Source organism: Macaca nemestrina, chromosome 6 (genome assembly GCF_043159975.1).
Source record: "Macaca nemestrina isolate mMacNem1 chromosome 6, mMacNem.hap1, whole genome shotgun sequence".
Classification (NCBI taxonomy): Eukaryota; Metazoa; Chordata; class Mammalia; order Primates; family Cercopithecidae; genus Macaca; species Macaca nemestrina.
The window spans coordinates 51836467-52413182 of NC_092130.1; the positions used below are offsets into that span (position 1 = coordinate 51836467).

The following is a 576716-nucleotide window of genomic DNA, read 5'->3' on the forward strand; positions in this document are numbered from 1 at the left end:
TTAATTGATTCCAAGATAGCAAAGACAACTTGGAAAAAAAAGATGAAGGAAAGCTAGAACTAGTGCCAGCAGGTATTAAACATATTATAAGTATCTGAAAATATCACCTAGAGAGGGAATACCATCAGAGGAAATCAGTTGCCAGGTCCATTCAAGAGCAAGCAAGAGACCGAGATTGGTAAATAAGGAGATGGGAAGAAAGTAAGAATGCAGTGTTATAAGAACACAGCCAGAAGCATTTTACAAGAAGGAGGGAGTAATTAACTATTTCAAAGGTTGGGACTGAGTTAAATGAAATGATTAAATGGCTATGAGTAAAATGAATGCAGAATCACCTCCACTGGATTTGGCAACTTAGCATCCACTTTTTGACCCAGAAATGAGTACTTTTTGCCTACTGGTCAGGAGAAACTTTGGTTGGCATAGGCTTAAGAAGAAATAGGGGGACTCCGACTTGGTTGCAGCTTCAGCAGAGCTCTGGACTCACAGGATCCTGTGGGTTCACTGCCACTAGTTCTCCCTGAGGAACAAGTCAGTGAGGAAGTGACACTGCAGCCATGGCTTTTGAAGACAGAAGAGACACTTGTGAACTATGGGTGGCAACTCACCAAACTAGAATTATCTAACCAGTGGCATGGCGAAATCCCTGGAGAAGGTTTGTGTTGACTTGATTGGAGGTACACAGGAAAAACTGAAAGTGAAGGGTCAGATCAAAGAATCAAAGAATCGCTACAAGAAAAATTTCTTTCGGTGAATGCTCTAACCATTGGGATGGCTTCAGATGAGAATCCCCAAGCACTCATTAACTTTAACAGTTCCTTGGAAACTTCATCAGTATTGAACCAGGAGTAGAGGTTGAGGTCGTCATTGCAGGTACTTAAGTCAACTAGCTTAATCAGTTGATATCAGTACCTAAATAAATAAATAGAGGATGAGACAGTAACAGCAGCAAAAGGTCCCAAAGAATTATCACAAAAACTGGAATGAGACACAAAGGCTAAAGAGAATTGTTTATTTAAGATAATAGATAACTTAAGAATGCTGGTGTACTGATAAGGAAAAGAGGGAAGCGTTTGAAGAGTGAATTCATTCGTTAAGCTGGAGGTGATGTGATCCAAAGGATAAAGTGGAGGATTTGGCCTCTGGGTAGAAAGTGGACATTTCTTCCCATTAGCAAGAGGTGAAGTAAAGAAGTTCAAGTGGAGACAGATTACTAGATTGGGTAGTGATTTTGAAAATGAAGGTGCTCTTGTCTTATTTCTTTTATCATTTCAATGAAGTATAAGTGAGATCATCAGCTGATACAAGAAGAAATGTGAAGAGAACAGAGAAAACATTAAATATTTGTGGTGTCAGTGAACTTACACAGCTATAGAACATTTTCATCACTGCAGGAAGTCCCGTTGGGCTGCACTATTCCAGAGCAATGTGTGGCCACGACGTGAGCAGCTGAGGTAGGATGGATGTAATTATGATTGGAAATGAGGAAGGCCAGGAAGCTGGAGGCCAGGGTGTCGAATATATTATTAACATGGATGTTGTTCCAGGAGAATTATGGCAGCAGTAGAACTGGAGAGGAAGAGATTGATTTAGGAGTTCTCAAGACTTCAATAAATGACAGGGGGTGACGAGGAATTAGAAAATCACACTAAGAAGGAACATTGAAAGATACAGTCAAATGGTGTATGAGCATCAAAGGAGCCGTGGGCTTTGAAGACTGAGGTGGAGATGTTTTGATAGTAGCAAGGAGGCACAAGGAGGGCATTTCCACACATATTGCCCCGAAGGTTCATGAGGTATGGAAAAAACAAACAAGCGGCCTCTACTGAAGAGGACTGCCAAGAAACTTGTGTCAGAGAAAGTCCCCAGTGATTTTTTTTTTTAATCTAAAAAAAAAAAAAAAAAGCCACAGTGTGTAATTGTTATAAAAGTAGACAGAGTAGGCTGGGGTGAGATGGCTCATGCCTGTAATCCCAGCACTTTGGGAGGCTGAGGCAGGTGGATCACCTGAGGTCAGGAGTTCGAGGCCTGTCTGGCCAACATGGCAAAACCCCATCTCTACTAAAAATACAAAAAATTAGCCAGACACTGTGGCATGTGCCTGTAATCCCAGCTACTTGGGAGGCTAAGGCAGAAGAATTGCTTGAACCCAGGAGGTGGAGGTTGTAGTAAGCCAACATCATGCCACTGCACTCCAGTCTGGGTGACAGAGTGAGAGACTCCGTCTCAAAAAAAAAAAAAGTAGAGTAGTGTACTCCATGTATATAATTCTAAAACAACACACAAATCATTAAGAAAGGGTAGTATATCTAATAATTAGTGCTGGGCACTCAAGTTACTAAGTATCAGAATGATTATTAATTACAGGATGTCAAAATATAGAAGAAAAAACAAATTTCTAGTTAGGAAAATGCTTTCTATGTTATGAAAAAATCTGACAGAAAAATTAGCAAAAAACTGACAGATTAAAAAAAAATTTAAGTAAGAAAGAAAACAACTTAAAAATAAAAGATGAATCAAACAAGGAAAAAATTTTCAAACAGAAAAAAACACCCAGAAAGGAATAAACTCACAACAGTGAAAAGAACAAGAAGAAAGGGTTGATCCAATAAAGTGAAGGGTCAGCAAATTTAAACAAGGAACTCTAGAAGGCACAATATTTGATTACTAGGAGTTTCAGAGATGTGGAAATGAAAAGATAAAGGAAAATGAAATAATCAAAGAACTGAAGAACAACACTGTTCTCGAAAAGAAAGGAGTCCATGAAATGCTTGGTATAATGAATGAAAAAAGACCCTTCCTTAGGAAATATCAGAACCCCAAGGAATAAATAAAGATCATCTCATTTTTAAGAAAGAAAGGAAAAACAAAGAGCCAGCTCACTGGCAAAGGCATGAGAATCAGACTGGTGTTAACCTCATCAGTGCACTAATAGCAAACAAAAAAGCAATTAAAAGGTCGAGGCTAGGGGGGCAGCAAACAAACTAGACATTTTGCCCAGAAAAGTTACCAAATAATTGCAGATCAGAATATATACATTTTCAGAATTTCAGAGCATAGCAGAAAGTTGTTGGCTCATTTAAATTTGTTAGTGTTTTGTTTTGGCTGTTCATCATCCAGCCTTCTTCCGTTTTTACGGAATATTCCTCGTGTATGCAGTATTGGTTGGACTTGATTCAACACCTTCAAATATGGAAGATAAAAGAATAAATCCTCCCCTAGAGGCAATATGGGCTGGGATCTAAATTCTGCCACTGAACGCTGTTATCCAGGATTTTGAATCCAAAGTCAATGTTATAAGAATGAAGGGGCAGAAATAACTTACTAATGGTAGCTACAATAATATCTAGTGGTGACAAAAGGCCTATTCCTGCTAAAAGATAGTGTTCACATTTCCTGCTTGAGTCTGCTTGCTTCTTGAACATTGCTCTATAATTTTTATCACATTTGTGAGCTATCCAAGTTCCTTTCAATAGATTCCTTTCCTGTTTAGGATAGATACTCAGTTTCTTCTGTTTGCAACTAAGCATCTTAGCTTATTCTATAAATAAATCAGATTCCAGGAAACAAACTTTCAGGAATCAGTAAGAAAATCTGGCCTAGCTGGAGATGAAGGTAAACAGCTAATAGTATTGTTTACCTGTAATCCACTGCCCTCAGAGGGCAAGACTTTAAACAGTATGAAGGGTGTGGGGAATTCAAGAACTGCCAGCTGGTGTGGCTACTTCTGAAAGTCTCAGGTATGTTAAAAGAAAGGAATACCTTAATCAGATCCCTAAGTTCTCAGTGAAAGGTAAAAATGCAACTTAAGGAATGCCTATCACTTTGCTAAAATAATCTCTCATCTCTTAAAGCCACAGAGCTATAAAAGCCAATGAACAAATTTGAGATTTAACCATGAAAATAGCTGATATACAATGTCGATTAAAGTCACCACTTAGTCATGTCTTAATAAAGGTTCACGTATCACAGAAATGGAATTCCGTCTTCAGTTTGGAGAGAATATATGTGATTCTAATCGCTTGCTATGCTTATAAACAAACCACAATGGTGGTCCTTGCTAAATAAAGTTCAGATGCCAGAAATCCCTTGGTACATAGCTTAAAGAATGGAAAAAGATATACGACATAAAAATTAATTTTAAGTAATCTAGAGTGGTTTTATTAATCAGACCAATTAGATTTCAAGACAAGAATTACTACCAGACATAAAAGTGGACACTTAATTTGATTATAGCAAAAGAGAAAAGTTTTAAAAGTCATAAGATTGGAAAGGAAGAAATGAAATTGTCTTTTACCACAGATGATATGGTTAGATAGGTAAAAGGTCATATATTTACCAAAACCTGGCAGAACTATTAAATAAGAGGGTGAAGGATCAACATTAAAAAATCACTTTTATTTTTATATCTTAAGGATCTCAGAGTTAGGGTTGTCCCAGAGAAACAGAACCAGTAGGATATACATAAAGACATTTACTGCAAGAAATTGGCTTACATGATTGTTGAGGTTGGCTAGGTAAATTGGAAATTCACAGGACAGGATCAGTAAGGCAGGCTGAAACACTGTGGCAGGAACTGAAGCTTTGGTCCACAAGAGGCATTTCTTTTTCCTCAAGGAAATCTCAGTTCTACTCTTAAAGCCTTTCAACAGATTGGATCAGGCCTACCCAGATTAGCAAGCATAATCTCCTTTCACTGAAAGTAAACTGATTATAGATGTTAATCAAGTCTACAAAATACCTTTATAGTAACACACAGATTAGAGCCAAATTGACACACAAAATTGCCCATCACATTAAACAACAAATAATTGGAAAATAAAATGAACAATACCATTTTCAATAGCATCAAAAAATCATAAAATACCTAGGTTAAATTTAACAAAATATATTCAAGACCCCTACACTGAAAATGACATTTACTCAGAAAAGTTAATGAAGAGATAAAGAAATAAATCTCTCATGTTCATGTGTTGTCAGATTCAAAGACTCAATACTGATAAAATGTCTACTCTTCTAAACTTGATCAACAAATTCAGTGCAAGCCCAATCAAAATCCCATCAGATCTTTCTCTAGAATTTGATAAACTGGTTCTAAAATTTACATGAAATGTAACAGATCTAAAATAGCCAAAAGTTTTGAAAGAGAACAAAGCGAACTCTAATTGCTTTCAAACTTACTATAACGCTTCAGTAATCAAGACACTGTGGTACTGATCTTTGACAAAGCTGTCAAAGCCATTCAACAGGGAAAGGAAAGTCCTTTGAACAAACAGTGCTGAAACTGATATATATGGTCAGATATATCTTTAGATGTCTACAGCGATCTATATATATACACATATATATAGCCATTTATAGATATATATATAGACACATATATATGTGTACATATATTTGTATACACACACACATATACATATAAAAATATGAACCTAGACCCATTCCTTACATTCTACACAAAATTAACTTGAAATATATCATAGACCAAATTATAAAAGCAAAAATATTCAGGAAGAAAACATGGGTTAAGTAAAAATTTCTTAACTAGGAATCATTATCCATAAAATAGAAAAGGTAGACTATGAAATATTCATGAAAATAGAAGTCTCTTTTATATTCATGAAATATATTTTATATTCATGTAAATATAACTCTCTGCTCATCCAAAGACACCATTAAGAAAACATATGGAAACTGCAGGCTGGGAGAAAATATTTGTAATATCTATATCTGATAAAGACTTGTATCCAGGATATATCAACAATTTCTACAACTAAATAATAGAAAGAAAAACAACCCAATAAAAAAATCAGTCAAAAAACTTGAACAGACATTTTATGTAAAAAGGCACAGAAATGTTTAATAAGCACATGAGAAAGTGATTAACATCAGTCATTAGGGAAATACAAATTAGAATTACAATGGCATATATCACACAGTCGTTAAAATGGCAAAGGTGAAAAAGCCTGACAACACTAAATACTGTTGAGGATGTGAAACAATCAACACTCTCATACATTGCTGCAGGTACTGTAGAATGGTACAGACAGTGCCGAAATTGTTCTAATAGTTTCTCATAAAGTTAAAAGTACATCTACTTGGCCGGGCGCGGTGGCTCACGCCTGTAATCCCAGCACTTTGGGGGCCGAGGTGGGCAGATCACCTGAGGTCCGGAGTTTGAGACCAGCCTGCCCAACATGGTGAAACCCCGTCTCTACTAAAAATATAAAAATTAGCTGGGCATGGTAGTGCGTGCTTGTAATTCCAGCTACTCCTGAAGCTGAGGACGAGAATTGCTTGAATCCAGGAGGTGGAAGTCGCAGTGAGCCAAGCTTGTGCCACTGCACTCCAGCCTGGGCAACAGAGTGAGACTGTGTCCCACCGCCCTCCTCTCCACTAAAAAAATATATCTACTCCATGACTAAAAATTCTACTTTCAGGTATTTACCAAGAAAAATGAAAACGTAAGTACATAGAAAATGTAAAGAAGAATGTTCATAGTAGTTTCATTTTATTCATAATGGCTCAAAAATGAAAAAAATGAAAAATGGCTGAAAAATGAAAACAACTGAAAAAAAAAAAAACATAAGGAGAATGGATAAAAACAATTGTGATATAAACAGACAATGGAATACTCTTCAGCAACAAAAGGGAACAAACCACTGATACATTCTACAACATGAAAGAACTGCCAGACTTTCATGCTTGGTGAAAGGAGCTAGATACAAGAGTATATACGGTATGATTAAATTGATATGAAGTTCCACAATAGACAAACTAATCTCAGGTGAAAGAAAACCATAGTGATTGCCTGTGGGATGAGGATGAGGTGCGATGGAATTAACTGAGTTATTACATAAGGGATCTTTCTGTGGTGATAAAAATGTTCTATATTTTAATAGACAGGGTTCTAGGGATATTTGCAATTGTCACAACTCATCAAACTTTACATTTAAGATGTGTGGATTTCACAGTATGTAAATTTCTCCTCCATTTACAAAGAAAAAGAAAAAAATGCCTCCAGGGAGTAAGGTTTGGGTTAAGCCACAGTGGAGCTGAGCTCAGTTGCTGCTTATCACAATATATTTGCATGATTTGATTTGTAATCATTTGCTTATATTACTTTGATTAAAATTTATTTAAAGTACTTGTACAGACTTCCAACTTAAAATGGTAGAATAAAAACATCTGAGACTTTCCTTTTCTCCAACCGTAATGATAGAATAACAAATAGGACCAAACCAGTCAAAATACCTAGGACTCAATCAAAAGAAAAGGAAGAGATTCATGTGATACAATTCAAAATGTGCAATCCAAGAGGGAGAGAGAGAAGTTTCCTCGAATATACTTGTCTTGATCCCTTGCAGTAAACGTAATCCATAGTCTGAACTCCCCAACACACACATACACACACACACACACACACAATGTAATAGATGTGAGAAAAGTTTTTTAAGTTATTCTAAGACTTTCAAACAAAGAAAGGTGAAGCAACACACAAAAGTTGCATCTGCACTAGGAAAAAATGTGGAATATGGGAAAGTCTAATTTAGATGTCCCTATGCCGGCAGGAAACTAAAAGAAAGCCATTAGTCACTGCTAGCTATAAGAATCTGAGAAATGTTGCCCTGAAGCTGGGTACATTACTGTACTGAATAAAATGAGTGTTAAGGAAATAAATAAATAGGGAAGAATGGACACTGGGTAGGCTACTACTAATGTATGTCACAAATGGCAAATTTTATCTAGAGGAAAGATAGCTAAAGAGAAAGAAATATCCATAGGAAGTTTTCATATTGTGGAAGAACATAATGAAAACATGAACCTAATAAAAGCAGAGAACCTGATAAATGAGATGATAAAACTGCAGTGTGAAATGAAAAGGAAAATCGCAGAACTAAGAAATAAGTTGAAGGGAGGGCACGGTGCTCAGGACTGTATTCCTAGCACTTTGGGAGGCGGAGACAGGCTGATTGCTTGAGCCCAGGAGTTAGCGACCAACCTTTTCTCCACAACCTTGGCAGCATTTGTTATTTTTTGACTTTTTAATAGTAGCCATACTGACTGATGTGAGATAGTATCTCATTGTGGTTCTGATTTGGATTTCTCCAATGATTGATTTTGAGTTCAATGTCAGTCCTCTGTATATGGTTAGCCAGTTATCTCAGCATCATTTATTGCATAGGGAATACTTTTCTTATTGCTTGTTTTTCAGGTTTATTGAAGATCAGATAGTTGTAGGTGTGCTGCCTTATTTCCGGGTTCTTTATTCTGTTTCATTGGTTTATGCATCTGTTCTTGTACCAGTATCATGCTGTTTTGGTTACTGTAGTTCTGCAGCATAGTTTGAAGTTGGGTATAATCATGCCTCCAGTTTTGTTCTTTTTGCTTAGGAGAACCTTGACTATTTAGGCTTTTTTTTTTTTTTTTTTTTTTTGGTTCCATATAATTTTAAAGTAGTTTTTCTAGTTCTTTGAAGGATGTCAATGGTAGTTTAATGGGAATAGCATTTAATCTATAAATCTACAAATTACTTTGGACAGTAGGGTGATTTTAGCAATATTGATTCTTCCTATCCAAGAATATGGGATGTTTTTCCATATGTTTGTATCATCCCTGATTTCTTTGAACAGTGATTTATAGTTCTCCTTGTAAAGAACTTTCACCTCCCTAGTTAGCTGTATTCCTAGGTATTTTATTCTTTTATGGGAGTCGTGAATGGGAGTTTGTTCATGATTTGAATCTTGGCTTGATTGTTGGTGTATAGGAATGCTAGCACTTTTTACACATTAATTTTTTATCATGAGACTTTACTGAAAGTGCTTATCAGCTTAAGAAGCTTTTGGGCTAAGATGATGGGGTGTTCTAGATATAGTTTCATGTCATCTGCAAATAGGGATAGCTTGACTTCCTCTCTTCCTATTTGAATGCCCTTTATTTCTTTCTCTTGCCTGACTGCTCTGACCAGAACTTTGAATACTATATTGAATAGGAGTGATGAGAGAGGGCATCCTTGTCTTGTGCCATTTTTCAAGGGTAATGCTTTCAGTTTTGCCCATTCAGTATGATGTTGGCTGTGTTTGTCATAGATGGCTCTTATTATTTTGAGGTATGTTCCTTCAATACTGTATTTACTAAAAGTTTTTAACACGAAGAGATGTTGAATTTTATTGAAAGCCTTTTCTGTATCTATAAAGATAACCATGTAGTTTCTGTCTTTAGTTCTGCTTATGTGATGAATCACATTTGTTGATTTGCATATGTTGAACCAGCCTTGCATCCCAGGGATGAAGCTTACTTGATCGTGGTGGATAAGTTTTTTCATGTGCTGCTGGATTCAGTTTGCCAGTATTTTACTGAGGATTTTTGCATTGGTGTTCATCAAGAATATTGGCCTGAAGTTTTTTGTTGTTGTTGTATTTCTGCCAGGTTTTGATATCAGGATGATGCTGGCCCCATAGAATGAGTTAGGGAGGAATCCCTCCTTTTCAATTTTTTGGGAATGTTTTCAGTAAGAATCATAATAGCTCTTTGTACACCTGATAAAAATCAGCTGTGAATCCATCTGGTCCTGGGCTTTTTTGGTTGGTAGGCTATTTATTACTGTCCCAATTTCAGAACTCATTATTGGTCTGTTCAGAGATTCAGTTTCTTTCTGGTTCAATCTTGGGAGGGTGTATGTGTCCAGGAATTTATCCATTTCTTCTAGATTTTCTAGTTTACTTGCATAGAGGTGTGAATAATATTCTCTGATGGTTGTTTGTATTTCTGTGTGGTCAGTGGTAATAGCCCCCTTATCATTTCTGATTGTGCTTATGTAAATCTTCTCTCTTTTCCTCTTTATTAGTCTAGCTGGTGGTCTATTTTATCAGTTTTTTTTTAAAATCAGCTCCTGGATTCACTGATCTTCTGAGTGGTTTTTTGTGTCTCTATATCTTTCAATTCAGCTCTGATTTAGGTTATTTCTTATCTTCTGCTAGCTTTGGGGTTTGTTTGCTATTGGTTCTCTAGTTCTTTTAGTTTTGATGTTAGGTTGTTAGCTTGAGACCTTTCTAATCTTTTGATGTGGGCATTTAGTGCTATGAATTTGCTTCTTATCACTGTCTTAGCTGTGTCCCAAAGATTCTGGTACATTGTATCTTTGTTCTCAATATTTTCAAATAACTTCTTGATTTCTACCTTAATTTCATAACTTACCCAAAAGTCATTCAGGAGCAGGTTATTTGATTTCCATTTAATTCTATGGTTTTGAGTGAATTTCTTAATCTGGAATTCTAATTTGATAGTTCTATGGTCTGAGAGACTGTTTGTTAACATTTCAGTTCTTTTGCATTTGCTGAGGAGTGTTTTACTTCCAATTATGAGACTGACTTCAGAGTAAGTGCCATGTGGTGATGAGAAGAATGTATATTCCAGTTCTGTAGATATCTATCAGGTCCATTTGGTTCAGTGCTGAGTTCAGGTCCTAAATACCTTTGTTAATTTTCTGCCTCAGTGATCTAATACTGCCAGTGAGGTGTTGAAGTTTCCCACTATTATTGTGTAGAAGTCTAAGTCTCTTTGAAGGTTTCTAAAAACTTGCTTTATGAATCTGAGTGCTCCTGTGTTGGGTGCATATATATTTTAGATGGTTAGATAGTTAGGTCTTCTTATTGAATTGAACCTTTTACCATTATGTAATGCCCTTCTTTGTCTTCTTTGATCTTTGTTGGTTTAAAGACTGCTTGTTTGAAATTAGGATTGCCATCCCTGCTTTGTTCTGTTTTCTATTTGCTTGGTCAATTTTTCTCCATCCCTTTATTTTGAGTTTATGTGTGTCACTGCATGTGAGATGGGTCTCCTGAAGACAGCATACCAATGGGTCTTGGTTCTTTATCCAGCTTGCCACTCTGAGTCTTTTAACGGAGGCATTTAGCCCATTTACATTTGAGGTTAGTAGTGATATGTGTGGATTTGATCGTGTAATCATGATGTTAGCTGCTTATTTTGCAGACTTTTTTAAGTGGTTGCTTTATAACGTCAATGGTCAGTGTACTTCAGTGATTTTTTCTTTTTTCTTGGTTCAAGTGATTCTCCTGCCTCAGCCTCCCAAGTAGCTGGGATTACAGGCGTGGGCCACCACATCTGGCTAATTTTTTGTATTTTTAGTAGAGACGGGGTTTCACCATGTTGGTCAGGCTGGCCTAGGACTCCTAACCTCAAATGATCTACCCACCTTGGCCTTCCAAAATGCTGGGATTATAGGCATGAGCCACCACACCTGGCCTTTAGCAGGTTTTTGTAGTGGCTGTTAACAGTCTTTCCTTTCCATATTTAGTGCTTCCTTCAGGAGCTCTTGTAAGGCAGATCTGGTGGTAATGAATTCCCTCAGCATTAACTTCTCTGAAAAGGATCTTATTTCTCTTTTGCTTGTGAAGTTTAGTTTGACCAGATATGAAATCCTGGGTTAGAATCTTTTAAGAATGTTTAATATTGGTTCGCAATCTTTTCTGACTTTTAGGGTTTCTGCTGAGAGGTTCGCTGTTAGTCTGATGAACTTCCCTTTGTAGGTAACCTGGCCTTTCTCTCTGGCTGCCTTTAACATATTTTCTTTCGTTTTGACCTTGAAGAATCTGATGATTTTGTGTCTTGGGAATGATCTTCTCATGGAGTATCTCACTGGGGTTCTCTACATTTTCTGAATTTGAATGTTGGTCTTTCTATCTAGGTTGGAGAAGTTCTCATGGATGATATCCTGAAATATGTTTTCCAAATTGATTCCATTCTCCCCATCTCTTTAAGTTACACCAATTAGTCATAGATCTGGTCTCTTTACACAATCCCATATTTCTCAGAGGTTTTACTCATTCCTTTTCACTATTTTTTCTCTATTCTTGTCTGCCTGTCTTATTTCAGAAAGACAGTCTTCAAGCTCTGCAATTCTTTCATCCACTTGGTCTATTAGGCTATTAATACTTGAGATTGCATTATGAAATCCTTGTATAGTGTTCTTCAGCTCTATCAAGCTGGTTACATTCTTTTCTGTACTGGCTATATTGTCTGTCAGCTCCTGCAATGTTAAATCATGACTTTTAGCTTCCTCACACTGAGTTACAACATGCTTCTTTAGCTCAGTGAAGGTTATTTTTATCTGAATCTACTTCTGTCATTTCAGCCCTCTCAACCTCAGCCCAGTTCTGAACCCTTGCTGGAGAGACAGATGCGGTCATTTGGAGGAAAAAAAGGCACTCTGGCTTCTTGAGTTTTCTGCTTTCTGTGCTGATTCTTCTCATCTTTGTGGGCTTATCTACCTTCAACCTTTAAGGCTGTGGACCTTTGCATGGCTTTATTTTATTTTTTTCTTTTAACAGTCTGGCCACTTTTCAGTGGGGCTGGTACAGTTTGCTGAGGGTCTGCTCCAGTACCTAGTCAGCTCAGATTTTCCAGTACCTGGAGGTATCACCAGTGAAGGCTGCAAAACAGCAAAGATGGCAGCCTGCTGCTTCCTCTGAGCGCTCTATCCCAGGGAGGTACAGATGTGTTGCTGGCCTGAACACACCAGTAGGAAGTGGATGGAGATGATGGTTGGGAGGTCTCACCCCAGTTAAGAGTAATGGGATAGTGGATATGCTTAAAGAAGCAGTCTGGCCACACTTTTTAAGAGAAGCTGTGCTGTGCCGGGGTACCACTTCTGCTCAGTTGGCTTGGGTTCTCCAAATACTGGGGGCTAGAATGACTGAGTTGCCCAAACAGCAAAGATGGTGGCCTATCCCTCCCCACTGGGAACTCCATCCCATAGATAATTCAAATCTCTGCTGGCCAGAAAACACCAGTTGGAGGTGGTTGGAGGCTTTAGCTGGGAGGTTCCACCTAGTGAGGAGGAACAGGATCAGGGACCCACTTAAAGAAGCAGTCTAGCCACACTTTAGTGGAGCAGCTGTGCTGTGCTGGTGTACCACTTTGGCTCAGATGGTTTGGACTCTCCCAAGACCACAGGCTGGAATGTTTAAGTCACTCAAACAGCAAAGATGGCAGCCCGGCCTACCCCCAGAAACTCCATCCCAGGTAGGCACAACACTGTTGTTGGTGGCTGGCAGGAATTCCAAGCCAGTGAGTCCTATCCTGTCAGGTGTTGTGGAAGTGGGGCCGACAGACCATTGCTGCTTGGCCCCCTGGAATCAGCTGCTTTCCTAGGGGTATGTACAGAATTGTAACTTCCCACTTTGCTGGAGTTGCGGTTACTTTTGCTGGGAAGCCTGGAGCCAGAGGATGTAAAGCAGCTGCTCTGCCAAAACTCCATGTAGCTCTGTGTGTCAGAATGAAGGACCTGGTGGAGTTGGTTCACAAGGGGATCTTCTGACCCAAGGGTTGCAAAGATCTGCAGGAGATGCATAGTTTCCTGGGGTTGCACTACACTCACTGCTTCCCTGGGCAGAGGAGGCTCCGTTGACTTGGCTCTGTGTTGCTTTTAGGTGGACTGCTGTTTTGCCTTGCTTTTCTCCATTGTCCATGGGTCAAGTTGTTTCCTTGATTAGTCCCAGTGTGAGTACCTGGATGTTGCAGTTGAAGATGCTGTATTTACTTGCACCTTTTGTTCCTCTCTGTGAGAGCCACACGCCACAGCTGCTTCCAGTCAGCCATCTTGGCCATGCAGCCCCGTTTTCTTACCTTTCTTAATGAAAAATCAATAACCATTTCAAGATGAATAAATCAACAAATAGTAGTCTAACTTGTATATTGTATGTAGTCATAAGGGAAATCACCAGAACTAAAAATAACACTGCAGCTAACAAATTCAGAAGGTGAGAAGGATAAAAGAGGTAGAAGAAAGTGTAGTGAGCTAATTGTCTAATCTTTTGTAGGAAACATAAACAAAAGCTAAAGCGGCTATAGCAAGAAGTGGTGATTAGATAAAATATATCAACTGACAAGTGTTTCCACAGCAACATATAAAAAGAGAATATAAGCCTTACAAATTATAAGAAGGAAAGTGCACACTGCATACACTGAACCAAAGTAATGGTAAGAAATTTCATGAATAAAATACAAAAATAAAAAACAAAGGAAGTATTTAAAACAAAAAAACCATAACATTGGATGAAAAAATTAAAACCAATTATATTTTTGACACCTAATGTATATAAGATATATTCACAGAAAGATGACCAGATTGGGTAAAAAATAAATAATATTTCATTGATGAAAAATATGTTGTATATACAAGAAGCATAAAGAGCTAAAAGACTCAGATTGTATAGAAGAAAAAAAGACATAACAAGGATAGTAACAAAAAGAAACCTCAGATAGAAATACCAATATCACAAAGACTAAACCAAAGCAAATAATCACAAGATAGTCCATTGTGTAAATATAAGATGTACAATTTACTATGAGAATGTAGTTGCCATAAATATGTACATAAATAGTAAAATATAGAACACATAGGCTACAAACAAAACAAGAAGAAATAGACCGAAATACGATATTAGCAGTGGAATTTAACTTGCCTCTAGGTTCATGACAGATCAGTTACACAGCAAAACAAACACACAGAAGATGTAAATGATATAATTATTATACTTCAGCTAACAGATATGTCTCAAACTCTTTACCATGAAAGAGTATATAACCTCTTTTCAAGCCCCCATATATAATGCCATATAAATAAACAGATAATTTCCAAAACATACACAAATGCATGAAGAACAGATCATGATCTCTCAATATATTTCAATAGATGTAGAAATTCATACTCATAAAAAGAAAAATATATAATCATAGGCAAATTCTACATCTTTTTTTTAAAATACTTTGAATTCAAAATGAAAATTTAAAAAATAAAGATAATAAACACATCACTTATCAAAAAATTAAGGGCTTATCTAAAGTTGTGCTCAAAGAACAATTCATAGTTTTATACTCTTAAGGAATTAGAAAGGAAGTTAAACAAGTAAATTAAGTGGTAGACTCAAAAAGTTAGAAGTGCTAGAAAATTAAACCATGTGTTTTCAAAGAAAACAGAAGGAATAAGAAATTACTGATTTGGGAAGCAGAGAATCAGTGAAATTGATAATCCTTGAGTGTGCATAAAGCTTGTGGTTATTAGGAGAATGGAGAAAACATGGAGAAAAACACAGTTGAAGAAGAGTCTCAAAAACTTTTCATTAAGAAAAAACTCTTTAAAAAAACACAAAAAATGTTATTCATTATGAAAGCCTTCAAATACACACAAAATTAGAAGGAGGAACATGATAAACACCCATGTATCTGATATCACATTGTCTTGAATACTGTACATTTTCTACTAAGTCTTGAAATTGAGTAGTGTCAGTCCTCTGTCTCTACTTTTCTTCAGTGTTGTTGGCTATTCTGTGTCATTTCCCACTTCACAGAAACCTTAGAATCAGTATGTCAATATCTACAAAATAACTTGCTAAGATTTTAACTGTCATGGGGTGAATCTACAGCTAAGTTGAAAGTAACTGACATCTTAACCATATTTAGTGTTCCTATGAATGGGCAGGAAATATTTCTCCACTTATTTGAATCTTCTTTTATCTTTCTCTTCAAAGTTTTGTAGTTTTCTTCATATAGATGTTGTACATGTTTTGTTAGGTTTGCATCTAAGTATTTTTTTTTTTTTGCTAATTAATTTTTCGTTGGTGATAGATAGGAAGGCAGTTGACTTTTCCACATTGACATTCTATATTATATCCTGCAAACTTACTATAATTGCTTATTAGTTCCAGGAGTTTTTTGCTGATCTTTCGGATTTTCTACATAGACAAGTCATGTCATTTGCAAACATAGATAGTTCTATTTCTTCCTTATCAATCTGTATAATTATATTTCTTATTCTTGTCTTATTTTAGTAAAATGTGGAATAGGAGTGGTGAGAGGGTATATCCTTGTCTTACTCCCAAATAAATGGTGAGAAAGCATTCAGTTTCTCACCATCAAGTATGACGTTAGCTCTAGGTTTTTTTGTAGATATTCTTTATCATGTTGAGGAAGTTCTTCTCTATTCCTAGTTTGCTCATAGTTTTTATCATGAATGGGTATTGGATGTTGTCAAATGCTTTCTATTATGAATATTAGATTGATATAATCATAATTTTTTTCTGCCTATTGATATGATGGATTACATTTATCTATTTTAAAATACTTAACTAATCTTTCATATGGGGAATAAATGTTCATAGGTCACAGAGTATGTTTCTTTTCATACATTGTTTAATTTGCTACTGTTTTTGAGGGTTTTTGCATCTATGTTCATGACAGATATTGGCCCATAATTTACTCTCCTTGTAATATCTCTGGTTTTGATATGAGGGGAATGCTGGCCTCATAGAATGAATTAGGAAGTGTTTACTCTGCTTAGATATTCTGAAAGATATTGCAGAAATTGGTATCATTGGCTTCTTAAATGTTTTGTAAAGCTCCAGTGAATTAGTAGAAAATACCACTGAAACTATGTGAGCCTGGTATTTTCTCTTTTGGAAATTATTAACTCTATTTTTAATGGACATAGGCCTGTTCAAATTATTCATCTTAGTGTGAGTTCTGATAGTCGGTGTCTTTCAAGTCATTAGTCCATTTCATCTTAGTTATCACATTTGTAGCATAGAGTTGTTCATACTATTCCTTTATTATACATTTAATGCCCACAAGATAAGTACGGTGGTTCTGTTTTATTTGTAATATTAGTACTTTGTGTCTTCTCTTTTTTTCTTTGGTTAGCTTGGCTAGAGGTTTATCAATTTTATTAATATTTTCAACTAAACAGGCTGCTCTATCTATGGAGTAGCCATTCCTTTCTTTCTTTAATTCTCTATCAAACTTGTTTCACTTTACTCTATGGACTCCCCATGAATTTTTTCTTCTGTCAGATCCAAGAATGCTCTCTTGGGGTCTAGATCTGGACCTCTTTCTGGCAACATCTTCCATGGCAAACCATGAAGGGACCATGCTGAAGAGACCCCTGACTCAAAGGAAATAGACTGCAGCACCAATTGGTTGAATTTGTAGTCAAGAAAACTTTTCTTTTGAGTTATTTACAGCTTTTAGCAATTGAGTAAAATATACTCCTGTAAACAAAATCTGGAGCATATTTCTTTCTACCTGATTTCTCCACAATTTAGAAACGACTTATATCTTTTTTGGGAGGTTGCAGGGACAGCGTCTGGCTCTGTAACCCAAGCTGGAGTGCAGTGGTGCAGTAACAGCTCACTGCAACCTCTGCCTCCTGGGCCCAAAGGATCCTTCCACACTACCATGCACAGCTAATTTTTGTATTTTTTATACAGACAGAGTTGTGCTTTGTTGTCCAGACTGGTCTTGAACACCTGAGTTCAAGCAATCTGCCCACCTCAGCCTCCCAAAGTGCTGGAATTACAAGTGTGAGCCACTGCACCTGGCCTTATATCACCTTTTGTTGGGATTCTGAGTTATAAATGGCCCTCACCATACTGATGCTTTCTCACTGAATGCTTCTCTATCCCAAATACAAGAGACCCTAATACTTAGGCAAGAATATCATCACCCATTCAGCCTGAAGAGAATCTTTTAGGATTAAGGGTCCCCTTTTAGAAGGGAGGGGGAAATATGTCAGAGGTGTTTGAATCAGAGCAACTCCATTCTGAATAGATTGGATAAAATGAGGCTAAGACTTGCTGGGTTGTATCCCCAGGAGGTTAGGCATTCTTTGTCATAGGATGAGATAAGAGGTTGGTGGAACTGGTTTCACAAGATACAAGTCACAAAGACCCAGCTAGTAAAACAGGATGCAGTAAAGAAGCCAGCCAAAACTCATCAAAACCAAGAGGAGGAGAAAAGCGACCTCCGATTGTCCTCACTACTCAGTATATGCCAATTATAATGCATTTGCATGCTAAAGGACACGCCCACCAGCACCATGATGGTTTACAAATGCCATGGCAACGTCCTGAAGTTCCCTACATGGTCTGAAAAGTGGAAGAACCCTCAGTTCTGGGAATTCCCTATCCCTTTCTTGAATAACACCTGAACAATCCACCCCTTGTTTAGCAAATAATCAAGAAAGAACCATAAGCATACTAGTTAAGCAGCCCATCCTGAGCTGCTCTTTCATGGAGCAGCCATTCTTTTGTTTCTTTATTTCTCTAATAAATTTGCTTTCACTTAAAAACAAAACCAAATAACCAATATTTTGTCTGTTGATTTTCTCTATTGCTTTCCTGTTTTCAATTTCTTAATGTCTGCTGTAATTTTTATTTCTTTTCTTCAATTTATCTTGTATTAATGTGCTCTTCTTTTTCTTGTTTCCTAATGTGGAAGCTTAGATCATCAATGTTAGATATTCCTTCTTTGCTAATATATGCATTAAATGTTATAAATGTCCCTCAAAGCACTGCTTTCTCTGCATCCTGAAAATTTTATTTTATTTTATTTTATTTTTTGAGATGAGTGTCGCTCTGTCACCAGGCTGGAGTGCAGTGGCATGATCTCGGCTCACTGCAACCTCTGCCTCCTGGGTTCAAGTGATTCTCCTGCCTCAGCCTCCTGAATAGCTGGGACTACAGGTGCGTGCCACCATGCCCAGCTAATTTTTGTATTTTTTAGTAGAGATGGGATTTCACCACCTTGGCCAGGATGGGTCTCTATCTCTTGAGCAGATGTCTTGATCTGCCCGCCTCAGCCTCCCAAAGTGTTGGGATTACAGGTGTGAGCCACTGCACCTGGCCCTGAAAATTTTAATAAGCTCTATTTTCATTTTTATTTAGTTTAAAATATTCCTTAATTTCTCTTGAGACTTCTTTTTTGGCATGTTTGTTATTTAGAAGTTTATTGTTTAATCTCCAGATAGTTAGGGATTTTTCCAGCTCTATTCTGTCTTTTTTTCCTAGTTTAATTCTATTGTGATCTGAGAGCACTTTGTATGATTTCTATTCTCTTAGATGTTGTTAAGGTATGTTTTATGGGCAAAGTTGTGGTCTATCTGGGTGAATATTCCATGCAAGCTTGAGAGTGTATTCTGTAGTTATTAAATGAAATATGCTATGAATGTCAACTAGATTCAGCTGATCAGTGGTGGTACTCAGTTCAACTATGCTGAGCTATGCCCTCATTGGTTTTGTCTGCTGGATCTTTCAATTACTGATAGAGTTGTATATACAGTTTTAATAATTATCAACATTTTGCCATTTCATTTCATCTATTAACTGCCTTTTTTAAATTGCATGGGATGAAATATCTCTACATTGACAGAAGATGGGTAAGAATCTCTCAAATTTCTTTAAAATGGTTTTATCATTAACATTTTAAACGTTTTAAAAAGCATAGATTCACAGAGAGTTGCATAGATAGCACAGAGAGATCCTGTTTACCCTTTAACTAGTTTCTCCCAATGGTTATTTCTTATGTACAATATAAAAACCATGAAATTGACACTGGCACAATGTATGTATAGTTCTATTCCATTTTTCACATGTGCAGATTTGGGTAAGCACCACCGAGCAGTTAGAGAACTACTTCCTCATCACGAAGGTCTCCCTGTGCTACCCCTTTAATTTATCACAGTATACTAGTATTAGTACTTTACCAGTATAGAAACCTTACCAACTTTTATGTGTCTTTACCTTCCTCTGTTTATAATTTTCTTAAATATTTCTTATATATACCTGAAACAATGTTATAATTTTATGTGAAACATCAAGCACAAATTAGAAAAATCAAGAGAGATAAAATTTATCAAAACTACTCATACTTTTCCATATATTCCCTTTTTTGTTGTTCTTTCTTCCTTCTTGTTTCAAGAATCCTTTGGTTAACATTTTATTTCTGTTTAAATAATTTCCTTTAGCCATTATTTTAGGGTAGGTCTGATGGAGACAAATTCTTGTTTTCCTTCATCTAAAAGAGTCTTCATGTGTCCTTTATTTCTGAACGATATTTCCACTGGGTATAGAATTCTGGGTTGACAGTTCTTTACTTTCAGCACTGAAGAAATGGGTGTCACTCCCTTCTGGCTTCCACGGTTTTTGATGTGAAATCTGCTATCACTTTAATTGTTTTTTCCAGAAAGGACAAGTAAAGTGTCCTTTCTTTTGCTGCTTTCATGATTTTTTTCTTTGCCTTTAATTTTCAAAACTTTGACTATGATGAGTCTTGATGTGAATGCCTTTGCGTCTATTCTCTTTGGGACTTATTAGGCTTGTTAAATCTGTATATTTATGCATAGTACCAAATTTGAAAATGTTTCACCATTATTTATTCTCCAAGTAATTTTTCAGCAGCTTTATCCTATTTCTCTTCTTTTTAAACTCTGATAATCAAATGTTAGATATTTTGTTATAGTCTCACAGCTCCCTAAGGCTGTTTGATTTTTTAGTGTATATACTCTTCATTGTTCAGTTTGAGTGATTTCTATTTTTCTATCTTCAAGTTCACTGATTCTTTCCTTTCCCCTCTCAATTTTGCTGTGACACCCATCTACTAAGTTTTAACATTTTGATTATTTTATTTTTAAATTCTAAAATTTCCATTTGTTTCTTCTTCATGTCTTCTATTTCTCTGCTGATGCTTTCTACTTTCTTTCTTTTATCACTTGTTTCAAGAGTTTTACAATGGCCAAGTGATGCATTTTTATCATAGTTGCTTTAAGAATATTGTCAGACAATTCTAACATCTGTGTCATCTTAATGTTGATGTGTATTGATTTTCCTTTTCGCATTTAAGTTAAGATCTTCCTGGTTCTTTCAGTGATAAGCGATTTTCAGTTGAATCTTGGAATTAAAAAAATTGTGGGTAAATAGTAGGTGTATATGAATCTTGGACATTTTTGACTTTATTTTATGAGACTTTGAAGTATATTTACATCCTTTGTTTTAGCAGCCTACTCTGATACTGAAATGGTGGGCAGACAGGGCAACGGATGCCTCGTTACTGCTAGATGATGGTGGAAGTCCAAGATCTACATGCAGCCTCTGTTGACACTCTTGAGGGGAGGAGTAACTTGCTATTATTGGGCAGGGGTGACAGTACAGGGTCACCACTCAAGCTCTTCTGTACCACCCTGGCTAGGAAAGTGGTGTTTCATTACTGCTCCCAATGTAGTTTCCCAAGATATTCCATGACACCTTGGTGGAGGTGGGATGGCCTCATTACGGCTGGGCAGTGAGAAGATTCCTGACTGTCCGCTAGGTCTCTTCTGACACCATCCCAGCAGACAGGGGCATCTCATTACTGTTAGATGGAGGTGGAAGTCCAGCTTCTCCATTGACACCATTGGGAGAAGGTGGCTCATGACTGTGCAGAGAGATGAAAGTCTGAGCTTTCCACTTGGCTTTCTCTGACACTATCCAGGAGAAGGGGAGGGATACCTCATTACACCCTGGTAAGGATGAAAGTCTAGGCTCCTTACTTAGCCATTGTTGGTAAAGGGGACTACAGTTTTTCTCTGTGGTTTGGTTAGGGCAGTTATTGTCTAAAAGTGTTCTGTCTTTCTAGGCTATTCCTTTCTTGTCTTTTGGCTAGAGAAGGGAGGCTTTCTTTGGAGGCTTTCTCTGATCTGCTGTCAATGGCATTTTCAAATTGCCAGCTTTCCTAGCACCCATTCTAGAATACATAAAGCAAAAGGCAACTCAGGAATACCACTATTATGTCATTCCTCAGGTCCCAAGGTCACTAGCAGGGTAACTAGTCTGCCTTCTCCTCCCTACCATTTACAGTCTTCTTATGCATGCATGCTCTCTCCCTCCACATATACTTATTTATGTTTAGTTAAGTATACTTGCCAAGAGGAATAAAGTACATCTAATCCACTCTGCCTTTGTTCTTCTTGCGGTATTTTGAATCAAATCCAGGCATCCTATCATTTCATCTATAAAGACTTTAGTAAGTATAATATTAGCCAGTATATTAAAAATATAACCATGATACCATTGTCACATCTCCCAAAATTAAAAATAAATCTTTTATATCTAGTAACCAGTGTTCAGTTCAGTGTTCTATCACTACGTAACAAATTACCCCTAAAGTTATAGGTTTAAAAAATTATTTTGCCTTAGCCTTTTATGGGTCAGGAACTCAGAAGAGTTTGCCTGGGCAGTTCTTACTTGGAGTGTCTCATGCAGTTGCAGTTATATATTGACTATAGCTGCAACCATATAAATAAGACTTACTAGACTGGATGATAGCATCAAAAATGTTATTTTACACTAACATTCATATCAAAATCCCAGAGAAGGGGCAAGCATTGCTTTTGGTGGTTGGGCCATAACAGTTCCCCTCTCTCCTCTACTGATGTCATTTATTTGAAGAACTTGGTCTTGTGGTATATCCCATTCTAGATCTGGTTACCTATATTCTTAAGGCATCATTTAATATATTTCATGGTCCTCTATTGTTCTTAAAAACTGGGAGTTAAATGTGAAGATATGGTTACATTCAGGCTTAGTTTTTTTGACAAAGGTATTTCATAGGTGATCTGTGTTCCTCCTATTGCACCACATAAATAAAAACATAATGTCTGGTTGTCTTACTTTTCAGAAGTTAATAATCAGTAGGTTCTTGTGGTAACAGCTTGACACATTCATTAAAAAGTTCCCAATTGACTTTTCAATGCACGGCTTCTCAAGTACATTTATATTTTGGACCAGATAATGCTTTGTTATGGGAGACTGTCCTGTACATTGTAAAATGTTTACCAGCATCTCTGATACTCTCATCACCACTCCCACACACTGTCTTGTTGTGACAATAAAAAATGTCCCCAATTATTGCCAAATACACCCCGAGGAGAAAATGGCCACCAGTTGAACATTTCTTAACTAATGGTTTTAGCGGTTGTTGAAAACCGTTGCCTAAGTCCATTATTTTATTAGAGTTTACAAAGTAGTGATTTTTCTAATTCCATCATTCCTGCATTTGCAACTGTGATTTTTTTTTTCCAGAAGAAATACTTTCTCTGAGTCTTTCTAGCAAAGGAAGAATAACTGGTTAATAATTTTATTTAGCAATGTGTCTAGAATAGTGAACTGTGCCCTAACCAACTCCAAAAGTGGCCAACTAATTTTTGTTTGGAGTATCATTTGGAAATCTTGAATATTTACACACTTCATAGATTTTTATCTTTTGCTGTCATTTTTTTTTTTCATGCTCAAGTTTCCCCATCCTTAACCAGTGAGATCTCTTTCAACATAGCTCAGATTTCCTTTTGACATGACCTTAATAGTCAGATAATTTCTTGCTTTCAGGTATGACAAGACAGATAGTCCATACTCACTTTATGCATTTCCTTTCCCAGACTTGGAATCCACCACTTACCCAAGGAACCCTGATTCCTTTTACTTTGGAAATGGTATTTAGGACCCACAGTCTGGTCACAATGACCTTATGCTTTTGGTTTGTCACTATTTCTAGGTCTTTGGAACATAGTTCCAAAGCTAGAACTACAAAACTAAGCATATTTAGAAAGGTTTAGCTTCCATCATTGTTTCTTCCCCCATGGTCTCCCCTTTGCCTACAGATAACCATTTTTTATTAGATTTAGTTTATACTTCTCTTTTGTTCTGTTAAATCTATAACACACACATATTCCTAAAAAGTAGCATACAATATTATACAGCTTTCTTTAAAAAAAATCTTGTAAAAAATAGACATAACATAAAATTTGCCCTTTTAATCATTTTAAAGCATGCAATTCAGTAGCATTAAGTACCTGCACAATGTTGGACAACCATCACCATTTTCCATTTCTAACTTTTTCATCATCCTAAACAGACCACTTTGTACTCATTAAACAATAACTTATCCTTCCCATTTTCCTGGACCTCCTGGTAACCTTTATTCTACTTTCTGTCTCAATGAACTGCCTAGTCTATCTGTACCTCGCTTTTTTTTCTTATTTTAGTAAACTGTATATGCTAGAGATCACTCTCTAAGAGCATACAGAGTTTTTCTTCATTCATATTTGACAGCTGCATAATATTCCACTGAATAGATGAAGTCTTACACAGCAGTTGCTTATTCATGGGAAGTTTGTGTTTCTAGTCTTCCACTATTATAAACAGTGCTGCAATGAACAGTCAAATAAATGAATTCACCATTTCATTTTTTTTTTTTTTTGGTCTATGTATCTTTTATATAGATTCCTAAAAGTGGAATTGCTGGATCAAAGGGTGAAGGCATAGGCAATTTTAGAGCATTTAGATTTAATGTGATGGACAGAAATGAACCATGATGCCATGTAAGTGTTAAAAAACGACAACAACAACAGATACAGGATGTTTTAAATGGTATGACTAAAACACTGCTTTAAACCAGGAGATAGTTACGTTGGCTCTTTTAGTTAAAATAATTTTACTTATCTGAAGCAAAGTACACGAAAATAACTCTATTGCTCTTTCTTTGGATTTTAACAAATAGATGTCTCACATGAAATTACGTAACTCTCATCTTTTCTTCTGCTTTATAAGAATATTGTAACAAGGGGTACTACCTTAAGACCCTTTGACTACATGGAGAAATAAAGGAGGGAGTTATGCCAATTACTGGAGAATTTTGGCTGTCAAACAGAAGATCTGGGCAATTTGGGCCAGAAATATATATTTAATATAAATGTATATATATGTATGTGTGTATACACATACACACACACCCCTCTATATATATGTACAACATTTTCCCCTTTAAACTAAGGTTTTCTAGGCTTGAATAAACCAGACACTGCTCTCTTGTACTGTTTCGCAAACTGTGCTTGGATGCTCTCTCCTTGTTTTCAGGAGTGTTTTATTTTTAAATTATGATATTCCACTGAATGAGAAATGACCAGCGCTTCACAGAGATTTCATGAAAGGAGGGCCAAGAAGGAAGACCCCAGGGCAGGCCGGTGCAGAGGCACTCTAAGAGGTACAGAGGGTTGCACCAATTGCTAGGATTTAATCATTAATCGGAAGGGGTCCAAGCCAGGAACCAAGGGTATGCCCCAAGCCTCATTGACCCGCCTTGTCATCACCCTGCCCGCTAGTACATTTCAGGGTCTCTAACCCTTCCCTGCATGCAAGCCCAGGCAGAGTCCTGCCAGGTCTCACACCAGAGCACACCCCAGTACGAACTCCCCAGGACCCCGGCGCCGGCTGGCTGCCTGGGTCCCCCGCGGCCGCGTGAGCTCCCTCTTGGTGGCGGAGGGCGCATTTCAATCTGGAAACGCCCAGCCCCTAATTTGGTCTCTCAGACTGACGCCGCTCCCGGTGGGGCGGTGTGGGTGGGAGGGCGATGGGGAGGGTCCGTCCTTCTTGGATTGAGGCTGCAACCAACAGCCCAGTGAGCCTCTATTCCTGGCTGACTGCGAATCCCCCCATCCCGGGTCAGGGTCCGGGACCCTACAGAAAGACCCGTTCTCATCCTCAACCTGGCGGCCTCTGTCCGGTGGGGAAGTTCAGCTGCGGGTCAGCTCAGTTGCGGGCCAGTCAAGCCTGGTGCGCTTAGGGACCCTAGTCCCTGGTCCGCGGCCCGGCGAGGCGGAGGGGAAGGGGGAGGGGGAGGGGAAGGGGCTGCCTCCTTTCCCAAATCCGGTCCCTAATCGCCCCATCCCCCGCCGTCTGCTCGCTTTGTACAGGCAGTCAAAACAGAGCTAGCGGCCAATTGACGGGGACGGGAAGCAAAGCCGCCTAGCGCCTCGCCCCCTCCAGCCGGCCCCCCGGGCCCCTCCTCTCGGCGCCCGGACCTTGGCCCTCCCTCCCCTTTCCCACTTCTCTCTTTGCCCTAACCTCGCCCCCATCCCCCGCTCATTTCCTCTCGCACCCGGGCTCGCCAATCCCTCTTTCCAAGTCCCTCTTCCAACCTGGCCTTCCTCTCGGGCTCGCCCCCCTTCTCCCCAATCTCCGTCTTCTCCCCTCCCTTCGCCCTCCCCCCCTTCCTTCCTCTTCCCCTCACCCAACCCTCGCTCCCCTCGTTCCTCGGCCCCTGATCTCTCCCTTATTCTGTCCCCGCCCACTCTGCGCCGGCCTCTCAGTCCGGGTTGAGCCCCACGTGTGGACGGCCGCGCCCCCACTGACAGCCACCGCCCGCCGGCCCGCCCAGCGCCCCGCCGGGCCTCTAAAACCCCCGCGCCGCGCCCTCCACCGCCGCATCTTCTCCAGCGTCCAGCGTCCCGCCCTCTCTCTTGCTGGCCCCACGCCCCGGCCCCGCGCACCTCCGCCCGGCTCCGCAGCCGCTGCCCGCGCTTCGTTGCCCTGTGGGACTCTGAACGAGCCCAGAGGGAACCCTTCTCTTTTTTGGGGACGACTTTTGTTTGCTTGCCTGTTTCTTTCTGGTGACTTTTGCAGCTTTCCAAGATCCGTGCCCGGTGCGCACGGGAATCCGCCGAGCTCTGCGTGCAGGCCCTTTTTTCTTTTGAGGTTCACATTTTTTTAAATTTTACGCCAGGGCTTTTGTAATTTCCTCCCCCGCCCGCTGGCGGTCCTGGAGTCGCTCGGGGCTTTAGGCCGGTTATGCAACGTGTACCGCTCAGGGCTGCGGGCTGCACCTCCGCCGCGCCTCGCCGCCCACTGCGCTAGACCCGGCGCCCCGCGTCTGGCTTCGCGGGCAGCCAGGGGGCCGGTGCTCTGTCGGGGTCTCCAGCTACAGCAGGCAGCCCGAGCCCGAGGGAGTCCCGGGAGCCGACGAAGGGCTTATTAGACCTTGACTTTTTTCTGAGCATCGCAGATTTTGTCTTTGATCACTCCCTCTCCGCGGGTCTACGGCCGCGCGCTTTCAGCGCCGGCGATGGGGAGAAGACGGCGGCTGTGTCTCCAGCCCTACTTCCTGTGGCTGGGCTGTGTGGCGCTCTGGGCGCAGGGCACGGCCGGCCAGCCTCAGCCTCCTCCGCCCAAGCCGCCCCGGCCCCAGCCGCCGCCGCAACAGGTCCGGTCCGCTACAACAGGCTCTGAAGGCGGGTTTCTGGCGCCCGAGTATCGCGAGGAGGGTGCCGCAGTGGCCAGTCGCGTCCGCCGGCGCGGACAGCAGGACGTGCTCAGAGGGTAAGTGGGCAAGCGGCCCCGCACCTAAGGCTCCGGCTTGGGGGAGGGGGGAATCCTCAGTTTGGCGGCTTTCTGGCCCACTCGGTCCCTGACCCTTTTGCTGGAGCCTAGAGCTGCAGCCCCCTTCGCCAGGACATCCAGGAGCCAAAGACCCCCAGGAGCGCATCCCCCTTTTCCTTCCCAAACCCGTAGCTCAGCGGGCGGAAAGCCCTCTCTCCGGGAGTCGGGCGGCGGATGGTTACGGGGCCCGGGGATGCGGTTCGCAGAGCGTGCGTAGAGCCCGCGCAGAGCCCGCGGTGCGGGAACAGGTTCTGAATGTCGGGCGGAAGGCGGGCGCGCCTGCTGCAGGGGCCAGAGGAGCCTGCTTGCTCTCCACCGTCGCGGGCGCAGCTCGTGAGCCTTTTGTTTGAGGACGTGTGCAGGGTTCACAGCTCACCTTCTAATCGTCAACCCGAGCGCTCCACCTTGCGACGCGCTTTCCTTGACACGTCGGGGCCAAAGTAACAGTTGATCAACGAGGAATGGATTCGGAAAGGAGGGCAAGGATTCTTTGGAACGGAATGGTCCCTTTGTTCTCTGCATCTGGAAGCTAGAATAGTAGCAAATTATATGTTTCCATGTCTCTTTTCGCCCTTTAAAAAGGCAGGCAAGGGACGACAGATGAAAGGCAGTGTTTAGACGTTTCTGCCCCTCCTGCATTCCAGCATCTCGCTCTTTTGCTTCCATGTCTGCCTCCCAATCCCCAAGAATTTGAAGTGTAATTTTGATTTGTTTTTTTGTCCTGAAATCTACTCACTCGGGGCATTGCTTACGAAGACCGTTTATATGTTACTGCACCCCTCTCCCTATCTGTGTGTGACCGCGCTTGTCCATCACAGGCCTAACGTATGCGGCTCCAGATTCCACTCCTACTGCTGCCCTGGATGGAAGACGCTCCCTGGAGGAAACCAGTGCATTGTCCGTGAGTGCTTGGCAGGGATCGCAGCTTGGGGCAGCGAGGTCGGCCCTATCTCCAGCCGACCTCTTGCACACAGCCATTTGGACGCACAGTTGCCTTTAAAATCAAGTGATCACATTGCACCGATAATCGGGACGCGGTCCTATTTGAATAGTGGGGAAGACTCAACCGGTTTGAGTCAGTTGAGACTTCACTTCTAGACTCTGTTGAAGGGCAATAATGATAAAGGTTTCAAAGATAATTAAAATTAATACAAATTGGAAGAGGAGTGGAGCAATTATCGAGATAACTCAAAACCACTTTTTCCGTAAAAAAATCCAGATAAGACCACATGTTATTATGCAAATTATCAAGCTTTTAACTCCGCTTGAGGTTTAGGCCTTATGAAGATCAAGGTTTCTTAGGCATTTATATAAAACCGCTTTCTTATTTCTGGTTTTATCTCAACAACTACAACTATCTCAATAACCTAGATAGGAAAGGAGCATTCTCACGGATTTAGTGTTGACCTAAGTTAACAAACTTTTAACTCCTACAGAGGGGCTTGACTGTTTTTTTTTTTTTTTTTACTTTTTGGAAGACATTTGAATTTAGAGTTTCTAGACCCCAAACCTCAATAGTGTGCAGTAGATTTCCAACGTATGAATCTTAGACTTTGAAAAATTCTGTATCTCTGACCTTAAAAGTTTTGATTATTTTATTCTGTTTCCAAAGTGTATAACCAATTCTCCACGTTCTAATTGGAGAGCTCATTAGTTATCAGCCTCATAGCTGTAAATTTGTGACTTGCAGTGTGACTGGCCTTCTCCTGTGTGTTTATGTAGCACAACCACATTTGTCTTGTTGGGAGGAGAGCCAGGTATCATAGACAGCACGTTCATTTAGATCCAGTCTTGACTTCAGTTTGACCTCCATGTTCTCCAGGGAGAAAATAATTATGCAACTGTGAACAGAGAAAAAGGGCAAGCCGCACTAACCAAGGGATAATAAGGATGTAGTGGCATTTCTGACTCTATATTTATTGGTTTTGTGGGTTTGAGATAGATACGTAATGTAATTTCTGGGCAGTTTTTTAAAAAGGGATGAAATCTCAAGTGTCATAAAGACTAATTTCTTCTTATTTTTTCTACCTTAAAATCCCACTATCTCCAATGGCAAAAATAGGAAACAACTGTGTCACTTAAAGTGACTTATAAATATTTTAAACAAATCTTCTGATTATAATAAGCCTTTGCTTTATTTTTTAAAAGAAAAAGTTCTGCATTCTTTTCTTTCCAACACAGAAGTCATATGTGAGGCATTAATGGAGGGTGCGTTTACTCTTTCAGGCCAGTAGGGCATTACCATGGCTGCTTTAAACTTACATGGTTTTTTAGAATCCTGAAACAGCTAACGTCACTCATTGCACACCTGCCATACTAGCTGGGAGTGACTTAGGCACTGCGGAAAGTCTGACTCACTAAATGTAATGAATGTGATTGCCATTATTGAGTTGGAGAGCAGCCGAGGAGGAGGGATTGGTTCATGGTACGTGTTGAAAATCTGTAAAGTCAGATTTTATTGGATCACTGTGGAATGGGAATTCCAGAGAGCACAGCCTTCCAGAGTATTTGCAGTAGAAATATATGTATGGCCCAGTGATCACTGGTAGAAGATCAGCTTTGAAAATATTAGGGTAACAGTGACTATTGTAATCTGCATTTTCCTATACTTGAAATATTTGGATGCTTGTGAGATACATTGGAATTTGCATGTATCAGAAATCTATAAAAAGAGTAAACTTTGAAATGATCTTTATATCTACAAGAAACATTTATAACACTTGTATCAAGAAGTGTCTATGAAAATACTTCTTATAAGCACATCTAAAAATTCTAGTACCTAAGATTATTAAACAGTGCATGAAACAGGAAGAATGTAATACCTTTATATTCTATTGCATGAGTCTCATTTAACGCTAACAGCCTGCATTCAATTCAGTAGTTCATTTAGTCTGACATTTAAAATGATCATATGTAGAGGTAATAAATGAAATGAAACCATTATAAACTCAAAATCAAGAATTTTAATTCCAGGCCTTCCTGATGATAATGAATTAAGTAAATTACTATATTTACTGAACTTATCTGTATCACACCATTTAGCAAAATAATCTGAGACAATTTACAAAAAAGAAAATAAGTAAAATACAAACAGAAAATCAAAACCAAATATTAATTTTCTCATACATTTGTACCTCAGCATTCTTTTAATATAGAAAAATAAAAAATGGTCAACTTTTTTGACTATTTTTTGACCATTAAAAAATGGTCAACAGAATTTTAATGTTTGACTTTGACAGGCTTTATAAGGAGAAGATATTGAAAAGAAACTATAATTCTCCAAGTTCCGGAAACCTAATGCATTTTGATTTGAGTCTCTATGTTTTGCTGGTATTGTTCTTAGTTGTAGCCTAGAAAAATTGCTGAAGTACTTCCAAACTTGCAAATATTCATTTCCAAAAGCACGGAATTGACTTTCTCACCTTTTTTAAAAAAATCTTCTTAGAATGTGAAGCAATGAAAAAATTTGCTTATTAATTTATTTATTGTGAAATTATGCAATGAATAGTATTTTGATCAATATAATAACAGTGGGATGAGGTTGGCTGGATTAATAACATTTGAGACCTGAGGAAATGTCAGAGCATTCCAATATAACTCCCTTACGTTATGCTACCAAATGAAAAAACTGAACTCAGAAAGGCTGTGGATTTTTCTGGAGCTCACAGTGGATCAATGGCAGAGTGACAACTCAACTTCAGACCTTTTGGGTGCTATGTATTCTTTACCTGGCCATGTGACTTCTCACAGCATCACTGAAGTCTCAGCCCCTAGGTCCTGTCTCCCTCTCCCTCTGGCAATTCTAGGTCTCATAGTTCTAGTAATTGTGGGAGGGAGAGATACTCAGTAAGTGTACCATAGTCTGAGGCCTGTGTGGGGCTAAAGGGCCTCAGCATTCTTGCTGCTTATTGGCTCACAGATACAAAGCATATACCTGTATCCATGACGGATAATTGCCTGAGAACGCTCAGTCTGCAGCCTGTCAAACCTTCATTTGGTTTGGAACCCGGGTGGGGGTACTTTGAGTCTCCTCTCTTAAGCCTAGACTAAATATTGGCCTTCTGGGGGAGGAGGGAAATTTGAAATAAAATAATGTTTTAATGCACATTTGTCATTGGAGAGTTACTGGTGATCAGAAACTGTAGTATATTTTAAGAAGTAAGAGTCGACTCCATGGCAGGAAACATATTCTTACCTAAACGATTTTTATCTTAAATCACAGTATTTGACACTATTCACTTTTTCTTTTTATTAATTTGAGACAGGATCTCGCTGTCACTCAGGCTGGAATGCAGTGGCATGATCACAGCTCACTGCAGCCTTAACCTCTCGGACTCAAGCCACCTTCCGACCTCAGCCTCCTGAGTAGCTGGGACTATGGACACATGCCAATGTGCAAGGCTAATTTTTTAAAAAGAATTTCGTAGCGATGGGGTCTGCCTATGTTTCCCAGGCTGGTCTCCAGCTTCCGGGCTCAAGTGATCCATTTACCTAGGGCTCCCAAGGTGCTGGGATTACAGACATGAGCCACCGTACCCAGCCCACTATTTTCATTGATAAGAAGTACTAACGCTGGTAGTAGTGTATGGATGTCAGAAGGCATCTTGGGGAAGATAAACAGTTAGTTTACTTCTGCAGGAAATGCTCTTTACATTGTTGAGGGTCCCAGACCTCTTTGAAAGTTGTGGGACCTTTTCCCTAGCTACAGCCAGTTTCAGGGCATTTCCAGATTTTCTTCTTGTCTTTATATATCCAGTCATGGCATGAGCATTAAAGTACACAGCCCTTGTGCTGAAAGAGAGAATTCAATTATGGTTATAGAGATAAATCTCTCAGCTCCTAAATGAACTGTCTCTAAATATGGGAGAGACTTCCCATTCGAAGGTACTTGCCTACAAGTTTGGAGTATCTGTGGTATGTACTGTGTCAGTGGGCCTAACATTCTTTGCTGTAATGACCCTCATACCTTTCTGTTCACTGGAGGTCACAGATGCAGGAGGCTTTGACTCTCCCCACCATAAAAATGCTACAGAAGCTTTTCTGAGCAGCAGGAGTAAGCTAGGTTGTGGAGAAAATATGGAAGGAGAAAGGCTGTAGGAAGGAGAAAGGGAATTATTGAGGGGACCAAAGATTGATCACAGGGTAGGTCAGATACCAGCCCAGAAGGAATGTGCGTGGAACCCTTGAGGCTTGGCCAAGTCACCAGAGCCTCTGGTTCAGACAATTTCATGTTCTCTGTCTCCTGTGAAGGCTTTTGCATAGTGGGCTGTGGTTTCTCTGTTCCTGCAACTCTCCCAACTACCTAGAATCAAGACTGTTTTCTCTGGGTGAATTCTGCATTTTAAACTCCCAGTCTTTAATGAAAGAGACAACCTGTATTGATAAGACAATTAAAGATTTAGGATTATGCAAATTTTTTCCTTATTGCAAAGCTTTAAATGTTTATTGTAAAAATAATAATCCATACATAAGCCCATCATGCAGTGAGATCCATTGCACTGTTTGGTGAAAGTTCTTTTAGACCTTTTAAGGTCAGTAAATACATACACACACACACACACACACACACACACACACACACACACGTATGTATTTTAAACTTAAAAGCCTGTACTTTATTTTATTCTACCATGTTTTCATTCTGTAATGTTTACTTACATATGACTTTATTTTTATTTCTATTTTTCCATAAGTTATTGGGGTACAGGTGGTATTTAGTTGCACGAGTAAGTCCTTTAATAGTGATTTGTGAGATTTTGGTGCATCGATCACCTGAGCAGTGTACACTGCACCATATTTGTAGTCATTTATCCCTCACCCCCTCCCACTCTTTCCCCCAAGTCCCCAAAGTCCATTGTATCATTCTTATGCCTTCGTGTCCTCATAGCTTAGCTCCCACATATCAGTGAGAACATACAATGTTTGCTTTTCCATTCCTGAATTACATCACTTAGAATACTAAGTCTCCAGTCACATCCAGGTATCTACAAATGCTGTTAATTCATTCCTTTTTATGGCTGCATAGTATTCCATTATATATATTATGTATTTCACAGTTACATATATATGTGTGTGTGTGTGTGTGTGTGTATATATATATATATAGTAACAGTTTCTTTATCCACTTGTTGATTGATGGGCATTTGGGTTGGTTCCACGATTTTTCAATTTTGAACTGTGCTGCTATAAACGTGCATGTGCAAGTATCTTTTCTGAATAATGACTTCTTTTTCTCTGGGTAGATACCCAGTAGTGGGATTGCTGGATCAAATGGTAGTTCTACTTTTTCAGCCACTATGGAAAACAGTGTGGAGATTCCTTAAAGGATTTATGCAATTTGAACCAGCTTCATTTGTTTACATGTTATCATAAGGATACCTATGAGACTTATTCCCAAGTCTACAATGGGTAATTTTATTGCATATCTGAAGTTAGACATTTACATCATATATTTTATCTTAGTTTTTCAGACTTTTTACTTTTAAATACAGCTTTCTTGTTTTGTAAACTATGGTTTATTATATAGTTATTCATTCATTTTCCTATTGTGCTTTCTACAGCGATTTGTAGAAATAGTTGTGGAGATGGATTTTGTTCCCGTCCTAACATGTGTACGTGTTCCAGTGGGCAAATATCACCAACCTGTGGATCAAAATCAAGTATGTTTCTTACTTGTGACCTTTTCATTGCATTTTTCTTGAGCTTTGGAGTAAATGCTAAAGGTCCTTCTCAAAAAGGATATAAATCCATGATTATTTTCCTCACATACTAGGTGTGTATTAATCTTTAGAGTAAAAATCTTCAGTGACTTAATTGTCGCCTTAAGTGGGTGATGGTTTTCAATAAGAAAAAAATGCTTTAATTCTGGTGCAGGAGCTGTATGTCTATGCAGAAACAGATTAAGAATTCAGTGAAGAAGTAACTCTTGGTGAATAATAGCTATGACCTAACTAGGTTTTTACTCTGTGCCGGGGAGTTTGAAGTGTTATTATTTTAGTTAATCCTTACATCAACATTATGAGATACTGTTAATACCCCATTTTACAGAGTAGCAGAGTAAAGCACACATAATTTAATTAACTGGCCCAAGGAAACACAGACTTGAATCCAAGTATTCTGATGCCTAAATGTGTAGTCTCAAACACTAGGCTATATTTGTTGCCTTTGCTTAACAGATGTTTTGTGGGTTATCTAAGGGGAAAGGAGAAGAGAACTCAAAGGCAGCATACGTTTATTGAGTACTTACCAGATACGTTACACATATGGACCTATTTTGCTTCACATGTATTAACTGCCAACACCTACGTAAGGTAATTATAACTGGACTATGATTGTGTGATTCATGATCCAATTAAAAATTGTTGGGTCCTTAAGGTTGAAGATTAATCTTTTAGCCTAGTATTTAAGATAACATTATAACAAGGCAGAAGCAAGATTGTTTATTTAATTGCTCAATAATTAAATAAATGCTTTTTAAAGTCTTGCCTCAAACTAGCGTGAAGTCATTATATTTTTAATATGTATTTCTTCAAATTTTCCCTAAAAGAAGGTAATATAGAGTATGTCTGACTCAGGAATAAGATTCAAGATTCATACAACAAATGCCATTGTTGTCTGATGAAACTCCTGATGAAAACTCTCTTAATTTCACTTTCTTTGAATCTGCCATTTCCCCAGCTTTTTAAAATCTACCATTCAAATTCATCATGATTTCTTGACCACTTTAACCAGAACATTTCATCCCCAACTTAACCTGAACCTCTCTCTCGCCTGATTGCCTACAAGATACTGTTGCCCATATATTCATTATCCTATGCTTAGTTTTCTCATATTTGCCTTTGGCAAAAAACCCAATCCTAGAGGAATTTTAAGATTCAGTTTCTTAATTCCTCTACCTGGGAGCTGGGACATTCTCTGGGCCACTCTTTGTTTGTGGTATATAATTTAGCATGGAATCTGTGCATTCATTTGGCCTTGGGCAATGAGTTCCTTCCATTTCATCAGGAACTTTTCTAACCCCGCCCCCGTCATCATCCTGTGGGACCTTGCTAAAGCTTTTGGCACTATTAATCACTATCTTCTTGAAATGCTGTTTTTCATTTTTCTTTGAAACACCTTTGACTTTTATAATTCCAGTGGCCCTCAGTGCTCCTTTTCTTGATCATTACCTTTTATTCTCTTTTCTGTATCTTCATCAGTCTTTCATTCGAGGTTTAGTATTACTGAGTACTGCCCTCCCTGGGTGAACTAATTAACATATATGTTTTCAATGACTACCAGTATGTTGATAACTCATAATACTTACCTACACTGGAGATCCCACCACTGACCTCCACACTCATATGTTCCCTTTCTTTGACATCTCCCCTCAAGAAATAGCAAGCAATTGAAACTTAGTAGCATGTCTAAAAGGAAACTGAATTTATTGCTGACCACAGGCTACTTGAACCACAGTTCCTCCTGCCTCGGCAAATGGCTCTGCCATCCAGCCGGTGCTTAAGTAACTGCTGCTTCTCTTTCTCTATGTCAGCTCTTTGAACAAGTCCTGTAGGCTTTACTGGAAAATAATTATCTCAGATTTATCTTTTCCTTTCCATCTCCACTGCTACAATGTGGTGCAAGCTGTCCTCATCCTTCTCCCAGACTCTCGCCCTCTTCAAATCCATTCTCTGCAGAGCAGCTAGAGTAATCTTTTAAAAATATAGATTACATCACTTCACTCTCTCATTTAAATCCTTTCAATGACTCCCTGTTGCATTTGGGATATAATGAAAACCCTTCAGTGGCCAAGGATGCCGTGTGTTAGCTGACTGGCCTCTGCCTGGGTCTCCAAGATCTCTTCCCTGTCTGCCTCTTTTTAACCACAGGAATCTCTCTGTTCTTCAGAAGAAAGCTTTTACCATCCTAAGGTCTTTTGATTTGCTGGTTCTTCTCTCTCTGAAGTTCCTCCTTGGTACTTTTAATATCTAGCTCATTCTCATCCTTCATATCTCAGTATAAATGTCTCCTTTGAGTGGTCTTGTCTGGTGCTGGTATCTATGCTCCTTCTTGGCTCCAGGCTAGTCTCCTTCACAACGGTTTACTTCAAACAGTTTATCACAGTCTATAATTACTTCATGGTATTTGTTTACCTGCGTTTTCCGTAGCTCCCTATCGGCATTTCAAGCTCTGTGAGGATAGCCTTCAAGTCCATTATGACAGTACTGCACTGAGCTGGAATGATGGGCACTCAGCTCCTGCGTTCTGAATGGAGACAAAAGTACCTTCTGCTTGCCAGAAACTATGCTGCTAGTCACCTTCTGTTTATTTTTTTTTAACATTGAAAGTGTTTTAAATGCATCCTGAATAACATGTTATCACAGATATGCCCATGTGTGCACTTATAAAGAAATAATGAATAAAAATATGTTTGGGTCATAATATTTCCTTCTGTAAGATATAATTGTCATTGAATTGGATAATTGAGTTTATAGTTTTATAACCTCTCACATATACTATAATTTTGGTGACTGATTTTTACATTTTTTGTTATTGCTCTTTGCAGTTCAGCAGTGCAGCGTGAGATGCATGAATGGTGGGACTTGTGCAGATGACCACTGCCAGTGCCAGAAAGGATATATTGGAGCTTATTGTGGACAACGTAAGGGACATTAGAATCAACTTTATTTATTAGAAATCATTTGATTTGCTGGATATTTCATATTAAGTTATAATTTAAGGTCTCATAAATCCTGTGATCTTTTGAGAAAACAATTTTCTGTAGTAAACCTTACCTTGAAACTGAATTTCTAATTTTTATCCTGTAAGAATTTTTCTAATTCTTTTAGAATTTTGTGCTTTAGAGCAGTGATGTTCTTGAATAGTAACCAGTCAACAACTGGTAACTAGTGCTTTAGCAAATGTGACAATCTCACAGATTTTCTGTGATTTATTTGATTTCCTTTATCTGGCTCCATAAGACATGTATACTTTCCTGAAAAAAAAAATGAGCAAGTTTTCTCTGATGTATCTCTTTTTTACTTCTTCTTTCCCTCCCCAGTTCCCTCTTTATACCTATGATTTTTTTAGAACTTCTCAAAATTAACCACAGGAGAGCCAATCTGATGAATTATCCTTTGTTCAAATATATTTAATACTAAGATACAGGGTGATGAAATGATTTTTAAAATTCAGATGTTATTGCGAAACAGGGAGCTGTAACCCAGCAAAGCTGGTCCCTTCACTGGAGAATGCCCTGTATGAATCAAGAAATAACCTTTTAGCAAGAGTGTAAGGATTGTAGTTTCTGGATTGTGACATATCACTGGGGAACATTTTGGGTAGTATTCTCTAAACTGTGGGACATTTTTGGGAATTCACATATTTTGAAGTAATATCACTTTATATGACATTAAAGAAGTGTGATTTATGAAACTGAATCACAAATAGTAAGTCCCTCTTTACTTTATTTGCATTTTTACCTGATTTAGACTGTAGGTTCCGTGCTCATCTTCAAGGCTTCTTTAAGGATTGCTGGTCTCTTTTTTAAACATAGAAAAACCAAGTCTTAGGTGTAAAAGAATATCTAGCTTGTTTTCAGTTAACATTATTTTATTTTTGTTGCAATAAAAATTTTTTTTAGATTGTAGTAAAATATACCTAACAACATTTACCATTTTAACCACTTTTAAGTGTATAGTTCAGTGGCATTAAGTCCATTCACAGTGTTGTGTAACCATAATCACCATCCATCTCCAGAATTCTTTTCATCTTGGAAAACTGAAACTCTGTACCCATTAAACAATAACCCCCATTTCTCTCTCCCCTGCCCCTGGCAACCATCATTTACTTTTTGTCTCTATGAATTTGACTACTTCAGGTATTTCATAGAAGCGTAAGCATGAAGCATTTGTCCTTTGGTGACTGGTTTATTATATTTAGCATAGTGCCCTCAAGGTTCTTCCGTGTTTTAGCATGGGTCATTTTAAAGGCAAAATACTATTTCATTATATGAATATACGACATTTTGTTTATCCAGTCATCTTTTGATGGACATTTGAGTTGCTTTCACCTTTTGGCTATTGTGAATAATGCTGAAATATCTGTTTGGGCCCTTGCTTTCAGTTCTTTTGGGTGTATACCCAGAAGCGGAATTGCTGGATTACATGATAATTGTATTTTTAATTTTTTGAAATGCTGCCATACTGTTTTCCACAGAAGCTGCACTGTCTTCCATTCCCACTAGCAGTGCACAAGGGCTCCACTGTACATGCTTGCCAACCCTTGTTATTTTCTTTTTTTTCTTTAAATAATAATAATCATGCTAATGAATGTGAAGTTGTATCTCATGGTTGTTGCAGTAATTTCCAAGGTTTTCTTCTAGTTAAGGTGATTATGGTGATTATAGCTTTCTATTTGTAAGTGCTATAAAGTTTTCTTTAGAATAATTTTATGTAAAATAGGAGTATCCATTTAAAGAAAAAGATTCTGTTAAGGTCAGGGGTAGGCCAACTTGTTTTGTAAAGGTCAGAGAGTATATATTTGATACCTTGCTTTCTCCATTGTAAATACTCAACTCTGCCATTGTAGTGCACAAGTGACCATAGATAATATGTAAATGAAAGAGCTAGGGTGTGTTTCAGCAAAATTGTATACTTTATAGATGCTGGAATTTGAATTTCATACAATTTTCACTTGTGACCGAGGATTATTTCTTTGATTTTTCAACTACTTAAAAGTGTCAAAATTCCTCTTAGCTCATGGGAAGTACAAAAGTAAGCGGTGGCCCAGATCCAGCCTTTGGGCCATAGCTTTTAGATTCCTTGTGTGGGTGGTTCTCAAGTATGACAAGAGGAGATTGACTGAAGTTTGAGAAATGGAGGGTGAATAGGAGGCAAGAATAGGAGGGGACCAATGCATTAACTTCTGTCGGCTAGGGTTGGCCAGGGGAGACCAAGAAAGAACTGGACAACAGTGGAACAGATAAATGCAGCAGAGTTTCTTGTTCCATGAATGATACTTCTTCCATATTTTCTTTGTACATTCAGGTGTTTCCTACATTTTCTACAACAGTCTTCTGTTTATAACCAGAAAAGAAAGACAGAAGTCTATCACAAACACAGTATTCATAAAAGGATAGATTGATATATATATTTAGGCCTTAGAAAAGTGTTAGGAGATCTGATTGTAACTCCGTTTTGCAAAGTTCCATTACCAATGAAGAGACACATCTATCCTTGTTGAAACACATCCTTTTGCTCTGTAGAGGGAAAAATGAAAATTAGAATCACAGCAGAAAGAGCCTTGCCTTACCTCAACTGATCTTTCAGAGTATTTGCTCAAATCTATTCTGAAATTAGCTGTCTTCAGTCTGAATTTAGCTGCTCTCCGTGCCTTGGGCATACCTGTGTACGTATATATGAGGGTTGTACAGAACACGCTCTAGTGGGTATGTCTCTTGTTCTTCACACAGGAATGGGAAGGCAGGGGATAGAAAGGACTTTACTCTTCTAAAATGCTTTGATGTTCTTTCACCTCTGTGTCAGATCATATTTATGTTACCACATTTTCCAGTCAGAGGAAAGGCAACGTAGAAAATCAGCATATACTGAACATTTGTTCTCTAGATTTCTCTTGGGGTGACATCTTCCTTGTCTGATGTTTATCTCAGGGGTAATAGAACATATGGGGGAAGCAAAATGTGTAACAAGCATAATTTATTTGTCAGCAATTAAGAAGGTAAAGGTCGGTGAAACCCCATCTCTACTAAAAATAACAACAACAGGCCGGGCGCGGTGGCTCAAGCCTGTAATCCCAGCACTTTGGGAGGCCGAGATGGGCGGATCACGAGGTCAGGAGATCGAGACCATCCTGGCTAACACAGTGAAACCCCGTCTCTACTAAAAAAAAAAAACACAAAAAACTAGCCGGGCGAGGTGGTGGGCGCCTGTAGTCCCAGCTACTCGGGAGGCTGAGGCAGGAGAATGGCGTAAACCTGGGAGGCGGAGCTTGCAGTGAGCTGAGATCCGGCCACTGCACTCCAGCCTGGGCGACAGAGTAAAGACTCCGTCTCAAAAAAAAAAAAAAAAAAAAAACAACAACAACAAAAATGAGCTGGGCATGGTGGCGGGCGCCTGTAGTCCCAGCTACTTGGGAGGCTGAGGCAGGAGAATGGCGTGAACCCGGGAGGCAGAGCTTGCAGTGAGCCCAGATGGCGCCACTGCACTCCAGCCTGGGCGACAGAGCGATACTCCGTCTCAAAAAAAAAAAAAAAAGAAAAAGAAAAGGAGGTAAAGATATGATAACTAATAGATTATCAGCTCAAGGAATGGTGTAAGGAAGATGTTTTCCAAGTCGTCTTATATGGAAAGAGTGTTACAGTACTGAAAGCAAAGAAGCAGATGGAACATTTTTCAATTTATGAATCCAGAAGAGTCTTGGAAATAGGATACTTGCTAAAATGAACATTATGACACATTTAGACTGCTTAGCTGCTTTCCTGGAAACAGACAGCACTTCTTAGAAAGCATTCTTCCATTTCATCCATTTCATTCAGCAGTGTTGATTGAGTAACTACTGTGAACAGGTAAGATGATACCCTGGCTGCATATTCTGGTAGAAATGACAGTTAATACTAAAAAGGTAAATACCTAATCCACATTTAGGTAGTGAGAAGTTTTAGGAGAAGAACAAAGCAGGGTAAGGGGGAAGAGAGTCTGGGTCAGGATTAGCAGTTGTCTGCTATTTTACATCAGGGATCTCTGAGAAGGTGACATTGAAACACAGACCCGAGTCTGTGCTTTTAAATCCATGGGAAAATTGTTCTGGACAAGGGAAAAGTAAATTTAAAGGACCTGTAGTGGGAACAGACTCCATGTGTTTTGGAAACAGTAAGATCCATGTCCTTGGAGTAAAGTGGGGAAAGGGAAAATGGTAAGAATTGAGTTTGGAGAGGGAGGTGTAGGGCCTTGTAGGCCAAGGAACAAAATTTGGACTATAGCCTAAATATTATGGGAAGACACTGGACCATTTTGAGCAGTGGTGTTCTGTGATCTGGTTGACATTAAAAAAAAAAAAAAAATCACCCTGTCTGCTGTGTTGAGCCTGGATTATAACAGAGAAAAGCAAAGGGCCAGGTAGGAGGCTCCCACAGCGGTGCTAGTGAACGATGCTGCAGCTGTAGTTATTGAAGATGTGGTAAGTGGTTGGATTGAGCTTGTATTTTGGAGGTATACTCTGATGGACCAAATGTGGTGGATTAAAAAACATAGAAAAAGTAAAGATCAAAAGTAACAAGGAGAGGGTTTTGGTGGAACTCCTGGATTAATAGCGATGTCATTTCCAGATATGGGAAAGATTGTATAGGGAGTGGGTTGGGTAAGGAGTGGTGGGCTGAGGGCAAGAGTTTTGTTCTGGATTCATTAGATTGAGAAATCTGTCAGACTTATAAGTGCAAAGATCTATGAACTCTGATCTTCGGAGAGAGGCTGGACATAGAGATACAGATTTGGGAGTGTATAGACTGAATTATTATATAGATAATATTTTAATCATAAGCCTAGATAAAGATCGTTAGGAAGTTGTTGTAGCTAAAGAAGAGAGTTGAAAACAGAGACCCGATTCAGTCCAACATTGTGAGATGGAGAAGAGGAAAAGAAGCCAGCAAAGAAGAGTGAGAAAGAATGGACATGAGGATGGAATGAAAACTGAGAGAGTGTGGTATCCCAGAAAACAAAGGAAGAAGGCAGCACCGATAGTAAAGATTTATACCTTCCTATGTCAGACAATAGGCTTTTGTTTCTTTCCTCTTGTTAATGTTTTAACTTGGTTTAGAATGCTATTTTTCTTACACATTTGTGCAGAAATTACAATCATAATTTCAGACTTGACTTATGCCCAAGTGTCTGCATCTCTGCTGAGTTGTAAGGTAGTCTAATAAAAACGTGTGTCTGACATGTTACCTAGCACAAAGTAAGTGCTCAGTAAATATCTGTTGAATAAAAATGTTCTCTAAATATCTGAGCTTCTACACTATGCAATCAACCCACACGGGGAAAATAGTGTGTTTTCCCCTTCTAAGATTTTGGAGGGCAGCTGAGAAACCAGCTCATATTTCTATCTGCAGTACGTCTTTTGCTCTCTTGCCTTTCACGCCACTGTCATGCTAGGTGTAAGCATAGTTTTCTTCCTGAGTGGTCAGCGTTCCTTCTGTGGTGGAAATTTAGGCATTTTCAAATTTTTTTCCTGACTCCAGTTGAAATGTAAGTTGCTGTTTCCATTCTTTTGTGTTACAAAAAATGTTATTTTGTAAAATACTTTTCATCATAATTTATTTGAAAAAAGGAAATTCACCATTTTTAGTTTTTTCTTCTACTTTTATCTGTATTTCCTGCTTCTCTTTTGCTGTTGCTCTTTAATGTAAACTTCGGCTGCTGCAGACATCTTGTCTTACAGAACATTTTTGTACAAATGTTCTGTAGTTAAAAGAGAAGGGAATTAAGAATGTAGAATACCTTCAGCGTGCAGCCACTGTGCACTTTGTCTCATATGCTATTTTATTTAGTCCTCAAATGTCTGTAGGGGAGGAACTGTTAAGTCTCTTTTTGCAGACCAGGAAGCTAACAATCAGAGAGATGGTGTGGTGAGTGGGTGCTGGGGACAGCAGAGCTCATTATCTGTTCACTGCACCATTCTGCCTCACGAAGTACTTGAAAAAATGCTGTGAAATGTTGACGTGTGAGAGTTTGCTGAGTTTGTGCAGTCTATCAGATACCACAGTAGGTGACGGGGATTCAAAGGCAAACAGATCTGGTCCTTGTCCTGGGGGAGCCCACTCTCACATGAGAGAAATACAAGCAAATGGTTATATCAGTGGCCCTTGATCTTTTTGTTCATAGGATCTCTTTACATTTTTAAAAATTGTTGAGGTCCTCAAATGTCTTTTGTTTATATGAGTTCCATCAATATTTATAACGTTAGAAATTAAAATTGAGAAATTTAAAATATTTATTGATTCATTAAAAGTAACAAGAAACCCATATTACAAGTTAAGATAAATATTTTTTATAAACAATAACTATAATTTGCAAACCTCCAAAAATCTTTAGTGAAAAGGGAGGCATTGATAATCTAACCTAGACAGATTAGATTAGGTTTAATTGGTAATGGGCCAGCTCTTTCCAGGAGAAGCTCAAGGTTCATCCAGCCTTGTTCTGCCTGGGAATTGGAAACTCTATTTTGGAAAACCCTTGGAGAAGCCCTTCCTCCATTTACCGGAGGTTGTGTTCTGAGTGTTACAGTTAGTGTGTATGGCTCTTCCCCAAAGGCTGGCATTGTGATGAGTGATGAGAGAACACATGTGGAAAAGTGACTGTAATTTAAATTTCCTACAGCTCAATAGCATTTAAAGAAAATTCCACACATTTTAATTGATCATATTACTTTGGACTTAGTATTTTGCAGTGAATGTTTTTAACAATTGATTTTTTAAATCTTTCTTTTTAAAAAATTTAATTGTGTTTTAATTTCTGGGATACATGTGCAGGACATGCAGGTTTGTTGCATAGGTAAACGTGTGCCATGGTAGTTTGTTGCACCTGTCAGCCCATCACCTAAGTATTAAGCCCTGCATGCATTAGCTATTTATCCTGAAGCTCTCCCTCCCCCTGCACTCCCTAGACAGGCCCCAGTGTGTGTTGTTCCTCTCCCAGTGTCCATGTGTTCTCATCGTTCAGCTCCCGCTTATAAATGAGAACATGCGATGTTTGGTTTTCTGTTCCTGTGTTAGTTTGCTGAGGATAATGGCTTCCACCTCCATCCATGTCCCTGCAAGGACATTATCTTGTTCCTTTTTTTGGCTGCATAGTATTCCATGGTGTATATGTGCCACATTTTCTTTATCCAGTGTATCATTGATGGGCATTTGGGTTGATTCCATGTCTTTGCTATTGTGAATAGTGCTGCAATGAACATACACGTGCATGTAGAAATCTTCAAATCCTGACAATTGTTTCTATGGAATTACTGCACAGAATGCTCTGATGGGTTTTGTTTTTTCCCACCTTCCCATCCATCTTTATTTTTTTCATGTTCCTTGTGGCCTTTTTTCCTTTTCCTTTCTGCTTCGTATTTACTTATATTTCAAGTCTGCCCATATTTCAAGGCAGTGATGGGTGGGAAGTGCTGTATAGGACTCAGCTGGAGACAGGTGAAGAAGCAGAAAGGTGTGGTTCCTAGGGAGCTGTACTCGTGCAGTGACACACAGAATCATGCCTTTAATTGAAGTGTAACTATCAACAAATGCCTCTGAGGCCATTGGCACAGTGACTCTTTAAGGTCAAGATCATCTTTCATTTCCAAGTGCGTTTTGGTCTTCTGACCATTATTAGCAGAACAGAAATCACTCCATGCATTCTGGAGATGATAGGCAGTCTATCTGGTTCAACATACCTGATAAGGAAATAGCAGCATTACTGTGCTACTAGATATCAGTATACTTATTGAGTTTCCCATTTTTGATACGTACCTCATGTGAAGTCCTTTCCCCTCCACTTCCCTTTAATTTGAATAATTAGTGTCCTTCATCTCCATTTATGGACACAGGTCATAGAATATAATCCTCTAACTCATTTGTGAGGACAAATGTTTCAATAGGGTGGGTAGATTGGGAGACACACTCTCAGTATCAGTATTTTGTCCTGGAGGAGACGTGATTCTTGAATTCAGTTCTCTTCATTATGGATCACGGGAATACTAAGGTTCCAAGGATTCTAGAGAGTGTGATCTTTTAGACTGAGCCGAGCTGCAGTGCAGGGCAGTGCAGTGCGGAGAGGGGAGTGGTTCAAGTTTACTGGCTCCCTCTGGGCTCATGGAACCCTAACTTCTGATCTCCCAGGTCACAAGGCTAAAGGAGCAAAAGAGAGTGTGTGTTGCGTGTTTGTCAGCATGACTTTGGAAACATTTGGATTGTGAGTTAATTTTATATGAAAGAACATATTATGCTTACACAGTTTTTTTTTTTCCCTTTCTTTTCTTCTATGACCTGCACATAGTCTACACATTGGTTACTTCTTTTGGCATTTTATAGCTAACATTGATGGCATTTTCCCCCCTTTTCTTGGTTTTGCCCTTCCAGCTTTACCTTTTTTCCCCGCTTTGCTTCCTTTTCTTCTCTGAATTTTGCTTTTTCCCTTTATTGCCATATCATTTTTATTTTTTCTTATTACGTTTTCCCCTCCTGCTCCTTTCCTGTGCTACCTCAATCAGCCTCTTTCTTCTTTCATTTCTTCATATTTTATTCATTTATTACCAGTGAAAATATAGATTATAGGGTTAGTAGATGGAAATTGAGGGTTGAGTAGTTACATTCTCACTAAATGAGCATGAGAGCCAGTGAATATGATTCTGATTAAAAAAAAAAAAACCTTTTACCAAACACTTGCTTAACAGTGTGATTTACATGACGTGTGTAAGCTTTTGTCTGAATATACTTAAATATATTTACTTAAATTTAAGATGTGAACTTTAACCTGTGTAATTTACACAAATTGCAGTTTAATTTAATGTAATTTACTGTAATTTAACATAAGATCCTTTATGGGCAGCATCACTGTACTACTATATTGTGCTTGGAGACTGGCTGTATAATGAGCTTCTTGCTGTTTTTGTATGCAGCTGTCTGTGAAAATGGGTGTCAGAATGGTGGACGCTGTATCGGACCCAACCGCTGTGCTTGTGTTTATGGATTCACTGGTCCACAGTGTGAAAGAGGTAAGAAGAGAAATGAGAACCCCACTTTCTGAAGAAGTCTATTTTATTGTAAAAATGTGCAATTTTTTGTTATTCAATGAAGATTCTGCTAACGAAATCATATTTTTACTCTTCTTTGATTATGTCTCTAAGTTGAATAGTAAGATTTTGAGACATAACTAATAGTGGCAGAAGCATCTCAACTTTTTCCACCAGTGAACTCAGTTTGGGCAACCAACTCTGGGGCTATGGCTCTGGGGTAATTTTGAGTGAGTGGCTGATGGCAAATTCTAATAATGTGCTTAATTCAAATTAGGAGGCATTGTTGAAAGAACTGCTTCTGTTAAAAATGAAATAGTGTCAGGATATCCTTGACTGCAAACCCCACAAAATCTGACATAAATTGTCCTAAGCAATAAGGAAATGTATAGCATTTCACAACAAAAAGTCCCAAGCTAGTGGGCCTCAGGTAGGATGTGATAAAGGCTTTTACCCTGTTACTCTGTTTCTCTTGACCCCGCCCTCCTTTATGTTTCACTTTTTATCCTACCATGAAATTCTTTGTGCTTGTAAGATGGCTGTCAGCAGTCACTCAGGAAACATGTTTCCTTTTCACCTCTTGAGACAGAAAACATCACCTCCAACTGTGGACCATCAATAGCCTCCAGAGATACTTTGTATGCTGCATGGCTTAAGCTTGAGTTTTAAAACGGTTCATGGCAAAGTGGGTGGCGGTGGTGGTAATATGTTTGACGTAGACTTATCAGGACCTGTCCTTGCAGCAGGAGATGATTTAAGCTTCCCCAGATTCACATGGAAGGGATGATTGGGTATCTGAAGCCAATAGAGCTTCCTTTGGGTAAGAGAAAAGGAGTGGAGGGATGGATGCTGGGTAGGCATCCCACATTGTCCAACTTATTCATGTAAATGGTCGGTCAAGCCAATGTGAAACCAATTTACTTTGATTTGAATAGCAGTTAAACTCATGACTTATAGACTGCTGAAAATCTCTGGCATTGATCCCTCATTATGGATCATGGGAATATTTATGTTTCAAGGGTTCTAGAGAGTGTGATCTCTTAGGTTGAGCTGAGTTGCAGTGCAGGGCAGTGCAGTGGCGTGAGGGGAGTGGCTGGAGTTTGCTGGCTCCCTCTAGGCCTGCGGAAGCCTGACTCCTGGTCTCCCAGGTCACAAGTACCAAGGAGCAAAAGAGTGTGTGTGCTGTGTGTAAGCTACCTAAAATAATGTCCTGATGGCAAACAGCTTCATGACATATCAAAGAAGTTAAACTTTATAAAATGTGAGAAGTAACTAGTGCTGATCCATAACAGTACAAACAAGCTTGAGCTTTAAAGTAATATTACATAATCATTCATTGTTATTTACATACTCAGTGCATTTTTCCAGAGCTTGTTGTGGCATCAAGTTGTACAGAACTTTCTTTATTGTGAAACTAGAATATATGAAATTATGTCAATGAAATATTACAGATAAGTAGGGATCAAGGTTTATATATGTATAGAGGCTTTGAGTGGTGAAATAAGCTTTATATTTTAAAAATTATACTCATTACCCTGACAAAACTTCATCTTGCTTTTCAAGTTTAATCTTGAGAAGAAACTGAGAAATTACAATTATATGGTGAAGTTTGAAAAGTAAAATATTTTTTCACATACATTTGGATGTATATATACATCAAAGTATTTTTGTTATTTTTAATGTAATTGAGATTTCTTGGAACTGAAGTACATTCCACAAATGATAGAGTTTAATGTTACACTTAGGATGAATTTAAATGTCTTTACCAGATGCTTTTATTTGGGAAAGAAAAATTAATTATGAAATGTTAGCATAAAAAGATAAATTATTCAGAATGGAATAACACATATTTCTTAGATAACGCTAAGTTTATTTGAACATCATATAATGTAGAATAAATTTAAAATTTCAAACATTAATTGGTAGAGATGATCTTCATTTTTCTGGGAGTCTTGTAAACTTTGTAGCTCTTTCATCCTGAAGCAGATTTCAAAATCAAGTTGTAATTGGCAAAGAAATTGGGTGAGTAGTTTCAACTCAGAGGCTTCCAGGAATTGCGTCATTATTCTTCAACAGTTATTCATTCATTAGATTTGTTAGTCCTCATTAATTTCTGAGAATTCAATAAAGACTTCCATATATTTTACATGTACAGTAGCATGTTTTCAGAAAAAAATATAAGATTAATTAGCTAATGGATTACCCTTAGGGATATTTTTTAAATGTTGGTTTGTTTCTTTTTTTTTTTTTTTTTTTTTTTGAGACGGAATCTCGCTCTGTCGCCCAGGCTGGAGTGCAGTGGCGCGATCTCGGCTCACTGCAAGCTCCGCCTCCCGGGTTCACGCCATTCTCCTGCCTCAGCCTCCCGAGTAGCTGGGACTACAGGCGCCCACAACCGCGCCCGGCTAATTTTTTGTATTTTTAGTAGAGACGGGGTTTCACCGTGGTCTCGATCTCCTGACCTTGTGATCTGCCCACCTCGGCCTCCCAAAGTGCTGGGATTACAGGCGTGAGCCACCGCGCCTGGCCGGTTTGTTTCTTAAAAGTCTTATTACTTGCTACCCTTCAGATGGAAGTTCTAAAGCTTCGTTTCTTCTAAAGGAGTTAGCAAGTTCCACTCTTAGATAGCAACCATGAACTTTAGTATTTTAAAAAGATGTTTTACATTGAATTTATACATGTATAATAACCCATTCTACTGAAAATGAAGTTCATAATTTTTTTCAAGAAACATTGTGTCTGTGTAGACGCAAAAAGAGTAACTCACTTATGTTGAAGTTAGTCAGTAAGCTCATGTTTCCTGTTAACGTTTGAAGTTTACATATATATTTTAAAATTACTGAATTTCAAAATATATATTCTTTGTTCTCTTAAAAAAAGACCCTTGTAAAATCAGAGATATTTGTTCCTCCTTAATGTAGAACACACAATTTCCCTTTAAATTGGCCTCCTGGGATCAGTCATATGATAAAACGTGGCTGCTTTTCCAGCTCTCTGGGCTTTTGGCAGACTGGTATCTAGACCCAGAGACTGACTAGTAACCAATGGCTGGCATGATTATGGTATTTAACTTGAGTCTGGGTGCTGGGTAACCTGAACTTCTTTGGAGTTCTCTTTTCACACTTGCTAATATGTACAATGACCTTTTATACTTAGCATAAAAAAAAAAAAAAAAAAAAAAAAACAGTTCTTGTGACAACAGGCTAATTGTAAAATGCAGGCAGCTCATTTGTGGCCATGGCATATGAAAGTACTGAATTCTTTATGTATCTCTTTCCAAACAAATGTAATTTGAAAAAAAGATAAATATCTCACTTAATATACGCTTGAGATTAAACAGAAACGGAGTCAGCATTCGATGTTGAGACTCGATAGGTTTTTTCCCCTAATACTTAAAATGTACTTTATGTTTTATCAGTAGAAACTTGGAGGGGTTGGGTAGACAAGAAATACATTTACCTAAGGAATTTCTGAACCAAATAGATGATTACTTGATCACAAATATGGCCTGTCTAGAGTCCTCCTTTCAACTTTTTTGACTTAAAGGATTGTTGAAATCTTCTTTTGTAATGGAATTTTCCTTGAGGTTTATATAAGGCCCATCTGTTAGAAGTATATCCTAGACCCTTTTAAGTTATATATAAATTACTACTACAAATGGGTTTTATCATGTAAACATGACTTCCTTAAAATAGTATGCAAATTGTGTAAAATTGCAAATAATCTGGTGCTTAGTAACATTTCCTTTAAAGTGTACATTTTTTAGTACAACTTAAAGGAAACAAGGACTAGAAAATTACTTTTTAATTATTGACACTTTAAAGAAAAATGACTTTTGTTAATCTGCATCTTCCATAAAAAAAAAAAAAAAAGGTGAGATCAAGTTGCAAATGTTAGAGTTCAAAAAATCTAAACTTTCAAGCCTTTATGTAAAATGAGCATAGATTGATTTCCATTTAGGTTACCTTTTATGAAATCATCCAGTTATAGAAACTAATGCGTGAACCCAGGTCTAAAAGCGTGCTGAGAAGGAGTCACTCCATCTCTGCCTGAATATCTCTGGTCAGGGGCTCTCACTCACTCACCCCATCACAAAACAGTCCTGCTCATCAGAGTCCTGCTTGCTGGAACTCTGCATTATTCTGCTGCTGTCCAACGAGGACATTTAGCAGATGTGTAAGATCCCATATAGTCTAATTTAGTGGGAAGATGATGATGACAACTTCTCTAAAAGGAGTCAACCACAACCTGCCACTCAGGTGTCCATGCTGGCAACTTGGAGTCTAATTATAAACTCTTCAATTATTGTATACATTTTTATTTACTCACCCACACTTCAGGAAGTAAAGTAACTGTAATAGCCACTAAATCTACTTAGACCTTACCCAAATCCTCCAAGAGTAGTTGTAAACATGGACAAATTTCGGTTTTCCTTAATTCTGGGAATACTGTAGACCCAGACTCAAGTTCGTTTAGAAATAACTGATATACTTGTTAACCCAAAGGACTTGGAATGTATTATAAAGCATGCAGGGTGATTGTACAGCTTATGAACATTCAAGTAACATAGCAAATTAGTAGTATGACCAGGAATATAGGGAATATGGTGAAGAGAACAAGCTGGTATTACATAGAATTCTGTACACAGTGAATTTGATACTTTCAAGAAATGGATAAAGAATGTTTTTAAGAAAATACGTTCCATTGTAGTTTTCTGTTTTAAAATGTAATGCATGTTTATTATAAAATAATTTAGAAATAAAACAAGATGAAAGATGAGAATCAAATTATTCATAACGCCTACATTTAAGATTAATTACCATTAACATCTTGGAGACTGTAACTTGAGTCATTTTTCTACTGCACATGCATGTAGTGTTTACAAAAAATGGGATCTTTCCTTTCTTACTAGAATTTGCTCTTCTGTAACGTGAAATATCCTTATATCTTGCTTCTCCTTTTGTGTTACTAAATATGCTACAGATTGTTATAGTTGTACTGCATGTTGTAATAACACAAAAGGAAAAGCAAGATATAAGAGTAAGATATAAGTGATTTGGAGTGTTTACTTCCATTTACCTTTTTAACCACAGATTAGAATATTCCAGAGTGTAACTAAACTAATTTTTAAAATAAATATTTAATACTTATTCATCCAATATTTGTTGAGTACTCTTAAAGTATTAGGCTAAGTACTTGGAACTTGAATTATAAGAAAAACCAATATATACTTCTTATTAATGAGAAACAAATTATTGAAAAACTAGTCATCTACTTTACACATGAGGATGCAATAAGACACAGTAAATACCACAATAGGAGTAGGAACAAAAAGTAGGAGAGCTCGAAAATGCTCCCTAATGCAGGACAAGTTACAAAAGTCTTTCTTTCAGTCAAATGAATGTAGAATGGAAAAACATAGCTTACTACAGTGGGAAAAACAGTATCAGACTAATTCCTGTGATATATCATGATTAAATCTTATACTAACATTGTTTAAACTCCATAATTCATGACCAATTACCTTAATTACTAAGCTGATATTTATTTTGCAGAAATAAAATGTCTCTCTTTTTCTTGCACTCTGAAAATTTAGTAGAATGAAAATTACAATAAGCAGAGAGAGAATGTTACCAACTACAGATGTCAGACTCACATGCACCCTCAGGCGCACACACACACACACATATTTCTGCACTTGTGAGGCCGTTAAGAAGAGCACTTTATAACCTTGCACTCTCTAAGCTAAACTTAGCCTTAAATGGGCATCAGAGAAATAGCAAAAGATCTGTGGGAACTTAACTTTTTGGCACTGGCTCAGATGGTACCCTTATCTTGAATGCCATTAAGAACAGAAGGGAAAGAAAATTAGAGAAGAAAAAGCAGACAGTGGGAAGTGGAAGAAAAAGAGGGGAAGAAGAAAATGAAGATAAGAAAAGAGAGATGTAATGCTAGACGAGAAGTGGAGACGCTTGGTGTTGTATGAAGGAAGGACTTAAATCTGGGAGAAAAATCAATTCACTGATTGATCTATCTGGGAGAGGCCAGGCTTTCACTTCTTAATCCTCGATTTAAGCCTTTGCTGTTTAGATCTGTAAAATAAGATTGAACTTTTGGCAGCCCAGTAGATCCTGATACTTTATTCTCTTTTGAACAAAAGCAATGTGTATTTCATTTATTCCAGCTCTTTCTTTGATTTTGGTTTACCTAGAGGCAGGGAAACCTGCAATATAAAATACAAAGGCTAGAATATTTTATTTTTATCTCCATAAATATTTTTTCTGTTTTCCTGTTTCAACATCAGATTAAAAGACATTAGAGGTTAATTGGTGTAGAAACAAGGCGAAACTACCAGACACACACAAATTAAATGTAATCAGATGTGATTATATAGAATTTACTCAAAGGTAATTAAATCAGATGTGCATGTATATGGGGGAAGTGATGTAACAAATACCGTATATTTCAGAAGTTACAAATTCTTAAATAACACCTGTCTCCAGCGGTTTCAGATAAACAGTTGTGGACCCATAATCACCTCATAGATTCATTGGAAAGATTAAAAGCAATAATGTGTTAAACACCTGACACACAATAGGCAGTGTGCCTGACACATGGTAAGGTTCCACTAAGTGTTACTTGTATTTTTAGAACGCAGGCTGTAGTCGAAATCAAAGCTTAATATTAAAACCTGTCTAACTTTAGAAATGTGATTGCCCTCTCTGATGCCTGTTTGTACATATATAATGCACATCTATTATGTTAACTTTGAATCATTTTTGTGAAGATTGAATGATATAATGCCTGGCATCCAATGAATTAAATAAATAATGGTCATCAATGCTAATATCTTTTTAAGACGATTCCCCCGTTATCAAAATGATAGATGTGGTGGCTGGTTATTAGAAATAGAATATTCGAAAATGGACTCTCCAGGGGGAGAAAAAAGAATGTTGTGACCTACTTAAGTCGTACAAATAAGGCTTAATGATGTTTTTATTGACAGTGGAAAGACTTGGAATACAGTGGATACTTTAAGAGAAGTTCACAATCCTGAGATGAGATTTAAATGAGAAATGAAGTGCCGTGGCCTGTGTCCAGCACCAAGTTAACTGCTCAATAAATGATCAGCTATGATTTAAAAAGTAAAGCCGAGATCTGATATGCTTTTTTTTTTTTTTTATGGAGTCCCGCTTTGTTGCCCAGGCTGGAGTGCAGTGGCGTGATCTTGGCTCATTGCAACTTCCGCCTCCTGGGTTCAAGCAATTCTCCTGTCTCAGCCTCCTGAGTAGCTGGGATTACAGGCTTGCACCACCACACCTCGCTAATTTTTTTGTTATTTTAGAAGAGATGGGGTTTTGCCATGTTGGCCAGGCCGGTCTCAAACTCCTGACCTCAGGTGATCCACCCGCCTTGGCCTCCAAAAGTGCTGGGATTACAGACGTGAGCCACCGTGCCTGGCCTGATATGCTCTCTTAGATAACATAGTCCTGTTGGGAAAGAGAGAGACTATTTCAGGATCTCTGGGACATCAGTTGTGAACAGCATAAGTTTCACTATATTACCTTTTGTGGGATTTTTGGTAACATTATAGATTGACTGGAAAATATTGTATATCATTATCGCGACCTTGCTTTTTATGCAGTTGAATTAGACCCTACTTGTTTTGACATGTTTTTATTATAAATATCAGTGTTCTTATTAGCAGTTACTCATTACTTAACTGGTCTTTTGAAAATGTCTTAGTTTGCCCTTTTCCTCTACACAAGTTATTATTCTAAGCATTTTACAATGTAACTTACATATATGTAGAGTTTACTTAAGCCAAGTACTTGTAATCTATAGATTTGCATATTGCTGAATCTGAACGAAGAAGTAGGTCAGAGTTTTTCAAACAGTACAGAGATCAGTTCATCTGTGATGCTTTCCTTGACCACCCTACCTTCCTACCCCCATCTTATTTAGCTGGCAAAAATAAGGCAGTCTATCCTTTTACCTGCCGTATATCCATTCCTCTAGAATAGCTCTCTTCATTGCGTTGTGACTGTGTATTTGCTTGGCTGCAGGCCTCTTAAGAGCAGAGATACTTATCTAAAATTGCCTTTGTGTTTCTTATACTCCACACAGTGCAGCATAATGGAAGACACATCATACATGTGACTGCATAAGCATGGGGGATTCCAAGTAGAAGAAATAGGATAAAAATAAGTATAGAGATAATAAAGGTCCTTGAATGTTCACAGAGACTTAAGGAAAAATAGACACGGACCTTAATTTACAAAGTCTGAAATGCTGGAGTCTAGAGGCTGCCTTCTGTACCCTCAAGTAGACCCTGAGTAGAGGAGCTATGAATGACTTGTATACTTGAAAGCAGTTCTCCACAAACGTCATTCTGGAGTGGCAAACAGAAAAGAATGAAGGGTGGAATCTCTTAGGGGAACTCACTGCATGTCTACTAGATTAAATTTACATAATATTTCACTGAGATTATGCTTTATGTGTACAAAAATTAGATTTTTAATATAAATTGGAAATTGTATAATTTGGAGGGAAGATAACATTTATTGGACTTTTACTATGATAACTACTTTAGAGGAATTAATATTTTTAACGACCCAAAATATTTTTTAGCATAACACTATGAATAAAAAAATGGAGGCCTAAAGAAGTGAAGCAATTTTCTCATGTTCACTCAGCTAATAAGGGAAGAAAGTAGGATTGGCACACTGGTGGTATAACCTCAGAACCCACATACTTATCCTCAACTTTGATTCTAGTGAAACAGGACATTGCAAAAGTAATGTATTTCCACTCTTTAGAACTATATTGTGTCAGTTCAGTATGAGTACTGGTAACAAGGTATATGATGCCATTGAATTAAAGGGATGGCTTGCCGTTTAGGGATTATTTTCTTATCTAGTCTAGGCAATACACACACATATATGTATATTTCAGACTATGACTCTGAATTCATAGGCTCAGAACTTCTTTATGTATATAACCTAAAATGTTCAAAACTCATAAAGCTTAACACAAAATTCAGACTTCTGTGTTTAGCCAAGATAGACTAACAGGAATAAATTAGCCTTACTGCCTGAAAAGAACAAAATACGGAACAGAACATATGAAAATGTGGTTTTCATGATATTGGACACTAAGCAACAAAAAACAGTGACGCGTGAGAGAAGGGAAACAACAATGTGAACCGTTTTGACTTCCCCAGCTTGCTGCCTGAAAGGGTTTTTCCAGGCTGTGCTACGACCTGGAAGTTTGCCCCACCTGTGGCCCACGGCTCATGCAGCCCAGGAAAGCTTTGAATGCAGCCCAACACAAATTCGTAAACTTTCTTAAGCCATTATGAGTTTGTTTTTTGGGTTTTTTTTTCTCTTTTTGGTCATCAACTATCGTTAGTGTATTTTATGTGTGGCCCAAGGCAATTCTTCTTCCAGTGTGGCCCAGGGAAACCAACTTCTGTGCTATGGAGTGAGAAAATCCAGGCACAGCCTAGCTGACTTCCTAAGTTCTGGGGAGATCAAGATGGCTAGAGTTCTCAGGGCAGAATCCTGGAGAGGAAACAGGTATATAGAGAGAACTTTGGACATCTACAGAGGCTGTCTCTCAAGTTTTCAGCAGAGTACTGACAATCACATTCATGTGAGGAATCTATCTGAGACTGGAGAAGGAACTGCTTGAAAGGAGTGAAAGGAACAATACTCAGAGAGCACATAAGCCTGGAAATACTGCCTTCCTCTCTAACCAGATTAGAGGGTCGCATAATTGGTGGGGCATTGGTTAGAGTACTCAGAAAGGTGTTGCTTCAATAGTGGAGAACAATTAACTGTAGATTAAATGCTCCTCTGGCTGTGGAGAATACATTTTAAAAGCAACAACTAAAAGGATTAAACATCTATCTAGAAAGTTTAAGAATATTTATAAGAATACAAAAATATTAAGCACTAAAGTAAAAAAAAAAAAATCCCAGTATATGGTATCTAATCAGCTATCTCCAATCAAAAATTTTGCATAAAGAAGCAGGAGAGTGTAATCAAAATAGAAAAATAAAATCAACTAAAATTCACCCCAAACTGACAAAGATGTTAGAATTAACAGATTGGAAGACGAAAGTAGTTATTGTAAGGTATTCCTTATGTCTCTAAAGTTGGAGGAAAGATTAAAAATGTTAAGTAGAGATGTGGAATCCAAATTGAACTTCTACAGATGAAAACTACAATGTCTGAGGTAAAAAATTTTCTCTATGGGATTAATGGGAGGTTAGACATTATAGACAAAAAACTAGTGAGCCTGAAAACATAGCAACACAAATTATTCGAAATAAAGCACAAAGAAAAAAAGGCTTAAGAATATAGGAGAGCATAAGTGAGCTCTGTGACAACTTTCAGCAAAATGAATACATATAATTAGAGCTAGCAAAATAGTAGATGGCAGAAAAAATATATTTGAAGAAATAATAGTCAAAATTTTTCCAAATTTGATCAATGCTATAAACTGACAGGCCCAAGATCAATGAATCCCCAAACAAAAGAAACTTGAAGAAAATTATATTAAGATACATCATAATCAATCTCTCAATACCAGGGATACAGGGAAAATCTTAAAGTAGCCAGAGAAAAGAGAGACATTTTGTATAGAGGAAAAAAGATAACAATGACAACAAATTATTTGTACAAAACAGTGCAAGTGAAAGAGAGTGGAACAGCATATTTAGAGCACTAAAATTGAAAAAGACAATTCTCTGCCTAGACTTCTATATTTAAGAAAATGTCTTTCAAAAACAAGAGTAAAATAAAGTTTTTTTCCAGTGTGTAAAAGGGCAGAATTCATTTTCCAGTCTCCTGCACAGTAAGAAATATTAAGGCAGTTCTTTAGGCTGAAGAAAAATATTGCCAAATAGTTTTGAATATTCTTTGAAAAATATTGAAAGGAATGAAAAGTATCAAAAAACATGACTATGTGGGTAAATATATAAGACTTTTCCTTAGTATTTTAATTCTCTTTGGGAAACAATTGACTGTTTGAACAAAAATTGATTATAATGTCCTATGGGGTGTATAGTAGATGTGGTGGTAAAATATATAAAACAATAGCACAGAGGCTGGGATGTGCCTATACTATATGTCCAGAATTATGTTACTTGAAGATAGACATTGATAAGTTAAAGATGTGTAGTGTAAACCTTAGAGTAAGCACTAAAAATACAGAGTAATGATTAAAAAGCCAACAAGAGGTGATAAAATGGAATAATAAAGAAGAAAGCAACAAAAGAAGATAAGGAGAACAAATGATAAATGGGTAGCTAGAAAACAAACAGGAAGTGGTAGATTGAAACCTAGCCATATCAATCATCACAATAAATGTAAACGGTCTCAACACTCCAATTAAAAGATAAAGATTGTTATGTAGGATTTTAAAAATCCAATTATATGCTGCCTATAAGAAATCTATTTTAGATAAAAGACACTAAAAAGTTAAGACCTAAAAGATATAAAAATAAATAATTGGCTAGTAATCAAATTAAAGCTGGAATAACTAAATTAATATCAGACAAAGAAGATTTCAGAGCAAGTAATAGTATCAGGTATAAAGAAGGCCATTTCATAATAATAGAGAGGTCAGTTAATCAAGAAGATGTAATAATTCTAAGTGTTCTCTCAATAGCATAGTTTCAAAATACATGAAATAAAAACAGAACTGCAAGGAGGTGTAGACGGGTCCATAATTAATGGAGATTTCAGTAGCCCCTCTCAATAATTGATAGTAAATAAGAAGTCAATACGGGCACAGAAAACTTTAGCACTGCTGTCAATCTACTTGACTTATTTAATATTTATAGAATACTTTGCCACACAGTAGCAGATAATATACATTCCTTTTTATTTCACATGGAACATGTAGCAAGAAAGATCATATTAATATGAAGTAGATAATGAACAACTCTAAAGCAACAATAAGGTGAATAATATCTTGAAAGACATATATTGCCAAAGCTCAATGAAGAATATAGTTGGCCTTTTGAATTCATGAATTCCGTACATGTGGATTCAGTCATGGATCAAAAATATTTGAAAATAACAATAAAAATAACAATACAACAAAAAAAATATGAACTAAAAAAGTTTAGCAGTAAGATAACCATTTATATAGCATTTGCCTTGTATTATGTACTATAGGTAATCTAGAGATTAAAGTATATGCATGGATGTGTGTATGTTTTATGCAAATACTACATAATTTTTTATCAGCAACTTGAGCCTCTATGAATTTTGGTATTTCTGGGCATCCTGGAACCAATCCCCTGCAGATACTAAGGGACTGCTGTAAATAGCATGAATATGCCTGTATCGGTTACATAAATTGAATGCGTAACTTAAAGCCTTGTCATGAAAGAAAACTACTGGCCCAAAAAGCTTTACTGGTGAATTCTACCAGACATTTAAGAAAGCAAAAATACCAATTCTATGTAGATTTCTCTAGAAAGTTGAACAGGAGTTAAAACTTCCCAGCTGCTTCTGTGAGGCCAAATTACCTTGATACCAAAACCAGAAAAAGACATATCAAGAAGAAAACAACATATAAATATAGATCATGATATAAAATTTCTCAACAAAATTTTAGCGAATGTATTAATAATATGGTAAAAGCATAATCATAGCCAATTGAGATTTATCCTATGATATTAAAAAACAGCATATTTCACTATATGAACAAATTTTTAAAAATCAGAGTATTCATCTAAATATACCAGACAAAGCATTTGACAAATTCTGATTCCAAAATCCATTCCCAAAGCTGTCAACATGATAAAGAATTGAATAGAATTTCCTCAACATGAGAAAAGGGCATTTCCAAAAAAACTGTAATACAGTGACAAAGCAAGGATAGTCACTGTCATCACTTCTACTGAACTTTGCACTGTTTGGTCCTAGCAAAGGCCATAGGCAATACAAAGAAATAAAAGTCATATATATTGGAAAGGAGGAAGTAAAATTGGTTTACTTGCAGATGACGTTATTGTCTATGTAGAAAATCTGATGGACTTTACAAAAATCTACGGGAGCTCATAAGTTCAACAAGGCTGCAGGATACAAACTAGTGTCAGTGGCATTTCTGTATCTAACAATGATCAGTTGAAAGTCTAAGTTGAAAATGATATCATTTACAGCATCATATTTATTATGTAATTCTCATGGATAATTCTGCAAAAGATGCACAAGCCCATGTGCTGAAAATTGCAAAACATTGCTGAACAAAATTAAAGAAGACCTAATAATTGAAGAAATACACTGTGTTCAGTAGTTGGAAGACTCAATATTGTGGGGTGTCTCTTCTCCCAAAATTGTTGCATGAACTCAGCATAACACTGATCAAAATCACAGCAGAAGTCTTACCGGCAATGTATGAAGTCCAGTAGAGCAATATCTCATTGTGATTTTCAACATCATTCATCATTAGGGAAATGCAAACTAAAATCACAATGAGATATCACTCAACTGCATGCATTGCTTGTAAGAATGTACATGGTACAACCATTTTTGAAAACTGTGTCAAGTTTCTTAAAAAGTTAAGTATATGCAGATTATATTATTAGGCTATTTCACGCTTTATTTGCCCCAGCTAAATGAAAGCTTATATTCATACAAAAACTTGTACTCAAAGGCTTGTAGCAGTCTTATTTGTAATAGTGCCAAACTGCAAACAGCCCAAATGTCCATCAGTGTATATATCAAGAAACAGGTTGTATATTCATACAATGGAATACTTTTGTTGACTGAAAAAGTAATGAATTATTTATATGTACATTATGGATGAACCTTAAAGTATTTAGGCTGAGCAAAAGAAGACAGTTGAAAAAGAGTAAATACATTATGGTTTCATTTTTATATAATTCTAGATAATTAAAACTATTATGATAACTTGCAGAGTAGTGGTTGCCTAGTGATGCAAAGGTATGGATAGGCAGGATATAACAATGACAAAGGAACTGGTGGAAACTTGAAATAGTGAAGGATATGTTGTTATATAGGTTGTAATGATGATGGGTTTATACATGTGTAAAACCATACATGTACACTTTAAATATATGATGCTGATTGTATGTTAATTATACCTCAGGAAAGCTGTTAAAAAAATGAATAATGAAAGTAATTGTTTCTCCTTTTGTGTAAGTTGGTTTAGGTTTTGGGATTAATGCCTCTGGCCACATACACTTTTTATGTACTTATGGTTAGGGAAACACAGTGAGGGATGCTTCCAGAATTGTTGTGCACATCTTTTTGGGACTTGTATTTGGGGATATTGAGAAAGCAATGTTACTAATTATTGTCTGCATGATTAGTATGAATTTCTCAAGAAGCAGATGGCCATTGTATTTATCTGTTCTGCCACTGCTAATAAAGACATACTCGAGAATAGGTAACTTATAAAGGAAAGAGGTTTAATTGACACACAGTCCCACATGGCTGGGAGTCCTCACAATCATGGCAGAAGGCAAATGAGGAACAGAATCAGATCTTAAATGGCCTGCGGCTTTTTTAGGCACAAAGTACAAGTTGTTGTTGGTGAATCTACCATTCTGGGGTCTAGAGGATGGTGGCCCTTTTCTCACAGCTCCATTAGACAGTGTCCCAGTGGAGACTGTGTGGGGGCTCCAACCCCACATTTCCCTTCCACACTGCCCTAGCAGAGGTTCTCCATTAGGGTTCTATACCTGCAGAACACCTCTGCCTGAACATCCAGACATTTCCATACATCCTCTAGAATCTAGGTGGAGTTCCCAAACCTCAATTCTTGACTGTGCACCCACAGGCCCAGTACCATGTGGAAGCCGCCAAGGCTTAGGACTTACAGCCTCTGAAGCAATAGCCTGAGCTGTACTTTGGCCCCTTTTAGCCACAGCTGGAGCTAGCACAGCTGAGATACAGGGCACCATGTCCCAAGGCTGCATAGAGCAGGGTTTGAGTGTGGGGGGCCTGGGCACCAGGCCCAGGAAACCATTTTTTTCCTCCCAGGCCTCCAGGCCCATGATGGAAGGGGCTGCCATGAAGGTCTCTGACATGCCCTGGAGACATTTATCCCATTGTCTTGGGGATTCACATTTGGCTGCTTGTTACTTGGGCAAATTTCTGCAACTGGCTGGAATTTCTCCCCAGAAAATGGTGTTTTTATTTTCTATCACATTGCCAGGCTGCAATTTTTTCAAACTTTTATGATCTGCTTCCTCTGGAATGCTTTGCTGCCTAGAAATTTCTTCCACCAGATACCCTATTTCATAGCTCTCAAGTTCAAAGTTCCACAGACCTCTAGGGCAGGGGCAAAATGCTGCCAGTATCTTTGCATATCAAGAGTGGCCTTTACTCCAGTTCCCAAAAAGTTCCTCGTCTCCCTCTGAGACCACCTCAGCCTGGACTTTTTGATCAAATCCATTCAACAAGTCTCCAGGAAGTTCCAAACTTTCCCACATTTTCCTGTCTTCTGAGCCCTCCAAGTCTCTAGGAAGTTCCAAGCTTTCTCACATTTCCCTGTCGTCTTCTGAGCCCTCCAAACTATTCCAGCCTCTGCCTGTTACCCAGTTCCATAGTCTCTTCCACATTTTCAGGTGTCTTTACAGCACCACCCCCTATCTGATAACAATTTACTATATTGGTAGTCTGTTCTTATGCCACTAATAAAAACATACTCGAGACTGGGTGATTTATAATGGAAAGAGGTTTAATTGACTCACAGTCCCATGTGGCTAGGAGGCCTCATAATCATGGCAGAAGGTGAATGAGGATCAAAGTCATGTCTTACAGACAGCAGGCAAGAGGGCTTGTGCAGGGGAACTCCCCTTTATAAAACCATCAGATCTCCTGAGATTTATTCACTACCATGAGAACAGTATGGGGGAAACTGTCCCTATGATTCAATTATCTCCACCAGGCCCCACCCTTGAAACATGGAGATTATTACAATTCAAGGTGAGATTTGGGTGGGGAACAGCCAAACCACATCAACCAGGAAGTCAGGAAATGTAACTAGAAAAATAGTCGGGGTATAGTTTTTATAATTTCTTGTCCTATCACTTTTTCTCAAAGAGTTAAAAGCTAAATTTATGTTGAACAAAGAAAGTGTCATAGCGTATAAAGGAGAGGAATTTTCTGCCTGCTTATTTTTGTTCATTAAAAGCTTTTGTTCTTACAAAAATTAGTGCTAATTTTTTAAAAAAATTGTTATTTAGTTTTACTTTAAATATTACATAAACTGCTTTCTAATCTTATTTATTTTGTAAAATTTTAAAATCTGATTAAAATACTTAGGCCACCATTTCTTGATTTACCAACATCATACAATCTCTGTTATCTCTCCACCATAAGGGGAGTAAGTATGGTATCTTTAATTGTTGCTTTTTTTCACCTCACCTATAGGTTGATTCAATTTTTGTCAATTGATTTTTCTAGGCTCTGCTTGAGTGTTTTCTTATTGTGTATAATGTTGACTTGTTGCTTTATACTTAAATTCCAACTTGGATAGGTTTAACTTGGGTGTTTACACCTTTTTCCCTTTATATTTCTATATATATGATCCAATTATTTTCTGGCATTGAATGTGCTATGAAGAAGTCTGACTCTAGCCTGATTTTTCTTCTCCTAAGTCACTTGCTGTTTTTTCCTGGATGCTCAAAGAGTTTTTACTTTATAATTATGTATATTTTTTGTTCTGTACAAGTTTTAGTGAAAAGCATGTGATCATTTGATTGGAATGATAGTCTTCTTCCTTAATTTTGGAGAAACGTTCTATTGTTTCTTTGAGCTGTTTGTACCTTTTTCCCTCCATATTTCTATAAATATGATCCAGTTGTTTTCTGGCATTGTATGTGCTATGAAGAAGTCTGAGTCTAGCCTCATTTTTCTTCTCCTAAGTCAATTGCTGTTTTTTCCTGGATACCCAAAGAGTTTTTATAAGCATGTATATATTTTTTTCTGTACAAGTTTTAATGAAAAGCATGTGATCATTTGATTTGGAATGACAGTCTTCTTCCTTAATTTTGGAGAAATGTTCTATTTTGTCTTTGAGTCATTTTTCTCCATTTTTAGGTTCTCTACTTCAAGTATATTGATTTCTTTTTTTAGACTTTTGATCTTTTATCCACTCTTTACTTCTTTTGATCTTTATCAGTAATTCTTTTTAGCTGTGTCTGTTCTGTTGTTTTGGCCAATTAATGGAATGATTTTATAATCATATAAGATATCTTACTTTGTTTTTAGTTTATTTAGAAGTTTCTTTTTTATTTCACTCTTTGGTTTGATCATTTAGACTTCATTTAGCTCTTTTGTTACTGAATTCATTTCCTTATGTATTTATTAACAAATAGTTTTGTAATACAAAGAAATCATGCAGGAAATTATTTTCCTACAGTGGAGTGTTATTTTCTTAATCTGCTTTGTGTATTAGGAAAAAATTATAGTATGTTACATAGTTCCTGACCCATTTATTTTTGTCTTTTGCTTGCTCGAAATGGGCATTTGCATTAATTTGGTAAAGATGAATTTTTCATTTCTTCCTTTCAAAATTACCTAGGGATTGTTTTCCTTCCTTAGCTCCTGTTTGAGAGCCAGGTACTTCAGGTACATTATGTTCTGAGCCCCTATGAGTAAAGGAAGAGCTCAGCTGGGATTTGGGCAGCAGTGATGAAAGGATCTGAGCTCTGTACTTTCTCAGGTTCTTCTTCACATGTCTTGGGTCAGGATCACTCCCTCTTGTCATGGAAGTATTCTTTTTCAAAGAGGATTCAGTACCTGATGCACCATTGCTATCAGAAAATCATGCTTCATGTTAGTTTTCTGTATTTGTCTCATCATTCCTCAGCATTAGTGTCGCTCTTCCTTATTGTGATTTTAAGGGGCTTCACCCCAGCCTGCTGCTCCCTGAGAATCCTTTGTTCTTATGTTCTTTGTGCTTAATGCTGAGGATAACTAACCCTGTGTGATGATGATCTTTCTGTCTTCACTGTCCAGGTTTCTCCCATCTGGTAGAGATCACAATGATTGGGCCTTTCTGTTTTGTTTGTTTGTTTGTTTTTTCTAATGTGATGTTATGTGGGTAGGTGGGGATTTTAGTCCTATAAATTTTTCCTAATTTTTCCATAAGCTAAAGATGAACTCAGCTCTCCAGAAAGACTTGTGAGATTTCTCATGATTTTGACTGATCATCCTCATTCCCCATATCATTTGAGGGAAGAGGGGTTATGACATTCTCTTCTGTTTCATTCCTTGTCTGTTGTTTTTCAAACGTGTCAGGAATTTGGGCCTATTTCTTCTTTAGGTGCTGACAGTAAAAGTGTTGTTACTTTCATTTGACCTTTGTTGTTGTTGTTGATATTAGCTGTGGGAAAGGGAGATTCTGTGATATGGTTTTACTCTACTGTATTTTCCAGGAATTTTTTTTTTTTTAATCACATTTAAACAGTTTTTGACCTGAAATCTATGTAAAGTCACACAGAAAGCCAGAAGGAGGGGCTTCCAATTGTAGATGATATATTTTGTGATGCTGCAGCTGACATTTAAGACTAATATTGTTGCAGTTTAGTAAGTGCATGTTACTCAATCAAGAAACATTAATTCTCTGGGTGCCTCATCTTCTGCGAATTAAAGACTGTATTTCCCATGACCATACTTAATGTCGTGGTTTAATGCATGCAAACTTCTTCCATATGGGCAAAACTTTATGTTTGTGAATGTCTTCATCTGATTTAGAAATAGCATACAAAGCACATTCCAAATCTTGGACAAGATCATTTTCATCTTAAAAAAAATAAAAAAGGAGGGCGGAGCAAGATGGCCGAATAGGAACAGCGCCAGTCTCCAACTCCCAGCGCGAGCCACACAGGAGACCGGTGATTTCTGCATTTTCAACTGAGGTACTGGGTTCATCTCACTGGGGAGTGCCAGATGATCGGTGCTGGTCAGCTGCTGCAGCCCGACCAGCGAGAGCTGAAGCAGGGCGAGGCTATGTCTCACCTGGGAAGTGCAAGGGGGAAGGGAATCCCTTTTCCTAGTCAGGGGAACTGAGACACACAACACCTGGAAAATCGGATAACTCCCACCCCAATACGGCGCTTTAAGCAAACAGGCACACCAGGAGATCATATCCCACACCTGGCCGGGAGGGTCCCACACCCACGGAGCCTCCCTCATTGCTAGCACAGCAGTCTGTGATCTACCAGCAAGGCAGCAGCGAGGCTGGGGGAGGGGCACCCGCCATTGCTGAGGCTTAAGTAGGTAAACAAAGCCTCTGGGAAGCTCGAACTGGGTGGAGCTCACAGCAGCTCAAGGAAACCTGCCTGTCTCTGTAGACTCCACCTCTGGGGACAGGGCACAGTAAACAATAACAAACACAGCAGAAGCCTCTGCAGACGCAAACGACTCTGTCTGACAGCTTTGAAGAGAGCAGTGGATCTCCCAACACGGAGGTTGAGATCTGAGAAGGGACAGACTCCCTGCTCAAGTGGGTCCCTGACCCCTGAGTAGCCTAACTGGGAGACATCCCCCACTAGGGGCAGTCTGACACCCCACACCTCACAGGGTGGAGTACACCCCTGAGAGGAAGCTTCCAAAGCAAGAATCAGACAGGTACACTCGCTGTTCAGAAATATTCTATCTTCTGCAGCCTCTGCTGCTGATACCCAGGCAAACAGGGTCTGGAGTGGACCTCAAGCAATCTCCAGCAGACCTACAGCTGAGGGTCCTGACTGTTAGAAGGAAAACTATCAAACAGGAAGGACACCTATACCAAAACCCCATCAGTACATCACAATCATCAAAGACCAGAGGCAGATAAAACCACAAAGATGGGGGAAAAGCAGGGCAGAAAAGCTGGAAATTCAAAAAATAAGAGTGCATCCCCCCCGGCAAAGGAGCGCAGCTCATCACCAGCAACGGATCAAAGCTGGACGGAGAATGACTTTGACGAGATGAGAGAAGAAGGCTTCAGTCCATCAAATTTCTCAGAGCTAAAGGAGGAATTACGTACCCAGCGTAAAGAAACTAAAAATCTTGAAAAAAAAGTGGAAGAATTGATGGCTAGAGTAATTAATGCAGAGAAGGTCCTAAACGAAATGAAAGAGATGAAAACCATGACTCGAGAAATACGTGACAAATGCACAAGCTTCAGTAACCGACTCGATCAACTGGAAGAAAGAGTATCTGCGATTGAGGATCAAATGAATGAAATGAAGCGAGAAGAGAAACCAAAAGAAAAAAGAAGAAAAAGAAATGAACAAAGCCTGCAAGAAGTATGGGATTATGTAAAAAGACCAAATCTACGTCTGATTGGGGTGCCTGAAAGTGAGGGGGAAAATGGAACCAAGTTGGAAAACACTCTTCAGGATATCATCCAGGAGAACTTCCCCAACCTAGTAGGGCAGGCCAACATTCAAATCCAGGAAATACAGAGATCGCCACAAAGATACTCCTCGAGAAGAGCAACTCCAAGACACATAATTGCCAGATTCACCAAAGTTGAAATGAAGGAAAAAATCTTAAGGGCAGCCAGAGAGAAAGGTCGGTTACCCACAAAGGGAAGCCCATCAGACTAACAGCAGATCTCTCGGCAGAAACTCTCCAAGCCAGAAGAGAGTGGGGGCCAATATTCAACATTCTTAAAGAAAAGAATTTTAAACCCAGAATTTCATATCCAGCCAAACTAAGTTTCATAAGTGAAGGAGAAATAAAATCCTTTACAGATAAGCAAATGCTTAGAGATTTTGTCACCACTAGGCCTGCCTTACAAGAGACCCTGAAGGAAGCACTAAACATGGAAAGGAACAACCGGTACCAGCCATTGCAAAAACATGCCAAAATGTAAAGACCATCGAGGCTAGGAAGAAACTGCATCAACTAACGAGCAAAATAACCAGTTAATATCATAATGGCAGGATCAAGTTCACACATCACAATCTTAACCTTAAATGTAAATGGACTAAATGCTCCAATTAAAAGACACAGACTGGCAAACTGGATAAAGAGTCAAGACCCATCAGTCTGCTGTATTCAGGAGACCCATCTCACACGCAGAGATATACATAGGCTCAAAATAAAGGGATGGAGGAAGATTTACCAAGCAAATGGAGAACAAAAAAAAGCGGGGGTTGCAATACTAGTCTCTGATAAAACAGACTTTAAACCATCAAAGATCAAAAGAGACAAAGAAGGCCATTACATAATGGTAAAGGGATCAATTCAACAGGAAGAACTAACTATCCTAAATATATATGCACCCAATACAAGAGCACCCAGATTCATCAAGCAAGTCCTTAGAGACTTACAAAGAGACTTAGACTCCCATACAATAATAATGGGAGACTTCAACACCCCACTGTCAACATTAGACAGATCAACGAGACAGAAAGTTAACAAGGATATCCAGGAATTGAACTCATCTCTGCAGCAAGCAGACCTAATAGACATCTATAGAACTCTCCACCCCAAATCAACAGAATATACATTCTTCTCAGCACCACATCGTACTTACTCCAAAATCGACCACGTAATTGGAAATAAAGCACTCCTCAGCAAATGTACAAGAACAGAAATTATAACAAACTGTCTCTCAGACCACAGTGCAATCAAACTAGAACTCAGGACTACGAAACTCAATCAAAACCGCTCAACTACATGGAAACTGAACAACCTGCTCCTGAATGACTACTGGGTACATAACGAAATGAAAGCAGAAATAAAGATGTTCTTTGAAACCAATGAGAACAAAGATACAACATACCAGAATCTCTGGGACACATTTAAAGCAGTGTGTAGAGGGAAATTTATAGCACTAAACGCCCACAAGAGAAAGGAAAGATCTAAAATGGACACTCTAACATCGCAATTAAAAGAACTAGAGAAGCAAGAGCAAACACATTCGAAAGCTAGCAGAAGGCAAGAAATAACCAAGATCAGAGCAGAACTGAAGGAGATAGAGACACAAAAAACCCTCCAAAAAATCAATGAATCCAGGAGTTGGTTTTTTGAAAAGATCAACAAAATTGACAGACCACTAGCAAGACTAATAAAGAAGAAAAGAGAGAAGAATCAAATCGACGCAATTAAAAATGATAAAGGGGATATCACCACCGACCCCACAGAAATACAAACTACCATCAGAGAATACTATAAACACCTCTACGCAAATAAACTGGAAAATCTAGAAGAAATGGATAATTTCCTGGACACTTACACTCTTCCAAGACTAAACCAGGAAGAAGTTGAATCCCTGAATAGACCAATAGCAGGCTCTGAAATTGAGGCAATAATTAATAGCCTACCAACCAAAAAAAGTCCAGGACCAGATGGATTCACAGCTGAATTCTACCAGAGGTACAAGGAGGAGTTGGTACCATTCCTTCTGAAACTATTCCAATCAATAGAAAAAGAGGGAATCCTCCCTAACTCATTTTATGAGGCCAACATCATCCTGATACCAAAGCCTGGCAGAGACACAACAAAAAAAGAGAATTTTAGACCCATATCCCGGATGAACATGAATGCAAAAATCCTCAATAAAATACTGGCAAACCGGATTCAGCAGCACATCAAAAAGCTTATCCACCATGATCAAGTGGGCTTCATCCCTGAGATGCAAGGCTGGTTCAACATTCGCAAATCAATAAACATAATCCAGCATATAAACAGAACCAAAGACAAGAACCACATGATTATCTCAATAGATGCAGAAAAGGCTTTTGACAAAATTCAACAGCCCTTCATGCTAAAAACGCTCAATAAATTCGGTATTGATGGAACGTATCTCAAAATAATAAGAGCTATTTATGACAAACCCACAGCCAATATCATACTGAATGGGCAAAAACTGGAAAAATTCCCTTTGAAAACTGGCACAAGACAGGGATGCCCTCTCTCACCACTCCTATTCAACATAGTGTTGGAAGTTCTGGCTAGGGCAATTAGGCAAGAGAAAGAAATCAAGGGTATTCAGTTAGGAAAAGAAGAAGTCAAATTGTCCCTGTTTGCAGATGACATGATTGTATATTTAGAAAACCCCATTGTCTCAGCCCAAAATCTCCTTAAGCTGATAAGCAACTTCAGCAAAGTCTCAGGATACAAAATTAATGTGCAAAAATCACAAGCATTCTTATACACCAGTAACAGACAAACAGAGAGCCAAATCAGGAATGAACTTCCATTCACAATTGCTTCAAAGAGAATAAAATACCTAGGAATCCAACTAACAAGGGATGTAAAGGACCTCTTCAAGGAGAACTACAAACCACTGCTCAGTGAAATAAAAGAGGACACAAACAAATGGAAGAACATACCATGCTCATGGATAGGAAGAATCAATATCGTGAAAATGGCCATACTGCCCAAGGTAATTTATAGATTCATTGCCATCCCCATCAAGCTACCAATGAGTTTCTTCACAGAATTGGAAAACACTGCTTTAAAGTTCATATGGAACCAAAAAAGAGCCCGCATCTCCAAGACAATCCTAAGCCAAAAGAACAAAGCTGGAGGCATCATGCTACCTGACTTCAAACTCTACTACAAGGCTACAGTAACCAAAACAGCATGGTACTGGTACCAAAACAGAGATATAGACCAATGGAACAGAACAGAGTCCTCAGAAATAATACCACACTTCTACAGCCATCTGATCTTTGACAAACCTGAGAGAAACAAGAAATGGGGAAAGGATTCCCTATTTAATTAATGGTGCTGGGAAAATTGGCTAGCCATAAGTAGAAAGCTGAAACTGGATCCTTTCCTTACTCCTTATACGAAAATTAATTCAAGATGGATTAGAGACTTAAATGTTAGACCTAATACCATAAAAATCCTAGAGGAAAACCTAGGTAGTACCATTCAGGACATAGGCATGGGCAAAGACTTCATGTCTAAAACACCAAAAGCAACAGCAGCAAAAGCCAAAATTGACAAATGGGATCTAATTAAACTAAAGAGCTTCTGCACAGCAAAAGAAACTACCATCAGAGTGAACAGGCAACCTATAGAATGGGAGAAAATTTTTGCAATCTACACATCTGACAAAGGGCTAATATCCAGAACCTACAAAGAACTCAAACAAATTTACAAGAAAAAAACAACCCCATAAAAAAGTGGGCAAACGATATGAACAGACATTTCTCAAAAGAAGACATTCATACAGCCAACAGACACATGAAAAAATGCTCATCATCACTGGCCATCAGAGAAATGCAAATCAAAACCACAATGAGATACCATCTCACACCAGTTAGAATGGCGATCATTAAAAAGTCAGGAAACAACAGGTGCTGGAGAGGATGTGGAGAAATAGGAATGCTTTTACACTGTTGATGGGATTGTAAACTAGTTCAACCATTATGGAAAACAGTATGGCGATTCCTCAAGGATCTAGAAGTAGATGTACCATATGACCCAGCCATCCCATTACTGGGTATATACCCAAAGGATTATAAATTATGCTGCTATAAAGACACATGCACACGTATGTTTATTGCAGCACTATTCACAATAGCAAAGACTTGGAATCAACCCAAATGTCCATCAGTGACAGATTGGATTAAGAAAATGTGGCACATATACACCATGGAATACTATGCAGCCATCAAAAAGGATGAGTTTGTGTCCTTTGTAGGGACATGGATGCAGCTGGAAACCATCATTCTTAGCAAACTATCACAAGAACAGAAAACCAAACACCGCATGTTCTCACTCATAGGTGGGAACTGAACAATGAGATCACTTGGACTCAGGAAGGGGAACATCACACACCGGGGCCTATCATGGGGATGGGGCAGGGGGGAGGGATTGCACTGGGAGTTATACCTGATGTAAATGACGAGTTGATGGGTGCAGCACACCAACATGGCACAAGTATACATATGTAACAAACCTGCACATTATGCACATGTATCCTACAGCTTAAAGTATAATAATAATAAATAAATTTAAAAAAAAAACCAAAAAAAACAAAAAACCAAAAATAAATAAATAAAATAAAAAAATAAAAAAAATAAAAATAAAAATAAAAAAATTAAGTTCTGAATGTCACAGTAGAGAGTTTAGTTAGAATTTAACAGATTACTGTGTTCTTGAGCATGTCAATTTACAAGTAATTTCACGTTTGAAAAATGCAGACATTGGGCTATATCAGTGTTTACTCATCTTTCTTGGTCATAAGAATCACCTGAGTATTTTCATCAACAATATTGATTCCCACATCTGTTTCTTGAGTATTCAAATTCAGTATTCAGATCACTGAATACAGTGATTTGCAACCATTATTGCTTATTATCATCACCAGGGAGTTTTAAAAAATCTTGGCACTTTAGGCTTCATCCCCTAACAATTACTTAAGAATCTCTGGAGCAGTAGGACCCATGGCGAAACATTAGCATTTTTTAAAGCCCGCAAAATAATTCTACTGTAAGGTGAAGTTTGTGAAACGCTGGTATAGCATGAGGCCCTTACAAAGTACCCCAGGGTATTTTTTTTTATAATTAGCTAGGCTTAAGAAATCATTTATTAAAATATCTCTAATATTTTATTCAATAATTCAATTTTCACATTGAATAGTGCCTGAAATGAAGCCACTCTGGATATAATTTACTACTAGATTATTTTGAAAGATTTATAATGTCTTAAAATTCTACTACCAGAATAGATTTTGCCTCTTTCTGATGAGGCAACATTGGATTTGGAATAGACAACTTTATGTTAAGGTTTTCTCCATATCTCATGCTTTTAAATCCCAATGATCTCGGTAAGAAGTGCATACTCCCTGCAGGGGGCAAAATTGAGCCAACAATGTTTATAATAGCTTCCATTCTTGGCTTGGTTACTATGTGGTAAACTAAGAAATAACCCAAATAAACTTTAAAAATAATATATAGAATGACTTGTAGATGAATGGGAAGCTTTATCTAGTTTTTTTAAAAGGAAAATCCTACGCGTTTGAAGGAAATTAATGACAAATCTTGCTAAAACTAAATCTATATCTTAATCAGTTATTACATTATAGATTTGTAGATTATAGTAAGATTGTAGAGACCATAGTGAAATATGTAAAGGAATGTAACCCTGCACACTTTTTTCATACTACTTATATAATGCTTCTCTTTTTTAGAATAATTACTGACATTCATTAAGTATTCATTTCTTACTTCACAGTTATGTATTTTCTATTGTTTATGACTCTACAAAACTATAAATAAGTATAGTTTATTTCCCTGCATTTGAGTGAAGCCAGAGGAACTTGATCTCTCTCTCGTAATTATGTCAGGAATGATTTGTGAAGGAGGTGGTGTCTGAAGAGTTGTTTGATAAAAAGACAGTTTGAGGGCTTGGTTAGTGCTGGGGAATACCAAGGGCCATTTTTTCAGGCACAGAGCACTTGACGATAAAAACCTAGAGCTGAACTAGACAAGATCAAAGAACAACTGAGCAGATAATGGAGAAGAAGTTGGAGGAGTGAGGAAGGTACTTTGGGGAATCCCAGTGGAAAGCGCTGTATTCATTAATTATCCCATGACTGGTGAGATGTTGGGGATTTTTACTTCCATTGGCTGTTATGTATGAACAAAAAAATATGTGGGATTTTGCAAAAGCCCTAGCCAGACTCTTCAGTAACTTCCAGGTCCCTGTGGGGACATGCAGGAATCACTTTGATGGTGTCAACCTCTAGAATGGTTTGGGTTTGAATGGTCATTTCTTTCTGGAGTCCCCAAAGGAAGCAAATGTACCCTGCCCTCTGCATTCCCAGTAATGTGTCTTACACACTACTCCAGCTCTGAATTCTGTCGTGCCTCTCTCCTCTCTCCATCTGATGTCTCACAGTCTTCCTCAGGACAGAGGGGTCGGGCTTCCTTTTGCTTTTGCTTTTCCTTTTCCTAGTGTCAGATGGGTGTCAGAGAGGGATAAATTGGTTGAGGCATGAGGGGTTCTAAATTGGGAGTTATTTCACCAAGTATATTCTGGCATATGTATTTGGTACATTGCATGATACAAAGGGCTTATAAACTTTTTTTCTGTTACTTAATAACTAGAATTATGAAACAAACTCACCTAATCATTCAGTTAAAAGTGTTTGGAGATTTTGTGTTAATTATTTTAACTATCACATTACCAGGGATATTGAAATACGTCTCCACCCCTTCCACTAGCTCAGAGACATCACTGTAAAGTAGAAAAACACCCCCTTTTTAAAACCCTTTACTGCCAGAAATTTGTCATAATAAACATAGAAATCTAGATCGACTGTACTTTGAATCACCTCTACCTGGAGATTGCAGTATGCCTTTCCTTTTACACGCTGGTTCCGAATGGTTCAGGCCATCTTCTTGAGTGTTATGATGGCAATAAAGCAAATCCTGAAAATTACTTAACCACTTTGTACCAGTTTGAAGTGGACTGGTTGACCCCACTGCACATCCATTTGGGATTAGATTTGTGATTATTATCAAACCAGATATTAGAAATTCAGCTCATAGTTCAAAGTGGCCCAAGAAAATGTAATCCATAAATCTCTGAGGATCTAGGACTTTTGGTGTGTACTCATCCATGGCACATCCACATGTGTCATTGTTAAGTTTTCCTAAGTCTGGTGTTTGGTATTCCAGGTGTTGACATGTTATCAGGCTGCCCTAGAACTCCTGACCATCATGATAACTCAAAACAAGGAACCTATTTCTATACCTCACTCCCAGCTGTTGAAGACACTTAGGAAAGGATATCCCTCAGTCTTAAATCGTTGTTTAATTTGTTCTTTTTCTATTTCTTTCTTTCATGGAATGTCTTTTTATTTATATTTTTAAACATTTATTTCAACAATGTCTTATACATTTCAGAGTATAGTTTTGTACTTCTTTTGTCAAATTTATTTCTATTTTCTTTTTAGTGCTATTGTAATATAATTGTTACAGTTTTATTTTTGAAACATTTATTGCTAGTGTATAGTAATACAGTTGAGTTTTGTGTATTGATGTATCTTGCAGCCTTGCAGAACTTGTTAATTCTAATAGTTTTCAATGGATAATTTAGGATTTTATATGTATTATATATTAAATATTTTTTCATAATATATTTTTTATAATATATATGAAATGTGTGTGTGTGTGTGTGTATATATATATGGCATGCCATCTACAAATGAAGATAGTTTTACTTCTCTCATTCCAACATGGATGCTTTTTCTTTTCTTTTCTTGCCTGATTTCCACTGGCTGGAACCTCTAGTACAAATGTTGAATAGAAGTGGCATGATCAGATTTCCTTGTCCTATTCTGATCTTAGGGGGAAAGTAACAAGTATTTCACCATTAAATATGATATTATCTATGAGTTTTTTTGTAGAGGCCCTTTATCATACTGAGGAAGTTCCCTTCTACTCCTAGTTTTTGAGTGTTTTTATTGTGAAACTTGTTCTTTTCTGAGTGTGTTGAGATGCTCCTTGTCGTTTATTCTGTGATATGGTGTTTTACAATGATTGATTTACATATCCTCAAATTCCTTGGATTAATTCCACTTGGTCTTGGTATATAATGTTTTTAATATATTGTTGGAGTTGGTTTGCTAGTATTTTGTTGAAGATTTTTGCTTTTGTATTTACATATAATATTGTCTGTAGTTTTCTTTTCTTTTGATATCTTTGTATGACTTTGGTATCAGTGTAATTGTGACCTCATAGAGTGACTGAAGAAGTGTTCTTCCCTCTTATTGTTTTGGAAAAGTTTGTGAAAAATTGGTATTAATTGTTATTTAAATGTTTGGTAGAATTCACCAGTAAAGCCATCTGGACCTGGGCCTTTCTTTTTGGACAGTTCCTGTATCCCTAAGTGAATCCCTTTACCTACTATAAATTAGTAATTAGAAAATAATTACTAATTAATTGGAAAATCCAATTTTCTAATTACTATAGAGTCACTTTTGATAATTTCTATCTTTCTAGAAATTTGTTCATTTCATATGTCTGATTTGTTGGCAAACTTGTTCACTTCATTGTTCAGAGTATTACTTTATTATCATCTTTATTTCTGTAAAGTCAGTAGTAATGTTGCCTCTTTCATTCTTGATGTTAGTATAAATAATTTGAGTCTTCTCTTTTTTGTAGGAGTGGAGTCAGTCTAGCTAAAGGTTTGGCAACTTTATTTGCCAGAGAACCACCTTTTGATTTTGTTGATTTTTCTCTTATTTTCTATTTTCTATTTTATTAGTATCTTCTCTGATCATTATTATTTGCTTCTTTCTGATTGCATTAGGTCAAGTTAGCACTTTTTCCAGAGTCTTAAGGCTTTTTATCCTCAATTGTTCTAATAAAAAGTCAGCTGTTGACAGTTGTCTTTTTGTCTTTAATGTTTTTACTGTGATATATCTACATTTGGATATCTTTGCATTTTTACTACTTTGTTAAACTTCTTGGAGGTATAAATTAATAATGTGTTTCATCAAGTTTGGAAGCTTTCTGCTGTTTCTCTGAGTATCTTTTCCTGTTCTTTTCCTCCTCTTCCTCTGATACTTCCATTATTGTATATTTTTGGTGTACTTAATGGTGTCCCACATTTCTCTGAAGCGTTGTTCACATTTCTTACTTCTTTTTTATTTTTTTCCTCTGCTTTTCAAATTGTATACTCTCTATAGATCTATCACCAGAAAGTTCACTGATCTTTTCTTTTGCGAGTTCCAATCTACTCTTGATTATCTCCAGGGAATTTTTTATTTCAACTATTGTGCTTTCTAACTCCAGAATTTCTACTTGATTCTTTTTACAGTTTGTCTTACCATTGATAATATTCTCACTTTGACGAGACATTGTCAGTAAACCTTGTTTTTTCAGCATGGCTTCCTTTAAGTTTTGGGACATATTAATAATGACTGCTTTGAGGTATTTGTCTGTTAAGGCTGGTCTTATGAGTTCTTTCTAAGGGCATTTCTATTGCCTGCTTTTTTTCCTGTGTACTGTGGACACACTTTTCTGTTTCTTCACATATCATAGTTTTTTGTTGAAAACTCTACATTAAAATAAGATACTGCAGCACTTTTTGATACTGCCCCCACCCCAGGGTCTTGATACTGTTGTTTAATTATTTTGTTTAGTGCCTTGGCTGGCCGGTCTTAGTGAAGTCTGTTTCTTCTGCAGTGGAAAGCCTCTCATGCTGCCCCCCAGAGGCACAGTCTTGAACATGTGCCCAGTTACACTGGGATGACAGTGGTTTTAATAGTGCTCTTTTTTTAACTGTTCCTGTCCCTGATCTGTCTGTCAAGCTGTTGGCTTCTGTTGGTATCACACCTATCTGTTAGGCCTCACTAATTTCTGACTAATTTCTTAATTTTTTTAATAATGCCCTGGGGCATAAATTGCTCCATAGTCTGATCCAGTTAAATCCAGGACCCTTTTCAGGATAAATTTTTGGGGCCAGTCTTTGAGCCTCTGACTCCAGAAAGACTTCTTAGCTGTCTCTTTGTCTGAACTAACTGGCCATGGCTTAGCTGAATGCCCTCATAAAGCTATCAGCCTCCTTTTAATTGCCTACCATCAAAATCTCCATTTCCAAAGCACTTTCAGATTTGAACTTCCCTACTTTATCTATTTTAAATAAAGTCAGTTCCTTTGGAAAGAGTTTCAAAGGTCTTTCTTCTTATGGCCTGTCTTTCTCTTTGGGCAAAATCTCTGAACCACTCCTCTGGACTGAAGGTGGAGACAATGGTCTGTCTTGGAGTGACACTACTGCTTTATAAATAGGATGCAGGGTAGGGCTGATCACCTCTAGTCTTCTTGGCTTACCTCTTTTCTGAAATATCTGTGTCTCCAGCTTAAACTCTGAGTCACAGACCCATATTTGCTATTGCTTACCTAAACAAAGCTGTCTGTCCCACAGAAACCTTGCATATGACATGTCTTACATTGAACCTGCTGTCATCCCCAGGTTTTCTCTCTGTATTCCTCATGTCAGATAGGGTCATTAGCATTCACCCAGTCATCCAAGCTAAAAATCTCACAGTAATTCCTGACACTTCTCACTCCACCACCATAACAGATCTGTCACCAAATCTTGTTATTCTACCTCTGAAATGTCACACTAATGCATACCCTCCTCTTCAGTATGATGCTAATTTAGCCCTAGTTCAGGTCTTTTTTTCTTTCTTAGACCATGTAGCAGTCATCCTTCCAGTATCACACAGCCTTCAGAGTTTATTTTTTCCTACATCCTTCTCAGTTAAATAATTTTTGAAAGTGCTAATATAAAATGTTTTCATGGATCTCCTGTTAGTATGTAATAAAGTCCACATTTCTTAACTTGATAGAGAAGGCCCCTTATGAAGGATTATACCCCATTAATATTTCTGAACCCTAGATTGTAAGTGAGGATAATATGCATTAGGGAAGTTGTGAGGTTTCGATGGCATGATATATATCAAGTGCTTACCCAATGTCTGAAACACTGAGTGCTCAGTAACTGTTAGCTGTTATCATTATTATTATTCTTTCTCTCTCATAACTGAAAATTCCTTCAGCCTCCCCATCCCTAACACATATACCACTCCAGCCACAGTAAACTGAGTTTTTGTTTTTTCCCAAATACACCTCTGATTTTCACCCCTTAGCTTTGTACTTGGTGCCATCTCTGCCTGGATTGCCCACTGGAGTGCATCATGGTTGTAACTGAGGATTGAGAGTGAGTCCCTGTCTCAGAATCCCTCATTACACTTACTGTGTACATCTGGCATTCAGTGTTTCTGTATTTGTCACTGTTCTTGCCTTAACAGACTGTGAGTTCATTAACGCCAGTGGTCATGTTTTATTTGCCTTTGTATCCCTAGGTCTTTACTAATTAAGATGGATAAAGCCTTGTAGCACTTGCCCAGGAAATTTTGGTTTAATGTACATTTATTTTTATTGCTAGTCTTTGTATTCTTTTTCATTACATGGTTTTGCACTGAACATTGATTTTGATTTTTTATGCTTTACACTTTAATTTTAATCAAAATAAAGTTTTATCTAATCTGCCAGTTTCCCCCATATACCAATAGGTAAATCAATCTTCCTTCCCTCTTTCTCTTTCTCTTTCTTTCTCCTTCCTTCCTTCCTTCCTTCCTTCCTTCCTTCCTTCCTTCCTTCCTTCCTTCCTTCCTTTCTTTTTCTCTCTCTCTCTCTTTCCTTTTCTTTCTTTCTTTTCTTTTCTTTGTTTCTTTTCTTTTCTTTCTTTCTTGATGGAGTTTTGCTCTTGTTGCCCGGGCTGGAGTGCAATGGCACGATCTCGGCTCACCACAACCTCCGCCTCCCAGGTTCAAGCAATTCTCCTGCCTCAGCTTCCCAAGTAGCTGGGGTTACAGGCATCTGCCAGCACACCCAGCTAATTTTTGTATTTTTAGTAGAGACAGGGTCTCTCCATGTTGGCCAGGCTCATCTTGAACTCCTGACCTCGGGTGATCCACCCACCTCGGCCTCTCAAAGTGCTGGAATTACAGGCGTGAGCCATCACGCCTGGCCAGTATTTCTATATTTTAACAAAACTTTGACCCTGTTTATTAAATGTTGTAAAAGATCTCTGACATCATGGAAATATTCCCATGATAGTTATGTGGCTGCCTCTTTGTATAGAATAGGTGTGCTCTAATTCAGAGGTCTCTTTAATCATATTTATTACCTACATGGCTCATTTCCTTCTGACTTTTAGAAATAGTAGGCTATTGGACAGTGAAAAAGAAAATGATTCTTGGGTCTGGGTGTTTACCCTCTTTTAATGAGGATTATCTTGGGTTACAGTGAGGAATAAAACTATATTCAAGGAAGAACAAGAAGAGTTCTGGGAGAAGAAAATAGATTGAACATATATTAATACTATTTTCATGAAATAATTGCAGAATAATCTGTAAATTATGAAGACACATAAGCACCCTCAGAAAGGCACCGGAATGCCTTTCTAACTTTGACAAAGTGAGAGGGAGGGAAAACTTAACCCTCATTTAGGTATGAATCTCAATATTTGTAACTGATTTTACAAGAGGAGAAACTTTGTTCAAAGTGTAGTATAACTGAAGAGAATTTATAGATCATAGATCAAAATCATAAAATGGTCATGCTATTTATTAGAAGGAGTACGAAAAAGAGAGAATAGCTCAAAAAAGTATTTTTTAAAAAGGTCTTTCATTAATTGCCCCAAGCGGATATAAATATTTGAATAATTGTGGTTCTGGTTGAAGAAAAATGCCCTTGATTCAAAGATCAGTCATTAAATTTTAATATGGTGGTAGATTTCCTTTATTTATCAAGATAGGCTTTTTGTTGACTTGTTTTTGTCATTGCATTTTTCTTCCTCTTTATGCTTATTAACATGAGAAAATTACCCTCTTCAGATTTTGGAGCAGCTATGGAAGAAATAACGTTAATTCTGTTAAAGAGTAAGGAAGCTTTTCTATCAACTAAATGTCAGCATTGTGTCAAAGCCATAAGCTTACACTGGGTTGTGGTAGTGTGAATGACAAGGCAGCCCTAGCAGTCTTCTGTTGCTCCACTTCCTGTGTGGACAAAATGTGATTACTCCCTAAGCTCAGATACCATCAGACCCTGCAAGGAAGGATACCAGCACTGTTTTTGTCAGTAACCTGCTTTTGTTCTCCGCCAGTCACAGAATCTCTAGGTCTATCACTGCCTAGAGAAAAGTTTACAATGTTCTAAGAAGCTTTTATTGCATTACAGAAAAATTGTCTGATGAGAAAATCCCAATTATACTTTTGAAAGTAAATGGCTTGCTGTCCTTTTCAAAAGTTTTTCATGCTTTTAAAAGCCAGTTTTAAAGCTAGTACAGACTGTGTGTGTTCTCTATTAATTGTAACTCAAAAAAGAAGTTCTTTCCCTTTTTAGAAAATTAATTTTCTCATCTCCCTACCTGAAAATCTGTAACATTAAGTTTTCTCTGTTCACCTCATATTATTTTTCTCTGAACCTAAGATGCTATCCTCACAAGTTAAACATTTGGAAAAATTACATATAATGAAGGCTTTTCTGAGCATTGGATCAAATAACAATTATGGAAATAGATCAGAGCAACTCAGGAGCACTCTGTTCTTGGAAGGAAAAAATGCATTCCAAAAATTCTGCATTACTAGTGGTTAAGAAATTGATGAGTAACCTCTTTGTTTCTCATACAAGCCACTGATCAGTAAAGTAGAAATTTTACTATTTATTATTCATGTATTTGTTACTGCTAATATTAGGAACAAAAAAGAGATGAATTTATTTTTTAGATTTCAACATTTATTAAGAATTTATTGAACATGTACTATGTGCCAGACACTCTGCTAGATGCTCAGTATTTTCCTTGTTCTAAAATTAAATTTTAAAAAATTGTATTACCTGGATGTAAATGGATAGAATTCGAAATAAAATATGTCTCCCCTGGGGACATAAACCTGTACAATCACATATGCATTACTGTATATACTTGATATTACAATGTGAGCATTAGAGTTGATGTTTTCACTTCCTAGTACATAAAACGTTTTCGATTATAGAGGTGTAAACTCTTGTTTTACACTTTTCATTTAAGAGAATAAGTTGTGGAATTTTGAGGAACAGGTTGGCTGTTTTTATGATTCAATTATCTTGGTTCGCTTTGCACTTGCTGTGGATTCCTTGATTTATGCCAACAGTCTTGGTTTTGTCTTCAGCAGAAACGCCAGGGGAAGTTCTCATGACCTCTCTCACCATCAGTATGGCTAACATCTGTTAAAACAGAGTTGATATGAAGTTGGATAGTTTTTCTTTTTAATACTTGATCTGAGTATGGCTCTGATCTCAGATTGTTAAAACAATAAAACTACTTTTTATATGATTTATGTTTTTTCTGATTATAAGAATAATACATGCTTGTTGTATAACTTGTGGAAAGTGCTGATCATTAGTGGGAAATGGTTGAATTCTTATCTAAGTACTATGATACCTTTCCTTTAATGAGCACCTTCTATGTTAAGGCTCTTTCCATGAATGATTTCACTGAATTAGTGTCAAGCAGCTAGTAAATGATTGCACTGAGATTTAAACCCAGGTCTGCCTCCCTCCTCCATATGTGGTCTTTGTACTGTAGTCTATAGTACATCTGTAGATGTATGCTCCTACATCTGTAGTCTTCATCTGTAGTCTATACAATATTGGCTTCCTGGTTATAAATTATAATGAGTGAATAATCACAAACACACATCCTTTTTCTTTATGTTGCTGTATTGCTTTGGATATAGCATCTAACCTCTGAGGTCTTCTATTTCCTTAGGGGTTGATTGAGTATAATAATTACACTTACTTCCCTGTACGGAGTTAATGAATCATTTTTCACAGAGTGGTTAGAACAGGGTCTGATACATGTAAGTATCTTATAATTGTTTCCTAATATTTTTATTATTACAAAGAATCATAATTCCTTTCATTTAAAAAATCATTTTATCATTTCTCATTCATGAATTCAGGATATACTTACAAACACATTTACCAGAAAGCCTGAATACATTACAGATTCTTAAGTAGACTAGAAGGAAAAATGTTTAAGTGACAAAATACAAAAATAAGACCCTAAGAGCATGTAAAAGAGAAAAACAAATTCGAATAAGAAGAAATAGCTAAATAATTTCTATAAAGACAAAAATTCCAAGTAAAATCTGACCAAAAGTGTTTTGTGGACTGTCATATACTTCTTGATGGGTAGGAATCTAAACTAAATTTGTAACAAGTGTGATTGCCATTATTGACTTCGATCTAGCATGACTGCATAGAAATATTCATTTCTAACAAACTTGTCTTAACTTGCTTCCTAGAACTGGCATTTTGCCTTGTCTAAAGGTAGAACTTGAAATTTTATTAAACTGAGACCTCCAGTCATGCTAAACTCTACCATAAGATGTATGATAGTTTGAAACTTACTGACAATTCATGGTTGATATATAGTCACTGGCAAAAGGGTGGCAGCTAACCAAGACTGTTAGCACAGCAAACCTTAGTACCTTACCACCCTGGCAGTTGGACCAGAAGATTAAGTGTTTCAGTGAATGCCAGCTTAAAATTCATTTTTGTAATAGATTCTTGAGTCTGGGTTTATTGAAGCATGAACTCCCAAGGTTTTATCCTGGCAACAAAAGATACCTGGAAAATGAAATAGTCATAAATATGACTGAAACATTTATTAAATTGCCAGTAGGAAAGTAAGGACCCTAGCTTAGTATATGTGTTCTTTACGACTTCAATAAAATATCATTTTTATAACTCCTATGCCTTTTTATATGTTAGCTAAATTTAAGTCTAAATTCTGTTTACATGAACTGTATATCTGAGTTTATCTGAAATGGATTTTTGTTATAAATCAAGAAATCTCCTTTAATGATCTCTAAATTTAGGGACATATACAGTTATGACTGTACTGTAAAATATATAGTTTATATGTCATATGGATGCTCAAATTTGGAAATTTTACATTTGTTATAAGAAGTTATTGTGCTGGCTAACTTTTTATTATCGTTGGATTTTCTTTGCGTAGGCAAGTTGTCTATGTATCAAAATTTATAAAGTACTTAAAGTATTATTTTAAATTAAATAAAGTGAAACATTCATTGATTCTTCAAATTTACTAAGAAGCTATCATCTGCTAGTCACTGTGCTAGGTAATAGAGAAACCACAATAACCACATTTAAAATCCTTTCTATATGTACTTATAGTCTTTTGGGGAAAATTTAAAACAAATATATTTTTAAAATGTATATTGTGATAAGTGCCCGAATAAAAGAGAGAGGTGTTTTGGCCGGGCGCGGTGGCTCAAGCCTGTAATCCCAGCACTTTGGGAGGCCGAGACGGGCGGATCATGAGGTCAGGAGATCGAGACCATCCTGGCTAACACGGTGAAACCCCGTCTCTACTAAAAAAAATACAAGAAAATTAGCCGGGCGAGGTGGCGGGCGCCTGTAGTCCCAGCTACTCGGGAGGCTGAGGCAGGAGAATGGCGTGAACCTGGGGGAGCGGAGCTTGCAGTGAGCCGAGATCGCGCCACTGCACTCCAGCCTGGGGCACAGAGCAAGACTCCGCGTCAAAAAAAAAAAAAAAAGAGAGAGGTTTTTGAGATACTGATTTAAAGGTATTTCCAGTGATTGTGTAAGAAATTTCACTCTAAAGAGAGACCATTTAATCTGAGACCTTGTATTATTCAGTATGGCCTAGGTTATGCTATCATAACAACCAACCATAAAAATCTCTGTGGCTTGTTTTACTTAGTAAACAAAGATTAATTTCAGTTCATCTTACATAACCAAGTGTCCTGTGTAAGTTGGCAGGGGAACTTTGATCGTCATAGTTACTAAGGGACTTGGAATGAAGGAGGTTCTATCTCAACACATGCCTACATGGCTACCAAAGCAAAGAGCCAGATGATGACTTGCACATTGGTCCTTAAAGATTTTGGCCTGGAAGTGATACTTCTGTTTTCATATCATTGGCCATAAAAAGTCACATGATGTGGCCATACCTAATTTTAAATGGGGCAGAAATGTACATTTTTCTATGTGCATGAAAAGAGAGGAAAATTGGATTTTGGGAAGAGCACTAATGACTTGTACAGGCCTGAGGAAAGAGAAGGAACTAGCCATTTTAAGAGTTGCATGAGTTCATGTCCTTTGTGGGGAACATGGATGAAGCTGGAAACCATCATTCTGAGCAAACTATCATCAGGACAGAAAACCAAACACCGCGTGTTCTCACTCATTGGTGGGAATTGAACAATGAGAGCACCTGGACCCAGGGTGGGGAACATCGCACACCAGGGCCTGTCTTGGGGTGGGGGATGGGGGAGGGATAGCATTAGTAGAAATACCTAATGTAAATGATGAGTTAATGGGTGCAGCAAACCAACATGGCACATTTTACATATGTAACAAACCTGCACGTTGTGCACATGTACCCTAGAACTTAAAGTATATATAAAAAAAAAAAAGAGTTTCAGGAATAGAGTTCTTGTAAGAACTCTACTTGGTAAGGGGCCCTGCACAGTCAAAGGTTCTGAGGTAGGAAAGAGGTGTGTTTTGAAAACATACAAGAACAACAGTGAAGCTAGACTGTTGTGAACGATAATTTCGTATACAGTTAAATCTTGATTAGGAGAGACATTATTTTGAATATTTTTCTGTCTATCTTCCATTAAAATATTAATATGCTGGAAATATTTTTATAATTATCATTTACTTTAATTTTATGATTAGTTGTCAATGAGGTTATCTTATAGATTGTGGAAGTTTCTCATATTGTATTCCATTTATGATGGAGGTGCAGTGGTGTGGAATGTCATTATATACTTAGTTTCTAAAGGGCTCTCATTTAATGTTAAGGCTTGTGCATTTATAAGAATTACGTTTTGTTTCTTCTAAGATTTGACTGGTTTATGATAGCCCTGAGAAGAAAAAGAGGTCTAAGGAGTAAAATTTGCAGGGTAAAAAACTATAGGGCAGATAACATAACATTCTAAACATACTTTTATATATGGGCATTAGTGAGATATGTCTGATTTTTTTGCAGTTAAACTCTGAGAAATACCTCCAAATAAATCCTGTACTTAAATGATAAGTTTGATTTAGTCCTGAAAAATAGGACAGAATTCCCCGTAATCACTCAGTTGTTTGGAAGTTCTCTGTTCTTAATTAAGAAAGGGATCTTTTAAAGTATAATACTTTGGATAACTTTAAAAGTCTGGAATATAATAAAGGCCATTTCAAGAAGTCTTTTATGTGCATACCACTCAAATTCAATAAAAACTTTAAAAAATATTGCTTCAGATCACTTCTTGCCCTTCCTCCCTTTCTCTTTTAAAAAGAGTAAAACTTTAGAGATAAAACAGAAATCCCTATGTTCTTTTCAATTCCTCCTTTTCCAGAGGTGTAACCGCTATCATGAACTCATAATGTATTTAGTACATGCTTATACATTTACTGTATCCAGTATTTCCATAAATATTGTATATCATTGTTTTATATTTTTAAGGAACATAAATGCTATCAGTCTCCATGTATTATCCAACTTGCTGTTTTCATTCAACATTGAGTTTGAGATCTTTTCTTGTTCAAACATATTAGAACTAATTTATTCATTTTTAACTACTGTCAAAATTCTATTGCATAAATGATTCTATTGCATAAATGTACAGCAATTTGCATATTCATTCTTTCACTAATAGACATTTAGATTATTTTTCACTTTTCACCATAAAAAAAAATACTACTATGAATATCTTTTTAAGTGTTTCCTTGTGCAGGCCAGTCATGGTGGCTCATACCTGTAACACTTTAGTAGGCCAAGATGGGGGGATTGCTTGAGCCCAGGAGTTGGAGACCAACCTGGGCAACGTGGCGAGACCCTGTCTCTACAAAAAATAAAAAATTAGCTGTGCATGCTGTTGTGCACCTGTAGTCCCAGATACTTGGGAGGCTGAGGTAGGCGGATCATTTGAGCCCAGGAAGTTGAAGCTGCAGTGATCCCTGTTCATTTCATTGCACTTAGGCCTGGACAACGGAGCCAGACCCTGTCTCAAAAAAAAAAAAAAGTTTCCATTTGCATTTATGCAAGAGTTTCTTTTAACTAAACATCTAGAATGGAATGTGCCAGGTTATATGCATATGTATCTTCAACTTACTAGGTATTGTCTGTTTGCTCTCCCAGTCACATGCCCATGGGTGTGATCATATTATCACTGAAACTCGGTGTTGTTGGGTTGAGAAAGTGGGCTACAGAGTGCACAAGAGCCTGGACTCTGAGTCTCAGCCCTGTTGCCATCGAATAGTGCATTGACCTTGGACTTTACCATATCTTTCTGTGCCTCAATTTCCTCCACTGTAAACAGTATAAAAATAGTCATGCCTTATAAGGTGTTCTTGAGAACTACATAACATAAAATATATAAAGAGCTTAGACTAGTACTTGCCACATTTTTTGACATGACGGACAGGTGTCTAATGAAATCTTATTGTTGTTTTAATTTTGTTTCTCTGAAGATAAATTTGCACATCTTTTCATATACTTACCAACCATTTGTATTCTCTTCTGTGAATGTCTGTAAATATATTTTTCTTTTTTTCTAAAGGTGTTTGTCTTTCTTGTTGATTTACATGCTTCCTTATGTATTCTTGGCATTAATTTTTTATGGAAAATATTTATATTTGTTTCTATGATTCAGCTATCTGCTCTTAGACTGTTGCTGGCCTTTGAAGTTTTAGTTAAGGTAATTTTCTTATACAAAACATTTTAGCTTTAACTAATTCCCTTTTTACTAATTTCTTCCATTATGACTTTTGCTTAGAAGCAAGTATCTAATTTCTAGGTATGTGAAAATAATTAATATCCTTCATCTAAGGCTTAAGTAATAACTTAGAAGGACTTGATTATCGATATTACTGAGAGAGATACATGAATGAGAATGAATGTATTCAAGTATGGATGATTTGTGAAAAATAGCTGTAATTCTATGAAAATCTGTATAAAAATGAAATGGAATTCTGCATTAAATAATTGGTTTTTCTCTCATTCCTGCCTCTTGCCCATTCCATATGTAATTCGCTTTCTGGAAGTCTAATAGACAGCCCAATCCATCATAGACTTCCATCACATATGTGGTGGAAAATGTTACAACACAGCACTCAAGTCAGACACCAGAGTGGGCTTGATATGCTGTTAAGTAGCCTCTACTGGCAACCAGATTTGTCTACTCTATAAAGAGGATTATGCTTTTGAAGAGACTTGCTATATACTTTAAAATTTTTTCCAGCTATTATCACTTAAAATAAAATATTTTAAGAACCATTGATTCATGTGAAATATGAAAATTCCTTGACATTCCACCCCCCACCCCCGACTACCAACCAGACAACTCATTTTCAATGCTTGAAATACTTTTATGGGTTCAGAGTCATTACATTTTATGTGTCCAATGGACTTACGTGTCCTGAATATTTCATTAAGATTTTAACATAGAATTAGTGAAAATTCAGAGCTTGAAAATGGGCAGACTTTAAGCTTTCCTGAGTCTGCTGCCCCCAATCTAACAGTTTGCTTTGGGACTGTCAGCCTCTTCCTAGATTTAAAAAAAAAAAAAAAAACTCAGCCAACCTTTGAGAGTTTTCCAAAAGGCTGTCTGTGATTTTCAGCTGGTATCGTTTCTCTCCGTAACTTGTTGGATGTCACCTTTCATAAACTGCTTTTTGTTCATATCAACCCTAAATCAGTGTGGCCCATCTAATTCCTTGTTCATATCTTTTGTTGCGTTATTATTTATTTTTATAATTTCAGCTTTTATTTTAGATTCAGGGGCTACATGTGCAAGTTTGTTACCAGGGTATATTGCAAGATGCTGGGGTTTGGGATGCAATTGATCCTGTCACCCAGGTACTGAGCATGGTACCCAATAGTTACTTTTTCAACCCTTCTTCCCTTCCTCCCTCATCTGTTAGTCCCCGGTGTCTATTGTTCCCATCTTTATATCCATGTGTATACAATGTTTAGCTCCCACTTGTAAATGAGAACATGTGGTATTTGGCTTTCTGTTCATTAATTCCCTTAGGATAATGGCCTCTAGCTGCCTTTTTATGGCTGTGTAGTATTTCATGATGTATATGTATTGTATTTTCTTTATCCAGTTCAACATTGATGGCCACCTAGGTTGATTCCATGTCTGTTATTGTGAATAGTACTGTCATAACCTTGTTCATATGTTTTAGAAACCTTGTGGCTGGTCTCACATCTTGGTAAGTTGGTATGAATGAGACCAGAGCAGTTTTTCACATTATAATGATTATAAAAAAATCTTTACTAAAATAAGTAGTCATACCTTTGTAAGGGTTAAGCCTCATTTAAACATATTAATTATTAATATTTGCAGGTGACATGGAAAAGATAAAAGATGGGACTCTAGTGGAAAATATTAACATATCAATTCTAAATTGATGTTAATATATCAATTTTAAAATTCTAATCTAAATGCAGACACACATGCAAAAAATGATAGCTCCTCATGAACTCCACCTCCTACCGACAAGTGAACAGACTGAAATAATTAAATTCCTATTGCAAATAATGTGTCACCTGTATCAGTTAAGGGTCTTGCTTGCAAAAAAGACAAAACCCAAATCTGGCTCATTGAATTGAGCCAGAATAATAAAAGAATGCATTGGGTAGATCATCGAATCTTCAGGCAGTCTGGAGAAACAAGCTTAGAGAATAGGTGAGAGTGAGGGGAAGCTGCCAGCAGAAAACACGAGAAGCTAGTCCCTGCTTGGTCCTTTACTGCCTTCATCGTCCTCTTGCTGGTGGGGGGTGGGGGGGGCGGAAATTTCCAAATGTATGTCTTTGCATCAGTTTCTCCTACCAAGACTCAGACAATGGAAACATCCTCCCAATAGGAGGAAGACTTGAATGCAGAACAGAACTGGTAATATCCACATTTCATCTCCGTAGCTCATCATATATTTTGACTATGGTTTTTATGAGTTCTATACATCCATTTTTGTTGAGAGTTCAGCTTTAGAAAAGGAAGCAATATTGAGAACAATGTTAGAACAATCCTATGGATCTCAGCTATTCAGACTTCGCAGAAATTGAAGTAGAGCCTTTCTAGTAAGTAACAGTTTGGTTTGCCCCCAAAATGTATAATTACATACGGAAACCCACCATATGAGATTTGCTATTTTCTGTCTCTATATGAAGGCATGCATTCTGTAATTACCTAGGAATGGGATGAATCTGCTTATGGAATAGAAACACGGTAGGTACAACTGTTCTATACCAAAAATGATAAATGTGAAATGTGTGAGATTTATAGAAACTCAAGTAAGGTGTTTTTTTTTTTTCCAGTAAACATTTTCTAGTATTTTTTTTTTGTAACTCATTAGGGACAGAAGATATAAATAGATAATACAAATAATAAGAATCATATTTCTCTAATTTTTGGAGACAAACAGAGACACATACTCAACCTAGCAAACATCTGGTTGGAAATTTAAAAATTTAGTTGAGTATCAGGATGTTTTTCTATATCTGGAATATTAGCAAAGTTTGCAAGCATATGGACGCTCAACTGGGGTTTCTTTTGATGTTTATCAATAGGCAATCAGAGCCTCTCCCATAAGCTCACATACTGACAAACTTGCACTCTGTGCCATAATCCCTTCCTACCTGGGCCTGCTCTCAGTGGCATGAGGCATAGTCTCCTGGCAAAAAGTTAGAGGCTGCAGGTAGATAATCTGAAAAACAGATAATGTCACGGCTGATCAGAAATTGATGACAGCACTCTTGCTGCCAGGTCAGAGCAGTACTGCTGGAATAAAGGCTAACAGTCATGAATCAAAAGGGGTCTTTTACAGACCACAGAACTGGATAAACGCTGTGCTTTTGTATTTGTCCATTGTACTTCCTGGCGAGGTAAAAGGGGAATTTTTTTTTTCCCTGAGTAAAAATTATGTGGATCTGGTATTTCTCTTTGCTAAATAATTTATTTCTGGCTGCACAGTATTAATTTTCAGGCTGTGAAACCTGGCTTTGATTCCAAACAGATCTTTGCGAAGTAGGGAGCTTGAATAATAGAGAAAATAACTCCGTGAGGAAGTATATTATTTCTTGGAAGGATCCTGCTATCCATTTAAGTGGTTTCTTCCAGCTTTCACGTCCAAGAAAGTTGTATCCATATGTAATTATGAGGATCAAAGGCACAGTGAGGTTTATGTAGACTTTTCTGCCTCTCTCATCTTTAGTCTTGCAGTGTCACTATCATGACGTAATGAAATAACGCATAAGGAAGTGTTTTGGAAAACCAGAGAGTGCTCCAAAATGTTAGTTTATTAATGGCCACAATAATCACAACTAACAGGTGCTGAGGATTTATTTATTTATTTATTTATTTGGGAAGGAGTCTCTCTGTCGCCCAGGCTGGAGTGCAGTGGTACAATCTTGGCTCACTGCAACCTTCGCCTCCCGGATTCTCCCACCTCAGCCTTCCGAGTAGCTGGGATTACAGGCACCCGCCATCATGCCCGACTAATTTTTGTGTTTTTGTAAAAGCCAGGCATTGTGCTCATTACCTGAGAGTTTTATCTCATGATACGCACACGTCTACATCATACACTATAAGTAAAGCTCTCCTGTTATATCCATATTACAAATGAGGAAACCTACTTAGCCTATTCAAGACTATAGGCATGTAGCTGGTGAAGCTAGAATTCTGGCTGTGAATCCAGAGCTCTCTGACTACAGCCCTGTGCTCTTAGTTACTGTGTTAAGTGCATATGTCTATAATGGCAGAGACACAAAATATGACACCTTAACTGTTGAGATTCCTAGATAGAAGATAAACTGCTTGAAAGGTTTAATACCATGTGGAGTAAACATAGATGCTTCACTTCATTGTGAGATATATATACACACACACATATATATACACATACATATACACATATATACACATACACACAGATACATATATATGCATATATACATACATATATACATTATATATATATTTATATATATATATATATATAGAGAGAGAGAGAGAGACAAGGTCTTGTTCTGTTGCCCAGGCTAGAATGCAGTGGCATGAATATAGCTCACTGCAGCCTTGAACATTTTGGCTCATGCAATCCTCCTGCTTCAGCCTCCTAAGTGGTTGGGATGACAGGCACATTCTACCATGCCAGTTAATTTTTTAATGTTTTATAGAGATGGAGTCTTGCTGTGTTGCCCAGGTTGACTTTAAACTCCTTGCCTGAGGCTATCCTCCTGTCGCAACATCCCAAAGCACTGAGATTACAGACATAAGCCTCCAGGTCTAGACCGTTAGTAGCTTTTAAGAAGAAACTTATGTGAATCTTTATCATGTATTTTCACCTGGTTCAGCCATTTATTAGATTTATAGTCTTAGGCAAGTTACCTTATCTCACTGTGCCTGAGTTTCCTCGTCTCTAAAGTGGGCATAAGGATAGTACTTATTTCATAGTGTCGTGATGATTAGAAAAGTAAAAATACAAAAGTATTCCTATTTCTCCACATCCTCTCCAGCACCTGTTGTTTCCTGACTTTTTAATGATTGCCATTCTAACTGGTGTGAGATAGTATCTCATTGTGGTTTTGATTTGCATTTCTCTGATGGCCAGTGATGACGAGCATTTTTTCGTGTGTCTGTTGGCTGTATGCCTGTCTTCTTTTGAGAAATGTCTGTTCATATCCTTTGCCCACTTTTTGATGGGGTTGTTTGTTTTTCTGTTGTAAATTTGTTTGAGTTCTTTGTAGGTTCTGGATATTAGCCCTTTGTCAGATGAGTAGATTGCAAAAATTTTCTCCCATTCTGTAGGTTGCCTGTTCACTCTGCTGGTAGTTTCTTTTGCTGTGCAGAAGCTCTTTAGTTTAATTAGATCCCATTTGTCAATTTTGGCTTTTGTTGCCGTTGCTTTTGATGTTTTAGACATGAAGTCCTTGCCCATGCCTATGTCCTGAATGGTATTACGGTATTACCTAGGTTTTCTTCTAGGGTTTTTATGGTATTAGGTCTAACATTTAAGTCTCTAATCCATCTTGAATTAATTTTCGTATAACGAGTAAGGAAAGGATCCAGTTTCAGCTTTCTACTTATGGCTAGCCAATTTTCCCAGCACCATTTATTAAATAGGGAATCCTTTTCCCATTTCCTGTTTTTCTCAGGTTTGTCAAAGATCAGATTGCTGTAGATGTGTGTTATTATTTCTGAGGACTCTGTTCTGTTGGTGGGATTGTAAACTAATTCAACCATTATGGAAAACAGTATGGCGATTCCTCAAGGATCTAGAAGTAGAAGTCCCACATGACCCAGCCATCCCATTACTGGGTATATACCCAAAGGATTATAAATCATGCTGCTATAAAGACACATGCACACGTATGTTCATTGCGGCACTATTCACAATAGCAAAGACTTGGAATCAACCCAAATGTCCATCAGTGACAGACTGGATTAAGAAAATGTGGCACATATACACCATGGAATACTATGCAGCCATAAAAAAGGATGAATTTGTGTCCTTTGTAGGGACATGGATGCAGCTGGAAACCATCATTCTCAGCAAACTATCTCAAGAACAGAAAACCAAACACCGCATGTTCTCACTCATAGGTGGGAACTGAACAATGAGATCACTTGGACTTGAGAAGGGGAACATCACACACTGGGGCCTATTGTGGGCAGGGGGAGGGATTGCATTGGGAGTTATACCTGATGTAAATGACAAGTTGATGGGTGCTGACGAGTTGATGGGTGCAGCACACTAACATGGCAAAAGTATACATGTGTAACAAACCTGCACGTTATGCACATGTACCCCAGAACTTAAAGTATAATAATAATAATAATAATAATAAAAAGAAAAACCAGAAGGGGGTGGAAAGAGCCTTTTGGTTTATAAGCCATTTGGAAAATTCTATTCATGAATACTAATTAAGGTAATAGCAAATTACATATATAATAAAAATTAAATATGAATAACAATAAAACTGCATATATATTATAGTTACAAATTTATTAATATGCACAAAATGTACAAAAAATAATATGCCAAAATATTAGCAGTAGTTAGCCCTAGGTGATGTGATTAAGAGTAATTTACTTTTCCATTCTTTATATTTCTTACTATTTCCAACTTTTGTGCCATGCTTCTATAATCAGGAAAAATTACTTCATAAAATAGCAAAACCAAAGTCATGTTAAAATAAACCTGATCATTGCTCACTTGTGTAAAAAAAAAAAAAAGAAATCAAAAGAATTTAGCCTCCATATACCCTTAGTTTTCCTCATTGATAAAATGAAATCCCATAGGAAAACACAAAGGAATTGGGCATAGAATTGCTGAGAAATACACATACATTAAATACACATACATACATAGATGGGTAAAAATCATAAAGTTTATAGTGAATAGTCATATGAAGTCTTCCTGGTGTAATAGAAAGAACCCTTAGAAATCAGAAGAATTTTGAGCTCTTAGGCAAGCAATTTAGCCTCTATTAACCCTTCGTTTTTCTCATTTTTAAAATGCAACCCCATAGGAAAACACAAAGGAAATGGGCATAGAATTGCTGAGAGATACACATACGTTAAATTTACATTCATATAAAAGTAGTTTTTCAAACACCTTTTATTTTGAGGATCAGATACAAGTATTTTTATTTTTTCTTGCCAGTTAAAGTGTCTTGGTCTCTTTCGAACGCTTCATATTTGTGGTTTTGATTCAGTAATTTAAAAGAGATGGGAACTTCCATACCAAAGACACATTGAAGTTGCCATGATGAAAACTGACACTTACTCGCTTAATAACTTTGATAAGTAATCTAGCACTATTGTCTTTTTCTACTTGGGTGGAAAATAGACATCACCTAACAAAGAGGATTCTTCTCTCCCTTCTCTCCCTCTCTCCCTTCTCTCCCTTCTTCTCTCCCTGATGGACTTCTTTGAAGTCCCATCAGTTCTCATGATAAGTCATTTAATTATTTGGGGGAACACTGATTTGAAATGATCCATACTCTTAATATAAACACAGGACCTCTAGGAGGTAGGTTTAGTTGGTTATCACATTTCTATATTATTGCAGTGTTGCATGCTATTTTAAGCATGCTTAAATGAGGCAGACTTTTAATTTAAGAAAAATATGATATAAAAATAATAGAGCCCTTGACTTTGGGAAACCTATCTTTATGTTTTCATTGTCCCTACATTATTATGAAAATACCAAGCATCAAATAATAATATGCACTGGTCCAATGTTATGGAGAATTGAAAGTACCAAAATACAAAACAATATAAGAAGACTTGATATATTTAATTACCTTATATGGAATTTAGATTAGAAATTTTCAAGCAACATAGCAGCACTGAACCTCACTCTATATACGGATATTCATATTTTGTGTCAGATACTTGAGGAAAAATCCAAAATTTAAAATTTAATATATGATCACTCTAAGAAATACTTTTCTTTTTAAATAAAAAAATTGTAGAACAAAAAAAGTAAAAATATGTAATGTATTTAGAGTAGTGATATAATATTACTATATACATAGATATATGTGTGTATATACATATGTATATGCATACACAAGTGTCACTATTTCCTCTACCCTGCCTTGCTGACAAAGGCCTACACAGGAATATAAGACCATGTGCTTTTTATCATCAGTTATAAGACATCAGATTTTGGGTTCTATGTGACCTTTGGTATAAAGAAGAACAATGCAAAGAAAAAAAACAAAGTACCTTTGGGACTGTAATCATGTACAAATAGTTTCAATACTATTATCCATTTAAGCAATTGTTTGGCAACTGCTAGGAAAGTTTGAGTGCTACGGTCATGTCACAAGATTCCAAAGTTATCCAAGGTATTTATGGTAGTAGTGATGTCATCTGGAGGAAAGCCAGTTACACAAAAGATATTGTTTTATGAAATCTATTTCAGGCAGCCGTGTTTGAGGATAACAGCAAGGGACCTGATAAAGTTAGATAAGTGTTTGCCAAAGTGTGTTGCATCCCACACTTGTCTTCAGGAATGTTATTAAATAAAACTATTTTATGAGCAAATAAATTTTGAAGGCTACCTACTATAACCTCCTCTTGGCAGTTAAGAATGCACAAGAGTACATTAAGGGCCCCTGAAAGTCATGTAGTTTCACCCAATTCGGTCTTTTTTCAACTTCTAATATATCTGACCACAGAATCCTGTTTTGGCATAGTTCTCCTAGTATTCTGTAGAACTGATAGTCCATTGACCACATTTTGGGAAATACTGAGTTAGACTATATTTCTGGATCTAAACTCAGCAGGTGCATTTTGTCCTGAAAAGACCTTGACAATCTGAGTTAGACCATATTTCTGGATCGAAACTCAGCAGGTGCATTTTGTCCTGAAAAGACCTTGACATATCAGATTCATCAGTTGTAGGCATTTAATTACCATTTTATGTTGTGTGCTACAGGAGAATTAGTCAAGAACCCTAAGCAGTTATGTCAATTCGTTTTGACTTGGGGCCAGTTGCTGAAACTTTCTGGATTTTATTTCCTTATCTGTTAAATCACATAATCAGATCAAACAATTTCTAAGGTGGTCCACGTCTAAAGGTTACTAACAGAAAAGCTTACATAATACTTTACATTTCTGAAAATGCTTGTATACATGCCTCATCTAGGATGAGCTGGATGACTTTTTAAAAGCTGATAACAAAGCCCAATGCCTACCCAGCACTGCAGATTATATTGGAACTTTGCTGAACAATTAGAGTTTACCTTCCATAGGTAGTGTGTGTCTAGCTTCTTAAACACTTGTCCAGTATTGTCTTAAGTCCAACAGCACCACTGCAACCTCCTTCAGCATTGCAGGAACACTTATTCATAGTTCATCCACTCAGAGAAGAGAAGCTAAATGCTGATAAGATTTGAAGTGGCTTGGGCTGTAATGCCATGAGTACCTACTGAAGAGAATTTCCATAGCTGAGAAGTACTTGCACACAAGAAGTGAAAGGTCTGAATCCAGGAAAACATTCAGCAATCTGAGATGTTGTGGTTCTATTTAGAGGTTATATCAAAGTGGCCAGCAAAGCATTGAATAGACCAGGCTAATTTATGAACTGAATAAAAGGGTTGCAGTCTTAAAACAAGAGAAGGGATAAATGAGTACAGAAAAGAACATTTAATTCAGTGCAAGAACTATTGATCAAACACGGATAAACTCCCCCAAGCCCCCTCACACCATGATGATCCATGCCGCTGGGAGATGGCAGAGCGAGATGGTTAAGAGCATGGATTTTGGTGTCAGAAACACTTGTACTTCAGACTCTGGGTCTGTTATGCATCATCTGTGTGACTTTGAACAATTTTATTTAACCTGTCTAAGCCTACTGTCATCATTGTGGAGGAAAGCTATTCATGCTGACCAAATACAATTATTGTACAGATTAAGTAAAATGATGGATATAAAGTACTACACAAACTTCATGGTTGGTATATATGTGTATATAACAAATAATAATAAAAGAAGTTATTATAGCAGATTAATTGTCTCTGAAACTTTTATCTTTAAGTGTTATATGGTGCTAGCCAACTTGTAATTCCAGAATGCCTTTTAATTGTATTGCAGTTTCTGTCCAAATCTACCCAGTTTCAAACATAACTCCTTAAAGAATCATTGCCTCTACACCAAATGCTGTGATATTCTCCATTTCTCTGTGGCATTGGGAGACAACTGCTCCAATATGCATTGAAAGAACTTTCTGGGATGATGGAAGTGCTCTTTGTGCCGTCCAGGACAGTAGCCCCTAACCACATGTGGCCCTTGACCACTTGACATGTGGCTAGTGTGACTGGGAAACTGAATGTTTACTTTATGGAATTTAAATTTTAAGTTTAAATTTAGAAAACCACATGTGACTAGTGGCTACTGTTTTGGATCACACAGCTACTATATATGATAAAAAAAAAAACCCACATTAGTGTGAGATTTTATAACTGCTACAATTGTCAATGTCATGCCACATATTCTGCAGTTGAAAAGCTGTTTTTGATGCTTTTTAAAAAGAGAGCACAGGGTGTTCTTTTCTGGTGATAAGTCATCAACCACATTAGTTAAAACCTTTCTATGCATAGACTGGAAAGTTTCCCATTTTCACACTGAAAGACAAAATATTCTGTAGACACCTCAGGGATCTATTGAATCTCATTGTAATGATGGTGTGCTGTGACTAAGGACTTGATCCCCTGTGAAGCTAAAGGTTCCATGAAAACAGAAGTAGAATATACATTCTCTGTTTATATGGTACAAAGTTGTAAACCTGTCTATTAAGACACGCTTTTTAATTGTGTTTTTTTTTTTTTTTGTCTACTTGCTCTGTCAAATTTGACTTGTATTTCTAAAAGTTTTTGCTCTTTTTATTTCACTCTGTTTTTTAGTTAGATAAATCTTACATCCTCTTAATGGATTTTAATTTTAATCCCTATAATACTCTTTCTTGACTCAGTTTAATACTTTTGGAATTACCTTTGGAATTCCATTCTGATGTTGATTATTGCTACTTCCACTTTCTTTTGTATTTTCTTTGGTTTTTCTTCGCCCTTCTGTTTATTTTCCACTCATTTTATTCTGATGGTTTTAATATAGACAGGATAGGGCTGAGTTTTGTTATTTTAGTCAGATCTATTGATGACTTCATTGTTTGATTAAAAGCTAACCTTATTCATATTTATTGTGATTTCAGTACATTTTATTTTATTCCCCTCATTGTAAGTATATAAATCACAAAGTTACAACTTTTGTATAATGTCTAAATTGTACAAAATGCCACCCCAAGACATTTTACTTATTCACTTATCCTGGTTCCAAATTGAGATTGTAGGAATAATTTACTAACGAGTCTTCATATGGCAGATACTTTTCCTATCTCTCAGTTCCTGTCGTTATCATTTCAGGCTATTATTAAGTTTTATCTTATCACATGGCTCTTTTGTTTCAAGAATCTGTTCTCAGAAGTTAAAAATGTATAGCCTGTGAATGTTATTTCACCGTATTTTAACTCTCAGGATACACAGGAGAAAACGAATGCTAGCCTATTTAATCTTTGTACGTAGATTGTTCTTTCTGGAAATGGAAGGATTTTTCTTTTTTACTTTTTAACTTTTATTTTCAGAGTTGAGAAATTCAGAGATCTCATAAAGCTTTTTCCTTCAGTATATCTTTTTTATTATCATCATTTCTGTCTAGGATGCCATGAGCCATTCTAACCTGAAAGTGTGAAGTTATTTTTCATTTAAACTTAGGATATTTTTTCCAATTACATCTTTATTACTTCTCTACTTGTTTTTTAAATCTTAGTTTGGAATTCATATTATTTATATTCCAGTTTCTAGGCTCTATGTCGTGACCTATTTATTCCTACTGACTTCCAGACAACTAATTTAGCTTAAAGCAGTGACCATCCCTTTTTCTGCACTTCTGTTGAGTCTAAATATTGAAAGGATTCACTCTCCTGAACTTAAGGGAGACTTTCGTCTTTTAATTTTTGTCTGTGACATGAATTTTCTCACTAGCAATACTAGTAGGTTATATGGGTTTCCTTGACAATAACACATTTTCAGCTGTATAAAGTAAGGTCATTTTTATTTTGCAAAGCAGGTAACACAGTACTAGGACCTTTCTGTTGAGATGAGACCGGGGGATGTCCTTGCTCTTGTGCCTCTCCTGGTGCTAATGAATAAGAGACAGGTATGGCATAAGGTTCTAATTCCAGGAGCCAGGAATGCTTCACTTCCTTACAGACCACTGCCACCACTACCACTGGGCCATCAGTGCCAGCAGGGCCACTTGGTCATTACTGTTCCTCATGCAGCAAATAACTGGGAAAGGGCATAAATGGATTTATGGATAGATGCTACCTGTGTCCTCTTAGAATGTCCTAAGGTCTAATGGTCTTCTAACTTGTTCTTCAGCATTTCCCTAGACTCTCAAGTAACAACAACTCCAGTAGTGAATCACATGGCATTTGCTGGCTTACCAGGAGAATCTCAGCACATTTGCTTAGATGTTGTACTGGAAATTACATGTCAGGACAGAATCATAGAGAGAGGTTTTTGTTTTCCCATTACACATTAGTTTCCTCGGAAGGGTGTCATTTACTAGGTTTGATTGACTCAGTAGCATGTACGTGGCTGCTTACATCATTCAGGAGGCATTGATTTGGGCAGACATTTCAGTAAGAAAATAGTACATGGAATCCATGGGCTTTGTCAGCAAAGTGTGTGTAACATTTTCATGGCAGCCACCATAATCCAGTCTTGTGACCTCATTATTTTTGGACCAAAGATATATAAGATCTGTTCAAGCACCTTGTTTCTATTGGTTCTATTTCTGACTTTATTGATAATGGGTAAATGTTTTCTGAGTTCGTGTCACTTTTCCCTGAAATACATTTGGGCCTACCTAATGATAGTACAGATTTTTCTTAGATACCATAAAAGGTGGTACTTTTAAATTTGACTTGCTTATGATCCATCTTTTTGTGTTAATCATTTATATCTCTGGCCCCCTTATTACATGTCAAAATATTTTCATCTCTTTAACTTTCTTCTTCAAAAGTGACAATATCCTTCTGCTTAACTAATCTTACTAGTTTTTAATCTTCAGCAATTTTTGTTGTCCTGAAAGTAAGTTAATTGGTTTTGCTCTTGGGAGAGTGCACTTTTAGGTTTATAGGCCGTGAATTTGAGGACCACATCTTTGATGGCCTTCACCCTTATGAAATGTGACATCAAAGATAGCAATTTTGTTTGCATCATTGGCCAGCACCTAATTATCATTACGATCTCTTCATTCTTAAAGTGCCCTTTGATGTCAGCAGTAGCCTTGTGCTTTGAAAGACTGCAGAGAAAGGTGAAAGCAGTCCTTCTTTGCCAAACCCATATTCCACTGAAATATTACATGATGGTATTAAGTTAGAAATAAAATGCAAAACAACTGTGGTAATTAAAGTAATTACTCATTTATTTGCAGAAACGAAAGTCTTTGATGTTTCTCTCAATGCACAGAGATAATTTCTCCCTGATGTAACATGGCTAGATGGAGACTCATCTTTGGGAGAAACCAGAGGAAAAGCAAACCTGGGCACGCTAATTGGGAGTTAGGAAATTATCCATGGGAGGCAGGAGGAGGCATCTGTGGGGTTGTGACAATACTCATTAGCATGGTGAAGGCAAAGTTATCAAAACCTAAGAATGCAGATAACCCATGTGTTGGGGTGAAGGAACACAGTGTAGGGGTAAAAGCACACAAGCACTTGGAGTGAAATGGATCTCAAAGTTGAATCTCACTTTCACTTTTCTTTAGCTTTGGGATTCTCCGTATATTACTTAATCTGTGACTTTTAATTTATTTGTAAAAATGACAAAAGTACTTTTAGCATGTAGGATAAAAGGATATAGTATATTAAAAGGGCCACTACAAAGTAATATGTACCACATTGTTAATTTTTCTAGTTTTCAATAAATGGGGACAATGAGTTGCTGTCACAATTTAACAACAAGATAGTGTTTTTACCCATTAAATGAATAAAAATTAAACTCTTTGCCTCTACTCTGCATTGGAGAGGGCATGAGGGTACAGATGTCCTTGGGCACTACTGATGACAGTGTAAATTGGTGCCATCTAATTAGAGAGCACTTCTGCAGTAGTTTTCAAGCTGGACAGTTGACCCAGCAGTTCCAGTGTCAGGAATTAGATTACAGAAAAACTTGCCAAAGTCTAGTCAATAAGTATGTTCAAGAGTGCCTATGTAGCACTGTGTGCACTTGAAATCAATTGAAAACAATATAAATATCCATCACAAGGGGCGTGGTCAGTGTCACACGTGACTGTTTCCACGCCCTCCATGATGACTCTGCATCCAAAAAATACTCAAAGTTTATTTTTGTGTTAAATATTCAGGCTTGCTTTAGTTAAATATAGTTTCAAAAGTCTCCTTACTCACAGAGCTTTTTAAATATTTATTTTTAAAATGCGGTAAAACACACATTGCATAAAATTTGCTGTCTTAATCATTTTTTTTCTTTTTCTTTTGAGATGGAGTTTTGCTCTTGTTGCCCAGGCTGGAGTACAATGGTGCGATCTCTGCTCACTCCAACCTTCGCCTCCTGGGTTCAAGCAATTCTCCTGCCTCAGCCTCCTGAGTAGCTGGGATTACAGGCATGTGCCACTACGCCTGGATAATTTTGTATTTTTAGTAGAGATGGGATTTCTCCGTGTTGGTCAGGCTGGTCTCAAACTCCCAACCTCAGGTGATCTGCCCGCCTCGGCCTCCCAAAATGCTGGAATTACAGGCGTGAGCCACCGTGCCTGGCCTGTCTTAATCATTTTTAAGTTCAGGGCATGAAGTACATTCACATTTTTGCGCACCCATTGCCCTCATCCATCCACAGAAGTGTTTTTATCTTGTAAAACAGAAATCTCCTTACCCCTTAAACAAACAGCAAGCACTTCCTCCCACCCCAAACCCCTGCCAACCACCATTCTACTTTCTGTCTTTATGAATTTGACTACTCTGGATACCTCGTGTAAGTGAAATCATACAGTATTTCCCCTTTTGTGACTGGCTTATTTCGCTCAGCACAATATGCACAAAGTTCATACATGTTGCAACATGTGTCAGAATTTTCTTCCTTTCCAAGGCTGAATAATAGTTTTTGGTATGTATATACCATATTTTGTTATCTATTCATCTGTCAGTGGACGCTTGAGTTGATTCTATCTTTGGTTATTGCAAATAGTGCGCTGTGAACCTGAGTAGATAAATATCTCTTCAAGTGCCTATAGTCTTAAACAGATTTTAGTAATCACTTTAAGAGATTTTAAATAATATTTGGTTCTATTTTCATACCTAGTTTATGAAACACTTCCATGCCCTTTGAACTGTTTTATTTATTAAATACATCGGATATCTTTCTTAAATACTTTCTTAGGTACTTCAGTTGTGCACCTTAAAATGTACTCAACTCCTAAAAGCTAATAAATTAAAAACTACATGTATAAATACTCGAACTTATAATTTTGTAAGACCTGAAGCTTACTTAAATGATCCAATTATATATATAAGCATAGTGACAATCATCATAACTCTAGATAAGTTACTCAATAATTTATTTAAAATTGTGGTTAAAATTTAAAATTGTGGTTAAAAGGCAGTCTCTCGTGCATTAAAAAGAGTTTTGTTTTGTTTTTTTTAAAAGACAGTTTCATGGAATAAGCCAAATGTTTTCAAGCATTACAGGTACATAATATTTGCACAGATTTCTTAAAATAAAAATATTAATTTAGTGGCTTTGATTCTCTTAAACATTTTTGTACTTAATTCTAAAATTTCTGAGGTTAAAACATTCTTAACCTCAAGGAAGGCAATTATATCAGTCATTTGAGTTTATTTAATCTAAAGATTTAGACCCTGCATGAAGTCTGGAGCTGTAGACACCCAGGGCAAATCTTACTGAAATGAAGGAAATGTTTTTATTACCCCGTATAATTTTGGGTACTGCCTTCTTTGCTTGCTCTGTTTATATCTGTGATTAGAGATTTTAGATTCTCATTATAACCTTATCATTGAAATATATGGAACCTCATTTATAACAAGAACAGAACTGCTGTGTCAAAAACTCCACTACTCGAAGAAATTAGTCTCCTAGCCAGGATCCTCAGATTAAGTTACACATATTGCACAATTCTTTATTTTACATATTTACGTCTCTAACTCCCATACAAGATGATCACTTTATTGCATGTTGCATTTCTTGAGTTACCAAGAACATAAATACCTTCTTGCCTAAGTTGAAAAACCATGCAAATTGATAGGAAATCCTACATTTTTAAATGTACTTTCCAAGATCAGATAATTCCTTTCTGTACCAAAGTGATAATGGTACCTTATGGCGTTATCTGACTTGCAGTTACAGCATAGAAGGTCTCTAATATTGTCATTCCATTGCACAACTCCAGGGAATTACGTTTACATTAAAGTATGTGGGAAGCTTCTAAGTTACGCAGGGCACAATCTATGCAGTGGTACACTGTAACTGCATTCCACTGACAGTCACATAAATGATATTGTAGCCACATGGGCAGCTGATGTATTGTTGTCCCGCTGGCTGTTTTCCCATCTCAAATAGGGCCTCATGGGGACATCTAGTCCATTGATCTCACTGCTTTCTTTCATTTCTTTATCTGGCAGTCCTTTTCTTACTTTCCGCCTTGTCCAGCATAGATTCCATGGTCTATAATTTCAAAATATGCTAACATTCTACCCTGAGCTTCTTTGCCATTCTGTTTTTTTCCCCCACATCTGACAGATAAAAGCAAAACCTTGGATGAACCCTAATCTCTGAATGAGCTCAGCTGCCTAGAGTTGCTGGAAAAAGTCACAATAAAAATCTTCTTTCTTAACCCCAAACCCCTTACCAGACTCTGTCTGTCTTTACCTTGAGGAAACTTCTCCAAAGGTTGTCTGGTTGTACTCACTGTCTTATTTCTTCATCTCTGGTCACTTCCTTAACTCTCTCCAACGTGACTGCAACTTCCATCACTTCACCAGAAGATCTCTTGCTAAGATCACCAATGACTTGCAGATACATGGAACCAGCCTCCTGCTATTTGGTTGCTCAGCAGCATTCAGTACTGTTGAGCCTCCTTTCTACAGCATATGCTTACTTTGTCCTGTTGGAGTATAATCTCCTGTTGCTCTCCCATCTCTCTGGCTATCCATTTCCTGTTTCCTCAGCGGCCTCATCCTCTTCCAACCCACCAGCATATGCTGAAATTCCTCAAGGCTCTATCCTAGACTCGTTTCTGTTTTAACTATATTCTCTCACTCCAAGGGATTTTATCCACACCCATTACTTTGAAAACTACCCAACTCACATGACTCATTAGTGTGCATCTTCAATCCATATATTCTAAGTTGTATAACTGCACTGGATGTCTCCTGTTGGGTAGCTAAAAGCACCTCAGTGTAACATGTTGAAAAATGAACCTAAAATCCTGATTGTCTTCTATTATCAGTATATCAGGAAATGACACCATCAGCCATCCTCATAAGTGAACTAAAATCCTGATCCTACTTTTGGTATCTCTTTCTTCCTCGTCTTCCACATTAACACATTCACCCATTTATTTTTTGAATTCAGGAATTTTTATTCCAAGCTCTGTTCACCTGTACAATTTCTGGTTCCACTGTATCTTGTGTCTTGATCATGGATTTCTAAAAGATTTCCTAGCATCCTTAACACTTTCTGTCTGTTCTTTACACATAAGCCAGATTGATCTTTTTCAGAATACAAATATAAGCATGTCATTCCATGCCAGAAAGAACTGTCTCTCCATTGATTTTTTTTTTTTTTTTTTTTTTTTTTTTGAGACAGAGTCTTTCTCTGTCACCCAGGCTCGAGTGCAGTGGCGCGATCTTGGCTCACTGCAAGCTCTGCTTCCTGGGTTCACACCATTCTCCTGCCTCAGCCTCCCAAGTTACTGGGACTACAGGCGCCCACCACCATGCCCAGCTAATTTTTTTTGTATTTTTAGTAGAGACGGGGCTTCACCGTGTTAGCCAGGATGGTCTTGATCTTCTCTCCAGCCTCATCCTTCACCGAGCTCCTCTCTTATATGAGCCACACACTACCCTGGGTGCACCTTGCTTCCACCCTTTCATAGGGCCTTTGTACTTTATGCCCTGTTGGCCTTTTCCGTTTCCCCCAACAAACTGTAAATTAACTCTAAAAGGTCAAAGATGTTGGTGCTCCCTTCCCTCACTTTCTTCTGTATGTCTCCTTTCCCCTTTCTTTCTCATTCACCGTTTTCCCCTCACTGTTACAGCCCCAGAGCCCAGAACAATATCTAGTATATACTAGTCACTCAATAAATTCAGTTGTAGACTTAATTTCCAAGTTATACAATTAAGAGAACACTCAAGCTTCAGAACACTGTATATAAATAATTCAAAAAGGTAAATGTAAGAGATGGTTAATTGTGGTTTTATTTAGAAAAAAGTATCACAAATCTCAACATGTTATGAAAAGGGCATTTTATTTTTTCTGTATGGTTTGGATTTTAGCAAGTGTATTATATTTTATTTTAAGAATGTCTAATTTTCTAAACTTACATTTTCTATAAACAATAATGCTCAACTTTGGTTTTCTAGCATGATTTATCATCTCTATATAAAAAGGACTTGTGAAATTACAGCAAAATTCCCAAGCAAATGTGTTTATTTAATGTAAAATGTGAACATAGATTATAATAAAAAAGATAGAAAACAGCAAATATTAACAAAGATGTGGAAGAACTAGAACCCTCATACATTGCTGAGGATAATATAAAATGGTGCCGCTATTCTGGAAAATAATTTGGCAGTTTCATAGACAGTTAAATGTATATTTGTCAAATAACAGTTTCTTAGAAAGTTAAATGTATATTTGTCAAATAAGTAGCTTCACTCTTAAGTAACTACCAAGAGAAATAAAAACATGTATCCACACCAAGACTTTCATGCAAATGTTCATTGCAGCATTATTTATAATATCCCAAAAGTAAAAACAACCCAGATGGCCACAGACTAGTTAACAGATGTGGTATAGCCATACAATGGAAATTTACTCAGCAATTAGAAGAAATGAAGTACTGATCCATGCCTACTGTATGGTCCTGATGAACTATGCTAGGTGAAAGACGCAAGACAAAAAAAGACCACGTGTTGTATGATTTCACTTACATTAACTGTCCAGAGAAATAAAATTTATAGTTACAGAAACTAGATTAGTGGCTCACGGAGGCTGGAATGGGGAATGGACACAAGTTCTTTTTGGGTGATGAAAATGTTCTAAAACTGGATTGTGGTGATGGTTGCTTAATTCAATAAATTTACTAAAAACCACTGAATTTCACACTTAAAACAGATGAATTATGTAAGTAAATTACACTTTCCTATAGTTATTTGAAAAAGCAAAACAATGGCAGCCAAAGTTTTTGATGAGTTTGCTAACTGCACTAATTGTTTAATGTGGATGAAAAGGGAAATTGCATAAGCAAATTAACATGCCTTGTTGCACTTAGATATTAGAAAGTCAAACTAGCAACATTTGTGTTTCACAGCTTAATTTTTAACAGAATTTTCTTGGTCACATCATAATGTGAAACATAACTGTTTATAGGTCACTAGTTCCAACATACTAAGTGATAAGCAATTTTTCCCTTTTACACTTAGTTAACACGCTGCAAATATGCATGTGACTATGAATGGTTAGCATGATATACATCAGTATTTTTCCCACAGTGCAACTTTTATGAAGAGAATGCATGGCCAATCAAAATTAATTAAGGTCTTTTAAGGACTCTTTTGTCCATAATTAAACTGCAGGTAGAGTTTGGGACAGGATGTTTTAACCCTATCAGGAAATTTAAATGCTACTACAGTATCTAGTATTTGTTCTTATTTTACATGACAGTAATTCTTGAATTAGTAGATAAGATTGTAAGTTTAAATTTTAAAGTATTTAGTTACTAACCAGAAAGCAAATTGTCATCATACACAAACATAAGTTCACCATCCTGACTAACACGGTGAAACCCCGGCTCCACTAAAAATACAAAAAATTAGCCGGGCGAGGTGGTGGAAGCCTGTAGTCCCAGCTACTCAGGAGGCTAAGGCAGGAGAATGGCATGAACCTGGGAGGTGGAGCTTGTAGTGAGCCGAGATCGCGCCACTGCACTCCAGCCTGGGCGACAGAGCAAGACTCCCTCTCAAAAACAACAACAACAACAACAACAACAAACAAGCACAGGTTCAACATATTTTGTAAGGAGTAAAATGTAAGCAAAACAAATAAGAAATGGTCAACTCTATTCCTGCTAAGGGGAAGGCTGCCTTAATTAGTGACTTCAACAAGAAAGGTCACTTGCAGAGGACAAACAGCTGTCCTTGTCCAGATATTCCCCTTCTCCACAGAGACCATACTGAGAGGACATAATTTTAAGGTGTAGTTAAGGGAATGAATCTACTGACAAGTTGGTTTATTTATGGATTTGGTTATGAGGGAGATTCTGCAGACTTTGTTCTGGGAATCCTAAAAGTGCATAGAATGTGAACATGGGTATTCGCACATCAATCTAAAAACAATATGTGTTTTTATATTTTTTTTGCAAAAAAAATAGACTTTTCTCCACGTGTTCAGAACTTGATATAACTTATAATTAGGAATTTAATATTTGTTTAAAATGGCAAAATATTTATGTCTGAAGGACAACAGGATAGATTTTAAAAGTTTGCAACCTGACAATTTGCAGTATAGGAAGTGTGCGTATTTATAAGGTTGACATATCTTCACATATACTCCAAAGATCTTTTTCAAAAATGAGACTTGCAGCCAGCACATCTGTTGTTCTTATGCAAGGGATTAAAATGAGCTATTTTTGTTGAAGTTCAGCTGCAGAGTAACAATGTTAAAATGGCTTGCCAAAAAATTACCTATTCTCGATTTTGTTTCTTTGTATTGAACTTTTAAACTGTTCTTTGCTTCTATCGGAGACAGCCTCATTCTTCTTGAAAGAAAATGGAAGTTTTTTATGGTTATAAGGGTTTGGTTGTTGTACTGCAGCATTTATATGGTATCTAAGGCTTCCTAGCTTAGCATTTTGAATGTTAAATTATATCCAAGTTTGATTTTCCTAGAAACAGCTTTTCATGAAAATTATACCAACATTATTGACTCTTCCTTCTTTAAATGTCAGATAGTTTTGTTCTCATAAATCTCTGAATTAAATCTGTGTAGCTTTCCCCTTGGAGTCGAATAATATCATTTGTGTTAGACCTTATCAAGAAGACTGAATGGTATTTTGTATTCCCAAGGATTAATAAACTGCATTGATATAATCCCTGTGTGTAAGGAAAAACACACAACTTTTTCACGTATTTCTGTTGTATTTTATAGCAAATGAGAATAATTGCATTGGTCAATCCTCAGAAAACTGACCTTTCTCTGATTTCTTGTATCTCTCAAAACAGCAACAACAAAAAAGCTGAAATTTAAAATTATTTAGTTCATGATTCCTTTCTGTTTTATCCAAAATTCACTGAAGTAAGTCCTAGAAGAAAGCAGGATAGAGTAGAAATACCCAGTACTAACTTTCAAACTGCCTGCAGTCTAAATCAGCCCCTCTGAAACTCCCAGGTGCATATTAATGCCTTGTCTTGTTGAAAATGCAGAACCCGGGTTAGTGAGTCAGGGGTAGGGCTTAAGTCTGCATTTTTACCCAGTCCCAAAGCGATACTGATGCTGCTGGTCCATAGAAACCTTGAGAGGCAGGGATCTAAATTGACTTAATATTCGTAGAAGAATTTGCCTATGTATCACACATGCCATACATTTGCTAAGGCTTTTGTTATCACCGTAACAGAGTTGGACAATGTACAATCACCTGCTAGAGAGGAGCGACCATATAATATTAACTTACCCATAAAGAATGCATGACTATGTGCCTATTCATGAGGTCTGCCTAACTTGGCCACTCGTAGAACTAAACTGACTGACACGGAAACAGAAATCAGGTTGTTAGAACTGAATATTTATAGGCAGTTTAGACTGCCCAAATATATGTGATATGGAAGAAGCATATCTTCATTGATTCATTTTAATTTGCTAAACTCTTGTTCACCTCATCAGAAAAGAAAATCTCTGCTAAGTAAAGAGGAGTCATTAATGCTGATGCCTTCAGGGCCCAGGAAGGGAACATCAGTGAATGTACTGAGCTGGGACTTAGTGGGTGACTGGGGCTGTGGTGTCCTGGAGAAAACACACTTCATCCCACCAGTGCCGTGTGGCATGGCAGGTCTAGCATGATCAGAACTTCCAATTTTTCAAGAAAAGCCAGAAATACAAATTTCATGTGGAATTTCCCAACTTTACAATGTTGACTACTAATTTAAATTCTGTAAAAGCATTATTCAGGCCAAGAAGACACAGCTGTATCCCAGACACAGCCCTGAGCCACCCATTTACAGTGTCTAGTGTGGAACACATTGAAATCTCTTAAGGTACTTTTCATGATTGGAAAATTATGAATTTTTAACATGAAACTCTCTAGCCTTTTGTCTTTGGGCACTTTGGTCAGAAGAAATAGTCTCTGTTTTATGCATTTGGAGGCACTAGTATAAGATTAGTATATGAACGTAAAACCTGTCTTTCTTTCTTCTCTCACATTCCAGATTACAGGACAGGCCCGTGTTTCACTCAGGTCAACAACCAGATGTGCCAAGGGCAGCTGACAGGCATTGTCTGCACGAAGACTCTGTGCTGCGCCACCATTGGACGGGCGTGGGGCCATCCCTGTGAGATGTGTCCAGCCCAGCCTCAGCCCTGCCGGCGGGGTTTCATCCCCAACATCCGTACTGGAGCTTGCCAAGGTGAGTCAGCTGTCTGCCTGTGAACACCATCGCAGACATGCCACTTCTCTTTTTACTGGAGTTGGAGAATCTGGCACTGTGGATGGTAGCTTTTAACAGAGTACCGATTTCCAAGAGTGGCCTCGTTAACAAGCCTGACCAGAGAAGGTTTGTCTTTTAGCCACCTAATAAATAATTGTTTCAACTCTTGATATTCATGGAGAAGAGAAAGAGATGAAGAATTGGGGGAAATGTAATAATACAGTGTAAAATATTTAATACAATCAGAGGATGAACCACTCTATTTTCATCTAGATGGCATGACTCCTCCCTGAACTATACACATGCTATACCCAGGAAAAACCTATTTTTTCTCTCTTTGTCTCATTCAAGTTATGAGAACCTGAACCCAAGTAACCAGGAGAAGAAAACCACCTAATATTTGCCCTCTGTCATTATGAATAGTGTCTTCAAAGACAAAATGTGAACTCTGTCCATGATTGCAGTTATTACAGAGTTTGTAACCTGGATTGATCGTAATCTCTGGGTTTTGACACTCCCTAACTACGTTCATGACACTGATTTCTATATTAGGGCCAGATCGAGGCCCTGAGGATGCTACCTTAGTAGACTACGATCCAAGTAGCCAAACATTGTTACCTATTTGCTGGTTAATTATTTTAATTTTCAGCTGCCGCAATTCTTACCTTTTTCTAGCAACTTCTCTGATATCGTATGTCTTAAATCCATTTTTAGAGCTCGGAAATGTTCTCTCTAATGACTTCTCAAATGGTGGTTGCCTTCATATTGCATAGCAGTAAGATCACAGGAAAATATAAATGATTTTTGTATCATTCACAGAAATAATATTCATATTTGAGACTTGGAGAGTTAGAGTTATTTTCTATAATTAAAACATGTACAAACTTAGATCCAAAGTCTTTCAATTTGATGTTAGTAAGCTGTGTCACAAGTGAAGATGTTATCTATTGGGCCTGTGCAAATCTTGTATTGTAGAAAGTCTGTCCAGTGTCCTAAATCTCAAACGAGAATTATAGCTTGGGGAGCGCATACGTAACTTTAGTTCATTGAATAATAAAATGTGAGTGTTCTGCAAAATTTTGTACATGTGTCCCTGACAGCAGCATCCACAGAGTTTTGCTAGTGTTGTAGTTTTATAAAAGGTGTATTTTTAAAATGGTCTATTTCTAAAATTGTTTTGAATCAGAACTACGGAGATACCCAGGGGATGACTATATAACTCAAAAATTTACCAACTTTATATTTAATCACATATGAAAACTCACTTATGTAGGCTGTGGACTTAGAATAGTTCTTTTTAGTGATGAACACAGTTCAGGCCTTAATGATGAAGATTGAGTCAAATGCCATTTTTAATCTGTTGTTTACTATGGATAGTAAAATTCTATATGTTTTGGTATGAATATTAGACTGATTATTATATAGAGTTCCTGATAGTGCAGCAATTTCTTCTATCGGAAGATATTCTATATTATATTCTATCTGTCTTTACTGTGCTCCATATAGTCTTTACTAAATCTTAGTATGTAGATTACCATGTAATTTACATAGTGGATATAGATTATTACTAAAAATAAAATACTATATTGATTTGCTAGTTTAATAATGACTGGATTTACTGTAGTACTAATTTTTGTTTATTACCTTATAACATACTGATTTTCTTTGTTGTTTTTAATTCTCTTTTGGCTAGAATGTAAGCAGTATGAGTGCAGAAATCTTTTTCACTTATTCACTGATGTCTCAGACATCTAGAACAGTGTGTAATATATAGTAGAAGCTCAGCAAATACCTTTTGAATTAATAAATGACATTAAGATTGAAATACTTCTAAAACCCACTATTTCAGAGAAAGAAACAGTTCAGGGTAAGAAAAGCCTTTAACTTCAACCAAAACATTCCAAATTATTGACTTTCCTCATGTTCTGTATTTATACTTATGCTTTTTTACTTTCATACTTTGTCAGAGGCCTAGTTTTTTCCTAAACACAATTATAAAAAATGTGTCATCTGATCTCGAACTTTCTGAATGTCCTTTAGGCTGTAGTAATGTCTGAAGGATTACTTATTTGATTTTGTTTATGCAGCAAAGATAAGTTTCAGGCTCCATTTGCCTAAAAATCTAAGGAATTAACAAAGTAACAGGAACAAAATGAAATTTGCCACATGATTAAAATGTCTGGAAAAGCACGTTGAAAAGTTCTGCTTTATTTCAAAATCGTGGCATAGTCAGAAAGTTCTCAATTAAATACTAATCCATAGTTCAGGCTATTTTAAGACATCTTACTGTGATTTCATTTTTTCCCTTTAAATTCCTAGACTGTTTCCTGAATACTTATGCCAAATTAATTTGGAAGAGATGGGGCATGAAAAAATAACACATTAAAACATGGTATATATATGTCATTAAAAATAATAGTGGTCTTTTATATAGGATAATTGCAAAGTTTTATAGAGTTAAAAATAAATTTCAAGTATGTGGATAACTGTAAATAGCTTAACACTAGCTCTAAATCATGGTTCCTTTGAAATTCTGAGGATAATGATATCCTGTAACTGATGCAATTAGTTGTGAATGAAACATGCTCTTGTAATAAACAGGGTAGCTGTGGAAAATGAGGGACAACAGGAAATTCAGATAATACTTAAAGAATTAAGCTGTGAGAAAATCAGTAATTTTATTTTTTTGTTTTTTCTTTATTTCTTATAAAAAAAGAAGAAAAGAATAGATGTGCAGAATGTGCAGGTTTGTTACAGGAGTATATGTGTGCCATGGTGGTTGCCACACCGATTGACCCATCCTCTAAGTTCCCTCCCCACACCCCACAATAGGCCCTAGTGTGTGTTATTCCCCTCTCTGTGTCCACATGTGTTCAATGTTCAACTTCCACTTTTGAGTGAGAACATGTGGTGTTTGGTTTTCTGTTCCTGTGTTAGATTGCAGAGGATGATGGCTTCCAGCTTCATCCGTGTCCCAGCAAAGGACATGAAATCATCCTTTTTTATGACTGCATCGTATTCCATGGTGTATATGTACCACATTTTCTTTATCCAGTCTGTCATTGGTGGGCATTTGGGTTGGTTCCATGTCTTTTCTATTGTAAATAGTGCTGCAGTAAACATATGTGGGCATGTGTCTTTATAGTAGAATGATTTATAATTCACTAGGTATACACCCACTAATGGGATTGCTGGGTCAAATGGTATTTCTGGTTCAAGACCCTTGAGGAATCGCCATACTGTCTTCCACAATGGTTGAACTAATTTATATTTCCACCAACAGTGTAAAAGCATTCCTATTTCTCTACAGCCTTGCCAGCGTCTTCTGTTTCCTGACTTTTTAATAATCATCATTCTGAACAGTGTGAGATGGTGTCTCATTGTGGTTTTGATTTGCATTTATCTGATGATCAGTGATGATGAACTTTTTTCATATGTTTGTTGGCCACATAAATGCCTTCTTTTGAGAAGTGTCTGTTGATATCCTTTGCCCACTTTTTGAGGAGGTTGTTTGTCTTTTTCTTGTAAATATGTTTAAGTTCCTTATAAATTCCAGTATTAGACCTTTGTCAGATAGGTAGATTGCAAAAATTTTCTCCCATTCTGTAGATTACCTGTTCACTCTCATCATAGTTACTTTTGCTGTGCCAAAGCTCTTTAGTCTAATTCAATCACGTTTGTCAATTTTGGCTTTTGTTGCAATTGGCATTTTTGTCATGAAGTCTCTCCCCATGCCTATGTCCTGAATGGTATTACTTAGGTTTTCTTCTAGGGTTATTATGGTTTTGGATTGTACATTTAAGTCTTTAATCCATCTTGATTTTTGTATAAGGTGTAAGGAAGGAGTCCAGTTTCAGTTTTCTGCATATGGCTAGCCAGTTTTCTCAGCACCATTTACTGATTAGGAGATCCTTTCCCCATTGCTTGTTTTTGTCAGGTTTGTTGAAGATCAGATGGTTCTAGGCGTGTAGTGTTATTTCTGAGGTTTCTATTCTGCTCCATTGGTCTATATGTCTATTTTGGTTCCGGTACTATGCTGTTTTGGTTACTGTAGCCTTGTAGTATAGTTTGAAGTCAGGTAGCGTGATGCATCCAGCTTTGTTCTTTTTGCTTAGGATTGTCTTGGCTATACTGGGCCTTCTTTGATTCCATGTGAAATTTAAAGTAGTTTTTTTCTAATTCTGTGAAGAATGTCAATGGTAGTTCAATGGGAATAGTACTGAATCTATAAATTACTTTGGATAGTATGGCCATTTTCACAATATTGATTCTTCCTATCCATGAGGACTGAATGTTTTTCCATTGTTTGTGTCCTCTGTTATTTCCTTGAGCAGTGGTTTGTAATTTTCCTTTAAGAGGCCTTTCACATCCCTCGTAAGTTGTATTCCTAGGTATTTTATTCTCTTTGTAGCAATTGTGAATGGGATTTCACTCATGATTTGACTCTCTGTTTGTCTATTATTGGTGTATAGGAATGCTTATGATTTTTGCACACCGATTTTGTATCCTGAGACAGCTTAAGGAGATTTGAGGCTGAGACAGTGCAGTTTTCTAAATATACAATCATGTCATTTGCAAACAGATACAATTTGACTTCCTCTCTTCCTATTTGAATCCCCTTTATTTCTTTCTCTTGCCTGATTGCCCTGGCCAGAACTTCCAATACTATGTTGAATAGGAGTGGTGAGAGAGGGGATCCTTGTCTTGTGCCGGTTTTCAAAGGGAATGCTTCCAGCTTTTGCCCATTCACTATGATATTGGCTGTGGGTTTGCCATAACTAGCTCTTACTATTTTGAGATATGTTCCATCAATACCTGGTTTACTGAGAGTTTTTAACATGAAGGGATGTTGAATTTTATCGAAAATCTTTTCTGCATCTATTAAGATAATCATGTGGTTTTTGTCTTTGATTCTGTTTATGTGATGGATTACATTTATTGATTTGTGTATGTTGAACCATTGAACCAGCTTTGCATCATGAAGCTGACTTGATGGTGGTGGATAACTTTTTTGATGTGCTGCTGGATTCAGTTTGCCAATATTTTATTGAATATTTTCACAATTTGTTGTTGTTGTTTTAGCAAGTTTGTTGTTATTGTTGTTGTGTCTCTGCTAGGTTGTGGTATCAGGATGATTCTGGCTTCATAAAATGAGTTAGGGAGGAGTCCCTTATTTTCAATTGTTTGGAACAGTTTCAGAAGGAATGGTACTAGCTCTTCTTTGTATTTCTTGTAGAATTCAGCTTGAATCCGTCTGGTCCTGAGCTTTTTTTGGTTGGGAAGCTATTAGTTACTGCCTCCATTTCAGAGTTTGTTAGTGGTGTATTCAGGGTTTCAACTTCTTCCTGGTTTAGTCTTGGTAGGGTGTATGCATCCAGGAATTTATCCATTTCTACTAGATTTTCTAGTTTATTTATGTAGAGATGTTTATAGTATTCTCTGATGGTAGTTTGTATTTCTTTGGGGTCAGTGGTGATATCCCCTGTATCATTTTTTATTGTGTCTATTTGATTCTTCTCTCTCTTTTTCTTTATTAGTCTAGTTAGCAGTCTATCAATTTCATTAATTTTTTCAAAACACCAGCTCCTTTTTTCGGAGAGTTTTTCTTGTCTCTAACTCCTTCAATTCTTCTCTAATCTTAGTTATTTCTTGTCTTCTGCTAGCTTTTGAATTAGTTTGCTCTTGCCTTTCTAGCTCTTTTAATTGTGATGTTAGGGTGTCAATTTGAGATCTTTCTAGCTTTCTGATGTGGGCATTCAGTAATATAAATTTTGTTCTTAACACTGCTTTAGCTGTGTCCCAGAGATTCTGATACGTTGTCTCTTTGTTCTCATTAGTTTCAAAGAACTTCTTGATTTCTGCCTTACTTTCAATATTTGCCCAGGAGTCATTCAGGAGCAGGTTGTTCAATTTCCATGACCTTGTGTGGTTTTGACTGAGTTTCTTAATCCTGAGTTCTAATTTGATTGCACTGTGGTCTGAGAGACTGTTTGTTATTATTTCAGTTCTTTTGCATTTGCTGAGGAGTGTTTTACTTCCAATTACGTGGTCAATTTTAGAATAAGTGGCACTGAGAAGAATGTATATTCTGTTGATTTGGGGCAGAGAGTTCTGTAGGCATCTAGTAGGTCCACTTGATCCAGAGCTGAGTCCAAGTACTGAATATTTTTGTTAATTTCTTGTCTCATTTATCTGTCTAATACTGACAGTGGGGTGTTAAAAGTCTCCCACTATTATTGTGTGGAAGTCTAAGTCTCTTTGTAGGCCTCTAATAACTTGTTTTATGAATCTGGGTGCTCTTGTATTGGGTGCGTATATATTCAGAAGAGTTAGTTCTTTTTGTTGAATTGTTCCCTTTATCTTTACATAATGCCCTTTTTTGTCTTTTTTGATCTTTGCTGCTTTAAAATCTGTTTTGTCAGAGACCAGGATTGCAACCCCTGCATTTTTTTTGTTTTCCATTTGCTTGGTAAATATTCCTCCATCCCTTTATTTTGAGCCTGTGTGTGCCTTTGCATGTAAGATGGATTTCCTCAATACAGCACACCCACACCAATGGGTCTTGACAGCTTATCCAATTTGCCAATGTATGTCTTTTAATTGGGGCATTTAGCCCGTTTACATTTAAGGTTAGTATTGTCATGTGTGAATTTGATCCTGTTATCAAAATGCTATTTGGTTATTTTGCACACTAGTTCATGCAGTTTCTTCACAGTGTCATTGGTCTTTATATTTTGGTGTGTTTTTGCAGCGTCTGGTCCTGGTTTTTCCTTTCCATATTTAGTGCTTCTTTCATGAACTCTTGTGGAGCAGGCCTGGTGGTAACAAAATCCCTCAGCATTTGCTTTTCTGGAAAATATTTTATTTCTCCTTTGCTAATGAAGCTTAGCTTGGCTGGATATGAAATTCTGTGTTGAAAATTCTTTTCTTGAGAATGTTGAGTATTGGCCCCCAATCTTTTCTGGCTTGTAGAGTTTCTGCTGAGAGGTCCACTGTTAGTCTGATGGGCTTCCCTTTGTGGGTGACCTGGCCTTTCTCTCTGACTGCCCTTAACAGTTTTTCGTTCATTTCAGCCTTGAAGAATCTGATATTATGTGTCTTGGGGTTGATCTTCTTATGGAGTATCTTAATGGTGTTCTCTGTATTTTCTGAATTTGCATGTTGGCCTGTCTTACTAGGTTGGGGAAGTTCTTCTGGATAATATCCAGAAGTATGTTTTCCAGCTTGTTTCCATTCTCCCTATCTCCTCCTGGTACTCCAATCAGTCATAGGTTCGGTCGTTTCATGAAGTCCCATGTTTCTTGGAGGCTTTGTTCATTCCTTTTCATTCTTTTTTCTCTATTCTTGTCTGCATATCTTATTTCTGTAAGGTGGTCTGAAGGCTCTGATGTCCTTTCTTCTACTTGGTCGATTCGGCTGTTAATACTTGTGTATGCTTCATGAAAGTTCTCATGCTGTGTTTTTCAGCTCCCTTAGGTCGTTTATGTTCCTCTCTAAACTGGTTATTCTAGTTAGCAGTTCCTCTCACCTTTTATCAAAGTTCTTAGCTTCTTTGCATTGGCTTAGAACATACTCCTTTGACTCATCGTAGTTTTTTATTTCCCATCTTGTGAAGCCTACTTCTGTCAATTCGTCCATCTGATCCTTCGTTTAGCTCTGCACCCTTGATGGAGAGATGTTGCAGTCATCTGAAGGAGAAGAGGCACTCTGGCCTTTTGTGTTTTCAGCATTTTTTCATTGATTCTTTCTCGTCTTCGTGAGTTTGTCTAGTTTCCATCTCTGTAGCTGCTGACCCTTAGATGGGGTTTTTATGAGGGCCTTTTTGTTGTTGATGATGCTGTTGTTGTCATTTTCTGCTTGTTTGTCTTTTTATCAGTAGTCAAGTCCCTTTTCTGTAGGGCTGCTGCAGTTTGTTGGGGGTTCACTTCAGGCCTTACTCATCTGATTTGCCCCCATGCCTGGAGATGTCACTCAAGGAGGCTGGAGAGCCACAAAGATGGGTGCCTGCTCCCTCTGAGACCTCTGACCTCTACGGGCACCAACCTGATGCCAGTAGGATCTCTTCTCTGTAGAGTATCTGACAACCCCTTTTGGAGGATCTCACCCAGTTGGGTGGCACTGGGAGCAGGATCCGTTTAATGAAGCAGTTTGTCCTTTGGTGGAGTGTATTTCACTGGGAAGAAACCCACTCGCCCAGGCTGCCCAGATTCCTCAGAACTTCCAGGAGGCGAGGCTAAATCTGCTGATCCCCAGAGACTGCAGCCACCCCTCCTGCTAGGGTCTCAGGCCCAGGGAGATCCAAATTCTGTTGCTGAGCCTCTGGCTGGAGTTATTGGAGATCCTGCAAGGGAGGCTTCACCCGCTGAGGAAGGATGGGTCAGGGTTAGACCTGAAGAGGCACTCTGGTCTCAGACTGCCGCAGCCAGTGTGGTGGGCTGTGAGGACGAGTCTTGGGACCAAGCCATCCAGCCTCCCTGGCTCCAGCAAGGGAAGAGCACAAGTGGGAGCTATAGAAATGGGTGCAGCCCTTCCCCCTACCCAGGGAGCTTAGTGTGTTCAGCAGTTGCTTTTTTTTTTTTTTTTTTTTTTTTTGCTGCCCCTCCCGCAAGGAGCTCAAAAGGCTTAGCCAGCAGACAGCAGCAGCTGGTGCTGGTTGCCACAACCCTCTGGGGAGCTCCACAGGCTTAAGCAGATTCCTGCTGAGAGGCCGTAATAAGCTGTACGTTCCCGGGTTGAGACGGTAGGCCCCTGTGGCGTGAGTTTGCAAAGTGGTATCCTCCGATTCGTGGGTTGCACAGTTCCGTGGCAAAAACAGTTTCCCAGGCTGGGTAGCACACTCACTCATGGCTTCCCTTGGCTGCAGGGAGGGGTTCCCCATCCCCGTGTGACTCTCAGGTGGGCCACCACACCACACTACTCATCCTTCTCTCTGGATCACGCCAGCCTTCTAGTCATCTTTGATGAAAGAACCTGGGTACCTTGGTTGCCGCTGAAGGATTCACACGCTTAGTATGTTTTTTCTGATGGGAGCCTCTGAGCGGCGCTACTTCTAGTCAGCCATCTTGGCCCCACATTTTATTTTAAACTGTTGTCATGCTAACGTTCTGGACTTAAGCAGTGTCAGAAAAGTGTGCCCTCATAGGATACTGTGAAGTCATATCAATTCTTGATGGCTTTAATATTGAGAGCCATTTGAGTTTTAGCCCTTGTGTGTAATCCGCATTTAATCTCCTACTTTCTTCCATTTTATACACTGAAGGACCAAAGTTAACTCATATAGGACTTAAAATTTAAGCTATCATAAAACGAGTGAATTAAAAATGTTAAAAGTATCATTAAGCCCTTTTCCAATAATATTTATGAACTTTAAATATATCACAAATTGCCATGTGCATATGATGTATAATTTTCTTACAAAGTTTCTTCTTTTTTTTGTCTTTAGTCTCATGAACCTACCCTAATTAGGAGTGACATTTTGCTTAAGATTAGTACTTGGCTTTGAATCTTTTAGGTTTTCAAATGAACAGGGTGCTCCTGAAATTTTTAAAAATATATTAAAATTAAACTGGCATAATTATTAATTTGTGCCATGTGATATTTAGGGATTAGGCTTTTAAACTACTTTAAATGCTTCAAAACTGAAGATATGGCAGAAGAAAATCGCTTGTCATCTCTTGCTTTATCATTGATGGTAGTAACATTGATGCCAAGCCCCTGCTCCATTCCAGGTAACGTGAAATGCACAGGAATTCACATATTTGACACGGGCCCTAGCTAGGACACAGGATAAGGTCATGAATAAATAAATAACAAGACAGACCCTAAATCAATTTCTGCAAAACAAATGCTGGTGTGTGTTCTTTTCGTATAGCGTTAGTGTACCAGAAACATAATTTCTTTAGTCTGACTGCATGTAAGAAGAGTAGAGGAGTTTAGTTTAATCTCGGCTGAAATCAGGCATATGTTGCTAGCTCCTCAAATGTCGAATGAGCAGAAGACGCCCTGAGTAGAAAGTTATTTCCAAGCCTTCTACATAGCCAAAGTAAAAAGGAAATTGGCTATTATCTGATTTATTTGTTTAGAATAAATTATTAAAGATAGTTACAGCCAAAACAAATTCATCTTGGCTGCCTACATTAACCAAGTTAACGAGATCATTATAAAGTCTAACTTTATCTCATGCTGTATTAACACAAGCTATTCCTATACAATTAAAAAACTTTACTTAAAGCAAATTCAATTATAGAAACTCCTATTTAAAGATAGCAGAATATTCATCTTCTAACCTCACAAAAAACTAACATGAAAATGAATAATAAAGAACAACACATCATTCTGAAATAAAATCCTGGAACAAAAACAATGATGAGCATATGCAGCTGTTGGGAAGTCACTGGGACAGGGAGGGTTTTCTAAGCATTTACTCTGAGTATCATAATCCTGAAAGGTGTTTGAACCTACTAAGAGCAGAGAGCTAGGGTTGTGGATGTTCTATTGGAGAGGAGGAGATGTTCCCATAATAGACAGATCTACTTCAGACCCTCACAGTAACAGAGGGTAATGGAAGGAGAAACTGTGGGGGCAAGCCATTTCTGAATATTCTCCACCCAGTCTTCCAGACACTGCTTGAGTGAAGTACAGGAGGGTGGAAGGACAAAGAGGAAGTATGGACCACTAGCATGCAATCTGTAAATATAAGTGTCACACCACAAACTGACAGTTGAAAATTGATGCTCAAGGGAAGAAAAAAGTTGGGGGAGGAGTTTGGTGACAAACTGAGGACTATGCCTTGCAGAAGTTTCAAACCAATGCATTTCCTTTGAGCCTTCCCCACTCTGCATTTCAGCAGGAAATGGCTGCATTGAGAGATGAATAATAAAGAGAAAGGCCTGCATATAAAAACTGAAAAAAAAAAAACCATAAGCAAAAGGCAGGTATGAACATGCTTCAAAGAATTACTACCCAAATAAATGCAAAGTTTATATACTTCTCTCTTATCTCAAGGAAATTAAAAACAATGATGCTCTGTGGAACATCAATAGGGAGGCCAGAGTGGATGCTAAGAAGCCAGTTACAAAGTTCCTGCAGTAGTCCAGGTGCTATTTGATGGAGGCTGAGACTGGGTAGTAGCAAAGGAAAGATTTGAGATATTCTTGGAAAGTAAGCAGTTGTTGCTGATGAGGTGATATGACATAAGTGAGAGGAACATGCCAAGTTTCTCTCTTAGGCTTCTGATTTTAACAGCTGGAACATGATGGTAGCATTTGTTGAGATAAGATCGAGATAGAACCATGGTCTATTCTTATTACAGTGTCAGGGTCCAGCAGATATCAAGTTACCAATATATACTTGTTTTGATGATCATTTTAACGTTTGAATTTTGTGTATCATACATGAGTAGATATTCAGCCAGAATCAAGCCATATTAAATGATTGCCAGGACACCCCATATGTCTCAGATTCCAAATAGAAATAGACCTATTCTTTAGTTGTGCTGTCCTTAAAGTTAGACATTTGTTTTCATAGAAATAAAATATTATGTGTTAATATCTACAGAGTATATAAATAAGAATTTCTGTTTACTAATGGAAATAATAGGCATTGGGGACTCCAAATGTAGGGAGGCTGAGAGGAGGGATGAGGTCTGAAAAATTACTTACTGAGTACCTATTGAGTTTTCACTATTTGGATAATGGGTTAAGTAGAAGCCCAAACCTTACCATTATGCAATATATTCACTTAACAAACCCGCACTTGTATCCCTGAAACTATAAAAATTAAAAAGAAAAAACAAATTCAATGTAAAAAAATTAAAATTAGAAATGGATCTAATTTGGTAACAAGAAAAGTTAAAAAACACACTATGAAATACAGTAGTAATTTCTATGTCTCCTGGTTCCTACACATATAAATTAAATGAACCATTTTTATATGCCTATAGTACTGCATGCACATAGTTTCCATATTTGGACATGAACTAAAAATAATATATCATCTAATAATTTATGTAATAAAATAAGTTTAATTTTTTAGAACAAATTTGCTTGGAGAATTTGGAGAATAAATGAGGTTATAAACTAGAATTATTTTTGCTTTGTTACATTGTTTTTAACCTTAATAGACGTGGACTGACGTTATTGCATAAAGTATAAGTTTCAAAATATATAATTGTGTTCTCTAAAATTGTTACATGTGATTTGGAATAATTCAAAATTTAAAGAAATAGTAAGTTTTTGCCTGAATCGAAGGAATAAACCAAGATACATCTGTACAGTCTGGTCACTGGAGAATTAATCAATCATTAGTAGTTGCTTGTGATAGGACTTTGCAGATGTAGAAATTCTTGCATAGTTTGAAGGCTAGAGGCTTGCTTTTTTATAAAGAGCATATCTAGTTCCAAATTGGTTATTTCTTGGTTATTTCTATATGATTTCTTTTAAATTTTCTTTTTTATTTTAACTGCTAACTTGATCTAACTAAAAGAAGTTAATTCTACGTAACTGCAGAGTCTAGGAGACTTCAAAAATAAGGGTTTCGTTCTCCTTCTAAAAAAAATACTTTTCAGGCAGTTACAAAATAAATCCTATGATGTTGGATTGTTTTTCTTTTTGAAAAATCACTGAATCTACTACAGTCTGTATGCAGCATACAATTTTATGAATAATATTAAGGTTTTATAGACTTGGTCTCATTTTTCAGCTTTTCCCATGGTATTTTTTCTCTGATTTATCTGCCAGGAGAACAGGTTTCTAGAGCTCTTTTATACCACACTGTAATGAGAGTGGGAGTGTAGTACATTTAAAAATGAGGTTTAAGGCTGTGCGCAGTGGCTCACTCCTGTAATCCCAGCACTTTGGGAGGCCAAGGCGGGTGGATCACCTGAGGTCAGGAGTTCGAGGCCAACCTGACCAACATTGTGAAACCCTATCTCTACTATAAGTACAACATTAGCTGGGTGAGGTGACTCATACCTGTAATCCCAGCTACAGGCAGGAGAATCACTTGAACTGAGGAGGTGGAGGTTGCAGTGAGCCAAGATCGTGCCATTGCACTCCAACCTGGGCAACAAGAGCAAATATAATAATAATGTCTCAAAAAATAATACTAATAACAATAATAATGAGGTTTAAAATGTGCTGAATTAGAATGTTCAGTATATAGATTTCTTAGTTGATTTTTTGTTTACATCATGTATCCTTTAATAAGATACTGAAATCTACTTTAATTCAGTAAAAAATACTTTGGACTGTTGTAATTGGTTCAATAGATATAGCTAATAGGAGGAAGAAATAGTTTGTAGGCTTGAATTCACTAATTTACACACTGAGATACACAGAACTTTTGAGCTTACCAGAAATTAATAGGGCAAATTGATATGTACTGACACAGAGATGTGTTCACGAAATATTTTATAATGAAGAAAAACAAGATGCAGAAAAACACATAGAATGTGGTTTCATTCTTGTTAAACAGACCACCATTCTGAATATGTGTGTGAATAAAAGTGAAAAGACAGAAGCAAATTTATATCAATGGTTATTTCTTTAATTTTCTGTTTTCTGTATCTTTAACATTTGTTGCAATGAGATATGTTATTTCATAATTAAGTATATAGCATTAATAAATCTATTATGTAAGCTTGTAAGTTTGAATAGATTGTAACAAATTTGTGTAAATTTACATATTTATTTTCATATACGGTGTTTATTATAAAAATCGACTGGTTTTTTACTTGCATTTCCAAAAGCCAAGTTTTATAGTAATTGATTATCTCTATTGTTTGTTTTGTATTTTTTCATCATTATTTTATTGATTCCATTTACTTTGGGTTTAATTTGCTCTTCTTTTTAAAATATCTTAATATGGAAACTTAAATCACTGATTTAAGAAGTTTCTCTTTTTATACTATAAGCATTTTAATGCTATACATTTACCTCTAAGCACCATTTTAGCTGCGTCCTACAAATTTTGATATGGTGTATCTTCATTTTAAGTTAATTCAAAATATGTTCTAGTTTTCCATGTGATTTCTTCTTTGACCCGTGCATTATTTCAAAGTATGTTGCTTAAATTTCAGGTATTTGAGGTTGTTCCAGATTTTTTTCCTTTATTACCTTCCAGTTTAACTCTGTTGTGTTTGGGGAACATGTTTTGGATTATTTTAACTTTCTTTTACATTTAATGAACCTTTTGCATGGCCTCAGAATATAGTCTTTCTTGATAAATATTCCGTGTGCACTTGATAAGAATGTGTGTTCTGCTTAAGTGAGGTGGAATATTTTATAAATATCAACTAGGACAAGTTGGTTGAAAGTATGGTTCAAGTCTAATGTATCCCTGATGATTTTCAGTCTACTTATTCTTTAGTTAAGAGAAGAATGTGGAAATTCCACATACTTGCAGGTTATTTATTTCTGTTTTCAATTTTATCTGCTGAAATTACCCTTGCTCCAGGTGTTTAATGCTTTATAATCATGCATAGACAGCATTATCATATCTTCTTGATGAAATGACCCCTTTGTCATTATGCAATGTGCATTTTTATCCACACACAATATTATTTGTTGTGATGAGTACTACTTGTAGTATTAACATAGCTATTCCAGATTTTTTTTTGATTGAGTTCTTAACATATCTTTTTCATCCCTTTACTTTTTAAGATATCAAAGTAGTTTTCTTGTAGGCAACCTAAAATGGGTCTTGCTTTTTAAAAATCTGACAGTCAGACTTTTTAATGGGATTTTTCCTACCACTGACATCTCATACAGTTATCAATTTCATTGTGTTTAAATCTGTCATTTATTATCTCATGTCTGTCTCACCTATTCTTTGTTACTCTTTTTCTGTTTGCCTGACTCTTAGATTAATAGTGTATATTCTTGTATTGCAATTTATCACCACAATTGGATTATTAACTATACTTCTGCTTATTTTTTTAGTGTTTATACGTATTTAACTTACTACATTCAAATAATATAATGCCACTTCACTTATAATGTAATAACTTTACAATAGTACCATTTATCTCTTCAATTTTTCGTGTTATTGTTATGTTTTTTACTTCCATGTGTTATGACATCCAAAATTCATTATTGTTGTTGTTGCTTGGAAAAATCAATTCTGTTAAGGTTAATTAAAAAATTAGAAAATATACTTTATCAACACATTACCATTTCTACTGCTTTTCATTTTTTGTGTGTAAGTTAGAATTTTAATCTCACTTTTATTTTGCCTGAAGAACTTCCTTTTACATTTAAAGTCTGAAAATTCTTTATTAACACTTCATGAATTTTATTATGTCAATACTAAGGATTTTTGTTCCTACGTGGATGAAATTAATAGGCAGTTTAAAGGATAGGATGATAATTTCAATGTCTAAAACTGAAATTTTAAATTTAGAGTAAGAGGACAACAATTCCAATATAAGAGTGTTCAAGGAATATAAATAGACAACTTTCACACGAGGAAATGAAACAGCTAATAAGCATAGGAGCTAGTAATTAGAGAAATGAAAAGTAAAGTAATAATATTCCTGTACAATATTAGGCCAAAGAAAATTAGGATATTGGAGACCGGGCATGGTGGCTCACGCCTGTAATCCCAGCATTTTGGGAGGCCAAGGTGGGCAGATCATCTGAGGTCGGGAGTTCGAGACCAGCCTGATCAACATGGAGAAACCCCGTCTCTACTAAAAACACAAAATTAGCCAGGCATGATGGTGCATGCCTGTATTCCCAGCGACTCAGGAAGGCTGCGGAGGTGGAGGTAGCAGTGAGTCGAGATCGCGCCACTGCACTCCAGTCTGGGCAATAAGAGCAAAACTCAGTCTAAAAAAAAAAAAAGAAAATATCATGTATTGGCAGGAAAGAAGAAATACAGGTGTCTTCACGAACAGTAGAGTTGTATAGACTGCTAGTGGTGTGAAGACTCCTGCAGGCATTCTGAAGGACCACTGAACACTATTCGTATTAGTTACATGTATACCCTATGATCTAGTAATTCTGCTCTGGCTCTGCAGCAAAATGGTAAAGAGTCTCCTTGAGTCCTCAAGGTCCATAGTCATTCAGCTCCACAAAAAAATGTAGTGGAGACATTCACTGTACCATTCACTGAGGTTTTGAGAAGTTCAACTAAGTGCCCATGATCAGGAGAGGAAACATATTAAGAAGTGTTCTGCAGTCACCTGAAGGAACAGATTGTCCATATAACAGTATGGATGGATCTTAAAAACAAAATTCTAAAAGGAAAATTAAGAAACAAACTAAGATATATAACTTGATACCATTTACATGAATTAAAACATATGCATACAAAGGTATTTTACTTCTCTAACCCCACTCTCTTGAGAAAAACTGAGTTTCTTAGAAGGAAGTTTGTATGTTTTTATAGTAAAAAAAAAAAGTATAGATATTCTGAAAACCAGTGTCATCTGTGTTTAAATTGTTTTCTTCTTGCAGATGTTGATGAATGCCAGGCTATCCCAGGGATATGCCAAGGAGGAAACTGTATCAATACAGTGGGCTCTTTTGAATGCAGATGCCCTGCTGGTCACAAGCAGAGTGAAACTACTCAGAAATGTGAAGGTGAGTCTCTCTACTTTGGGAAACATGCCTAATTGTTGACTTTAATGCAAGAAAAACATGACTTCATTTGAAATTTTGAAGACTATTGGTCACAATTAAAATTCTTTATCTACTATGAAAGCATAGGTTTAACCCTAGAGTAGTTTTGTATTTGTGTATTACAGCCTTAGTGGGTTTGATTTGAAAAGAGTCGATGAGCATTTGCATCTCCTTTGTTATCTCAGTTGTGTTGCAGTGAGAATGGGAGTAATCCAACCATTTATGTTTCTCCTTAATGAAGCAGTTTTCCATTTCACTTATGAAGTTATTTCAAAAACGAAAATTGAGATAGAGATAAGAAGTCCAAGTGAAATACAGTATCATGTGTAAATGATGTGTTAGTAGTTGGCACCATGTCATATATTATAAAATGAAATATTCTAATTGGTATACTGAATATTGTTTGGCCACCAAATTTTTTAAAATGGATTATTGATTCAGGAATGGTTTGGGAATTACCACCACAAATATCTTAATAAAGAATAACTTGCTCAAATAAAGATATCAAAAAACCTAATACTTTTCTGCAATATTAAATATGGATTATAATATTGAAATGTAAGTTACATTATCAGTCCTTAAATAGAATAAATTTACTTGTTATCTATATCTGTGATCAAAATCTGTATCATTTTTATCAAATTCAATAAGTTTCTAAGTGCATGTAGCTTCAATGATCATGGATATTTAGAATAGTTTTGATGATTCTAGTAGTTTTGATATAATGTTTATCTTTTCAGTTACGTTACTTAAATAAATTTATTTCATCTAAGGTGGTTTTCTAAAGGCAATAGTGTGTAACTGTTCTCATTTTTTTGTGAAAAGCATTATCGTCAACTCAAATTAAGTCTTTTGCTCTTCCTCTTTCTAAAAGTAGTTTGAGTTACTGTTTGTTGATTGTTTGTAAACAGCTGCATTCATCTTTGTAAAAAAGAAAATGGGAAGAGGCAAAATCTAAAGTTTAATTGTGGAAGATAAACAGTAATATGAACTATATTATTTCATAGGAGGTAGAATGTGGGTACATATGCCATTGTTTCAACGCCAGAAACCGTAATCTTATAAATCCTTGGGACGTGTATTATCCTATGCTTTTTTTTTTTTTTCATTTGCCCTGGTTCATGTATACTAAGCTCCAAATTAATTGTTATAGTTATATACATTTTACATAATTACAGATTAATTTCATGCTCCCTCTAAGAAGAAAGTTTTAAAAAAGTAGTTGATTATTTTAAGGACCAAATAAATTATCTGTGAAATTGTTTACAGGAATGCCCAAGTATCTTATACCACTTAAATACACTGTCGATAGTCAAAGTCAGCCTGTAGTGGGAAAGGTGAAAGTAACATTTGGAAGATGTGAAAAAAATATCTGAATTACCTGAAGAAGCACAAACATTAGACCAAAAACTCAGGAATCTGCAGAAATTCTGGGTTATGCCACTTTTTCCTGGCCACTTTTTGTATTTTTTTCTCCTGGCTTTTTATGACTTGATTGTGTTGCTTAAAATTTTCTCACTCCCTTTCACTTTTTACTTCTAGACTAATATCTAAACTAGATGTACTTGGAAACAAGGTTTGATTATAGATGAGAAGGCACAGCCACTGACTGATTATAGTAGTTGTGACATTTCTAGTGCACATCAAACCATGTATTTCTTCTTAGTTAAAAATGGAATGAGGCTTTTCTATGTTACATTTCATCAAAGCAACATACAGAGCCAAGCCAGACATGGGAGAAAGACAGTGCAAGTCTTTATTCACCACTTGCCTATGTTCTTTAGGAAAGAGGGACATTGATAGCATGTAGGCACCACCCAAAGCCCTGAATCCAGTCGTGCCTTTTTACTTCCTGCCCAGGCAGCCAAATCCATTTAATCATTGCCCAGAAATAATTATGTGATTTAATATTTGGGATTGGTGGGGAATAGCAGAATTGGAAGAAGTAGTGATTAGAATTTGAAATATAAAGGTTTTATGAAGGCCTGACTTGTGTATAAGTCATATTTATTTAAATATCTCTTAAAAATGGCTATTTTCAATTTTCTTTGGGTAATACTGTTTCTTTATATAAAACAAGTGGTATTTGCTTATATAAAACTATTTAATGTAATCAGTAGTATAATACATCAGGAAAAACTGTAAACAGTTGCCACACTTAGTGGCGGGTTTTGAATTGTAGTCAGTTTTATGGGTAATGTAGTATCTGTAAAAATCTTGCCATAAATGTAATGTTTGCTTTAAATAAAAATGTAACTATTGCAATTACTTTTGATCAGCTATCAAAGGTAAAATATTTTAATTTATTATGTGAATTACAGTGCGAATATAAAACATAGTACTATTGGCAGATTTAAGATGATGTTCTTCCTGTTTTTACTGTAGCATGTTTCATACTTCTGTTCACACAGCAATGAAATTATCTTAAAAAACCTTTTTTGGTCTTTAAGTTACTAGGTCTGTTCAGAAATACGAAAAGTAAGTTCAGTATTTTGGATCTGAGTGATTAGGAAAATGGTGATATCCTTAACAAGAAACTGCAATTAGCTTATTAATCATTAAACATTATGTTATTGATATTGTGTGTGTGTGTTTGTTAACTATCTCACTCCAACCCTTGAATAAGATCCTTGAGGGCAGAGCCTCTGTCTTTAGTGCTGTATCCCAGAGCCTAGAACAGTTTAGTTGGCTCCAAATATATGTTTTAATTGGGAGTAGGATATATAATAAGTTAATTTATTTGACTTGGGCTGAAAGTCCAAATGCGAGGTAAAATTTGGGCCCAGAGTTAAAACTGAATTTGGAAAGAAGCTACTGGTCTTCCCCAAAGGAATTTTTGCTTCATCTTACCATTTTTCATTTTGTTAGTAATTTACTTTTGCTTTGGTTGCCATTGAAAGACCAAGAACACATAAACATTTAAATGCAGTTTGAAATGTTTAGATCTTCTGTGTCATGGTTCCTCTTTGGTCACCTGCAGGTAATGCTTCTGAGGTCAGGGACCTTTGCTTTTTAGCTGAAAGAAAGAAATGTTTTCTGCTCATTCACTGGGATGTCTTCTTAACAGAAATCTTATTCTGAAAGGCTTGTTCTGCCAAAAAAGTTAAGTTTGAGTATATATAGTTTTTATTAAAAATGTCATAATACTGGGGGCAGCATTCATCTCCTGACTTAATGTTTGAAACATATCTGTCATTATCTATCATGGAGGCTTATGTTGTTTCATTCTCCTGCGACTCTTTTTTTCCCCCCATATTCAGATATAGACAACTAGGTAAGCTGTAAATCTGAACTCAAAGCAGAAGGAAATACACACTTCTCCCTTTTCCTCTCTCTCTGTGTGTGTATGTGTGTATGTGGTGTGTTTGTGTGTGTGTGTGTGTGTGTGTGTGCTTTAAGGAGAACCAGTTATTTTCCCCCTTTGCTCAATTAGGGTCCCGAATCTCAAAAACACCTCTCATGATGCTCCCTGCAGCCATGTTTATTTCTGCTGTGCCAGTTTGGTTCCCAAATCTAATTTCCTAATTCTGTATTACAGCGGGTAAAATGATTCTTTGGTGGAATAAACCATTTCTTCACATGCAAAGAGAAGGTTGTTTCAGTTAACTTCCTCTGTTCAAATATCCATTAATTTAAATATCCATTTAATTTAGATGAAGGGAAGGAGAACACATCAGTATAATATGAAATGGTACATTAGAAGACGGCTCAGCGTTTTCCTTTTGTACAATAAATTATTTTCGTTTGAATTTCAGTCCATGTGGATAAAGCACAAGCAGGAGCCAGATGTCCTTGCGTGATCCCCCCTTCCAGACTATACCTTCGTTAACATTCCTTGAGCTAGTTATTCTTTCCTGGCTTACATGGGAGGCAGAAAAAGAGCATCATTGTATTGGAAAGTTTCCCTTCAATGGCTCTTTATGTGGCAGAGGGTTGTTTGCAATTTATTTTGAAGAGTTTTCAGCTTTGTTCCATTAACACAGCATTTTGTTGTTTGAGATTTGTGACAACATATATATTTATTTATGCTCATGAAACTCATAAAAGTTGTTGGCACAGTCTCCTCTGCTGCTCTTCCAACTCTGCTTAGATAAACCATGGAAAATAAACTTTCTGTACTAAACTGAAAAGTACTTGCTCTTATTCATATTACGTAAAGTATATTAATTTTAAAATAAATAAAAAATAAATCCATTAACATTCTCAAGGGGAAAACTACACATTAAAATGGAGAGTGAAGCAAGGGGATTGCTAACACTGGAAACAGATAAGACTTTTTGGGTCATACATTTATATACCATGAAAATCATCTTAGCTTAATTTATAACACTGTAGTCAAAACATACGTATTCCCTGTCTCTTGAATAAGAAAGTCAGGGTGGCTACACTCAGACCTGCTTTCTGCCCCCATCACAAATAATTTATTCCTCACTTATATAATATCTGAACAATTTTTTTTTTGCCTGACTCTGCCAGCAGGATATATGTACCAAAATAAAATTAATAAAAGCTGTATTAATTGAACATTTACTACAGTCTAGACAATATTTAAACTACTTTACATGGGTTATCTTATTAAATCTTCACCACAGAGCTGTGAGGTTAGTTACTATTATTAACTCACCTTAGAGATGAAAAAACTGAGGCACAAAAAGGCCAAGTAACTTTCTTAGGATTATATGGATGTGAAACAGCAGGGCCAGGATTCCAGTGTGCTAGGTTGACTCCAGAGCTTTTGCTCCTAGCCAGTGCTATTCAGCAAATAAAGGTGTTGGATGACCAGAACAAAGATACTGCTAACGATTCCATAGTTGTTTTTTTGTTGTTGTTGTTTTTTTGTTTTTTAACTGGAGCTACTGGGTTTAAGAATCAAAGCCTTTTTTGACTTTTTCTTACTTGTGCTAAGCAGAAATGACACCACTCAGGGTTACCGTTTTCCTCTCTTCATGTAAATAGACAATTACTTGTAATCCGATGAAAGTTCTTTGCACTAAGGAATCGCTTTTTATGATACATTTATGTTGGGAGGCAGAGCATAGAGTAGTTTGGAAATTTAGTGCAGAGTCATTTGGAGAATATATATTAAGAGTTAAAATATGAAATGGAAATTTGAAGTATGTATGTTTTTATAAACTATTTGGAAAGGGCATACTAGCAGTGATATTTTTAGTCTGACTTTTAGAAGCCCATGCTGTGTTTCACAAATGGAAACGTCGCATCCAAGAAAGTGAGACCAGCGGGGAAGAGTGATAGGAACTCCAGAGGGGCAGCCAAACAGCAGCTCAGAGCTGACATACGAGGCAAAATGAGCACTTAGCAGCTCCTAACATATTTATCAGAAGTTGCCAATCTAAACTATTTCAGTTTCTTCCCACAAATGGCGTGCACTAGTAAAACACATGTGTTAAGCAACTTGGACAGCACCTTAACAGTATTAGTTAACTAACAGCAATATTTCATGGGGAATTACTGAAGTGACATCACTCCTTTAATTTCAACCTAAACAAAGTGGTTTACATGGAAAGTGGCACGCATAGGTTTCTATAAAAGTCTAGACCAGAAAGAGATCTTTATTTGAGGCACAGTGGGTAACATCATTGTCATGAACAAGAAATCTGTGAAAAAATACATATTCCTAAAGAAAATTATTCAGCAAAAGGTAATCTTTGGCATGTGAAGACTGGCTTTGATTTGGATTGTGAATCTGGAGCAAAGTTTGAAATATCCAGATGACATTTTAACTTTTTAAAAATCAATTGTATTTTCAAACATGTTTATCCCAGTAACAAGAGGAAAATTATAGAGAAAAATTGCAATTTAAGTTTTCAGTAAAATTCAGGAAATAAATTTGGGGAGGGAAGAGAACATAGTGGCCAGCAATCTGAGATTTGGGACCCAAATGTCCATCTGTGCTCCTGCTGCACCCCATAAGAATTGTGTCATCTCAAGGAAATTAATGCCTGCATCTTTACAATAGGGATAATAATGGTCTTTTCTCCTTAAGGTTTTTATGCATAACGTATAAAGCATTTGACACTTTGGGTCTTTGTTAAAGGCAAGGATAGCAAACATTAATTGTGGAAGAGTTCTGATGTGTCATTTCAATGACGACTTTTAGTACAGTTTCTAATGTGGAACTATGGTATCCATTAATTCCTGACTGGTCTCAACCTGTCTTTATTCCCCTGCTCCAGTTCCACCTAAATTATAGCAATGGAGAGTTAAGACCCAGAGGGCTTGATTTATTTAACATAAGACAGTGGTCAGGAAATTGCACTTTGATGGATTCAGGAAAAAAATCCCAAATGTTGAGAACCAATGTTGTTTCCCCATTGCCATTGTATGTTTAAATTCTTTTTTAAAAATTATGAAAAAGAAAAGCATGGTAAAGTAATTCACATGATTCTTGCAATTCAGTGTCTGCTAAAGATGACTGGAAAAATTGAGAGCCTCCAAAACATCTTTCTCAGAGACATAAAATTAGATGTGTGTTAATGATAGGAAAACCTATTCTACCCTGAATGAAAGGATCAGATGAACATTTTGCTGAACTTTGCCATTAGAGGAAAAAGGTATCTGCAGTGTTACCTCGCTTTCACTTACTAAATAATTGCTCAATACATTTTTATTTTGCTTAACATGTAACAGCCATTTCACAGTGGAAATGAAAAAATAATTCAGGCCAAAATAAAATGCAAGTTCTATAATATTCATATGTATCTTTATATTCTGTTGACAAAATGAGGAAGAAAGAAGGAGAGGGATAGGGAAGAAGGGTAGGAGGAAGAGAGAGAAGGAGAGAGAGAGAACCTTTCTCCATCTCACAAATTACCTTGGCTCAATGCGTGAAAGAAATTAGTCTACTCTAAAGAAATTCTGCTATAGTCAAATAAAACTGTAACAAAACTTGAAATGTAATACCTAGATCCAAGACTGCAATTCTTGCCAGTGCTGTCACTTACTGCCCATATATATATATATATATATATGTATATATGTGTGTGTGTGTGTGTGTGTATATACACACACACATACACACACACTTTATTCACTGCCAGGCATTGAAAAATGTATGAAGGTCTGTAGAAAAATGTTATGGGCTGTCATTTCTTTTAGATGCATCCTTGGGAGTATATTATGGCAGGATGTAAATAAACAAAGCTGTGATAATCCTTGAATTGCCTTTCTTTCTTAGTCCCAGACTAAATCTCCTTATCTTAATGCAAACTTTTCTTATTTTAATATAGTGTTTCTCATCCATACTTTGCCTTTACTTGATTTTAGTACAAATAATTATATTTTAAGAATAATATGAAGGATTCTGAGAATTTTAGTTCTAGTCACCTGCTGTATTGGTCACAAGGTTAGGTAAATGGTTTCTCCATGTGCCAGTAGTTGTTTTACCTGCTTCCACAAGACAGCTATTTAAAAGAGCCCTTATTTCAGAAGACATAAAATCAATATAAATAAACAAATTTAGTTATAGTATGAGACAGTTTCTTTTAATGTCATTTGGTTATTGAGTTTCTATGCTTTTATGTAAGCTTTAGTTTTCCTAGAGGGCTGTGGTTTCATAGTTTACATATTACTGTGTATTTTCCAGTTTAATTATAAAACTATCTGCGGTATATTTTTGTCCCAGTCTAGCAGCAGCTAACATAGGACAAATGAAGGGTTGGGTTGCAGGTTTGTGCCTTTTGGTGAATGGCAGAGGAGAATTTGGGCATTATTAACCAACAGCTGTATGCTATCAAATTAAATTTGCATGACTTGATTTAACTAGCCATATAGCTGGTGCTAATCTGAAGCATAAACATATTCTTCAGCTATAGGTTTCATCTTCCAAATTCTCAGAAATGCTACCGGGACTATGTGACTATAAACCAAAGCTTCGCTTTTCCCATTAGTAATAGAATGTTATAATAATCTATTATGTCTTATTACATGGAAAAAAATTGCTTTTTGTGTTGTTCTTAACTGTTTTAAGGATTATGGTAAAATCCTCTTATGTTGCAAAATCAATATTAAGTATTTGAACGTTATAACAAGTTTGTAAAAGAGAGGGTCGTAAAAATGATTTATCTTTTAGTACTGCAGTCTAACTTCAAACTTGCATGCTGACCATTATTTTCCAATCCTCTGATAGAGGAAGTAGGCCTTCTTTTAGAAAATGGTTTCCCAGATAAGATCCTGACCTACGTTTGTTGTGTAAACCTCACCCAAATGCTCTGATTTCCAGTGTCATTTCTTTAAATTGGAGCAAACCCCTAACGTCTTTTTTTTGAGGCACCTGATATGGTTTGACTGTGTGTCCACCCAAATCTCATCATGAATTTTAATCCCCATAATCTCCACATGTTGAAGGAGGGACTTGGTGGAAGGTGATTGGATCATGGGGGTGGTTTCCTCCATGCTGTTCTCATGATAGTGAATGAGTTCTCACAAGACCTGGTGACTTTATAAGGCAGTTTTCCGTGCTCTTGCTCAGTCTCAGGCTTACTCGCCTGCTGCCATATAAAATGTGCCTCTTCTCCTTCCACCATGGTTGTAAGTTTCCTGAGGTCTTCCCAGCAGTGCAGAACTAGGAGTCAATTAAACCTCTTTATAAATTACCTAGTCTCAGGCAGCTCTTTATAGCAGTGTGAAAACAGACTAATATAGCACCCTAAATGCAGGTCAAAATAAAATACTAGTTTTATTAAAACTTTTTTTTTTTACTTATTACTATTAAAATAAAATTTATTTGTCCACAGACCACCTAAAATCATCTAGCCAGTCACTGAATGCAGTCTTTCTAGATCCAAACACTAAATGCAGTCCTTCTAGATCAGGGCTCGCAAACTTTTCTCTGAAGAGCCAGATAGTAAATATTGTAGACTTTTCAGGTCATACCGTCTTTGTCACAAATAGACAACTCTGCCAGTGTAGTGCAAAATCAACCATAGACAATACAATGAATGAGTGACACTGTGTTCCAGTAAAACTTTACTGACAAAAACAGGCAGTGGGCTGTAGTTTTTCAACTCCTGTTCTTGATTTCGCTATTCTTACTCTGTATTTCAAATGGTCTCCATTTTACTTAATTTTACCACTATTTTCTCAATGACTGGCTAGTTGATTTTAAGTGGCCCATGGACCAATAGGTTTCATTTTAATAGTAATAAGCTATAAGAAAAAATTTTAAGAAAAAATATAACCAGTGCATCAAAACTATATGTTTTTGAATGTTATTCCTGAAAATATTCTTGATTAGCCCAAAGTTCATGTTAAATTTTTTAGATGAGTATACGTGTAGAAATATATTAAGAGGGATGTAATTTAAGTGATTCAGGGTATCACAATAGGTATGGAGGTGAAGTTTTTAAATGATTGGAGTTTGGGACATATCATTGTAAGATTTATGATTATCATTATTATTACAGTAGTCCCCCTCATCTGCAGTTTCACTTTCTACAGTTTCAGATACCTGCTGTCAACCACAGTCCAAAAACCTTAACGGCGAATTCCAGAAATAATCCATATGTTTTAATGCGTGCCATTCTTAGTAAGGTAATAACATCTTGTGCTGGAAACGTATATCTTCCATTTGTCCAGCATGTCCATGCTGCAGACACTCCTTGCCTAGGAGTCACTCAGTAGCTACCTCAGTTATCAGATTCACTGACACAGTATCTTAGTGCTTGTATTCAAGTGACCCTTATTTTACTTAATAATGCCCCAAAGTGCTAGAGTAGTGATGGTAATGATTCAGATATACCAAAGAGAGAGTGTAAAGTGCCCCCTTTTAAATGAAAAGATGAAAGTTCTTGACTTAATAAGGCAAAAAAATCATATGCTAAAGTTACTAAGCTCTACAGTAAGAACAGATTTTTTTATCTGTGTAATTGCAAAGAGGGAAGAAGAAATTTGTGCTGGTTTTGATGTTGTACCTCCAACTGCAAAAGTTATGGCCACAGTACATGTTAAGCACTTATTTAAAAATGGAAAAAGCACTAAATTTGGGGTAGAAGACATGAACAGAAATGTGTTCCTGATTGACAGCAGTCAGGTTCAGTACCATGCATGGCTTCAGCCATCCATTGAGGGTCATGGAACATATCTCCTAGAGAAGGAGAGACTGCTGTATTAGAAAGCAATTGTAATTCTCAAAGTAAGTGTTGTCAAGCAGGGACTCAGGATCTTGTTATTTTTGCCAGAAAGTTCCAAAGGGAAAGGAATGACCCGCTAAGATAACAATAAATTTGGCTCTACTGTTTTACTTTGTATATCTACCTTACTTATTCCCAATTATCACCTCCTATTTTTTCTACTCTTCATTATATTACTTCTCTTTCTAATCTTCTCTACTATTGTCTATACTGCTGTTAAAACCTGGGCATTCCTAAAATCAGAAGACATGAAATTCTCTCAACATTATCAAAATCATTTCAGATTGTTCTATATTTATGAGTTTGTCTACCTGTATACTTCATAGGATATGAGTCAGTGTGGCACTTGAAGAGAAGTTCGTGCTATTGCAATCAGTATTTTGTTTTATTTATTTATTTATTTATTTTTGAGACAGGGTTTCACTCTGTCGCCTAGACCTGGAGTGCAGTGGCGGGATCTCAGCTCACTGCAACCTCCACCTCCCAGACTCAAGCGATTTTCCTGCCTCAGCCTCCCAAGTAGCTGGGAATATAGACCTGTGCCTCTACACCCAGCTAGTTCTTGTGATTTTAGTAGAGACGGGGTTTCACCATGTTGGCCATGCTGGCCTTGAACTCCTGACCTCAAATGATCCACTCACCTTGGCCTCCCAAAGTGCTGGGATTACAAGTGTGAGCCACTGCGCTGGCCTGTATTTTATTTTTTCAATATGATTTTGCAAGAGAAAACATTTAAGCAACTACTGCTATAGGCTTAGACATAAATAGGTTCTGTTTTAGACATGAACGTGAACAAGAAAGGAAGTGCTTTAAACATAGTGCTATGTTTGTGATGTGAATGTAAAACATAATAATGAAGTAAGTCAAATATAACTAAAAAGTAAAGACTTAAATTTTAAAAAGATAGAATAATAAATGTACAATAATACAGCATAAGGGAATTCTTTTATGTTCAAAATCCAGAAATTATAAAAGAAAATAACTGATATATTCAACTACATAAAAGTTTAAAAAAAATGAAAAATGAAAAAACTTCTACTGGCAAAGACATCAGAAAGAATATCTAAAGAAAAATGCCAAAGAGAAAATATTTGCAAGTAACATTGAAGGCAAAGGGCTAAATTAAAGGCAAACACCTAGGAATAGGTAAGAAAATGGCTAACACCTAATAGAAAAATGACCGAAATATTAGAAGGTAACACACAGGAAAGGAAATATAATAATTTTAAAAAGTGCTTTAAATGATATGTGAAAAAAGTCTCAGAGGTTGCTTTCTTGTTTTGTTGAATTCTAAGTACAACAGATTTGTAGTCCTTGAAGATGTTTTGTATAGAAAACTTGAAATTTGCAAAAGAAAAAAAGTTCTCATTTATGCTTTAGTGAAACAATACTGTAAAAATTTAATTGTAGGCTTAGAAATTAATTCAGCTTAATAAACTCATAGCATATCACCTTTCACAAATTATCATAATTTTTCTCCCACATGGAATGCTTTTCTTAATTTACTATGATAGAAAAAACATTTCTCATAATTAACAAGTAAAGCAAAACAGGAAGTGTAGTATCCTGGCATTAATGTGATATTAGATTATACATTTTAAAATATTTCTTCAATATCTTTATTTTCCTTGCAGTTTCAAGATGGAAGATTGTTATTTTGATGTTTTGTTCCATAAAGTATAATGTTGCATTGTGTATAGATCCTTTATGCTAGTATATGTGAACACTATTAGTAGTGGCTAGTTATTAATATTTCTATCTGGAATTAAAAAATGGTGTGGATTTCATGAATACAATATATTCTCAAATCTGTTCCTCTTTAAGAAGATAATTAAAATTTCATTTGCATTTTTTTTTTAGGAATACTACTATACTGTAAACCATTGTCTTTAGTATTTGTATAGCCAGTGGGCAGTAGGAGTGGGAGGAGGGAGAACGGAAATGATGAAAGGAATGGGAAGACTATTTTGCCTTTAGTAGCCCATCGCTCACCTCCAAGCTGTGTAAAAAGAGAATCCTTAAGGAGATTGAAGAGAATGGTATTGGGGATCTTTTTTGAAAAGTGTCATCCATGAACTAGAGTGTGGGAGAGGGAGAAAGTTAGGGAGTACAGCCTGATTCACACCTGGAAAGGCTGTTCTGTGTTTCCAGAGTTTGAAAGGCAGCAGGCATGTGACTTTCCCATCTGCCAGGTGAGGGCCTCACAGAAAAGAGATGAGTTGAATTGTCCCGAGAGGAGCTCTGTCCATGACACTACCTGGAGGGTGGCTGATCCCAGCATGAGGATGAGCTGTCAGGAACCTGGGGTCGATGAGAGTGGCCAGGTAGAGGAGTTGTTATCCCTAGAATCATCTGTGAGAGGTGAGAGACCTGAGGATTGGGAGGATTCTCAAAATATTAATAAAGTGGCAGGGAAGCTTTGGACCTGCCACACCCAGACAGCACTGATACCAGAATCATTCATACAAAAATATATTTATGGAGTTCTGGCACTCTTCTAGACCCTGGGAACAGAGTAATGAACAAAATAAATCAAAGTCTTTGCTCTTAAAAGGCTACATTATAGAGACAAGAGACAGTCAGTAAACAACTAAAGTCTGTACTATGTCAGAAAGAAAATAAAACAGGATGAGAGCCTATAAAATGCTAATGTGGTGTGGAATTTTAAACAGGCAACCAGGGAAAGTCACTGACATAGCCTTATTTCAGCAAAGATCTGAAGGAAGTAAAGTGATAAGCCAGGGCTGAATTCCTAATGGGGGCCAGCAAGCACAGTGCCCCTGAGGTAGAGGTACCCGTGAAGTGTCTAGGGCACGCCATTAGGAGCTCCGCCAGTGTGACTGGAGCTGAGCACTAAGGAGGAGACTATTTAGTAAGAGATGGTTTTAGAGATGTAGTCCAGGGCCACATGGGGAGGGGCTTTGCCAGCCATGGTGCATACTTTGGACTTCAGTTTGAATTCTCAAGGATGGGAGCCATTAGAGGTTTTCAGTTAAGAAGTAGAATATTCTGACCTTCATTTTGGAAGGTTTACTCCAGCTGCTGGATGGTAACAAGATAATAAGGGAACAAGTGGGGAAGCATGGAACCACTTGGGAGGCTCCTGCAATAATCTAAGTGAGAGTTGATGGTAGCTTGGACCAGGGGTTTTTGTGGTAAAAGTGATGAGAAGTGGTTGAATTCCAGATGTATTTTGAAGGCTGAGCCAGCAGAATTTGTTGACAGATCAGTTGTGGGGTAGGAGAGGAAAAGAATTGAGTAATTTCAAAGCTTGTAGAACTGAAGGTTGAAATTACCATTAACTGAGATGGAGAACATCTGTGGGGAGAACATAGCGAAGGGGAAAGTTATCAGGAATGTTTACCAAACCAAACTTGAGTTCACCTGCCCAGTGCAGCTAAGCCAAACACTGGCATCAAGATTGCAGCAAAAGAAAATGAGGCATTTATTGCAGGGTGCCCAGCAGGGAGAATCAGGCAGCTCGTGCTTCAGACCTGAACTCTCCAACGGCTTTTAGGTAAGGATTTCTGAAGGCAGGGAAGCAGAAGTTACAGGCAAAGTCATAAATCAATACATGGAGCATATACATTGGTTTGACTGAAAGAGGCTGGGTATCTTGAAACGGGCTACAAAACCATAGGTAGAGTCAAATATTTTCCAATTTGCGATTGGTTAATAAAGAGCAGCTTTATTTAAAATTTTGAAATCAGCAGAAAACAATGTTAGCTCTGGCATGCGGGTATGGCTTTCTCCAGGTCCCTCAAGAAGAACTTTAGAACAAACAATGGCGGTCAGAGTTCAGTCCTCAGTTCCCTTTGATCTGAGGTCTGTGTGCCAGCAGATCCTTTTGGTGGGGGTCTGGGTTTCTGAAAAACAACACAGGGATATAATGCTAAGGTACTATATTTAGTTTCTATAGAGAACAAAAATCTCATTTTTCTAACTTCCTTTGTTATTGTTTTAAGCTACGATAACGTTCTTTCTTATTAAGTGGCTCATTTACTTCTCAGGACTAGCTATGTGCATGGACTTTCTCTAGAAGGAACTAAAGATTGTCTTTTATTTCCGTGCTTGGTGGGGCAGTGGTGGGGGGCAGGAGTGGCAGAAGCTCAGGCCCCTACAAGGGGTCCCTGCTCCGTCTCAGGAGCTCAGTTTTACAGGGTTAATTTGAGACATCTGTTAGACATTTAGATAGATATTTGTAATTGCATGTATGAGTCAAATTCAAGGACAAGGGCAAGGTTGGCAATATAAATTTGGAAGTCTTCAACTTAGAGTTGGTCTTTAAAGCCATGAGACTAGATAAAGTCAGTCAGGGGAGGCATTTTGATAGACAAGTCCAAGTGCTGAGCCCTAGAACATTTCAACATTTAGAGGTGCAAGAGATGAGAAAGCACCAGCAATGGAAACTGGGAAGGAAAAGTTCAGGAGATTATAGCTCCATAATCAAGAAAGATCTTTGTTCCTGGTACCTGTCCTCTCACTTCCTTACTGCAACCTCGAAAGTGCTCATAGTAGTTACCAGCTAGAAAGAAAGGACTGGAAAGATGGAAGAAAGAAGAAGCCATGCCCCTTCATTACTGAGGGCTTCTGAGCCTGGGGGATGCTCACCCTAGGAAGAAGGGAAGCTTTAACTGAATGAAAGATTAGGCTGTTAGATTTCAGTGGACATTTTGTTTATCTGAAGGGGATGGGAAAACCTGTGTGAATTGCATGAGATTTCCTAGGGTCAAGAGAGAATATGCAAAATGACTGTGGGAGAGATAGTTGCTTTCTGCTTGCACTCTAGCAGATTCAGATACCCATTACCATATATTCTCTCAGTTGACATGAAACTATTCAAAACACTTTCAGCTTCATGACTTACCATCCTAAGTCTACAGGCAGAAGTTTAACTTTTGCATAAATCATCAAACAGCAGGTGCTCTTAGTAACTTAAGGAAAAGGGAATTTCAAATATGAAGGTTTTTGAAGTCTCAGTGAAGACCTCTGAAGTGTTTGGGTGTACTTGAGAATTTTCCAGATGTGTAATGTGAATGTGTCTGTGCTGTTAGAGCACAGTTAGAGTGTGGTCCTAATGAGGGTCAGCCACAGAATTGGTAGTCTCCCCGTTCAGCTATTTTGATCGTTTTTGCACAGAGAATGCTAGCGAATGACTTGTTGGATTTATGCAATTCCATCACCCCACTGAGAAGATCAAAGTATGTGGTTTACACACAAAGCATTAGGAGTGACTTCTCTCTGCTCATACCTTCGCACGTACACAACCTACTTTGTGCATATATACAGATAGGTCTGTGTAGTTCAATATGTGCAGCTACTTTTTAAATTTAGATAGGGTACATATGAATGTAACCTGTCAAGAGAATAAGGAAATCAATCAATAGTAAGAAAATTTAACTCTATGAATTTGAAGATTAACATTCTTTATAAAAATTGCACATGTATGTGTTTCAGTGAATGAGGGTACCATTTTCATTGAGTTTATTTCTTTTTATGGTAATAAGCATGAAAAACACAGAGGCTCATGCTCATTTATATGCTAATTCTATGGTGGAATGTAGGACGGATTTCTTTTTCATTTGGTGCCATTTATTTAGAAGATACAAAATAAATGATTTTTAGATGCATCCTTAGAGTAATGATAACAGACCAAGACTTCTTAAATTAATGTTCTTACTGCATTATGCCAAAATTCATTTTAAAATCCTCAGGATTTTATGATTATACCTTCATGTACTGATACTTAATGGGAAAATATTAAATTTTACCTATTAAATACTACATTCCAAGTTCTAAATTCTTGCAGCTTTGCCAAGTTCAAATAAGTATAGTAAATTTAACTTTGGAATTTCCTGACTTTTGCGTTGCTGAATTTTTAGATTTTGCCCAACATTAAGGGAGTCTTTCAATTTAACTTCCCTTTATTTAAAATGTTTAGGGCAATTGTGAAAAGTGAGGAAGATTGGAGGAAAGAAATACTCTGGAGGACGTGATTTTCACAGCTTGCTGCAATATATTGTTAAAATATATTCCCCTGCAGAAGCTTAGTGTCATTATGTTAAGTCTTCAGTATTTTAAAACATAAATAACTTGATCTCACTTGTCTTAAAGGTCTGTGTTTTATGTTTGAAGTTTGTCCTAATGTGTCTTAAATTTGGACTAACAAAGGGTGACAAAATACTTCTACTTGAGCAAATTACCTCCCCGCAAAAAAGAGAGAGGGACAGAGAGAGAAAAAAAGAAAAAGAAAAAGAGAGAAAGAAAAACTACTGCTGGCAAATGGCTATGCTTTCCAAGAAATATTTGCTTTGGAATGCATACCAAATATTTAAACTCATATTGTTTGACTATGTTACTAGTAACTTTTATGTATTTTGAAATAGAGATAGCTTTCAGACTGTTAAATGTTAAAAATCACTGTGATGGAGCTGCCTCTTGCCAACATTATTACTTCATGCCTGAGTTACTGCAAATTAGTGTTTAGAAAGATGCAGTATTGATTTCAGGCCAAAAGGGAACCATTCATTACTTTGCTGCAGTAGTAGCCTTTCAAAAATGCAATTATTCAGCCTAAGTGAACAAAAAACTCTTAATTAAAAAGTTCCCTTAGTTCCCATTAATGTTAACAAAGACTATTTTCAATGTATTTCCTTAGACTAATAACAATAGAAAAGAGGGACAAGAAAGAATATGTATTGTACTATAGTAGAATCCTGAAATAATGCAAAAATAATGATATAATGTGACAGACCACAGGCTTTTATCCTCTGCACAACCCTTGGTGTTTTCCATCATTCTAAAAAATACCCTTCCCTTTCTATCTTCTCCTTGGGTAACTGCCCTCGCTCTTCCTTCTTGTTCGCATCAAACTTTGGAATTATCCCTAATCATTCTCTGTGTTCTTTCTTCTGATTTACTCCCGAACCCATTCTAATCTAGGGATCATTCTCACCAGTCAAGTGAAACTAATTTCATCAATGTCACTGGATGGACCTTTTGCATTTTTTATCTTACTACAACATCCCTGCGGAACAATCATGTATAAGCAGTTGGCTCCCAAAACTATAATGCAGCTCTCTCTTCTGAGTTACCTACGTTTGTATGCCAGACACATATACTTTAAACATCCCATAATTATCTCAAACTCAACATACACAGACCGAGTCTTCAGCCCCACTACACCCACCCCACATGTATCTTATCATTATTTCTCATCTTCATCATGACAGTAATTGGCACAATTATTCATTCCCTTTCCCAAGTTAAAAACCTGGGTACAAATCACCCATTTTATCACCAAGACATTTAAATGGAGTCTAAATATATTTCCTAAATATATTTTGAATTCATCCACTTCCCTGCCTTTGTCACTATTGTCTCTCTTCTAGATTTCTGAAACAGTTTTTCTTCAGGACTCCTATCTCCTACATGTTCCACTGCAATCCTTTCTCTACACTGCAGCACAACTACCTTTCTAGATCACAAGTTTAGTCATGTCACTTTCCTACATGGATCTCCTGTTTAAAGTTCCTGCCTGATCATTCTGTTCACCTCTCTAGCCTAACTTTTTTCCACTCATTCTGATTCAGACACAGGTAGATTTATTTAGTTCCTTCAATAAATTATGCTCTCTCTTGCCTTGTGATATGGTTTGGCTGTGTCCCCACCCAAATCTCATGTTGAGTTGCAATAATCCCCGTGTGTCATGGGAGGGACCTGGTGGGAGGTAATTGAATCATGGTGGTGGGTTTTCTCAAGCTGTTCTTCTGAGAGTCAATAAGTCTTATGAGATCTGGTGGTTTAATAAAGGGGAATTCCCTTACACATGCTCTCTTGGCTGCTACCATGTAAGATGAGACTTTGCTCCTCCTTTGTCTTCTGCCATAATTGTGAGGCCTCCCCAGCCATGTGGAACTGTGAGTTCACTAAACTTCTTTTCTTTATAAATTGCCCAGTCTCGGGTATGTCTTTGTTAGCAGTGTGAGAATGGACTAATACATCTTGCCTTTGTGAGTGCTCTTCCCTCTGCCTGGAGAAGAATATTCGATTTGATTTTCATGGCCTGTTTATCTGTTTCAATTTAACTGTCACTTTCCCAGGGAAGTCTTTCCTGGCCCCTTTCTCTTCTGCATTCTCTCACTATCTTGTACTATTTTGGCTGTAGAATTTATCTCACCATGTTGTCATCAGGAATAATCCCAGTCTCTTGACCACCACTGATGGCTTCTGGAGAAGGAGTCCAAGTAGTTTCAGCTTAGCTCACTGTTTTTCAATAGTATTTGTGGGCCAAAGAAATATTTATATTTTATTTTGAAACCAGCTGCATCTTTTTTTTGTTTTCTCTTGTTATATGTCATCTGTCAGTGCTGTGTGTTTGGGTAAAAAGGATAGTACTAAAGCTTTTTGACGGGAAGTCAAAATCTACATGTTTAATAAGCTTTCCATGTGATTTTTACACACAGTAAAGTTTGGTAACATCTGTACTCTATTTTACTCTCTTGAGAAGAGTAAAAGATATCTGACATGAACTTACTCAACCTCAGTTCTTTTACTACATACTCATTTTCCATTTCCCCTGTCTTTGATGAAGTGTCTTCACATTTTTCCAGAGCAGAATGTTCCAGCTCTGCACATTAATTCCATCACCTTTCTGTACTCCTTTTAACTCTTGCCATTAGTTAGTTCATTTTCTAGTAGGGATCTCTTCTCTTTCCTGACTCTTCCTCTTTACCTACAAAGCCATCCTAAAACACATTAACCACAAAACCACTCTTTCATCTCTTTAGTCACTTTTCACTATACTATTTCTCACTGCCTTTCTTCACTGCAAATTTTCCCAAATGCTTAGTGTATACCAGTTAGCTCAAGTTTCTACTTATTTCTTATCCTTTTGTAAAATTGCTTGTATTCCCTAGAATCCCTCATTGCATTTGGTGTTCTTGCTTATTCTGTTTGTTCTTAAATATTTTTTCTTAACATACTAGTTTCCTTTTGCTGCTGTAACACATTGCCACAAACTTTGTGGCTTAAAACAACCGGTTTATTGTCTTACAATTCTAGATATCAGAAGTCAGAATGGCCTAATCAAGCCCAAATCAAGGTGTTGGCAGGATTCATTCCTTTTGAAGTGTCTAGGGCACAATCCGTTTTTTTTTTTTTTTTTTTTTTTTTTTGCCTTTTCAAGTTTCTAGAGGCTGCCCTCATTCTTTGGCTTGTGACCTCTTCTATCTTTAAAGCCAGTAGTGTAGCATCTTCAAATCTGTCTCTGAATCTGACACTCTATTTCCTTGTTCTACTGATAAGGATTCTTGTAATTAAATTGGACAGAGGACCAGATAATCTAGGATTATCTCTGCATCTCAAGATCAGCTGATTAACAACCATAATTCTCTTTGTCATGTAAGCTCACATACTGATAGGTTCTAAATATGGTATCATTGGGTGCCTATTATGCTGCCTACTGCTATTGACTTCCTTAAAATGTAATAGCTTTTCAGTAATACTGGTGATGCTGTTTTAACTTTTCTTTATCTTCACTTGCTTCTCTTCTTTCATATGAATATGTCCCCTTAGGACTTATCTTTAACATTTTTCTTCTCATGTGATCTCTTCATTTTATATTATTCATCTCAACTGATTTTATCCACGTTGATGGTTTCAACTGTCTATATATACCCATAGATTCCAATCACCTTGCAAAGACCTCCTCTAGACAGTCAACAGTTTTTAGATATTAGTAACTCAAATTGTTGATCATGAAGCTGTTAATTTTCCCAGAATATATTTTTTAATTTATTGATTTTACTAATATTAGCTCAATAATGAAAGTTACTGCTGTTTTCCCCTATTCTTGCTTTTACTTTCAGGATATTTTTTCATGTATTCTTTTCTTTCCCAGTCCCACCTTCATTAGCTGGAATTGAGACCATGCCATCATCCCTACTGTCCCTGACCTATCAGCCCTGATCATCTTTATTGACCCTAGTAGATATCTTTGCCTAAAGTGAAGTTCTGATCACTCTCCTTGCCTGCTTAATGATTCGGTCACTCCTCTTTGCCTATAATGCAAGGACAGATTAAGGAAAATGGCATTCTAGGCCTGTCACTTAACTTTCTGGTTTTATTGTTTTCTAAGTAAATGCCCTCAGGTCTTGGGAAACTGCCCATTTCTCATCCATGCCTTGTAATTGGCTACCTCCGCACTTTAGCTATAGTATTTCCACTGTCTGGAAGAACTCCACCCTCCTGTCTTTCCTGCATGCCAAAGTTCCACCCCATTCTTTAGGGGCCTTTATCAATCAGTTACTATGTCTGCCAGGAACTTTTGCTGATTCTCGTGATTGAATTGAGATAGCATGTTGTTAGTCTTCTTTGATGGAATAAATCATATTGTGCCTTGTTTTACATTTAGGTATTTGGTATGTGGCAAATCAAAGGCCTTATTAATGAGCAATTCCTTAATGAGTTCATGAATGAATACTATATACCCAATCAATATCTGTTTATTTGATTTCTTTAAAGAAGAGAAGTTGAGAGTTTTAAACAATGAATAACATCATTTCCATTAACTATTGTTTCTTTTTATTTCAAACAAAATATTTATTTGAGAGATATACCCTTTTATGGCCATTTAATTAACATCAGTAAGTTAAATTTTCAGTGTGTTTAAATTTCAGTCTGATTCAACCCTTTTTTATAAAAATATCTTTGATCAGTGATTGTACTATAGGTAAAACTAACATTTGCTTATTGAAGCTGAAGGTAAAACAACGATAATTCAAAAATTTCATAACTATCCTTGCCACCTTGATGTATACTCTTAGGCTGTATGGGAAAAAAATCAAAAGAAGATCCTGGGGATTATGTTTGCCCCCTTTCCCACAAACAAATTCTGTATTAGAGGAAAAAGTTTTTATGTTAAGTGGCTGGTCTGGAAAAGTTAGTATGTCAGCTTTCTTGGTTATAATAAGAATGTAATAAGTAAGATCTCTCCCAATGGCTAGTGGTTCATATTAAATTAGAAAACCTGAATTCAGTTAAAAAGAACATGGAATGGGAGGACAAGGCTTCCAGAATGGTGATATACGCATCTTGGTAGACTCTCTCCCAAGTAAAATGAGAATTTAACTCATGAAATACATTTTTAAAAAAATACCAACAATATAAAGTCTCTGAACAATCAAGAAAAAAATCCAGCCCCATATAGAAAAGACTATACATCATTGTCAATTATCAAATTTAGTCCCATATAAAAAGAATTGTACCTTGGCTGGGCGTGGTGGCTCACGCCTGTAATCCCAGCACTTTGGGAGGCCAAGGTGGGCGGATCACCTGAGGTTGAGAGTTCGAGACCAACCTGACCAACATGAAGAAACCTCGTCTCTACTAAAAACACAAAATTAGCCAGGCGTGGTGGTGCATGGCTGTAATCTAAGCTACCTGGGAGGCTGAGGCAGGAGAATTGCTTGAACCCAGGAATCGGAGGTTGTGGTGAGCCAAGATCATGCCATTGCACTCCAGCCTGCGCAACAAGAGCAAAACTCCATCTCAAAAGAAAAAAAAAAATTATTATACATCATTATCAATTGAGAATTATCTCAGGAATGCCAGATTGGTTCATCATCTGAAAATTAAGTCATGTAATATATTATTTAAGTAAAAGACAAAAGCCATGGTCACCTCAATATATGCAAAAAACCAAAAACATTTGGGAAAAAACCCAATACCTTTGTATTATAACGATGAACAGAAAATTAAGAATAGAAAGGAAAAAAGTAAGAATAGAAAGGAACTTTCTCCACTTGATAGAGGGCATCTATGAAAAACTACAACTAACAACATAGTTAATGGCGAAAGAATTAATGCTTTCCCTAAGATTGGGCACAAGATGGATGTCTACTCTCACCATTTCTTTTCAACATTGTACTACACGTTCTAGCCAAGGCAATTATGCAATTAGGTAAATAACAGGTAACCAGACTGGAAAAAAAGAAGTAAAACTATCTCTATTTGTAGATAACACATGTTTAGTGGACAAGGTAACAACTGAAGTGAATAAGGTATCCACTAAAGTGGCTATGGTGTTCTCTAAAAACTGTTAGAACCAATGAATGATTTAAACAAAGTTGCAATTGTACAAGATCAATATACAAAAATGAATGCTATTTTCATACTGGCAGTGAATATTCTGAAAATGAAATTAAGAAAAGGATTTTATTAATAATAGGATTAAAAAAATAAATGGATTAGGAATAAATTTAGCAGAGAAAGTGATAGATTTGTACACTGAAAACTGTAAAGCCTTGTTAAATTAAGAATGATCTAAATAAATAGAAATATACACCATGCTTAAGATTGAAAGACTTAATACTCTTAAGATGGCAGTACTCTCCAAATCAATCTATAAATGCAACACAATCTCTGTCAAAATTGAAGCTTGCTTTTTTGCAGAAATTGAAGAACTAATCCTAAAGTTCATATGGATCCAAAATACACATTTTTCATACCAGCACATGGAATATTCTCCAGGATAGAGACCATATGTTAGGCCACAAAACAAGTCTCAATGAATGTTTTAAAAGTCAAAATCATACCACATATCTTCTCAGATCACAATAGAATAAAACAAGAAATCAATAAGAAGAAAAACATTGAAAAATTTACAAATACATGGAAATTCAACAACACGCTCGTAAATGACCATTGAAGAATGAAATCAATGGGTCAATGAAGAAATGAATAAGGAAATTTTAAAAATTTCTTGAAACAAATGAAAATGGAAACACAACATACCAAAACCTATGTTACACAACAAAAGTAATGCTAAGAGGGAAGTTTGTAGCAATAAGTACCTGGGTCAGAAAAAGTACAAAGATTTTAAATAAAACAATTAATGATGCACCTCAAGGAACTAGAAAAGCAAGAACAATCCAAACCCCAAATTAGTGGAAGGAAAGAAATAAAGATCAGAGCAAAACTAAGCAAAACAGAGACTGAAAAAACAATACAAAGGATCAACAAAATGAGAAGTTGGTTTTCCTGAAAAGATAAACATTATCAATAAACTGCTAGTTAGACTAATCAATAAAAAGGAGAGATGACTAACAAAATTAGTTAAGATGACTAAACAAAATTAGAAATGAAAAAGGAGACGTAACAACTGATACCACAGAAATGCAAAAGATTATTAAAGACTATTATGATCAATTATATACTAACAAACTGGAAAGTCTAGAAGAAATAGATAAATCTGTGGACACATACAACCTACCAAGATTGAATCAGGAAGAAATTGAAAACGGGAACAAACCAATATAAGCACCGAGACTGAATCAGTACTAAAACATCTCCCAACAAAGAAAAGCCCAGGATTGGGTGGATTCACTGCCAAATTCTACCAAACTTATAAAGAAGAACTGACTCCAATTCTCAAACTATTTCCAAAAAATTTTAAGAAGGGAGTATTGTCCTTAATGTATTCTACAAAACCAGACAAAGACACAACAGTGACCAAAAAAAACTACAGGCCAATATTCCTGATGAACATGATGTAAAAATCCTCAACAAAATAGTAGCAAACTGAATCCAACAGCACACAAAAAAGATAACACAACACAATCAAATGAGATTTATACCAGAGATGCAGGGATAGTTCAACATATGCAGATCCATAAACATTATACATGACATCAACAGAATGAAGGACAAAAACCGTATTATCATCTCAATAGATGCAGAAAAAGCATTTGATAAAATCCATCATCCCTTCATGAAAAATCCCTCCACGAACTGCATAGAGGGAACATAACCTCAACGTTATAAAGGCCATGTATGACACACTCACAGATAGCACCATACTGAATGGGGAAAAGCTGAAAGCCTTTCCTCCAAGAATTGGAATAAGACAATGATGACTACGTTCACCACTTATATTAAACAGACTACAGAAGTCCTAGTCAGAGCAATCAGATAAGAGAAAGAAAAAGCATACAAATTAGAAAAGAGGAAGTCAAATAGTCTCTCTTTGCAGATGACATGATCTTATATTTAGAAATCCTAAAAATTGCACCAAAAACTCTTAGATCTGATAAATTCAGTAAATTTTCAGAATAAAAAAATCAACATACAAAATCAGTAGCATTTCTATACACCAATAATGAAATAGCTTAAAAAAAGAACTCAAGAAGGTAATTCTGTTTACCATAGCTGCAAAAACAATGACAAAATACCTAAGAATAAATTTAACTGAGGAGGTGAATTCTTCCATAAGGAAAACTGCAAAACACTTATGAAATAAATTGAAGAGGACACAAACGAATGGAAAGACATCCCATGCTTATAGATCAGAAGAATTAATATTATTAAAATGATCATGTTACCCAAAACAATCTTCAGATTCAGTGCAATTGCTATCAAAATATGAATGTCATTTTTCACAGAATTAGAACAAGCAATCCTAAAATTCCTATAGAATCAATGGAGGCATCACACTCACCTGACTTCAAAAATATGTTACAAGGCTGTAGTAACCAAAACAGCATAGTACTTGCATAAAAACAGATACTAGACCAGTGAAACAGAATAGAGAACCCAGAAATAAATCCACCTATTTTCAGTCACTGATTTTTACCAAAGGTACCAAAAACACGTTGAGGAATGGACATCCTTTTCAATAAACGGTGCTGGGAAAACTGGATATCCGAATGCAGAAGAATGGAACTAGACCCCTATCTCTCACCATATACAAAAATTAACTCAAGATGGATTAAAACCTAAATATAAGACCTGAAACGGTAAAACTACTAGAAGAAGGCATATGGGAAAAACTCCAGGACGTTGTCTTGGCAAGGATTTTATGACTACGACTCAAAAGCACAGGCAACAAAAACAAAAATTGACAAATGGGACTCTGTTAAACTGAAAAGCTTCTGCACAGCAAAGAAATAATCCACAGAGTGAAGAGTCAGTCCTGTTAAATTGAATAAAATATTTGCAAACTATGGGGCTGGGCTCAGTGGCTCACGCCTGTAATCCCAACACTTTGGGAGGCTGAGGCAGGCAGATCACCTGAGTTCGGGAATTTGAGACCAGCCTGATCAACATGGAGAAACCCCGTCTCTACTAAAAATACAAAATTAGCTGGATGTGGTGGCACATGCCTATAATCCCAGTTACTTGGGAGACTGAGGCAGGAGAATTGCTTGAGCTGGGAGATGGAGGTTGTGGTGAGCCGAGATCATCCCATTGCACTCCAGCCTGGGCAACAAGAGCAAAACTCTGTCTAAAAAAAAAGTGCAAACTATGAACATTTTCAGAAGAAGTCATACAAATGAAACAATGCTCAGGATTACTAATCACGAGAGACATGCAAATCAAAATTACAATGAGATATCATCTTATTCCAGTTAAAATCACTATTATTAAAAAGACAGAAAATAACAGATGCTGGTGAGGATGTGGAGAAAAGGGAGCTCTTATACCCTGTTGGTGGTAATGTAAATTGGTACAACGAATATGGAAAACAGTATGGATATTTCTCAGAAAATTACAAATAAAACTCCCATGTGATTCAGCAATTCCACTACAGAGCATTTATTCAAAGGAAATTATTATATCAAAGGGACACCTGCACCATCATGTTTATAGCAGCACTTTTCACCAGAGCAAAGATACGGAATCAACCTAAGCATTCATCACTGGATGAATGGATTTAAAAATGTGATTATATATACACAATGAAATACTACTTGGTTGTTAAAAAAGAATAAAATACTGTCAACTGCAGCAACATGGGTAGAACTGGAGGGTATTTTTGTTAAGTGACATGAGTTAGCTATGTAAAGAAAGTATTTCATGATCTCACTCAGATGTTGATAAAAATTGATCTCATGGAATGAGAGAGTAGAATAAGAGTTGCCAAAGGCTGGGAAGGATGTTTGACCATAGTGGAGGATGAAGAGAAGTTACTTAATGGGTACAAACATACAGTTAGATAGAAGGAATAAGTTCCAATGTTTGATAACAGAGTAGAGTGACTATAGTTAACAACAAGGTATTTTATATTTCAAAATAACTAGAAGAAAGGACTTGAAATATTTTTAACACATAAAAATGATAGTCAAGATGTGAGGGATACCATAAATGCCCTGACTTGATCATTATGCATTCTGTGCATGTAACTAAATGTCACATGTCCCATAAAACTGTGCAAATATTATATATTAATGAAAACTTTTTTTAAAAGTTCACATGAAAATTCAGAGGCAAATCATATAACGTGGGACATATGTGAAGAATTTTTGTAACTCATTAGTTAAAAACATAAGTAACTTAATTAAAAACTGGGCAAAGGAATTGAACAGATATTTCTCCAAAGTCAATATGCAAAAGGCAAATAAGCACATGAAAATGTGCTCATCATTATTAACCATTAGGAAAATGCAAACTAAGTTATAATGTGATACCACTTCAGACCTACAAGCAAAAAGAAAGCAGATAATAATGAATGAAGGTAAGGATGTGGTGTGTATGAGGAAAACCCTCATACATTGCTAGTGGGGATGTAAATTATTACAGCTGCTTTGAAAAACAATTTGTCAGTTCCTCAGCAAGTTAAACATAGAATTACTATAGGACTCAGCAATTCCACTTCTAGGTATATATCTAAGAGAAATGAAAACATATGTCTACACAAAATGAATACCTGAATGTTCATGGCAACTTTATTTATAATAGCCAAAAATTTAAAAATGGAAATAACCCAGGTATTCATTGACTGATGAATGGATAAACTGTGGTATATCCATAGAACAGAATATTATTTAGCAATTAAAAGGAATGAAGTGCTGAAACATGCCCCAACATGAATGAACCTTGAAAACATAAACTAAGTGAAAGAACCCAGACACAAAAGACCACATATTTTATGATTCTATTTATATGAAATGTCCAGAATAAACAAATGTGTAGAAACAGAAATGAGATCAGTGGTTGCCTAGGGCTTCGAGAGGAATAGGAAGAATGATTGCTAATAGGCTGGAATTTCCTTCGGGGGGATGAAAATATTCTGAAATCAGATTGTAGTTATGGCTGCACAGCCTTGTGACTATACTAAAATCATTTGAGTTTTACACTTTAAATGTGTGAATTGTGTGGCATTTGAATCATATCTCAGTAAAGCTGTTTATAAATATACAATGAAATTCTGAATACAGTTGATACACACCATGCTTTTGAAATCTGAAAAGAGGAAAGCAGACATCAATTTTCCATTGCAATTTATAATATTGATATTGCCTGTTGTCTTTAGAAAAGCTGGAAATAGGTAGCAAATTACTGCAATTAACACTTCAACCATGAATTTTCCTAATGTCAAACAGTATACGAATAAGTAGAAGTTCAGTGTATGCAAAAATATGCTTCCTTTTTTTCTGTATCAAAAAGATATTTTACAGAATATTCCAAATATGTATAGTTCTTGGTATCAATGGAAACAAAATGTTCTAAGAACACGTTTTTAAAACAAAATTTCTTGTTTTATTTATACTAAGTTTCTGTAACGTAATTGTTACATGGACAGCTTTTTTCTGTGACATGTACCTATAAGAATGGACATTCTCTCTAGGGAGTTCTTAGAATTCAGTGATATCTGAGATCACGTTTTCACTACTTATCAAATTATTCATTATATTCTGTTTAGTGTAAGATTTACAGGAAATGTCGGTTGACAAATATGAGGTTATGTGGTTTGGCAATCAGAAATCTGTCAGATGGTTTTGTTTAGATTGGATTTCGTTTTTTTAAAAAAAAACCTGTGTTCGGAGTCTTCACATTACCAAAGACTTCCCAGTCTTTCTTTTTTTTTGCCTTTGAAGTCACACTTGACAATCCCCCTGTTTCCACAGTGATCTTCCTCTGCCTCCATTCTTCACATTCTTCCTCCTTCCTCCATGATCCTTCCTTCCCAGACTCCTGTTCTGCTTTTCTTCCTCTGACTTTTTCTTAGATGTTGATGAGTATCATGGTTCCCTCCTTCAATTCCGGTCTTTTCATTTGTCTTCTTTGGAAATCTCATATGTTGCCATAACTTCAAAGGCAATCTTTATACTTGGTGATAAACCACAAATGTCCATCTTTATAACTTACCTCTTTGCTAAGTTTCATACCCAAATTTTTAGCTCTGTAGATTAGAATTTTTACTGGTTTCTTTCAAATATCTCAGGATCAAAATGTCCAAAGCTCAACTTAACTGTAAAATGTGTTCTTCCATTTGTGTTCCATTCTTTGTTAATAGCACTATGTCATCATCCTTGTCAATCAAAATAGTAGCATGAGATTTCTTTCTGGTGGCAAAGTCCTTCCTATCGATTTTTCCTTCAAATTATCTCCGAATATATGTTCCCTTCCTCATCATAAAGCCTTACTTCAAGCTCTCAACATTTATCCCTGGACTATTATATCATCTGTCCACATTAACCACAAGGACTGTCTTTATAAAATACTGATTTGCTTATGTAATTCTTTTGTTTAAACTCCTTCATAGACACTATTCATCACCTTCAGAATAAAAGCCACAGTCCTTGGCTTGGCTCTTTAGGATTTAGTATAAGCCTAACTAGCTAAGCTTATTGTCCATCCATTTCCCAGCTATTCTGGTACACTCTGCATTCTTCAACTGTGGTGTATTTTCAGACCCAGTTGCCCATGCTGTTTGTTGTTGTTTTTGTTGTTTATTAGTTGGAAGCTAACTTCACTCCACTGGCCACACAAATTGGTTCAGGACTCCAGGCCTGTACCAATCAGAACATTTTCCTGTCCAGAGGAATCATTCAAAAATTAGCATGTGACCCAATTCAAGACATTAGGACAAAAGGCATGATTTTCTGGGGGCTTCAGGAAAAAGTTTTCTTCCTCTCAGGACAGAGCACTAGAAAAGACACTGTCTTCCACTAGATGTCCCAGTCAAAGGAATAGCCTAAACCTGCTGTATCCATTTTGCTCCCATCAGGGAAGGCAGCTCAAGTCAAAATACAGAGGAAGGCCTAGCTGAACATATCTCACAGAAACTGAGGCAGACACATGGGTTGAAACCACTTCCGGACTTCAGATATGACAGCTATTAAATTTCTGACTTATATCAGTTTAAATCAGTTTTTCTGATATTTGCAGACCAAAGCTTTAAACTGATATAGTTTCAAAAAAAGGTCAAGGAGAGATGGGTGGCAGTATATTCAGTGTACAGAACATGGATGAAACCAATTCCCATTGTTAAGACTCTGCTTTTTCCCATGAGCAGACTTGTCATCTTTAGGCACACTTGTTTATACATAGGTAACATACACTTTATATTTTTGGAGATGCTACTTCCAAATCTGATTATGACATACAGTATTGAAGAAGTAATATTCAAAAGAGCTAAATGCATGTATCCTTCTGAACATAAATGTTAATGCTAAACTTAAATTGATGGATAAACACTGTGATACAGACAGGAGGCAGGGAAATCCTGGGTCAAAGACAGGGGTGGGAGTCCCTGGCAAGGGCTCCACCCTCAAGCCTGGACCTGTGACCCTAAATGAGAACATGAATTCCTGTTTTCCTGCCCGAATGTTGCCTTTTCCAAAACCACCCTGGTCTGCCACACCCCCTACCCTGTATCCATAAAAACCCCAAGCTCCACTGGCAAAGGAGCAGAGCACTATGGCAAGGTAGGAGAGAAGAAGCGTCTGAATGTTAAGAGGAGAAGAGGCAGCTGGACATCAGAGACTGCGGTTGGAGAGGAGTTCAGGTGCGGATGGCCAAACGCCAGGGGAAGATGATCTTCCCACTCTATCCCCTTTCCAGCTCCCCATCCCACTGAAAGCCACTTCCATTGCTCAATAAAATCCTCTGCATACACCATCCTTCAATTCCTTCACTTGACCTGATTCTCCCTGGATGGCAGACAAGAATTTGGGACACACTAGGCACTGAGCTTTTTAACATTTAAGCCATCTGTGAATGGCAAAGCTAAAAGAGCATTGTTTGTAACAGACACCTTCTGGGGCTCCAGAGGTCGCCAGCAACACCTAGACACTGCCTTGGGCTGGTACAGGATATGTTCTGCCAGCATCCAGAAACACTCACCCTGGCTCCTGTACCTGCTCACTTATGTGCTCTCCTCCCGCAAAGGGTTTGAGGATGGCAGCCAAGTAAACAAGCCACCCCTGTCTCAAGTCCCGCGAGGGGCTCAAGGGAACTCTCTCGCCTTAACAGGGCATCACTGTATTAAAATGCAGGGGTTTTGGTCAGTATTTTGGGATTTTGTTGTTGTTGTTGTTGTTTTAAAAAAGCACCTTATTTTTTAATTTTTAAAATATGGTAGATGTCTAGCCCAAAAATAAAAGCATTTCTATTTTTTATACAAAAATGGAGAGCCTTTTATATATAATTATTTTGAAGCTAACCTTTTAGGCTTCCTACTCAATTATAAGGAGAATTGTGAAACACAAAGGTTTTTTTTTTTTTTTTTGCACAATAAAATTTTTAACACAAAAACCACAAATTTAATGTCATTCCACATGTTCTTCTGTGTCCCAGATTTTTTTCTCCAAAAAAAGAAAATGCCAAACATCTTTTAATTTTCTATTCTTTTTATTGTCAGGAAGAGTTTTAAGACTAGGGTTTAGGGAAGTTCTTTATTATGAAAGGAAATGCCTAGAATAAAAGCCAATGTTTAAATGAAGAAGTTGAGTCTCTTAATGTTTAATATTTTGCATAAATCCTGGGCTCCATAAGCACCTCGATAATTCATATAATTTTAGATGTTAAGAGAGTGAGAAGGCAAGTTTTAGTTCTTCACTTTTTTAATGCTTGCTTTACCTTGTATCCATCTTTTCTTTCTTTTTTTTTTCTCTTATCCAGAGGTGATGATAAGTTTATGTTGTAATTAAAGTACAGCTGTTTAGTTTCATCTCTCTTCTGAATCCATGCTCAGTTGTATTAAGATGCACTGCACTAAGATAGCAACACAGGATGCAACAGGTCCTAATTTTGCACACATGGTTTTATTTTGTTGGATTAAGTCTGATGGCAGTTCTTTGACCACATTTTGTATTTACTCTCATGTAGTCAATTCATGTTAGAATTCTGATCTCTCTTGGGAAATTGGTAGATTTTTGATTTGTACCTCTGTGCTTTCAGTGGCTAAGTGTTAAGCCTCAAATGAAGATACTATTTCAGAGAATGTCTGAATCTGGTAACTTTTTTTTATAAGAACATACCAAGAAAACACACATGTTTTTTATTTCATGATAAAGTTATTTATCATGATAGAAGCTTCTATCATGATGGAGTTATTTCATGATAAAGCTTGTAGGCAAGAGTGACTTGTCAGAATAAATGGAAAAAAATAATGAATAGACCAATAAAAGAATGTAAGAAAGGCATTGGCAACCTTTTTCTTTTTAAGTGTGGGGTTAAAAATATTTTGTGTGTTTATAATAAGAATATAATTATTTTTCCTTTTTTATTGGACATTTTAAAAGAACAAATGCAACTGAAAAAAGAGAAACTAAAGTCAGCTTACTTTGACTTTTCAGTAATTATCTATATGTATGGCTTTTATTGTTGTTTGTTCTAGTTACTGGCTTTTGCTACCTCTGTTCCTTAAAAAAGACAGCCACCTCCCAGGATTTTGGCTGAATTTTTCTCACAATGACTCATTTCCTTTTTAAATGTATTAGCAATTAGCTCCCAGTTATCCCTAATTGCAGCTTTGTTAGACTTTCCATCTCTCTCTGCTTACTGAACTAGAAGAGAAGTACATTAAAAGTTTATATAAATGACTGGGTTTTCTGCTTTAGGGATAATTTTAAAGAAAGCAGAGTTTTCATTAATGGGAAAGGAAATAGAATATTTCCAGCATTGAGTATGCTGAATGGATAAATGTAGGGAGGTACAATAGGAAAACTGGACACTTCCCAAAGCCTCCCAAGTTTTTGCCCTTTACCATGTTTCTGTATTATTTTAGATTAAAGTTATTCCCAGAATGTCAAATACACCCATATTCAAATGTAAGTACAAAAACATATCCTGAAGCCAAGTTTTAAAAAAAAATATTTGCCACTCTTCATTGCTTCAAATAGTGTGAAAATTAGTTATACATTTTCAAATACAGTTATTCTATATTTTAAAATGTAATCCATTTATGTGTGTTTTTAAGCCTCTAGTAGGATAATTCCCTAGTTGATGTAGAATGGAAACTAAAACATTGACATCTTTACTTATTTCCAATTTAAATTGCATTTTTAAAAAAGGATATAGAGTTCTGCTTTAGTTGGCCTTGTTTTAACTGCCATGGGAGTTTACTTTCATCTCAGTTCCCATAGATATGTGTGAGAAATTCTTTGGGGCCTAAAACAAGAGTATCTTCAGGGTTATATGATCTGACCTAATCAACCATGAATGCTCTCAGACTCTTAAAAAAAAAAATCTCTTTTAAAAGCTGTTTAATGAAGGCCTTTCTCAGTCATCTTCTCCTTCTTCCCTTGATTAGACATTGATGAGTGCAGCATCATTCCTGGGATATGTGAAACTGGCGAATGTTCCAACACCGTGGGAAGCTATTTTTGTGTTTGTCCACGTGGATATGTAACCTCAACAGATGGCTCTCGGTGCATCGGTAAGCCTCGCATTTTGAAGGCTCAATACACTGGGTCTTTATAATGACAAAACAGCCCAAACAGGCATTAAGATGGCAATGATTATAAAATATTGAGGAAATGGCTGAATGAGTTGTTTAATGTAAACCGTTCCAGCATTGGGGGATTGATAGACCAAGTACTCTTTGCAAAGACTTCAGTTTCAGAAGCCGAGTTTGTTTTATGTTGTCCAAGTCATTTTGGGAATAAAAAAAGACACAAAGGCATGAGAAAAATTTTTTAAAATCTGCATTGGGAGACAGAATGCAGTAATTAAAGGTTCTTTTGTTGCTATGAATCATGAATGTAGTCAACATCTTATTTACTTAGAACTTGTTTATTCTATTGAAAATAGTTACTATGCAAAAAAGACACCTTTAATTTTGTGTTTAAATATATTCAAATTAAAACCATTGTATACTCTCCCTTGTTTATTTAGAAAGATGAAATAGTGCTTCACAGTCATGGCGAAGGTAATCTGTTATTGAGCAAGGCTTAGACATTTGTCTTATTGTAAGCATAGAGATTATGAAGTGTGTTTTGATACATAATCACAGCACAGTGAGCTACCCTCACATTTCTCTTCCTGAGCATTTAACCTAGTCTGTTACAATTTTAAGCTGACAATAGGTAGAAAGAGAGGAAAAAAGATGCACTGTTACCTTTACTGGCACTAAAGATTCATGTAGTGCAGGAATTAGGGCAATTAATCCGATACTTAAAGAATGGTTTTGTTTGGTCCACTAGAGGGTGGCAGTTTGGGCAGTGTCTCTCTCTCTCCCAAAACCAGGCAATTAGTATGTCAGCAAGCTAACTGCCAGAATCTCTGTAGGTCTTGATGATTCCCTAATGATTCTTATGCGCCCAAGAGAAATGGGTTGATGAGATGGAAATACAGAGTCAAGGATGTAAGCTAGAAGTCCTAGGCCACCAATAAAAGGACTGTGGCCTGAATTCATTTGATTAAATGTACTGATATATCAGGTCATCCAACAGTGAACGTAAGAGATACAAATCCTGCCTTCAGAATGCCATATTGTCATCATAAATAACAGTAGAAGCCTAGTAATAGAAGAAACAGTGGTAGTAGTAAAAATAACAGCTATCATTTAAGATACTACACACACCATGTGTAAGGCACTGGGCTTCTCCACTACCTCATTATCTCATAGCTGTGAAGAGTCAGGCAAGCTACCATCTTCTCTACGCTTCAGTTTCTTCTAATAAGTGTCCAGTAAAATATTCTTCATTGTTATTCTTATTAAGAGGAGCAGGAGGATATGCCTGCTCTGGACCTATATAATATGTCATATGGTCCTTATCATAGCCCTGTGAGATAAGTATAGTTACTCCAAATTTACAGATAAAAGAAATATGGTTCAGAGAGGTTCAGTGACTTACCCAGTGTTTTTCAGCCAATGAATGGCACCAGGATTCAAATCCTGACCTGTCTGACTCCAACCTCTGTGCTAGTGTGACACTAAACTGCCACTTACCCACTTTAAGGCTGTGGAGATGCTGTGGCTAGATGTCAGGGCCTCCAGCATGAGTGGTTTCTTCACTGTCATGCTAACAGCCTGCTTTGAGAAGTAACATGTCTATTGGAAGCCTCATGTCATGTCTTTGAATGAGAATTATTTGTATTTTACAGATGAATCAGAGTTCCTATCTTGCATTAGGTAAATCATTTTTTGTGAAATATTAAGTCTGTACAATTGAGCAAATAAACTATTTTAGGGTCACTGTTGCCAGCTGGCTCACTGCATAGTAAGTTTGATTCATTTAATACCCTAGTTCCCCCTTATCCACGGTTTGACTTTCCATGGTTTTGTTTTCTACAATTCCCACTGTTATTCAAAAATATTAGATGGAACATTCCAGAAATAAACAATTCATAAATTTTAAATTGTGCACTGTTCTGATTAGCACGGTGGACTTTCACATCAGCCCATCCAGAATGTGACTCCTCCTTTGTCCAGCATGTCCATGCTGTATAGGCTCCACACCCACTAGTCACTTAGTAGCCATCTCAGATTTCACACCGGCTAACAGTATCGCAGTGCTTGTGTGCAGGTGGCCTTATTATACTTCATCATGGCCCCTGAACTCAAGAGTATTGATGCTAGCAATTCGGATATATATAAAATGAGAAGCCATAAAGTACTTCTTTTAAGTGAAAAGGTGGAAGTTCTCTACTTAGCAAGGAAAGAAATCGTATGCTGAGGTTGTTAAGATCCATGGTAAGAACAAATCTACCCATGAAATTGCGAAGGAAGAGAAAGAATTTCATGTTAGTTTTGCTGTTGTATCTCACACTGCAAAAGTTACAGCCACAATGTGTGATAAGTGTAGTTAAGAAGGAAAAGGAATTAAATTTGTGGGTGGAAGATATGAACAGAAGCGTGTTCAAATTGAAAGCAGTTGGATTCAGCACCACTCAAGGTTTCAGGCATCCACTGGAGATCTTAAAACATACCCCCTGCAGATAAGGGAGGACTACTGTATAATTTGGCTGTCAGCTTTCTATTAAGGTTGAAAATTACTGCCACTACCTACACTTGACTTGATTTTCTTGAACTCTATAGGAAAATAATATATTTATGCACACATGCATATGCGAACACAAAATTATCAGCTTGGAATAGGTATAGATTCAACTCTGTAGGAGAAATGTCACCGTGGGAGTCGTCATTGAACACTGTTGTCTGGGTGCTGTATAACCTGGCTTCAGGAAACTTGTCTCCTAGAATATCACTAGAAGAAATATGACTGGAGAAGGAAGTGAGGTTATTATTGTGAAGTTCGGGAAATACCAAATATGGCACATCTATTTTATTTCGTAGTCAGTGTGGAGTAATTGAAGGCCTTTGAGAACAAATTGGAATGCGGGGTTGGGGGCTTGAGAATGGAGAGAAATGAAACTAGTTATGAGGCAGAATTTGCCAAAACAAGTTTCAGTGTTTTACTTCCCATTTCTAAATTGCTTCTTTTTATTTATTCACTTACATTTCAAAATCTTTCTCTAGTCAAACAAAACTTGCATTCATATTTTTGTTTTGCATTGGAAAAGAAGCATGAATCCTCATTTTATTCAGATAAGACCAGTGTACCTAATGATTTACTAAGGTCGTTTTTCTTCAATGCAAGTTTTGATTTACCATGAAATTAGGATAAACTCTTTTTATCTCTTGCCTCCTTATGTTATAAAGTCCTAAGTCTCTACCCAGACATCCAGAGCCCTTTACAACCTGACCTAACTTGTATTCCGGACTCATCTCTAACCACTTGCCTCCTCATACGCATATTTCCTTCATTGCTGTACACGACCACACTGCCATTCCTTTGCTGACAGTACCCCCTCTGCCTGAAGCATCTTGATTTTCCCCTTCTATGCTCATTAAAATCCGGCTCATCCTTTAAGTCCCAAATTAGGTATCACTTTTCTTTCTTTTTTTTTTTTTTTTTGAGATGGAGTCTAGCTATGTCATCCAGTGGCGCCATCTCAGCTCACTGCAACCTCTGCCTCCTGGGTTCAAGTGATTGTCCCACCTGAGCCTCCTGAGTAACTGGTTTTACAGGCATCCACCACCACGCCGGCTAATTTTTGTGTTTTTAGTAGAGACAGGGTTTTCCCATGTGAGCCAGGCTGGTCTCGAACTCCTAACCTCAGGTAATCCACCTGCCTCAGCCTCCCAGAGTGCTGGAATTAAAGGCATGAGCCATGACCTCTGGCCAGTATCGCTTTTCCTTTTAGCCATTTCACCTAACCTGCATTTTCTTCTTGGGCAAAATTAATCAGCCCCACCCATAATATGTTTCCATTTGCTTCATTTTAGGGTTTACTGCATTGTCACAGGTACTTGTGCGTTATTCACTGGCTAGACTGTGGGCTATGTTAGGCCCTGTCTTATGAAGCTTCATGGACCCTGGGCTTTATGTAATAAGCATCTTGCATAAAAGTTTGTGCTCTGTAAATATTTTGTGAACAAACAGAAAAAAACAATGAATGAATGAGATGATATTGATGTAAGAACTTCGTTGATTATGGCGGCCTTGCAGCCTTTGGCATCTCTTTGGACATGATGTTGTGCCACTGAATTACGGTCCCGGATGCTCATAAGGCATGAGCTAACTTGGGGTTCGGAAAGCTAAGTCTTGCGCTAACCAGAAGTCCCATTCATTTCACTATCAACATCCTGAACACTAGGAACAAAGGGGATTCTCTAGGGAAGGGAGAATGGCTCTCCAGAATTACAAAACCAGGTTATAATTAAGTAAGCAGCTTAGAAATGTTTTGAATAACTGTACTATATTTGGAATATGTATGTGTTTTCCATACATGAGAAAAAATTAATCTAACATTTTAATGTGAATGAGATCTTTGATTTTTAAAATTCTGAGTCTGTATTTTCTCAGATTGAATTTATTTGGTTGAATTATATATGGTGGAGATATTCCCACGCTATTTATTTTCTAACCACCTGTATGCTAATGATAAAGAGTTGGATGACTTAGAGCTTTTTTTATACTAAATTGTGTGTAATCTGCAGCTTTATTCTGAGAGCTCACATGTGCTGAAAGTAACATTTGCTGAATGTTGCCTTAATTCCTTATTCTAGTTAACATGGACATTCTGAGTGTATACCACATGATAAAGCATCAATAAACTTGATCCTGTTTCTTTTGTGTGCCAGAAAACAGTTTCACTTGGCAGGAGAGTTTAACTGGGCAATTTAATTATAAGACATGATAATTTTCTGCTTTCATTGTATACTAAATATAAAAGTCAAATTTCTGATTTGTTTATCTATCTAGTGTGTTTCATCATCTTTTTAAGTATCCAGGAAAGAACTTTTTTTTTAGCATAGAGCACTAACATATGCCAGTTCCAAAAAAAAAAAAAGAGGAGTTAAAACGTACCTAATAATATTTCTCTAAAAAGCATTTTAAATAGCACTACTTAATGAGCCTTAAGTAATTTTGGAAGTAACTGTCATGGTCATGTCCAAGGAATGATTAATACCTAATTTCCACATTGTTATATAGGCACAGAAGAATGGCTGGCAGCCAGCAATAAATAACGCATTGGCAAAGAGCAGTGAGCAACTTCTGTGTGCAGGATGTGTCTGCTGCTATTGTGTACACAGAGTGAGAAAGGACCTTAAGCACAGGACCCAAAAGTGCCAGTTAAGTTCAGAAAATGGGTTTAAGCATTTAGAAATTCTTTCAGTAATATGATGGTGCCGCAGCATGCTAAGGCATTTCCTCAAGCCTTCCAAAAGTGTTAGTGCACAATACTGCTGTGGAGTATTCTTGAAAAAACAAAACCTGGCCAGGCACGGTGGCTCATGTCTGTAATCTCAGCACTTTGGGAGGCCGAGGCGGGCGGATCATGAGGTCAGGAGATCGAGACCATCCTGGCTAACACGGTGAAACCCCATCTCTACTAAAAATACAAAGAAATCAGCCGCACGTGGTGGCGGGCGCCTATGGTCCCAGCTAGGCGGGAGGCTGAGGCGGGAGAATGGCGTGAACCCAGGAGGCGGAGCTTGCAGTGAGTGGAGGTGGCACCACTGCACTCCAGCCTGGGCGACAGAGTGAGACTCCGTCTCCAAAAAAAAAAAAAAAAAAAAAAAAAAAACCTGAAAACATAATGTGAAAAAATATAATACTAATATAAGAGGAAGTTTGAGGCAGAAGTGATGACTAGTGTATGTTTTGTTTTGTTTTTTTTTTCATTTTTCAAGAAAAGAGCAAGGTACACAATTATTTATGTATTACACAGCACTTTATGTAATGCTGGGTGTTGATTCCACATGCATGTGTGCATTTGAAACAAAACACCTGGAGAACCCAAAATTCCTAAAATTATTTAACTAAAGGGGGAACCAGAAATGAAAGAGTATACTAAATAGTGCTTTAGTTTTAGCTTCAGAATTATATAAAAGCTATTGGTGGGAACGAGGATATTAGTTTTAATTAAGAAAGGAATAAGTGTCTTAGAAGGAGAAGTTTTCCTTACAGTTAGGAAGAAGCATGTCATTCACTATTTTAAAGGAAGAAATAAACCTGGGATACACAGTGGTTCCTTTTCATTGCTCCGAGTTCTGTAGTTACTCTTGAACAATGTAAACAGGAAAGTATTTTCGGAATAGTAAGAATCCACAGAATCAGTCAAGGGGAACCCAGGCGGGAACCAGACCATCAAAGGGCTGAGTGCAGGCATCCAGTCTCAGGAGACAAAGCATGAGACAGTGGCTGCTATTTACCGAACACCTACTGTCTATCACTATTTTTCTGACCTGGGCTTACCTCATTGGTGTTTTCTGGCTGAACCCTTCATTTTTTAATGAGCAAACCTCATTCCACAGGAGACATTTATTTCAAGGTACAATCCCCAATTTTTGCCAAGTTTTCATCACATTGTATAATTAACCATTAGTTCTCTTAAATCAAGTTTACACTAAATGTCAAGCCATGAAACAAACTCTGATAAGTGTACCTTTATTACATTTCAAGATAGATTTATATTTTAATCAGAGGTGATGAATTACTTCCTTTTTCTCAGTGTGACTGTAAATATGACTGCTTATAAGCCTTGTTCAGGAAATGTAGTAAGGACGATAGAAAATGATTAGAGGAATAGACTTGTTTTCGTTACTTAGGACACGTCAGTTCTACAGTTAAACATATAGCAAGCATTAGATGTTAAACATATAGCAAGTTAAACATATAGCAAGCATTAGAAGAATTTTGTTTTTACAGCTTTTCATCTGCCTTTGCCCCTAATGATTCCCTGTTTCGAGGGATAGTGTGCCTGGACAACTCTTATTTCTGTCAGGTGACTTTTTTATTTCTAATATTCTTCCACATGATACAGTTTTTAATACAGTGCTTCCTAAGGGCCATGAAATCTCATACAAAGGAAATAGGGGTAATTCCTAGGCTCTGATTTGCTTTGTAATATGCCTTTTTGGAGACCTTAACTATGAGACGCTACACCAGTGTGTGTCTCATCCTGGTAGGTTTTGGCTGAAGGAATGAGAAGTAGGTTGCTTGCCTCCTTGTTGTTACTAGAAAAGGCTAATTGTGGAATTTATGAAAAAAAGTTACAATTTACTTTGCAATCCTCTGTTGCTGCCTCTCCATTCTCTCACCTATGGCTTAGTTTCCTTCAGTATATATATTATAGGACTGACCAGAGGTTTCCAAACTGTGTAGAACAATGGTTATTATTATTATTATTATTATTATTATTATTATTATTTGAGATGGATACTTGCTCTGTCGCCAGGCTGGAGTGCAGTGGTGTGATCTCAGCTCACTGCAACCTCCACCTCCTGGGTTCAAGTGATTACCCTGCCTCAGCCTCCCATGTAGCTGGGACTACAGCAACGTGCCACCACGGTGGGCTGATTTTTTGTATTTCAATAGTGACAGAGTTTCACCATGTTAGCCAGGATGGTCTCTATCTCCTGACCTCGTGATCCGCCTGCCTCGGTCTCCCAAAGTGCTGGGATTACAGGTGTGAGCCACTGTGCCCAGCCAGTTATGAATTTTTTTTATTTAAAGACCTCTCTTTAACATAAAAAATGTACTTCAGATCCCCACATTATGATAATTTAATATTTGTGAGAGCATACATAATGAAAATGTTCTTCGGTATTTAGTAATAATTGTAAATGAATTTGGATTTTATTAGCCACAGTGGCATATTCATAAATGTGAATCATGGTAGTGCCAATAAACTGCAAAGTATTACTCACGTTGCAGTGTTCAATGTAAATATGCATTTGTGAACCCCTCTCAAGATCATTGCATACTCACAAAGTCTTGGGACTGGTATAGAATGGATTCCTGATAAGTACTTGCAACATTGTGCTTGACATTTGTATTAGTCTGTTATCTTGCTGCTGAGAAAGCCATACCAGAGACTGGGAAGAAAAAGAGGTTTAATTGGACTTACAGTTCCACATGGCTGGGAAGGCCTCAGAATCAGGGCAGGAGGCAAAAGGCACTTCTTACATGGCAGCGGCAAGAGAAAATGAGGAAGAAGCAAAAGCAGAAACCCCTGATAAACCCACCAGATCTTGTGAGACTTAGTCACTATCATGAGAATAGCATGAGAAAGACCAGCCCCCATTATTCAGTTACCTCCCTCTGGGTCCCTCCCACAACATGTGGGAATTCTGGGAGATACAATTCAAGTTGAGATTTGGGTGGGGACACAACCAAACCGTATCAACATTTTTATACATATTACCTTATTTTCAATGTGATACTGTATTTGGTCCATGAGTTGTTTAGAACTATAGGATGTTTTCTTGTTTATTTTGTTATTGATTTCCAACTTCATTTCATACATTGTGGTCCAAGAATATTATCAGTTGATACCAATTCTTGGAAATATTCTGGTACAGTATTTGCTTCATGGTTTAGCAAATGATTTATTTTTATAAATCTTCCCTATGGACTCGAAAAAGATGGGTATTCTCCAACTGATAGATTGTAGATATATCCATTAGATCAAACTTAATTGTACTATTCAATTTTTCTTTGTACCTACAGAATTTTGTCTACTATATCTATTACCGAAAAAGTCATGTAAATTTTCCACTATGGAGGTAGATTTCTCAGTTTCTCCATGTAGTCTTGTAAATTTTTATTTTACATAGCTTGATGCTATGCTATAGGTGATAAATGTTTAAAAGTATCTGTCATATTTTCCTGGTGAATTGAACCATTTTAAAATTATGTATTGACTCTAATTTTTTCTTTATTCTTGGTCTATTTCTAACTATTTTCTTTGGGTTTATTTTGTATCACATTTTGTGAGTGGTATCAAAAGCGGTAAGTATATACCTACTATGTATTTTTCCTCTCAATCTTTCCTCTTCCTTATGTTTTTAATGCATTTCTTTTAAACAGTCTGTATCTATTTGTTGTTTTATTTTTACAGTCTGTAAATCTTTGTCTTTTCAACTGAGATTTAAATCCATGTGTATTTATTATAGTACTGATATATTTGTTTTTATTTTTACCATAGTCATTGTGCTTCCTATTTATCTTGCTTTTTTTGTATATTTTCTCCTTTCTTGGTTTCTTTTAGATTTATTCAGGATCCCCCGACCTGCTGCCGTGAACTCGATTCTCTTTCTCCTATTTGTTAAGAAGTTATATACTTTATTTCTGTGGCTTCAGTGGCTATCCTAGCTGTTTTAAGATGCATATTTAAAGTCTAAAATTAACCTATATGTTTACCTATATATAAACAATAAAAGAATATTTAAGTGATTAAACTTTGATCTTCCCCTCACAACTTTTAAAAATCTAGTATATTGCCATTCCCTATATGTGACAACTTAATCATTATTGTTTAATATGTTAGTACTTACTTATATTTACCCATACAAAATATTAAAAATTTTAATATTTTTTTGCTCATCATTTCTTCCTATATCTCAAACCTTCCATTGGGATCTTTTTTCTTTTGCCTGAAGTACCTCTTTCAACATTTTCTTTATCAAAAAACTCTTGGTAGAAAACTCTGGTTTTGTTTTCTTGAAAATGACCGTAATTTGCCCCCTGAAAACATGATTTATCACAGTACAGAATTTTCAGTTGACAGTTATTTTATCAGAGTATACTAAGATATTATTTCATTGTGTTCTGGCATCCATTGGTGCTGTTAAGAAGTCAGCCATTTCTTAGCAGGTGATCTGTCTTGTTTTTCCACCTATTTTTAAGATCTTTACTTTTTTAGTTCTGCAGTTTCACAGTGGTATGTCTAATTGTGGATCTCTATTTATCCTACTTTGAATGTATTGGACTTCTTAAATCTGAGGTTTTACCACATTGCTAGAAAGTTCTAAGTATCCATTAAATACTGCTTCTTTCCCATTCTGCTTATTACTCTTCCTAGTACTCTTATTAGATGTTGTATTAGTCTGTTTTCATGCTGCTGATAAAGACATACCTGAGACTGGGCAATTTACAGAAGAAAGAGGTTTATTGGACTTACAGTCCCACTTGGCTGGGGAGGCCTCACAATCATGATGCAGGGTGAAAGGCATGACTCACGTGGTGGCGGACAAGAGAAGAGCTTGTGCAGGGAAACTCCCGTTTTTAAAACCATCAGATCTCTTGAGACTTATTCACTATCACAAGAACAGCACAGGAAAGACCTGCCCCCATCATTCAATTACCTCCCACCAGGTCCCTCTCACAACATGTGGGAATTCAAGATGAGATTTGGGTGGGGATACAGACAAAGCATATGAGATGTACACAGGTGTACATCTAATTAGCTTTTCATTCTCACCTTCATATTTCTTGACCTCTTTTTAATATTTCAAATTCTTTGTCTCTATATGCTAATTGAAAATAATATATTCATTTGTATCTGCCAACTTAGTAATTCTCTCTTTATCCATGTGCAATACACTTGTGTAATATATTCATCAGATACTTCATTTCATTTATAGAAGTTTGAGCTCTTCTAAGTCTGTTCCTATTCATTGTTTATGGACCTTTTCCTCTTGTTCATATCTTTGGACTTGAATTGCTTTAAACCTATTAAATATAACTGTTATTAATTAATATTTAATTATTAATAATTTAAAATAATAATTGACAGAATTGGTCTGACCATTTCAATATCAAAACTATGCTGGTTACTTAACTAGTTTTTGTTTCTTAGTGTGTTATAGTGTATTTTCCTGTTAGCAGCTCTTTTTTTCTTGGAACTTTATGAGAATTTTTTGAGACTTTTCATTAATATTAAGTCCTCTAATTGTGTTGGCTTTTGTGAGTTGCTTGGAGTATCTCTACCTGAAAACCTCTATATTCTTCCTTTGAAGTTCTTCAGACCAAAAAACCTACTATGAATTGAGCCATCAAAGCTATTGATGTGAGGAAGACCTTGTGGTTACTGATTCTTAGGAGAGATCTTTCTTTTTCCTCCACACAGCATCAAAGTAGAGACAAGCAAGTTTCTTAGTTGCCTCCATTACCTTATCCATATACTATATCCTGAAACTAAGGATATGGCTCTTTGGAACCCTACCTTACGAGGGAGTTTTCTGTTATGTATTGGGGAGAGTGGAATCTTGGCTTTTTATATCTTATGCCCTGGGCCCTGTGAAACTATCAGAGTTGAAATTCACCGTCTCCAGAGTTTAAAAGTAGCCTAAAGGTGCAATTAGTTGTTCAGATACCTCCTAAGATTCTCATTTCACCTCATTTGGGGACTCTGTTTTATCCTTCATTCCATGCGAGCTGGATGATGTATTATTCAGTATTTTTTCACATTTTATCCAGGATATTTTAATTGAGAGGAACATTCAGAGTAGCTGATTCACCATGAAAGCCGCAAGAAACAGAGCATATGTTGTTTTATTTCATTCTCCCACCAACCATGTTCTGTACAGAAGAAGAGTTAAATATGGTTGAAAATCAAACAATTAATAATATTTGAATGTAAAACTAGGACTCTTGACTCAAGGCTAGGGTTTTGTTTTGTTTTGTTTTCAAATTCTATATTACAACCTCCTTCTTGTAGAAGCCTTGAAGAGATAAATATATTCATCCTAACTTGTAGGACTGATTGTGTTTTATAATGTTAGTGGTTGTTGTTAAGAGTTTGGAACTTTCTTATCTTAATTTACATCCTGGTCTTGAGGGGGTAGTGTATGATACTTTGGGTTCATAAAATGAATATTCCAAAAACTGTTTCCTTTGATTATTCTTAGGAATAGAAACTTAGCTGTGAAATTATTCCTAATGACAGCCTGTCCAAATCCAACTCAAGTTTTTGAAATTTCTGCAGTGCCTTTAAGTATGTGTGCATACATCACATTTAATGCTCGGTTTTGGGTCATACTGGGACTTTGGGGGAGAAATAGAAGGAACTGTTCCATTCTTATACAGAGTATATTAAAGGTAATTCAATTATTTTATGATAGTTTAAAAGCGACCTGAGGCATGCTATATATGGGCCATTAGAGGACATAATGTGCTTACTTTAAACTCTGTATCCAGTGCTAAAAATTTTAACTTTACCTGTTAATGGAATTCTAAGCAATTAACAGTTTCATCTTCATTATTGATATGCAGATCCTGATTGCTGTGGTACATCTTTCTTCTTGTGACCATAGACAAAACAACTTTGAAAGCATCTTGATAGGGTTGAATAATACGTTGTTAATTAAGCTCACATGTTTTTCCATTGGTTACTGTAAAGGCAGTTTCAGTTAAAACCTGTAGAGTTTACAGATGATATTGATAATTTATCCCTATGTAACTTTGCATTTTATGCAGTCTTTTGCAATCATCAAACCTGTCTTCTAGGCTTTATCTGATCATTTTGATCCATTGTGTATCCTGCTGTCAGAGTGACATTATTATAGTCGTATTTGATCATGTCACTTCCTTACATCAAATCCTACTGGATAATGCACAGACTCTTTACCATAGTAGCCCTGCCAAACTGTGCGTACCTCTGAATGGTCACCTTATTTTGCCTCTCAATACCTAGTTTGGCACAATCAGTTTTCCCTAGTTCTTGAAACTGTCTCATCCACCTCTGGCTTAGAATGACATATATACACTGACAATTCACAGATATGTATGTTCAGCGTGACTATGCTGCTTCATTCCAGGCTCATTTATTTAACATTCCAAATGTAACATGTTTTAAAGAGGAGCCTTGTCTTGTGTTCTCTAATCCTGTTTCTTCCCTCGCCATCCCCATTTCAGCTGTATAAGTCAAAAACTTAGGAAATGACTAAGACTCTCTTTCTTCTGTACCCCACACCCAAGCAAGTTCCTATTGGCTGTACCTTCAAAACATGTCTGCCCTCTGCTCAGCCTCATCATCTCCACTGCTGCCACCCTCATCAAAGCCACCATCGTCTCTCACCTGAATGTCTTTAGTGTCCTCCTTACTGTTCTCTGTGCTCTCACTACAGTCAGTTCTCATAGCAGCCAAAGAGATCTTCTTGAAAATGTAAACCATTGTCTTCTCTCATTGTAACCATCCAGGAAATCTCCAAACCCTCCACTCAAAATCCAAATGAAATCCCAAGGTCCTTTCCTAATGGCCTATAGGACCATCCGTGCTAGCCTCTGCTGTCTCTCTGAGCTCATGCTCTTGCACTTTCCTTTCCGCATGCTGTTCCCTAGTCTTAGTGGCCCATCGTTCTTCACACACATGAAGCACATTCTCTTCTTCCTCAGAAGCTGCTCTTTCCTCAGATACTTCTATGGCTCATGCCCTCATTTTAGTCAGCTGCCTTCTCAAATGTCACTGTTTCATGTTGCTTCTGATCAACTTGTATAAAATCATCAGTCAGATATTGCTGCATTACAGACAGCCACAATATCACAGTGACATAAGACAGTGGGCATCTCCAGGCTGAGGATTGGGACTGGGTGGTTGCTTTCCTTCAAGCTTCAGAATTGCCCAACTTTAGCTCTTACTGTGGTCTGTCCTCCCATCTGCTCCACCTCTTTCCTTGTTCTGTCCCTGGCTCAATCAATGTTTGCTGGCCAAATGAGCAAAGGAAGGAATAAATGGACAGAAATTAAGAGAGTGAAGAAAGGAATAGATAATAGAGATTAAGTAGTATGAGTCACTTCACCTACATTCATCTCATGTGCAGTGATTGTTGTAAGAACCTGAGGTAATTCTGCCATGTCTTCTGTTTTATTTTTACATGCACAGATCAGAGAACAGGCATGTGTTTCTCGGGCCTGGTGAATGGTCGCTGTGCACAAGAGCTCCCAGGGAGAATGACGAAAATGCAGTGCTGCTGTGAGCCTGGCCGCTGCTGGGGCATTGGAACCATTCCTGAAGCCTGTCCTGTCAGAGGTTCTGGTATGTGGCTGGCTGTCAGTCTCCTTGGCACAGACACTGTTAGGAAAATTAGTAACAGTAATGTATTTTGCGCTCTGGGAGGCCAAGGCAGGTGGATCGCTTGAGTCCAGAAGTTCAAGACCAGCCTGGGCAACATGGCAAAATCTCATCTCTACAAAACATACAAAAATTAGCCGGGCATGGTGGTGCATGCCTGTAATCCCAGATACTTGCAGGGCTTAGGTGGGAGAATCACATGAGCTTGGGCAGTTGAGGCTACAGCCATCCATGGTCATGTCACTGCACTCCAGCCTATGTGACAGAGTGAGACCCTGTCTCAAAAATATATATGTATATATTTTGCTCTTTTCCTTGAAGTCAAGTCATATTTGTCTTCCTTTGTGTGTTTTCAATATGACTTGAGTGTTTTTGTGGGGAATGAGATAGCATTGTTATTTACGATCAGTTTTGATAATACCTAATATAGTGACATCAGACAAATACCTGGAAGCTGTTTGACTTATTTTTGTCCAAGTGTTGTTTTTTAAATTATTTTGAATGTTAGTATTTCAATTCAGTTTTTAAACCTCCTGATCTTTCACCCAGAGCTCAAATATCTTTGCTTTTGTTATGCAGAAAGACATTCACCTGTGCTTAACGTCAAGTTTCTTTTCTTCTAGAGGAATATCGCAGACTTTGCATGGATGGCCTTCCAATGGGAGGGATTCCAGGGAGTGCTGGTTCCAGACCTGGAGGCACTGGGGGAAATGGCTTTGCCCCAAGTGGCAATGGCAATGGCTATGGCCCAGGAGGGACAGGCTTCATCCCCATCCCTGGAGGCAATGGCTTTTCTCCTGGCGTTGGGGGAGCCGGCGTGGGGGCCGGGGGACAGGGACCTATCATCACTGGACTAAGTAAGTGGTCAGTTTTCCTGTGGACTCTTTAGTTTGCTGCCTCAAGTGATATTATAATATCTAACATAATTTTAATCTTTCAGAAGGGTTGTGTGGACATACTTGCACGTGTGTGTATGTGTTTGTGTGTGTGAGAGAGAGAGAGAGAGAGACAGAGGGAAACCTATTTCAGGGTCTGATACGTAGTAATACTAAATTTGGGAAAATGTAATAGGAAAATGTTACTTTTCTGTTCTGTAAACTTTCTGTTAAATTAGAGAAAAGAATGTGTGACCCATGTCTTTGAAAATACATATGAGAGCCCAGTAATACTCCAGTCCAGTTGACACCACCAAAAAGCATGTTTTTGGTTCCAGTGAATTTCATTTGGCTATTTAAAGCTGCCCTGTTCATTCACTCCTTGACTTATTTTCCAGAACCATTTCTCAACTGAGATAAACTGAATGTCTTGCTCTGTGCCGATCCAAATATTGTAATGTACATATCTTTCCTTTCCTCACCCTTTTTTGTGAAATTGCTTAAGAAATTGAAAACCGTGGGCTTCAGACCAGAGTTGGCATTTGTGTACTTGACATTTAACTTCATTCTTTTTAAAAGCACCCTTTTGCTAATAATATTTAAGGATGTCCTACAGTGTTATGTTTATTCTTTTTGGCATATTGCCAATTTGCTATGTCTGAATATTCAGCAGAGTTACAAAGGAGAAATGGAAAGCACTCAAGTGTATGGTAGAACATACCTGTAATTTTAAAAAGACATCCTTATGGGCAGTATTTTCAGATCTGTCACTTAACAAATACAAGTTGCAAGCATGTGTCTCAGTAATATTTTTTAGATTCTTCACATTAAAGTTTTAATAAAATATAAAATAACATGAGCTTATGATATACACATAATTAATTTACTATTAAATGTCCTTTAAAAATCAATTCAGAAAAGTAATGCATGTTGTAATGATTAAATATAATTGTGCTTTAATTTTCCATAGCAATTCTGAACCAGACAATAGATATCTGTAAGCATCATGCTAACCTTTGTTTAAATGGACGCTGTATACCTACTGTCTCAAGCTACCGATGTGAATGCAACATGGGTTATAAGCAGGATGCAAATGGAGATTGTATAGGTAAGTTTGTGATTCTTTAATAATCCTTCTTAGTTTTTTTAGTAGCTATTAGATTACAGGATCAAATTGGAGTGAATATGATTTTTTTAAGTGTCTTGAAATAAAGCTAATTTCCAAACTGTCTCTTCTGTGTGTATGCTATTCAGTGTGCCCCCTTAACCTACGCTGAGCTAGATCAGTTCAAGAATTTCCTACCCTTTTAAGTCCTAAATATTGTGATTTCTGTCTCTGACTCTCCCTTTCCTTCTGCTTTAGAATTGCTTACTCTTAATATAAACTAAAAATAAAAAGAAATCTATATAACAATGAATATATTTTGAAAACAATTCATCGAGCATGAATCCATTTTTAAAAGATGACAAGACACCAATGGACTAAAATCTGATACGTCAGGGCAGTAGTTTTCAAATACGTTGATCTCAGACCCATTTAAACTCTTAAAATCATTGATTATCTCTACTTTGATAATAACCTAATTAGAAATTAAAGATGAAAATATTAAGACATTTATTGACTTATTCAAAAATAACAACAATGAATCCATTGCATGTTAATATAAGTAACACTTTTGTGAAAAACTACAGTTTTGAAAACAAAATGTGCGGAAACAAGTGTCGTCGTTTTACATTTTTGCAAACCTTTTTGATGTCTGCCTTAATAGAAGCCAGTTGGATTCTCATAGCTGCTTCTGTATTTAAGTTGTGGTGATGTTTTGTTTTGTTTTGTTGAGGAATGAAAATCTATCCTCAAACAGATACATAGATGGAAAAGAAGAGGAATATCACATAGACTTTTCAGATAATTGTGATTATTCTTTGATATTGCACTAAAACTTATAAGGAGTAATTCTTAAAGTTTAGTTAACCATGTAGAATCTGAAACCATATTAGTACACTTTTTGTACTCTGTTACATAAAGTCCATTGGTTTGTCTAAAGCTTTGAATGGATTTTGTAACATGCATTAGTCATTTGAAATATGTTGATGTACCGTATTATGCACATCTTTCCAAAGTTGACATATTTTACTATGTATGATCAAAAAATCATATTTGAAAATATCACCATCAGACTCATACAAATGCCTTCAAATTGCTGGGAAACTATCAAGCATACAGTGTTGAATAATCTTTCTGAATTATGTTATTTTTAAGCTTGGATTTTTAACATTAGCATCAAATATACAGTCTGTGGCTTTTCTTAAAGTGACAGGCTCACTGCATTATTTTCAAAAAAATGTCTGCCAGATTAATAACCCTGAATAGCTATAATTTGTCAGTCATTCTTCAAGTAAAAATAGTATTCTGCAGAAAAAGCTGCTAATGGAGTGCACAACTCACAACTACACAGAAACTTTTCCTTGAGACGTGCACTCATGGTGCTTCAGTCAGCAACAATGTATAATGCACATTTTGTCACAGAAATATTTTAAAAATGTATATTCAAGGGCCAAGATTATTATTAATTTTATGGCTTCGCCAATTATATTCTTCAGTGAAAATGGCTTTTTCAAATACCCTGTGAGTTCATGGCGTTGACTGCTAGGACAGTTTGGTGCCATTGCCTTAATCTGCGCTAAGCAACCATCATTACTCTTGTGCCATCGGAGCAAGTGTTAACATGATTTAAAAAAAAAAAAAAAGTAAATAGCATCTTAATATGATTGTGAAAATAGTTTTGAATCAAACTCACTCTGAAAGGATCTCAATGGTCTCCCAGAGGCCACACCTTGAGAACAGCTGCTATAAAGAGTCCCCAACTTTCTTGTAGGTCATATACAAAAAGTTTAGCAGTGAGAGAGTTGGTAATGGTGGGCTTGGAAGTTCTGATTCCTTAAATGCCATTTAAATTGATTTGTGCTCAGTAACCATGATCTGTATGCTAGCAATGTGGTGAAAAAAGAGACCATCAGGAGCATCCAATCTATCAGCAGGATCTACAGTAGTTAGGGATTACCTTAGTGTCTGTGAAGGATAAGGAATTTCCCCATGGAGTTAAAAAAAAAAAAAAAAAAAAAAAAAAAAACTCAATAGAGAAGGGCCAAGATGGCTGAGTAGACATAGCCAGGAAGAGCATTTCCTACTGACAGATCAGACCATTAAGAAGACTGGCATACTCTGAGAGGATCTTCAGAAGGAAGGCATTAAGAGTGTATGGAAGGAGTACACAGACTGGGACTGAAGTAGGAGGAAACTAGGAAGCCTTCACGGGGATGCCAAGCACCGGGACTCTTCCTGACCCCGAGCAGATCCTGGGGAAGGAGTGAGTTAAATAGGTGAGGAGTGGCCCACTCTTAGCAGGGGTCTCTGGAATCTTACGTGCAGGAGATCCCACAACCTCCATGGATATTTGAGCTGATAGGGAGAGCTGATTGGATAGGTGGCAGGGACAGGATTCCAGCCTGTGCAGAGCCCAGAGGATTGGCACCAGAGTGGCTATGATGCCCATACCCCAAGGCTTGCCATCCTCCTTTATGGGGCTTTGGCCTTGGTTGGCTATTGGACCTGGACAGAGCAGAGCAGTCTTGCCCATGGGACAGGGCCAGTCTGATCTGAGTGCCCCCATCTGCCAGTCTCCCGTGTCCCTGCATGGCTTTGTCCACTTGGAGCACAGCCTTAGATGCCCATCTGGGGCTCTTCCCAGGGGTCACCTCCATAGCTCCTTTGCCAGCAAACCCTGCCTAACCACTGGAGAACTTCAGCAGATGGGCCTCTGCCAACATTCTACCACCTGCAGCCTCTCCCCACAACTTTGTTGGCATGCACTTGTCCACAGCCTTCCCCCACTGCTTTGCTGACACACGTGCACATAGTCCTCATCACCCCATGACCACTGGCATGTTCTTAAGAAAGAAGCAGACTCATCTGATAGAGCTGAAAAACTCACTACAAGAATTTCATAATACAATCAGAAATATTAACAGCAAAATAGACCAGGCTGAGGAAAGAATCTCAGAGCTCAAAGACTGTTCTTTAATCAACTCAGTCAGATGAAAATAAAGAAAAAATAATTAGAAAGATTGAACAAAACCCCTGAGAAATATGAGATTATGTAAAGAAACCAAACTTACAACTCATTGGCATCCCTGAAACAGAGGAGAAAGAGCAAGCAACTTGGAAAACATATTTGAGGATACTGCCCACGAAAAATTCTCCAACCTTGCTAGAGAAGTCAACATTCAAATTCAGGAAGCCTGGAGTACCCCTGTGAAATACTATACAAGATGACAAACTTCAAGTCATACAATCATCAGATTCTCCAAGGTCAACAAGAAATAAAAAATTTTTAAAGGCAGCTAAAGAAAAGAAGCAGTTCACCTACAAAGGGAACCCCATCGGGATAACAGTGGACCTTTCAACAGGAACCCTACAAGCCAGAAGAGTTTGGTGCCTATATTCAGCATTCTTAAAGAAAAATCCCAACCAAGAATTTTATATTCAGCCAAACAAGCTTCATACATGAAGGGAAAATAAAATATTGTTCAGACAAGCAAATGTTGAAGGAATTTGCCACCAGACCTGCCTTATCAAGAGGTCCTTGAGGAAGTGTTAAACATAGAAATGAAAGACTGTTATCAGCCACCAGAAAAACAGACTTAAGTACATAGACCATTGACACTGTAAAGCAACTACACGATCAAATCTGCATAACAACCTGCAAAACGCAATGACAGGATCAAATCAGCATATACCAATATTATCATTGGAAATGAGCAGGCTAAATGCCCCACTGAAAAGGCACAGAGCAGCAAGATAGATAAAGAAACAAGATTCAACTATACGCTGTCTTCAAGAGACCCATCTCACATGCAGTGACATCCATAGACTCAAAGTAAATGGATGGAGAAAAAGCTACCAAGCAAATGGAAAACAAAAACAGTGGGAGTTTTGCTATTCTAATTTAAGACAAAACAGACTTGAAACCAACAATGATCAAAAAAAGACAAAGAGGGCCATTACATAATAATAAAGGTTCAATGCAACAAAAGATTTCCCTATCCTAAACATACATGCAGCCAACACTGGAGCATCCAGATTCATAAAACAAGTTTTTAGAGACCTACAAAGAGATGTAGATAACAACACAATAAGAGCGGGAGGCTTTAACACCCCACTGACAGTATTAGACAGATCATTAAGGCAGGAAACTAACAAAGATATTCAAGACTTAAACTCAACACTTGGCCGAATGGACTTAACAGATATCTACAGAACAGTCCACCCAACAACAACAAAATATACATTCTTCTCATCTGTAATACAGTACATACTCTAGATTAACCACACACTCAATACATTAAAGAAAAGTGAAATTATACCAACCAAACTCTCAGACCACAGCATAATAAGATATTTAATAACTAATAAAAGCAAAGATGCAACATAACAGACTCTCTAGGACACAGCTAAAGCAGTGTTAAGAGTAAAGTTTATAGCACTAAAATCCCACATCAAAAAGTTAGAAAGATCTTAAATTAACAACTTAACCTCACACCTGGAGGAACTAGAAAAATTAGAGCAAACCAACCCCAGAGCTAACAAAAGAAAAGAAATAAACAAATTCAGAGCTGAACCGAATGAAGTTGAGATGTGAAAAAACATTCAAAGCATCAATAAAACCTAAAGTTGGGTCTTTAAGAGAATAAATAAGATTGATAGACTGCTATCTAGACTAATAAAGAATAAAAGAGAAAAGATCGAGATAAACACAATCTGAAATGACAAAGGGGACATTACCAGCAACCCCAAAGAAATACCAAAATCCTCAGAGACACCTCTATGCACACAAACTAGAAAATCTTAAAAATACCTCTGTACACACTAACTAGAAAACTTAAAGAAATTATAAATTCCTGGAAGCATAACATCTCCCAAGATTGAGTCAGGAAGAAATTGAATCCCTGAACAGACAAATAATGAGTTTTGAAATTGAATCTGTAATGAAAAGCCTACCAACCAGAAAAAGCACGGGACCAGAAGGATTCACAGACAAATTCCACCAGATGAATAAAGAAGAACTGGTATCATTCCTATTGAAACTATTCCAAAAACTTGAAGAGGAGGGACTCTTTCCTAACTCATTCTATGAAGGCTGAATTATTCTTATACCAAAACCTGGCAGAGATACAACAAAAAAGGAGAAAACTTTAGGCCAATATCCTTGATGAACATAGATGCAAAAGTCCTCAACAAAATGCTAGAAAACAGAATCCAGCAGCACATCAAAAAACTAATTCGTCACAATCAAGTAAGCTTTATCCCTAGGATGCAAGGTGAGTTCAGCATGTGCAAATCAATAAGTGTATTTTATGAGAGATTTTATCTCGGATTTCTTTCAGAGACAAAGAAATCAGAGACAACACAAATGGAAAAACATTCCATGCTCATGGATAGGAAGAATCGATATTGTTAAAATGACCATAGTGCTCAAAGCAATTTACAGATTCTAGCTATTCCTATCAAACTATCAACATTTTTCACAGAATTAGGAAAAACCTATTTTAAAATTCATATGGAACAAAACAAAACAAAACAAAAAAACCAGCCTGAATAGCCAAATCAATCCTAAGCAAAAAGAATAAAGCTAGAGGCATCACACTACCTGACTTTAAACTATACTACAAGGCAACAGCTACCAAAACAGTATGCTACTACTGGTACAAAAACAGACATATAGATCAATAGAACAGGTTAGAGAACCTAGAAATAAGGCCACATACCTACAACCATTTAATCTTTGACAAAGTCAACAAAAACAAGCAACCAAGAAAGGACTCCCTATTCAATAAATGGTGCTGCAATAGCTGGCTAGGCATATGCAGAAGATTCAAACTGAATCCCTTCTTTTCATCGTATACAAAAATTAACTCAAGATCAGTTAAAGACTTAAATGTAAAACCTAAAATGATAAAAATTCTAGATGAAAACCTAGGAAATGCCATTTTGGACATAGGCTCTGGCAAAGATTTTATGACAATGACTCCAAAAGCAATTGCAGCAAAAACAAAAATTGACAAATGAGACCCAATTAAAGAAAAGAGCTTCTGCACATCAAAAGAAACTATCAGAGTAAACAAACTACAGAGTAGGAGAAAATATTTGCAAACTACGCCTCTAACAGTGTTCTAATACCCAGAAGCTATAAGTAACTTAACAAGCAAAAAAAACCTCATTAAATAATGGGTAAAGGACATGAGCAGACACTTGTCAAAAGAAGACGTATGTGCAGACAAAAAGCATATGAAATGCTCAGCACCACCTCTCATTAGAGAAATATAAATGAAAACCACAATAAGATACCATATTATACCAGTCAAAATGGCTGTTATTAAAAAGTAGATGCTGGTAAAGTTGTGAAGAAAGGAATGCTTATCTACTGCTGGTGGGAATGTAAATTAGCTCAGCCACTATGGAAAGCAGTTTGGAGATTTCTCAAAGAATTTAAAACAGAGCTACCATTCGACCCAGCAATACTGGGTATATACCCAAGGAATATAAAATGTTCTACCATAAAGACACATGCACACATACGTTCATCACAGCACTATTCACGATATAAAGACATGGAAGCAGCCTAAATGCCCGTCAATGGTGGACTGAATAAAGAAAATGTGGTACACAGACACCATGGAATACTATGTAGCCATAAAAAAAGAATGAGACCATGTCCTTTGCAGCAACATGGATGGAGTTGGAGGCCATTGTTCTAAATGAATTAACACAGAAACAGAAAACCAAATACCGTATGTTCTCATTTGTAAGTGGGAGCTGAACATTCAGTACATGTGAACACAAGGGAACAAAAGACACTGGGGCCTACTTGAGAGTGGAAAGTGGGAGGAGGGTGAGGATCAAAAAACTTATCAGGCACTAGGCTTATTACATGAGTGATGAAATAATCTTCACAACAAACCCGTTGACATGCAATTTTCCCATGTAATAAACCTGCACTTGTACTCCCTGAATGTAAAATAAAAGTTGGAAAGAAAAAATATATATATGTGTATATATAAAACATATCTTTCTCCCTGGCTGAGTTCTGAGTCAATTGAGGGATAGCTAAAGAACCCATTTCATATGGAGTTCTAAAATTTTTGAAAATTAAAGCTGTGTGTACTGGCTAGACTTGCTTAGTTCAAAGTCTTAAAGAAGTTGGTCCTGATCCTAAGATGTACTCCATGTTTGCACACGCTAGTCACAGCTGGGATTAATACTCTCAACTTTGGATCCATGTCAAAAAATCCAACTATAATTTCATCTAGAGCCTTGGTTTTTCCAAGTAGATTTTTGGTCCCCAGGTGCCACTTGAATATTTTCTCAAGTTTTTCCAGCCCATGTACCCTGTGTTGAAGAATAGAGGGATTCTAAGCACTTATTTCTAAAAGACAAGGAGGACAATAAAGCTCTTAAAGATATGCTGTAAAACGGCCACAGAGTTCCTCAAACAATACCTTATATCATAGGTTTTCGTGACTCCTAAAAGTCTGTAAGCCCAAGAAGACAAGGCTATATCTTTTTCTTGGTTAATCATGATGGATGTGTTGTGCAGATTTTTAAACTAGCTTTATTGTGGTTTAATTGACATATATATATATGTAAAGATTTTTCATGTAAAGATTATTTCATCACCCATGTAATAATACATGCTCCATATGTATACATTTGAAGCATATAGCTTGATAAGTTTTGATGTGTGTATACCAATAAAATCATGACCACGATCAGATAATGAACATATCCATCAGCCTCATAAAGCTTACTTTTGCCCATTATAATCTCTCCATCTTGCTCCTCCTTTCGTCCATTCCCAGCCCCCATCCTGTCCCCAGGCAATCTCTGATCAGTCACTGTACATTAGTTTGCATTGTGTAGAATTTTATATAAATGAAATCATACTGTTACATATATGCCTTTTGTCTGATTTCTTTTACTCAGCATAATTATTCTGTGATTCATCTGTGTTATGATGGGAATAAGTCATTTATTCCTTTTTTTGTGGAATAATATTGTATGGAGACATAGCACAGTTTATTTATATATTCCCATGTTGATGGGCACTTACTTTGTTTCCAGTTTCTAGCTATTACAGATAAAGCTCTTATGAACATTCATGTACAAGTGTTTGTATAAGCATTTTAGTTTTGGTGTATATCTAGGCGTGGAGTGGCTGGATTATGTGAGAGGAATATATTTAATTACTTACAAAACTGCCAAAATGTACTATTTTACATTTCTAGCAGCAGTGTATGAGAGTATCAGTTACTCCATAACCAAGCCAGCTCTTCGTATAGTCAGATTTTTCCATTTTAGCCATTGTAATAGGTATGCAGGGGTTTCTCACTGTGGTTTTAATTTACATTCTCTAATGATTCACATAAAAAAATGTTGACCATCTTTTCATGTGTTTATTTGATCTGACACTTTTTTGGTAAAGGGTCAGTTCAAATCTTGGTCCATTTGAAAATTATTTTCTTATTGAGTTTGGAGGGTTCTTTGTTTATTCTGGATATAAGTCCTCATCAAATATATGATTTACACATGTTTTCTCCTAGCCTGTGGCTTGCCTTTTCTTCTTGTAACATATCTTTTGAAGTGCTGAAATTTGTAACTCTGACAAAGCTTTATTTATTAAATTTGTTGTTTTATGGATCATGCTTTTGATGTTGTGTCTAGGAAATCTTTGCCAAATCTAAGGTCACAAGGGTTTTCTTCAGTGTTTGCTTCTAGAAGTTATCTAGCTTTAGGCCTATGACCCATTTTGAATTAGTTTTTAAATATTGTATGAAGTTTATTTTTTGTAGTATATTAATAACCATCACCCTTTGTTGAAAAGACTGCATTCTGTCTATTGAATTGCCTTTGCACGTTGTTGAAAATCAGTTGCTCCTATATATTGGGTCTGTTTTTGGACTCTCAGCTCTGACTCACCCACTTAGGGGCTTGCTGCATCCTGCTGGGGTTCCCCCTGTCTGCACCATGGTCTGAAAACCCTCCTAAAAGCCATAAGCTGAAATAGTCATGATATTCACTGTGTTTGTTTTCCATCTCTTAGGAATCTATATTTTTTGTTGCCTGACGTCAAGTTTCTTGAAAATCATGATTTCTTATACTTTGTCCATTTGTTTGTGTATTTGAGGAAGGAGAATAAATCTGTCTTGGCTGGGAACAGAAGTGTCCCCTATTTTCTTAGTGCAAAGATTGTGGAATGAAAAAATGGGAACAATAATGCCAGCTGGTAAATTTTTATATAAGTCTAGGCAAGAAATTATGACAATAATGATGTAGGACTATAGAAGAAAGGATTCAACAAGTGCTTGGGAGGTTAATCAGTGGAATCTGATGACAGATTAGTTGTGGGGAGTCAAAGAGTAGAAAACTACAGTGATACACAAGTTTCTGGCTGAGCAAAACTGGACATAGAGTGGTGGTGTTAACATGTATAGGAAGGTACAGATTGGGAGAAAATAGTTATTGAGTCTTTCTTGGACATGCTGAGTTTTAGGTGTCTTGGGTATTTAATTATAGAGCTCTAATGCTAAGAGGAATGTCCAGGGTAGAGTTACAGATTTAGGAGTCAACAACACACAGGTGGCCCTTAGAGCCATGAGGATGAATACTGTGTCCCAGGCTGAACAACAGGACGAGTGAAAAGATAACAGGAATACTACAGCTGGAATCCTATGGAACAGCCACATTGAAGGCCCTTAGTCTAGCTCAGCTCAGACGCACCTTGTTCTAGCTCACAGTGTTAGAGAGATAGCAAAAGAGAGAATTATATTCCTGAAGTTAGGGAAGGGCACACTTTCAAGAGAAAAGTAGTGTCAGGTGTTAAATGCAGTAGAAAAATCAAAGGCAGTGAGGAAAAAAAATCTGTTTGATTTGGTAATTAAGGGGGTTTTATTAACTTTGAAGAGTGGTTTTAGGATGGTAATTGAGTCATTTTGAGGTTATTTTATTTATTCATAATATTAACATACATATGTTTCATTAACTAGCTTAACCCTAGATATCAGATTTGAGTTCAGGTCTTCCATTAAACAATATAGATGAGAGGCCAGGTATAGAGAGAGTTAGTATCATAATTTTGCCAAAAAGTCTAAGTACACTATGATTATAAAAGAAAATATGGGCCAAATACGATGTTTTGGAAAAAACAATCATTTTCAACTAGGTACAGGGCTACAAGGTCAGAGTTATTAAATTAGGCTTAGCTCAAATTTTGACTGCACACACCTAGAGGGTATCATTCAAAGAATCTATATGAATGGTATGCCCTATGGTTGTACACTATATAACCATATGCAGCCTACCTAGCTTAGCTGATACCACCTGATGTTTCTTTAAGTGATAGACATATCTCATCATTTAGCCCTGCAAAGTTAAAGCCCCAGCAGCAGACTTGTCTTTCTGACTACTGTAATTCATAGAAACATAACTTAGTAATGGAGCACATTTTCAGAAAATGAGTTTTAATATTTTTAATCCTATAATGTCAATTTTTGATCACTTTGAATTTATAAACAAATTGAATTTGTAAACAACACATCAGAAAAAGTGAAGAGGATATTAATTAACTAACGCTTTAAATTATAAGAGCCCAAAATAACACTAGTAGCTATGTCAACTGCGCTAACGTTTTGAGGAATAACAAACTGCCATTGCTATTTGGGAACTTTTATGAGATACCTAATGAAGCAGTATAACTTGAAAGGCAGTAGATTTATTAAGGGATCAGTGACAAAGAAAATAGAATTGGATCTATGTTGCTGTTATGAGAATTGCTCCTGATGCCTGAAAAACAGTTATATGTCCCCATTATGTTTTTCTCTCTTTTTCTTGAGAATTCTACTTTAAAATTAAAATTTGTAACTCTCCTAGTGTCTGTATAAGTCAAACTGCTATTAGCAATGGTTTTAATTCAGGTCACTCTATTTTGTAGTAGTAAAAATTAATTTAAATTTCTATTGGACTACAGGTAATCTTCGAGCCCTTGCAAATATATATATATATTTTAAAAAACCTTTTCTAAGTTGGCATATAAAGTATTTTTCAAGGGAAAATGTTTCTTAACCATATAGTAGTATTTGAGAAATTAACAATTTTGATAATCAACATTCTCCATAATTTTAAAATTTATTTTAGGAGGTTAAATCCCATGAATTTTGCTTAAAAATACACATCCCCGCAGTGAAAACATAGTAAGAAGTCAAAATGTACAGACCGTAGTATTTAAGTACTTTCTGTTCCTGTAAACAAGACAAAACGAACATGATCAGTTGGAGGTCCAGGACTGTGAGACTCAGAATAAAGAGGAGACATGAAATGTTCATTTCAGAAGTTGGCAGTGGTCATTTGTGATTAGTCTAAAACTGAAAATCCCAGAAAACAAACAAAAAACAACAAATGGGTTTTAAAGTCATATGGAATTGTAAAGTCACTAATTGTTTTTTTGGTGATTGTTTTCACCAAAATTAAGTGAATGATTACATCTTCTCTGTGCACTAGACTCTTGATGAGTCCCTAAGGAGCTTAGGAGACAGAAGTGAATTATGGCTGTAATGGCAAAATAGCTGGCAGAGCTGCCATAGTAACAAGGAGCCTTAGGAGCAGACTCTCCAGGGGAGAAAACAGTCCTGCAAAGTGACGTGACTTTCCTGAAACTACCTAAAGAGAGGGGAGTGGATGTGTGGTTTCTCATGTTCTTCAAACAGAGCTTTATGTTGAGGCTTCTGTAAAGATACCAACTACAGGACGTTTTTAATGGTTGCGTTTCAATTGTGTAACACAAAATTGAAGTGATCTTCAACACTGCTAACTGAAGGTGGTATTTCGTATTGGAAAGTCTATTTATTATACTTGATATGCTTGCTAATGCTCTCTCTCTTTTCTCATTTTGCTTCGTTCCTTTGGCTCAGTAGAATTGATGGTATCAACCAAAACTTTAAATGTAAGTGAGTCTTTTTGGACTGAAGGGGTCCTTGGATGGATGGAAAAGGATTTAGTCCTGTTATTCTTTGTTGTTTTTATTTTATTTGCTATGAAGTTTATTTCCATTACCAGAAAGGGCTTAATTGCGTTCAGTCTGAGTGTTTACATAAATGAAGTTGGTGGGTTTGATACAGTACAGTTCCTCTTTTAAGAACATCTGTGAAAGTAGGAATCTGCTTATTAAAATGGTAAACCTGTGAACTGATTTTATTGTTATGTTCTCCAATTTAGCTGAAATTGTATATGTTAATGGCTTCTACACGTATATGAAATGACAAATCATTATGCCCTCACCAACTAGCCAGGCTTTTAATTTGCAGGGATTGAAAATAATATTTAGTGGGCATTGCTGATGAATTAAACTTCTTATACTGGCACACGTGATTTCTCTGAGATTTAACTAGTCCAGACTGTTCAGTCTGTCATTTGGTTTTTCAGCCCCTGAATTCTGCAATGGGTTTGCATTTAATTAGGCTTTAGGAGACCTTGAAAGGAAAGCATGACTTTCTCACTTTTTGGTCACGACTAGTAGTTGCATAAAACTTCATTTTATGCAACAAATTGCTGTGCCAATTTTAGGATCCTGAAGAAAACTGAAACTGCTGAAAAAAAATAGGCTTTGTTTTAATGTTTTCATTTTCTACTCCCTCATGTTTTTTTACTTCAAAATATTATCCACGCTTTAGTGTATATGTAGTTTTATACATAGATGAGTTCACCAAAAAAAAGTTATACCAAAGACATTCCATAATCCATCAATCTCTTTCTTTAAAACTAATAGCAATGACAACATGTAACATAAATATGTATCTTCAGAATCCTTTCATTGTTCTTCTGACACTTTACTAAGCCTTAGAGAGGTTATTAACTTGCCCACAGTGGTGTAAGCAATAAGCATTATAGCCTATTTCTCTTTTCAGGTCCCATCCTTTTAATCATTGGCCATTACTCCAACTGAAAAATCTTTAATTTTTGATTAAAGCAAATTCCCATGGTACTCTCTAAAAGGTGATATTTTTGTAAATCTTCAGACTGGCCTCTGAGTGTATTTGAAGAAAGGAATTTTCATTCATTTATAAATACTTTGCTATTTAGACTATTACCACTGACTGGCCTTCTCTCAAATTTTAGAGGGCTAAATGTACTTTAAACAAACCTTTCTACAAATGGAGTGAGGTCTATAATGGTTTCTTTTGCTGCTCACAGATGTTGATGAATGCACATCAAATCCCTGCACTAATGGAGATTGTGTTAACACACCTGGTTCCTATTATTGTAAATGTCATGCTGGATTCCAGAGGACTCCTACCAAGCAAGCATGCATTGGTAAGGCAGTTTGCTTTCACATATGAAAATGTTCCATGAAATATAGTGACCAAGGCTGTTGAGGTTAAAAGCAAATTTATTAAAACATGGAATAAAATAAATGTTGTTACCTTATTACAGATTTATTTATAGTACCCTCAGAGATTCTCCTTTTAAACATAAACACTGTTTGCATATGTAACCCAGGCAACATGGTATCTGGCTTCACAAAAATTCAGTTTATCTTCCTTCCTTAGATCAGAGCTTCCTTTCTCCAAATAACATCAGTAACCTTCTCTGATTAACTGAGTTTAAGATTTATAGTCATTTTCAACTACTGTTTTCTTTGAATCCCACACATAGTCCAACACCAAGTCATGCCTGGTCTTTATTCATAGCTTCAGTGCTACACCCACCACCCTGGTCCAAACGCGCTACCTCATTGCTGATTCAGCTCAGAATTCTTTTACCAGATGACTGCCTGTCTTCTTTTTCATTTCCTATTCATCCACAGGTAGTTGCTTGAATCAACTTCCCAGCAGTTTTCATTGTATTACTCTTAATCTAGAAATTCTGTAGTTACTTTACACTTATCCAACATCATGTTCTGACTTTTAAGGCCTTCATCCACTATGTCAAAAACAGCCGCAACCAGTAATTCCAGCTGTCTTGCCCACCCTTTCTTAGGTTTACTGGAGACCCTCTTTTTTTTTTTTTTCCTTTCTCTCTTCAGCTACTATAAGAGCTGTAAAATTGCTTGCACCTACCTATCCAAAAAAATTTAAAAAAAAACAAAAACTGCTGAGAGACAGAAATTTTGCTAAAGAAACAACATGATTTTGAATATTTAAAATTCCATTTCTTATCTTACTGTGTTTATCTGTAAGTATTGTAAAAGAATAATGTTTGGCCATTCTCAATCTTCCTAGATATTGATGAGTGCATCCAGAATGGGGTTCTTTGTAAAAACGGTCGATGCGTGAACACAGATGGAAGTTTCCAGTGCATTTGCAATGCCGGCTTTGAATTAACTACAGATGGAAAAAACTGTGTTGGTATGGAAATTGCCTGCTCCCTTGCAAAAGATTTTAAAAGGATATACATTTTTATTTAGAACCATATACTATTTCCATGAAAGCTCACACACCACGTATGTGAGATCTTCAGGTAACTTAGGTAAAATGTAAATGCATTTAATATAAGACTGTTAAAGCAAAAGGACAGGTTTTTTTTGTTGTTGTTGGGGGGACATGGTCGGGAGAGAAATGTTATAACAATGAATAATTTACTGCTTCTGAAATTTTCCTGTGTGTTACATGTTAAATTGTAAGTAACATTGTTCTTCATAAGTTTAGATGATTACTAGTCCCTACTCTATTTCAGGTATTTGGGTTACAACACTGACAAAATAGAAAAGGTCTTCCCATCCTCCACTAACTAGAGGAATATAAAAACGCTTGACATATGCAGTACACAAATCTCTAAAATTGTGGCCTGTGATGTCTAGCAGTGCAATGGATACCAATACACTACAGAAATATTGTTTACAAAGCAACACATCATATTCATCTACTAATGAAAGTCCAAATCATTCCATTTGCAGTGAGGTCTGCCATTGCCTTATTTTCTTATAAAATAAACACTAAATTATATTATCTTTTTGGTATACAAAGTAACACACTACTCATGGTTTTTGTGGTTTTAACAGGAACTAAGCACAAAATTTATTTAATTCTTTTTCTTTATATCCGTATACTAAAGGTCCTTTCCACTCTCCACACTATTTTCTCTCATTCAGTTGGCGTTCTTTTTTTACAAAAACTAAAAACCATGAGCACATGGCTCATTTATGTAGTGGAATTTGACTGGGGGTTGTTTGTGGAAGAAGAAGGAATTAGTTCCCTCAAGGCCAGTGTTCAAAGTCACTCTCTCCTCTTCCGCAGATCATGATGAATGTACAACTACCAACATGTGTTTGAATGGAATGTGCATCAATGAAGATGGCAGCTTCAAGTGCATCTGCAAACCAGGATTTGTCTTGGCTCCAAATGGACGTTACTGTACTGGTATGTGTGGCTTTCAGATAGGAAAGTGACCATGATTGAAACCACCTTTTTTATTTGAATGAACCATGGAAGAATTACTTCAGCTTCCTCGTGTGGCTTTCATATTATTCACATTTCTTGCTAATTCAATAAGGCAGGTGTCTAAAGCTTTCTAGAAAAACATACATTGTGGTCTAGGGAACAGTAATATCTTAACAAAAATAATAATGGTATAGGAAAAATTAAGGGACTGACAGATTGGTTTTAGCAAGTCATGTGGAAAACAATGTAGAAATAATTTCTCTCAACTGCTTGGCTGAATAAAAAAGAAGAAGAAAAAATCTTGAAAGGTTTTTGTTTTGTATGCATTCTCAGAAGTAGATTTTCCACTGTCATTCATTATGGGTTTAGTATTACATCTTTTCCATAAAGCTAATATACAGATCATTTGTAACTGTATCATTATCTAAAAATCTTACATTGATTTAGTGAAGACATCTTAATATTGCAATTAATTATTTTGTTTATGAAGCCATTTTGAAGTCCAACCTCTAGTGATAACCTTAATAAGCTAAAGATGTGCCTCTTGGAAATAAATGAGACCTTATTATGTTTGTACTCACAATTGGAATTTAATAAAATGGAATACATTTTGCAGCTTCTACTTAGAAGCAAATTTTTCTTTTTCTTTTTTAAATTTATTTATTTTTGAGACAGGCTTTTGCTCTGTCACCTAGGCTGGAGTGTAGTGGCACAATCTCAGCTCACTGCACCTTTGACTCCTGGGCTCAAGCATCCTCCCACGTCAGCCTTCCAGGTAGCTGAGACTACAGGCACGTGTTCCCATGCCTAGCTAATTTTGTTTTATTTTTTGTAGAAATGAGGTCTCACTATGTTGCTCAGGCTGGTCTCAAACTCATGGGCTCAAGCAGTCCTCCTGCCTCAGCCTCCCAAAGTTCTGGGATTACAGGCATGAGCCACCGCACCTGGCCAAATTTTTGTTTTTCTTTGTTTCCTTCTTTAAAACAAAATTAACTCCATAAATGATGTTTTGCCTTCAATTGCACAAACTTAATCTAAGTACCAGATAAGGATCATGCTCAATTCCTATAATTTCAATGAATTACAATGAAATTCTGGGACAGTAGAAATTAAAAAATTGAGACTGAATTCTTATGTTTCTGAATAACAAATAGATTTTTGACTGTCCAAGGAGGAGGAGTACTGTAGTTCTGATGGTTGAACTCATGACTGGGATGTCATCTCAGGGTTAGCTGATTTGGATTTAACACAAGATAGAAAATTGCCATTATGCTGCAGTGTATAGAATTATGTTACAGTATGTGACTTTATTTCAGCCTTTTTAAAGAAACTTCAGTATACATCTAAAGATGAGTTTGACCTCACCAGTTTCTGCTTTCTGGAAATTAGTTCTTATTAATTATTTAATTACAAATGTTGTGAAGATTTTCAGTATTCCTGAGTTGGCAGCTCTGTGTTTGAAGTCTCCTTCATCTTTTGGGGAAGTCATTTAATGCTGGGTTACGTTTGATAAATTCAAGTGGATTGAAAATTAAAAGATATACCTCAAGTTATTTTGTTATTGTGAAATGATCAAATAAATATCAGCATAGGATCTACTTATAGTTAAAGTGTCTGTGTGTGAAAACAATTACAGAAATTTACCTTAATTTTTAAAGAATTTGTTTTACTTAACTAATTTGAATTATTTAACATTAAATGGGATCACCAAATAAATAATGAAAAAGAAGATTGTGAGGCTTTTTTTTCCTCAATGGGTAAAGTAAAGCAACTTTTACTGTCTTTCTGAAATGTGTTGAAAGGATTGCATTTGCATATAATATCTGTTACCACATTTATTTGTTCTTCACAAATTATAAAGTTATAAACAAAAGGTTGGTAGTATTGAGCAGTGGCAGCAAGTAAACCCTGTAGTAAAGTTATATTTACCCAGTAACTACTTGACTTCTGTCACCCACTGCGCAGATGTTGATGAATGCCAGACCCCAGGAATCTGCATGAATGGGCACTGCATCAACAATGAAGGGTCCTTCCGCTGTGACTGTCCCCCAGGCCTGGCTGTGGGCATGGATGGACGTGTGTGTGTTGGTAAGTGAAACATTTTACAATGGCCCCACTGTGCAAAATGATCTTTGAAAAGCCGACAGAGATATTTCTATACAATGGAATAATATTCACTATAAAAAGAGTACATACTAAAACATGGATAAACCTTGGAAAGATTACACTAAGTGAAAGAAGCCAGTCACAAAACACCATACTGTATATGATTCCATCCATGTGAAATCTCCAGAATCGGCAAGTCTGTTGAGACAAAGTAGATTCGTGTTAGGACAGAGAGGATGGGGGTGGTGGGAGAATGGGGTGGGAGCTAAAAGATATTTTTGAGGTGATAAAAATGTTCTAAAATCACCTGTAGTGATGGATAAACACATCAGTAAATATGCTAAAAACTATTAAATCATACACTTTAAAGTGATGTATTCTATGATATGTAAATTATATATTAACAAAACTATTTTTTTAATGGGCAGGAACCCCCAGATAGCCCCCTTCAGAACCTTCAGAAGTCTCTGATGACATGCAAGTCAAAAATGCTGGAGAAGAAAAAAATATATTTTTAAACCAGCATACTTGATAGTATTAGATAACTGAATCCTAAACACAGTGCATTTCAGTTTTATAATCAATAACAAATAAGATATGTAATGGGAATTATAGTTATAGATAAGTAAACTCTTGGTTTTGCCCTAACAAAACTTAAAATATAAATATTGGACTTACATCAAAAGCTCGAAATGTTTTTAGTTACTCCTCATCACCATGCAACTAGCTGCAGAAGCAAGAGAATAAAAAGTATGAGCAAGAATATATATTTTATTCTAAGCCTTTCAGATTTCTCCAGGATACTTTTGTCAAATTGATCCCATGAAAATCAGTCAGAAGTACCAGGCCCAGCTTTGAAGAGGCAGGCAAAACAGAAGTGTCACTGGTGTTTGGGAACCCCAACAGTATATCCCAAAGATAAGGATAGCAGAATGAGTGGTAAAAATACATTTAATGCAGTTTTCTCTCCAAAAATGCTTTCATGAGGCATCTAGGGTGAATTAGCCATTGTATACCCTCTGTTTTTCATGTTGTACAGTAAAACATAGAAATAGGATTTCAAAGTATATTTGAGAGATACAACATTCTTAGACATAGTTAATACTTTACTCCTACTGATGAGAATCAAAACATTTGGATCCCAAAGGTGGAGGAGAAACAGTAGAGAATTCGCAGATGGAAATAATCTGTTCACTCAAATTTATCCACTCTATCCAGTCAAAGATTTATTTCACCCTACAAAGTGTCAGCACTTTGTTCAGGGATATTTCAAATACAGCAACTGGAAGAATATAGCTTCTTCCTGTGTACAGAGCTAAAATATTTTCAGTTGCTTTCATATATTTACTTGCTTTTTTCCTTTACCTAAATGATTCTGTTGAGATCTACCGTGAGTACAAAGCCAGTTTTGGAGGGAGAAATTATTTTTCTCTTAAGTAACCAACATGTGATTTGTTGCTAGGAATTCAGTAAAACATAAAATTTCATTCTCTTGTTCACATCCAGGAAACACATTGGAAATTGTCATAAAGCCTCCTCCAGTTTTTCGTCATTGTGGTCATTTAAACTTTTTAAAATAAAAACATTATTTGTCATGTGTATAAAATTATATATTATTTCTATAATGTGCTAGATGTTTTCTTCACATCTTTTGACTTGATGTCACTTTTTAGACCCATTGATTCTTTAAGTTTGAGATGAGGCCTGGCGCAGTGGCTCATGCCTGTAATCTCAACACTTTGGGATTCCATGGTGGGCAGATCACTGGAGCCCAGGAGTTCAAGACCAGTCTGTCTGGGCATCATGGTAAAACCATATCTCTGCAAAAAGTACAAAAATTCACCAGGTGTGGTGCCTATAATCCCAGCACTTTGGGATTCTGAGGTGGGCAGATTGCTTGAGCTCAGGAGTTCAAAACCAGTCTGGGCTTCATGGTGAAATCTTATGTCTGCAAAAAATACAAAAATTAGCCTGGCATGGTGGCACATGCGTGTAATTCCAGCTACTTGGGAGGCTGAGGCAGGAGGATTGCCTGAGCCCTGGAGGTGGAGGTTACAGTGAGCTATGATTGTGCCACTGCACTCCAGCCTAGATGACAGAGTGAGACCCTGTCTCCAAAAAAAAAAAAGATAAAGAAAAAATAAATGAATCACTGTTATGAAAAACTATTAGGATAAGCATTTTAATTTTAAATCTCTTTTTTGTTTGTTCATTTTTCTTCTGTAGATATTAAAGATGTGTTTGGGTTTTGTTTTGTTTTTTTCAGTTTCAGGTAATTAGGCTACGATTTTAACTAGTATGTTAAAATACAACTCACCAGCAAGTTTATAAACAAAAGACAATCATATCTTTATCTTTCCCATTCATTCAAAATTTATTTTTAAGTTTATTCAATGATGCAGTTTAGTAAATAAGGAAGAAAACTCAGGCCACATGATAACTACTGAATATTCTTAAGTGACAAAAAAATTCTAAGATGACAGCAAGATACAGGACCTCTCTGTTCCTCCTTTCCTCTTTTGTTGTTTTGAGAATTAAATAAAGCTTTGAATGGTGTGTAGCACATAATGAATGCCCACTAAGTTAACTACTATTGATATTATTGTTATTAAATTAGAATAGTGGCACCATGTCTAGGTCATAGTCTTAAGAGTTGCTGCTTTAAGTTATAAATAAAAGTTGATATTAAAGAAAGAAGAATAAAATAAAGTTAGCATTTTGCATCCATACATATTTTACTCATGGTATGTAGAATCTGCTAATTACCTGAGGAAATTTTAAATCTTTCCATTTTTTAAGAAAGAAAAGGCGCTGGGTATGGTGGCTCACACCTGTAATCCCAACACTTTGGGAGGCCGAGGCAGGCGGATCACCTGAGGTCAGGAATTTGAGACCAGCATGGTCAACATGGCTAAACCCCGTCTGTACTAAAAATACAAAATTAGCTGGTTGTGGGGTGTGCACCTGTAATCCCAGCTACTCGGGAGGCTGAGGCAGGAGAATCACTTGAACCCAGGAGGTGGAGGTTGTAGTGAGTCAAGATCATGCTAGTCAAGATCACTCCAGCCTGAGTGACAGAGCAAGACTCTGTCAAAAAAAAAGAAAGAAAGAAAGAAAGATAAAGAAAGAAAAGGAAGGGAGGGAGGGAGGGAGAAAGGAAGGGCATGCAGAAATCTGCTAACATATGGAAAAGGTGCATTTAGGTCCAGTCTGTCGCCAGAGCATTCGTGTGAGCATATTCTGATGGTGCTACTGGTATTGTTCCTCTTATCCTATCCTGTGTACAGTGGTTCAGTTACATTTGAATAGTATACTATGAGCTAGGTTGCCAGTTTGGGGTCTTTGAACGGGAAAAGGTCAGTAGGGAGATAATGAGTTATCTCAATTGATTGTTCACAGTATCAGTTACGGATAGAACTCCTTGTTCTACTTTTCCTGCCTTCTCACTGCTGCAATCTACTAGTCTTAGAAAAAAAATAGAAGAGGGAAATAAGGTGGTCACCACTTTTTTTTAAGTACTTCAGGGGTGTCCTAGGCACTGTGCTTAGTGCGCAACAAATATACTTTCATTTACTATGCAAACTGTATCCTTATTTAATGAATAAGGAAGATGTTAAGTAATTTATGTAAGATCATCTTGTGGGGATCTGAACCTTGGGAAGTTTATGTCCCTAAAACCCACGCATAAGTTATGCTACTTTCTTTGTCATGAAACTTCTGGTGTTGGGCACTCTAAAGAGATTAGTTCACCTGTAATGCAAACTACCATATATAACATGTCTCACTCTTCCAGTGAGCTCAATGGGCCTTTTATCTGCTTGCTTCTAAAAATTCTGCATGGCATATGCTCTAAACCCAAAAGCAGAAATAACTTTGCCTGTTCATGAATGCCTTCCAAGATCATCAGTAATGCCCAAAGAACTCACAGAAATCATAATGGAAATCATGAACCATGTTGTATTTGTGCAAATTTGCCTTCAAGTGAAATCTGTGCTTGTGTGTATCTCAGAGGATACACTGCCAAACTCAGCCACGGCAGAGGCAGCACAGGGTCCTCTTGAGTTGACTCCTTAGGGATGGGGTTGGTGAATCCCATGGCCTCCTTCCATTTAAGCACACACGTATCTCATTTTTAATGCAGCCATAAATCACTGTTTTAATCAAAAATGCCCCCAGGTCATAAGAAATTACTGGATGACCATTTTGCATAACAAGCAGATAAAATTTTTTTCCAACAAGTTGTGAATAGTTACAGGTATTTATAATAGAGGTGATCTCTGGTAAAATTGCCAGGTCAGTATACTGCTTAAAAATTGTACTGGTTCTTTGCCCTTTATGATCTGAGTTTTTTATAGTTCACCGTTTACTGTCTCATAAAGTTGTAGGATATTTTATGAGAATTAAGAGAGAACTAAGCAGAATATGCTGCTTTGGGGTATAGCATTACTTACTACAAAGAGGAAGAGTTTTGGAAGTCACATAAACCTTGTCTGAACCCCAGCTCAGGCACTGGATATTCAAGGACTTCAAACTACATAGGTAGCTGTGAACCTCGTCTTCCTCATCTATAAAGTGTATGTAATGACCACTCCTGTAGAGCTATTGACCTGACTGTTCAGTGAGATAATGTCTGTGAAGCAATGAGCACAATGCCAAGAGCACATATGGTAGTTAACTATTTTTATAACTGGATTTACTGAGTTTCTGAGGTTAAAACAGTCACAAGCAGTATCCTGGGGATTGAAAAGAAAGGCCTCCTAACTCGGAAAGTGGGAGTAAGAAATCTCATGCCCAAGCAGTATCACCTTAAGGTAGATTAACTTCATTGCACTTCATTGTCCATGAGAACTTCCAAAATTGAAATAAGAAGTGTCATTTTGAATATAGCAAAGGCAGTGATTAGAGCTCCAAGTATTCTTTATAATTGTGGAAATATCCTAGGTTCCATGAAAGGTTTGTAAGGATACGTTGGACAATGGATACTGTGTAGCTCATAAAACTTACTAAAGAAAACAAACTAGAGTCGGTGATATGCATCCGTTCTTTTCCTCACTCAGAAAACATTTGTTGATTTCCTAACACTATTAGATGCCAAAGATGCACAATAAAAGTCTCAGATGCCCTTGAAAAGCTTCCAATCTAGTGGCCACTTAGGTTAAAAGAAGCCTTCTGTTTCGAAATCTCTTTGTCTCTATCACTGCCTCAAGTCATTGTTTTTGTATATTCTTTAGATACTCACATGCGCAGTACCTGCTATGGAGGAATCAAGAAAGGAGTATGTGTGCGTCCTTTCCCCGGTGCAGTGACCAAGTCCGAATGCTGCTGTGCCAATCCGGACTATGGTTTTGGAGAACCCTGCCAGCCATGCCCTGCAAAAAATTCAGGTAGTCATATGTGCCATTTCCAGAGTTGATAAAGAATCAAGAAATGCAACCTTAGATGTTTGGCCAAAGAGAACATCAGCTCTTAAGTGTTTCATCATTAATTTTAACTGAAGAAAAGAAAGCCAATCCTGTATTGATATGTGAGGCATATAATAAGGAGATTTGGCTTGTGTTTATGTATGATTTCTAGGCCGACAGAACACAGTGAATAAAAAAATCTATTTGCTGGCTGAGTGTGGAGGCTCACACCTGTAATCCCAGCACTTTGGGAGGCTGAGGCAGGGAGATCACTTGAAGCCAGGATGAGACCCTGTCTTGGCAGAAAAAACAAAAAATTCTTAATTAGCTAGGTGTGGTGGCACACACCTGTAGTCCCACCTACTAGGGAGGCTGAGGTGCGGGGCATCACTTGAGCCCAAGGGTTTGAGGCTGTACTGAGCCATCATTGTGCCACTCCACTCCAGCCTGGGTAACAGAGTGAGATGCTGACTCTTTAAAAAAACAAACAAAAATCTATTTACTTATATATTTGTGATTATTATAAGAGGTTTTTTTTACTTGAACATGATAGCCTCAGTTTCCTTGATCTGTGCTGTCACAGTGAAGACAAATAGCATAAAATTTACTTACCACTTTCAAGGTTATAAACACAACAAGAACTCAATTTGATTTTATATATATATGTGTGTGTATATATATATATAAAGATCTCTCTCTATATATATGTCTTGACACCAAGTGGTCTCAAGTCACAGTCTCAGACAGTAATTCCAAACTCTTAGGTCAATAAGATTGGCTCTTGTCTATTCATACTTTAACTAAACCCGTATTGAATGTATATTGAATATATGTGAGTACAGTAGGGATTCTAACATAAACACAGTCTGTGTTTTTCCTTAAAGTTTTGAGTAGTTGAGAATACAGGCAGGCAAATGTATAAATTACAATTTAGTGTAATTAGCACCTTAAAAGTTTCATAAACAAGTTTGGAGAGAGCACAGAGGAAGGAGCAATTAGTAGCCCAGGGAAGCTGGGAAAGACCTCACAGAAGGGGCACGTTTAGTTTGGTCTTGAAAAAAATGAGTAAGAACTTTCCATGTGGAGGGTACAGGAAAGCATTCCTGCAATGGAAATGTCTTGTAATTCTCCTAAACATCCCAAATGGAGTCTTCATACATGGAAATAATGATTTGATGCATCTAGAAGAATTACTGAGTGTGACCTTTTTTTTTAAAAAGAAAGATAGTGAGGAGAACCTAGCTCTAAAATGTACCAAACTGAATTATGCATATTATCAAAGAAGTTCAAAAATTGGTATAAGACTAGACAAAAAGCTAAGTGAACTAATGAAATGAATCTAGAAACCTGAGTATGAATATGAATTAGGATATAGCAAAGCATTTTGGAGCAGCAAGGAAAAAGAGTAAATAATAACTATCGTTGATAACTTTTGGAAAAAAATAAGAAGTTAGGTCCCTACATAAAACATTAAAACATAATTTTCTTATAGAATATAAATTCTTTTTTATTTTGTAATGGTAGAAGACTTTGAAAGCAGGCCTAAATAGTAAAATACACAAGTAAACTGGAAAAATATTTTTACGTATCATTTCTTAATCTTTATAGAATTTACATTAATAAGGAAAGTTGAAATCCTCTATAGAAAAAAAAGCAGTGTACACAAGCAGGATTTCAGAAAGTAGAAATTCAAAAGGAAGAATACCATGTAAAAAGATGCCCACTCTCCATAAAATTAAAAATAAAATACAGTGCCATTTTTGTTTAGCAGATTGGTATACTTGATTGATTCTTCCCAGTGATAATGAGGGTATTAAAAAAATGAATACTGTCTTATACTGCTGATAGAAGGGTAATTTGGGGGCATTTTAGGAGGGGAAGAACTATCTAAAACCTTAAAAGGGGCATAAACTTTGAGAGTTTTACTTATAAGAGATTATCCTAGTGATATAATTAAACTTCATATTATTTATGATAGTTGCTAGAAGTTGGACAAACCTAATTTCACCAGTAAGAGATTGATCGAATAAATGTGGTACCTCTACGTAACTGAGAAAACAATATTAAATGGCCTATTCAGTGGGACATTGACATGATATGTCTGTGATAGAGTACCCAGCAACCAAGTCTGCTTCTCCACTTACAACTTCTGTGACCTTGGTCAAGTTACTGCACTTTTCTGTGTTCCTCTTTTTCTCACTTGTAAAAAAGAAAATACAGTAGTATTGAGTTTGTGGTATTGGGAAGATTAACTAAATTGTTAGGTGTAAAATGTAGAACAATACCAGGCACTTGGTAAGTACTATGACCTACATTTTGGCTGCTATTATTTTATTATTGAGGAAAAAGTTAAATATCAAGCTCTGTAAGACCATTTATATTTTTCTTAAAGTTTCTTTATGTAGAAAATATTAGTAACATTTATATATATTAATAATATTCAGGATGATTATTACAAGTGATTTTTATTTACTCTTTTATGCTTTTTTATGAGTTCAGAATTTTATAATAATCGTGTGCTAGGAAATGGTAATTTTTTTCACTTTAAAAACTAATGCACAAATAATTCTTCCTAATGGGTAGTTTTGGGGTTATGAAATGATTTGTATATGGAATAGGTATAGTTAAGTTTTTAATTCTTCTATTTCTTTTTGTCATACAGCTGAATTCCATGGCCTTTGTAGTAGTGGAGTAGGTATCACTGTGGATGGAAGAGGTAACTCTAGTTAATCTCAATTTTATAATAATCATATGACATAATTGTATAGATTTATAATTATAATATTAATATGATTATATTTAATATGAAAATGTAATATTATAAAATAATAAGATTATCTCCTAGAGCAGTGGTTATAAGCTAGATGATATTAAGTGATATGTAGATGCACATTTTCATCTTGGATAAATATTTATCTGTTAAATATACATTGTTAAAAATGTCACTAACAAACTACCCTCCTGATTTCATGCAATCGTTGCTTAAGAATAGATGTGACATTTAAGTTAAAAAAAAAAAAAGAGTGAGTCAATTTTATGAGAAAATATTAAGTACTGGTGCAGATAGGGTTAGAAAAATAAATAGTATTCAAGAGATATTGGATATGGATCAAGTTTGAGATATACTGGCTGAAATAATTTGTTAAGACTATGTATACCTAAGAATAATAAAATATTTCTCTCCAAGTAAAGAAGTAAGATTCACTAAAATTTTTCTTGCTTTCAATTTTGTATTATGGTTAACAAAACTCCAGTATGGAATCTTGAACACTTAAGTACATATGTGTTTATAATTTTCAAATTCTTTTATATTTTAGCATACATATAGATTCATTTATACATTAATAAAATGGGTGTTATTAATCTTCTATATCTATGAATATGTATATATAAGAAGAATATATATATAACCATATATATATATATATGTATTCTTCTACCCTTGTGTTTGAGAAGGCTTTAGTCAAGTTATAGATGGTAGGCAGTAATGTTGAATCTTTATAATAAACATCTAAACCAGAGTAAAAAGTAAACTTTTACAAGGATGTTTTTCCCAAGTATAAAATGAAAGACATTTCCAAAGTATTTAAGGTCTTCCAAATTATTGAAAACAATAGCATCAAAATTTGAGCTTGGTGACCAAAATTTGATTTTGGGCTTACTCTTTCATTATATTCCCTGACAATATAGCCTCTCCAGCAGAGCCAGTCACTATTGGAAACTGCTTGATCATTCATACAAGCACATCAGTGCACAAGTTCCACTTCCCCTCGGTGATAACAGTAGTAGTAGTAGTCATGTTCGTGGCTCGTTATAAAATATCATGCTCTGAAGCATCCACATTTAAAGTGTCCTCTCCGTTAATTTCACATATCAGCAATGAAAAACACTAAATATTACTTGACCACAGAAAAAGTAATAAAATAGAAATATCCTGTACCTTTGGGGACCATAAAATTATGTGGGCCACCCTAATAAATCCCTGTCCTTTAATTAGATAGGTACAATATCTATCAAATTAAGTTTTCCTTTGGATTTTGAGCCAACTGCCTTTAAATTGTCTTTATTAATTTTAATTTTATTAATTTTATCATAAATGCTGGCATATTTCATGATTTAACTCTTTGAATTTCTGCCAGCTTCTTTCATTTTTCTTTTGATTTACCAGTGAAGTGTCCTATGTCTCTCAGTTTTATTTTCTTACTCCTTGTTTTCAGTTCCTTTTCCTTTCTGAAAGGCAGGCAAATTGTGAGTTTGCAGAGTTAAACACTTCATATGTTGAATGGTCTTTATTAGACCTGCATTTATCAATAAACAATAACGTGTAGGAGCATTAAACTTTCAATATTTAATGCAGATATCAATGAGTGTGCTTTGGATCCTGATATATGTGCCAATGGGATTTGTGAAAACTTACGTGGTAGTTACCGTTGTAATTGCAACAGTGGCTATGAACCAGATGCCTCTGGAAGAAACTGTATTGGTAAGTTATTTGTTATATTTATGCAAGAACCTTTCATATAGTTTAATCCCATGGATTATACTAGCAGTAAAAACACAAATAAATGATTAAAACTAAAAACCAGACAGTTTTTCTTGTTTTCTTCGTATTATACATTGATAGGAAAATATCAGAATCAAACAAATTTTGTTACATAGTAACAAACTTCTTGGTGGTACCTATTTGTTTTTAAAATATTCATTTCCCAAATTAACATACTCAGTTATTAGCCTGTTGTTTTCCTGAATGTACCTTAATCCTGTAATTTTTTACTAAGAATTTGACTTCAAAAATTAACAGGTCAGTATGGATAAAAGTAAGTCAAGAAAATAAAGTGTTACAGGTTGAGAGAATTTTGACTTCATAAAGAAACAACCAGTTGCCACAATATACCTAAACATGACAACTAAGACAAAGGTATTTCCTTTTCTAATTATAAGAGAATGATTGACGAAACTCAAGTATGTAATTTATGTTTAACAAAAGGAAGAGGAGGAGGATGAAAAGGTTTGACAGTCTTTTATTGTTTTCTATTAGTGCAAGATTTTCCCACAAAGCATTTAGGTGGACTTTTATAAAATAAATGTTACTCAATCCGTCATTGTGCATGATAGTTTTACAACTATTCACTGATGGCTTTTACAACCAAGTGTTAATGATTATGATTAGGAAAGGAACAGATTTTTCTGTGTTTCTGGTAGTGGCTTTTATTATTGAACATATTTGTTTGATTTGGAGTTGAAGACATACATACTGATGGATGTAAAAGCTCTATTTATATTATGTGCTATAATAGTACCAAGCAAAGATTATTGACCATTTCTAACAATATGTAAACTATGCCAGCTTTTACTCTCCAGAAGTGAAGTCCAAACTTCCCCTTTTTACATGGATACCAGTCATGTGGTTAGGTGAATCACAACCTACCCTAACAACCTCTTTATAACTTGATTATTTCTATAAAAATCCTATTTTCAAATAAAGTCACATTCTGAGATACCGGGTTTTAGGATTTCACCATATCTTTTTTAAAGGACACAGTTCAATCCATAGCTTAGAAAAATGGGTTAAAAAATTGTGATGCAGGCTAAGCGCAGTGGCTCACTCCTGTAATCCTAGTACTTTGGGAGGCTGAGGTGGGCAGATCACCTGAGGTTAGGGGTAGACCAGCCTGGCCAACATAGTGAAACCCCCCTCTAGTAAAAATACAAAAATTAACTGGGCATGGTGGCACGTGCCTGTAATCTCAGCACCCAGAGGCTGAAGCAGGAGAATCACTGTAACCCGGGATGTGGAGGCTGCAGTGAGTGGAGATCATGCCACTGCACTCCAGCCAGGGTGACAGATCGAGATTCCATCTCAAAAAAAAAAAGAAAAAAGAAAAGAGAAAAGAAAAGGAAGGGAAGGGAAGAGAGAGTAGAGAAAGAAAGCAAGCCAGCAAGAAAGAAAATTGTGATACAGTCACAATTTGTACACATATTAGACTATTATGGGAAAAGCTATGGTAGTCCAGTGCCTAAAATATAATGTTAATTTTTAAAGTATCAAGATTCACAGTTGGAGCAAAAACAAGATCAAGAAGGGAAAAGATCAGATAATACACAAAAGAATATTATCAGTGATGATGGAATTACAGATGTTTTTCTGATCTGTTTTCAAAATCTCCACAGTATCAGTATATTATTTAATAAGGGAAAATTATTATTTGCAAGACTAGAAGTGTAACTTTAAGTAAAAGAGCTCTTCACTCTAAACTACAGTGTTTATTGCTTTTTGTCACTAGACTTGCAAAAATGGAAGGATAGGAAGGTTAAAATGTGAGGCCAGGTGCGGTAGCTTATGCCTGTAATCCCTGCACTTTGGGAGGACAAGCTGGGAGAATCGCCTGAGGCCAGAAGTTCCAGAACAACCTGGGCAACATAGTGAGATACCATCTCTAAAAAAAATTATTTTAAGTTGGCCAGGCATGGTGGCACATGCCTGTAGTCTCAGCTACTTTTGGAAGGCTGTGACAGGAGGATTGCTTAAGCCAAAAAGTTCAAAGCTTCAGCGAGCTGTGATTGCACCACTGCACTACAACCAGGGCAACAGAGTGAGATCCTGTCTCAAAAACAAACAAAAAACTCATTGTGAGCTGCTTAAACTGGAGGTTTAGATGATATTCTCTAGGCTGTTCTGGACTGCTAAAAGAGTATGCAAAATACATCATTTTCATTAATAACTAGCTTTCTGAGAGAAAAACATAATGGAAAAAGATTAATGAATATCTTTTTTTTAACTACTGTTTAATGCATTTTTTAACCATCTGGGACATGAAGACATAAGGCATTCTTTTGAAAAATTTTAATCATAAAAAATGCCTTCTGTTACTTTTATTATACATAAGCAAGTATACAGGCAAATGAATTTAACCTGTTGATATATTTTATGAATGCTTTAAAAATGTATCTAATATATCATTACAGGACTAAAAGCAAGTGAAGTAGAGATGTGCCTTTCCAAGCTAGCACATACTTTCCAGGGATTTAAAAGCATCTTAAAATTAGCCACTAGCATAAGAATATCCCATTTGAATAAGACTAAATATATTTTGCTTAGGATGAAGAGTGTGCTGTGATACAGACTATGTCACAGAGAAGAAAGAGGGAAATAAAACAAATAACAAAATTAAACATTGCTGCCCACTATAATACATGCTTAAATATGTGTATCTCCTGTCTTCCAATGGTTGCTTTCAGACATCGATGAATGTTTAGTAAACAGACTACTTTGTGATAACGGATTGTGCCGAAACACGCCAGGAAGTTACAGCTGTACGTGCCCACCAGGGTATGTGTTCAGGACCGAGACAGAGACCTGTGAAGGTAAGAGCTGTCTTCCTTGCCTTATTCGTGAATAGTGAGTACCTGGAGTTGTATAAACATCAATTACAGTGATGAAGCAATGTAGTGAAAGGAATATTGTTTGAATATTTTATTTTATAATCTCTTTTAGCTAATCTGTCAGTTTTTGAAATAGTAAGGACCTAACACAGTTTACAAACACCATCAATTTTGTTCCACTCAGACAAAATATCAACACACATTTGGAACAAACATTTTAAAGTGGATAAAAAAGAAACCAACTGAAAGAAGCCAGATTGTTTTACTTGCTGAAATAGAATGTCAGATAGTTGTTTACTGTGTTTTCCCCTTTTCAGAACCACTCTGATCCATTAATGTAGGAACCTGAATTATAATGGAAAAGTTAACTCTTAGATGAAATGATTGATATACCCAAGAGGTTGGCCCACAAAATATTTGAGGTCTAAGTAAAAATGATAACTTTAATGTGTTTTTAGTCTAAGAGAATTGTCCTTTCCATTTGATAATTTAAAAGTTGTCATTTGGGTTTGTAGACCATAAACTAGTGTTTAAAAGCTTCTTTGTTTTCTTCTAATCACATATTTTTGCAGTGAAAGTTACTTAAATGAGTTAAATGGTTAGAGAAGTCTTCATTTTCAGTGAGATACTGGCTAAGCAGTGAGTACACTGAATTATGGTTTTGTATCTTGATCAAAGTACTGTATATTTCAGAAAAATCTGTGGTATGAATACTAGTCATTGTTCCTGTTTAAATCTCACTGTGTGGGCCTACAGAAGGGTCGCATAACAGTCTCAAATCCAAAAGTTACTACTTTGGAATAGTAACTTTTAAGAAAAGATTTCATCTTTGATTGTGGAATAGCCCCCTCCCTTTTTTTTTTAATCTGTTAAAGTATTTGTTTTTTTCATGGTGCCACAGCCAAGAAAACTGCCATAGTAATATTATTGAAAAAGATGTTAACATTCTCTCTTCATCTTACTGTTTAACTTCAAAGCATTCTTGTGAACAGAAACCAGTTAGGACTATAGAACAAGATGTCAAAACACAAATGACTCTGCTGAAGTCAATGAAATGCAATTACAAAGTGTAGTGCTAACTTTGAATTGAATCGGAGGGGCCACTAGAAAACAATAATTAGCCTAAAGAAAAAAAAAAAAGAAAACTTCAGCATAAAATCCCCTTTTTCTAAACTTACTTCTGGTGACAGTTTCCCCTGTTGTCCAACATCTTTGCAGGAACTCCTCAAAGAGGAGTGCTCATTCCATTCCCACTGAAAATACTTGAAGGTTCGTCTTCTCCGTAGATGAGAAGGGGACACACTTAAGAGTTTGGAATATCTTTCAATAGGTTATGAGAGCCCTCTTTTTAAACCAGCTCAGGCTTCTCAAATGTATTCAACTACGGAGTCTCTATTTTCTAGATCCCACTCCCATCTCTAACACCAATTCTTCAAAATGCTCTGAGAAACGTACTTTATGAAAAAGTATCCTAGCCATATTTCCTCTATGATTTCTTTGGAAAGATAGAAGAAGAGATTTTAAAGGTTTTTGTTTTTCCTGATTTTCTACACTTCCTTCCTACAGTCTTTTTTCAGTTTTGTCTGTTGTCTGTTGTCTGTTGGAGGATAAGCTTCCGTTAAATCTCAGGAAACTTAGAAAGCAAGAGCAGGGTGGGACGTCATCTTGATTTAACTAGGAAACTGATGATTTTTAGAACTGGTTTCCCTGTCTAGGAAAATACTTTCTGGTGCTATCGTGTCTCTCACATGATTTAGTTCCTAATGCGGAACTAAATGGATAGTGTCTGGTTCTATTTGCTATGTACACTGAATTATCAATGATTATTTATGGACCAGTAAGATAGAGTACAAAGGTTCTGAGAGTTGAAATACCAAAGAAGTTAAAATCAGAGACTCTCCTGCTTACAGGAACAGTTAAGAAGAGTAGGAGCTGGTGGTGTTTAATAGTGTAACATAAGGTGATTATGTAAATATTAAGGCACTTTCATACCAAATTAGGCAACAGTGAGTGTTAGAAAGAGTAATCTTCACTTATTACAAGCATACTTATTCTTAAGCTGAGAGATTTATTTAATGAAAAAACAATTTTATGTCTGTCATTCATAGGAAAGAAGTTCATGTTATGTAAATAGAGAAGAAATGATAGACAACTCTTTTGGCTCCAGCCTTATGACATTGAAGGAAATAAAAATGATTTATCATGGGAAAACTAACCAAATAACTGTTATTTCTACACTTTCTTCCCACTGTTATTTGCATTTCATTAAGAGTTTTGCAAAGAATAGACTTGAAGGCTACTAATCTCTTTTTCCGTTGAGTTGCTTTCTTATTTCTACCGTTGCATTCAAACAGTAAATGTTTCTGTCTGAAGCAGTTCTCTTCATTCTCTTCTTTCTGAATTAATTTCCAAAGACTAGACAGGGAATTATTAGCAGATTCATTGCAAATCTTAGCTTTTTCTTGTGTATTTGTCTTGTGCACTGATTTTGTCATTCATGTTTTCAACAGACTATTTTAAATATATAACAAATAGCACTAATAATAAAGTTCTTCTATATTTCAGATTGAAGTTACAGAAACTTTGTTTCTTTTTTTGTTTGAGCTCTGAGAGTCTGTGAAAGTTAAAATTTTTACAGCAAGCACTGTGGTTTAGATTGTGTTTCCAGTGACATAACTAGTTAAATGTAAACCAGATGTGCTTTGAAGTTTATTTCCAGGAATGTACAGTGAACTGTTTCAATTCCTGGTTCCATGACATTTATAACATAACAACATATTATTTAAAGGAAAACTAAATAGTTGATATTTGTAGTTGTCAGTGCATATGTTTATAGTTTCTGAATTCATAATTGCTTAATTTAAAATAGAGATTTTAAAAACACACAGTATTGAAATTCTTCTTTTTTCAGGCTTCTTACAAATGAAATTAATAGCTTTATATGTGGTATATCCTTAGATTAGTTATCTGCTTCTTTTATGGTTAACTGGTTTCTTTTTTACATTGTGTTTTTATGAAAGAGTTTTTATACTCTGGGATTGATGTTTTCATTAGAAATCTGTGCTATATTTACAAAATCTCTTCTTTTATTTTTAAGAGGTTTTCTCACTATTAACAACCTGAAAGCAAAATACATTCATATTTCTTCAAACAATTTATATATCAAGAATTAAATTAGCACCTGGATATTCCTTCAGTAGTGTTGAAGTAACAAAGTGTTTTTCACATTGATTTTTAAATTTGCATGTGAAGTCCACTGACAAAAAAAATCAACTGTGAGTCTCGCTCTTTCAGGATTAAAGTCTTCTAGCTATTTGTTTACATGCTTTCCTCAGTAAACTGCTTTATAATAAATTCAAAGAAATATTTAGAGAAAGAAAAAGTATTCTTGTGAACTTAAAAACCCCAGTGTTTGATATAAAATGCCTTGAGAACTATTGACCTGTTTCAGATAATTAACTTAGTAAAGAAAACTGTGTGCCACTTCTTAAAAGTGTACCACTTTAGAAGTGGTTGAATTTACACTGAAAATGTCTTCGATTTTGTTCATAGTACTTTACCTGAAGCTTGTGTTTCTTTCTCATTGACTCATGTGTTAAACTATTTCACATTACAGGCTTGACATTTTCTCTAATCACCACTTGAGAACATAGGCATAGGGCAGTTCTGCTTACTTCTGACCATCAACAGGAATTGTTTATATTATATGATTTCACGTATATTGAATTACATTTGATTTGAATATTTCATTCAGATCAAATTAATGATTGTAGAGGCCTATTTAAAGCAATTATTTCTACTTGATCAGGTTTTCTAATTTTTATTTTACCACCATTAGTTGTGTTAAAAAATAACTAAGCAAACTAAACATGTAAATGTGAAGAACTAAAGACAGAGAAGGTGGATAGGGACTAGAGGAGAGTTATGTACCCACCATGAATGTTTCAGTCCTTATTTTCTGATTCGTACCCAAGAGCTTGGAATTAAAGCAGCATTGTGATATTTTGCTTCCAGGATGGACTTTTTAAGTTTTTTAGAGCCCCATTAAACCATAAATGATCAAAGCAATCCACCTTTGTTTGTGCACAGGATGTTGCTCCTGGAATTACATCTTATTATGTGGGGGAAAAAATCCAATTTATGTAAAGTTGTGATGACGTATTGAAAAAGCATGTAACTGAACTCTTTCCCAATAGGCTGATCACTGTGGTCCTACTGAGTTCCCAGTCCTATAGATGTGTATCCACAATGTAAAATGCATGCCTCCATTCCCCATTCACTTTATGCTTCATAGATCCATATTAAAATTACCAGAGCCAAGTTTACCAGACATTCTGGCATTGCATGGCTTGTTGGAATAATATTTTCCAGAAACACATGGCAGTTCTAACAGAATCTTTTCCTTCTGGATTGTAGATATAAATGAATGTGAAAGCAACCCATGTGTCAATGGGGCCTGCAGAAACAACCTTGGATCTTTCAATTGTGAATGTTCGCCCGGCAGCAAACTCAGCTCCACAGGATTGATCTGTATTGGTAAGATTCATACACAATACTGATGCTTCAATTTCACTGCTAAGATCAGCACAGATCTCAGGCCTTACTACAGATAAAAACAGGATATGATTCCAAAAAGAAAAGAATTACGCATTACATTAGTTGTTTTTACTCAGTATCAACATAGAGGTAAAACATAATAGCATTAATTAGGCAGCCTATTCAATTTTTGTTAGATTCTAGAAATCTTCCTTTCATATAAGTAGATATATTATGCTATAACTTATAATCATTTCCATACCACACACATATGCATATCCATTACCCTAAAAATGCCTTAGGCAGCAATATAATCAAATCTCCACTGCATACTTTTTTTATAAACAAACTTCGATGGCAAACAAAAAATGTGATGAAATTTGGATTCAGTTAACAGGACAAGAATTTGAAGCTTTTAAACACATAGAGGGAATTTATTATTTTTTCTTTTTTTCCATCAATCATAAACTTTTGGGCTTCAAGGAAGAGAAGATAACTGTTTTCTTGCTTTTGGAATTCTCTAGGGGAAATTATTCTAAAACATCTAAACTAGCATCTTTCAATATGTCTCAAAACATTTAAAGTCAGTTCTTGATAATGACATAGGATGTATATTAAAGAAGATTGATCTGTTACTGCAAGGAATAATCCAGCATGTAAAAGGGAACAAAACTGTCCCAGTAATTTTTCCGTACTTCCAGCATCTGTGGTTCCATTCACTAGGCCTACACAGTTCACATCATTAGCTAGTATCCACCTTTAAGGGGAACTAAATATATATTCCAAATAGGAAGATATTTCAGTTTTACATAGTGCCAAATTAACTGGCAGTTTTTATTATCTAGCCAAAATGAATCTTTAGTTTCATATTTGTCAAAGACAATAGTTTTTTCAGTAGTATGTCTGATGTTAACCATATTTAGCTGGATGCTAGAGTATCTGTTTGTTACGTAAAGACAAATGACCAAGTCCAAAATTATCAATGAAAACCTTCTCTTTGGAAACACCAGCTCCTCATTTCCCAATGAGGTACAGCTGGTGAAATTTGAGCCTTGTTCAGCTCTCCATATTAGGAAATAGACTGCCATCTGCCTGGGGCATTACTTTTTTTCTTATAGAATTCCGGGCTGGGTTGGTGGGGGGGCCAGCGGGGTGTGTGGGTTGGATGCAGTAAAGCAGAAATATTTTTGCTAAGCCACAATTTCCAATTGAGATGGAGTCATTTTATTATGCAAAGGAAATGAATTCAGCATTAATCAATTAATGTCTCAGAAAACTAAATCTGCATGCCACTTGAGCATCAAAGATACTTCGTTTTTGCCTCATCATGTAGACTTCCATTATTTTGGCCTTTTGCCCTTATATTTATTAACCAAAGAAGAACAAAGACTTTTTACCCCCAAGTCTTTATGTCATTCTTCCAATTGCCAACAACTAACCACCACCATATTTTTCTCAGTCAATGTATTGTGTGCTTTCATTTATTATGATTAAATTTGAATAGCCCAGTGTAGAGCTGCTCAAAAGGCAATTTCCCTAATATTTTTAAATTTTAGACATTATTTTATGTACTTTTTTATTAAAAAGAGAATTCTAGTTGCAAAAGAAAATAACAAATAGTAAAATATACACAGGAAAAGTCAGGAATGTATAATAGGACTGTCAGTGGCTCTCATCGGTGGTTAGTCTGCAACTTTCTCTTCCACAGGGTCCAGGTCATTACATTTTGAAATTTCATGATATGATTACTGATTTAAAATTACATTAGATTATATATGAATTAGTTGAATACTATGAATATTTAAGGATTTAGAATCTATTTTTCAAGCTTTCTAAATATAAATTAATCTTAAACTGTTCTGCAAACTGCTTAAGAAGACTATGGTATTCTGGTTGAATATGGTTAAATGTAATAGAACCATGCATTTGATTAATCTTTCATGCATTATACTGCTGTGGTTTGATGGTTCTATGTAATCCAGACCAGTTTCCCTCATCTTTGGCTTGGGTCTGCACTCTGTCTTCAACTTGCGTGGACATATGGCTGTGACCACTCTGCTGTCAAATCCAATGGTCTATTCTCATTCCTCACCTTAGATTATTAGCAGTATTTGTCACAGTTCATTACTCACTCTTTCTAGAGAAATTTTGCATTTTTGGCTTCCCAGGCACAACTCTCTTCTCCTTTGACTTTTATGGCTCATTTTCTCTTTCCTTTACTGAGTCCTCCCTATCCTCCTAACCTTTAACCTGAAGTGTTCCGCCAGTCTGTCTTTGGACCTCTGTTTGTCTTTCTACACTCATCCTCAAGAGCCTCTGTGTTGAGTCTCACATGTGTCACTCTAGTTGATAATGGAATTCTAGGCCTCAACCTTGCCACCGATTCCAGATTTGTGTTTCCAACTGTCTGTACAGTGTCTCCACTTGGATGGCTCATCAGTATCTCAAATTCCCATGTCTGAAACCAAATTCCTGTGTACTGGCTTGAACCCGAGTCTCCCAGGAACATTTCCATCTCGGCAGATGGCAAATCCGTTCTTCTAGCTGCCGCCCCTCAAAAGCTTGGCAGCATCCTTGATGTCTTTTTCTCAAGCTGCACGTGGAAGTCATCAGCAAACCTATTGATTGCACTGAAGTTTATCCACATTTCATCCCCTTCTCACCATCACCACACCAACCCCCAATCCAAGTCACCATCATTTCTCTTCGTAATTACTGCTGTAGCCTCTACCTTAGCTTCTTTTCCCCATACTCTAGTCAGTTCTTCACATAGTTACCAGGCAACCCTTTTAAAACATAAATCAGAGCATATCATTCTTTGTCCAGGAACCCTGTCTAGGAAAACCTTGGCTTCTCATTTCATTCAGTAAAAGCTCAAGTCCTAGCCGAAGCCTGTACTCTCCTCATGATCTTGCCCCTGCTCTGCCTCCCGCCCCCTCAGCCTGAACCAGACTGGCCTACTTCCAGCTCCTGCATCAGACACATGCCCACCTGAAGTCCACTGATCTATCTGGCAGGAATGTTTTTCACTCAGATTTGCAGGGTTCTCCTTATGTCTGTATTCAGATGCCACATTATAAGTCATGATTTCTCTGACCATCCTAGATAAAATAACAGTTTTTCTCCTGTTTCTACCCTCAAGCTAATTACCCTGCTTTATTTTTTGAGAGTTCTTAACTAACTCCTGACTATCTACATCTGTATCTCAGTTGTGTATGAGTATGGGGGCAGGGGTGGGTATACACACACAACAGTGGGTCAGTGGGGAGAGAGGGAGGGAGGATGGAGGAAAGGAATTGGGGAGAGAGAGAAGAGAAGGATGAGCCTGGAGGGGAGTGCAGGGGGCTATCAGTGGATTTGTAGCTTTTCAAGTGTTGATGCAGCACCAGCCTAAAGAATCACAGTGCTACAGAGTGAGGGCTCTGCAGTCAGACTGCATGGGCTTGAATCTTGATGCTGACACTCTACTAGTTGGGTGACCTTGGGTAAATTGGCTGACCTCTGTGTGCCTAAATTTTCTCATCTGCAAATTGTACATAATTCACAGGGTTGTTTTAATGAGTAAATAAATACATAACAAAGCCTTCCAGTTCCTGTCACTGTCTTGATAAATCTTAGCAATAACTGTTGTTTATCTTACTTAAAATGATGACAACCAAGGTGATAAATCAGATTAGTCCGGATCAGTAAAAGATCATTTAAATACACAGTAGCCTTACACAAGCATCTCTGTTTCCTCTGTTCTATGGAATTTACAGGTGTAAATCTATAACAAGCCTGTAGTTTGAGACCTGACACAAATGGTTCTCTGCAGTTTTATCCAAACCGAACATTTCAGCCAGAGTGAAAAAACAAAGTGACTGTCTAACTCTTTTTCACACCTTTGCCCCATAACTTTTTATTCAGTACAGGAGAGAATTGTTTTGTTTCAACCTCTGTCTTGGTGTTTAGGTTGTTGGTAACTTCCTGTGTTTCCTAAGGAATGAGAAATTACTATTTCTCCCGTCATAGGCCCATTACAGTTTAATTGTAATTCCCTTTCTGTGTTTATGGGGGATTTTTTTGTTGTTTTTGTTGTTGAATTTAGAAGTAAAAACTTTTTTTTTTTTTGGAAGACAGGGTCTCACTCTGTTGCCCAGGCTGGAATACAGTGACACGATCTCATTGCAGCCTCTGCCTACCGGGCTCAGGCAATCCTCCCACCTCAGCTTCCTGAGTAGCTGGGACTACAGGCATGTGCCATCACTCCCAGCTAATTTTTGTATTTTTTGTAGAGACAAAGTTTCACCATGTTGCCCAGGCTGGTCTTGAACTCCTGGACTCAAGCGATCCACCTGCCTCGGCCTCCCAAAGTGCTGGGATTATAGTCATGAGCCACTGTGTCCAGCCAGAAGTAAATTTTATCTGTACATATTATTATTAAAATGAATTTTCAAATAAATACTGTAGGAATACACTTATTCTTTGTTTTCTTCCAACTCTTAGTGCCACAATATGCTATTGAGGTTTTAGTAGAGTGTTTTCCACATCACCCACATCAGAATCACCTGAGGAGTTTGTCAAAATTCAGATTCCTGGGCTGCACACCTGGAAACTTATGAATTGGCATTTTAACAAGCGCCTTGGTAATATTATACACACTTAACTGAGAGCCACTGCTCTACAAGGAAAACATGACATATGATTTGTTTTAGCCAGTTAGTATTTGCCATATCAGCTTTGTCTGGATTCTTTATCACTGCTTCAAAATCAGTTAACAGTCATTTATTATTTGTTCATTTGAAAAACTTTTCATTGTACCACCAAAAATATACTAACCATTCATTATTCCCTTTAATCCACATACAATAAACATTTTAAAGTGCATAACATTTCACTGGGTACTCTACCATTCAAAAGGAAGAACTTAAATTTGATGTGGAGTCAGTCTAAAATGTTAGGAATGGTTATCTCTAGAGGATTTCAGGTGATTTTTACATCTCCCCCATACTTCTCTATTTCTTCAAATTGTTTACCATAAGTATGATTTACTTTTTGAACTAGAGATAAATCTACACACACACACACACATTTTTTAAATGCCTGAAATAAAATACATCAGATATTAGCCCTAGGAATGCATTAGTGGGGGTTTTGTAAGTGTTTATTCCTTCTTTGTTTTATAGGGGTTTTTTTCTTTTAAATTATTCATCAAATAATTATCAGTTGGAGAAATACTGGCCTCTGTATAACAGAACATACATTGTGTGTGATTATTTAGTAGGGACTTAAGGGAGAAGGAGATTGAAGGATTTTATATGATAAAATCTTAAATATCAAAGCATTTGTCATTAAGGATAAATCTTATGAATACTTTTCACACAAGTAATGGTCTTATCATGTTGTTATAGTATGTTAAAAAAGAAGAAGGGTGGGGCGCAGTGGCTCATGCCTGTAATCCTAACACTTTGGGCGGCCGAAATGGAAGGATTGCTAGAGGCCTGGAGTTCAAGACCAGACCAACATGGGCAAAATGGCAATGCTCTGTGTTTCTGAGTACCAGCATAAAATCTTGGACAGCTCCCCTTAGAATATCAATAGATATAATTATATTAATTACTATATTGTGAGAGATATATAGTACATATTACATATATGTAATAAACCATATTTGAATGCAGGTACATGAAAGTGTTTTCAAAGGATATGCTATTAAAAGTGTTTTTTCGGTTTTTTTTTTTGACAAAGTTTCACTTTTGTTGCCCGGGTTGGAGCGCAATGGCACTATCTCGGGTCACTGCAACCTCCACTTCCCAGGTTCAAGCGATTCTCCTGCCTCAGCCTCCTGAGTAGCTGGAATTACAGACGCCTGCTACCACGCCCGGCTAATTTTTATGTATTTAGTAGAAACGGGGTTTCACCATGTTGACCAGGCTGGTCTTGAACTTCTGACCTCAGGTGATTCACCCGTCTCGGCCTCCCAAAGTGTTGGGATTACAGGCGTGAGCCACTGCACCCAGCCCCGCTATTAAAAACTTTTAAAGTATCTTTTTTTTTTTTTTTCTGGTGGAGATGGGGTTTCGCTATTTTCCCAGGCTGGTCTTGAACTCCTGGGCTCAAGTGATCCTTCTGCCTCAGCCTCCCAAAGTGCTGGGATTACAGGCGTGAGCCACTTTGCCTGGCCCTTCTTTTTTAGAATACTTTAACAAATGTCTTTTCATATACACAGCTGAATTCTATTTTCATCAGAGGTAAGAGCTCCCCAACCTTTCCTGTTCTTTTTCAGACAGCCTGAAGGGGACCTGTTGGCTCAATATCCAGGACAGCCGCTGTGAGGTGAATATTAATGGAGCCACTCTGAAATCTGAATGCTGTGCCACCCTCGGAGCCGCCTGGGGGAGCCCCTGTGAGCGGTGTGAACTAGGTAGGAGCCTGACTGGGGGGCTTCTCGGCTTCTCCTTGGAAAGCTTCTCCTGCTGCTAGGACACATCTTTCACTATGAAGTTCCTTAGTGAAGAAGACCTGAGATCATTTACCTTTGCTAAAATGTTATCTTTGCTGGCTAATGTTTTTTACCTCTTAAAATGTGTATTTGGTTTATCCTGGCTCATAAGCAGCCCTTCTAAATATTTTATTCATGGAAGGGAATCAGCTAGAATCTGCTAGATGACTGTATCCTCCAGTATCCTTGTTTGTGTGTTGGCTGTTTTCCTCAAATCTTTTGTTTACTTTTTTTTTTTTGAGACGGACTCTCGCTCTGTCACCAGGCTGGAGTGCAGTGGCGTGACCTCGGCTCACTGCAACTTCCACCTCCCGGGTTCAAGCGATTCTCCTACCTCAGACTCCCGAGTAGCTGGGACTAAAGATGCCCACCACCACGCCCGGCTAATTTTTGTATTTTTAGTAGAGATGGGGTTTCACCATGTTGGCCAGACTGATCTCCAACTCCTGACCTCAAGTAATCCACCCATCTCGGCCTCCCAAAGTGCTGGGATTACAGACGTGAGCCACCGCGCCTGACCTGTTTACTTTTAACTCAGTTGTCAATGTGACAACAAAAAGAAATTGTAGGAAAAATTATGAGAATCTCAATACAGGTCAATACTGATGGAGGTACCACAGAAAGTCATGTGCCCTACTGAATGAAGTGGGGACAGTGATGTCCTTGGACCCTAAGACCCCGCCTTGCAGTTTGTATTTAGTTCCATTTTGATTCCGTTATATTTCTTCTTGAGCATAACATGGTTGTGTTTTATTCTATAATGAAGTAAAATTTGTCCTGTTGTTCTTACAGATACAGCTTGCCCAAGAGGGCTTGCCAGGATTAAAGGTGTTACATGTGAAGGTGAGTGTATCCTTCCTTGGAAGATACTATACGTCTTTAGAGCAGTACATAAAATTAACATTCACTCTCAAACTTTGGAGATGTTTATCATTTTCAGAAACCTTGACATTTCAATAAAAATACTCAATGTAATCAACAAATGCTTTAGCATAATTCTCTTAGGAAACAGCTTAGAGTTTCCCATTTCTCCTCTTTATAGAGTTGTGTAAATTTCATGAATACATCACTAGACTTTAAGCCCAGAACAGCTGGCAAAGGCACATGTTTGGGCTGTGTTTCATGGACAGGCAAGGCTGTGGTAATTTTCATAGCTGGTGCCTAGGAAAGCGGGTGACTGGGTTGTGGAATATTTCTGTTTAACTCAAGTAGTAATCCCCGTTGTGTTGAATGTGGATTGAAAATGCTATACATGAAGTAGGACCACACCTGCTTTTTCTGTTTGTAACATCTTTATTCCTCTGCTGGCTCCATTTCCCTGCAGATGTTAATGAGTGTGAGGTGTTCCCTGGCGTTTGTCCAAATGGACGCTGTGTCAACAGTAAGGGATCTTTTCATTGCGAGTGCCCTGAAGGCCTTACGTTGGATGGGACCGGCCGTGTGTGTTTGGGTAAGATTCACGCCCTCATGTATTCCATGTATAAAACAAGCCATGAATTTCCTTCTTTAAGCAGTGGCTAGTCCAACACCACAGAGTTTGTACTTGAGAAAACTTACTTTAAATGAGATATTTAGGGGGAAATCACTAGAGGCTGTTTTAAAAGTGAATGTATTTAAGTGAAATTGTTTCTGTTTCATGCCAAAAGTTGGTACTGCTCAAAAATCTATCTCAAAATCTTCCATTTCTTTAACCAGATAATTTAGGCAGGTTCAGTCTTTCACACTGAGTTAATAAGAGTAAGAATAGATTGAACGCAGAAGGAAAGTTGGAGACGAGGATTTTAAAAGTTTACATTTGTCAGCTCATTGCAGCTACACCCTGAATACAATGGGGAAAGTCATCTGCAAAGATATGTTGCTTCTGCTTAAAAACATTCACTAATCTTGGTCCTTCCTTTACTGCTATTAGAGTTTACGTTTTCTTAATACTTTATTTTTTAAAGATCTGTAGTGATGATTCTCTTTCTTTCAATATAGTATTTTAGGAATGGTGATTTGACCTTTTTCTTTATTAGTGTCATGGTTGACTGAACTTGAATTTCATGATTGAAAAATACATTTCTATTAATTTTCATTGTATGTAACAATAATTTTTCATTTACCTAGAGATTTTTTTTCCCCAATAAGCTATGGAACAGTAAATTTTTAGTTTATAAAAGAACTTTACATAGATTTGTATTTGAAATTTAGGCATGTAGACAAAACTAAATAATAGTGATGTTATATGCAATGATCTTTAAAGTATTTAAATATCTCAGTGATGTTTAAAATTTACTGATAAGAAAAAAGTTTGCAATACCATACAGTTTAGTTATTATAATTAAAACAGATTTCATTTTTAACTGAATTTTGATAGCACATTTAAATCTGGGTTGAAAGCATCACTGTAAAATCATACAAAATTATTTAGAAAACATAATATCCAAAGTACAAAAATAAAGAAAAATTCTTTCAGATTTTTAAGTATTTTAAAAATTATCTTTAAGTGATCTACGATGTTTAGAAATAAGTATCATTTGAAAATGACAAAATATTCCCCCAAAACTATCAAAATTTTTAAAAAAGAAAATGACAAAGTAATAATATCAATACAATCAGATGACTAATGAAATCAAGTTATCTTCTATAACAAAATGCTGTAATATATGAAGATATATCGCTGATTATAAATTATTATTAGGCAAAATAAATTTTCAATAACATTGTTCAAAATTATGACTGGGAGTGTACTTTGGGAGGCTGAGACAGGTTGATCACCTGAGATCAAGCTTTCGAGATCAGCCTGGCCAACATGGGGAAACCCCGTCTCTACTAAAAATATAAAAATTAGCTGGGCATGCTGGTTCATGCCTGTAATCCCAGCTACTCGAGGGACTGAAGCAGGAGAATCGCTTGAACCTGGGAGGCGGAGGTTGCAGTGAGCCGAGGTCGCGCCACTGCACTCCAGCCTGGGCGACGGAGTAAGGCTCCGTCTCAGAGAAAAAAGAAAAAAAAATTAAAGCATTTTTAAATATTCTAAGATAATATATTGGATTCTTCCTCCTTGTACTTTGCTTAAATGCTTTTGTCACTGCTTAAATTATGCTATATTAATTAATTCTGTCTGAGGATGTGAGAAAGTTTCAGGAAGCAACTGGCACATGAAAATGTAAAGTATTCTGAGAACTAAAGTTGTGGTAAATGCTTTGATAGAACCTCGTGTGAATCAGGCATCCCAAACTCAGATGCTTACAGGAGCCAAGCATGTAATATATCAGTGAGTGAAGCGACAACAGGGAGCAGTGGGGACTGCAGCAAACTGCAGAGAACATGGACCATCCAGAGGTTTCCAAATTGATATTTTAATTTCCATGCAAGGACAATCGCAGCATTGATAGGCCTTATTGTGGCCGATGTGCTGACTTTTAATTCCTGATATAAATATTCATAGAGTTCTCAGTAGTGTACTGACTTTTAATTCCTGATATTAACATTTATAGAGGTCTCAGTATTAAAGAAAGGATTACTCTTCCTGGCTTTTGTAAGTTTTTACATGTATAGTTTAAATGCCTTTCCCCTCTCACCCCAGTTTATTCCAATAAGCTTTGAAATGGTATATTTTTAGTTTGTCTTGGGCTTCTTGAGCAGGTTCCTTCAGTAACCTCACAGTGTGACTCAGGCCAGGGTTCTTCGGCCAACTGTACTTATATAAGACTTTCACATCTTGGAAAGATTCTTTCTTACCTGCTGACGTTATGGGACGGAGCCAGCTATAAGGAGACTAGCCCCTCAGAGCCCTGTGATTATGAGACTCTGGATTACTATCACACCTCACACTGGCAAAGCATGTGGCTTTTTGGTTTGTGTTAATGTAGATATATAAGACAGAATCGCCATCTGTGGATATCTACATTCAGTCTGCTGAATCAAAATAAAAATTTACCACAGTTATTTTTTCTTTAAAAATAGGACTTTTTCTCAAGTACCTAGGATTACAGGCGCCCGGCACCATGCCCAGCTAATTTTTGTATTTTTAGTAGAGACGGGGTTTTGCCGTGTTGGCCAGGCTCGTCTAGAACTCCTGACCTCAGGTGATCCAGCTGCCTCAGTCTCCCAAAGTGCTGAAATTATAGGCATGAGCCACCATGCCACGCCCAGTCTGGGTAATGGAACGAGACTCCATCTCAAAAAAAAAAAAAAAAAATAGGACTTTTTATTTCCAGTATTCAGAAATGTAACTCTGTGAAACTTTAGGCTAAAGACAGTTGCTAAAGTCGATGTTACCTTTGGTTTAGAAGTTGAAAGAATCAGTATTGACAGTAACTAAAGTAGTAAACATTAATTTTTATGTGTACATTTCCATCAGGGATCTCCTTCCTCTGTTAAACAGTTTTCAGCCTCTGGAAAGGATTTAATGTCTTAAAATGTTCTTATCAAAGAAATGTTATTTGATTAAGGAAATTTTTCCAAACTCATTATCCATATTTGTAATTAAACAGCCAAGTGCTTTAGTATGATTTGAAAATAAATCTATTTGCTAACAGATGAACATGTTATTTATAGACCATGCTGGTCTACTTTACTTTTAGATGTAGGAACTGTTTATAGATATTCTAAGGTCCTGGCTAGCACAGGCTAAGCACTGAAATGCTGGTCTGCTTTGAAGTTGGAGGGAAAATGTGACATTTAAATAAATAATTGACCCCTTAAAAAGGAAAATTCACATAATCCAGGGAAAAACCATGATGCAAAAGGTAAATTTGGCAGGAGAAAAAAAAAACAAAAAAAAACCTTAAATGCAATAATATTATAACACTTCTTTCTTTTGTAGTGATTTTAATAGTTGTAACAAATTGGCAAATAGATTATAGCCGATCATTTACTGTTTATGAACAGGATCTGACAGGGCTGCTTAAAAGGCACTTGAAGCAATTCTCTGAACGGGAAGAATTATCATTAAAATTATCTTACTTTTTCTAAAGTGAACAATACAAAAAAGGAATCATAGACATGAAGTAGTCATGTCACGAGAGGACCTTTTCTTCCTGAGGACCTTTTCTTTTCTTAATTCTCTTGTGAGAATTAAGAAAGACTGAAGAGGATCTCACCTTTGTTCTCCTTAAACTACTGTCATTGTGGAGTCCATTCCAGGAGGTCAGGGACTGTGTCTTACCCACCAGTACACCACAAGGGCCTTGCGTGATGCCTGCTGCTGAGCAGACGCTTGACATGTGACTGTTCAATGGGTGTTTCAACTCATTCTTACCCTGTGATTTCACTCTCGGTGTAGATATTCGCATGGAGCAGTGTTACTTGAAGTGGGATGAAGATGAGTGCATTCACCCCGTTCCTGGAAAGTTCCGCATGGATGCCTGCTGCTGTGCTGTCGGGGCGGCTTGGGGCACCGAGTGTGAAGAGTGCCCCAAACCTGGCACCAAGGAATATGAGACGCTGTGCCCCCGCGGGGCTGGCTTTGCTAACCGAGGGGATGTTCTTACTGGGCGGCCATTTTACAAAGGTAACTGCCTGTGGCCAGCGCCTTGGTCCTTCTTCACCAACAGGAAGCCTTCCACATTCTCTGAGAATTGGTTTTGCTTTAAATGTTTGACTTCCCGCTTTATTTTCTCGGTTAAACTTATGTTTTGTGACCTATGTTCTGTCCCAAGAGTATAAATGCCCTCTATAAGATGGCATTGAAGTAAAGAGATAAAACAGATTGCTTATCTTGCTCTTCTACTCTTTGTTCCTCTACAACCTGAGATGTCGCCCTGATAGCTACATCTGTAGCAAAAAGTTATCTATCCCCACTTATCTTTATAAAACAAGTAGTGAGAAATAAAGGGATCAGAACTCTTTCTTAAGCATATAGGATCTTTGGCTGGGTGTAGTGGCTCACGCCTATAATCCCAGCACTTTGGGAGGCCAAGGTGGGTGGATCACCTGAGGTCAGGAGTTCAAGACCAGCCTAACCAACATGGTGAAACCCATTCTCTGCTAAAAATACAAAAATTAGCCGGGCGTGGTGGCACGCACCTGTAATCTCAGCTACTCGGGAGGCTGAGGCAGGAGAATCGCTTGAGCCTGGGAGGTGGAGGTTTCAGTGAGCCAAGATCGTGCCATTGTGCTCCAGCCTAGGCAACAAGAGTGAAACTCTGTCTCAAAAAAAAATAATAATGTGTATGTGTATATATATATGTATATGATCTTTTTCACTGTATTGAAGCTTCCTGTGTGTGATAGCAGTGTGATCACTGAAACATTGAGTAGCCCTGTTTTTCACTTGGGTGCATTACTGTTGTCCATCATGACAGATTTTTAACTTAAAGTGATGGACCCAATCGTTTATATCAACCAACTCTACATTCTGGCTTTATTCTGCTTTTAGACATCAATGAATGCAAAGCATTTCCTGGGATGTGCACCTATGGGAAGTGCAGAAATACAATCGGAAGCTTCAAGTGCCGTTGCAATAGTGGCTTTGCTCTAGACATGGAGGAAAGGAACTGCACAGGTAAGATGGTTCTGCTGTTTTATTTGATAAACTCTGTCTGTCTTTCCTTTACTCTGCTTGAAAGTACCAGCCTAAAAAGCTCATCTTCTCATTGAGAACATGAAAACTTTTATTTATTCATTAATTTTTTTTAGAGAAAAGGTCTCACTTAGTCGCCCAGGCTGGAGTGCAGAGACGTGATCATGGCTCACTGCAACCTCAAACTCCGGTGCTCAAGCAGTCCTCCCAAGTAACTGGGAGCACAGGTGTGCACCATCATGCACAGCTAATTAAAAAGTTTTGTTGTTGTTGTTGTTGTTGTTGTTTTTAAGACATGGGGACTCACTTTGCTTCCCAGGCTGGTCTCAAACTCCTGGCTTCAAGTGATCCTCCTGCCTTGGCCTCCGCAAGTGTTGCAATTACAGGCTTGAGCCACTGCATCCAGCTCTGTAAATTTTGATTTTTGTTTCTTTTCCCTACACTTAAACCAGTTCTCCAAATAAACTCGTGAGAGAACTGCAAAATAGCATGAAAATGCTCTTTGTTTTATATTTAGGAACAGCATACAAATACGATTTTCAAAATATATGATGACTAAAGAAATACAGTCATTAAAGAATTACATAAAATTGAGTAGTGTTCTCTTAAAGATTTTAAGGTTTGTGACATACAAGTTATGACTTCTTTTCCTCATCTGTGAACAGATATCTTAATATTAGACTTCAGTCACCATCCATACCCATAACATTCTCTTTGAAAAAGATGAGAAGTTCTAACTTTTTCTATTAGTATACCATGTTGTTCCAGATGCTTGAGCTGTGTCTTCAGGATCTCGTTTTCAGCACTGTCTTTGTTCATATTCTTTGTGGAATTTCCCCTTATCGCCCTCGCTCCTGCCTGCTCCTTCTTCCTGACCTCACAGCAGTGTCTTTCTTGGCTCCTTCCTATGCCTGCTCAGCTGAGGCTATCTCTGAGCCTTTCACAGCTGTCCATCTGGCCTTCTGAAGTCCTGCTGCCTTGAAGTCTGCTCAAGCCCTGTCTCCAGAGCTTCATCCCCTTACCTCTGTTTTCTCCTCTCTGGCTGCTGTGCTTTGCTGGGAGAGTCTGAGGAGCGCTGCCTGAGATTCCTGCATTCACCTCCAAGTCCTCGAAGCTGCTTGGCAACACTCGTGTTCATCTCCATTCATCACTTTCTGAATTTCTCTCAGCGCTGCTTCTAAACCTCTTCCCTGGCTTACATGCCCTCTCATATACAACCCGCCCCCATCCATTCCTGTTCTCCTTCGTTGAGAATAAATCTGATTGCCTGCATCCTTCTCACACAGCCTCCTCTCTAGTGATAAAATCTCCTTTATCCCACTGGGCACGGTGGCTCACACCTGTAATCCCAGTACTTTGGGAGGCCGAGGCAGGTGGATCACCTGAGGTCGGGAGTTCGAGACAAGCCTTACCAACATGGAGAATCCCCATCTCTACTAAAAATACAAAATTAGCTGGGTGTGGTGGTGGGTGCCTATAATCCCAGCTACTCGGGAGGCTGAGGCAGCAGGATCGCTTAAACCCAGGAGACGGAGGTTGTGGTGAGCCGAGATCGCGCCATTGCACTCCAGCCTGGGCAACAAGAGCAAAATTCAATCTCAAAAAATAAAAAAAGAAAAAAAGTCTCCTTTATCCCCCACTCCCTCTCCTCCAGTGAAAGAGAATGAGATGTAATGCTCTACCTGGATTTGGGGTTACCTCCTCTTTTCCCTCCTTCCCAGCTCCTGCTCTGGGTTGTCTCAGCAGGTTCGCTCCTCTCTCCTCGTGCTAGCGTCTCCTCCTCTTCTCTGCTCCCTATTCCTCAACTTATACACAGGTTCAAAATATCTCCTCAGCCCTTCTTTTCTCTCAAGCTACCATTCCGTTTTCCTGCTGTTAGGTCTCACCCCTCTCTTTCAACCAGCCATTTGTTTTGTAATTTTGACTTTTGCCCTCTGTCACCCAGACACATACACATGTAGTCATCTACTCTTGCAAAACATCTTTGTGGTGGTAAAACATCTCTCCTCCTAGACCTCTCTGCTTGCCAGATCTCTCCCTGAGATTTTCTTTTCTTTTCTTAGTTTCTGCGGTATTTTCCGGTTTTGATCATCCTTCTATCTTGATGATGTTTCTTCTCTAACCTTTACAGATTATTCTTGCCTTTCCCATCCTTGGGTGTTGCCAGAGTCCTCTACTCAGCATTCTTCTGCCTCTCAGAGTTTCATTTACCATCATGACTTCAGGGATGGCCTCTGCGGAGCCGAATCCCAGATCCTGTCTCTAACTCTCTCTGTTCTTCCTGAGTTTCACTCCCACATTTATAACTTCCTGTCTGGAAAGTTTGTCTTCGTTTTGATCTTTCTTTGTTCCTCCCCCTACCCTGTACTTTCTCCTACTAGGGACTTCCCTGTAGGCATTAGGAGTATAATTTTGAACAGGATTGAAGACCCCAATTGAATTTTGACATCTCTCTCTCCCAAAGTAGAAAAGTTATGCAAATTCTTTCATCAAACCAGCTATTTCAAGTGCCTGTGATATTTCTTCTAAACTGAGGCAGGTTAAGCTCCTCAGGAGACAGACTCCAAGGCAGAGATGAGCATTCAGGAAGTTTATTGGGGCTTGCTCTTGGGATGAACAATGAGGAAGGGAAGAGAGGAAAGCAGAAGTCGGCAGAGAAAGAAACTGGGCTGTGATGCAGTCCCACTGAAGTCCTTAGCCCATGCCACTGGGAGTTCTGGAACTGGCACGGTCCATCAGAGTTGCCTTGAGTAGGGCATGAAAGCCATGCACTTAGGTACCTGCAAGACCAATCTTGGGATACAGCTACCCAGGGAAGCGGGAAAGAGGTCCTCTTAGGATAGTGGACATCTGAGGGCTTTCTGCCAGCAACACTCCCAATAGCTGACAGGGAGGGGGAGTGAGTCCTTCTTTCCTGAAGAGGGACCTGGGTGACATGTCACAGTATCTACTATATCACAGACTCCTCCAGGATCTCCCAACCTGTTAAGTCCCCACAGTCAAATCCTTCACTGCCACAACCACCAGGTTAACCATCCAAGCAGGGCTGGATTGTGTAACTTCCCACTGAACAACTTCCACTGGTATAGGCAGTCCTGGTCCTGGATAAAGAAGCTCAGGGTTCTTCCAGTTCTGACCCCACCTCTTCCTCTGTTGTGAAGTTAGCCAAGTTGCTTAATGTCTGTAACACGTTGACAGGGCTGCATTGATCAGGATATAATGTGAAGTTCCGTGGAAAATTGTTGGCTGTCAACTTCACAGCAGGAAAGTCCGGTGTCCTCCCGTGCTGGGGGCTTTTATTGATCCTATGGGTCCCTCTTGTACCCACACTCATTGTCAGCCTCTCCAGTCCAGCCAGTCTGTGGCTTACTGCTCCCTGAAATGCTTCCTTTCTCTTCACTGGTGCGCTTCATCTCTTGCCTATTTATTCTGTATCTTTAAAGCTAGCATTTCTGTACAACCTTCAAGAACCAATTCAAAAGCCCACACCCTCCAAATTACCAAGTCTTGGCAGAGCAGAGAAGTTTATATAAAAAGAGAGAGAGAGACAGACAGAGACAGAGAGAGAGAGAGTGCGTGCGCACGCACTTTCTATGAGACAGACACTGTTCTCAGCACTTAACAAATATTCGTTTAATTCTATGAAGTGGATTCTATGACAAATAAGGAAATTGAGGCACAGAGAGACTAAAAGATTTTCCCAAGGCTCTATTCTCAGTAGATGACAGACTGGGATTTGTAGCCAGGTATCTGGTTCTAGAATCCATACTGTTTATACTATGAAACTCCCACCACATCACATTAGCCAAAGATTGTCCCAGCTCCACCCTAGAACACATTCCTCATATGGCTCTTAACACCAGTTCTTAGATACTGGTAGATAGAAAGAAAATTAATATACATAATATTAGCTACTTAATTGAATCAATAAATTCTGTTAAGATGTTTGTTTAAAAGGAAGTATTTACATTTTTTTCGCATGGCCAGTAATGAGGGAAATAAATAAAGACACTTGTAATTGGAGAAATAAATACAGAAAAACTAAGTAAAAGCTGGCAGAAAGCATAGACTGAGATCCCCCTCTCAAGAGAACATGCACAAATTATGCACTAAATCCTGTGATTTTAAAACTTCAAAATTAAATTCATCAAAATAAAGAGATCGCGGTGGAGCATTTTTCCCTATTGACAGATTTTTAGATTAGAAACTTACGATTTTTGAACTAAAATGTTTGTAAACAGGCCATGTTTTCTTAAACATATTTTATATAGACATGACTTCTCTATTAAAAATCGTAGTTATAAGCATAGATTTCTCAGAGAACCCTGTGTTTGAGAGTATAGATGCTGAAGATTATTTACTGTAATATATAAAAAGAGAAGACAAACTCACCCACATAGTCCTCACACGATAGTGACAGCTCATGTCACCAAAGGGCTTACTAAATCGATAAGCGCTTTACATCTGAATATGACACAAAAACGCAAATTGGGGCACACACCATGGCCCTGCCCTATTTGTGCTCTCTGACTCAGGGTTGGTCCGTCGTGGCTGCCTATCTCTCTGGGGTCTGCCGGTCCCTCCTGCACAGAGACGGGGCCCTGCCTTCACACGCTCCAACCTGGGGTGGCATGGGCTAGTGTAGTAGACCAGCACTGTCTTCCAATCACACATGAGGTCGTGGGGCCTGGCTGCCTCATTTACCACCTGCCTCATTCAGCCCATAGAACAGTTGCAGGGTTCATCCTTCTGTTAACATTTCTTTCTTTTTCTTTTTCTTTTTGAGACAGGTTGTGTCTCTGTCACCCAGGCTGGAGTGCAGTGGCACATCATACATCATAGCTCACTGTAGCCTTGACCTCTTGGGCTCAAGCAATCCTCCCACCTCAGCCTCCCCAATAATTTTTTTGTTTTTTTTAGAGATGGGATCTCCCTGCATTGCCCAGGCTGGTCTCAAACTCCTGGCCTCAAGCATTCCTCCTGCCTGGGCTTCCTCAAGTGCTGAGATTATAGGCATGAGCTGCCATGCCCCCTCTTCTGTTACTATTTCTAAGCCACAAAAATAGATCCACAATTCAGAATTTTTGCAGGTGAAAAGGCACCACTTGCCTGTTGGCGTGGCAGTTTTGGCAGTTGGGGAAAGGAATGTGCCTCAGGCCCCAGGCCCTTCTATCTGGATCTACTCAAAACATACCCTTGTACTGTTAGCCACCAATGTCCCCAACATTTCAAGCATGCAGCACCTTCACGTGGAAGGCCAAGTGTATGTCATTCAATTTTTAAATTTCTTTTAAACCCTGTGAATTAGACATCGACGAGTGCAGGATTTCTCCTGACCTCTGTGGCAGTGGAATCTGCGTCAATACACCAGGCAGCTTTGAGTGCGAGTGCTTCGAAGGCTATGAAAGCGGGTTCATGATGATGAAGAACTGCATGGGTAAGCACCGTGAGCTCTTCCTCGCCAGGTCGAAGCCATACTAGCACAGACTCATTCGTGTGCATGACCTTTGCTTATCTTCGGGCTGCGAACGGCATGTGTGGCCAGGATCTTTGGTGAGAGAGAGAAGAGATTTAAATGTCAGACAGGAAATGCACTCCTGGATAGCTCTCAGGGAGCCCCAACCTCTTGGGGCCTTCATGGCAATGAGATATTCAGATTGGATCCTGTTTATTCATAGAAACTAAAATCACACAGACTAGTTACTTAGGTGGGACTCATTTAAAATGCATGGCATCATGTGGTGGCCCCAAGATTTGTATTCAGTCATGCCAATCCCATGTTATTGCTCTTATTTGTGTACTATTACAAACCCTTTTGGTTCCCAACCTTTTAGCCCACTGTTTAATTTTCAGCACAATATAGGACTTACCTCATAGGATATAGTAGGTTATAAATCTAAGATTTTCCTTCACTCTGATTAGCGTTATAGACACTAGAATAACTGACAGCAATATATCATGAGTCTGGGGTGATATAAAGCAAATATTATTTGTTTCTACCCCTTATGAGCCTGCTCATTTCATGCAATTAAATTTCTTGAAAGCTTACTACCTTTAAGAGTAGAATGTTTAGTTTTTCTGTTGGTTGTAGGAAAAGTGAGGAAAGCATTATCCCATCTCCTGTGAGCGTATCTCTTACACTGACTCACACTCTCCCATCAGATAGTATTCTTTCTCCCACGCTGTATGTGTGAATATTTTTCCCTCAGAGTTCTTTAATGGATCTCACGTTTTTACCTTTCAGACATTGACGAATGTGAACGTAACCCTCTCCTTTGTAGGGGTGGCACCTGTGTGAACACTGAGGGCAGCTTTCAGTGTGACTGCCCACTGGGACACGAGCTGTCACCATCCCGTGAGGACTGTGTGGGTGAGTTTATCTCCTTAGCACATAAACCTGCCCAGCACAACTGGTAGAGAGCAGGGATCAGTTCTGACAAACCTGTTGTTTGAGGAGCACATGAGATCTAGCTTATTAAAAGGTGGAAATTGAGATTCCCTACATCTGGACGCAGGCTGTGTCTTCAGTGGATGCTTGGGTGACACTCTTGAATGAGCTGGCATTCCTCTGGTTGGCTTCTTTTTTTATTGCAAGCCACGTGATTGGTGAGGAGCCCTGTGGATGTCCCTGTGGTGTCATCCTCCATTAGGAAAAAATGGGAAAGCTGCCCTGTGCATTGTGCACCTTTGCCCAGCGTCTTCCCATCTACTCAGGCAGACTCCGCTCTGCGCCCCTGTGCCTGCTCACAGAGCGGCTTGCATGTGTGTGAACACGGTACACCCTTAACCCACTTCTCAGGGAAACACTGGGTTTCTTCATCTGCCCTGAGCTCTGTAGGGATGCCAGAAAGGATATAAGAAGACTGATGACTGGTCTTTGGACATTGCAACCTATTGCTTTTCATAATACATGAAAGTCTCTGGAATTACTGGGTTCCTGGTATACTGGCTTTAAAACTTTGATTTAGCCAGAAAGCATGTTCTTCACAGGAAATCTTTCTTAAAACCGTAAGCAAATAAGACAGCCTAAAATAGAACAGATTGCACACTAAATTTCAAATCATAATTTGAGCACACCTTTCTAATACACATATATTTATTTATAAGCCATATGTATTGCTTCGCTAGTATATGAGGTGAATTTTATTATAGATTAAATAGATATTTTAAAGTGATAAATGAAAAGGTATTTAATGTTCTTATTTCATTTTAATAGTGGTATAAAAGACTTTTTCACACTAATAATTCCAGAATATTTATTCATGGTTGTACATATTGAGGTACAGTGAGTCACAGATCTAAGTTTACTTTGTTACTTAGTTTTCATGGATCTTATAGCTTAAAAGAGTATCCCCCAAAGGAACAATGCAGAATACAAAATGTATATTTCTGTATAATATACACTTAGTGATCATAAGCATAAACCCATGCCGTATAATCTTGGTTATTTTGAAAATTTGGAATGAATTTCTGGTTATATCTGATTATATTGTCACTGTTTTTTACGTTATCTTACGCCTGACAAGTAGTTTATATAAGGAAGCGTATCACTCTGCCATTTTCTTCTGTTATCTTGTGCTTACATTATTGGTACTAGTTTATTTTTAAGGCACCTGCCCATATTATAGGGGTTAGTTTATTTTAAAACAGGCAGTGTGATTTGTAGATTACTATCCCGACACACAAAACATAGCACAGTGTAAACGATTAAACACGTGAAGGCCCTATTTTCATGCCTCTGTCTTGTGGAGCCATCAGTCTTCCATCAGGATACTTCAAATCATGTAGGTAACACTTCACCATCTAATATAGACCAGGTGAGCATGCCCGTGTAAGTTCATATATTAAGTAGTATTTAGCTTCAGTTCTGGCATGTGTGCAGTCTGTGTGGTCTAACATGATAGTCACTAGCCACGTGTGGCTATGTAAACTCAGTTAAAATTAAATAACATTAAATATTCCTTAGTTATACTGTCCATATTTCCAGTACTCGGTAGCACATGCAGCTGTGTATTAGACCGCATAGATATGGGAACAGTTGCATCATTATAGAAAGCTTTACTCAACAGTACTGTTGTAGATGGAAATAGAGACTCCAGCATTTTCTTTCAATCCCCCAGGAGAACATTTCACTTCCCCATGAAGTACACAGACCCCTTTGGAGACCACTGCTCTGGTGAAGCACCTTTCTGATGGCTTTAGTGATTTGACGTTGTGTAAAGCATTAATTCTTTGTATCTTTTATAGATATTAATGAATGCTCCCTGAGTGACAATCTCTGCAGAAATGGAAAATGTGTGAACATGATTGGAACCTATCAGTGCTCTTGCAATCCTGGATATCAGGCCACGCCAGACCGCCAGGGCTGTACAGGTAAGGGGAGACCAAGCAGGCCTGAAACTCATATGTCTCAAATCAGCCTAGGAAAACTTTTGGCACTGAATTATAATGAAGCTTATGCAAATCCTTTGTCCCGAAAATGAATGTAAGACTGGGGGCAGATCTCAGATATTTTGCTGGTCTTGCAGCAGACTCACTCAACTTAATGTAGAAAATGCTCTAATCCCCATAGTTCTTCTATTTCCAAATTATTTAATCTTAGGGTACTGCAGTTAAACATGGAATGCTGCCTAAAATGAAGTTAAAAGAACTAAGAAGGATGATGTTCAATCAACACACATAGTGGGGAGAAAAATTCAAAGCCACGTTAGCATTATCTGTTTAAAAAGAAGAAAACTCCTTTTAAGGAAGCAGACCTGACAAGTAATGTGGTTGCGTTGCTGTTTTCACAGATATCGATGAATGTATGATAATGAACGGAGGCTGTGACACCCAGTGCACAAATTCAGAGGGAAGCTACGAATGCAGCTGCAGTGAGGGTTATGCCCTGATGCCAGATGGGAGGTCGTGTGCAGGTACAGAAAGGAAAACACATAGGCTTTGTACATCTAGTTAATTTTTTTCTTGAAAATATGGCTGCAGATATTACCAAGTGGAACCAGATAGAAAACAAAAGCATTTGAGATTGATGAATGACATTTTTATTTTCATCTGATGCTAATTTTGTATCATCAGACATTGATGAATGTGAAAACAATCCCGATATCTGTGATGGCGGTCAGTGTACCAACATTCCTGGAGAGTATCGCTGCCTCTGCTATGATGGCTTCATGGCTTCCATGGACATGAAAACATGCATTGGTGAGTATCATAAGAAAGGATAAACATTTATACACACACGTGCATACACACCCGCATGCACACACAAGCGTGAAAAAAGGAAGGCTTTTTCAGTTGTTATTTCAAAAATTCAAATCACTTTACTAGAACTATAAAATCTCAGGAAGAATTACTTTTAAAAATCTCTAAAGGCAGAAAGTATATTTATCTACAACACGATGATTTGCAGATGGATTATATTTTAGATCTCACCTGTGTATTTCAGTATTATGCTATTCAGTATAGAAGATAGCTTTTAAATTACTGTGATGAACACCTACTAAGATACTGAAAATAAATTTTCTAGATGTGAATGAATGTGACCTAAATTCAAATATCTGCATGTTTGGGGAATGTGAGAACACAAAGGGATCCTTCATTTGCCACTGTCAGCTGGGTTACTCAGTGAAGAAGGGGACCACAGGATGTACAGGTAGGTTTCAAGTTTGTGTTCTCTGTGTTTCAACTTCTCAGATGTCAAAGGCCAACTTTCAGCATCGTTTGTTTTCTGGCATCCCTTAGGCCAGTTACCTACCACCAGGCTGTGACCGTGTGTGGGATGAGTGTGTGACCCATAGCATGTGTGATGGATTTGGCTGGTCTCTGTGGTAGCACACTGTCTGAGCCACCCACCGGGAGGCTGACTGTGGGCTGTGACGGAGAGTGAGTGAGTGAGTAGGAGTGCAGTCCGGTTCCCATGGCCCTGACCGCTAATGGTGGCTTCTGCAGCAGCTGTCACTTTCTGAGTATGACTGCTGCCCACATGGAAGACATTCATGAACAAAGAGCACCAAAAGACCCGGGATCCCAGTTGCCATTTACCTCTGCACTTCTTTTAAACTAGTAAAAATTAATCTTAAGTTTCATGGAGACCCTTTCCCTTTCTTCCTTTCTCCCATATTTTCCTTTCTTGTTTGCTCTTCTCTGTTTGCTTTTGTCTTCTCTCTGCCCAAATTGCCTTTCTCTTTTTTCTCTCTTCACTTTCCTTCTTTGCTCACTTCACCCACTTTGTCTTTTGTTCCCTTTCTCTACTAACTAGTTTTAGCCTTTTGCGTGCAGGTGGGGCTAGGACATGCCGGGGTCGAGGTTTTGGATCATGTATTCCTCAGTGCTTAATTTAAGACTTATGTATGATATTTTTTCAAGGCAGGTGGTGGAAGACTTAGAAGGCAACCCAGCCCTTAAGCTGACCCCTCCATTAAGGGACAGATTATAAAAGAAGGTGTTCTCTGCGTGTTCACCACTGACAGGGTTGATGTGAAGCCAACAGAGAGAGAGAGAGAGAGTGTGTGTTTGTGTGTGTGTGTGTGTGTGTGTGTGTGTGTGTGTGTGTGTGTGTGTGATTTCAGCATCTGTAATATGTAATCATTGAACTAGATAGAACACATTACTATTTATAGTCAAGAAAACTTTGGAGAACTAAATCTACATAGGTTATACATACATATATAAGGATATGTGTGTGTGTATACAGACAAATACACACACGCACACACACTGGCGAAAGTATCTGGCTACTTTCCTGATAACATTCCCAGTGAATATTTTTCTATAATCTCAAATAGAAGAAATAAAAATAAACACCTAAATTATAGTTTTTTATTCTATAAAATATTTATATTGATTTTTAAAATGACAAATGATCATGTAATTTTAAAAAGAATAAACTATTACTTTTTTTAAAAAGTTAGATTCTTCATGAAAAATATGTAATAAATATCATTAGGAAGGAATAGCACTGTCTCTTATTGGAAATAAGATTTCTTTTGATCTGTAATCGAATGTCCTCTTTATGGAGCTGTGTCTGAGTCTGGACAGGGAAGAGGGCCCCAGGATGACACACGTACCTGCCAGGGAGCAACACTGCTGTGTCTATCTCTCTTCTACTGGAAAGTGGCTGACAGTTCTTTCTAGGGAAGAACTCGTTTTATTAGGATCATGAATTTTCCAAATCCTCTTGTAGTCTACAAAACTTAAGAATAAAAGTTAGGCTACCATTTTCTCCATACAGTTGCATCTTTACTTTAAAATGTTACCTATACAAAAATATATCTGGAAGTAGAATTAATTAGTTTGTATTTTTATTTTTTCTTATGAATTATGGTTTCTCAGATGTGGATGAGTGTGAAATTGGTGCTCATAACTGTGACATGCATGCTTCATGTCTGAATATCCCAGGAAGCTTCAAATGTAGCTGCAGAGAAGGCTGGATTGGAAATGGCATCAAGTGTATTGGTGAGTTTGCAAATGTAAATATCCTTTGCTAAGGCACAGATTTTTAAAGGCTCTTTTTGGCACGATTGTAGAATCATGCTCTTCGCTTTTATTAATTCCCTTATAAAAAGGCCATCTTAGTTGCAAGGTAATTCCTGGCTAAGAGTTTTCTTTACCCTTATCAAAATTTCAACAGTATGCCTTGGCACCTGTTTTTCAATGTGTTGTTGTTCAGTAAAAAATTGATATGCAGCTGGTGATCCAAACACAGCTGTATGATGAAAAATGACTAGTATGTTCTTCCCATCTTTTCAAAGAAGTAATCAGTGAGATTTAAAATCCAGTGAAATAAACGGAGGACAATAAAAGGTTTTTTCAGATAACCTAAGTTTGTAGTAAGTCAACAATACCAGCATCTAACTAGAAAATAGAATTCTTCTTACAGGAAATTCTAAATGCTGTCTTGGATTCCAAGAGGTCTTGTTTGAAGAAAAAAAAAATGGGCAATTTCTCCAAGTTTTATGGTTCTTAAGCCAGAGTCTAAGGAGAAGTATTTTATATCTGAGAGGCAAGGAACTAGAATATACCCTGAGTGTCATTCACAGTTCTGTGTAATATGCTTAGTGTTTCACTTGCCTTACAATAAAGCATTTTTCCAACTGGCAAGAATTTCCAGGTCAATTTAAAACAGAAAAGAAAGCAAGCTAAACTCACTTCCCCCGATAACTTACAAAAAACGTATAGACCCACAGTAAGGATTAAAAAATAGCTTTAAGATCTCTTACCAAAACTATAAGTTAATTTGAATATATACTTTTTTATCCATTCAAATATTTCATACTTATCAAAAGTTTATGTGCTGACTATAGAATTTGAAGTATCAGAGCTTCCGAATAACTGCTAAATAACATCCTGCAATGGCTTAGTGAAGCACCAGCCTCTAGTCCAGCCATCTTTCCAGGGTTACTATCATAACTTTTCAACCATGCCCCCATTCCCATTTTTGTAGCCCCATGTGCCTACCCCTTTTCTCTTTTCAGCCTCCCATTTTTGTGCTTCTTGTCCATCTGTCATTTTGGCTAACTATTGCAAGACAGCCTGCCTCTGATGCAAGACATTCAGCTGTGTCCAGCCTCCTGTGCTCCAGGATGTCACCCAAATTCATCCTCTTCTTTACATCTTCTTTCTTCTACTCTAGTCCCAACCAGAGAGAGCAGAGAGAGTCTCTCTGTGCTCTCTCTCCCTCTCTGTCTTTCTCTCTGTCTGTCTGTCTCTCTCATGGACCCTTGATCTTGGTGTCTGCTGAATGCTAAAATAACCCCCCTCTGGTATGTTGGCTTGTTCCCTCTCTGGCCCTCCTGCAGTCCATTCTCCACATAGCAGCAGGAGCATGGATTCAATCTCTTCATAGTCTTCACTATAACCCATTGAATTCAGGATAAAATGCATCTTCCCTCCCTTGGCTGCGGGTTTCCATTGTCTTTCTAGCTTAATTGTCCATCGCCCTCTGTCTGGTGTATTCTGCTTTGCCACTGTAACCTCCTTTTGTTTCTTCAGTCACACCGAGCTCATTTCCTCCTTGGTGTCTTACCATGCGCTCCTCCCTCTGGAAGGAATACCCTTCCCCACCTCTGTTTAGCAGTTAAGTCTTTCTCATCCTCAGGTCTGACGTTTACTAAAAACTACTTCCTCAAAGGGGGCATCTTTGTTTCTGCAGCCCAAATAGGATGCCCTTTTTATTCTCTCATGACACCTTGTAACTTTTCTTCATGGCACATATAGCAAGATTTAATTGTTTTCTGTGTTTAACATCTGTCTTTTCTACTAGACTAAGGGTTCCATGAGGTCAAGAATCATATCTCTGTTTCCTCTTCTATTAAATAAACTTGAAAACTCTTTGTTAATTTTCCTGTTCTGAAATTCAGTATCACCTTCAGAATTGATCCTTTTACTGATAAGGAAACCACTAATAAAATTCACCCTCAGTAGAAGTCAGAATGAGATCTAACACTAGTTTGCTTTGAGCTGTTAAAAAATTCATGTTGACTATATATCTCACAAAATGCTTGAGTTCATAATTTTGGCCCACATTTATGGCATGGACATTGGATATTGGGTCTGAGAGCTTAGTGAATTGGAACTGTGATCCTGCAAACTAAAACGCATGCCATTTGTCCAGTTTATATGTAAATTAAGACAAACTTTCTTTCCAGGTGCTTAAATATTGCATTTTCATTTCTGAACTTTTTTGCTGTGTTCTGCAGATCTGGATGAATGTTCTAATGGAACCCACCAGTGTAGCATCAATGCTCAGTGTGTAAATACCCCAGGCTCATACCGCTGTGCCTGCTCCGAAGGTTTCACTGGAGATGGCTTTACCTGCTCAGGTGGGTGACAGTCCTGAGGTGTGTTCTGATGGGCTGGTCATAGAACACTCTATATGCTTCCTCATTTGAAGAAAATTATAGCTAAAGGAGACAAAAGTAACTACTTTTTTTATACTTGACCTGCAGGTGACTATGTATCTTTCTCTTACATTAAACACAAAAATCTGAATGACTTTCCAGATATATTCTTGAAAGTTTTCAAATAAAGGCATTTGTAACAATCATATACTGTTAATGATTTGCCATTTTGTCTTACTTATTTGTAACATGGTGGTTAAAAAAATGCAGCTTTTGTCTGGATCAGACTACCTGGATTCAAATCTTGCCTATGCCATTTTTTGCCTGTAACTGTAAGTGAATTGCTTAACTTGTCTGACCTGATTTAAAATGCAATAGTAATAATACAATTTTCTTTTCTTCTTTTTTATTCTTAAATGAATGGTGTGGGAAAACTGTTCAGCTTTTTAAGATAGGATATATGACCTATCTGATCACTGCTATTTAATGTGTTTATCAAAGTCTCAGTAGTTTATCACATGACATTGAAAGGATTAAATGGAATAATACAAATAAAGGACTTAGAAGAACACATCACAAAATTTCAGTAAATATTAGCTTCTATTTAGCTTCTATTCATTCATATTCTTTGAGGATAAAGCATCCTCTCATTGTATGCATGTGTAAGGCTAGATAATCTTGCTGGACATAAAGTTGAATACTTTTCAGTTTATAAAGTAAGTGTTTCTCAATTGATTTTCAGTACACATTTTAAACCCATAATTAAAGGATAGACTAAATTATTTTCTAATTGTTGACATCAAAAATGCAGCCTCATCATTTTCAGATGCCTGTTTAAGGAAATGTGTTTATTCAATATTAAAGCTTCATTACTTGTAACCCTAGATATTGCATCTTTCCTGGCATTTCTCCGCACTGTGGTGTCAAGGAAAGAGCATGGCTTTCAAGTCAGACACATCTGCAATCAGATCCTGACTCAGTCAACATGTATGATTACCTTACTGTGGCTCTGTCAGCTTACTTGGATGCCCTTAGCCACAGGTTCTTCCTCTTCTAAACCTCAGGAGATTGGTGAATTCAGTGAAAAAATGCATGTCAGGCAACCAGCACAGCACATGGCAAATGACACCCTCACTAAACATTGATTTTTCCTTCCCTCTGATTCCAATTGATAGAATTAAATTATCTTTAAGGTCTGTGAGTAATGTCCATTTGTGTAATTAAGATAGAAGTATTTTTATAAGATTATGACATGAAAGAAACTTTCCCCATTCCCACAGTGTCTCTAGTTTGCTTTAAAACACTTGAACTAGTGAAAAAGCAAGTTGTTTATTCGAATACTATAATTTTCTCAAAGAATGATCACCATTTTAAGGTTAATTCCATTGTTTTTCATATCTAAATAACGTTGGCATACCACTGACAAGAGAAGGCAAATGTGAGAGACGTCTGCATTTCTCCTATTAATAATATTGCAATTGAATGTTAGGGTGCAGGTTAAATAGCTTTTCTTTAATTATATTACAATTCAATGTTGCGGGGGGCAGGATAAATAGACTTTCTCTCAGGTTGATACCCTCCTTTAAGTGAATGTGATTATTGTTTCATGTTAATAAGCATTAAGTCAAGCCAGTAAAACTGATCTATTTATAGGGCAGGGAGAAAATATGTCATGAAATTTGGAACTTGACAGAGATGGAATTTCCTTTTTTGTGCAGATGTTGATGAGTGTGCAGAAAACATAAACCTCTGTGAGAACGGACAGTGCCTTAATGTCCCGGGTGCATATCGCTGCGAGTGTGAGATGGGCTTCACTCCAGCCTCAGACAGCAGATCCTGCCAAGGTGGGTCACCAGGATTCCAACTCATTTTCAAGTTGGATCAGCCACAGCAAATGAAACCACAACAAGGGCTGGAACAAGCTCCACCTGGAAGCAGAATACATAGCACATGCTGCACATATAAAAGTCGTTCGTTTAAGCGTGGATTATTTTGCCGAATGAATAATGATGAAGGCAGCTTTCATCTCTTATGAAGTTTTCCTGGCCAAGAGCCAGTAGTTGGAAGTTTGGCTCATTCTTTTTTCTGTTTTAACCATTTTTTCTCTTCTTTCTTTTTTATCACTAAATGAATGACATGTGGAGAAACTATTCAGCTTTTAAAATATGCTCCATTACTTGTCTCAACCACCACTATTTATTGTGTTTATCAAAATCATAAAAAGCTCATTTTTGGCATTTACCTTCATGGTTGAGACTTCTGTCTGTATGTCTGGGAATGGAAGTCCTCTTCAGGGATTCAGCAAGGGCTGTACTTTTGCTTAATACTAGTGGTTCCTTATTCTAAGTGATGACATCATCCCCCTTTCCTAGAAATGGGTCTTTGTGCCTAGTATGATATCTTTCCAAGAAAAAGAATTTGGATTTTCTATTAAATTAGAAACTCAATTCACATTATGTATAGTTTGAGCCATCATTGTGTTATGAATAGGGACTATATGAAAACATAAATGAAGAAAGGAGAGATTGAAAATAGTTTATACACCATAGGGCTTCAGCAGAATTTATGATTCACAGAAAACCTTTAAAAAACTCAGTTTGGGCTGGGCATGGTGTCTCACCCCTATAATCCCAGCTCTTTGGGAGGCCAAGGTGGGTGGATCACCTGAGGTCGGGAGTTCAAGACCAGCCTGACCAACATGGAGAAACCCCGTCTCTACTAAAAATACAAAATTAGCCGGGTATGGTGGCTCGTGCCTGTAATCCCAGCTACTCAGGAGGCAGAGGCAGGAGAATTGCTTGAACCCTGGAGGTGGAGGTTGTGGTGAGCCGAGATTGCGCCATTGCACTCCAGACTGGGCAACAAGAGTGAAACTCTGTCTCAAAACAAAACAAAGCAAAAATAAACAAACAACAAAGAAACTCAGTTTGCCAGTCATGCAGCCTCAGAGAAAAAAAAAAAAAAAAACCTAACTGCTGAGCAAAAAGGATAAAATGAAAACAGATTTAAAAACTTCCCCCTACATCAGTATCTAACCAAATGAACAGAAATGGCAAGTACTGGCACACATGCACACACACATACACACACACAAACACACAATTCATCAGTGTCAACCAAACAAAACCAAATGATACACCCTGCAGTGGTTCACAGTAGAGCCCAACTCTGCTCCACCGTCAGAAGTGACCCTGAAGAAAGAAAATGAGCCAAAAGTTCATGAAATTCTTCAGAAAGAGCAACAAATGTGGAGAGACTCAGAAAAAGGGGATGAACGTTGGCCCTAGGGAAGATGAAGTTACAAACTGAAAGCATTCATGCTTCTACGTTGACCCACAATATTGGGCAGAATCTAATCCATTTTATACAAGGTGACTTAGGGTAAGTTCCTTTTATTCTTGGTCCTGGTTTCTTTTAAGCACTGAAGTGTAGTAGTAGAATTAATGGAAAATGTGAATCAATGTAAATGTGGAATGACATGATTATTATCTACATCAGTTTGACAAGAGTTAGTGGGAGAAGGAACAGGTCAGCCATAGCCACTTTCACTAACGTAAATTCTTTATATCTGGACAGGATTTTTCCTTCCTAATTGTGTATTACTTTATGGGTGGCACAGGCCCTTTCAGAACTTCCCTCTCCCCCAAGATGGTGCTAAATAGTTACTGTTTACTGTACTTCCTGCACATCTAGTTTTCTCATATGTCATTACCGCAGAGAGAAACTCGTAACTGACAGGGCAGCTGAGGGTTGGCACACCTGTAGTTCACCCTCAGTTGGACCCTCTGCTCCATTCAGCTGAACATCAGCTTTTGAAATCCAAAAAATGTAATTCCATGGTTCTGGCCATTCTCCTTGTTTTTCTCTCCTCTCCACAAGGTCTGGCTCATCTGGACCGTTTCTCCTGAATTTATTAATTGAATCCCTTGTTGTCTACCCATCTTATTATAAGTATATGATCCTCCGATGAACATTTTCCACCACAAAGTCTCAGAATTTCTATAGAATTCAAAAAATTATTGAAGTTGGCCATTTCCCAGTAATCTCCACCAAAATGAGGGAATATAAAACCTGGAGGAATCCCTGCAAGAACATGATAGAGGACTCCGTTAAATGGAACAGACCTACATATAGACCATTTTCTATAATTTCTAAAGAGAAAGCAAAGGCCAAGTTCATCAACATAGAGCCCAGGGGAGCTCTCCCCATTCTCAATCTTCTCTCCCTCCACCTTATGAAACTTTGGGCGACTGAATACAGCTTTAATGAAACCGAAACCAGCTGTCTGCCACATAAGCTCTGATAAAGAAGGAAAGATATCGAGATGTTATTTAAACTGTACTAAAGTAAACAAAAGCTCTTGAAAGAGCAGGCCAAGTAGTGTGTATACAAGCTGAAAAATAAACAGTAGCAACTATACAGGCATCCTATGAAAATAAAAGGAAGAAAAACACAAAAACAGCTAAAGAACCAACCCACAATGGAAGAAAACTCCTCAAGAAATAAAACAAAATTTCCATAGGTACTTTTTGCCATATATGATCTTAATAAAATCATAAATGTAGTTGAACAAGCTTATGGAGATTATAAGAGCTATAGAGTAAAAGGGAGATTGTAGAATCAAGGGAAATAAGAAATGGGGACCAATACAGCAAAATAAGAGAACTATTAAATGAATACAGCAAAAACCAGAAGACATACAGATGAAAATGTAATTGCTAGCATAGAGAAGGGGCCTGAGATAATAACAGTGGGAAAAAAAGAGGAAAGAGAAATTAACACTATTAGAGAAAAGACAAAAACTATAAACATCAGTATAATTGGTGTCACTGAAGAGAGCCCAAAAAATCAACTGGAAAAAAAAGTACTAAACAACCAAACATTTTTGTGCAGTCAAACAAAGAACTGAATATACAAAGCCCAAATTGTAAGACAAAGACTTAGATTTCCTACATTTGTCAACTTTAGTCATAGGAGAAGGATTGAAGACTTCAGATAGAAAAGGCAACACATCTCATATGCAAAGACACACATAGGCTCAAAATAAAAGGATGGAGGAATATTTACCAAGCAAACAAAAAGCAAAAAAAAAGCAGAGATTGCAATCCTAGTCTCTGATAAAACAGACTTTAAACCAACAAAGATCAAAAGAGACAAAGAAGGGCATTACATAATGGTAAAGGGATCAATGCAACAAGAAAAGCTAACTAGCCTAAATATATCTGCACCCAATACAGGAGCACCCAGATCCATAAAGCAAGTTCTTAGAGACGTACGGAGAGACTTGAAGACTCCCAAACAATAACAGTGGGAGACTTTAACACCCCACTGTCAATATCAGACAGATCAACAAGACAGAAAATAAAGGATATTCAGGATTTGAACTCAGCTCTGGACCAAGTGGACCTAATAGAGATCTACAGAACTCTCCACCCCAAATCAACAAAATATACATTCTTCTCAGCACAACATCGCGCTTATTCTAAAATTGACCACATGATGAGAAGTAAAACACTCCTCAGCAAATGCAAAAGAATGAAAGTAATAACAGTCTCTCAGACTACAATGCAACCAAATTAGAACTCAGGATTAAGAAACTCACTCATGGCCAGGCATAGTGATTCAGAATGCCTGTAATCCTAACACTTTGGGAGGCCAAAGCTGGCAGATCATGACGTCAGGAGATCGAGACCATACTGGCTAACATGATGAAACCCCATCTCTACTAAAAATACAAAAAACATTAGCCGGGCATGGTGGCGGGTGCCTTTAGTCCCAGCTACTCAGGAGGCTGAGGCAGGAGAATGGCTTGAACCCAGGAGGCAGAGCTTGCAGTGAGCCAAGATCACGCCACTGCACTCCAGCCTGGGACGACAGAGCAAGACTCCATCTCAAAAAAAAAAAAAAAAAGAAACAAAAAAGAAAAGAAACTCGCTCAAAACCACACAACTATACAGAAACTGAACAACCTGCTCCTAAATGACCACTGAGTAAATAACGAAATTAAGGCAGGAATAAAGAAGTTCTTTGAAACCAATGAAAACAAAGTCACAATGTGCCAGAATCTCTGGGACACAGCTAAAGCAGTGTTGAGAGGGAAATTTACAGCACTAATTGTCTACGGGAGAAAGCAGGAAAGATCTAAAATCAACACTCTAACATCACAATTAAAAGAACTCGAGAAGCAAGAGCAAACAAATTCAGTAGCTAGCAGAAGACAAGAAATCACTAAGAGCAGAACTGAGGGAGATAGGGACACAATAAACCCTTCAAAAAAAAAAATTAGTGAATCCAGGAGCTGTTTTTTTGAAAAGATTAACAAAAGAGATAGACTGCTAGTGAGAAAAATAAGAAGAGAGAGAAAAATCAAATAGACACAATAAAAAATGATAAAGGGGGAGATATCACCACTGATCACACAGAAATATAAACTACCATCAGAGAATACTATAAACATCTCTATGCAAATAAAGTAGAAAATCTAGAAGAAATGGATAAAATCCTAGACACATATACCTTCCCAAGACTAAACCAGGAAGAAGTCGAATCCCTGAATAGACCAATAACAAGTTCTGAAATTGAGGCAGTAATTAATAGCCTACCAAACGAAGGAAGTCCAGGAACAGGTAGATTCACAGCCGAATTCTACCAGAGGTACAAAGAGGAGCTGGTACCATTCCTTCTGAAACTGTTCCAAACAATAGAAAAAGAGGGACTCCTCCCTAACTCATTTTATGAGGCCAGCATCATCCTGATACCAAAACTTGGAAGAGACACAACGAAAAAAGAAAATTTCAGGTCAATATCCCCAATGAACGTCGATGCAAAAATCCTCAATAAAATACTGGCAAACCAAATCCAGCAGCAAGTCAAAGAGCTTATCCACCAAGATTGAGTCAACTTCATCCCTGGGATGCAAGGCTGGTTCAACATATGCAAATCAATAAATGTAATAATCCATCACATAAACAGAACCAATGACAAAAACCACACGATTATCTTAAAAGATGCAGTAAGGCCTTCAGTAAAACTAGGCCTTCAATAAAATTCAACACCCCTTCATGCTAAAAACTCTCAATAAACTAGGTATTGATGGAATGTATCTCAAAATAATAAGAGCTATTTGTGACAAACCCACAGCCAATATCATACTGAATGGGCAAAGTCTGGAAGTGTTCCCTTTGAAAACTGGCACAAGACGAGGATGCCCTCTCTCACCACTCCTATTCAATATACTATTGGAAGTTCTGGCCAGGGCAGTCAGGCAAGAGAAGGAAATAAAGGGGATTCAAATAGGAAGAGAGGAAGTCAAATTGTATCTCTTTGCAGATGACATGATTGTATATTTAGAAAACCGCATCGTCTCAGCCCAAAATCTCCTTAAGCTGATAAGCAATTTCAGCAGTCTCAGGATACAAAATCAATGTGCAAAAATCACAAGCATTCCTATACAGCAATAATAGACAGAGAGCCAAATCATGAGTGAACTCCCATTCACAGTTGCTACAAAGAGAATAAAATACCTAGGAATACAACTTACAAGGGATGTGAAGGGCCTCTTAGAAGAGAACTACAAACCACTGCTCAAGGAAATAAGAGAGAACACAAAACAAATGGAAAAACATTCCATGCTCACGGATAGGAAAAATCAGTATCATGCAAATGGCCATACTGCCCAAAGTAATTTATAGAATCAATACTGTCCCGATCAAGCTACCATTGACTTTCTTCACAGAATTAGGAAAAACTACCTTAAATTTCATATGGAACCAGAAAAGAGCCCGTATAGCAAAGACAATCCTAAGCAAAAAGAACGAAGCTGGAGGTATCGTGCCACCTGACTTTATCCTACAAGGCCACAGTAACCAAATCAGCATGGTACTTGTACCAAAACAGAGAGATAGACCAATGGAACAGAACAGAGCCCTCAGAAATAACACCACATATCTACAACCATCTGATCTTTGACAAACCTGACAAAAACAAGCAATGGAGAAAGGATTACCTATTTAATAAATGGTGTTGGGAAAACTGGCTATCCCTCTGCAGAAGACTGAAACTGCATCCCTTTCTTACCCCTTATACAAAAATTAACTCAAGATGGATTAAAGACTTAAACGTAAGACCTAAAACCATAAAAACCCCAGAAGAAAACCTAGGCAATGCCATTCAGGACATAGACATGGGCAAAGACTTCATGACTAAAACACCAAAAGCAATGGCAACAAAAGCCAAAATTGACAAATGGAATCTAATCAAACTAAAGAGCTTCTGCACAGCAAAAGAAACTATCATCAGAGTGAACAGGCAACCTACAGAATGGAAGAAAATTTTTGCAATCTATTTGTCAGACCAAGGGCTAATATCCAGAATCTACAAGGAACTTAAACAAATTTACAAGAGAAAAACAGCCCCATCAAAAAGTGAGTGAAGGATATGAACCGACAATTTTCAAAAGAAGACATTTATGCGGCCAACAAACAAGAAAAAAAGCTCATCATCACTGGTCATTAGAGAAATGCAAATCAAAAGCACAGTGAGATATCATCTCATGCCAGTTAGAATGACGATCATTAAAAAATAAGGAAACAACAGATGCTGGAGAGCATGTGGAGAAATGGGAACACTTTTACATGTTGGTGGGAGTGTAAATTAGTTCAACCATTATGGGAGGACAGTGTAGCGATTCCTCCAGGATCTAGAACCAGAAATACCATTTGACCCAGCAATCCCATTATGGGGATATTCCCAAAGGATTATAGATCATTCTACTATAAAGATACGTGCACACCTATGTTTATTGCAGCACTGTTCATAATAGCAAAGACTTGGAACCAACCCAAATGACCATCAATGATAGACTGGATAAAGAAAATGTGGCACATATACACCATGGAATACTATGCAACCATAAAAATGGATGAGTTCATGTCCTTTGCAGGGACATGGATGAAGCTGGAAACCATCATTCTCAGCAAACTAAGGAACAGAAAACCAAACACCGCATGTTCTCACTCATAAGTGGGAGTTGAACAATGAGAACACGTGGACACAGGGAGGGGAACATCACACACTGAGGCCTGTCAGAGGATGGGGATTAGGGGAGGGATAGCATTAGGATAAATACCTAATGTAGATGACAGGTTGATGGGTGCAGCAAACCACCATGGCACGCATATACCTACGTAACAGACCTGCACATTCTGTACATGCATCCCAGAACTTAAAGTATAATAAAAAAAGAAAAAGAAAAGGCAATTCATGAGCTAAACAGAAATATCCAATACCAAAAGACATTAGATCCATGCCCACAAAATTTTGAGGAAATGTGAAAAATATTATACTTAATTATAAAGATAATAAGCATTTTCTTACACATGAAATATGTCAGGTAGAAAACACCTGTGTTTTCACAAAAGTCCCACCCTTCTTGGAAAAAGAACAATCAGCAATGAAACACAACCAATCAAGAAACAAATGGAGAAGTTGTAATGAAACCATTATTGATCCTTTTAAGTAAATAATTAGTACTAAACACTGTGGAAATTATGGTAAACTGCCATAGACATTGAAAAAGTGAAAATGATAAAAATAAGCAGTTGGAAGGATATATGATTGCTAATTTGCTTATAATTTATTGTATAGAATTAATTAATACTATCTAAAAATTACATTTCAACTTTAGCATAAAGCCAAAAATTTTTTAGCATTTTTTATTCTTAACATTATTAAAGTATTTTAAAACTGTTGAGATGATGGTAAATTTATCTGATGCATACAAATTGTTTTAGCTTCATGGTCTAAATATGTATATAAATGTCTAAAATGATCTTAAATGATTCTTTCTAGATGGAAACATTTTTGAGTAATTATTTTGCTATTTTGTTTTGTGTATTATTTGAATTTTTGAATATGTATCTATTTTACAAAGGAAAGACAGCAATCTTTTAAAATACCTTCTTTATACAACAATTACATTACTTAGGTGGAAGAAATTTCTAATAAAGTTCATTTATAAGTAAAATAGATTGGGCATGGTGGCCCGCACCTGTTAACACAGCACTTTGGAAGGCCAAGGAGGGAGGATCACTTGAGCCCAGGAGTTTGAGACCAACCTGGGCCACATAGGGAGACCTTGTCTCTACAGAAACTTTATAAACTAGCTTGGTGTGATTGTGTTTGCCTATAGTCCCAGCTACCTGGACGTCTGAAGGGGGAGGATTACTTGAGCCCAGGAGATTGTGGCTGCAGTGAGCCATGATCGTGCCACTACTCCAGCCTGTGTGATAGAGCAACAACCTGTCTGAAACAAACAAGCAAAAAAATGCACACTCAGAAGGCTGATAGTACAATTCCCTTTTTGAGTATAAATTAACACAATTCAATTGTAATCTAGCTTAAAGAATTTTTACCCATTTATATAAAGAGAATAACTTTCTTACCCCCAATACAATAAAAGATACCTTTGCACATGTTAAACTTTGAACATGATTGGAACCATACCTTAAATCTAAGATAGTTGAAACCAGTATTTTAACTATAACAAATGACCACAGAAGTCTTGTTTAGACTTAAGATATAACTGTCTGATGACAGCAGTTTAGGATGACTTGTCTAGTCTAGCCTAAAATGACATGCCTGGTCTGCATTCTCCGAGTGTTAGGCAATTTTTATACAAAAATGTCCATCCTCTTTTTGAGAGTAGAAATTCAGATTATTTCCACAGCTATACATACCCATTGATTTTCACCTGTGTGAGGAGTGATAACTTCATATTTATTAACTTTGAGTTACAGCCTCGTGGAAGACTATCATAAACTTTTCATAAATCAATTTTTAGTCCAATTCAATAGAGATATTTTAATGAAATTTACTAGAATATGGGGTCAGTGGATCATCTTATTAACATGAAATTAGGGAAGAAATTTCTTCTCTGTTTAAAACTGCTTTATAATAACAGAGAAGATTGCAAAATAAAAAGGAAGTAAAAACTAAAAAGTTAATTAATATTTAATTAAATTTAATTAACTAAATTAACGAAAAAGTTAATTTTAATATCTCCAATATTTAAAAATAATTATGTATTTGTTTTTCATAATATAAAACATTTATCAACTATAAAATGTCTGCTGTTTGCACTAATTAGTTAGAATCTTTGAATTTGCTTTTATCTTTTTTTACAATTTCATTTCTTTGACATGTTTATATTTAATTTTTGTATTTTATGTGCCTTGAGCCAACTCTTCTTTAAGTATATCATAATCCAAGTCATTTAAAATACTAGACCCTCATTTTACCAAGGAAATAATATTTCTTTTATATCTTAGTTCCATAGGTGAACATTAGTTGCTTGCCCTTTGCACTTATCTACCTAGACAAAAAAAAAAAAAAGCTTTACTGAATAAAAACATCTGAGGGGGTAGAAAAATGCACTAATGTTAGACATTACATTAAAATTTTAAAATGTCTTTGTAAATAAGAGATTACTATTTTTTTTTAATCTTCAGATATTGATGAATGCTCCTTCCAAAACATTTGTGTCTTTGGAACATGTAATAACCTGCCTGGAATGTTTCATTGTATCTGCGATGATGGTTATGAATTGGACAGAACAGGAGGGAACTGTACAGGTATGGTCAGTTATGGGCTAAGTTGTGTTCTGATTAATTGAAATAAATATTCTGTGCTAATCGTAAAAATTCCTGAGATTTCTGCTTAGCTAATCTATGCATTAGGTTACACATTTTTCTGAAAAAGAAAATTATATTCAGATATGTTTATTTGTAGCTATGGAATTGATGTATTTTTATGTAAATAATATTAAATTGTTATCTGTATAATTGTTAATATTAAATATCTGAAATGAAACTAGTAAAGTGTCTCTTTGAATATATGTTCATGTATATGTATATATATACGTGTATATTTGTGATTTTTGTTAAACAAATAGTGACATAATTTTTTCTTCCTCAGAGTTGCAAATTTTAATTAATTATAATGTATTTATCAAGGATACTAAATGCTGTCATAAATACTGTGTGCTTAATATGTGGAACCTGTTTTAGGTATATATCAAAATTTAAGATCTTTATTTTATTGTGTTGAGTCTTTCTAGTGATCTTTACTAACTTTCAAAAATTCCACCAAAGTCTTTGGAACAGCAGTATGCCTAGAAAAAGTAACAGTGGTAACCTGAGCATTTTCAATGCTTCTCCTAGATATTGATGAGTGTGCAGATCCCATAAACTGTGTCAATGGCCTATGTGTCAACACGCCTGGTCGCTATGAGTGTAACTGCCCACCCGATTTTCAGTTGAACCCAACTGGTGTGGGTTGTGTTGGTAAGTAAAGCTATATGAAACAAATAGAATGATCAAGTTGAATATTCAAACTCTCTTGGTAATGAACTGTAATGAATGTTTGCTACAGTTAACTTAAAAATAAAACATTATATGGTTGCCTTTATTGTGTTTGTCTTCCAAATCATCAGCTCCACCTTCCTCCTCTCACAGACTTGATATCCAAGGCACAGAGAAGTGCAGTAATTTTTTCAAGGTCTCAGAGCTTGAAAATGGTAGAGCTAAGGCAGTAGCCCAGGTTGCTGCCTGGCTCCTTGTCCAGTGTTTGGCCAGGATAACCCAGAGTGGTGGTATAGCTATTAGAATATCTATTTCTTCTGCCTACTGGAAGGGTCATATAACAAAGTAAATGAAGTGATGAGAAGCAAGGAATTAGATAGATGGATTTATGAGCCAAACCATTGGAGCAGAAGTTGAGAGATGACAGGGAGGAGGAGGAGGCAGTAATGAAGGTTCGGAATCTGTGGTCAGCACCTCTGATCTTTAAAAAACAATTGTCCAGCTTTTATTCTCTGCGCTATTCCTGTGTTTTCCTAGAGAAAGAAATGGTCTGGAAAATTTTCTGGAAGTATACAAAAAAAGGGAGGAGTGGAGAATTCCTTGCTTAAGTAGAAATCTGCCTACTGTCCTCAGTGTCAGTTTTTGGGCCTGCAGCAAATGGGAGGAATATTTGCTGCTGTGATTTACACCCACCTTATATACTGTTTTCAAGTTTTAGAGAATACTTTTAATTATCATTTATGGCTACTCCAAGTTTCGCATTTTCCATTCAAAATAATTCATTTGGTAAAGATTGAGCGCCTTCTGTCTAAGGGCTGGAGTTGCAACAGTGAACAGAACAAGCACATTCTCTGCTTTTGTGTTTACATTTTACAGGCAGGGAGATAAATAAAAGCAAGAACAAACAGAATTGGCACTGGAGGTGGTTGGAGGAGAACTGCCATGTTATATTAGGAATGGGGGAATCAGAGCCTTTAAGGAGGGGACAAGCCAACTGGACCTCTGAGGAAAGCCTCCAGTTAAAAGGAGCAGGCAGTGCAAAGGGCCTGTGGTAGGAGAAGACTGTGCGTTAGAGACATAGCACAAGGCTGTGTGCAGCAAGAGAGGAGTGAGTGGAGGGGTCAGGGATGAGGAGAGGAATCAGAGGAGCAGTCACCCAGTTCACAAAGTGATTCTCAACCGAGGCTGCATAGTAAACTCCATTTATAACCTGGAAAATATATTGATGCCTGTTACACCCCCAGAAATTCTGACTCACTGGGGCCTCAATATTTCTTAAAAACTTCCTTGGAACAAAGACTGTGAATAGGCAACTCATAAAAGAGAATAGTCTAAACATTAAAAAATGTAAGCAAGCAAATGACCAAAATCATTAGGAATAAGAAATCCAATTGAAACAATTATATAAATACCACTTTACACCTCATATACTGGCAAATACTAGGAAACTTGGACAATGTGAAGTATTGATGGGGACATGGGCCTTGAGGAGCATCCTGTTCTGCTGGTAGAAGTGTAGACCAGGGCAGCCCCTCAGAGAATATACTTGCACAACAGTACACCAATTAACTGTCAGTGTATAATCAATGTTAGTTTTTGAGTTTCTTTTTGGAGCAATTCTATTTGTATGGATTGACACTTTATTGCTTTCGTTCATTCTCAGTTCCAAAAAACAAAGACTCATTCTATCTCAAAAGTGCCAAGGAGTCTGTTGGACCCTTTCATAAGTCTGAAACATTATAAAATGTTAAGAGATCATGTTTTTCCTTTGTCTTGAAACATTTTGACATTTTATCATCCTAGCTGTTATTTTTATCATTGTTCACCATTATGTCCAATGGATACAACAAACAGAATAAAATAATAAGAAGTGGAAAATTATGGCATCACCTAGAAGGAACATGCATTAGTGAAATAAAATGTCACTGTTGCATCATCCTTCAGTTTCCTTATTATATTGCCCTAAGGATTTCATCATTTTCTCAAGAAAGTACAAGAGAAGACTGGAGACACCTTACTTGAAATCTTTTAGCATTTATTGAACACAGTTGAGAATTTAGAAGTCTTTACTTTCTGGCCATAATTTTTGGCAAAAAGAAAAAAATGACAGTGGAAAATATTTCACAGTTGTTAGTTGAGTCAGGTGACTAGAGAGAGACAGAGAGCAGCTCTTTCGTCTAGATTCTAAGGGTGATGGTGAAATGAATCGTCTAAGCACAATCCCCGACTAAGTGCCTTCAGAGACGAATATCCTAGGTGAATTTTTTCAAACTTCAGAATCTACAAGTGAATGGACATTGTATTTCTGTAGACAAAGGAAATGAAGTATTCTCATCCACTTAGTCAATAAAAAGAACTTCAACCCACAATATTTGGTAACAAGAACCTGAACCATCCCAGGTTCGTGGATTCTTTCATATTTTCATGATGTTTCTGTACCAAAATTCAATTGATATGATTCATAAGCAGACAAAGATAAAGGCAGGTATGTATCAAAGGTTATTGGAAGGAAATATGTGATGTAGAAATGCAGTCACTAGATTGATTATTTTAATTGGTGTTGATAAATCTAAAAATGAAAACATTTTCTATTTGGTAGCCTTTAAAGAAGACGGCTGTCCTCTCATCAACAAAATCATGAACTGTTAATGTTTTCAAAAATTCCTTTGGCTATTGCATTTTTATGAAGCAAGAACAAGAATAACCAGAAATAATGATAAGCTAGAACCTATTAGAGATGTGTTTGAAACCTGGAAATGGTTTTTACAAAATGGATATATTCCAAGTTCATGAATGATAGTTGATAAGCAATTAGTTGCATTCAGAAGATCAGTTTGAGTAGAATATCTTCAAAACCAAGAAAATACAGATTAAAAAATTGAGTTAGCTATGATTAAATTCTTATTAATATTGCTAATAAAGTTGTTTTCAACTTTTTTCTTCTGTATATTAGTTTTTATAATATACCTTTCTTCTGTAAATGGTTTTTTTAAATTACTTAAAAATAGTAAAAATTAAAGGGTTCATTGGATGTAGTTGGTAAATGATGACTCTTTTTCCTGACTGAAGGCTAAGTATAGGCAAACTCTGTAAATCAACAATTCCTTTTGTGGCTCTGCATGCCAATGGCATTAACTCACAGGCCCATACAGAGACACATATATGATGTTCATTGCAGCATTCTTTGTGGTGGTAGAGTTTTAGAAACCATTTTTGGAGAGGAGGGTTTTTTTTTTTAAAGGCAGTTGTACACCACGAAGCTGACAGACTGGAGATTCACAGAACAAGCATGAATAGAAAAGTTATAAAAATGAAATGAGATGTATGACAAAAGACATTTGTGTAAATTTAAAATGAACACATTAAAACAAAAATATTTATTTTGCAGGAGCACATGTAAAAAGTAGTAACGTTAAATACATTTGGATGATCTGGTAGAGAAGGAGAATGGGAATGCAGAATAAGGATAAAAGAGAAAGGGAGGGGAAGGAGAGAGAAAGAACAGGTGAATAAATGAGGAATAAATAAACCTAATTAGGCCAGGCACAGTGGCTCATGCCTGTTACACCAGCACTTCGGGAGGATGAGGCGGGCAGATCACAAGGTCAAAAGATGAAGAACATTCTGGCCAACATGGTGAAATCCCGTCTCTACTAAAAATACAAAAATTAACTGGATGTGATGGCAGGCGCCTGTAGTCCCAGCTACTCGGGAGGCTGAGGCAGGAGAATCACTTGAACCCGGGAGGCAGAGGTTGCGGTGGGCCGAGATCGTGCCACTGCACTCCAGCTTGGCAACAGAGCAAGACTCTGTCCCCAAAATATAAATAAATAAATAAATAAAAATAAACCTAATTAGAAGGGGGACCATGAGAATCTTGCTGCATCTGAGATTCAGCAACAAAAACAAAATGCAAAATCAGAGAAAAAATAAAGGAAAATTAGTTTTTTTAAAAAGCCCGAATGATTCTAACGTGCAGCCAGGGATGAAAATTACTCTGTAGACTGCTAAGAACTCTAGATTTTATTCTGGTTGAGAAGAGAAGCTATTGGAGGTTGCCTGACCTAAGGTAATGCTATTGAAGGGTCACTCTGACTTACAGAAGGAAAAGTAGACCATAGTTTAGTCAAGAATGGAAGTTGAGAAAAGAGTTAGAAAACTATTACATTAGACTAGGTAAAGGGATAGTGACGGTGGCTGGAACTCAGTAGTAATTAAAAAAAAAAAAAGATAGTAGTGATAGAGGCAGTGATAAGTAGACAAATTCCAGATATTTTTGTTTGTTTGTTTTTTGTTTGTGTTTTTGTTTTTTGTTTTTTGTTTTTTGTTTTTTTTGAGACGCAGTCTCCCTCTGTCCCCCAGGCTGGAGTGCAGTGGCACGATCTCCACTCACTGCAAGCTCCACCTCCTGGGTTCACGCCATTCTTCTGCCTCAGCCTCCTGAGTAGCTGGGACTACAAATGCCCGCCACCACGCTCGGCTAATTTTGTATATTTTTAGTAGGGACAGGGTTTCACCAAGTTAACCAGGATGGTTGTTTCCAGATATGTTTTGAAGGTTGAGTAGACAGCCCTTATTACTTGATTGAATAAGGAGTCAAAAATGATGTCAAAGCTTAGGGGGCCTGTGCAACTGGAAAAAAAAAAAAAAAAGAATTTCCTTGTATTGAAAATGCAGAAGACTGGGAGAGAAGACAGCAGATTTTGTACATGGAGGAAAGAGCATCGACAATTTGATTTTAGATGTGTTAACTTTGAAATAACTATTAGATGTTTAAGAGAAGAAATGAAATAGGCAGTTGGCAGAAGGGTCTAGAGTTCACGGGAAAGATGAGACACAGAACCATAAATTTGAGAGTTCTCAACAAAAAAGTAATATTTAAACCCATAGACTCAATGGAGTGATCTGGATGATAACTGTAGAGATAAAGAAAAGCCTTAGATTAGCAGATCCCTTAAATATTTTCTCTAAGTTTGTTACAGGCTATCTTTTCCAAAACCTGCGAAGTTAGCTATGCAAGTTGAAACTAAACCATTGGATAAACTCATGATATAGATTAATTATACAAAAAATGTGTTGTATTCATATTATTGGAGGTCCAGTATGTCCCAAATGAGAAATGTCTTACTATCTTGTCCATTCCATGAGTATAGGAAAATAGGGTCTGTGTGGATTTCTAAACATAGGAAAGTCTGCCATAATTGGCTTCCTCTGACGCAATCTCAAAAAAGCTTAAAGCAGGCGATCGCTTGGTAGTAAGGATTAAAAGGAGCCTTTCATGTTAATGTACAAAATTTGAATTTCATCCTTTGAGTGACTTTTCCCTAAAATGGAATCCTTACTATGTAAGCAAGGGCAAGTGTAAGCTCCTTTGTTGCTCTACAGACAACCGTGTGGGCAACTGCTACCTGAAGTTTGGACCTCGAGGAGATGGGAGTCTGTCTTGCAACACCGAGATCGGGGTGGGCGTCAGTCGCTCTTCGTGCTGCTGCTCTCTGGGAAAGGCCTGGGGAAACCCCTGTGAGACATGCCCCCCTGTCAATAGCAGTAAGTACAAAACTGAAGAAGAGACAGAAAACCACCTGGTGTCTAAAGATTCATTGCAATTTTATTCCTGAGCTGGGAGTAAGGAGTGTTTAGTGAGGACAAAACAAAAAAATTGAATTTGGACTACTTTCAGTGATCGCACTGAAACCAGCCAAGAGTGTTAAAGGATTTGAATTCCTCTCTTCCTGTGTTTTATCATGATATGTTAAAAAAATAATTTTTTACCGTAATCATGTATGGATAGTACTAATATCAATTCTCCATGATATCACAGATAAAACATATTCCTGATTATTCTCAAAGGTTATTAGTTCAGCTTCTTAGGTGTGTTGTATTCCTGAAGTCAATTATAGAATGCCTTAAATTGAAACATCTGTTCTGATATGAACATGAACCAAAACCTGTATTCTCTAAACTCAATTTACTAGCTAAAAGAACTGCAAGGGATTTTTTTCTTTAAATTGAAAACAAATGGTTCGTGTTATTCTACTGTGTATGTGATTAATAAAGTATGATCTTTTATGTAAAATATGTAACTTTAAATGTATATGAAAGGGCACTAAGAAAAATTTGGATACATCCCTTAGGATGAGTATATTGAGCCTGTCATTTGCTGAATGCTTGCTTGTTGTCTCAGCCACTTGGACACGGGTATCAAACCTCTTATTTTTCTATTGTTTTGTAGCGGAATATTACACCCTGTGTCCCGGAGGTGAAGGCTTCAGACCTAACCCCATCACAATCATTTTAGAAGGTGAGCTAATCCAACTGTCACCCAGATTTAAACAAGGTAAAGAGTTAGTTTTAGAGAAAAGCTGGTGGAAAAGTTACGGGGCAGAGCAGTCACAGCAAGATAATTTAGTAAAATTACAGATGGACTTTAATTACTAAAATGTTAAACGACCACTTTTATCAAGCAGTAATGATCCATTGCAGTGATTTGATATCTGACTGTTCTGCAGAGAAACTCTTTCCTGTTGTCCCCTACCTTGAATAATCCCCAACTTATTTTATTCATTTTCTCAGATAATGGTAAAAGTTCCATGACAAAGCCAAGAAGATACTTGAGCAGAATAAACTTGCCATCTAAGTGTGCATTCATTTGGATGCATAGAAGTCTGCTGATTCTTGCAAGATCACAGTTTTGAAAGATCTAATACTAACTCTTATCCTTCATGAAGGTGTTTGTTTTAAGTGCACTATCTCCCCTTTTGCAGACATTGACGAATGCCAGGAGTTACCAGGTCTCTGCCAGGGTGGAAACTGCATCAACACTTTTGGGAGCTTCCAGTGTGAGTGCCCACAAGGCTACTACCTCAGCGAGGAAACTCGCATCTGTGAAGGTGAGATGAATTTGATGCCTAAAATGCTCAGTGCTGTTCGAAACAAAATGGCTGCCGAGGCCTGGGGGAAAGGCCCATCCTCAAATTCTACAAAAGGCTCAATTAAGACTGGTTCATAGCTTTTTTCTTTTCATATCAATGTGGCTAAGTTGTATGATGATAGAAAATTAATTTACAGCTCATTGCCATAATTCACTATATTTTTCTATGAGGCTTGATTAAATATAAATTGGGAAAATGGGGTAGTATGAAAACCTACAATATTAAGTAAGTTGTTAGTGAAAATATTGATAAGCATTACATTTTACAAGGAAAAATTGGTAAGCTTCAATGTGACCATTAACTTAATATTGATCAGTAATTTTTTAAAGGTTGGACTATATGGTATGAAGAAGTTCAAAGGTTATGCAGCTGCCATTCTTGCTTCCGTCCCCTCACCTTATCACATGGTATTTCAATTGTTTTAGGGGCCTGTCTCACCACTAAACTGGGGGCTTCTGGAGGCACGGTCCACATCTTACTCATGATTACAGCTACAAGTTCTAGCTTACAGTAGAATCTCAATATTTAATTGTGAAATGAATGAATCCTTCTAACTGAATATTAAGCATGTAGCGTAATTATTTCCATTTTAACTTTTCTTTTGGAACACGTTCGATAAATGCATCTGGAAGAAATAGGATATAATAAGGAGAACAACCAGCAGCTGCACTGCTTTAAGAATCTCTGAATTGTTACTAGTTTGAAAGAAGCTACAAAGACAAAGGCTTTCCCAACCTGCATTCACTTTAAAGTTGGCATTAAAACTTAGCCTAAGTGACATAGGACGAAAACAGGCTTTAAAGAAATTCCAATTGAAGAATGTGAATTACAATTTAAAAAAAAAATATATATATATATATATATGTGCCAAGGAAATTATTTTTTGCCACTTTAGAATAATTTCTTTTGATGCTTTATATTTTTTAATATGGGGATTTTTTTCTTTTGAAGAAAGGTGTATCTGTGTTATATAAATGCGTATTTGGCATATTTTCTTTATTTCTAAATTTTGCGTAAATAGGGATTTAGAGAATCACCTATGTTTTGTTCAGTCATCTAAGTAATATAAATTCATTGAAAAAATATATTTATTAATTAATGGATATTCTTGCCTACTCTAGATATTGATGAGTGTTTTGCACATCCTGGTGTGTGTGGGCCTGGGACCTGCTATAACACCCTGGGAAATTACACCTGCATTTGCCCACCTGAGTACATGCAGGTCAATGGAGGCCACAACTGCATGGGTAGGTAAAGAACTCTGAGATTAATTACAGCACAGTTGTCAACTTCACACCTAAAGCACTTATGTCTCAGAACTATTGTTCAGGAAGTTTGAAAGTTAAATCTTCGTGAATTGAGATATTTCAGAATCTTGTAAGCTGCTGGCTTAGTATCAAATTTTTGACCTTTGGATATACATTTACATTTTTAAAAGCTTGAATCTAATATAGAAAATTTCCTCAAATGTTATATATTCGTAAATTTGTCATCTCCATTCATACAGTGTGAACATTAATATACAAATAAAATAACATTTGAATTTTAATGCTTAATTTTTTTAATTAAATAAATGATTTTGAGAGAAAAACAAATATGTATTAACATTGTCTCCAAAGAAGATTATAAGTGAAATCCTTTATCTAAGGATAAAGGAGAGATGTTAATCTAAAAATGATTTATGTTTAAAGACTTATTTTAAGATAGCTTCAAATGACTCAGAAGGTTTTCAGAGTTGCGTTCATCAGGAAAGCTTGATGTCTACAGCAGTGCGGGCTTCATTATAAACTACTCATGGATACAAATGGCCAGCTTCTTTGTTTTTCTTTATGTAGACATGAGAAAAAGCTTTTGCTACCGAAGCTATAATGGAACCACTTGTGAGAATGAGTTGCCTTTCAATGTGACAAAAAGGATGTGCTGCTGCACATATAATGTGGGCAAAGCCTGGAACAAACCTTGTGAACCATGCCCAACTCCAGGAACAGGTAAGCACATGGCTCGTGCTTCCTCTGACTGCCGTGTCAGTGATACATGCATACGTGTAACAATATAGTCAAAGTCAATGCATGCTAAAACTAGAGATGCTCAGTTCCGAAAATATTCAAGAGCATCATATGGCTCTATTTCCCAACTGGCCCTCTTTGAGATTCACACACTAACTTCTGAGACATTATGTTGAATAGGCTTGTAAATCCTGAAAATAAGATCATTGCTGAAGAGTTAGAGTTTATAGCATTAGTCCATTTAAACTTGGTATCTTAAACTATGCTTGTCAATTATTGATTTATTCATCAAACAAATCTTTCTTAAGCAAGTATTGTATGCCACTTTGCTAGACATGGAAGGTGTAATATTTGGAAAAAAACTAAATTCAAAAAGTTCATTTTTTTAGTTCAGTCATGGAAAATATGCAAAAAGTGTTTTTATGAGCAAATTTTACATAAAAGCAACCCATTGTCAAAATGTGCCTTTACATCTTCTTCCTCAGACATCAGTGAAATTTTTAGGCAAAAAATAGAGCTTGTCTTTACTTGGTCATTTTTTTTTCACAAGACAGATTCTTTTGAAAGAAAAAGTGAAAGATAATAGAGATAAGACCAAAAATGCTTGTCTTAAAATTGCTGTCCATCAGTTTCTCTTTTATGACCTGTAGAATGGCAACTTTTAATAACTATAGATACTAAGAGTTGAACCAGTAGGCCAAATAAGAAACGGTGATTATATATTTGTTACCAAATATTACTTAGGGTATTTGTATTTAAATGTTTCATTTAATGTGTTGATGAAATTAAGGAGAGAAATGGTGAAAAGCAACACATAGGCCTTTTTCAGTGACTCGAATTCACTGGTCAAATGGATTTTCTTAGCCTTATCTTGCCATTATTATGTTCCATACAATTAAATAGAAACATTCCTACAATTCTCAACTTTCAAACTGCATAGTTACAAATTGAAGATCATTGATTTGGGGAATTAAAATGGCACTTTCTTTGTGAGAAGAAACGAAAGCTTAGATTTGAGAGACAGGTCTGTATTTAAATCAAAACTCTTAGGATACTTATTGTGGAACCTCCTGCAGAGTATTTATCCTTTCTGAAACTAATTTCTCATGTATAAAATGGGAATAATAAATAATTACAGTGACTAATTCATATGGTTGCAGTGACAATTAGGGAGATTATACATATAAATTATAATGTGTACATTGCCAGACAATTAGAAACCATTAAATTGAGCATCTGTTGTCTTTCTCCCTGTTCTCAATACTCGGTATTTATTGCTGGATGAAATATACAGCATCCCTGACCCGATAGCACTTGGAATATAGTATGCAGTTCAAGTTTTACCTAATACTGTTTTCAGGAGTTTTACTCACTTGTATAGCATTGAGTGTCAGAAGCATTTTCATCTTGCAAATTATAATTCTTTTAAATTTCCACTGATTTGGTGAATTATGTGTGAGAATACCTCTTATAGTCCCTATTTTATTTCATAATGCATTGTTTTTGATGATTCGAATTTCACATTCCAACCAGTAGACACAGTAAAAAAAAAAAAATAATAAAATAATATTCGTATCTCATTCATTATTCATTGTTTGCCTATTTCCCCTCTACAACATTATTTTTGCATGTCTATACCTTTGTGCGCTCTGTAATTCCTTTTTCAATTTGTACTTCTCTTTTTTAAATCTTTATGTATTGGATGTTTTCTAAAGCTCTGCGTATCAAAAGAAAAAGAGTATTTAAATATCTAAATAAACATTTTGAATCTTATAATGATTTACTTGCCTTCTGATATTAGAGCAGTAAAATGTTAATGAGAGTAATAGAAATAACAATGATAATAATGGTAAAGAATGCCTAGATCCACTCCTAGTAGAAGCTGGCATTGCTATCAAATAAATATAATTGAAATCAAAATGTCTGGTTGTGAATAATGTAAAATATATTTGTTTGTGAAAGTAATACAAAATGTTATTTTGAAGGAATTTGAGAAATTTAAGAGTGCATTGCTTTGTTTATATTTTAAAGCTGACTTTAAAACCATATGTGGAAATATTCCTGGATTCACCTTTGACATTCATACAGGAAAAGCTGTTGGTGAGTTTTTCCAGATTATGTTTGTTTTAATACATACGTGTATCATTCTGTAAAAATCTGTGTTTTTAAAATTTAAGAGTACCGCAAAGCATAATAATCTGGATTCCAATCTAATATAGTTAAATAAGAGAGAAATAACAGGCTTACAGACTCTAACCAGGTATTAATAATGATACTCCATCAGCATAGTCTGGTGATTGGGTTATGGTAGTCATGTGACTATCTGAATATTTGCCACATCCACCATGCTAAAGCTTCAGTTGTCCTTGTCATGCACATTGTATTACATGACTCTAAATAATCTACCTTATTTTAACCTTTAGTTGCTATTTTCTTAAGTACATTTTTAAATTTTTGGTGTATTTTTGCAGTTTCCCTTTTTACTGGTCTAAATATGAATTTGCAGACTTATTTTTCATATTAATTCCTTCTAAATGTACATTGTGTTGCTCACTCTAATTTCCTTCCTCAAAGATTCGGTAAGCAATATCTTTTACTTTTTTTTTGAGATGAAGTTTTACGCTTATTGCCCAGGCTGGAGTGCAATGGCGCAATCTCGGCTCACTGTAACCTCCGTCTGCTAGGTTCAAGTGATTCTTCTGCCTCAGCCTCCCGAGTAGCTGGGATTACAGGCACCCACTACCATACCCGGCTAAGTTTTTGTATTATAGTAGAGACAGGGGTTTCACCATGTTGGTCAGGCTGGTCTCAAACTCCTGACCTCGTGATCCACCCACCTCAGCCTCCCAAAGTGCTGGGATTACAGGCGTGAGCCACCACACCTGGCCTAAGCAATTAAGTCTCCATTATGAATACATGATAAAACAAAGTACATACAATGATGAAAACATAGCTTTTTAAACAAATGACTAGCAGCAGTTAGGGTAACCTGAAGAAGAGGTTTGATTGCCTAGGAAGTTCATTTGCTATATTGACTCTGAAATTACTTGGTATATTTTATCAGCTACTTACATTTTTTCCATCACTGTTTCTGTTTTCTGGTATATATGTTTTTATAAACCAAAAAAATTATCCATGCCAGTATATAATTGATTTTTGTGACACTGAATATTTGTTCTCATCCCAGGGTACATGTACCATTATTCAAGGTTATATGGTAAGTACATTAAGCAGAACAACATATATTTGACCAAATCTGTTCCGTTTCAGACATTGATGAATGTAAAGAGATTCCAGGCATTTGTGCAAACGGTGTGTGCATTAACCAGATTGGCAGTTTCCGCTGTGAATGTCCTACAGGATTCAGTTACAATGACCTGCTGTTGGTTTGCGAAGGTAATCTGAATAATGTATGTCCTTTATCCAGTATAATTTGGTATACATAAATAGCATTTAGATGGTTTCTGATTTTTACTATTTCTTCTACAATTTTTCAAGAATTGATCATCAAAGTGTGACGTGAATGTAACGCTAATACAATAATAAAAAGGACTCCTTAAAATGGAACTGTTGCTCTTTCAGATATAGACGAGTGCAGCAATGGTGATAATCTCTGTCAGCGGAATGCAGACTGCATCAATAGTCCTGGTAGTTACCGCTGTGAATGTGCCGCGGGTTTCAAACTTTCACCCAATGGGGCCTGTGTAGGTAAGAAAGAGGCTGACTCATTCTTTGGCACTGAGCAAAAGATTCCTTAGCTTTCCTATCAAAAAATACTTGCAAGAATAATTTCAGAAAGATTTTCTCTCTCAATCTGTTCACTTATAGTGAACCTATTTCACCATATCTTTTATTTTGTTAAGAAAATAGGTCTCTTCAATGGATTTCCCCAGGATTGGACCTAAAACAAAATAATATCCTTGAGATACCAAAAAAACATAAATAATTGCTTAAATAGAGAGAGTTGGATAAGTTAAAGCCTTGTTCATTTCACTTCAGCTATTGTTATGGTTCATTTTCAGCCTGTCTATAATAATTAATAGCAGATTAGAGAAACACAACTGTGAAAAATGAAGAAATCTTAATAAAAATCAGATACATGTAACGTGTTTTGTTTGTTTGTTTGTTTTAGATCGCAACGAATGTTTAGAAATTCCTAACGTTTGCAGTCATGGCTTGTGTGTTGATCTGCAAGGAAGTTACCAGTGCATCTGCCACAATGGCTTTAAGGCTTCTCAGGACCAGACCATGTGCATGGGTAAGAAGGACATGTGGCTCAAGGGAGTGAAGTGGGGCTGGGACTCCAGAACAAATCACAGTTCCATCAAGTGCCATGACTAACTACTATGTGTCGGTCAGAAACAATCTTGCAAAAAATTAACTAGGTCAAACTGTTTAAGTCTTGATTCAGTATAAAATTTGCAAACAGGGACATACTGCAATATGTTCTTCAGTTCAGTGATTCACAGCTTTTTCTCTAGAAGATGTTCACATGGCTCGATATGCACTCTGAGTCACTTGGGCTTGTGTGGAACTTACCATAGCACCCGCTGCCCTTTACTTTCATGTTTCTCCTCAAGACACCATTTTGGAATGCAAGAGAGTAGTAAGAGTGACAGCATTAAACTTAATAAATTTATACACATATGCACATACTTTTGTAAAACAAATTGTTGAATACATGGGATTTATGTACATATTTTCTGTTTTATCTCTTAAAAATCGCTTCAGGAGCAAATATAGCCAAACTCTTCAAAAATTCCGAGTAGCTAATGTAATGGGTAGTCAAGTGATAATAGTGCTTAGTGAGTTCTTGCTGAGCTGATGATTAATAAGTTTTCAAAGACAGATGGGCTGGATGCCATGAAGCTGGAACTGAGTATAACCCCTTAAGTCTGATGTCAGCCATTGGCTCTGCCTCTGCTGAAGAGTTTTCTTTCTGTGCTTTGCACTTGAAGGGGGAAAATCAAATTTAAAACTTGGCTACTTATAATTAGCATGTTCTCAGTGTAGAAAAGGCTAGGGCTGTTCAGCTACTCTTTTGATATTCAAGATATTATCTATGTGAATATTAAAATCAGATTTCAGTACCACAGGACTGGTTTCCTTCATGACACATTCATACAACAGGGAATACCTGGAGTGTGTCTCCAGGTTCATCCACTAAGAGTCCTCCCTTTGGAATTCTCCCATAATGGCAGGGAAAATTCTCTAGGTGATGCTTATACAAAGGAATATGCAGGATCTGGTCTTATTTGCATGAACTCCCTAAGAATGCTTGCTTATACATGCTGTTTCTTGCCATACTCCCAGAGAGAGTATGATTTACCAAAAAAAAAAAAATGTGAGATTTATGATTCAGAAATTCTTATGGTGAAGATCTGTCTACTCATAACAATTCTTCCATGATAAAAACTAGTCGGATTCTTCAGTAACACCTCCCTTATACAGACCTTCCTTCCTAAAGAACAGTACCAACCCCCACCCTTTTTTTGGTGTAGTAGAGTTTCAGCAGACTGGAATTCATAATTGGGGAGTCTGCTCTCTCATATGACAGATGACCTTTCTAAGTATTTTCTTAATTCAGTTTTTTTGAAGGCTAATAGTGAATTCTAATAAACTTCAATTTGGATTTCATTACTTCATACAATTAAGTAAACTAAAGTTTATCTTTGTTGTCCCACTCAAATTAAGGGATTTAAATTTCTGGGTAAGTGTTTATAATGCCTTTTATAATGAAACAAATTGTTTCAATATTTTAGAAGATCAGTTTTATTTACAATTATTAAGCAGACCTGCTCATTAATACATCTCTGCTAGGGGGATGCTCTCCTAGGCTATGTCTGAGTATTATCTGACACAGTCAGTACCTGTTAAACTGTATTATTTTCTTATAATTTTACAATTTTGATTTCTTGTAATTTTGATTTTTCTCTATCTCATACTCATTTTCCTCAAGGAGATATGAGTTCCTAGTACTGAATCAGGAAAATCTAAATAATTCCATAGTTTAAACATATAAAAGGGTTAATAGCCTATTTTTTTCCAGTTAAAAATTTAATTTTTTGAGCCAGTATTTCTTTGTAGATGTTGATGAGTGCGAGCGGCATCCGTGTGGAAATGGAACTTGTAAAAACACCGTTGGATCCTATAACTGTCTGTGCTACCCAGGGTTTGAACTCACTCATAATAATGATTGCTTGGGTAAGTACTTCATTCAGTCTTTTATTGCTTCTATTTCATTTCCACACAGTGTGCTGAAATAAAAAACAAAACTAAAGACCAAAAAAAAATTATATTACTGAAATTGCAAATATGTGCCAAAAGATATATAATATCATTGACTGGTTTCTAGTTAACTGATACCACAGTATTGGCCTAAATTGTCACAAGACAATATACGCTTGAACCCTTTTGTCAGTCAACCAATCAATTCAGGAAAAAAGGTCATTCAGATCACAGTAAACATATTGGGACTGATTTATGGTTTGGGGTATTTGTATTCCCTTAATGAGATCAAAAATAGACCATTGTCTCAATGTTATTATAAGTATTTCATTTAAATCCATTCTGGATTATTTACATTCAAGTACCAGTAGCCGCCTACTTCCACTTGTCATGGCTTGACATTTCATTTTCCATCAGGTTTTGAAGCCAAGATGCCTTCCCCCACTCCAAAAAAAAAAAGAATGGTGACTAGGTTTCTAGATTAGCCCTCAGAAATCTCTCCTATGCGCAGCACAGGACTTTAGCCTTTGGCCCACAGCAACATACAAATGTGAAATGGAAACTGATAGTGAGTGGGAGAGGATCCTGAAGTAGTTGGAGGAGAGAATAAGAGAAATGACAGCAAACGTTTATTCCTTGTTTACCACGTGGCAGGAACTGCATGGGTAGTTTACAGCATAATGTGTTGTGTTTCGCATGGCCCTGCAAGGTATGTGGAAGAACTTAGGTTTTCTACCATTGTGGGACTGTATCAGAGCTCATCCCCACCTCCTCATTTAACCTAACATAAGTCCCTCTCTGTTTTTTTTATTTTTCAAAATTCCACACTTGTGAAAAAAAATAGAGCTAATTGGACATTTTATTTAACTGCTGCCTTCTTGACTAGTTTCTTAGAGCCTTTGTACAGTCAGGGAGAACTAAAAAATACGGACATGGCTCTGATCAAAGTACAATCTTCAACCAACCCAGGAAATTACCCAAATGTAGTCAACTCTAAACTTAAATGAAAACTTAACAGTTAGTGTATTTTTTCTTTAAATTATGTATTATGTCAGCAATTCCAGTGTTTTTAATATCATTGATTTTCCTGTAATAAATAAGCTCATTTATTTGTTCTCTGAATATGGTCAGCTTAGCTCCAGGTAAAGTATCTGAAAATTAGGCAGTCAGATTAAATCACACATATCCCCCAGCCTGTAGGAAAATAAATATTTTTCAGTTAGAAAGAATGGAAAGCTTCACCTTAAACCTTGATTTTTATCTGGTTCTAAATTTATGAGTTATATTAATATCAAAAATGAAAAAAAAGTATCTTTATGGTTGAAAAATAGTAGGAATCTATGGGATCCTATTAATTAAATGATCCTTATGATATGTGCCATTTTTGTCTGTTGATGAGGAATTGTAATGTGGGATTTCTTATAAATGCAATAAGTATGTTTTTAAGTAGTGACTTGTGAAACAAGTGTTAAGAGCTCTTTCTGAAAAACGGACTCCTGTTTGCTTACAGACATAGATGAGTGCAGTTCCTTTTTTGGTCAGGTGTGCAGAAATGGACGGTGTTTTAATGAAATTGGCTCCTTCAAGTGTCTGTGCAACGAAGGTTATGAACTTACCCCAGATGGCAAAAACTGTATAGGTAAGTATCTAAATAACAAGCAGTCTTTATGGTGATTTTTTTTTGTTTTTTGTTTGTTTGTTTGTTTGGTAAAATGATGATGTGTACCTCCCCTCCTTTCACTTTAGAATTCATTAATATTTCATTTAATCATCAGATCACATGATCAAGATAAACTATGATGGAAAATTTTAGCATAAGGTATCAACAATGGGAATATCTCATAGGCAATGTGTTTACTGGGGACAGAGCTTGAGGCTGTCCATGTCTTAAGAAAAGTAGGCAAAGGAAACAAATCAAGAAAATTAGCCACTTGCCAAATAGGAAATATCCAAGATGTCGGAAGAGTATCTCTGGGAATATGTGTTCATGGTGACCCAGTAGATCAGAGGACTTGTGAGTTCATGTTAATATCATTTGGCAGACAGATAAATGTATGCAACAATTATCTCATGCTTAAATTATTTTTTCTCTTCTTTTTCTCTAAAGACACTAATGAGTGTGTCGCCCTTCCTGGCTCTTGCTCTCCTGGTACCTGTCAGAATTTGGAGGGATCCTTCAGATGCATCTGTCCCCCAGGGTATGAAGTAAAAAGCGAGAACTGCATTGGTAAGACTAACATTTATTCTGAGGCCCACAGGTAGCTCAGTATAGTAAGACACGGTGGAGACTCTGGAAGCATACTAAGTGCCAACCATTGCAAGCATGCTGACCTAAGGAATTAAACATATCGCTGCCTATGTCTGTTTTACTGAACCATCAGAAATGATGGTGAGAATAAAAAACTTGGGGATGTAGGATTTTTTCATCACCAGAAGTCTAATGCTAGTCAAAGAATTTTCAGCATACGCTAATCTTTTTTTCAAATGTCAACAGAGACTTTCAATGAATTTAAAGAGCGTCTACAAAAATTGTAATCTTTGACACCCAGTTTTAAAACAGCTATTAAAGGTGTCTAGAGTCTTAGAAATGTGAAGCAGAAAAATCTTGACAATGCTGTTGAGACATTCTTTTCCTTGGGAAGGCCTCATGTCAGAGCAGAAAATATTAATCCATTTGTCATAACAGATGTTTTTCTGTTGAAACTCTTCCAGCACACATGAACTCTGTAACCGCATCAAAAGTGGGTCCTTGAATTGCCTAGTGGACATGATGAAGTCCCACTTTTTTTACAGTTCACTTTATTTCACTTTTATACAAATTATTTTTTACAGCCTCGTTGAAATTCAGAAGCACCAGCATCTTAGTGTGGTTTTTCTAACGTGAAAAGATGCTAAGGATATTTTTTTGCCTTTGAGTTATCCAATTTTTTATAATTCTGTCACCCTTGGCAAGATTCTACCTAAAGATATATCATTCTACTGTTCATATTTAAAGGAATTAAATAGGGCAGAAGGAAGCAGTTTACTTCATAGAATTTAATTATTCTTCAGACCACATAATTAGATATCATGAGTATCCCCTAGTCATTCTGATTTGTATAGTTCGTTATAAGATTGTCTAGTGTTTTTAATATTTAAAAATTAATAAACAATAATACTAGAATCATCTCAGTAAGAAGTTTCTTGAAAAGTTTAAGACCCTGTTGTTCTTCCATTTTCTTTTCTCATGCTCAATCTTGATTCTTCTTTGTCTCTGTGATCCTTCTCTTTATGGAATGATAATTAAAGTAGTGTGTCAGCCACTAGGAGGGAAATAGAAATACATATGCCTCCTTGTATGAGGCAATCTTGGCTACCTGTCCTCTTAATGAAAGTATGGATATATTTTATTAAGATATCATATATTATTATTTATTAAGTTTCAGAAATATTTCCTTTTCCTTTATCTGTCATTAGCAATGACACTAGTTTGCATCTCTGAAAAAATGGTTTTAATTTATTACTTTTTTTTTTTTTGAGATGGAGTCTCACTCTGTCACCCAGGCTGGAGTGCAGTGGCACTATCTTGGCTCACTGCAATCCCCACCTCCTGGATTCAAGCAATTCTCCTGCCTCAGCCTCCGGAGTAGCTGGGATTACAGGTGCCCACCACCATGCCTGGCTAATTTTTGTACTTTTAGTAGAGACGGGGTTTCACTATGTTGACCAGGCTGGTCTCGAACTCCTGACCTCAAGTGATCCACCCGCCTCAGCCTCCCAAAGTGTGAAAAAATGTTTTTTAATTAACTTACTTCACTATAAGAAGATTTTCTTCAGACTAGTATCCTTTCTACCAATGTTTCCCAGATGACATTCTAACATGACCACACACACACACATACATCAATATGTGTATACATACCCTGCACAGATATAAATTCATTCCTACGTTTAGTGGGTATTACAGTGAACATTTGGCACCTTTCTAGGTGCTGGAAATACAGGAACATCATCTTTGCTTTGGGGTAGCTTGCTACCTAAGGGGAGAGACCTATTTTGTAAATAAACCTGTTCTGTGAAGACGTCCTTATAATACAATATGACAGACACTGTACTGGAGGTCCATTCAGGAGATGGGAGCACCACAGGAGGTTAGGGATCATTGTGGTAGTTGTGAGAGGGTAGCAGTTCAAGAAAGCCTGTCACAGAGGATCAATGATTGTGTAGGTCACTCTTAAGTGTTGGATAGGAATTTCCTGATCAACCAAAGAAAGAGAACGGAAGAGGCTATTTGGAAATGTAGGTAGCATGAGCACAATAAGGAGCATAGAATGGCTGGCTCAGAAGACTGAATTCAGGCCTGCGGTCAGTATGGAGCCATTGCAGGAGTTGTTGTATTTTTTTGTTTTTTTTTGTTGTTGTTGTTTGAAGGGGTGGGTTGGTTTCTGCAGTTTTTTGTCATTTTATAGAAGGGCTGTGATGACTCTTTTGTTAAACTTCTCCCAACATGAACTGAGAACTTGTATGTGCCATATACCATGCTAGAAGCTGAAGGTTCAACCGTGAGCCAGACAGACATGTCATGTCCTCATGGAGCTTACATTCTAATGTACCTGAAAAGTAATATTTTTTTCATGTGGTTAAAACATTCCATTAAATAAGTACTTCCCACAAAAAATGACGGAAAATCACTAGTGAGGCACACATGCTTATTTATTTTCAGGAAGTGTTCTGGGGAAGAGGGGAAATGATAACTCTGTCAAAATATGTCTCAGCCCTCCAGTTCCATAGGCACAGATTTTCAAATGTTATCAGATGGACGTTTTAGAAAGGCACCCCTGGTGGCAAGGTGACAAGAAGAAGACAGGGAGATGTAGACATCAGTTGAGAGACTGGTGGCAAATGATGATGGCTGTGGAAGTCCTAAGAAGGTAGAACTGGCTGCCACGTTCTGCTTGCATGTGGAGTGAAAAAAGGAGAGAAATAGGGGTGACTTGGGGATCACAATTTGGATTACTGAGAGAGAGATATCAGGGAGACGGGGACCAGTTCGTAGAACATTTGGCCACATGGAGCCTGCAATGCCCATGAGACGTGGAGTTGTTCATGTCAGGTAGGCAGGTAGACATACATACACCCCTAAAGATCAAAAACAGGAAGGTGGACATGGACTTGGGACTCTCTGGCACATGGTTGGTTGAAATCGAATATAACTTTTGACTTCTGAAGCAATAATAGTTTATTTTTATGAATAAATTAAACATACAACATAATGTCATCTCTTGTCTGAAATATCAACTGGCTAGTGGACTATGCTAGTATGGACAGTTGTTTATTTTCAAGTGTTGAATGACTAATAAATACTCCCCCTGTTCTGCAGATATAAATGAATGTGATGAAGATCCCAACATTTGTCTTTTTGGTTCCTGTACTAATACTCCAGGGGGCTTCCAGTGCCTCTGCCCCCCTGGCTTCGTACTATCTGATAATGGACGGAGATGCTTTGGTAAGATTTGGAATGACTTCACTGTCACAGTTCACCCTTAGAAACTTTAAAGCTGGATTGTAAACCATCATGCTGGTATTAGTCCTGACAAAATAAATGTCTCTGCTAAAATACATCTGCAAGTTAAAAATTTAGGTCTCAAACATACGCAGTGAACAATTTTTAAGGTACTTTGAATTATTGCCACTGTTTCTACATTTTTATAAACATTTTTACTAAAAGAAAAATTCTTATTCTGATTTATCAGAATGACTATGTTAATTTTGTTGTTGGCATAGCTTTTTTATATATTGGTGTATGCGTTGCTTTTGGTGTGATGTAACTTACTGAAAGTTACCTCAATTGTTTTTCTTAGGCTATCACACAACAGTGAGAAAAGAGTGGAAATCATTTTAATACTGAGCATGATTTCTCGAATTTCCTTAGCACATTATAAAAATATTTTAAGCATATTAAAAAATTAAATAATTTTGTAGCCAGGTCAATCTAAATTGGCAAATGAAATCAGCAATTGAAGATTTCCAGACCTGTCTTAACTGTTGATCTAGTCTGCATCGCGTGTTCTACAATGAGAAATGTTCTGTCCAAACAGTGTTACAAAATAATTCCATCTGTAATATTTGCTTTTTTGATTAGATACTCGCCAGAGCTTCTGCTTCACAAATTTTGAAAATGGAAAGTGTTCTGTGCCCAAAGCTTTCAACACCACAAAAGCAAAATGCTGCTGTAGTAAGATGCCAGGAGAGGGCTGGGGGGACCCCTGTGAGCTGTGCCCCAAAGACGATGAAGGTAAGAGCAATGACATCAAACAGCACTTTGTGTACCAGTTTTTGAATATTTGCCAGAGTGGCTTTAACCATGTAATTTATGAATATTTTGAGGGTGAGGTCATCTCCTTGCATATAAGTTTTGATGGTTCATTGAACAACCTAGCCTGAGAAACTTCTTTCAGCTTTTGAATAAGACATGTGTGAGCACAGGTGGTGTTACCCTTTTATTTCATTCCCCACCTCCAAGGTTAGTATTACTTGCTTTCAGAAGTATGAATTTGAGAAGTCCAAGGCAGGAGAAAGAAGGGAATGGAAATTATATTCCGAGTTGCTGCAGGAGTCCTATGTGGGCATTGTATCGCAGGCCGTGGCTCTCAGAATGTTACATTAAATTCTGAGAAGCTGAGTCAGCACAATGGCCCTTTACAGGAAAAGATCAATAGCCTCAGGTCTCGTTGGCATGCATAAATTATAGGATAAATCCCAGCAAACTCCAGCTGACTTGGCCTCTAGGTTAGGGATAGCTTCTGAGTGTGATGGGCAGGGAAGGTCTCTTTAGCTGCTCAGCTTTAAATGAGCAAACAGAAAGAACCAGGAGCACTGAGCAGGTGGCACCCTAGAAGGTGGCCCTCACTAAATATGCTTTTGAACTAAATCATAAAAATAAAAGACTCTTGTTATAGACAGCTTTGTAACGGAAACATAAGTGTAATTTCATGTATATTGTTCATCCTTTCTTAAGTTCTCTGATAATTTCAAGTCTTCAATAATGGAGAATTTGTATTTTTCTTTGTAGTTGCATTTCAGGATTTGTGTCCATATGGCCATGGAACTGTCCCTAGTCTTCATGATACACGTGAAGGTGCGCTTTGATATATTTTATTTCTGTATTCTTATTTAATACAAACATATTATTTTACATTTATTTTATAACTCATGCTAACTTTTCTATATAACATATAGTATATTGTATTTAATGGACATATATAACCCTTATTTTGTATCATATACATTATACCTATATCATAAGACTATATCATGATATATGAAATACATTACATATTTCTCTGACAAAAGAAGTATTTACAACTCTGTGTTGAATAGACATACACAGTATTGGCATATCTTTTTATTTATTTATTTATTTATTTATTTATTTATTTTGAGATGGAGTCTCACCTGTCACCCAGGCTGGAATGCAGTGGTGTAATCTAGCTCACTGCAACCTCCACTTCCTAGGTTCAAGTGATTCTCCTGCCTCAGCCTCCCCAAGTGGCTGTGATTACAGGTGTGCACCACCACACCTGGCTAATTTTTTTTGTATTTTTAGTAGAAATGGGGTTTTGCCATGTTGCCCAGGCTGGTCTTCAGCTCCTGACCTCAGGTGATCCACCTGCCTCAGCCTCCCAAAGTGCTGAGATTTGCAGGCGTGAGCCACCACGCCCAGCCGGCATATCTTTTTATATGAGGAAATTAACGGGCAGTTCTATATTTTAGATGTCAATGAGTGTCTTGAGAGCCCAGGCATTTGTTCAAATGGTCAGTGTGTCAACACTGACGGATCTTTTCGCTGTGAGTGTCCAATGGGCTACAACCTTGACTACACTGGAGTACGCTGTGTGGGTGAGTGTTGGCTCCACACTATAGAGATTTTAAAGTTCTATTTTATTTCTCATATTCAGTAAAAGGTCTCTCAGGCACCCTGGGTGATGTTAGGATTTACAAATCCGGGATAAATAGCTAGTAGTGGCACCTTCTTCACCAGTCTTACATTTTCCAGTCAGACCTGATTTACGTGAAGATGGAGAGAGTTACCAACCTCTGTCTTCAACCAAACATACAAAATCTTATGTGTCCTAGAGACTTACAATTGCCAAAATTTCTCATTGGACATGAAATCCATTTTACTCTGTGCTCTTCCATGCCTGCTTTTGAAGCAGAAGACCACATCCTTCTTCTGAATTTGTCATCTTTAGGGCAAGTATTGCTGCCTGGGGGCCAGAGCATTGCACACTGATCCTTCAGATCCTCTGCACTGCATAACAGCCAGCCAGCCAAGGCCCAAGGGATGCCAGGGTTACATGTGCCCTTCTCAGATCCTGGAAATGGGTGAGGGCCAAGCGTGGGTCTTCCTGGGCATGCTCCTGTTAAACTAAAATGTCATTGTGGCACTTTCTTGTTATTCTTTTCTCAGATACTGATGAGTGTTCAATTGGCAATCCGTGTGGAAATGGTACATGCACCAATGTTATTGGGAGTTTTGAATGCAATTGCAATGAAGGCTTTGAGCCAGGGCCCATGATGAATTGTGAAGGCAAGTGATCTGTGTCTTAAATATTACTTCTTCTTGACATAGAAAGTTTTTAATATCTCGATATTTATTTATATAGTTTCTGGTATTCTGCTGGTGAGCATATGGTGGGCTTTTTTGTTTTTTGGGTTTTTTGTTTGGTTTGTTGGTTTTTAGTTTTCCTTTAGTACAGTTACAATAGCTGCTGTAAAGCCCTTGTCTGATCATTCCAGCATCTGGGTCATCTCAGGATTGGCCTCTCTTGATTGTCTATTCCCTTGAAATGGAGTCACGGTTTCCTGCCTTTTCAGTATATTTGTTAATGTTGGATTTATATTCTGGATATTGTGAAAGATATGCTTTGAAATCAGTTATATTACTCTGAAGAATATTGATGTATTTGTCTTAGCAGACAGTCATCTCTAGTTGGCACAATAGCAGACTCTCAGGCTTGAGAAGGGCGATGGCTCATCTATCAGTTTGTTAAAACCTACTCACTAGCATTCTTGATTTTGCCCCACACATGCATAGTACAGTCATGCCACTTGAGCTGACTAGATGAAAAACACATAGTGTTTCTCCTTCCCTGGCCTTCTTCTTTCCAGGGTTCCCCTCTCTTTAGCAGACTTGGTTGCCCTGAGATTCCCTCCCCTGGTTCCTCTGGATGGAATCTCAGAAAGTTTCTACTGGAGAGTTAGCTACCAGATGACAGCACTGCCAGGCCATGGTCATCTGGAGGGTAATTTCAGAAAGAAAGAAGCCAAATCAATGTGAAATTGCTCCCTACTGGTGGTTTGCTCTGACTTTCAGCTCACCACTAAAAACTTCAGGTAGTTTTTATATTCTTTCCAGAGTTTATAGCTGTTATTTTTGAAAGATGAGTTTGTTAGGTACTGAATTCTGCATACCAGATGTGTAATAAGTTCTACTATTCTATTGCTTTCTGTATGACCGCCAAGTAAATGACATCAACATCTAGTTATATAAATAATTAGAACTCTAAGCTGAGCACATGCCTATCCATTTCTTTGGTCAGATATCAACGAATGTGCCCAGAACCCACTGCTGTGTGCTTTCCGCTGCATGAACACGTTTGGGTCCTATGAATGCACGTGCCCAATTGGCTATGCCCTCAGGGAAGATCAAAAGATGTGCAAAGGTAAGGCCACAGACATGGGAGTAGTTTGAACCTTATTTGTCATGCTGGAGATACATTTTAATAATTTTACAGTTCTCAACTAATTTCTTCTAGAGCTTTACAGAAATATACATATGACAGCATTTTGCTAGTGGATTTCCATACCTAGATAACAAGACACATGATGGTATTTTTGTAAAATCAAGTCAGAGATAAGGTGGGTTGAGAAGCCCACTATTGTCACACTCTTGGATTCTTATTAAAGCAAAGATTGCCCTTCCCTGAACTTCTTATCACTATGAGCAGTACTGAAACTTACTCATCTGGAATATAGCCAGTAGCTGACAACAGCTGGGCTTCTCCTTTCTCTGTCCCACCATAAGATTACATGTTAAGTGTCAGAAGACCACACCTATGACTTAAAAGTACTGAACTACAGCTTGCTCCAGATAATTTCCTATTTTTGTTTTTTGTTCTAGATCTGGACGAATGTGCTGAAGGGTTACATGACTGTGAATCTAGGGGCATGATGTGTAAGAATCTCATCGGCACCTTCATGTGCATCTGCCCTCCTGGAATGGCCCGAAGGCCTGATGGAGAGGGCTGTGTAGGTAAGCGGTAAGGGAAGGTGTCTGCTTATGTAATGCCTCCACTCCCAGCCTACTTAATGGCACTGCTCCCACCTCATCTTAACTGCAAGCGAACTATTTTTCCAGATGTGTTAAGGCAGTGGTACAGCTAGCTTTCTTCCATCTCAGGGTCTCTGCTAATATAATAGGTTCTGGATTGTGGCACTTATGCCTGCTCAAGAATACCTGCCCTTTTGATTTTTCATATTTTAAAGAAAATTGTAAATAAAACTATATGTGTTCTGTAGGTACATATGTAACCAAGTAAATATATAGAAAAATATTTAAAAAGATAAACTAGGGTGGTTCTTCTATTAATTCATAGAAGGAATTACTGCTAGGGAAGACATTGAGATTAGAAGTAACTAGTCTGAGGTGATTTTAGATTTAAAATCTGTCAATTTTAATTTTTTCACAAAAGAGTGAGTTTCTGAACTATTCTGAATTACATGTGTCATAAAAAATAATATATGCAACAAATTATAATTGGATTTTTTAGTTTCTTTCTTTTCTTCATTTGTTAGATATTTCATTCAAATACAGTACTTAATAAAGTTAAAAATAGACCTACATAGATGTAGTTATGTGGTGGTTCTTTCAAAAACACTATTCTTCCAAGATCTGTTATCTCAGAAGATTAACCTAAACTCCTAAGTCATAGTGTGTGTTCCTCCAAGTCTAGCACAGGGCAAAATGCTAATAACTATGTATAGAAGAAAGGAAATCAGCATTGTTAATCATCCTGTCTTCTTACTGTACATGAAATTTATTTTCATTTATTTCTCTTTTAATTTATTTGAATGAAAATAATGCATGTATGTGCTGTTTAATCAGAGATTGGCTAAAATACTTAGAAATGTGTTTTAATTTTTAGGCATATAAATTTCTTATTTTTATAACTAGCTGAATTTTATACTATCTTTATTACATTTGAAGATGTGTTTTTAGGGTGGAGGGAGTAAGCACTGTGACCAGATTAAGAACACAGGTTTCTGGTTGTGGATCTGTCATAAATGATCTAGATGACTTGAAAGTGATTCAGTTCCCTGTTCCTCAGTTACTTCATCTGCATACAGTGAGAAACCTAGTCTGCATGATTGATAGGAGTGGTGGTGGCGTGTGTTGGGGAAGGGTGTATCTGCTCTAGCTCTTAACATTCTGTCATCCTCTGAACTTACTTTTTCAAAGAAAAGACCCAGGGCAGCATTCTACACTTGTATTCTTTTCATTGTTAAACAGCACTACAAAAGGTACAGGTTCTGAAACTTTTCTGATCCTCAAGCTTTTCATTATACCATGCTGACAGCTGAAATGTCTGTCTGAAAAATTTTTTTGATCATCACAAAACTCTTTGTAGAACACTTTCATGCAAACAATATGTTTTCACAACTAGCAATTCCAGTTTAAAAACAGCAAAAATATTATTACAAACAAAAAGTATTTACAAAAGTCAGGATGAAAAATAAAGCCACAAAAACAATCAATAAAAATGCCAATGCATGAAATTGGAATCAAACAGAATTAGCCAAAAGAGTCGATTGCAGCAGAAACTAAAAGCATTACAGTTAAGGGAAATTATGCAGGAAATCTAAAACCTCTTTAATGAAAACCGTAAACCTAATCAGAGATGGAAACTTGACTATGCAATATATTATGCCTCAGTAATTATTTCTTAAACAAATAAATGAATCAAGAAATCTGATAAGTAGAACATTGTTTTACCAAGATCATTAAATTTTCTTCTTTAGACTTTGGCAGACTGTCCCAATTTTTGAAAGTTTATCCAACCATCTTTGATTAGAAGATCATAGACATAAGCAAATGAGAAAAGTATGGAGTGTTTTTGTAGACCCATTTCTACACTGCAGTGTGAAGATAGGTAGACACAAACGAGAAAATACTGAGATGCTATTTAATTATCAACAAACTAGTCTCCTAGACATGGCAGCTGCCAGAGGTGTAGCAGGAAGAGGAGAAGCAGCAACTATCAGAGATTCTAAGGCTTTAAGAACTTTGTCAGAGACACATGACTCCCTAAATTACCTGGAAGCCCGAGCGTAGTGCCCCAAGGATAGAGAGCATGACAGATTTGGTAAGAAGATGTTCATACAACAAATATGAATTGAAACTACACATTAGGCCCAGTGTAGCACCTGTGACCTGCTACACTATTTTTCAGCAAGTAGCTGAACTGGAGAAAATTGTTCAAAGATGAATAATTACACAAGACCAGTGTAGCTGAAGTTTGTGCAGGAGAGTGGCATGAAGTGGGTCTAAAGGTAGGCAGATGCCTTGGAAAGGAATTTGGTTTTATGCTCAAAGTGTTATGGCAGAGTGACTCGGAGTATGGGCCCTGGGGATGGACTATAAATGTTAGCAATCTAGGTTCATATCTGCTAGCTCTGTGACCCTGGGCAAGTTGGCTTAAATATGTGCCTCAGATTCCTCATGTAAAAACAAATAGGAATTTTGAGCACAATTTCATAGGATTATTGGGAGGGTTAAATTTAAAAATTCACGTGAAACCCTTAGTACAGTGCTTGGCATAGAGTAAAATTTCAATTAAGTATTAGTTGTTGTTATTTTCTATTTTACATTTTTAAAGATATCTGGCTGCCTTATAGGTAATGGATTTTAAGGAGGTGGTAGCAGAAACAAGAGTTTCATTTAGGTGACCATCTTAAACATCCAGATGAGAGAAAAAGGAGGCTCAGATTAGGGCCACCGTAGTGTGGAAAAGGAGTGGACAGATTCAGAAAATGTGTTGGAAATAATCAACAGATTGGATTGCTGATGGATTGATTGAATATGTATAAAAGATAAGTCCCAGGATTTTTGCTTGAGCAACTAAAGTAAATTAGCTTACTATAATAATTTACTTGATGCTACTATTAGCTGATATGGAAAAGATTGTAAGAAACAGGTTTGGTTGGGGACACAGAAGAATGAAAGTTCTATTTTGGTTGTGTTCAGTGTCAGATACGTACTAGATTTCCAAGTGGGAACATCAAGTCAGCAGACATATTCATGAGCCATAGATGTAAATTGCTAGCAAATAGTGTTTGAAAAATTATGGGATTGACTGAGAACACCGAGAGAGAGATCCTGGAGAGTAGAAGGAGCAGGGCTCCTTCCCAGGAGACTGGACTGTGGTTGTTCCAGTATTTAAAGTGACTAAAAATAGTAGGAGACTAAGAAAGAGTAGCCAGCAAGATAGGAAGTTCTCCATGTCCGTGTGGTGTCCTGAGAACTAAAGTGGCCGTTTTTGTATGATGCTACTAAGATGTAGAGTAACATAGAGTTGTAATTAGATTTGGTGACTTCTTCAGGAAGTTTCAGTGGAGCACACGACATTAAGGAAACAATCAGTGATAAGGAAGCGGAATTTATTGTCATAGATCATTCTTCCAGAAATTTTATTCTGAAAAGGAATCAATACATATGGCAGCAGCTAGAGGGGTAATAGGTGAATAAGAGAGTTCTTTGTATTGTTTCAAGACGAAAGTTACTAGAGAATTTATGCTGAGGGAATGATTCCTTGAAAAGGGAGTATTGTGAAATCTGGGAAGGCAATCTAGAGTACCAGTATAAGAGCTGGCCTCAGAGAAAAAACAAAGATAGTTTAGCTGTTGGAAGAGGACAAAGGGTTGAAAGTGAGGGTACAGCCAGGTGGTTCACAGCGGAGAGATGTCTGATGTGTCTGAGTGTGTGTAGTGTCATTTTAGAAAATGGGAGTGTGAAGATACTAAGAAGCATAGCAGGATTGTTGAGGGAGGATCACGTACCCATTTGAGATTTGAGTCTTGAGTCTTGAGTCTCATTAAAATGAGGCCTGTTTTCCTCTAGCCTGTCATGCTGCACTGGATTGGACATAGAGTAGCTAGAAGTAGGGGCGCATTGGGCAAGAGTGATGGACAATGGAAAGGTCAGTAATTGGCAATCCTGATGCAGCCCACAAATTATCAAAGGGTAGAAAGTACAATGCTGGAAATCAACATTATTTAGATAGAGCAACATCACTCCAAGATATACCCTATTGAAGTTACAAATTTCAACAGAAAAAAAAAAATCAGGCCTTTTTTTTCAACCTCTTCTCAGTAATTCTTAATGCCAATGTCAATAAAGCAAAATTAATCTAAGAATTTGAAGCACAAATTATGTACTACAGCAGAAGCTTTATTATACATAATCAAACTTGGAAGAACTCAGGCAGTATATGCTGAGTTCTTCCAAGAATGCTTTTAGTTCAAGAGCCCTTTTTGAAAAAAAATCATTCAGACAAATCAAATATAATTCAAAATCAGGGTGAATTACATTAAGGATAGGATTAGATCAAGGCAACAGACCTTGCACCCTCCGATTCTAGAAATAATAAACTAAAAAACTTTTTAATTCATAACTCATTACTTTCGTATATACCTTTAAATTTCTGAAGTAAGTGGTTTTTTTCTCAAAGAGGAAAATAAATCGCAGGAGGCACATCATGGTGAATTTCAAAACACTAAGAAGAAAATGAACATCCTTAAAACTTCCAGAGAGAAAAACCAGATTTCCTAAAACTGAACAGTAACACTGGGTTAAAATAAATAAATAAATATAGGAGCAATATTTTGAAAGCATTCTAAGGGAAAATAATTTTGAACTAAAATTCTGTATTCAAATCAAGTATGAAAACAAAAGAAGACATGGTTGGAAATCTGTTTTAGAATACGTATACCCCTCTTAAATAATTACTGAACTACATATGCTAATTTTTTTAATTAATTCAAGAGGAAGCAATAATGTAAGTGGAACAATGGTCAGCCAAGAAACCAGTAAGCCTCATTAACTTAAACAGACGCTGATGGCACACTAAAAATTAACAAACCAAAACTTCTAGATAACATCAACATGGCAGGTGGTTCAGGGAGAGAGCAGAGATAAGGAAATTTATGCAGAGTGCTTACTGTGGCCCACAGCTTTCAAAACGGATACTTCTTGGCATTGATAGAAAATTATTCATTAAGAATGTGTATTGAAGTTGTTCAGTGGTTTCCACTGTAAGAATAGAAAGAAGACTGTACCTTCCAAATATGAGTTCAGAGGGAAAAGGAGGGCATAGGAAGAGGACAATCACACAATAAATATAAAACAATATAAAATGGCAGGTAAGACTCTAAACACATCAGTAATCATGACAGACGTAAGTGGTTTAAATTGCTGGTTAAAAGATAAATGTGTTTTTAAAAATTCAGCTAGGTTCTCTTTAATAGAATTGTAGTACCAAAATTGAAATCTGAGATAGGTTGAAAATAAAAATATTCAAGGCAAATGCTAATAAAGGCAAAGTGCATGCAAATATAAGTGGCAGTAAATTTAAGAAGTGTTTAAGTATAAACATGAAAGGAGCAAATTATCAAAAAGGCGTAATTGTCATGTGCTCTCTTACGCTTCTAACAACATAGCTTTGAAAAAATCTCAAACAAAATTTACAGAACATCAAAAAAGCCCAAAAAGTAAGGACATAGAGAATTTTAATAAAAACAATTTTGTTGAAGTAGGTTTATTTATCACCAACCAAAAGAGCAGTATTACTTAAATTTCCTGTCCCATGAACTACCCTCACAGACCACAGTTGTTCCTGTGATTTTACTCAAAACCAATTTAGGAGCTTGTCCTTTATTCCTGGCCTGTGTGGCTTTTACTCTACTCATCATCCCTACCCAATACCCACCACCCCTCTCCCCACCCTTTCTCCAATATCACAGAAACTGAATTCTTTTCCCCAGAGTTCCCATCCTTGCCTCGTGTCTCAGGGCAATTCTATCCCTTTTGGAGGCCAATTTCCAATTCTATATATTAACACCATCCCTCCTCTGCAGAGGATAAAGAAAAGAAAGAAGAAGAAAACGTTATCTTAAGAAAGAACCCACCTAGAAGGATGAAGTAAAGCTAAAAATATATTAATATTCACACATTACCATTTTTAATCTCATCATATTAGTATTTTGGCAAAGAAGTGTTAAATAAGATATAACCCATTAGGAGATAGCTTGTAAATTATAATTTTACAGTTTTCTCATTATTCATATTGTTTGTTTTCCTAAAGATGAAAACGAATGCAGGACCAAGCCAGGAATCTGTGAAAACGGACGTTGTGTTAACATTATTGGAAGCTATAGGTGCGAGTGTAATGAAGGATTCCAGTCAAGTTCTTCAGGCACTGAGTGCCTTGGTAAGTTGACATCCAAATATTTTATACTTGGTAGATAAAACATCTGTTCGTGATGTCATCACAGAAGAGCTCCACATATATATTCTTGTCTGCTAAACAAATCCCCCAATCTCAATAATCCACATGCTTCTTCCTAAAGGTGCACAGCTATTAAAATGATATATTTGTTCATGTGTGTGTTATATGCACATCTATGTGTAATGTAAATAACAATCTTAAATAGTCTTTCCAAAATTAAGATTAATTAAGCTCTTTGGAAAATTTGGCTTCAGTAAAACTTACATCAGAGGACGACTTAATTCCCAAAGAAAATATTTGCAATATGAGGTAAGTTCTGCCACAATTAATGCAAAATAAATGCCATATTTCAAAAATGCAGGGAAGGTTAATTTTTATATTGTGGTACAGAAAAAAAAATGCTTTACAAAACTTTTTATGGGAAATACGAGTCTCAGACATTATATTGTATTTTAATGCTAAAATGCATGCATTATAAATCATTGTAGTTAATTATGGCAGCTGTAAAAAGTGTGCTATAGTAAAATTCAAGGTAAACAAAGAAATAAGAGCAGTAAACTGACTCATCACTTGATTTAGGAGTATTTCAACTATATCAGATTTTTTGCTGAACAATGTCATATGCTTCAAATTCTAAGAAATTTTTGATCAAGAAAACATTTTTTTGTTTATTGTTATATCCAATCTATACCTTTACTAACTTCAGTCTTTTAGGAAATAGGAAAAGTAACCTACATATAAAGTGTAATTTTCTGTTCATGTTATTAACAGTTTTGCTAGGATTGTTTATAAAACTATATTAAAGATTTAATTGACTTTTATATCAGAAAAAATGTTTATATTTTTAAAAAATCTACTCAGTCCAAGTGTTTGAACAGTCTCTCAGATGTAGAAAATATGAGATATCAGATTGAATAAGTACCAAGCTCATAAAATATAGTCTAGAATTTGCTTTCCAGAAACTAATCCTGGCACTCATTTGCTTATTTAAACGAAAATAATTTAATTTGATTTTCCTTTCCCTTCTATTCTACAGAAATGGTAGTTCACTATCATTTAGTTGGCAATGGATTAGAGGAAAAAATTTATCTATTTCTAAATTAGAGTATCACTTTTTGTCAAATTTAATAAACTGTAGTCTGTAGTGAAAGAATATGTTATGAACTTAACTGTCAGCAAAACTTTGTAATCATTAAGCTGTCTTAATTATTCCTAAGGAGGAAATTCTTGACTGCCCTGCTTAATTTGAAAGCCAGCATAATGAAATGTCAGTTCCGCATCCTTAACTCTTTCTACTTTGCTATTTCAGACAATCGGCAGGGACTCTGCTTTGCAGAGGTATTGCAGACAATATGTCAAATGGCATCCAGCAGTCGCAATCTCGTCACTAAGTCAGAATGCTGCTGTGATGGTGGGCGAGGCTGGGGCCACCAGTGTGAGCTTTGCCCACTTCCTGGAACTGCCCAGTACAAAAAGATATGTCCTCATGGCCCAGGATATACAACTGATGGAAGAGGTAAGGAGATGAGGAAATTTATTCATATAATCAACACATTGAATTTTATGAATTCAGATAAATGTGAAGTAAAAGTGAAAAATTGATACAGTAAAAAGAATAGCTAAAATGTTTATACTTTGATATTTAAATTTGATGTGTGTTTTCATATATATGTATATAGAAAGAATAATCTTTGCTAATGCTTTAGAGATTTTAAGAGTTATTCTTCCTATCAGACCTAAGGGGTAGAATGTATTACTCCCATTTTAGCAAATGAGGCAAATGAAGCACAAAGCTAAGGTAACATTAAGTAATTTTCCCGAGATCACACACTTTTTAAGGGATGGACCCAGGAATGGAACACATCTGTCTGACCCAAAGACCATGCTTATAACCCCCAAACTATACTTGCCTTATTTAAATAAATATTGCTTATTTGAATGCACACAGGGACTTATTCTATCTGCAGTGTCTTTACAGACTAGCAAGTCTCATAACTGATTAGTCCTTTCCATTCCTTGTACAACCAACTGATATATTAATGTCCTAAAAACATACAACTTTCCTCCATTTACTGTATGAATTCCCAACCTTGTGCATGACAACTTTGCTAACCAAAGCCTTTCTTCACAAAGCTTTTCTTCAGAGTCTATTGCAAATGTGAATTTGAGGCCAATCCAAGGGAAATTATCACAAATTCCAAACTAGTTGGACTTTGACGGGGTAGCTTTCTAGATTCCTCCCAAACTAATTCATGCTTACATTGCAAAATGGGTAGTCTTAAACAGGGCTTTCACCAGAGCCTTCCTTTATCTCTTCCCATCACTTGAGATTATTTTTCTGTCACATCCATGTTGCCGTTCACCTGAATGATGAACAGGTGCTCCGGTGCTATTACAAATGTTTGCAGTTATCTCATCTCCATTTCTTAATTTCTCTTCAATTCTAACCAGTTTTACCCTTGCGTATATGTTAACTCCTGATTGTTTTTGTTGTTTTGGTCCACAGATATTGATGAATGTAAGGTAATGCCAAACCTCTGCACCAATGGTCAGTGCATCAACACCATGGGCTCATTCCGATGCTTCTGCAAGGTTGGCTACACCACAGACATCAGTGGAACATCTTGTATAGGTAAGGATGGGCACCTCCATGTCTGGGGATTTGGGGGCTAATCAACTACTGTTTCCTACAAGTCACTCATTATCAGTAAGTGTCTTTATTATGGAGCTTTGGAATATACATTTTATTAAAATGATGCCATCCTCTCGATAATGTGCTTCTTAATCACACAGCACTTGGCCTTTGTCCAGTGATATAGGATGGAGAATTGTTTACGTCATCCAAAAAAAAGTCTGTTCAATGAGGGAAACAAAAATTACAAATACGTACTTTCAACATTTTATATTTTAATTTAAAATTGAAAGTGCACATTTGTTTGTCACTCTTTGAATGAAGGAAAAGGGCTTTTTCTTATGAATATGTGTATGTTAAGAGAATGTTTTCCGTGTTTCTCTTTGCTATTTTTTTGCGTAAAGTATACCAAGTAAGTATTACCTAAATAAAATTTCCAGCTGCGGAGCATTCTCAGTACAGAATCCTTCTACCGTTTTACAATTTATTTTTCTTGTTCAATTTGTTATTGTCTCACTCACACCAATTTATGACCGTCATGGGGCAGAAAGGACTTAAGACTTTCATTGAGTCTTTCCAAAGTATCGGGGGAGCCCGCCCCGGATAATTCAACTTGGGTTCTTTTCTATTTCCCTAAGTGTCGGCTGGTCTGAGAAATAAAGGGAAAGAGTACAAAGAGAGGAATTTTTAAAGCTGGGTGTCCGGGGGAGACAGCACATGTTGATAGGTTCCATGATGCCCCTGAAGCTGCAAAACCAGCATGTTTTTATTAAAGATTTTCAAAAGGGGAATGAGTGTACAAATAGGGTGTGGGTCATAGAGATCACATGCTTCACAAGGTAGTAAAATATTACAAGGCAAATGGAGGCAGGGCGAGATCACAGGACCGGGGCAAAATTAAAACTGCTAATGAAGTTTCAGGCACGCATTGTCATTGATAACATCTTATCAGGAGACAGGGTTTGAGAGCAGACAACCAGTCTGACCAAAATTTATTAGGCGGGAATTTCCTTGTCCTAATAGGCCTGGGAGCGCTACAGGAGACTGGGGCTTATTTCATCCCTTATCTGCAATTGTAAAAGACAGACGTCCCCAGAGTGGCCATTTTAGAGACCTCCCCCTAGGAACACATTCTCTTTCTCAGGGATGTTCCTTGCCTAGAAAAAGAATTCAGCGATATTTCTCCTATTTGCTTTTGAAAGAAGAGAAATATGGCTCTGTTCCACCCAGCTCTCAGGTGGCCATACCTAATGGTTATCTCCCTTGTTCCCTGAACATCGCTGTTCTCCTGTTCTTTTTAAAAAGTGCCCAGATTTCATATTGTTTAAACAATTTGTGCAGTTAACGCAATCATCACAGGGTCCTGAGGCGACATACATCCTCAGCTTACGAAGATGACAGGATGAAGAGATTAAAGTAAAGACAGGCATAGGAAATCACAAGAGTATTGATTGCAGAAGTGATAAGTGTCCATGAAATCTTCACAATTTATGTTCAGAGACTGCAGTAAAGACAGGCATAAGAAATTATAAAAGTGTTAATTTGGGGAACTAATAAATGTCCATGAGATCTTCACAATGTATGTTCTTCTGCCATGGCTTCAGCCAGTCCCTCTGTTTGGGGTCCCTGACTTCCCGCAACACCAAAGTATTCAACTTAATTTTTATTAAAGAAAAAATTTTCTCCTTTATATTTCATTAGCTTACTTGATAGTCTATCAAATTACCTATGTCAATAACAAATACACCTGGCATTAAAAGGTTAAGAAAACCCAGCTGACTTCTTTGAAACAGAAGAGCATGAGTAATAGAGAATAGGCCATTAATCATGAGCATTCAGCATTCTGTGAACATCAACATTATATGTTATGTGGAGGAAATGGAGATTGTCTGCTATCACTCAGAGTCTGAGTAGGAAAGAGATGGCACATTTCAAGGAGGACAATTCAAGGAGGGTCTAACAAAAGGACTGTCTATACACGTGTGAGCAGCGTATACAAAAGCCAGGAGGCATAGTGCTGTGTGCTGGAGCTGTACTACCGCTGGGCAAAAAAAAAAAGAGGCAGAGGTTATTGGAACCCGAAAAAAGAAAGTTGTGCTCAGAAGAGTGCCTTGCGAGGACCTGTGACAGCTGATCCAGGGACTCAGCCAGTCTGAGCCTATCTTGCCAGGAGGGAATTGAGGAAATAAGGGCCAGACAGAAGAAGAGGGCAAGGGAGAGCCTCTGGATGGAGTCCGTAGAGCTCCGACTCCTGGGCCTGAGAGCAGGGTGGACCAGGGTGAGGACTGAATCTGAAGGGGAAAGTGGAAAAGTTTGCAACACCATCTGTGATCCCACAAGATGCTTAAGGGAGCCTCCGTAAAGAGAGTTTAAGAGAACTTGTGCCACATCCATGTGTCAAACATAGAGAAACTCTTACTAAGTTTATGATTCTCAGGTTGTAAACCAAAGTGTATTAATCTAAAGAATTTAGTAATTTTGAACCCAGACAGTTGTCTAGACATCATAATATTTACCCAAGATCCGTAGATTGATTTACAAAGTAAACCTATATATTACTTTAGAGAAAATCATTCTGTGCATCATTTCTTTCTGGCTATATTCCACTTTAAGTTGAAGAGGAAAAACAAAAAGAATGAAGTAAGAATATGGAAGGAGGAAAGAGTCCAGTTGTTTTTTTTTAACCAGTAATTTAATCTTCGCATCACTTTTACTTAGACCTTGATGAATGCTCCCAGTCGCCGAAACCATGCAACTTCATCTGCAAGAACACTGAGGGGAGTTATCAGTGTTCATGTCCGAGGGGGTATGTCCTGCAAGAGGATGGAAAGACATGCAAAGGTGAGTGAAGAGTCTCTGACAATTGTGACCCTTGTCTGTATCTTTTCTTTCAAGTGTAAATATTAGATTATCAGGGATTATGCTATGTGCATCACCTTCATTAAAAGGTACCTTCCTAGGGGCCGTGTTATTGCTCAAAGAAAAACTCTACCAATAGGCTCATTGCAGGAGGCAGAGAGGATTAAAACCCAAGTTAAAACAGTTTGCTTCTTATAGAAAACTACACAAATTTTAAAAAATAAAATATAACAAATATGTTGGTATGGGAAGAGATTGAAACAAATCACTGAAACAAGATTTTTGTTGTGGTTGCTTATCTAAGCTTTTATTTTTCTAAGCTACCTTTATTATGGGTTTACTGTGAAAAAGTGAAAATAAATAGATAAATTTAAATTTTTTGCTTAGGTAGTATCAAAAGTAATTATTTATCCAGCTAAATTAGATCATTAAAATAGCTTCAATATTATACTCATATATTTGATTTTATAGTAAGCCTCATCAGAATGAAATTAATGGACTGCAGAAATTTTTAAAATATAGATTATTCTCAATAAAATGAGGTTTTATTTCCAAGGCATATCAAAAAAATAAAATAATAGCAAGCACTGCTTAGATCTGTTTAGTGAACTGATATGGGTCCGTGTTGTACATTGTTTATAAATAAGTATGACTAAAGCGTTTTTTAAGCTGTAAAGTAATGAATTAGTCTTGCCTACATCTTATGTGGTACATTTATTTTAAATATAGTTTCCAAATTAAGTTTTAATATAGCCAAAATCAAATTTTGAGTTTCTTTATTAGTAGAGTCCAAATATCAACACCATTTATGACTAGAATTACAGATGGCTGTATTTTGCTTCCTCTAATATTAATGCCCGTGTTTTCATCTGAATGTGGAAACTCTTAGTGTTTGTGTTAGGACCTTCATCAGTTTCTAGATTCTGTTTCATTTTTATTTAATCCTTCCTTTAACAGGAATAAGTAATCAGCCATGCACTATACTGCATTCAATGCAAGAATTGTAACCTTTGGATAGTAGCTTTGAGAACAGTTCATGAAAACTGCTATTATTCTGCCATTCAGTTTCTTATGTTATATATTGCCTTACTTGCCCTATCATCCTAGCCCATAATATTTATTCTGCCTAATATGTGAAAAGAAACTGTTTTCCATATGCCTGTGGAAATCTACGAAGCTTCCAGCAAAAATGTAGACAAAATGCTTCTAATGGAGCATGTGCATCTCCTGTGACTTCACAAGAAAGGAAATATAGCCAGATAATCTACTGTGGTTTTCATTGGCTTCTCTCTAATTTCAGACCTTGATGAATGTCAAACCAAACAGCATAACTGCCAGTTCCTCTGTGTCAACACCCTGGGGGGGTTTACCTGTAAATGTCCACCTGGTTTCACACAGCATCACACTGCTTGTATCGGTAAGACAGGATTACAAATGATAAATTTTACAAACTTCCAGTAAATGCATAAAAATTGTATTTAAAATTATAAACAGAAGAATGTCCTGGTACTTATATTCATAACCAGTACCCCATAATGAGTGGTCTAAAGAAGTTGCTCATAATATAGATATTTTCAAGAACAATATCCAAAGGGGGAAAAAAAGGCCTTTGTAGTCCAAGCACATGCACAGTAGCCATATTTCAAGCAGTGCCTTTATATCACATTCTCAATATAACCATGGTGTTCAGACAAAGTATGATTGAAGGCTCCCTGTAATTTAGAACATGTTAACAAACACACTGAGCTTTTATTTTAGAAGACACATGTTAAGGAACTTTCCGTCAGTGTGCCCTCAATCACCCCAAAATATGCTCTCATCTCAAACCTCTTGAAATACACTGTTTCTTACCACTTTTGTCTTTAATATGATAGTGAATTTTGGTATAAATTTTCCTAAACTGCCATTTTCACATCATGAAACTTAGGTTTTCATATATTGCTTTTTACTTCACATGAAATTTAAGACATGTCATAATTGGAAAGTTTGACGCTCTGCTTCTTGATGCTTTGCCAGACAACAACGAATGTGGGTCTCAGCCTTCGCTTTGTGGAGCGAAGGGAATCTGTCAAAACACTCCAGGCAGTTTCAGCTGCGAATGCCAAAGAGGGTTCTCCCTTGATGCCACCGGACTGAACTGTGAAGGTTAGTTGATTTGCTCAAAAATTCTTAGTCTAGTAACAGTAAACCATATATATTTTTAACTTCCAAGACACTCAATGAGAAATTGGGATAATCTCAAAAAAAAAGAAAAAAAATAGTATTGAACAAAATAGGACCCAGCAACTGATTCCTGGTCATAAATTTCTATGTGTCACTTTGGAGACAGAGGGAAACTTAGATGCAGTGAAACAAAAATTCTGTGATTACAAATTGACTTTTAAAGTAACTGTTGACTACTCATAGATCTGATAAAGAATTGAGTTGAAAAAGAATTCTGTGCATAATATGGTTTGCAGTAGTGTACAAGCATACCAGAAAAAAAAAATAGTTGACCTTTGTTCCATGATTCTTAAATGTATAAGAATTAAATATCAAAAGAATCTGTCATCATAGAGAATTGAACAAATGTAGTGAACATGCTAGGGTGAAATGATGGCTGTTCCTATTTTTTATGGCTCAAGCTCCTGCTTCACTCCTTCACTTTCCTACAGTGGACCTTGGTCTCCTCTGCAATAGCTATTTCCTGTAAAATCCAAGGGAACATTTAAGTGGGAACAAAATAAGAACATGCTTGCAGTTAAGAAAATTTCATATAGTTCTTCACTATTTATATTGCAAGTACTAGTGTATGACAAGAAAAATGCATTAGGATTAGTGTCTTATAAAACACCCATGCCAGGATTATGAGACTATATTTATTTCCCTTACATTCTTAGATCGTATTGCAATTTATAGTTTTCTTGATTTTAATCACCCTTTTAACATTAACTATTCTTAGAAATATATGATTTGGATCTCTAGAAGTATATTTAAAGTATTTAATTTGCTCTCTATAAGTCTTGTGGGACTTTTATATGTATCTCATTTTCAGCAAAGAAAAATTCAATGTTTAAAATGTCAATTTTAATATTTTATCTTTCAAATCATTGACACATTGAAAGTATTCTGAACCTACAGCTGTTTGCCACATGCAAGTTCAGCCTGTGACCATCCCCATAAGATACCATTTATTAATTATCCATGTAAATTTGTTACACACCTCAGACATGCCAATTTTGTTTTACTCTTTATGGATAGATTTCAAAGATTCGGTTGTCATTCCAAAAGAGCATGCATAAATAAACAAAGAAATTATTCCACATGTATAATACACCACATCTTGTCTAAAAATAACACATTTAAATACTTAAGAGGGATTTACATCTAATTAATCTTGAATGGTAATAAAAATTTTTACGTGCAATAGAATTATACTTTTTAGGTATCTCTGTAACGCTTCTATCCTCCCCAAAATGAGGATTATATCTCAGTTACTTTCAAACTTACTGAAACATGCAATGCAAATATAGTTTTATATATATGATTTACCAAATAAATCATACCATATGCAGTTAATTAGTTCAAAAAGCACAACATTTGTGGTGGCTGTGGTTGACTTGCTGAAATTGAGATGTTACTTAGAGCACTGACGTGCCATGGTCTGGTGGAGAGCAGAAGAATGAGGTGGTCTCTTATCTCAGAACTCTTCCTCGCACCACCACTGACTAATAATCATGTGACCTGGAAAAATGACAGACTCTCTGTGTGTCACGTCTTGTGTGTTTGTTCCCATGATAACAGTTACCCCAGGTTTCGTTTGGAGTGCATTTAAAAATAGTAGAAGAAAGTGACATGAACGTTTTACCCGGCTTGTTTTTGCAGATGTTGATGAATGTGATGGGAACCACAGGTGCCAACACGGCTGCCAGAACATCCTGGGTGGCTACAGATGTGGCTGCCCCCAAGGCTACATCCAGCACTACCAGTGGAATCAGTGTGTCGGTGAGTGCACTTTTCTTCCTGAAAGTATCTCTGAATAAGATGAACAAATTGTGAGGGTTGAGGTTTCAGTATAGCCTTTGAATTTTAGACTTTAAAACTAGGCCTTGAGACTGATGCATGGGGACTCATTCTGCTAGTGTGTATGTTTGAAAATATCTACAATAAAAAGTTTGTTTTTAAGTACATAAACGTTAACTAGAGGTTTCTTCATTTTAAATTTCTGCTAATTTTAAGTTTCTGAAGATGATGTTAAGAATCACCATCTTTGTTTGCCAAGGTCAGCCACTTTTTTGTCTGTAATTTGATATCTTTAGATTTCCCATCCATTCCCCTCATACGAATCTAAAGGAATTCACGTCAGCTTAATGAGGACAGTCCATGTGTGCTCTCCTGTCACATAGATTTAATAAAGGATGGGAAGTGTTTTAAGGTCAAAAAAGTACCTACTTATAGCAAATGCTGTTGGCAACTCTAGACAGAAGTGTTTGTAAAATAAAATACATGGGCTCTCAGCTCTGTTCCTTGCATTGATAATAGTCACTGAAATTCTCCTTTTAAGGAGCGATTGATCAAAGAGAACATTATTCTCTACTTGAATAGCCAGCTGACTTACTTAGCATATGCCTAATTTCTTTGCTCCATTTGAATGCCCTTCACAGACCCTCCAACCAACACATTTTGACGCTAGATCCTGCCATAACCGAGCAGAAAGGGGCACTGGGGTCCTTCAGAGAAATACCAGGGTGCTTCCTGTTTCTGTGTAGTAATTCAAATTACTTCCCAGGTTATTCACATATTGAATTATTGTGATCCACTAGATAAATTAGTCTTATTGTATCATTTGTGGTCTTCTCAAAAGAAATTTCTAATGACAGCTTAGTGAATTAAGAACAAAACAAGATAAATTTCAATGGAGAGAAAATCATGCCAGGTCAAAGACAGACACTTTACCACACCACGAATATACACTCATAGGAGGAAATGCAGAAACCAGTAAGTGATCAAAAGTTAAAGACAAGACAGTTTCAAAAAATTATTAAAATTACCAGTTAGGCAATCAAAATAACTTGATAAATTTAATTCACTTTTTTTCCTCTTCATAGAAAAAAGAATGTTGCAGAACTCCTTATCCCCAGATTTATTGATTCATAAACAAAGGCAAAGTCTTTAGAATATCAGGAACAATATTTTTTACATAGCTATTAAAATAATGTAAAACATTCTGTAGGTTGCCTATTCACTCTGATGATAGTTTATTTTGCTGTGCAGAAGCTCTTTAATTTAATTAGATCCCAGTTGTCAATTTTGGCTTTATTGCAATTGCTTTTGATGTTTTCATCATGAAGTCTTTGCCCATGCCTATGTCCTGAATGGTATTGCCAAGGTTTTCTTCTGGGAATTTTTTTTTTTTTTTTAAGACGGAATCTCGCCCTGTTGCCCAGGCTGAAGTGCAGTGGCATGATCTCAGCTCACTACAGCCTCCACCTCCCGGGGTTCAAGTGATTTTCCTGCCTCAGCCTCCTGAGTAGCTGGGATTACAGGAGTCTGCCACAATTCCCGGCTAATTTTTTGTATTTTTAGTAGAGACGGGGTTTCACCACGTTGGCCAGGCTTGTCTTGAACTCCTGACCTCAGGTGATCCACCCGCCGGAGCCTCCCAAAGTGCTGGGATTACAAGCATGAGCCCGGCCTCATGCCCTGCCTCTTCTAGAGTTTTTATGGTTTGGGGTTTTACTTTAAGTCTTTAATCCATATTGAGTTAATTTTTGTATAAGGTGTAAGGAAGGGGTCCAGTTTTAGTTTTTTGCATATGGCTAGCCAGCTTTCCCAGCATCATTTACTGAATAGGAGATCCTTTCCCCATTGTTTGTTTTTGTCAGGTTTGTCAAAGATCAGATGGTTGTAGATGTGTGGTTTTACTTCTGAGGTCTCTGTTCTGTGCCATTGGTCTATATGTCTGCTTTGGTACCAGTACCATGCTGTTTTGGTTACTTTAGCATTATTGTATACTTTGAATCCATCTGGTCCTGAGCTTTTTTTTGGTTGTTAAGCTATTCATTACTGCCTCAAATTTAGAACTTGTTATTGGCCTATTTGCGGATTTGACTTCTTCCTGGTTTAGTCTTGAGAGGGTGTATGTGTCCAGGAAATTATCCATTTCTTCTAGATTTCCTAGTTTATTTGCATAGAGATGTTTATAGTATTCTCTGATGGTAGTCTGTATTTCAGTGGGATCAGTGGTGATATCCCCTTTATCATTTTTTTTATTGTGTCTATTTGATTCTTCTCTGTTCTTTATTAGTCTGGCTAGTGGTCTATTCTGTTATTTTTTTCAAAAAGCCAGCTCCTGGATTCATTGATTTTCTTGGAGGGTTTTCCATGTCTCTGTATCTTTCAATTCTGCTCTCAGTTATTTCTTGTCTTCTGTTAGCTTTTGGATTAGCTTGCTCTTGCTTCTCTAGCTCTTTTAATTATGATGTTAGGGTGTCGACTTGAGATCTTTCTAGCCTTCTGATGTGGGCATTTTAGTGCTATAAATTTCCCCTAAACACTGCTTTAGCTGTGGCCCAGAGATTCTGGTACATTGTCTGTTTGTTCTCATTGGTTTCAAAGAACTAAAGAGCTTCTACACAGCAAAAGAACTATCATCAGAGTGAACAGGCAACCTGTAGAATGGAAGAAAATGTTTGCAATCTACCCATCTAACACAGGTCTAATATCCAGAATCTGCAAGGAACTTTCTGACACAGGTCTAATATCCAGAATCTGCAAGGAACTTAAACACATTTGTGAGAAAAATACAAACAACCCCATCAAAAAGTGGGCAAAGGATATGAACAGACACTTCTCAAAAAAGGACATTTATGCGGCCAACAAACATATGAAAAAAAGCTCAACATCGCTGATTATTAGAGAAATGCAAATCAAAACCACAGTGAGATACCATCTCATGCCAGTCAGAATGGCAATTATTAAAAAGTCAAGAAACAATAGATGATGGTGAGGCTGTGGAGAAACAGGAAAACTTTTATACTGTTGGTGGGAATGGAAATTAGTTCAACCATTGTTGAAGACAGTGTGGTGATTCCTCAAGGATCTAGAACCAGAAATACCATTTGACCCAGCAATCCCATTACTGGGTATATACCTACAGGAATATAAATCATTCTACTATGAAGACACATGCACATATATGTCTATTGCAGCACTATTTACAATAGCAAAGTCTTGGAACCAACTCAAATGCCCATCCATGATAGACTGGATAAAGAAAATGTGGTACATATACACCATGGAATACTATGCAGCCATAAAAAGGAATGAGAGTATGTCCTTTGCAGCGACATGGATGAATCTGGAAGCCATTATCCTCAGCAAACTAACACAGGAACAGAAAACCAAACACCACATGTTCTCACTCATAAGTGGGAGTTAAACAGTGAGAACACATAAACACGGAAAGGAAGGGAATCAACCATGGCGGGGCCTTTTAGGGGGTGGAGGGCAAGGGGTGGGAACCTAGAGGATGGGTCAATAGGTGCAGCACAGCACCATGGCACACTTACAGCTATGTAACCAACTTGCACATTCTGCACATGTATCCCGGAACTTAAAGTAAAATTTAAATAAATAAAATAATTATATAAAACAATTTTATTATATTGCAATATTTATAAAATATGAAGCCCACCACTTTAGTAAATACCATGGACTTCTTGGTTAATTCCATAGACCTTAATCCAAAAGAATGATTCTCTAGTATTTCATATTGTGACAGCTTAAACAGAATTTTTTTTAAGGAGAACGTAAGGAGAAATAGGAACATGCATGGAGTGCCAATTTAATTTCAAAGTTTTTCAGTTTCCTGAAGTTTTTGTTTCTAAACATGTAGCACAGAACTAGCTGCACAGGTTTCTACTAAATGTAGAAGCTCTGTTTAAAATAGTCTGACTTAAAATCAAGATGGTGTGGTGTATCCCAATTCCCCTTTATGAAATCCTGGGGTGGGCACTTTGATAAGGCAGTCACCCCCAGAGCAGCTCGCACTGGAGTCCAGCCAGAAGCCTGTTTGCCTTCTAATCAGGAGAAACTCCATGAGCAGAGGAATAAATGGTTTCAAAGATGAGTCTAAAACTAAAAATACATGAGCAGATATCCCTAATTGCACGTATTAATTTGTAAGCTTGTTCTACTAAAATGGGTACCTCTATGCAGCAGGTGCCTGGGTACGACACATCAGGGATTTATTTCAGCAGATTCTAGATTCTTCTGGGCAGCGTTGAGGAATCCAGCTTGTCTCTGATAAAATTGCTGACTTTCTTCCCTTGAATTCATGTAATGCCATTGGATTTTTAACTCAAATATATGGCAGAAATAGGGTGAAATACCCCTTCAGGAAACTAATAAAAGCAACAAGTTAGCAAAAGAAAAAGAATTAGTACAAAACGCAAATTAAAAAGCCACAAACATTTTTTATCTGTCACTACTTGTGTGAATATCTTCAGCCATTCATGTGATTGATGGGGGAATACAGAAGGAAGCATTTCAGACAGATTTCCTCAGGGCTGCTTGTCAGTGGTCAACACTGTTAGTCAATGCATCAGATAGTTTAAACCAGCAAAATTGTAAACCTATTATGTTACTAAACTTACCACCAGTTGGAAAAGAATGAAAGTTCTTTGAAAGTGTCAATGCTGAAAAAAAGCTTTCAATTCAAACTAACACTTCAGGGAGTTTCCTGCCAGTTGTCACAGATAATTCACAACTTTCTGGTAGATAGAGTGTACAGATGTAGGGAACATTCTCAACTATTTATAAGCATTAGAGTTATTCCAATACAATTATTCAGAATTGGAAATATGTAAATATTAACATTTGCATATGAAGAAAAATTATGTCTTCAAATATGAAGACTTTGTGTTTTAGTATTAGTAACTTCCAGTTGCTTCTATAGCCTGTTCACAATAATTCACACATGTTTTAGTGAGGCTTGAATCAGTTCAAACTATGTGTCAGACAGGAATATATTTATTTAAGTCTATAAATTTTAATCATGATACACATTTATAGAATATAAATATGAGATATCATGGTGCTTGCAAAAATGTTACATATTTTTAAATATTCTTGTAAGTGATATGTTTAAGTGTAATTTATTCAGTTAATTATTTTTGCCTGGTAATTTTTCTTCCTAACACAATGTCTAATGGTATATGCATGGCAGGATCATTTTATTAAATTGTAATCTAATTTAGATTTCCTGTTAGGAGAGAAACACTGCATAGGAATGTCAGATCTAATTATAAAAGCAGATGAGCCTTTGTGGCAGAATTCCAAGTCTCTTGTATATAGAAATAAAATAGCAGTTACAGTTACATCATATGTAGCCAAGTTACTGAGAATTTATTTATTGTATCTGCATTCTTCCCCTGCCCTAAAGGCTAAGAATTTTCACATATTAGATAATCAGCATCTTTTATATTCAGTGATTAAGAAACCTACATTTAGTGGTCTCCTTTAATTCTGAGACTATCAGAATCATGATACAAAAATGTACCTAATAACATCTACCCTTTGAGTAACTTCTATCCTGTACTTAACGAAGTTTGATTTCCTGTCTGGGAGGCCTGTTCACTGAGAGCCCGTGTGCATCCTCCAGATCTCACTGAGCTGCTGCCGATCCCTCGCTTCCCCACTAGGTCCTGTGTCCTCCGCGCACGCCTACTTGCACATGGGCCTGTTTCCCTACGTGGGCTGAAATATATGCTTGTCATATATTAGGTAAACACACACTCTTTGCTCCACATGGAGTCACAAAAATTGAAAGAATTCCATGGAACAGATGTGATTTGTTCCCAGGGTGAAATTTGGATTATAAAAAAAGCCCAAAGAAGTCAAGCCGCGTGCTGTATATCAACCAGACAGTTAAGGCAAAATTATAATCTCCGAAGTTGAAAGCATAATCAGACTTTGATTTTGTAAAAATGACAATAGCAACTGAAAGTATAACCTATAATTATCCTGCTACCAGGGATTTATAGTATAATGTTAGTCATTAAGTGAGTAAAAGCTATGTGCTGGCTGATAGCTGGATGCAAACCTGCCTCAGAAGGCGCAGTCTGCACCCAGTGGGTTCTCAGACATTTTAAACTGAACTAGTTGTTAGTTCAATTGATTTAATTAAATAGTGTTGATTTCCATTGTTTTCATTTAGGGTTTATGCATTTTTTTTTAATGCTTTCTCCTCCTATATAATGAAGGTTTGGGGAATTGCTGGGGGAATGGATACAAATACTTACAGGGATTTTTAAAAATTGATATATCATAAACTTCTCCTTTTTAAAGTGTACAGGTAAATGGGTTTGTAGATTCTCACAAAGGTACGCAGTCATCGATACTACCAGTTTCAGGACATTCTCATCACCTCCAAAAGAAACACGGTATCCAAGAGCGGTCGTTTCCCATTTCTCCCCCACCGACATGCCCTGGCAACTCATTTTCTCTCTATCTCTAAGGATTTGCCTGAGATATAGGCTTTTGAAGTAACCTTCTGTTAAGAGAATAGAAGAGTTATTCACTAGGCAAACTGCAAATATCTGTCCCCAAGGGCTGCAGACATATTTAGAAACAGTACAAACAGAAAAGAGCAAAGCAAGGGTTTTTTAAAGCCACAATTTAGGGGAACTATTTTCATTAATATGCTTTGCAAATCAGTCGTCAGAATAAAATAAAATACCGTGTTAAGAGTTATTTCTGCCATAAAATCACAGGCACTTGAGACTCCAGACTTGTTCACATTTTGCTCTTGCCGGCTTCCCCGTGTAAGAGTTTCTTTCTTCATTTCACTAGATGAGAATGAATGCTCCAATCCCAATGCCTGTGGCTCTGCTTCCTGCTACAATACCCTGGGGAGTTACAAGTGCGCCTGCCCCTCAGGTTTCTCCTTCGACCAGTTCTCCAGTGCCTGCCACGACGTGAATGAGTGCTCATCCTCCAAGAACCCCTGCAATTACGGCTGCTCCAACACGGAGGGAGGCTACCTCTGTGGCTGCCCCCCTGGATACTACCGAGTGGGACAAGGGTAAGGCGGCCTTCAGCCTCACCACCCAGAGGAACACATGGTTCCTGAGTGAGTTCTGGCCACCCACCACTGCAGGGGAGAGTACAGTGTCTAAAAACCAAGCCGCAGAACCATTGATTAGAGCTCTTAGGGTATGCAGATAAACAGCAAGAAAGCACACACGGACTGTGCTCAGGGTATAGGATTACTTCCTTTGCGATGAGCATAAAACTTGAATTTGTATGTAAATATCACTCTTTGCTCCTGTTATTAAGGGCGTGAATTGATTCAATCTGACCCAAGGCCAGAGACAAGCAGACGTTTAAAAATCTGGCTCACATGTTGCCATGGATACCTGGGCTGTGAGGTAGAAGTGGAAATGGCCTTGCCACAGGTTCTTCTACAATTTCTGGAAGGTGCTAGCACAGTGATCACTGAGGAAGGAGTTTGTCCCTTTCTTTGCTCAGGTGGATTTTCTGTTGCACAGAGAGAGGATGGTGCCTAGTTTGATGTGGTGCCACTCAGCACAGGCCCGGCCCACAAGACAGGCTTCCCTCCAACTAGGCACATAGTCTCAAGTTCCAAGGGCTGTGGCCTAGGTGCTGGCCATTTGCATCCTTCCAGGAAGGCCGTGGTGCTCAGTGACAAAGAAGGTGGGCATTTAGAGGTCAGTCCAGGTTGCCTTCTTTGAAAGGAGCATTGTGCAAGGCAGGGACTAAAAGGAATGGGCCAAGTCTGTCCAACAATAGTGTATGACAATACTTAAAACAAAAGGCTTGGTCTAGACAAAGGTCATTTAGAGCCAATTCATTGACTCACTAACCAAAATAACCAAAATACAAGTTCAGAAATCTCAGTTTTTAAAGCAGGGAGCTTTGTTACAAGCAGCAAATACAGGCTTCAGGCCCCTGAAACAATGGAACCTCTCTTAGTGTTCTCTTTGGAAATTCATACCTTGCTTTTACCTTCTGGAGTTAATTATGCTCAGTACTTCAGTCTAATTAGGACTGAAAATTGGGGAAGCATGGGGCTCACCCTCAGGAGAATTTTGCTGTGTCAAAATAAGGGAAAAATTTATCTATTGTGTGTTAAAGAATTATAGGGGATGGTTGCTAATCCCTGTAATCCCAGTACTTTGGGAGTCTGAGGTAAGAGGATCGCTTGAAGGCAGAAGTTGGAGACCAGCCAGGGCAACATAGCAAGACCCTATCTCAACAAAACATTAAAATTAAAAAAAATTAGCTGGGTGTGGTGATGTGTGCCTATTGTCCCTGCTAATTTGGAGGCTGAGGCAGGAGGAGCTCTTGAGCCCAGAAGTTCGAGGCTGCAGTGAGCAAGATCGTGCCACTGTACTCCAGCTTGGGGAACAGAGCAAGACCTTGTCTCTAAAAGAAAAAGAGTTGCAAAGAGTATTAGAGTTTTATGTTTATGAGTTTAGAGTTTGCTCTTTTGGTTTCGTGTTTCTGAAGAATCTGCTCTACCACTGGAAAACTATGGTCAAAGTCAGTGATAAAATCTAACAATACTTTGCTTTTTGCAAATAGCCACTGTGTCTCAGGAATGGGATTTAACAAGGGGCAGTACCTGTCACTGGATACAGAGGTCGATGAGGAAAATGCTCTGTCCCCAGAAGCATGCTACGAGTGCAAAATCAATGGCTATTCTAAGAAAGACAGCAGGCAGAAGAGAAGTATTCATGAACCTGATCCCACTGCTGTGAGTACATCCCACTTTGTGTTGCCACAAAATTTTATCCATATGGAGTCATATAAACAGTGCAGTTCATGTCGTTTTCAGCCTCATTCCAGTTAATCATACCTTGAATTTAATGGATAAATTAATGGACCCAGTATGGAAAAGACAAGTACATTAAAATGATTGAATTATTAGATCAAAACACAAAGCTTGGGAGAAAAAACTGTTTAAGATTCACAGTTTCAGAGCATTTTCTCTTGTTGTCATTTTTGATTTATGCGGGAGGGTATGTCCATCTGGGAAAGAGCTATTTTTGCATGATTCAAAAAATGAAATTATTTTTAATTTGTTCAGTTCTGTTTTATAAATGCATAGCATACAAGACTGATTGTAATTTTCACTAGGAAAACCAAGTAGGTCTCATATTCTTTGATTTATTTATAAGACAGCTGTTCCTGCATTAAAAACTTTTGTCTTCCAAATCACTTGTATTCTTTAAGGAACTGAAGTTGGAAATTGCCTGCCGCTGATATTTCCTTTCCCTAATGGCATTTTGGCAGTGTTTAAAGGGGTGGGCTGCAAACTGCCTGGTTTTGGACATAATTCCCTGGCCCTCCCTATCGATTACCTCTGTTACATAGGGTGTGTTTATTTAACTTCTCTCAGCCTCAGTTTTTTCACCTGTAAAGTGGGACTAATACTTACCTCTGAAGGCTGATGGAAGGGTTAATTGAATTGAAACACGTGAACTGCCTGGAACAATGCCTGACATATATAACCCACGTGTTCAGTTCCTGTCAATGATGAATATCTCATATCTAGAGGCCTTGATGATTTTCCCAAAGATCTGAGACAGCATGAGGTCATCACTCACCACTCTTTGCAGTTAATATGACTGAGAAATTACCCCACCAAAAAACCTAATCAACAACTAGCTGGCTGTGTGAATTGGACAACTTGCTTCAGTTTTATGGGCCTCAGAAACTTTGTCTATATGACCTGACTTCTCTAGCCAAAAAGTTTATGATGCTATTTTATAATAATAGATAAGCCAGTGTTACATTTACCTTAAGTAGACTAAGATACCCAACTGATGTTTGAGTTTGACAGTTGAGATATTCATCAAGTTCCCAAACTACAAATCCAGAAGTTCTGCTTATAAACTTTCCCATTGGGGTACTAGGATATAATCCTGCCTGAACACTGATGGGCACTTCTGGGTCACCATTGCCAAGCTCTTACTTAGCAGGTACCCAATCAAAGCACTGTGGTTTTCATCCTATCTTACTTAAATATCATTTGTACCCCTCCCAACCCTCTGAGCAAAAGTCAGACTTGGTTTATCTGGGCCCTGCCCCACTGGCTTTTACCAAAGATGCTGGTTCAAACTGGAGCCCTGAGAACTCTGCAGATCACTCACTCTGCATACCTCTGATAGCTCCCAGTAAACTCACTCATCATTCACTTACCTTACAAATCAAAGCCCAGCCTTCAGCCAGAAGATTCCCCTGGGCGCAGTCCCTGCTGATGCCCAACAGCAGTACTTCTCATTTTGACTTCAGAAAAAAAAGAAAAATCATTACCTAAACTTTCTTTTAAAAAAATTATTAATTAGCACAATATTTCATAAACTCATCAAAAAATCTTGAAATGTGAACACTCTGTAGGCCCAGTCCTGTAACTTTAATTACCTCATTAAGGCTGAGTGAGAAGTCATAAAGATTTACAGGGCATTCTCGATGGAATTGGCCTTTTCTTCCAACTGACAAAAATGTACAATAGCCCTTTCACAGCCACTGCTGGTAAGGAGAGTGCAGAAAGCGGGAGTGGGAAGCCACAGCCTGTCCTTGTGACCAAAACCCCTGCAGCTGATCTCTTTCTAGTCCTCTGCTTGTGCAGTAGAAGCTTGTCCCAAATCATTTCCTGTTCTTCCTCCAGGTTGAACAGATCAGCCTAGAGAGTGTCGACATGGACAGCCCCGTCAACATGAAGTTCAACCTCTCCCACCTCGGCTCTAAGGAGCACATCCTGGAGCTAAGGCCCGCCATCCAGCCCCTCAACAACCACATCCGTTATGTCATCTCTCAAGGGAATGATGATGGCATCTTCCGCATCCACCAAAGAAATGGGCTCAGCTACTTGCACACGGCCAAGAAGAAGCTCATGCCTGGCACGTACACACTGGAAATCACTAGCGTCCCTCTCTATAAGAAGAAGGAGCTTAAGAAACTGGAAGAGAGCAATGAGGATGACTACCTCCTAGGGGAGCTTGGGGAGGCTCTCAGAATGAGGCTGCAGATTCAGCTCTATTAACCCTTCACAGACTTGGGCCCAGGCTCAAATCCTAGCACAGCCAGTCTGCAAGAAGCATTTGAAAAGTCAAGGACTAATTTTAAAGAGGAAAAATAATAATAACTCTGTTTCTTTCCTCCCTGACTTAGACTTTGAATGTTGACCCTCACAGGGAGGGATAATTTAGACTCTGGTATGGCCAAAGATTTGAGCACAAAGGCAACCGTGGTTACTGTATTTTTTATATAACTTCATTTTAAAATATATTAAAAGAAACCTAAATGTTCAAGATATCAGCATATGGCACTAAATGCACAAAAATAATGTGAGCTTTTTTTTTTTTCCTGTTAGCAGTCTGTAACACTTTGGGTATTTTGCTATAGTTGCTAATTAAAAAAATATAGATGTTTATTTATTTTTAATGCAGTAATATATGGAGAAATGAACAAACTATGTAAACAAAAAGGGAAACTCACTTGTTTTTCTTTAGATTTATAAATTTGAGCTATTTCTTTTAGAGGTGCTTTTTAAAAATCCAATAGATACAAGAGATGTTTCCTTTGGTTTTCTGCCAGTCATCCAGCTGATACACACCTGATGATTTTAAAGAAAGCCACACAGAGCTGAATGGGCAGTGTAATCAATAATTTAAAAGACATGAATGTCATTAGATCCTTTATAACGTAGATCGAAGCCAAAGCAGCTCATTTGTGACAACATTTCACATCACCAGACACACCAGGCAACAGAAGATGAAGCACAACCACTGTAGCAAAATACCTTGACTGCTTGTGAGACCATTAGCATTGCAGGCCAAACCGTACTGTATTTCCTTCTCATAACCTCAAGGAACCACATGTGCTACCCACAACACCTCATTCTTACCCAGGGTGCGCTGCGTACTCATGGTACTGTAGGCAGCTGAAGAACCGCCGTTCCTTTGAAAGGGAACACCTGGCGTTCTGTAGTGTTTCGTGCTGTCTTAGACAATGGTGCATTTATTATGTTCAAGTTATTTCAGGATTGCCATATGTGCAAACAAATCATGCAGTGCAGCCAAGGAATATATGTTGTTGTTGTTGTTGTTTTAAACCCATTTTTTTTTTTAGAATTTTCATTAATACTGTAGTTATACACCATATGCCTCGTTTTATAGCCTATTGTGTATGAAAGATGTTTGTACAATGAATTGATGTTTAGTTTGCTTTAGTCATTTAAAAAGGTATTGTACCAGGACGTGCTATTAAGAGTACGTATCCATTATTCTTCTCAACCCAAGAACCTGTTCCCCTGGACCAGTGACCAAACCTCATATGTGAAATGGCCAAAGCACACGCAGACTCCCGGTTGTTCCTCTCAAACCTGTGCTGACCAAAGACGAGTAACCAGTCATACCCAGTGTTTTGAGGTTTTATTTTTTTTTTTAAACTAAAAAATAAAAGGAGCAGTGTAAATTTGTAATCAAGAGTTTGTGAGGAAAAGCTTATGGTTTTTGGTTTTGTTTGTTTTTGTAGGTCTATGTATCAAATATGACACTTTTCTTGCAATAAAGCTTATTTTGGGGTAATTTTCTGGCTGAAAATTTTATGAGACCACAACCCCTGTTGTATTTGTGGGAGGGGCTGGGAGCTTTGCCTGTGGGAACATGTATTAAAGTAACAGACAGAGAGCCAGACACACAGGAAAATAAAGGAATGCTGGCAAATCTGTGAAGCAAAGTCAACGTGTGTTCAACTGATGATTATGATTTGAAGTTACGTTCAAATAGAAGGACATAAAGTCATTTACTTCTGCATAAATTCTAAACTTCCTGGGACCCATCTTTCTGGAAACTTCAAAGAAATTCTTCACTTCATGCTAATGCCCCCTTAAAGTATCCATGAGGAAGTGAAACGTTCTTTTAGAGAATCTTACTTCTTTAAGGTAGAAATTTCCCGAACTCAAGTTTTTAATTTAAGGTAATAGTGGGCATACCCCAGGCCAAAAGGCATCTTCAAAAATAATCCAAACCTTATCTCTTAAAATGATGTATACTTCATTCAGTGGAGAAGTGGATAGATTTAACAAGTATTTAACATGAACTCTCTCTGATACACTGCTAAAACAAGCACAGAAATGTTTACAAGACTCTTAGAGATTAATTTAATACATGGTTTAAGAATTTATGTGCTTAAATTTTTTATCCAAGGAATAAGTAAACAAGGAAATATTGTGACTGATCTTAATGCTGTTCTTTGCCAATCAGAAATTAGCTGCATGGAGTAAGAAAAGTATTTGCCTCAAGGCATCCTTTAAAACTTAACATGCGTATTCAGTTTCATCTGGCATCTATTACTGGTACAGCATGAGCACTGTAATATGAAATTACCTGGAACCAAATTTGACTCTAGCCTTGAGAGTTGAGCAACAACATTTAGTTTATCTTCAACTTGCTCCTAAAGAAGTTTGAGAATCCACATCCTTTAGGTGCCTTACATAGAAGATCAAAAATTGATGAGGGGTTTACAGAGAATAATGACATAGAAGGAAATGACCACTGCAAGACACTCCCAGGAGGAAATGTCTCAGGTACCTTTGGTAGCTTTGTTGCCATTTTCTTACTGTGAACACTGACACAATCACGATGAATTTGTCTTTCTCATAATGAACTGCTAATGATATTTTCTGCACTATTTTGTCATTCCCATGAATGTCCCATTTGCCCCAGAAACTACTCTGGCTAAGTTATAGAAAATCTTGCAGGAAAGTAAAGTGTGATATAAGCCCAGACACATAAACCAAATCCACTGGGCACATGCGTTAGTTAATAAGCAATAATTTGGTCTTTAGCTGACATGAATTCTTTTTCTACTTGTATTTAAATTTGGAGTTTTAAAAAATGTAGCTCTGTTTAGTACCTTTTGCTTTTGCTACTTACTTGTAGTAGATAAAATTTGGGTATTTTTGTGCGTGAACATTGAATAAAATTCAGGGACAAAATGTTTAGTTACACTAAATTCAAACATCTGCCTTTTTGCATTATCTAGGAATACTAAACAGGATAATTCATACAGTCTTTCTCTTTTAAATACTCTAGGGTTTTATTTTGCATTAATTGCCTTCCTGGTTCACAGAATAAACACTTGGGGTTGAGGATGGGAAATACAACAAAAAATTATAGAGCATCAGTCTACTGGAGTCTTACAAACATTTAAGGAAACAAGGTAATTCATATATCACATTGAAGCATATGAATTTGCTGTTATTTGGCCATGTTCCACCTACAAAATGGCAATTTTATGTGGTTCAATTTAATAGTTCAGAAATACGTTCTTCAAGAATAGACTAGAAATGTGAACATATCCTTTCTCTTCAAAAGACAGTAATCCATTCACTCCTTTCTATGCCATTGTTGGCTCATTTGTACTCCTAATTTACAATAGTCCACAAGAAAATATACGGAATTTATTCAAACAACCGCTCTTTTTCAAGCTCAAACACTGGAAAGAGTAAATCACACACCTTTGGGATGTCAATGGGATTATGGAAGCTGTTCAAAGACAAAGACAAGTCCATTGGGAAAGGCTGGAATATAGTGTAGTGTTTTGTGTTTTTTTGTTTTTGTTTTTTCTTTTAAAAAGTAAAGGAAAAACTTGAGGAACTTCTTGAGAAGAAAAGATGGAGATTCATTGCCACCCAACAGGAAGTAAGGGTGTCAACCATGTCTGCAATCTCATCCCAGCCTGAATATTGATTCCATTTTTTTTTTAAAGACGCTTGCTTTCTCAAATAGATACAAAGCCATGGTTTTCTTGATCAACAGGAAGTACATGTTTCTGATCCCATGTCCTTTAAAATTATTTCAGTGTACAGAGCAGTGGAGTCCTAAAATACAATGTGAAGAAAGTTCTCTGAAAAGGAATTTGAAGAAAAGAGACTTTATTCCAGTGAATAGTTTGCAAACTGGGAAGATAACAGTTTCAGTGTAAAACAAAGGTGTGTTCCAGAAAACCAAAGATTCAGATTTTATAGCAAAAGGTCGTGCCCAGGTTCCCAATCAGATTCATTTATGCAAATGAAGTATTCAAAATTGCTTAGTTCTAACTGGTTGACACAGATGAGTCCTGATTTGTCAAAATAGCTGAGCCCTGATTGGCAGGGGGACAGGTGAGCTCTGATTGGTTGGTTTCCAACTCCCAAACCCGAAGTCTCTGTCAAATGCTTCTTTCAAAGGGTTGATGGCAGCAGGGTTTCTGGCCACAGGTTATTTTGGCACCTATAAGGTATCCTTTCTGTGTCAGATGTTTTGCTAAGCTAAATTAAATGATGGGTGTTCATTAAATGTCTAGATCATTTCCAGGCAAGATGTAATTCCCTGTATGCCCTGGTCGACAGAAAGCGTGGATTACCCATGGATTCCCCAAGACTAACTGAAGCGAGTTAAAACAAAACCAGGCAGCTGTGGCTGGGTGAAGGTCATGTACCTTGTGTTCTTAGAAAGATGTAAATGCACCTCCCTGACTATAATCAAGCCAAACCGGTTTCCGTCGTAGGTGCCAATATAAACTGTGGCCGGACACATGATGCCTACTGGCCCTTTGAAAGGAGCAGCTGACTTCTGGTTTTGAGCTCATCTACCCTGGCCAATCAGGGCTCAGTTGTATTGACCAATCAGAACTCAATTGTGTTGACCAGTCAGAACAAGTTTGAATACTTTATTTGCAAAACTGGTCCTCATTGGGAACCTGAGTAGGACCTTTTGCTATTTCAAATCTGAACCTTCTCTTTGTGCTCTGAAACCACCTTCATGTTACACCAAAAGCTGCATCTTCACAGTTTGCATATTATTACTGGAATAAAGTCTCTCCTCCAAATTCCTTTTCAGAGAATTTTTATTCACATCGTTCAATTCAATTCAATTATTCAGTTCACCCACTCAAGCAGTATTATCTTTTAGTTAAAAGAAATAAACTTTCAGCAGACCTGAATTTCAATTCCTTCTCCGTGGACAAGTTACATAACTTTTCTGAGACCTGGTTTCTTTCCTAGGATGATCTTTCCTTACACTGTGGCTGAGAGGGTTGAATGAGATAGTACAGGCAACGCCATTAGCATAGGGCCCAAGCAGATAGCACACATTCAGTAACTGTGAGCTGCTCTTCTTCCTCCTTCTACTCATCTTACTACCATCACTAGTAGAAGAATGAGCTCACATATCCACACAAAGCTCCTTTCTAAGCATGGCCTGGAACTACTGCTGTGTCATGGAATTGTAGGAACACATCCAGATAAATGGCAATCAGGAAAATTTTCTAAGTGGCCTGAACCTTTAGAAGTCCTGACGTGGTCATGAGCGTTTATCGTCTCTACATCACTCTGCCCTTAACAGAATTGTAGGCATGATAGGTCAAGCTACAAATGCAGCGGGAGCCCTCCCATCTATAGACCCCCAGGAAACGAACCAATAAGGAGAATATGGGCATCTGATCATCCCTTTGAGATGATTTAGTGTCGTTCAATGTTAGCACTAGAAAGACTTTAGAGGGCCAGCACAGTGGCTCATGACTGTAATCCCAGCACTTGGGAGGTCAACACGGGTGGATCACTTGAGGCCAGGTATTCAAGACCAGCCTGGCCAACATGTGAAACCTCATCTTTACTAAAAATACAGAAAATAGCCGGGAATGGTGGCGGGTGCCTGTAATCCTAACTACTCAGGAGGCTGAGGCAAGAGCATCGCTTGAACCTGGGAAGCGGAGGTTGCAGTGAGCTGAGATCACACCACTGCACTCCAGCCTGGGCAACAGAGTGAGTAAGACTCCATCTCAAAAGAAAAAAAGAAAGGCCTTTAGAAATCCAATCCTGTTTATAGGTTTACAAATGGGGAAAGTAAGGCCCAGAGTTGTAACACAGTTCATTGCAAAGCTAGTTTCTATCGAGGTGAGACAAGAATCCTGGTTGCCTAGTTGCGGTGTGGTTCTATTCATATTTCCACTACATGGTAAGCCTATTTGGATCTCTTTTAAACCCTAAGATATAGGCCAGTTCCCATGGTTTTGGCTCATCTTGAATCCAAAAATATTTTTCAAGCACGATTCAAGCACTGCTTTTTGTTTTGTCTCTCCCACTGTCTGTGTAACTGCTCCCAATCTCTTATAAACCAGAGATTTGTGTATGCACTGAAATGCCAAGATATTGGCTGCTACATAGTAGGCCCCACCCCAATCCTGTACTTCTGTAAATACATATTAGAGCCCTGGCTCTCAAAGGGTTAAATGTTTTATTTAAACCAGACCTTCAAAACTTTAAAAACACATACACATTTGTTTTACTAAGAATGCTTAAGGAAAGTACACTAGTTGCTTGTGTTGCTTGTCATTTTTTTTTCCTTTTCCTGAGAGCCTAAAAAAGATATTACTAGATTAAGTTGGCTTACTTTTGAAATAGCCAAGAACCAACGGCTCCCATTAGTCACCCCCATTAGGGCTGCAGCTTATATGTCAGGATGTAGTATAGACATTTTCCAGAAGAAAACAGGAAAAATGCTTTACATGATTTTTAGAGCAAGCTATAGGGAAAGTTAACATTAATAGCCTTTGCCAGACAACTACTGCTACATGTGTGAGTTCCATTAATGAAATAACAGTAGAAGCTGTGAATGGTCAGTTGCTAATAATCTGTCAAAAAAAAAGAGAAAAAAGTAGGCTTTTGGTATGCTTAAGTTGCCTGGGTTTCTACCCTAAGGCCACCCCCTTCCTCCCACACTACCTGACCTCAGCTTCCCTATACTGATGGAACCTGCTCCTGTAGGAGTGGATTTAGAGCCTCAGGCTTGTGCATTTGTGATCTTCAGGCCTAAAGCAGGGTCCTAAGACCCATGACCATGTACTAGAACTTGGGACTTCACCCTGTTATGAGCCTGTGTCTTAGTCATTCTGGTAAACTTCACAAAGCCAAGGACAGAAAATAATAAATGAATGAAGGGAGGGAGAGGATTTTGACTCTCTTCACAGTGAAGACTTATGGACCAACACAGGAAATTGGACCTTGTCCAAGGAGCGGGTGGTATCAGAGTCATGATTTTACTGGAAACCCTCAGAACAGGTTTCTGGAGATCATCCTGGAGGTATCTTCCTGTCTTCTAGAAGGACTTTCTTGATTTATTCTGCTTTTCTCCACCTTTCTAGAGAACCCCTTAGGTCTCCCCCAAGGTGAGAGAAGATTGAAGAGGCTGTTGAAGCAAGCTGGCTGCAATCTTGACTTGTCCCATGAGGATATCCTTGATCCAAACCTGGACGGAGGTTCATACTGCTTCTGTAGAATTCTGGGTTTGGGAAGTGGTACAGTAATTTCTCTTCCAAGAGACATTACACAGTTCTTATTTCTGGAACAACTTGATTAAATGAGAATCTGTTGGGTATTACCCAGACCTAAATGATTTTCCCTCCAAAACCTTACAAATAATCAAAGAAACAAGCAAGACAGCCAGCCACAAAGAAACAAGATAACCACATGTTATAAGATAGTGTGTGCTTAAGGGCCATAGTGGATGTCTCAGACAAATGACCCCAGACTCTTGGAAAATGGAGTGGTCAGTGAAATGCAGAGTGATGGGAGATTTCCTGGAAATGCTGGGGCTTGAGCTGGATCTTGTAGAATGAGGCAGTTTGGGATACATGGCAGAGAGTAAGAACGAATTTCCCAAAAGATAGAACAACATGAACAAAATGTTGTAAGTCATAATGTGAATGGTATATTGGAACACAAAGAAGAGTTAAATCCGTGGGCCTGCTGGGTGCAGTGGCTCACACCTGTAATCCCAGCACTTTGGGATAACAAGGTGGGTGGATCACTTGAGGCCAGGAGTTCCAGACCAGCCCGGCCAACATTGCAAAACGCATCTCTAATAAAAATACAAAAATTAGCCGAGCATGCTGGCACACGCCTGTAATCCCAGCTATTCAGGAGGCTGAGGCAGGAGAATCACTTGAACCTGGGAGGCAGAGGTTGCAGTGAGCCAAGATGGTACCACCGCACTCCAACCTGGACAACAGAGCCAGACCCTATCTCAAAAAACAAAACAAAACCCATGGGCCTTAACTGATGGCACCATGAAGGAAAAAGATGATTAGGAAGGGTGGGGCCCAGGTATGAATGTCGCTGAAGGACATTCTAAGCCATTTAGACTTTATCCTGTAGTCCATAGCTAATGAGGAATCATTGGTGTATGGTTGAGAATAGATTAAGGAAAGACGGTCTAGAACCAAGACCTGGCAACTTCCCACATCTAGAAGAACAGAAGGAGATTTGTCACAACATCTGAGAGAGAGAGAAAGTAAAGAAGTAGTAGTAAAATCAGAAGACAGGGGTGATGTCAAGGATGCCTAGATAGAAAGATGTATTAGTCTGTTCTTGCATTGCTGTAAAGAAATACCTGAGACTGAGAAATTTACAAAGAAAAGAGGTTCAATTGGTTTATGGTTCTGCAGGCTGTATAGGATGCATAGCAGCTTCTGGGGAGGACCCAGGAAACTTTCAATCATGGCAGAAGGGATAGCAAGCATGTGTTACATGGCCAGAGCAGAGCAGGAGGAAGAGAGAGAGGAGGGGAGGTGCCACACCATTTTTTTTTTTTTTTTTTTTTTTGAGACAGAGTCTCACTCTGTTGCCCAGGCCAGAGCACAGTGGTGTGATCTCGGCTCACTACAACCTCTGCCTCCCAAGTTCAAGTGATCCTCCTGCCTCAGCCTCCCAAGTAGCTGGGATTACAGGCATGTGCCACTGTACCTGGCTAATTTTTGTATTTTTAGTAGAAATGGGGTTTCACCATGTTGATCAGGCCACACGCTTTTAAATAACCAGATCTCCTGAGAACTCTATCACGAGAACAGCAGGAGGGGGATGGTGCTAAACCATTAGAAACCACCCCCATGATCCAGTCACCTCCCACCAGGCCCCACCTTCAGCATTGGGGATTATGTTTCAACATGAGATTTGGGTGGGGACACAGATCCAAACCACATCAGAAGGTATTTGAGAAAAACATCTTCAAAATTTTTTGCTAGTAAGATGAAATCTTCTCCTTTCCCAACCATATCTGTTTCTCACACCCTCCAATCTTCAACTCTTCCTTCACTTTAGTCACTTTGTTGCAAGCAATGACAGAACAGTGTACATGATTCTTGCCCATAAATTAAAATGAGAGGTAGCATGGGAGAGAAGGAAAAGAGGGTAGTCTTTGGGGCAAAAAAACCAATAGGGTTTGTATCTTGGATGTCACTCAATTGCTGTGTGGTATTAGTCAAGTTGTGTTCAGTTTTAAGTATTTTTTTAAACAACATACCACCAGTTTTGCTTTGGGTAACTACTCACCACCATTACATAAAGTCATACTAGGACTTAAGAGTTTCTGCTCTCCTGGGTTGGATTTCTGTATCCCTGGAATTTGAATTTTGAGCAGAATAATACAAGAGCAGATAACAGATCTTGCATTCATCCAAGCAGCACCCTAATCAAACTATGAGTCAGTTCTTGCCATCTAGACCCCAGAAGCTGACCCATTCCATCTTCTTTCTAAGCCTGATTTTTCAGTTTTTACAAAATTATCTGAGCTATCCCACATCCTTGGAATCAATTACTTTTATTGTCAAAATAAGTTGTTGCTTACATCCAAAAAACTCTAAACAATATCTATCCTACATTAGGATTGTTTTGAGGTTTAGAAATATAGGATACTCTGGCCAGGTGTGGTGGTTCATGCCTGTAATCCCAGCACTTTGGGAGGCCAAGAAGGGAAGATTACCTGTGGTCAGGAGTTCGAGACCGGCCTGGGCCACATGGAGAAACCTCGTCTTTTCTAAAATTACAAAATTAGCCTGGCATGGTGGCGCATGCCTGTAATCCCAGCTACTCAGGAGGCTGAGGCAGGAGAATTGCTTGAACGCAGGAGGCGGAGGTTGTGGTGAGCCGAGATCACACCATTGCACTCCAGCCTGGGCAACAGGAACAAAACTATGTCCAAAAAATAATAATAATAATAATTAAAAGAAAAAAACAGGAAATATGGAATACTCCCACCCTCCCACCACGGGACCTAGAATATAGTGTCATAGACTGCTAGCTTCTCTATTGATGTCACGAAGTAGCCCTGAATTTTCCCCAGTCCCTTCTCCTGTGTCCCCTATTACTGTGAATAACTAAGCCAGGATGGTTCTGCAGTTCACAAGAATTTTGTCGCCTTTATTTATTATTTCTTGCATCCTCCCCAACTCTAGTTTGGGAAGGATGGAGTTAGGTAAGGCTGTGCTAGACTTAGTCCCAGGAGAAGTAACCCAGAGGCTCGCCTCTTGTTTCCTGAGCCCTCTTGTTTCCTGAGCCCTTGCTGGAGAAAGCTGGCCTGTTCTGCCAGGGAGTTTGCTCTTTGCATTTCACAAAGGACCTAGGAACGCCAAGAGAGGAACCACTCATGAGCCCCAAGGATTATGCCCAACAGTCCCAAGAAGGGTCAAAATAGCCCAGCTAAGCAAGAGAAAAAGAAATCAAATGCTGTAGCTTTATGTCAGCCACTTGAATTAGGTGGGTTTCTTTCCATGCTGTCATCCTTTGCTCTTCCTGCAATACCCTGCTAAACCATTCCATGGGCTGGTTGAGTACATGCATGTGAAGCTTTATGTGGAATAAATAATTACACAAGACATTTTTGGAAGAATAAATGCATTTGGCCTAAGAAAACCAATTCACATCTTAAAGAGCCAGCTTCTCCAAATGCCAGTTCTGTCAGCTAACTTTCTCCAGCAACCTGGCAGTTTAATTCTTCACCCTTGTCTCCTTGGCCACACTACACACAAATGGTTTTCAGAGTAGGGAAAAAAATGTTTTCCGGTGTCTGTTTTAAATTTGTTTTTATCTACTTTATGTGTCTAACTTTGTCCTCATATTTGTTTTACAGCAAAAACAAAATAGAGGAAAGATATCAACTATGTCCCCAAAAGTTTATACAAGTTCCTTTTTGCTGTTGATAATAAAAGCAATTCTGTTTTATAGCATAGATCCTGTCCATAAACTACAAACATCCACTTCCCTCTCTTCCTTCAAATCTCTTTTGAGGGCTGATGAAGGGATAGCCAGTGACATTGTGAGGGTCCCTCAGGGTCCTTCTCATAGCAGGCATTTCTATGCAGTCTATCTGTGGGACCACAGAGGCTGTGAGGAATCTAATCGCCCACTCACTCTTTGAAGGAGGGAAATGAAAACACACTTTGATCAGAGAGAGCCAGGATGAGGAGATGTTTCCCTTAGCCCAGTCCTGATTCCGTCTGTTAGCTGCTCCTCCCTTACAAGCCCTAAAACAAGTCACGCCTCCTCACGTAACATATATACCTGAGTACGAGACAATCTCAAGTATTTTCCCAATTGAGACTATTAAAAAGAGAAAGAAAGTGAGTTTGGGGCTGAATTAAAACTATAAATTTTATAAATTGTATGAAATAACTTTTTACTTTCCATGTATCAATATAATTCCACAGTTATTTGAAAATTACATCATATCTAAAATAATATGATTTAAAAGGTTTTATTTTTCTATATTCATATTTTATAAGCCAATTTTATTTAAATTCCTTGCATGCATCTTTGACTGATGCATGTTCTGCATTTTTTACACCATTTAACACAGATTTCCAAACATGCTATTTCCACTGTTTACTAAATTGCCTGATATACAGCCCTTTTCTAGTGAGGCTGTACTGCAGTTTTTTCAAGCTACAAGTGCTCATTTGCATAGCATTAGGACAGTTGATTATTCTCATTTATCTTATAGATTCAATATCTTCACAAAGAAACCACTCACCATATTGGCTTTTTAAAATGATCATTATAAAGCTTCTATAAAAGATGATCTGAGACTTGCAATTTTGATATTGTACTGTGGGAATAATGACTAAATCGGAAGTAAATTTATTTGCTTCAAAACAAAAATAGACAAGGCCTTTAACATTCACAGTTAGCATTAATTGGGGTCATCTCAGGATAACGTATCTTCTCCAAGACTGCATTTTATTCACAGTGAAGTTATTGAGTGAAAACCCCATAAAATAAGGAACTTGTAAAATTAACACATAAAGCAACATCCTGCAATATATGCTTGATCAAATACAGTATCATAAACTTAACATTTATATACATTAACAGGTAAACCAAAAAACAGCAATTAAACTTAATGTTCATATACACCAATAAATCAACAAAGAAACAGTAATTTCACGGTTGGAGGTTATTAATATTATTTCGTATGTTTAATGAGAAGAAGGTTTTTTGGCTTATTTCCTTAACCAATCTGAAAATGTTTGATTTTTTAAAATAACATTTGCTGTTCATTTTTTAATATAAAAATGACCAAAAAAATTCACTGTAGATTCGGGAAAAAATAAGTTGTGATAGGCAAACTAACAGCCATCTCTCTAAAATGTCCACACCAAAATCTCCAGAACCTATGAATATGTTTCCTTACATGACAAAATGAACTTTGAAGATGTGATTAAGGATTTTTTGATGATGGATTTTGAAATGAGGATATTATCCTGTATTATCCAGATGGGCTCAGTGGAATCACAGGAGTCCTTAAAAGCAGAGAACCGGCCAGGCATGGTGGCTCACGCCTGTAATGCCAGCAATTTGGGAGGCTGACGTGGGCGGATCACGAGGTCAGGAGATGGAGACCATCCTGGCTAACATGGTGAAACTCTGTCTCTACTAAAAATACAAAAAATTAGCCGGATTAGCCGGGTGTGGTAGTGGGCGCTTGTAGTCCCCGCTACTTGGGAGGCTGAGGCAGGGGCATGGCATGGAATGAACCCGGGAGGCGGAGCTTGCAGTCATCCGAGATCGCGCCACTACACTCGAGTCTGGGCGACAGAGCAAGACTCCGTCAAAAAAAAAAAAAAAAAAAAAAAAAAAAAAAAAAAAGTAAAGAACCTTTCCTGGCTATGGAAAGAGAGATGTGAGGACAGAAAAAGAATTAGACAGATGCAGTGTGAAAAGGACTCAACCCATCATTACTTGCTTTGAAGATGGAGAAAGGCGACTGATTAGCCTCCTGTGGCTACTGTAACAAAACGTCACAGACTATGTGACTTAACATAATATAAATTGATTGTCTCACACTTCTGAAGTCCTGAAGTCCAAAATCAGGATTTCAGTGGGGTGATACTCCAAAATCTGTAGGGGAGAATCTTCCCTTGCCCCCTCCTGGCCTCTGTTTGTTTGCCAGAAATCCTTGGCATTCCTTGGCCTGCTGCTTCCAACATGACACCCTTCCTTTGTATATCTGTCTCTGCGCCTCTTCTCTTCTTATGAGGACACCAGTCGTATTGGATTAAGGGTCCACTCTACTATAATACAACTTCATCTTAGTTTACACCTTCATTACATCTATAAAGACTTTGTTTCCAAATAAGGTCACTTTCACAGATACCAAGGATTAGGACTTCAACATATCTTTTTGGGAGACACAATTCAACCAACAAAAGGGGTCATGACCCAAGGAATGTAAGTGGCCTCTAGCAGCTGGAATAAGCAAAGAAACACATTCTCTATCAGAAGGTCAAGAAAAAAACACAGTGCTACCAACACCTTGATTAAAGTCCAGTGAGACTCATGTTAGACTTTTGACTTGCAGAAGTGTAAGATAAACTAGTGTTGTTTAAGCCACTGAGATTGTGGTAATTTGTCACGGCAGGAATAGAAAAACAATACATAAGTACTCAATGGAGGCTCATGCCTGTAATCCTAGCATTTTAGGAGACCGAAGCAGGTGAATCACTTGAGGCCAGGAGTTCAAGACCAGCCTGGTCAACATGGTGAAAACCCATCTCTACTAAAAATATAAAAATTAGCCAGGCACAGTAGTGGGCTCCTGTAACCCCAGCTACTTGGGAGGCTGAGTCAAGAGAATCACTTGAACCCAGGAGGTGGAGGTTGCAGTGAACCAAGATCATGCCACTATAACATTACAGCCTGGACAACAGGGTGAGACTCCATCTCAAATATATATATAGAAAGAGAGAGAGAGAGAGAGAGGCTTTTCAGCAAATAGTGCTGAAATAATCAGGTATTCCTATGTAAAATATGAACCTTGACCCTTTTCTCACCATACACAAAAATTAACTTCAAATGGATCATAGATCTAAAGGTAAAAGCTAAAACAATAAAGCAAAATCATAAAAGAAAAAGTAGATCACACTGCCAAAAATTATAACTTCTGTTCATCAAAAGATACTATTAGGAAAATGAATAGGCACACTACAGCCTGAAGTGAGAAAATATTCACAAGACATGTTATCTGACAAGGTTTATTGCCTGGGATGCATGAAGAACTCCTTCATCTCAAAAATAAAACAATAACCCAATTGTATAAAAGAACAAAAGATTTGAACAGACACTTCACAAATGAAAATATGCAAATGGCCAATAAGCACATGAACAAGTGTTCAACATAATTAGCCATAAGTGAAATGCAAATTAAAATTACAATATAACAACACACCAACCTGAATGACTACAATTCAAAACACTGACAACACTAAATGTTGGAAAGAATATAGAACAGTAAGACTTATACATTGTTGACTGGAATATAAAATGTTAATAGCACTTTGGGAAAAGTTTGGCCCTTTCTTATAAAACTAAATATACACCTATCCTATGACCCACCAATTCCACTCCTATGTGTTTACCCAAGAAGAATGAAAACATGTCCACAAAAAAAACTTGTACAAGAATGTTCATTGAAGCTTTATTCATCATAGGCCTAAACTGGAAAAATCCAAGATATTCATCAATAAGTGAATGGATGAATAAATAGGCATATTTCTATAATAAAATTGAAATCGCACATAGCAATAAAAAGTTGCATACTACTGATAAACACAACATGGATGTATCTCAAAAATGTGATGCTGATTTAAAGAGCCTTACATAAAAGAGTACTCACAGTATGGCTTCATTTATAGACATCCTAGAACAAGCAAAACTAATCTAGTGGGGAAATAAATTAGAACACTAGTTATTTCAAATTTGGAGGGAGAGGTTGCCTAGAAAGGGGGATAGGGAGTTTTTTTACTCCCTTCAGTGCCAAAGTTCAATATTTCCATAGAGTTTAAATGGGTTTAAATGGGTATAAAAATTTGTCAAAGCTCAGTAAATGCATGGTTAAGATTTAGGCATTTCATTGTATGTACATTTTACACTTGAGAAACTGTAAATAACTGTTGAAGTGTTTAGGAGGAAGTACATTGAAGTCTACAATTTACTTTGAAATGCATTTTTTAAGTGACGCTGGTCTTTTCTAACATCACTGGAAGTATGTAGCATGTGTGTTGCATTCTATTTATGGTGGCTGTCACAAAGTTCTACTCAGGCTCAAGGGGGAAGGAACATAGACTACATCTTTTAACAGGAATGCAATAGAAATTTTAGCCATGTTTTAAAACTAGCATATCTTGTAACACACCTCAGCAAAGGCAGTGTCTTCAAAGGCAACATAGAAGATTAAACATTTGAAAACAATGGGTTTTGGCTGCATCAGTGTGGGGCAGAGGAAAGAGTACTGGCTCAGAAGTAATAGAGCTCTGCTATCTCTCAGCTGTGTGGACTTTGATCAGTCACAGAGCCTCAGTTTCTTCACTGATCCATCCACCCACCAACCCATCCATCCTCCCACCCACCAATCCATCCATCCATCCATCCATCATCCATCTACTTACTCACCCAACCATTCACCCATCCACCACCCACCCACCCGTCCATCCAGCATTCATTCACCCATTGATCCATTCACCTACCCACCTATCCATCCGTCCGTCCATCCATCATCCATTTACCCACTCATCCATCCAGCTGCCCAACTGACCACCAACCCATCCATCCACCCATCCTTCCTTACATTGCTTTTATTTTTATTTTTATTTTATTGAGATAGAGTTTCACTCTTGTCATCCAGACTGGGGTGCAGTGGTGTGATCTCGGCTCACTGGAACCTCCGCCTCCAAGGTTCAATCGATTCTCCTGCCTCAGCCTCCTGAAGGGTTGGGATTACTGGCGCCCGCCACCACGCTTGCCTAATTTTTTGTATTTTTAGTCGAGACGGGGTTTCACCATGTTGGGCAGCCTGGTCTCAAACTCCTGACCTCAGGTGATCTGCCCTCCTTGGCCTCCTAAAGTGCTGGAATTACAGGTGTGAGCCACTGCGCCTGGCCCCTTTCATTGTTTTTAGTGGACATTTGTAGGATGGCTTTGGCTGCTCTGCATCTTGATTGGGCAATTCCCTACCACATGTATCTGAGTGGAAAGCAAAGAATATCACCCTCTACTGAAAAGGCCTTGTATTCAAACAGACAACAACTCAGCCAGTCAGCTGCACCCACCAGACAGTGGGGAACCCATTCTGGTGGTGGCTACAACGACAAGTTCCTAGAGCAGCAGTGGCCCTTGTGCAAGCTTTAGTGTTCTGATATTTGGTGGAGGGTGGGAGATCCTTATCACAGTGGTTTTGTGGCATGATTTGGCCTGCAATTCTTGTTTCTTAGCCTTCTTTTTCCTAGTGATTGTCTAAGCTGGTCTCCCCATCCTTTCTGGTATCTGTAAACTATCCTATATCCTTTCAATGCAGTATTTAATAAAAATATAAGATGGTTTAATGAGTGAATGTAGGATGGATAGATTGACAAATATGTGATGAAGCAAGCATAATAAGTGCCTATGGGAACATTTAGATAGTGGGTATATAGATGTTCACTGTAAAATTATTTTAAATTTTCTGTACATTCGAAAATTTTTATAATAAAATATTGGGACACAGCACCTATAATCCCAATCATGCAGATAAATCCATAATTACTATTTAATGTATTTCCTTCAGCTTTTCTTCATGACATAGCTCTCTTAAAGTTAATATAGCACTTTTCTTTCTTTCTTTTTTTGTTTTTTTTGTTTGTTTGTTTGTTTCTTTTTGAGACAGGTTCTTGCTCTGTTGACTAAGCTGGAATTCAATGGCACAATCACAACTCACTGCAGCCTCAACCTCCCAGGCTCAAGTGATCTTCCTACTTCAGTCTCCTGAGTAGCTGGGACTACAGGGAATGCCACAATGCCCAACTAATTGTCGTATTTTTTGTAGAGACAGTGTTTCATCATGTTGCCCAGCCTGGTCCTGAACTCCTGACCTCAAGTGATCTGCCTGCCTCAGTCTCCCAAAGTGCTGGGATTACAGGCTTGAGCCACCGCGCCCAGCCACACTTTTTAAAATGGCAATATATTAAGCAGTGTGTACCCACTAAGCCTCATTGTTGGTTGTGATCTTAGAAGGGAAGAATAGAAACCTCCCAAATCACCACCATTGCTTTTTCCTATAAAAGTTAATTGAATTATTCTGACCCTCTCCTGTCACACTTTACTTGAAATCCTGTAGGCACTGCCTTCATTAGGTATGAGCAAGTGACCACTTCTCATCCCTTCCACTGTTAATGCCTTGGATAAAGCCACTGTCACTTCTCAAATTGTATTCACCATCATTTACTTCTTGCCCTAAAAATTTAGCATTCAAACCTATTAAACCTCAATCAAAGAGGCCTTCTCATTTCTCTAGGAGCTCTCTGTGAGCTACTCCAAACAAAGGTCTGCCCTACTCATCAGGGGGAGGCATGGGAAGCAGTTTTCCCCCAAATCTCCAGCATCCCTTTTGTGCCCATGGTTCAACCTACTCTTCTCTGATCCAAATCCTGCCATTTTTATATGGTGAATTTTAAGAAATAAAAATACATTTATTCTAGATATGTAGAGGAAGAGCTCTTTTCAGCAGCCCCAATGCCCAGAGAAGCCAACTGAGTCACTGGGCAACTGATCTTCGATAACATAATAACCCTCCTGGAATTTGGCTTTGTAGTCAGACATAAGGAAAAATAGTAAAAGCCCTCAAAGAAACCTGACCGTGCTAGATCATTTTACAGCTGGTGAGGAAGTCAATGTTCCTTTTTACAGTTGGATCTGTTTCAATCTTCAGCTACTTGGAAGAAGAAGCAGACCACAAACAAAGATCATTTTTCTTCTTAAATACTCTAGTTTTAGAATTTTCATTGCTCTGCAAAGAATGAGTCTCAAAGTCCATCAATTTACAGAGATGAACTAGAATAGAGTGTTCCCGTAGCGTACATTGAGGCAATGCTTGTGGTTTGTCACTCTTACATGTTAGAACACCCTCCTTTCATTGAATGAAGATGAAAGAAGTCTCTGGAGAGAAGACTACTAGTCAGGCCCAGAAGGGAAATACTAGCTCCCTCAAATATCTGATAACTAATTTTGAGTTCATATAAAGCTGTGAAGTACTCCAGAAATTCACAAAAAGCTAAGTGCAAAGTTTTCTAAACCAAGACATCCCACACATCAGGGTAAAAAAGTCAAACATAAATTATAGTAAAACAAATTACAATATTAAAGATAGTTTTGTAATGTGTATGAAGTACAGCAAGATAACATACCACCCAGCTGAGTACAGCGTAAGTTGCTGACTCACTTAGCCACTGGTTATTAAAATATTTGCTGTTTAAGACACTGCATTTTGGGGGGATTTGTTACATAGCAAAGACTAACTAAGCATAGCATTAAGCTTTTCAGCAGCCACACAAAAAGGGAAATCCAGTCCCTTACACAACTCAAAGTGTTAATGCGATAAAGCAATGTGATTGTTGGTGAGAACTTCAGGTGTAATTTCTTGTGTTCCTCAAGCTAAACCCTGTGGTCCAAATGAGTAACCTTGTTTACAAATCCTGGTGCGCATTCCATTTTGCATCAGTCTTTGTCATGTCTATGTATCGAATATGGAACAACAACTTTCTGCTTATTTCTATTGCATATCAGATGCAAAAGGAACTTAAAACTGAATGAGGCCTCTAAGAACATCCAGTCCAAAATTCAAGGGGCAATCCTGACTCCTCTCTTCTCACACTCTACGTCAACTTCTGTAGGCACTGCCTTTACTGTACATAGGCAGGTGACCACTTCTCACCTCTTCCACTGCCGGTGCCTTGGCTAAAACCACTACCACCTCTAACTCGAACTATTGCAATAACCCCCCAACTGACTTCTCCTTCTTCCACTCTTGCCTATGCTATAGTCAGTTCACCTCACAGTAGCCAAAGTGACCCATTAAAAATGTAAGTCTGATCACTTCTCTGCCCCAAACCTTCTAGCAGCTTCCCATGTAACACAGAGTGAAAACTGAAATCCTTACAATGGCCCACAAGGCCCTTTGTTATCTCCCATCCTTCCCCAACTCTCTAACTCCTCTGCTGTTACTCTTCTCCTCATTTACCCACTGCTGCTGTTGCTGACCTTCTTGCTGTCCTTGGAATATATCAGGCTGACTTCTCCCTCAGGGACTCTGGATATGCCCCCCCTGTAACTCTTCCCACTCATAGCCACATGTCTTGTTCTGTTTAACTGTTACCTTGTAAGAAGCCTTCCCTGATGATCCTTTATTTTAAAATAGCAAATCCTCACACCTTGCCCAACACTTCCTCTTCTCTTAATCTTCATCGTACATGTAATCATCTGATAACTTACATATCTCATATCTATATCTTCACTCTAAAATGTCATGTCTGTGAGGGCAGAGGCCTTATTTGGTTTATGCTCTACTGGCATGACCTAAAACAGTGCTTAGCACATAGTAAGCAATGAAATATTTCTTAAATGGATAAATTAATGATGGTTGAAGTTAAAATGTAGCACGCCTAGGCAGTAAGACCTTTTCTCTCCAGTCCACCATCTTCAGTAAGTACTCTTGAGTATGTACTCTTTCTTGCTGTCTTCATTTAGTGAAAAACTGAATTTATTTACTGTATTAAGCACCTACAATGTCCTGAGGGAAAAAATTAAGGTTTCAATATTATATAACACATAAACTAGGGGAAGGGTTGATAGTAACAAAAGTAAACAAAAAATATCAACCAGTGACAAAGACTATGATGACAGCAAACTCAGTGATGACTCTCCAGGAGAATTGCTCAGGCAGGGCTATTTTAGATACTACCGAGGAACTGAGACCTAAATGAGAAAAAGTCAGCCATGCAAAAACCTGGGGAAAGAACTTCCAGGCAGCATGAGCAACAACTGCAAAGGATTCATAGTAGGGTTGAACTTGAAATGTTCATGGAAACAAAAGGTGAATGTAGTAGAATGCAGAGAAAAGAGAAGGAGCGAGAGAGAGGGGTGATGGAGAGATGAGAGATGGCAGAGCAAGGACCAAATTATATGAAGGGATATGAGGCCTTGATAAAGAGATTGAATTTTATTGGTGTTAAATCTTATTTTGAGTGAAATGGAAAGCCATTACAGGGCTTTAAGCAGGAAATGGATTGGTCTGATCTTGGCGTTTAAGGACCCCTCCAGGTAGATCCTCTGTGCCATGGAGAGGCAAGGGCAAATGTGGGAACAAGAGAAGAGATCACTGCAGTCATTCAGGGGAGAAACAATGGAAGAGGTAGAAAGGAGAAGCTGCTGGATACCTCTGACGTGGGGCCCACACAATCTATTAGGGGGCTAGATATGGTATATAAAAGAAAAATAAAGGAGAAAAGGTTGACTTGGGATAAGGAGCTTACCTGAAGGGTGACTGAGCCTGCCAAAGACTGCCATTGTTGTCCTCTGCCAGGAGCAGAACAGACTTTATGGGAAAAACCTTTGCTATCATTAAACCCAAGACGTTGTGAAAATACCAGGAAATTTCAATGTGTTGCTTTTTAGTTGCCCTGGCAGGAGCTTCACAAATGGCAAAGAGTCTCTTGGAACAAATTGCTCTAAACCACCATATATTTCTTGCAAGCTGAACACTTAAATTGTCCCCTCCATCAGATTGCTATGAGTCCCATTATGATAAGTTTGCCCACCAGGAAGTCATTGCCCTAAAGTATAGCCTGGTTTAGAAAAAAAAATTGTCTAATAAATGAACAGAAAAAATATTTTCTCCCAATTGCAATTTCCAATGATGATTCACAATATTTGGAAATCATGTGGGCTTTACCAAGCTGAGAAAGAAAATCCAATTCAAACACAAGATATATCCAGGGGCCACTTTGCTCTCAGGCTCCTTCTGTGCTCTCTACATCATTTCACATGCGGAACATGAGTCAGGCTCTTGGAAACAACGTGCCACGCCTCACCTGGTTCCCCACATCCTTTAATATACACAAAGAGAAAAAAGAACATTTAAGAAATTTGGGCCAGTAAAGCATCACCATCATGTAGTTATTATTTCACAAAAGAAAAGGAAATAGGCAAATGGAAAGATCTAGCAATATGCAAAATAAGTTATAAAAATAGTAACTCACAAAAAAGGACATGCATTAGGAAACAAATTAATAATTCAGTACTTAGTAAATATCCTTGTACTCTGCAATTCTCACTATCTCTTTCTCTAATCCTGGTTTTTAAACCAGCAGCAAAATGGACCCCTCCAACCTGCTCCCAACGAAAGAGGCATTTCTTCCAAAATGGATGATCGGAAATTCGCTCCAGGTCTGATAGTCGTGAATCAGAACTGTCACAAAGATGTTTCAAAAAACAGAGCTATTCAAAAGCTTTCCTCAGGGGAAATACTGAGTGGAACAAATGAATCTCCGAAGCTCTGCCTGAAAACATAACACTCTGCACACATGCTGTAAGCATAGACCCAGCCTCATGCCAAGCAGCACTTAAACTCAGCAGTCAGGTCAATCACCCAAACAACCCTCGCATTAAAAGCATGCTGCGGAGAATGCTGGTAAAACGTGTGGAAAACCACAGCAAGAGCCCTCCAGCCATAGAGACAAGAGTCTAAAAATAAAACTGCACCTATCAAAATGAAGGATAAGAAACAGATAAGAAAATAACGAGAAACAGATGACAACGCTATTTTCCGTTGTGGTGTTGCCCTTTATTATTTTTTTTAAGTTTTGAGTTTTTGCGTTCCAAAAAGATTTTTACATGGGGGGTTTTGAACACTTCTCTGTGCATTCTGCCTCTGCAAAGAAGTCAAAATTATTTGTGAAACTCTGAGAGAAGCTCTTGGATTATGTATTGTAGAAGACTCAGGCCATCTGACTACATTCAGAGTTCAGCTATGAAGAATTCCCCCAAAGGCACAGGAAGGCTCTTTGCAGAAGGGCCAGAGGGAGGCCCTTCTGCCAAGTCTTGATTAGAGAACAGATTTAGAAATGATGGTCCTTAAATAAAGTAGCAGAACACCTGGCACAGAACCCCTCAATGGTTTCGTGGCTTGCTTTCTTCCCCCAGAGTTAACCATTAAAAAACTCATGTACAAAGATGTTAACTTGTTACTAGTTCCAAGGAGAAGTCACTGTTAACACTGAAATAAATTGTAGCTCCCCTTTACAAGATCTAAAAGAATATTTTCTCCTGGTTGGCAAAGGAGAGTAAAATTTACTTTATTTGCTTTTGGGGAGGGGGCACCCTTCCTCATCATTTCTAACTGTGAGAACTTTTTGAAACGGTTATTTAAATTTTGAGAAAAAAAGGAATGTTTGGGTTTGATGTGGCTAAATTCTGGGCATTCTAAAAAAAAATTAACTTTATCATTAAGTAAAAAAATTACTATCAACTTCTTAATTAGACATGAAGAGACATTTCCTATTTCACACCTGGGCTGAACGAGGCCGTGTAAGGAAGTGCAAAGACAGTGAGTGAGCTTCAGAATTAGACAAGGGCTCGGGGTTCACCTTTGACACATATTGCCTCCATGAACTTGGCAAATTATTTCACTTCAGTAGCAAAGTAGGAATACGATTTATATCCTGAAAACTGCTGTGGGGGTTAAATAAAGTAAAGCATTTAGAACTCCTGTCATGGAGTCAGGTGTAGAGAAGGTGCTGGGCACACGCCCACCTCCAGTCCCTGATTGCTCACCGCTGCTTTACCCATATGTAAGGCTCTTCCATGTTTAGGACACCCAAATGACAGATTGCATCACTCACTTCTCTCCGGATAGGGAAAGTCTAGGTTACAATATGTGGAGCAGATTCCTTTGGTGTGACCTCCAACTATCTTTAGTGTTATGTGTCGAAATGAAGTTACTCAGTGAGTTGGCTGATATTTTCTGTACCTCAGTTATCGGGTCATTGCCAAACAGCACTTAATCCCACCAACCCAGAAATGTCAGCTCCATTTTCCAATCATACCAGCCCCTCCCTCCACAAGCCCTTCAGGAAAAGAAAATGTCTTAGGGATGTACCCAAATAATGCCTTGATCAAAGGAAAGCAAAGGATGAGTCTTGGGAGCCGGAGGGCTCTGCTCTGATCAAAAACAGGTCTGGGCTTCCTTCTTCAAAAGTTCATTTTGAGTAACTTTTTAGAATTATGAATTATTTTTCCTCTTGGAATTCTTGGTTCATCATTTTATTTTTATTTTTATTTTTTGAGACAGAGTCTTGCTGTGTTGCCCAGGCTGGAGGGCAGTTGCTCGATCTTATCTCACTGCAACCTTCGCCTGCCAGGCTCAAGCAATTCTCTTGCTTCAACCTCCTGAGTAGCTAAGACTACAGACGTGCACCACCATGCCTGATTGAGTTTTGTATTTTTAGTAGAGACGGGGTTTTACCATGTTTCCCAGGCTGGTCTTGAATGGTTTATCTTTTGTCAAAAGATACCTTTTTTTTTTTTTAAAGGCATGTGCAAAAGAAGCCAAAGTTTAATACCTAAACAACATAACTGGCTTGGAAAACAGAGAGTAACTGAATGAAGCCAACCAGTAAAGAGAGTATTGGTATGTACATATGTACACATGAGCTGGGATCAGACAACACCTTTGGTTAAAATCAGAGACAAAAAGAGTAGAGGAGGATTAAGATGGTAGATAAGAGTGAGGACTAGCTTTCAGCTCCCGCTAGGATGAACAGAGCAGCATGTGGAGACTCACATCATGAACTTCTGCTTCAAGAACTACTGCCTCAACAATACCAGGAAAGCTGAGAGAGTCCACAGACCCTTCGAAGGAAATGGATCATAGCTGCAGGCTCCCTGAGATGCTGAAAACCTGTTGAGTCTGCTTGCATTCTCAACAGGGAGGCTAGTGGTCTGGGGCAAGTTCTCAGCTCTGGTCATTGGCTGCCTGGAAATAGATTGGGTGTTGTTGCAGGGGCACGGTGGGAGTGAGACTGGCCTTTAGGACTGCGGGCTGCATGGGAACATTGTAAGGTTTGTGAATGCTGGCTTTCCCCCCACTTCCCTGGTGATCTGTATGACTCAACAATGGCAGCCATAATCCCCCTGGGAATATAACTCCACTGGACTGGGAACCACAAACCCATCCCTTACAGCCATGGCAGCAAGCCCTGCCCAAGGAGAGGCTGAGCTCAGATACGCCTATCCCTGCCCCCATCGAGTGGTCTCTCTCCATCTGCCCTGGTAGTTGAAGACAAAGGTCATAATCTCTTGAGACCTCTATGGCCCTGCCCATCACCTGAGAAACCTGAATACTTAACCAAGTGTCCCTAGGGCAAGTTTGCATCCTCCTTATAGGGCTGCAGCTGACACACTCTTGAAAGTACCACATCCTGGCTGGAGGCCAACCAATGCAAAATGAGCACACTAAACAAAAACACAACCAAAGACCCTAATAGAGTTCACCTCACTCTCCTGCTACCTCCACCAGAGTGGGTGCTGGTATCCACCACTGCAAGACGTGAAGACGGATCACAGCACTCCGCAGACACTTCCCAGTACCAGCCTCGAGCCTGGAAACTCTGCTGGGTGGCTAGATCCAAAAGACAAAAACAATCACTACAGTTTGGCTCTCAGAAAATCCCACTCCTAGGGGAAGGAGAAGAACACCACTTCCATGGGGTACCCCGTGGGACAAAAGAATCTGAACAGAATCCCTTAAATCCCAGATATTCCCTCTGACATAGTCTATGCAAATGAGAAGGAACCAGAAAAATGATTCTTAAATAATGTTCTTTAATACCCTCAAAATATCATACCAGCTCACCAGCAGTGGATCCAAACTAAAATAAAAATCTATGAATTGCTAGAAAAAGAATTCAGAAGGTCAATTATTAAGCTAATCAAGGAGACATCATAGAAAGGTGAAGTCCAACTTAAAGAAATTAAAAACATGAAACCAGATATGAAAGCAAAATTCTTCAGTAGAATAGATAGCATAAATAAAAAACAATCACGACTTCTGGAAATCAAGGACACACTTAGAGAAATGCAAACTGTACTGGAATGTTTCATCCATAGAATCAAACAAGCAGAAGAAAGAACATCAGAACTTTGAAAACAAGGCTTTTGAATTAACCTAATTCATCAAAGACAAAGAAAAAAGAATTTTAAAAAATGAACAAAGCCTCCAAGAAGTTTGAGACTATGTTAAACATCCAAATCTAACAACAATTGGTGTTCCTGAGGAAGAATAGAAATCTAAAAATGTGGAAAACATATTTGGGGGAATAATCGAGGAAATCTGCCCCAACCTTGGTAGAGATCTAGACATCCAAATATAAGAAGCTCAAAGAACACCTGGGAAATTTATTGCAAAAAGATCATCATCAGCTAGGCACATAGTCATCAGGTTATCTAAAGTCAAGACAAAGGAAAAACTCTTAAGAGTTATGAGACAAAAGCATCAGGTAACCTATAAAGGAAAACATATTAGATTAACAGCAGATTTCTCAGCAGAAACCCTACAAACTAGAAGGGATTGAGGCCCTATCTTCAGCCTCCTTAAACAAAACAATTATCAGCCAAGAATTTTGTATCCAGTGAAACCGAGCTTCATAAATGAAGGAAAGACATAGTCTTTTCCAGACAAACAAATGCTAAGAGAATTTGCCACTACCAAGACAGAACTACAAAAACTGCTAAAAGGAGCTCTAAAGCATAAAAGAAATCCTTGAAATACACCAAACTAGAACTTCCTTGAGGTATAAATCTCACAGAACCTATATAACAATAACAATGAAAACAACAACAGCAACAACAAGGTATTCAGGCAACAAACAGCACGATGAATAGAATAGTACATCACATCACATCACAATACTAATATTGAATGTAAATGGCCTAATTTTCCACTTAAAATGTACAGAATGGCAGAATGTATAAGAATTCACCAACCAAGTTTCTGCTACTTTCAGGAGACTCACCTAACACATAAAGACTCACATAAACTTAAGGTAAAGTGGTGGAAAAAGATATTCCATGCAAACCGACACCAAAAGCAAGAAGGAGTAGCTATTCTTATATCAGACAAAACAAACTTTAAAGCAATAGCAGTTAAAAAACACAAAAAGGGACATTATATAATAATAAAAGAACTAGTCCAACAGGAAAATATCACAGTTCTAAATATACAAGCACCTAATGCTGCAGTTCCTAAATTTATAAAACAATTACTACTCAACCTAAGAAATTAGATAGACAGTAACACAATAATAGTGGGACACTTTAATACTCCACTGACAGCACTAGAGAGGTCATCAAAACAGAAAGTCAATAAAGAAACAGTGGGCTTAAACTATACCCTACAACAAATGGACCTAACAGATATTTACAGAACATTCTGCCCAACAACTGCAGAATACACATTCTAGTCATCAGTACACGGAAAATTCTCCAAGATAGTCCATGTGATAGGCCACAAAACAAGTCTCAGTAAATTTAAGAAAATCGAAATTATGTCAAGTATTCTCTCAGACCACAGTGGAATAAAATGGAAAATCAGCTCCAAAAAAAACCCTCAAAACTATTTAAATACATGGAAATTAATAATCTGCTCCTGAATAATCTTTGGGTCAACAATGAAGTCAAGATGGAAATTTAAAAATTCTTGCAACTGAGCAATAATAGTGACACAACCCCCAAAACCTCTGGGATACAGCAAAAGTGGTGCTAAGAGGTAAGTTTATAGCATTAAATGCCTACATCAAAAAGCCTGAAAAAGCACAAAAGATAATCTAAGGTCACATCTCACAGAACTGGAGAAACAAGAACAATCCAAACCCAAACCCAGCAGAAGAAAAGAAATAATGAAGATCGGAGCAGAACTAAATGAAATTGAAACAAAAAAACAAACAAGACATTCCAAAATGAAACAGAAAGCTGGTTCTTTAAAAAGATAAATAAAATTGATAGCTCATTAGTGAGATTAACCAAGAAAAAAAAGAGAGAAGATCCAAATAAGCTCAATTAGAAACGAAACAGGAGATATTACTACTGATACCAAAGAAATACAAAAGATTATTCAGGGCCATTATGAATACCTTTGCATGCATAAACTAGAAAACCTAGAGAAGATGGATAAATTCCTGGAAATATACGATCCTCCTAGATTAAATCAGGAAGATACAGAATCTCTGAACAGACCAATAATAAGTAGTGAGATTGAAATGGTAATTTTAAAAAATTGCCAACAAAAAAAAAAGTCCAGGAACACAGATTCCTGGCTGAATTCTATCAGACATTCAAAGAAGAATTGGTACCAATCCTATTGATACTATTCCAAAAGATAGAGAAAGAAGGAATTCTCCCTAGATCATTCTGTGAAGCCAGTATCACACTAACACCAAAACCAGGGAAGGATATAACAACAACAAAAAAAGAAAACTATAGACCAATATCCATGATAAACATAGATGCAAAAATCCTCAACACAATACTAGCAAACCAAATCCAACAGCATATCAACAAGATAATCCACCATGACCAAGTAGGTTTTATAACAGGGATGCAGGGATGGTTTAAGATATGTAAGTCAATAAATGGGATACACCACAAAAATAGAATGAAAAACAAAAATCACGTGATCATCTCAATAGATGCAGAAAAAACATCTGACAAACCAGCATCCCTTTATGATTAAAACCCTCAACAAAATCAACACAGAAGGGACATACCTTAATGTAATAAAAGCCATCTACAACAAATACACAACTAACATTATACTGAATGGGGAAAAGTTGAAAACATTCCACCTGAGAACTGGAACAAGACAAGGATGCCCACTTTCACCACCTCTGTTCAACATAGTACTGGAAGTCCTAGCCAGAGAAATCAGACAAGAGAAAGAAATCAATGGCATCCATATCGATAAAGAAGAAGTCAAACTGTCACTGTTTGCTGATAATATTATCATATACCTAGAAAAGCCTACAGACTCATCTAGAAAGCTCCTACAACTGGTAAATGAATTCAGCAAAGTTTCAGGATACAAAATTAGTGTACACAAATCAGTAGCTCTGCTATATGACAACAGTGACCAAGCTGAATCAAATAAAGAACACAACCTCTTTCACAATAGCTGCAAAACATATATAAAATAAAATACTTAGGAATATACCTAACCACGGAGGTAAAAGACCTCTACAAGGAAAACTATAAAACATTGCTGAAATAAATCATAGAGGACACAAACAAATGGAAACACATTCCATGTTCATGGATGGGTAGAATCAATATTGTGAAAATGACCATACTGCCAAAATAAATCTACAAATTCAATGCTATTCCCATCAAAATGCCACCATCATTCTTTACAGAACTAGAAAAACAATCCTACAATTTTATGGAACCTAAAAAGAACCCACATTGCCAAAGTAAAACTAAGCAAAAAGAACAAATCTGGAGGCATCACATTACCTGACTTCAAACTATACTATAAGGCCATAGTCACCAAAACAGTATGGTACTGGTATAAAAACTGGCACATAGACCAATGGAACAGAATAGAAGACCCAGAAATAAAGCCAAATACTTACAGCCAACTGATCTTCAAAAAAGCAAACCAAAACATGAAGTGGGAAAAGACACCGTATTCAACAAAAGGTGCTGGGATAATTGGCAAGCCACATGTGGAAGAATGAAACTGGATCCTCATCTCTCACCTTATACAAAAATCAACAAAGATGGATTTAAATCCAAGAACTGAAACCATAAAGATTCTAGAAGATAACATCAGAAAAACCCTTCTAGATATTGGCTTAGGCAAAGAATTCATGACCAAGAACCCAAAAGCAAACACAACAAAAAGATACATAGTTGTGACTTAATTAAACTAAAAAGCATCTCCAAAGCAAAAGAAATAATAGGTAGAGTTAACAGACAACCCACAGAATGGGAGAAAATCTTCACAATCTATACATCTGACAAAGAACTAATATCCAGAATCTACAAAGAACAAAAACAAATCAGCAAGAAAAAAACAAACAATCCCATCAAAAAGTGGGCTATGGACATAATAGACAATTGTCAAAAAAAGATGTATAAATGGCTAACAAGCATATGGAAAAATGCCCAACCTCACTAATGATCAGGGAAATGCAAATCAAAACCACAATGTGATACCACCTCACTGCTGCAAGAATGGCCATAATCAAAATAATAATAATGATAGATGTTGGCATGGATGCGGTGAAAAGAGAACACTTTTAGACTGTTGGTGGGAATGTAAACTAGTACAACCACTGTGGAAAACAGTGTGGAGATTCCTTAAAGAACTAAAAGTAGATCTACCATTTGATCCAGCAATCCCATTACTAGGTATCTACCCAGAGGAAAAGACATCATTATATGAAAAAGATACTAGCACACATGTTTATAGCAGCACAATCTGCAATTGCAAAAATATAGAAACAGCTCAAATGCCCATCAATCAGTGAGTGGATAAAGAAAATGTTCATATATATACCATGGAATACTAGTCAGCCATAAAAAGGACCTGGATGGAATTGGAGACTATTATTCTAAGTGAAGTAACTCAGGAATGGAAAACCAAACATCACATGTTCTCATTCATATGAGAGAGCTAAGCTATGAAGGCACAAAGGCATAAGAATGATACACTGGACTTTGGGAACGTGAAGGAAAGTGTGAAGGGTAACAAGGGATAAAAGATTACACACTGGGTACAGTGTATACTGCTCGGGTGATGGGTGCACCAAAGTCTCAGAAATCACCACTAAAGAACTTATTCATGGCGGGGCATGGTGGCTCATACCTGTAATCCCAGCACTTTGGGAGGCCGAGGTGAACAGATCACGAGGTCAGGAGTTCAAGACCAGCCTGGCCAACATAGTGAAACCCGTCTCTACTAAAAAATGCAAAAATTGACCAGGCACGGTGCACATGCCTGTAGTCCCAGCTACTCAGGAGGCTGAGGCAGAAGAATCGCTTTAACCTGGGAGGCAGAGTTTGCAGTGAGCCGAGATTGTGCCACTACACTCCAGCCTGGGTAACAGAGTGAGACTCTGCTTTAAAAAAAAAAAAAAAAAAGAAGAACTTATTCATGTAACCAAACACCACCTGTTCTGCAGAAACCTATTGAAATGAAAAAATTAAAAATAAAAAAAAGGAGTAGAGGAGTCCTTTCCTGAGATTAACTTTAAAAGCCACAATGTCTCAATATTGATTTAGAGATTGCAGCTAAATCAATACTGAAAACTATAATAACGTGTTCCCTGGGGAGTACAGAAAGTATTTACTGTGGGGTTCCAGCAGAACTGCGGGGCAATATGAAGTTTAAATAGCATTCCCAAATATTTCTTGCATTATCTAACAGATCCCATAAGCTGGCCCTGCCTGGGAGGAGCTTGTATCCTCATCTGTATATCACATCCTTTGTGGTATGTGGGATGCTACCCTCAGTGCAAACCAGGGAGACCACCATGCAAGATTTGGAACGCCCATTTTTGGTAGCATTAGCACCCTTCAGCTTTTACCAGACTGTGTTTCTAAGTGGGCCTAGTGGAAGCCAGGGTAGTTCGAGGAATTTTAGGGACGATTATTTGTTCCTGGGAAAGTTTAATTTGTTGAATAAGTGGGATTGGAACAATGCCACCTACAACAGATGCTTTAGCAAAGAGGGACAGTAAAACAAATGATTGCTCAAATGTGTGGTGTCTGCAGAGAATCTGGATAAGAATTACTGGTGTTTAATGACCTAATACCGGCAAGGTCAGCCAATAGCACAGTTTGGAAAGAATCAAATGCCAATTCCTTGGTGCAAATGAAGCATAATTAAGACTCAGCACAGTGAGGTCCTGTATGTGTTAATTGTCCCAGGGCTGGCATTAATATCTCTAATAAATGTTCATAGCAGATTTTTAAAAATTATACTTTTAAAGAGAATAGGTAATTGGTGTTAACTAATAAGCTAATTTCACGTCTTTCCCCATGTTTATGGAGGTAAATAAGACCCTAAAAATGGTGCTAAATGAGGCCCGTTGCTGCAGTGAGTTTGGTAGGGCCAGAGCAGGTCAGTTGGACAAGAATGCTTCAGAAAGACACAGGCCTACTTAGAGCAGGGATTGGCACTGCCGCCTACCCTCAAAACCACGGACCACATCGGCCCAGGGTGGGGTTAGCCTGGGCCCCACCTACCAACAACCAAGGAGTCATAAGTGTATTAGGAGTCACTGACATCTTCCAGAGGAAGTGAGTCATTTTCCAAGCTAGCCAACAACTTGTAAGTCAGTGGGTCAGCCTCCTCCAAAGAGCCAAAAAAGTAGGTGTAGCTATGTTTGTCCATCACCACAGCCAGGCAGGGGGTATATGTGTATTATGAAGTCATAGAATCTACCAAGTATGTCATTGCTAAGGATTAGTATAGATCAGCTGCAAAATATGTAGGTGGCCATGCTGTGTGCCCACTTCTCACACACGTGCAGCACACACACAGACAGTTGAATGGTCCTTGTGCTAAAACAGCTTGGTGAAGAAGAAATTACAGTGAATTTCTGATTGCTTACTATGAATTCTTCTCTTAGTTCTCCTACTTCTTTGGGTGTGTGACTCTGGCAAACTATTTGTTGGTTGTTTTGTTTTGTTTGCCTCATATGTACAATAAAAGTATTGGCTCCAGATCATTCCTATGGTCCCTTCTAACTTAAGCTGAGTTTTTGAGTCTATTTCTTGTTCCAACTATTTTTTGTCTTATAGCTCAAACCTTACAACTATTTAGACTTTTTGCTCACTTCAATAGATCTCATACTATAATATTCAGAGTGAATATGGGTGAAGGGATAAAGAAATGCATATAGGCTACAATTCTTCAAGGGGCTACAGTTCGGAGGTGGAAATCTTAGAAGAAGAACAGGCATGATCCCAGCCAAGGAATATATTCCTATCAAAGCTACCTAGAATATTTCACTCCCTCCTTATGGCAATAGGCCATACTGCCTAGGTCCCTGAGCATACATCTAAGCATGCCTGTTCCTTTTAGCACAATTCCCCTTCCCAGAAAAGCAGTATCTTCCCTACTTCCTGAAAGGCTAAGACATCCAGCACCAACACCCTTTAGAAGGTTTCTCCCTTCCCTATCCCACCTTCATTCTCCTAATCTACCTGTTTTCCTGAGCTGCCACCACCAATAGGCCAAAGTAGGACACTAGAATGTCTCTCTGTTCCCTTAGCTTTCTTCAGGGGACATTTACTAATGAAGAGTCGCACCACATCCAACTGGCTACAGAAGAGAGGGAAGTAAGGTCTTTATTTTTTCTTCTCATAGTTGAACACTCAGCTCTTTCTTTTTGATCCCTCCTGCCACATACTCTTTCGATTACATGCATCTGTACCATTGTTTTCTTTTAGTTTAAAAGTAAACAAGGGCCAGAATGTGGTGGCGCACACCTGTAATCCCAGCACTTTGGGAGGCCGAGGTGGGTGGATTGCTTCAACTCTGAAGTTTGAGACCAGCCTGGGCAACATGGCAAAACCCTGTCTCTACAAAAAAATACAAAAATTAGCCGTGCATGGTGGCGAGTGCCTATAGTCCCAGCTACTCAGCAGGCTGAGGCGGGAGGATTGCTTGAACTCAGGAGGTGGAGGTTACAGTGAGCAAAGATCACGCCACTGCACTCCAGCTGGGAGACAGAGCAAGAACCATGTCTAATAAATACATAAATAAATAGATAAAGTCAATAGGTTTCTCTACCTGGATTTCCAGACCCATTCCATCTACCCAATTTACAATGTTATGCACTGAGCTCTTTAAAGTTGTTGGGAATCTCAGTAGTTCGAAAAATCTATCAAAGTAACTGTCTTAGTCTCTTGTCTGTTACTTAGAATACCTGAAACTGGGTAATTTATAAAGAAAAGGAATTTATTTTCTTTCTTACAGTTGTGGAAGTCGAGAAGTTCAAGGTCAAGGGGCCACATCTGGTGACAGCCTTCTTGCTGGTGGGAGACTCCCTACTGCATCCCAAAGAAGCACAGGGCATTACATGGTGAGGGAGTCAAGTGTGCTCACTCAGGCCTCTATTCCTCTTTTTATAAAGTCACTAGTCCCATCTCATGATTTCCCATTAATCCATTAGCCCATTAATCCATGAATGGCTTAACCCATTCACAAAGGCAGAACTCTCATGATCCAATCACTTCTTAAAGATCCCACCTCTCAATACTGCCACACTGGGAGATTCAATTTCAACATGAGTTTTGGAGGGGACAGATTTTTAAACCATAGCAGCAACTATGGGCATGGAACAAGAAAGAAGGTCAGACCAACAGTGAATGTTAACTAATCCCCAGGCCTGTGGCTGCCTCTGTGAATGACTTCCTTTACTCACCTTGCTAGGGAGCTCCAGGGCTTCTAAGAGGCTCAAATGTGTCAGTGACTTACTATCTGAGTGTCAATGGAGATGCCACATTGAATAAAGACTTGTGGATTGTTGTAATAACTAAAAGGAAAATATTATAAGGATGCCAGTCAGCCTCTCATGGAGATGGGAACCGTGAACACAAAGGCATTCTGTAGTTGGACCTTGACCTCTACCAACATGAAGGCTGGTGGCTGATGCTGTTACTTGACTCTGTGGAATTTCCCTTTCTCAGAAATCAAGGCAAGAACTTGATTTGGAGTACAGTGTACAGCACGCAACTTCCCATGCAGGCTGAAACTGTTATATAAATCTGCACATTGCCAGTGACTTGGCAATTGTTTCCTTTATTCCCTTTCCTTCCTGGACAGATTCTGAGACATCTCTATTGCTGCAATAACGCATTTTTTTTAAATGGAAGTACAATTAAAAGATGCATTCAGGTGAAATGCAGTATTGGAACTTCATAACGCTAACATTGTTTTTGTTGTCTGTTTCATAAAATGAGACTTCAAAGCCACATTATATCATATTGTGGGTGAAAAGGGGCTGTGTTCAAAAGGGGAATTTCATTATTAACATTACCATGGTTAGCCCAAGTGCCAAGATTAACAAACCAGCCTAACCCTCTGGCAATTCATTGTCATTTAATATATATTTAGAGCCCACCCTCTGTGAAGGAATGGGGAGAACACACACGTGGCCCCTTCTTCACTGGACTTTATGGCCCAAAAGGCAAGGCCCACATCTGGCATGTCTTTTCCATGAGAATATAAAAATGCCACACAGGCATGGACCAATCATTTTAAGATCCTATCAGCTTTAACGTTTCATAGGTATAAGCTCTGTCTCTTTCTACTCCATGTTGAAACACTTTTGAAGAATCAAAAAGAAATATCAGTATTCTTCTTTTTGTTTCTCTGGCATTTAATTTACTGCCCCTCCTCAAAAGCCAGTTTCATGACGGGCACTCTGCTAGGCACAGGAATTCAGAGCAGAGAGATTTATGAAAGGAGCTCTCAAAATGCCCAGACTAGAAGGGGAGATCGTGGCATAGGGCAGAGGTAAGGCAAATAAGGCTACAATGAGGTGTTCTGAGCCAGATCCTGAAGGGAACAGCTACGGAATTTGGATACTGCAGAAGAGAGGATGTTGTGTATGGAGTCGGGGGCAGGGGTGAACTTTGGCAGTGAACTTGATAAGCCAAGGAGGAAAATGGTCACGTTTGTCATTTGGGTCAAGCTTGATGGATGGGTGGAGGGTAGCTCAGAAGAGCTAAGACAAGAGGCAAGGAGACCAAGCTGTTGGAATGGCCCAGGCAGAAAGGGGAAAGATTGAACTCTCAGGGGACAGGAATCTTTTTGAAGAGCTACCCAGGCAGATCTTCAGCCTCCTTCCATTCTCTTTTCTCAAATTGGCCAGGCTGAGCACTTGCCTGCAGTGGCTACACTGCGTCTTCTTTCACAGTCACCCATTCCTTACTTTATGACAGAAAGGCCTCCCTCTCACCCACCCAGAGCCTCACTATGGTGTAATGTCTCAGTGTGAAAACACTCTGGGGGAGAAGAGAAGATGCCAACAAAGGGACGATCCAAGATATAGATATCAATCTCATTAAGAGAGATTTTTTCCAAAAACATTTACTTTTGTGTACTTTAATGCAAATGTATTTTATATAAATTAATGTTTATTAATTACCCAAATTTATAATATATTTATGCTGTTTTGGTTCAATTTGTACTACTATTAATGTCAAAAATAACTCTTACCAGAATTTTAAAATTACATGTAGACTTATGATCATGTAAAAAAATGTTTCTCCCAGCACTTTGGGATGCCAATGAGAGCAGATCACCTGAGATCAGCAGTTTGAGACCAGCCTTGCCAACATGGTGAAACCCCATCTCTACTAAAAATACAAAAAATTAGCCAGGCATCATGGTGGGCACCTGTAATCCCAGCTACTTAGGAGGCTGAGGCAGGAGAATTGCTTGAACCTGGGAGGCAGAGATTGCAGTGAGCCAAGATCATGCCACTGCACTCCAGTCTGGGCAACAAGAGAAAACTCTGTCTCAAAACAAAAAAAAAATTATTTTTTCAACATTTCAAATTTCAATTTATATATACTTTGTGAGACAGAAGTATAATGGGGTGATCAGTAAGAGACTTTCAAGTTTAAAAATATATTACATTAGGGTAAAACTCTTGGAGGGGGTAAAATGGAAATGTGAATTTAAAGAGAAAAAGGAATGATAAAAGTCAATTATTAAAGATGCACTGTATATGTGTGTTGGAGACCACACAAATGTTTCTTATGATTAGGCATAATTGAAGCCTGTCAGGCTTCAGTAAATGAACCTGTGATCAATTAAGCAGCTGACCAATCATTACCTCCTCCTCCTCCTTACGCTTGTTACCCAATAAATACAAAGGGCTGTAGCACCTCGGAGACTGCCTTTCTTCACTAGAAGCAGGGTGTTCTCTTCTTCTTCCCCATGCTAGCCTTTCCTTAAACGTTCCTTTTGTCTTAAGTTTTCATTTCTACATTCATCTCTTTGTTCAGTTTTGTAATGATAGTCTCAAGCAGTAACAGCAGTAACTGCTGTAGTGACAGTCTCAAGTAGTAGTAGTGGCAGTCAGCCACAAGTGGCGCCTGGACATGGACACGAAGGATGTCAGGGGCAAAAAGAGACCTGAAGAGAACCGAAGGGACCTGAAGAAGCCTGTAGGTATAAATAGAGAGAAATAGAAAGAAATAGAGATAAATAGAGACAAGTAGAGATAAGTAGGTAGAGATGAGATTAGTAGGTAGAGATTAGGGAGACAGAAGGGGAGAGAGGAGAAGGGAAAGACAAGGACTTGCAGGAACTAACAGGTACCATAGAAACAGGGAGTGACAGAGATAAAGACAGGCAAAGACTAACAATATAAGGTCAGTGCCCGAAAGAGGTACAAACCTAGAGGCTAGCAAAGACTAGCAGAAATTTGCAGGGACAGATAGGGTCCGATAGGGACTTGAATGAGGAAGGTCTGCTTGAGCAAAACCAAAATAAACCAAAAAACTAAAGCCCGGAGGAAAAAAACTAAAACCGACTAGACGAACGAGAAACCCCGTTACAAGTCTACCAGCAGCAACATAAGGTCAGTGCCCTAGAGGTACAAAGAATGGGAAGTTTTTGAATCAGGGTAACATGAGGAAGAATTTGGTTATTTCTTTTCTCTTTTTTTGTTTGGAGTTTGGTACGTACCATCTTCTTATTATTTCAGGGTTTGAGAGAATTTTTTGCCCCACTTACAGCACCTATCAAAAGTGGTGAACAGGAAAGGGAGAATGGAAATTGGCTTGTACTGTCGTCTTTTGTGGCTACAGAAAGGCTAACTTTAGCTTTGGCTTTCGTGGATTGTAAACATGCTCTGGCACCTGTGAGATGTGCAGAGGACTTGAGAGGTTTTCTCGGAGCTTGTCAAGATGTGGGAACTGAGCTTCATCGCTCTGCAGTATTGACTCAGGCAATGGCTAATTTGGTAACTGACAGATCTAAAAGAAGCCAAGGGTTAAGCCCTAAAGTAGGGAAGAGTTACTAGTGTAGAAAAATTGGACGTTTCAAAAAAAACACTGCCAGACCTCTGGGCAGAGGGGACTTTATAATACAGCTGCCCCCACAACAGAAAAAATGCCAGGACTTTGCCTTCATTGTAATAAAGGAAATCACTGGGTTAATCAATGCCACTCAAAACTTCATCAAAATGGCACCCCCCTGTCAGGAACTGAGAAGGGGACCTGGACCCGGGAACCTCAAACTCTGAGGGCATTCCCCATCCAGGCCACAACTCCATTTCAGGGGTGGGTTTCCAGAGGCACATTGATTCCTTCTCCCCAGGAACACCTGGGAATGCAGGAGTAGATCTCCTAGAGAACAAACTACATTAATTGAAGGAAACAAACTCACTAAGATTCCCACTGGTATTTGGGAACCTTTGCCAACAGGATACATGGGCTAGATTTTGGTAAAAGCCGTCTTAAGTTACAGGCCCAGGAGTTGATTCTGATTGTGAAGGAGGGATTTAGGTAGTGGTAATGTTACAAGATCTTTGGGTTTTCGAACCGGGAGAATGTGTTGGTCAACTGTTGCTTATTCCCTGTAAATTGTACCCTTCTCTATGTAAGAAGCAGCAAGGAGGTCAGGGATTTGGAAGTGCAACTAGGAGAGAGATTTAGCTTTCATAACCCATAGCATCTGGTGGACCCACCTGAATAGTGCAAATTGAAGGTTTAAGGATTGCTTTTTGCTATACTGTTGTACAAAAAGGATAAGCCTCAATTTGCTTTCTCTGTGCCTTCTGTTAACAAGAAACAGACTCTTTCTGATTATCAGTGGAAAGTTTTACCCCGCGGTAATTAACCAAAGAGGCTTGTTCTGTCTTGTAATGATGGTCTCAAGCATTAACAGTAGTAACTACTGTAATGAAGGTCTCAAGTAGTAGTAGTGGCAGTCAGCCACATATGTGTGTATATATATATGTTTTTAAAATTTTTATATGCAGTAAAATTCCTCCTTTGTGATTTACAGTTCTATGGGTTTCAGCAAATGTATTCACTGCCACAATCAAGATGCAGAACAACTTCATCACCTGCACCCTCAAAATTCCCATATGCTGCTGCTTTGTAGACAGTTCTTTCCCCTAATCCCAGTCATTGGTGAACACTGATACGCTCTGTATACTTATAGTTTTATCTTCTCCCAAATATCATTTAAGTGGAATTATGTAATTTTTGAGGTCTGGCTTCAACCATTTCATTATGCTTATCAATAACTCATTCCTTTTAACTGGTGAGTAGTATTCCATTGGATGGATGTATCAGTTCATTCACTGGTTGAAGGACATTTCAGTTTTCAGTTTTTGACCATTATGAATAAACATTTTCTATAATCATTTGCATACTGGTGTTTGTGAGGACATAAATTTTCATCTCACTTGGGCAAATACCAAGGAGTGGGATTGCTGAGTCACATGGCAAGTACATGTTAAACTTTAAAAGAAATTCCAACTGTTTTTATATCATTTTAAAGGCCCTACAGTTTTACATTCCCACTAGCAATGCATGAAATTTCCAGTTAATATCTCCACGAGCACCTATTGTCAGATTGTTTTTATTTTAGCTGTCCTTCTAGCTGTAAAATGGTATCTCATTGTAGTTTTAATTTGTATTTCCCTAATGATGAACATGTTTTCATTTGCTTATTTGCCATCCATACGTCGTCTTTGGTGAAATGTTCAAATATTTTGTCAAAACATTGTGTTTTCTTGCTACAATTTTGAGAGAAACAAGTCCTTTGCCAGGTAAGTCCTTTGCCAGATATGTGATCTACAAATATTTTCTCTCAGTCAATGGCTTGTCTTTTCATCCTCTTAGCAGTGCCTTTCCCAGTATGAATTATTTTCATTTTGATAGGTCTCATGTATCAATTGTTTTTCTTTTATAGATTGTGTTTTGGTGTCACATCTAAAATCTCTTTGCCCTCACCCACGATTGCAAAGATTTTCTCCTATGTTTTATCCTAGAAGTTTTATAGTTTTCGGTTTTACATTTAGGTCTGTGATAATTTTGAGTTAATTCTTGCGTAAAATATGAGTTTCAAATGTTTTCACAGGACATCCAGTGGTACCAACACCATTTGATGAAACATGTATTTTTAAAATGGGTGATGGGCTGGGCACAGTGGCTTATGCCTGTAATCCTAGCACTTTGGGAGGCTGAGGTAGGCAGATCACTTGCAGTCAGGAGTTTGAGACCAGCCTGGCCTAGATATTTGAGACCAGCCTGGGACAAAATGGTGAAACCCCATCTCTACTAAAAATACAAAAATTAGCCAGGCATGGTGGCAAAAACCTGTAATCCCAGCTACCTGGAAAGCTGAGGCACAAGAATCTTTGAACCCAGGAGTTGGAAATTGCAGTGAGCCAAGATAGCACCACAACACTCCAGCCTGGGTGACAGAGCAAGACACTGTCTCCAAAAAAAAGTGATGGTATCAACACTAGTTTTTAAGTTTCATTGGATTCATTTTTAAAGACCAACAATGAGTAATAAAGTACTTTTATTTTCAAATGTCAGTATTCATAATATGTTGGAAATTATATCCTTTGTAAATGTTTGAAATTATGATGAAACACTTTAGAGGAAAGTTTGATAATGTTCGGGGTTACAAAATTTTTCATAAGTATTGTAGGAGTTATGGAAGCCAAAAAAATAAAAAAACATCTGCAGCTCACTTTTAAGCATTGGCAGAAGAAATAGAGAAAAAGAAAAGGATTTATTAAGGAGTATTCCAACTCCTAAGGCTAGTGCTTTGGCACTAGCAGAGAGGAAGGTTAACAAGAAGGAAGTAAAAAATGACTCCCTGGTTTCTAATTTTGGTGGACAATGGGTGGTATTATCACCAACCAAATTCAGAGGAAAGACCAGACTTGGGTGGGAGAAAGAAAATAAGCACATGTTGTATTTGGGGTACCTTTGGATAAAAAATTTTATGAGGTTTGAGTTTCATTTATAATTGGGTAGGATGTTTTACTTTCTATTTTTTCTTTATATGTGTGTGGGGATGTACATATTTGTGCACATGTGTGTGTGCTGAAGGATTGATTTATGTTGGATTATTTCTTCCAATACAAATTAATGTTTGACTCAGACTAGTAGTATAGAAGTTCCTGTGGTGCAGTAGGAAAGCAAAGACTTGAGACACATACAGTCTTGGACTGTGAATCCTTCTACCTCTGCTACCCACTAGCTGTGTAAGCTTGGGCAAGATACCTTACTTCTCTAAACCTCAGTTCCTTCATTGGTAAAATGGCTGTAATAACCACTTGAAACAAGATATTAAATGGTGCTTTTCCTTTCTTGGGATTTCAATCAAGAACAAAGAATGACAGGTACTTACCCATACATTCTACTAAGAGGGACAAGATAGATTAGATTGATTTCCATTAGATTGTACGCCATGTAAGTTAGTAGGTCTCGGACTATAATGATGCTCAAGTGTAATTTTCAAAAACTTATAAAACAAAATGTTATGAACATATGTCAAAGGTCTTTTTTAAGTTCAATTAATGAGGAAATCAGTAAGATGTTACGAACGGTTCAAAGAACACACAAGAAGATAGACATTTATAGGTAATTTAGTAAGGGAACATTAGGATCAAAATGTTCATTCAATACAAGACAAGTTACGGGCCTACAGGTCCACATACTGAGACCTTTGGCATTAACTTTTCCATGGGACAAACTTTTTGTGTCTCTCCCAGACAAAAATCTACAAGTTAACCAGTAAATGAAAAGTCAAAGTTGCAAACTCAGTACTACACTGAAAGAGAACATCTTGTCATCTCTTCTATTTCAAAGTTTCAGATAATTTTTCTGACGAGGAGGAGAAAAACCAGTTTGAAAGAAGCCAGTGGTGCTTTCTATGGTTAAAAGTTGTTAAAAATGCACTTGGGTATGCAAAAAAAAAAAAAAAAAAAAAAAGCCTATTTTTTCTGTAACTCAATTTTTATCTTGAAGCACCATTCTGTGAGATGTAAAGAATTTCACCATGTCACTTCCAGATAGTCAGCCACTTTTATGACTTTTGTTAAGTTTTAGGTTTAAATTTGTTCAAACACAAGATTGTGCACATATAGACACAAGATCACCCACACAAACTCAGCACCAACACCCTAGCATGGAGATGGAAGAGAGCTGGAGCATACACCCCAGGCTGTGGCATGCTAGAGGAGAGCGGTCCACTTCTTACCTCCAGCTGTCCTGGCTGATTCCTGGCAACAGCTACAACCCTCCTACCATTACCCTTGGCTGCCACCATTCCAGTTAATACTTCACATGGCCTTACATGTCCTGGGATTCTGGCCTCCAGTTGCCAGGTCCATGCAGGTTACTCTGGGTCCTTCCTCCCTGCCAGCCGTGGCCACAGGAGTTGAAGACTCCTTCTGCTACCTTCTACACCCTAATCAAAGGGCTACCAAAAATTGCGGGTGTTTACTCATGGCACTTTGGTGGTTGGGGCTGAGCCTCCTGGAGTCCCCTGAACTTCCCTTTGCCTATTTGCTTCATGAAGTACACACTGGATAGAATTTCCTCTCAAGGCTGCACTCTGGAAATCAGTTGCAAGGTCACTTTGCTCTGGGACCACCAAACCCATTGGAGATACTATTCCTTCCCAGTCTCTGGCCCAGGAGATGTACGGATAGGCTTGCAGTTCAGAGTCCCCCTCCCTTTCAGTCACTACCACATGCACACTCAACTTGAACTCTTTTTCTCTCCTTAACAATTTCTCCTCCCTAAGTCCCCAGCCTGAGGGAATCTTTATTTAATGAGGATGGTGGATAAGGGTGGGTCCCAGTTGGGGCTGATTGCCTCGATCTCCTAAAATACCTCCACCCAAGGCTTTGAGATTAAAAGTCAGACTTTGCTGTCCTTGTTTCCCAGATCCCTCTTGACACCCCTCCCTATCCTGAGGGACAGTGCCAGGCTGTGGCCTCAGCCCAACTGGCAAGGATACAGTAGTGGAGGAAGCAGGGGAACCCCAGTGAGTACTTCGCATGTCCTCCTGCTGCGTTAGTTTTATATGACATACACTCTAGGTGTGACCTGCAATATTCCAGTTTCCAGGAAGACCTGCCTGGCCCACAGTCTAATTGCATCTGGCCCCGAATCATCTTCTAGTCATGGGTTTGTGGGCACAAGCCCATCTGAGCACATTAAAGCTGGCTCAGGAGGCAACGGGTCCAGGCCACAAACCCCTGGCCTGAGGCAAGCTGCTTGGCTCCCACTGGGAGTCTCGGAAACCCAGGCCTTCCTGCCCAGCAGGGGAGCGGGAATGGGGAGTGAGAGCGAGGGGAGGCTGATCTCCCGTGCGCTGTCCACATCAGGGTAGAAACCCTGCCAGGATCAACAGTGTGGCTCCTGGCAAAGCCCCTACCCGGTTCCCTCAACACTGTGGTCACCAAGGGCCTGTGTTTTCTCCAAGCTGTGGGGTTTAAAAATGACCTCCTGAGGTCTGGCACACAACTGAGTTCTTAGAGGAAAGAGGACAGGGAGGTGACGCCTCACTCCGAGGGGTTAGGAAAACGGAGCCGGCTGTTACTCCGTGGGAATGGTGCTACAAAACCATCAGCACACACTCAGTGTTCACTCAGTAACAGGACTCTACAGCCAGTGACATGACATCTAATCATGGACATGTATTCTCTGAAAAGACCTGGAGACCATCGAAAGCAAACCTTGCATTTCACAGAGCAGGAAACCAAAGCAGAGCATTGTCCAGAGACCGGCCACAGTGACGCCTCCCCTTCTGCTCTGACCTTTTCTTTGCGTGTGTTTGTCTTCTGCTGAGCTTTAAAAGGCATATGGGTGAGGTTTGTCTTATTTAGAAAATCAGTAAACCACTGACCTTCAGGGCTTACTAGTCTGAAGTCTGGACCAGCCTGGATTGCTGTGTGTGGCCAAACTCAGACAAGGAGCTGGGCCTATGAATGGGGTCAGGCATGAGTCAGGGGGCCAGTGGCCCTGGTCAAAGTAAATTTGAAGTGCTCAGTACCACAGCTGAGAGCCTTCATCTGGACCAGGGTGCTAGGCGGAGCCTGACAAAACCGTGTGTCCCAGTAGTGGGTTTCATGGTGGATAATGACAATCCAATCAGTCTCCTTGGAAAGGTTTGCACCTGAGCCATACTTAGAAGTCAAGGTGGAACTTGGCAGAGCAAAGACGCTGAGACCTAAGAGTGAAGGGGCAATGGACTCCTGATTATGAGTGGAAACAAGACCAGAGGCGTCTTGGGTCCAGCCAAGTGGTTGAGACAGGGAGGCCCCATTCTGGTTCCCAGGTGGCTCCTGACTCTTTCTCCCATACGTAACTAAGGGAACCTCCCTATAACCTCTGTCCCTCACAACAATCATAGCATGATTTTCATGCTTCCAGTAACCAAAATGTTAACCTTGTGACTCTGGGGTTTCATTTTAATAACAATCTTTCTAAAAAATACACCTTTCTGACTTCTAAAATGCTGAGCCCACATGCCCTCCAGGCTACTTGGTTCATCCCTGGTTTCCTTGGCCTGAACCATGCACTTCCATTACCTTCTCCCACCCCTCTGCCTCTGCTGAGAGATGTTCTCTTAACTCCTCTCCTTGCCTTCCTTGCTTTTCCATCTACCACCTCTTGTGACCTTTTCTACAGAGAAAGCTGAACCTCTATACTTTTGAGCAAGAGAAAGAAAGTTTCTCAAGAAAACAAGGAGAGCCCCAGCCAGGCCCTGTGTGTTGTGTACTCTGCCCTGGCCATCCCCTGCTGTCTACCTCTCCATAGAGTGGAAAGTCTGCAGGCTCAAGGGAACATCACCTGGAGCCCTCACCTTATTCCCCATCTCAAACATGATCCCCACAGTTTTTCACTCCAGTGACCCAACAGTCAGCTGCTTCCCTGGGCCCTTCCTCCAGCAGGCAAATCACAATGTTACTATGTGCATCCCAGGGGCCAACGGGGTAGGAGGTAGGGGGCGCTGGTTTGTGAGGGGCATGGACAGAGCCTGGATATGTGGCCTGGTGTCTGCACACATGCATGTGAGGCCTCTTGGGCAGCTGGGAGGCGGTTCTTCCTGCATGTTTGTGTTCTGGGGTAGAAACTTGAGGGTTCTGGGGACCCACATTCTTCCCAGGCCATCAGGAAGGCATATTCTTCAACTTAGGAGGATAGAACATATTTTATTCAACAGTTTTTAGCTTGACTTCTTACTTTAAAATGATAAATTATTATACAGGACCTCCATTTATAACTCTTGTTCCAGACCTTGCAAAGCTGAGGGATAGGTCTGGACTCATGTATCAGATTTGGGGTTTTATTCAACTAGGTTTGTCCTCTGTTTTCCTGTAAAGACTCACAAACAATCCTGAAATGTATTCAAGGAGATGTGGAGCAGTTTGATTGGTCTAGACTTAAGATTAAAAGGCACATGTGAACTTTACCTGGGAACAAATTTGCAGCCTCTCCAATTTATCATATCCAAGTTCTCAAAGAAAATATGTTTGCAGGCTTTTGCTATGTCTCCAATTCATCAAACTTAAGTTGTCAAAGTCAAGATATTTCAAAAACAACTTTTAAAGGACTTTTTTATACTTTGATCATTGAGCTTATCTGAAGTATCACTAACTTCACAAGTATATCCTCCGGGAATTCTTTCTACCCTGTTGACCATTGAGAAGGATTTGATTGGCTCTACTGAGTTGTCCTGGATAAGGCACATATATTCGGTACTGCAGAGACTGGGCGAGTTTCCTGGTACTGGTTCTGGATGTGAGTTTATCCACCGTCACCCATGACCTCCCAGTGGAAGGGAATTCTGATAGTTTCTAATGCCATACATTATTATGGACACACAATAAATAACAATTTGGCAATAAAAAAATGTATTGCCTAGTGTCACAGTGTCACTAAGGGAAAACTGTTTCTGTGACATTAACTTATACTTAAGGCTAGAATAGCTAAGAAAAACTTACGATTTATGAGATGAAAGTTCGTGAAAACTAGGTGTTTTTTTTGTTTTTTTTTTTTTTGTTTTTTTTTTTTTGCCTGAAAGCTCTCTTGAATTTGCAATAATCTTACTAACAGATAAGCAGATAGACCTTTGGAATCCATATGCCATATTTTAAAATTACACACATACACACACTTGATCTGATTATTTGGGGTAAGATATAGGAAGCTCTAAAAAGAAAGTATTTCCTCCGACCCTAGAAGGCTTCCTTCTTCCCCATTTGTTAAATTTATGGATCTCGTGTAGATTTTGAAGGTTCATTCAGAAAACTAAACTTGTCTTTATCTCGACTGGCTTTAGAAAAGAAAAAAATTTCTTTTTATAGTTCAAGGAGCCAAGCAGGCTTGAAATTGAATTCTGGCCAACCCACTGACTTAACTGTGGAACATCAGGAAAAGTACTTAAACTTCCTGAAAGTCAGTGACCTCATCTGTAAAATGGGGGTAATGAAACGTGTCTCACAGATTTCTCTAAGAATTAAGTAGTAGCAGCCATACAAAGTACTTGGCACAGCGCCTGGCTCATAGTGACACTTGATCATGCATCTGTAATATCATTGATGTTGCTTTTTTATGATTACTTCTTGAGATTTGCTGTTGCTGAAGTGTATTAACTTTGCAATTTGTCTACCATTTCTTTCAAACAAATACTTGGAGTACATTTTTCAAAACTGATAATTTGGTAGGTTCTTGTCAGGGTCTGCCTGTCTCCTCAGATGGGTATATTGGTGGGCCAGAGCAAATGACCTTGGATTAGTATCAGTTCCTTCCCCACACCTACTACTCCGGCCATACAGCCTCAACACCCTCAACACTACATTGCTAACACAACGGAATCAAGATTTCAGCCCCGAATTTTCCATGCTTGCCACAGTTCACCCGCTTCCAACAGCTGTTTCCTCAAAAACAAGGGCAACATCGCCATCTACCGTTGCCACACACTCACTGAAGAGAAAATTGCTCTTAACAAAGTAAAGAAACGGGAACATTTTTGTTTGATACCTTATAAAATGAATCATTCCGTTTCTACTTCAGCTTCCAGAAGAAGCCCTATTTTTACAGAGGTTCACTGTTTGAACCCCTCTCTGGGACCCGAAAGTGGCTCGAGATTGAGCGTGGGCCCTGGCGACATTTAGTCAAATTTCTTCTCCCAAATTTTATATCATGTGTTATCGTCGAATTTTCACCCTCAACTTACTTACACTTAAAAATGACTGGGTCAAAATGATGGGTGGCAATTTGTGTGTGGTTTGGCATCTGCACTCCGCAAATTGGAAGGACAGTGGGTGCACAGAAGTGGGAGAAGAGTGAGAAATAGTGAGAGGCCAATCTTTGCAGTTACTGCTCTAAGGGGTTTTCCTGGCTTATCACATGCACGTAAGAGAGTGAAGTCCACTCCCTAGACCAGTCCCCTCGTGCCTCACCACCAAGTCTTAAACCTGTCCCCACCCCACAGACAGCTGACAGCAGTGTCATCTAAATGTAATCTTTTCCCTCTGCCTCAACTGTGATTTATTATTGCACGCTAACAAATGGCCATCCACAGCTTTTTATTAACTGTAAAGTGGTTTTGGAAGCAGTTTGTATGAGGCAAACTTTGCAAAAGCAAGCCCTTAGTACTGCACCAAGTCGGAGAAGAGGTGCCCTTTTGTACATCGTTTTTGTGTACATTCTTGTCTGGCTTTCTATTTTTCCATCACCTCACTCGGCACAGGAAAGCATCTTTCATCTTGGTATGACTGTCTTCCACACTGCAGTATTAGTTCAGTCTCTGGTGGACTGTTTTGGCCTCTGGGTGTGTTCCTCAGATGCTAAGCAAAACTGTGAGACTCCTGTGTAATAAGCTGGGAGGTGACAGTTCATTTTGCACAGACAATAAAATAATATAAACTGCCTTTACGTCATACCAGAATTAGCTGCACACTCCCTCACAGAGAACAAGGCCCCCTTTTCATGTCCCAGGCAGGAAGCAAAGTGACTTAGAACAAGTGGGGTTTTTTTTTACATCTTTGAAAGTGTGTGTGTCTCCGCCACAGGACCAGATGCCAGCCCTTAGATTCCAGCTCCTTCCCGGGTCATTCCCCTCTTGGAATCAGGATCAAGGTGGGCAAAGTCTATGGTCAGGCCACAGAACATTCTGGGGAGAGGCAGCTTGGATTACTTTACCACAAGGGACTTTCCAAAACCAAAGTTATTAGGAAAAGCAGAATGGAGAATGTTTGGAAAAAATGCTGTTAACACCTGATCCACACGTTCTTTCCTCCCCCTGTGCCTCTCATAATCACTTACAGACGCTGAGGTGTGTACGAACGGACAGGCAACCTCGGCCTGCAGAGACCCCAAGACACAAAACCGTGGAAGCCTCACCTTGGATCCTGTTTCTTGTTTGACTCTAATTATGCATTTAAATTTCGGGGGAAATTTTAACATGAAAAACAAAACATAATCCCACTAGCGTTTTCTTTTTTGCATGCTTCGTTGTAGTATTCTGCTTTCTTTCTTTCAATTACACAGAGACCTGTTAAAATCTGTTACTATGATTTTAGACTTGTCTATTTCTCCTGGTAGGTCTGTCAACTTTTCTTTATATATTGTGAGACTGTGTAATAAATGCATGTAAATTATTTATCTATTTCCTTTTTTATGGGAGGTTTTTTATTTTCCAGCTTTATTTAGGTGTAATTGACAAAATTGTATAAATGTTAGGTGTACAGTGTGATGATTTAATATGTGTATATATTGTGAGATAATTATTGCAATCAAGTGGTAGCTAGCTATCCCTTCACCTTGTTACATTTTTTGTATGATGAGAACATTTAAGAGCTACTCTTTTAGCAAAATTCAAGTGTACAACACAGTATTGTTAGCTATAGTCACTGTGGTCACTGTGCTGTACATTAGATCCCCAGAACTTACTCATAACTGGAAGTTTCTACCCTTTAAGCAGTATTTCCCCATCTCCCCCGGCAGGGCCCTGGCAGCCACTATTCTATGATCCATTTCTATGAGTTTAGCTTTTTTTAGATTCTACACGTAAGTGAAATCATACAGTATTTGCCTTTCTTTGTCTTACTTAATTCACTTAGCCTAATGCTCTCAGGTTTATCCATGTTGTCGCAAATGGCAGGATTTGCTTTCTTTTTAAGGTGGAATAATATTCATTGTATATACATACACAACACAATTTCTTTATCCCTTCATTATCAATGGACACTTAGGTCTTTTTCATGTCTTGGCTATTGGCTGCGATGAACATGAGAGTGCAGATATCTCTTGGAAATACTGATTTCAGTTCCTCTATCATATATGCTATTAAATGCATGCAAATTTTAAGTTATTCTCTCTCTCCCTGAAACCTTTTATCATTCAAGAACAACTTTATTTTTAAGTAATGCTTTATGCCTGAAAGTTTCTTTTGTCTGATATTAATATAGCCCACACCAGTCTTCTTTTCTTTATACTTTTATCAGGTATACTCTTTCATCATTTTAATCTCAACTATTTATTATTCATATTATTTAGATGCATCTTAATATACTATTTACATATAATATACTATTATATATTAATATAATATACTATATACATTCTATATATACTATATATAATATAGTATATACTATATACTAATATACTATTATATATAATATATAATATGCTATTTATATTTAGATGCATCTAAATAATATACTATTTATATTATATTTTATATATATTATATATAATAAAATATAATATATATAAATTATATATTTATATATTATATATAATATATATTTATTATATATGTTATATATTATATATAATAATATATTTATTATAATATATAATAAAATATATAATATATATAATATATAACATATAAATATATATTATATATTATTTAGATGCATAATATACTATTTATATTTAGATGCATCTAAATATATTATATTTAGTATATAATATAAATAGTATATTATTTAGATGCATTCATATTCATATTATTTAGATGTATCTCTTGTTAAACAACATATGGTTGGGGTTTTGTTTAGCTAAACAAGCATTCTTTTTTCTTTTACTGGAGGATATGACCCATATAGATTTAATGTAATTACAGTTTTGTATTTTGTTTGTTCCTTCCATATTTCCTTTTTGGAGATTGCTTTTTTTTTTTTTTTTTTTTACCTTTTTCCTTCTCTTAATTTGGAAGATACCATTTTTTTCCATAGAGACAGGTTTCACTCTTTGCCCAAGATGGAGTGCAGTGGCTCAATCATAGCTCACTACAGCCTTGATCTCCTAGGCTCAAGAAATCCCCCAGCCTTAGCCTCCTCTGTAGCTGGGACTATAGGCACAAGCCACCATGCCTGGCTCTCTTTTTAGTTTGTTTGTTTGTTTGTTTGTTTGTTTGTTTTTAACTTTCTCGTAGAGATGGGGTCTTATTATATTGCTCAGGCTGATCTTGAATTCCTGGCCTCAAGTAATCCTCTCACCACAGCTTCCTAAGTAGCTGGGATTACAGGCATGAGCCATCATGCCCAGTCAAATTTATATGTTAGTCATTGATTTAAACTGTCATTTTCTAAAAAATCCACACGAGAAATTATTGCTAATTAGGGTCAACACTTAGTAAATTTTACCCATATATAAGCCATTTTCTTTTCTCCATACGTATTGTCATATCTAAGCCATTCTTTCTGAATTTATATATTTCTATTCTCAAGAAAAACAGTAAGGATTTTCTTTTTTGAGGATTGCTGGTGAAGAACTCAATTGTTTTTGAGCATGCCAGGAACCTTATCTCCTGTTCTATGTGCCCTTTGAGGTTCAGAAAAAGTTCCAGGAGCAAAGATTATTAGATAAAAACATTTTTGTTTACAGGGCCACCATTTACGTTGTGGAGTTGTGCTCCCTGAGACACTGTCAGTTAGATATTCAGTACTATTGTCATATCACTTCCTAAGCTGTAGAAATAAGTCAGATTCACTACAAACACATTAGTATATATCATCATGTTATGATGTTTCTTAATTTAGTTGTAAGTGGCACCTCAAATTTGCTTTAATTTGTATGTTTTTGAATTTGTGCTGGGGAGAACATTTTTTCCTGGGTACTTTGATTTGCTTTCTTGTATAAATATGTTTATAATTTTTTGAGGGATTTTTATATTGACTCAGCCTTTGGTAATCTCTCCAAACTGTCCACTAGTACCAAATAAACTTTTGTAGATACCGGGTCTCCCTATGTTGCCCAGGCTGGTTTTGAACTCCTGGGCTCAAGCAATCCTCCTGCATTGGTCTCCCAAAATGCTGGGATTACAGTTGTGAGCCACTGTACCTGGGCCCAAATAAACTCTTAATCAGTACTCAGGGTTTCAGCTAGAGGAGGCAAGAAATAATGTTTTCCTCATCTTTAAAGCAAAAACAGGTAGATACATAAATGGAAAAGCACCACAAAACTACCCTTCATTGTCAGTATTGATGTGGTAAAGTAAACAGACCCATGAGCATAGCAAAGTTGATTGCAGATCCATTTTAACACAGTGCATTGAGAATCAATGATGTGCAAGGAATTGTTCAAGGCAATAGGGAGGCAAGGAGCTTAGTCTCTTGGATATGTGGCAGGAGGAAGGGAAGAATTACCTAAAATAAGAACAGCTGCTTTCTAGCTCTTCATTCAGCCCCATCGGATAAAAGAAAAGGAAAGGGGAAGAATAGAGCCTAAGACCAACTATTGGCTCTAACCCAGCTGGCTGCCTCCCCTGGCTGGAGAAGGAGGGAATTCCCTACGGGTGGCAGGTGGGGTCCAGGTTGTTCTAGGCCTTTGTTCTGGTCAAGTTGTACTGGAGAGCAGGAGGGCTGTCCTCCCCAGAACTCTTGAAGGGAGCAGGCTAGGAAAGCACTGCAGCTTGGTGGGCCTTGCTGGAAGTTTTTTACCCACTCAGTTGGGTGTCACTGTGACATTAGACAGTGATACTAAGGAGTGTACTATATTTGCCAGCTTTTGGACTGAGCATGGGTGTCTTGCTTACCTCAGCCTCCTGCTCGGAACTCTAGGCCTCTGCATGTAGTAGACAGTCTGTCTCAATACTACAGACCATTGTCTTCTGAATGCCAGCTTAGCTTTCAACTTGAGTTTTTTTGTTTTTCTTTTATTATTATACTTTAAGTTCTACGGTACATGTGCACAACGTGCAGGTTTGTTACATATGTATACATGTGCCATGTTGATGTGCTGCACCCATTAACTCGTCATTTACATTAGGTATATCTCCTAATGCTATCCCTCCCCCCGTCCCCTCCCCACAATAGGCCCCAGTGTGTGATGTTCCCCTTCCTGTGTCCAAGTGATCTCATTGTTCAATTCCCACCTATGGGTGAGAACATGCAGTGTTTGGTTTTCTGTTCTTGCGATAGTTTGCTCAGAATGATGGTTTCCAGCTGCATCCATGTCCCTACAAAGGACACAAATTCATCCTTATGGCTGCATAGTATTCCATGGTGTATATGTGCCACATTTTCTTAATCCAGTCTGTCACTGATGGACATTTGGGTTGATTCCAAGTCTTTGCTATTGTGAATAGTGCTGCAATAAACATACGTGTGCATGTGTCTTTATAGCAGCATGATTTATAATCCTTTGGGTATATACCCAGTAATGGGATGGCTGGGTCAAATGGTATTTCTAGTTCTAGATCCTTGAGGAATCACCATACTGTTTTCCATAATGGTTGAACTAGTTTACAGTCCCACCAACAGTGTAAAAGTGTTCCTATTTCTCCACATCCTCTCCAGCACCTGTTGTTTCCTGATTTTTTAATGATTACCATTCTAACTGGTGTGAGATAGTATCTCATTTTGGTTTTGATTTGCATTTCTCTCATGGCGAGTGATGTTGAGCATTTTTTCATGTGTCTGTTGGCTGTATGAATGTCTTCTTTTGAGAAGTGTCTGTTCGTATCCTTTGCCCACTTTTTGATGGCGTTGTTTGCTTTTTTCTTGTAAATTTGAGTTATTTGTAGGTTCTGGCCCTTTGTCAGATGAGTAGATTGCAAAAATTTTCTCCCATTTTGTAGGTTGCCTGTTCACTCTGATGGTAGTTTCTTTTGCTGTGCAGAAGCTCTTTAGTTTAATTAGATCCCATTTGTCAAGTTTGGCTTTTGTTGCCATTGCTTTTGGTGTTTTAGACATGAAGTCCTTGCCCATGCCTATGTCCTGAATGGTATTACCTAGGTTTTCTTGTAGGGTTTTTATGGTTTTAGGTCTAACATTTAAGTCTCTAATCCATCTTGAATTAATTTTTGTGTCAGGAGTAAGGAAAGGATCCAGTTTCAGCTTTCTACTTATGGCTAGCCAATTTTCCCAGCACCATTTATTAAATAGGGAATTCTTTCCCCATTTCTTGTATTTGTCAGATGTGTCAAAGATCAGGTGGCTGTAGATGTGTGTTATTATTTCTGAGGGCTCCATTCTGTTCCATTGGTCTATATGTCTGTTTTGGTACCAGTACCATGCTGTTTTGGTTACTGTAGCCTTGTAGTACAGTTTGAAGTCAGGTAGCATGATGCCTCCAGCTGTGTTCTTTTGGCTTAGGATTGTCTTGGCAATGTGGGGTCTTTTTTGGTTCCATATGAACTTTAAAGCAGTGTTTTCCAATTCTGCGAAGAAAGTCATTGGTAGCTTAATGGGGATGGCATTGAATCTATAAATTACCTTGGGCAGTATGGCCATTTTCACAATATTGATTCTTCCTATCCATGAGCATGGTATGTTCTTCCATTTGTTTGTATCCTCTTTTATTTCACTGAGCAGTGGTTTGTAGTTCTCCTTGAAGAGGTCTTTACATGACTTATAAGTTGGATTCCTAGGTATTTTATTCTCTTTGAAGCAATTGTGAATGGGAGTTCATTCATGATTTGGCTCTCTGTTTGTCTATTACTGATGTATAAGAATGCTTGTGATTTTTGCACATTGATTTTGTATCCTGAGACTGCTGAAGTTGCTTATCAGCTTAAGGAGATTTTGGGCTGAGACGACAGGGTTTTCTAAATATGCAATCATGTCATCTGCAAACAGGGACAATTTGACTTCTTCTTTTCCTAACTGAATACCCTTTATTTCTTTCTCTTGCCTGATTGCCCTAGCCAGAACTTCCAACACTATGTTGAATAGGAGTGGTGAGAGAGGTCATCCCTGTCTTGTGCCGGTTTTCAAGGGGAATGCTTCCAGTTTTTGCCCATTCAGTATGATATTGGCTGTGGGTTTGTCATAAATAACTCTTATTATTTTGAGATATGTTCCATCAATACCAAATTTATTGAGAGTTTTTAGCATGAAGGGCTGTTGAATTTTGTCAAAGGCCTTTTCTGCATCTATTGAGATAATCATGTGGTTTTTGTCTTTAGTTCTGTTTGTATGCTGGATTACGTTTATTGATTTGCGTATGTTGAACCAGCCTTGCATCCCAGGGATGAAGCCCACTTGATCATGGTGGATAAGCTTTTTGATGTGCTGCTGAATCCGGTTTGCCAGTATTTTATTGAGGACTTTTGCATCGATGTTCATCAGGGATATTGGTCTAAAATTCTCTTTTTTTGTTGTGTCTCTGCCAGGCTTTGGTATCAGGATGATGCTGGTCTCATAAAATGAGTTAGGGAGGATTCCCTCTTTTTCTATTGATTGGAATAGTTTCAGAAGGAATGGTACCAGTTCCTCCTTGTACCTCTGGTAGAATTCAGCTGTGAATCTGTCTAGTCCTGGAGTTTTATCGGTTGGTAGGCTATTAATTATTGCCTCAATTTCAGAGCCTGCTATTGGTCTATTCAGGAATTCAACTTCTTCCTGGTTTAGTCTTGGGAGAGTGTAAATGTCCAGGAAATTATCCATTTCTTCTAGGTTTTCTAGTTTATTTGCGTAGAGGTGTTTATAGTATTCTCTGATGGTAGTTTGTATTTCTGTGGGGTGGGTGATATCCCCTTTATCATTTTTTATTGCGTCTATTTGATTCTTCTCTCTTTTCTTCTTTATTGGTCTTGCTAGCAGTCTGTCAATTTTGTTGATCTTTTCAAAAAACCAACTCCTAGATTCATTGATTTTTTTGGAGGGTTTTTTTGTGCCTCTATCTCCTTCAGTTCTGCTCTGATCTTAGTTATTTCTTGCCTTCTGCTAGCTTTTGAATGTGTTTGCTCTTGCTTCTCTAGTTCTTTTAATTGTAGTGTTAGGGTATCAATTTTAGATCTTTCCTGCTTTCTCTTGTGGGCATTTAGTGCTATAAATTTCCCTCTACACACTGCTTTAAATGTGTCCCAGAGATTCAGGTATGTTGTATCTTTGTTCTCATTGGTTTCAAAGAACATCTTTATTTCTGTGTTCATTTCACTATGTACTCAGTAGTCATTCAGGAGCAGGTTGTTCAGTTGCCATGTAGTTGAGTGGTTTTGATTGAGTTTCTTAGTCCTGAGTACTAGTTTGATTGCACTGTGGTCTGAGAGACAGTTTGTTATAATTTCTGTTCTTGTACATTTGCTGAGGAGTGCTTTACTTCCAATTACGTGGTCGATTTTGGAGTAAGTACGATGTGGTGCTGAGAAGAATGTATATTCTGTTGATTTGGGGTGGAGAGTTCTGCAGATGTCTGTTAGGTCTGCTTGTTGCAGAGATGAGTTCAATTCCTGGATATCCTTGTTAACTTTCTGTCTCGTTGATCTGTCTAATGTTGACAGTAGGGTGTTGGAGTCTCTCATTATTATTGTATGGGAGTCTAAGTCTCTTTGTAAGTCTCTGAGGACTTGCTTTATGAATCTGGGTGCTCCTGTATTGGGTGCATATATATTTAGGATAGTTAGCTCTTCCTGTTGAATTGATCCCTTTACCATTATGTAATGGCCTTCTTTGTCTCTTTTGATCTTTGATGGTTTAAAGTCTGTTTTATCAGAGACTAGGATTGCAACCTCTGCTTTTTTTTGTTTTCCATTTGCTTGGTAGATCTTCCTCCATCCCTTTATTTTGAGCCTATGTGTGTCTCTGCATGTGAGATGGGTCTCCTGAATACAGCAAACTGATGGGTCTTGACTCTCCAATTTGCCAGTCTGTGTCTTTTAATTGGACCATTTAGTCCATTTACATTTAGGGTTAATATTGTTATGTATGAACTTGATCCTGTCATTATGATATTAGCTGGTTGTTTTGCTCGTTAGTTGATGCAGTTTCTTCCTAGCATTGATGGACTTTACATATTGACTTGTTTTTGCAATGGCTGTTACCTGTTATTCCTTTCCATGTTTAGTGCTTCCTTCAGGATCTCTTGCAGGGCAGGCCTGGTGGTGACAAAATCTCTAAGCATTTTCTTGTCTGTAAAGGATTTTATTTCTCCTTCACTTATGAAACTTAGTCTGGCTGGATATGAAAGTCTGGGTTGAAAATTCTTTTCTTTAAGAATGTTGAATATTGGCCCCCACTGTCTTCTGGCTTGTAGAGTTTCTGCTGAGAGATCTGCTGTTAGTCTGATGGGCTTCACTTTGTGGGTAACCCGACCTTTCTCTCTGGCTGCCCTTAACATTTTTTCCTTCATTTCAACTTTGGTGAATCTGACAATTATGTGTTTTGGAGTTGCTCTTCTCAAGGAGTATCTTTGTGGCATTCTCTGTACTTCTTGAATTTGAATGTTGGCCTGCCTTACTAGGTTGGAGAAGTTCTCCTGGAAGATATCCTGCAGAGTGTTTTCTAACTTGGTTCCATTTTCCCCATCACTTTCAGGCACACCAATCAGACATAGATTTGGTCTTTTCACATAATCCCATATTTCTTGGAGGCTTTGTTCATTTCTTTTTAGTCTTTTTTTCTCTACATTTCTCTTCTTGCTTCATTTCATTCATTTGATATTCAATAACTGATAATCTTTCTTCCAGTTGATCGAGTCGGTTACTGAAGCTTGTGCATTTGTCATGTAGTTCTCGTGTCATGGTTTTCATCTCTATCTGTTCTTTTAAGGTCTTCTCTGCATTTATTATTCTAGTTATCCATTCTTCCATTCTTTTTTCAAGGTTTTTAGTTTCTTTGCGCTGGTTATGTAGTTCCTCCTTTAGCTCTGAGATGTTTCATCGACTGAAGACTTCTTCTCTCAACTCGTCAAAGTTATTCTCCGTCCAGCTTTGTTCCATTGCTGGCGATGAGCTGCGTTCCTTTGGAGGGGGAGATGCGCTCTGATTTTTTGAATTTCCAGCTTTTCTGCACTACTTTTTCCCATCTTTGTGGTTTTACCTGCCTTTGGTCTTTAATGATGATGACGTACTGATGGGGTTTTGGTGTGGGTGTCCTTTCTGTTTGTTAGTTTTCCTTCCAACAGTCAGGACCCTCAGCTGCAGGTCTGTTGGAGTTTCCTTGAGGTCCACTCCAGACCCTGTTTGCCTGGGTATCAGCAGTGAAGGCTGCAGAAGATAGAATAGTGCTGAACAGTGAGTGTTGCTGTCTGATTCTTGCTCTGGAAGCTTCATCTCAGGGTGTACCCAGCCGTGTGAGGTGTGGGGTGTTGGTCTGCACCTAGTTGGGAATGTCTCCCAGTTAGGCTACTCAGGGGTCAGGGACCCACTTGAGCAGGCAGTCTGTCCATTCTCAGAGCTCAACCTTCATGCTGGGAGAACCACTGCTCTCTTCAAAGCTGTCAGACAGGGACTATTACATCTGCAGAGGTTTCTGCTGCTTTTTGTTTAGCTATGCCCTGTCCCCAGAGCTGGAGTCTACAGAGGCAGGCAGGCCTCCTTGAGCTGTGGTGGGCTCCACCCAATTCGAGCTTCCTGGCGGCTTTATCTACCTAAGCCTCAGCAATGGTGGGCACCCCTCCCCGAGCCTCACTGCAGCCTTGCAGTTAGATCTCAGACAGCTGTGCTAGCAATGAGGGAGGCTCCGTGGGTGTGGGACCCTCCGGGCCAGGTGTGGGATATAATCTGGTGTACCATTTTCTAAGACCCTTGGTAAAGCTCAGTATTAGGGTGGGAGTTACCTGATTTCTCAGGTGTTGTATGTCTCAATTTCCCTTGGCTAGGAAAAGGAATTCCCTTCCCCCTTGTGCTTCCCAGGGGAGGTGATGCCTTGCCCTGCTTCAGCTCTCGCTGGTTGGGCTGCACCCGCAGACCGGTATCAACTGTCCGACATGCCCCAGTGAGATGAACCCGGTACCTCAGTTGAAAATGCAGAAATCACCTGTCTTCTGTGTCACGCTGGGAGCTGGAGGCTGGAGCTTTCTATTTGGCCATCTTGGGCGCCACTTCAACTTGGATTTAATATTTTTATGCCCTCTCTGCCATCATCTTAGGTTTATAGAAGTGAATATATGTCAGATGTTTCTAAATAATACAAAAACTTCTTTCTTTATAATTTTTTTGCAGTTTAAAAAATGTATTTTTATTGTTACATAGTAATTTTACACTTTTATGGGGTAGATATGATATTTCAATATATGCATACATTTTGTAATGATCAAATCAGGGTATTTAGAATATGACATCCAACATATATCATTTCTTTGTGTTATAATCTTCATGTGCAATAATCAATAAACATAAACAGAATTTCTGGTTCTCATATGGGTGTGGAATCATTACAAAACATTATTAGTTGTAATAGGTGAGGCTTCTAATGAATGAGGAATTTCCTAATCTCTCTCAACCACAGATTATTATGAAATAGAGTACAGGCCTCCACCTCCATCACTGATACTCCTTCTTTTGGTGAAAGACAAGAAGATTGGCATTCTGCCCTGCCCTGCCCATCACAGGAGATCTGGCAACCAAAAAACAGGTACTATTGATACTGCCTACTGTCTCCCATCACTATCCGCCATAAGTAAGAACTAAAAGAAAACATTTATTTTTTAAATGGAACTACTTGAGTTTGATTGAATTAAGAGCTAGATGGAGAGTTTTGGATCCATTCTTCCTTTCGTGTTGACAGACACTGTTAATACATACAATTATATTTATCATAGTCCTACTGAAGTGTGAAAATGGGTTGAAACAGTTTTTAAACTAAAAATGATGACTTACAGCAGAGTGCAATTATGAAGAAAGTTTTCAATACTCAAGCCAAGTAATGGCCTTCCCTCTCTGACCTTAATTCCCATGTTTAGAAATATGCCAAGTGCAGCACACACTGTACTAAATTGCCTTTGACTCAACTTTCATTATATTTATGTTAATTAAAAGAGTTGCAGAGCCAAGTTGGGTTTCTTAGCTCTTAGCCTTGTAGTTTATAAAGTTTATAAAGTCCCTAAAATAGTATAAATTATCTACCACAAATACTTATTTTGGGACAGGGGTGGGTGAGGTTTTATTTTCCATACTCTTTAGGATAAAGACTTAAAAAAAAGTTTCTCCGGTTGATAAATATTCATTTTTCCTTAGGGTTAGCACTAGAACTTAATTCCTTGATCTTCTACCTCAGTCATGACTCCTTTTCTGAGACTCTGCTTCTCTATCAAGCTTGTCCAACCCATGGCCCGTGGGCTGCATGTGACCTAGGATGGCTTTGAATGCAGCCCAACACAAATTTGTAAACTTTCTTAAAATATTATCAGATTTGTAATTTTTTTTTAAAGCTAATCAGCCATTGTTAGTGTTGGTTTGTTTCATGTGTAGCCCAAGACAGTTCTTCTTCCAATGTGGCCCAGGGAAACCAAAAGATTGAGCACTCCTGCTCTATATTGTTGTTTGAGGCAGTGCTTCCCTGCCCCACCCTTGTTTCCTGGCAGACGTCAGAAAAGTATCTCTGGCCAGGTACAGAGGCTTATAACTATAATCCTAGCACTTTGGGAGGCCAAAGCAGGAGGATCACTTGGGGCCAGGAGTTTGAGATCAGCCTGAGCAATACAGCAAGATCACGTCTCTACAAAAAATTTTTAAAATTAGCTGGGCATGGCCGGGCGCGGTGGCTCAAGCCTGTAATCCCAGCACTTTGGGAGGCCGAGATGGGTGGATCACGAGGTCAGGAGATCGAGACCATCCTGGCTAACACGTTGAAACCCTGTCTCTACTCAAAAAAATACAAAAAACTAGCCGGGCGACGTGGCGGGCGCCTGTAGTACCAGCTACTCGGGAGGCTGAGGCAGGAGAATGGCATGAACCCAGGAGGCGGAGCTTGCAGTGAGCTGAGATCTGGCCACTGCACTCCAGCCCAGGCGACAGAGCGAGACTCTGTCTCAAAAAAAAAAAAAAAAAAAAAAAAATTAGCTGGGCATGGTGGTTTGTGCCTGTAGTCCTAGCTACTTGGGAGGCTGAGGTGGCAGGATCACTTGAGCCCAGGAGTTTGAGGCTGCAGTGAGCTCTGACTGCACCACTGCATTCCAGACTGGACAACAGAGCAAGATTCTGTCTCTTAAAAAGAGGAAGAGTAGCAAAAACGTACCCCTCTCAGGCTCTGTGAGCCCCTCAGGAAGGTTTTCATACAGGGGTCAGAAGATTGGGGTTATGGCTACATGAAAGGCTTTGGTACAGGGGTCAGAAGACTGCAGTTATGGCTTACTAAGAACCACTTACTAAGCTTGAGGGTTAAGTAAGTCTTTTAGCTTCTCAAGCCTCAGTTTCCTCATCTTTAAAATGCAGATAAAAATACTATGCACATCTCCCAAAGTAAGTGGGGATCAAATAAAGTCATGTGAAAGCTCTTTGTAAACACTGTCACATATATTTCCACATCCCAGATTTTGGGGAATCCAGTTATGGCACAGTCTAGTACTGGTTAGCATTTGATATGGTTTGGTTCTGTGTCCCCACCCAAATCTCATATTGAATTGTACTCCCATAATTCCCACATGTTGTGGAAGGAACCTAGTGGGAGATAATTGAATCATGGGGATGGTTCCCCCATACTGTTCTCGTGGGAGTAAGTCTCACGAGATCTGATGGTTTTATAAGGGGTTTCTGTTTTCACTTTTTTCTCATTCTCTCTTGCTGCCACCATGTAAGAAGTGCCTTTCGCCTTCCACCATGATTGTGAGGCCTTCCTAAGCCATGCGCAACTGTGAGTCCATTAAACTTATTTTTCTTCCCAGCCTCAGGTATGTCTTTATCAGCAGCATGAAAATGGATTAATACAGCATTCTTTCAGTTCCAAATACCAAAAACACAATTCAAGCAGAATTAAGGTAAACAAATATAGATTGGCTCAAAATACAAAAATTGTATTTCTACACACTGGCAATGATCTATTCAAAAATATTAAGAAAACAATTCCATTCACAATAGTTTCAACAAGAATAATATACCTAGGAACAAATTTAACAAAAGAATGCCAAACATACTTTGAAAGCCACAACATGTTGTTGAAACAAACTCAAGAGAATCTAAATAAATTGAAAGACATCCGTGTTCATGGATCAGAAACTTAACATTAAGATAGAAAAACTCCCCAAATTGATCTACAGATTTAATATAATCTCTATCAGAATCCCATGTGACTTCTTTGTAGAAATTGACATGCTGATTTCAAAATGCATACAAAATTGCAAGTCAACCAGAATAACCAACACAATTTTTAAAATATAAACAAAGTACATGCACTCACATTTTCTGACTTCAAAGCTTACAATAAAGCAACAGTAATCAATACAGTGTGGTACTGGCACAAGGATCAGTGGAATGGAACTAAGAGTTCAAAAATAAACCCTTGTGTTTATGATCAACTCATTTTTGTTTTCAATAAAGATGCCAAGACCATTCAATAGGTAAAGGGGAGTGTTTTCAACAAACGGTGCTGGGACAGCTGGATAACCACAAGCAAAAGAATGAAGCTCAACTCTTATACCATATACAAAAATTCATTTTAAATGAATTAAATACCTAAATATAGAAGCTAAAGCTACAAAACTATTAGAAGAAAACATAAGGACAAATCTTCATGGCCTTGCATTTGGCAATAAATTCTTGCATTTAACATCAAAAGCACAAGAGCAAAACAAAAGGACAAGTTCTTTTTTTTTTTTTTTTTTTTTTTTTGAGACGGAGTCTTGCTCTGTCGCCCAGGCTGGAGTGCAGTGGCGTGATCTCGGCTCACTGCAAGCTCCGCCTCCCGGGTTCACGCCATTCTCCTGCCTCAGCCTCCCGAGTAGCTGGGACTACAGGCGCCCACAACCGCGCCCGGCTAATTTTTTGTATTTTTAGTAGAGACGGGGTTTCACCGTGGTCTCGATCTCCTGACCTTTTGATCCGCCCACCTCGGCCTCCCAAAGTGCTGGGATTACAGGCGTGAGCCACCGCGCCCGGCTAAAAGGACAAGTTCTGATAAGAAATTTGTATCTAGAATGCATAAAGTAAAATGGGCAAAGGATCTGAATAAACATTTCCCCAAGGAAGATACACAATGGCCAATAAACATATGAAAAGATGCTTGACGTCATTAGTCATTATTCATCAGGGAAATGCAAATCAAAACCGCAGTGAGATACCACCACATCTACTAGGATGGCTAGAATAAAAAAATTGGATATTAATAAGTATTGGCAAGGATATTGAGAAATCAGAGCCCCTGATACAGTGTGGGTGGGAATTTAAATAATGTAGCCACTTTGGAATACAGCCTGGCAATTCCTCAAACAATTAAACATAGTCATATGAGTCAGTGATTTCATTCTTAAGGTGGAATTCTATTCAAGAGAAATTCCACTCAAATTCACTCACGAAAAATAAAAACATATCTACATAAAAACATGAACACAAATGTTTGTAGCAGCAATATTCCTAATAGACAAAAGGTGGAAACACCCAAACATTTACCAACTGATGGATTAACAAAATGTCATATATCCATAGGACAGAATATTATTCAGCCATAGAAAGAAATGAAGTACTGACATACACCATAACGTGGATGAAACTTGGAAACATTATGCTAAGTAAAAGAAGCCGGACACACACAAAAAAACATATTATTCTGTTTATATGAAATATACAGAATAGGCAAATGTTGAGAAACAAAAATTTGTGATTGCTTAGGGCTGGGAAGGATGGGAACATAGGGGAGTAAATGGAAGAAATGGGGGCTCTGAGGTGAGGAATATTCTAAAATGACTCTGGTGATAGTTCCACCTGTGTATATATCTGTGAATATATAAAAATCCATTGAATTATACACTTTAAGAGGGGAAGTTATATATGAATGATACATCAGTAAAGCTGGTTAAAAAAAGTATTGGCTTACATTATGAAGAGTCCGGGGTCCACAGCCCTTGTCACTCCCACTCCCAGCTCTTATTGCCTGTGTTGGCTTTCTCACTTGGTGGCAGAGATGATGACTAGTAGGCCCCAGCTGACCTTTTACCACTGTGTTAGTTCAAGCTGCCATAGCAAGATACCATTAGACTGAGAGGCTTAAATCACAGAAATGTATTTCTCACAGTTCCAGCAGCTGAGAAGTCTGAGATCGAGGTGCCAGCAAGGTTTGGTTCCTGTGAGGAGAGTCTTTCTGATTTGCACCTGGCCACCCACTGTGTCTTCTGTCCGCAGTGCATGCCTTTCCTCAGTGCATGCATGTGGAGAGGGAGCAACCTCTGGTTTCTCTTCCTCTTCTATGGACACTCATCCTGTGGGATCTAGGCCCTATCCTTATTACCTTATTTTAATTACTTCTGTAAAAGTCCCATGTCCAAATATAGTCACACTGGGGATTAGGGCTTCAACAGATGAATACTAGGGGGTGGAGAGGGTACATAAATATTCAGTCCATAAAAACCACGTTAGCAATCACAGTCAAAAGCACACTTCCATACCAAAGGGGCTAGAAGCTAAAACTATAAACACACTTCTCTCCCAAAGAGGCTAGAAGCTGCAGCTGCCTGCCTTTAGCCCAACTTAGAGCAAGATTTTGTTTATGGACCAATCACTTTGACAACCCAGGCCAGAGTTATATAAACACCATCAAAGCCTGAGTGGATCAGCCCCACCCCAACCAGAGAGAAAGTGGCTCATCCCAGAGGGAAATGTTGAGTCTTATCAAAGAAAAGGGGCAAGATGAGGCCAAACAGTAAATTCCTAGCCCACAATGCAAGGTCCACAGTCAAGGAACCTGCATCCCAGGCTTAGATGGGGCAGAGAACACCTGTGTGTCCAATGGCTACTCACCAAGCTGTATACCCCTGTGCATTAGTCCGTTTTCACGCTGCTATGAAGAAATGGGTAATTTATAAAGAGACTGAGTAATTTCTGAAGAAAACAGGTTTAATTGACTCAGTTCCACATAGATGGGGAGGCCTCAGAAAACTTACAACCATGGCGGTAAGGGGAAGCACACACATCTTACATGGTGGCAGGAGAGTGAGCATGTGAAGGAGGAACCGTCAAACACAAAACCATCATCTTGTGAGAACTATGACGAGAACAGCATGGGGGAAACTGCCCCCATGATCCAGTCACCTCCCACCAGGTCACTTTCCTTGATATGGGGGAATTATGGGGATTACAATTCAAGATGAGATTTGAATGTGGACACAAAGCCAAACCATATCACCCTGGTACCCCCAGATTAGAGCACTAGGAAGACGAGAAACAGATGTGAGAGCGCTCAAGAACCAGAACTCACAGAACTCAGGAGCTAGAAGGGAACTTTAGGATCCCCAACTCCCTCATTTGACAAATTTTTCAAAACTAGTCTACAAAGGTAGATGTAAGACAACTTGATATGATAATTAAAATTGATTTCACACCACTAGACCTGAAAAAGACAAATTCATGTACATTTGCTAGCTGTTAGAATTTTAAGTAGGTGACTTCATCTCTACATTTTACGATTAAATTGCCAATAAAAAAATCGTCTCATAGGACTGTTCTTGAGAAAATGCAGCATACTTTGCAGAGATCAGAATGCCACACTCACGTAACTCAGATGGGCCCTGCAGATGTGAGGTTACTGGACTTGAAATATAAGCAGCTTTCTCTGGAGCCTGACATCGATCTCCAACCGAAGGAGAGAACTGAGCAGGAGATCCTCACCTCACTATGGTTGGAATGTTTGTGTTCCTTCCAAAATTCATGTTGAAAGTGAATCCCCTGTGCAACAGGATTAAAAATGCATCCTATAGAAAGGTGATTAGCACCTTATAAAAAGGCTAGAGGAGGGGGCAAGTTCGTCTCTTCTTGCCCTTTTTGCCTTTCCTCCATGTGAGCATAGGGTTTGAAGTGCCATGTTGGAAGCAGAGATGTGGGCCCTCCCTAGACATTGAACCTGCCTCCAGAACTGTGAGAAATACATTTTTGTTCTTTACAAATTACTCTGTCTCAGGTACTCTGTTTACAGTAACACAAACGGACGGAGACGCCCATCTTGTATGAGGTCCTGTCATGCCAAGTATATGGGATTTGGAGTCAGCCTGGTCACAGTTTGAACCCTTGTTATGCCATTTTGAGACTGTGGGCCTTGGAGAATCTGTTTCCTCTTCTGTAAAATGAGGTGACAATTCCTACCTAGCTTGGGGTACAGTGAGATTAAATAATGCATGTCAGATGCCTGGCACCTAGCGGGGATCTAGCTCATCTAGAACCTTCCCTGCTCTTTCCCCTCGCTTGTGTGGCAGGAGTGGTCTTGGGTATCCTGAAATCATTCGACCCCAATCTGTCTCCCCGGTAGGAGTTTGTTTTGCTTCCTTGTAACCGGCCATCATTCAATTCCTCTGCCCGAGTCCATGTTAGCCTGAGACCAACTGGAAATTTTTTGCCTCTGAGGAAGACAAGAATGTGTTAAAAAGGAAACCGGAGAGACTCCTCCCTGCCTCCTGCCTTCTCAAAGCACATTATTCACGTCACTACCCACTCAGGCCACACGGGGGAGCCGCGGGTCGGGCAAAGGCAAATCCTCGCGCCCTCCCAGCGCACACCTGCCCGGCGGCGGCGGATGCCGGCGGCGGATGCCAGCTGCGGGCTGCGGGCCGCGGGCTGCGGGCTCCAAGCCTGGGCCAGGAGTCCTCACTCTGCGAGTTACACTGAAATCAAAATGAAGTAGAAAGACGTGGCTTTAAAAAGAGAAAAATATTTTCAAGCACGTGGTTTTTTTCCTTCACTCCTCTCTTGTGAAATCTGAGAAATGTCAAACAGAAGAAAGGAATGAAGTAAATCAGGATTACAGTTAAACTCCAGAGCAGGTGGTAGGGGGTGAAAGGGAGGGAGGAAGGAAGCAGGAAGAAGGATGGATGGATGAATGGGTCTATCCTAGGATCCTTCTGTTGGTGTGAACTTGAGTTGGGAGTGACCCGGGTTAAGCAGAAATGGGATTATGCGAACTCTGAGTCACATGTCTAGGAAAAGCATCTCTTGAAAGACTGGAGGTTTTAACAAATAAGGATTTGCCTCCATTCGTGTACTTTTCGGCACTAAGTTTTCTCAAAACAGTGGACACCTGTGGGACTGAATTGTTCACTAATCCTCAAAGAATAAAAGTAACCTAGAAGCATTCAAAGGGCAGTTAAGATAACAGTCTGAACTTGGACAAGCAGGTGGCCAATTCCTTAAGCAAATACTTAGACACCTAACTAAACACTACCTTCCTTTTTTTCCTTGACTTAAGCATTTCCAACCAAGCCCCACCACCTTCCTGAGCCAGGGTCCACAGGAGCTCTAGGGACATTCCACATGGTTTGCCTTGGCCTAAATAATAAGTATTCACTGAATCAATAAGCACTTTAATAAATGACCCTCTTCAAATAATCATTAATCTTAATCCTTAGCATGAAGGAAATAAGTGAATGAATTGAAATAATGGTTATTGTAAGTAAGGTCTCAAGAATTCAAGCATACATGAAATATGCCATGCACATCATATTAGTGTGTAGTTGTTACAACTAGAACACTCAACCAAGTCACATGCTTCAAAAACCTCCAATCCTAATAAGGCTCCTTGTCTATAACCCCTTTGAGCTATTCCCTTGTCACTAGCAGTCTTCCCCCTTTATAGATTTAATCTTTTCATTCATTCCTTCATGAAGAAATCCTGTATTGAAAACTCCAAGGTGCTCACAACTAAGATAAACCACTAGAGGTATGAAAGTCATTGTCAGTTACTCAATCTAATGGGGAAATCAAATAAATGACAGTGGGATGGCCCAACAGATCAGGTGGAAGGGCTGCAGGAGGAGTGTGGTGATGGGATGTTAGAGGAGTTTTACAGAGAAGGTGAGTTTTGAGCTGTGTCATCAGGAAACAATAAGACTTTCCTAGTTGGAAAAAGTAATAATTGCAGTTTTCCAATTCAAAATGTATTAAAAGCATGAGTTTTTGAGGCACACAGCCCTTAGACACTTGACAAGATAAGGCATTAATAGTGGATGTTCATTTGGCTTTTTCACAGGGATAAATTCATTTAATTTTAAAATATTTTGGCACTCCCCTTTAGTTCTACAAATGTGCTGATACTATACTACGGCTATCAGTGAAGCAGCAGCACGTAGGAGTGGGAGCCAGGGGTTCACCTAATACCTTAAATGTCTGCCATAATCTCTTGATAGTCCTTCCCTCATCAGTGACGAGTAAGTGGGAAACAAAATTACACGACCCATAGTGTTCATAAGAGAAACCAAGCCAGTTATTTGCTTCATTCATTCACTTATTCATTGACTCAGACATTAATATTAATTGCTAATTATGTTGTGCGCCTTGTCTAAGGTTACTACCCACAAGGAGCTCCAGATTGGTGTAGACCACAGAACAAAACCAGGTAACTTAAGTGTGTTACCAGGTGACACCAGCATAGTGAGGACATGAAAGAGCCAAGCCGGTGAGCACAGAGGGGCACAGCAGAGAGGAGGGACCGTAACCCAGCCCTGTGGCATCAGATCAAACTTCCTGGAGGAGGTCTTTCTGAGCTGCTTCTTGAAGAGTGCTGTATTTTCCTCTCATCTGGTCTGGAGGGCTTTCCCTGGAGAGTGGTTATAAATTCTAGTCCTGCCCTGATGGGGCTACAAGAAAGGCGGTCAAGAGTATTTACTGTGTGCCTTTCATGGGATACTGCTTTATTCTGGTTGATGGCCTCATGCCTAAGTGTCTGACTCATGACCAGGTGTCCCTCTCACAGGAAACTTGTTTATATTGGCAAACACCTTTATGGCTCTTGTCTGACCTGTGCCCAGTTTATTCTTACCAAGATAGCCACTCTGTAGGAGAGCTCTGACTGGGAGAAGAGTTAGGTTTGGCTGTGTCCATGGGGTGAGACACAGGAGGCAGCGCAACAAACACACTAAATAACAAAAGCAGTGCATTACTTACAGACCCAAAGAGAAGAGGGCAGCACACCTTGCCTCACAGGGCCAGTGGGATGGGGAGAGCTGTCCAGAACACATGCATTCAACCAAGGAGTGGGGAGCAAGAGAGAGAACCTGTGGGACTGAAGCTTTTGTTGGGGACCAGGGCATTACCCAAGCAGTTTCCCATGGGTAGTTCTACTTAGTGGGTTTGGAGCAAGCAGGTAGCTGTCTCATGCAGTCACACTGGAACTGGTCACTACGACATATCTGCACACTCCATGTTAGGTACGTGGGTCCGTAAGGGGATTCAAGTAGGCTGCATTGGGAGGTGGTCCCATAGGGAGGTGGTCCCCAGGAGGCAGTTGTATAAGGCAATGTGTAAGTCCATTTTCATGCTGCTGATAAAGACATACCTGAGACTGGCTAATTTATAAAGGAAAAGAGGTTTAATGGACTCACAGTTCCACGTGGCTGGGGAGGCCTCACAATCATTGTGGAAGGCAAAAGGCACATCTTACATAGCAGCAGACATGACAGAATGAGAACCAAGTGAAAGGGGTTTTCCCATATAAAACCATCAGATCTTGTGAGACTTATTCACTACCATGAGAACAGTATGGGGGAAACCGCCCCCCATGATTCAGTTAACTCCCACGGGTCCCTCCCACAACACGTGAAAATTATGGGAGCTACAATTCAAGATGAGATTTGGGTGGGGACACAGTCAAACCATATCAGGCAGATATCTGGATTGACTAGGTTGAGGAACTGGGAGGAGGTGTAGAACTGGAAACTCTTTTCAAGGGTGACTGAGCCCTGCTTCTGGTATGAAAAAGTTTAAGTTTCAGTCCAAATAGATGCTGCAGTAACATAAAATTATGAGTTCATGACAAGGAGGAAAGTCAAAGACAGGCCAGCCAGAAAGAATGGCATATTCTACTGCCTGGAAGCAAAAGAGAGCACTGTGCAAATGGTTAGTCTGACTGGAGTATACAGCTTCAGGCGTGGCAAGTGGTGGCTGAAAATGAACCTAGAGAGGTGTGAAGGGCTCGGTTCATGCCGAAGAACTTGGAATGCATCCAGGCAAAAAGGGCAGCCAAGGAATAGTTTTAAGGAGAAAAGTGATAAGATCAAATCTGTCTTTTGAATTTCAACCTGACTTTAGTATAGAGACAGGTATAACATAGAAGGCAAGACGACGAATTAGAAACCTTTTGCAATAACGTGAGGGAAAAACAACAGATCTTGGCTAATCAAAAAAGTCCCAGTCTGAGTTAGAGGGCCAGTGATGATTTGGATGCAGTGTAAGTGGCCACTGCTTGGGTCTGCTGAAGAGCTAGCAAAGAAACTGGTAGGGAGGCACAGTGTAAAAATGATAGAAGTACCCGAATTTCTTGTGGATGCACCTGTCATATTCAGGGGAGGAGGAGGGTCCCCTCTGCAGAGGTGGAGGGGAGACTTCAGGAGGGGGCTTTGGGAGAGACTTTGAATAATGCCCAGATGCATTATTTGAATCAGCAAAAAGAGCCCACCTCTTCCCTGTGCAGGAATTCTCCCTCTGCTGCCCTGGCTGGACTCTGGACTCTGTTTCTTTCCATCATATTAGGCTTAGGGCAGGCCTGACATGACCAGTCTCAGTGTTGGAACCCTGAACTGATGTCATGGCTAAAGGGTTGGTGAAATGTAGGAAGGTTTAAGATATTGAGGAGAAAAATGTCTAGGACAGGGTGATGAATTGCACAAGAGCAGTGAGCAGAAGGGAGGAGCTCTGCAAGGTGTCTGGATTGGTTGAGTGCTGTCTTCTTACTCTAATTCAGGAGAGGGGAAGAAAAGAGTTCATAGCAATTAACACTGACTATATGCCAGCCAGTTTACATATTTTGACTTATTGAAATCTCACAACACTTCTGAAGGGGATCGTAGTATCCTCATCCTAGAGTTGAGTAGCAAGGCTCAGAGGGGCTAAGGGAAGTGTCTGTGATCATAGGGAGCTGCAGAGTCAGCTTCAGGAATCCACAATCTCTATGGAAAGCTACATCAACACTTCTCTTGTCTCTCACAGTTGGACCTTCTGGTATTTTTATGCTCAACGTCTTCTCTTAAAAACACACAGTCTCCTATAGTAAGCAGAAAATAATCTACTTATTGAACTAAGCTGCTGACTTTTTACCTCATCACTTTTTTAGAAGTTCAAGGGATATTGTTTATCAGCTGCTCCAGTCAAGTTCATCTAACAGAACATGTCAGCTCTGGGTGCAATCTGAGCTTCACATGCAGCTTCCTGCCAATGAGCTAATTTTCTGCCATGGTTTTAGAAACAAAAGAGTTACTTTGATGTTTTGGAATAGTTGTCTCTTGGAGATACAAGCATGACTTTTCCTTTATCCACAAACTGTTATTTGCAAGACAGTGGAACCTCTTGGAAACCAATGAGTATCTTCATAGATTCATATATAAGTACTTTTCTGAGATTATGAGAAAAATACATATTCCATGTGATTTAGGTCATTATTTCTAATTAGTGGAGAGTTAAAACAGAGCACTGCTTCTCTTCTTTGGTTTCTTCAGCCATGACACCTGAGAAAATTAAAGGAAGTGATAAATAAATCCAAGAGTGTGTGGCCTCCAGGGAACAGAAACAAATCAAGAAATGACTATTTGACACGTTGTATTATTATTCATCTGATGACTCTTATTTCTAGATATACAATGAAGAATGTCAAAGAAAAGGTAGCAAGCTACCCAATTCATGCAATAAAAGCAAATGTAAACCTTATAACTAAATGACAAATACAGCAGTCTTGTTTCAACATTATCGTTATAGTGGACAATATAAATGTTATGTACCAGGCACAGTTCTAAACCTCTTCAATAAATTGTCTTATTTAAACCTTATACTGATCAGTAAGAAAACTATATTCCCATTTTACAGATAGGGACACTGAGGCAAAGAAAAGTTCACTTGCAAATGACAAGAAGATGATTAGAATTTGGGCAGTCTGGCTTCAGAGCCCGTGGCTGCCATCTTAAATACTACTAGGAATGAACTCATGTATTTTAAGGGTAGCTTGGTTGACCCCAAGGGGAGCCTAGTTTATCTTGGTCTTGATAAAGCAGCTTTTGCCTTTCCTACTAACAAAGTGTTGATAAAAGATTCTTAGTCATTTTTGTGACATGGCAAGGGAAAGAAAGTACCTTCTCCCTCAACTCCTCCACACCCCAACTCAGCAACTCAAGAATAAACTTATTGTTAACCCCTATAATCTTCATCAGTCCTTAAGGTGGTTTTATGGCCTGGCTCTTACAACCAAAGATGAAACCAGAAGAGCACCTTTTACTCTTTGGGGAGCTGTCCTTTCCCTACCTGGTGTGTTCAGGTGGACACAGTACCCTATCCCCCGACCTAGGTGATTGGTCCAGGGGTGGACTGATATACCACTTTAGATATAAAAATAGAAATTTTAAAAAAGTTTATTCATCACAAATAGTAATAAATCAATTACATGTAAATACAAATAACTTTTTTGAAAGAAAATAACTATATTTTCCAAAAATGATTAGTAAGAAGATAGGCATTGCTCTGAATGTTTTCAAACTCTTCAACATCTGGCTTAGTAGAAGACAGCCAGATTCTCATAGCTTCATAGATTCCGTTAACCATTGGAGCAATGAGGTTTCCACATAACTAACTTCTGGAAGAACCACTGTACACTTGGCAGAGAATGAGTGAAAAAGGCAACTAACATCTTAACATTGTAATGAAAGTAGTTTTGACTTTGCAGAACCCCCTGAAGTTCCCATGTCACACTTTAGGAACCACTGCTCTAGGAAAATGTATCTATTTTTGACTTCACTACTTACTATTAAGGGCTTAGACTCTAAGAAGTTACATGTTTTACTGTAGACCTCATCTGCTAGAGATGTAAATATTGTCTGAATAGTATAAAAACCCCACAGGTTAGGATCTGTTTCTAACTCGGCAAACATTTAAAAATGCCATACATCCTATTCCTTTAATTCTCCTTTGAACCAGTTTTGCCTATTGGTTCTCTAATGAGTTGAACATAATCTTTGACTTATTTACTCTATTTGTATACTCATGTTTTACTTTTGTAACATGATAGTTTGACATGCAGTTGGCTATTTCTGGAGGTTTCACCAAGTTTTCTGTAAGAAAAGGTTAAACTTCTAGCTAGGCTGGCCCTTGTGAAAGTAGAAAGGAGACAAGTGATTTTGCTAAAAGAAACTCACTCTTCTGCAGCTAGCAAACATGACTGGATGAGATTAAACAATCAAAGGCCTCTCAGCATTTAAAAATCCCAACACTCAATCTTGATCCATAGGAGTAAAGGGTAGATTCAAAAACCATGCACAGGATGGGGATCAGGAGAAGCCTGAGAACCAGGGACCCCTGATCATCCCCTTCTAAGCCTCTCCTCTTATGCATACCCTTCTGGGCAAAAGCAATCCAGTGGAGTTGCAACTTATATGTATTGGACTGAATTATACACGTTCTGTTGGAGAGTGGTGGTGGTGGTGATAACAAGAAGGCAATGACAATTAAAATACTCCAGTTATTACCAAAAAAAAAAAAAAGATAGCTGGGCATGTAGTCCCAGCTACTTGGGAGGCTGGGGCAGGCGAATGGCGTGAGCTCAGGAGGCGGAGCTTGCAGAGAGCCGAGATCGCGCCACTGCACTCCAGCCTGGGCAACAGAGCGAGGCTCTCAAAAAAAACAAACAAAAAAAAAAACAAAATAACTCCAGTCATTCCGTTTGTCCTGAAGAAAAAAGTGGTATGAGATGAACCTGTCATTCCTGCCAGTGGTGTTGGCTCCCTCATTGTGGGATCCTGGAATTTACTATCTGTAATATTTGAACAACACTGTCCTAACTGCAAGCCAGCTGTTTCAGCTGGTACACAACTTAAGAAATGATGGAAGGAAAAACTAACTGTGCTAGACTCATTGAGAAACAGAACTGTGTGGTTTGGAAGTGATAAGTGATTTTCAAGTGCAATGCTGACTTCCTATGATGACTTTAGAATGTGACTTTGCCTAAATTGCAATTCCACAGGAGGTATTATGACCATCATAAAGTATTGGAGCAGGAAAGAGAATCTCTGCCAGATCACTGCAGCCAGTAAACTGAGAATTAGAAAATAGGCTGTGTTGGTGCTAAAAGAAAAAAAAAAAAGGCAGCGTTCAGATCAAGGGTCAGACTTCCAAGGTTGCTGGAGTTGCTTACCCATCCTACAGTACCCAAAGTCAGTTCAACAAGTAGCTGGCTAGTCAAGGGTGTTGCCACAGAAACCTCTAGCCTGGCAGCAAGCTTCTGAGACTTCCCTAGAGTAGTCCTCAGACCCCTCGGAAAATAGCAAGTGTGCGCCCCCAGAATGGGAATCCTTACTCGCAGCCATGGAAGACAATGGGTAAGCTGATGATCACAGAGCAGAACGCAGGGAAGTGGTGACTCGCCATGGAACCCACTGTAAGGCCAGGGCTTCCTCTTCTCCCCCTTTCCAAATGAGTGTTCTTACAGTGACTCTCCTATTTCCTCCCCATAACTGTATGTAACCAGGGAGCAGTCCAGCTGAGTGGTTAAGAGCACAGGGATCAGTGATATTCCCTGAATCTGGACCCTGGCTTTGCATTATATGAACCTGAATTCACTCCTGTTATCTCATCTGAGAAATGGGGATTATAGAATCTACCTCCCACTTGTGAGGATTACATGAGGCAGAACATGGCATGTGTCCAGTACAGAGGCCTTCAATAACCATCAGTCATTGTAAGGTGTATTAGGGGTAAAAATATCATTTGGCCAATCATAGGTTGCTGGATCATGAGGAGCCACATCTGGATTTGATCATCATAAATATTCCGGACTAAGACAAGTCCCTGTAGCTAGAGACTCCAACGGAGGCAGATGACTAGATTTTCTCTGATTTTTAGTTAAATGTGGGTCAGCACTATTCTTTAGGGCACTCCCGGGGGTATCTATTGGTTTGGTTTTCCCAACCTCCCTTTAAGTTTTTTAGAGACGGGTTCTCACTGTTGCCTAGGCTTGAGTGCAGTGGCAGAATCATAGCTCATTGCAGCCTTGAATTCCTGGGCTCAAGTGATCCTCCCATCTCCTGAGTGGCTGGGTCTACAGGAGTGTACCACCATGCCCGGGTTATTTTTTTGTAGACACGGGGTCTCACTATGTTGCCAAGGCCAGTATTGAAATCCTGGTCCCAGCGATACTCCTGCCTCAGCCTCACAAAGTAGTAAGATTACAGGCGTGAGCCACTACACCTGGCCTCCTATCTTTTCAATAATACAATCTTTTTAAAATGGAGAACCTACTTCACATCAAGTGGGCACAAGATTCATGCCTAATCAATGGCATGGCTGAATTGGGGGATCCCAAACTGAGCCCATTGGGACCCCTCCCTAGTCTTTTCTGCCAAAGCTTATGAGGAGACACCACCTTTTTACTGCAGTTGTTAAGCCATCAGGATTGAGTATGGTTTTCTCAGAAGTCACAGGGCACACTACACGATGACAGTCTATGGGAAGAATTGTCACACTTAGAAAGGCAAACCAGACAGAAGGAAAGATGAGCCCTAAGGACCCTATTCAGAGTCCCTGCTTACACTCACTGAAGTCCCTGAGCTCAGCTGCCTTCTAGGGCTTCCTTTTTTTTGTTAGCCTGCTTTGGGTTCTATTCTTGCCACTGACAAAGACCTAATATAAAAGGGAAACACTGAGGAATTTGGAAGGGAGATAATCATTTGAATTCACAGCTGGTGTTAAGGGGAGATGGAAATACATGTATACCAAGAAAGAAAGGACAAAAAGAAGTGTAAAGAAGGGAGGTTATATTGAGAAGTAGCCTACGTGAAAGATTTCACTTAGAGATTATGTGGTAGGAGTAAAGTATGTGTCTGTGTTAACAAGCCCTGCCATTGATTCTGAGGCACACTAAAGTTTGGGAACCACTGTTCTAATCAATGTTTCAATACATAATACACCTGTGCTTCCTTACCAATTTTCTGAAAAAACCGAAGTGCAAAATTTATGTTAATAATACTAAACTCACAGGGGCATGGACAGTAAGCAAAGGATAATCTTTACTGATGGAAAGACCACAGAGAAAACAGACTACCTGAAAGAGGCAGATTATTAGAGCTCTGAGACCGGCACCACGTAGCTAATAGAAGGTGCTGGTTATGTCAACAGATTTAAAAATTCAGAAAAAAATCTACTTCCATTCTTCACAGTTCACTATTTCCCAAAAGGAAATATGACACTAAGACTTAAAGGCACATATTTTGCAATTCATAAACCTTTTCTTGGAGCATAATTTTTCATCTCACTGTCACCAGCCACCTCCTTCCCAAACTGTCCTTGTCATCTTCTAAAGTTCTTAAATAGTAACATTTCTTAGGAACTCAGAGGGGAGTTTTCATGGCTTAAGCAAAAATGTTATAAACTTAAAAATAACCTGTGACTTTCTGGTTATTCAAATAAATGCCTATAGATTGCTTCTTTTCAAATTATGACTTCCTTGAAAAATGGCTCAACTGAAGCTTAATTTAGAATGTAAAAGAGCAAATGTATCTTCTAGTAGTTATACACCTTTATATGTACCTTATATAAATAAATATGAACAGTGCCTACTTAATTTTAAAACTGTCTTTTTTGGTATATCTTAGAGAGATAATAGCTGGATATAAAGTCACCCTACAAATTGCTTCCTTTCTTAAGATGAGGTTAACTCTTCCAGGATAAAACCTCCACAATTCTCTACCTTAAAAGCTTCGGCAGTATTCTAACAAAATTCTGACAAGTATTGAGTCAGGTTTTGGCATTCCATACCCATGGATCCCGACCCTCTTTTGTGGATCCAAAAAGTAAGCTTATTTTCATTTGTAGCTTTGCGTAGAACACACTGGTAATTTGTATTCATATCCTAGAATAGTGGAACAAAGGATGTGTGTTACTAATACACTATCATTTTGGGGAATGAGTTCCTGATCTGTGAGGACAGCAGCCACAAGGCAGGCTGCACAGCAGGAGGGGACAAATGCAAAGGCATTCACATTTTCCCTAATAGTTTCAAACTTTTACCTTGTCTGAAACAAAAGGGTAAGGAGAAAAAAAATGGGCTGAGGTTCTTAATGCTATCATTTAACAGACTATGTTAAATGCCCATCATGTAAGTAAAACAGTTCCATCACCATTACCAGCAGATTCCATACAAGACAATGAGACTTAGATCCTTAGGTATTCGAGTACTACCAAAAAAAGTATGTCAAGTTGGTTAACCCACCAACACACTATTTATTATCTGAACTAGATAAACTAAATAGTACTTTCTATTGAGCATATCCTAGAACTTGTACCATCTTTCCCCAAAAGTTAAACATTAAACTACCATCTATTTTCTCTGGCCCTACAAACTTCCTATAGGTACATAAACATAAAGAGGGAAGCATACCAAATGGATTTATCTTTTCTTCCTGGTGAATGAACAGCAGAAACCTGCTGGCTCAAAGATGAATGATGTTCTTGTTTTAAAAACTGTTGGATGGTCTGATATTAGAAAATGTCACATACATAGTTGCCTTTAAATTATCTTTTAGCTTTCCAAATAAGTGAACAGTGGCCTGAATAGTGGCTTGAGAATAAGGAAGACGACAAACAAAAAAATGGATGTTTACATTTTGTTTTGAACCTATTAAGGCAGCCTGTAGCCAACCTATATTTCTAACTATAATTTGCGTTACCTGAACACACATTTAGTCGGCGGACAGGGGTGAGTAATTTGGAAACGACCAATCTATCCCAGCCATCTGTCTTATGGATCAGCCAGCAGTGAATGCATAATGAAGGAATTCCCGGAGATGAAAGACCTGGGCTCTAGACCAACAACCTTCCTTGATTTACCACATGACCTTGGAAAACTCCCTAAACTGCTCCAAGCTGCTTTCTCAAGACTAGAAGAAACAGCTGTCCTGCATATATACCACATCTACAGTCATGTTCAAATGAGAAAATGAAAATGCTTTCTAAAACTCTAAATGAGCTTAGATAAAAATCTTTGGAAGGAAAGAATCAGATGATATTCAGGGATTATGAATCGATTTTAATCTTCTAGTTTCCTCATTGACAAATGAGAGATTTGGCCCAAAGATAAAGCAGAATTAGAAAAGCCAGGTCACTTAAAAAAAACCCATAATGAGCTGCAGCTCAGATGGTTCAGTCATACTGTAAGTATTAACAGTGATTACTGCAAAGGTTTAGGAATAGTGAATGACTTTTCCAGGGCATGAATATTAAGGTAAAAGCTATTTTAAAAATTCAGAAATGAATGAAGCAATAGTTATCTAAATGACACAAAACCACAAAGCTGGCAAAAACTTGTAGATAAAATATAAGAATGGACATTAAATAGGTTGAATGAATCCACTTCCTTTATTGCAGTAACCTCTGTACAAAGCAGCAACTGCAATACTCAAGGTTAAAACATTAGAAAAGCATTTGTGTGACAGTTATAGTACAGTATTATCAAAATATTACATTTTCAAACTTAGCAGATAATCATCCACCAGAGCTCAAATCTTTAAATTATTTCCATAGTCTTAAAAAATATGTAATGTCAGAATGCATATAAAAAGAATGTAAAAGGAAACCTAAAATACAAATGGAATAATGTAACAAATAAATAGTTGATTTCAGTAACTGTTAATCATCAGCTTAACACCACCATTCTCTTTAAACTCACTGAATTCTTATTTATAGGAATAATGAACTGTCAAATGCCATGGCATAATTATTTATCTCCAAGCTATCACCAATGATTAGAACTAAAAAAATTTCGCACAAAAATCAAAATTCAGCATAAATAAAGCTATTTTTAGCTTCAACACTAGCTAGCATCTCTAAAAATTGCTGAAATAAGTACTATAACAATCTTGCAAATTTTCGACCTGATGTCTAGTGTTAAGTGAAAGTAATGCATTTTTTTAAGTGAAAAGCTTCTTACATTATTTCACAGACAGTATTACCCACCCCACATTATGAATATTTAGATACATTTTATGTACTTTATACACACATGTATGACGCATGACATTTGGTTCCTGTAGTACAGATCACAATGTTGTTTTCCTGAATAGGAAAAACTTAAAAAAGAAGTAAGTGTACCTGTGCACATTTCAAGATAGCAGCACTCAGTCCATGCCCTATTATCCATTTTTAAAGTTCACACGTTATTGTTTATTGAATAATATAATATTTCTACTGTCTTTACCCCCAAACAAACATTGCAAAACCTGCAATGGAACAATGCTGTGAGTTAAAATGTAGAATTTTCTCTTAAGAAAATCAGTTACTTCATTTTCTTAATATTCTGAATTCAAGTTATCAGATCTCTATACCTAGCTCATACTCATGCAGCAAAAATGCTGCACACCACTAAAAATAACGTTATAGATGTCTATCAAGATTCATGAAAACCAGCCGGGCGCAGTGGCTCACGCCTGTAATCCCAGCACTCTGGGAGGCCGAGGCGGGCTGATCACAAGGTCAAGAGATAGAGACCATCCTAGTCAATAATGTGAAACCCTGTCTCTACTCAAAATACAAAAATTAGCTGGGCATGGTGGCGTGCACCTGTAGTCCCAGCTACTAGGGAGGCTAAGGCAGGAGCATTGCTTGAACTGGAGAGGCGGAGGTTGCAGTGAGCTCAGATCACGTTACTGCATTCCAGCATGGCAACAGAGCGAGACTCCGTCTCAAAAAAAAAAAAAAAAAAAGATTCATGAAAACCTGCATAAATTTTCCACCACAGAAACTTTTATCAATTGACCCACTTAACAGTACTTTAGGCGAAGTATTCTCCATTTTTGAACTGGAAAATTGTGTGAAATTACAGCATGCCCTTCAAATGATCACCTTTGTTCTCTATGAAACCTGTATCTGTTAATCTGATTTTGAACTTGTTTACTTAAACAAAAGTTTGCCTAATGAATCTTGATCACTTTAAAATGCAAAATACCAGCAACATAAATTTCATTATATATACACATATGCATCTGTGTATGCATATACATATATACACACACACACACAAATATGTAGACATCCCTTGAAATGTTTTCAGGAAATCCTTCCTTGAATTATAAATGAAAAACTTCACATTAATAATTTTATATAAAGCTTTTAGTAACATATGCACTGTCAAAATTGTACTAGTAGACTATGATGTCAAAACAGACATTTCAAAAGCACAAACTGGCAGTTCTTAACACAAAAGTTTTAAAGTATTAAGAATGGATTAAATTTTAATGTTCAGAATAATCTGTTCAAACCTGAGTGTATTAAGACTAAGTGTACTTGACAATTGAATAATGAATGAATTAAGCCTAAAAACATTTCTCTAAGAAACCAGTGGTCCATTTAACCATTTGATGAAACATTATTTTAATGACTTATAAAGGATAGTACAGTATACTGAAATTCCACTTAAATATTGAAATATTCTATTAAATGACATTGCTTTGTCTAAATTCCCTCCATAAAATCTGTTAGCATTTCTTAAAAGTCCCTCAGATTTGAGGGAAATTCTAAATTAGGACAGTTTTCTCTCCAAATAAATATAAATGATCTTGAGTATTTTTGTTTAAAGAATCATGTTTTTAAGCATGAAATAGAGAAGTATGGGATGAATCTTTAATCTTCCCTAAGGTTTCAAGAAATAATAATATAGTAATAATAGCCAATCAGAGGGGTTAAAAAGGCATTTGGGGGTCTTTTTTTCCTAGCTCTGTATTAACATATACTCATATAAACCGTACCATGGGGTCACTTTTTGGTTACCATTTCCCCTTCCCCATTTTTCATTAACCTGCCCTAATTCTCATCTTTAATATCTAACAGATACCTTTATAAAATTAACAAAACACATACAGTACTCAACACTAAATGGTCAATGGAAGAAGACAAGCAGTGTTCATTTTGTTTTAAAGTGGAAGAGACTAGAAATAAAAACAACAGTTGAAGGCAAAGTTTGACATTCTATAAATTTATAAAAGAGGATATATGGATGAAATTTGGTTAATTTCAGAAGGCACCTCAAGGCTAAAGGCTTTTTGTACTTCTTTCATCAATCAAAAAGTTAACACACTTTTATTGCTATTCAAGTAGCAAAGGAAAACTACTCTCACAAACTTCAGTTCAACAGAGAAGAATCACCATTCATTAAGATTGAGATATGGAATTGACTAAAACCGAAGTCTCCATACACATATCAATGGAGCAACTTTCCTGTGTGCTTTCAAATTAATGAAATCATGAAAGAAAAGTCACTATTCGCCATTGTGATGTTCATGTGTCATTGAAGATTTCAGTTACTACACTAGGCACTGAAGTACCATTCTGGAGGGCTGTCCACTGTATAGAACATTTACGAGTAGAAGGTAAGGACACTCTGATGATTCCCACGAACTAGGAGGATTGGTGGTAGGTCCTTAGATAGAGCTTCTAACCATGCCATGTAGAGAGCACTGGACACAGCACCTTTTCGTGCAACTGGGAGACTCCTGGTATCAAAAAGAGAAAAAAAACCTGAGCAATGCATTGACAGAATAAAATGTAGCAAAAATTATAAATTAGATTACAATAAGTTACTATAAATTACTATAATTACAGAATATTTCTGAGTGCAGGAGAATTCTGCATATAGAATAACAACCACAGTTGTGTTGCTTAGCGATAGCGACTCATTTCTTAGAACTTATTATTGTCAGGCAATTTTGCCCTCATGAAAACATCATAAGAGTACTTACACAAACCAAGACAGTATAGCCTACTACACATCTAGGCTATATGACACTTGCTCCTAGGCTACAAACCTGTGCAGTATGTTACTGTAGTGAATACCATAGGCAACTGTAACACGATGGTAAGCATTTGCATAGCTAAATAAAGAAAAGATACAGTAAAAATATGGTTTTTTTGTTTTTAAGAGAGATGGGTCTTAATACATTGTCCAGGCTGGACTCAAAACTTCAGGTCTCAAGCAATCCTCCCACCTCAGTCTCCCAAGTAGCTGAGACTACAGGTGCACACCATCGTGCCCAGCTTAACATATGGTATTACAATCTTATGGTACCACCATCGTACACGTGTATATAAAAGACTATAATCTTTCAACAAAGATTTTTAAGAATTTGTTCATAAGAACAGTAAATATTTCTATAAACCACAGTATCTCTGAGATATAACACTAAACCCTAGATTTCCCCTTCTTTAATAAGAATAGAATTCTTTTAGGTGAAAGGTATGTTTACTATCCAAATTTAGAAAACAGAAGCTATATATGGATAAATGCAATTTTTATCTTCTTATCTCAGTTTTAATTTCTATTTATGGATGGTGGTAGCAGTGACCAGCTGCTTTGTAAGTTTTTCTCTAAATTTCTGTGTTTTAGTGTCTTTTCCATTAGAGGTATTTATCATCAGCAAAACTTGAAACTTTCTGATTTATTAAATGCTTGTTGTTAAACTAACAATCTTTTGGTAGTTTTTTTCATTATTTGGCTTTTTTTGTGGGGGAGAGGCCTGAGCTTTCCTATCTAAGGACACATGTTCCAGAACTGAGAAAATGTGGGTTCAAAGAATATCTAGCTAGCCTAGTTCAGTAGAGGAAGAGCCAAAGCAGGCATTTACATCTGTATTTAACTCAAGGACAATGTGTCGGTATGTAAAATTTGTGTGTGGAAAACATAAGAATGGGAATCCAGACAGGAATCACTATTCAAGTTTAATCTGCCAAATAACATTTTTTGGGTTATTTTCAAGAGGAAGCTGTCTGGGGTCCAAATTTTAATGTAGGACCCTCCTATCCACACATACTTAATGGCTATGCTGTAGTGTTTACAAAGATAAGGAATTTTGAAAAGGTGAGAAGTGTAAACAAAAGGTTCCAATTACGATAAAAAAATTACTTGGGATTCATATAAGCTTAAGGTTAGTCTTTCTCCATATGCTTAAAGCATAGTATATTTTTACAAGTTTGTTTTTTCCTCCTTACAACAACTAAGTCAATATGGGTGTTATATAGATATGTAGCTGGAACAGAAATTAATTCAAAGCATATTATCAGAAATTAGCAAGAAAATCTTTATAAAGATATTACTTACATGACAATAATATTAGCTGTGCTTGAATGTTCCTTTAATAATTCATTTAACCTGATCTGCCGGTACGTCTGAAATGAAACAGGACAAAGTCATTCCTAGACCATTTGGAAATAAGAATTTAGCATGGTTCATAAAACTATAAGGAGACAAAAAGAAATGGAAATGAATTTTAGTGTAATAAAAATCTTTTTTTTTTTTAAATGCTTTCTGCTAACCTCAAATAAATCTATTTTAGAGTTCATTTATACAATTGACCCCTCCTATATCAAATTTGAAGTTCTTGGTTTTCATGTCTTTTATTATATAAAAAATCAATGAAAATAAAGCAGAAGTGAAAGAATACCTTGGTCTTATAAAGTTCAAGCTCATTATCTGTTATTCGCCATGGTTCATCTTCTTTCATTTTATCTGCAATATCTTGCTCTTTATCATCTTCATGAAGTCTGTATGGCTCAATCATTTCCTCAAAAGCTATAATACTTTAAAAAACAAAGAATTCTCACAACTAATCTTATTTTAAGTTACATAACAGAAAGATCTTAAATATTAAACTATAACTTGCAAAGTTAGTGCCTCTCATTTATTATGCTCCTCTCCATACCCCAACCATAATAATCACTGTGGCAATTTATTTCAAAAACAGCAATTTCTAGTCTCTCAAACTGATGAGAAAATTAGAACCCATATGGACAATACAGATTGTGCATCCCTAATCTGAAATCCAAACTGCTTCAAAATCTAAAACTTTCTAAGCACCAATATGATGTCTAATGGAAATGCTCAGTGAAACATTTTGAATTTCTGATTTTTGGATTAGGGATTCTAAACCAGCATGTATAATGAAAATGTTTCAAAATTAAAAAAAAAAAATCTGAAATCTGAAACACTTTTGGTTGACCCCAAGCATTTGGGATAAGGAATCTCCAACCTGTAATAAAATTGCATTTTTAACTGCTAAAGCTGATCTCCCTGTATCTACCCCTCCTCCCCTTATGGCCATTTTCTCTCAACCTAAATATATTTTACCATAGTAGCCAAAATGATCCCTTTGAGCAATAAGTCAAATTGTGTTACTACTCTGCTCTAAAACACCCAAAGGCTTTCCCAGTTATCAATGAATAAAAGTAGTGTAAAAAAATGTACTAGAATATTTTGAAGGGGAAAAGGGCAGACACTAAAAATTTAAGGAAATGAAAAATTAATTTCTACATCCATATACTTACCAATAAAATAACATGAATGGCATTCTAATCCTCTATGAACATGAAAAACGTATTTTTCAGTATCAAATCTAGTATGAAGCACCCAGTACACAGTTTTACAATAAAAGCAATCTCACTTACAAATTTTACCTTACTATTTCCTATCTAAAAGGAATTCTTTACATCAGCTTTGTATTGATTCAACATTAATCTAAGAATTAACATTATATCAGGTAAAATAAATACAAATATCATTATAACAACCTGTATATACCATTTTAAGGTGGAATATTCCAAAGTCTTTCCTAGAAGAACTCTGAATGCAACTATTGTAGGCAAATGTTTAGATTTTCCTATTTTAGCAATAAAACAAAACAGTGGAAAGTAATAGGTATGTAGAGCAGGGACTGAGTGGTTATAACGACTGCAGGCAGGGGCAATGGAAATGAACCACCTTTCAGAAATCACATGTAAAGCTGTAATTTAAATCGTCTCTGAATATTGAAAACTCTTTAGACTTTCTTTAATATCTGATATATGCATACCAACTATCAATGCTAGATTTTTAAAATATTGACTTCACATGTAACTAACAGCAGGAAAATAAATCTCTGGGTTTTAATTAAGTTGAATCTGTCTGAGTAGGCCATCTATAAAAGGATCAGAAACTTGTAGAGTAACTTACTTTTCTTTCTTTGGTTTGGTATTGATATCTCCTAGGACCATAATGTCAGAAAAGTCTATTCGGAACTTGCTAAGCAAAGTAGCCATCCTACAACAAAAATAAATAGAATTAAGATACAAGTATTTTCATTCTATATTGGGCTGAATCCATATATCTGAAAAGCATAATTTATAGAAAAAGTCAGTCTATCATGTGCTAAACAATGTCCATTTGAATTAATTCACACCATTCATTCACAAAGCAGACTTAAATTCACTGAGTACTTTACTTTCTGAGTAATCAATCACTGAGTATTTTACTTTCTCTGTATCTCTCCTTAGTACTGAGTAATGGACAAAGAGACATTAATAATTAAATTTAAATGGCAGCTAATGTTTCTTAAGTTTAGTCAAACTATATTGATAAGTACATAAATTTCAATAAAAACTAGTAGACAAATATTTATTTTTGGATTATTCTTCCATCCAAGAAGAATGCTTATCTCAGGGCCCAAATATGACCTGTGGGCCATACTAAAGATATAGTTGATGGCAGATTACGTTCATAGCATTTTGGGGGAGGAGGGAACTGGAACAGGACATAGAAAAGGAGCATCAACAAGCCTGATTTTTCAGTAAATACCTTTCTGAAGGCATAGCTGGCAATGAAACATTGGTGGCAACAATAGAACAGTTGAAGTGCACATATATACAAAAAAAATGCAATTTTATTTGTAATGAAAATGTTTTTAAATTGAGATATGAGAAAAAAGATTTGCTACAGGTTTGATTATTAAATTTATTATTAGCATTTCTTGCATAATTCACTATTTGAAATGAATAAACACCTAGTTGAATTCCAGGACCTATCAATTAAGTGCCTACTATAAAACATGCTAAACATAACAGGGCCCACAAAACTTAAATAAGAAAATAAATATAATACCTGCCAGAATGTGATGAGTGGTAGGTATAAAGTACATTGTGATTCCGGAAAGAAACATAACAACTAGATCTGGGGGTAAGGCGGGGGAAACAGGAAAGGCACTATGAAGAACTGAGCTAGGTTTTAAAGAGTGCAGTATTTAAAGAGATAAAAGGAGAGGCAAGTGAAGAGCTATTTACAGTAGAGAGATGAGAGTAGGCAAAGGAGTAAAAGCCTGAAGTCACATGCATGCTTAGAGCATATGGAAAAGTGTACTGAAGTATAAGGCATACTGGGGGAAATAGAAGAACAGAAAGGGAATGAGAGGACAGACTGTCAAGGGCCTTGACTGCTACATTATAACAATTAGATTTTCTATGGCAGGTAGCAGGAAAGTCGTGAAAGTATTTTGGGTAGAGGAATTATATGGTCAAAACTCTGCTTTCTGAAAAATAAAACTGGGTTTCAATGCTTCTAAATACCCATGTCTTTGATCCATAATGTGTACAATATACACATTAATTAGGTTGAAGATTATGCACATTATGTAGTCTGTACAATATACATCTTACAGGTCAAAGACAAAACGAGTACTTACAGAGCAGGAGAGAAATACTGAAACAAGAACTATAATTGTGACAGTATATTCGGAAAGAATCGGATGAATGACAATGGCATCCTGCATTTTGTTGTCTAGAGTCTACAACAAAATGTATCCCATATACAAATAGGTAATGTTTGTGCACTTTCTCCCCTGATTAAAAGAAAAATGTTGCTTAGCACTTTAAAGTTACAAGTATTTAAGAAGGACATTCTAAAATGCTAATATGTTAAAAAAAATTACATCTAAGTAAAATTAAGTATCTACTAGTTAAACATGAAGACTACAAGGTTATATTCAAAATTTTTAACTTCAGTAAAGAACAAAGCGAGATAACAGACATTTTCTGGATTGTCTAATTTTTATCCTATCAAATTTATACCGTAGCAATGAAGTGCTACTAGATGCATGCCCTTCAATGTGAAATAAACTTACGCTCTCCGGTCATGGTCTATTCTGTTTATTTTTCCACCAATGAATACTCTGATCTTACAATCTTTCCATTTTTTCTTCGTAGTCAGAAGGTAAGGTATCAATAAGGTCAAACCTGAATTATAAAAATATAATGAATCATTTACTAAATGCTAATTTCTTAATCAGGAACATCAATTTAGCCTCGAAAAACATGTCTACTACAACACCATATAAAACAAAAATATTATTTCTGTCCTTCCTTGATAATTCAGTCAAAAAGCCATTAGCAGACCTGAGAAAGAAAGGACTCCTAATGGAGTCTGATCCCATTCAAGGAAGGTAGCCAAATGGGATAGTGTATTTATTGACCTTAGCAGGAGCCATGTTTAACAATGAAATTAGAAATATGAAAAGGTAGAAGCTGGACTGAAATTGGTTTTTGATCTCCATTTATATCTCCACACACACATATACAAGGAGTTCCTGGCTCTGTCCATCGAGAAGGCCTGGGAGCAGTGACACTCTAGTAGACACAAGCATATCCAATGCCCTGATCTTTGTTACTAAACACTGTTATTCAGTAAAAGGAACCAGCATTCCTTGGATAAAGGGTTACTTTCATGGCTATGAAGAGAAAGTGTAAAACAATAAAACTGAGCCTGGAACATCTTCTTGTGTTGGAAAATAACTCAAAAGAATGACTGGGACATGATAAATGGAAAGAAATCAGCCTAAGGAGGACTGTGCTGGCGAAATATGGGACAATTGGAACATCAAAACAAACGAAAGTAACAAATTATATTCTGGCATAGTTTGGATATCAGCCCCTACTGAAATCTCATAGTGAACTGTAATTAATCCCCAGTGCTGGAGGTGGAGCTTAGTGAGAGGTGTTTGGATCATGGGGGTTGGTCCCTCAAGGTTTGGTGCTTGTCTTTGTGATAGTTCTCATGAGATCGGGTCATTTAAAAGTGTGTGGCATCTCTGTCTCCTGTGTCTCTCTCACTCCTGCTTTCATCATGTGTTGTGCCTGTTCCTGCTTTGCCTTCTGCTGTAAGTAAAAGCTCCCTGAGGCTTCTCCAGAAGCTGAGTGATGTCAGGACCATGCTTGTGTGGCCTGCAGAATCGTCAGCAAATTAGACCTCTTTTCTTTACAAACTACCCAGTCTCAGGTATTTCTTCAAAGCAACACAAGAACAGTCTAACACATATCCTACTGAATATCAATAAAATAGGAATTGATGAGTCCACACTGACAGAAATAAAGAGAAAGCTCTTCCTTACAATAAAATGCCAACTAATAAATGAGGAAGAAACGATGGAACAGGAACATCATCATTTGGCAACCACAACAATAACAACAATAAACATCAATGGATGCTAAAGATAGTGGCGAAGGCTGCAAGAATAGTGTATTTACATAGTCTCAGAGTAATTCCTCTGTGCCATCCCCAATACCTGTAATTATAAATGTGGGGGGGGGGGAGGATAACTTTTCAGTGAATAAACGTGGTAAAAACCATATATTACTCAATGGTTAATTTCATCAGTGACGGGACAAATCAACATCCTGTGCCACCTGATGAGATGTAGACAGAAGAGCACAGCATCACTTCTGTAATATTTCTGCCAAAGATAGACAACCTAAAAACTAATTAAATAAAACATAAAAATAGCCCTTCAAATTGGGTGACAGTCAACAAAACGGTTCATAATATTAAAAGTTAAGGTCATGAAGCTCAAGGAAATACTACTGAACAACCTCCGCATTAGGGATACTGAAAAGACCAAACTGCTAAATGCTGTGCCTGATTCTGAAATGAATCCTTTTGCTTTTGGGAATGCTGGCAAAATTTGAATGGGGTCCACGGGTAAAGAGTGCCTGCCATTTCTTACTATTTTCACAATTTTACTAAATTTAAAATCATTTTTTAAAAAATTAACAACCTTACCTCCATCATCAAAAAGCCACCAGACATCAATAGTATTCTTTCCTTGTTTTTTCTGAAACTGTGTACTAGCTTCAAGAAGCTTTTGGTCAGCTACATTTAAAGGCACAATAGGGCCTTTGGATTCTACAGGATTAAGCAAAAAATAAAATGTAAGCAAAGTAAATATTGAAGTCCCTTTTGCTGAATTCCTATCGTTTCCTAATTTTTTTATATTCAGATGTTTATACTACAGACAATTCAGACAACTGTATATGGCATCTACCATAAGCTTTCAGTTGTTTATAATAAAAGTTTACTTTATAAATGGCTAGAGAGAAATAACTCTTTACAATAGCTAAACCAATCCAAATTATCTGCCTAATTACTAATATTTTCAAGCATTCTGAATGAATGTAAGAGAATCATAAATAACAGTCAAAAAATTATACTGAGCTGCTAGATTTTGTGTTTTGAAAAGCTGTTTTAGTCAAACTGGACAAATCAAGTTTATATCTGTTCTGTGAAACTATTTCTTTGGTAATCTGGTATCTCAATAATTTAAAGCTCACAACTTTTTAAAAGACAAAGTTGTTATCTGTAATAAAAATGAAAGATGGGAGTTGAAGACATACTAACACATTCTTACAATGATCACAGTGAAACCTTAGTCTAAAGAAAGACTTCTAATTTTTACCTATGTTTTGTCCCCAATAGGTGGAACCCAATTCTAAAGCCATATAACCACCGCATCTTTCTCTGAACCACAGAAAGATGGTGGGAGCTCCTTGGAAGGGCACCCATCTGCTGCAGGCCTGAGAACAGTACACCAAGGAGTTCCCATTTATATTCCCAGGAGTTAAAACAAAACAAAATGAAACAAAAAACAGCATTGATTCCGTGAGCAAGCAAATGACTACCATGAAACTCCTACACCAAAATTTTAAAAGCAGAAATCCATATGAGGACATCTGATTACTTCTGCAGAATGTCACTTTTCATGCTGCTGTGATATATGCAAACATGACAAATGATTTTGCACGATGAAATAATATGGCTACCAAACCACACTGCTCCATAACTCTCACCTCTATCTCCTTCTCATAAAATTCATGTATGTTGACATGACTGTGTATCTCCCAAACGCAGCACGACTGTGAGAAATATTGTAATTTTTGAAATGAAAAATACATTAGTATCAAAATTGAGGACTTGGCTGGGTACAACTGATGGTAAAGAATGCAAGTGACACTGCAAATAAAACCTGTTTCAGTGTCCCTACTTATCATCTAAACCATGCAGTTTAAATTAAAAAAAAAATTAATACCGGCTGTCTGGGTCTGAATATTTCAGAAATGCTACGATGATTGAAAAGAATTTGTCTGTGATATAACTCCATTTCCTGGGAAGGCTTACCTCTTTAGACTAATAATACTTTTTCTAATCTGCATTCACAGAACTGTAACATTACCTCACCATGAAAATAAAAACCAAGGTTAAAAAAAAAAGAAGGGAATAAGGCTGGAGTTAAAGAGTTTACAGTATGAAAAAGGGATTAAAATAAAATGATGAAAAATGCCTGCCTTTTTTCAACAGTGGTTGAGTTGCAGTCTTGCCATCCTCTTCCTCAACTAGATTATGTTTAAAAAACACAAAAATATGTTAATTGCCTTTATATTAATAAAATAATAAAAATGCAACTAGAGCACATTTATAAACAAAATATAGTAGGAAGCAACAGTCCACTGAAAAATAAGACTGAAGATTAATATTTTCTGCACTGAGTGCTGAAGCTTCTAAAAAGCACACATATTTGAGACCCCTCCCCTACAGGATGACTAACACCTCTAATTTCTGTAAAATTATTTTTTAAATTTCAGCGTATTTTTAAAATTTTTACACTTTCATACTTGAGAAGATATTGAACTGTGGCTTATAAAGTATAAATGACATTAAACATTGATATTGCAGATAATAAATTTTAAACATGCCACTGCATCACTGTGCAAATAACTGAAGAGCAATTTTAGAAACATTTAATGGATATTTGTTGTTTGTAAAAAATTAATCACCACTTGAAATATTAAGAAATTTGATCAGAGAAAGAAGAATTTTTGCTTTATATAAAACGCCAGGTTATACAGCAGTGATTTTTCTCAAATATATAAATGTATATGTGTATGTATATATGTGTGCATATATTTATCCATTTATATTTAAAAATATCTACAAATATTTTTCTGGCATTAAAAATTTTCCTAATCTCATTCTGTTCCCTTAATATAAGCTTGTATTAAAATATTTGTTTACGGCATATAAAACTCCGGACTTAGGAGAGTATACTGCAATGGGCTCTGGAGTTAGACTGCAAGATTGCAATCTTCCCTCTACTCATTTTACTAGCTGAGTGAGCTTTCGTTACTGAACTTGCTTTTCTAAAGAGGTGTTAGTACCTACCTCTTAAGCTTGTTATACTAATGCAAGTATTAATGCACTGAGCTCTGGGCCTGGCAGAAAGTATTTAAAGGGTGTTCTTTACGACTCTTTGCATGATGTATGCTTCAATAACCAAGACAAACACAGCTAAATACTGTAGATTTATAATAACTACACAGTAATGTCTCTAATTCTGAAGACTTTAAAATGTATAAACTTTTCTATAATATCTATGCTGCTGACTTTGAGAATAACTGACAGAAAATAAACACAAAGCAAACGCTAATTTCTTAAACTTGTAATGGAAAAAGAATCAACTATATTTAATTTTATAGCATTCAATATTGTTCTTATAAAGCAGATATTTAATGGCATTTGTCTTTGATAATAAAAATTATAAATATAACTATGGATATGCTGCATTTGTTTAAAAGAGCTCAGAAATGTCAAGGAAATCTTGACATTTAACAATTATAAAGTAAGTTAAAGGCATTTAGATTTTTACAATAAAAAGGTAAGTAGAAATGTACTGACCCACTTTCCTGTTCTATAAAAATAATGATTTCATAAGATTGTAACATATATTAATTAGCTAATATATGGGTAACATCCACTATAATGTGGGTGCATGGAGTAGATGCTTGATATGTATTACTTCTTACCCTCCCATTAAACTTCACCTATTAATTCCCAACAGATTCTGTAGAAAAAGAATGTTTGAAGCAAAAGAAAAAAACAAAAAAGAGGAAATGAAAGAATGTATACTGCAAACTAAAATAAATGCTGGAATATAAGAACAGTTATCAGAATCAGTTTATAGAATTTTGAGGAAAAACAAAATAAATTATAATCAAGCCAGCAAAGAACCGAAAAGGAAAATGGGTGTGAACTAAACTTTACTAATACTCTAAGCCAACAAGGTAAATAAGAAGGAAAGAAATAAAAAGCAACATTACTGCTTCTAAACAATATAGAAGAGATAAACTGCACAAAGACATGATTGGTCCAAGGTTGTAATTTCAGAAAAAGAATGGGAAATACTTTGCAGGAATCAAAAGTATGTTATAGTCTGATGATTTACAGCGCAGATTTTTTTCTTGTTGCGTGTCAGCTAGGAATAGGACAGATGGAGATACTAGACCGAACAGAGGTAGGAGAGTGAGGGTGGGAGAGTAAGATTTGGAAGTCATCCTTCTTTTCTTCTCAAACATGACACACAGATTTGTGGATGAAATTATGTGAAAGTTTCATGAGTTTGTTACTTTAAAATTACCATGTTCTTTCCAAATTTAGATTTAACCTATGCTTCAAATTAAAATGTTTTATTTAAAGCAACTATAAATAAAAACACAGAGGCCATATTAGTAAATATCTGGCATGGTTTCTGTCTGATGATCTACTCTAGTACCTTACACAGCTAGTCATTTTGTAGCCATTTTTGAAAGCCATAAATTCTACCTGACCAGCAAGAAATGACCAGTACAAGTTTGAGAACAGGTTATTTTTATAAGATATATAATTAAAAATATTTCTCCCAAATTAAAACATTACTATTAATAAGACTTATTGTTTGAATGAAAATTACCTTTGTGTGTAACCGGTTTTTCACTGAGTGGTTTGGAAGTATCTAAATCGGATTTTTTACTATACTCCACACTTACTACCACATCCTTGGTGCCAGGTGATTTCTCTTGTGATGACAGTAATTCTTCTGTAGACACAAAATTATTTAAAATAGTATCTAAGTCATATTTTAACTGTTAAATAAGGCATTATGGTTTAGTAATAAAACTATTATGAAAAAATAAGTTTGTTATAAATGCCTTCTTATTTAAACAACTGTGATAATCTGTTTGAAATGACTATTTATTTAAATACGTAAACCACAACTAGGTTATAGGTTGAATATTCTGATCTGAAAATCTGAAACTTTTTACATACCTAACATGATGCTCAAAGGAAATGCTCAATGGAGCATTTCAGATTTTGGATTTCTGAACCAGAGATGCTCAACTGGTAAGTACCATGTAATGCAAACATTCCAAAATCAACCTCCTCCCTCCAAATTCTGAAACCCTTCACGTTCCAAGCATTTTGGATACAGATACATAAACTGTATTTGAATTACGAGCTAGAGAATTAGTAATGAGTACAATTCATAGAACAGTAGAATCTGGTAGACAGTAATACATAGTATGTGAATCAATTCTGCTCTCAAAATCAGTTACATAAAAAATGTAAAATGTAACAACTGTCCATAGATATGTAAGATGACAGACAATACTGAAAAATTATACCCACTACTATAAAACCAAGACCACCGAATACAGTCTTCCTAAGTTCATGGTGAAAGTACCATTTCTTCCTTTTAAAGTAGTTTTTCTTCATTTTCTCTTTTTGTCAGAGTTAGTAAAGATTTAACTTCCACCATACAAATATGTATCACAAAGACAAATATAAAACTGATAGTATGTCCATAATCCTCATCATTTATTTGTGTAAATGAAGAGAAACAAAAGAAACTACATGCCAGCACTATGCTAAGAGCTCACAGGCCTTAATCTCCTTTTTAATCTTAACAACCAACCTGTAAGGTAAATACATTTTAACAGATAAGGAAACTGAGGCTTGGAAGTCACCCAATTTGCCTAGGCTACAAAACATCTAACAGAAAAGGCTGAGATTTTTAAAGCAGATTTGCCTGACTCCAATGCCTATGCCCTTAATTCTTACGCCCAAATTCCTGTTTTAAAACTTAACGATGAATAATAAGGTATTCAAAAACATTTCACAATGATTATAAATACATGAAAATACTTTTTAAAAGTTTCAATCACATTCAAACTTCAGTAAATGATAGAACTATATAATTTATTCATCAAACTGTGATATGTGAAAGGGAACACTACTATTTATGTTGAGTTAACAGGTATAAGGCACTCTAAACCTCAATTCTGGTAGAGCAAGAAATAATTGAATAATTTGCCAAACCTACTCCAGATTGCTGAAAATGCATATTTGGTTACATGGATAAAGACCTCAAAGTGTTTCAAAACTGCAGACTGCCCTTAAAGGGGTAAAGAGAGGGAAGATTAAAACAATTTAAATACAGAAGCAGATACTTCTTAAGTATTTAGGCTTAGGGGTAATATGTTATATATGTAAATTTTCTTAAGCTTATAATTTCTTAAACTACCAGAAAATCTTCACAGAATATAAAAATCTTCACAGTTGGTTTTTTTTTTTTTCCTGCTTTGTTTTGTTTTGAGACAGAGTCTTGCTCTTGTCGCCCAGGCTGGAGTGCAATGGAGCAATCTTGGCTCACTGTAACCTCTGCCTCCTGGGTTCAAGCAATTCTCCTGCCTCTGCTTCCCGAACATCTGGAATTACAAGCATGCCTAGCTAATTTTTGAATTTTTAGTAGAGACGTGGCTTCACCATGCTGGTCAGGCTGGTCTCAAACTTCTGATCTCTGGTCATCCACTCACCTCGACCTCCCAACATGCTGGGATTACAGGCATGGGCCATGGTGCCTGGCCATAGTTTTTATAAAGTTGGCAAAAGTAGTAATTATACCTTACTTAGGCTTTAATCTTCACTTCCAAAAATGCTTTAAAAGTTACACACTATATTATTTACACACTATTCCTGACATGTCAAAATTATACAGTAATGATGGGAGACAAGAAAAGTACATAGAAAGGGGGAACACATAGGGAGATGTCTGTAGTGACAGAACAGTTCTGTATCTTTATTGCAATGGTGGTTACACAAATGAACACACAGTAAGTGGCACACAACTACACAATCACACACAAGAGTTGTAAAACTGCTGAAATATGAAAAAGGTCCGTGGATTGTTCCAATGTCAATTTCCTGGCTTGGATACAGTACCTTAGGATAAGGCAAGATATTACCATTGGGGGAAACTGGATGAAGGGTACAGAGGACCTCTCTACTATTTTTTTGCAACTTCTTGTGAATCTATAAATATTTTTAAATTAAAAAATGATTTTTAAAAAAACATTCATTAGGTCTGCTGAAGATAGAAAACATTATGACAAAGTTTAGGCTTCTACTATCAATATGACTGTACAAAGCATAGTTTTATAAATATGAAAATGTCTAATGATTTAGTGGTCATTTAAAAATTTTTCCTCAGGCTATTTTACTTATGTCTTTAAAAAACCTGGCCAACAGACAAACCTAACTAATGTCTGCTTCTCTTAAGCTTATCCTTTGGATTGAATTTTATTCTCTCCAGTAATAATCACTAACCATCATCCAGGTGGGTACAAAGAGAAAACACAAACTTTAGTGGAGTCAAACAGATGTGATCTTAAAATGCCATATAATAAGTCCATGACACATAATTATTAAAAGTAATGAAGAGTTCGTGAGAATATAATTTTCTAACAAAGTAGTTTATTTTTTTTAAATAAGAAACTTATTTCAAGCAAAATTTACCTTGTCCTTGAAGATGAGATATATCCAGACCTTCTTTTAGGCGAATAACCACTACTCCATATTGTATGTCAAAGGCATCACTAAAAACAAACAAACAAACAAAAACAACAAAAAAAACACAAAAATTTGTGTTATCCTCTATAAAATAAAGATAATAGTAGATGATCTCTAAAATTACTTTCAGCTTTAAATGTCTGATTTTTAAAACATGCTTTGAAAATCACTAAATCACTTGTTGAGATATGTATGTTAGTTTCAAATCCCACAACATTCTCTTCTGTAATACCCTTGAAAACTACTTTTCAGATCTTTGCAGTACTGACATTATACCTACAGCAGTGGTTTAAAGCAGCAGCAGTATTTTTATCCTTCTGAGTTAAATTATAGAAAAACTACTTTCAGAATCCCGCTATATTTATATTTGGGCTTATACCATTAAAACCAAGAGAAATACATGAAGACACACACACAAAAACCTACATGCTACTGCGAATGATAGCAGGTTCCAGGATATGAAGAAATTCTTTTTGAAAAGACTGAGGGAATTTTAATACAAATTTTAAATTTTTACAAAACTGATTTGAACAGTGGTTCAAAGATTTTACATACATCTGCAAATACATATTTACCTCTCCCTTTTTTTTTTTTTTTTGAGACAGAGTCTCACTCAGTCACCCAGGCTGGAGTGCAGTGGCGTGATCTTGGCTCACTACAACCTCTGCCTCCCGTGTTCAAGCAATTGTTCTGCCTCAGCCTCCCAAGTAGCTGGGAGTACAGATGCGTACCACCACGCCCGGCTAATTTTTGTATTTTTAGTAGAAATGGGGTTTCACCACATTGGCCAGATTCCTGACCTCGTGATCCACCTGCCTCATCCTCCCAAAGTGCTGGGATTACAGGCGTGATCCCTTTCATTTTTAAAAACACAATTGAGAGCATTCTATACACACAGAAAATACATTAAAATTTCAAACACAGCTTTAAAACCAGACTTAAATCCTGGAATCTCAGTTATGAGCATAAATCTTCATTTTAATCCAAGTTTTTCTCAAATCTACTGAATTAATTTTAAATTTCGAAGCATCATGTTGTTCTCTGATAGTGGTAACAGGTTTAACTTTCATCTTTAATATTTTTCATTGCACAAGTAATAAGTATTCACTGTAGACATATTAAAAATGATATATTAAGATATAGCTGTATGAAATTAAAAAGGCTAAAATCCAATAAAATGGTCAAATTATTAATCTTACTGACAAATGGAAGAATGTGTTCAGGATATAATATATGGTTATAAAAGGTCTCTTGTTTTTAAATCATGGAGAGACAATCTGGCCACATTCCTAAGATGAGCTAACTAAAGTTAAAAAAGTCACTGGAGAAAGAAATTTAACAGGCAATATTAAATAGATGGATATATGATAGATGATATAGACAGGTAGATGCATGGATAGATGGATATGGTTTTTGAGAGAAGCAAAACAGAGTTTAAGGAATTAATTTAAGGAATTAATCTTTCTCAGCTGTATCTTGAAAGATCTCATTAATACTAGAGGAAAAAATAACTACAGACATTTGAAAAATTGGTTAATCAATTAAATCAAAATCAATTTCTTTAAAGCTAGGGAATATAGCTCCCCAAGTTTACTGTGGATTAAAACGAATAAATGTTTTTGTTATAAGCTATAAAAATTGATTTGCAGCTTCAGATCTTATATACTACTAATAAAAACAACATATAAAGCATACCTAAATTGCACAAGGTATTTAAAAATCACAGCTAAAACATCAGTGGAAGTGCAACAAGATAAAGAATAAGCAGTGTCACTGCTTTGAAACTGCTATTAATTTACATGGTTCTAAAATCAGAAAGTGGTATTTCACCTATCCTTTAACTGCTGCCTGACGTACAGGAGTCATGTTCAGAGTAATATTCAACGTTCAGAACACTCACTTTAATCCCTAGAAGGTCAGAGTCAGAAAGACCCCTTCCAGTGTTCCATTATGAGTAACTACACCTAATAACGTGACAGGTGTATGAAATAATTTGTAAAAAATGTCACTTTTTCTATTTTTTAGGATAATTACTTCATCTCACTGCTCTTAGGTCTTGAGAGAGAAAAAGCATAGCCCACAGCTCATGGGTTTCATGGCTCATGGACCACATTAATCTTTCTGTCCCTAATCCCTATACATACAGAATACAGAATTAGAAAGCCACAACGAGGTTTTGCTTACAAAAAAGTTAATAAAACCAAAGCTCAACAGTAGTGACAACATGCAACAAATCAGCAGAGTTTTAATTTTACAAAAAGCATTTAACAATTAGTTGGTAAATCTTGTTTACCATATATATTACTAATCCATATAAAGAGATCCTTTAAAAAGTAGAGTATGAGATCCAGCTGTTTCCTCAAAGACTTTTCAAATGTCACTAACAAAACCATCACATGTGAGACAGGCAAATATATGCGGTTATAGCCAAAGATACAACAGGAGTTTCAGCAAGGAAGTGACTCCAGTGAGAAAAAAGGGTGATCAGATCAAAATTCATAGAGAAAATAGGACTTAAACTTTAATCTTAAAGCTACTTTGTAAATAAAAGTGTTTTGTTTGTTTTAAAGGACAATTATAAGAAGTAGACAGTTTTATTTCATCAGTGCTTAGGATGAGAAAAAAAACTCCTCAAATCAAGTATGGCATAGTGGAGAGGGAATGCTTATCTTCAGTATAAACAAGATAAACAGGTTAGGAAAATCTTAGAATAGTAGGAAAACAAGTACTTTTCAAGATTAAGAAGAAAATCTGGCAAAAACAAACAAAAAAAAAGGTTTTATTCTTTTTGTTAAATAACTCGGTTTCAAAAAGCATGTGGTAGATTACACTCAACAGACACATCCACAAAAATCCACAAACAGAATACAACCAGAAAGACAAAGTAGCAAAAGAATAAAAAAGCACACACTAGACCAGGGGTCCCCAATCCCCGGGTCATGGACCAGTGGTGGGTGGGGTCATGGACCAGTGGTGGGTGGGGCCTGTTAGGAACTGGGCAGGCTACACAGCAGAAGGTGAGCCATGGGCAGGTGAGCATTACCACCTGAGGTACACCCCCTGTCAGATCAGCAGCGGCACCAGATTCTCAAAGGAGTGCAAACCCTATTATGAACTGCACATGTGAGGAATCTAAGCTGTGCGCTCCTTAGGAAAATTTAGTGCCTGATGATCCTCAATTGTCTCCCATCACCCCCAGATGGGACTATCTAGTTGCAGAAAACAAGCTCAGGACTCCCACTGAGTCTACATTATGGTGAATAGGTAATAATAAAAGTCCACAATAAATGTAATGCGCTTGAATCATCCTGAAACCACAGCCCCCACCACTACCCATGTCTGTGGAAAAATCGTTTTCCATGAAACTGGTTCCTGGTGCCAGAAAGGTTGGGGACTGCTGCACCAGACAACCCAAAAAACGGAAGTTATAGTGAACTCAAACTTAACTCTTCAAGATGGTAGAAAAACAAAACATGTAAGTACATTTAAATAAAAGAAATGTAAATAACTTAATGAATGAACCAAATGATTAACTGCAAAATTTGTTTGGAAGGGGAACAAGCCTAAACAGGGATAAAATACCCTTCCTCAGCACATTATAATGACATAGTTTAGGAGGTGATGGGTCTAACATTCGGGAACTCTGCTCAGCAACAGCTGTAGGAATAGGAAAAAGTTTACAAACTTAAATGAGAAGCCAGAGTGTATACATATACATACATAGGTATGTGTGTATACATATATGCATGTATGTAAAGAGACAAAGATCAATAAAAAATTGTTAATAGATTATCAATTTAAAACCCAGATGATTTGTGTGATTCTTTTCGTTCTTATATTTCCATTAGAAGAGATGTGAGAAACAGGCTCCAAAAATTAGAGCAAGCTTTCAAAATTAACATTTTCTAAATGAACTACATTATTGAATTAAAAAGATACTTACTGAAATAAGTTTATATACATATCCACATCCCTCATATCTGCTTGCAACCAATCTTTCTTAAATCCAAGGACAAGTGTGTTTGGCTTCATACGACCAAGACCAGCAGCCTAAAATATAGGGTCAATATAACTTTACAGATATATTATTTTCAACAAAATATTTTCTGAAGTGATAAAACTGTCCTCCAAATTGACAGCTTCTATAGACACTCTTAGCAAAAATTCTTCAGCATTGCATATATGCGTATTATAAATTATATATACTACTCCACTGATATTACTTATAAGTAAACATACACAAAAATATAATTTAAAAATAAAATACTTGAAAAGTTCTAAATGTACATTTTTGTACTTTTATGATCTACCAAAATTTTCGTATTTTTTCTAAGAGAAATAGAATATAATTTTAAAAATTATAATACAGTGGTATTCTCGTTTATATATTTTGATAACAGCCATTAAAAACTACAAACAAAAGTCCAAATGAATGCAGTTCTGAATCACATCAATACTAAAATCTGAATTTGTCCTACCAATCATGCAAAAGTTTTTGCTGACATTTGGCTAATTTCCTTCCTCAGTTGTTCCATCAATTTTTCTTGCAACCTATTCAGGATTTGCAACTCAGTATGTTTAACAATAGGGAATCGGTTTTGGGGTCTCCCTTCAGCCCTTTTTGGATACCAAAATCTGCAAATGCTCAAGTCTCTTATATAAAATGGCATAGTATTTGCATATAACCTACACATATCCCCGCTTATTCTTTAAATCATCTCAAGATTACTCATAATAGCTAATACAATATAGTTATATTGTATTTTAAAATTGGTATTATTTTTATGGTTGTATTATTATTTTTTCAAATAATTTTAAGCCATGGTTAGTTGAATCTGTAGATGTAAACCTGCAGACACAGAGGGCCCAAGTATCCCCCAAAATCTACTCAATCTAAGATTTCTAAACACATCAGAAAATTCTGTTTCCAAGATTGTGTGCACACACGTTTTAGTATTTTATTGTAGAAAAAGAGGAATAAAAAAATTGTCATTTTAACCATTTTTAAATGTACAATTCAATAGTATTAATTATATTCACAATGTTATATAATCAACACTACTATCTAGTTCTAAACATTTTTCATCACCCCAAACAGAAATTCTATAACCATCAAGTAATAATTACCCATCCCCTTCTCCCTCCAACCCTTGGTAATATCTACTTCTGTCTCTATGAATCTGCCTATTCTAGATATTGTATGAGTGAAATAACAGTATACGTCCTTGGCATAATGTCTTCAAGGTTAATCCATGTTGTAGAACTTCGTTCCTTTATATGGCTGAATAATATTTCATATTACATACACACAACACACATACATACACACATACACCACATTTGTTTATCCATTCATCTCTTGGGAGACACTTTTATCTTTTGGCTATTGTGAACAACACCGCAATGAATATTTTTTATCTGTCCCTTTTGTTGCTCATGCTTTTGGTGTCATATCTAAGAATTGACTAACAAATCCAATGCCATGAAGTCTTATTGCTATGTTTTCTTCTAAGATTTTTATGGGTTTTGCTCTCATGATTCATGTCACTGATTAAATTTTTATATATAGTGTGAGGTCACATAGGATTATTTGTGACATACTTATATCTTTTTTTTTTTTTTTTTTGAGACAGAGTCTCGCTCTGTTGCCCAGGCTGGAGTGCAGTGGCTGGATCTCAGCTCACTGCAAGCTCCGCCTCCCGGGTTTACACCATTCTCCTGCCTCAGCCTCCTGAGCAGCTGGGACTACAGGCGCCCGCCACCTCGCCCGGCTATTTTTTTTTTGTATTTTTTAGTAGAAACGGGGTTTCACTGGGTTAGCCAGGATGGTCTCGATCTCCTGACCTCGTGATCCGCCCGCCTCGGCCTCCCAAAGTGCTGGGATTACAGGTTTGAGCCACCGCGCCCGGCCACTTATATCATTTTTTAAAAAAATTAATTCAAATATTTATCAAGTGTTGACCTGCTACTTGGGATAATTAGGACAGAAGAAATATCCCTAACTCTGTAAAGCTTACATCTGTTTTCAAAGTGTTCCATCCATGTACAGACTTCTTTCAAGAAGTAAATTTTCCCCCCATTCAATGCACCTTTGACTTGAAGAGGCAGATAAAAATATTCATTTTAGTTTTTTAAAACTATCTTAACCACACAGCATATTTTTAATTGGGGGCGGGGAAGGAATTGGGGAGTAAAAGAAAACCAAGAATATCTTCAGGTTGACAGCTTTTTAAAGAACTAAGCCATAAGATAACCAGTACCTTCTTAATGGTACAAAATACTGTCAGGTCACTCACAGAAATTTGTTACAATCCTGTAATAATTAAAATGTTTTATTTTTATAAAGTTAACAGTAACATCTTGCTGTACTCTGTGTACTTATATTTTCAATTTTTTTATTGCAGTAACTTTCCCTTGAATGACTGAAACTTCATATATATCATTCTCATCCCTAAATCCTTTGCAAATTCCAATCAAAGTAGCTATTCAGTGAGAGGTAATGTTTTCAGTGTCCAAATAACAATATGTTTATCAATGGAGTAATTTACTACCGAAAATATGTCTTCTCCAGAACACACTTCTTTACTATGTGATAGGAAAGGAGTTCTTCATGGATTACATAATTGAAACTTATTTAGCAAAATGCAGTCATTTGAAGCTTATTACACTAGTTTCAAACATTCCCACTGTGTTATTTCTTCAAATCTTTAGCAATGTTTTCTGTTCATCTTAAGTCAAAATTTGCTGACAAAAAAAAATGTATTTAGTTTTGCTATTTAAATATGAAGGTTTAAAACTGTGTTGATAATCAGGTGGCTATTGCCTTACAAAAATTTAAAGGGACAAGGAAATTACAAACATACAAAACAAGAAAATTAGCAGTGCTAATGTCCTTTGCTTAAAGAGGTCTTTAAGCAAGCTATTTAGTGATAAGATTGTCTCTTCTTTAAAATAGTGAAGTCTTAGGCTGGGCATGGATGCTCCTGTCTATAATCCAAGCACTGTGAGAGGCTGAGACAGGAGGATTGCTCAAGCTCAGAGTTCAAGACCAGGCTGAGCAACATGGTGAAACCTTATCTCTACAAAAACCAGTCAGGCATGGCAGTGCATGCCTATGGTCCCGGCTACTCAGGAGGCTGAGGTGGAAGGATCACTTGAGCCCAGGAGGTGGAGGCTGCAGTCAGCTATAGCTACTGTACTCCAGCCTGGGAGACAGAGTGAGACTCTGTCTCAAAAAAAAAAAAAAAAGTTTTGTTGTGGAAGCTGGATACTTACACGCAGGTTTAATGATAAATAGATGCTTAAGATTATAATTAGTAACTAGAAAGATGAGGGGACAGAGAAAAATTGAGGGTAAGTCCAGTAAAACAAATAACATCTAAAAACAGCAGCTCTACAACTACACTAAAAGTCACTGTACAAACAAATTAATGTAAAAAAATTTTTACAAAGGTAATAAACAACTAAAAGACATTTGACACTCTGTGTAACACGATTCCCAACAGTAGAAAGGAAAGAGAAATACTCTCAGCAGCAACTTACACTAAAAATTACAGTTACTAGTTCTACGGAGGCAACCGGCACCTATTTGTAATAATATTTCATACAGTTCCTCAGACAGCTCTGCTAGAAAGTCAGTCTCCTAAGTATCTTTCTCAAAACAATACTCTTCTATTTATCCTAAAACTTTGCCCCACACTGATATAGTTGTCATGGCCCACTGCAGTAAATATATTAGGCGGATGAGAGTAATTTGGAGGATGAATTCTAGCTCCTGCCAAATTTACAAAAGAATCATTTATACCACTGAGACTTCCTAGAGCAGTGATTCTTAAAGTATAGTCCCTGAACCAAATTAGCAGTATCACCTCAAATTCTCTTGGAAGTACAAACGCTGGGCCCTCACCCCAGATCTGATTAATTGTGGGGTGGGGTCTAACGATCTGTGTTTTAACAAGTCTACTAGATGATTCTGACGCATGCTGAAGTTTAACAACCACTGCTCTAAAGAAAAATTTTCATTTATTTCCTTCCTAAAATGTATTGCTTCTATAAATTGGTTATCAGAATGTTCCTATAAATTATATGAAGGAAACAAGATTTACCCACTAGAAATAACCATATGACTCAGTGTAGCATTCTACCTGAAATATTTCAATATTTCACATACAAAAAGGAATAAGTATAAAGTAATAAACACTCATGTATCTACCACCCCATTAAGAAACATCAGAAACACAGTAAAGCCTCCAATGTTCTTCACGTTCTCGTTGCATTTTTACTACATATTCTATCATTTAGGAATTCATACATATAAAATTTACTACTTTTTAAAATATTTAAATCTTCATATTGTTCCTATACTTTTTAAAACTTGCTATTTTTCCTAAGCACTGTTTCTGAGGTATATCCATGCTGATAGCTCCCCTTGACCACTGTATAGAATTCTACCATACATCTGTACTGTTTTCATTTCTGTGATTGCTGGTTGTTACTTCCAATTCTTTTTCACTATTACAAATGATGTTGCCATGAAGTTTCTTTTTCTTTTTTTTTGAGATGCAGTCTCGCTCTGTCACCCAGACTGGAATGCGCTGTCATGATCTTGGCTCACTGCAACCTCTGTCTTGGGGGTTCAAGAGATTCTCTTGCCTCAGCCTCCCAGGTAGCTGAGATTACAGGTGTGTGCCACCACAACTGACTAAGTTTTGTATTTTTAATAGAGACAGGGTTTCACCATGTTGGCCAGGCTGGTCTTGAACTGCTGCCCTCAGGTGATCCACCTGTCTCAGCCTCCCAAAGTGCTGAGATTACAGGAGTGTGCCACTGCGCCCGGCCTGAAGTTTCATATAGCCTTCTTCACATGTGCAAAAGTTCCCGTGAGATGCACACCTAAGAACAGAGCGTCCTAGAATATTCAAACCCAATTTGCAGGACATTCTGCCAGCTTGCTTTCCTATTTTGGACAGCGTTGTTGTCCAATCTACATTACCACAGCACTTCAAAGATGCCCAGTTGCTCTATTTCAGGGGTGTCCAATCTTTTGGCTTCTCTGGGCCACACTGGAATAATTGTCTTGGGCCACACACAGAATACACTAACACTAATGATAGCTGAGGAGCTTAGAAAAAAAAAAAAAATCACAAAAATAGCTCATAATATTTTAAGAAAATTTATGAATTTGGGTTAGGCCACATTCAAAGCCATCCTGGGCCACACGTAGTCCGCGGGTTGAACCAGCCTGCTCTATGCCACTTCTAACACTCTGTATTGGCAGACTTAATTTGGGGTCAGTCTAACGGATATGGAATAAGAGTATATTGTGCTTTTAATTTTTATTTCTGTCATTTAGTTTTCCTCTCTGTTCATATATTTTGCTTTTTTTTTTTTTTTTTGTTACTGACATAGTATTTCTGTCTGTATTCTGGACTATATCTTTTGTTGATTACATGTCAGGATCACTATCTTCCCGTGGTCTCTGCTTCCTTTTCTTATTTTCATGTTTTCTTTAGACTCTCAAAATTTTAAACTACAAAACTACTGAACTCAATTTTTGGTGCCTCACTCTTCCCTAGCTCAAGGTCATAAAATCGTTTTAGAATTTTTTTCTATAAACAAAACAAATTGGCCTTTTAAATTTAGGTGTTTAATCCATCTGGAGGTATGTTTTGTGTGGTTTTCATAAGGATCCAGTCTTTTTTTTCACATAAATAATGAATTATTCTGGCCCATGCTTTCAATAGCACCTCTGTCATGTATGTTAAGTTTCTGGTATTTTGTGGCATTCATCTAACTGTCTACTGCTATATTTTGTGCTGTTTCTTCTGTTTTGTGCCATTCATCTAACTGTCTATCACTATATTCAACACCACAATGTCTTAATTACTACAGTTTTTTGACAGGGCTTTCTTTCCTATCAAGCAAGCCTACCCTGTCCCTTCTTCCTGGATTGCCTTGGCTATTCTTAACCCTGTGCTTATCAAGTTCTAAGAAACACACAACAAAAAGAGATCAGAAGACAATACTCTGAGTCTCCCACCTCTACTTTAACAAAGTAGCTCCACGATTACACAGTTAACACAGAACAACACAATATTTCTACGGTCCCTTTAATTCTGAATTATACAAATCCTAGTAGTTTACTTTCAGTGTCTCATGCTCTACTGATTGAACTAGCCAGGCGACCCAAAGTAGTTTACTTTAATAAAGACATAAAAAAAAGATTTATCATTTGTATTAATATGAAGAATGATATCTATGAAATCTAGAATTAAAAAGTTTTTAAAAGCTTATACAAATCTAAAATGTAGGCATTTGAAAAGCATTAACAAAGTTACCTGCATCAAATACTGTGCACCTTCTCTCAAGTCATCTGCATGTACTGGAGCGTAAAATGCCTTCATTTTGTTCTTAATAAGCCATCGCTGATATTTGGCTTGATCGATGGACATCTCTTTCATGGCTTGTCTTCGAGGACCCTTTGAATAAAAATATTAATAATATATTTAATTAAAAAGTAAACTACTTCACATTTACATAAACCATTCATCCTGTTATACTGGCTTGAAACAGGTGACTAAATGTAGGGGCGGAAGAAGTATAATAACAGCATTTTATTTTCATGTAGTCTTTTTAATAGGTAAGATTACAAAAAAGTAGAGTTGATGGAATAGCTAAGGCACAAGGACACCAGTAGAAACAAGAAAAGAAACACAGACTTAAAAATAAATTAAGTTTCCATTCTAAGTAAATGAAAGAGGTTAGAAGCTATTGAAAAATGAAGAGATTACACAGAGTAAAATAACCACCTTCTATTTTTCTACAGAAAGTTTCCCTAGCTTGATTTTCGTTACTCCCAAATGTCTGTGTTATTAATTCTAACTTGAGAATATCACTGAAAATCAAAGTGAGCTATATAATATTAATGCATTTTTCTTCAAAATTCTGTTAAAGGATGAAATAACAGGAGAAACTAAATGAGTTTTGTTAACTCATAACTCTATTTTGATCCTTGTAAGCAATACACAAAATGTTTTATACACAAATATATAAAACAAAAATCTAAAAATAAGCTTAACACACCCTAAATGTAATAAGTAAAAATATAATTTACCTTTTGTAGTAGGGAAACTGTCTCATTTGTAAACGTCTTATGCTCAAGCCTTGATTTAGCTGATCAGCTCAGAGACAAATTAGAAAACTCCACAAGTCCCAAGTGGGGTCAGTGTCTCCAAGAATCCTTCCACCACCCTAGACACACACACACACACACACACACACACACATACACACACACACACACACACACACACACACGCCCCTTGACTTTGCCACTGTATAAGCAGAACAACCAGCTGGGGATGAGACATGAGGTATACAACACACACTTCTAGAACCAAAGCAAGATGAAGAACAGAACTTGGGAGAGAAGCTAATTCAACAAATACCCCTATTTCTTATGCAGCACAGGTAAGCCTTCATCCAGTCTGTTCTTAATAAGCACAATGCCAAAAAACTAAAACTACTTTCGGATTAAAAAAGGTTCATCATTTTTAATAGTTCTCTTCTGGCTAAAACAAAAAAGAATTGGCAACTAAGTGTTTGAACTTAGAAATTCAGCATTCATTTTGCTCTTCTTACATACCAGAGATACTACTTCCCCCTGGAGATATTTATCACAATTTGCCTATTTTTTCCAACCCCCATTTTTTTTCTGTTAAGTAAATGTTCCCAAGTGTTCTTGGGACTTTATAAAACACACACACACACACATACACACACACACAAGTTCTGCAATACATGTGCAGAATGTGCAAGTTTGTTACATAGGTATATACATGCCATGGTGGTTTGCTGCACCCATCAACCTGTCATCTACATTAGGTATTTCCCCTAATGCTATCCCTCCCCGAGCACCCCCACCTCCCGACAGGTCCTGCTGTGTGATGCTCCCCTCCCTGTGTCCATGTGTTCTCACTGTTCAACTCCCATTTATGAGTGAGAACATGCAGTATTTGGTTTCCTGTTCTTGGGTTAGTTTGCTGAAAATGATGGTTTCCAGCTTCATCCATGTCCCTGGCAAAGGACATGACATGAACTCATCCTTTTTTATGGCTGCACAGTATTCCATGGTGTATATGTGCTACATTTTCTTTATCCAGTTTATCACTAATGGGCATTTGGGTTGGTTCCAAGTCTTTGCTGTTGTCAACAATGCCGCAGTAAACATACGTGTGCATGTGTCTTAATAGTAGAATGATTTATAATCCTTTGGGTATATACCCAGTAATGGGATTGCTGGCTCAAATGGTATTTCTGGTTCTAGATCCTCAAGGAATCGCCATGCTGTCTTCCACAATGATTGAACTAATTTGAACTCCCACTAACAATGTAAATGCGTTCCTATTTCTCCACATCTTCTCCAGCATCTGTTGTTTCCTGACTTTTTAATGATCACCATTCTAACTGGCGTGAGATGGTATCTCATTGTGGTTTTGATTTGCATTTCTCTCTAATGAGATTTTTTTCATATGTTTGTTGGCCATATAAATGTCTTCTTTTGAAAAGTGTCTGTTCAGATAGATCCTTTGCCCACTTTTTGACGGGGTGGTTTTTTTCTTGTAAATTTGTTTAAGTTCCTTGTAGATTCTGGGTATTAGCCCTTTGTCAGTTGGGTAGATTGCAAAAATTTTCTTCCATTCTGTAGGCTGCCTGTTCACTCTGATGATAGTTTCTTTTGCTGTGCAGAAGCTCTTTACTTTAATAAGATCCCATTTATCAATTTTGGCTTTTGTTGCCATTGCTTTTGGTGTTTTAGTCATGAAGTCTTTGCCCATGCCTGTGTACTGAATGGTACTGACTAGGTTTTCTTCTAGGGTTTTTATGGTTTTAGGTCTTACGTTTAAGTCTTTAATCCATCTTAATTTTTGTATAAGGTATGAGGAAGGGGCCCAGTTTCAGACATATTAATGAGAAAAATAACAGTGAATTTTGACTCCATAAGTATCAAAAAGCCAAACCACTCTATAAGGACAACACAGTTTGTTAAAATCTACTCATAATGAATAAGAAAAACAATGAGAGCTCAAAATTCAATATCTGTTCCAAAATGCTACTTCGAGACCATTTAGGGGCAAAAATATTTTGAAAAAAACAACTACCTGAAAAAAAAAAACAGGTTTGCTTGTCAAATTATTTCCAATCTAGAAAGCCCTATAAATTACAAATTATATATAGCATAAAAAATTTTAGTATAAAAAAATTATTTCACAACTGTCAGAATGGCAATTATTAAGTCAAAAAAACAAAAAAACAAAAAAACCCCACAGATGCTGGTGAGGTTGCAGAGAAAAGAAAACACTTATACACTGTTGGTGGGAATGTAAATTATACTTCAGCCACTGTGGAAAACAGTTTGGCTTTCTCAAAGAGCTCAAAGCAGAACTATCATTTGACTCAGCAATCCCATTATTGGGCATATCTCCAAAGGAACATAAATTGTTTTACCATAAAGACACATTCATGTACATGTTCATCGCAGCACTATTCACAATAGCAAAGACATGGAATCACCCTAAATGCCCATCAATGGTAGACTGGATAAAGAAAATGTGGTACATATATACCATGGAATATTATGCAGCCATAAAAAAGAATGAGACCACTTCCTTTCCAGAAACATGGCTGCAGCTAGAAGCTATAATCCTAAGTAAACTAACACAGGAACACAAAACAAAATACCCCATGTTCACTCTTATAAATGGGAGTTAAACATTAAGTACATAAAGATACAAAGTAGGGAAAAACAGACACTGGGGGCTACTGGGTGGGAGGAGGGTGAGGATCAAAAAATTACCTACAGGGTGCTATGCTTATTACCTGGGTGACAAAACAATCTGTGCACCAAACCCCTGTGTTTAGCTATATAACAAACCTGCACATGTATCCCTGAACCTAAAATAAAACTTTAAAAAACTTGAAAAAGAAAACAAAATTGATACTTACCATATGTACATGGCCACAGATCATCAAACCAACATTTTTTGTGAAATCATGAACAAGATGAAGTAAAGCTGGACGTGAGTTTGGAGCACCTGTCATAACAAGACACTGTGGCCTAATTTAAGATGAAAAGACAAACAAAATTAGATAAATTTGTGTTTCTGGCAACAAGAACATGATTTTAAGTTGTTTCTCTAAGAAGCTTTCTGTATTCAACTGTCCTTAAGACGCAAGCCACAGGATTCTCAAAAATAGTATTTTTAACCTGGACTTCTTGGTACATGAGAAATGCAGAAACAAAGTCTTGGAACAAACATCATGCCAAATGTCCCTCTAAAATAACAGGTAATATTATACACCAAGATTCTGGTAGGTATTACAGAAAGAAATTATCATGCTAGTTAAAAAAACACGTAACAATTTTTCATTTTCTGAAGGTGATAAATACTCTATTAATAATTCTTTCACAGAGTTTGCGAAACTTCCTGCGAGCACAGCTTTGCCTTCAAATATGTAACAATTTTTCATTTTCTAAAGGTAATAAATATTCTATTAATAATTCTTTCACAGAGTTTGCAAAACTTCCTGCAAGCACAGCTTTGCCTTCATGTACAAAACAGGTCACTTTCCTTCTCAGCTTGATCACTTCATAATTACTACTACTTCGTGGTATCAGCCCTCTCTAATCTAGCTTAACATTATCACTGTTGTCACGTGAGTAAAATCACCTATGATGAAAAAAAGATTTCTACTTGAACTAGAAATTTTAATTCTAGCTATCAATGATGAAAGCCAAAACTGAATTTAATTGCCTTTGCAAATGTGAGACAGTGGCATGCCTTTCATATATTTGTAACTCTTGATTTTCACTGACTAGAAATGGAAATCACTGATATTTAATGAAAAAAATATACAGGTCTCCATTTGGTAGGTCCAAACAGGTTGGCAAAAATTCTTTAAGACAAGGATTTATATAATCAAAATAAACTATAACAGAAAGTGAACTGCAGACTACCATTTCTGACTTAAACATTAACTTTTAGAGGAGCCCTTAAAATGAGCATGCAAACCTAAATAACGACTTTTCAAAAAATACCATCTTACTTAGAATTTTAGCAAATGAGCTGGTAAAGCAATTCTGTCTGGGAGAGTTGCTTTGAGGCAATCAAACATGAAATCATGCCCCAGGCTTTCTGAGCTTCAGCAAGTTACATAACTCCTTAGCCAGACAGCATATTTCCTAGTCTTCCTAGGAGCTACATGTGGCCCAATGACTAACTTATAGCCCGTAAGTATGTTCCTATTTCCAGGAAGCTGCGCTGCCTCCATACATTCTTCCCCCTTTCCAGAAAGCTAGACTATGGATGCGGTGATGACTCTGACCACACGAACAAAAACAACTAGGGAATGACAGACTGATAAGGAATGCGGGTCCTGAGTGACCAAAGTATAGCAAATCTGCTTACCTGCCATGAACCATCTGTCTACTTCTGGACTACCATGCGACACCAATGTCTCTCTTGTTTGAGCCACTGTATTTTTCAGTCTTTGTGTTACAGTAGTTTAACCCATACCCTAACTAACAGAATCTGTTATTGTGAGAAATTAACTTGTAGCCCCTACCTCTACTAAATAAAAAACCACAAAGATATAATTTGGTACAGTTTTATCATACCAAAAATGGTACAGTACAAAGTTTATTAGGGATGACTTTGAGTAACAGCAGCAGAGTGCACATCTGCCTTGATTTTGTCTCCTTTCTCAAAGCTCTCCATGACATAGAGATTTTTTTTAAAGTCACAAACCACAAAAACATCTAGAGCACAAGTGCATTGAAATACTGAAAGCTAGAAAGCAACTGGAAGAAAAGTAAAGGATTTGACAAATCAGGAAAAAAACAAAATCTGAAAAGCACATGAGAAAGCTATGAAACTACCTGATTTTACATCTAAAAATCACCAAAATGCCTAGGAGTTAGGAACAGTAGGTCCCTCTGGACATGGCAGAACAGTGTGTCAAAGAAAGTAAAAGTTTACACAAGAAGTAACTAAATGGATCTAAATCATTTCCATCACTGTGATAGGTCACTGTCCCTGTCCCTTCCCAACCCTACTAAGCTGGGGCTTATTTGCTGGAGAGAGCCCCTGGTCTGGGAGTCACCAGCAACAGCTGGGGGCAGAAGTAAGCTACTTTTAATAGGAGAGTTTAAAGAACATGTATATACTGAACCCTGAAACCTTTAAGCTTCTTTCTCCACTTGGCTCCCAGAACGCTCTACCTACAAGCAGAAGATTAAAAGATCTTTTCTGGAAAATCTAATCAGATCAAAAAGAAAGCCTTTCTTTCCAGCAAAGCCACATTAATCTACATTAAGGACTTCAACTGACAAGCTCCACTCACCAATGCCGAACTTCCCTGGCCAAGTATTAGAGATACTTCATTTCAGACAAGGCTAAATCCCAAAACCCAAATTAAAGAAACAGTAAACAGTAAGTCTTCAGAAGGTGAAGACAACGAAAATCTTTCGGCAAGTTTGGTGAAGGTTAGGACGGTGATGAATATAGTTAAGTAAGAAGAAAAATTACTTTTGGGGAAACAAAAAAGCTATGTAGCAAAGAAAAAACAGTAATTTACTACATGGCTCAGCTGTTACAGCAGGTTTAAAAGTCTTAAAAATAGAAATACCAAATATGATATAATCAAAAGCATGATATAAAATGTACAGGGAGGATGGGGTATAAAGGTAAGGATGCATGCATGAGGTAGGCATATGTAGATGAAAGACATCAGTCAGTAATACCCAAAATTAAAAATCAAAAAGTACAGTAGTCCCCCTTATCTGCAGCTTTGTTTTCCATTGTTTCAGAATATAGAACATTCCATAAATACACAATTTATAAGTTTTAAATTATACATCATTCTGAGTAGTGTGGTGAAATTTCTCAACATCCGGCTCCATCTGGCCTGGGACATAAATTCTCCCTTTATCCAGCGTCTCCATGCTACAGATACTACCTGCCCAATATCTGTCCTGGTTATCAGATCAACTGTTGCATATCGCAGTGCCTGTGTTCAGGCAACTCTTTTTTACTTCATGATGCCCTCAAAGCACAAGAGTAGTGATGCTGGCAATTTGAATATGCCAAGAAAAACTGTAAAATGCTTCCTTTAAGTGAAAAGGTGAAAGTTCTTAGTAAGGAAAGAAAAAAAATCATATGCGGAGGTTACTAAAATCTACAGTAAGAAAATGAATCTTCTAACTGTGAAATTATAAGGAAGGAAAAATAAATTCATGCTAGTTTTGCTTCTGTACTTCAAACTGTAAGAGTTGCAGCTGTAATGTGCAATAAGGGCTTAGTTAAGATGGAAAAGGCACTAACTTTGTGGATAGGAGACATGAACAACAACCACAAAAAGGTGTTCTGACCCATGACAATGAAGTTGAGTACTCTCTGCAGTTCCAGCTATCCACTGAGGGTCCCGGAACATAACCCCTGTGGGTAACGGGACTACTGTGCAGCAACACAAGCATGATATTTATGAAGTAGGATATGAGGAGCAGGCAACTACTGATTTTCATGACAAACCTTGCAGACTAGCTTTTCCTCTTTACACAATATTCACGTATAATTCTTGTAAAAATTAAAAAGCCAAATTGGGCTAATTTTTTTTTTTTAGACAGGGTCTCGCTATTGCCCAGGCTAGCACGTAGTGGTGCAATCATGGCTTACTATAGCCTAGACACTTCTAGACTCAAGCAATCCCGCAGCCTTGGTCTCCCGACCACAGGTATGCACTATCATACTTGGCTATTTTTTAAATTTTTGGTAAAGACAAGATCTCACTATGTTGCCTAGCCTGGTCTGAAATTGCTGGTCTCCAACTCCTAAGCTCAAGTGATCCTTCTGCCTCAGGCTCCCCAAGTGATGGGACTGCAGGCATGAGCCACCATGCCCAAAAATAATTTTTTTTAATGTTGCCTTTACTACAATGAGCCAAAGCAATAGGTTTTGTGTTTGTTTGTTTTTTAAATTAATGGCAAATAAACATAGACTCTTGGTCATACTCTCAGTTCTAGGATACAACTTTTTACATAAAAAGAGTAATTTCTATTTTCTGTTATCTTTGACATCACTATCCAAAATATGCTGAAGTGAAAAGTTTTCCTCCCAGGGCCCTCATTCCTTCTTCTCCATTTCTGTCTACACTAAAGCTGAAGACCTGCGTGTGGTCTCTGAGAACTTTTTATTCTAGCAAAAGGAAGAGGGGAATTCGAAAAAGTAACAAAAAAATAAACAATTACTTTGACTGGGAGGGAGACTGGGTAGAGCAATTCTCTTTTGACACTTACCTATGTTTCAGCGTTTCTTTAAACATAGGAAAGATTTGTGTTTATCATGCAGAAGCCAATAAGGAGGGATTACTCATGACTAAAGAAAGTTTATACTGAGGGTTAATAAACTATTAGAAAGATAATATAATCTTCTTTTGTTTTTTTTTTGAGACGGAGTCTCACTCTGTTGCCCAGGCTGGAGTGCAGTGGCATGATCTTGGCTCACTGCAACTTCCGCCTCCTGGGTTCAAGCCATTCTCCTGCCTCAGCCTCCCAAGTAGCTGGGACTACAGACATGCGCCACCATGCCTGGCTAATTTTTTTATTTTTAGTAGAGACAGGGTTTTACCATGTTGGCCAGGCTAGTCTCGAACTCTTGACCTCAAGTGATCCCCCAGCCTCAGCCTCCCAAAGTGCTGGGATTACAGGCATGAGCCACTGTGCCCATCCAAAAAGGTAATATATTCTTAAAGTCATTTATTGAGGAAAATAGTAATAAATGCTCTTTAGTGTAAGCACTGATTCTTTGTCACTATAAGTTACTTCCAGTTAATCACTGATAAGACACAACTAACAATTTTAGTGTGTTGGTAATGTACAAAATAAGGCATGTCAAAAAATCTTTATGAATCTCATACAGTTACATAACTTTAATGGCCATGGAGAAAATAAAACTTTGACTTTATGATACGCATCATTTAAAAGTCTTCAAGTGAGAAAACTCCAAAACCCTCATAACATTTTTGTTAATTTTTCTCTTTGTACAATTTTGTTCTTGAATAATTAAACTGCCCAAGTCCAATTAAAAATGTGAAATGCACATGAAAATGTCACTGAAAAATAAGAACTGACTGGCCAGCAAAAAGAAAATGCTTTCATGTTTCCTTCTTTATCACATACCTAAAGTTTTTCACGTGGTCTTCCACTCCAGAAAGACGAATTGAATGCTGCAGTGCATTCAGGTAAGTCAGGGCTTGTGTAGAGGATCCCCAATTCACATCTGTGGGAAGATAATGTTCATGCAGCATTAATATCAGTAATAACAACCAATAAATAGCGAATCTGAGGCACAGAGAATTAAACATGCTTTCACATTTAAAAAGTCAATTGCTGAAATACACTATTGTACTTTCAATAGTTCACATATACAGCAAGATATTAAGACTGATAATCTGAACTATAATTCATTTAAAGTATAATTTAGAAAAGATAGATAGGGCTGCAGACATGCTGTGCATACAACTCTAAAAGAGTTTCACAAATAAATATGTTAAAATTATTGTTTGTATAGCCAAAGGTCTAAAGGGAAATGAGCAAATTTCTAATTGTTAAGAAATACTTGTTTATAGTACTTAACTGGGTTATTTGAACAGGAAAATTTTATTTCTTATTGAATAAACAACTTGGACTTCAAATGATTTAGACATTTGTTAATTTATAGACTTAATAGGTACGTTAGAGAAATAATTTCTTCTAAAATGGTTTATTTCATTTCTGGAGCTACCACTTTAATCTAAAAGCTCATCATTTCATATCTGGATTACAAAATGTATTCTTATTGAAACTAATCTTATGTAATCTCTTCCCAATCTATTCTATTAAGCCCAAATGAAGACTTTCTCATCAGGTCTTTCTTGTGTCACAGGTTATAATGCTCAATACTGGGACCAATCCTAACATACTCTAGCATCATCATCTTACTGGGAGATACATTTAGCTGTTATCAATATGACATACTAGGAAATCACTAATCATTGCCCAGTTAAAACAAGTTTGTCCAATTTCCCCTGCTACATAGTATCCTAGTGGGAAAGACACTATGTCTTCCAATATTTTGTTAACTCCGTGTTATTCAATACAGTTCTAAGACCACAGTAGGTTATATATATATAGATAGCCTAGCTTATTAGGCTACATAGCTACTACAGTACTGTAACTGGATCCTTTCAAAAAATAATTTTAAAATATAGTGAGTGCAGCAAAATGTTAATTATATGCATTTATTATTTTTCTACAAATAGGATCAATTTAATTTATGAGTAAGAATGGAAACCGTAAGAATAAAAAATCTCGAAGTAACTGTTTTATTAAAACTACATGTATTTGAAAAAAATAAAACTTTAAAGAGTTTGGAAATAAAGTATTTTAGGTTTTATACAAAGTAGCTTTCAAATATACAAAAGATGATGCTTAAAATGAAAAATAACAAAGAACTTCTAGATGTTTTCTAGCTTGGGATACAAACAAAAAAGTCTACTAACCTGGTTTTTTGTAGGTAACATAAATATACAGCCCAAGGACTATCACATATGTTAGCAGTGCAGCCCACCAGTTAATGACAAACATCACTATGCAACAAAGAATTGCTCCCAGAAGTGATATCCACATGTTGTAGTATTTGAATGCAGGACGCCATCCTAACAATAACAAATAAATAAAAGTCACGCAAATACTTCATCTGCTTTACATAATGGTACATATGTATTCAAAAAATAACATTCTTTAGCGCTGACACACTGAGAGGACTTTAAGCATTAAGTATAAGTCTAATACTGAAAAGTGAAGTCAAAGACTATTATTGATCACAATTGAATTTGACAATTCTTGATGACTATGAAAAGGTAATATCTATTTCCACATTACTGTATCCTACTAGTTCTGTATTCAATAAACCCTTCATTAAAAGAGTAAATCAACCTACCTTAGGTGAATGTTAAAAACTACAGAAGGTTTTAAAAAGAAAGGTTTCAAATTGAATCCTTAGTAGTAACTAGGCTTTATTTTCTGGTTCTAAGATGACTCATATCCATAGTCTAATGAATATATAAAACATTTCAAACAAAATGTTCATAAAAATCATTCAAAACATAATCAACTTGCTAGAAGAACTAAGAGCTGACTACAGAAACACCTACCTTCCCATTTAGTGAAGTATTTATGAAGGAAGCCCACTTTAAAAAATGTTGAAGACCACGTTTTTAAATTTTCATTGGTAAGTAGTTCCACAGGCAAAATTATTTTAAAAGATCATTTCAATAAAATTTATATATTTAAAGTAAAACCCTGATGCTAGAATGTTTGTGTTCAAAGTTCTCATACTTTATCTTCCCTGTCCTCAGACTTTCAAATCTTTAAAAGGAATAATGCTTTTGTTTCTTCAGTTCCTTTCCTGATTTGCAACGGTAGTCACAGTTTATAAGAAAAGTCTCATACATTTACAGTTGATAGAGACCCCTTATGTCAGAATTTTACAGAATTCACTATGTTAAAACCATTTTCTTACAGGTAACCTACATCAGAGTGATGTTCTTAGAACTAAAATAGAAATCAGCTAAAGATTGAAAAACTAGTTTTTTAAAAAGTAACAATTTTTCACAGTGTTATCAGAATTAGATTAATGCTAAACGCTTTGAAGACAAACAATATTATCAGTAAACTTACTGATAAAGAGATCTTTGAAAACTTAATTTGAATTAACTATAAAGGCAGACATGGCATTAATGAACTAATCCCACACATAATATCTTTTAAAATGTGGCAAAAGTTTTATTTTCTTTGAAATCAAAAATAGTATTTACAAACTTTTTTAAAAATGTAAAATTACCTGGAGATTTTGCAAGTGATGCATGGAATACTGAAAAATTGATCAATGCATATGATGCAAGGAAGAAGTTTGAGATAATTGGAGCAATAACATTCAGTTCAGCTGCAAAACAAACACGTGCAAGATTTACTGACGTATTAGACATTTAACTTTTTAAAATTATGAAGTATTTCAAATCTTTAGTTAACAACACAACACCCCATAACTACCATCCAGATTTCATAAACATTTAGATTTTGCCATATATGCCTCATATACTTAACTTTTCAGAAATCCAATCCTATGCAAACTATTGAATCCCCTTTATACTTTATCTCACACTTCTCCAAACTTGGTATATTCTGTCCAGTCATACATAGTTTTATGACATATATAGTCTATATGCATCATACAGTACTGTTCTGGGTGTTTTAAAAGTTATGTAAATAGCATACCATATGTATCATTCTGAAATTTGATCTTTTACATTTATTTTTGAAATTCATCCACATTGATATGTGAAAACCAAGTTTATTCCTCTAACTGCTGCATAGTTTACTTCTATTGATCTAGGTTGCTTTCATTTTTCACTATAATGAATAATACTAGAAACATTATTGTATATGGCTCTTTAAGTATATATACAAGTTTCTACAGGGCACACACCTAGAAGGAAAACTGCTGATTACAGAAAAGTTTACGAGATATTGCCCACTTGTTCTCCAGAAGTGGCTACACCAAATACACATCTAATGGTGTCAGATGGGAGTTAGTTTCCACATAGTCCCACAACACTTGGTGGTACATCACCCTTTTAATGTCAACTAGTCTCAGAGGTTAGACAAAATTCTTTAAACCTTAAAAAGTCCAATGTCGTCTTTAGCAGTGGAAGACCCAACAGAGCTCACTTGTGATCAGAGGCAGAGTGCCAAAAAAATAGATCACCAAAGGCACTGATGTCACAGGTGACACTGCAATCCTTTTCTTTATGCCATTATCATATTTGTTTTAGGAAAAAGAACCTAGGAATTCCCTTTAGGCTCTAATGAGGACTTAGTAATGGCAATAATTTCAGCAAATATGTACTGAGTGCTATTACTTACAGTACTTTATAAACTTTCTTTGATTACAAAGAGACTTAGTATACCAAGATAACGTTGTTAATAATTTAATAATTCAATGCCCAGAATATAGATGCACCAAAAATCTACAATAACACACCATTTATATAACTAACCAATTAAGATGAATCCAAGTGCAATTAAGAATGTTAAGATGTAGCCACGAAGAGGTTCATTATTTTTCCCATAACCTTTAGCAAACATCTGGAAAGCTGGGTAGATGTTGTCCTTACATAAAGCCTAATGAAAGAAAACATTAAAATGAAATATATTAAAATTAGATATATAGATTTACTGATAGTTCTAATAGGTTAATCAGGATTGAGACTCAAGTTTCTAATTCTCGGTCATCCCTTTTATCCTGTCCCACATACTGCTTCACCTACAAAATGTAAAGGAAATTCAAACATTTCAAACATCAGAAGGATGCTGGTCAAAATTTCTATCTGCCTTACCCTATCGCCATGTTGAAATTAAATTTTATGAAGAAGAAATCAGAGAAGCAGGCATACAAGTAAAAACAAAGTTGGAAGCTTGATAAATGATATAGTTGTGACCTATTTTAAGAAAAACAAGCCAATATCTTAAAGCAGATAAAAATCCTGACTATAAAACTTAACTATCTTTCTTAAAACATTGCTGAACACTGTCTTAAATGATATACTCATTGGCTATAAATACAGCATTAAGAACAAGACTGCAGAATCAACATTCATTTATTTGATTTAGCAATAAAAAGTACTTCCCATCAGTATTCAGCTGTTTAATGCTCACTAAAAGGAGATAATGTCTATCCTATACATCATTATACCCTCAAGTAATGAACACAATGTGTAGCACACGTTAGGTACTTAAATATTTGTAAAATAAAATATTTAGGTTGAAACCATACTAACCAGAACAAAGATATTTTGCTACTCCCCATTTGCAGTCTTAGACTGCATTCCTATACCTTAGACATCTTGAAAACGTATGCTAAATATGTCAAAAAAGCAAACATCCAGCACTTCTAAAAAGAGAACTCAGACTATACCTTGACAGCAGGCAAATGCACAAATGTTTATATAAATAAACATATTCACGTTCATTCATACACATAAAATTATGTATGTCTTTATGTGCATATATATATCATGTATATGTATATACATGGTTGACAGAAGCAAATAAATTTGTAAACAGCAACAATTTCAAATTAAGAAGCATTACTTTAACTCTCCCTTTAATAAAGCCTGTAATATAAAAACGCTTACCTGAAATATTTTGGGAGCACTCACAAGGGATGCTAATGCTGAAGAAAGAGTGGCTGAAAAGATACCTGCAGAAATTAATGGTGTAAATCCTGACACCATACTCATTACCTTAAATAAAAGTGACAAAAATAGAAAAATAAATCTCACAATTCAGAAAATAGCACAATATTATGTGGTCACATTTTGAAGGAGGTTAACACTGGGGATAATTTTATAGTAATAACAACAACAATGCTATGTGCATTACAAATATCTGAAACAAATTTACCACTAGTCCTTACCTTAAGAAAACCTTTTCATTCATAAAATGTTAAACACACACAATGGCAGAGAGAAGAGAATAATGAACTGCTAACATTTATCACCTAATTTCAACAATGATCAACTTAGGGCCATTCCCCACAATATTTTGAAACAAGTCCCAGATATCCTTTAACATATAAATATTTCAGTATGTATCTCTAACAGATAAGGACTTTTGAAAACTTAACTATAATGCCAATGTCACAGCTTAAAAACTTAATAATTGCTTAACAGTACCACAAAAAGGCAAGTCGGCATTCAAATTCCCTAAATTACCCTTTCTTATCTTTCAAAAAGAGTCTGTTCAAATCAGGATCCAAAAAAAAAAAAAAAAAAAAAAGGTTACACATTATATTATATTTGGTTTATGTGTCTCTTCAGTCTTCTTCAATCAAGAGGTTCACATTTCCTTTTCCTTTTATTATTTTTCTATCATTTCTCTCATGGAGATCTCATGCTCTGGATTTTTCGGACTTCATCATCATTGTGTTGCTTAACAACTCTTCTCATTTCTATAATTCTAGTAAACTAGTTCTATCTAGACAGTTAATCAAAATGAGGTAAAAGTTTTGGCAAGAGTATTGCATAAGTGCCATCATGTACTTCTCATTAGGAAGGCTGTTTCTTATGTTAAGATAGTATTGTGGTTAGACTATTTTTTTCTAAGCCTTTATCTTTTAGAGCTAAATGTGGAAATATTTCCAGCTGAAGATATGATCTAAAGTCTAGGGTTTTGCTCTAAATAATCTGGGATAGGAGGAGTTACACAGGAAACAAAATTAACCATGCATTGATAACTGATAAAGCTGGGTATTATAGGTATTAGGTGTATTATATTGCTTTCTCTGTGTACATGTTCAAATATTTCCTCTTAGAAAACTTAAAAAAAACAAAACAAACAAACAAAAAAAAAAACCACCAACAACAAAGGACTGATCACCAAGCTCATGAATCAGGTAAATTCAAACTGAGGGGCACAATTCAAAACAACCCGGTTCAAATGCTGAAAATGTCAATGTCATAAAGATTAATGTGAGCTAGAAACTCCCCTAGATTAAATGATTTTAAAATGACATGATAACTAAATACTATGCGTGATCCTAGATGAATCTTGGACTTAGAAAAAATACTATAAAGGACATTACTGGGACAAGTGGAGAAATATGAACATAGGATATATATTTAAATAACAGTATTTCATCAATGTTTAATTTCTTAAGTAGGATAACCATATTGTGCTTACACAAAATGCATTAAATACTTCAAAATGATTGTCATGTCATGATGTCTATAACTTATTTGAGGAGAAAAAGACTATACATATACACATACAAAGCAAATAGGGTACAATATAAACTAGTAAATATAACTGAAGGATAAGTACACAGGTATTCACTGTGTACTTCTGAATCTGTGAAACTTGTCAAAACACAAAATTAAAGTGGAGGAGTTGTGTGGTGGATTCAACTATTGTCAACTTGAGCAGCTGTGAATGGTATTATAAATTTCCCAGCAGTGAATGGTGATCTTCACTCAGATTATTTGCTTCATTGGTAGAGATTTTATCTTTCATTTATATTGACTAAGAACATGTCAACTGAGACCAAAGAGATAAGGAAATCAGGTTTTAAGCTGTTTCTGTCACACATTTGACTGTAAAATTTAATTGTTTAAACCAAACAGAAAGTTAGCAACGGGTACAATCCCTGTCCACAATGCATAAGCCTGATTTCATGTACACATAAACCACCCTGTTGACTAAACATCTTTCCCTAGATCTTCCATTAGATTTAAGGTTAAATATGAAGAATACATCTCTGAAGTGTTTTAAAGACAGTAGCACAGACTTCTAAGAGTGGGGGAGAAAATTTGAAAAGATTATTTTCTACTCAGCCTTTTTTTTTTTTTTTTTTTTTTTTTTTTGAGACGGAGTCTTGCTCTGTAGCCCGGGCTGGAGTGCAGTGGCCGGATCTCAGCTCACTGCAAGCTCCGCCTCCCGTGTTTACGCCATTCTCCTGCCTCAGCCTCCCTAGTAGCTGGGACTACAGGCGCCCGCCACCTCGCCCGGCTAGTTTTTTGTATTTTTAGTAGAGACGGGGTTTCACGGTGTTAGCCAGGATGGTCTCGATCTCCTGACCTCGTGATCCGCCCGTCTCGGCCTCCCAAAGTGCTGGGATTACAGGCTTGAGCCACCGCGCCCGGCTTCTACTCAGCCTTTTAATAACAATTTGATAGTTATATATATGCTGTGCATTTTTCATAGTCACTATTTTTCACAGTAATGCTGGATTACTTAGAACTGACAACCTTATCTTTAGGGAAGGAGACTGTGAAGGACAGATGAGTCAAGATTAAAATGAATAAACCCAGTTTCTGCTATACAGCCTCATTAGATCACACAAAATTCTATATCTGTCGTAACGATCTCAAAGTTAAATTAAGTACAAAGAAAGACGTAATTGGACGAAAGTAGAGAAAGAGTATATGATACATTCTGCATTGTAGGAGTAAGGCAAAACTGACACTACCAGCATTACTATAGCCTTTTCTCTTCCATGTTGAGGAAATAATACATTTTCCCTTCTTCCATCAGTTATAAATTGAAATAAATTATGATCCAGACTTTTCATCTGGAAATACTATGTTTTGGGGCCTGCTATAATAGGTTTCCTGTTTTCTAGTAAATAGTTGAACAGTTACCCAATAACCTCTGCACTTCTCAACATGTAATGGTAAAATATCAGCAGCAAGGATAATAATATTGAATGTAAATAATATTAGTGTCAACGATATACAGTGGAAACAGATGAAAAAATGACCGTGTTGTCTCTAAAGGGGAAAAAAAGACAAAAGTCTAATAAAAGCTAAAAGATAGCAAGTAAACAAAATGAATGATAAAAGTCTGTGTGGGGGTGTGTGTTGAAGATGATTTGGGATTCAAGAAAATCTTCATGGAACTAAGTTGCCTTGAAGTCAGGCGGATCTGGACATGGAAAAATAAACCACAGGAGAATTCCAAGCAGAGTGAAGCAATGACTAAAGGAAGAGAGTAGGGCATGTATGTGTGCGTGTACAAATACACTCAGTGGCTGGAGTCCAGTGGGAACAGAAGGCAGTGAGGCTTAAGAAGAGGTATGAAGGGCTCTGACTGATTTAGACTAAAGCTCGCATTTTGTTTATTATGCAACAGTGAGTCAAAGGTTTCAGAGGACATTATAATGTAGAAATATAGCAAGCAATATAAGACTATATATACAATTTAAAATTTAAGAGCAACAAGATAACTCAAATAACTTTATTTCCTGAAGTATGAAAAGGTGATTATAAAGTATGACTTGTACAGATCTTATGATGGAGACTCCAACTTACATACTCCTCACTTATGTCCTATCCACCATTCTTCATTATCCAAATGCCAAGGTATTTATATTTTCACAAGATTTTCCCTCATGTTGTATCGCTTTACAAAGTATTTTTGAAAAGTTTACTTACTTTAAATTAGAAAAGCAGCTTTACTTATACCAAATTCCTCTTTGCTTGAATGAGTCCATACTAGACTTGATAAAGACAACAAACTTTTCTATCTTAAGGCCACACAGAAATCTGACTGGTATTTTCAGTCACTGGGCAAAGACCAACGTTTGTGCCTTCCATACACAATATCAATGTCAGAATTGGCCTGAATCATTAGCTGGATATGAATACTTTCTTTCATTCCTACAATTCTGCCTAGTCTCATGACTAGAAAACACAAACTTCTATCACATAATTGAGTTCAATATTTGTAACCACTGAAAGTAGAGTCAATTGCTTCAAACTACATAATAAAAAATAAAAACAATGCCTTTACAAATTTTAGTTAAACCTGTATTGTAAAATTTACAGATTGTACATAAAACACAGCATTTTAAATACATTAAAATCCAAATTATTCTGTTTATACAATACTGAAAAAAATTACAAAGCAAAATTTTTATTTTTCTTTGGAAATCAGGAGAACCATGTACTCTATGAATTTACAATAGAATATTTTGATTTAATCTCCTGAATCTACACCTTTGTGTTCTTTCTACCATCCTAGGACTTAACAAACAACTCAAAATTATCCTCCAAATTAATTGTAGTAATATATTTTCCCCTTATATAATCTTTTCTGTTTCTAAAAATGCATAAATCTGGCAGACTAAAATTTCATTTCAATTTCAGTATCTTAATAGAGGTAACAATAAACAGCAGAACTGACAGCCTCCAAATACTTGAGAAGTACTACTAAACTGTCCAGTTTGTATGTTTTAGAAATTCACTAGCTTTCAAGTATCCATTCAGAATTAAATTCTGTTGTTAAATGTTAAATGGTGATTTCATGCTGAATGACTTTATATGAGCCGTATCTAATAAAGTAACACTACTATTGACACTGATCAATGCTTTTATAAAGGCCATTTATATATAAAGCAATTATGAAGACTAATTAGAAAACTGAACTCAACTGGTATGGGTTTAAATTGCGCAAAATAAAAATATTTAGTTGTAAATTTAACAAAATACATACAGGATGCGTATGCTGAAAACGACAAAATGCTAACTAAAAAAAATCAAAGACAACACAAATAAATGGAGAGATGATGTTTATGAATTGAACACTCAACATAGTCAATTCTCTCCAAATTGATATACCAGTTTAATGTAAATTCCTATCAAAATCCCAACAAGACTTTTTAAAAATAAATGTAAGGTACTTGGGTGATAGGTGTGCCCAAATCTCAGACTCCATCACAACACAATTCATCCATGTAACCAGAAACCACATGTAACCCAAAAACTACTGAAGTGATTAAAAAAAATTAAAAAGTAAATAAATTAATTAAAACACACACACACACAATGTTATTTTAAATTTTTATATGGAAAGACAAACGAACTAAAATAGCTAAAACAATTTTTTTAGAAAGGCTAAAATGGGAGGAATTAATCTACCTGACCTCAAAACTTACCATTTAACTACAGTAATTAAGAATGTGTGGTACTGACACAAAGACAGACACAAAGATCAACAGAACAAAATCAAGAATCTAAAAACAGACCCACACAAATACGACCATGTGCAAGATGATTCCATGCTTTCTAAAGCAGTATATTTATATACTACATATATAAATACACACACACTCATATATATATGTTACATGCTGTTATAAAAACATTAACTTCCAGGGGTTCTTTGCTCTTGAATATCCTCAGATTTTATCCATTCATATTTTAGTTTGCCCAATTAGATATCTACAGTTTTAGGGGAATATAAAGAACAACTGGCCAGGCGCAGTGGCTCACACCTGCCATCCCAGCACTTTGGGAGGCCCAGGCAGGTGGATCACTTGACATCAGGAGTTCGAGACCAGCCTAGCCAACATGGTAAAACCCCATCCTTACTAAAAATACAAAAGTTAGCCGGGCGTGGTGGCGGGCGCCTGCAGTCCCAGCTACACGGGAGATTGAGGCGAGAGAATCGTTTGAACCTAGGAGGCGGAGGTTGCAGCAAGCCAAGCTAGCACCACTGTGCTACAGCCTGGGGGACAGAGCAAAACTCTACCTCAAGAAAAAAATTAAAAATTAAGAAAAATAAAATAACAACTGTCTTCCCTTCTATGCTATGGCTATATTGTGAATGGTCAGATTTGACAGTAGTCTCACCCCTAGATAAATACAGAACGTCTGTATATTACAAAGCCAATGCTCACCTGGAAGTTGTTCATTAGGCCATAGGAACAAGGACTGCTTTCACAAGATGAAAAATCAAAGTTTAATTTGCAGGCTGCAGAAGTACAGTTTGTTAACTCCGTGACAATAGTGTCATTAACGTTTCCAGTGGCATCTCGAACAACACAAGAACCTAAAGTTGTGACAACAAGACACAAGTGACAACAAGAATAATATACTTAATATCTACATTCATTTCAAAATTATACACATATATATTTATAAAGAAACCAAAGTATTGACTATATATCTACTCAATTATAATAGCATACATTGCATTTACAGTTAAGACTTTACCTGGAACAGAATTTGTAAAGCATCATGGTCCCCAATATTTGGTGAAACTGAATCTTTTATAAAGAATAGTATTTACACATAAACACTTAAAAATCATGTAAACAGAGTTGTGGAAAATGGTATATTAGCAAACTATTTCCTAGCCTGTTTGGTAAAGATGTCCTTAAGTAAATATGAAAACACTGTACTGAAAGAGTTCCAAACAGCAGTGATGTTTTCCTATACTCCAAATATTCTATACTTGAACGTGGCTAAAAATCAGACTTCAGGTAATACCATTCTTCTGTGAGGGAAAATAATTTGAATATTAATGAATTATTATTATATTCAAATCTCTGTCTCAAATATGATTACCCTGAAAAGAAGAAAACACATGGTATCTAAGATTTGCTTAAAAATAACCCATAGAGCAGAGTGACTTGGAAATAGATGAAACGAGATTAAGCATGTACTAATATTTTTGCTAACTGTTTTGAAGCTGCATAATAATTATTGAGCTAATTTGAATATGCTCCCTACTCTTCCATAAAATTGAAAACTTCCGTAATAAAATATTTAAAAAGTGACCTTGAAGCAAGCTTTACTATTCGGAGTAACGTGTAATGCATAACTAATGGTAATTACCGTTCCTTATACTTTAAAGATTTTTACTTTCTGAAGCACTTTTTCAGTATTATTTCATCATATATTGAGGTAAAAATTACATGCATGACAGCAAAAATTGAATAAACAGAACTAAGTATGAGAAGGGAGGATATTTTAATGACTAGGCAGACTATACAGTTCCTTGTTTTTCAATTTTTTCATCTACCATTCAGAACAGTCCTTGAAAAACCATGTTTCCATAAAGGTACCTCTGAAACAACTGGCAAATGAGGGGAGTACAGAGCCTTGCAAATCCCCCCAGCCCTAAAGTAACTGTATTTTCATGTACTTTGTATTCTGATAGTCTATGCCTGAAATTTTTTGGGGAAAAAAGGTTCCACTGCTTTGAGCTTAACAAGCACTGGTGTAGAGGCTGCCTTTACTGGCCTAGCTACTGAACATCGGCATCAAGGGGTTACTCCTATTGTTCCAAGGGCTAATGTAGACAGAATGAAATGCGTACAAGGGCTAGCAATGTTAGAGGGTAAAATAAAAATAGAAAATGTTCATTTGCTGTAACAAACTATTTTACAAGCTAAAACATAATTAAGTCACTTTAAGACTAAATTTACTTTAAATAATGTATAGAAGCATGCTAGGAACTTTTAGGGGAACCCATATATTTTGCTAAGCATATATATTCATCTGTTTTTTCTTTTTTTTTTTTTTTTTTTGAGACGGAGTCTTGCTCTGTCACCCAGGCTGGAGTGCAGTGGCCGGATCTCAGCTCACTGCAAGCTCCGCCTCCCGGGTTTACGCCGTTCTCCTGCCTCAGCCTCCCGAGTAGCTGGGACTACAGGCGCCCGCCACCTCGCCCGGCTAGTTTTTTTGTATTTTTTAGTAGAGACGGGGTTTCACCGTGTTAGCCAGGATCGTCTCTCGATCTCCTGGCCTCGTGATCCGCCCGTCTCGGCCTCCTAAAGTGCTGGGATTACAGGCTTGAGCCACCGCGCCCGGCCTCATCTGTTTTTTCAAAATAAATTTCAGAGATTTGTCTATTAATTCTAAGGATAAATGAAATCCAAATTCCTTTGTAAATGCCAATTCAGCCTGGGCGTGGTGGCTCACGCCTGTAATCCCAGAACTTTGGGAGGTCAAGGTGGGTAGATCACCTAATGTCAGGAGTTGGAGACCCGCCTGGCCAACATGGCGAAACCCCATCTCTACTAAAAACACAAAAATTAGCCAGGTGTGGTGGCAAGTGCCTGTAATCCCAGCTACTCAGGAGGCTGAGGCACGAGAATTGCTTGAACCCGGGAGGCGGAGGTTGCAGTGAGCCAAGATCAAGCCACTGCACTCCAGCCTGGGCCAGAGAGAAAGACTCCATCTCAAAAAACAAAAAACAAAAAAACAAAAACAAAAGGCATTCAGCCCACCCTGATATTATTAGTATTTCTGTCATGTAGTGACATTTCCAAATTACATTTAAGCAACTAGAAGCAGAGTTTATAAATATAAATATGCTATTACTTCCCAGCATATCAGTGAAGATATAGCAAAAATGAAATTTTCTTACCAAATCCAATAGAAACCTCATATTGTGTAGCCTATGGACTTGGAGTTTATGATTCTTCACATTAGTATTAAACTAAGATTTACTTTTGCATTATGCTTAAGAAATTTAACTATAAAGCTTGACAAATGCAAACCATATGTAAACTAATAGAAATTCATAGAAAATAGCCTTAAAGACTTTATTTAAAACAAACAACAACAAAAAAAACTTCTTTGCCATAAAAACAAATCTCTAAAACAAATGCCACTATCTTTGGTAGTGAAATCTCTGAGCTTCTATTTTCTCATCCGTAAGAAAAGGTTTAGAGACTGGTTGACTACTTAAGTCCTTTCAAGTTCTAAAATACCATGATCCCATGAAGTAACAACATGGTTTTGAAATAATTTTCATTCAATCTAGTAAGAATTTAGTAAAACTTTTCCTAAGTAAAACCTAGTATGTCCTATTCTTCGAAACCAGTGTTTTTATAGTAAAAAATTGCCAAGCATTGCTTAATAGCCTTGAAAGAATCTTTATATACTATAAAAAAAATAAATAACCATCTTTTAAAAAGTTCAGAAATTTGTAGCAGTAAAATTCATTTGCTTCTACATATGAATTGTTTTCGATAAATATATCTCAGTGGAATGAGTTTACAGATTCAATTTCATATAATTTTCTAATATACCATAATTAATTAAAAAACTGGAAATGTCATAAAGCATTTGGTGGTTTAGATAATGTTTATAAAAGTCATTATTAGTTTTCTAAAAACTGTTTTTGAATTATAATAAGCAATTCCATGTCTTTTTATTGAAATATTTCTGAATTTATAAGTTAGCAAATGTCATAAAAGTATTTATAGTATGTACATCATGAAATTTCTGTAACATAAAGAAATGTAAAACTATTTACCTACAGATACTGCAATTCCTACGTAAACCAATGTAGTAATTAAAATGGCTAGGAGTGTTCCTTTGGGTATGGCTGATTGAGGATCCTAGAAGACAAGAAGATTTTTAAAAGTCTATCTGTAAAAATAAATATACATATTCCACTTTTAAAATATATAATTGATATAGCACTTTACAATACTTACTGCAAGATCACCTGAGATATTCGCTCCAGCCAGAATACCAGTTGCAGCAGGAAAAAAGATGGCAAATACAGAAAAGAAAGTCTCTTCCTCTCGAAAATCTGGCCCAAAGTTCTCATTAAATATTTCAGCTGTAGAAAACAAAATATTTTTGACAATTAATAGAAAGCAAATTAGACTACAATAATTGAGGTCAAGAGTAATAGGTATATATGACCCCTAACTTGTCTTCAGTTAAAGTAACTGGTAAATTTTTGCATATTTCCTAGTTCAAGTATTTGAGACAATGAGACAATGGTTTACAACCAAAATGATCATCTGATCTGATTCATGCCCCATTTTTGTATACCTCACCAATTACGTTTCAAGAGCCTCCGACTGAATTGTTACGACTAGCCCAAATGCAAATCAGAATGTGGATAATCTCCTAAATCTCTGAGGTAAAAGAAACAAGAAAGGAGGTAGAAAAACAAAAGGGGGCATGGTGTGGTGCCTCACACCTGTAATTTCAGTACGTGGGGAGGCCAAGACAGGCAGATTTCTTGAGCCTAACAGTTCGAGACCAGCCTCGGCAACAGAGGAAGACCTTGTCTCTATAAATAATTAAAAAATTAGCCAGGAGTGGTGGCACATGCCTGTGGTCCCAGCTACTTGGGAGGCTGGGGTGGGAGAATCATTTAAGCCTGGACAGTCGACATTGCAGTTACCCATGATCATGCCATTGCACTCCAGCCTGGGTGACAGAGTAAGACCCCATCTCAAGGAAAAAAAAAAAGGAAAACAAAAGCAACATCATAATAATATAGAATCAATTTTTTGATAGCTTCCCACTTACATTACCATCTGTATAGATTTTGGTCCACAGCTTTCTCTACTATCCCGTGATCCATTGATTTTTGAGGCTGTCAGACAATTAGCTAAGGTACCCTAAATAAAGTTCCTTTTGATTTCAACAATAAAAGCTTCAACTAGACCTACTGTTTTCATCTATGACTCTAAGATAACCGATTAACTATAATGTATCCATCTATCCATTCAATACTTGAGTAGCTACCATGTGTCAGGTCCTGTACTAGAGCTTTCTAGCATCTCGAAGAACCTAGAGATGCAATATAAACAAGTTAGACATTGTTCCTGCCTTCATGGAATTTAAGAGTCTCAATAGCAAATGACAAAATAAGAAACAGGTAATTATAAACAGCAGTAAATATTCTGATGAAAACAGGGAGTTGAATAACAAATGAGAGAGAGAGAGTCTAATTCAATGTGGTTACAAAAGGCTAAGCAAATATAAGGAAGGAAACAATACTTAAGCTAAGAGTTTGCTGAGCAAGAATCAGTCATGTGATGATCAGGGAAAAAGAGTACACCAGAAAAGAAAAACAACATGTATGAAGACCCCAAAGTAGAAAAAGGTTTAACTCTTTTGAGGAAATAAAAGAAGATAAAACTCTTACAGTAAGGGGAAGAAATAAATGAGAATGGAGTGACCACTGAGGGACAGAGTATGAATATTTTATAAAGGTTAAATTTATCCTAAATAAAATGGAAAATCAAAGTAGGGTCATAAACACACAAATGACATATACTATTAATGTGTGGACAATGGACTGAAAGATTCAACATCTGAAACAGGGAGGCTGATTAGGAGGTTGCTGCAGAGGTTCAATCTAGAGATGGGAAAATAAATGCACTAATTAGAAAAGGATTAAAATTAATAGGAGCAGGTAGGACGGGAAACACTAAGATCCTGGTTTCAGTTACTTAGATGGAAAAGCTTAAGAAGAAATAAGCAGGAGAGACTTCAAATAATCAGTTGGATATATATTTATGTTTCAACTTCAAAGGAGAGATTCAGGAATAGAAACATGTCAGTTATCTTAATAGCATTTTGAGCCATGAGAATACACACCACCCAAGGAAGAGCATATAGTTAGAAGGTCAGCACTATAATAGTTGTACAATTCTGCATTTAAAGGGGGTAACAGGAGTAATAGTCATAGTGACTAGCAAGTTACACACCTAGGGTATCTGACATCGAATAAAATAGACGTGTTTCAAGAAGGAGAAGAAATGACCAAGAGAAATGAAGCAGAGGACAAAAAATTCATAGTAGATCTAGCACCATCTGACTTATTTTGACCAACAAAAGCCAGAAGTGAGAGGGGTTAAGGATGAAGCCATTTGGTAGAAGTTTGACAGGGCTATGAACAGTCTCAGAGTATTCTTCCACAGATCACTTATTAACTGCAAAGAAAAAAACAGCAACCTCACAATAGAGAAACTGTGCAGGTATAACCTTGACTAAGTCATCAAAACTAACACCACTAAGTAATGGAAAAAACTGCATCATGCACCCTCCAAATGTGGTACACTAAGAAGGAGACACGGTTCACTTATGTTCCTGACAAAAATGAATAACCTGAATCTATCTATAAAAACAAATAAGACAAACCCAACTGGAGAGATCTCCTGAAAATCAAATGGCCTGCACTCTTGAAAAATGCAATTATACCAAGAAACTAATATTTCTAGTTGCTTTCACAATCTTAGGTGCTTCTAAACTATTGTGCTTAAATATGCTAAAAGAATGAAAGTCATATTAGAACAAAAGTTAGAAATTCAGTTACAAATTCCCAAAACTAGTAGAGAATAAAAGCTCCTATTCTTAGTAGCACTGATTTCTCTATATTCTATTGCCTTTTGTTGCTAATAATGAAAAAGAAAAGATGTAAATAGAAGTAATTTTTACTCCAACTGTACAGCATACATAAAGGGGACAAAACTAAATTGTAAATTAGGATGAATCACCAAACCATAGTCAATTCTGTTACAAAATATCTAAAATGTACAAAATTTAATTGATAATAGAATTCTATAAACAGGTACCCTTAAAAAATATCGAAACTTTTTTACTTACATTTATAACCAAAAAACCCTTTTGGCTTCTTGCTCTCCAGTGGGATAAATGTTCCTATGACAAAGTCACCAATAGCAAGAAGTAGGATCACCAAAAGAACAATCTGAGCCTGCAATTTTAAACATTAAAAATTAAAATCAAGAATCTTGTTTCTGTATCTTGATTCGATTCCCCTAGAATGTAACTTCCATGAGGGAAAGAATTTCTGTCTTGTTTTGCCTGATTCCCCAGTGCCTTAAACAATGCCACATGCCAAGTAGCTGCTCAATAATTCCTTGTTTAATGAACAAAGAGATCTTTAAAGAAATATCTGGGGGAAAAAAAAAGATAGTAAAAGTGAGATCATGCTGTATTTCTGAAATGAGTTAAAGATGTGCATGCCTTCCCACAAACCAAAAAGCACTGTAAATTCCAAAACACTATAGACTTTCATTCTAGATCATTCCTCTCTTCCACCTTAACACTACAATCTTGACATAGAAAACATGCTGAACACAAACACAAGTTTTATAAATGGTCCAAACATAATGTTGAGTGTGTGACTGCTACAGGAAAATAAGAAAAAGTACAGAAAGAAGATGACAATATACAGGAGGGAAATTCAAGTAGCAATGGGAATGGAAGGAAAGAGCAATCTATGAAAACTACCATTTCCCCTTCTCCACTCTTAACCTCTCAATAAAACTGAACACTCATGAAAAACGGTGTCATCTGTGGGAAAAGGAAGTACATATACACTAATCATGTCCCAGGTGGTATAAAATTCTGTTATTTTCATACAGTAAATGTGTAAAATGTGTAAATAAATGATTTAATTTTATACTAATATGACTTTACAATAAAGTACAAGATTGAAAAAATTACTCTTTCAGGCTTTCCTAATTTTTGGTTTGGTAAACATTATCATATCATATATAGCACAAATATGTGACTTTTATAAGGTCTTTAAAGTAACGTGGATATCCATTACTTGGGAGACTACAGCTGTGCTATGATGCTCTAATTCTCAAAGAGACAAAAACACTTCTGGGTGCTCTGCTTATGGGTAATGTGACTTTAGCAATTTTTTCCAGAAACGACGATACTGGCTTTGGTAGTCATAACTTCTGAAATTTCAATAGCAAGAATAACTTCTCTAACCTCATGTGGGCAATAACTTTTACTTACTGCCCCATGTTTAAGTTGAACTTTTAAATAAATTACAAAGCCAGATGTTTAATTTGGAATTAAATACTGACCTGAGCATTTTTACATATTGCAAAACTGGAGAATGGGCGAGACGGTGGGAAATTCAAAATTTACAAAGTACTTTGTTTAACTAGATCCTAGGTTGAGTGTAATCTCCAAAGATTCTCTACTTTGTCAAGTAGAAAATAACCTTATATATAAACTTTTGTGAAAACGGCCACTTAGGTACCATTAGAATCTGGAAATATTATCATACGTTAGAGTGTTCCCAAAACATAAGCTCTAAAAGCTCACATATTAAATATTTATAGGTGTTCCCATCATAACTTACTTTTGCTTCCCACTCCATTCCAGCTACTGAGATACCTAAAAGAATCACCACTGTAATGGCTCCAATAATTCGGATATCATTGATTTCATCTATCATAAGTATGGAATGTTCCTAGAAAAAAGAATCATAAATATAATAAGCAATACTAGTTATTTTTATACACATTCACACTCCTTTTGAAACATTTTAGAGATATTATGGTGCCTTACCTGTAGAAGTTGAATAAATGGTTACTTAAGAAATAAATGGAAGACCTAAAGGAACAAATTACTATTTACCACTGAGGTGTCATTCAAGGATCTGATGACATAAATGTGTGATTACTAACACTTCTATATTTAATATAGACTCAACAAATCAAAAAAGGAATTGCTAACAAGTAAGAAAGTTATAATACTGCTAATTAGAATTTTAAGTTATATAGCACAAATATATTTTTTATTTATTGTGATTAGTGAGCTCATGCTTTTAATGGTCTTTTACACTGCAAGAGAGTAAGTGATGAGCACACCTTCCTGCTGCTGTCCAGAAACACACACCGTTTCCACTCTGCAAACAAAATTATTTGTAGTTTAATATCAATGGCATTTTTAAAAGATTCCCACCTAGGATAAAATTAAAGATTATGATATCCCATTTAACTAAGTAAAAAGCGATTTATCAATTACTACCACTTCTCAAATAAGGTAATAAAAGGCACAAAAAAACTAAAACATAATTTAGTTGTTTTGATAACTCAGGATGAATATATATTCTGCTGCAACTGACAAAAGTATAGATTATAATAATCCTATCAATTTGCTTCTTTTAAAAAAAAGCAATCTTGTTAATGCTTTTCAAAAGAAATTCTTTCATAAAAGTCAACTACAAGAGAGGAATAAGATTGCTTGAATTCCAGATAAATGACCTTAATACAAATATCAGGGTGGAAAACCCCCTAGATCCAAAGATGCTTTTGACAAGCGAAGGCATAGAAAGTGTTAATATTTAACCAACACAGTAGGAAAAATCATTTCCCAACCTTGTCCAACCTTCAAGGGTCCCATTAAATTTCATAAAGTAGTACATACTTCTTACTTTGCAAAAAAATTTTTTAGTTTTTTGATATTTGATTTCAACATCTCTTGAATCTGATCTTTGAAATTCTCTATAGCATTTGGATAATCATATCTGAGAATTACTTGAAAAAAAAAAAAAGGTACTCGTATAAATATCTATTGACTGGCTTTTAGTTTATGGACCATGATTGCAACAGAAGACTACCGCTATAGCTCAGTATTTTATATAATAAATGTAGTTTAAAATGTTTTAAATTTCATATTTCTCTAAATTAAATTTTCCATGAAACAAAAACATGTATAAACCCTAATTAAATACTTTGATAAGCATTCACAGAGTAAACCTTAAACTTTGCCTCTCAAATAAAAATATACACTAAATTAAACAATGAAAGAATATAAACTCTAATGGTTACATTGCTTACTCATGGTATTACAACCCTTCTTTTTCTTCATCCCTTTGGTGTACACAAGTAAAGATCAATGTCAACACAGGTGTCAATCCTTGTCAGATTTTATACTTCCTTATGTACCATTTACTACTGTAGAATAGTTACAACCTAACCTAACATGAGCAATTTATAGGTGTCACTTGAGGTTCCTTTCATTTAATAATATTTGAGGAATCCTATTTCACTCTTACTTCTTTAATTATACTCCAGAGCAATACAGTCACCTCTATTCGGATATACTCATGGTTCTTCTAGTTAATACATTCAAACTAAACTGTCCTGTGTTCTCCATCACACGGCAAATGGCATTATCTTCCATCTAACTCCAAAAGTCAGAAATGTGTGTATACACTTGACATCCTATTTCTCTAATTTCCCACATCCCATTAATTATCAAATCCGCTCATTCAAATTTTTTAAAATCTCCCCAATTCACCCACATCGCTCCTGCTCCACAAGTCACTGTTTTAATATAAGCCACCATCTCCTCTCCCAGGACACCCACAACCTTGAAATGGTCTCTATTTCCAGTTGTGATTCCTCAAGTCCATTCCCTGTACCACGGTCAGATACTTCCCTACGTCCCAAATCTGAGCATGTCACGTCCCCCAATCCCAAACAAGACCCTAACTTAAATGGAAATAAGACCCTTCTCCTGATTATTTTTTCTCTCTCTAGTCTTACATGTCTTGCTGCTTTGTGCTTGAACCATACAAAAATGTTTGCATTTTTCTTTCTTTCTTTCCTTTTTTTTTTTTTTGAGGCAGAGTTTCGCTCTTGTTGCCCAGGCTCACCGCAACCTCCGCCTCCCCGGTTCAAGCGATTCTCCTGCCTCAGTCTCCAGAGTAACTGGGATTTGGCTCCCCAGTTCAAGCGATTTTCCTGCCTCAGTCTCCAGAGTAACTGGGATTACAGGCATGCACCACCATGCTAGGCTAATTTTTTATTTTTAGTAGAGACAGGGGTGGTCTCAAACTCCCGACCTCAGGTGATCCACCCACCTCTGCCTCCCATAGTGCTGGGATTACAGGCATGAGCCACCGCGCCCGGCCATGTTTTTCTTACCTCTACCCTTTAAAGGCCTTTCTTTCCTTTTCTTCCCTATTCCCCTCATATCACTTCCACCTTTCCAATTTGCTTACTAACATCTAGACTTCCATCCTTGGAGAGCCCTTCTTGACTCCCTTCCAACCCCAATTCCTGAAAAGTAAGTTAAGTGCTCCCCACTTTGTGTTGCCACTGCTGACATTCTAATAGTATTTTAATCTTTGCCTATCTCCTGTACTAAACTTTTTGAAGGACGAATCTCTTGGTCATCGCATCACTGCTTTACCAACCTCTAACATGGTGATTGGCATATAATCCCTCAATAAAGATTTGGTAAACGAATGACTAAAAGGAAGGTGAATTACCTTAAGCAACTCCACCACAGTTTCTGCAAATCCAACCACATACATAGCAACTGCAACAGCATTGGCAAAGGCGAAGATTAGACCAATTGCACCACCAAATTCTGGGCCGAGACTTCTAGATATTAAATAATATGCTCCTCCTAAAAAACAAAAAAACAGGTACTAAAGTTAGAATTTAAAAAGCCAAATTATCCTTTAATTACACAAGAGTTCACAAAGCAGATGCCCCCAATCAGCAGAGCAATTAAATAGGCAAGTGAGTGACTGTATTTTCAGAAATACCTAAAAAGAATATTTCACAAAACACCTAACAATTCTCAGCATCCAGATAATGTTCCCCATATCAAATATAAAATCATCCTACTTGAATTCCCATTTTCTCTTTTAAAGTTTAGATTAAAATGGGTCACAGCCTCCTCCCCTTCACAGATCCCAAGAGACCATTTCCCAATGAATTTCTAATATATTTAATCTTAATGTAACTTTTATTTTTATGTTTTTGTTTTTAGACACAGTTTCACTGTCACCCAGCCTAAAGTGCAGTGGTGCAATCTTGGTTCACTGCAACCTCTGCCTCCCAGGTTCAAGCAATTCTCATGCCTCAGCCTCCTGAGCAGCTGGGACTACAGGTGCGTGTCACCACGCCCAACTAAGGTTTTTTGTTTTTGTTTTTTTTGAGACAAGAGTCTCGCTCTGTCACCCAGGCTGGAGTGCACTGGCGCGATCTCGGCCCACTGCAGCTGCCACCTGCTGGGTCCATGTGATTCTCCTGCCTCAGCCTTTTGAGTAGCAGGGACTACAGGCGTGCGCCACCTTGTCTGGCTAATTTTTGCATTTTTAGTAGAGATGGGGTTTCACTATGTTGGCCAGGATGGTCTCAATCTTCTGACCTCGTGATCCACCCGCCTCAGCCTCCCAAAGTGCTAGGATTACAGGCGTGACTAATTTTTGTATTATTAGTAGAGATGGAGTTTCACCGTGTTGGCCAGGCTGGTCTCAAACCCCTGACCTCAAGTGATCTCCCCACCTCAGCCTCCCAAAAGTGCTGGAATCACAGGTGTGAGCCACCACGCCCAGCCTTAATGTAACTTCTAAATCACAGTTGGTATGATTTTAATTACTTAATTATGGCAATTTGCTAGTAAGGTGAATACCAAGACAAAAAAAAAAAAAAGTCTCACAACAGCATATAATGGTACCCCTAAAAGATGTAGTTTGTATCCTAGTAAATCCTGTCTAAATGGCAGAATAAGCAAAAATATTAAATAAGCTATCAAGAAGTTATTTTTCTAATTTAAAAAATAAATCGGTATTATGATTCAGAGTCAATCTAATGCTTACCTGAAGTCTCTAAGAGCTCTTCTAAAATTCTAATTTAAATTTGGCTATTAGGTCATAATCAAAACTTGGTTTTAATAGTAGTGAAGTTACATAAAGCTATATACATATTTCTATAAACTGATGGAATACTTGAGACCATATAGTGAAATGTCATTAAACAGCTGCATATTTGTTTCTATTGTTCACCCAGTATAAAGAAGGTAAATGTATCAACAAAAAAATCCTACAGTTAAAGTACTAATGATGCAAACTTCATTTTGGAAAATGCCTGTAACAGGTTTTATAGTTGATTCCTATCAATTTGCTCAAAACATTCTATACTTTAAAATCCATCCACTATAAAACTTCCTTAGTTTTCATGACCCTGAAAATTAAAAAAAAAGCAACCCAACCATTTAACATTAGCCTCATGATTTTATGAGATAAAAATGACTTAAAATTTTCTATGAAATATTCTTGAACACTAAAAACTCCAATTAATTTACATAATGACAATTTTGTCAAAGATCTTAGAATGAATATATTACATCACATTATAATTAATCACAAGGAAAATTCCTACAATAGTATAATTATCAGCCTTTATTTAACATGTTTTCAAAATTAACAAATTATTTCATCTACTCCCAATAGCAAAAATGATTAAAACAGTTTATCCTGATTTTATAGATGAGAAAATGGAGTCACAAAGACAGGTTACTGAAATTGGTCAACACTCCTGTCTTTAGTTGTTGACAATACAAACTTTAGAATCAGAAATATGACCAATAGGACCTATTAAAGCAAGAAATTCATGTTATGTGCCTTAAAGTTTTGATTTTATAAAATGCTAACTGAGATTTCACAATATTTAAAAGTCTTTCACAAATACAGAAACTTAAAACGTAAAACTCACATTTTAAAAGATTGGTATTGTTTTCAAGAAAAAGGAAGTGACACATGGATAAAAATATAAAAACAACTGCACATCATCTTCTATTATTTCTTATGAAAAGCAACAGTTATTTGCCCTATTCCCTCCCACTTCCATTCCTATTTCCTAGAGGTTATTATTATTATTTTTAAGATCTACCACTCTGAAAGACTGTGGTATTTTTTACTAATCAGCACAGACTAGGTATACACCTTATTTTGTTAAATACTACACATTTAACTTAATTCTACTAAAGTACTGTTGTCATCCTCATTTTACAAATGAGAAAATTATGGCTCAGGGAGGTTAAGTAATTTGGCTAAGGTCATGGAAGCAGCTAAGTAAATAACTGTATTTAAACTCAGATCTCCCTGACTTAATTGCTTACCAGTACAACATGTATGATAAACTCTTGTAAATCAGCCTTCCTGTTATCACTAAAGATGCTGAAGACATTAATAGAAAATAAAAATTTTTTCATTAAAAAAATCTATGGATCAAGCAAACACAGATGTTAATATGGAAAAAAAGTCCTGATGGGGTCTCAGAATTTGGCCATAAACTACCCTAAACCCTGACTGTAAAGAACATAATTAGTCAGATGCTAGAGATACTAAGTAGTGACAATACTGAGTTCCATCATTATTACATCTTGATTTGGGGATATATGCCCCTGTAACTCTTATTAAATCTCCAATCAGTAATCAAAAACCTAACTAGGCTAATCAAAAGCCCAACATTAAAAACTGGTATCAGTCATAAAATAAGTCTCAATTTCAAAAACCTGAAATGACACACTGTATATTACTGACCATAACAGAACTATATTAGATGCATGAAAGATCCCTAAATGTTTAAATTATGTAACACACTTTTAAATAAATCACAAGGGAAATTAGAAAGTATTTTGAACTGATTTGATAATGAAAGTGCAACATAAAATCAGTGAGATATACTTAACATAGAAATTACAGTAAAATTTGTTTTAAATGCTTATACTAAAAAATGAGGATGTATCAATAATCTAAGCTTCTACCTTGAGAAACTGGAAGAAGAGTAAATAAAATCTAAAATGGAAAAAATAGTAAGAAGAAAGCCAAAAATTATTCTTAAATATTGAAAAAAAAACTGATAAACAATAGCTAATCAAAAACAAAGAAGAAAAACAAAAAACTATAGGTGCAGATGACTACACCAGTGAGGAAGAAATAAGATCAATTTTACACAAACTCTTTCAGAAAATAGAGGAAAAGGGAACACATAAGATGAGCATAATACTGACATGAAAACCTAATAAGGTTATTATAAAAAAAAGACAATTCCAGGCCGGGCACAGTGGCTCACGCCTGTAATCCCGGCACTTTGGGAGGCCAAGGTGGGCAGATCACAAGGTCAGGAGATTGAGACCATTCTGGCTAACACGTCTCTACTAAAAATACAAAAAATTAGCCTGGCATGGTGGCTGGTGCCTGTTGTCCCAGCTACTTGGGAGGCTGAGGCAGGAGAATGGTGTGAACCCTTGAGGTGGAGCTTGCAGTGAGCCGAGATCACGCCACTGCACTCCAGCCTGGGCGACAGAGCGACACTCCGTCTCAGAAAAAAAAAAAAAAAAAAAAATTCCAGACCAATATTCCTTATGGTCATACTCAAAAATGTTAAAGTCTTAGCAAGTAAAATTCGACAGAAAGGATAATATCTCTGACCTAGTGAAGTTTATCCTACAAAAAGTAGGTTGTTTTAGACGCAAGAAAAAAAAATATATATATATATATATACATATAGGTTGTGATAATAGAATAAGGGAAGAAAAAATACATTCAGTTCAACAGATGCAGGAGAATCATGACAAAATTCACTATCCATTTACGATAAATATGCTCAGCAACTCAGAAATAGAACTCAATCTGACAAATGACATATTTTAAAATCTTATAGTTAACAGTGATAATGAACTCATTCCAAGACTAGGAACAAGGAAAGGATGTTTATTCTCACCACTTCTAGTCAACATGGTACCACAGGTCTTAGCTGGTTCAACAGTCAAGAAAAAGAGGAGAAAAAGTCCTAGAGACTCTAAAGAAAAAGTAAAAACCATCTCTATTCACAGATGACAAATCATGGCTATTGTGAAGAGCGCTGCAACAAACATGGGAGTGCAGCTCTCTCTCCAGTATACTGATTTCCTTTCTTTTGGGTATATACACAGCACTGGATCATATGGTAGCTCTATTTTTAGTTTTTTTGAGGAACTTCCAAACTGTCCTCCATAGTGGTTATATTAATTTACATTCCCACCAACAGTGTACAAGAGTTCTCTTTTCTCCAACATCCTCTCTAGCATTTGTTACTGCCTGATTTTTTAATATGATTTGCATTTCTCTGATGACCAGTGATGCTTACTGCCTTTTCATATACCTGCTTGCCATTTGTGTATCTTCTTCTGAGAAATGTCTATTCAAATCTTGTACCCATTTTTAAATTGGATTATTAGCTTTTGTTCCCGGAGTTGTTTGAGCTCCTTATATATTTAGGTTATTAATCCAATTTTTTGGCAGAAATTGGCATCCTAAATCAAAAATTTATATGAAAATGCCAAAGATCTAGAAAAGCCAAAACAATTTTGAAAAAGAAAAGTTAGAAGACTTAGACTTACTATGAAACTAATCAATCAAGACAAGATAGTGCCAGTATAGGATAAACAAACAAATCAATGCAACAGAATTTAGTCCAGATGACAATTGATTTTTCAACAATGGTATCAAAAACAACTCAATAAGAAACAGTTGTTTCAACAAATGGTGCCAAAACAAGTGGATATGTGTACAAGGCTGGGGGCAAAAAGGGTAGGAAGAAAAACTACACTCTCCATCTCACATTATACCTCAAAATTAATTTGAGGTTGTTCACAGATAAAAATCTAAAAACTAAAACTATAAAGCTTCTAGAAGAAAATATAGGAGAATATCTTCATGGCCTTGGGATAGGCAAATATTTCTACCATGAACAAAGCACTAGCATAAAAAAAGAGAGAGAGAGAAACTGGACTTCATCAAAATGGTAAACGTCTGTTCATTGAAAGACATGATTAAGAAAATGATAAAAATGGCAAGACAAGCCACAGATTGAGAACGAATACACACAATATGTATGTCAAATCTAATAACATATCTAGATATATAGAAAAATCTACAAATCAGTAACAAAAGGACAACCCAATTTTTAAATTGGCTAAAGATGTGACTACATCCCAAGAGAAGACAGTACAAGTGGCCAATAAATACATAAAAAGATGCTCCTCATCACTGAACATCAAGGAAATGACCCAAACTCCTCCTCGCCACCTACCACCCTCTCCCTACACTTCCACTGTGGTCCATATGTGTAGCCTCATAGAATCCTGGTACTAAACTTCTAATTTCACACACAGTAAGGCTGAGATTCAGAAAGGTCTGTCATTTTAAGCCATAGGTGAACAGTAAAGCTGTGAGAAGACTAAAGCAATCTGTTATTTAGTCCCATAACTATAATCAAAACTAAAATGATTGCCTCACCTATCTCTTATTATCGTTTTAAGAGTTAAGTAATTTAAAAACCTTTGGAAAAAATAAAGCCCGATCACAATTCCATTTTAAACTCTGGCAAAATACACGATTTAATCAATCGTGGCTATATAATGGAAAACTCTATGAACAAAGGGGTTTAGAGAACTCAGGCTGGTGAACACAGAGGTGCCAGGAGGGTGGCACTTGGAGAGGTCATGGAAGCTCTGCATCCCTTCTCCTATATCATGCTTTATGCAACTCTTTTATTTGGCTCTTTCTGTGTTGTAGTCTTTATTATAAACTAATGATAGTAAGCTGTTTTCTTAAGTTCTAGGAGCCATTTTAGCAAATCATCAAACCTGAGGAAGGGGCTGTAGAAACCCCCAATATATAACCAGTTGGTCAGAGGTACAGTAGGCCTGGAATTGCAACTGGCATCTGAAATGGGAGTAGTCTTGTGAGATGGAGCTCTTAACTTACAGGGTCTGCATCAACTCTGGGCAATTAGTGTCAAACTTTAATCAAATTGTTGGCTACCCAATTAGTGTCCAGAGAGTTGGGGAGTTGGTTTGTGTGGGGAAAACCCATACATCTGGAGTTAGAAGTGTGTAAACAAGAAACAGATCCTAGTCGTATTGCTATTACCTAAAGTGCAGAACTTCATGAATGGTGTAAGAGTCACAAGGGCTTTTGCAAAGATGAATGGAATGGCACAGAGACTAGAAATAGATCCACCCTGTAGGGTCAATTAATTTCTGAGAAAAGCACAAAGGTAAGTAAACAGAAAAGAAATCATCTTAACAAATGGTGCTGGAATAACTGGATATCCATATGAATCTTGATTCACATTTCACAACATATACAAAAGCTAGCTACAAATGGTAATACATCTAGCTGAAAACCTAAAGCTGTAAACCTCTAGAAGAAAACACAGAAGAAAATCTTTGGGAGCCTGGGCTAGGGAAAGGTTTCTTAGATACCACTCCAAAAGCATAATCCAAAAAGGAAAAAGTGATGAACTGGACATAGCTAAAACTATGAGCTGCTCTTCTAATGATGCCATTGAAGGAATGAAACAAGCCATATACTCAGAGAAAATAACTACAAATCATTTATCTGGTAAAGTACTTGTATCTAGAACCTCTCAAAACTCAATAGTAAGAACTCCCAATGTAATAAATAACACTTCAAAATATGGGCTACAGATTTGACACTTATAGTGCATGAGAAGATGCCCAACATCTTTAGCCATCATGGAAGTACAAATGAAAACCATCATAAGATACCATTACGCACATACTAGAATGAAAAATAAAAAGGACAATATCAACTGTTGGTGAGGATACAGATATGGAACAAGTGAAACTCACTGTTGGTTGGAATAGAAAGTGAAAATTTTGTGAAAATAAAGTTTTCTTGGTGTTTTCAGGAAAGAATCAAAGGGTGACAATAACGAAATACATTCTAGTACCCTGGTTTACAAATAAAAAATAAAGACCTTGCCTGTTAATGTTTGGCAAATTTTCTCTATTTTGTTGCCATTATTTTATCAAACAGGGAAAGGCAAAGTGACAAACAAGGAATCTTCCAATCAGGATTAGGTGTTATCTTATTGTAAATGATCACCAGAATAATTCAATTAAATTTTAAGATACAAGAGGAAAAGACATATAATCCTAATTCTGCAGCAAACAATTTTGGAACCAAGCTGAAGTATTAATAATAATAAACTGCATAAACTGGCAAAACTGAAAGATCACCAATGAGTAAAGAAAAAACCCATGCTGAAAATTCTATTACTTGCCAGATTCATATCTGAGCTATTCATAGTATACAAATAGTGTTTTACTGAACTGAAAACACAATGTTATGTTAAATCTAATAAACCTCGTAACACAACTGTGTTGTTGTATTATACAGCTGCTTCAAACATTTCATTGATCTGAAAAGTTATAATTTCAAAGAAATTAGTTATTTAAAAAAGTAACTATGCAGCTGAATTCTAACTTAGAACTCCTTGCTTGATAATTGTAGGAACTAATAGTTACACAATGAATAAAACAAAAAAAATTTGATGATCAATGATAATCTCTCTGTATTTTTCAAATACAGAAAGCACTTTCTGTTTTTTTCAAATACAGAAAGCACTTTCTGTTACAGTATGTGGAAAGAGTTTTTCCTTATTTCCAATGTTTTTGACTTTATCTATTTACAAAAATGAGGAGGTATTCAATTAGTTCAGATAAAAGTAAAATAGATATGAATACATAAAAGTAATTATGACTTATGTAGACATTTTAAAAATTCACCAGCAGAATCTGCATGAAAATTAATTTTGTTAAAAAATGAATATAATTGATTTTTTGTTCTCACTATCCATGTAAATGTTAAATGTGACTAACCACAATGTTGCATTACGTAAGATAATGTATGTCAACACCATGGCATCATGCCTAGCAGTTAGGTCTCAAAAAATAATAGCTACTATTATTATCTTAACATAAGCTCTCCAAGAACATAAGAACACAGCATCTTGTCTTTCACTGTTAAAAACCCAGTGTCTGTCACAAAATGCTCAACAATTGTCTGTTGATTGACTAAAGTACAAGTAACATAAAACTTCATCACGTAATAGGCAAGTTTATGTTGATTTTAGATTTTGGAAACTTCAGAACTACCTATCTGAAGTTTTATGTAACCACGGCTTTTATCTGAAAAGGTACTGACCTCTGCTTTTAACTAAGTCAACTAAATGCCCCCAAACAAAAAGTGATTGAGGAACCTTTCTTTTCTATTGCTCAGTTCATATAATACAGTATGAATTAAAACCAAGAATTTATAGTCTTCATCTTATGAAAGGCTGCCTGTAGTTGCCCTCTATTCTATGAATGAGTCTAAATTCACGGATTAATTAAAGAAGGGACAACTCTGTGTAATCTAGGAAATGCAGATCTGAGTCAAGGTGGCTGCTGGCCAGCACCATTCAAGTTGCAAAACCTGTTGCAAAGATCCATGAAAATTCTATAAAATCCAAGCTCTCAAGAAGACTGCCATGATTTGTAGAACAGGGAAGGGCTCTAAAATCCCTGTAGCCTGCAATAATCTGCAAAGCATTAATGTGTCTTGCAGGCAGGGACTATGACAGAAATAAAGTAAACTTCATCAGTTCCTTGGCACTGCTATTCTTACCCTGTGGAAGGCAGGCAACTTAAGTGATGATTCTCTAACCTGCTTCCAGTAGCTTTAAATAGTACCCCAAATCGGCTGGGCGAGGTGGCTCACGCCTGTAATCCCAGCACTTTGGGAGGCTGAGCTGGGTGGATCACGAGGTCAGGAGATTGAGACCATCCTGGCTAACACAATGAAACCCGGTCTCTACTAAAAATACAAAAAATTAGCCGGGCGTGGTGGCAGACACCTGTAGTCCCAGCTACTCAGGAGGCTGAGGCAGGAGAATGGCGTGAACCTGGGAAGCGGAGCTTGCAGTGAGCCAAGATCACGCCACTGCACTCCATGGGTGACAGGACAAGACTCTGTCTCAAATAAATAAATAAATAAATAATAGTATCCCAAATTACTACTAAAACTGAATTAGGCCTGAAACTAAGCATCTTTTATTTTCTACATTTTGACTTTTTCAGAAACCTTGCATGTTTCCATTACATGAGACTTCAAAGTTGGACATTACTACATTTGTTGACAAGTTAATAACAAAGTACAACTTTTCTAGATTATCTGTTTAATCTCTAAAATGTACTGTTAAAGCCAATGTTAAAATTAATTAGTAATATTAAATCTCCCCTATGGCAATAAGTACACAACACTAGGGAAAGTTCACTGAATTCACACACTTCTGCAAAGCTGCAAACATGTAATTTTTGAGATGACAATAAAACATTATTCAATTAATAAAATATAAATACATGTTATAATTCAGTTAAGAATCAAGATAAACAGGCATTATCTCAAATTAGTTAACATTAATTTTTTAAAACTATGCATCAAAGTTTAATTTAAAATGGGTCTCTTCGAATGAAAATTACTAAACAGTAACCACAATGTGCCCCAACCCTTGAATAGTATTTTAAGAAAATTTATTTCCTTATTAATTCCCTTAATAGTCAACTTTCAGTCTACAAAAAGTTCAGATGGGTTCACCAGACATCACTTTTCCCACAGTATTTCTCTGTTTCCTTTTAAGACACCAATCCTCTGGGTAATTCTAGCTCTATTACCGTCCTCCCTAAGTAGCCCTTACAAGGTAGGCCGCCAAAATCAAGTCCTCAGCAGTTGAGCTGTAGGAAATCCAACTCAGCGATTCTTGCTACCACCAAGAAGTGTAGTTTATAGTATATAGCTAAAATGGCAAACAAAACTCGTAACTATACATTGAATCTCAAGTTTGTTTTAAACCATTAACTCCCCTCTCCATCTTTTTTTGAGCCTTGAATAAGGATTCCTTGCTCCATAGAGATTCCCAGTCTGGAATTTTCTGTCATCAGCCTATGCTGTCATTTAAGAAGTTCCTTTCTCCCCTGCATATTCTATAAAATGCTTTCTGGAGATACTGGCATAACGTGATTCAGATTTAATTTGTTGGGAAACAATACCTCACAGGTATTCTTATCAAGTAAAAGCTTTACAGAAGTTGGAATTTTAAAAAAAAATTTACTTCAATAGTTTTTGGGGAACAGGAGGTTTTTGGTTACATGGATGTTATTTAATGGTGATTTCTGAGATTTTGGTGCACCCATCACCCAAGCAGCACACACTATACCCAATGTGTGGTTGTGTGGTCTTTTATCCCTCACCCACCTCCTACCCTTCCACCCGCATCCCCAAAGTCTATTATATCATTCTTATGCCTTTGCATCCTCATAGCTTACCTCCCACTTATAAGTAAGAATATATGAGATTTGGTTTTCCATTCCTGAGTTACTTCACTTAGAATGTTGGTCTCCAACTCCATCCAGGTTGCCACAAATGCCATTATTTCATTCCTTTTGATGGCTGAATAGTATTCCATGGTGTATATATACCACATTTTCTTTATCCACTCACTGGTTGATGGGCATTTAGGTTGGTTCCATATTTTTGTAATTGCAAATTCTACTGCTATAAATACGTGTGTGCAAGTGTCTTTTTCATATAATGACTTATTTTCCTTTGTTTGGGTAGATACCCAGCAGGAAGACTGCTGGATTAAATGGGAGTTCTACTTTTAGTTAAGGAATCTCCATACTGTTTTCCATAGTGGTTATATTAGTTTACATTTCCACCAACAGTGTAAAAGTGTTCCCTTTTCACAACATCCACATCAACATCTGTTATTTTCATTTTTTTTTTTTTTAAATTATGGCCATTCCTGCAGGAGTAAGGTGGTATCTCATTGTGGTTCTAATTTGCATTTCTCTGATAATTAGTGATGTTGAGCATTTTTTCATATGTTTGTTGGCCATATGTATATCTTGTTTTAAGAATCGTCTATTCATGTCCTTTGCCCATTTTTTGATGGGACTGATTTTTTTCTTGCTGATTTGAGTTCCTTGTAGAGTTTGGATATTAGTCCTTTGTCAATGCGTAGTAGTTTCTCCTACTCTGTGAGTTGTCTGTTTACTCTGCTGATTTCTTTTGCTGTGCAGAAGCTTTTTAGTTTAATTAGGTCCCATTTATTTTTGTTTTTGTTAAATTTGCTTTTGGGTTTTTGGTCATGAATTCTTTGCCTAAGCCAATGCCTAGAAGAGCTTTTCCAATGTTATCTTCTAGAATTTCTACAGTTTCAGGTCTCAGATTTAAGTCTTTGATCCATTCAAAGTTGGAATATTCTAATTCTCTTTCCTCCTTCACTCATTATGTAGAGTAATTATCTGAAGAACAAATCTCATCAACTTCTTGGTTACCTTGAGTTCAGGAAAGAAAACTTTCAGGAGTTTGAGTCAACACTATTTATTTATCAATTTTCATAAGATGGTTCCCTAGTGTGTTTCAAAGGTGAAAAGTGAGATTTTTTGGTTTGTTCCACTGTGAACTTATGGATTTACATCCATATTTTCATATATTTTCATCCAAGTCAGTTATCATCATTATTGTTGTTCAAATTATCCAAACTTTAGCCAGTGTTAGCTCCTTTAAGTTGACTCTTAGGTCCTTTTGACATGAAACTAATAGTGTTCAATACTTTTGGATCTGAAAAGTTGTCTAAGCTCATTTCCTAACCAGATAAGGAATCAATCTTTTCTCTGAAGTCCGCTGGTTCTTTTGAGTGGAAATACACAACATGGGCACAAGAATTATTGCCGCTGAGCTGGTCATTTACTACAGGTCACTTTAATGGAAAAAGCTAAAAAATATGTACTTTCAGTATAAATTTTAAGACTAATACTTTCAATTTAGAATCCTGAATACAGGTATAATGTGATCTCCGTTTTATGTCTGTATCTACTTTCTCCCATGTGGAAAATACTTTTTTCATGATAGCAAAATAAATCATGTTGGGGTTTCCAAATCTGAGTCAGATACAGAGGAGACAGAAGGGGCCTGAAGTCAATAAAGAATCTCTAGAAAACACTCATGGCAGACGATGCAGCTCATATATATTCTATAAAGATCATCCAGATGTCCAAAGTCACTAAGTGAAAAATGAATACCTTCTAAGAAAGCTTCATAGTATTTGGTCATTCTTTAAATTAATAACTTTCTCTCTTATCTTCTATGGGTTTCATTATTTCAGCAAATGTATCACGTTCTCAATTGTATGAACACCTCATAACAGAATTTCAAATGGTTTTTAGCCTCTAGGTTCTTCCTTTGTGAACAGATTTTTCAGGAAACTCATGTAAAATTACAATATATAGTCATTTTTTGGGACAGATCTGTGTGGGTTCCACATTCTCATACTTTCCCTGGCACTCCAGGACAGAAGACTGCACACAAAGTCTACGAGGGAAATGTATTTGTAAAGAGAGAGAGATATATAGATAGACAGATATATAGATATGTAAACTACCAATGGTATTGAAAAATGAAATGGCTTTTTGGTCACAATCTTGCAAAATCTCTACCTTCCAAAAGTCTGATTCAAATGGGGGAAAAGTGTGAAGTTAATGTTGCCAGTGGCTTCATGCCTCATTCCTTTTGAGGCTCACAGCCTAGTTTCTAAGGTCTGAGGAAAAGGATAAATTATTTGATGATTTGCTGATCCCCTACAAATACGTAACAGCCCAGTCCATTTCTCTTCCCACTTTCATTCCCCAGTTGTGGCAGAGAGAAATGACACATGGAGTACCCAGTTCACGAGAAGCCAAAAAGTATCTCTCAGCATTATCTGACTAACTCTGCTGAACATATCCGCATCGTATATCCCAATATAGCTCAATCCAGGCTAACAGAAGCATAAAACTTCAGTCAACAGTGATGCATGCTCAGCATAGTCATAATCATATTGATACAAGACACCAGCCTCCAAGGGTCTTAGTGATTTGGATCCTCTGGTGTCTAAAATATATAAAGACGATGGTGAAAAATCAAAAGCTCAATCTGGTTCTCTCTCTCTTTTCCTTCCACACCCAAATACTTGATGCAGGTAAAATGGAAATTGTGTTACATAATGTCAAACAGGGATATTCAAAATAGTTGAGGCAGATGAAATAGATCTTTTCTCAGTTGATTTGCTACCATGACTTTACAGGTGCTGGCAGACATTCTGTCTCCTTTCTCCAGGGATCTTCTTACTCTGACTGAGGAATTTTGATTTGGAAAATGGAATTATTTTCTTCTTGTTTTTAGGGATCCTGATTCCATTCTCCTGTACTCTCTTAGGTCCTCTTCCTAGGGAGGGTAAAAATCTCACAAGGCAGATCTTATAGACTCTAAGGAGAGGTCTCATAGTGCCCACAGAAAGCTAGACTTGAAAGTATGAATTTAAAGTCCCAGGGTCAGGTGCAGTGGCTCACATCTGTAATCCCAGCACTTTGGGAGGTCAAGGCAGGCAAATCACCTGAGGTCAGGAGTTCGAGCCCAGCCTGGCCAACATGGCAAAACCCTGTCTCTACTAAAAATACAAAATTCAGCTGGGCGTGGTGGTGCATGTCTGTAATCCTAGCTACTTAGGAGGCTGAGGCAGAAGAATCACTTAAACCTGGGAGGCAGAGGTTGCAATGAGCCAAGATCACGCCACTGCACTCCAGCCTGGGTGACAGAGTAAGACTCCATCTCCAAATTAATTAATTAATTTACAGTCCCAGGTATAGCTCACACAACTGTATTAGATCATGGGGAAGGTATACTGCTTCAGTTTCCCTCAATAGGGGATGGAGGTGGGGAATGAGGTTACCCCATTACAATGTTGAACAAATGCCAGGAGCATGTTGCTGAATGATCCAAGGGCAAGCCTTGGAGGAGGCAATTAAGAAGCAGCCCACTGGATAAGAGACCAAAGTAGATGCTCCATTCTTGCTACGGGACACTCTGAATAACTTAAAGCATACCTGTATGAGTTGATATAAAATTTTACATTGAAATATACTAGTCTGGAAGTGCTCAGTAGCAACTTACTTGTCTATATAGACTTAATATGTTGCTTCAGTTAAAGTAAAAAATAATTAAAAATACAATTTAGATTTCTGTTTAGTAAGAGTAATCTGATGATGATGATACAAAAAGATTCAATTTACCTCCTCTTACAAATCCATTAGTTGCTATTGCTGAAGTAGACAATCCTGTGATAGTTGTCACAACAGTGGCCATCATTATTACAAGGACTGATAGACCTTTATGGAGAAAAAAAAGATCGTGAGAATACTTACACTCTTGTTGAAGCCCGTCGTTACCTAAAACTGGTTGGTCTAAGAATGCTGAATTTACATTTTAAGTTATAAGTTACCCAATTTTGATCTCATTTTAGAAAAACCAAATCAGAATTATGAAAAAAGGAACATTAAGACAACAATCTGATATACAGGAAAACGCAGTTCAAAATGACTCTAATTTCTTGAGTTTTATCAGGTTAAGAGCTCAGACACAGTTATTTTGCTTATTCTCAAATCAAGCAGGATATAACTTCACTTACCTATTCCAGCTTGACCCACAATCCATGACAATCTAATGAAGAGCATCACACCCCAAATGTTTAACATACAACGTACCTAAGAGGGAAAAAGAGGCCATGTCACAGAGAAAGAAGAATAATCAAACATTATATAGTAAGCATTAAACCAGCCAAAGTAGAATGACATGCATAGTTTTAAATCTAACTCCTACTCCACCCTTTTCTTTAACAGTTTTTTATAAAGAGCTTAATAAGAGCTTACTTTTGAGCTAATATAAACACCGTGTAACATATAAGAGTGTGTATGAAAATAAATGCACTCATCACAATTGTGTGAAGCAGCAGAAGCAACAGAACAAGATACAAGAAATAATATAAAAATTCAGCCCTTTAAAAAAGTAGTGCACATTCCCTTTTATCAATACAAGTTTAACTTTTGCTTATTCTTTTATAACATCCTCATTTCATGATTTCTTCAGCAGATTTAAGTATTACATAATATTTGTCAATACAAAATGCCAATTGTTCATGTTTTAAAATTTTAATTATTTGTAAAAGTTTCCTCTATTTTCACTTTTATTTACTAAGTTCATACATAGAACATAGTCTTCTAAAACACTAAAATCTAAGAACAAGCAAACAATACAGTAACCTGAAGCTTCACATTCACCTTACGGATTAGGCAATAAAATTATTACTAGAACTGTGATTTTTTTTCCCTCTATTTCTCCCTGAAATTCCAATACAACCCCTATTAAGTGCTTCCAAAGTCCCAATGAGAAGGCAATCTAGCCTATTTTAGTCAGATCGTTAGTGCCTATTCAAACATAGAAAAACAGAAGTAAATCTGAACCTTAACCACCTAAACCTATGCAACAAAGCGAACTCAACACTTAAGTATTTCTCCTGTATTCCTTTCTTGCTTGTTAACTTCTATACGCTTCTCCTCAAAACATAATGGGGGTAGTATGAAAGGAAGTAGGTATATTTCAGCTCTATTCCCTGCTCAGCCTTCTTGATTCTGATGCTCCCAATTTGATAGTCTTCATACTTAATTTCTGAAAAGTGACAGTGCACGAAAATCACAAGAGGCAATGAAATATAATTTAATACCATCAGTAACACATTATATAGAATCAAGAATAATTTGGCAAAATAAATGGCATACCTCCTTTGCTGAATTTAATATCCAAAAGCAAAGGAGATACAAGCTATTAATTTGGTTTTCCACAGCACTCAGATAAGACAGTTAACAAAGAGAAAAAAGAGTTCTCTTGAGAACTGATGAGAACATTATGAAGATTTTATAACCAACAGATATGCTGTAACTATAAAATTAAGTCTATATGTACATACTAATACACCCTTGATCCAGCCAAACTTCACGACTCCTTTACTTTCCGCAGTATATGTGACCACAGCATCTCTGGTTGGAGTACTTTCTTCCCCATTTGCAAAGCCATCCTCAAAAGGTTCCTGGTTATAAAAAGAAATATGGATTATGCTTAACATTTAAAATTTAAAATCACTTGATAAAAACAAACATAACTAAACACATCTAACCATATTTAAGAGGGCATAGTACAGATTTCCAAGAATCAAGCATTTCCAAATATTTTACCCCAGGAAAGGACAAAGCAATAAGCTAGAAGAAAATCTTAATTACTGAGATTTCTTAAAATTTAAGTCTCCCCATGACAGTAAATCCATTTTAGTAATTCCAAATTCTAGCTACACTTTTCACAGTGTCTGGAGGAAACAACGATTCCTGTTTGCTAATTACAGGGTAGCTAAGTCGATCAATTCAGACCTCATCTCTCAAGCCACAAATTTATATCACCTAGTTGCCATCAGTCCTACAACTGAAATTTCATCATTAACAATTTAAAACTCTTCTTCATCACCAATGAATATGGTTTTTTTATAGTCCATGACAGCCGGAATCCCATGGATATCAAGATTCCTTCACAGCTCCTCTCTTTACTCATTCCTCGTCTGCAGTGACTCAGTGCTCTTCATTGCTTTCCCTTGTAGTTTTTGTCGGATTCAGATATGTACTGGTTGACACAATGAATTTGACAACTAGTGTTTCCTTTTTAGGTGTTTAGTTTCACATCTGATTCCATAATTCTTTGTTCTCTAACTTCTCTTTCTCTTTCAGTGCTTCTTGAGTTTGTTCTATCCCAACATATGACACATTTTCAAAGCAGTAACCGAGCCTTAAAAAGGTCATGAAAGGAAAGGGGAGATGGTTTAGGAAATAGATGTTCTGGGTTTAGAATTAACTCTCTAACACCATCCTGTGGTTCTTCCTCTACCCACATCTAAACAGTAGAGAACATAATATGGCTATATTTCAGATGTTCTTTAAATGCAGAAGAACCAACTAAATTTTTAAAACATGTTTTCAGTACTTCACATCCTTTAGTGAATTCTCTCTCTCCATATATATACATATATTTTTAACAGAAATGAGATGCAGCAAGTTCTGTGCTACCACAGTACAAAATCTACATGGTAATCGAAACTCTTTTCCCTTAACCAACATCTGTCAGCCAAACAGATTCACTCAATTCCATTTAATGCAATATTGCTATATGCTTTATTAAAGTACTATCAACCTAGATTAGCTCTTAGATTCCATATTTACATGTTAATTACTGTTAATTCTTTGATTTTTGAAGCAATAGAATTATAAGCCAGATACAGTAACTGTGTGTATACATATTTTTTAATAAAGGTGGTTTTATTATAAAATTCTAAAAATGTAAAGTACAGTCATGAGAATATTGTGTAATAAGTAGAAAAGTATCTTCATACTGCAAATAATCACACAGCAGATTTTATATTGTCCATGGAATTAATACTTAAAAAAATTCTTTTTAGTTAAGAAGAGTCTTCGGAGCACCATTATTTTAATAGAAGTTATTCTGCATATCAGAGTTCATCTTTGGTCTTTTTCCTGTGGCAAGTGCAAGGGAAGAGGTCATTCTCCATCTGTGGTTCTACCCTTCTCATGCCCTTTCAGATTTGGGGCTCACTCACTTGTAAATTGGCATATTCCTGGAAAAGTCTGAAATAATAACAGAATACGTTATCATCCATGAGATTATTTCTTGCAAATTCTTGTCTGGCTTTTGCTATCTTTTTGGCCTTTTCATCATTATCTTTTGCCCATTTAAGTTTTTCTAACAGATCGCTCAGGTTGCTCTTAACTGGAATGTAGTGTTTCCAGGGCTGCAGCTGATTGTAAAAATGTTCATAGTAGATGGAGTCTTGCTTCAGAACAGCACTGTCACTAACTAGTAAACATGGCAGGTGATAAGCTGCTACGGTGCCACAGATATGTGATACTTACGCTTGAAGAAATCAAAAAATGAAGTATGTTTCACAATGGGACCACACAGGCTTTCATCATGTTTAAAGAAGAAAAAGTTGGTGAAAGCAGCGTCTATGAGTTCCGGGTGTTTTCTACTGAGTTTAACCAGCTCAAGTCTCTCTTTGTGACTGTCTTGCCCTCTCCAGATAGCTGTGGAGTTTTTTTCCCAGGGAGGACCCATGTTAGCTTGCACAGACATCGTATCCAGACTTACCCAGCCCATGGTTTCGAGAACAGAGTCAGTCAAGTCTTAGGTGGGCATCACGATATCCTTGGAATCTATGGAGCCACATCAGGAAAAGATCGGATGGATGTTTGAACTGGATTTCTTTTTTTCCAAAGCAAAGGCCAGTCTGCCAAATTAACAAAGAACTCCATATCTGGCATCTTCATCTTTCTAGTCAAAGAAAGTAGTATGGCATCCATGAAAGTTGTAAAACCTCTATGTTCACCGTGAGTCTTGATACAAACTTTGTTACCTTTTAAGGTGTAGTGACACAGGTTCTTCCTCTGTCCAAATCTTTTTGGGATTTCTACTGCAATCTTTTCTGGATCCACAGTAGGGAAATGTGCCAGATCTCTCTGAATCTAAGCAATGGTTTCCGGGCGAGCAGTTCATCCCCCGTAGCCAGGCTGCACTATTTTGCAAAGGACAGTCACAATTCTCATGGCAAACTGGCCCTTTTAAAATACATGGGGATTTGGCCACATGTTGACCTTGGAATTTAACTTCCACCTTTAGATTTTTGTAGCTTGCACACATTCTGTATCTTACTATGAAGGACCCATCCTTTTGGTCTAAAACCTGGACTCTAACTCTAGTGAATTGCTCCTCTGGTGCTGAGACTTTCACCTGGAAGACTTTTTTCCTGGAGAAGACATGAAGTTATTCCCTGACGTATCCACTGTCTGAATACAGAAATAGCGGGTGGGAAGGATGATGTCTGCTTTTAGCCCGGGTCTCCATATTTCGCTCTTCTCTGGGCTCAGCTGCCTTTCTCCGCCCAGCGAGTGCTGGAACTATCCCCAGAAAGAAGCAATAGAGCAGCAAAATGCTAAACATTTACAAGATGGACTCTCGAAATGATCCATGGATAAATGGAGAAGTGTAAGAGGTGGACAGAAGCAGCCGAGGCTTTGGCAGGGGCATACCAGCCGATCGCAGCGACTCCAAAGGGTGCTGCCTGGCAGGCAAGGCAAGCGCACGGGTCTCCGCCGCCCCAGGACAATCATAGCCTGTGCCCCAGCACACCCGGGTGAGGGTTGCCAGGAGTTCTGCTGACCTGGCCAAGAACCGCTCTGCTCCTCTTTCTCAGGACAATGATGAACTTAATTAAGTACATTTTTTGAAAATTATTTTAACTGGGCTTTGTAATGGTGAGAAAAATAATTAAATTTTTAATTAATCCTCATGTTTTCATTAACAGACATGGCTCTAACTTCAGCTATGTGAAATACATGGAAAATGAGTCATTTTAAGATAACCAGGAATTCAAATATGAAGTTTAATGTTAAACATTTATGACAGTAGTTCATACATTTTTCAAAAGAGATCCTAAAAGACATTAAATATTTTCCTTACAGCACACTGTTTCATAACTATTATCAACCTATGATTATTTTACTGTACTATAAAAAGGATGCCCCCAGGCTTACGGAAAATGGAACCAACCCCATAAAAATTTAAAATTACCCCAAATTTGCAATTGTTTTTAAACTTTATTAAGCTTTATTGAGATATAACTCAAATATCACACAATTCACTAAAGTTTACAAGTTAATCATTTTTAGTGTGTCTACAAAGTTGTACTCTTATTCCCAGCATCACTACAATAAACTTTGGAATATTTTTACCACCCCAAAAAGAAATACTTCAATTTCCCCTTCCTTCAGGACCTGCCAATCATCAACCATTTTCTGTCTCTATGAATTTGCCTGCTCTGACATTTCATATAAAGGGACTCACACAATACGTGGGCTTTATGTGTGGCTTCTTTCACTTAGCATGTTTTCAGGGTTCATTCATGTTATACCATGTATCAGTACTTCAATCCTTTTTATTGCCAGATAATACTCCATAGTATGGATATGCCACTTTTTTTTAAAATTAATCAGTTGGACATTTGGGCTGGTTCTACTTTTTGGCTATTGTGAATAATGCTGCCATGAACATCTGTCTAAAGTTTTTGGGTGAAAATATGTTTTCATTTATCTTGAGCATACACCTAGGCGTGGAATTGCTGGATCACAATATAATTCTTGAAGTGACTACTTCTGGTCATTTTTCTCATCTCTTCCTTTGTATGAGACTGCAAACTGTCACTTCCCATTTCAGCAAATATGCCTGCCTATTGTTAGCCCTCTTCCTACTTAAAATGAAGATGCCTATTATTCTTCTGCTTGCTGGTATGAACATAGAAACCAGTAATGGTTAAAGTTGAAGTTGTTAGAAGTATGCATAAACCAGCCAACAAACATATGAAAAAATGCTCATCATCACCGGTCATTAGAGAAATGCAAACCAAAACCACAATGAGATACCATCTCATACCAGTTAGAATGATGATCATTAAAAAGTCAGGAAACAACAGATGCTGAAGAGGACGTGGAGAAATTACACTGTTGGTGAAAGTGTAAATTAGTTCAACCATTGTGGAAGACAGTATGGCGATTCCTCCAGGATCTAGAACCAGAGACCATTTGACCCAGCAATCCCATTACTGGGGATATACTCAAAGGATTATAAATCATTCTACTATAAAGACACATGTACACATGTGTTTACTGCAGCACTATTCACAACAGCAAAGTCTTGGATCCAACCCAAATTTCCATCAATGATAGACTGGATAAAGAAAATGTGGCACATAGAATATGTGGCACATTCTATGGCACACCATAGAATACTATGCAGCCATAAAAAAGGATGAGTTCATGTCCTTTGCAGGGACATGAATGTAGCTGGAAACCATCATTCTCAGCAAACTATCACAGGAACAGAAAACCAAACACTGCATGTTCTCACTCATAAGTGGGAGATGAACAATGAGAACACATGAACACAGGGAGGGAAGCATCACACACTGGGGCCTGTCGGGGGGTGGAGGGGTAGGGGAATGATAGCATTAGGAGAAATGCCTAATGTAGGTGATGGGTTGATGGGTGAAGCAAACCACCATGGCACATGTATACCTATGTAACAAAACTGCATGTTCTGCACATGTATCCCAGAACTTAAAGTATAATTCAAAAATAAGAAGTATGCATAAACAGTAAAAGAAAAAAAATATGACTAGGGGCCTGTGGAGCTCAATCACAGTCACAACCCACTTCAGCTGTACTTCTACGACTGTTTAATGTGTTTCAGGCAGCAGAGTCAGGGACAATCCCAAATGATAAGAAATGACTCTGAATAGGGATCGATGATTCAACTGTTCAATTATTCAAATAAAGTCAGAACAAGGAAGTCTGCCAGTTAATTCAACAAACTTTAAAGAGGAGTTCCTTAGCTTTCACCATAGAACACATAGTGCTCTTCAGTTTTTTAATGAAAGTAGACTTTAAAATATATAACCTCCAAGTATTACAAGAAAATATAACGTCTATAATATACACAAAAAAGGCATCTCTCTTCCCATCTACATTAAAAGAAAACTATAAAGATGTATGTACTTAGTACGCTAATTTTTCCAAGGCTAAGATTTCATGTGGGTGTCTTTTTTAACAATGCAAAAGTATGCAGGCATCCAAAAATTTTTGCTGTGGGTGTTTACCAGAATTCCAACTCAAAGTTGAAGAGCTAGCAATAATTATGCAACTAGCTTTCCACCATACTACACACAACTATGTTATAAGAACAAAGTAAAATTTTCCAGTATTTCATTTTAAAATAAAGGTATGTCCACACAAAATAAAAAATGTATCTTCCCTATCATCTTCTGGCAGATCTATTTTTAAAAGTGTTTTAGTTATCTCTCAAATACAGTTCAAAAGTCAAAAGCAAATAACTGTTTTTATTTGTAGTTCAATTAGTAGACTTAAATATAATAAAATTGGGTTCATAATTATATTAATTTCCTGAAATACCAGGAAACCAAAGTGGAAGATACATCTTTTGTTTCTTTAAATTCATTTCAGAGAAATAAGAGAATTAGCAGGTACGGTATTTGGTTCACACACACACAAAAAATTTAATTTAAAAAGTATAAAAACTATATAATCAAGGAGGTTCAAGTGTGCAATTATGAACTATAAATTATGCTGATACAAAGGTACATAAATAAAAATCTTCACTCCACCTGCCATTTTCACAGAAATGATAGATTTTTGGTTTTTACTGTATATTCCACACTAATGGATAAACAGTAGAAATTGGCAATATAAATGATTTTATGGGTAATGTTATATTAAACGAAGCTGACCAAATTTAGAACTATTCCAGAAAATAATCTTTCAAAAAATAGCATTATGAATATTTGAAGTCTCCCAGCAGGGACCGGAAGGAGAGAGAAAAACAGGGGGAAGAAAGGAAGAGATAAAGGAGAGAATGGAAGATCCAGATATTTAGGCCCTCAGTAATCAAAAAGGAAAAGATTCAGTTGAACATGTTGAATTTGAGGAGCTATGGGACAATTAAGAGTCCTATCCAGCAGTTAAAAAATGTATGACTGGAACCTAGGAGAGGAGCCAGGGATAAAAAGCTAGTAGATAAAGAAGCCGTACAAACAGATGAAAAGAAAAACAGAAAACATAGAAAGCTGAACACTTTTCTGAGTATGTGGAAAGTACAAAAAAAAAAAAAAGATGGAAACTCTGGTCTCCATAGTTATTACTTCTTTGCAGGATGTAGAGAAAAGGATAATTTTTACACTAAGGATGATCTCTTCTCTCCCTAGTATATTTAAATTTCCACCTCAACTTGATCATTCCCTCTCCTTTAATCACAGTTAACTTTTTACTGCACTCTGACTCTAGTCAAAGCTTCTAATAGTGCAGCACATTCTTAAATGCAAGCCAACCTGGCTTCCCCTCACCACAACACCAAAATTGTTTTATTAAGACATCCAATGACTTCTCGGCTGCTAAAGCTAATGTATATTTTTCAATCCCTGTCTCACTGAACTACTACAGTAGCATCTGACACTGTTAGCCACTCCCTTCCTTGAAACAACACACTCTTCTACCCAGCAATTAAGTGGTAGGAGTTCCTTTAGCACTTGGTCCTATACCCGTCTCCCTTGCTCATACTGTTATTTTCTATGGTTATCATACCAGACTCATAGCTTTAAATATCATGTATATGTGTTAAGTCATAAGTGATGGCTTAGGTTCAGTCCTCTTTTGTGAGTTTCAACCCTGGATATAAAACACTGATCTTACCACTTAGGATGTTTCATTACATTTACTACTCTAATCCTCACCAAAAGATAAAAAGAACTTCTCAGTGTACTATAAACAGTGACTTCTGTCAAAATGGAGAGGGAAATAGTTTTTCTTTTTGGATCTAGTTTTAAATTCCTGATGGTTTCACTGAAAACACTTAAGTCCATTTTCCAAACGATAGAATTCCACATATTATAATGAGTCAAGGTAAACTATTTTAGGTATCTATTTTTAGGTATCTATTTCCCTCATTCCTTTGTTCCCAACTCTGCAGAAGCTAAGGGCTTCTAACATGGTCCTCATAAAAAGGACAGCAGAAGTTCTGCACTGGACAGCTCCAGAGGAGATTTTTTAAATTCTGAACTTTGTAGAAATACCTCCCAGGGCATGCAGCATCTACGAAACTGCTATACAGGATTGTTACAAACAGCTGTACCAGACTACCTTTAGAGAAGAATTGCTATAGTGTCCAGAAAATCCATCTGAGAAAGCAAACCTTTTTTTTTTTTTTTTTTTTTTTTGAGTTGCAGTCTTGCTCTGTCGCCCAGGCTAGAGTGCAATGGTGCAATCTTGGCTCACTGCAACCTCTGCCTCCTGGGTTCAAGCGATTCTCCTGCCTCAGCCTCCCAAGTAGCTGGGATTACAGGCACCTGCCACCACGTACGGTTTATTTTGTATTTTTAGTAGAGACAGGTTTCACCATGTTGGCCTGGCTGGTCTCAAACTTTCCTGACCTCAAGTTATCCGCCCACCTGGGTCTCCCAAAGTGCCGGGATTACAGGTATAAGCCACTGCACCCAGATTCAAATGTTTTAAGTATGAAATTGTGTACTAGATAGAGTTTTGTGTTATTTAACTTTGGAAGTTTATTTGGACGCTATTCTGGTAGAGAGGGTAGGTAAAATAGGCCAATCATTCGGTTTCTACATTATCTAGGATTTTTTTCCAATTAAACAATCCCCATTAGCTGCTCGAGCTAGCATCTCCTTTTAATCAATGTTCCAGGTCAAACTAGGTTCTTTCTTCCCTTAGATATTTTCCCACTGCAACCTCTGGACCCCTGGGTTTACCTGTGCATCCATGCCTTTTTCACGAAGCCTTGAAAAATAATGTTATCCCAAGGAATTCTTTTGATCTGTCATAAATATGTTGTTACCACACATAGTACATTTTGATATGATTAAAGAAAAGGCAAATATTCGTCTGTCATAGAAGTGACATTCCTATATTTTTCCATAGACCACCTTCCTATTTAATTTTCCTTGAATTTCATAATACCCCACCAAACTCTCATCTTCTAAGTTAGGTAATTGAGGGTTCTAACTAAAATATTTAATTTGATATAATGTTCTTTTGCTGAAATACTGGTTTTAAAGTATTTTCTCCTGAGGGACTTTTGGCTTGCCTTTCCCTCTGCCTGTTAAATGCACTTTGAAGATGGCTGTCTCTTTCTCATCCTTTAGGTCTTAGTTTAAAGGCAGCCTTCTCCTTCCCAAAACACCTAACATATTGTTTCTTCTTAGTCGCGTTTATTTCCTTTGTGACACATATCATACTCTGTAATTATCTTTTTTATGTACTTGGTGTTTTGTAATCTATGCATTCCCTCAATAAGTATTAAAATGTAAGGTCCACAACAGCACAGATCTTTCCTGTCATTTTTATCAAAGATACGGTAAATGAATATTGAGCTTTCATGAGGAATCTGTTTTCCAAATAATGTCCTGAAAGAGTAGAGTGAAATGAGTGTCTGTTCTCAAGTCAGAGATAGGCTCAAATCCCAGCTCTGCTACTCATTAGCAATGTGTGCTTTGGCAAGTTATTTAATCCCTCTGGTTCTCAGTTCCAACATATGCGAAATGGGGATATTATCCACTCCATACTGAGAAGACGAAGTGAGGAAATACAATAATTGTACAGAACACAAAAACTCTCCTATGTTCCTGGTGAGAATACAAACTGTTAAAACAATTTTGAAAGAAAAGTTTGGGCATATTTTCAAGTTGAAAAAATGCATACCTTTATCCTAGCAATTCTACTCCTCAGCATATCCTCAGAGATATACAATACTTCTATGAAGCAAGATACTTGTATAAAAACGTTTATCATCAGCACTGTTTAAAATTGCCAAAAACTAGAAACATCACAAACATCCTTAACTGCAGAATAAAGAAATTGTAGTATATTCATCCAGTCGAAGATAAATAGCAATTGAATGAATTACGGAGTGGGCACAGTGGCTCATGCCTGTAATCCCAGCACTTTGGGAGGCCAAGACTGATGGATTGCTTGAGCTCAGGAGTTCAATACCAGCTTGGGCAACAAGGCAAAACCCCATTTCAATAAATACCAAAAAAAAAAAAAAAAAGTTAGCCAGGCATGGTGGCACCTGCCTGTAGTCCCAGCTACTTGGGAGGCTGAGGCCAGAGGATCACTTGAGCCCAGGAGGTTGAGGCTGCACTGAGCCGTGGTCACACCACTGCACTCCAGCCTGGGCAACAGAGTGAGACTGTCTCAAAAAAAGAAAAAAAAAAAAAAAAGAGTGAATTACAAAAAGACACAGTATAAATAAATGTCACAAACTAAGAGTGAACAAAAGATGTCAGATTGAAAATATGCTAGACGATTCCATTTACATAAATTTTTAAAGCAGGAAAAACTAGACTAATAGTCTTCAGGAATACATAAAGGTGACAAAAATCATTAAAAAAACAGTAACATCAATACCCAAAGAAGTGATCACCGTAAGTCAGGGCAGTGGCTATTTTGTGGAGGAATTAGAAGGGGGTGCACACAGAATTTCTAGGATGCCAGCAACATTCTATTTCTTGAGCTGGGTGGTGATTACATAGATGTTCATTTGATAACTTATGTTATACATTTATATTTTATGTTCTTTTTAGATTCCACAATAAAAAATACTTTTAAAACATTGAGAAAATGTGTTAAATGTTTAGTACACTGCCTGACAACAGAGTTAGAGCTCAATAAATTTTAGCTGTTATTATAAACAAATAAGCGATCTACAATTGCAACTGCCCATACTGTGAGCTTAAAACTGGATGTTGAAAAAAATACATAAAAATAAATACCGTAAAACATTACTAATCTAGACGCTACTACATAGCTTCTTATAATTTGATATTGACAAAGTTTAAGATTACCTCCAAAAGACTTTAAAAAAGGGACTTTCGCATACAAATATGAAATCACCATTCCGCATGGTGGTGTTAAAGGATTCAACAGAGTATAGCACAAGAATGTTGATTTAACAACCAATGGTCACAGTACTAGAAATGTCACAACTTCTCTGACACTAAAAATTTAATAAATGATAAACTCTTTTCTATTTGCCTTAGTGGCACTGATACACACTTTACAAAAGGAATGTCTAGGGTTAATGTAAGATTGCCTAGTCTGAGAACAGAAACAAAACTTCAACGCCCAGCATTATTTCAGCAAATTAAATAATGGTTAATGACAGCCAGCAGAGTGGGGATCTTTATTTTAGGGCACTGTTAACATACAAAAATGTATTACTTTCTTGACAAGTAGCTTATTGTTGATTTAAATAAACCCAAAATTATATTTCAAAAATGTTAAAGTCCACCAAAAAATGCTATTTATTTATACCCTACAAACTTCTGAATTAAAATGTTATTAAGGATACTTTAAAGATCAAAATTTCTTATATGGTTTAACAGCATCTGCTTAATACTAAGGTAAGTCAAAGTGTTAAATTACTATCATGAATCATAGCTGATTTAGCAACTAAAAATATGTGCATACATATGCAAATTTCGACCCCAAAGTGGCTGGGTTTATTCTAACAATTGTTCTAACAATTTTTGTTTTAATCAAGTGCTGGCCAATTATATCATCCCAAAGCTACCAACATTTCCTATCCGTGCTGTCGGTGATTGGTGTATTCAGTGTAATGCTCCCCATACAGACTACTCTTTCAAAACAAAGTATTGTTTTACAGGAATCCAATCTCCTCTGGTTAACAATGCGCTATTAATATCCAGTGGTATTAATGCAAAGCTCAAAACTCAAGTGCCACAGATAAAAGTGGATGGTGTGACCATGTGACTTTACAATGAACCAAGTCAGAACTGCTGATTACAAAGAATTCAGTCCTCTACCTAGCCCATCATATTCTTTACTAACCATTCAAGACTGAGTTACAACAGAATGCATTAGAAATAGCATTGCTTCAAATCCCACATGACTTGCTAATGTCAATAAACTAAAAGCTTGAAAACATTTTAATTAGAGTTACCAGAAAACTTATACCTTCCAGTATCAATGAATAACTGTGCAATTTATATTTCAAACTATTTTAAAGATGAACCAAAAGTTGATAAGAAGATAGAGAAGTACATGTCTAGTAGCATCATAAATGGGTAAAACACTGGAAAACAGTATGTATGAAAAACCATGTAATTAAAAACTACATTTTAGTATACACCTGGATAGATAAGATACACTTGATTTTTCATGTATTTCTCACAGGAATTTATGATACTTCTCACTATGAATACTGGTTGGGTATCCCTTGTCCTTTTTGCATGGGACCAGAAGTGTTTCAAATTTCAGATATTTTCAGATTTTGGAATATTTACATTACACCTACCGGAGTTCAGCATCCCTAATCCAAAATGCTCCAATGTGTAGTTCCTTTGCACACCATGCAAGCACTCAAAAAGTTTTAGATTTTGGAGCATTTCAGATTAGGATACTCTAGCTCTATCACCTTTCCCATTTTTCATATAAGGAAACTGAGGGTCAGAGGTGAAGTCCTTTTCATAGAGGTCCCACAAACTATTAAGTAGAAACGCCAAGAGTTAAATCCCCTCGAGTGCTACATAATAATGTTTCTGTCAACAATGAACTGCATATACAATAGTCCCATAAGATTATAATGGAGCTAAAACATTCCTCTCCTACTGATGTGGTAGCCATTGCAAGAGCATAGTGCAATGCATTTCTCACGTGTTTGTGAGAAATTACTAAGCTGACAGTAATATAAAAGCATAGCAGATATAATTATTCACAGTATATAACACTTGATAACAATAATAAATATGTTACCGATTTATGTACTTACAATTTTTATCATTGTTTTAGAGCTTACTTCTACTTACTTAAAAAAAAAAAAATAACCGTAAAACAGCCTCAGGCAGATCCTTCAGGAGGCATTCCAGAAGAAGGAATATATACTGTTATTATACGAAATGACAGCTCCATGTGTTATAGTCCTTGAAGACCTTCCAGTGGGACAAGGTGTGGGGTGAAAGACAGTGATATGGATGATCTTGAACCTTTATAGGCTTAGGCTAATGTGTATGTTTGTGTCTTCGTTTTAACAAAAAAAGATGTTTAAAAGAAAACAAACTAAAATGTTAAAAAATAGAAAAAGGTTTATAGAATAAGGATACAAAGAAAATATTCTTGTACACTTGTACAATATGTCTGTGTTTTAAGCCAAATGTTACTATAAAAGCGTCAAAAAGTTTTAAGCAATCTAGAAGTTTATAAAGTAAAAAGTTAAAACAAGCTGAGGTTAATTTATTATTGAAAAATATATTTTTAAATAAATTTAATGTAGCCTAAGTTTACAGTGTTTCTAAGTCTATAGTAGTGTACAGTAATGTGTTAGGCCTTCACATTCACTCACCAGTCACTCAGAGTAACTTCTAGTCCTGCAAGTTCCATTCACTAGTAAGTATCCTACACAGGTGTACCATTTTACTTTTTACATTGTATTTTTACTGTTTAGGTTTGTATGTGTGGATATGTAAATACTTATCATTATGTTCCAACCACGTACAGTAACATGCTGTACCAATTTGTAGCCTAGAAGCAACAGGCTATACCATATAGCCTAGGTGTGTAATAGAATATGCTCTCTAGGTTTGTATCATTACGCATAATGACAAAATCACGTAATCATGTATTTCTCTAAAGTATCCCAGTTGTCAAGCAACATATGACTGTATGTGGATGGAAAAGAAACCAGAGTAAATGAAAAAGAAGCAAAGACAGGAAAGAAAATACTCATGATACATGTAGCTGCACTTTGTCAGATCCCTGACTTTGCTGCTTTTTAACTGAGAGCCTTTCTCAACTGTGGATAGCTTAAATGGCTGAGAGTAAAGTCCTAGTAACTTGAAATATCAGGAAATAGAGCCCAAAGTCAACAGAGGAATTGGAAATTAAGTGAAAATTCTTAGAAAAAGTAGAATGATAGCAAGGGTAAGCCCCCGAATCTCTGCAGGCCACCAAATTACACAAGGGGCCAACCTAAAAATAAGTAGCTGGAAACCATAAAATACAGAACAGAGATATCAGTTATTGTATGGGGAGGGGAGTGGATGGGGGTGGAAAGTCTGCAGTTTGAGCCTAGATAAAAAGTGCCTTTTAGAAAAAAAAAAAAAACACCTAACAACAATAATCTTCAGAAGAATATTTTTAAAAACCAACCCAAAACCCAAAGCCAAATATAATGTAGTATCTGCATGGCCAGTTTCCATCCAAAAAACTGCTAGACATCCAAATAAACAGGAAAATGTAACACACACTCAAGAAAAAAAAAAAAAACAAAAACAAGCAGTCATTAGAAATTACCTCCATGTGGCCTACATGTTAAATTCAGGAGACAAAGACTCCAAAAATAGCTGTAATAACAGTTAAACAAAAGCAAAGGTAAATATATCAATGAGTAACAGAGATAGAATCTAATAGAGAAATGAAAACTATTAAGTTAGAAATTCTAGACCTGGAATAAATTTTTAAAGAAATTCATGAAAAAAAAAAAATTGAAATGAAAAATTCACTAGGTGGACTTAATAGCAGAATGGAAATGGCAGAAGGAGTAAAAGTTAAAAATATCAACTTACAGATTCAAGAAACTTAAACTCACAAAGGATACACAAAAAGAAAAACTCCTGAGGCACAAACTGCTGAAAGCCAAAGGTAAAGAGAAAATCTGGAAAGCAATGAGAAAAATAACATCTTACACAGTTGGCTGACTTCTTACCAGAAACACCAAAGGTCAGAAGACATTGAAATGGCATACCAAAACGGCTGAAAGAAGAAAGCTGTCAACTAAGAAGTCTATAACCAGCAAAGCTATCCTTCAAAACGCCAGTAAAATAAAGACATGTTTAGATAAACAAAAACTAAGAGAACTTGTTGCCAACTGACCTCCATTACAAGAAGTGCCCAACGAAGGGAAGCAGTCTGATAAATAAAGAATGAATATAAATGAAAATAATTTAAAACCATACATATTTTTTCTCTTCTGTTTTTTAAAGCCATGTAACTATTGAAAGCAACAAATACAACATATTTATCATCTAGATGACAGGAGCACTAAGAAAAGACAAAGTACTGTGTTTTAAAATTCCTATATTTCAGCTGAAGAAATTCAATATTCAAAGTAGAGTAACCACCAAAAAATAATGCAAAGATGCATAACTAGACATTCAATAAAGAATTAAATGAAAGGCCAAAAAATCTTAGCACAAAAAAATGGCAGGAAAGAAGAATTTGAGAAACAAAAAACAGGTAATAGGAAACAACATGATGTCAGGCCTAATTACAACCAAATCACAATAAATGTAAATGGACTAAAAAGTGTACAAAGAGCATGAAATGGCAAGTTATGGTACATATACTTTAAAGTATTATAATTATATGAATATTCTATAGGTGGTATATGAAACAGATTATTTGCAAATGTTACTTAATGCTAGATAGGGAGAGAAGGATACAAAATTTTAGTTTAAAAATGTACACAAATGCAAACAGGTTAAGGGTTTGAGGTATTTAAGTTACCTTCCCTATTTCTCAAACTTTCTGTATTACTTCCTTTTCCTCATGAAACAACAAACATTTGAAATAAGCGAAGTACAATGAAATTCTTTGAATAAAATTTTAAAGCATTGGTTTTGAAAAAGGTTAATCCTCAGACTCTTAAAATTGAATACTCTAGGAAGGCTTGAGACTGAAATTTTCCGAAATTGTATAGTTCACTGACCCTTTTTTGTATTGAGATTTAAAACATTGTTAATTTTGTTAGCATTATGCTAGATGAAGACATTGCAATGATCAAAATTCAGCTCCTGTCCTTACGTCTACTCTAAAGGGTTATTACAGACTGCTATTTTCTGATAAGAAAATAATGAAAAGCAGAAACAAAATTATCTTCTGTTTCTGCAAGATGCCTCAAAGCCGTTTATTATGAACGCCTATTTGTTGTTATTGCAGTTATTTTGCTTAATTACCGGTTCTTAAATTTGTCTCTGATCAGCAAATCTGTCTGATAATTGGGATTGATACAGGGGAGGTAGTACAATATTTTCTCTAAACCCAATCTTAGGCAAATCTCTAGAAATTTATAGGTAAGTTAGTACTGAGGCTATGTCCTGACCAGCTTTGCCAAAAAATATTTCTCCTTTACAATACTTATTTGCAAATGCTCTGAGTACACAATTCTCGTGACGGTTTCATTTTAAACCAAAATAATGAGATTCAAATTGGTGATTAAATAAACAAAAAGCAAATTCACATTTTAATTTTTAAAGAAAAAAAGTCCTCCTATAGAATCACGAATTATTTGCCATAACATTAGTTTCTAAAATATCAAGTCTGATAAGTTATGCCCTAAACAATTAGGTTTTATTTAAAAAAAAAAAAAAGAGGTTAATATCTAGACCCAACTGTTCCACAATAACTCACAGGATTCAAACTTATCACTTCGTACTTATATGTCTGATATCCCTACAACATTTGAATAGAACTCTTAATAGCAACATACCATGTTTTGTTCACACTTAACGAGTAAAAACATAGATGTTTTTCCTAATACCTCATCTTTCCTAATAACCAGTGTCTGCTACTAAATAATTAGGTATTAATATCTATTACCTTTCCTAATAGCCAGTGTTTACCACTTACAAGTTGATATTAGCTTCTGAGTCTGATCATCTGTCAACTACCTACCTTGCAAGGTTGTTGTGCCCAGGCTACAGAAAACTCCTGAAACATATCAGATGTTTAACAACTGACAACTTAATTTAATTCAGTACACAGTTCTCTAACAGTTAAAGCCAGAACTTTGATAGATAGTACTTGTCTATATCAGGGTATTTCAAAATTGAGAATCAGCACATCAATGAAAACAAATGACTCTGCACTCTCAATATGGTAATCAAAGACTCAACATGGTCTAGGACACCAATTCTCAAACCAGGCTCTTTAACAATTACCAGGAAAACTCTAAAAACCACAAACACTCTAAAACAGGAGTATCCAATCTTTTGACTTCCCTTGGCCATATTGAAAGAATTGTCTTGGGCCATACAAAATACACTAACATTAATAATAGCTGATGTTTTTTTTTAATTGCAAAAAAAATTTCATAATGTTTTGAGAAAATTTACAAATTTGTGTTGGGTCACATTCAAAGCCGTCCTGGGCCACATGTGGCCCACAGGCTGTAGGTTGGTCAAACTTGCTCTAAGAGGTTGAATAAAACATACTTTGCCTGTTTATAAAAACAAAACACTACACAAACTCTTTGGGAAAGGGGAAACAGCCATTTTCCCCCAGGTGGTTCTTTTAGATATTTTGGAATCACTGTTCCAAAAGAAAAATACAGGGATACAGAGACCTGCCCTACCAGGTATTAGCTTGAAGGCAAACCACAGCCTTGCAAAATGAGACTGTTACTCCACAACCTTCTAAAAAACCCACCTACTCCAACAACTGAAGACCAAACGCAGATATGTAACTTAAGAATGCTTTGGAAACTAGCATTTCTAACAATACAATATTAAATTTTCACAGGCCCAAATCTCCACTCTCACAAAGAAAACAGATCCATTGATTGAAACACTTCATTGAGAACCTAATGTTCTAGACATCTTTATTTAAGGAAGGATCCTATGCAAAATTAGAAGAACATTAGATTCTCTAATGACTTTAAACTAGTGGTGACTAACCTGGAAGAAAAGGAATAAAGGAAAGAATGAATGAAGGAAGGAAAAAAGTAATTTTAGATATCACCTCCCTTGACAGCACTATCTTTCTGTGATAATGGAAATCTTTGGTATCTCAATTGTCCAATGATAACAACTAGCCAAATGTGGTTATTAAGTACCTAAAATGTGACTCAAGTAACCAAAGAACTGAATTTTTAACACGATGTTAATTTAAAGTTAAATTTAACAGACACAAGTTACTAGTTACTGCAAAGTACAACCCATATTACATTTAAAAATTTATATCATACTTTTGGAAGATAAGGACGGGATGGCAGAGGAAATACAAAAAACTAAGATTCCATGTATAAAAACTTTCTTATTAATTTTTGAAAATTTTTCTACTAGGAAGAGATACATCCATACACTAGAACTGTGGAGCCTAAATCTTTTCTATTTTATATTCAATGAATATAAAAACATGTCATAAGTATTTTAAAAAAGAAAAAAAAGTCACCAAAATAACAAGAGCTTATGCAGTATTAAACTATAGGATATTGAAATGAATGCCAACTGAGACTCAGTAATGCCTGCCCCAATTTCCAATGCTAGTTCTGCATGTCTACGATTTTGGTCAGGTCATTTAGTTATTTTGGGTCTTAATGCCACATATGCAAAACGGGGCAATTTCTCTGCCAAACATCCTTTAGAGAATCTAGATAACAAATATAAGGTAGGTAAGATTCTTTTGTACCATATTAATATGTAAAGAATTAGGCCTATTATTCAGTATGTATCAATTGAGCGTCTACTGTGCCAGGCCTCTACTAGATAACAACGACATAATGGTGATCAATCACAAAGTCAGCTTCTCATGGAGCTTGAAGTTAGCTTAAGGATACTCAAGCAACCATGTTAATAGATATACTACCACTAACTAAAACCATTAAGGGAAAATGAGTTTGTTCTAGACTGGAGGATGAAGGCCTCCTCTCAAAAGAAATAAGGACTGAAGTGAAATCTTAAACTGAAAGTTAACAGTGGGTGTATGGAAAGGTGGAAGGGAGAGGAAGAGTCCATGGAGAGTACCATGTACAAAGGCCGCACGACCAAAGGAATTATTGTGCCACTGGGGAAGTGAAACACTGAAGAGGCAAACCAGACATAGACAATGCAGGGAGCATTGGGCAACAATGATCAGTTTTGTTTTGGGCACAATAGTGATGGGAAAGCATAGTGAATATGAGAAATTCAGTTACAAGGCTATTGCTGCAGCTTTGTTGGTGCAAAAGTCATTGTGGTTTTTGGCATTACTTTCAATGTCAAAAAACGCAATTACTTTTGCACCAACCTAATAGGATGGTGGCAGCTTAGATTAAAAGAATATTTAGAAATTCAAGTTGACAGCACTCAGTGATTGGATAGGGGAATAAGTGCAAAGTGGCAAGGATGACTCATAGGTTTCTCACTTTTGCAGTATGATGAATAGTGGTACCATTCCGAGAGATACAGCACACACTGGCAGACGGCCTGGATTCTTTTGTTTTTGGAGGGAATGGGAGGAAATACTAAGTTTGTGAGCTTAAGTTATCTTTGAGACATTAAAACAAAAATGTCAAGCAATCATTGGATACCCAGAACTCAGAGAAGGAGTGTGGGTAGAAGACGAAATTTTGGGAGTCATTGGACTACAGATGATGTAGCATAAGGAGAGAAAAAAAGAGGAACAAGGAAGAAGAAAAGTCCAAATAAAGCCTTGAGGATGTTCAGGTTAGAGAAGGAGGTGACTGCAAAGGATGCCAGGCTGAAAGAGCCAGAAAGGCAGAAGGAAAACTAAGAAGCCAAGGAAGTGACCAAAAGACTTCAAAAGAACACCAAATGCTGCTTGAAAGCCGAACACTGCTTAAAAAAAAAAAAAAAAAAAAAAGACTTTCTGAAATTTGTGATAAGAATGGAGATCACTTGTGACTTTAACAAGAACTATTTATGCAAAATAGAAGCCACACTACAACAGTTTGAGTGAAAGGTAAGGAAGGAAAGATAGTAATTATAATCAATACTCTCAACAAGTCTAGCTGAGGAAGGAAGGAAAGAGCTTGTACCTGGAAAGCAATGAGAGTTACATAAAATATTCTGCTTTTTCTGTCAGATAGAAGCTACTCAAATTTCTTTAAAGGAAGTAAACTATTGACAGGAACAGTTAAATATGCAAGAAGAAAAATGAAAATCATAGGACCTCAGAACCGAACTGCAAAATACTGTTCACATCTACACTGTCCAATATAGTAACCAAAGGTCACAGGGGAGCTACTACTTCAACACTATTGAAATGTTTGTCTGAACTGAGATGTGCTGTACTGTATGTGAAAAACACACACAGGGTTTCAAACTTTGTACATAAAAAAGAAATTGAGATATTTCATTATAAATGTTTTAATATTCATTGTATCTGCAATGAATGTTTTAGACACAGTGTCAAAATATATTATAAATTAATTTTGCCTGCTTCTTCACTTTTTTAAACGACATATGTAGTTCATACTATATTTCTGTCAGACAGCACTGATAAAGACCTTAAATGGTAAAAAGCCATAATCACAACAAGTGCTAGTCAAAACTTGGGACTGGGGTCCTCAGCCCAGTCATGCTCTGTGAAGTTTCCTACATCCTTCCAAGAATCACCCCCCTTCCTCTCATCTCAGCTACTGCAATGGTTCCATTAAGATGATAACGGGCTTTTACCAAAGGGGTAGTGATTGATACAATGAGAGGTGTTCAGATACTGGATGTGTTTCAAACATATAATTGTTGGGATTTGCTGATAGTTTGGATGGGGGACGTATGGACAAGGTAATACCTATTTAGAACGGAGCTGATATTAATGGAGAAGTCTGTGGGGAGGGCAGGTCTCAGATGATTAGGGTCCTCCAAGTCTTTCCCCACTGGAATACTCAAGCCTGCCCTGCCAAACCACCTATGCTCCCCTGCAAAAGTCTCCAAAATGGCTAGCATACCATACCAAATTTTGTTTGAAACCAAATTGATGGAAGAACTAATTCACACTGACCCAACAAAGAACTATCCCACAGGTTTCCAGAATTCTGAACCTAGATGAGTATCTAATTTGTGACTATTCAGAAAAAGCACAGAATTTTTTTTTTTTTTTTTTTTTTTTGAGACGGAGTCTCGCTGTGTCTCCCAGACTGGAGTGCAGTGGCAGGATCTCACTGCAAGCTCCGCCTCCCAGGTTCAGGCCATTCTCCCGCCTCAGCCTCCCGAGTAGCTGGGACTACAGGCGCCCGCCACCTCGCCCAGCTAGTTTTTTTGTATTTTTAGTAGAGACGGGGTTTCACCGTGTTAGCCAGGATGGTCTCCATCTCCTGATCTCGTGATCCAGCCACCTCAGCCTCCTAAAGTGCTGGGATTACAGGCGTGAGTCACCGCGCCCGGCCAAAGCACAGAATATTTTTAAAAAATTAAGGCAGAGGAATTTCTGAGTCCAATGATACTACCAATGTACTAGCCATAATTAGCTTCTGCTGAGAGTCAACATTCCACTAAGCTATTTTTGCTTTTCGGCTTTCCTCCTTCTTCCAACTAGAAACCCCCAAGTTCTCTATCAGCTCCAAGTTTTTCATAATAGCTTTAAGCTAGCATTGGTAGAGATCCTAGTGAAAATGGAAAAAGACAAAGGAGGCCCTCAGCAGATAGAAGCTTTCATGGTTTAAATGAGACACCACTACTATGTTTTTAACTTCAGTATTTTAAGTAATTTTCCTTGTTGCTCACCCTCAGTGGGCTTTCACTTTGTGGAATCAACCACTAATTCCCCACCCCTTCGTACAGTATTTGAAAGACTACTAGTTTTCATGGTTTTACCTGAAGAACAAAAGCACATTTTTATGCCAAAAATATTAAAAGCTGTTTTCTGAAGTTCTACTATTTAACAAACCAGCAGCTGCAAATTTTACCTGTGTGCCTCATTGGAGAACTAACTTGTAGAATGAAACCCTATCTTGAGTCCATCTTCCAAACCTGCCCTTCCCACAGACTTCTCCATTGATACCAACTCCATTCTAAACGGGGAAAACTCTGGTATTACTCTGTCCATACATCCCCTCATCCAAAACATCAGCAAATCCCAACAATTCTACCTTTGAAACACATCCAGCATCTGAACACCTCTCATTGTATCAATCACTACCATCTTAGTAAAAGTCATTATCATCTTAACGAAACCATTGCAGTAGGCTTCTAACTGGTTTCCTGCCTTCTACTCTTGCTCCCTTACAGTATATTCTCTACACAACAATCAGAGTGGTATTTTGAAAACATAAGTCAGATCACATCAAATCTGACTCAAAACCCTACAATGCCTTCTCCTAAATCACTCAGAGTAAAATCCTAAGTCTTTATCATGATCTGCAAGGTTCTACACTATTTGGTCCTCACTACACCCTGACTTTCTCTATCACACTCTGCCTCATCGATTTGGTCTTGCTGACCTCCCTGTCTCTCAATCACACCAAGCACACTCCCATCTCAAAGTCTTGGTATCTGCCATTCCTCTGCCTAGAGTGTCCGTTCCCTGGTATCTGCATGGGGTCACCCCTTTCTAGAGCCTGCTCACATATCAGAGGTCTTCCCTAACAATGCTAAAACAGCACCACCCAGCCATCATCTAGCCACCTTTAATTTTCCTCGCCCTGCTTTAATTTTGTTTATTGTCTCCTACCACTAGAATGAAAGTTCCATGACTTCGTTTTGTTCACTGCTATATCCTCAGCATTTAGAACAGTGTTGCTGTTGATGTTCAATAAGGATTTGTTGAATAACTGGGTTCACATTTATTTCACTTCAGCATGGAACTATACTATAGACTTCCCATATATATATATAATACATATATATATATGTAACATAATGGAAAATCAATGAAAGCAAACACACTCCACACATAAGAACCAAGAAACTCTATTTTGGTCCTTTAAATTCCAGTCTCACAGGATTTTAAAATGTATGAACATAAATACACATAGAGAAGATATTAATTTAGCAGTGTACTGATTTTTGCTACATTTTAAATCCCAAAATTTCTCTTTCCTTCTACCCAGGAAATTTTTATGCTAAAAATTAAAAGCTGTTTTCTTAAATTCTACTATTTAACAAAGCAGTAGCTGCAATTTTACCTGTTCACCGCATTGTAGAACTACTTTAGTCAGTGTACACCTGGGGGAATGCATATAGTAGTATGAGTAAGCTTGACTTCAGTGGCAAGTGGCATGGGTTTAGCAGGGTAAAGCCCCTGGCAAAACTGTGAAATCAGCCAAATTTGACTTTGCCACATGTAAATATTTCTTATCAGGGTCCCACCTTTACCCAGTTCTGGACACTACCCTACTCTTCCCCTTACCCTCAAGAGACACATTCTTGTTCCTCCAGGGTGATTTTCAAGGACTAAAGCTATACACTGAAATGATTAACAGTGTGTGAAATTTCTTGACTAGGCATCAACACAGCCCACTCAGAGAAGCAGCTCATGGTTAGAAAAGATACTATAATTATTTAGTGTTTTACTTAAAGTACTTATTAAGTGACAGTAACTGCTCACCTGATTTGTACATCCCATGAACAAATCTTTATTAAGTGCATATTCTCTGTATGAAGATGAAAAAAAGACATATACAGATGCTAGTGAAGAAGTCATAATAATCAATATTTACATCATCCCATCTCCTCATTTCTGTCAGTTATATAATCATTCAACTCTCAGGAGTTCAAGGTACAGAAATGTTGGTGGTAATCCCCAAGGGTCCCCCTCAACATCTTTGTTATCTTAGAACAGGTCTAAGGGATAGAAGAGATAAAAAGAAAAGAACCTGCTGCTTCTATGTCCTAGCATTAAAGTCAGAAAAACCTGGATGTGAAGTCCAAATCCAGCTGTACTACTATTTTTTTTTTTAGACAGGGTCTTGCTGTGTTGCCCATGCTGAAGTGCAGTGGCTGTTCACAGGCATGGTCACAGTGCACTACAGTCTCAAACTCCTGGGCTCAAGCAATCCTCCTGCCTCAGCTTCCCAAGTAGGGACAACAGGCTCTTACCTACCATGGTGCCTGTCCTCCAGCTGTATTTTCTGTAAAAATGGCTGTTAAGCAATTTCTTGTTTCTTTTCTTTTCTTTCTTTCTTTTTTTTTTTTTTTTTTTTTTTTTGAGATGGAGCTTTGCTCTTGTTGCCCAGGCTGGAGTGCAATGGCGCAATTTGGCTCACTGCAACCTCCACCTCCCGGGTTCAAGCGATTCTCCTGCCTCAGCCTCCTGAATAGCTAGGATTACAGGCATGTGCCACCACACCTGGCTAATTCTGTATTTTTAGCAGAGACAGGGATTCACCATGTTGGTAAGGCTCGTCTTGAACTTCTGACCTCAGGTGATCCACCCGCCTTGGCCTCCCAAAGTGCTGGGATTACAGGGGTAAGCCACCACACCTGGCCAATTTCTTCTGTTTCTATTAGCCCATTTCATCTTGAGTAAAATGTGTATAAGACCTATTTCTTAGGAATTAATGAAAATCCAACAAGCAAAGTGACACCATGAAAGACAATATAGTTGCTCCCTTGACCTTTCCCCTTGTTAACGAGAAAGGCAAAAATAGAGGAACCATATAGAAACCCTTGACATACCACCAGCAAAAGGCTCCAAAGCCTTGGCCCAAGGACAACTGCAACGATAATGCTACCTTTAAAAACAAAAATACTAGAAATTATGGTTTACTGGTCAAAATAGTAAAACAAAAACAAAAACAACAAAAAAACAAAAAACAAAAAAAAAAATTATTTTAATAATGCTTTAAATTCAGTAAGAGCTAGTATGGATTGTCCACCACTCCACTTTCCACATTTGATAATCTTGCATTCCATCATACATGTTGAAGATGTCCATCAAATACTTTCTTGTTACCCTCCACCTTTTATTTCTTCCTGTAGGGCCAAAAATCCATACTTTGATTTTTCACTCTGTGTGTGTACATATATACATTTTTAAACCAATTCCTGGCATCAGCTTTGAAGAGTTTCTGCCTTTCTAAAAACTATTTTCTCTCAGTTTCCCCCAACACTGCTCTCCAGGCTATTTGACAGTATGGCAGCTCTTCCTTAATTTCCTTTGCTAGTGGCTCCTCAATCTCTAACAGACCTTTAAACAATCTCGAAGTCCAATGCCAGACCCTATTTTCTGTTCTCTTATCTATCACTCTCCCTAAGTAATTTAGTGCATGACTTTAAGCAACCAAACCTTTATATGTAAATATACGAGTGTGTGTGTATGTGTATATATATATGCTCTCTCTCTCTCTATATATATATATATATACACTGCCTCCTCCATGACTCTTGGAATAAGTTGTCTTTGTCTTTACAGGCTACTCAAACAGAATAGTCTCAAATACAAACTTCTCCCAACCACCGAATCTATTCCTCCTCCAATCTTTCTCACCTCAAGCAACGGTACCAACATCTATTAAGTTTCTCAAGTTCAAAATCTAGAAGTCAGCTTCTATCTCACCCGCACATCCCCTCCTTTCTGCCACCAACCTTTACTATTTGTCACCCAGACCACAGTAATCACTTGAGTCTCTTTGCTTCCATTCTTGCCCCTGCCAATCCATTCTCCACCCAGAGCCTAAAGATGTTAAAACAAAATGGATCAGGTGGCTACCCCACACAAAATTCTTCAATAGTGTCCCACTACATTTATAATGAAAGACACTGAGCTCCTTTTAGTTATGTGAATATACCACTTTTTCTCACCCCATTACCTTCACGTACGCTGTCCTTTTGGTCTGGACTGTCATTCCACCCAATCATCAACTTACCCTTCAGGTCTCAGCTTCAATGTCATACTTCTCAAAAAAAAAAACGCCTTCCCAAAACCCAATTAAAATTAGGTCCTATTACATCTTTACAAGTATCCTTTTCTTTCATAATACTTAAAAAACAGTTATTAACTATATTATTTGTCCAACTATTTTGTTAATGTCTGTCTAGGCAGAAGCAGTAACTGGTTTGCTAATCACCGTGTAATCCCACAGTGTCACAACCATGTTGTCAACATCTAAGATACCACCTTCCCCAATAACTATTTAATAAATGGAGAACTCATACCTACTGGTCCTAAAATGGCTATACAATATAGCAAGATGTGCCAAGGATATTTATCTATTCCCCTACAGTTGGACATCTAGATAAAATACTTTTAAAGTCAGTGATGGATAATGAAAGGAATTCAACTGGAGGAAAGACAATCCAGTCCTTTTCCCTAACAAGTTTCTGAAGTCTTTTACTTTCTTTTGTTCTTCTACAGTTCCCAACACAGTTAGTCCCATGGTAGATAATTACGCACTTAGTAGACCAAAGTAGAGTATATGTCAATCAATCGACTGCTAGAATTAGGTGTTATAAAAATTCTAAATATTATAATTCACTGAAGGCTAGAAGCATTAGAGGTGTTAGAGGTGGAAGTCAATTTAGACAGAGTAAGGGACAACTTCTGGGAATCCAGCCAACCTGTTATCACCCCTACTGTCTGCCCCTCTTTCGACAGTGGTGTATAGTCATAATTGTACTACTTAACACCCATTTCTTTAATCCATCTGCTAAAATTCTAACCAAAATTATCTTCAACATGTAGTTATTAGTTAAGCCAATAAAACAGTGGCCATAAAGATTATGAGTGGCAGAAGGTAAAAAACTATAAAGAATTAAACTACCTGTTGCATAAATGAAACTGAACATAACATTTTATATACTATATTCATCTAATAACATAAGAATTAAGAGAATCTAAAATTGAGATCCTAGAGTCTTCTGAAGGGCCAATATAAGAGGGAAATAACAACTAGCTATTATTTTCCAGGCACTGAACATGGTCACTTTTATTGCACTTTTTTTCTAATCTTCATAATAACCCTGAAAAGCTGAAGCTGAGAGGTTGGGTGATTTCTTCAACTGCCGTACAACAAACAATACAGGTGTTGTTTTTTAGACACTTTGAACCAAAAAGCCAAGCGAAAAACACAAAGACACACAAATCTAAAGCTTTGGAGAACTTTAAGTGCTTTGTTACTGAGATAATTTAATACAAAATACCAAAAACTTCCATAGGAAGCATATATGCTCAAGATATATACCTTTCAACTGGATGTCTTTCTAAAACTTATGGGTAAATACAGATCACTTTACTGCTCACCTACTTAGCTTTGGTAAAATAAATCTAAAATATATCTGTATAATATTTTCATTAGTAAATACGTCCTAAGAAAAGGAAAATTGCTAGCTTCATATCTACTTTTGTCTACAATGATTTTTGGGTTTTGAAAAGAAAAAATAGACTTGATAGAAACTACAGAAGTATGAATAAAAAATGTTTTAGACATTGTTTTGCTTCTGATTATGATAAAATACCACAATGGAACAATAATATTATCTAAAGCTAAATGATCTCAGGCTTTTAAACAATCAATAAGCTGTAAGAGTTGGGGCCTCTGTAATTACCTCTGTGTGAATGTTACATTATCAAACACTGGGACAAGTACAGTCTTGTATGAAATCACTGTATGAGATCAAATAATCATATCCAAAAGAAATCACATACTGGATTTAAACTTTTCCACACTATGATCATTTCAACCTATGTGGTACTATCCTCTGGCGTTTACAAAATTCCATCAATGTAGTCATTACACACTTGTAAAAGAAGACTTCAAGTAATTCCGGCTCATAAAAAAGTTAAACATTAATGAAATTTCAAAAGCATAAATGTTATCTCAAAACAATTATATTGAACACTGAAGAAATAACAGTCTTACGTGACCATAAAAAAACAGAATTACAAAAATCAATGAGTTTATGGGGATGGTTTTCTGTTTACAAAGTGTAACTGCTTATTGTAAAGACCCCAGAGGTCTTCCAGGTCATCTTCTACAGAAAAACCAATTCTCCCGTTTCCCTTTTTTCTTTAAAGACTCGCCCCTCTCCCTAATTTTTTAAATATACACCTCTCCCAAAACGTTTTCATTGCAAAAAAAAAAAAAAAAAAAAAGAGTTATGCCATTATCAGGAACAGAGTGTCCCAAGATTTAAGATTTCCATGATCCTTTGCATATTCAAGATTGCAAGAATTAAGCTTTAATAACTCATAGACCACAAACACACCCTGTTAAGATTTTCCTTCCAACACCAACATTCCCACTGTTGGGATCCCTAATAGGCGTACATAAGCCACACAACACAATCTTTTAAAACGACACAGATGGTAGGTGCTCTCCAACCTCTTCCGAGAGAGGTCCTCACCTAAACCTCCTGCACCTTCTCTTCTCAAGGGCCCACAAACACAACTGTCATTCAGAGGGGTGGTGACTGTTAAGCGTGGGTGGGAAACAAAGTGCACACGAGATACCTAACTGGATGGGGAAGGTTGTTAAAAGCAGCCCTCCAGTATCACTTAACTAGCCAAACCCGCTACAAACTTTTTAAGAGATTAAGTTACATTCCTCTGCAATTCCACCCTTGACAGCTGAATCCAGAGATGCCAGCAAGTCGTGCATGTCTACTCCTGCCACCTCAACTCGGGAAGAGTCTGCAGCCACATCCCGCGGTCGGCATGCACCAGGGGCTGGGGAAGAAGGGAGGGCCGGGCGAGCTCACCTTTTCCAGCTCGTCATGGAGCTCCGCCAGGCTAGGCCGGAGCAGCTTCTCGCCCAGCTGCGCGGCTGTGTGCCGGTAGTGATCGATCCTGGGCACAGCGTCCATGGTGTTGTGGCCGAAGGTGCGCAGGTAGTAGGTGTTGGTGTGGGTATCATAATAGTAGTGCTGGTGGTGCCCACTGCCGCCGCCGCCGGAGTGCAGGCTGCTGCCCTCGCTCAGCACCGTGTCCCCGCCGTTCTGGAAGCTCACGTTGGGCCCGTCGCCACCGACCCCAGCAGCATCCGACAGGCTGTCTTCAGCCGACGAGGAGGCAGCCGGGTCCACGAAGTTCACGCGGAAGCGGCCCTTGGCTTCCTCGCTGCCTTTAGCCGGCCCGCTCTCGCCGCCGCCTTCCCCGTCCGCAGGGGTCTGCTTGGCCCCCGCCCCAGCACCAGCCGCCGCCGCTGCCGCCGCCGCCGCCGCAGCAGCAGCGGCCCGCCCGGCATTCTCGGAAACCAAGTCCACCTGGAAACGGCTCTGGCTCGGGGTGGGCCCCAAGGGTCTGCCCAGCCCGTCCCCGGCCGCCGCAGCGCCCTCGCCGCGGACCCCGCCGCCGTCCCGACTCGCGGGCGCAGCATCCTCCGGCACCGAGGGCACAGCCGTGCCGGGCAGTTCCACCCTGGCGGCGGCCAGCGCAGCGGCTGGCGGCGTCTCCCCGACCCCGGCCAGTCCCGGGGCGCCGGAGGAGGGCGCCGTGGGCACCGGCTCCATCGCTGCCCGACCCCCGGCGGAACTGCAGAACCCGGCGGACGTCTCCGGCAGCACGCCCTCCGCACCCCTGGCCGGCGGTGGCCACGGCCGCAAGACCAGGTGAGGAAGTCTTTTTCCCCGCCGCCCGCTGGCCGCCGCTAGCTGGGACGGCACAGACGCCACTGGCAGCCAAGCGAGCGCGCGAGTGTGGCGGGCGCGGGGCGGGCCCCGCTGTTTAAAGCCTCGGCGGGGCTGTGGCTGCTGCGGCTCCGGCAGCAGCACGCGGGAGGCGGGGCCGGAGGCTCCTCCGCCTCTCAGCCCGCCCACCCACGGTCCCGCAGCGGCGCGCGGCTGACGCTCACTCAGCGATCCGGCCCTCCGCTGCTCCTGCGCGACCCCACGCGAAAGCGGCCGGTGCCAGGATCGCGGCCAGCCAGCCCGCGCCGGGCCTCGGGCAGTGCGGGCAGCACGAACGGCGCGATCTGGGAGCAGGCGCGGCCGCCCTCCGCCTCGGTGATGTCGCCAGGAGGATCTCCACGCCGCTACCTCCTCTTCCGTCGCCCTCCTCCCACGCCTTCACCTCCCTCCCCCGCCGCGCTCTGCGGCGAAAAGGAGCGGGCTCCCAGGCCGCCTCCCCTCTCTCCACCCGGGGGCCGCGCGTCAGTGAACCGGCAGCCCAGGCAACGGGGCTGCGAACGGCGCGCTGGCCCTGCCTTGCCTCACGCCGGTAGCTGATGCTCCCGCGGAAGCTGCCACCCCAGCGCCCCAGCCACGACTTCAGAGGCTCTCGCCCGCTGGCTTTTTTTTTTTTTTTTCCTCCTCTTTGATGAACTCGCAGTACTTGGGCTGAGCCGGAAATCTCGCGAGATGCTGCAGGCGTCAGTGCCGCTTCCCACTAGGCGCGTGGTACCCGAGGCCGGGCTGGAGCTGCAGGCTCGCAGCTATTCCTGCGGGCGATGCTGGGGGCTTTCCGGTCGGGGCCGCAGCCGCTTCCGGAGCCGCGGGCGAGGTGCGTTCCCCAGCCGGGTTTGCTCTGGGCTCTGGCACGCCGCCGGGAATCTCCGCTCGTAACTCCGGGCCTGAACCCAGGGGTGGGAGGATTTCCTCTGTGCCGCTTTCGAGCAGTAGACTTACCCTGCTCGGCAGACCTAGGTTAGCATAACCAGAGATTGATTCCAGTTGTGATGCAGTGGGTGTCTCCACACTTCTGATGACACCTTTATTTTAAAAGCTGATGTTCCAAGGTGAGAAGGCAGCCTCGTTGAGACGTCATGTTGTTTCAAGATGAGTTTTAATTTAAGGCATTTCCAGAAGTGATATGAAGCTCATCTCTCAGAATACAATGCCGGCAATAACTACCCGTGAAGTCCTTACCAGGAGGTTTCTGCGTGATTTGGGTTGTGCAAAATGCCTCTGTTTATATAGAAACAGAAAGGTACTCCTCTGCAGGTCTAGTTTCTCTTCGGTAAAATGTAAGGGAATATAACTGTTTTCCTACTTTCTCAGCAGCAGAAATTTTTAAACCTAGTTTATGCCCAAAGCCCTAAGTAAAATCAATCAATGGCGTCCTCCAGTCACTTGGTTTTTATTTATGTACTTTATTTGTTTGTTTGGTTTTTTGTTGTTGTTTTTCTTTTTCTTTTTCTTTTTTTTTTTTTTTTTTGAGATGTAGTCTCCCTCTGTTCCCCAGGCTGGAGTGCAGTGGCGCGATCTCGGTTCACTGCAAGCTCCGCCTCCCGGGTTCACGCCATTCTCCTGCCTCAGCCTCTTGAGTAGCTGGGACTACAGGCGCCCGCCACCGCGCCCGGCTAATTTTTTGTATTTTTAGTAGAGACGGGTTTCACCGTGTTAACCAGGATGGTCTAGTCTCCTGACTTCGTGATCCGCCCGCCTAGGCCTCTCCAAGTGCTGGGATTACAAGCGTGAGCCACCGCGCCTGGCCCTTGTATTTTTAAACTTGACTTTATGGAGACGAACACCATCGTTTGCTAAGCACTTGAAATATGGTGAAAGAGTCACAGAGTTGGCAGAACTGTTTGCAAATGCTGTAAGTAAAAGCTGCAACCAGGCAATTTTCAAAAAATTGTCATAAACATTATCTTACTTGAACTTCATAACTTTTCAGCCTATTATCTCTATAAGATGGTGAGGGAAAAACAGCTGTTGCATCAGGATTTTTAAAGCTCCTTTTGATAATAACCAGAGGAGGCCAGAAAAATGAGGCGGTCCTTTAAGCAGTGCAGTTTTCTTCTAGGGAATTGCTGCATTAGTAGATGATCTGTGCAGTACCTTTCAACTCCACGACGAATTCTGCCACTATTGGAACTCAACATTAATTTAGTTGAATAAATATTGAACAGCTACTGTGAGCTACTCTGTATTTACGGGATATATCAGTGAGCAAAACGGACAATCCCATCTCTCATGGAGTTCATTCTAGTGAGAGAAACAATAGACAAGATAAATAGGTAAAATACACAGCATCCAAGCAGTGAGTCCTAAGGAAAGGGAAATGGGATATTTGTGTGAAATGGGGATCATAAATTTTCCATAGGATGGCCTCACTGAGAAAGTAACATTTGAGGGAGGAAGTGAGTGATGTGAATTCTTGGGAAAAAAGGTGTCCCAAGCCGAGAAAAACCAAAGAAGACCCAAAGGCAGGAGCATGCATAGCATGCTCACGGAATTGCATGTAAGCCAGTTTGGCTGGAACTTGCTTAAGAGATGGGAAGAAACAAAGGCAGTTACATCAGAGAGCTTAGGATACGGGCCGTAATAGATTAGAATGTTTAGGACCTTTTTTGGCTATTAGATCTACTTGACTTTGAGTTGAATGGTGTGTTAGTCAGCTCAGGCTGCCATAACAAAATACCATAGATTGGGTGGCTCAAAGCGTAGAAATATATTTTCTCACAGTTCTTCAGGCTGGAAGAATGAAATCAGAGTGGCAGCATGATCAGGTTCTGGTTTTCTGTTTGGCTTGCAGACAGTACCTTCTCAGTGTCTCCTCACATGATAAAGAGAGCGTTGTCTCTTCCTTTTCTTATAAGGGCAAGTTCTGTGGGATCAGGGCTTTACCCTAATCACCTCATTTAACCTTAATTACCTCCTTAAAAGCACTATCTCCAATACAGTCACCTAGGTGTGAGGAGAGGATTAGGGCTTCAACGTACGACTTTGGCGGGGTACACAACAGTCCTTGGCAGATGGCAAGTTGTTGGAAGGTTTCAGTGGAGGAATGACACCTGCCATTTTTTAAGGATTGATCTAGCTGTCTTGTAGGTAGGCAAGGGATAAGTGGTTGAGTCAGAGAGGCAAGGAGATGTGTTAAGAGTTGTTATAGCAATCCAGGAAATGATGGTAGTTCTTTGACCACAGTGGGTAGCAGTGGAAATGGGGAAAAATAGTTGAATTCTGGGGACATAATAGAATTTGCTGATGGATGTGAAGTGTGAGGGTCCAAGGGTTTTGACCTGACCAGTTGGAAGAATGGTATTACTATTTCCTCAGATGGCAAAGGAGGTTAAAGGAACAGATTTGGGTTGGATGAATATCAGGAGCTTAGTCTGAGATGTCTGTTGGAGGAAACACACAAATGTGTGGTAATAATAAGTAGTAGTCACTCATATAAATGTGTAACTGCAAAAAGAAGTTCCAGGAGAGAGGAACATGGTATAAGGAAAAAGCAAAATAGGCCAGACTTAGTCAAGACGGAAGTGACTTTTTAACAAAGGTCTAAAGGAATATTAGGACCAAACTGTAACTTGCAGAGGGTTTCAAACAAGGGAAATATTGTGGTCAAATGCCCTCATGGAGTGAGCAGGAACTATCAAAGAAGCTTGAAATCAGTTTGGTTAAAGCATAGGGAGGGATTAGGGAGCACAAGTAGTAAGAGATGAGTCTGTATTCTAAAAGCCCTATAAAAGCCTTACTGGGTTTCCAGATAAATAGGGGCACATGATCAGATTTGTGCTTATTAAAATTCTCTAGGCCTGGCAAGGTGGCTCACGCCTGTAATCCCAGCACTTGGGAGGCCAAGGCAGGTGTACGACTTGAGCTCAGGAGTTCAAGACCAGCCTGGGCAACAATGATGAAACCCCATCTCTACCAAAAAAAGCACAAAAATTAGCAGGGCATGGTGACATGCACCTGTAGTCCCAGCTCCCTGGGAGGCTGAGGTGAGAGGATCACTTGAGGTGGAGGTTGTAGTGAGCTATGATTGCGCCACAGCATCCAGCCTGGGTGACAGAGTGAAACATTGCCTCAAAAAATAAATAAATAAAAATAAAACTAGTTATATTATGAGCAGAAGAGTGGATAAGAGGAAGAGTAAGCATGGGAAGGCAGGACACAATATCACTAATCTAGCCACGAGTTGATAGTAGTAATTTATGTCCTGGATACTGTGCCAAAATCTATACATTCATAATCTTACTGAATTCTCACAACACTATGAAGAAAATCATAAGATTACATCCATTTTACAGATGAAAAACTTGGTTAAATAAAAAATAAGTAATTCCAACATTAATGACCACATAAAAGACCTACAAAGGGCAGGTGGCCTAAGCGGTAAGAAGAAAATCAGATGAAGGCATTTGAAAACAGGATCAGCTGTGTTAAATTGGGCCAAGAGGCAGAGAAAAATGAGTTGAATATATATTGACTTTAGTAACATGTATTAGCCAACAAAATGAGAGAGTAGTCCAGTAAGGGGAGGGCCACAAACATTCCAGGAGATATCAAAATGTAGTATGTGAAACTTATGAAAAATTTCTCAGGAGAGGTCTCCTCTACTTAATTGTTGGCAAATATTTCATTGTCAGACTTACCAGGTGTCAGTTTAGAGACTAACCTTGAGAACAGACTTGCTGTCAGTGCCATGGTGGGGACCTGACTTTCTTTGCTGTATTTCCTTTTTGCCACAAGGCCAGCCTTTGACATTGTGTGTGTCTGAGTACTTAATAATATGTATTTCATGTAGTTGGAATTTTAGGATTAGAAGTGACTTGCATAGTTGTTATTCCAAGCTTCTCAATTCACAAATGCTAAAAGAAGACATAAATTATGTTAGACGTACAACTTCTCGAATCTGCAGCATCCGAATATGTGAAGTGCAAAGCCATGTAGAACCTTTGAAATCAGCTCCCTTTTCCTTTTTTTTCTTACAGTTAGTTTTAGTTAGACGTGCTGTGCCTACATTCTGCATGGTTGTGTTTTTGCTGTTTTATTAGATGGCATTCAGAGTACAAATTCAGTAAATGATATTTCTCTTGAGAAATAATGTGCTTATCCTATTACAGGAAAAAGAAAAAAGTTACCCTAAAGAAGCATTTTTATAGGCCTAGCACAGTAGCTCATGCCCATAATCCCAGCACTTTGGGAGGCCAAGGCAGGCAGATCAGATGAGGCCAGGACTTTGAGACCAGCCTGGCCAACATGGGGAAACCCCGTCTCTACTAAAAATACAAAAATTAGCTGGGTGTACTGGTGCGCGTCTGTAATCCCAGCTACTAGGGAAGCTGAGGCGTGAGAATTGCTTGAACCTGGGAGGCAGAGGCTGCATTGAGCCAAGACTGCAGCACTACACTCTAGCCTGGGCGACAGAGTAAGACTCTGTATCCAAAAAAAAAAAAAAAAGCTTGTTTCCGTAGTAGATGTTATGATTTTGCTTTCCTACCTAAGTCCCAGTCACCTTCTTCTTTAATTAAAAATATTATAAAGATTTTAGTCAGTCATAGAATCAAACATTAATTGAAATTGTACTGTGCTTTTCTGCTAGACAATGTATAAATTCATATTTTTAAATTTTATCTTTCAAAAGAGATAGCTCAAGTGTTTTTGCTTACCCAGGTAATAAATTCATGACAAATGCATTTAAAAAACAGTCTTTTTCTTTCTTATCCCTACTTTTGTCTACACATGTATTTGTTGTAAAGCTAGTCAAGGAAATCTTTTCCAATTTAAATTCTTTATTAGAAAAGTTATTTGTGATTACTTTTGTACTTCTGACAGGCTATGGATATTTGCAAACTTCAAAGTTCAAAATTGTTATCAAATATTAATATGTGAAGGAATTACTTGTATATAATAGCTTAGTGATTACACACATTGACTCTAGCACCAGACTGCCTGGATTTGAATCTCAGCTCCATCAGCTCCACTATTTGTTGTGTGATCTTGGCCTAGTGTGACCTCTGTACCTCAGTTTCCTAATCTATAAAATGAGGTATAACAATGGTAGCTTTTTTTTTTTGTTTCTTTTTCTTTTTTTTTTTTTAAGGCAGGGTCTCGCTCTATCACCCAGTCTGGAGTACAGTGTTAAGATCACAGCTCACTGCAGCCTTGATCTCCCAGGCTCAAGCGATCCTCCCACCTCAGCCTCCTGAGTAGCTGGGACCACAGGTACGGGCCACCATACCCGGCTAATTTTTTTGGTTTTTGTAGAGACAGGGTTTGGCCATATTGCCTAAGCTGGTTTTGGACTCCTGGACTTAAGCAGTCTGCCGGCCTGGGCCTTTCAAAGTGCTGGGATTACAGGCGTGAGCTACCATATCCAGCTTTCTTACGGAGCTATGAGGATTACATTAAGTACTATTCATAAACTACTTAGAACAGTGCCTGATAGTATGGTAAAGCCTAATGTATGTAAACATTAAATAAATGCTTAAAACTTAATATTTTATTCAAAAACCAAACAGTGCTAAGATACAACCTTTAGGTCATATCTTTTCTTGCAAGTGTGTCCTGTTTTGTTTTTAACTTTGCTTTTTGTTTTGATTTTGAGAGGTATTTAGGTAATTTTTTGAGTAGCATATAAGCTGTTTTTTTTTTCTGTTACAGATTTTTAGGGCAGTTTTTTGTGTCGTTATGTTGCTGCTACATATTTGGAAGATGGAACAAACCCAGACAAAAGATTATTCTTTTTTATTCATCTTAAATCCATTTTTTTTCCTTCATCTGAGCCCCTTAAAACTAATGTGTTACTGGTAGGTTGGTGTGTTCCTGTAGTCCCAGCTACTAGGGAGACTGAGCAAGGAGTATTGCTTTAGCCCCAGAGTTCAAGACCAGCCTGGACAACATAGCAAGACTCCCATCTTAAAAAAAAAAAAATCTGTACAAATATGTTATAGGAAAGTTTTGTCTGCATTCACTACATTGCACTATACTTTAAAAAAAGATTTAAAATACAGATACTGACATTTAACACACTTGTACTCTTATCTTAATAATTAGTTTAATTGCTCCCCCTTTATGGAGTCAAATATAACGCATTTCCTAAGTAATTGTATACTTATATTTTCTTCAATATTAATGAAAAATCTCTAATATTTTTATCCTCTTATATTTCTTAGTGATTAATCCATTTTGACTTTTAAAAAGCCATAAAAATAAGATAACGTTTTTATAATTATTCTAGATGCCTGAAATTTTTAAAAAATCATAAATATGGAAAAGATCTTAAAGGGTTATGTAATAAGCCCCTACTTTACACAATATTCTAACTTTGACACTTTTGTTTTAAGAAAAGAATTTTTAGTAATACATCCTAGTGGTTACAAGTCCTTATTACATAGCATTGGACATTAATAATTACTCAAATACTTATTCAAGAATAAGATGTTCTTACTAATGACTAAATTAAATTATTCTCATAATAATTCAATTTTTTGGCTTCTTGTCTCGTTCTTCAGAGGTTATGGTAACCCATGAAAGTGTAAGGTTATTTTCAGTTTTATTTTCTAAATGATTTCCTCTTGCATGTCATTATAGGACTGAATTTCTAAGTATGTAATTATTTTTATTACTTTCTTCTGAGCCCTTTCCAAGTAATTTAATCTTCCTTTAAATGTGGGCCAAAACTATTAGGTTCAATATTGCAGTTTTTAAAAACATGATTATGAAGGTAAAGACAGGTTGTTACAGTTCATGTAATTGTTTTCATTTAAAACTGAAGTACCAGCTGACTTTGAATATGGCCCTGAGTGTCAGCTCTTCTGATTAGTCAAGAAATGTTTCTTGTTTTTAAGAGATTTGAACTAAAATTCCATTGTAACCAATTTCTTTTTTTTTTTTTTTTAGACTGAGTGTCTCTTTGTTGTCCAGGCTGGAGTACAGTGGCATGATCTCGTCTCACTGCAACCTCCACCTCCCGGGTTCAAGTGATTCTCCTGCCTCAGCCTCCCAAATAGCTGGGGTTACAGGTGCTCACGAACAGGCCTGGTTAATTTTTGTGTTTTTAGTAGAGATGGGGTTTTACCATGTTGGCCAAGCTGGTCTTAAACTCCTGACTTCAAGTGATCCACCTGCCTTGACCTCCCGAAGTGCTGGGATTACAGGCTGAGACACCCACCACGCCTAGTTGAATTGTAACCAATTTCTAAAGACATAAAATTCTTAATATATATTCTATATTATATATAGATATTAAATTATTGATATATTGTCCATATTATATAATTCTTGATATATATTCTATAGCGTAATTCTTGATATATATCCTATTATATATCAAGAATTAAATCTCTATAAGAAGTCAAGTAATTAGATATTTATTATTTAAAATATCTTTCTAATTATAAAGTAATACATGATTAATATAGAAGTCATAGGAAAAAAGCAAAAGGAAGTAACACTTATAATGCCATCACCCTGAAATAACATTTTCCTGTTTATGGTATTACAAAATGATTTATTGTATGTTTTATAATTTTTAAAAACAGTAATGTGAACATTTCTCCATATATGAAAATGGATATCTTGCAATTGTATGATTTCTAATGGCTTCATAATATTGCATCATGTGATTTATCATAATTTACTGAATCTATCACCTATTTCTAAACCCTGTTTATTTCCTTTTAAATAAGAGCAAGCAGTGCTACATTGGATATCTTTGTGCGTATATCTTTCTTAATTGAGTATTTCCTTAGGATAAATTATTAGAAGTGAAATAGCAGGGTATGTATATTTTTAAAACTTTTGGAACACATATCAGACTTGATTTTCAGAAAGGTTATTATCAGTTTATCCTTCTATCAACGTTGTGTTTGAATGCCTGCCTTCCACTACCCCTATAAAGTCTGAGTAAAATCTTTCTTCTTAATCTTTGTCAATCTGATTAGTGCAAAAAAAAAAAAAAAGGTTAATTTGCAAATCATTGGCTCCTAGTGAGGTTATAGTTTTTAAAGTTTATTAATCATTTATATATTTTTATTTCTGAATTGCCCATTGATATCTATAGTAGACCATTACTGTATCCTAGAAGTATGGTTTCCATTCTGTCTGGTTGTGGTAATAGCATACAAATTGTTGTTGTTGTTTTTGTTTGGGTTTTGTTTTGTTTCTTTGGTGAGGTGGGGGTAATTTGTTTACTGGAATTACCTCTCTGTGTGTAGTTTTGGAAGGACATAATAGAGGAGCTTGCCTACCCCAGCCAAATTGTGAACATATGACCAAATGTGCCAATCTGGCTCTCATAAGTGTTTTGAATTTTGGGTGATGTGATGCAAAGTCAGAAAAGTAAGTCCAGTTGTGGGACTCTCAGTTGCTTATATCTCACTTCCTCCTTCCCTGGGGAACTGCCTTGCCTGAGGGCAACCCAAGGCCACTGACTGGCTGATGGTGAATATAAAGGGCATTGCCTCTATTTGGGACAATTCTAAAGAGCTATTACTTCAAAGAACACCTTGTAGGATGGACTGAGGCTTCAGCTGCATCCTCACTGCGAGTCTGCTTCTTCCTCTGCCCAATCCTGCCTTCCTCATTTCCTTATAGTTGTGTCTCCTGAGAGCACTCTCCATCAAACTTTCTCCATGCCGTTTCTGTATGCTTTATCTATGCCATCACTGTGCCACCTCAGTCTGTTTCTAAGGAACTGCCCATTCCAGTGGCAGTACTCAGGGAAGACTGTATGGTAGTTCCTGCCACCAGCACCCTCTGGAACTACTTCCCTTGTCCTGCATCTGTTTCTTCTTTCTTTTAACTTTCCCATACTCTCACAGTAATTCACTTCATCTAAGTTAACCAGAGTCTTGGTTTCTGTGGCTTGCAACCAAAAATCAGTATTAATACAATGTTCTTTGTCATTTTACCCATTTTAAGAGCTTTTTCATGTATTATGGACAAGAACCCTAAACGAAATTGGTTTTCTCCGGTTAGTTGCATTGCAGTTTTGTTTATCATAGTGTTGACATTCAACTATTTAGAAAATTTCTTATTGTAAGTATCTTGGTCTTTGTGTATGTGTGATTTTTACCTTTGATATAATGCAGAGATCCCCAGCCCCTGGGCCACAGAACGGTACCATTAGGAACCAGGCTGCACAGCAGGAGATAAGCAGCAGGCAAGCAAGGGAAACTTCATCTGTATTTACAGCCACTCCCCATCACTCACATTACTGCCTGAGCTCCACCTTCTGTCAGATCAGCAGCGGCATTAGATTCTCATAGGAGCGTGAACCCTATTGTGAACTGCGCATGGGAGGCATCTAGGTTGTGTGCTCCTTATGAGAATCTAATGCCTGATGATCTGTCACTGTCTCCCATCACCCCCAGATGGAACCATCTAGTTGCAGAAAAACAAGTTTGGGGCTCCCACTGATTCTACATTGTGGTGAGTTGTATAATTATTTCACTATATATTACAATGTAGTAATAATAGAAATAAAGTGCACAATAAATGTAATGTCCCAAAGTCATCCACCCTCACCACCCCAGTCCGTGGAAGAAAATGGTCCCTGGTGCCAAAAAGGTTGGGGACCACTGATGTGACACATATGTAATGCATAGAGAGACCTTTAATGTCACATGATCATATACATAACAATTCATGTGTACATATTTTTAAGATTTTATCTTTATCCCCTAATTCTTATGACAAAGATTTTTGCCTTGACTAATGAAAACGATTCAACTATTTCCTACAAATAATTTAACTGAGTATTTAGACTTTTACATTAAAATTTTCTATAACAATATCTTCAAATTTCAGTGCTGAAATAACAGACATTTCTGTTTTACTCAGACAGCAATCTAGAAATGACCTGTCTGAAGCTGGCCAGGCAGCTCTGCCATTCTTGTCAGGAGGCTTCTATGTCTGATTTAAAGATAGGAGCCTTCATTTGTTGCTATTATCTAGTCAGTGAGAAGGAAAAAGTAGAGAGTAGAAAACAACTCCCTATCACACACACATGCCAAATCTTATTGATCCAAATATAGGTAGTTGGCTGTACATGGCAGATTGGGAAATAGTGTTTTACTGAAATCCCCCATGATGACAAGTTCTGCCCATTGGTAGAAACCTGTGTTTTCCTGTGTTATAAAGGTTATAAAACATTTTTAATACTAGTATTAAAATGGTATTGTATTAAACATGTAACTGAAAGTGTTCCTACAAATATTAAGTGAAAATTAACACATGGCTAACATTTAAAAGAAATGTTCCTCTTACAAAATGGTTTGTGTGTGCGTGTGTACCTGTGTGTGCATGTATGCTATAACAATTCAAAACTTCATTCTCCTTCACCTCTGCTACCATATGTTTAAATGTGGAACATGAGTTAAGAAGATTTTGGTTTTGGCCAGGCATGGTGTATTAGTTCATTTTCACACTGCTGATAAAGACATACTTGAGACTGAGTAATTTATAAATAAAAAGAGGTTTAATGGACTTACAGTTCCACTTGGCTGGGGAGGCCTCACAATCATGATGGAAGGCAAAAGGTATGTCTTACATGGCGGCAAATGAGAATAAGAGCCAAGTGAAAGGGTTTCCCCTTATAAACCCATCAGATCTCATAAGACTTATTCACTAACAGGAGAACAGTATGGGGAAACTGCCCCTATGATTCAATTATCTTCCACCACCGTGTCCCTCCCACAGCATGGGGGAGTTATGGGAGCTACAATTCAAGATGAGATTTGCCAAACTGTATCACTTGATGTCTCACACCTGTAATCGTAGCACTTTGGGAGGTTGAGGCAGCAGGATCGCTTGAGCTCAGGAGTTCAAGACCAGCCTGCGCAACAGAGTGAAACCCCATCTCTGCAAAAAATACAAAAATTAGCCATGCATGGTGGCACACACCTGTTGTCTCAGCTATTTGGGAGGCTGAGGTGGGAGAACTCATTGAGCCCAGGAGATAGAGATTTTGAGATTTTAGTGAGCCAAGATCACGCCACTACCCTCTAGCCTGGGTGACAGAGTGAGACCCCATCTCAGGAAAAAAAAAAAAGGCTGGGCATGGTGGCTCACACCAAATTCCAGCACTTTGGAAGGCTGAGGCAGGAGGATCACAAGGTCAAGAGATCAAGACCAGCCTGGCCAACATGGTGAAACCCCGTCTTTACCAAAAATACAAAAATTAGCCCGGTGTGGTGGCACACGCCTGTAATCCCAGCTACTCGGGAGGCTGAGGCAGGAGAATTGCTTGAACCCAGGAGGTGGAGGTTGCAGTGAGCCAAGATTGTGCCACTGCGCTCCAGCCTGGCAGCAGAGTGAGACTCCTTCTCAAAGAAAAAAAGGAAAAAAAAAAAAGATTGTTTTGTTAAGTAGTGGTTTTTAGCCTCTTGACATGCTTTTTTATGCTTCTTATAGGTTCTTGTGTGAGGCTAGGTGAATATGAATAATGATGATAGGAAGGATATATTAGTATGATTGTCTAAGAGTATTTGCAGTTTATGAAATATATCAGGAAATGTTCTTGAAAAGGAATGGCTAAATCTAATTTAGGAATGAATATTAAAGGTTTAAAAATGAAGAAGTAATTAGAAGTTCCATCTTCTAACCTAACTACAGAATCTCTTCTCTGTACTGGTACTAATTTTTATTATGATGGTTTGGACACAGTTCTGTATTCAGCGTCTTTGTACTTTATTTTTGAGCTATAAATGCCCAAACCTTAAAATTTATTCTGCAAGCCTAAGGATGATTCTTTTGTATAGATATACCATTGTACAAATATGCCATAATTAATATAGCCATTCTAATGTTAATTACTATTTTAGTAGTTTCGAGGTTAGCTTTTATTTTTTGCTATTGTAAACACTCCTGCTGTGAACATTTGTATACACATACCATGGTGAATATATGAGTAGATTTCTCTCTAGGGTGTATATTTAGTAGGGTATTGCTGGTTCATGGAGTATGTATATCTTTACCTTCAATAGATAATGATGCACTGTTTCCCCAAGTGGCTGAACCAAGAATGGCATTATTTTAAGATTCTTTACCATAACTTCAAGTATTTGCTTAAAGTTTCTGGAGAAAGGGAAAAAAATGAGTTTTACTATGGTATTAGATTTTATTATGAAATGAATTTTTTTTTTTTTTTTTTTTTTTTTTTTTTTTTTTTTTGAGACGGAGTCATGCTCTGTCGCCCAGGCTGGAGTGCAGTGGCCGGATCTCAGCTCACTGCAAGCTCCGCCTCCCGGGTTCACGCCATTCTCCCGCCTCAGCCTCCCAAGTAGCTGGGACTACAGGCGCCCGCCACTTCGCCCGGCTAGTTTTTTTTTTGTATTTTTTTTTTTAGTAGAGACGGGGTTTCACCGTGTTAGCCAGGATGGTCTCGATCTCCTGACCTCGTGATCCGCCCGTCTCGGCCTCCCAAAGTGCTGGGATTACAGGCTTGAGCCACCGCGCCTGGCCTTATGAAATGAATTTTAAAATAACATCTAAAAAGAATGGAAACCAATTTTTTTGCAGTCATTGTTTTGAAAGGGTATCTCAGTGTGGATGATACGAATTCTATACCATACATATTGAATGACTGGGCCCGTGAACAATTATCCATGTGGTTTCTTTTCTTTAAAATACTATTTAACAGTACCACAATAATAACTATTATTTAAAATATGTTATATATGTACAAATTTTTTACATATATGTGGCAAAATAAAAGTTTAAATCAGTCATGAAGATATAAAATGAAAAATGAAGTCTACTAATTCCTCTCCCTAAAGATCTGTTTTAGCTGCGTCATTGTTTCTTTTGTTTCCTGAAAAAAATTATATATATTTCTTCATATAAATAAATGGATCATAATGCAAAAGGTTTTTTTTTTTCACTTTTTTAACACCATGTATGATTCTTTGTGCTCAGTGCTAAATAATATTGAATTGATTGGGTATGTAATAATTTATTTAGGCAGACTGATGGAGATTTAGATTATTTTCCGTTTTTTGTTATTACCAGTAATGGATCAGTGAGTACACTGGAAAATGAACCTTGCAATTTTTGAGAGTTTATTCATTAAATTCCTAGCTATAAAATTACAGTTGAGACAGTACAAATATTTTAAATTTTGATATATATGGCAAAATTGCCCTCCAAAAAGTTGTTTTAATTTACATTTCTATCAACTGCTACTTGCCAACATTGTGTGTTATCAGAATATTTTACCTTTACTGCTCTCATAGTTGAAAAGTATAACTTATTTTAGTTTGCATTTATTTAATTATGAGTGAAGTTGAGCATGATTTCATTTGTTTTTCTTTCTGTGTCGACTGCCTGTTAATACTGTTAATATGTTTTGCCTATTTTTCTACTAAGTTGCATTTTTTTCTTAGTGATTTGTAAAACTTGTAAATTAAATAAATTAATGTTTTTGTCTATTATGTGTTGCAAGTATTTTTCCCATTTTGTGGTTTTTATACTTTGTTTGTAACTTTTTGTACATAAATTTTAATCTTCTTTGTGACTTTCAGGTTATATATAATTTCCAAATTGCTTAGAAGCCCATTTCCTGTGTTGCCCTTTGTCTTGTAAATGTATAATGATAGGTAAATTTAGTTTACATATAACTCAGCCTTTTTTCTTTCTTTTTTTCAAAGAAGTCTGTGAGAACACACCTAGGAAAAAATTCACTGTAGACAGATGAATATGATAAATCTAATGAGTTTGGGTTGTCAAAAAAAAATGTGTTTAATATTTAAATGATTCCTATTTCCTTTTTCCTTCAGGCATCCTAAAAGTCAGTAAGTGGGAAAGTTTTATTAGTAAAGAACATTGTCTTACCAGACATAAAGTAATCCTTTTCTCCAGCCTTCCTTCAAACTGCTGGTTCTTACCTCACCTGAAACACCCTATCAGAGACTAGCAGATGTTCCAGCATCTCTCTAAAATTTATTTGGTTAAATGTCGGCATGTGATAAATGAAATGAAATGAAATTGATTTATGTGGACTTTTTCTATATTCTAAATTTGCCTTGGAAATCATATAATAGATATTTTAATAGAACAGTTAAAATATGATTTTATCAGAACACTTAAGGATGTATAAATGAGTTAGTATATAAATATATAAAAATAGTCCACGTGAACCTATACTTAGTCCTCAGCTAAAATGACTTCTAGTTTAACCCAAACTATAGTAAAGAGACTGAACAAATCTAAATAGCAACACTAAGTAGTGAAGAGCAACTAATCATGCAAGACTTTTTTAGTTTATATTCTTCCTGTATGTTATAAAGTTACGTTAAAATTACTCAGGAAAATTATGTAGTGGAACATCAGATCTTAGCTGCAGCTTTTGTTCAGTAGTCTAGAAACTCAAAGCTACCAGACCATACTTAGCTGGACACAAGAGATTCCATATTGTCCCCAAAGTAATCTTGCTTTCTCCAGAGCTCTCTAGCTCAGGCCTATATTAAAGCAACATCAGATCAGTTCTGACTGGATTTCATACTTCGAGTTTCTAGGGTTAAAAAGATGTCATGTTAGAGAATTCTGCTAACTGCCCCATGTCTGACATTTAAAGATGATCTAGATTTTCTCAAAAATACCCAATTTTACAGCTTACTGTTTCTAATAGAAGCAGCTTTTTAAATATTTAACTGAATGTTACATAGTTTACATCCTTGTAAACATTCATCTTATAAAAGAGTTCTTAAAAAAAAAGTCATAATTTTTAGAAACACTGTTCCATTTATAATGCTGCCAGAAAACTGCTTAGCTGGCTCTACTTCTAGATGTTAAATATCAACTATAATACTTGTTAAATCAATACATTTTAAAATGTTCTTACAGTGTTTAAATTTCTTCTGTAAAATGTGTATTTCTTATTAAATGCTGGGATTGAAATTATTTCTTTATGTATTTATTATTACTATTATTTGAGATAGAGTCTCGCTCTGTTGTCCAGGCTACAGTGCAGTGGCACTATCTTTTCTCGCTGCAACCTCTGTCTCCCGGATTCAAGCGATTCTCCATCCTCAGCCTCCTGAGTAGCTGAAACTACAGGCGTGTGCCACCACACCAGGCTAATTTTTATGTTTTTAATAGAGCTGGGGTTTCACCATATTGGCCAGGATGATCTCGAACTCCTGAACTCAGGTGATCCACCTGCCTTGGCCTCTCGAAGTGTTGGGATTACAGCCAGCTGTACACTGTGCCTAGCCAAATCCTGGGATAATTTTAAAACATTTTGGACTGCAATAATAAAATTTTATAGAACATGATATAGTTTATGCATCCACCAAAGAAAATGTCGAGTTACCAAATTAGTTAGAAGATGACTATAGAGTAAGTTATCACCTGGCCCCTACCATAAATCAATCCTTCTTCATATCAGAAGTTTTTAAATAGCTGAATAATAGTTTTTTAAATGTTAAGATTTTAAACTGCCTTTAGAAATCCCTATAAGGTGATGTAACTATTATTTCCTCCACTCTTTAAGATAATACTGAAAATACTTTAGCACTTGGCTCAGATGAACTTTTAAAATGATACAACTCATAAAATCTGAAGGCCATTATAGATACAAATTTAGATTATTGGATCACGGTGCTCCATGATTCTCTTGTATTTCTCTATATCTTCTCCATGATTCTCTTGTATTTCTCAATCAGAGGCATTGACTTTGTTCCAAACTATCTTTTCTTAAATATTTGTAACTTGTAATAGCAAACAGCCTTGGAAGATTGAGATAATGTCTCCCTGCAGAGTAAAGAGCAGGTGTGCTTACTGTCCATTATAAAATATTTGGGTGCCCTAAGCTCCTTATCATCTCCTGTAATCAGCTACTGTGCATGCTGGTGTCACCTGCCTCTCTTCATATTACCTGGTGGAAATTGGGGCATAAGGAATTGGTACTAATGCTGATGTTCTGATGACTGCTATTGCTGTAAATAACAAAGTCATTTCTTTCTTACGCTGGATTATCCTGTGTCCCACTAGCATCCATGAAATTGTAGCAAGCTAATTTACTAGTCTGCAAGTAGGATAAAACTCTCAGACCTTTACAGGTCTTGGCAAGATGATATAGGATATGTCATCAGCAAACTTTTTCTGTAAAGGGCCAGATCAATAATAAATGGTTTCTGTCACATATGTTTCTTTAATTTTTTTTTCAACCCTTTAAAAATGTAAAGCCCTTCCTTAACTTACAGACCATCTGAAACCAGTCTTTTGGTTATATTTTGTTCATGGGATATAGGTTGCCGACCTCTAATGTAGATCATGGGATCAAATGACTATTCTCCGCCCCCAGCAAGTTCCCCAGAACTTCTCTCAAAATTATGATGGCTTGCTTTTCAAACATGCTTTTCTCATGACTATAATAAAATGAAACATGTATTGTTGCATGTCTGCTTGAAAATAAAATATGACTGTAAAATTAATTAGATAATAAAAAGAAACAGTAGTATCTTCCTAAGTGATTTTTATATAACCTCAAGATAATTCAGAGGGCAAAATGCAATTAAAATTGCATCCAAAAAGAAAACAAGAAAGGAAGACAATATAAACAGAAAGCACTTCATAAAGTGGTAGATTTAAATACAAATGTATCAATAATTACATTAAATGTGAAAGAAGAAAATACTTCATTAAGTGACAAAGTCAATGTTGTACTGTTTACAAGCATGATGTTTAAATTGTGAGAATGCAGAAATATTAAAAGGATAGAAAAATATGTCAGCACTAGCCAAAGAAATACTAACATAGTTATATGTCAGATACATTTATAAATGTTCAAAAAAAAATGTTTTTAATGAAAATGTATATATTTTAAAATTTGATTTCATAAATCAAATTTACATAAAGTTAGATGAAGCAAATGTCTTAGTCTCATTTCTGCTGCTGTAACAATATCATAGACTGTAATTTAGGAAAAGAAATATATTTGTCTCATAACTCTTGGGCTGGGAAGTCTAAGAACATGGTGCTGGCATTTGGTGAGGGTCATCCCATGGAGGAAGGCATCACGTGGCAAGCAAGACAGCACTCGAGACAGAGAGGAAATCTGACCAAACTCATCCTTTTATCAGGAACCCACTCCAATGAAACTAACCCACTCCCATCATAATGGCTTTGATCTATTCATGAGGGCTCTGCTCTTATGACCTAATCGCTTCTTAAAGACCTCACTTCTTAACACTATTACAATTGTAACTATCCAATGGGTTCATTTCGCCCACTGTCCAGATAGAGCCTATTTATCAAGATGTGGGAATTGTAATAGAGAGTTTAATACATGTTAGATCAAGCTAAACAGGAGATAGGAATTTTATTATGACTTAAATCAGCCACCTGAAAATTTGGAGGCTATTTGAGGATAGGTTGACAGGCAGGGGGTGAGGGATTAGGAAATGCTGATTGGTTGGGGATTCAATCATAGGGGTGTGGAAAGCAGCCCTACTGCACTGTGTCTGCATCTGTGTGGGGGCCATAAGACTGGTTGAATCCAGCATTGCAGGTCCACATGGGGCTATCTGGTAGTCAGAAGTGCAAAAGCCTGAAAAGACATCTCAAAAAATCAATACAGGAGTAATCGAAGAAGTTAACAAATCTCGTGACCTCTGGAATAATAGGTGGTAATCTTTTATACCTGTATTTTAGCAGGATTCAGGCCCCTCTCATCTTCCTAATCTGGTGGCCTTTCATTCATTTTATAAAAGTGGTTTAGTTTGGGGGAAGTGTTATTTTCATTTAAACTGTAAATTAAATTTCTCCCAAAGTTAGCTTGGCCCACACCCAGGGATGATCAAGGGCAGTTTGAGGTTAAAGGCAAGATGGAGTTGGTTAGATCAGATCTCTTTCACTGTCATAAGTTTCTCAGTTATAATTTATGCAAAGACAGTTTCACAATGGCAATTAAATTTCAACATGAGTTTTGGCAGGCACATTTGAACCATAGCAGCAAACTATAAGGTAAAAGCATTTGTAAAAATAAAATGATAAAATGTATGCTTCATAATGACAAAAATACTAAGCCACTAAGAGGGTATAAAATATATGTGTATCTAATTATATAGCATCAATGTATACAAAGCATTACTCTGAACTGGGTCATGTGCACACTACGAGGACTCGCTGTGGTTTAGAAGAGTCAGGGTCAGCCTCACCAGGAACTCATAGCATAGGTGATAATGATTCTCCAAAGGGATGTATGCTGGTGAACAAACTGAACCACATCATGAAGTCCTTTTCATCTTAGCATCTTCTTCTATAGCAGTGCTTTTCAACTTAGGCTGCCTATTAGAATCAACTAGTGATCTTTTTAAAAATACTGATGCAGAGACCTTCCCTAGACCAATTAAATCAGAACCTTGGAGGAAGGGAGGAGGGCATTGATATTATTGTTTAAGATCTCCAGATTATTTTACTATGCTGTTTCAGTGTTGAGAAGCACTGAGTTACTATGTAAATCATTGATGTAATATTTAGGGCAGTAAATAGCAAAGATATTTATACATATTAATCTGTTTTTCCATGTGAGTTCTGTAGTTACCCAACATAAAAACTGTTGTTTTTAAAATTACGGATCATTATAACCTGTGGTTCCAAGTAAAGATTTTTAAAAAAAAGTTTAATCCTGCAACAATTGGTTAACCCTTCTTAATTTAGAGGTACCTTGATAAGTTCTTGATCATCAAGGTAATCAAAGTTAAGTTAACTACATTACCACATGAAAAACAGTCAGCTGGTTCACACAACTGCTTTAAATCCATAGGAAATTGATACATTAGCATTTCCTAGATTAGAAATTGGCTAACACCATTATCAATGATATAGGTGATAGATGGTGTTCTAAAAGGAATTTTCTGAAAGATACCTACTTTCTCATTAGTTATAACTACATTTTAAATGCTATCTCTTTCTCAAAAGCCAAAGCTACCCTTCTGGAAGTACAAAGGATCAGACTTCAGGCAGGACTTCACGTGCTGTCACGTGTCAAGTTCTATAACTTCAGATAACTTGAAATGGCAACCGCCATTTCTGAGTTCTAATACCATTTTAGTAGATAGATGCTATTGTACTAATAGATGCTAATACTGGGTTAATCCAATATGTTATGCTCACCCTTTGTAAGGAGTAAAAATGGCCATTCTCTCTCTTTTTTTTTTTTTTTTTTTTGTTGAAACAGAGTCTTTCTCTGTCGCCCAGGCTGGAGTACAGTGGCAGGATCTTGGCTCACTGCAAGCTCTGCCTCCCAGGTTCATGCCATTCTCCTGTTTCAGCCTCCCGAGTAGCTGGGACTACAGGCGCCCGCCACCATGCCTGCCTAATTTTTTGAATTTTTTAGTAGAGACAGGGTTCCACTGTGTTAGCCAGGATGGTCCCAATCTCCTGACCTCGTGCTCTGCCCGCCTTGGCCTCCCAAAGTGCTGGGATTACAGGCATGAGCCACCGCACCTTGCCTTTTTTCTCTCTCTCTCTCTCTCTCTCTCTTTTTTTTTTTTTTTTTTTTTTTAAGACAGGGTCTTTCTCTGTCACCCAGGCTGGAGTGCAGTGGGGCAAACATGGCTTACTGTAGGCTCAAGTGATCCCCCTGCCTCAGTCTCCCAAGTGCCTGGGACCACAGGCATGCACCACTACACCCAGCTAATTTTTAAAAACTTTTTGTAGAATAGGATCTCACTTTGTTCCCCAGGCTGGTCTCAAGCTCCTGGGCTCAAGTGACCCTCCTGTCTCAGCCTCCCAAAGTGCTGGAATTACAGGCATGAGCCACCATGCCCAGCCCTTTCTCTCTTTTAGTGTTAGTATAACTATACATTTGTAAGCAGCAGCATGGCATAGTGAAAAGTAACTTTTAGGATCAGATATGCCTGGAATTAAATTCCATATGTGCTATTTATCAACTGTGTGGTCTTGAACTGGTTAATTTGTTAATGCCTCACTTTCCTCCACTGTAAAATAAGAATACAACTCGTCTTGCAGTGTTGTGAGGATTAGGAATGATAGCTGTCAATCTTCTGCCATTTTGCTTCAGAATTTTACAAAATTGTAAAAAAAATGAGTAAATATATTCTCCTTATAAACAAACTTAGAATTACAAAATATGAAATTATTTGCTGACCCTATCCCTTCCCATCTTGCCAGTAGTAACCACTAATATTAGTTTGGTGCATACTGAGACTAAATATACAAACCGACAAGGACCAGACCATGTATGTCAATAGAACTCGGACACACAACCTCTGCAGCAACCAGCCTGGGAAGCCAAACCGCAAGCTCTGATACAATTGGTTCAGAAGTGTCAGTGCTTGGTCAATGACTGTCAGCTTTTAACTCAGAACCAACAAGACAAAGCCAAATGTACTCCCCAAACCAACCACATAAGATGGCTTACTTGTAATTACCCACCTCTAGCTTCCCAAACCAACAGTTTCAATTGTAGCATTTGTGAGTCTTCCCTCTTTTCACTATAAAGCTTTTCATCTCTGCCTTGGCTGCCTGTGAGTATCTGCCAAACACAAGTGATGGTGTTTGACTCCCTTATTTTAGTAAGTAATGAATAAATAGCTTCTGATTGTTCTCATTTTGGGTGGTCTGTGTTTATTTCCATAGTATGGTTCCAGTCTTTTTATTGTGCATATACCGATGGACATTATATGTGTATATCCCTGGGAAATATATACCATTTTGTGGATTTTTAAAAACAAAAATGTTACATGTATTGTTTTATACCTTGATTTTTTTTCTCTCAAAAATGCCCTAGAAATCTATGCATGTTAATTCATCTCCATTATTTTAGCTAGAGGGAGGTAGTAGTATGTCTTGGCATCTTTAACACAGCTCTGTGGTGCTGCCTACTTCAGTGCTTGCTTTCCTATCTGTGTCTATCACAGAGACATTTTTACTTTTACGCCCCCATCCTACTTCCCTTTCACCCCCATCCCCAGCTTACTCCTTTAATACATATCCTTTGAACTGCAGTCGATTCACTGTGAGGTTGGCTGGCTGTCTTCTTCCTTCATGGCTGCTAGTAATGAGTGTTCAGTGGCTGTTTCTTCAGCTGTGCAAAGTTAGAGCGTGTCTGGGAGTTCAAAGGCATTGGTCTCTGGTTGGTATATGTCCTGTGTATTGCCTGATCAATTTCTGCATTACTGACTGTGAGAAACTACAAGTCTTACTCATGCTAGATTCTTTCACCTTGAGTCAGTTTTTCAGTTGTATGTAAGAAATTTTTTCCAGTGAATTAAACATACCAACCTTAGAAACTGGCTTGTGAAGGAAGTAAAATAAAGTTAAATGCTCCATTTATCTTTTCTTTTACCAAATAATTTAGGTAAACCTTGCAGTCACCCAAATAATGCCCCTCCTGGTAAATACCAAAACATTCAGAATTAGGACACCTAATGGTAAGGTCTAAGAAGAATCACTTTTAAGATCTGCCCGTTTGCATGGCCGCTAAAGCCTCTAGACCACATAAGAACAATTTAATGAAGTGATACTAATGTAGACTCTGGAATAATATAGCTTGCATGTGTTTTTTGTGGCTTTTTGTGTTTTTTTTGTTTTGTTTTGTTTTGTTTTGAGACAGGGTATTGCTCTGTCTCCCAGACTGGAGTGCAGTGGTGTGATCTTGGCTCACTGCAACCTCCGCCTCCTGGGTTCAAGCGATTCTCGTGCCTCAGCCCCCGGAGTAGCTGGGATTACAGGCATGTGCCACCACACTCAGCTAATTTTTGTATTTTTAGTAGGGATGGGATTTCGCCATATTGGCCAGCTGGTCTCGAACTCCTGGCCTCATATGATATGCCTGCCTTGGCCTCCCAAAGTGCTAGGATTATAGGTGTGAGTCACAGTGCCCAGCCTAACCTGCATTTGAATCCTGCATTTGAATCCTCATTCCTCTGGTTTAATAAACATGGGCAAATTTTATAACTTCTTTGAGTCTAAGTTTTCTCATGTTTATAATGAAGATGAAATTACTTACCTTATAGGTTTTGTTGGGGAGGCAAATCTTTTCCTCTGCCCTCTTAGGTTCAGTTCTTGAGGTCCTGGGAATTAAACTTAGACAAAACATAGATTTTTATTCACGCAGGAGCACACAGAAAAATGTGACTCTAAACAACTAAAGATGGGGGTTTATATACCTAACTTAATAGGGGAGAGGTAACTTAATGAGGGAGAAGAAGGAGGGAGTAAAGGCTTCTATGTAGGGAAGAACAAATGAGTATTTAGGGGAAGAAATGAAAAAGAAGAAAGTTTGTGATAATGTTTGTTTATGCAGGTACAAGTGGTCTTCTCTGTCTTCTTTCTGGCCAGTAAAATTCTCTGGAAGAGGAGATTTATGGCAGCCTCACTCCCAGTAGTTTCTGCATTTAGTGAGATAGGGTAAGTCCTGAGAAGGCGTTTTTCTGCATCTGTTGAATTTCAAATGTCTTTAGAATAATCTTTATATCAATTCTGGGGTTCTCGGTGAGTCCCTACAGGTTGTTGTGAGAATAACTAAGGTAATATGGCAAAGCTGTTAAGTTAGCACTTCACAAATATTTGCTTTTTTTATTATTTGAAAACTAGTCTTTCTGCCTTGACGCCAGTAGCAGATGGGAAATTATGGTGATTTTTTTTTCTAACATTGATCCATTTTGCAGATCAGCCAGTCTGCTTAATTCCTGAGTCAACATTTCCTATGTAGTTACCCAAGTGCTGACTCAGTGCTTTTTCTCATGTTCAATTAAACTCCTCATCTAACTTTTCCAAATCAATTTCTCCCTGATTGTTGACTTGCAATTGTCCTAAATAATTTGAGCAACTCAAGAAAATTAACATCTGCTGAGATCTGTTTCTACCTTTCGTAAGTTTCTCTTCATTCCCTTTCAATACCCTGGGGTGTCACTCAAGGCTCTTTTTAAACCTATATCAGCTTCACCTCATTTGACTTTTTGCCCATCAGAAGTGAAACAAAAGAGTGAAATCTTTGCTTGTGTAATCCTCTCATGTTATCAATTGTTTATAAATGTTTAGTATTTAAAGAGCCACTAAGGGCCAGTGGGGAAAATGCATCTTGTGGATGGATATCATTGTTTTTTGCTACTTAATAATGTTATGGACTTTCATATGAGATTTCTGTAGCTGGAATGAGAAAAATCCTAATAAGTTTAGAATGGGTCAGAAGATTTGTGCAATGGAGTGAATGTCCGTGTGCTTCCCAAATTTCATATGTTGAAACTATAATCCCAGTGCGATAGTAGTTGGTGGAAGGACCTTTGGAAGGTGGAGCCCTCATAAATGGGATTAGTGCTCTTAAGAGACCAGAGAGCTAGCTAGCTGTCTTTCCACCATATGAGGGTACAACGAAAAGTTGACAGTCTGCAACCAGAAGAGGACTCTCACGAGACCCTCAGCATGCTAGCACCCTGATCACAGACTTCAGTCTCCAGAACTGTGAGAAATAAATTTCTATTGTTATGTCACCCAGTTTATAGTACTTTGTTATAGAGGCTCAAATTGACTAAGATAATTTGGATATTAGGTTATATTGCTTGCAGGAGGTACGTAACTTCTTGAAACATGTAAACTGTCTGTGTTGTGTTCTGCTGCCTAAATCCACCAGATAAATATTCAGTTTACTTTGCTTGGGAATACCGTTACTCAAAAATATCTTAGATGTTCTCTATACAAATGCAGAAGAGTAAAAACAGGCTAATTATTTCCCCATTTTATATTAGTAATTGCTATTTTATTTGTCAGCATTTCATTATGATTTAAACAATTGGTATAGGTATATTAATATAATTATTTGCTAGTTGCTAAAAAATATATGCTGCATCTTATAAAAATGCATTTAAAAAACACTTGAATTGGTCATTTAACATGAAAGCGTCATTTGATTTTGAATTCAGAGACTAAGTTGCCAAAAGAGGAAAATATTTAATGCCATTCCCTGAAGGCTAGTAGTTTATTATTGGTGGGATCACAGGAGGGAGTAAATTTAGAGCTGCAAACGACTCACTGATTCTATAGTATACTTGAATAAAATAAGATCACTGTCCATTTAGCTGGCCAAATAGCTTGGCACAATATGGAAGAAGGAACTAGTTTGGCAGCCTTGGGAAATATGATTATTATAAAAAGTTGTAATATTTTTAAACAAACAAACCATCAATTCATTTTAAAACCAGGATATTTCCTCATTTGATTAAGTTTTTTAATACTAGAAAACTAGAATTGTGACTATGTGTATCAGAATAGAGATGAACTTTAGGCTCTTTTTGATATGGAATTTGTTCCTGGTTTACTGGCAGCTATTTCAAGACTTGGGGTTCTGGAGGACCTTTTTCTTAAGTTTTCTCTATCTCCTAGGAAAGAATTTGAACCCTAAAATGTCATTTAAAAGAGTGCCAACTCAAATTAGAACATCATTTACAATAAAAGATAGTAGGTAAGGTTTACAAGTGTAATTACCTGGGTAATTCAGGATAGGAAGCACTCATTTTTCTAAACTGTCAAAGATAATTAAGAGGTTATGGAGTCAGCCTGAATTATCCCAGTGGTTCACTGTACAATTCAAATATACATGGTGACTCTAACTCCATACTTAACAATTTTAAGGCTTATTTTGGGAAAAAAAAAATGCCTTTGCAAGCTTTGAGATACATTACTTAAAACTGCAGAGCCTCTTCTTGAAGACCACTGAAGCTAACTAGCATATATTTCCTTGCTTGATGAGGTCTTCAAGAGCCTGATGATTATTCCTAAGTTCATGTATTATACACAACTAACCATTTGTCCCATAGCACCTCATTTTCTCCAGCTAACAGATGAATAGTCTAAAAAATCTGTTCTCTTAATTGAACAACTGTCTCGCTCAGAACTCAGTGGGATGAAGCCAATTGTTCACAAGACAGAGAAGTCAGGAAAGGGCCTGACTTCTGAATCACTGATGATCCATATCTTAGCACAGAGAGTTTGACATAAAAGGGTCTCATGAACTCTAGGTAAGGCAGGTAGCTGGCCTTGAAAGCCTGATTAGAAGTGACACCTGGATGGCCTGTCCCTTCTGGCCTACTATTCAAGGGGAGAGGTGATGCAAGAGCCCAGTAAGGAGGCCTGGCAAAGGTGAGGCAAGATTCATTTCTCTTGGGGTATTGGAACAGAATGAAAAACAGGACCAAGTCATAAGCTCAGTTAAACAAAACAGCACCACAGACTCATAACCAAGATTGAATTATGTTACCACAGACACCAAGTAGCCACACAGAACTCCTCTCCAGCTTCCCCAAACCTGCTTTTCTGCCTTTCCCACTTCAATAAATGACACCACCATCCATTTTCCCCAGGTCTCCCATGCTAGACCTGTTACTTTTTTATCCCTCAGCTCCAAATATCTGCTGTCTGCTTTCATAATCAAGTTTGACTGCGTATTAAAACTGTAGCAAAAAACATTGGCCGACTAAAAGCTGGTTTCATTTCCTTAAGGGTTAAAAGAACTTAGTTTTACAAATATGGGACCTATCTCCACACTTTGAGGGGGGTCGGAAATATTTGTTTTATGTCCTGAGGTTACAAATAAGGGGTGATACTCCTCCTCATAGATTTATTAGAATCTCTCTTCTAATACTAAAAATAAAAGGGAAAATTCCATATTAAAAGAGGCTAATTGTTTATATCCAGCATACAGATATCGGCTGGAAAACTTTTATTTTTGAAGGAAAGTACTTATGTAATTTCCAAACATAAGAAAAATAATGGGCTTTGCTCTTTTTTTGCTGGTTTAGTTTTGCTAATTACTTGAGCCTTCTGGCAAGAACATTGAAATGAGAATTTTCTCAGTTTAGTCACCTTTTTTCATATGTGAAAAATGAGTTACTGACATTTGTCAATCAGTCTTTGCCTTATTCCTCTGGTTGGTGTGAAACAAAGTGGTGCAGAGAATTTTAGACTGTTGCTGCCATTTGTGCTCCAAATGATAGCATATTCCTGATTTTCAATAACCAGGTAAGGAAGGACTTTTCTTGCCCGTGCCACCAAATATCATTCCTAATAAAACACCAAAGTTTGTCATCGCGTGGTAAACATAGAGAAACTCTATTCAAGATTGGTGCACATCCACTTGTAATTAAATGAGTTAATGAGCCTAAGCATTCCAAATGTCCTGCTTCACAGCAGGTGCTATGGGGAATTGAGCTCATTTGGTAATATATTTTGTTTATGTCTGGTTTCTGATGGGACTGATGAACTATCCCCTTAAACATTTTTATTAGCACATAGTATGTGTCAACTCTTGGGGTTGATACCATGAAGAGTAGGATACAATCTCAGTACCTAGAAATGAGTCTACCCGAATAGAGACTCTTTTTAATGTTTTCAACCCATGAAAACATGTTTGAGGGGATTTTACTGAAGAAGCAATGGAGACATCAATTGGAGGTTAACAGTATTCCTTTGAGTGGTGTGTTTATATGTGCTTTTATATTTTCCAAGCTTTTAGTTTGTTTGTTTTGCAGAAAATGTATTTAATGTTGTATAAGTGGGAAAATAAAGATTTTTTAAAGTGATAAACAAGGATTTATATTCTTTTTCACAGTAGAATGCTTAGTGAATATTTGTTAAATGAATGAGTATATTTTTCAAATTCTCTAACATTTTTCCTAGTGTCTTTAAAAACAATAATGGCATTTATTTTAGGTCTAAATAACTCCCCAAATTTCCTTTAAGGGAGGTATTCTGAACACTCTGTCTTCAACATTTGAAAACCCCTGATGATAAGTAAAGAGCTTGATAAATTCTGTGGATGTTATATTTCACCCAAAGGATAAAAAAGGTGACTTTGTTTTCACCTTCTCATTTTTAGAACATCCTCAAAATAAACACTATTTGCATGTAGGACATAAACACAGCCTGAGTGTCATCATCTAACCTGAACTGATATGAATTGCTAAAGTTTTCCAAACTATCTTGATGGACTAGATTAGAGAAGAGAATGCAAAAAAAAAAAAAAGTCTATCGAAGTTGTAGGGTGTAAAGATAAGTAAATGTAATGAAAAGCAACCTTAAGTTACTGGAACAATTTTATCTTAATCCAGGGATGGAAGATTTCAAAACATAGTCTAGTTTAGATGGCTGGACTGTGAGGGCTAATGAGCCCAGTGTTCCAACCTTAGATAGTCCATTCACCTTCTTTATTTTTTTTAGCCAGTAACTGTGTTGCTAAACTGGTCAAACTTCCTACACAGAGGTTACATGGTCTTGAGGAAAACCATGTAGTAGAAACAAAATATAATCAGGAGAAAAGAGTTCAAAATATAAGCTTTAATAATGGTGGGTGGGAATGCTTTGACATCAATACTGGGAGCAGATCCAGAGAGGGCTGGTGGTAGTTGTTGGTAGAATTCAAGAGAGTTAACTATATGACATGAATTTTACTAAATTGGTCAATTTATTGAGAAAATAGAACTGGAAATATTTAATATTTTCATGAGAAAATTGAATGTGAATGATTGAATGATTCATTTAGCAAGTGTCTTAATTCTGCTGAATGGATATATGTTACTGAGACATTTAGAGTCCTACTGAAGAAACAAGAGAACCACACAACGAACTAAATAAAAGGTGTATTATATGCCTTTTATGAACCAGTCAAGTCCTTTTTCTGCGATGTCTTGCTCTAGAAGTTGCTATAATAGGTTTGATCCAGCATCTTGTTGATACAACTGGACAACAGTCACCTAAACCCCAAACATTTACCTACCACTACCCATGTCTTTGTTTTCTGTTTGCTTGTCTCTTGCCTGTGCAGAGCTTCTCCAATGCCATGGTGAAGGCCAGCAGAACTGCTCAGACTCATGCACATGCAGTCAGGAGGTTCAGGGGAGGTATTGCCAGCAGGGTCATCTTTAATCAATGGAGGCCAGGAACTTCTGAATAAATATTTTTTCTTTTCACCTCTCAGGTGGATTTTCTGAGATGCATTTCATAAGATTCATTATAAGGTCCTGGTGAGACCTAGCATCAGTTACCCATAGTGGTGGCCAATTCAATGAGGCATTTTTGAACTCATTCTCCCTCCTTCTCTGTCCTACTCTCTTAGGCTCTCAGTTATGCTTCTTGGGATTATTGCCCAAATAAACTACCAATATGCAAGCCTATATCTTAGCCTTATTTTGAAAGACTAATGTCCGACCAGGGGAGGGAGAAATCAATGTGATAATGAAGCCATAGCCTAAGAACAGTAATTGTAAAGAGAAGTGAAAAGATAGATTTGAGAGATAGAATCTATATAAGAATGGCAGTACTTAGTAATGAAACAATGAAGACTGACAATAGTCTGCTCAGATGGTCCAATAATGAGTTCTATCCTAGAAGAGGCCATAACTTTAGTGGGATGCCCAGTAGGCAGTTGGAGCTAAGATTCAGGAATCAAGTGAGAGTTGAAATCTTGAGGATGAATGAGTTCTTTTTTTTTTTACTTTGAGAAGTGAGTTCAGTGGCACGATCACAGCTTATGGCAGCCTTGACCTCCAGGACTCAAATGATCCTCCCACCACGGCCTCCCAAGTAGCTAGGACCACAGATGCGTGCCACCACTCTTGGCTAATTTTTAAAAAAATTTTCTAGAGATAAAGTCTCCCTATGTTGCCCAGACTGGTCTTGAACTCCTTGGCTCAAGTCATCTTCCCATCTCAGCCTCCCAAGATGCTGGGATTACAGGTGTAAACCACTATGGTTGGCCATGAATGAGTTCTTGAGAAAGAAGACTTTATGAAGCTACGGCCAATGGGCTATAGACTGAATTTCAGACAATGGTCAGATTTCAGAAATCCAGAGGAAAAGGAAAGGACAGCTACTGAGCACTCAGGAAAATAGACAAGTTTAGAGCTATGTGTAATGGTGGATAAGTGGGAAGAACATACAGTGCCATTCCACCATCAAGTCAAAGACCAGACTAAAGAGGCTCAAGATGGAAATAGAGAATAGACAGTGAAGAGATGGAGACAGTAATGGAGATGGTTCACTGAGCAGATGAATGCAGAGGGAGATAGTTCACTCTTGACAAGTAACAAGCTTGTTAGGAATGAACTAAAGGAGAAAAGTTAGAAACGTGTAGATCCAAATGTAGTAATTTTTGTCAGGATTTTAAAAATGGAAAAAAAACTAATGGAGAGAACTTTCACATAAAAAATCCCAATTTTAAAATTTTCAAATAAAATTTGCTGAAATTAATCATTGGTTACACAGAAAATCTAATTTTTATCTTACTTTTACACACTTATGCATTTTTTATACTTAAGAACACTTATTTTTAAAAAAGATGAACACTCAAAAGCACTTCCTCTAAGATGTTGGTCCACAGAACGGTATTATTGAAAAGTAGCTCTCTTCTAGAAAATATTGGAAGAATTCCACTTGAATAAATATTGCATAACTCAGTGCCTACTTTTACATACCCATATTTGTGTTAAGCTAATCCTAGTTTCTAAAAAAAGGTTGTTGTACTGTTGAAAAGCATTTCTGAAATACTGCCAACCCCATCTTGTGATTGAAGTTTTTTGGTATAAAACAGGTTGGGGGTGAGATGCCAAGCAGGTATTTAGAGAGAGAGTTTGAATTTGATCTTTTATATATGAATAAATCATGGTTTAGATCCCCCACCCCCAGGCTACAAACCCTTGATCTGAACTGGGAGTCCCCAACCCCCTGCTGGTCCATGGCCTGTTAGGAACTGGGCCACACAGCAGGAGGTGAGTGAGGGCGAGTGAGCATTATTGCCCGAGCTTGGCTCCTGTCAGATCAGCAGCGGCATTAGATTCTCATAAGAGTGTGAACCCTATTGTGAACTTTGCATATGAGGGATCTAAGTTGTACGCTCCTTAGGAGAATCTAATGCCTAATGATCTGATATGGAACAGTTTCATCCTGAAACAATCCCCCACTCCTCCTGTCATGGAAAAATTGTTTTCAATGAAACCGGTTCCTGGTGCCAAAAAGGTTGGGGACTTCTGGTTTAGAAAATCTGTTTCTGCAAAAATGTTTTCAATATGCAATCTGGTCATTTTCTACTTTTTCCATTGAATATTTTTTTTCTGGTCATTTTTAACCATCTACTTTAAATATAAATGTCATTTTATCATAGTGTGCTTAGATTTTAGCATCCATTATCCTTCCAGGGTGTGTTTATTATCTGTTGGACTTTCACTTTGGATTAAACAGTTACTATATGAGTGAAATTTGAGACAGTGACTAGCTGCCCAGAGAATGACTGAGCCTTATAAACTACATATTGTTTATTCAGTGCCTTGTTATAAACCTTTTGTTTATCCACATAATATAACTGTGACAATCAAACTATAATTTACAGAAGTTTTTTTTCTTGTTTTACATTCTCATGACTATCATATCTGGTTTCAATTGATATTAAGCAATGGATGAGTTCTCTGTTGCTTTTTAACTTTTGTATCAATAAAGAACTTGGATTTCTTGTGTATTAAGAACAAATACTACATAGGCACCAAGATGAGGAACAAGAAAAAATTAGGACAAATAAAGATTCACACCAAAAAGAAAATTAAAATAATATATGGAATATTTATCAATCTGCAAGTTGAGTAAGCAAAAATAAAAGATATAAAAGTTTAAAAACAACAGAGAACTCATCCATTGCTTGATATCTATCAATTGAAACCAGATATTATGATAGCCATGAGATCTTTTTTAAAAGGAGGGAGTAAAATGTTCTGCAATTCTATCAGAGAGAACCACTGTTGACATTTTTGTTTACATGATACTATAATTATTTGGAATGCCTATATATAAATAATTTAAAACATGAATGGTATCATTTGGAAAAGTTAGCAAATAACCTTCCCAAACTTGCTTTTTTCATTAACATCTATTACATACGTATAATCCTACCCTAATGTTCTTCTATAATATGATTCATATTCTTAACTAACCCTTTAGGATATAGCACTATGTTATTTCTGTATTAGATAGAACTCTTATTTTTAAGTAACGAAACCCCCTTGAGCTTAACAAATATATTAGAAAAACACAGGAATATCTTGAATCAAAGGACAAAGATGGAGCTGAAAACATTCTCTTGACTTCTATGTATGCTTCTCTCTGTGTTTCTGATTCATTCCCTGCCTCTTAACCAACATTTTTCCTCTGCTTTTTACTACATTGATGAAAACATGACGAAGACTGCTCCCAAGTTTATATATCATAGGTCCAGTTATCCTGAGAAAAACAAAATCAATCCCAATCCTTTCTTAGCTCCCTTCCCCACTCACGATTCCAAATTTTCAGAATTATCGGATGTTCACCTTGGCAGAATCAACTGGGGCCAAGGTCTGATGTTTGACGAATATGGCTGCTGTGTGTTACCCTATGGACATACAAGTGATCAGGAGAGGCTATTCAGAAGTAAAGGAGAGACTGGACAAACAACCTGTAAATACTATCATATTCTCATTACTTACACTCATTCTTATTTGGAGATATTTGTTGCAATAAATTGGCACAGTTAAACTAGTAAAAGGAAATTCTTTTTGGTTCATTCATTAGTGAGGGTAGTTTTTTCTAAGATTAAATTTGCTTTATCTGACAGTGGGCTGTAACTCCTTCCCGTGTTTTTGAACTGTGGACCTACAAAAGAGATATCATCTGCCAAAAGCACTCTAGTTTGATTGAACTGGGAAATTATCTATTTTCAAAATCATAATAGAAAATTATATGATGGAAAAAGGTCTTAAAATTTGTTGACTGTTCTGAACTAAACTTACTTCTGTGTAACATCATCTTTCTCACATAATAAATTTTATGGTTATTATAGGAAAAGTAATTCTAGTGTTTAAGAAAAGGACATTAATTTTTACAGAGAAAATAATCATAACCAACTTAAAGTAAATCCAAATTTTCTGTGGATACTCATTATACAACTAGAAATGTTTCCATAGGAGAATAAAATCTTCCAGTCAAGCACATTAAGAACTTGTAAAGGGAAATGAATTAATAGGATAGAAGGCCCAAGGCAAATCAGGTGTTACAGAATTTCATCGGTTTTCTGTTTTCTAGAAATGCCTACATTGTTACCTAAGACTGGAATCTCTACATTTTGTCAGTTCTCCTATTCTCTACTGTAATAGTTACCTGAGGCTGCATAACAAATTGCCCCCAAATTTAGCAGCTTATATGACAACCGACATTTATTACACACAGTTTCTCATGGTCAGGAATCCAGAAGGGAGTTAGCTGGGTGGTTTTGGCTCAGGGTCTTTCATAAAGTTACAGTTAAGCTGTCAGCTGTAGCTGCAGTCATCTGAAGGCTTCAAAGCTCACTCATTTGGGTGTTAGAAGGGAGGCTCATTTCTTTACAACATGGGCCTTTCTTTGGGGTTGCTCATGACACAGGAGCTGGGCTTCCCACAGAACAAATTATCTGAGAGAAGAGGGGGTGGAGCAGAAGATACACTGTCTTTTATGGCTTAGTCTTGGGAGTGACAAACCATCACTTTGGCCATTTTCTGTTAGTTGCACAGATCAACCCTAATATAATGTGGGAGGGATTACATAGGATGTGAATACTAAGAGGTGGGAATCATTGGAGGTCATCTTAGGGGTGGGCTCCCACATATACCATCATCAGATGTTAAAAATTGTTCTCCTAACTTGAGATATAGTTGTATCTTTAGAACTCTGATTCCCTTCTATTATTTCTCTTCTTGGTATTCACAGTAATGTTACAAATCAACTCTAATTTTACAGTTTGAGCACAGAGCCTACTTTAAACAAAAACAGGCCAATTGAATATTTATCTGTATTCAGGCTATTGTTCATTCATTCATTCAACAATCACTTATTGAGCTCAGGGCAATGTGCTTTCTTTATTGTACTAACATGTCACCCCTGTGTTATACCCCCTTCTTTTATTTTATTTTATTTATTTACTTATTATTTTTTAAATTATTATACTTTAAGTTCTAGGGCACATGTGCACAACATTCAGGTTTGTTACATAGGTATACATGTGCCATGTTGGTTCGCTGCACCCATCAACTTGTCATTTACATTAGGTAATTCTCCTAGTGCTATCCCTCTCCTAGCCCTCCCCCCGCCAACAGGCCCCGGTGTGTGATGTTCCCCTTCGTGTGTCCATGTGTTCTCATTGTTCAGCTCCCACCTATGAATGAGAACATGCGGTGTTTGGTTTTCTGTCCTTGTGATAGCTTAGAATGATGGTTTCCAACTGCATCCATGTCCCTGCAAAGGACATGAACTCATCCTTTTTTATGACTGCATAGTATTCCATGGTGTATATGTGCCACATTTTCTTAATCCAGTCTATCATTGATGGACATTTGGGTTGGATCCAAGTCTTTGCTATTGTGAATAGTACTGCAATAAACATTCGTGTGCATGTGTCTTTATGGTAGCATGATTTATAATCCTTTGGGTATATCCCCAGTAATGGGATCGCTGGGTCAAATGGTATTTCTGGTTCTAGATCCTTGAGGAATTCCCATGCTGTCTTCCACAATGGTTGAACTAATTTACACTCTCACCAACAGTGTAAAAGCATTCCTATTTTTCCACACCCTCTCCAGCATCTGTCGTTTCCTGACTTTTTAATGATCACCATTCTAACTGGCATGAGATGGTATCTCATTGTGGTTTTGATATGCATTTCTCTGATGACCAGGGATGATGAGCATTTTTCCATATGTTTGTTGGCTGCATAAATGTCTTATTTTGAGAAGTGTCTGTTCCTATCCTTTGCCCACTTTTTGATGGGGTTGTTTTTTCTTGTAAATTTGTTTCAGTTCTTTTTAGATTCTGGATATTAGCCCTTTGTCAGTTGGGTAGATTGCAACATTTTTCTCCCATTCTGTAGGTTGCCTGTTCACTCTGATGATAGTTTCTTTTGCTGTGAAGAAGCTCTTTAGTTTAATTAGATCACATTTGTCAATTTTGACTTTTGTTGCTTTGGTCTTTTGGTGTTTTGGTCATGAAGTCTTTGCCCATGCCTATGTCCTGAATGGTATTGCCTAGGTTTTCTTCTAGGGACTTATGGTGTTAGGTCTTACATTTAGGTCTTTAATCCACCTTGAGTTAATTTTTGTATACAGTTTAAGGAAGGGATCCAGTTTCAGCTTTCTGCATATGGCTAGCCAGTTTCCCCAGCACCATTTATTAAATAGAGAATCCTTTCCCCATTGCTTGTTTTTGTCAGATTTGTCAAATATTAGTTGTAGATGTGTGGTGTTATTTCTGACACCTCTGTTCTGTTCCATTTGTCTATATATCTGTTTTGGTACCAGTACCATGCTGTTTTGGTTATTGTAGTCTTGTAGTATAGTTTGAAGTAAGGTAGCATGATGCCTTTAGCTTTGGTTTTTTGCTTAGGATTATCTTGGCTATGTGGGCTCTTTTTTGGTTCCATATGAACTTTAAAGTAGTTTTTTTTCCAATTCCATGAAGAAAGTCCATGGTAGCTTGATGGGGATAGCATTGACTCTATAAATTACCTTGGGAAGTATGGCCATTTTCAGAATATTGATTCTTCCTATCCATGAGCATGGTATGTTCTTCCATTTGTTTGTGTCCTCTTTTATTTCATGAACCAGTGGTTTGTAGTTCTCCTTGAACAGGTCCTTCACATTCCCTTGTAAGTTGTATTCCTAGATATTTTACTCTCTTTGTAGTAATTGTTGATTTGGCTTCTGTCTATTTTTGGTGTATAGGAATGCTTGTGATTTTTGCACATTGATTTTGTATCCTGAGACTTTGCCGAAGTTGCCTATCAGCTTAAGAATATTTTGGGCTGAGACAATGGGATTTTCTAAATATACAATCATGTCATCTGCAAACAGAGACAGTTTAACTTCCTCTTTTCCTAATTGAATACGCTTTATTTCTTTCTCTTGCCTGATTGCCCTAGCCAGAATTTCCAACACTATGTTGAATAGGAGTGGGGAGAGAGGGCAGTCTTGTCTTGTGCCGGTTTTCAAAGGGAATGCTTCCAGTTTTTCCCCATTCAGTATGATATTGGCTGTGGGTTTGTCATAAATAACTCTTACTGTTTTGAGGTATGTTCCATCAATACCTAGTTTAGTGATAGTTTTTAGCATGAAGGGGTGTTGAACTTTGCCGAAGGCCTTTTCTGCATCTATTGAGTTAATCATGTGGTTTTTGTCATTGGTCCTGGTTATGTGATTGATTATGTTTATTGATTTGTGTATGTTGAACCAGCCTTGCATCCCAGGGATGAAGCTGACTTGATCATGGTGGATGAGCTTTTTGATGTTCTGCTGGATTTGGTTTGCCAGTATTTTATTGAGGATTTTCACATCAATGTTCATCAGGGATATTGGACCAAAATTCACTTTTTTTGTTGTGTCTCTACCAGGCTTTGGTATCAGAATGATGCTAGCCTCATAAAATGAGTAAGGGAGGATTCCCTTTTTTCTATTGTTTGGAATAGTTTCAGAAGGAATGGTACCAGCTCCTCTTTGTACCTCTGGTAGAATTCGGCTGACTCCATCTGGTCCTGACTTTTTTTGGTTGGTAGGCTATTAATTATTGCCTCAATCTCAAAGCCTGTTATTGGTCTATTCAGAGATTCAACTTCTTCCTGCTTTAGTCTTGAGAGGGTATATATGTCCAGGAATTTATGCATTTCTTCCAGATTTTTTAGTTTATTTGCATAGAGATGTTATAGTATTCTCTGGTGGTAGTTTGTATTTCTGTGGAATCGGTGATGATATCCACTTTATCATTTTTTATTGTGTCTATTTGATTCTTCTCTCTTTTCTTCTTTATTAGTCTTGCTAGCAGCCAATTTTGTTGATCTTTTCAAAAAAACAGCTCCTGGACTCATTGATTTTTTGAAGGGTTTTTTTGTGTCTCTGTCTTCTTCAGTTCTGCTCTGATCTTAGTTATTTCTTGCCTTCTACTAACCTTTGAATTTGTTTGCTCTGGCTTCATTAGTTCTCTTAATTGTGATGTTAGGGTGTCGAATTTAGATCTTTCCTCCTTTCTCTTGTGGGCATTTAGTGCTATAAATTTGGCTCTACACACTGCTTTAAATTTGTCCCAGAGATTCTGGTACATTGTGTCTTTGTTCTCATTGGCTTCAAATAACATCTTTATTTCTGCCTTCATTTCATTATTTACCCAGTAGTCAATTCAGAAGCAAGTTGTTCAGTTTCCATGTAGTTGTGTGGTTTTGAGTGAGTGTATTAATCCTGAGTTGCAATTTGATTGCACTGTGGTCTGAGATACAGTTTGTTGTGATTTCTGTTCTTTTACATTTGCTGAGGAGTGTTTTACTTCCAATTATGTGGTCAATTTTAGAATAAGTGCGATGTGGTGCTGAGAACAACGTATATTCTGTTGATTTGGGGTGGAGAGTTCTGTAGATGTCTATCAGATCCGCTTGATCCAGACATGAGTTGAAGTCCTAGATATACTTGTTAACCTTCTGTCTCATTGATCTAAGATTGATAGTGGGGTGTTAAAGTCTCCCATTATTATTGTGTGGATGTCTAAGTCTCTTTGTAAGTCTCTAAGGACTTGCTTTATGAATCTGGGTGCTTCTGTATTGGGTGCATATATATTTGGGATAGTTAGTTTTTCTTGCTGAATTGATACCTTTACCATTTTGTAGTGGCCTTCTTTACTCTTTTGATCTTTGTTGGTTTAAAGTCTGTTTTATCAGAGAGTAGGATTGCAACCCCTGCTTTTCTTTGCTTTCCATTTGCTTGGTAGATCTTCCTCCATCCCTTCTTTTCAGCCTATGTGCATCTTTTCACGTGAGATGGGTCTCCTGAATACAGCAAACTGATGAGTCTTGACTCTTTATCCATTTTGCCCGTCTGTGCCTTTTAATTGGGGTGGTTAGCCCATTTACATTTAAGGTTAATATTGTTATGTTTGAATTTGATCCTGTCATTATGATGTTAGCTGGTTATTTTGCCCGTTAATTGATGCAGTTTCTTCATAGTGTCAATGGTCTTTACAATTTGGCATGTTTTTGCAGTGGCTGGTACTGGTTGTTCCTTTCCATGTTTAGTACTTCCTTCAGGAGCTCTTGTAAGGCAGGCCTGGTGGTGACAAAATCTCTCAGCCTTTGCTTGTCTGTAAAGGATGTTATTTCTCCTTCACTTATGAAGCTTAGTTTGGCTGGATATGAGATTCTGGGTTGAAAATTCTTTTCTTTAAGAATGTTGAATATTGGCCCCCACTTTCTTCTGTCTTGTAGGGTTTCTCCTGAGAGATCCGCTATTAGTCTGATGGGCTTCCCTTCTTGAGTAACCTGACGTTTCTCTCTGACTGCCCTTAAAATTTTTTCTTCATTTCAACCTTGGTGAATCTGACAATTTTGTGTCTTGGGGTTACTCTTCTCAAAGAGTATCTTTGTGGTGTTCTCTGTATTCCTGAATTTGAATGTTGGCCTGCCTTGCTAGGTTAGGGAAGTTTTCCTGGATAATATCCTGAAAAGTGTTCTCTTTTTTTTTTTTTTTTTTTTTTTTTCTTTTTTTAGATGGAGTCTCTCTCTGTCGCCAGGCTGGAGTGCAGTGGCATGATCCCGACTCACTGCAACCTCTGACTCCCCGGTTCAAGTGATTCTCCTGCCTCAGCCTCCCGAGTAGCTAGAATTACAGGCATATGCCACCACATCCAGCTAATTTTTGTATTTTTAGTAGAGCTGGGGTTTCACCATATTGGCCAGGATGGTCTCAATCTCCTGACCTCATGATCTGCCCACCTCGGCCTCCCAAAGTGCTGGGATTACAGGCGTGAGCCACAGCGCCTGGTCCTGAAGAGTGTTTTGTAACTTGGTTCCATTCTCCCCATCACTTTCTGGTACACCAATCAAACATATATTTGGTCTTTCCACATAGTCCCATATTTCTTGGAGGCTTTGTTCATTTCTTTTAGCTCTTTTTTCTCTAATCTTATTTCTCACTTTATTTCATTAATTTGATGGTCAGTCACTGATATCCTTTCTTCCACTTGATTGAATTGGCTATTGAAGCTTGCGCATTTGTCATGAAGTTCTCGTGCTGTGGTTTTCAGCTCCATCAGGTCATTTAAGGTCTTCTCTACACTGTTTATTCTAGTTAGCAATTCATCTAATCTTCTATCAAGGTTTTTAGCTTCCTTGAGATAGGTTAGAATGTGCTCCTTTAGCTCAGAGAAGTTTGTTATTACCAACCTTCTGAAGCCTACTTCTGTCAGCTCGTCAAAGTCATTCTCCACCCAGCTTTGTTCTGTTGCTGGTGAGGAGTTGCAATCCTTTGCAGAAGAGGCACTCTAGTTTTTGGAATTTTCCACTTTTCTGCTTTGGTTTCTCCCCGTTTTTGTGGTTTTATCTACCTTTGGTCTTTGATGTTGGTGACCTACAGATGGTGTTTTGGTGTGGATGTCCTTTTTGTTGATGTTGATGCTATTCCTTTCTGTTTGTTAGTTTTCCTTCTAACAATAAGGCCTCTCAGCTGCAGGTCTGTTGGAGTTTGCTAGAGGTTCACTCCAGACCCTGTTTGCCTGGGTATCACCAGTGGAGGCTGCAGAACAGCAAATATTGCTGCCTGATCCTTCCCCTGGAAGCTTCATCTCAGAGGGGCACCCGCCTGTTTGAGGTGTCTGTCGGCCCCTACTGGGAGGTGTCTTCCAATCAGGCTACACAGGGGTCAGGGACCTGTTTGAGGAGGCAATCTGTCCATTCTCAGAGCTCGAATGCCATGCTGGGAGAACCACTGCTCTCTTCAGAGCTGTCTGACAGGGACATTTAAGTCTGCAGGAGCTGTCTGCTGCCTTTTGTTCTGCTATGCCCTGCCCTCAGAGGTGGAATCTAGAGAGGCAGTAGTCCTTGCTGAGCTGCAATGGGTTCCACCAAGTTCAAGCTTCCCAGCCACTTTGTTTACCCTGTGAGCTACTCAAGCCTCCGCAATGGTGGACGCCCCTCCCCTTGTCAAGCTGCAACATCCCAGGTTGATCTCAGACTGCTGTGCTAGTAGTGAGCAAGGCTCCATGGGCATGGGACGTCCTGAGCCAGGCACAGGAGGGTATCTCCTGGTCTGCCGCTTGCTGAGACCATGGGAAAACTGCAGTATTTGGTCAGAAATGTACTGTTTATCCAGTTACAGTCTGTCACGACTTCCCTTGGCTAGGAAAGGGAAATCCCCTGACCCCTTGCGCTTCCCAGGTGAGGCAACACCCTGCCCTGCTTCAGCTCGCCCTCTGTGGGCTGCACCCACTGTCCAACCAGTCCCAGTGAGATGAACCAGGTATCTCCATTGGAAATGCAGAAATCACCCATCTTCTGCGTCAGTCTTGCTGGGAGCTGCAGACTGGAGCTATTCCTAAGTGGCCATCTTGGAACCTGACTAGTATCCCCTTCTTTCTAAAAAAACAGGTTTATTGAAAGATAATTCCTGTATTATACAGTTCACACATTTAAAGTCTAAAGCCTCTCTTTTTAAACTTTATTTTTGAAGATAAATGGCCTGACAGTATCTAAAATTGGGAACTGTTCTTGTGAATCAAGATATTTGGCCACTCTATGCACTTCAATAACAAAGTCCAACCTTAAGATTCCATAGATATATGTTCTTCTATTAGGGCACACAGGAAGACACAGATGCCTTCTTTATTCTTCCTGTTATGACTCCATAGAACTCCAAAAACCTAGAGGGATATTGAATATGTAGCAAACAGGATCAAACAAGTAACTTCAGTGACATGCAGACCTATTTACTTTTAGATTAGTTCTCCAATCACATCCCTATCATTTTATCCCTAAGAACTTATAAACCAAGCCCCAGTAGTGACTATAAAAGGCCTGTTACCAAATTATCAATATACACCCAAGTGCTGCAGCTCCAAATAATCAGGTCACAAGGAAAGGAAATTATATTTTAACTATTGATATTCTAAAAAATTAAAAGATGCTTTCACATGCTCTTTAAAAACAATCATGACTGGGCACAGTGGCTCATGCCTGTAATCCCAGCACTTTGGGAGGCCAAGGCAGGCGGATCATGAGGTCAGGAGATCGAGATCATCCTGGCTAACATGGTGAAACCCCATCTCATCACTATTAAAAAAAAATTACAAAAATTAGCCGGGTGTGGTGGTGGGCACCTGTAGTCCAGCTACTTGGGAGGCTGAGGCAGGAAAATGGTGTGAACCCGGGAAGCAGCGCTTGCAGTGAGCCAATATCCTGCCACTGCACTCCAGCCTCCAGCCTGGCAACAGAGCAAGACTCCGTCTCAAAAAAAATCATAAGCATAAAACAAAGCAGATGTTTATCTTAAGGGAAATGTGATATACATTCTTTTATTTCTCCCCTTTGGGATAATTTTTAATTGTTAAAAATTATATAACTAGTGCATTTACACTACAAGAAATTAGAAAATACTAAAGTCAAAAGTACAAGAATTGTAAGAACTCCTGATGCTATTATTCAGAGATATCCTGTGTATAAGTTCTGGGGTATATCCTTCCAAATACTTCTTTTGGTGTATACTTACATAAATTGTAGCTGGTATATTGCAAGCTTAGCTTTAACAGTCTATAATTAAAAACTAGGCTTGTATGAATATTTGACACCCAGATTATTTCCAATTGTTGTGTAGTCTATCTATCCTGATCTCCAACAGGTATCTATCACCTTCTTTCTTCCCTGCCCTGGCTCCCCTGGGTCCATGTTTACTATTGTGGCTCCTGAAGGAACTTATCATCGCCATTGCTAATGGTGTCCTCTCCCTCTGTGAAGGTTCTTATGGTGCTTACAAGACTGACAAGTATCTTGTGGGCCTCAAAACAGCATTGCCGTGTGCCATGACTCTCCTTTAGCTTCTTAGAGCTCAGTTCCCTATCAGCAATCCTGCAAACAAACACGAATGTTTATTCATAAGAACAAGTGACATTTTTAAGACCGTGAGATCTTAAGCTAAATATATAAAATAAAACATTTATCTCAAAGAGACTAATACTTGTCACACAATAAGAACACTTAGCTTACGCATAAAGCCAGCCTCTTATGTGAACCTCTTTGTGCTAAAACACTCAAGTTTTAGGGGCTCACCATCTCCGGCATCTATTCCGATGAGAGATCAGCTTAATACTTACATCATTAAATGGCCTATGGAGGATTTTCAGGTCAAACAAGCAACAGTCTACCCTAAAAGCAGATCCAATAACTGCAGAAGAAGCAACAGTAAAACCCAGTTCACTTCTTTGACAATTTTGTAGGTTCTTATCTTCTCCAGCCAGGTTTCAACTGGCCAAGTTTCAGTAAAGGTGCAAGTTCAAAGTTCTTGCTCCTGATTAGCTGTCTCAGCTATTAACTCTGGTTCCCCTGAGGAGGGTCTTTACTATAGGTTGGGAATAGCAAAGGGGGAATTTTCCATTTTAATGCTTCAGGCATATGTAGACTTTTAAGTTGTTGCAATGTGGATATATTTATATATTAGTGACATTGGAGGATCACGAGTTTAGGAGATCGAGACCATCCTGGCTAACATGGTGAAACCTCATCTCTACCAAAAATACAAAAAAAAAATTTGCCAGGCGTGGTCGTGGGCACTTGTAGTCCCAGCTACTTGGGAGGCTGAGGCAGGAGAATGGCGGGAACCCAGGAGGTGGAGCTTGCAGTGAGCCGAGATTGTGCCATGGTGACATCTCCAGCCTGGGCGACAGATTGAGACTCCATCTCAAAAAAATAAATAAATAAATAAATAAATAAATAACAAATAAAAATAAAAATCTGCCAGTGTCACCACCAACAAAACAAAAGTAGAAATCCAGCCCCAAACATGTTGAAGCATTCAGAGCAAAGCTCATGGTGTATCTCTTTTTAATGCACTGTTACAGAACTGGTTACCTCTTATAGGACTCTGTAAAAGTAAGATGCTGTTCTTGTTATTCTCAGAACTTATAAAACCCATGTCACTTAGGATTCTTATGGTTGCATATAACAGAAACCCAATTGAGAACACTTAAGACAAATGGAAAATTTATTATAAGACTGTAAGTGTCAGTTACGGAAACCTGCTACTACAACTTATCCAGGCCTCTAGTATCTTAATGGATGGGAATACTGCAGGTAACTGTATCAGTTAGCTAATGCTGCATTACAAACCACCCTTATAAAAACCACGATTTACTATTTTTCACAAGTCTATGGGTTGACTGGGCAGTTCTGCTCATCTGGACTAGGATTGGGTGATCTCAGGGGAGCATCTCCTTGTCTCTTTAGTCAGTTGGGTCAGCTCTCTCCTGGCTTTTTAGGATGATGTTGGCTGTGACACCATAGCTATGCTTCTTATCCTTCCAGCAAGCTAGCCAAGCATGTTCTTAGGGAGAAGATAAAAATTGTAAATATGCAAGGCTTCTTGTGATCAAGACTTGAAACTGGCACTCCATCACTATTGCCAAGTCACAAGTCCGGCCCAGATCTAAGCAGTGGGCCACTGGTTCCACCTCTTGTTGGGAAGACCTGAGTCATACTGTTAAGGGAGTGGCATACAGGAAGGGGAATAAAGAATTGGGGACAGTTATGCAATCTGTCTCCTGTAGTAACCCAGGGAAGGATTGCTTATTCTTTTACTGCAGACCAGCTTTCTCTTTTACCTGCTCCATGTAGTATGGTAGTAAATGGCCACTGCTACCAGCTTCCAAGTTTACTTTTTTTTGAGATGGAGTCACCCAGGCTGGAATGCAGTGGCATGACCCTGGCTCACTTCAACCTCTGCCTCCCAAGCTCAAGTGATCCTCCCATCTCAGCTTCCTGATTACCTGGGACTACAGGCTTGCACGACCACACCTGGCTAATTTTTTGTATTTTGGGTAGAGACGGGGTTTTGCCATGTTGCCCAAGCTGGTCTCGAACTCCTAAGCTCAAGAGATCCCCCTGCCTCAGCCTCCCAAAGTGCTGAGATTACAGGTGTGAGTCACTGCTCCCGGCCCACGTTTATATTTTTGCTGTTCAAGAAGATAGTCAGGCTAAAACTGAAACCTCTACCTACACCGTATAGCTTGGCAGAGATCTCAGTGGCTCATCTTGAGTCAGATGCCCACTCATCATTCAGTAAACTATGGTCTAGAAGACAGGGTCATATGGATGTTTCTATTACAGCCGTACAGATGGAAGGAGAATAGAGGATAATTATCAGAGAAGGAAATAGCAACACAAATGTTATTCAAATATAATTACAGAACTTACAGGTGGTTCCGATGTGTCTTCAATTATTTTAGGAGAAATATCCTTTTGCAGCTATGCCTCAGGTCATGTACAAAAGAGGAAGATGGATCCCTGTGCTAAACAAGAGCCTGGGTTCTAGGATGAGACTGCCTATGTTGGTATTTCCCATCTACTACATCCTGACTATGTGACGTTGGGCACATTCTTGACCTCCTTGTGATGCAGCTACCTTATTAGTAAAATTGGGAAGAAAATGATTCCTGCCTTGTAGATTGTTGTGAGGATTTAATTAGCAAATGGATAAGGTATGTGTAACAGTGTCCATACATTAGTAAATGCTCAAAAAATGTTAGCTATTGATATTGTTATTACCATCAAAGAAAAAGTGGTGAACACTTAAGTATAAAATTCAGCAGTATAGCGCTTATCTTTCCTCTCTATTAACCCTCATTGTCCAATGTATTTGCTAGGTGCTGGTAGAGATTCCTAGTTTGAAATTAAATTAAATTTGTCACAGGGTATCCTTATTGGAAATCCCAGATACGTGTTTACCATTCTGACTATTAGTCATCTTTTTAAAACATTCCTCCAGGTTTGTGTGTGTATGCTCACAGAAGACACAAAGAGTTAAGTCAAAATGTACGAAGACCAGGAAGGCGAGTCTATCAGTAGCAGCAAAATGAAGATGTGAACCATCAGAAGTTTGGGGATCAGGACAGTGAGTGACCTTCTGCTTCAGGCTACAGTAAATTGGAAAGGCACAGAATTTTGAAGGAAGAAAAAAGATTCATCTTTATATACTTTTTCCCTAACTGCTACACAAAGCCCCAAAGCCTAGACATGTTAATAATTATATGACCAATAGACCTAGCCAAAAAGAAAAAGAAAATCATTTAAATATTGAAGATAATTCAAGTCACATGACATATAATGCAAATAGAAGCTTAGCGACCACCAAATCAAGAACTTACTTTAGCAAAAATAAGAACTGTCTGTTTAAATTTTTAAAAATTTATTATGTAATTATTTTGAAGATCGGATTGTATCAGATGAACCCAGTCTAAAGCTACACGCAAAATATTATGAAAATGTATTAAAATAGCGTCTTCTGTTTTATTTACCACACCTACATTCTTTGTGCATATTCACATAGGAAGCAGCTAGAACTCAAGCAGGCAATTCCTTTATCTTATCAAAAATAGAAGCCAATAGTTGTAATGACTCACTTGTTTCCTTCTGCTTTCAATCCTTATCTTGGGACCACAGATTGCATTAGTTTGTAAGTAATTGTACATCTTTTGTGAAGCACTTTGAAATGGTCTGACCATGTTTAGAATTCCCAAGCAAAGCTAAGTTTGTGACTGAGCCCTATCTCTTTAATGCCACACTTCATATGATTTTGAGATCCTGCACAAGTCACTGACAAAAAATCAGAGCCAAGCACTTATCTAAATTGAGATTTTCCTATAGTTCAGTCGATTTGTCATGCTTTTCTTCACTTCTAAAATATACTATGAGCATGTCTTATTATAAATTCTCGGTAACCTGAGTTTCATGTGAGTCTGTAAACAGAGTAACAGTCCTGAGCCTTTACCTACATTCTCAATTTCAATAGAAGCAGATCCATCCTTGAAAATACAAAACATTTGTAAACTGATGGTTGCTTTTCAATTGAAGGTTATCACATATCATAGACACTACCCACTGATTTACCTCTGTTAAAGGTGAAAAATGGGAATTGGATCCAAATCATGGCAAGAGAGATTTGTGCTATAAAGATAAATTTAAGGAAGGATTAAAAATACTAAAGATGATTAAAATCTACTAAAAGATCTCAATTTTGATTATATTTGAAAATAGGATAAGCAGATGCATTTTGTATTCCAGTTTCTTCAGTCTCCTTTCTGATACAGAGTTGGATGAGTCCCCTACATATTGCATCTATTTAAAATTATAGAAGCACTTTTCTGTGAAAATAAAATACAGTATCTTTTCTTATTTTTATGTTTCTAACGAACATTACTTTAAAAATTGTATTCACATTCAGACATAAGTAGTTCTTAGGGAAGATAAAAAAAAAAATCCAAAAAACCACAGGCTTACTTTTTCATTTTTGTCATGCAAGTTCTTAGGTAGTCAACTAAATATATATTTAATCATATCAAGGTACCCAGTTGAGCTATCATTTCTAAGCCATTTTGCAGGTCATATAAAGGACAAAGATATCTTCATTGCACACTGTAAATATTTTGTTTAAAACATCAGGTAAGATTGGATATAATTATAGTTTTCTTTATCAAATTTAGAAGGCTATGAGCCACAACACACATTCATTCCACTAGTCATTTTAACCAAGTCTGAAAAGCATAGGGCAAACATCACTCCAATCAGTTGTCATCTAGACCCTGGGGACAAATATGCTTAAGCAATGCTGAATTCTCTTGGACGTGAGAAAAAAAACAATTGTGAGAAGAATCTGCACTTCCTTGTAGTAGCCCCTGCAAATTCTTGACTGTTGGCCATCTCCTTTCACTAGAAAAAAAAAAATGAGGCAATTGATGAATTTCTGTTAATTCTACTACTCCTACAACAATAGCAAAACTGATGCTATTTTTTTGTATTATTACTTGAAAAAAATCCTCTAGAACAACCATATTTCTTTATATATATCTGGGCAACTGAATCCCAGGTTTTTCTTCTAAGTTTTACAAACACACACTATCAAGATATGATAACCATACCAGCACGTTTCCTGACTCTTTTCTATCTTCTCTCTAATTTTGATTATATTCTACTCATACTGAACATTGACTCAGATAAAACATAACATCATTACTGAAGCATACTTCTAATATCTTACCATGATAGTCTTTATACATTAAAAATTTTTTTTTCTGGTGAAGAGAGGAAGATGGACCAGGAAATAGGAGACCTAGATTCAATTTTCTGCCTGTGACCTTAATTTGTAGTGTGACTTTGGGCACCCAGGGTTGCAATGTGCATGACTGTCTTATCAGTACTATGAGGAGAATTAGGCTAAAAGATCTCTGGGATATTTTCCTCTAAATTACAATATGCTAAAGTTACAATTTAAACAAATGTTTAAAAATATTTGTTTATTTGGTATACTCAGGTAAATATTCCTTTTTTTTTTTTTTTGCTTTAAAAACTATAAACCCTAGAAATGGTAGCACTTATGGTATAATTTTAGTGGAACTTTGAAGAGGATCTTTACTGATGTTAAAAAAATTATAACCGTACATCTCTTCTGAAATGAGTTTTTGGATTCAGCATGATTATTTTATACTTGATGAGAATTCAAATATAGAACCAGCAATTACAACTCAGAGTTATACATGGCATAATTTATACATTAAATAATGAACAAGTCTGCAAATGTATTACTAAAATAATATTTTTGTGGGTTTTCTTTGTTTGTTTTACAAACCCTACTAGTATGCCCTCTGAATTTACCAATGCTTAAACTTTTGGAGAATAAATTTGGCATTTTAAGAAACTTTATTCAGTTTATTAGAAACTGTAGAAGTAAAAACACTCTAAAGTTGAGTTAGATCTCATTGTAATGCAAAGTTTTGATGTTAGCCATTTCTGTAACCTGCAGTGTTAGTTTTCTGGTTCAGTAACCATTAACTTGCCATCTTAAAACTTATTCCTCTTTTTATTCCTATTAAGTCCCCCGTTCCTCCACCTCTACCCAACCACTCACCCTGCCTCTCTGTACCATTGATTTATGGTGCAGCTCACTCTGACCTTTCTCCACCAGCTGCTGACCAGGCACTGAGACATCTCAAGGGAATACAAAATACTGGGGGCCCGTGGAATCAGTGCAATCTGTCTATCTATAGTCTACCAAATTTCTCTCATCATTGGCTTTAGCTACAGAGCATTCTTCCATTGTCGGGTACATGTTGATGTTGATGTTGTATAATAAATACAGTTAACATCATTTTATATCGATACCAAGTTTCTATTTCTTACAGATTTTACCCAAATCATCATCAGTTTATGTATTCTTTCTTGACCCTGAAACAGTTACTTGGAAACTAATCTAAATCAGAATCATGCATCAGAAACCTTATAATTTATTAACTTTGCCTCAGGGTTTTTATTACCACTTTCCTTAATTCTCAGCTGATTTATATTGGTTTTACAATTCTGCAGAAAAAATGCCAGATCATTTGGAAGATAATAGCAGTTTCCTCAGCTGCGGCATGAATACAGATAAGGAAAGAAAGAACTGTAACTTATGGAGCACCTGATTTAGAAGCAAAAGACAAGCACTTCAGACTGATTAGACAACTGTCTTCATTTCTCTGAGGAAAATCTTTGGAATATAGTATCATAGTCTCCTAACTTTAGCATACTGATATGGACATTAGAACAGGTAACTTTTAGATAACCAAAGGGTATGAAGGGCTAAAAATCAAGGGCATTCTGAATCATACTTCACTTGAAATTATAAGTTGAGCCATGATGAATACTCTAAGATAAACTAAAAATGTTTGTTGAGAAATGTAGACAAGAAAGGAAAGTTAGGTAATCAGAAAACCCAAATATGTAGACAGAACATTGTTCAAAAGCGTACCTGAACTAACACTGATGGAGCTGTCTTTGTTTCTTTAATTGCCAGATGTACTTGCAAGCTATATACTTTCAATTGGTATCATATTTTATGTGTGACATTCATAGTTAGAAACATTGTCATGATTTAATCACTTGCTCTTGGAAAAGAAGCTAGAGAGAAATAAAGTTTTGGGAACTTTATTTCCTTTTTAACTTTTATTTTAGGTTCGGGAGTACATGTAAAGGTTTGCTGCATAGGTAAACGCGTGTCACGGGGGTTTGTTGTACGTATTATTTCATCACCCAGGTATTAAGCTCAGTACCTAATACTTATCTTTTCTTTTTCTCTCTCTCCTTCCATCTTCCCCGCTCAAGTAGACCCCAGTGTCTGTTGTTTCCTTAATTGTGTTCATAAGTTCTTATCATTTCTATTCCACTTATACATGAGAACATGTGGTATTTGGTTTTCTGTTCCTGCATTAGTTTGCTAAGGATGATAGCCTCCAGCTCTATCCATGATCCCACAAAAGACATGATCTTGTTCTTTTTTATGGCTGCATAGTATTCCATGGTATATATATACCACATTTTCTTTATCCAGTCTGTCACTTATGGGCATTTAGGTTGATTCCATATCTTTGCTATTGTGAATAGTGCTGCAACGAACATTTGTGTACATGTGTATTTGTGGTAGAATGATTTATATTCCTCTGAGTATATACCCAGTGATGAGATTGCTGGGCCAAATGGTAGTTCTGCTTTTAGCTCTTTGAGGAATCACCATACTGCTTTCCACAATGGTTGAACTAATGTACATTGCAACCAACAGTGTATAAGTGTTCCCTTTTCTCCATAATCTTGCCAGCGTCTGTTTTTTTGACATTTTAGTAATGGCCATTTTGACTAGTGTGAGATGGTATCTCATTGTGGTTTTGATTTGCATTTCTCTAATGATCAGTGATGTTGAGATATTGAGCTTTTTTTTATATGCTTGGTGGCCACATGTATGTCTTCTTTTGAGAAGTGTCTCTTTATGTCCTTTGCCCACTTTTTAATGTGGTTGTTTGTTTTCCTCTTATAAATTTGTTTAAGTTCCTTACAGATGCTGGATATTAGACCTTTGTCAGGTGCATAGTTTGCAAATGTTTTCTCCCATTCTGTAGGTTATCTGTTTACTCTGTTGATAGCTTCTTTTGCTGTGTGGAAGCTTTTAAGTTTAATTAGATCCTGCTTGTCAATTTTTCCTTTTGTTGTGATTGCTTTTGGTATCTTTGCCATGAAATTTTTGCTCGTTCCTATGTCCAGGATGGTATTGCCTAAGTCGTCTTCCAGGGTTTTTATAGTTTGGGGTTTTACGTTTAAGTCTTTAATCCATCTTGAGTTAATTTTGTATATGGTCTAAGGAAAGGGTCCAGCTCAAATCTGCTGCATATGGCTAGTCAGTTTTCCCAGAACCATTTGTTGAATAGGGCATCTTTTCCCCATTACTTATTTTTGGCAGCTTTGTGAAGATCAGATGGTCATAGATGTGCTGCCTTAGTTCTGGGCTCTCTATTCTGTTCCATTTGTCTGTGTGGCTGTTTTTGTACCAGTACCATGCTGTTTTGGTCACTATAGCCTTGCAGTATTGTTTGAAGTTGGGTAACATGATAACTCCAGCTTTGTTCTTTTTGCTTAGTATTACTTTGGTTATTCAGGCTATTCTTTGGTTCCATATGAATTTTAAAATAGTTTCTTCTAGTTCTGTGAAGAATGTCATTGGTAGTTTAATAGGAATAGCACTGAGTCTGTAAATGCTTTGGGCAGTATAGCCATTATGATTATATTGATTCTTCCTATCCATGAGCATGGGATGTTTTTCCATTTGTTTGTGTCTTCTGTGATTTATTTGAGCAGTATTTTGTAATTCTTATTGTACAGATCTTTCACCTCCACTGTTAGCTATATTCCTAGGTATTTTATTCTTTTTTTTTTTGTGGCAACTGTGAATGGGATTGCCTTTCTGATTTGGCTCTTGGTTTGGCTGTTGTTGGTGTATAAGAACACTAGCAATTGGGACCTCTTTTTAAAAACTGTGCTGAAACCATTTATAAAGAGAAAAATTCAAAATATTGAAAAACACATAATGTTAACCAGCTAATTTCTAGACGTGCTTTTAAATTACATGATCACTCCTTTTAGCAAATGTACCACATTTAATTTTAAGTCTGATAGATTTTTGTCACCATACTGCTGTATTCTGCTAGTGAATGCAAATTATTTAATAGCCGGACATTAAATTCTTTAATGAATTCATCATCTTAGATTAAGCTGCTAAATGTGCACTCTATTGCTTGGTGGGTTTTCTCTAATTTAAACAGAAACATTTTACAAACAACAGACAAGTTCCTTCTAGCTTTGTAAATGAGTCAATACATCAATAAAAAAAATTCCTTGCTTCTGTTGAATTATTCATACTACTGTCATCAGATTAACAATTCTGCCTTAATTTGGTAGCTCAACGCATTTTTTTGTCACACGAAGAATTTGAAAAAGGCCTTTATGTAGTAAATGAGTGATGTTGAATTGGTTTATCTTTAAGGTCCTTTTAAGGTTTCTACAATAAAACACTAATATTTTCTTTTTCTTCTTCTTCTTTTTTTTTTTTTGAGACAGAGTCTCACTCTGTCACCCAGGCTAGAGTGATTATACATAGCTCACTGCAGCCTCAAATCCTGGGCTCAAATGATCCTTTCACATTAGCTCCTGAGTACTTAGCACTACAGACCCATTCAAACAACTGTGAGGTAGTATCTCCTTGTGGTTTTGATTTGTGTTTCCCTGATGATTAGTGATGTTGAGCACCTTTTCATACACCTGTTGGACAGTTTTAGTCTTTGGAGAAATGTTTATTCAGGTCCTTTGCCCATTTCTAAATTGGGTTATTCAGATTTTTTTGGCTATTGAGTGTGTGAATTTCATGTATATTTTGGATATTAACCACTTACCAGACATATGGTTCACAGATATTTTCTCCCACTCTCTAGGTTACCTTTTCATCTTGCTGATTGTGTAGTTTGATGTAGTTTGTCTTGTTTATTTTTGGTTTTGTAACCTGAGCTTTTCCTATCCAAAAAATCATTTCCAAGGCCACTATCAAGGAACTTTTTCCCTATTTTATTCTAGGAGTTTCATGGTTTCAGGTCTATGCTTAGGCCTTTAATCTATTTTGAGTTGATTTTTGTGTGTAAGATAAGGGTCCAGCTTCATTCTTTTGCATGTGGCGTAGCCACCATCTTGACAATCCTTAGAAACTCTCTGTAAATTTCAGGGGTGAAGATGACGGGGTAGGATGGGAGTTAGCATGCAAATTCACAGGCAGGTATCCAGAGAAAATCCTTTTATATCCTTGTAGAGATCCCAACACTGAGACCTTTCCTGGGAAAATTCCCACTCTAAAATTGTATGTGTTTTAATTAAAAACAGTCAAATCTTATGTATTGTTTTTTATTGCTGCTTTAACAAATTACCACAAACAGTGGCTTAAAACAGCACAAATTTATTATAATTGGTTCTACAGGCCAGAAGCCAGAACATAGGTCTCACTGAGCTAAAAATCAAGGTGTTGGCAGCACTGAGTTCCTTTCTAGGGGAGAATCCATTTTTTTCCCCCAGTTTCTAGAAGTTTATATTCCTTGGTTCATTTATCAATCCATTTTCATACTGCTATGAAGTACTGCCTGAGACTGGGTAACTTATAAAGGAAAGAGGTTTAATTGACTCACAGTTCAGCATGACTGGGGAAGCCTCAGGAATCTTGCAATCATTGTGGAAGGCAAAGGGGAAGCAAGGTACCTTCTTCAAAAGGCAGCAGGAAGGAGAAGTGCCAGGCAAAGGAGGAAGAGCCCCTGATAAAACCATCAGATTTTGTGTGAACTCACTCACTATCATGAGAACAGCATGGGGGAAGCCACCCCCATGATTCAGTTACTGCCACCTGATCTGTCCCTTCACATGTGGGGATTATGGGGATTACAATTCAAGATGAGATGTGGGTGGGAACGCAAAGCCTAACCATATTAGTTCATGGCCCCTTCCTCCATCTTCAAAGCCAGTAACAGTGGGTCTAGTCCTTCTCATGCTGCTATCGCTCTGGTTCTATACAGCCGGCAAAGACTTTTAAAGACTCAGGTGATTCGACTGAACCCATCTGGATAATCCAGGATAGTTTCCCTGTCTCAAGATTCTTAAATTTATTCACATATTTTATTTATTTATTTAAATTTTATTTATACAGAGAGACAGGGTCTTCCTTTGTTGTCCAGACAAGTCTTGAACTCCTGGGCTCATGCAATCCTCCCACTTTGGCCTCCCAAAGTTCTGGGATTACAGATGTGAGCCACTGTGCCTGGCCTTATTAACATCTTGAAAATTCCTTTTGCCATATAAGGTAACGTATTCACAGGTTCCAAGATTAGGCCATGGACAATTTTGGGGAGGTGATTATTCTACCCACTACACCTTGGGAGGCATTTATTTGCTAACCTTTTTTCTTTCTTTCCTCTCCCTGTCTGTACTGATACCACGGATATTCTATCTTCGCTTTACTTCCTTCTCCAGGAATTTCATTTATTCTCATACATTTGACATTTGAAGAGGATGACTTTTTATTACCAACATATGACAAATTGAGCAGTTTTTGTTAAAATTTCAGTTAACAATGTGAAGTCAGTAATCTGTTACTTATTTTCATTTATATGACACGTATATTAGTTATTAAACAGGCAAAGGTTTAGCTAATTTAGTAGGTTGTAACAACTATGTATAAACTGTGCTTACTTCCTTATTAGCTAAAAATGTTGACATAAATAAATGAAACTTTTAAATCTAGAATGCCTTCTGACTGGGAAAAGGACTGATTTTCTGTTAGAGTCAAGCTGGTTTTCAAAGTTGCTACTCACTTGACTATCCCTATGTAAAAATTGTACTAAAATTTAAAATTTAAAAATTTAAAAATATTACAGGGATGGGAGCATGGGATAGGTAATGAAAGGAGGTGAGAGTCTTGGGTAAAGTTATTACCCTTATGAGTTGTATTTGTCATACAGCCTCTGGTTCATGACTTTTTAATTTCAAGTCACTAAACTCTACTCACTTGAAAGCTAATGTTGCCAGATAAAATTCAGCACATTCAGTTAAATTTGAATTTCAAATAAATAATAAATAACTTTTTAGTATAAGGATGTCCCATGCATTATTGCAATATTTGGTTAAATACTTCTACCAAAATTGCAACTTACCTGAAATTCAAATCTATCTGAGTATTTTGAATATTTATTTGATAAATATGGCAATCCTATTTGTAACTAAAATTTTCGTATCTCTGGCAAAGATCAAGTTAAATTTGTCATCAATTGTTCTGCTAAGTTTCTAGGCACTTGAATTAGGGGTGGGATGATGAAGCCATTCACCATTTAGGAAAACAAGCTGAGTGCCAACATTTCTTCCTCTTCTTTCCTTTAAGGAAATGTATGAGCAATAAGTTTTCTGGCTTCTTACATTTCACTTTTTCTATTTGAATCACAGGCTGTCCAATTCAGAAACATTTGCAAGAATATAGAAGACAATGTAGACCAACCTTGGAGTATGATTTTAAATACAGATGAGATTAGCTTAGTGTAGTACAAGAACATATTTTTATCAACTTTTCAAAACTTTATTTTCAAAACACTATTTTTAAAGTTGCCACAGATGAAATTCCATTATCACTACCAGCTCTAAAGAAACTGTATTACTTCAGTTCTTGTCACCTGTTGAAATTTTTGATATATCAGATGTGGCTTAAAATGGAGAGGTGGCTGGCTTGTTGCTCACACATCCTTGGACTGTCCAAAATGTTAGTTGATTAGGGATTTTTTGGCATGGGGTTCTCTTAGTAGATAACTGGAGCTCTTGGATCAAATTTCTTTCTTCATTTTACCTTTGCCATCAACCCTAATGCCTTTTACATCTACATTAGTACATTTTAGGCTTCTCCACTTTGAGGTCCTTCACTCTCTAATTTTGCACAGGTTCACTTTCCCAACATATTTTCCATATATGGGTGTGGCATTAACCCTGGATTTTATCATCATAAATTTCCCAGAGTAAATGGAGCCGTTTTTCCTTTAGGACCACATTCTTATAGCTTCTGTCTTCTCTACTTCTCTATCAGGCCACTACTATTACTTCACCCAGTGAGTCTTCCTTGACCACCTTGCATTTATTCCCTGCTTGACTTCCATTCTAACCATTCCAACAGTACAGATCACCTTCCATCATGAAAGTAATGACCTGGGCATCAGTTTCGTGACCTCACCAACTTCCTTCTTTGGCACCTGATCCTTGACAAAAAGAACTCTGTTAAAGGATAGAAGGCGCTGTGGGCCAGATCCACTGCAAAGTCAAGTGTGTCATTAAAAGGATTATGAGTATGTCTAGAGTCAGACCAAAGTATGAGAGGCATACAAAATCCAATCAGGACTAAAAAAATGCAAAAATTTTGCAGAGTCCTATCAGACAGTAAGGAGATTAATGAAATCAAGTCACAGCATGAAGGAAGTTAATTGCAGTCATGGTAAGGATGCACAATTCTAGCTATCCCAGTTAGGTGATTAAAATTGGTTTGTGAGCTGCATAGACTTGCTGACACAGTTTGTGTAAAATAGGTGCAATCTATTTTGTGATTTTGGAAAAATCATGGAAGTATAGATTTCAAGTTCCACTCTCCGGTCTTAAATTTCTGAACAATAAATGACTATCAAGATTTTAGAACTTTGATTTAACAACTTCATGCTATTAATACTTGAGATGGTAAATTTCCTTCACTAAGTAAATCTCTTGAAACTCAGGAAGGTTTAGAATTAAAATGGATGCAATGAAATAAAATGAAACCCATGATACTTAGGCTTTTATATAAAAACATTTTACACAATCATTAGGGAAATATGTGTGTTATTTAATCTAAGAGATTACGCATGTCACTTTCATTTGAAATATGATTTGGTTTAGATATGTGACTTAAGTGAAAAAGTATAATAGAATTTGAATAATTTGTTAAAATCAGTTTCAGAATATGAACAATCGTGATTCATGTTTTTATAGATACAATTAATTAGCTCTATAGAAGTGATATAGGAGCTGTGGAAGGCCTTACTTTTTAGGGTATAAGTGTGCCTGTGCAGACAACTTGAAATGCTTGCAAAAAGTCAAATCTATTAAACTTATAATTTAAAATGTGGCAAAGTGTAATTAAGTATTTAAACATAATTACTTACATGATTGTAATCTGTTCAACATGAATCACTTGAATTCACAGTGAAAAAGAACAATAAAAGAACATCTGAAAGTGATTATTCTTATTTTATACAAAAATATTAGATTTTTTAAGTGAAAGATTTGGATGTTGACCTCAAAGGTTTAAGAAAATCTTACCTTTAAAAGTATCTGAATATTAATTTGAAATCTAAATAACTATAAATAGCCCTTTCTGAACACAAACTGAAACACTCAACCTAACCCTTAACAATTGCACTTCCCTACTTTTTTCGACTGTCAGAATATGCTAAACACTTTTTTGTTTTACTCCAAATACTTCTTTTTTGTCCAAGCCCAGTTGAGGCTCTGCCTCAGATATTAGAATATATTTCCTAAAATGCAGCTCTCAATGATTGCTTCTTGTTTTGACGTTTTAGTACCCTTTTTCTCTTCTTTTATTCACTTTAGCCTTAATTTAATAATTTTTCAGTCAGAACAACTCATCTGTTAATCCACCTAAAGGAATATATTTGCATCCTTATATGTTGTTGTTTGGTACTGGGTAGACCAGTTGTTCACATCAAATCCTTTACTGAATGATTAAGATATTTCAACAATTCATCAAATTTTTGCTTTTTACACTTTCCTGAGGTACAATTTGCATGCCATAGTTTTTCCCGTTGAAAGTGCACAATGCAATAATTTTTAGTAAATTTAGTAACTTACTAAATTACTAGTTGGGTGCAGCAATTCAACAATACTCTCAGTGACCATTGCTCTTTGTATCTTTCCCTTCTGCCACCCTCAGTGGTTTGATTTTCTTTCTAAGGTTTGTCTAAAGCAAGTTTGCAGTATACCTATGATAGCTCCAGGAACTGCATCTTCAAAGTAATGCATTCACAGCCAGAAGATATAGCCCTTCTCACTGTTTCTCTTTTTATTAAGGATCAAAATTCCTTCCAGAAATCCCCATAGAAATTTCCCTTACATTGTTTGATTGATACTAGGTCACATGCTTATTCCTGATTTGGTAACCCAATGGGTTACCATATTCACTTAGACCAATTATACTGTATACCCAGCCTTCCTCACCTAGCACTGGGTGAGAAATAGAAGGTATATTATTTTGAATCTCACTATTATCATGATTCCTTTGACAATCTTTAGAATTCATGTTGGCACTGTCAGTTTATCTTTCTAATCCTCAGTTTCCTGCTCGGTAAAACAAAGGGACTGAATTTAGACTAGGGTCAGGAAAATCTCTGAAGATTCCTTCCAGTGCAGACGGCTTGTTGGTCCCTTAGAGTTTTTCACAGTTTCCCTTATCCATTCCAATGGGGCTTGTAGGGAGCCTAGCTCCATTCTGATTTGATTCCAGGAACTACAATCAAGGTGTAGAGGTGAGGAAGAAATTTTTCTTTTCATTTATCTTTGGCCAAATGTACTTTTTTCTCCATCTGACTTTGCTTGGGGCCATAGGCTTGTATTATCTTGTATTATAATGTACTTCTATTTAGATAGCACTGAAAAAATTGAAATCAGGGTGTTCAGTGTTAAAACCCCTGGTTTAAAGTATGTCTTTGTGGTTTGGCTTATCTGTTATTTTATTTTAATTAATTTCTTTTTCTTTTTCTTGCAGCCCTAGCAATTGTCTGCTATTTTAAAACACTATGATGCTTAAATATTCCAGCTGCCACATAGGACAGGTGTCTGACGATCCTCAGCACAGTCGTTGAAAAATAGAACTTTAGCCTGGAATACATTCTCTGGCATAGCCATAGTCAATCACCAGTATAATTAATGTAAATAGACACTGGATAGCTTTTGTTTGAATTCCAATGCAGCACAAAGAGACTTTCATTGTTTCCAAAAAGAAAATGTTTGAGATTAAAATGTAGAGTTTTATGACTTAGAGGAAATTTTATAGCTTACTCCAAAAAGGGTAAGGCACAAAATATTCTGTGCCAAAGGAATGCATATTTGGCATTTTTCCTATGAATCCCTTAGTGTAAGTGGCATGATGAGATTTTCTTGGTTTCAACACAGATGATGTGTTGAGGTAGTGCTGAGGCTGAGAGGTGGGTGGGATGGGTCTTGGAGAAGGAAAAGATTTGTTTCGCAAGGTTTGTGGAGAGCTGATGCAGTAGTGAGGCTAAGACGAGGGGCGTTTACTTGCTACTTACATTGAGTTCTCTAACATCTGCAGCACTTTACTTGCATTATCCACACCATTACCACAGGAAACCTATAAAGTAAGTATTCCTCTCTTCATTTTACAAATAGGGAAACAGAGAAGATTAAGAAAATTTCCCAAGCTCACAGAATTATTAAATGACAGAACTAGGACTCAAACCCAGGTTTGATTAATTTTAGAGACATGCTTTTAACCACTTGGACGCTGACAACCATGGAATTGTTGGTATGAAAAAAACGTATTCTTGAGGTATATTATCTATGGTCTTAATATCAGAGAAGTGCAGTTGAGTTGCTATTAAAGAATGTGGTAAAATTTTAAAATGGATAACATACAAAGGTATAAAAATAATTATAAATACTTCTGTTTGGGGTAAAAGGTATCAAAATAGCCATGCTCAGTGGAGGGGTAAGGAACTCTTAGCAGAGATTGATTAATTGGGAGATAGTTGATTAATCAGGAGTTAATTGATTAATTGGGATTGATTAATTTGGGAGTAGGTGGGAAGATAGGAAGTTATATAAAATAAGGGAGAGATAACTTAGTACCTGGAAAAAAAAAGAAATGGAAATCAGTAGAAGCTAAGAGTTCAATGGGAAAAAAAAAAGGAATAAAAGAGATTGGAAAGGAACAATGAATGTAGCATGGAAGATCCAAGATGACGGGAGTTCAGGGGCTAATTACAGCAGTGGGAAAAAAGTAATGTGTAAGCTGGAAGCCAGAGATAAGAGCCAGGTAAATGAAGAAGTTGGGCCCCAACAGGAAAGAATTATGAAGACTAGAAGGAGCAGGAGCCATGTGGAAAAATATCATGTAGCACTTTTAAGCTTGACCTGTCATCTATAGCAAAACCAGCAGGCTTGAGTACCAAACTGACCTGACTGAACTATATTGAAATGTACTATGGTTTTATATCCATATGCACTTGGTCTGTGGAGTTGTGGGAAAAGCATCAGTGAGTAGGAAGCCCAAGGATATGGGTCAAGTGTTAAATATGCTATTTACTGTCTAGCTGTGTGACCTTATATAAGTCACTTGCGGTCTCTGAGCCTTCATGTATTCATCCATAAGATGACTTGTTTATATTAAATGGGATGTGGTATGCTAAAGAGCTGAATGCATAGTGATACAGAATTACTTTCTGTAATACCCTTTTTTAAATATTTTAAATGAAAAATTAATGAACTTATAAATTAAAAGATTCAAAAGGGACAAAAAGGTATACAATGAAAAGCAATTCTCCTTCCCACCAGTAACTCTGTCCTACTCCTTAGGACATTCACCATAAACAGATATCCTGAATTCTTCTAGAATTATTATATATAAAATCTCCTTATTTTTCTTTTTTACTATTTTAAAGGGGATAAACTAAACTTTGCTTTTTTTCATATAATAATATATTCTGGAGATCATTTTCTAAAAGCACATGTAAATATACCTTATTATTATAAAGGCTTGAAAATATCAATTTATTTGACCTGTCCCCTCTCGATATATAATTAGATTGTATTCATCTCTTTGGTTATTACTAACAGATATTAAGAACTTACCATGTACATATAGCCTATTTTTTAGGATTGTTAGACAAAGTAGGCATATTCCTTCCCATCCAGGAACTCATAACCTAGTAATTGTAGTTGGCTGATAGCTCTTTACCTATACACAGGACCTAACACAACCTCTTGAATAAACATTCCCCTTACTCAGAAATGCCTTTTCCTATTTCCATATTGCAACTTTGCTCACAAATTTCCAATCTGTCTTTCTGTTTACAGAAGATATGCAAAATTCCTTTTGTGTGATCTCTTTATATCTCTTGATTTTCTTTTGTGTTTGCTACCAAAGGGTCTGCACATAGTGAGAAGATTGTGCATGATCTGTGAGCTCTACCACACCTAGAATTAGGGATCACCAGTATGAGAAAAAAAATTGGAGGTACAAATAATATTGTCATATATAACTGGCATATAAATTACAGATGTATCTATGACTAAAAACCTTGTGGATATAAACCAAATGCAGATAAATATAATAAAATATATAAAATATAATCAAATAATGATAATGCTATTCAAATGCTTCAAATTTGCACAGTGCTTTATTTCTTAAAATATGTTAACACATGTGAGCCCATACACTCTGATCACTGGATAAATAAACAGATTCTTGCAAGTGCTTTGGAAATGAAACTTTTTTTATCATTTTAATTTTGAAGAAATAAAGTTAAAATAAACTTTAGAATTTTAGAGTCATAGAAATTTAGTGGTAGGAGGAAACTGACAGTTTAATCTAGTGGTTCTTAAAAAGTTTTATGGGTCTTAGATCCCTTTGAGAATCTAATAAAAGCTATGATCTCTTTCCCAGAAAAATAAAATTTATGATATACCTTTGAAGAGTCCATACATGCCCTGAAGCAAAAATAGAGCAGTATTTTGTTTTGTTTTCAAATAGCTTTATTAGGATGTAATTTACATGCCATAAAATTCATTCATTTTAAGTGCACAATTTAATGAATTTTAGTATATTTACAGAGGTGTCCAACCACCACCACAATCTAATTTTATAACATTTCCATCACCCAAAAAAAAATTTAAGTCTATTTACAGTCACTCCCCATTCCTACTTCTAGGCTTACACAACCACTAATCTATTTTCTGTCTCTCTATATTTGTAGCTCAGAGTTTTAAAAACATTTTACTTCTATTAACAATAAGAAATATGTTTAACACCCAACTCACAGATAGAACAAGTTTATAGACAAATACTCTTGTTCTGTGCAATGTATTCTCATGTATTCCAATCCATTACAAAAACTGATTTTATGACCAACCAAATGGTTACAAACCCAGTTTGACCAACCCTGTCCTAGAGAGTCTACCCTAACTGAAAACCCAGCCCAATCTAACCCTGAAGCAGATGGCTCCTTTGTTAACAGCTGAAGAAACAGGTCCAGCAATGTGACTTGCTCAAGACAAAAGCCAGGTCATAGCAGAGCGATAATGCTATTCAAATTCTTCAAATTTGCACAGTGGATTAGAATTCAGTTCTCTTTTGTCCTAGAGCACTTCATTATTTGTTCTACTCTTGATTTCCATGACCTAAGAACAAGCACAAAAGGGGTTTATAAGAAGCCACAACAAATTGATATGTGATCAGGAGAAAAAGTATTTAGTGTGTTATGGTTTGAGGCAGGAGAGGAGAAACTTGATTCTTCCTGGGGAAGTGGGGTGCATGGATGGTGAAGCAGTATGGGGCTGCTCTGGACCACAGGAGGAAGGCACACCTGCTGCAAGGTGACCAAAAAGCACGCCCTGGAGGCCACAGCTTGAGGCTAATTGCCCTCCATCATGTTCAGGTTATTAGAGTTGAAGCCAAACATCCTTTTCCACTGAGATCTCTTTTGTGGCTCTGTTGCTCAGGAGGTTCTGGAATGTTTATAATCTTCTGCAGTGACTCTGCAGTCCCAAAAGAAGTTCTTTCGTTTGCTTTCTGTGGTGCCTGCAGGCTGTTAGCCCATCTGCATTCGGAGCATATGCCTACAGTGCATCTTCATTCTTGTCTGCCTTTGCTGTGGGTTGAAATGTTCTCTCTCCATATACTGCTGAATATTCACTGTGATGCTTGTGAAACCTACTGCCTTCCATTCATATTTTGGATAGCAAGTAGCAAATTGGTGGGTAATGGTAGGTGAGGGGTTAAGAATTCAGTTGTTTAGCAGATAATCACACAAATGATTGAGAATAACAGTGAAGACGGCAATAAAGGAAAGGTATAGGGCCCCCTGAGAACATATAATGGGTACCCGGCCAGGCCCGAAGAGTGATGAAATCTAAGCTTTTGATCATTATAGTTTATAGGATGGAAGACAGGCATGCTTTAAATTTATGAAGGACCCCAAGACCCTAATTTTTTAGTTTTAAAAGTGTCTACATTTTCTAAAAGATAGGTGAAGTACAATGAGAGCAGCTGTCAGCTTCTTTGGGCAGAGAAATGTATGATTAACCTTTTTTTTTTTTTTTTTTTTTGAGCAAGGCACTTGTGGAGAGAAGTCACAAAGGGTGAGGATTCCATTTCAGATTTCAATCCTAGATTGAAGAGGAATGGGGCTAAGGGGGAGACAGAGAAAGTACTGTTTATCTTCTTGCCAGAGGGAAGAACCAGACACGTGGGAACTAAACGCAATCTAGCTTGAGCACAGTGTGAAGAGACTTGGGGAATGAAAAAAAGAAAAAAAAAAAAAAAAAGAAAGAGCATGCAAAGTTCTTGTAGAAAATTAAGAAAACAAGAAAACCAGGAAATACAGGATTCCAGCATGGTGAAAGAGAACTGACAGTTGAGTCAGGAGAATAGAAAGTGAATCCCTGTATGTGTCTATACGCAGATTTGGGTGTGACCTATTTCTTGTCCTTCCCCAGTACAAAAGTTGGCTTGGAACGCCTAAAAAGACTTGTTGGGCTCATTTGTTGGGAAGGGAAGGAATTCTGGAGGATATTTGGGCAATAAGGTCCTAGGGGGGAAAAATCCCAGACTTGAGGCATTGTCATTCTCCTTTTCCAATTAACTTCTGTGACTTTAGATGAGCAATAAGTATTTAAAAGTATTTAAAAGGTTACCAAGATGGGATCCAACAATGGGAAGTCTCTGAATCATGGTTGTCATTAATAGGAAGATGAATTTTAGGCTACCAGTGGCACACGTCTTATTAGAATGGAGAATATATTTGCCTGGTCTATAGTTTTATGAACTGGACATGGGAGGTATGAAGAGAAGATGAAGAGAAACACCAGACTAACTGTCTATGGAAGAGCTGGTTGACAGGAAAACATTATGGGAGCTTCTCAGGTTTTGACAAGTGAAAATAGGCAGGGAAGCGAAAAATAACACTGAAGCCTTAAACATCCATCCCTTATGTGATATGGACCTAGCGAACAAGATGAACAAAATAAGCCTAAGACCATAATCAGCAAGCATGAATTCAGATGCATCACTTGGTCTACAGTGCCAGAGCCCTCAAGTGGAAAAGTACAGTGGCAGAGCCGGAAGAGGGGAGAGGTGACGTGTGTCAGGATGCTGCATACCTGGAAGAGAATCCTTCTACCTGCTGGTGCAAACACACTGCAGAACAGGAGAAAGGATGAAAAAACAAACAAACAAACAAAAAACCCCAGAAAAACAGGCCATTGTTTTTCAAGTAGAGTTGAGGCTCTCTGATGAGATAGATAAAATGAGCCATGCATTCCTGAAGCAGATTCTAAAATTGTCACAGAAAAAATATATATACAGTGGTGATAGAGAGTTTCAGCCAGCTGATCATCTGCATGGATGTCTCAATAGGCTGAAGTTAACCAAGTTCTTATCTGGCTTTATTCACAACTATATTCACCAAAAAAGTCAGTTACGTAAGCAAGTGGTATTATCTGTCATCCAATGTAAATAATTTCATGATGTTAGTCCATTTGAACAGTATGTTGGTCTCCTTTCCACCTGGAGAACCATAAGACTAACAAAAAGTTGCAACCCTCCCAGAATCCAAACAAAACATATGTCTGATGGTTGACTAAAACAATAAAATAATCTAAAATGTTATTTTCCTAATTTAGTAAATTCTTTTCTAATTCTCATTCAGATAGCTCTGGAGTCTTCACTCCCCTTTTTGCCTTGTAATGGAGGAGGTTTATGATTTTCCATTCGTATTACACGAAATGCAGAGAAGAGAGTAAGGGGCACTGAAGGAAGGAAAAATGGTGTACAAGACATGATTCTTCGAAATAGTATTTCAGTAAGATGAGAACGTGAAGAAGCCAGTTTGGCTGTAGTTGGCTATAGTGCTTAAGAAGGGAAGTAGTGGGAAGTAATTTTGGATAGATAGTTGGCAGTCAGATTGTGGAAGCCTTGAGCGCCAAGCTAAATTGTTTGAATTTTATATTTGGGGTATAGGAAGTCTTAAAATATTTGAGCAGAAAGTGTCAAAGTGAGAATGATTTTTAGGAGTGCTAATTTGGGTGCGATGGCTAGGAAAAATTTGTGGGCCAAAGTGATTAGGAGATACTAAAAACAGAAGAAACCAGATAGGAGAATATTACAGTAGAGCAAGCACAAGTTGAGGAAAGGCTGAACTAGATTGATGATAGTGCCAATGGGAAAGAGAGATTATGCAAAAAAAGAATTGTTAGGGCTTGGTAAAGGACAAAGAGAGAGGTGAGATTATGCTGAAGTTTTGGGCCCAGGTGCCCAGGATAATGAAAGGGAAGACCGAAAAAATTATTGATATATGACTTCTTGGTGATGTCAGAAAACCCAAGTGTAAAAGTTTAAGAAGCAATTTAAGATATGGGAGGGCAGGTAAGGTCAGAATTTGGAGATATAAATATGGATTTTGAATTTATTTTCATAGGGAGTTTACAGCTGAAGCTACAATAATATGAGCTTCACCTAAAATATCCATGCCATTAGAACTATTTTTACCAAATTATGTTTTCCAGTGAATATGGTCTAAGGTAAGTTTTCATGTTTGTTATAGCCAGAGTTCAGTTTTAGACAAGAGTCTGGCTTGTTTAAGCTGAAAGATATTTGGCTATCAAGAGGTTTGTGAAATCATTGTGACAAAGAGAGCTGAAGAAACAGGGTCTAGGATGAGCTTCCAGGAATGGCTCTCAAACCTTATTAGAGAACTGGGCATCTGGGTGAGCTGCTGCCACCTCCTCCATCAGGGCCAGGCAGTCCCTGGATCAGGAAGCCTGGGTTACTGAGGCTGACCATGAGACAGTGCTGCCTCCAGCACAAACCTTTCTAGGAATATGTATGTTGAACTCTACCTTTCTCTTCATGCAAGTCCTTCTGAATTTAAACCTAAAACCTGAATGTAAAAGGACCAAGAGATGTGGTTTTTTAGCTTTCCAGCTTCTGCATGCTAGAAGAGTTGACCTAAATGTTGAGTAAACAATCCATAATATTCAACACTGTGTCTTAGCCTCATTTCACAGTAAATATCTAGAGTCAAGTTGAACTTCGAGAGTTTATATGATCCTCTTAATCAGACCAATGAGACTGCAATGCTGACCTTTCTGTGGGCACAATATCATGTTGTTCACCATGTTTTCAGCATATTCTTTATAGGGCTAGTAGTTCAGGGATGACAATAAAGACCAAGAATCAGAGGTTGCGTCCAGTCTCAAAAGGAAAGCGTGCCATCATTGATTTATAATACCTGCCTAGCGTGAGGAAAGGGAGAGGAGGGGGCAGTGGCTTCTTCTATTTGCCACCGCCATACTAGATCACTGCTTCATTAGTGATATACTTATTGCTTTGTCTGTCACTGTACAATACTTTCCTTACATGTTAGAAGAAACAGACGCTGTAACATTTTGGCGAATAGTTTTTTTGTTATTTGGGTTTTTTTTTTTTCTTTTTTTTTACCAGTAGTTTTTTTTTCTAGTAGAAAACTAGTAGAACGCATACTAAGTCCTGAGTACCCTGAATGTACTATGTGATCTTAACTATTTTATTTTTTAACTCTAGATTTATCCAATGTTGTCATCCCCACCCTCTCCCTCAGTTCCTCTATGACTCATCTGCTGATTTTATCGTATCTTTTTCCTAAGCTGCTTCCTTGGAAGGATCAGTCCCCTCAGTAGAATGCTTTTTGGAAATGCCATCAGTGTCAGGCAGTGTGGGGCAAAGCCAGAAATGTGTGCAACTTTCAACTTCCAAGAAAGGGAGCATCAGTGCTTGAGGGGGTGAACTTTTCTGCTGCTACCAGGAGACCTGGGAGATTTAATCTTAACTTTTCTAAATGTCTCTCTCTTCCCCTCTTTACTCATCTGTCAAGGTTACCTTCTTTCTGACACTTCATTGATGACCTTCTCCCAGCCCCACTCTAGACAAAATTAGCCACTCCTTTCTCTGAACTGTCTTATAGAGTACACCTTCTGCTGTAGCAAATAGCATATTACATTTTGGTTATTCATGTACATGTCATTTTCAAATCGAGCTATTCAAAGGCAGAAACTGTCGTCTTAAAACCATGATGTATTGAGTATTTTACATATAATATCTCATTCAGTTTTTACAGTAAACCTAAGAGGAAACAAGCTCGTAGGGGTTAAATATCATGCTCCACTAAAATGTAATTACTCAGCAGAAGTAGGGCTTGAAACTAAGTCAGGATTTATATCTATACCTAGCACAGTGCTTGGCATCAGGTGTGTAGAGGGTCAATAAATGCCCAAGTAAGTAATTAAATGTACAAACTGTATGTTACAAGAAAGTCTTTTGGCCATGGGATGAAAACAAGTCCTTTTAGTTACTCCCACAGCTGTGAGTATGCTGCAGACTTTAATTCAAACCAGACCTTAATACCTAGAAGAAGGATATATCACAAAGCCAAATTACCGGGAACAATGCTGTAACCACCTCAGTTAAGGTCATCTGCCGAGTTTGGCCTTCCCAATAATGTTGTTGACATCAGAAAAGTCGTTTAAAGATTCAATTTAAATGTTAATACTGCAGTGTCAGAAACATACAACCATGAAACAAGAAAAAAAGCCTTCCTTCTGTTGTGTGAAATGAGCTTTGTCATGCCTTGTGTTCGAATGGAAGATTTTCTTTTGCTAAATATTAAGACCTACTTCATGAACTTTGACAGAGCAATGCACTTTTCCAAGTTTGCATAGTTTGCATGGTTATCTGTTTTTGGTACCACTATCTCCAGTGTTCCTGAAGGAGTTTCTTGCCATAATTTGAATGAATAAAGATCTTTTCCAACTAAGATGGTTTTAGATCTAATGTTTTTTGTCTGCTGGCATTATTCATGAATGGCATCCAGGTGCCTGAGCTATTTTTTAGCTTTCCTTTTCTGCTCCAAAGTGGGTTTTTCCATCAATAGGTCTTCTTCCACATTTACCATCCATTGGGGTGGAGGTTGGGAGTGGCCGTGTGCTTCCAGGGTGCTGTGCTGGGAATGCTGGATACTATTCCCCTGTGTTCATGAGCTCACCCTGTTTCCATGTGTCACTGCACACATGTTGGATCCTGGTGGAAAAATAGTTTGGTTCAAATGGAAATAGCAGGAAGTAGGACAGCTGCATTTCAAAGCTTTTCATTTCCTTTTCCTCAGCATCCAGCATATGGCTCACAATAGGGTTACTGAGTGTATAGTTCTGCAGTTTCTCCCTGCCTTTACTTTTCTGTTTTGCTCCTTTGCTATCACCACTCCTAACCTTAAAGCCAAATAGTGTTCCCAATGTCTGACTCTTGGGAATATTAGTTTTATCTTAATAAAAAATTTCTCAAAAATCTAAACTCAGGAATTCTACTCATATACCCTCAGATTTTTTTTTAATGTGATCATCCACTGTAAGACTTAAAAAATATATATTTTGGGGGGGGAGTGGGGAAAGGTTTGGGAAGAGGCAGTGTGATTTATGACAGTCTTGTGGTAGCAGGAGTGGAGAGATTTGGTTTCTGGTCTTAGTTCTGCCTCTACCTAAATGACTATTTCAGACAAGTCATTTAAACATTCAGGGTCTGTAGAACAAGAGAGTTGAAGGTTAAAGAGATAATCTTTAAAATCCTTTCCAGATTAAAAAAAAAAAAAAAGATTCTGGGATTTTATTCATCTAGTTTTAGATGGTTTTTTTTTTTTTTTTTTTTTTGGTTTCCCAGAATTTTAGTGAAGTAGAATTTAGAGGATGTACTAAGTGTGAACAGAACTATTTTTATATGAGAAGAATTTTCTACCATGACACATTCTCTATTGATTTGTGGTTCTATACTTTCTCTGTGAATTGAATTTTTCAAAATTATCCATAGTTCACAACATATTTATAGCCATTGGAATATAATTATATCGATCTAAATGACTATCAGATTGGCCACTAAATTGTTTCTGGAGCTATCCTAGTTTATTGAAAACAGGGCCTTAGTGTCTTCCTGAGAAGAAACAGAATAATTTATTTTAAGAAACTTAACTGGAATGGATCAGCTTTGTGCTCACGATTCTAGCTTCTCCTCCCCTCCTCCCCACCTTTATTTTTATAATGAATTTACTGCTTACCTTCAACAAATCGATTCATCTCTCTGGGCCACAGGCTACCCAGTTAAAGAACAGTGGTATATTTCAAAATTATCTGGAATGTAAGGGCTACAGAGTTAAACTCTGTAACATGTTTCAGGTAGTCTGATAAAAACTGATAAAGACAATATCTTATTTTAGTCTCATTTTCTTCTTCATGCTATTAAAGACATTCAGTATGAGAAATGCTATTTCTGTTTTCCAAGTAGAATTTTTGAGAACGCTGACTATAGTAGCAAATATTTTTAAAGTCCATCAGGCATTTATTGATCATAAGCATTAACATTATTTATTAAACTTCAACTCATTAGCATTGCATTTTTTTCTGGGCACTATCAAATTTCCTTTTTTATCTTGGTGATTAAATGTATCCTATATCTACTAACAAGAGGGTGACTTCACTTTGTGCCAGACAGAAACTCGAATTCTCCCTAGAGACTTTAGATTGTTTCATTTTATGTACAGTGGATCAGAAGGGCCCCTTTCTTCATTTTATAAACACGACTTTTATCCAAGTATCTTTATTCCCTGGCCTAACTGAGCCATAGGTGTCCTTTAAAGTTGAATAGTACCCATTATTGATAAATATAATCTTTATAAAGATATTATTAATAATAATATAGGAATCTGTTCTTTACATTTGGATTTCAAATCTACATGTCTTTGCAGATTCAATACTTATATCCTTCCTTGAATAGTTTAAAACATCAAAGACTTATTTTGCTTTGAAATGGCCAACATGTTAACTAACCACATTATTAGCATCTAGATCCTTTATTGTTTTATTTTTTCATGGTTTTCAAATTTTACGCCAATTCTATGTAACAAGCCTGCACATCCTGCACATGTACCCTGAAACTTAAAATAAAAATTAAATTCTGCTAGGTCAGTGAGATGAGCATTTTACCTGCCAATGTGTGGTAGCGCAAGGGTGAATTCTGGTTTAGGGGGACCTGAACCTTACATAATTGGAGGTGGGAGAGGACTCTCTAAGAAAAAGAACACAAAGTAGGTATGATAGTTATATATACGTAGAAAAAGAAATCACACACACAACTTTAAAAGAGCTGACAAATACCACAAATTAAATTAACTTCCTGAAATTAAACTGTCCTTTTCCCAGTATTTTGGGATGTAAGCTCTTTGATTACCTCTTTACATGTCAACAATTTTTAAATTTTATATCATTTTCTATAAAGAGACTAGAATAAACTTTTCTCTAGCATGGTTGATACAAATTTGTTTTCTTATTGTTAGTTGTTTACAAAGGGTTTATTTTATTTCTACAACCCATGATTGATTGTGTAAAATTATGGATTTCTGTCTGTGGATTCTGAACCTAAAATTCTATTCACTTTAAGGAAAACCTAACTCTGACCAAGTGCCTGGTCTTTTTGACTTTGGAAATAATGTTCTTTATATCCCTGGTCCAGGTGTGAACATTCCCTTGGGGCACCAGTGCATGGTGCTAATGTGGCAGTATCTGATGTCATTTAGTAGAAGCAAGGCCTCTCTTTTTCCCCCTCCCCATGTTTCCTTTTGTTTGTGGTATCCCCAGAGCCTAGCAGTACACTTGGTACACAGCATGTGAAGAAGTAAAAAGATAGGGTCTTTTCAGGGTTCAAATCCTACTTTTGCCCTTTGACTTTTGGAAAATTAGTTTATGTTTATGAGGCTCAATTGTAAACCCAAGTTAATACAAACCTTTAAAAGTTTCTGTGGGAATCAGAGAACTTATGTATGGACATTGTTCCCAGATACCCCATGACAGAAAGAAGAATACATGTAAATTACATGTAAATTAGTTAATTTTTGTGAGCCTTGGTTTATTCATTTATAAAGTGAAATTATTAGCACTTATCTTGAAAGGTTGTTTTGAGGATCCTAGATAATGCACTTAATTAGTACAGTTCTTAGAATATAGACAGCATTAATCAGTATGTCAGCACTATTTGTGGGAAAGGCTCTTAGGGCTCACAAGATATTCTGGTGCTCTTCTATACTTCCCAGCCTACCTAGCAGTTTGGTTAGTGTCATATGAGTAGCTATAGCCAATGAAATATGAGGGGAAATTAGCATTTCTGGGCCAGGACAATTAAATGCCAGTGTATTTTCTGCACCTCTTTCCACCTCTGCAGCAGGAACCTTGGTGATGGTGTAGCTACAATATGCAAGGAAATTGCATCCCTGGGTCATTATCAAATGGGAACTTCTCAGGAGAGCTCCTGGACTGTATTGAACTTTATATGAACATGAATAAAATTTGATTATCTTACGCCACTATGATTTGAGTTTGTTATTTTATTTTATTTTATTTTATTGTACTTTATTTTATGGTTACTGCAGTTTGCCCAGCATCATCCAGTCATTATTATTGTTGTTGTTACTATTGAACAGAACTACTCAAACTTCGGCAATTTTGGTGATACATGGAGCTGAAGTGTTGGCGCCTACCCTCAGGTAATGGAGACAGTAAAATATTCCTGTTGCAAATCAAACCTCTACTTCTTTCACAAACATAGATTCCAAGAAAATTAAGTGAAAATAACATAGAAGGGAGAAAAAAGTGTATTAAATTTTCCATTTGGCTTACCAGCTAATCCTCTTTATTAGGCTACCTTATTTCCTTGAAACCCTTACTCTAAGAGTCAATGCATATTTTCATGACTTATAATGTCTATCAAAGTTTTAGAAATTATGTTTTCTCTTCTAAATTTCATTGGTTCAACAATCCTCCAACACATTTTTTTTTAAAAAAAGGTCTAATTAGAGTTGTGTACTGTCTCTTCCAATAGGAATAAATCCTGTAATCACTGATTCTTGGCCAGGCAGCTGGGAAGTTACATTTAGCATTAAGGCGTTAGCAAGCACTGGCACAGAGTGAATATGTGTTTTTGGTTTTGGAGTAAAAACAAAAGTATTTGGTAAACCTCTATTAAACACTTTTTAGTGGTTTAATTCTAAATAGGATTCAGTTTACCCAGCTCTCTTTGAAGAGACTGCTGGAAATCCTAGCTTGGTGTGCTGTTTCCTGAACCCTGTGCAGTTGTTACTAGGGCTTCCAGAAGTAGACATAATTCAAGAGACCAGTGCAAATTATAGAAAGAAAAGTAACATCGATGTCAGGTTGGAAACAGGTATGAGGCTGCAGAGAAGTGGTAAGATCACAGTGCAAGAAGTTGGGAAATAAGGTAGGATACATGACCTGGACAAAGAAAGTGCTGGATCTTGTTCTTTTTGAATGCTGGTTATACACCTGAGAAGGGAACAGGCAGGTATCAGTGCTGAGGGGCAGATCATGGGCTTAAGGTTGTAGAACTAAATGATGCTCTCAGTCTAGTTAGAGAAAGATGATAAGACTTGGCACAAAGAAACATCAATAGTCATCAACTTGGGTGACCTTATAAAAGAAACATGCCCGTGGATTTAAATATATATATGTTCATGGATTTTTAAAAAATTAGTAACATTTGACAGCATATTGAGGTTAAGGGGGTTTCATAACCTTAATCTAAGTATAAACAGATGTTTTTGCTGCTAACTTATATATGGACCTTTTTCCCAGATACTCCGTGACAGAAAGAAGAACAAGGGTTAAAAGAACACACACACACATCTAATGGGGCTCCTGAAATCTCCAGCTAAATCCTTTTATTGCAGAATATTTGGATAGTGATATCAGGCAAGCCTAACTTGAGAGGACTTCTGGATAATGGTGAGATGAACATACATTCTGAAAGATTTGAGGGAATTGACTTAATAAATTGCAAATATGTTCCAATATGAAGAAATGTAGAGGAAGAAGCTAGGGAGCAGGTGCTCTGCAAGCAGGAGGAGTCTTCATGCTGTCTCCTGAGCAGAATTATTTTCCAGATTTCTCTAAAACCCTAGTTTACTAACACTAGCAACAGACAAGTAGTTCCCCAGTCAAATAAGAAATCCTCCTGGAAAAGGAGAAGAAAGTCCTCCCTTGAGGGCTTCAGCAATGTTTCTATCTTCAGGAGCAGCTCCCTCCAGCAAGAGACCTGTCTATGATTCTCCCTTGGGTCAGTGTAGTCTGGTTAACCACCCGCTGGGCCCGCTAACTCTCTGCTGATTTCCATCCTAAACAATGACTCTCAAACTTTGGCTGGCATCAGTCACTTGGGGCGTTGGTTTGTAAAAGCACACATTGCTGACCCCACTCAGAGTTTCTGATTCAGCAGGTCTGGGGTGGGGCCCGGTAATGTGCATTTCTAACTAGTTCCCTAGAGATGCTATTGCTACATCTTGAAGAAATGCTGCTTTAATATATACAGAAGTGTTTTTAAATAGTTGTTTATTGACAAATATAGACATTTTCTGTAATCCTGGGGTACACTTACTAACCACTTTTTACTGCTAGATGCTGAGTGTTTAAAATGTTTCCAAAGATCTCTGAATCACAAAATCTCAGAAGCTCAAGTGTTGGGCATTACCTTATGGAGCCAGATTTTCTAATTTTGTCTTCTTCTTCCTTTCTTTCTTTCTTTTTTTTTTTTTTCTGAGACAGAGTCTTACTCTATTGCCCAGACTGGAGTGCAATGGCATGATCTCAGCTCATTGCAACCTCCACCTCCTGGGTTCAGGCGATTCTCCTGCCTCAGCCTCCCAAGTATCAAATTACACGCATCCACCACCATGCCCAGCTAATTTTTGTATTTTTAGTACAGATGAGAGTTCATCATGTTGGCCCGGCCAGTCTCGAACTCCTGACCTCAGGCGATCCACCTACCTTGCCCTCCCAAAGTGCTGGGATTATAGGCGTGAGCCACCGCGCTCGGCCCTTCCTTTCTTTATGAAGCTTTAAATACAATTTCACTCTTTATGCTGCAACTCAATATCTCTAAGCTTTGTGGTAAAAAATCAGTCTTCCTCTCTGGCCAACTGTTTATCAGTAAATGATTTGTTTTTTCACCTTTTTTCTTCTTTATAGGTAAGGATGGTGGTCTACAGAATACATTAACTTTTATAAAAAACATTGTAAATGGACAGGATATTATTAGAATCGGTCCTACTTATGATCATCTCCCTTTTCAAAAATATCACTGCTCAGTGCTAGCTGGCTTTCTGTTCTATTTTTTGATCTTATATTGTTTTACTGTATGGGTAACATGATATAATTCTTGCAGATGAGGATCCAATTTATTTCTTGTTTTTTTAGTTCTTCTGAAAATTCTTTTTTTTTCTTTTCTGTAAGTTCATAACATGTTAGTATCAGAGGGACTTTCTATCATAAGGTCTCCTTACTTGCTTTTTTTCATTTGTTTACATTATATTTTTAAAATTGTGGCAAAATATACATAACATAAAGCTTATTCTTTTAACCTTTTGAAAGTGTATAATTGAATGTTATTAAGTATATTTTACAAGGCTATGCTATCCATTTTCAGAACTATTTCATCATCCAAAACAGAAACTCTGTACTCATTAAATAGTAACTTCCCATTCTCCACTCTCTATGGCCCCTGGTAACCTCAATCCTACTTTCTGTCTCCAATAATTTGCCAATTCTAGGTACCTCATACAAATGGAATCCCACAATATTTGTTCTTGTGTCAGGCTCATTTCATTTGATTTACCATAATGTTTTCAAGGTTCATCCCTGCGTGCTCTTATAATCTGTATTTCTTATTGGAGCTTGCATTTTTTCTAGAGTCCTTTTCCAAGAGAAATCTCTCCTTTTTATTTTATAATCATCTTCCCTTTTTTTAAACTGTTTTTTAACTGAGTCTACTTATCATAAAGGTATGGGTTCTGGAATTGTTTCTGTTTGGCCTTTACCAGCAGGTGAATAGAATTCTGTGTGCTGATTATTTATTCTGTGACTCGTGCAGAGTGTCTCTGAAATCTCTGATGTTATCTTATTCCTTCGCCAGCCACAGCAAGCAGAGTTTTCCCAAAACATTTTAGGAGTCTTTTAGAATTTCTCCAAGAGGTCTCTTTCCAATTCCTTCTGAAAGTAATCTGTAAAGCTGAGGGCCTTAGAAATAGGGAGGAAAAAATACCTGTTAGGAGCTGTATTGAATGGGCCTTACCTGCAAGGCAGTTGTCTCTTCAGCATTCTGTCATTAACATGGTTATTGTTTTTTCTCATATATTCAGTAAATAAAATAAGTAGATGCTACTGTTATGAAAAAGTTTAAAAGAAAGGAGAATTTTTAAATCACTAACTGTATTTTGCTTCATAAACCTTTGCCTTACATCTGACAAGGCGGCAAGCACATGACTCTCTGCCAAAGGCAAAAAAAAAAAAAAAAAAAAATCAACAATCTTCTGATAGATATAGTTAGAAGAGAGTGACATCTTTCTGTTACCTATGAGTTCAGCCTGCATATCAATTTATAATAGTTGTGGAGAATTAAAGGTTGTCTCCAAGCAAAGTAAGTAGTAAAGACAAAACACTGGATCAAAAGAAACCCAATGACAGTGGATTCTTTTCTCATCACTGCAAATCACACTAACTTACAACTGCTTGAAAACAAGGCTGTGCTCAACTACTACCCGACTATCAGCTGGATAATATCAAGCATCCAACTAATTAAAAATAAAGATCTCATTAGTGTATCTTTGTGTGTGTGTGTGTGTATTTTCTATTTTTAGTTATTTAGTCTCCAGTATATATGTGTGTATATATATACACACATATACATTAATATATATACACACTGTGCACACATGATTTGAAGACATCTAAGTAGCCATTAGTTTCTTCTTTTTACCTTCTTTTAAAACATTGATTAGTACTAATTAGTGAATGATGTTTAAGAAAATAGTATTTTTAAATTTCATTTTGTATATGATAGACTCTATCCAATTAGAAAGAAAGAGACTACATGTTATTTTTACTGGATTTGCAATTTAATGGACCAAGCTTGGATTCCTTTCTGAGTTCAAAGTTACTTAAGCAAAATGGGAAGCATAAATAGCGTTGTGTATACCTTTTATAGGCAGATAAAATAGAAAGTACTTTTACAGAACCATCAGCCTTACACATACATTTTGCCTCAATTCTTGATATTACATTTCCTGTCCAACATTATGCATTCAGAAAGTTATTTTTTAAAAAGGGCTTACACTACAGAACCAAAGAATGAAGAGATGATTATAAGGATGGAGCTTTAACTCCTTTGCCTTACTTGAAACTCTGCTAGTTGAGAACTTGAAGCATCCAATCCATGTTGCTGTTGAATTTTCCAGAATGGAAATTTTTAATTGATATTAAAAAGAACGTTTTCTATTTCTAGTTATTTGTTCTCTAGTACTGTAAGTACAACAAATTCTTTCATTCAAATATAGTCAAACAAATATTTAAAGGAAACTTTGTCAAGCCCTGATTCCTAGTTAAAGATTAGTAAGCAGAGTTCCTTCTTGCAAAGTGTTACCAATTTGGCAAAAGTAAAGGAGGAATAAGATGAGTATACACATATGGTTAAGGTAAAGCAGAAATGCCAAGGTACGGTACAAAGTTTTAGTCAGGGAAGAGATCAGGTGCTCTTGGAAGGATAAGCAATAATTTTAGGCCAGGTGCAGTGGCTCACACCTGTAATCCCAACACTTAGGGAAGCCGAGGTGGGCAGCTCACTTGAGGCCAGGAGTTCGAGACCAGCCTGGCCAACATGGAAAAACCCTGTCTCTACTAAAAATACAAGAATTAGCTGTGTGTGTTGGCACATGCCTGTGATCCCAGCTCCTTGGGAGGCTGAGGCAGGAGGATCACTTGAGCCCCGGAGGCAGAAGTTGCAGTGAGCCGAGATGGTGTTACTGTACTCCAGCCTGGGTACACAGCCAGAGTGAGACCCTGTCTCAAAACAAAAAAAGAAAGAAGAAAGAAGGAAAGAAAAAGAAAGAAGAAGGAAAGAAAGAGAGAGAGAGAGAGAGAGAGAGAGAGAAAGAAAGAAAGAAAGAAAGAAAGAAAGAAAGAAAGAAAGAAAGAAAGAAAGAAAAGAAAGAAGGAAGGAAAGAGAAAGAAAGAAAGAAAGAAAGAAAGAAAGAAAGAAAGAAAGAAAAAGAAAGAAAGAAAGAAAGAAAGAAAGAAAAGAAAGAGAAAAGAAGGAAGGAAGGAAGAAATAGATTTTAGATGGTAGCATCTGAGATTGGTCTTGATTCTCAAAGTTTAGTGTGCATCAGGATGAAAGAAAGAAGAAAGGAAGAAAGAGAGAGAGAGAACGAACTAAAGAGTGAGAACGAACGAATGAATGAACGAACGAGAGAGAGAACGAATGAAAGAACGAATGAACAAGAGAGAGAAAAAAAAGAAAGAAAGGAAGAAAGAAAGAAGAAAGAAAGGAAAGAGAAAGAAAAGAGAAAGGAAGGAAGGAAGGAAGGAAGGAAGGAAGGAAGGAAGGAAGGAAGGAAGGAAGGAAGGAAGGAAGGAAGGAAGGAAGGGAAAAGAATTTAGATGGTAGCATTTGAGAATGATCTTGATTCTCAAAGTTTAGTGTGCATCAGGATTACCTAGAAGACTTGTTAAAACACAGATCGCTAGGCCCCATACTCAACATTTTTTATTTAATATGTCTGGAATGGGGCCCAGAATTTATATTTCTAACAAGTTCCTAGGCGATTCTGTTACTGCTTTTTCAAAGACAACTCTTGGAGAACCACTGCTTTAGAGAGATTAAAAAGGAGTGGAGAATGTTCAGCAAAAAGAAAGAAAATGAGCAAATTTGAGAGGCAGGAAACTGAAGGGTACTTTAAATAATAATAATAGTAATGACAAACAACTTTTTTGAGTTATCTCAATTTTGCCAATGAGGAGATTAAGTTTCAGAAAGGTTAAAGAATGGGCTTGAAGTCACAGAGCTAATTATTGGCAGAGTCAACAGTTCAGAATCTTATATCTAATTGCCATGATTAATACTAGGAGTTAGTACATCTTGATTGACGCAGGCATTTTGTGAAGCAGTAATGAAAGTTAAGGCTTAGGATACAGGTTGCAGTTGTATTTTAGAGGGCTTAAGTGCCAAGGTAAGGAAGTTTATACTTAGGATATCAATAGAGATATATTTAAATGTTTTGAGCAGGATTAATTAATTGAGTAGCAATGAATGTAATCAAGAGAGAGAAAATAATGGAAGCCTAGTTAGAAGCCTTTTATAAGAGCCCAAGTAAAAGGAAAGGAAGGAATAAACTAGGGCATTTGCAGTTGGAATGGAGTAGAGGGTATAGAGGTAAGAGCTATTTTTGTAGGCAGACTATAGTGGTGATTCCCAATCTTACCACCAACTGTGATTCCGTGATCCAAAAGATTTTGTTTATGAAGCAAACTGTATTTAACTAAACAAAGATAAACATGTTCCATTTGAGACTAGTATTTTTCCCATTATGACACAAATCTAGATTGTAACTAACAGTTCATAATCACCAAATATTAAAAAAAAAAAAAAGTCACAGCACTGTCCTGGTTTGATAAGTACCAAACTTGAACAAGGGAGCAGAAATTTCAAAATATTTTACTGCTTTGCATATCAGATCCTTGTTACTATGCCCACGTCCAAGGTCAGTCACGTGATCAACATTTTAGATTTAAGTCTGATCTACATTCATGTTTCAGGTATTCTTCTGATGTTATCAAAAGACATTGTAATGTTTTAATAATCCTTAGACAATAAGTGTTACCATACTGATATAAAATAATTTCAGGCTGGTCATGGTGGTCCATGCCTGTTATCCCAGCACTTTGGCAGGCCGAGGTGGGTGGATCACTTGAGGTCAGGCATTCGAGACCAGCCTGGCCAACATGGTGAAACCCCATCTCTACTAAAAATACAGAAATTAACTGGGCTTAGTGGTGCACACCTGTAATCCCAGCTACTTGGGTGGCTGAGTCATGAGAATCACTTGAACCCAGGAGGCAGGGATTGCAGAGAGCTGAGATTGCACCACTGCTCTCCAGCCTGGGTTACAGAGCAAGACTCTTGTCAAAAAAAAAAAAAAAAAAAAAAAATTCAGCCAAAGCAAAGAAACCCATGTGGCTTTATTGGTAAATATGTAATTTAAAGTAGGTATTTTAAAATTGAATATATCTTTCCTGTCTTTATGGTTCTAAAACTATAGGATTTTGCTACCTGATAATGTGTGTGGGGTCTAGAAGTCAAGGAAGACTCTCTAGGTTCAGATCTGTTTTGGAAGAGGGTGGAGTATTGAACAAGACAGGAAGGTCGGAAAAGAACCCCTCTGGGAAGAGTTGGTGCTGAAGATAAGATGGAGTAAGAGAGGCATATTGAGCTGTCGGTTTAACTCAGGACCCATGGCAGAATATTGCTACCAATCAGCCATTATAAAAACAAGAAGAATTGAAACTTTTTGGAGGCCAGAAAAACCACATTGATATTTCTCTCCAATGTGAAATATTTTAACCTGAAAAACTTCTAGATGCAATTTTCAGATAAAATAGGCCTATTCTAATGGTGAAGTAAAAGTTCCACTTATACTTTCTGTCACTGCTCGTACCTGTAAATCCCATGGGAGGAATGTCATGATTTCCTTTAGACGTAACAGTCGTAACCCACAAATAAGCCGCCATGAAAGAGTCAAGCAACAGGCCTCCAGTAGCTGCAGCTGGAGAAATCACTGGATAAGGTGATCCAATTTCTACACAACAGGATCTAGTCTCTCCTCCATAGTAGTATTTAGTCTGGAAGATAGTCATTCTCATACTGTCAAAAGCCAGGGTGCCAGAAAAGGGAATCTTCGCAGAAGCAAGTATTTTACAGAGGACTTGAGAGAATGTCTCTCCCTAGGTTTCAGTATCTATTCCATAGCAAATTAGGAACAACAATAGCTAGAGTTATAAATACAATTCATCATGTGTATTTTGAAATTGAATTTTGAGCAATTAGCATAAAAATACTGAATATGCATTGCAAATTAGCATGCCACCCTTGCTAAATGAAATAACAGCCCTGACATGTACTTAAGTAGAAAGTGGAACTACACAAAAATGGAGGAATATCAGTAGATAACATGTAAACCAGGATGATGAAAAAAGAGGACACAAGTAAGATCACCATAGGTATATTATTCTTAGCTACATATAGCTAACTGAGTCACCATTCTCTAAGGAGGAAAAATTAGAAGGAGTGCTGAAAGGGAATAACTCCAGACTGTTAATTACTTACAGTGAATATATGTTTGCATATATTTGCTTAAATTAGCTGTTAAGGAAGCTCTATTTAATTTATTCCTCAGTGTGGGCTGAGTCATCAACAATTATACTTTTCACTTTTTTCATAGAATCCAGGACAAGAAGAATCTTCCAAGTGTTGCTAACCAGAACTGAGCAGATCCAAGTAGCAACTGCAGCCAAGCCATTAGTCCATGTATGGAGAGACTAGAGAGAGCATCCCCGCGTGGTGATGCCTCAAGCTGCAGGAGCACTCGACCAGAGTCAGTGTAGCCCTTGGCAGCTGATGAAGCATAGCCTGGGACAAATGGAAGTTTTAGCAATGAACCAATAGGTCAAGGCTAACCAGAAAGAATGCAGCTGGGTAATGCAAGCTATCCTATCTTGTAATTAAAAGGGTTTTCTGTGTAGTTACCTGACGTAGTTACTAAATGGCTTGCATGAAATAACATGCAGCATTCTGTAGTTACTGTGCAATTACCTTATATCATCACCCTACAGTCAAAAGACAAAAAGAAAATTCAGGGTGAAGCTTTTAACCGCAATTTGTAGCAAAGATGTTTGGAATAAAAACACATTGCTTGTTACCACTGGCTCTTGTGTTAATCACCTAATTGCAAATTGGTATAGATTTTTTTTTTTCTCTTCCCACAGGCATTCAATGGCTCAATTTTTTCCTTCCTGTTTGGAGGCTTGGAAATAAGACTAGTGAACCATGGGACTGTATTCTGAACCTACAGTTCAAAGATGGAATATAATATAAAAATGGAAATGTTCTGTAAAGCAGTATATACATCTTTATTCACAGAAAAGCCTATCAAAAACTCCACATTCTGGAGAATACATTTGCTGCCTTTGAATATTGCTTTCCTTTTACCATGGTCCATTCTGGCATTTTGACCCTCGTTTCTTAAAGAGAAGAAGACTTAAATCCACACTTTGCTTACTGTATTCTATAGGTGACTGTCACCTTCTACTAATGGAAATGACAGTGACCACTGGTTGGTTGTGGCACCAAGAGAACAGTCTGCATAGTCATCCCTGGCACCTAGATCTGTGCCATTCAAGATACTCATACAAAACATACAGCCTTCTCAGGTGGATGAGAGAGCTTAAGTAGACTAGTGTGAAGAAAGCTAGTTAGCACAATGTTCTACCAAAGGAAAGGGATAAATGAACATATGGGGTCTGGGAAGTTATCGTCTTACGTCTTTCTTCCTCCTCTTTATTTTTAAACTTCCCTCAAATGCAAAATCTGTTTGTTACAGAAAATTATATCTGTAGTGATGAAAGGTATAAAGAAGCAAACAAAAAATTATCCTTTCCCCCACCTTGAAATTAATGCAAATTCTTCCTTTTTCAAGATTTATTATTTCTATATTTCTATACTTCTGAATATATTTATTTCATTACATAAAATGAATGTATATGTTCATCAGTCAGGAAATATTTTGAATCTCTAAGAACTAGTTTCGGCAAAGATAAATTTCAGGTCAATACGGTGTAGAGATTACAGATGATCCTTTTATGAGCTATTGGAAGGAAAAGAAAATGCAGAATTGGTCATCTCATCCAGTTGTCACATAACACAGGACCAGGATATGTGTGTGTGTGTGTGTGTGTGTGTGTGTGTGTGTGTGTGTGTGTGTGTGTATATGTATATATATATATCTGATTTTTATGTTTTTTTTTTAATCTGGTTGAAATACTATGTTCACCTCCATTTTGGCTCTATTCCCAGAATCTTCTTTTTCATAGCTCTGGGTTATAAACTTCAACTAATTATCTTAATGTATTTATTTTATCTTATAGTGTATTTAATTCAAAGTTTATGTTTGTAAAAAACAAACTCATCTTATAAAATGTAACCATGAGGGAAGAAACAGCACATATCCAAATAATGAATAAGCAGGGTGAAAGAAAAAAGAAAAAGCTGTGACTGCGTCTTGAGTTTGCAATCTCACCTGCTCAGTTAAAACCCCCTTACTTTCCGAACCACACAAAAAGAACATTTTTTGTTGTTGTTTTAAAATCGCAGCTGAACATAACACCAATGAAATAATTTCATTCCTAGCAGCTTAAAAAAAAAAATCTAGTGTCTCTAAATCAAAGATTTTCCTCTTTCCTTTTTATAATGGGCTGAACTTGTCATCATGTTGTAATTCAAAGGCTTTCTAAAAACTAACCTTATTGAGTGGATAAGGTGATAAACCTCATTGGCTCTGGTTGAAAATGTAAAAACTGAAATGAAAATGTTGAAGGCAGGAAACAGGTTTTTGTCAATAAATTCACATGGGATGAATGAATAAATTAAAATTTATCGAATTTAGGCCTTCTAGCCTTTCGTAAATAGTCACAGGTTGACCTGGCTCCCAGACCGATTTTGCTAGGATACCCTTAAATCAAGTGTCTTAGCTTAAGACTAAACCAAATTCACCCAGCCTTTAGGTACATATAAACATGTCTGAAAAATTCGCAGAGTAGGTAAAGACTATGTTGTGTTCTTGAGTCTTGTGAGCAAAATTTTATTTCTGGAAAGAAGGAGTTTGACTAATACTATAGAAAAGGGGTGACACTGTGTCTTCCCCCTCAATTTAATCCTTAATACTCAGACTAATCCCTGGTACATACATGTAACAGGTTCAGTAACTTTGCCAGAAAGTGGACTAGAAGCTTCGGTAGATGATGGCCTTGGCTGCAAGTATTGTACTCTCAGCTAGACACGGGTGGTGGTTGCTGCCTTTGATGTCCTCAGTAGGAGGAAATATTACCCTATAAAAAGGACATTAGTTTGTGGAACACAGAGGAAGAAGTTCTTGAGAAGCCTCATACTTCTTAGCAGAAACAGAAGCTGAGTCAGGAAATACGGTTTTGTGATCATTGTTTTGACAATATATTTATTCTCTGGCTGTGATGACCTAGGAAACATGGATTTTCCACCAGCTTAGAGTTTCTGCTAGAATAAAGATGACTGAAGTGGGTGAAACAAATATCTGCGGCATTGAAACATGATTATATATGCATTTTAGACAATATTTATAGTTGAGATTTAAGTTAATTGGTTATATATGACTGATCTGCATGATTTAGTTGGATGTTGGGAGGGAAATATGACATTAGAATGTTTACCAACTGATAAAATGTGATTTATTAAAACTATATGGTGTGAAGAACATTATTAAATGCCATGGAAGGTTGACATTAGAGGGAAGCAAGACGTGTGTCAAATTCCTACCTCTACTGAATGTATCCATGTTTTTATAACCAGGACAATGCAGTTATACAATTGCCTTGCTTATGGGCTAAATGACTATCAGCAATTATTAAGGGTTGTTGTAAATGATAAGAATGTCTTTCAAGCTTACTTTGAAAAGGCTAACTATTGCTGGGTCTCCATAAACAAGGGTTTAGATAGGGATTTGGAGCCCAGATAGCTGGTAGAAGAGGTCCAAAGGACGGTACCGTACTTCAGGAAATATAGCTTATCAGGAGAGTATGCTAGATGCAAGGGCCTTGAGTTTTGTTCACTGCTGCAGCCATAGCTCCTAGAACAATGACACTCACTAAGTATTTGTTGAATGCATGAAAAAATGTATATGCAGTGGGGGCATCTCAGGTGGCTCAGGCAGCAGGGGAACCAACCAAAAGCAAATTATGTGAGCATGACTTAGCTTCAACTGAAATTAGAAGTCATCAAACTAGAAAAGGCCATGTCGTCTTCCCCAGGAAGCAAGAAAGACAGTTCTGGTCCGGGATTAACTAGAGAGAAATATTTAGATCAAGGGCCACTGAGAAAAATTGGTAACCTAATGGACTCTTCATCAGCTATTTATGTCTGTTGCCGAATAACAAAGTTACCCCAAAACATATCAATTTGTTTTGGAACCCAGGAGCAGCTTAACTGGGTGGTTCCAGATCAGGGTCTCTGATGAGGATGCTGTCCAACTATTGGCTAGGGCTGCAGCCATGTCAAGGCTTGACTGGGGTTAGAGAGTCTTCTAAGCTCACTCCCATAGTTGATGGTGGGCCTCAGTTTCTCATTGGCTGTTGGTAGGCTGGCAGGTTCTTGCCATGAGAACCTCTACATAAGGCTGCTCAAACATGGCACATTGTTGTCACCCAGAGTAAGTGATGAAACAGAGAGAGAGAGAGAGAGAGAGAGAAAACCTGAACAGAAACCATAGTCTTTTATAATCTAATCCTAGAAGTGACATCTTATCACTTCTGTATTCTGTTGCTTGCACAAACCAACCTTGGAACATTGTAGGAAAAGACTATTCAAGTGTGTGAATAACAGGAGGCAGTGATCTTTGGGGACCATCTTAGAGTCCAGCTACAGTAGTAGCTATGGAGACTATTCTAAAACAGTGTGTCCCCCAATAGAGGACAAAGTGAGCCAATCCTAACCCTAAAGGAGTTTATAGTCTATGTTGGGCTATAGAAATATTTGAATAATTATTTAAAAATTAAAAAGTAAGCTGTCAACAAGTTCAAAATAAAAATCCCAAATCTGTCTTACCGGTTTCTGCTATAATATTTGAACTGGAATTCTGACTGCTCTGAAACTGATCTAATTTGGGGCCTAAAGTCAGAAATTTATTTCCAGTCTATTATCTCTGAATCAGTCTCATCTGCCCAAACTGTCAGGAGAAGCAGAAAGGAGTCATCTTTTCAATGCAACTTTTATTAGCTAATTTTCTAGGCAGGACTGACGGTAAATCCTTTTTGTCACTCCAAACCCTCATTTTCTGGCTTACCCAACCTCTGTTTGACGTTAGGATTATCTTCACTGTAGAGGCTCCCTCAAACCTCTAGTACAGTCTTTATTTTTAAAAAGCTATATTTCTGTTTAGAGAGCATTACATCCACTCCAGTTCTATAGCTTATGCAAATAATTCAAAAGTCATATGGCAAGTGAGGACATGCACCTGCGTCCTGTTGCCACTAGAGAATGTCTGCTTCAAGGAGGCAGGGCTCTTCTGTGGGCCGAACACAACAGACCATCACCTGTGTGGAGTGTTTTTGTCCTCTTGGGGCTTGGTGAGGTGTTGCTCTTGGGGCTGCTGCATTCCACAGGGGGAGAAGATCTGCAAAATAAACAGTTCTGGACTAAGAACTATAAGATCCATATTCGAGCACACCAATGGACTCGGTTCCGGATTCAGCTTGGGCAGCTTCTCCTATGTGGATGAGGCTGGATGAGCAGCAGTCCATTATCTTTCACCAGAGCCAGGCTGGCTACACCACAAGGAGTTAAAGCTTTCTCTCTGCACACAGAGAAGTAATACCAGAGCAAGCGAAGCTCTAATTGCTTCTCTAGAACCGACAGGGGGATCGGTAGATGCAATGACCTAATAGTTTTTTTCCACAGCTATTGTTCTGATCGCATGAGAGCTATTCGTAGTCCTTGTAATACAAATTTTCCAAACCATGGCAATTGTCATGATATAGGCTGAACTAACCTTTAAGCCATTTTGTTCCTTAGATCCTTGAAGCCACTGGACAATGAAAGTGCAGATTGCTAAACTTCAACTGGTTTATAAAATCACATGGTAGATAACAATTAAGATGGTCTTTTCCGTTGCTTAGATAAGCTCTGCTGGTATGGATTAATAAACTTGATCTCAGCATTCCAATGAGGGAGTGGCTTTATTAAACCACCAAGTTTGACTCTAGCAACGTAATTCTTTACAACAGAGTTAATGTAGGAAAATCTGATTCTTACTTAAAGGGATAGTGAATTTATCAAAATTTTGCTCTAATCTAAATTCTAATTTGCTTAATACATAGTCTTCAATAAACCTAATCATATGGACATTTTCAAATTATAGGTGCTAATTACAGAAGCCATTTCTGCCAATTCTGGGGGCTAAGAAAGTCGTGATTGAAAGGACAATCCTGATGAGAGAGCATAAGTAATGCCTTCATTTAACACATGGCAAAGAAACAAGTAAGTGTTTTTGGTGAACATATTCTTCTACTTCTCTATTCTTCTTTGTTTCTGACAGTTTATTTCTGACAGTTTTCTCATTGGCATGAGGTAGAAGTACTTGTCAAAAACCAGTCTACTTAGTATAATCCAGTTGCCAAGGAAATTACATGAGGATTGTCCTACCTTTAACAAAATGTACTTAACCCTTGCACATAATGCTCCAAGAATTCTAGCTAGAGTGGGACAGAAAGAGGGTTGTATTTGGGAGTATGGCTGCAAAATATCCCTACAAAGGCTATCTTGTCTCATGGACAGGTACTTCACCATTAGCACCATGACTTTGAAAAATGCATCACTCGGTTATTATCAGTGCCTTTACAGAGAACACTTTATATTCATCTGCTAACATTTAATAAACACTTACTGAATTTCTACTTTGTTCCAGGCAGAGAAACAGGTACACTTAACAGCAGATGTGTAGCACAGTTATTAATTGCACGGATTTTGGACAATGATTGCATGCGTTATGTTCCTATTTCTGACGTGCTAATTGGGTAGTGTTGGGAAAGTTATTAGACTCCTCTGTGCCTTGGCTTCTTCAACTTTAAAATGGGAATAATAAAAGTATCTATCTCTTGGTTTGAACTGATGATTAAATGAGTTAACAAATGTACTACATATAAAACAGTGTCCTCCATAAAGTTATGCTATATTTTAGTTATTATTATTAAAAATAAATATAATCTCAATGAACTATTTTTGCCTAAATTTCTCCCTGTCCACTCTTTCTCACAGTTATTTTTTGTCAAGTTTAAAGTCAGTTTTCATGAGAGCTTCAAGAAGTACAGCACTTTGCAATGTGAGACCCTTATTTTATAGATGAAAACCAGTCCTGGAAAGGTTCTATGAATGGCTCAAAGTAAAAAACTTGGTTGCAGTGCCAGGATGAGTATCCTATTGTGCCTCCTATACTTTAATTTTTGCTTGAAAGTCAGTATGGCATAGCTTTGGGGGCCTCTCAGACCTTGGCCAGAGGACCCCAAGCTCATTCTTCTCATGCTACCACTGTCCTCTCAATAAATCTGCATTCTTCCTCTCTCTACAAGAGCCAGATATTGTGGCCTTGAATCTCCATTCCAGCCACTTTCCCAGTTCCAGGCATTCTTGTAGCAAGCATTAATGCAAAAACAAACAAAAAAAAAAACGGTGAGTACTTCTGCCCTTTCCTATGCATCAGTCATTACATTGGTGACAGAAACCAATCCAAATTAGCTTACCCCAAAAAGGAGATTTATTAGAGCTCAAAGAAGACAGAGCAACAACCCTTGAGAGGTCTTCAGAAGACTAAAACCAGGAGTTCACATTCCATCAGGATTCTCATTCCGTCAGGATTTCTGTCATCTTCTAGAGAAACAGAGTGTTGCCCTAATTCTTCCAGACCAGCTCTTCCCACATGCTAGGGACTTGGCCACCAGCAGCTCCGGACTCACCATCTTATGGATTTCTGATTATGTGACACAACAGGCGTGGCTTGAACTATGTGCCCATCATCGCCAAGGAGAGGGGTAAGGTATTATAATTGGCCCAATCTGAGTCATATGCGAATCCCTGAGGCTCTGGGTCTATTTTGAGTGGCAGGAGGAAAATGGTACAGGGAAGAAAAAACATATACTCTGATTAGCTTCTTCTGAGCGAGCTGGCAGTTCATGGCTCTTTGCAGGCTCATGTGATACACATGTCTGTGGAATCTAGGTCTCAAATTAATTTGCTTGAAAATAGGGAAGATTGAACACATGCTCCTGTGAATATTCTAAATACTGTCTGTGTATTATAGCATACATCCTGGATTCTGAGATTTCTTTCCTATTTTGAATGTTCACTGAAATTCTGTGGGCAGTAAAGCAAAGGGGAAAACGGAATTACCAACCATCCTTTTCCATGACAAAACTGTTTTTGGCATCTGCCAGTCTGGGATTTAAGAGACAAACAGAGCCCTCATGCAGCAACTTGCCCAATATTTATCATTGCTTATAATTTTATAAGAGCTTGTATTTGGCCATACTTGCTTTTGGTAACATATTTAATAAGTAATAGAACATGAACTAGAACTGAATCTTTTTGTCTCATTGTCAAATATTCTTTCTATATATTTTGCTAAATTGAGGCAAGCAAGGGTATTTTTAGTTGACAAGCAACAAAGGCATTGAGTACAGTGTGCCAGGAGTCTGGCTTAGTGTATACATCAACATGCATTTGTTGAATGAATGAAAGTATCTTTGCTAATGTCACAGAGTAAAGCCTTAACGAGGGGGAAAGAGAAATGAATATGTGTGCAACGATGAGGCTCCACTAAATTCTCTTGACACGTGTCCACCAGGGCTGGCATTCTTCTCGAGTACTGGCTGAGGGAAGGTTTTCCTTGTTTTCTTTCCTGATTCAGATTGCCAGATCCTTGTGTTTGATTTTAAATTGATATGACAGAACATCCTGTTTACTTGGATTAATTTACAATTATTCTTTTTGTCTTCTGTTCTATAATGCAAGAGTTACTTTTTCATACCTGACCGGATGCTAAACATGTCCTTTATGTGTTTGAGTTTGTTTATTTCTTGCAAATATGTTTCGCAACTGTATTTAACAACCAAATCAATTCACAGGATTGGGGTGGAGTAGTGAACAGAGTGAAATTCTACGAGCTCTTTTCTTGGCTATTAATTAAATGATTCATTCTATATTAAGTATTACTGAAAGCAATTCTTACATTGTGATTAATTAGATCAATAATAACGTTCTCACTAGGAGTTTTTGATTTCCAAAGTCAGAACTTGACGCAAATACAGTTTTGCAAAGAACCTACTTCTGTGTCAAAACTGGGAAACCGCTGATCAAATCCCAGAGAAATTAGAACATAAACCTTATGCTCCATAGTTATCAGTAAATCCAGTTTTAAAAAATGACACCCCACGACCAAATAGCCAATAATAGAAGTACTTCATAATTGGCAGCAATGAACCCTTTTGAACTTGGAGATTCCATCTGCAGTTTTCCCTTTGAGGTCCCAAACCCCTTACAAATAAATGATTGTACTTTTCCTGGAATGGAGGGGCTGGCCTAGTCTATAAGCAGTGAAAAATTCCCATGTGCCATCTTGTGGAGCTGTTGAATTGCTCATCAATAAAATTAATCTGTGATTGCTTGCATGGGTCACTCAATGTGCCAACTCACACATTACGTAAGTGTAAATGTAAACACTGAGCTATACAGATGCTGGCCTTGTACCTAAAAGGTAAAAGGAAAGTTAATCTACACTTAGGGTCATATTCATTATTTTATTCTAATGTAAACACATTCACATCTCTTGGCCATCCTTTTGTTTTGAGGAATTTCCCCCTAAAATCTTAGTGTAGTCTCAGTAGTCTTATCAAAGCATACGCCATGTTTGGGGTAACTTTTGGATTCTTTTTACCATCTTTGCTTCCTATATAATTTTACTTTGCCTTTCTTTCTTTGTTCTTATCAGTCTTCTTTACATGAATCATTTCCATAATTTCCATAAATTCCTGAGTGCTCTTGGTTTTTATGCATTCTTTACATTCTTCTTCCTTGTATCTCATGGCATCTCTAAAGAGATCTCTGGATGAAAAGTGATGAAAAAAGGAGGTCCTTATTCCCATTGGCACTGTTAGGTTGGCTTTCAGTATCCGCTGTCTTAGTTTTTCTGGCAGTCATTCTGATAATACCTCTATGTGTACAGAAAACTGTTTCAGACACTTTTCAAAACAATGATAAGCTCTATAACCATGTCAGTGTCCCAAAGTGTCTAAACATCGATTACATTTTTCATGAGCCTAGATTTTTCTATGGGCAAAGAAAAGTTTGCCCTCTAGTCTTTTTTAAATCAAGCTCCAGAACTAACTTACAGTGAGTTGCTTAGAAGTGGAAGACCCTAGTCATTGCCTGACCCTGGGGCCCAAGTAGGTCATGGGTGCATTTGACTGCAAGCCACTTGGGATCTTTAAGAACTCCAGGTGTGGACATCCTGTGTATATTCAAGACATTCTTCCCAAAATCTTAGCTAAAATTGCTTGTTGCCCGTTAAATTTTATTCTTTTTGTCTGTCTTTTGTGAATTCCTCCACAAACTTGGTATGAAATTAATGCCACCGTTATTTTATTCATTTCCAAGAATCTTTTTAGTCTCACCCGTTTTTTTTTTTTTCTCTGTATGTGTGTGTGTGTGTGTGTGTGTGTGTGTGTGTGTGTTTCAGGTTTCTAAGAACACTAGGAATTTACATAGTCCAAAGATTGGGGACAAAGGGAGAGTTAGGAGCCTGGCGTTCCTGTATAAGCAAGGAGAGAAACTGAGTCTGATCAGATCCCATTGCCTCTGACTGTCACAGGATGTCACTATTGATGACTGCTCTCAAGACAAGTGGTGTGTGTCATAGCTGTGGACTCCTCCCTTAGAGGGAGTCCAATACCACCCCACCAATGCTAAACTTGCTTGGCTCTTTCCTATACAGCACATTAATAGACCGCAGGTTTGCTGGGTTGGTCTGGTCTGATATTTGTCTGCTCATAGACCCAAAACAACATCACCCTTCTCTCACTGAGGATCCACTCAGTTTGATTTCGTTCATATTGAGAAGACTTGCTCAACTTATTTTCTGAGGATGAATACTTTCAGTAACTGAAAAGTGTTTTATCTTCTGAAAAGGATTCAGAAGTGATTCCAGGGTACTGACAGCTACTCTTCCTTTGTTTGGAAAGGATTACTGTCCCCAGGGTACAATCTTCAGTGAGATAAAGGTGATTGGTGATTTTGTGGCGCTTTTCTAGATGACTTAGATTATAGTTTGTTTGTTTCCTAAATTGTGATATTTTTTAAAGGACACTAAGAATAATTGTACCAGAACTCCAGTCATAAACAAGGGAAGCTAGGATGTTTGGTTATTCAAAACTTTTTTCATTAGAGAGGAAAGAGAAATAGAAATGTAATGTATGGTGGACCTTCTACTACAATGGATAAGAGTCTACTAACTTTTTAACATGAAAAGAAAAATCAAATACCATCCACTGAAGGAGAACAGGAAGAAAAAATTAAAGTTTGTCTTCAAACAAAAATGGATATTATACTGATCACACAAAGTCCCATAACTAGATTTTCTTTCTTTATATAATCAACATTTATTGAGCACCAACTGCATGCAAGGTCATACTGGCCATGGGGGATGCATGTGTGAATAAAACATTTCCCATCTCCTGTTTTGAATAAAAAAGATTTTGACTTCTACATCTGTTGTTACTCTCTGAAACTGCTAGTGTATACTTGTATTAAGTGATATTAGGATTGAAATTTGGTCCAGGAATTTATTCATTTCTTCTAGATTTTCTAGTTTATTTGTATAGAAGTCAAATCCCTGAAGAGACCAATTACAAGTTCTGAAATTGAGGCAGTAATTAATAGCCTACCAACAAAAAAAGTCCAGGACCAGACAGATTCACAGCCGAATTCTACCAGAGGTACAAAGAGCAGCTGGTACCATTCCTTCTGAAACTATTCCAAACAATAGAAAAAGAGGGAATCCTCCCTAACTCATTTTATGAGGCCAGCATCATCCTGATACTGAAACCTGGCAGAGACACAACAAAAAAAGAAAATTTCAGGCCACTATCCCTGATAAACATTGATGAGAAAATCCTCAATAAAATACTGGCAAACCAAATCCAGCAGAACATCAAAAAGCTTATCCACCACAAACAAGTAGGCTTCATCTCTGGGATGCAAGGCTGGTTCAACATATGCAAATCAATAAATGTAATCCATCACATAAACAGAACCAATAACAAAAACCACATCATTATCTCAATAGATGCAGCAAAAGCCTTTGACAAAATTCAACAGTCCTTCATGCTAAAAACTCTCAATAAACTAGGTATTGATGGAACGTATCTCAAAATTGTAAGAGCTATTTATGGCAAACCCACAGCCAATATCATACTGAATGGGCAAAAACTGGAAGCATTCCCTTTGAAAACCGGCACAAGACAAGGATGCCCTCTCTCACCACTCCTATTCAACATAGTGTTGGAAGTTCTGACTAAGGCAATCGGGCAAGAAAAAGAAATAAAGGATATTCAAATAGGAAAAGAAGAAGTCAAATTGTCTCTGTTTGCAGATGACATGATTGTATATTTAGAAAACCCCATCATCTCAGCCCAAAATCTCCTTAAGCTGATAGGCAACTTCAGCAAAGTCTCAGGACACAAAATCAATGTGCAAAAATCACAAGCATTCCTATATACCAATGACAGACAAACAGAGAACCAAATCATGAGTGAACTCCCATTCACAACTGCTACAAAGACAATAAAATACCTAGGAATACAAACTTACAAGGGATGTGAAGGACCTCTTCAAGGAGAACTACAAACCACTGCTCAAAGAAATAAGAGAGGATACAAATACATGGAAAAACATTCCATACTCATGGATAGGAATAATCAATATTGTGAAAATGGCCATACTGTCCAAAGTAATTTATAGATTCAATGCTATCCCCATCAAGCTACCATTGACTTTCTTCACAGAATTTGAAAAAACTACTTTAAACTTCATATGGAATCAAAAAAGAGCCCGCAGAACCAAGACAATCCTAAGCAAAAAGAACAAAGCTGGAGGCATCACGCTACCTGACTTCAAACTATACTACAAGGCTACAGTAACCAAAATAGCATTATACTGGTACGAAACAGACATGTAGACCAATGGAACAGAACAGAGGTCTCAGAAATCACACCAGACATCTACAACCATCTGATCTTTGACAAACCTGACAAAAACAAGCAAAAGGGAAAGGATTTCCTACTTAATAAATGGTATTGTGAAAACTAGCTAGCCATATGCAGAAAACTGAAACTGGACCCCTTCCTTATACCTTATACAAAAATTAACTGAAGATGGATTAAACACTGAAAGGTAAGACCTAAAACCATAAAAATCCTAGAAGAAAACCTGGACAATACCATTCGGTACATAGGCATGGGCAAAGACTTCATGTCTAAATCACCAAAAGCAACGGCAACAAAAGCCAAAATTGACAAATGGGATCTCATTAAACTAAAGAGCTTCTGCACAGCAAAAGAAACTATCATCAGAGTGAACAGGCAGTCTACAGAATGGGAGAAAATTTTTGCAATCTATCCATCTGACAAAGGGCTAATATCCAGAATCTACAAAGAACTTAAACTAATTTACAAGAAAAAAACAAACAACTCCATCAAAAAGTGGTCAAAGGATATGAACAGACACTTCTCAAAAGAAGACATTTATACAGCCAACAAACATATGAAAGAAAGCTCATCATCACTGGTCAATAGAGAAATGCAAATCAAAACCGCAATGAGATACCATCTCATGCCAGTTAGAATGGTGATCATTAAAAAATCAGGAAACCAACAGATGCTGGAGAGGATGTGGATAAATAGGAATGTTTTTACACTGTTAGTGGGAGTGTAAATTAGTTTAACCATTGTGGAAGACAGTGTAGCGATTCCTCAAGGATCTAGAACCAGAAATACCATTTGACCCAGTGATCCCATTACTGGGTATATACCCAAAGAATTATAAATCATTCTATAAAGACACATGCACACGTATGTTTATTGTGGCACTGTTCACAATAGCAAAGACTTAGAGCCAACCCAAATGTCCATCAGTGATAGACTGGATAAAGAAAATGTAGCACATATACACCATGGAATACTATGCAGCCATAAAAAAGGATGAGTTCATGTCCTCTGCAGGGACATGGATGAAGCTGGAAACCATCATTCTCAGCAAATGATTGAAAGAACAGAAAACCAAACACCACATGTTCTCACTCATAAGGGGAGTTGAACAATGAGAACACATGGACACAGTGAGGGGAACATCACACACCAGGACCTGTCAGGGGATGGGGGGACTAGGGGAGGGATAGCATTGGGAGAAATACCTAATGTAGGTGATGGGTTGATGGATGCAGCAAACCACCATGGCACGTGTATACCCATGTAACAAACTTGCACGTTCTGCATGTGTACTCCAGAACTTAAAGTATAATTTTAAAAAAATATTTTGTGTGTGTGTCATAGAATCAGCATTGGTGAATTCCTTCTTTGTTATTGTTTTAAATTTCCTTTTAAAACAAACAGCAGTTGAATTAAATGGGTTGAACTGGGAATATGCCAATATTTTATTCTCCTTAAAATTGGAGAATGTGGTGACTGAAATATAGGCACCCTGGCTTAGTCATTGATTGCTCTGGCTGCATTCAGTGTAAATCTTGTCTAACCTTAGTCTAGTTCAAAAGACAAAATGCTCTCAGTTAAATTTGACAGAAGAACCTGTAAAAACAGGAGGCTTACATTGTACCTCTGGATGGTTTGGAGTAACTTGTGACAGATACTCTGTTCACTTGGCATAATTAGATTCAACATTGTTAAAATGTCTGGATTCATAATCACAGCTCTTGGGAACATTAATAAATTGCGGAGGCCATTTTGTTTGCATTCCACAAAGGATGATCTTTTTGTAAAGCTTGCTGTGCAGGGGAGATTTTTGGGCTCTCTTCCAAGATGACTCAGCTCTTGTCTGCCTGTTCTATGAATTGATTACTTGGAAAATAATGTAAATAACAACTGCAGTGGTAAATTACAAGTAGGGAAATCAAGCATTCTGGACATCTAGCATGCAGAAAAGCCCTGCCCATTAAGGCAGGCATTTAGGTCAGTTGCTGATGCTATGGAGGCAGATGTTATGGGAACATTGTAGTGTACATGTGTTTGAGCATATCTTGCTCAGGGGTGATGGATGTGCATCGTGTTGCCTTGATCACAGGCACTGACCACAACCAGGTATCTGGAGAGGACGGAACAAGAGTAGTGCAAATTTATAATCATTTCTGAAAAACAAACAAAAAAAAAACCTCAAAGCTCCTCAAATTCTAGAGTATACCATGTGGTTAAACAGCTAATTACAAGCTGCCTATGTTTTCCTTAATTTGTTCCACATGTGATAGTCTTAGCTCCCCCAAATAGACTGTTACAAGGCATAGTCCCTGACAAAGCTGGGAAGCATGAGGAGCTGGTGTTGGAAGTCATCCCACCCACCCTATCCTGGTGTCCTCCACCACCCACCCCATCAGCCCCCAGAAATACTATTGTTATATCCCCTTTTCCCTAATAGGACACCGTGCTCTAGGCCTACCCAGTGTGATATTTCCAATTAGGCAAATCTGTTAGAATTCCAGCTCAGTACTTACTGTGTGACCTCTGGAAAGCTCCTTATCTCCTTGTTTCCTCCCTGCCTGGAGCTAAAAATACTGGATGGTTGTGAGGATTAAACAAAGTAAGGTATTAAAATGGCTTAAACAAGGTGTAGCACATGTAAATAGTGTAATAAATGCTGCTCCTCTTTGCTTTTCCTCAGTTGAATTCTAACCATACTCTACACTCACTGAGGCTGACTCTCAGGAGTTACATCTGTAAATGAGAATTATGTATTTTAGAGTAGTAAAGGCTTTAGAAATGACCCAGGCTGGAAGTTTTTAAGGAGTGTTCTCCATGGCCTTGGATTCCCCTGGGACATCCCGAGGAAGGCTGCAGTGTTGCCCAAGGAACTGAGCTGGTAGGGCTCTGGCTTTTGACCTCCTTTAACCAGAGAAATACTGCTTTTATCAGGGTAAATAGTGAGAGTTTCATAATTCTCACTATTTTGTATTTTGGGAATACAAAAGTGTTCTGTTCCTTGCCCCCACCCTTCAAAAAACAAACAAACAAACAAAAAAAAGAGTTTGAAATGCTGCTTTGGCCAATACTTCATTTTATGGATAAGGGAAATCAAAAAACTCAAAGACGTTACAGATTCAAGCCTTTGCCTTGTTCTTTCTACCCTACCAAGTCCTTAGACTCTCTCTTCTTGGAGCACTTCCTTTAGCGTTTGACCAGACTCCACATTGAACTGTACTCTTGCAAGCTTTGTTCAGTAAAGATTTATTAAATTCAAATTACTGCCAAAAGTTTCACAACTGTTCATGATTGAAGCCCCTTCTGTGACTGCCAACATAATCTAAGTTTCATTTGTTCACTTTTTGAAATCCAATATAGAGAATTACTCAAGTAATACAAAAATATGTGCTATAAAC

At 37.3% G+C, this 576716-nt stretch overlaps 2 protein-coding genes, 2 long non-coding RNA genes and 1 pseudogene across 8 annotated transcripts in view; 2 read left to right on the plus strand and 3 right to left on the minus strand.

Annotated features, from left to right (window-relative positions):
- The first annotated feature begins 26086 nt into the window (after nt 1-26086).
- LOC105467220 (fibrillin 2) lies at nt 26087-301967 on the plus strand. Its single transcript, XM_011716704.3, has 65 exons — nt 26087-26981; nt 27860-27942; nt 33602-33700; nt 36586-36681; nt 45693-45788; nt 108613-108810; nt 125289-125414; nt 158139-158264; nt 172007-172159; nt 172819-173052; nt 174041-174178; nt 187370-187489; nt 188398-188523; nt 189412-189534; nt 191521-191643; nt 196893-197045; nt 199726-199779; nt 201421-201546; nt 204303-204428; nt 208863-208982; nt 215248-215385; nt 216256-216306; nt 216788-216913; nt 220733-220960; nt 221828-221953; nt 227280-227408; nt 228216-228341; nt 230219-230344; nt 230764-230886; nt 231047-231172; nt 231498-231623; nt 233303-233425; nt 235669-235791; nt 237528-237653; nt 247317-247439; nt 248028-248150; nt 253554-253715; nt 254401-254469; nt 254933-255058; nt 256222-256347; nt 256936-257088; nt 259138-259206; nt 260377-260502; nt 260689-260814; nt 261239-261364; nt 263194-263310; nt 264845-264973; nt 265442-265561; nt 268694-268819; nt 269456-269608; nt 270386-270451; nt 271087-271212; nt 271784-271903; nt 272916-273038; nt 273497-273628; nt 279735-279860; nt 281188-281394; nt 282385-282510; nt 285229-285351; nt 286670-286786; nt 287386-287514; nt 289234-289353; nt 296203-296434; nt 297958-298129; nt 300047-301967. Exons 1-65 carry the CDS (start codon nt 26728-26730, stop codon nt 300419-300421), a joined length of 8739 nt encoding a protein of 2912 aa, XP_011715006.2. The 5' UTR covers nt 26087-26727; the 3' UTR covers nt 300422-301967.
- Nucleotides 191728-226580, minus strand: LOC105467219 (uncharacterized). Its single transcript, XR_003014788.2, has 4 exons — nt 226364-226580; nt 196901-197030; nt 192340-192388; nt 191728-191859 (listed from the first exon to the last, which is right to left on the minus strand). It is a non-coding gene; the product is annotated as an uncharacterized lncRNA (long non-coding RNA).
- A 75271-nt stretch (nt 301968-377238) lies between the features above and the next one.
- Nucleotides 377239-481340, minus strand: LOC105467228 (solute carrier family 12 member 2). 4 transcript variants are annotated; one of them, XM_011716709.3, is made up of 27 exons: nt 480219-481335; nt 452124-452243; nt 450789-450864; nt 450394-450489; nt 435926-436065; nt 433004-433114; nt 431485-431593; nt 428568-428695; nt 428384-428468; nt 425013-425164; nt 418972-419079; nt 417835-417958; nt 416619-416720; nt 415276-415431; nt 413915-414014; nt 408685-408796; nt 405018-405158; nt 398624-398730; nt 394627-394706; nt 391745-391870; nt 389307-389354; nt 387748-387870; nt 385817-385928; nt 383878-383964; nt 382334-382469; nt 381991-382058; nt 377239-380389 (listed from the first exon to the last, which is right to left on the minus strand). In XM_011716709.3, the coding sequence occupies exons 1-27, from the start codon at nt 480966-480968 to the stop codon at nt 380254-380256; spliced, it is 3633 nt and encodes a 1210-aa protein (XP_011715011.1). In that variant the 5' UTR covers nt 480969-481335; the 3' UTR covers nt 377239-380253. The 4 variants fall into 4 exon arrangements, with proteins under 4 accessions (XP_011715011.1, XP_011715012.1, XP_070954603.1 ...); XM_011716710.3 differs by lacking the exon at nt 389307-389354; XM_071098502.1 differs by lacking the exons at nt 377239-380389; nt 381991-382058; nt 382334-382469; ... (1 more) ...; nt 385817-385928; nt 389307-389354 and adding an exon at nt 388812-388877 and having other exon boundaries at nt 387746-387870; nt 480219-481340.
- Nucleotides 452250-457010, minus strand: LOC112424115 (protein O-glucosyltransferase 2 pseudogene; annotated as a pseudogene).
- The window catches only part of LOC105467226 (uncharacterized), a 116632-nt gene continuing 21238 nt past the window's right edge, over nt 481323-576716 (plus strand). For both annotated transcript variants that reach the window (XR_011624707.1, XR_011624706.1), the window contains exons 1-3: nt 481323-487936; nt 489030-489151; nt 566430-566548. This is a non-coding gene — a long non-coding RNA (uncharacterized lncRNA). The remainder of the gene's footprint in view (nt 487937-489029; nt 489152-566429; nt 566549-576716) is intronic.

Excerpts from the sequence above, each read along its gene's own strand:
- LOC105467228 (XM_011716709.3), bottom strand. The coding sequence starts at position 480,968 with ATGGAGCCGGTGCCCACGGCGCCCTCCTCCGGCGCCCCGGGACTGGCC. Across the intron at positions 436,066-450,393 it reads TAATGGATTTGTAAGAGGAG|GAGGAGCATATTATTTAATA; the intron begins GTAAATTGAATC and ends TTTGTTTTTTAG. Across the intron at positions 425,165-428,383 it reads AGGAATTGCAGTATCTGTAG|GTTCTTGTGTTGTTCGAGAT; the intron begins GTAAATAGTTTT and ends TCACAACTTTAG.
- LOC105467220 (XM_011716704.3), top strand. The coding sequence starts at position 26,728 with ATGGGGAGAAGACGGCGGCTGTGTCTCCAGCCCTACTTCCTGTGGCTG. Across the intron at positions 187,490-188,397 it reads TACCAAGCAAGCATGCATTG|ATATTGATGAGTGCATCCAG; the intron begins GTAAGGCAGTTT and ends CAATCTTCCTAG. Across the intron at positions 270,452-271,086 it reads TCTTCATGATACACGTGAAG|ATGTCAATGAGTGTCTTGAG; the intron begins GTGCGCTTTGAT and ends TCTATATTTTAG.